Genomic DNA, 576,716 nt, shown 5'->3' on the forward strand with positions numbered 1-576,716 from the left:
GCAGAAATCTCGCTTGATCAGGAATGGGGAATGCCTCAAGAACAGAGAAAGATGTCTGCTGGGTGAGAACGTGCCCTAGGCATTCCCTCTTGCACCCGGCTCTTCACTCTGCCCTACCCTCAGGCTTTTCACTCTGCCTTATTCCCCTAGGGCTCAATGATGGGTGTAAACATTTCCTTTTGGAAGCAAAGGCTGGTTTGGGGGACAAGGAGAAAAATGAGGAACCATTGCTGCTCCAAGTTCTCATTGCATACTTCAAAGATGCCTGGATTTGGAAAAGCACCCAAATATAATCCAATGGGTTTGGTAACTCATTTATGTTGCTTTAATATGTTGAGGTGCATCTAATTCTGATCCCAAAACAGTAGTGATGCTTAGGAGTTTTGTTTGGCATCTAAATTTATGAGCTGGTGAAGAACATGGAATCCCGGAGGCATAGATGATCAATACATTCTTCATAGAGTATCCGTGGTTTCCCCAGCAAAAGCCAAAGTTAATGTGAATAACATTGCCCCAAATCCCTAACCAGAGCTGTTCCTATGAAGTCTTTATTGGAGTTATCTCCGTGACCGTGACAGTGTAGCGTAGAGATAATGCATTGTTGACAATCAGATAATGAAAATTACATTTGCTGGGAAACAGCACTGCTTGTTGCTTTTGAAACCAGGCAAGGTCAAACAGGCAAGATGGAGAACATATGCCCATAAGGCTTAGGAACGTGAAGACTGTCTGTTTCAATTCTTTGAAACTATCAAGAAAACTGATGCTAATGGGAAAACCCCACGTGTCTGTAAAACAGGCAAGTTTGTCCATTTGGGGAAGGTGCGTGACAGGATCACATACAGTGAACCTTAACTGGAAAGCACAGGAATTTGGCATACGCCAGGACAATAGACACTGGTGTGTGAAGCTGACATCCGTCACTGCTAGCACAACCCTCTCGTCTGTGTTGTCCTTGGTTGTTGCAAACGCCTTCACGTGCATTTGATTTTGTAGTTGCTGTTAATCCCATAACCACCATGTGCAGGTGGCACAAGCCAGAAGATCTTGTTGGAACACAGAATTCCGACTTCAAGCTATCTGACAAGACTGAGCATGGTGGTGAGATCTAAGAACCAGTCAGCTGTGTTGTATGAGGAGGGAGAATCAGGAGCCAGCAGAAGCACCTGTGTACAACAATGCAGGGGTCTCGGTCAGCAAGAAGCTCCGTTAAAGCCAATCACTAACATAGCTGGTGAAATGTTCATTCTGTTGCAGATTCTGTTGTTCAGGTCAGAAATGAAGCAGTTGGCACCCACTCCACCACACCCAGAGTATTGAATCCCATTCTGGGTCCCCTACTTGCTACAGCTTTACTATGCAGTGTGAAGGAACTAGGTTGACTCCTTGGCTCACTTTCTCCTATTTAGACCTCAAGACAACAAGTGAGAATAATACTCAGCCATAAAAAAGCATTAAACCCTGTCTTTTGCAACTAAATAGATGCAATTGGAGACCATTATGCTTAGGGAAATAAGCCAGTCCCCAAAAGACAGACATCATATGCTTTCTCTGATGTGTGGGAACTAATGTATAGAACAGAAAAAATGTAGTGCATATGAGTGAAATGAACCTCTTGATATCTGATTGTTGTTCATAGTGCTTATCTATATTCCTGAGGAACAGTGGTCTTTCTATTTACTAATTGTTGAATTCTTTATTTAGTGGAGGATTAAGCTCATGATTAGAATTTGAAAGAATGTCATTGTAAAAATTCAAAAGAAAAATAAGAAAGAAAGGAGGAGGGAGAGTGGGAAGTATTATGTTCTTAAAACTTGTATATATGAAACACAGGAAATCTGCTCCCTTTATGTAAATAAAGTTTAAAAAGACACCCAGTGAGGCAGACCCTATTATGATCCCCTGCCTACAGGTGAGGAAACAGAAGGGTAGGGAGAGTAATGGGAATCTGTCCATCCTGTCTCTTTGGGTAACTCCATCACTATGTGCAGTCTGAGCTAAGCAACAAACACCAAGCTAAAAAATAAAAATGTGAATCAAACCAAACCCATAGCATTTCCTCTTCCAGGAATATGAACCCTGAGTGGATTATTATGGTACAAAATAAAAAAGCTAGTTACACCCCAACAGTAGTGCTCTGCAGAGATGACCCTACTATTTAGACCCCCAAGCTCTTCTTACTTCTGAATTTTCCAGGGCCTGATGTTTCTCATCATATTTCTTAGCCAGCTCATACGTTTCTAATAAATTCATGTTATTATCATTTAACTTAGCCAGTTACTATTCTTTATGACTCAAGAATACCAAGAGACTTGCGTCAAAGTCAACAAGTCATCAGTGTGAAAACTGGATTCGAACCTAGCAGGCAAATTTTGAAAACCCATGCACTTAATTGCACAGTTCTTGGGAAAAGGGAATTACAAAACTGAATGAAGGAAAGAAAAGGAAGGGGAGGGGACTGGAACCTGAGAGCTCTGAAGGACACATTTATAGCTCATTCCGCATGTCCATGGAGTATACAGGTCCAAAGCCTATTCCCATTTAGTTTTATTTTTTTAATTTTCCAAGCTTCTATTTCCCTCTCGAGACAAACCACCTGTCTTGCTCTCCTGGCTGGGGAAAGCTCTCAACATAGTAGATATCTCCCAGCAGAAGAAATCATGGGGAAAACACACTCCATGACACAATTTAATTTTTTATCTTCTTTGCCAATGCTTGCCTCTGAGGGAAAAAAAATAAAAATAGAAAAAGGTCCCCTTTGCCTTACCAAGACTAATCTGTGCATCTGTGTCCATCTCTCCCTGGCTTTCTTTGGGAAATGCCCTCACTGTTTATCTTCTTCATGTTCCCTTCATGCTATTTTTAATACAAGGAGTCTTCAAAAAGTTTATGGGAGTGCATCTTATAAAGAAGCTATACAAAGCCTTCAAACATTTTTGCACCAAAAATCACTTGGTTCCAAATCCACTTTCCCACAAATGTTTTGAACCCAGTCACTCTGATATGGGACGTGGGCATCTTAACCACTAGACCAAATCCTGCCCTAAGTGCACAATCTTTGTGTGAAGCCCCCTCCAGGTTTTTGTCATGCTATGCCTGACACTCAGTGCCAATGGTGCTTGGAGCAGCAGAGCACCCTAGGAATGTTCAGATATGCAGAGGAAAGGCTAGACACGAGTTAGGAGCAACAGGAAAGGAGCTCACCTTCTCGACATGAAATGATACCCAGGATTTGCAAGTAACTGGAGTCAGGGGCTGAGGGTGGAGAGGTTGCTATTATGATTGAAGAGAAATGAGATTGTAGGAATAGTCATAGGCATAGTGGGGCTATAGCCTACGATTACCCAAAAATTACAATGTCGTTTCTGCTTAAAGTACTTTGGGGGGAAAGACAGGGGGAAAGGTGCAGTCCAGAAGAGAGAGAGAGAGAGAGAGAGAGAGAGAGAGAGAGAGAAACAATCCCAAAAGACAAGATCATAAGCCATACAGACAGAAGGTAGAAAGATCACAGGGGCCGGCATCGTGGCGTAGCAGGTAAAGCCGCCACCTGCAGTGCCAGCATCCCATATGGGCTCTGGTTTGAGTCCTGGCTGCTCCACTTCCGATCCAGCTCTCTGCTATGGCCTGGGAGAGCAGTGGAAGATGGCCCAAGTCCTTGGGCCCCTGCATCCGTGTAGAGACCAGGAAGAAGCTCCTGGCTCCTGGCTTCAGATCAGTGCAGCTCCAGCCATTGCAGCCATCTGGGGAGTGAACCAGTGGATGGACGACTTTCTCTCTCGCGCGCGCGCTCTCTCTCTCTCTCCCTCTCTCTGCCTCTGCCTCTCTCTGACTCTGCCTTTCAAATAAAGAAATAAATTCTTTTAAAAAAAGGCAGAAAGAAAGAAAGTGAGAGAGAGAGAGAGATCATAGTGGGGACTGACTCAGCCATCCCCACCCCTTCCCAGAAATATAGTTAGGCAGATTTGAACGGGAGACTTCATTAATGTGGATGTAAAGAAATAGTAAGATACTGGTCCCATCTGCCCTAAATAGACCAGCTTTCTCCCCAGGGGGCACCCACTCTACTTTACACTCTGTCTCCATGAGTAACACCTATCCCTCCGTGCAGCATTTATACCTATGCATGTTTGTCACTATTCCACGAACACCCAGGAGTGGGATGAGTCATCCATTCCATATCTGATTGACCAGGTACAGGGACAGGCACCACGAAGGTGAAGATGAATAAGACCTCGACTCTGATTTGTTCTCAGTGAGCTCCCAGTCTAGAGAAGCAAAGGAAAAAAAATAAATAAATAAAGATATTTTCTCTTCATGTCTTTCTGTGTCTGGCAGAAGGTGATCTCATAATGCATATTTGTTAAATGAATATCTGTGCTGAAAGGGAGCATACATTAGGTGATAAACATCCAACAAAAGAAATCTAAGTGATTGCATGACACTGGAATGCCCTGGCTTCCATATTTTGGAATTCAATAGGTAGCAGTGATGATCTTGTATAAGGGCACTTTCTTGAGATTATTTTATATTTTATTAATGTTGCTTTGATATTCCCTGATATGGTTTCTGTAGCCAATTTTAAAAATTCAAGACAACAATGAAAATTAAAGTTAAAATCCGTGTGTGGAATAGATAACACAAAACTACCAAATCACTGAAAACTCAGTAAAGCAACTGGGACCCTCTTCCTTCCGAGTTGTTGTTACTTTGCTTCTTCCAAAGAAGTTTTATTCACATTTCAATAAGAGTCCTTCTGCCTCTTGCTGGCATAATCCTAACCTTCTGACATTTTTAGAAATGGTAAATCAAATGCATGCTGTATGGTCGGAAAGGAATAAGGAATGCAAGGAAAGCATGGCAAATAGCAAGAAATCATTGATGTGGCAACTTAATGACACTAAAAAAATAAGACGGCTAGAATAGACACGTCAGTCATTGTGTTCCCTGGGGAGTCTCCACGTAGATTCCGGTTCAGTGGTGGGAGACCCAGAAGAGGGAGATGGGGCGTAAAAGGACAACATTAACCATCATGATCCACTTCCCAACCCTGGGGCACTAGGTTCTCAGTTCTGGATAATGGAAACATCAAAGAATAAATATATTGGAAGGCTATCCAAGAGCTCATAGACCCAAAGAAGGCAGAGGCACAGCTTAGGCAGGAACCAAGGCCAAATTGAGCCATAGGAATGATCTGCGTAGAGAGTTGCACCAGGGCCACTGAAGCCATTGTCACTGATGGCTCCCTCCAAGGCTCTGAGTTCTCGGTGTTGTAGCAAACCACTTCCATCTGCTTCTGTGCCTTCGCATTTACTCTACCAAGATTCAGCCCCTCAAGGACCAGGCTAAGATCGTGAGTCCTTTCTCCTCAGAGAGCAGGGGTAGAAGTAAGCCTCTCACCCTCTTAGCTTTTGTAGCAAGAGGCAGGCCTTGCTTTGCTCTAATCTTGGGATTCTCAAAAGTAGAATAGTCAGACGTCACGCAGCCACAGTTATCAGAGACTCATTCCCTGGCCAGCATATCTGAGAGAAGGCAGAAGGAGAATCAGAGAACCTTTCCCTAAGGGGGATTTGAAGTAACATTGACAGTAGCTAAGAAATGGAAGTAAAGAAAAGTGGCTTGGAGTCAGGGACAAATGACCAGAGAATTCAGGTACAAGTACGAGTGAGTTATAACATCAAATGGGACGTACTTTATGACCAAAATTCAGGAAGACGTAACCAATGATAACACAAAATATTTCTCCTGATCTCAGATGCTTTGCACCAGATCCTGACTTTGTGGATACTTCCAAACGTTGCTGGAAAATTGAGTTAAAAATAAGTTTTTTTTTGGTGCCAAAAAAAAATCCATGTATGCTTTTCATAATACAATTTCCTTGTACTTTTTGAAGATCCCTTACATGCACAAGTTTCAAAAAATTTTGCAGCAAAATTCTTTTCATTCCATTTGCCATGAAAAAAAATTTTAAAGATTTATTTTTATTTATTTGAAAGACAGAGTTACAGAGAGAGTTAGAGACAGAGAGAGAGGTCTTCTATCCACTGGTTCACTCCCCAGATGGCCGCAACTGCCAGAGCTGCGCCAATCTGAAGCCAGGAGCCAGGAGTTTCTTCTAGGTCTCCCATGTGGGTGCAGGAGCCCAAGGACTTGGAGCATCTTCTACTGCTATCCCAGGCCATAGCAGAGAGCTGGATCGAAAGAGGAGCAGCTGGGACTAAAACTGGCACCCATATGGGATGCTGGCTCTTCAGACCATGGCATTAACCAGCTGCACCACAGCGCTGGCCCCTTGCCATGAAATTTTTAAAGCATTCTCATTAAAAAAGACATAGAAAAGCTGTTATCTATCCCTTTGTCTTCCAGCAACTTCCCCCCTCCATCAACTACTTCCCCTAGGTCAGTGTTCCCAAATCATAGTATATTATTAATGGCATGAGAAGGGATTTTGGATAATTGTTGGGTAAACCTTTGTTTGTATGTGTACAAATTGCATTCAGGTCTGTGTAATGGAAAACACTGGGCTTCCAGGGTCACAGCATCAGTGGCACTGGTTTCAGCAGTTGTGACCATGACAATGTCCCTGGCACAACTCTAGGTAGATCAATCCTCTGGCTAAACTTGGTCTTTCCTGATTCCTTCCTGAGCTGTGTCTCTGCCTTCCTGGAATCTGGATGGGATACTATTCCAGCTCAGACTCATTCAATGTTCGCAACAACCCAAGGAGCAGAGGACGATTTCCCAATGTTACAGGCAAGGAAACCAAGGCCCGGAGGGACTCAGCATCATGCTCGAGTTTAAAAGGCTAGTGGGAGGGGGGAGCCAAGATTTACACTCCGGTAGGCTGGTTCCAGAGCCCTTATTCTCAATCTCTGGGCCATGGTCGAGAGTCTTTGCGATGAGATGAGTAGTTATTGAGGGTTACAGCAAAAAATGTGATTTCCCCTTTCATCTGTTTAATAAACATGGCTGTTTCTCCCAGTGAGAGTAGCAATAACTAATACTCTCATAGTATTTAATTCATGCCAGGTGCTGTTCCAAGTGGTGCATGTATAATAAACTCTTAACTACGAGATAGAGACTCTCATTATCCCCATTTTATGGAACCAGAAACTGAGGCACTGAGAAATTGAGTTACCTGCCCAAGGTAACTCAGTTAGAAAGTGACAGAGCCTCTTTAAATATTTATTTTTTAATTGCATTTATTTATTTAAGAGTGAGAAAGAGAGAAAATGCTCCCATCTGCTGGTTCACTCCCCAAATACCCAAAAAGTCCAGGATTGGGGTGAAAACTGGTATCCAGGGACTCAGTGGAGGTTTCCTGTGTGGATGGCAGGGATCCAGTTGCATGAGCCATCGTCACTGCCTCCCAGGGTTTGCATGAGCAGGAAGCTGTTGTTAGAAGCCAGCACCAGGAACAGAACTCAGCCACTCTGACATGGACCACGGGCTTACCGCCTGCTTGGTTAAACACCACTCCCCAGGATTTGAATCTTGACTACCAGGCTTCGCATGCTTCTGCCCATGTGTTGTATTTTCCTTCCCACTGAGCTGTGAAGAGCCATTATTGGGGCTGTCACTGTGGCGTGGCAGGTAGAGCCGCCGCCTGCAGTGCCAGCATACTATATGGACCCTGGTTCAAGTCCTGGCTGCTCCATTTCCAATCCAGCTCTCTACTATAGTCTGGGAAAGCAATAGAAGATGGCCCAAGTCACTGGACCCCTGCACCAACATGGGAGACCCAGAAGAAGCTCCTGGCTTCTGGCTTCAGATCAGCCCAGCTCTGGCCATTGTGGCCAATTGGGAAGTGAACCAGTGGATGGAGGACCCCCCCCCCCAGCCTCTCCTTTTCTCTGTGTGTAACTCTGACTTTCAAATAAATAAATAAATCTTTCTTAAAAAAGCCATTATTACCCCAATTTACAGATGAAGCAAGTGAGACTTAGAGTAGTGAACCTCCCTGGGTCCACAGCAGCAAACTTCTCCTGCCAAGGGCTGGATAGTAGTAAATATTTTCAGTTGTACCTGCTGTAGGTCTCTACTGCCACTCTATAATTCTGCTGTTAAAATTCACAGAGACAAAACAAAAACGAATGGGCGTGATCAGCCTCCAACAAAACCTCATATAGAGATGCTGACATTCAAATGTCATGTAATTTCCACATGAGACAGGTTATAAATCTTCCTTTGTTCTGTTCAACCCTTTAACCAGGTGAAAATGCATTCTTAGCTTGAGGGCCATACAAAAACTGGAGAGGCAGGATTTGTCTTTAAGCCACAGTTTGCCTATAGTTGGCCTCAATCACACAACTGAATTGCGTTTGTGTCCAAGCCAGAGCTCTTTCCATGGAGCTGCGAGGCTCCCATGCAGAGAGAGGGCAAAGGGAAAGATTCCTCTATGCCAGGTCCAAGTCCAAGGTCAATACAGTGGCAGTGCCCCCCTGGTCAGGTAGCATCCCCATGGCTCAGCTGTTGGGAGTCACTGTGGATACAGCATTGTGGTGGAAGGAAAGGAAAAGATAAAGGTATAGTTGCCCTGCACAGCAGTCTGTGGCTCCCCTTAGGTACAGCCAATGGTGAAAATAAACACGTAGAATCCAAATGTGGGGTCTGGAGCTGTGGCACTGCGGGTTAAAGTCCTGGCCTGAAGCGCTGGCATCCCATATGGGTGCCAGTTCTAGTCCCGGCTGGTCCTCTTCTGATCCAGCTCTCTACTATGGCCTGGGAAAGCAGTAGAAGATGGCCCAAGTCCTTGGGCCCCTGCACCCACATGGGCACCCGGAGGAAGCTCTTGGATCCTGGCTTCGGATCCGCACAGCTCCAGCCGTTGCGGCTACCTGGGGAATGAACCAGTGGATGGAAGACCTCTCTCTCCGTCTCTACCTCTCTCTCTAACTCTGTCTTTCAAATAAATAAAATAAATCTTAAAAAAAAAAAAAAAGAATCCAAAGGTAAGTAACACAGTCAGAACATGTTTTATAAAATGTTCTCTCCATTGCAGAAGTATAGCAAATTGTTTTCAAGGTCATGATGAAATGTACAGTTTTGAACCATGCCTTGTGTTTTTCCCCTCACCCTAAAGATGATCAAACTGAACAAGCACGAATTTCCCCGAGAGGGCTCTTTGCCCATTCAGCCATGTCTGCTAAGGGCTTTGACTTATCGAAAAACAGAAACCACTCACGGCTGTAAAACCAGTGAACCTCTTTCCTTTATTTAACCTCTTGCCCTTGAAAATTTACTTTTTTATGGTTCGCACGTGATCCCCCCGAGCCTATTCTCAGCCATCCTTACTCATGAGTTATATATAGAAGCACTTCAAAGGAGGAAGAGAAATGTGGCATAAATACAAGGAGGTTGGGTCCTCAAACCCGATCTTAATTCATAACGGCGAGCTCCCTGGCCAAGTACAACAGTCGGGTATTGAATCAGGAATGCTGTCCTTGCTCCCTCCCCCCTTAATCCTCTGTCCATTTTTTTTTTTTTAGCACACTGGTTCTTGGAAGACTCTCCAGGCCAGCCACCAGCACCTGTAGCTCCTCGTTAGCGAGTGCCCTTGGGCTACTTCGGATGGCTTTGCCTACCTACAGAGGAGCAGAAGCAAAAGCAGCTGGGAGTGTAGGCACCTGGTTGTGGAGGGAAGCTCTCCACCACAGACTGATGGGTGGGAGTTGAGAACACTCCTCCTTCTCACTCCTGACTCTGACAACGGCCTAGATGTGAGCCGGTAAGCAGCGAGAGCGCCCCCACAGCGTGGACTCCTTTCCGCAGGCTGGTGTGAAGCATGCCAACCTTGCTCCACCTCTTTCTCTGCCTGCCTTCCTGCCTCCTCACGTCTGAATACAGAGCTTTTCCACAAATTCTCATCTAAGACTCCCTGCTCCTGGCAACAACCTCTAACTAGCACTTGGAGTTCTGTCTGCAGATATATAATAAATGAAAACGAAATCCCATTTCAGAGCCCAAAAGCATTTAGCAGATGCTTCAAGAGCCTTCCTCATATAATTTTCCCAACAAATATCATCCCCTTTGTTATAGCAGTGGGAAAACCAGAGCTCAGAGAGTCGATGACTTGTCCCAGGTCACCGTGACAGGAAGTCACAGAGGTGGGTGCTCCTGGTGGTAGTACTGATGGATTTATGGCTGTTGTTTACTATTGAATTGGATACTCTGGATTCTCTTCAGACCCTGTAAATCTTTCTCCTTTTACAATTGAATTGGAACAGGACATTTTCTCAAATAAAAATAGTATCACTCACTTAAGGCCAAGGGAAGGAAACATTGTGTTTTGAGTCTTTCATTCGTGCCACGAATATTTATTGAGTACCTACCACATTTCAAGCACTGGGCTCAAAGATACAGACATAAGAGTGGCCTCTTGTGGAGCTGAATGTCTAGCAGGAGGAGGAACAAGAAAGAAGACCCGTATGATGATGGTGATAATTGCTATGAATAAAATGGCAAAGGGTTAAGAAAGGGAAACTCAGCAGGGCCAATGTATCTTTAGATAGCAGGGGTGGAAACATAAGAACCGAACAATGACCCGAGCTTGGAGAAGCAAAGGGTTGGAGAAACTGTGCTTCAGGAAAGAGAAGTTCGCATCCACCCCTCATTTAGAGAGGCAGCCATCACACGATGATATGTGCAAGAATCCCAGGGCCACCCAGAGGTGCTGAGACAAACTAATGACCACACCCTTTGCCTGCAGTAAGCTACAATTGTCCCATGCTTGGAGGATCCACTGGGCTTGCTTGGTGGGTCAGCTTTGGCTCCCCATGTGCTGCAACCTTGAGGGAAAAGAAGTGTGTTTCTAGCCCTTGTTCATCCTCAGCCAGCCTTTATGATTGATTCTGGATAAATCATTTGCAACAGTGGGAGACCTGTGCATCGTCCAATGTCAAATATGAGAGAAGCAATGCTGAGTGGGGCAGCTGAGAGCAAGAAGCAGGGTTTGATTTCCTGTTTGCCCAGTTAGCCCTCTTGGGACCAACGCAAGTAACTTCTCTCTCTGAACCTCTCTTTCCTCCTGTTAATGGTGAGAAAAACAAATATGCTTCACCTTTGTGCCCCCAGGCTGTTATAACAGAGCTGCTTTTGAGCAAGTGGTGTATAAATCATGGGAATGAATTTCGAGATGCTAGTAGACTTGGTACCCGGCGCTGGCTGCATCCTGGCTCCTGCATGGTGCCTTCTCCCATTTTCTCACATGGTGGCAGGGGCCAGCTAGTCCCTGGACACATGCCTAAAGGCGCCACCTTTCACAACCTAATCACCTCCCAGTGGCCCCCAGCTCCTAATCACATGACCTTGACGGTTAGGATTCCAACAAAGGAATTTGGCAGGGGAGGAGTGGGGAGGAGAGGACTGAAACATTGGATCCATCGCATACCTTGCAGGCTGCTTGGGAGAATACAAAACAACGTGTATAGAGGAGTGCCTGGCTCAGTCTCTGAGACTCTGAAAAGAGAGTTTTGGCTTCAGAAGAAGCAGGAGAAGCAGAAGTATTGGTAATAATAATTGTTAGAGTGATGCTAGTTCACTGTTGTCATAGTAATGGTTGTGCTGGTGAGCATTAATACTATTATTGTGATCTCAACAGGTTAAGCTTCCTGCCTATACCCTAATTACTAGTAATAAATTAGGCCCTAAGGGGTGAAGTGGGACCCACATCATCTACCACACCTGTTACCTATCGTTCTTGGGGGTAACTTGAAATTTAGGATCTTTCCAGAACAGCAGTGACCACTAGAAATACAATGCAAGACAGAATTTTCTAGTTGTCATATTTCAAAGAGTAAACATAGGTAAAATTAACACTAACATATTATTTAATTTATATCAGTACATAATTAATGAATATAATACAGTTGATATATTAACTAATACAATGCCAATATATTATAATTTCCTTACCTTAAAATCTGATGATTTTGACATGCAATCAATTGTGGGGAGCAACCCGGACTAGACTAAGTTACTGGAATTAAGACTTATTCTATGCATCTGCTCTCCCACAATATGGCGCTGGGAGAGGAGAAAACAGCTTCTACGCAGCTGCCTCTTGCCAACTTGAGTGATGACCTCCAGGAGCTGATCCTGCTCCTGATTGGAGGAGAGCAGCGTACTTGGCGTGTGGGCAGCCGAGTTGGGATTGGCGGAAGAGGACTATAAAGGAGGAGAGAGACAACATGCACCAGGAACATCTAGGGGGAACATCTATTTGAAGGAACACCTGTGCAGCCCCCGAGAGAGCCGGCCGGCGGTGTGCCGCTCCCCCGCGGAAGTGGGGAAAGTGGCAGGGGGAACCGCCCTTCCACGGAGGTGGAAGGGACGGTAGCCAACCTGGGAAGAACCAGCAGCAAACCCGGGAAGGGCCAAGCAGACAAAAGAACAGCGCAGGGTCCTGTGTCGTTCCTCCACGAAGACGGGGAGTGACATAATGGTGCCGTGACTCGGATATGAAGCCTAGGCAGGGTTTAGTGTCGCTCCTCCATGAAGAGGGGGAGCGACAATCAATATAAAAGAAATTATTGGTGATATGTTTTACTTTCTTTTCTTTTTTATAATATTTATTTTTATTTATTTGAAGGACAGAGTTACAGAGAGAGGTAGAGAGAGAGAGAGAGAGAGAGAGAGAGAGAGAGGAGAGAGATCTTCCGTCCACTGGTTCACTCTCCAGATGGCTGCAGCAGCCAGAGCTGAGCTGATCTAAAGTTAGGAGCCAGGAGCTTCTTCTGGGTCTCCCACATGGGTGCAGGGGTCCAAGGACGTGGGCCATCTTCCATTGCTTTCCCAGGCCATAGCAGAAAACTGGATCGGAAGTGGGGCAGCCAGGACACAAACCGGCACCCATATGGGATGCCGATACCTCAGGCCAAGGCTTTAACCCTCTGAGCCACAGCACCGGCCCCCTAGTTTCATTTCTTACTAAGTCTTCAAAATGCAGTGGATGTTTTACACTTACCACAACTAACTTCAGAGCAGGCATATTTTGAGGGCTTCTTAGTCATATATATATATATCATTTGACCACGATTTGGGCAGCATAGTTCTAGATAGTAACAATATAGGGCCAACGTTGTGGCACTGCTGGTTAAGCAGCAACCTGCAACTCCAGCATCCCTCATCAGAGCACCTGCTCCACTTCTGATCCAGCTTCCTCCCGTTGGGTGTAGGAAAGCAGCAGAAGATGGCCCAAGTGCCTGGGCTCCTGCCAACCACATGAGAGACCTGGATGCAGTATCAGACTCTTGGCTTCGACCTGGTCCAACGTTGGGCCTTATAGCCAACTGGGGAGTGAGTCAGCGGATAGAACATCTCTTCCTGTCCCTCCCTCTCTCTGCGTGTCAGTCTCCCTTTCAAATAAATTAATCTTTAAAATAAAATAAAAAGATAACAACAATACATTCTGGGTGACTTAAGATACAGTGTCAGGGTGACTCGTAGGCAAAATTTACGTGTTACCAGCTGCATGGAGGAAAAAAATTGCACTTATTTGAAAAGTAAAGAAATGATGAAAAGAATGCAACATCAGCTGTGTAGATGGTGGACATCAGAAGGAATTGTGTTTGCTCTCACAGAGGAAATATTTGCATTTCTTTTCCCTGGCAAGACACACAAACAAATCAATAGATAAAAATGACCCATAAAATTATTAGAGAACATTGGGAAAACCCTGCAAGATATTGGCATAAGCAAAGACTTCTTGGAAAAGATTCCAGAGGCACAAGCAATCAAAGCCAAAATTAACAAATGGAATTACATCAAATTGAGAAGCTTCTGTACTGCAAAAGAAACACTCAGGAAAGTGAAGAGACAACCGATGGAAGGGGAGAAATTATTTGCAAACTCTTCAACAGATTAATGATTAATAACCAGAATATATAAAGATATCAAGAAACTCAACAACAATAAAACAAGCAATTTAGTGAAGAAATGGGCAAAAGACTTAAACAGACATTTTTCAAAAGAGGAAATCCAAATGGCCAACAGACACATGAAAAAATGCTTGGGATCACCAGCCCTCAGGGAAACGAAAATCAAAACCACAATGAGGTTTCATTTCACCCCAGTTAGAACAGTCTTCATACAGAAATCAACAAACAACAAATGCTGGCAAAGAGTTAGGGGAAGGGGTACCCTAAGCCACTGTTGGTGGGAATGTAAACTGTGGAAGACAGTATGGAGATACCTCAGAAATCTGAATATAGGAGGCCAACGCTGTGGCGTAGTTGGTAAAGCAGCTGCTTGTAATGCTGGCATACCATATGGGTGCTGGTTCAAGTCCCAGCTGCTCCACTTCCAATCCAGCTCCCTGCTGTGGCCTGGGACAGCAATAGAAGATGGCCCAAGTCTTTGGACCCCTGCACCCATGTGGGAGACCCAGAAGAAGTTCCTGACTCCTGGCTTCAGATTGGTGCAGCTCCAGCCATTGCAGCCATCTGGGAAGTAAACTAGCAGATGGAAGACCTCTCTCTCTTTCTCTCTCTCTCTCTCTGCCTCTCTGTAACTCTGCCTTTCAAATAAATAAATAAATCTTAAAAAAAAAAAAAAACAGAAAGAAAGAAAGAAATCTGAACATAGGCCTACCGTATGACCCAGCCATCCCACTTCTGGAAATTTACCCAAGGAAAATGAAATCAGCATATGAAAGAGTTATCTGCACCCCCATGTTTATTGTAGCTCAATTCACAATAGCTAAGACATGGAATCAACAAAAATGCCTGTCAACTGAACACTGGATAAAGAAGTTGTGGGATATGTACAGTATAGAATACTACACAGCAGTAAAAAAAAATGAAATCTGGTCATTTACAATAAAATGGATGAATCTGGAAAACATCATACTTAGTGAAATAAGCCAGTCCCAAAGGGGCAAATACCATATGCTCTCCCTGACCTGTGATAACTAATAGAGCACCTAAAAGGAAATCTGTAGACATGAAATTGACATTTTGAGAAGCATTGACTTGAATGCACTTGACTGTTGAAAAACAGTTTTTTTAATACTATTTGTTGAACTCTTAACATAGAATTAAACATATGTGTATAAAGCCAATTGAAAATAGATCTCAGTAAAAAATAATTTGGAATAAGAGAGGGAAGAGGAAGGGGGTTAAGAGTATGGATGGGAGAGCAGGCACTGTGGGAAGAATCACCATGTTCCAAAGTTATAATTATGAAGTGTATGAAGTTTGTAAATGTAAAGCAGTATAGTTCTGCATATATTCCTATGGACTTACTTCTAAGGATACAGTTCAAAAAACTTGCCATGGGATCCCAAATTCCTTAGGCTGGGTGGTAAAAATACCATCCATCTTAAGTATTAAAATGATCATATGGATAGGATTGAGTGTCCAGCAATAATAATAGAATTAAAAAGGAATGCTCCAACATGGGAAGCGGTCCACACAGCAGACTCATAGAATGATAATCGCTTTAAATAGCACTCTGACCTCAGTATCAGCCCTTAAGGCATTCTGGTCTGACTGAAAATCCCATGAGAGCATTTCAGGCATGGAAAACCAAGACACTATGGCAAAAAATGTCCTACATGAAGGACCTTGGTGGGTGAGACCCTACTGGAAAGTCATCAAAAAGGAGATACTTTTCCCTGAAAGGAGGAGAGAACTTCCACTTTTCTTATGGCCTTGTCTAAAATACTGACAGAGTTTGTGGATCCAAAAGGCTTCTATAGCCTAGGCAGTTCATGTCAAGAGCCTCGGGTGATCACTGATGTCATACAAAAGAATGTTAATTGTTAAATTAACAACAAGAGTCACTGTGCACTAACTTCCCATGCAAGACTTTTGTCCTCAAAGAGTTATATTATAATTATATCTGAGGGTTTGCAAAAGATGTATCATTCTTGGGTGCTTCTTTGAAGTTAATTAAGTTTCTTAAAAAAGGGGGGAGATGTGAAATTGACTTCAAGATGCAATGACTTTGTTTTTTTTTTTAACTTTTATTTAATGAATATGAATTTCCAAAGTACGACTTATGGATTACAATGGCTTCCCCCCCATACCGTCCCTCCCACCCACAACCCTCCCCTTTCCCACTCCCTCTCCCCTTCCATTCACATCAAGATTCATTTTCAATTATCTTAATATACAGAAGGTCAGCTTAGTATACATTAAGTAAGGATTTCAACAGTTTGCTCCCACACAGAAACATAAAGTGAAAAATAATAGATGATTTTTTTTAAATGATGATGAAATCAGATCAGACCTATTGTCATGTTTAATCCCAGTGAGAGTCAAGTTGGGAATTGACAATTTCTTTCTTTTTTTTTTTACAGAAGATCAGTTTAGTATGCATTAAGTAAAGATTTCAACAGTTTGCACCCCCATAGAAACACAAAGTGAAATATATTGTTTGAGTACTCGTTATAACATTAAATCTCGATGTACAGCACATTAAGGACAGAGATCCTACATGAGGAGTAAGTGCACAGTGACTCCTGTTGTTGACTTTACCAATTGACACTCCTGTCTATGGCATCAGTAATCTCCCTATGCTCCAGTCATGAGTTTCCAAGGCTATGGAAGCCCTCTGAGTTCTCCAACTCTTATCTTGTTTAGACAAGGTCATAGTCAAAGTGGAGGTTCTCTCCTCCCTTCAGAGAAAGGTACCTCCTTCTTTGAAGACCTGTTCTTTCCACTGGGATCTCACTCACACAGATCTTTTTGCCAGAGTGTCTTGGCTTTCCATGATGCAATGACTTTGAATAGCCCTTGTCCCCATTGTTGAGGAACAGTTTTGTTGTCTTTATGCAAATTGTTGAACTCTTTACTTAGTATACTTTTGTGTATAAAGTTAATCGAAAATGGATCTTGGTAGAGAACAGGACTGGGGATGGGAAAGGAAGGGGAGAGTGGGTAGCAGGGCGGATAGGGTGGGAAGAATCACTGTTTTCCTACAGTTGTACTTGTGAAATGGATGAAGTTTGTGTTCCTTAAATAAAAGGTTTCTTTGGGGAAAAATCACTAGAAAAAAACAAAAACTCTGATCCCTTTGATTGTAACTTGGAAATGTGCCCTTCAACCTCCTTTCCTCACTTTATTCCAGTCTCCACTCCAATGCCACATTTTTAAGAGAGGTGTCACTCATACTTGTATGCCCTTGCATGGTTTGGGAGACAATTGTCTTCTCCATCATTTGGATTTCACTCATGTGGTTTCCATCTCGGAAAAAGATGTCATCTGTACAAAAGGCCCTTTTTTTTTTTTTATTCCTGGCAATCTATCGAGACACTTGTGATAAACAAGTTGTTAGAATGATGTTGGAAATGCAAATGGGCCCAGAGCATCCAGGACACTTAGCCCACAGGGAGGAGTGAATTCTTCACCTAATGTGACAAAAATGTTTCAAGGGTGGCAGTGCAGAGGATAAACTGGGAATTGACTGTAAAAGTCTGGAGCTACTCTTGTACACCTGGAGAGGACTGGAGACCCTTGATCTGAGTGGGAGGCAGTAGAGAGGGCAGGAAGTCTGCTGAGTTCAAGAACATCTCAGGGTGGGGAGGGCAGATGGGACATTCTGATGGCTAGAATGTATGATACGAAGAGAAGGAGGGGTGACTTCTGTCCCTCCAGTTTCTGTCTTGAATGGTAGAATAGATGATGATGGCCAGTGCTGACCGAGGAGTGACCGTGAAAAGAATTCATCTGTGGGGGGAGATCAAGCACTGAGTTTCAGGAGTGTATCACATAAGATGTTCCTGAGCACCCTAGTGTGATAGTTCATTGTAAGAGTCAACACGACCGGGTTAAGGGATGCCCACAGAGCTGCTAAAGCGTTATTTCTGAGTGTGTTGATGAGGGAGTTTCTGGAAGAGGTCAGATTTGAACGCGTAGACAGAGAACCGAAGATCTTCTCTCAACGGAGTGCACAGGCAGCACTCAATCCATTCAGGGCCTGCATAGAAGGAAAAGGCAGTCGAAAAACAAATCTGCTCTCCGCTCGAAAGTAGGGGCATCCAAATTCTCCTGCCATTTGACATTGGGTCCTCAGGCCTTTAGACTCTGGTCCTTCAGACACCATGGCCCCCATGTCCTTGGGTCTTCAGCCTTGAATGGAAGGTTAAACCACTGGCATTCCCAATTCTCCAGCTTACAGAAAGTGTTAGCGTGGGTCTTCCAGGCCTACATAATTGCATGAATCAATTCACATAATAAATCCTTTCTTCCATATCTTCATCCAGACAACCCAAGTCGTTATGGTTATATTTACAATTCTTCAGCTTAGCAATGGTACAAAGTAGTATTCGTTCTGTAGAAGACATATTTCAAATTTTTTATTTTGTTATTTTCCTCAGCTGGCCATATAAGCTTGTGATCCTTTCTCATCATGTCAGGTAGCAGCAGCAGCAACCACAGTGCCCACTCAGCTCTGTGGTCATGAGGGGAACACCAAGGCTCTACAGAGCACTGCATTGCTGAGCTATGTTGTCCATTAAGTTAGGGGCAGCAGGGACCGGCACTGTGGCATAGCGGATAAAGCCACTGCCTGCAGTGCCAGCATCCCATGTGGGTGCCGGTTCAAGTTCCAGCTGCTCTACTTCTGATCCAGCTCTTTGCTATGGGCTGGGAAAGCAGTACAAGATGGCCCAAGTCCTTGGGCCCCTGTGCCCGCATGGGAGACAGGGAAGAATCTCCTGGATCCTGGCTTTGGATCGACACAGCTCAAGACGTTGCAGCCAACTGGTGGGGTAGTGAACCAGTAGATGGAGGACGTCTCTCTCTCTCTCTCTCGCTCTCGCTCTCTTTCTGCTTCTCCTTCTCTCTTTGTGTAACTCTGGATTTTCAAATAAATATTAAAAAAAAAAAGTTAGGGGTAGTCAATGTATGCTTGACTAATGATGCTTTTAACTTCCAAGGGGTTTATCAGCACATAACTCGACCAGAAATAAAGAAGCTTCTGTATATAGAAATGAGTTCAGTTTCTCTGGAGAACCCTAACACAGCTAGGAAACACATTAGGAACCAATTCAGATAGGCTGGGGTACCGAAGAGAAATTTGGGCAGCCTACATACATTTTAGAGCCACTACAATACAAAGAATACTTGAAGTCATGTAAATGAATGAGGCAATGTAGAAAAACTAAAAGGAGTCCAGTGAGCCTTAGCCATTTCAAGTCTCTCTGTGACCCATATGTTGAAAATCAATTAGGGGCCAGCACTGTGGTGCAGCGGGTTAAAGCCCTGGACTGAAGCGCCGGCATCCCATATGGGCGCTGGCTGCTCCTCTTCCAATCTAGCTCTCTGCTATGGCCCGGGAAAGCAGTAGAAGATGGCCCAGGTCCTTGGGCCCCTGCACCCATGTGGGAGACCCGGAAGAAGCTCCTGGCTCCTGGCTTCAGATTGGCGCGGCTCCAGCCGTGTGGCCAAGTGGGGAGTGAACCAGCGGATTGGAGGACCTCTCTCTCTGTCTCTACCTCTCTCTGTAACTCTGTCTTTCAAATAAATAAAATAAATCTTTTAACAAATCAATTAGTAGAGTTATATTATCTTTATTGTATTAACCCTTTCAGTGACCATGACAAAATCCCAATCAAGTCATCGTAAGCCAAAAAAAAAAAAAAAAAAGGATATTGGTTCCCACCCTAAGACCAGAACTCCACATGCCTTCAGGCACAGATGGATCCAGGAGATTTTGTACCTCACCAGGACTCAGTCATTCATCATTGTTTGGCCCTCTTTTCCTCTCTGTTAGCTTCATTCCAGGCCAGTCCAACAGGAAGAAACTCACATTCTTCTTTTAAACTCACTGTTAAAGAAGATTCTCCAGGGGTCGGCACTGTGGTGTGGCCAGTAAAGCTACTGTCTGCCATGTCAATAATCCATATGGGCACTGGTTTGAGTCCTGGCTGCTCCACTTCCTGGGAAAGTAGTGGAAGATGGCCCAAGTTCTTGGGCTCCTGCACACACATGGGAGATCCAGAAGAAGCTTGGGGCTCCTGGCTTTGGACCAGCTCAGCTCCGGCAGTTGTGGCCATTTAGGGAGTGAATCAGCAGATGGAAGACTTTCTCTCGCTCTTGCTCTTGCTCTTGCTCTCGCTCTCGCTCTCGCTCTGCCTCTGCCTCTCTGTAACTCTGCCTTCCAAATAAGTAAATAAATCTTAAAAAAATTCCCCAATCTGGTAGTGCCAGAAAAATTCATGCATATTCTTCTCATTGCACTCTCACATTTATACTAATCCTGTGCCCCAAATACACTGTTTGTCCAGGCCTGGGTCCCATGCCCATCTCTTGATCTAAGACATATGATCAGTGAGTTGGCCTGAAAACAGGGGTTTACAATGTCTCAGAGGAAAAACCAAAATCACAGTGTCTGTTTCAGAGGAAGTCACAACAGCCATGCTCGGAGAGCGCTTCTGTCTCTGAAATACACTGACTGTATGTGGGCGCCCAAAACCTCCACTGTCCCACCAGGCAACATGAAAGTTGCCTTCCCTTTAGTGAGAGGCCCTTGTGTGCCAACTTAGGAGTAATGGAGAGTGGGGATGGGGGTGCGGCTGTTGCAGGATGACCCCCAAGATTAAGAAGTCAAAATAAAGAGATCAAATGCCTGTTCTCGAAAAAGTGGGACTGGGGGGATGGTCTTGTAGGGCAGCAGGTTAAGCTGCCAGTTAGTGTCCTGGCTGCTCCACTTCCCATCCAGATCCCTGCTAAAAACCTGGGAAAAGCAGCAGAGGATTGCCCAGGTTGGGGATCCTGCCACCCACTGGATAAAGCTGTTGGCTCCTGGCTTTGGCCCGGCCCCCACTGGCTACTGTCAGTAGCAGCCATCTGGGCAGTGAACCAGTGGATGGAATTTCTCTCTCTCTCTCTCTCGCTCTCCCTCTCTCTCTCTCTCTCTCTCTCTCTCCTTCCTCTGTAAGTCTGACTTTCAAAGTAAAGAAATAAATCTTAAAAAAAAAAAAAAGTGAAACATAGAGGAAAGCAGAGAAATGGAGATAGCTACCTATGGTAGGGGCCCACCTAAGGAATCTTTTTTTAAAAAAAAAGATTTATTTATTTACTTGAAAGTCAGAGTTACACAGAGAGAGAAGGCGAGGCCGGGGCGGGGGGGCGGTTAAATCCACTGGTTCACTCCCCAGTTGTCCACAACGGCCAGAGCTGCACCGATACAAAGCCAGGAACCAGGAGCTTCTTCTGAGTCTCACCCAAGGACTGGGACATCCTCTAGTGCTTTCCCAGGCCATAGCAGAGAGTTGGATTGGAAGAGAAGCAACCAGGCGACCATATGAGATGCCAGCATTGCAGGTGCTGGCACCCACCTCAAGAATCTAAGCAGCAAAATAGGTGACATTGTGGTGGTTTTGGACCAATGGCGAGAATTCAGGGGCCTGGACTTTAACAAAGGAGCTTTGAATGTGAGATCCATAAGAAACAAGTTTAAAAGTTTAGTTACAAACCCATTTCTTTTTTTGTTTTGTTTTGTTTTTTAGATTTTTATTTATTTATTTGACAGGTGGAATTACAGACTTACAGACAGTGAGAGAGAGAGAGAGACAGAGAGAAAGGTCTTTCTTCTGCTGGTTCACCCCCAAATAACTGCAACGGACGGAGCTGTGGTGTGCCAATCCAAAGCCAGGAGCCAGGTGCTTCCTCCTGGTCTCCCATGCGGGTGCAGGGCCCAAACACCTGGGCCATCCTCCACTGCCTTCCCAGGCCACAGCAGAGAGCTGGACTGGAAGAGGAGCAACCAGGACTAGAACTGGCACCCATATGGGATGCCAGCACCGCAGGCAGAGGATTAGCCTAGTGTGCCAGGGCACCGGCCCCCACAACCCCATTTCTAAGCTTGTAGGACAAGGGTACTGAGCAGAGTGAAATATCTGTAGCTTTTCAACATGCAGCCTGACCCCACAATTCTGCGTGGGTATGACAGCGCCTGGAAACCACAGTTGTGACAATGAGTCCTGGTGGTACACCCTGTGACCCGGTCAAAAACCCTAAATCAAGCCCAGCCCCCAGGACAGCCTGTGAGTGAGTGACACAAGGAGTAATTAGGCTTATATCCTCCCTATTGTCTCTGTTCTGAGCGGGCAGAGAAAAGCACAAAGCCAGAGCCACGGGGGGCTGCAGCCAGGTGCTGCTTCTGCTTGTGAAAATAAATTTTTTATTTACTTATATTTATTTGACATGCAGAGAGAACAGGCAAGACTCACAGCTGCTAGATCACTCGCTGGCCACAGCTGGAAGCAGGGAACTCAGTTCAAGTCTCCCTCGTGGGTGGCAGTACCCAAGTATTTGAGCCATTACCCCCTGCCTCCCCTCCCAGGTGCTTTACCAAGGAGCTGGGAAGTGGAGCAGCCGGAACCCAACCTAGCACTTCCACGTAGGGTGTGGGTTCACCACAATGCGGACTTCTGCATTGTAATTCCTTGCATTCTCCCTTCCCCCTCTCAAGTGCAAAGTCAAGATCAGAAAGCACCAGGTTTGTTTCCTAATGCCTGTGAATATGCAACAGACAGCAACTTGGTAAATGTTATTCTCTACCTTTATGCTTTTGGGGATTTGTAAAACGAATTTCCAAATTTTTCAAATGTCTTGGTTGAGGAGTAATCAACGGGGGAGTTCATTTGAAGGTTAAAACAGACCTCCCTCCTTTCTGTTTGGTTTGGCTGGTGAGAGGGGAGGCAGCAGGCAGCAGAGAGCAACTTGGAGCTGAAGGAGGAGAACCTGCCTTCTCAACAGCTCTATGGCACCTTGCACATGTCAATGACTCTGGGTTGCAACCACCTGGAAAATGCATAAAAACCCAGCTGGCCCAGAAAGCCAGATTCTCCACTGACTGAAGTGTCATGGAAGAAAATATGGAGAAACAATTTCAGGCCAACAGAAAAAGGGCTTAACGATCTGGTTTTTTTTTTTTTTTTTTTTTAAGTAAACACTTCATTCTCTGTTTCCATTATTAGACTGAAATAATCTAACAATCAGAACACTTGTCAGAGTTGAGACATGGTTTGCACCGTCAGCTGCCTTTTCACATTTTCCCTGTCAAATAGTCATTTTGCTTTATTTGAAGGGCAGAGGAGAGAACCTGAGCAGTTTGAAACCATAGCCGTGTCTAATATGGCATGCTTGAATTAATTTTGTCCCAGAATTATGAATTCGGTTTTATGGAGCTCTGGGCTTCATTTTCCAAAAACTTGAGGTGTCTGGAGACTTTTCACTACTTAGACCAGCAAGGGGGCAATATTAGGATAAAATCAATCCCAAAACTCAGGATGGCGCAATCGCAATGAAAGCTCACTCCTCGCTCGGGCTCCTGCCGTCTCCAAATTCAGCCATTCTTGAAAGGCTGCTTGTCTTGGGAATCCAGCTTATGCAAAGAGGAAAAGTACCTGGATGAGGCGTGGCTGGCTCATAAAAGCATTCGTCCTGGAGTAGGCATTTGAGCTGATGGTTAAGACTCCAGTTGGAATATTTGCATCTTACACTGGTGTGCATATGTTCTATCCCAGCTCTGCTCTTGATTCCACTTTACTGCTAATGTACACCTTGGAAGGCAGCAGGTGATAGCTCAGGTAGGTGGCTCTCTGCCACCCACATAGAATATCCATATTCAGCCTGGCCCAGCCCCAGCTGTTGTAGGCATTTGGGGAACAAAACAGTGGGTAGGAATGTGTTCCTTCTCTCTCTTAAAAAAAATAAAATAAAAGTTGGGCCTGAAGCATCACATACCACCTACAGTCCCACCCCGTTAATGAACTTGACTTACACAGTGTACCCTAATACAGAGCGCCGTGAATGTTGTGCCTGCCTGGCACGGCAGCTATTCCACAGCTGTATCACCATCCTATGCACAGGGAGAACGGATTTCGGGCAACAGCCAGCATCCTTTATTCCAGAAATCTTTAGGCTTCTCACTATGGGTCATCCTTGGGACCCTACCACATGGCACACGTGTTCAGGTTCCAGCGTTAGCACACATGAGTTTGAAATGCTGCTTGGACGCTTACAGATCTGTAGGATACCTTGAGCAAGTACAGATCCCATCTCCCTCATCTGTCAAATTGGGGCACCGGTGTCTACCACATCAGGGTTGCTGTGACGACTGAATGCAGTACGTTGCATCTCCTGTGCTGAGCGCTGGGCAGAGTGGAAGTGTACAGTAAAGGGGTTGGCACTGTGGCATTGTAGGTTAAGCCTCTGTCTGTGCGCTGGAATCCCACCTGGGTGCTGGTTTGTGTCCTGGCTGCTCCTCTTCTGATCCAGCTCTCTACTAATGGTCTGGAAAGGCAGTGGAAGATGGCCCAAGTGCTTGGTACCCTGCACCCACATGGGTAACCAGAAAGAAGCTCCTGGCTACTGGCTTCGGATCTGCTCAGCTCTGGCCACTGCAGCCATCTGGGGAGTGAACCAGCAGATGGAAGACCTCTCTCTCTGTCCCTACCTCTCTCTGTCTATAACTCTGCCTCTGAAATAAATAAACAAATAATTTAAAAAAAAAAAAGATAGCTGTTAATGAGCATTGTACCTAACCAGGAACAAGATTCCTGGGTGATGATTTCTGCTCAGTTTGATAACTCATAGCTTGAGATTCTTTGACACTTGCCTCTTATTCCTGCCTGCCCAGCCCCACCTTCACTGTGGTGTGACTTCACAATCCTTCCGTGTCTCTCCTCACTCCAAGGCTATGCCCACCTTTCATCTACCACGCCACACAACTTTAGCAAAGACGGGGGTGGGAGAGGCCTGGCTGTGAAGCTGGGCCAAATGTCCGCAGCTTCTGTGCAAAATCGACTGAGCTTAACATAGTGCTTTCCACAGGGAATTCATAAGGGGGTGGTTTTGCACCTGCTGTTTCAGTGTGCCTAGGGGCATATAGCCAAGCTCAGTAGAAAAAGTAGGATCAGGATGCAAGGTACTGCTCACCTCATATGCTTCTAGAATAAGAACTTGACTTACAGTATCTGCTAGGGGCTACCTCAAATGGTGAAGTCCCTTATGGTTTGGTTAGCTCTTTCCCCTTCCTCACCTGGCCACCTTGAGAATGGGACCTGTCTCAGGAAAGGCAGGGTGAGTGGATCACAGAAATTACTAATACTTGGGCCGGTGCCGTGGCATAGCGGGTAAAGCTGCCACCTGCAGTGCCGGCATCCCTTATGGGCACTGGTTCAAGTCCCGGCTGCTCCGCTTAGGATCCAGCTCTCTGCTGTGGCCTGGGAAAGCAGTAGAAGATGGCCCTAATGCTTGGGCCCCTGCACCCACGTGGGAGACCTGGAGGAATCTCCTGGCTCCTAGCTTCGGATTGGCACAGCTCTGGCCATTGCAGCCAATTAGGGAGTGAACCAGTGCATGGAAGACCTCTCTCTCTCTGCCTCTCCTTCTCTCTGTGTGTAACTCTGACTTTCAAATAAATAAATAAATATTTTTCAAAAAGAAATTACTAATATCCATTGAATGTCTCCCATGTGCCAGACACTCATACAACATAACTTTGAGGTAAACATTATTAACCCCATTAACCTTCATTAAAAAATGAAGACACTAAATTTTAGAGAAATAATGTAATGTTCAATAGTCATCCCGTTAACTGGCAGAAATAAGTCTTAAATGTCACATGTTCTTTGTATGTTAGTAAAATATTCCATGCCACCATTAACACACATGATACACACATGATACACACACACACACTCACACACACCTGTTGTATATCCTATAAAGAAAGGCAGAGAACAGTACTCTAAGGGTCTTGAAAAACAAGTGCTGGCTTTGCAGGTTCAGAAGCTTAGAGACTGAGACTGAAGATAAAGCCTCACAGATTAGGGAGACAGCAAGAGGAATATAAAGAAACTAAGTAGCCCACACACATCTGTCCTTCTGCCCCTCCTGCCGAAGCCTTATACCCATCTGCGTGTTTACCTCTCTCTGCAGATGATGGGAGGAGCTGAGGCAGGCAGGCCCATCCTTATCTGCATGTGCATTTACAACGTGATCACGGGGCTCATGGCTCAGAAGAGGGTAGCACTAGGTTCATAAATCATATCACATACAACTTTGCCTGCACAGTGCAGGGATGAAAAGCAAACAATTTCAAAGACAAAGGCAAAGCACAAATCCATATGTTGCCCCGAAACGCAGGAGTGTGCTAACTTTCCCAGATGTTCTAGCTGCTGTGGACAAGGCAGGCCCCTGGGTATGTGAGAAGCCAGGAAACCCTGTTTCTCCTGGGTTGCTTCGCATTCATTCTCTCAACAGCAGTATGAGCCCCTCTCCCCACTATCAAGACCGTGGGGAGACCCAGTTTGTCTCTCCTGCCGTTATTAGTCTCTGGCTTGCCCCCTCTACACTGCCTTGTCACTTCAGTAACCAGATCAACAGCCCCACACGCACAGAGCACTCTTAGTACTCGGCGCGCAACAATCAGTCATCACAATTCTGCTATCTAGGCGATTACAGGCAATGGCCCCTGGTGACTCAGCGGGAGGGGCCGTGCAGGCTGCCAGAGGAGGTGACGCTGAAACTGACACAGGACAGTGAAGGGGGAGGAAGGAAGGGAGGAGGGGTAAGAGCATTCCCTAAAATGCTCATCATCAAGCCTGAGCGTCTGGTGTTGGGGTTGAGGACATGACATGTTTAGGGAGAGAGGGGCCTGGCCTGGCTGGGTAACTCTAACACAGCGATCTTCAATCAGCTGTGAAGACTCGACAGTGTCTAGAGACATTTTCAGTGTCACTGTGAGGGAAGGGATGCTGTTAGCATCCAGTGGGGAGATGCTGGGGATGCGTCCTATAGTGCATGGTTCCTTTAAACAAAGAATTCTTGTCCCTACAATGCTTAGAATGCCAGAGCAGAAGAGCTGACTTCAATAGGAGCCGAAACACAGAGCCTTAAACAAGATCCACCTTTTTCACGTTTGGCCTCCCAAATAGGCTGATTGGCAGACACAGCCAGCTCAACAGTACCATAACTCAGGCTCCTTCTCTCTTCTTGCTCTGCATCCCCTACAAAAGGGGTTGGCAAACTTTTCCATAAAGGACCAGGGTGGAAATACTTGGCTCTGTTGCTACTTCTCAGCTCTACACTGTAATGTGATGGTAGCACACACAGGACCTGATTGAATGTGTGTGACTATGTGCCAATAAAACTTTATTTCCATAAATAGCAGGTGTTGGCCTGCAGGCCGCTGGTTGGACTCCTTCCTGATCCAGTGTGTATGGTGGGTGTGTTGGCAAGTTGAAGGGGGAGAATGGAAATAGAGAGGATGGGCCTATTTCCTTTTAAGGAAGAACATGGAAGCTGTGTAAGGGTGCATTCAAGTATTCATGGAAAACAGAATTAAAAAGATAAATTTCTCTTGCTGCAAAAATGTTGACATCCATGCATATGAGAGATCATTGAAAAGTTTGTGGAAAATACCTATTATGGAAAGAATATGTATGGTTTCAAATTTTATTGCACCAAAATCAACTCATCTTCTAATTCCATTTTGCCATGAACCTTTTTTTTTTTTAAGCTCTGTCCATTTATTTGAAAGTCAGAGTCACAGAGAGACAGGGAGAGTCAGAGATCTTCCATCCACTGATTGACTCCCCAGATGGCTGCAACTGCCAGGGTTGGGCCAGGATGAAGCCAGAAGCCAGGAGCTTCATCTGGGACTCTTACGTGGGGACAGGGGCCCAAGCACTTGTACCATCCTCTACTGCTTTCCCAGGTACATTAGCAAAGAGTGGAGAAGTCAGGACTCGAACTGGTGTCCATGTGGGATGTCAATGCTGCTGTTAAACCACTAAGCCATAGCACAGGCCCCTCCACGAACACTCGTGCTTGTGTCCCCTTGACCATGACTTAGAAAACTGGAAATGCTTTTCTTAGAAGGACATTATAAGAACAAGGAAAGTTAAGCTTTTTTTTTTTCAAAAATACAAGGAAAATTGGGCAAGGGAACCATGGGGACAGATGATGGTGTCTTCAATTGCAGGAGTGCAGAATGGGGAGAACAAAGGAAATGAAACTGGTCAGAGAGGCAGAGTGAGATCCTCACGCTTAGCCTTCGAGGTGAAGCACAGGATTCCAATTCTTGTCTTACAAGAAATGGAAAGCTATTAAACAGCTTTAGCACAGGAGGTTCTGGGCCATTTTTCCCACTTTAAAAAGATCATAGTGGCATCGGCGTGTAGAATAAAATGGATCACACTGGGATATGCATGGGCAGGTTGCTTTGGAAAATATCGTCATCCAGACAAGACAGGTGATGGTTTGAGTGCAGATGGTGGTGAAGAAATGAAGTGAATGCATGGGGGCAGCTCTCCTTTTAGGAACTGAGGGAAAGCAGCTTCATTAATAGTGATGTTTTAAAAAGACAAAGAAGCTGGGAAGCCATCTCTCTCACCCTTGTCCATGCAGGGGAGTGGATTCAGCCCCCGCTGGCCTTGTCCTACTGCTTTTCGCATTTTCTTTCTGCACCCGAGTGCCCATCGCTCCTCATTTCCCCTGCACAGAGCTGTTCTAGTTCTCCACCGTGCGATGCTGGGCTTACGCAACTCAAGAAAGGGTGCAGCCTCCACAAGTCCCAGATGTAATGAGTGGGCAACCCCAGTGGCTGGCAGAAGCGAAGCAAGGAAGCGGGGATGTGTTTGGAGACGGACTGGCTCCAAGCGAGACAAAAGCCCATGGTATAATTATGCCAAGTGTATAATATGATGCAGTCAGTTGCTGTCTCCAATATGCCCTGTAGTGCTGCATGAGGCCTTTGAATAGCAGACTGCTCTGAGCTGGAGTCTCCGTGCCCTTAGAAGCCTGAGAAAGCCACAGAACTTTCTCTTTCTCAGACAGCTAGGCCATGGGTCTTTCTTGAACCAGTGTTCAAACTTGGGGACACAGAGAATAAGACAGGAACATATGATTTTTCTCAAACAGACCCCCTAGTTTCTGCCACTGCTCCCTAAGAACAAAAGACATACACAGATATTTCTTTCATTTGTTTCAAATGAGCTTCCAGGAGTGAAGGCCTCTTGACTGGCAACCTCAATTATTAGGTTCCTACAAAGTTCCTTTGACGTTGTATTTAAAGTATGGTGGCCATGTCCTTGGCCTTGAAAGACAAATGCTGCCCAGGAATTCACAGGAGAGATGGTTCACTCACATGGAGCTCTAACATGGTCTCTTTTTATAAGCAATACTGGCTCACGAAAATGTTTATGCTCCCCACTACCCCCTCACCCCTTTTTAAATTTATTTATTTTATTTGAGGGGCAGAGAGGTAGAGCTTCCCTCCACTGGTTCACTCCCCAGAGACTGGGAGCCAGGAATTCAGCCCAGGTCTCCCTACGGGTGGCAGGAGTCCAGCCACTCTGCTCATCACTGCTGTCTCCCGGGGTCTGCATTAGCAGCAGGCAGGAGTTAGGAGCCAATTATCAAACCCAGGTGCTCTGATATGGAACAGGGGTGTCTTAGCTACTAAACCGATGGCCACTCACTACTTATACCCACTCATTTAGCCTCTGGTTTCCAGGCCAGTATGTGCCCAGTGCGGGACCTAGCACTTTACATGTGTTTCCTAATGTTAAGTGTTAGCACACTTGCTCCCTACCCTATGCAGGTAGCAGTACCATCTCCCTTTTATGGATGGCGAAACATTGATTACGACCAGTGAGTGGGGGAACCAGGATATGAACACAAGTTTGTCTAATACTTTACTCTTTTTGTTGACCAATCATTGATCAATTTTCTATTAATTATGAAGTCTATAATATCTATCTCATTCTAATGACCTTGAGGGTCTCAAGTTCAGCAATTTTGCCTCATCAAAAAATATAGAAAAATCATATATATATATATCAGGGTTTGGCACACCAAAGGCTTTTGAAACATAAAGGTTTAGGGGCCAATGCTGTGGCTCCAGCATCCTGCATGGGCACCGGTTTGACTCCTGGTTGATCCTCTTCCGATCCAGCTCTCTGCTTACCACCTGGGAAGGCACTGGAAGATGGCCCAAGTGCTTGGGCCCCTGCACCTATGTGAGAGACCCAGAGGAAGCTCCTGGATCCTGGCTTCAGATCTGCTTGGCTCTGGCCATTGTAGGCATTTGGGGAGTGAACCAGCAGATGGAAGACCTCTCTCTCTCTCTGTCTCTCCCTCTCTCTGTAACTCTGCTTCTCAAATAAATAAATAAATCTTTAAAAAAAAGAAAGTTTTATTGGAACCCTGCCACACTCATTTATTTACATATTGTCTCAGGCTGCTTTTGTGCTCTGTGGGCAGGGTTGAGTAGCTATAATAAAGACCATGGGGCCCACAAAGCTGAAAATATTGACTGACTCTGCACAGAAAAAGTGTGCCAATCCCTTACACAGAGCACAGTCAAATGTATTGTCTCTTTAGTGAATTGCTTTCTATTGAATAGATTGGTAATATCCAATGACAGGGATGGTTTAACTGTAAAATATATGTGTAGGGGTTGGCATTGTGACACAGTGGATTAAGCCATCACCTGTGATCCAGGCATCTCACGTGAACACACATTGGAGTCCCAGCTGCTCCACTACTGTCCCAGATCCCTGCTAATGTGTCTGGGAAAGCAGCAAGAGATAGCCCAAGTTCTTGGACCCTTGCCACCCACATGGAAGACTGAGATGGAGTTCCAGGCTCCTGGTTTTGGCCTGGCCCAGCCCTGGCCATTGTGACCATTTAGGGAATGAACCAGCAGATGGAAGATCTCTCTCTCCCTCCCTCCCCCCCTTCCTCTCTCTCTAACTCTGCCTTTTAAACAAAAGAAACAATCAAAAAGTCACTGTAACCTTTCAAATAAATCAATAAATCGTTTAAAAATAAAATACTTGTGTAGATATTACTGGTTCAATTCAAGAATTTTTTTCTCAGATGTCAAAAAACAAGGCCAGCAGAGCACTCGTGGGTGATTTCTGCAGAGAAGAAAATACACCACTCCCAGCTGAGACATGTGATGTGGAACTTCTGAGTCTTTTGAAAGGCACTCCCGGGCTTATTCTGCCTCTGGAGTTGTATGCAATTCTTAGAGCACACCTGCTCCTACCCAGGCCTCATTCAAACTTGGTTGTCTCTGACGAGTCAGGTACTGCCCTTCTGGAAAAAAAAATAATTAAAAATAAAAAGCATATATTACAAAGGCTCACAACACACTTTCATCATCTCCAACAGTTTAAAGAACTATCCGAAACCTTGTCATTCTAGAATACAGAAAACCAGTGTGAGCTCTCTGATTCCAGCTTTATCTTCATCTGTGTGCTTACACAACCCACAGATAAATTATAAGTTACTGCAGACTCCCACCAATGACAAACTGACTCACTGTCCTAAGTTCTTTCATCTTTCTGGATTCCCTTCTAAGGCTCTTTATACTCCGTCAAGACCAAGTGTGCTATTTGCCAAAATTACAGACGGCATGCCAGCATTTGGACACATTTTCCATTTTACCTGTATAGAGACATATTACCACGGCTGAAGCTTTTTCCACCATCAGTTTTTGTCCCTATAGAAAGCAGCTCGTAGCCAGCTTTGTGAAATATTTTTTTCTCTGCTCCTGGGCAGCCACAGACATAGAATGAAAGGGTAAAGTGATTTTGTTTGTTACAGTATAACAAACCATTATCCTAGAAACCCCAAGCTGTTGTAGAATGATTTTTGTTAATGTTTTGTTTTAGCTGCTTCCTTGCCAAGTGTGTGCTTGATCTGGGCACCAAAACCACTATTGCAGGACACGATTTCAAAGAACAGCGATGTCACATTTCTCTTGCTTGGCTGATATCTCAAGAATCTTCTGCCCGAAGCCATCCTAGAACATACGTTATTCATTCGTTGTAAACTGATGAAAAGAAATGGTAAGAAATAAAAGGGGACAAGGCTCTGTTTTCATACAATCAAATGGTATCTAAGTGAAAGCAATCGTGTGCTATGCATTAAGATGCTCTGGAAATCACTGGCTTTGAAAGCTACAGTGCTAAATAACCTGTGTTCAGATCTCTGTTTGTTGATGCCAACAACAAAGAGGTTTACATTTGCTATTAAGAGATCCTCACTGACCAGACAATCGGCCTAGTGAGTAAGGCTCCCGTGTTCCACAGGAGAGTGTGTGGGTTCTACTTCTGGCTCTGGGTCCTGACTCCAGTGTCCTGCTTATGTGTGCCTTGGAAGGTAAAGGTTCAAGTAGTTGGGTCTCTGCCATTCAAGTGGGAAATCTAGATTGATTGCCCAACTCTGGGTCGCATGCTCAGCCCAGTCCTGGCCATTGTGGGCATTTGTAGAGTCAACCAGTGAATGGCAACTCTGACTGTTCCTCTCTCTCTGGTTCTTTGCCTCTCAAATAAAAAAATAAAATAAAATAAAATAAAATAAAATAAAATAAAATAAAATAAAAATGAGCTCAGTATGGATGACACCGAACACAACTCTGATGATTTGGGACTTTTGATACAAGAGGAAGTGTGGTCATATGGCAGGATTTTGCTAGTCAAGTCAGCACCGCGATGATACATGGAAGTGGTTTATAATATTCCATCCCTGTGGAGGGAAAACATCAGAGTGTGAGTAACTCACTTGAAAACAGAAAGCTGGATCACCAGCAGCCTAAAATAATAATACTTAGCACCTATGTAATGTCTTCACGGGTTTCTGCATATAAAAATTAGTTAATTAGCAATTATTACCATATGCCAGGTAAGCACAGATTATTATTATCATAATTTTACACACTGAGTAAACGAGAGTGAAGGAGAAGGTGCCAGGAGAAAAATTAAAATTAATGAGTTCCTAAATCACAGGCTTGAGCTGCAAGGACTTTAAAGAGCTTATTTATTTTATATGCCACAAAGTGACATCTAAGTATTGGAAAAGCAGACTTTCCAATTAGAAATTTCCTATTTATTAATGGAATCAGTGCTGGGATTCTTGTGCATATCATCAATTCTTTTTATGATATAAACCTTCCCCTGAATCTGTGATGACTGACTTGTATTTTTTTTTTTAAAGATTTTATTTATTCGAGAGGTAGAGTTACAGACAGTGAGAGGGAGAGACAGAAAGAGAGGTCTTCCATCCTCTGTTTCACTCCCCAAATGGCTGCAACAGCTGTAGCTGAGCAGATCCGAAGCCAGGAAGCAGGAGCTTCTTTCAGGTCTCCCACGCAGGTGCAGGGGCCCAAGGACTTGGGCCATCTTTTGCTGCTTTCCCAGGCCATAGCAGAGAGCTGGATCAGAAGTGGAGCAGCCGGGACTCGAACCGACGCCCATATGGAATGCTGGTGCCACAGACAGAAGATTAACCTACTGTGCCACAGCGCTGGCCCCATTTTATTATTTTTAATAGAAGAATCCATGCAATCGTAGGTTTTATTCTTTAATCTCATTTCTTGATCTTTTCAGCTTCAGAACACACAAGTGCCATTGAGGTTTTAGAAACCTGGAAAAGACATTTGAGCCAGTGAGTATTCAGATGAATGGCAAAACCCACACGACATATTTACTGAATGTCCCCTGGAAGCCACAGTCCAGCCCCAGAGATGCAGAGCGAACCCACATGACAGAAGCCTGTCCCACTCCGCTGTAGGACCTGTGACTCAGCCAAAGGAAGAGGCTCAGTGTTTGCATAAGGGTCATTGTGGATGCATTTTGAATTTGAGTGTCTTGTAATTAAATGTTCTTATTGAAAAGAACTTTACGCTGACTTACTATGTGGGTTTTCCCCTACACAGATGATTGCTCAAGTCTGGGTATAACTGATTGTGGTTAGGGAGCTGATAGGCATTTGTGAAACTCAGTCTAAGGTAACAGTTATGCATATATTTCACAGATAACTTTTTTTCCTCCTTTAGATTAGTGATGAATCTGTAATAAGATTTTGCCTTCTTGGCTTCTCTCTCTGATTCCCCAAAGAATCTGAATTATTTTTAAAGGTTTATTTATTTACTTGAAAGAGTGGCAGAGTGAGAGAGAGAGAGAGAGAGAGATCTTCCTTCTGCTGGTTCATTCCCCATATGGCCACTTTGGTCAGGGCTGAGACAGGCTGCAACATTGTAAGCAGTGGCTTAACCCACTGTGCCACAATGCTGGATCCTCCCCAATGGATTTTTTTTTAAGATTTATTTATTTATTTGAACAGAGAGGCAGAGGCAGAGAGAGAGAGAGAGAGGTCTTCCATCCTCTGGTTCACTCCCCAGATGGCTGCAACGGCCAGAGCTGCACCAATCTGAAGCCAGGAACCTGGAGCTTCCTCTGGGTCTCCCATGTGGGTGCAGGGGCCCAGGGACTTGGGCCATCTTCTACTGCTTTCCCAGTCCATAACACAGAGAGCTGGATCAGAAGAGGAGCAGCCAGGACTCAAACCAGCGCCCATATAGGATGCCGGCATGCAGGCAGCAGCAGCTTTACCCACTACACTACAGCGCCAGCACCCCCAGTGGATCTTAACTTCATTTCTTGTGTGCTGGGCGAGTCTGTTCTCACTGTCTAGACTGGGAATGAGCAGGTGATCTAAGGTAGGCCTGAGCCATGCCTTGGGCATTTCTTGACACTGTTAGGAAAACGATGTTATGTGTTCCAGGATTGATAAGCTAGGGAGGTGCAAACATGGGCTGCAGGGGTGGCCTGGGTAACCATGTGGGAAGAGCTTGTTAGACAAAGAAGCTAATCCAGAGGAAGCAGAGAAGATTGCTAATGAGCACTTGTGAGCACCTGGATCCAGCTATGCCTGAAGCCACTGTCACTCTCTGGATTTTTTTCAGTGATTCAGGCTCAGGCTTATTCTTTTCTTTTTTAATCCCTGACTCACTTTCAGTTGGATTTCAGAAATTTGCAGGCTAAAAGAGTACTGATGCATTCCAATTCAGTAACCTTTAATGATATTACCTTTGGCACAAAGCAGAAAATAAGCCCTACATTAGTCAAATTTTGAAAACAAATAGGTTATATACAGATACTTGCATCTGTGTAGCATACCTTTTTACTTGTGACACAATCCTATCAATATTTTTGTGTTCTTATTAATAGTTGTATAGATATATAATTCACAAGTCATAAAAATCTGCCCTTTGAGTACAATTCAGTGTTTTAGTAGTATATTTTCCGAGTTATGTAACCATCAACACAATTAATTTTAGAACATTTCTGTCACATCCTCAGAATCAACCCTTGGGACATTCGGATCTGACTAAAAGGTCCATGAGAGTCTCGCAGGCATGGAAAGCCATGACACGGTGGCCAAAAACAATCTAAATGAAGGATCTTGGCGAACAACACTCCAGCAGAAGGATCAGGCCATCAAGGAGAGAGGCGCCTTTCTCTGAAGGGAGGAAGGAACCTCCACTGTGATATGGCCTTGACTAAACAAATTCAGAGTTGGTGAAATCAAGGGGCCTCCATAGCCTAGACAGCTCATAGCAAGAGTCTCGGGTGATTGCTGACGTCATAAATAAGAGTGCCAATTGTTAAATCAACAATGGGAGTCACTGGGTTCATGCTCCCTTCGCAGGATCTCTGTCCTTAATATGTTTATGTATGAAACTCAAAAACAACACTACTAGTCGAACAATACCCTATACCTGGTTCGGTTGTGTGAGTGCAACCTGTTGAAATCCCTGCTTAGTATATACTAAATTGATCTTCGGTATATGAAGGTAACTGAAAATGAAACGTGATGAAGGGGGGAGAGGGGAGAGGAAGTGGGTGAGGGGAGGGCCACGGGAGGGAGGGAGGTCAGGGGGAAGTCACAACAATGCAAAAGATGCGTTTTATATTCTACTTAAAACTATTGGTTGAGCTCTGTAATTAATACACAATTACTCTTAGGTGTTTAATTAATGCTATAACTAGTACTCAAATAGTATTTTACACTTTATGTTTCTGTGTGGGAGCAAAATGTGGTAATCTTTACTTAACATACGCTAAATTGATCTTCTGTATATAAAGATAATTGAAAATTAATTGTGATGTGAAGGGGAAGGGAAGAGGGAGTGGGAGAGGGGAGCGTTGTGGATGGGAGGGAAGACACGGGGGGGGGGGGGAGGAGGCTATTGTGGTCCATAAGCTGTACTTTGGAAATTTATGCTTATTAAATAAATTTAAAAAAAAAAAACAAAACATTTCTGTCACCTCAAAAAGAAACCCCTCACTCACGAGCACTCAGTCCCTCTTCTCCCTCCCCCCAGCTTCTAGCATTAGTGTAATTTCTGTCCTATTCCACATAAATAGAATTATACAATGTGTGGCATTTCTGAATGGTATTGTGTTCGCTATACTGTGTTTGGCTTGTACTCCATCAGTTCATGGAGGTTTGGGTTGGTCTAACTCTTTGACTGTCATGTAATAATGCTTCTATGAACATTCATGTGTAAGTGCTGGGGTGGGCAGATGTTTTCAGGTACCTTGAGTATATCTGTAGCAGTAGAATTACTGGGTTATACAGTCTCTCAGTGTGTACCTTTCTGAGAAACTGTCAAATTACCTTCCAAAGAAGGTGTGCCATTTTGGAATTCCAAAAGCAATGCTTGAGAGTTTCAACTCGCCCACAACATTGTCAACACTTGCTACTGTGGCTTTCTGACTTTAGCCCTCCTACTGGATACAAAGCGACATCTCTATTAATATTCATGAAACGACTTTTCTGCATAAAGGACCACTTCTCACAAACTTCCTGCCCTACACTTAGGGCTCCTGTGGAGATCCAAGAGAAAGAAGTTGAGTGGAGAGTGCAGAAGAGCTCCATAAAGAACAACCAAGGTAGGGGCAATCATTTGGGCTTCTGTCTCCTTCCCCCACTTTCTGTCTCCATTGTGTTCTGCCCTGCAATGGCTGATTCTTGGCCCATGAAGTCAGCCCAGAAGCCAAGCCCCAAGGATGGAAGTACAAGATGCTAACTACAATTTTTTTTCTTTCTCTTTTTAACTTGAGGGAGAAGTAAATTTCTAGCTTCTTCATTCAATGGCTATTTAAATGTCCTGTGTTATCCAGTTAAACTTAAATCTTTTTCCCTTCTATGTGCGTATGCACAAATATACAAAAGGACTTCAAAAAGTTCCTGGAGATTGATGATGAAAGGTAAGTTTGGTGCAAAAATTTTTGAAATGCATGCATACGAGGGATCTTCAAGACATTCATGGAAATGCATAAAAACATTGTGCATGAATAAGCTATCTTTTAATCCCATTTTTCACAGACTTTTCAAGGTCCCCTAGTGTGTTTATAGACATACATGTTTGCACGCATGCACGTGCACGCACACACACACACACACACAGAGTTTCAGTACAAAGTCTGCCAAGCCACACCAGGTAGGGATCCAGTTGTTTATAAAGGAGTTGGTTGTCCAGAGTTCAGGATGGATTTTGTTCTAAACGAATATATAAATTCTGAAGAGGACACAGAAGCCTCTTTAACCCACCCTCTGATACACATACCTCATACTGGTAACACCAATCAAAGCTTAGGACCCTAGAAGCAAGGAATAACTACTTGCTCAACATTCACGAAGTCCCTGGTAAGTGTTACGCTTGTGGGATGGAATGCAGACGTGACCTTGTTTTCCATGAGGACGTGAAGAACGTGGCATGGAAACCAGATGTGGATCAAGTGTGCTCTCCACTGCCCCAAACCCTCCAACGCCACTCTGCAAACTCCTTCCTGTATACACCCTGCAACAAGGCCCTGTGTGCTTGGCTCTTTCCTATTTCTCTACCCTCATTTGGCTCTGGTCTATCCTTGTTCCTTTTGCCCCAAGTTCTAGTCTTATTTAGTGGAGCTCAAACAGACCAAATGCTTGCCTCCTTCTGGACCTTGGCCCTTCCTGTTGTTCTATCTGGAATCTTCTCCCAGCTGTTGCTGTTTGTTTTCATTCTTCAAGCAACAACACAATACACCCCTCGCCCCCAGACTGCCCTGTGTGAAATGGCCACCTTGAATTTCTCTCCAACACATCAGCTTGTGTTATGTTATTTAGGGCATTGTTTCTCAGATTTTAAGTGCACACAGGTTACTATGGGATCTTGTTAAAATGCAGATTCTTGTTCAGTAGGGCCAGGGTGGGGCCAAAGACTCTGAATGTCCAGCCAGTTCCCGGGTTATGTCCATACTCGGTCAGCGCTGGACCACACTTCGAGTGGCATGGCTTTGGAGAACTTACCACATTTCACAGTTACCTCACTTAGGATGTCTTTACTGAGACCTACCTCTGCCTACCCTGGCATCTTGTTCACCTGTATAACCCCAGGTTGAGAACAACTCTTTCCTAGCACACAGTATGTGCTAAATAAACAGTCATGGACTAAATTAAGACACTTTGTGTCATGATCAGGATGACACAAGGGCCTGGGCATGGGGCTGTGGGAGCTGATTGTATCTGGGGAAATAGGCAAGGATGCCTGATTTGCAGTCCATAACTTTTGCACACATTTCCAAATCTTCCTATTCTTCCATCATCTAATAGCCCATCCTAACTTACCCAAGTTGTTTTTTTTTTTTTTTTTTTTTTTTTGCCAGGCAGAGTTAGAGAGAGAGAGAGACAGAGAGAGAGTTATAGACAGTGAGAGAGAAACAAGAGAGAAAGGTCTTCCTGCCGTTGGTTCACTCCCCTAATGGCCACTACGGCTGGCACTACACTGATCCAAAGCCAGGAGCTGAGTGCTTCCTCCCAGTCTCCCATGTGGGTGCAGGGCCCAAGCACTTGGGCCATCCTCCACTGCCCTCCCCAGGCCACAGCAGAGAGCTGGACTGCAAGAGGAGCAACCGGGACTAGTATCTGGTGCCCCAACCGGGACTAGAACCCAGGGTGCCGGCGCTGCAGGTGGAGGATTAGCAAAGTGAGCCACGGCGCCGGCCTACCTAAGTCTTTACACATCCCCAGGATCAAAAGTTCACTTACTCTTTCCCTTACCCTCCAACGCATGGCTGAGCAAGGCTCTGAGGCTCCCAGAATGGCTGACACTGGACACGTTAAGAAGCCAGCAATGTCAGTGACTGTGACCTCGCTGGACTGGGTATGATCCCCTTGCTACCTTTCTGGCAGGACCTGCATTTGATAAAAGAGTTTAAAAAAAGTTAGTCTAACTGCATGGTGTTGTGACAGCAAGTGGACTACAAACAGTGAAGCCCAGGGAAGCCAGTGGAGAAAGGAGCACCCACAAACACCTGGACTTTTTGCTTTCACTAGTACCAAACCCAGAATTACGTGGATACCAGGGGCTGCTGAAGACGGACACAGAGAAAGCAGAGGAGATCGGTGAAGGAGGTGTGTGATTGGCTGCTTCATTTGCAAGGTGACGCCTCCTGAGTTAGGGGTTATGGAGGAGGGAGCATAATACTCACAAAGGTTGAGAGTGAAGGATCTGGAACTCTGCTGTGTACACCTCAGGCTCTTCATCTGTGAAATGGGCCTAACAACACACCTACTGTCCCATGTGCTGTCAACAATAACAAGGTAATGAAGGCCACATGCTGAGTGCACGGCTTGATACTACTATGAGCTCAAAAACATAGTATGCATTGTCATCATCTTCTGGTTAATTATGCTGACAGAAAGGACAGCAAAAACAGAGTTCAAAATCAGATTGTGGGGCCACCGTCGTGGTGCCGTGAGTTAAGCCACTGCTTGCAAAGCCTTTCAGTCCTAGCTACTCCTCTTCTAATCCAGCTTCCTGCCAATGCGCTTGGGAAGACAGCAGAAGCAGAAGATGGCTCGAGTACTTGAGCCCCTGTCACCCATGTGGGAGAGCAGGGTGGAGCTCCTGGCTCCTGGCTTCAGCATAGCCCAATTCTGGCTGTTGAGTCATTTGGGAGTTAACCTGTGGATGGGAGATTCTCTCGCTCTCGCTCTCGCTCTCTCATTCTCTTCCCTGCCTTTCAAATAAATAATAAAGTCTTTAAAATAAATTTAAAACATAAAATCAGGGTAGGATGTGGTGCATATAGAAATATAATTTCTGAAGTGGGTATTTGCTGCAGTGTTCAGATCCTGCCTGGAACACCTGCAGTCCCTAGCAGAGTGCCTAAGTCAGGGCCTGGATCTGCTTCCAAGCCCTGCTTCCTGCTAATGCACACTCTGGAAAGCAACAGGTGATGGCTTAAATACTTCCTACAGTTTTTCTTCAGGTAATAAGGAATCAGCTTGATGCTTCAACTGTCAGTCTCATATCCCAGGGCTGCACTTTCAGCTGACCCCACAGCCAGCAGAGGCTGCGGGCTGCCGGCATTGCCTGAGTTTGACAGTGAACAGATGGTTGTCCTAAATCCTGGTTCTCACTTTGGGTCCATTTTGTCCCTATAGGACTCTGACAATGTCTCCTGGCCACAGCTGTGAGCTGAGGTGGGGCGCGGCTAGGGTGGGGGTGGGGGGTTGGGGTAGGAGATGGAGTGGATGGAGCTATTGTAGCAAGCAGCTAACAACCATAGATGCTGCTAAACACCCATCCACACAGAACACCACTCCAACAACAAAGGATATCCCAGTGAAAACATCAGCTGTGCCAAGGCTGAGAAACTGTGCCTTGAACCCTCCTGTCTTAATGCTTTTGGCTGGCAATTCCCCTCCCTGTCTGATCAACTCAAAGACTAAATAATACATGCATGATCCCGCCAGCTCTGACATTCTAGGATTTTTTTTTTTTTTTTTTTTTTTTTTTTTTTTTGCTGACGTCTAAGAATTCTGATGCTAAAATTAACCAATAAGGAGTGGCTCAGACAGACTCGCCTTTTGCACGAGGCCAATCCGCTTTAGGCTCCAGTGTCTCTGTGGCCTCAGCTGTAGCATTTCATCAACAGCCTCTCAATCAGCCTCTGGGGGGTGGGGTGGGACAGCCCTGGAGAGAAGCGTCCACCCCAAGCAAGCACTAATTTCCCGTTTATGGGGTATTACAGCGCTTTCCCTGTTTCTCAAAACCAGTTTGGTTTGAAGCTTATTACCCTGTTGACACTAGCCCACCCTGTGAAACTGACAAGCCCACACACCTCTGTTGAAAGAATGTGTTTCTTACCCATGATGTGAGTCCCTGTGAGTAGCTTCATAAATATGCCGATAGAGGAGTCCTTGGCACAGGCTTAGCTGAACAATGGCCAGTAACATTCCACCCAGGTGGGATCTTATCAAAGACATAAATTGATTCATTAAACCAGAAAGAAAGTCTACCACAATAGCCAACCAATGCTACCAGCACGGATTAAACAACACTGGCCAGTGACCTTAACCATGCACTGAAAAATCTGGCGAGTGACAACTTTGTAAAGGTCACCTCAAAACAAGCGCTTCTTTTGGACATCAAGGCAATTCTTCCAGTCCAATGAAGCAGCTTAACAGCGCAGGTCATGGGGCTTACGCGGGAGAGAAGTAAAAGCAATTAGACAGAGTGCACGCTATAATCCCACTTTCCGGGGTCCAGAGTTTTGCTGAACACTGAGCTTGCGTCTTCCACCTTCGTTCAGAAACCAGCAGCAGATTCCAGATGAGAATTCCATAGCCTGAGTTTGTGCTCACCAACGCGGTCTGCAGTGTGTTTCTGGGATGCCTACCGCCTTGGAGGTTAAACAAAAAAAAAGCTCCCTTCAGCCGTGGGTGATGCTATGAACTTTCCACCTAGGTTCAAATCCCCAAAATACTCTTTCAACACGCACAAGTGTTGCTGAAGACTAACCAGTCAGGCTCCCTATACAGCTTGAAAAGCTACCCCAGAGTGGAAGAAGAAAGTCCAGACCCACCGTGGGCCAGGAATTTCCAGTCAAGCGGAAATTCACGGGCCAGCAACAGCAGCAGCGTTGCTTGGAAGTTCCTTCCATGTGCAGACTCTCCAAATTCTGCATCCAAATTCTGGCGCAACCACGTTTAGAATTTTGAAAACACTCATCTACAGGACCCTACAGGAAGATGGGGGGGGGGGGGACCTTCTCTCAGCCTGAGAAAACGAAGGATGACAAAGGGGACAGGGAAGAACCGACAGCGAGGACTGAAGGAACGCAGCTGAGGTTACAGGGATTCTCCAAATTCTAGATTTCAGCAGCGCTCACTGTAGGGCGGGGTGGGGGTGGGGGTGGGGGTGGGGGTGGGGGGCGGGCGTTTGCAAATGGAGCTCTCTCACCACGGAAGATTTTTAAGGAGACAGATTCAGTGGCGCCCAGCACAAGGCCTGCCACTCTGAACGCGGCACAGACGCCTGGGACATGTTGCATGAAGTGGCTGGAGCCAGCACGTCAGCCTCTCCCACCCCGACAGCGGACCGGCAGCCCAAGGCCCCGCAAATTCACTCCCCGCAGGTTCTCTCCGGTCCTGGAAACCTCCGCCAGCCCGGTCCCAGGGGCTGCAGAGACTCTGGCCGAAACTGAAGTTGCAGCAGGGACAACTGGCAGGCTCTGTAACTTTCCCTGGGATGAAATAAATAAATAAAGGCCGTAAATGCTGGGATAGCGGGCCTCTGGCTGTACTGCTTCCTCTGTAGAAAGCCACAGGCTAAGGGGAGGAGGTTGGGAGCCAAAAGCCTTGATCCGCTTGGGAAGGGGTCGATCCAGCGACGGCTGTGTGGGCACAGGAGGCCACAGCAGGGCCGAACTCAGGGAGGGCTTCACGGCTGGAGCAGGGACTCCTGTGCTGAAAATTCCGAGAGAGCGGAAGACGAGGCCCCTGGAGGGTACAAGCAGGCGTCCCGAGGGCGTCAGGCCTCCTCGCCAAGCCCCAGGGTCCCCACTCCCCCAACTCCCAAAGTGTCCTGGCCACCGGTCTCCTCTCCCGGGCCGGGTGCGGGCGGGAGGCCGCCTAGGCGGGATGTGCGTGCGCTCGCACTCGCGCAAATACGGCCGGAGGAGTCCTGTTCCTCGGGCATTTTCCGAGGAAGTCTGGAGCAATTAGGCTCAGTCCGGGGAGAGCGAGCAGGCGAGCGGGCGGGCGGCGCAGCCGGCGTGTCTGGGCCGCCTCGCAGGGAGGCAGGGAGGGAGGGGGCAGCCGTCCGCCCGCCCGGCGGCGACCCCCGGCCCGGCCACCACCATGGGCTTCGAGCTGGACCGCTTCGACGGCGACGTGGACCCGGACCTGAAGTGCGCCCTGTGCCATAAGGTCCTGGAGGACCCGCTGACCACGCCGTGCGGCCACGTCTTCTGCGCCGGCTGCGTGCTGCCCTGGGTGGTACAGGAAGGTAACTGCCCGGCGCGCTGCCGCGGCCGCCTGTCAGCCAAGGAGCTCAACCACGTCCTGCCCCTCAAGCGCCTCATTCTCAAGCTGGACATCAAGTGCGCGCACGCGGCGCGCGGCTGCGGCCGGGTGGTGCAGCTGCAGCGGCTGCCCGAGCACCTCCAGCACTGCGACTTCGCGCCCGCGCGCTGCCGCCACGCAGGCTGCGGCCAGGTGCTGCTGCGGCGCGACGTGGAGGCGCACATGCGCGACGCGTGCGACGCGCGGCCCGTGGGCCGCTGCCAGGAAGGCTGCGGGCTGCCCCTGACGCGGGGCGAGCAGCGCGCGGGCGGCCACTGCTGCGCGCGGGCCCTGAGGGCGCACAACGGCGCGTTGCAGGCCCGCCTGGGCGCGCTGCACAAGGCGCTCAAGAAGGAGGCGCTGCGCGCGGGCAAGCGCGAGAAGTCGCTGGTGGCGCAGCTGGCCGCGGCGCAGTTGGAGCTGCAGATGACCGCGCTGCGTTACCAGAAGAAGTTCACCGAGTACAGCGCGCGCCTCGACTCGCTCAGCCGCTGCGTGGCCGCGCCGCCCGGTGGCAAGGTAGGCGCCCCCTGCCCGGCCCGGCCCGCCCCCCTGCCTTTGGGTCCCGGGGTGCCAGGAGCTTCCCAGGAGCATCCTTGGCTCCGCGTCTCTTTCCGACGCTTGCCAACTGTGTCACTGAGGTCGCTGAGCCTGGGTGTGGGAAGGGTGGTCCCTAATGGCCGGACGCTCGGGGGGACGCAGAGTCACAACCAGACAGCCCGAGGCGCCCGTAGCCAAGTGTGGGGGAAGGAGGCAGCCCCAGAACCAGTGCTGTGTGCAGAGGCGCAGCTGGTTACCGAGAGGTCTTGGAGAAGCCGCCCACGCTCTTCCAAGCAGGGAACCACACAGCCCATGTAGACGTGACACAGAGGAGGAAATAGTGACAGGGCGAACCGGATCCGCGCATCCTCGGGGATTCCACAGCCGGGGTAGAGTCGTTAAGCGAAGAAGGATGCCAGAGATGGAGCGAGGTCTCTGGAGGGAGAGTTGCATCCAGACGTGGGCGCTGCTGCCAGCCAGCTGGCTGACCTTGAGCGCGCCGCTTAACCTCTCTCCAGTTGGAAACAGCCGTCCCTGGAGACGTGATGCGCGCGCGCACGCACACACACACACAGACACACAGCCAGCCACCCTCCGAGGTTGCCATCTGGGGATTGCAGAAAGAATCTGTCCCCTCCCCCAGCAAGTATAAAGTGATCTTGGGAGTCCTCTGGAGTTGGAGCTGCTTTTCCATCTTTTTTTTTTTTTTTTTTTTTTTTTTTTTTGCTAACCCAGCTGGGTGACCTTGTGGCTGGCCTCACCTCGGGGGCGCCTGAGCTTGAAAGGTTGTTGTCAGCCTGCAGGGAGAGCCTGGCACTGGGCCTAGGAGAGAGTAACCCCTCATCAATGCGACCTGCAAGTACTGTTAAGGTCTCCGTCTGTCTGAGCCAGCCCCTTGTCCTGGAAGTTGGTGTGACAGCCACGCCTAGTAAGCATCTGGCTCTGGGCTGTGGGCTCTGGGCTAAGCTCTCCTGTCCCTTCCTCTGAAGTCCACTTAATGGGATGGGACACTTCTCATGTTGTAAGTGGGGACTCACTGAGGGGCAGTTGTTGGGTGCCAGGGCTGGGATTTGAACCCCTCGCTCCAGCCCAAGCTCTCAGCCACCATCCGGTGGCCTCTCAAGGTGACCAGAAACACTGATTATTGAGTGTTTATTATGCGCCAGTGACTGTGGGAGCACTTCACTTGCCTTGTCTGTTTAATCTTTCGGGATGAGCTATTATGTAACTTGTCTGAGGTCAAGCAGTGACTCAGGGGTAAGGGTAGGATTCGGATGATACCTTGGAGTCGTATTGACATTTTGGGCAGATAACTAGTCTGGGCATCTAGGATACGGAGCAGCATCTCTGGCCTCCGCCCGCTCCGTGCCTCCCAAAGGGTGACCATCAGAAATGGTTCCAGCTGTTGGCAAGCGTTGACTGGGAGGCAGCATCGCCTAGGTTGAGAACCACTGGTGTCCTTGATAGTTAGCCTGATTTTCAGCAGCTGGGTGCTTCTGCTGTCCTAGGGAGCGACACAGTCCAGGCTGCTGCCACGGTGGTCCGTGGTCGCCTGCTCCAGATAGCATGGGAGAGAGCCCCCGGGGGCTTGTTTCTGCTTTGCCTCCCCCTGGCCTCTCCCAGCCCCCGTACTTTCCTACGTGCACACCCTGTCTGCAGTTTCCTGACTTCCCCCCTTCCTGGCCCCTGCCCTGTGTGTGAGCTTCAGCCTCAGCAGCTGGCCAGTCCTGGGCGGAGGGCAAATATTTACAGCTCCTCAGCTCACCCAGGACCGCACAGGCGCACAAAAGACTGGTGTGAGCCTAGAGTCACCAAAACAGAGGGCGAAGCGTGCTCCTCCGTCAGGCGCCAGGGTTGGGGCCGAGGAGTTCCTGCGTTTCTCCTGTTTATGCTGTCATCTGGACTTCCTGCATCGTTCTAAGTGACGCTTATTTATAAATAAGCCATTCACTCCCTTAGAGTTAATACATCATGCGTTGTGGAGCTGGTTTATTATTTCTTCTTGCCTTTCTGTTTTCTTTCTGGAGTGTTTGGGTAAATGCTCTCTCAAAATCAAAAAATGTGACACTTGAATCAACACTGTAGATGTGTTTTGAAGTTCTGCTTGGTGAGTGGGGAGGATCATCACGGGTGTTAAGCCACGGACAAGATGGTGATTTTGAGCCTCCAGAGAAACTCATTCTGGAGTTGGAGCCTTGCTCGGGACTTTCGGGGACCTCAGGGACAGCCAGGGCTGGTTCTCTGGCCTCACACCCCTACTGGCCTCTGCTGAGACACCCCCCTCCCACACACACACACACACACACACACTCACAAGCTTGCTTGCTGCTCCTGCCCTGAAGTTAACCCTCGCTGGCCCTTGCTGAGAGCGTTTGCTTTTTTCTGCATCAGCCGTAAAACCCCTACCACTGGAAGCTGTTTAAGAACTTGTTTATTTCATTGGGCCCACTCTCTGCCCCTGCTGGGCACTGTTTATCCTCTTCCAAAAGGCAGACGGATTTATATGGCCTGGAAACCCTCATGCGCAACACTTTTATTTTATTTTGTTATGAGCCTTAATGTTTGCTTCTCTGTTAGGAGCTGAAGCAGATAAGCACGCAGGAGGTTTTCAGTACGAGCTCTTCAACAGCCTAGAACTCATTTCGTGAATGATGCGGCTTTCTTTAAACTAGCTTTGATTTCAATTTTTTTTTTTGACACCTGCTGAACAGAATGCTGAGGGTTTGTCAGTGCTGTACCCGCATAGATGGTTTCTTTTGTTCTAAGTGAGAGCTGTAACCTCAGCATGATGGGAACCACTGGGAAGCTGTCCACACCCAGCTCTCCCAGTCTCACCCCTGGAGGTGCTGATCCACTGGAGGCTGGGGCCTGAGATTCTGTATTTCCAGGGAGCTCCCAGGCCACACCAGTCCTTTGCGTTACTAGGTGGACCAAACAGGTGTTGGACTTCTCCACACTCTCTCTGGTTGTTGTCTAAACAGCCCTTCCTAAATGTTGTGAGACCAGGACAGTGGTTGAAAACTCTCCGGCAGTTCCATGACAGGTATCCAAGGCCCACAGAGGCATGGCTGACCTCACCGAGGCCGTGTCTGTGTGGGTTGCCATAGACTTGGTGATGCTACATTGAGTAACTTAAAGAGTATTGCGCCCAGCCTCAGTTTCCCCCCCTGGTTTACGCACCTGATTCCAAGAGGAAAAGCATTCCAGACAAAACCTTTCTTTTGCTTTCTGGGCAAGGAAAAATCCCAGATGTTCCTTGGGATTATTGAGAAACATGAGACCCCTCCTCAACACCTTCTGGTCTTTGACCCTCCTATCCAGCTGGCCATGACCTCCTGGGGAGGTTACCTCCTTGAATCTAGTCATAGATCCCTAAGTCATTCTACTGGTTGCTTTGGTCTAAACCAGGGTTTCTCATCCTCAGACTGTTAACATTTGGGACTGAGTGAGCCTTGGTTGTGAGTGGTGCTGTTAGGGTGGAGGGTGTGGTTGTTCTGTGCATAGTAGGATTTTCAGCAACACCCTCAGCCTCTACCTACCTTCTAGTTGCTAGTGACATGTCCCAAGTCGCAGTCATCAGAAACACCAGCACAGTTGCAGAATGTTCTCTGGAGCCTTGGTCTCAGGCACCACCATCTTGCTCAAACCACACCTGTTCCCTCTGCTCATCTTCCTGCTCGCCTTCATTTCATTCTTTTTTTTAAAAAAGATTTATTTATTTATTTGCAAGTCAGAGTTACACAGAGAGGGGAGAAGCAGAGAGGAAGAGAGAGAGAGGGGTCTTCCATCCTCTGGTTCACTCTCCAATTGCTCCCCAATTGGCCACAACAGCTGGAGCTGCACCAATCTGAAGCCAGGAGCCAGGAGCTTCTTCCGAGTCTCTCATGCAAGTATGGGTGCTTTCCCAGGCCATAGCAGAGAGCTGGATCGGAAGTGGAGCAGCTGGGTCTTGAACCGCCACCCATATGGGATGTCCTCACTTCCCTCATTTCATTCTTTACCTAACACTAGAAGTGATGTCTTAGAAATGCAAATCTTCTTAAAGCTCTGCACCTTCCTGTTTCTCTAGGGTGGCTACAATGTCCTGCTGTGCTCTGATGGGCTTCCTCTGCCCCATTCTTCTTGTTTAAAGATTTATTTTATTTATTTGAAAGACAAAGTTACAGAGAGAGGTAGAGAGAGAGAGACAGAGAGGCAGAGAGACAGAGTGAGAGAGAGAGAGGTCTTCCATCCGATGATTCACTCCCCAGATGGCTGCAAAGGCTGGAACTGCGCCGATCCAAAGCCAGGAGCCAGATGCTTTCTCCCAGTCTCCCATGCCGGTGCAGGGGCCCAAGCACTTGAGCCATCTTCTACTGATTTCCCAGGCCACAGCAGAGAGCTGGATCGGAAGAGGAGCTGCCAGGACTAGAACTGGCGCCCATATGGGATGCTGGTGCTTCAGGCCAGGACTTTAACCAGCTGCGCCACAGCACCGGCCCCTGCCCCCAATCTTCCCTGTATTAGTTCTTCCTGGCTTCACTGGTCTGTGAGGGTTTCCCGAGCTCCTTTGTGCCTCTGGACCCCTGTACTTGCTCTGTTTCTTACCTGGCACAGTCTTTACGTGTGCTCGTCACTAACTTACCAGTTACCCACCCCTCCCTCTCACCCACAGTCTTTCTGTCCACGTGTATGGTTTTCTCTTCACCAGATAATGTTTCTTTCTGTCCCTCCCCTCTCACCTCCAGCATCACCACCATCAGGAAGCCAGGTGGACTCTCTGACCTCACAGACTATGCCTGCTGCCCTGACACTCCCTCTGACACTCAATGCCTCCTGCATAGCATTTGTCACAGCTGTAACCAAATAATCGGAGGAGGTTGCCTTGTCAGGGCTGTGTACCAGGCACAGTTCCATTGCCATGGGCACTGGCTGCTCTTGGGAATGTATTGTTTGGTGGATGAATTCTAGATTGAAAGGGCTGTCTGCATCAGCTATCAAAACTTTGCGTGTTGCTCACCCAGAGAAGGCTTGTGTTGGCCGAGGCCACACTGCGGCTCACTAGGCTAATCCTCCGCCTGCAGCGCCGGCACCCTGGGTTCTAGTCCCAGTTGGAGCGCCGGATTCTGTCCCAGTTGCTCCTCTTCCAGTCCAGCTGTCTGCTGTGGCCCGGGAAGGCAGTGGAGGATGGCCCAAGTGCTTGGGCCCTGAACCCGCATGGGAGACCATGAGGAAGCACCTGGCTCCTGGATTTGGATCGGGGCAGTGCGCCGGCCGCAGCGCGCTGGCCTTAGTGGCCATTTGGGGGGGGGTGAACCAACAGAAAGAAGACCTTTCTCTCTGTCTCTCTCTAACTCTGCCTGTCAAAACACACACATACACACACACACACACACACACACACACACACACTTTGCATGTTGCTCACCCAGAGAAGGCTTGTGTTAAAGGAAAGCATGGATATTTCTGTGACACCCTCCCACCCCCGCTGCCTGCCTTAACAAAATTGTTTCCAGGTTTTGGAGAAGCAAACTTTATTTTTCTTCAACTAGATCCACCCAGAGACAGTTATAGAAAGCCCCAAATCCCAGACACTGTTTTGCCCACTTCAGCCCTGGAGACAACCAGATTGAATAGACAGTTGTATCACAAGGTGTTCCAGATGTGCAGCCACTCTGACCACTCTGAAACGTATCTGTTGAGTGTTCACTGTTCCATATATTTTGTGTGTCTGAAAAGCTTCAGTGAATGGCCACTCCACAGTGCGCCTAGCCTCAGCCATTAGAACTGTAGGCTGTCTTTTCTATTCCATTTCAGTGATTGGCAAAGAAAATTGGGATTTGGTTTACAAACGTGGAACTCAGCTACTCAGTTAAATGAGCATAACTTGATGATTTGAATGGGGCATTCTGTTCTAATCTATCTATGAGTTGGTTCTTTCTCTGTTCAGAAATGATTGCTGGCCTCTCTGGAAAAATATTTATTGAGTAAGAATCTATTTATAAGACAATTATGCATTGGGATTGCGGTCCAAGGAACTTAAAAAGAAAGGAAGTAATATTCGTTGAGTTCCACTAGATGTCATACATCTCAGGGTGCTTCGTGTTTATACACATTAGTTTCTCCAACTTCCTCATTAGGTACACTTTTTTTATTATAGTGAGAGGGACAAATAAAATGTTATGGGGGGGAGCATTTGACCTAGGGATCAAGACACCAGGTTAAGATGTTTGGGGCTGGCGGAGCAGGTTAGGCTGTGCATCCCATAATACAGCACCAGTTCGAGCCTTGATTGTTCTGTTTCAGATCCAGCTCCTTACCAGTGCACCTTCGAAAGCAGCACATGATGGCCAAAGTGCTTGGGTCCCTGCCACCCTTGAGGGAGACTGGGATGGAATTCTAGGCTCCTGGCTTCAGCCTGGCCGAACCCCAGCTATTGTAGGCATTCAGGGAGTGAACCAGTAGATCGAAGTTCTCTCTCTCTCTGTCTGTCTGTCTCTCTCTCTCTCCATCTCTCTATGTCTCTACTTCTCTGTCACTCTGCTTTTCAAATAATTTTCTTTCTAACAAAAGGTACCCACATCCCACATTGGAGTGCTGTATTTGAATCTCAGTTCTGGTTCCTGATTTAAGGTTTCTATTAATGCAGACCCTGGGAGGCAGTGGTGATGGCTTGAATAATTGGGTCTCTGCCACCCACATGGGAGGTGTAGTCTGAGTTCCCAACTCCCAACTTTGGCCTCAGCTTACCCCCCATGATTGTGGGCATTTTGGGAGTGAACAGTCAGATGGAACTCATTCCTTCTGTCTCTGCCTCTCAAATAAGTAAATCGCTTAATTAAAACATTATTATAGAGCTAAATTTAGGACAGAAGCTGGAGTCAAAGGGTAGAGCTGGGACTTGAATCCGGTGTCACCTGACTTCAAGCTCAGACACTGCTACCAAAACCAGAGAAAAGCGTGATTTGTTGGGGCAGAGTCCCCTCTGAAGTCTCATTACATATGCAGAGCAGAGCACTGTGTGTGCAGAGCACTGTGTGGCATGAATGTAGTTACTCCTCAGAGGGGCCCTATAAGGTAGACAGTCCTGCCCGTCACCTGTTACCCTCCATGTTACAGATTTAAAAAAATCAAGAAGCTCAAAAAAGTCAAACAACTTACCCAGCCTCCTCTCGTGGCTCCTTTTTGGCTTGTCTGTTGGCCTCTGGTCCATAGTGAAGAAAGATCTTCACCCCATGCCCTAATTTCCACTTTCAAAGGTCCAGTGTGGAGCATGCAAAGTATAAAACCAAACAGATTCTGGCTATAAAGGAAATTCAGATGAACTAAACACAAAGGAATAAAGAGATGGTGTCTTGCTTGGAAAGTGCCTCATTTCTTTCACTTTTGTCCTAGAAATGGTAAGCGTAGCTCATGGGAGGAGCTGCGTGAAACCTTCCGCGTGTCTGGGCTCCTTGCCGTCTTCCTTTCTAGGGGCTGGGCACTGTGGTGCAAGTATAAAGCTGAATAGCTACAAGCCAGGGCCTCAGAGCCCGACTCTGCCTTTGAAAACACAGCGCAATCTTTCTGTGCTTTGCTCACCCGAGCTGTTTAGTCGTGGCTTAGCCACTGTCTCCCTTTGACTAATGGTGTCTTAACAAAGCGGTTCCAATAAGAAGGGGGAAGTGGTGTAACATAATGATTAGTCTTGTAAAGAAAATAACTACCAGATGGACCTGCATGGCCATCTTTCTCACCCGTTCCCTGTGTATAATTACAGGGACCCAAACGGGCAGAGACCCCGTGCAGCCTCTGTGTGTCTGAGAGTGGGCCCAGCTTCCTGCTAACGCGTACCCTGGGAGACAGCAGGTGATGGCTGTGGGCCCTGCAGCAGCCCCAGCTCCTGGGAGGGTGGTGAGTGCAGAGTTGAATCCTGAGCAGAGATTACACCTACAGTGTTGCTGTCAGCTCGCTGTTTTCACATGCCCATGTCCTTGCTGCAGGTGGATCAGCAGAGGCGTGACGCTGACAGGCATGGGTTAGGGCTGGGTGCAGGACTAGGGTCAGTGGGCAGGCTCCAGGCTCCTGAATAGAGCGAGTTTGTTGAGTGTGGTTAGTATTCAGACCCTGGAATTGGCAATATTGGGGCTCATGTGCACCCTTGGCCCTGTTGTTGAGGGACTTTTTATTTTTTAAAAAAGATTTATTTATTTTTATTTATTTATTTGAAAGAGTTACCCAAAGAAAGGGAGGTGGCTGGTTCACTCTCCAAATAGTCTCCAAGGCCAGGGCTGTACCAGGCCAAAGCCAGGAGCCTCGAACTCTATCCTGGTCCCCACCCAGCACTCTTATGGGATGCCAACATCACGGGCAGTGGCTTAACCCAGTGTGGCCCAGTGCTGGCCCCTCTTATAGGACTTTGATAGGATGGGATCTTCTAACCTCCTCTAAGCCTTGATTGCTGCATCCCTAAAATGGGAGTATGCTCTGGCAGCAGCTATGACAGTCCTTGGGATGAAATGAGAGTGCAGATTGATCCAGCATTTATTGGCCATGGATTAAGTGCCTACCACACCTGCAGGGTTTTGTGCTTTTTTTCAGAAAAATTCCTGAAGGAACTTTAGACATTTGAAGTGATTGCTCTTGGGAAAAAAAAATGAAAGAGACATTAACTCAAAGATTCACCATTTCAGAGTGAGCCTGTGTCACCGCTGAGTGACGGACTCTGGATTTCTGTCCTCTGACCATTTTCAAGGGCGGACACTGTGTGTAAAGGGCTCCTGCCTCTGGGGAGCAACTCTGGGCTAAGATCCCAGGAGGAGGCCACAGCTGATGAGTAAAATGAGGGCTTGCAGGGTGGCGAGGGGGCTTGTGTTTGCCCCGCAGGTGACAAAGCTGGGGAGGGCTTGGCCAGGCAGAGCGCCCCGCTTCCTGGGAGCAGGACCTGCTGGCTTCTTAGCTGTTGTAGCCTTTGCTTCCTTTCTGATTTAGGGAAGAAAATGCTTCAGTTTCGGTCATTGGATATCCATTTTTTAAAAATTATTACTTTGTTTTCATTGTATCTGAAAGAGAATGAGAGCAAGAGAAAGAGAGAGATCTTCCACCCAGTGATTCACGCTCCTCCACCCTCATGGCCACAACAGTCAGGGATAGGCCAAAGCAAAGCCAGGAATCCAGAACTCAATCTAAATGCCCCATGGAGGTGACAGGAACCCAAATACTTGGAGCCATCACCTGCCGTCTCCCAGGGTACGCGTTAGCAGGAAGCTGGGTTAGAAGTGGAGCTGAGACTTGAACCCAAGCACTTGATATGGATGTAGGCATTCCAAGCAGTGGATTAACTCGGTACCAAAGCCTGCCCCTGGATGTTTAAATTTCAAAAGCTCTAACTACTCAGTCCTAGACCAGCTGGGCTGCTGCTTGCCTATTTCAAAATCAGCTGTTTATCAGGTGTTTACATTGAGAAAATTACAAAGCATTTGTTATGGCAAACTACCCCAAAGAACCAGTATTGGTTAAAATTTCTTTCCAATCAAAGACACCACCATTAAGGCAGCGTTAGCAGTCGGGAAAGCAGCATTGATGAGAGCCTTGGTCCTTATCCCATTTGTTCATTTGGTAGGATATAATTAAATGATCATTTAAATACCCTCTAACAGGAAACGTTTTGAGCCTGGGAGCAGGCCAAGTGTTTAAACAGAAGTCAATACCAACAAATCGCATGTGGTGTGATTGTAGCGCTTCAACTCTCTATTCATATTTCTTCTGAAAAATTAGAAATTAAGCTGAAGTTGTTAAGGTTGTTTGGAGGCAGGAGAGTGGAGAGGGAAAGCCACAGTTAAGCTCGGCGTGTTTGAGTTTGACCTTTGGCAATGAGCTGGAGAAACGCAAGGAGCTCAGCTCATCCTGAACTTTTCTCACACTTGATCCTTCCCAGCCTCCTGTGGAGAATCTTCTGCATGTCGCTTTATCGCTGCAGATCAGCCCCAAAACAGCCCCTGCAGCCTAGAGCCAGCGTCTCCCCCTGCACAGCGGGCAAGTCCAAGACTCTTGTAGAAAATAAGAACTCTGTCTTGTTTCCCACCCTCCCCCGCAATTGCATCTGGCAAGGAAATGTACATCAACTGGGTTGTTCCAGAGCCTTCTGTGCAGGCTACTAATGGCTGAGGAATGTTGTTTCAAGGATGGTCTCGTTTGTCCCCACCTAGAGAGATCCTTGAGGCCGGAAGCTGGACCTAGATGTCTTCATGAGGTTGGGTCTTTGAACTTTTGTTCAGATGTTGGCTTCCTGAGTAAACCATACCTGAATGACTTTCCTCTTGGAACTTCAACGTTGAGCCCTCTAGGGTGAGGACTGATACTGCTAGTTTACATGAGAGTATTTTCTATATTCTACACTGAAAGGGAGTAGTATAAAAGCGTGATTAGGGCCTAGAATTGGAGCACATGGGTTTGAATCTCAGCTTGATTTTTTTTCCTTCTCTTTGACATGGGACAGTTTTCCGCAATCACTCTCCCTCAGTGTCCCCACCTATATCACGAGGATATAGTGCCCATTTGTAAGATGGATTGGATGAAGCAAAACATTTAAACACTGTATAGCTTTTAGAACAGAGCAATCAGTCGATAAATGTTAGCTGCTACTGTTGTTAATGTAGTGTAGTAAGAACCATTTTATTTTTTTTCTTTTTTTTGAATAAGAAGTTATCACAGATTTTCAACTCAATTTTGTGTTCATCTGATTGTGCGTTCTTCTTTCTACATCATTTGAGATTATCAAACTGAAGCCATCTCCCTCGGATTACTGTGTAACTGTGAGGTTTGGATCACCGATGAGTTGTGAGAGCCAGGCTTGTATGACATGTAAGATAACTTGCTCCAGCTCCCATGTATGTCTTTTTTATCTCTATAAGGCAGCAGAGCATGAAATGGACTTACTAAGACTTTCAGTGTCCAAAGCAGAAAGATATAAACTCTTTCATTTGCGAGTCAGCATCCTCAGATCTCAAGACTCATTCTGAACTTTTTATTCTGTTGTAGCAGTGAAAGTAGTTGCCTTTGTAGCAGCCCCAATTAGTTATGAAGATTGATAGCACTGTTTGATTCTTGGGATGGCAATGCTGTTTATTGAAAAACAAAAAAAAGAAAAAAGAAAGGCCTGCACTGTGACACAGCAGGTTAAGCTGCTGCCTGCAACTGGTTCGTTGTGTCCCAGCTGCTCCACTTCCAATCTGGCTCCCTGCTAACATACCTGGGAGGAGCAGAAGATGGCCCAAGTCCTTAGGCCCCTGCCACCCAAGAGGGAGACGCAGGTGGAATTCTTGGCTCCTGGCTCTGGCCTGACTTAGCCCTGATTGTTGTAGTTATTTATGGAATGAACCGGCAGATCTTGATCTTGATCTTAATCTCTTTCTCTCTCCCTGTTTCTCTGTCTTTCCCCCTTTCAAGAATAGTGTATTTACAATAAGTGCCATGTTTAAACTGAACAAGCCAGAGAAGCGCATGCAGGTTCATAGTGCGTGTGAAGTTCTGGGTATCGTTATTTGTAACTGGGAACTTTTCAGAGGTGTATCAGTGAGTTTAATGTTTATACCAAAGAATGTTAAGTGATAGTTTTCACATCGGGGATCAATCTATTTTTATTCCTGTCTTACTTGAGGTGCCCTGACGTCTGCACCCCCTCACACGGTTGAATGTTATGCCTGTGTGACTGCCTGGGTGACTTCTACTTGTTTGATTTAAAGGGTTTCCCACTGACCAGCCTTAAACAGAGTGTTTTGTGTCAAACAGCTCTGCGTTTCATATGGATTGCACAGTAATGACTTTGTGAGAACACCCCCTCCCCCTTTTCAGTAAGACGCTGGATTTTCTGTTTTCCCTCCATGTTTGCATCTGACTGTTCACGCACACCCCCGCCCCTCCAAGTCCTCCCAAACAGAGATGACCATTGATGGGCCATGCGTGCACTCCGAAGCCTTCCGTGACATGCCATGAATGCTGCTGTTGAGAATGGTTGAAACAGACAGAAGGCGGCCGTGTAGACAGCGGGCGTTTGCTGGCCCAGTTGCAGGGGGGACGGGGGAGGGTAGGCGCCTTTGCACGCCACAGTGTCACTCATAGAAACTGCTCCTGAGGCATGTGGGGCCCTCTCCAGACATCCTTACGTGGTCGATCCAAGGCTGGACAGTACCTGGAGCCTTGAATTTCAGACTGAGTCCCGAATGTCCCCTTGCTTAAACTTGCCACGAGCTTGAAGATTTGTAGCCATTACTTCCGTAGTCCCTGAGTCCACTTAGGAAATTCCTACCATCTCTTTGCGGCTTGTGAATGAAGATTTGGATCCATTTCTTCCTTGCAGGGTGAAGAGACCAAAAGCCTGACTCTTGTGCTGCATCGGGACTCCGGCTCCCTGGGATTCAATATCATTGGTGGCCGGCCGTGCGTGGTATGTTCATTACTAAAGTGCATTTTTCCTCTCCCTGGTGTAGCTGCAAGAGAGGTTGAGGTTTGGGGGAGGGGGGTGCATTTGGAGCCCTAGCTCACTTCATTCTGATCTCTAGAATTCAAGAGTGGATTGTTTAGCTGACATTTTCACACTGGGATATTTCTGTTGTGTTTTGGTCTCCTAAAACAGCGTGATCCTGCTAATGCAATGGCTACTTCCCATTGTTTGGCTTTGAGGCTGCATTTCTGAGTGTGTAGCGACTGGACTGAGTGAAGGCAGATGATGGAGGAGCAGCTGGAACAAAGCACCCAGCCACACTCCTCTGGGGTGGGGTGGCCTGGCCAGAAGTGTGGTCCTGGGTCTTCTCTGTGATCACCTTCCTCAGTCAGGGGCAAAGGCCTCCTTTGCAGGTCGTCTAGCTTTTTGCCCACCCTGTTCTTCATCAGCCCCTCCTCGAAGCAGACAGATTCAAATCTGTCAGCTTAACTGCAAGAACAGTGCCTGCTGAAGGACCCTGTGAACTCACTGCAGGGTGCGGCTCAGGATCTCACCCTTGTTCCAGGGGACTTTCGAATCCCTTGCCTTTTGCTTTTGCTGACCATATCCTCGTTTGCTTCAAAGGAAAACAGTCAAAGGAAAGGGAAGAACAATCTAATTTGGTTGTTCAATAAAGGGGGCTATTTGCTAGGAACTGAGAAGTCCAGTGGAAGCCAGAAAGACGTGGGTCCCTGTGGTCACTGAGGTTTGTCCTAGAGCAGAGGGGACATTAGACAAGAAACAAGTAAACCTGATCACTGTAGACTGGGAGAAGTGTGGTGAAGTGGGAAAGTGGCATACGGCAGGTACCAAGAAGCGAAGGGCCCCGTTAGCTCAGGTAGTCAGGAAGGAGAGGAGGAGACACTGAGCCGGCTCCTAAGGATGAGAAGGTGCTGGCTGTGCAGAGGGGGTGATGTGTAAGCCAGATCTGATTTTGTAGTTTTCCCAAGTGTTCTCAGTTCACATGATCTTTTTGTAAGAAATACATGCATGGCCCCAGAAGAAACTTTATTTCCAGATGCACTTATTCGCCACAGTGTTAAAAAAAAATACACACACAAAAGAAACAACTCAGCCTGATTAGCAGAAACAGCATAATGAAACCTCAATGTATTCTGTACTGTTGCCTGGAAAATCTGGCAGGTCATTGAGTACACACAAAAAGCCAAGATGAGCAACAGCGCACAACATTGTGAGTTACTGGAAGTAGAACGCAGAACAAATGATGTGTGTGTTTTCCAAGGAATTCCTGTGCTAGATGCTTGGTTGGTTTGTGAAATAGCCCAGCTGGGGGCTTCTGACATGGGCTTTTCATTGTGTGATGTATTTCATTAATGCTCTCAGCAAAATCACATCATTCATTCACTAGTTCGCAGATCCCTAACAAGACAGCAGCCAGTCCTGTGTATCAGACCCTTCCCTTAAGCCCTTGGCAAGCGTACTTTATTGTCAGGTGCCCCTGGGATGAGAACAATCCCTTTCATTTTTCTTTGACTCAAGCCAGCAAAGCAGAATAAATCCCAAGTCATGTTAGTTCACCTTGATGAATAGCTCTAACTGAAAATGTGCGAGGAGAGGAGCCAAACTAAGAATAAAGTGGGATGTCTTTTAAGAGGAAAATCCAGCTGTTCAGAGTGGACTTGATCTGGTTCTCTTTGATTTTGTGTTTTCGGGGTTTTTTGTTTGTTTGTTTGTTTTTTGTCATCTGTTTCTTGCGTTCTGTCTGCCCCCTACTTTAACCTAAATTCTGGTGTTGGGTTGTGCCTGTTTCTCTCTGACTTTTACTTGAACTTTCTAATGTTCCCTTAGTATGATTACTTATGTACAGTATGTTTTGCAAAACAAACCAAAGCCAAAACCCTATCCCGTTATCTCCTTCTTCCTCCCCAGCCAAGAAATGTAAAGTGGTTAAATCAGAATAAACACAGATCTCTTTGCATTTGATATATTGACATCACCTCTTAGGGAACCCAAGCTGGCTCGTAAATCTTTTGTGGTCCACTGAGACACACTTCAGGTTCCTCTAGTGGAATGTTCCATAGTCTGAAGTGCTAGGTTCTGGATCCATGTGTATTTTGAGTTTTCTCACTGGGAGACATGGCATATGCAGATCAAGAGAATCAACTTCAACTCCATTTGAAACCAAACCATACCACCCTGTAGATATGAGACCCTGACCATGATACCTTACTTGACCTCTGTTGATCTGTTTTTTATCTGTGGAGTGGCTAATAGTGATACTCCCCACTTAACCATAGTTGTAAGGATTAAATGAAGCACATTAGAGCAATCACGGTGTGCTTGGTGCATAGCATGCTCCCAGTACATAGACGTGTTGCACAACTTTGTACTTACATTTGAGGAATCCACACGGAGAGCTACCGGCATGCCCTTAGATGGGTGCATTTGTGGGCCACTCTCCTGTGAGAGAGAAAGGAGGCACACAGATCATCAGACGGTAAAAGGTTAGGACACAGTAGGCCCGTGCAAAACACAGTGATGCAGAGCAGGGATGCCCTTTGAGGCTAGCTGATCTAACACAGCACCCACAGTGCTGCTGGCCCTGCTCTGGGGAGAGTGCTGATGGAATCCAGATGGCAGCGAGAGACATATCTTTGTCATGTGGGGATAAATGTTGGGAAAAACACTTAATGCTCTTTTTGGGTTGTGATTTTGGTTTCCTTTGATGAATCATGTAGTATTTTAGTGTGTGTCTGTATTTGGGGGAGCAGAGAGGGAGGGAGAAGGAGAGACAGGCCGAGGAATGTGCATTTTCCCAACCCCAGTGGCTGCTGTTGCATTGCTTGGGGACGGACTGATCCTGCTTCAGAGTCTTGTCTTTCCCTCTTGAGAACATAGAAGATCTGTTTTGTTTTTCCTGCCTGAAGAGGAAAATGTTGATTGCATAGTTATTTTTTTAACAATGGCATTTTTGTATATGTCTATGCTGAATTAATATAATTGAGACAGAGTTTTTAGGGCATTATGGCAAGGACTTTACTATGGTGATAGATTCTGGAGTTTTGTGGCACATTCTGAACCTACTCTTGAAATCATTTTGTTTGGAAACAACGCATGCTTGTGCCATTCGATTTATAAATCCATCTGTTAATTACTAGAAATTTAATCTTCAGACTTGGAGAGGATTTGCCACAGAGCTGCTTAGGAAGAAGTTTATGGACAAGCTGTGAGGGCTTTTTATGAGCTTGTGGGAGCCTTTTGATTTTTAAGGAAAGGAAGGAGCTGTCTTCTTTCCCAGAAAGTTTCCATCCTGTTGTTTAATTCAACATCTAAAGGGATCCGAGAAGATTGGTAGGAGATCAGAATGTATTAGGACTGGGATAGTGGTGGTGAGCTTTTCTGATACAAATCAGAATGAAAAAAATATACTACAGTGCAGGTTTTTAGGATCAGATGATTAGATATCAAGAAGCCTAACAATTCACTGTGCAATTCAGGATGAGGAGAAACAACCTTGACTGATAAACTATCAGTACAAACTCTCTGCAGGCAGTCTGTCACTCACTATCTATCAAATGTACATATCCTTTGGCCCAGTAGTTCCATTGCTAGCCATTTGCCCTAGATGCATAGTAGCAAAGACATTTCAAAATGCAAGTAGAAGTGTATTATCTCACCATTGTCTCTAGGAGCAACAGCTGGAAACAATGCCAGTTATCCATATGCTCGGATTCAGCCACTTAAAGAAGTAGGATAGACACGTGGAGATTGATGGTGGAAGATCTACCATATTTCTAGAGTTAAATGAGGGACACAAGGACCTAAGAGTGGAAACAGCATAGTCCTATGTTTGATCCTAAAACAGGAGCAAATACATATTTAGCAAGGTGATGCATTGAAATATTTTAGAAAGGATGCATAAACTCAAAGAAGGCTGGTTGGGTTAGGGATGGCAGGGACTCATCATTTTATATCTGTTGCATGGTTTGAAATATTTTACTATATGTATGTATTAATTTTAGTTTAAACCAAATTAGGAGAAACAATTATGCTCTTGCCACTTCTGACAGAGCAAGAGGGAATAACTGTTTCAAGAGTATAAGCTTTGTTCTTATGCCCGACTTAGTGCCTAGCGGTCATGTCTGTGTTTTTTTAACCCAAAGGACACCCAAGATGGATCATCCAGTGAAGGAATCTTTGTGTCCAAAATAGTTGACAGTGGGCCTGCAGCCAAAGAAGGAGGCCTGCAAATTCACGACAGGATTATTGAGGTATGTGAACACCGGCCCGTGTCTTTTAATAGGCGGAATGCCATCCTGTCTTGGTCAAGCTCAAAGCAGGACGTGTGTTGGGGGAGGGAGGCCTGAGGGGTAGATGGTTGGGCAGGAGGCTCGCTTTCGCCCATTGTGTGGGACCAGACAGAGTGTTGACTGCCTTGGTGTTAAGTTTTTGTTAAATATAGAGAAGCTGGATTATGAGTGGCATGTTCACAATTTGGCTCCTTTCATGCGGACTTGCATCTGTTTTGTATGCTTCAGTTATAGCTTTGTGCAAAATCCATCGGAGGGTTGTGTGTTAGTTAGAACCAGATGAGCAATCCCTGTTGTACAAATTGTGACGCTTCGCGTTGGTTGGTTACCAGGGTACATGGTGTCAGCTTCGGCGGCATTCCCCTGTCTTGAGGGCTCACGGCACACAATTATTTCTACAAATGCATGGGGCTCTCTTCTGTCTGTCTTCTCTGCCTGGTATCAGTTGTATACCTTGGTTGTCCAGGGATGTGCGGGCGAAGGTTGATATTAGGATTCACTCCCGTTGTCATTGACTCCTTCATTTTCCATTGTTTACTCATATTCCAAACTTTTATATACTAGGTTTATAAATATCCCTGGGGATGGGGAGAAGTAGGTTGCTCAGCCCCACCATGCATAGAATACCCTGGAATGGGATTGTGCCACGGTCTAGGCTGTTCCAAGTTGCTGAAAGGGACAGAGTTATTTGTTGCTACCTAGTAAGGACTCTTATCACACAGTTTGATATGAATGACTATTTTTATGCAGGTGTTTCTGACCATTTTGATTACTTTTTGATGGGCACATCCATGGGCTTCCATTGGTTGCCTTTCCTGTTCAGGAAAAGGTAAATATGGAAATCCAGGATGATTTGCTAGATCCCACAAGAAACTCACCATGGCCGTGGTGGAGTGCACTCAGTAGGAAAAGAGAAAAACAGCACTGTTCCCCACGGGGTTTGCTGTTCCACACGCATTTGCATAGCGTCAGTGTTCTCATGGGCTGCTTCAAAACTCTGGATTGAACGAGAGCCATGACGGTGCACTGAGCCCAAGGCGAAGCTCGTACTTGTGGAATGTGGCCCGTACGTCTCCTGGGGGAACGGAGTTTCAGGAAGGCAGAGAACAGACTGGCTTTTCCAAGTCCATCTGGATGAATTCCGTAACGTGCAGTGCCGTGTGCTTCAGGATAATTTATGTCCTCAGGAAAAAAAAAAAAAAGCACAGTTAACATCTCCTGGGAAAATGAATTGTAGGAGTCAGGGTGTAAGGATCTCTCCTCTGATGGGGGTGGGAGGTAGGGGATTGCCATGCGGGAAGCTGCGTGTTAAAAGGATGCTTGCTTTGGTTTTAAGGACATTATTAATATCATTACATTGCCTTGGACTCTTTGAAGAGTTCTTGAACTTGGAGCTCTTTCTGCTGTGTGCTGTAGGGTCAGTCTTTCTACTTCCCAGGTCAGGGGAGTGTTTTTTCCCCTAGCAAGAATTATCATGAGTGAGAGCGCTTTCAATAGGGCCCAGATGCATTTATCTTTTTTTTTTTTTTTTTTTTGAGAATGAATACATTTTCTGAGACTATTGTTCAAAAAGATAAGTACAGCCTCTGTTGCCAAGGGTTTGGTGGAACAGCCAGTTTCTCTAAGTAATGGAATTTCATTGCGCTTATGTTTTGCAAATGAGAAATCTACAGCTGGGCAGGATTTTCTCTTGGCAAAGGATGATCTGTGTTTGAAATGTTCAGTCTGGTTTCTGGTAAGTCACATTCCCCTTTTGGACAGTATGTAAAATATTAATCATGCCCCAGTGTTGAGATGCAAAGAAGGGTCTCAATGGAGAAAGGACACAGGGATAATTGGGATGGATACCCTGTGCCCTCGGCTGTCATAGTCTAATCTCTTTTGACGTGATACAGAGATTCCCATGACTGAAGAGATGTGCTCTGTGTCTGCGTTTATTACCGAGCGGCATGAATTTGATTCTTTTACGTGTGTGCGTGCATGTTCTATCACTACTGAGAGTTAGAGGCTTTCTGGCTTCCCGCCAAAGGGCTCCCTTATTTAGGGGAGCAAGCAAACTACTACCAGATCTGCACCCCCAGAACTTCAGTTCTTGCAAAAGGGTCCTGCTGTAAATGCTCAGGCTCAGTGACGTCAGAAGCCACCGCGTAGGCGCCGTCAGGTGCCGCTGAGAGACTTTTGTGACATGCGCACTGAGAACGCTGCTGGGTACGGGACGGTGGGGCTGGGGACCGAGGCACCGTGACTGGCATCGACCTCTGTGTGGCCGTTTTCCACAGTGGTGAGCAGTCAGGGTTCGGTTCCAACGCACGAAGGTCCAGCCCTCCTGGGCATGTGTGGAGTGCATAGATGTGTATGGCGAAACATACAAGGGGTACACCTACATAGCATAAAACTGACCATTTTGTCACCATTTTCTAGTGCCAGGGACATTAGGTCATTGTCAGTGGTGTGCAGCCATCCTCGTCACCGTTCTCCGGGCCTTCATCACGTTCCCCAACTGGAACTCTATGCCCGTGGAATGCTAACGGCCTCCCCACCCCCACTCCTGGCAAACCGTTTTTTCTTTCTGGCTCCCGAGTTTGACTTCTAAGCGGGCTAATGAAAAATGCCCTAGAGGTTCATGCATCGTAACATGTAACCGGTACTTCCCTTTTTTGAGGCTGAATGCTATTCTGTTGTCTGCGTGCGCCACATTTTGCATATCCACTCATCCATCCGTGGGTTCTCAGTTTGTCTCTGCCTGTTGTTTGCGGTGACCATGAGAGTACCCTCTGTGTGTAATTAAATTATGTAAACCCGCTTTGTGATGTCAGAGGCAGGAGCGACACCTGGGGGGGCCTCCCCTGGAGGCAGATGGATGAGCGACCCTCCTCTCCTCCCCTGCCCTTCCCACCCGGATGCTCCCAGCCTGGGCAAGCATGGCCCCCAGCACTTGTGGGGGCCTCCTGGAACCAGGTGCCCAGCCCAATGGCAGTTGCCTGGCAACCCTGCCCGTGGCGAAGCCCCGGACCAAGGGGTGGTGCTGGAGCGGATTGGAGTCCCCTAGTACCTGCGTCATGGGAGACAAGACGGGGAGGGCTTGTAGGCTTTGGCTCCGTGGGAGTTTTAAGGAACCAGAGGAGCAGCCACAATAAAATGGCAGAGAAGCAAGGGTGAGACCTATGGCACCCGTGAAACAACTCTCCTGAAACCTCTCACTGGAATTTGGCTTGGCACCACCTATCCCTGAAAATAAAACCTCCCGCCTGGAAGGGATAGTGTGGAAGGTGGCAAAATTAACAAGAACCATTTAGAAATTCCAGAGGGGCAACTGATGCGGGAAATTGCTGGAATGCAGAACAGCTATCCTCCTGGTGAAGGAAGTTCCATGGAGGAGAGTGAATGCAAGGCTTTTGGTGGAAACTCAGGCTACTGTAACTGCTGTGGTTTGAGTGATTTGGCCTCTTGAAGTCATGTAGGACTTCAGTACTAAGAGGGTGGGAACTTAATGGGGGAGGGGCGGGTGGGGGCTTGGTGGGAGGTCTTTAGGCCAGGGTAATCTTGGCAAGCTGGATTGGGCCCAGCCGCTGCATCTGCTTCCTGGTTCACCATGCCATTCTTCCTCCCCATGCTTTGCCATTGCCACCTGCCACCCTCCTAAGAGGCCACACCCGTGGACTTGACTCCAACAGCATGAGCCAATAGGCCTTTTCTCTTTAGGAAGTCCAATGTCGTGGGTATTTTATTGTAGTAACAAAACTAATACAGGACCACGCATCCTATAAGGCTCCTCGCTCTGCACCACTCATGATAGCACTTCAGTTAATCAACAAGTTGGTTCTTACCCTGGATTGCCAATGCCATCAGGAGACTTTGTAAGGATAGAAATGAACTTTGTATTAATTCACACTCAACTCCAGAAAACAATAATAGCGAAACTTCATCTGTTCCACATTGGAATTTGGAATGTGGGAACAGCACTGTAGAAGAAAGCTTAACAGGTGAGAGTTATTTGTCATGAAATGGGAAAGCAAAGGATACTTTACACAGCTATTTTTAAAACGTGGGCTTGAACTTAAAGTCATAAACAATAGAAAACCTTGAAGAATCAAGGGAACCAGATGAAGCAGTCCCATATCCTGATCTCTCTCCTCCTTTTGGAGTTCTGGACTTGCACAAATTAGCCCTCTCCAAGTAACGTGGAACCTCTAGAAAGCTGTGGGGAACACTTGGGATGTTGTTTACCAGAACTGGCAAGATCAAAACGTACTACTATACAAAAAGTGCAGTTGAGGCTACAAACTGTGCTCCATACTGCAGCCGTTACTGAGCGACTGTCTCTGCCAAAGCTGCCCTGAGAGTGAGACGGCCAAAGATGACTGACTCTTTGAGCCTTGAGACATCTTGTGTAGATAAAATTTGAGAACAAAGGAAAAACAGTTCTGATTCCTGCAAGCTTGGACAAAACGTTTCCAAATGGAATTGGAGCAATGCTGGAAAGCTTAAACGTCACCCTAGACCAGCAGTTCTGAAAAGTTCAACCACCACAAAGCAGTGGACTGGAACTTGGGATGACGTTCTGAAGCCCAAATGTTCCATTTGAAACCCAGGCCAGGAATTCGCTTCCAAGTCCACTGACGTTCAGACAACTCAATCATTGGTTAAAATGTGTGCCACCAACCTCCTCCAACAGCAGTTTTACCTGTAACTCCGTTTTTCCTTAAAAATCAGAGGGAAGAAATTAAGGCACTAGAGACAAAAAAAAAGAAGCTTTGCCAAAAAAATATATTTGAATGGGCCATTTGTACTCAGCAGCTTGTCACCTTAATTTATAGTGAAAGATAAGTGTTCTTCTAATGACCCAAACAACTCTTTCCTTTCATACATTCCTATATGAGCAAACCTGTTCCAGGAATCTCAACTAAAATATGGTTTATCATTCCAAGATACAGCCATTAAATGCACACACACACACACACAAACAACAATTGCTTATGTCACATGGAGTGGAACATGTAAAAATCACTTCTGACATGTCCTTATACAAATCCAAGGGCTTCTTTATAAGACATTTGACATGTTGGGTTTTGCATGTTATAATTCAAAGACATTTTCTGTTTAGCAAGCAAACTACTCTATTCCAAAGGTTGTTCTTTTGTTTTTACAGTATGATTCTATCAATAAATGGCATAATTGAAAAAAATCATATGTTTACATGTAAAACAATTAATTGGGCAAAAGACCTGAATAAACATCTCCCAAAGGAATACAAATGACCAACATATATATGGAAAAAGTGCTCAATATCATTAGCCATTAGGAAAATGCCAAACAAAACCACAATGAGGGCATCATTTCTAGTTCGAATGGCTATTATGTAAAGTGCAAAAAAGAACAAGAAAAGGCAGAGATATTGGTGGGAATGCAAATGAGTGCAGCCATTCTGGAGAACAGTGCGAAAGTTCCTCCAAAAACTAAAAATAGATCTACCGTGTGACCCAGCTATCCCACTTGTGGATAGATGGCTGAAGGAAACAAAGTCAGCATGTGACAGAAATACCTGTACTCCCATATCCATCATGGCACCAGTCACCATAGCCAGGGTGTGGAATCAATCTGGTGTCCATCCTTGGATGCATGGGTAAAGAAACTGCAGCATACAAACACAACGGAATATTATTCAGACATAAAAAGTAGTAAAATCCTGACATTTGCTGCAAAATGGGCAGAACTGGAGATGATTATGCTAAGTGAAACAAGACACAGAAAGATGAATACCATATCTTCTCTCTTATAGGTGGAAGTTAGAACAAAGTTGATCTTAGCTTAGTTGATCAGAGGCTGGGAAGGGGAGGGTGAGGGAGAGGAGAGGGTTGGGTAATGGCTGTCACAACAGAAGTACTAAGTTGTAGTGTTCTGAAGCACAATGGGACAAGTTCATGCAGTTCACAATATTATCGCCACAGAGAGCTAGGAGACAGGAACAGGAGTGCTCTATCATAAAAGATAGGGAGATGGAAATGGTGACTGGCTCCTTTGATCAGTTGATGCTGTATACATGCATTGAAATACTGCACTGTGGCCGGCACCGCGGCTCACTAGGCTAATCCTCCACCTAGCGGCGCCGGCACACCGAGTTCTAGTCCCGGTCGGGGTGCCGGATTCTTTCCCGGTTGCCCCTCTTCCAGGCCAGCTCTCTGCTGTGGCCCAGGGAAGGCAGTGGAGGATGGCCCAAATGCTTGGGCCCTGCACCCCATGGGAGACCAGGAGAAGCACCTGGCTCCTGGCTTCGGATCAGCGCAGTGCGCCAGCCGCAGCGCGCCAGCTGTGGCGGCCATTGGAGGGTGAACCAACGGCAAAAAGGAAGACCTTTCTCTCTGTCTCTCTCTCTCACTATTCACTCTACCTGTCAAAAAAAAAAAAAAAAAAAGAAAAAAAAGAAATACTGCACTATGCCCCGCAAAAATGTGAAAGTATTACATGTTCATCAAAACCAATAATAAGAATTCCTATGAATCTGCTACCTCTAAAACAGAGTTATCTACACTCTCATAGATATGGTAGCTATGGTTTTGTTATTTTACCTGCATGAATGTCTGGTGAGATGTGAGAAGGCTGTGCTGGAAGAGGTGTCATTCTTTATTACTTGGAATTCTGCCTCTCAGGACTAAGATCATCTCTGGTGCATACCTCAACCTTTGTGACAGTGAAAGAAGCCACCAAGAGTTCTGAACTTCCCTCTGGGGAGTGACGGAGGCATCAAGGAGACCTGTCTTGTTCCAAACCCTCAAGATGAGCTGTGGCTTGCTTAGGGACAGAGTCGTCGACATTCCTGTCTACCTGCCTGACTGCCTAAGTGACAGCCATCAACTGGGTTCCCTGTCTGGGTGCTCCCAGCCTGATAAGGAAGCCATCCTGGAGCCTTCTTAGACTAAGTGCCTCCTGCCCCCACCAGCCACATGCCTGCAGGAGCCCAAGCTCTCCACTGGGTTCCAGTGTTCCCATCTGCCTTGGATCTGGAGGGACAGACTTATCAAACCCATCCTACCGCACGCCTGCTGCTGAGATCCGGGAGGTTCCCACATGCTCAGTGTTTGCTGCTGGCGTTTTTATGTCTTCCCTGTACCTCCTTTCCTGTGAGCTGCCCCAGGCCCTTCCTGTAACTTCTGACCCCACCTTTGATTGAATATACTCAATGCCTCTTTGGAAACCTAAATTTAACTTCTCCCAAGTACCCGTTATTACTCCTTCACAGTAAGCCCATGACTCTGAGTCTGCTTCCTGAGCTGTCTTTTAAAGACAGTCAGGGCCCCTGTACCTTAATACCCTTAATACTACTGGCTTCCTTTTCTTTTTTTAAAAGATTTATTTATTTATTTGAAAGCCAGAGTTATAGAGAGGCAGAGGCAGAGAGAGAGAAGTGTCCACCCGCTGGTTGACTCCCTAAATGGCCACAATGGCCTGAGCTATGCCGATCCGAAGCCGGGATCTTGGAGCTTCTTCTGGGTCTCCCATGTGGGAGCAGGGGCCCAAGCACTGGGGCCATCTTCTACTGCTTTCCCAGGCCATTCCAGAGAGCTGCATTGGAAGTGGAGCAGCCGAGACTCGAACTGGTGACCATATGGGATGCCAGCACTGCAGGTGGTGGCTTTACCCACTATGCCACAGCGCCACCCCCAACACTACCAGATTTCTTAAACAAACACTGTTTTGTTCTTTCGGACAATTTTCAACCTTTGGAAGAATCTTCCCAGTGCCCACAGATAGGTGGGTTAATAAACTTCAGCAGATTTCTTCACCAATATGGCAACTTTCTCTGAGGGCTCCAGCGACCATTCTAGACCCCTGAAATCCTATCCAAGTCAATTGTTAAGTTACTTTGGAGACAGAAAATATTGAAAAAAATCCTGGATGCCCAATATTACCCCCAAAAATCCCTCTAGCAGGTGCCCTGTGGGATCTTCCCATCTCCCTGAATGTCCAGGCACCTCAGTTGAGTAACCTAGGGAGCACTGGCCTGCTTCTATGAATGCGTCATTTGGCAAAAGGCTCACTCAAAGAAAAGCAAAGGAAAATCAAGGCCTACTAAGAGGCCAACAAATTCACTCTCAGGCTGGTGCTACCTGTTCTTTCTCTCTTAATCAACTTTTGTTTAGCATAGTTGTCATGTAGGTTAAGAGCCCAAGTGATAGAGCTCCACCGAGATTCCTAAAGACTGGGAGAGGCCACAAATATGTGTTTTGCTTGTTTTAATCCGGGTAGGCTGGAGTGTGTTGTGTTGTACTAGGCTCACCTCTCGTGGTAAAGGAATCCCCACAGTCATTGTGTGAGTTAAATGCTGTTCTGCTCTGAGACCTGAAACTTGGTTCTCTGGGTGCAGTGAAAGTAAGGCTTAAGCCCTCTCTCTGTCCGCAGGAAGCAGCCTTTGGTGCAACCTTCTGTAAATACGCCTTCATCTCACAAGTGTTCCTGTTGAAGACTGGGGGATATGCTCGTGGAAGCCGTGGAAGCTCGGAGGCTTCTGTGTGAACCAGGCCTTCCCTCTTTCTGTTGGCTCTTGGTTTAGTTGGTCCGTCATTGCTAACAGGTTGGGTTGCAGGTTGACTAGAGAGGATTAGGAGTGCCATCCCTCACTGAGAGCCAGGCTACTGAGTAGAGAAAAGTGAGATCCGTGCTTGTTCTGATTGGGGGGGGGGGGGGGGCGGGGGCGGGGATAACATCACGTTGTGAGACCACAGAACGGCCTGTGAATTAATTTCATAGAGCGTTATGATTTTTTAAAAGAATACAACATTCACCTTTTTTCCTTTTCACTTTTAATTTTGACATAATTTCAGACTTACAGAAATGACTCGCTTTGCTCTTTATCCAGATTATTAACATCTACTCAATTTTCTATATCCATTTTCTTTTTTTTTGACAGGCAGAGTGGACAGTGAGAGAGAGAGAGAGAGAGAGAGAAAGGTCTTCCTTTGGCGTTGGTTCACCCTCCAATGGCACTGCGCTGATCCGACGGCAGGAGCCAGGTATTTATCCTGGTCTCCCATGCGGGTGCAGGGCCCAAGCACTTGGGCCATCCTCCACTGCACTCCTGGGCCACAGCAGAGAGCTGGCCTGGAAGAGGGGCAACCGGGATAGAATCCGGCGCCCCGACCAGGACTAGAACCTGGTGTGCCGGCGCCACAGGGCGGAGGATTAGCCTAGTGAGCCGTGGCGCTGGCCTCTATATCCATTTTTTTGCCTTCCTCTCTATCCCTACATACATCAGGATGTATTTTTTGAGGCATAGGCTATTATCTTACCTTGATAGAGTACAGTTATCTAAATCAGAAATTTAACATTGGGATCATGCTGTGGTCCAATCTACAGGATTCATTCAGATTTCACCAGTCATTCCTGTGATGTCTTTTATAACAAAAGAAAATTGGGCTTTATTCAGTTTTCGTATGTTTTGAGTTTCCTTTACTTTAGAACAGTTCCTGAGTTTATCTTCCATGCCACTGCTGCTCTTAAAGAACAGAGTCGTCTGTCGAATGTCTCCTGGCGAGCACTTGTTTGAGGCTTCCTCTTGGATGCTTCCAGCTCACTTGCTCTTGGGCAGAAGTGATAAGGGTGTCCTTCCGGTGTGTAAGTTCAGAACTCAGGTGATGCTAGTATGTCCCACACAGGTTGGTGATGTTAGCTTCAACCCCTTGGTAAAAGTTGTATCTGTTTCTCCACAATACGCTTGCAATTGTCTTCTTAATAACTAGCAATTATCTTGCAGGGAGATACTTGACAGCTGTGTGCATGTCCTGCCACTCCTCAAATGATCTTACACTGGTTTTAGCATCCATTGATGGTTTTCAATTAAATCTATTATTATTGTGATGGTTAACCAATGGTCATCTTTTAAAAAATCTCTGTTCATTATACATTTTTAATTGACTTTCCTCCGTAGGAAAGTCTTCTTTACTGCCTGCCTGCCTCTCTTACTGGTTGTGTCAGTATGGACTCGGAGATTTTTATAATTTGGTAATTCACATTGGCCAATTTGGGCCATACAGAGCTCTTTCCAGCTTTCAAGCCCTGTCAAGCCTTTTGATGTGTTGCCATCATTCTCTGTCAGTACCTACAGTCTCAGCCCAAGTCCACCTGCCGAAGCTTCTCACTCCTCTTTAATGATTTACAACTCCTAGTAGGGTCCCTTTTGAAACAATCATCAATGTCCTTCTTTCCTTTCAGTTGAGCCTCTGATCTTCATTTACGTGTTCTCAATGATTAGAAATTACTAATGAAAAATCTTTGAAATATTTCCATAAGTTTTGGTTTGATTTTGAGGAAAAATATAGGCCACCAAGTAATTTTGAAATTATATTTTTTTTCTTTTCGTTATAAGAGTGAGAAAAGCTCCAGCGCCGCGGCTCACTAGGCTAATCCGCCTTGCGGCGCCGGCACACGGGGTTCTAGTCCCAGTCGGGGCACCGGATTCTGTCCCGGTTGCCCCTCTTCCAGGCCAGCTCTCTGCTGTGGCCCGGGGAAGGCAGTGGAGGATGGCCCAAGTGCTTGGGCCCTGCACCCCATGGAAGACCAGGAGAAGCACCTGGCTCCTGCCATCGGATCAGTGCGGTGCACCGGCCGTAGCACGCTGGCTGCAGCAGCCATTGGAGGGTGAACCAACGGCAAAAGGAAGACCTTTCTCTCTGTCTCTCTCTCTCACTGTCCACTCTGCCTGTCAAAAAATAAAAAAATAAATAAATAAAAAAGAGTGAGGAAAGCTCAGTTTGCCTTGTATAATGATATGCAGGAAACTTCTTCCCGAACAGGCACAGGCACACACACTTCATTTTTCAGTTCCATTAAAAATAAACACACAGGGCTGTTCTGCTCCTCTGCGCAGTGGCTGATCCCACTGACCACATTCAGCTCAGGAGTGTAAAGAACTCAGTGTCAGCTGTCCACTTATTTGTGTTACTTTGAAACCTCTAACTGTTGCCTTGATTATTCAACTCTTGTGTTATAATGAAAGAGATGCGGTATGATTCTGTGTTGAGAAGATTTCTTTGTTAGCTGCAAATAAGCAGACTTTAGAGACCCATTACTAGTAATGGACTCCAGCTCTCCCATTTCCAGAGGCAGAGACGAGGGCTTCGTCCTCCATGGCAATCCCAGTTTCACTTGGCGGTGACATCACCCCGGATTGTGCTGCGGAAGAATGCTGAGGCCAGGCCTGGATTGAGTGGGGATGAGCGTAATGATGACCAGTGATGCTTGCTGTGTGCACACTGAGCAGAAGGGCGATCCCCTAGGAGGTATCCTCCCCGTCTCTTAAAACTTGGGGGTTTCTATACCTGACATCTAATTTTATATTATGGCAATGATCCTCATACAACCCACTTGTTCCCTTTAAATAAGACATCTCAATGGATAGATGACTAATCAGCCCATGATCACACATAAGTGCAGGGTCATACATTTGGTATTGTTTAATTTGGGGATGCTGTGATCCAGTATGGCTGTCAAGACCTTAACCAGTCAATTTCCTTGTATCTGGGCTTTAATTGAATATTGTTTATTCACATATCCACCATAAGGTGCTGAATCAGTTGTACTTGATGGACATGATAGATAATTCACACATGCACACACATACACATTCTCTCCCACATGAATAATTTACTCAACCATCTCGCCCAACACCTATACCTCAAGCTGTATCAAAACTTATGAATGCACATTAATATATAAGCTTTTATTCCTGCTAAGTCCTTAAAACAAGAAGCCATATGAATAATTAAATGAAAGCATATGTTTAACTACCAATTCACTTGTAATTTCATCTAGAAACAAGTTATAGCCTAATTCCCAATTGAAATGAATTTTTAAAGGCATTTTTAAAAATTTATTTTCAGTGCATGTGAAAGCAGAGAGACAGAGAAAGAACAAGGTAGATTCACTCCTCAAAAGCCCGCAGTAGTCAGGGCTGGACCAGGTAGAAGCCAAGAGCTTGGAAGTCAGTCTGGTCTTCCATGTGGGTGACGGGGACCCAAGTACTTGAGCCATCACCTGCTGCCCCTGAGGGTGAACTTCAGCAGAAAGCCAGGTTGGAAGTGGAGTAGCAGGACTTGCACAAAGTGCTCCAGTTTGGGCTGTGGGCATCCCCAGTGGCAACATAACTGCTGTGCCACATGCTTGTCCCTGAAGCAAATTTTAAACCTAAAAATTGTATTAATTTTTCACCTTTCTGGACTAAAGCTTTCTTTTTTTCTTACTCAGTTTACTAAAAACGCCCCCAATACTACTATAGCACTTAAACCTTACTTTTTTTTAACCCTTTATAGCATCATGTCCCTTCTCTTCCATGAGCAGTAGAAGGCCCCCATCGGGGTTGTTTTGTGTTCTAAAATGCAGTCAATAACTTTAGAAGGGACATGATGGGGTAGAATCAGCCCTGAGATTCAAATCCAGAGACCTGGGTTTAAGTCCATACCCTGCCGCTCACTCTGTGGTCTTAGCATCCTGAATATCGAGTGTCTGTTTCCTCATGTCTATGGTGGGGAAAGTGTTTACCTCCTGTCTTCCCTACCTGCCTTGCTATCTGGGTAGATCTAGGAAGAAATGTGGATTAAAGATCTTTGCAGCGAAAAACAAATGGGGAAAACCATTACTTCAAATGTGTGTGTGTGTGTGTGCATGTGCGTGCATACTTGTGTGTTTCCCTCTCTCTGTCACTCTGCCTTTCAAATAAAATCTAAAAAAAAAAAAAAAAAAAAAATAGCACATATACCATGATACAAGTTGCTTATAAGGCATATCTATTATATATATATATATATATATATATGTTAATCTGTGCATCAGAAAAAAATCTGAGCTAATGAACATTTTATAGTTACTGTTAATTTCCATGCTGGGATGATGTTGGACTGTGAATATTTAAAGTTACATTTCTGTAACACAGGACTTATCCAGGGTGAGTGATTTTTCTTAATCCCCAAAATACTTAAGATGAGAATCTTGGTGAGTTAGAAATTCCCTTTGAATTTTTAGATACTATGAAGCTGCCTGCTGCTTGCATATTTCCTTTTAAAAATCACGCCTCATCTCTAAAAGCTCGTGCGTAGCAAGGGGCGCAGACGTGGGCATGTAGCAGTGTCTGTGGCCCTGCAACTCTGCCCTCTGGCCGCCTTGCCTCAGCAGGGCATCTCTCCCAGTCTCTGCCCATGTTAACCAGCGTTCACCTAACGTGAACACTGGACTTTTAGAGCGCGTCTGGTTGCATTGAAGTGGCTGTTGTCATTGTCTTCCATTTATTATTCATTAGAATGACAGACCTTCTATTTGCTAGTTCATTCTCTACAGGACTGTAACAGTCAGGGTTAGACCTGGCCAAAGCCGGGAACCCAGAACTCAATCTGGGTCTCCTGTGTGGGTGGCAGGGACTTAACTGTTGGAACCTTCAGCTGCTACCTCCCAGAGTGCACATTAGCAGGAAGCTGGAATTGGAAGTGGAGCCAGAACTTGAACCCAGCCACTCCAGTGTGGGATGCTGGTGTCCCAAGTGACATTTTAACCACTGCCCCTCCACAGAATTTTTATCTCTCCCTCATAGTCATCCCTTAATAATAATAATAATAAAATTTAGTTAGATAACCCACAAACCATTTTAAAATAAAAAAGTAAATCAGAAGCAACTGATGCCCCTTCTAAATTTTTTGAGTGAAGATAAGGACAAAAAAAAAACTTGCCTAATTTCCTGAGATAGCAAAACATAAGAAACCATTAACAACAATGCAGATAAAATGCATTTTTCATTATGTCATCTTTTCATGTGATATCTAGACACCTTTAAGCATGGGGTTTTGAGAATAATGACTTTTTTTTAAGAAATTCATTTTCATTGCTATAAATACAAGACAAAAAGAGCAAGGAGCTTTTTTTGAAAAAATCAAGTTTGGAAGGTGAGTTTGGGGTGGTCCAACTAAAATGGCAAACTGGGCCACGTGTGTTCCCTTTAGGTTTCTGGGAGACAGCTCGTGGCACCCTTCAGTGCAGGAAATAGATCAGCAATCTGGAAGCTGATCAGGTATTGTCAGTGAGAATTGCAAATAGGAAGCCTCAGGGGCAGAGGAGCAGCTGCAGGCACAGAGACACTGATGTGCGGAGATGCCACTTTCCCTGGGAACTTGGAGTGCCCGGGTGGGTAGCAGCCAGCGGCTCGATTTCGTCTAATGAGGCTTAATGAGTCCCCTGAGCCTTAGAGCGGCCGGCAGCTGTGTGGCCTTTGTCCGCCACACCGCTCCCTGGAGCCCTGCAGCTTTCGCCCTGTCCTGGTCTGTTTTGATAGGCACTTGGATGGCAGAGGGTCTGGGTCGCAGCCCTTTGGTTGCAAGGGTGGCGCTCCCTGCTGCCTTTCTGGCCCTTTGGAGTCTCTTCCTTTCCATTTTCCATCGCGTCTTTCTTCCAGTGAGGCCCCCTGGGCCATATGACAGCTCTTGGGGCTCTGGAGAACTTAAAGCCTGCAAGTGTTTGATTTCCCAGCCAAGCCCCCACCCCCGAAAGAAAAATTCCAGTCTCTTAAAAATGAGCCACATGTGTTTAGTTTTGTATCTGGAGAGACACTGAGATGGGGTAAAATGGATAATCATGAAAGTCACTCATCAAAGACAGTTTTTTGTTCTTTTCATAGAAGGATCTTTGCTAGGAAATGTGTTTCCACACACGATGGTTTGCAAATTCAGTAACCAGATGCATGCAAACCACATCCAACAGATAGTTGTGTTGGTTTTGAAAGGTGGGAGAGGTGTGACTTATATAGACCCTCCTTCTGGTTGTAGCCAGTTGGAAAGTCTTCCTGTGGTGTGAGCCCTTAGGATACCAACAGGAAAGAAACAATTAGCAAGCACTTTCATTTGGGTGTACATGGAGTTACTCCACAGTGCAAGGTGGATCAGAACACATACATGGCTCATACATGGTCCTTGGGCCTGCGTGTGGAGGAGGGTAAGTGACACTAGGCCAATTTCCAGGGCAGTCAGTCTGTACGTTGTAGTGGTTAGGGAGCTCTGGTCTCTGGAATCAGACCAGCTTTTGAATTCCAGGTCTGCCATCTGCTAGCTTCATGACCTTGAGCAAGCTCCCATCATCACTTAGCTTGGCTTTCTTCTGTAAAATACGGACAGAGTTACACATATTATAAGGTTGTCATAATACAGAAAATAGTGCATGTGTTGGAATACTGTAAATTTGGCCACAGAATAAACGCTCACCAGGTGGTTAGCTCTGCCGTTTCCTGTAGGGCTTTAGAGCCCCGGCTGCAGGGGCCTTCCTGCACTCCCGTGCTCTGCGCATGGCTCCGTGCCATGGTTTCATGAACCTGAAATCGCAGTCGTGAATAGACCATTTTAATTTGTTTTAGACTTCTTTTTGAAATTAGTGACCCTTTGAATCTGGATTGAGTAAGAGCTGCCACTTCCTAAGGCCCTATAAATCACAATAATTGATCAATCAGGAGTAATTCTTAATTTACGTCTTAGTGTGAACAGCATAGTAATTCATTGCACATGTGCTGACTTAAGTGTTCTAAAAATAAAGGCAAGCAATTGTACATTCAATATCAGCTATTTTTAAAGTGCCAGGACAGATTTAAGGTTTCTCTTTTTACATTGACTCATGAGTATTGGAATTTTTCTCAAAATCGTGCGAAGTTTGTCTTTCTTTAACAAAATCTTCCTTTAAGATGGAAAGTTATACTTAATTTCTTTTTATAGTAATATTTTCATATCTTGATATTAGTGCAATACATCAGTGTAGAAAAATTTTAAAAATACAATGAAGCCTAAAGATGAAACTAAAAGTCCTTACTGATATTAAACATTATCTTGATAAAAAACTAAATCAGTTTGATCATTCAGGCATGAATACAGGGGCTTACGTGCTGGAATCTGATGAGATACGGAAATTGAATATGGAAGACATAATATTTTGATGACTTGTTCTAAACTCTAGCTTAAGTGGAATGGGAGAAGTTCAAGCACAATAGGATTACATTTGATTTTGTTGCAGCATTGTTACTGGGCTTCTAATGCTTTGTCTCATTCTTTGAACTATCTGAATCACTATGCTTGGAAGAACCTTCGGTGACATAATATTAACATGTGTGGGGACTTGGACTAGAATTGCTGATGATAAAAGAAATGTAGAAGAGAAGCAATCAAGTAAAAATGAAAAAAAGTCATCATATTCTTATGGAAATCTCAAAACTTCTTAATACTCTCAATGAAGTAAACTCTTAATTTTCTATGGTTATTAAAAGTCAGTCTTTGAAAACTAGAAAAATCTGCCCCCCCCCTTTTCTTTTAAAGGACTAGCGATATAGTAACAAAGTTGTTGCAGTTTATAGTCACTCAGCATCCTGATACCCAGAGAGATGACTGAAAGTAGAGATACAGGACCCTGAGTTGGGTGGAATCTCTCTCAAAGAAACATTACCTTTCCTTTGGCATTTGTGTTTCCATCAGGTTCTAAAGCACACCTTTATCGGCCACAGTCTTTAAGTCACTGTGTATTGGCCTTTACGTCACTGTGTATAAGCCTTTTTAGATTGCTTAAAGAGCTGATATGTGTGACTGTACATTTGAAAAAATGACTGTAAGAGAGTTGTTCAGACATTCATGGAAAATGCATTGACCATTGTGAAAAAGCTGTGCATGGGTTCCAAAAAAGTTTTGCACCAAAGTCAACTCATCTTTGACTGCTGTTTTCCACGAGCATTCTGAAGTCCCCTCGTGCGTAATCTGTGAAGGAATACGAGTGCCTGAATGCAGAGCTCTTGGCAGACTTCACGTTCGCAGCTTGTGGGATTTTTGCCTTCATTTTGTAGGAGTTACCCGCTGGAGAGCCCAGACAAATTGGACAGCATTTTAACTTGTTTTGTGTACTGCCTGTATTTAATAAACTAGGTTTATACTTGGTAAGCAACGAAAGGAGAATCCGCTGAGTTGGTGGTATCACGTGAATCGGTGACAAGGAAATCTTTGTTCTGACAATGAGACTGAATTATTGGTAAAGCCCATCCACAGCTTAGTTTACTGGCTATGTTAAGTAAATTTTACCAGTGGAATGCCCAGGATCTCACCTTCTACATTTCACAGAACATCCAAGGAATTGCACGGATATAGAGAGAAGAGGATAAGAAATTGCTGTTTCTGTCGAAATGATAACTTTCCTCTTTGAGTTTCCAAGTTAGGTCCATATCAAGTGCTGGTTGTTTCGAATATTAAAGGCATAAGGAGGTGTCTTCAGCCTTTTGCTGTAATTGTTCACCTTTCTAAATGATCTTTTAAAATGTAGTAGAGGTTGAAAGAGAGATATCAGATGTACTTCCTTTTGTTCTGAATCAGCTTTTTTGCCATCTTGAGCCAGAGGATATAAAAATAGCAAGGGGGTCAGTTGCAGGGAAGACTGCCCGTTAAACTGTATGAAGGTTGTGCGAGGTGGGGAATTAGTCCTTGTGCTGCATCACAGGGCAGGGGTAGAATCCACTGTCATCAGGGAACATCACAGGGAAGGGATACACTGATCCCGTCACCCAGCCAAGTGTTTCTCAAACTATAGTCAGTCGTGTACCACCTGCTCAGCTTTTGTTTTAAATGCACCACCTGTTTTGCTGGATACTTGACATTTTTCTTACAGCCACATTCTTTTGTTTTCCTTAATGTTGAAAAGAAACTGTATGTCATGACTGAGTGGAAAGCCATTTTCACATGCTATAAATAGAAGCCAACAGTAAAAATAAATACAATAAAAAGGAGAGTTCACAGAGTTAAACTGGATACTTTCTTTGCTGAAGACTGCGCCTTGAGGCTTGCTTTCTTTTTATTTATTTATATTTATTTATTTTAAAGCGTTACACAGAGAGAGAAGGAGAGAGGTCTTCCATCTGCTGGTTCACTCCCCAATTGGCTGCAATGGCCAGAGCTGCGCCAATCTGGAACCAGGAGCCAGGAGCTTCTTCTGGGTCTTCCATGTGGGTGCAGGGGCCCAAAGATCTAGGCCATCTTCTACTGCTTTCCCAGGCCATAGCAGAGAGCTGGATCAGAAGTGGAGCAGCCAGGACTCAAACTGGTGCCCATATGGGATGCCGGCACTGCAGGCTGGGGCTTTACTCACTTTGCCACAGTGCCAGCCCAAGGCTTGCTTTCTTCCTGTGGGAAGAGAAGTCAGGATGGTGACTGGGAGCCCGGTGAGAAGGCTTTTAAGGGACTGCTCCCACTCTGTTCTTTTGTGGGGTAGTGGTTTGCAAGTGTGTTCATATGTGGAAATGCGTCAAGATCTGCGGCCACAAGATGCTTAATGACAAGGATGCATCCTGAGAGCTGCAGTGTTACCCTATGTCATTGCTGTGTGGACAAGTTAGTGTCCTTACACAAACCGGTGCTCTGTGTGACCCCTGGATACAACCAAGGGACATGATAAACACGAGCTGGATGAAGCTGCTGCCTGCGTCATGCGCCTCACCGTTCTGCAGTAAATATTTGTTTTCATAAGTAAGGGTACACTCTAAAGTTGTGGTTATAGCATGAGGAAAGCATGTCCCATCACACAGGTGCTGGTATCATTATCCAGTATTGTATTCTGTCCATAAGTGTAAGTGTTGTACTTTTATATGGCCGGCAACCAGGCAGGTTTGTTTACACCACAGGGCTACAAACATGGATGTAATGCGTGGTGCTATAGGAATTTTCTGCTCCATTACAACCACTGTCATGTATGTGCTCTGTCTTTGAAATGTCTTTATGTGGCACTTGTCTGTATGCTTAAGATAAGTTCACTTTCTGTATGTTGCCCTTAAAGTGCATTTCTTTAAAAAAAAAATGGTGTTTTGAACAGTAAGCCCCACATTGAGTCTGTCCCCTCGATGTAACCAGGTGGTCTGGAGCTTACCAGTGGAACAACTTGCTCAGCCTGTGGATCGAGGGTCTTAACAGCAGAGCCCAGAGCTACCTGCACTGATGTCACGTAGCAGCGCACCCCCCCCCAAAAAATGATGGCAGGTGCTCCCTGGCTCCCTCTTGCCTCCTGCTGCCCCAGGCTAAGATGATTGCCATGTAGTTCCTTTGATTTGCTTGGTTGGGAACAGAAGGGGCCTTTAGAGATTAGAATCCACTAACAGAGAGGAAGAATTCCGTCACTGTTCAAGAATTTCGAGGCAAAAAGGTAAATATTAGTGTCCAAAGCTGGACACCCAGAAATTGGGGAATTCCTCCTTGGTAAATAAAGTTTTATTGTCTATTTGTATAAGTCTTTGGAAAGGCATCCTATCCCAATGCATCCCAGTTGTAGGCGTTTACTGCATAGATGTTTGTTGATAGACACAACCCAAACGTGGATTTAAGTGCTGCTCAGACAGTTCCCCAGGCTAGCTGATTCTTCAAAAGAGCATTTTTGCAAACCTCTTTAAGGGTCTGGCTGACCCTTAGCCAGAAATATGTCTCATGCACAACCCAGTCCAGCACACACAGATGGGAGTGGGTCTGGCAAATGTTGTGTCAAAATGGGGGCCGGTTGCAGGGGAGAAATTTATCCTCACTGCATGCATGTAGCTGGATACTTCTGCTTCATGCTCTTTCTTTTGATGCTGGTTGCTACCCATGGAGTAGATTTGGTGGCTCCCTGCAGAGCAGCGCCCGCCCCCCCCCCCCCCCAAGTCTGATCACATCCTGCTTTGGAAGACAGAGCCGTGTCTTCTGTGTTGCCAGTTGATGTCTTTTTCGGAGTCTGCCCAAAGTCCAAGCCTGCTGCCAAAAGAGTGGAGTCAGATTCGATACTGGAATATAAAAGTAACCCAGTATTTGCCAAAGCGAGCTCCTCTCCTTGTCAACTTCTCACTGATGAACTTCTTGCCTGAGGCCAGGTTCATGAGCTCTGCACATTACCAGCTGACGGGTGGCATTAACCTGTGGTCCCTTGTGTCAGAGTGAACTTAACCACAGAGGCAGCTGGAAGCCGGCACGGTCTGTGGATATGGAACTTGTCTGTGCAGGGTAATTTCTTCTCTCCTTGAACAGCTTGGAACCAGCCTGGAGTTTGGTGGGGATGCCGTCCGATTTGGTTGGGAAGTCCCCTGGCTACGCACAGGTAGCATCCTTTGGAACCTATTGTACAGTTTGTTCAGGAAGGACTCAGGAAATGCTCTGCTTGACCGGCTGCTCCTGAGAGCTGGGGCACAGCCGATGAGCTCTGTACCTGCTGAATTCCTAACTCCTAGCACCATGCCTGGAGCAGAGTCTCCAATTAGTAAATATTTGGTTCATGACTCAGGAACAGATTCTCAAGTCACCCGATCAACTGCAGAGGGTAGAACCACAGGCAATCTAACATTAGCAGCACTGGGGGCAGGTGATAATGTCATGCGGCCTTGGGGACATTTGATACTTTGACAACACCTCCTGCACACACAGGTGAAATCTGGCAGCTGCTTGCACGGGAATAGCAACGGGTTAAAATAGAGCTCTCTCCCTGCGCCAGGCAGAATTCCCAGTGGAGCTCCTTTATTTGGAGGCAAGGGAGTAAATGGGAGAGAGAAATCATGAGGAAACCCTCATTATTTTTGCTTTCAAAATAAAAAAGATAAATATAATGGCATCCTAAGAAAATCAGGAGTTCAGTTTGTGGTGGACCACGTTGGATTTTAAATCTAAACTTTAAACAAAAAGAGTGCCGCATTTATGAATTCCAATCTTTATATTTGAAATAAACGTGTTTCTCAGTCCTGTAGAGCACTAAGATTTAGGAAATTGTTTTATCTCTGGTCAGCTCACTTCACGTTCCTCTCGCCATTGTGCTGGTTGCCTGTGAGGCTGGGGACTCCGCCACCATTTTGGAAAATATTTCACATCGGTCCCCTTTGTCCTGCCTTTCCTCGTTGACTCGAATCTTGTCTTCTTGTCAGAGCCAGCGTTCGCAATATCAAATCAGTGGCAACCGCATTGGGAAGGATGCCTTCACCCGTGTCTATTTTGAGCGTACCATTTTCTTCTGTGAGAATTCAGCCACCATTGGGCCATGGAAATGTTTCAGGAAATAATTCCTTTGCCACAGTTGCTTCATTAAACCAACTTCTCAGTGGAGTGATATACCGTGATGGGACTTCCAGAGGGCTTTTCTGGAGGGGAATGCAAACGTAAGTCTTAAGCAGAGGCCTTGGGAACGGTCTTCCTGGCTTCCTCCCAGCAGACCGCAGCCCAGAGGGACTGGGTGAGCAAGACGGTGTCCAGTGCCCATCCCAGGAAACAGGCTTGTTTTACCTTTGTCCTATTATTTATCTGCCACAATGCCCGAGACCCTGTTCTTTGTTGAAATACTGGGAGAGGTAAACAATTCGAAAGTAGGTAGTTGTCCTTGTGGAAGCAATACTGAGGGCCGGCGCCGCGGCTCACTAGGCTAATCCTCCGCCTAGCGGCGCCGGCACACCGGGTTCTAGTCCCGGTTGGGGCGCCGGATTCTGTCTCGGTTGCCCCTCTTCCAGGCCAGCTCTCTGCTGTGGCCCGGGAGTGCAGTGGAGGATGGCCCAAATGCTTGGGCCCTGCACCCCATGGGAGACCAGGAAAAGCACCTGGCTCCTGGCTCCTGCCATTGGATCAGCGCGGTGCGCCGGTCGCATCGCGCTGGCCGCGGCGGCCATTGGAGGGTGAACCAACGGCAAAGGAAGACCTTTCTCTCTGTCTCTCTCTCTCTCACTGTCCACTCTGCCTGTCAAAAAAAAAAAAAAAGAAGCAATACTGAGGCGAACAGGATATAAATCTTAATATAAATGAAATGATCAAAAGCACACTTCCTAATAGACATCCCCGGCATGTATTCTCATAATGTTTGCTAGCAGAAACTTTTAAAATGTGAATTCCCGACCTTAGTAATGGTAAGAGTGATGTAGAGCAATGCTCTTAATTTTTCCTTTAACTACTTCAGCCAAGAAAGGAAAGTAGCTTGTTTAGAGTTAACAGAGTATCTAGAAATCAACTTTAAGCTGAAATGTTCTTCTATCTGGACTCACATTAAAATAGCATATTTTGAAAAAAGAAATTTAATTTAATTTGGTGGAAGACTCTAAAAGAAGATAAGAACATTGCAATTTATCTTTCCTTTGGGGTGTAGGATGGCATAATTCATTCAAATGGACTTTTTTGGTGAATTATCTCTCAATTATAAAGCTCTCTAATAATTAGCTGCTTCTGTTAGCATGTAGGAGAGGTCTTCGAAACGTTCATGGGAAAAAGTGTGTAATGAAAAAATTATGCATGGGTTTCAAAATATTTTTGCATCAAAACATTTTTAATCCCATTTCCACAAACTTTTTGAAGTACACTTGTTTCATTAATTTTGAGTCCATTTAATTTAGCATTTTGCTCAGCTTCATAACCTATTAAGAATGAACATATTAACAATAGAATGCAATGTAGTTTCTGTATTTACTTTAGAGAAGGGACGATGGAATACTGTTGTTTAAGGACATCCTACTAATCACACTGTAATCTACAGAATAATGCTAGAGGAAATTGGTTTTACTAGTGATACTTTTTTTTCTAAGTCAGTTTTTCATTTATTTTCCTATTCACAACATATGCATATTTATACTCATTTACCAGTAAGTGGAGCACCCTGTGAAGAAGGAAAAGTTGATCACTTATGCAGGAAATGTAGCCATTTTCCTATTTGGGCAAAACACGTTTTTAAGGTTCAAGTTCAGTTCCAATATGAAAGGGCCTTGTCTGTTATTATCCTGTTTCTTGGGTGGAAGTTTTGTTGTTTTTCTCTTCCTCCTTTTTTCCTTTCCTAACCTGACCCTTGGTGGCACCTGCAGTTAGGTAGGGATCCTGGAAGACACCTCTGTAACAAGGCTCTTGGATCCCACGCACAACTGGAGGCACAACTCTTGGGCTATACGCGGCCTGTGCTTTCTGATTTTTTTTTTCCTCCTCTGATATACCGAGGCAGACAGAGGGAATGTTCTGGGCTTTTCAGAGAAAAAGGAACTGCCAACTGCTGTGGCTTTAGAAGTGAAAGCATCAAGCTAATTGCTGGTGGTTTAATGTTTCAGACCACCTAGGAGACAAAGCTAGAACTTCAGATCTTTTAGATTCTGAGGGAACCATAATGCCATTTTTGACTGAGAATGGGGGTAGGCATATTGCTGAATGTCTCTGGTTTTGGAGATTAGAGATGAGTTGCTTGTATGTTTAATAAGCCAGTCATGGGGTTTCCACCAACCGCGCTTAATGTGGGACCACTTGTTCCATCACAAATTAGTGAGATCATCATTGCGGTAAAGGGCTGTGGTCTCAGGTGAGTTAGAGCCTGGAGGCCACCCTGTCCCATAGCCCTGTTTTGCTGGTGGGGTTTTCTCACTTCCTGTTGCTAAATTTTGTGTTTTGGGTGCTGGAGTTGTTCATTGGGAGGAGAAGCCCCTGGCTGACAAGTTGTCCCTTGCACAGTGTCACTGGCTCAACACACAGCTAGAAAGGGCAGAGTGCTCAGCAGCACAGGTGGGCTGGTTCGGGGTGTCAAGGTGACCTTGTCCACGTGGTCCTGTGTGCAACAGTCTGCAAAGCAGTGCTGAGAATTTCTAGCGCTAGCCTGAATCTCTTCTAGCTAGTATGGTTATTGCACAGTGCACAGGAGTGCTTATGTGTGGAGAACTTACTTCCATACAGCCCTCCCACCATCACAGTTTTGAGCAGGGATGTGTAGTGGAAAGGGACGAGCCAGCTTCATGGGTTTGGTGCCATCAGCTGGATAGCTTCAGGCAAGTAACTTAACTTCTCTGGACCTTGGTTTTCTGCTCAGAAAAATGAGGATGATGGCCCCTATCTCCTAAGTTGGGTGGGTGAACACGGCTGGTAACCGAAGGTGACCAGATCCAGATCCATACCTGGCTGCTCGTCTTCATGTCTCTTTTCACCCAGGCAGATCCCACAGCAGCTGAAAGACGCTGCAGCCTCCTGAAGTGGACAGGTGTGTTCCAAGGCGCCCTGTGTGCGCACATGTACGCAACAACCATTTTAGAACAGGTAACCAGCTGAATATATACATATGAAATACACATTTTGTTTGTAAAAAAGTTATCTTCATACAGGTACTGGGAATAATGTGGTTTGCACACATCATGCTGCCAGCAGTGCCCTGTCTTCGAGTGTAGAAGGGGTAGATTCTGAGCCCTTTTTTAAGAAATATATATAAACATGCATTGGTAACCTTTCCTTCAATGTACCACCCCAGATTATCATGTCTTACGGAGTTGCCATCTCCATTGAAACAATAGAAGCTTGAAAATCGCTTCCTTCTCCTTTCTTTCTTCCCAGACCCAGAGGCAAGCACTGTCCAGGTGGGCACATCGCCCTCGGCAACCTTCTCCATACAAAATAGAAGTGCACACATGCACACGAGCTGTCAGTTTTCTCACTTCGTCCTGTGGTCGTGGTCTTTTTTTTTTTTTAAGGTTTGTTTATTTATTTGAAAGTCAGAGTTACAGAGAGAGGAGAGGCAGAGAGAGGGGTCTTCCATCTGCTGGTTCACTCCCCAATTGGCTGCAACGGCCAGAGCTGCGCCGATCTGAAGCCAGGAGCCAGGAGCTTCTTCCAGGTCTTCCATGTGGGAGCAGGGGCCCAAGCTCTTGGACCATCTTCTACTGCTTTCCCAGGCCATAGCAGATTGCCGGATCAGAAGTGGAGCAGCCAGAACTCGAACCGGTGCCCATATGGGATGCCAGCACTGCAGGTGGCGATTTTACTGGCTATGCCACAGCACCGGTCCCAGTCATGGTCTTTATTACATGCAACACCACTGTCACCAAGTTCTGACACACTTCGTTTAATGCTGTGTCATGCTCATACCTCCAGGGATGTTTATTAGTTTTAATAAATGCACGTATTTCATCACACAGGCGTGACCCCAGCTTACTCAGCAACACACATACTGATATATCCTTGAAGTAGTCTACATTTTTCGGACCCGCAGACAGTACTATAATAATATGGACATTTTTCCTGTAGTGCTGACTTAGACTCCAAGAAGTGGAATATATACAATACAACTCTGTCACAATTTTATTTTCCACAATAAGCACACACTTCTTTATCAAAGAAAAAAAATAATATAATAATGGGACAGGTGATTGGCCTAGTAGTTCAGAGGCTACTAGAAATGTCTGCATCACTTTCTGGTGTGCCTGGATCGGAGTCTGGGCTCCATTCCTGCTAATGCACACTCTGGGAATAATTGGGTTCCTGCCATTCATGTGGGAACACTGGATTGAGTTGCCAGCTCTTAGCTTTGGCCTGGCCCAAAGTTTCAGCCATTGCAGGCTTTTAAGGATTGAACCATCAGATGGGAGCTTTCTCTCTCTCTTTCTCTCTCTCTCTCTCTCTCTCTCTCTCTCTGACTTTCAAATAAATGAAGAAATAAATTTTTAGAAACAGTTGAAATACATATGACTAGATGAGTACACATTCATGCCTACACGCAGACATAATCACATCAATTCCAAGGCTCCTTATCGGAAGGCATGTCTTCCAAAGGCACGGTCACATTCACTCAGCATCGCTGGGTGTTGATCAGTGGCGCTGTGATGTTCTGGCATTTAAGGGAATATGGCCATGGCACGGAGAGTGTTCAGTGTGCTGCTTCAAAATGTGGGGAAGATTGCAAAACGTCCTGAGCGAACTATCCTTTCCCTTTGCAGACTCAGCAGGCAGGGAAAGCAACCCACACGCAGTTCTTTCTCTGAGAATCCCAGGGGCGTTTGCTTACTGTGTAGGTCTGCTTTTGTGTTCCGAGGGGTCTGTCTGAACCTTGAATATGTATACTTGCATAAACCGAAAACCCCAAAATGTATCCCTCCACCCACAAAGAGCATTTTTTTCTGAAGCAAAACCTGTGGCTGGTCTTGTATGCCACATGACATTCAAGTGTGACGGAGACGCCAACAAGGCCGCTGTCTTGTATTTCACAATGAGTTCGAGGGAGATTTTATTTGTATAAAGCAAGATAGGATCCAAACCACAACTCTGGAACAATCACAGTGTAACAAGATAGTGATTTCTAGAGTGACACAGCCACAGGTGTCTTATGAGGTATAGGAAGAGGCCAGTAAGCATTTTTCGTGGGCTGAATCTGAAGCCAAGATTAAATAAAAGACTTACCTTGGTTCTTAGGTTAGATGTCAGAGATTTGCCTCACAGGTGAAGCAGGCCAAGGACAGGCCTTGTTGTCAGGAAGTGACAGAAGTAGGGGAGAGGGAGAGAGAGCACGAGAGACAGAAGGAAGTTGTCCATCTGCTGGTTCATTTTCCAAATGGCTGCACATGTAGGACTCGACCAGGCTAAAGCCAGGAGCCAGGAACTCTGTCCAGATCTCCCACATGGGTGACAGGGGCCCAGGGACTTGAACCATTGTCCACTGCCTCCCAGGCACATTAGCCAGGAGCTGGACTGGAAGCCGAGCAGCCAGGACTCAAACAGACACTTGGCTATGGGATGCCCTGGATATGGAATGTGGGCATTTAAAGTGTCTGTTCCACAACACCTGTCTCCCTGAGTCACTTGAGAAACCAGGCTACTTGGATGGGTCCAATCCAGCTCCCTTCTTGTGTCCTATTCCACTGTGTAGGAAACAGGCCTGGTGACATCACAGGGCCACTTTGAGTTGGTGCTAAGTCAGGTGTAATGCTAATGTGGACCCTCAGAGAATGCTCCAGGCTTGTAGGCGGGGAGAGTGAGGGCAGGGCTTTTGCGTTTTCCTCTGCCTCAGATGGGGCCATTGTGTGAGGCTGGGCAGGGGCTACATGCTCTCATCTCAGGGATGCTGTGTGGTCTGGAAGAGAAAGAGCCTCACAAGGATCAGATTCAAGACCTCTCAGAGGTCTCCCCTTCCCTGTCGGGCACTCTGTATGCTCCAGACTCTTCAGACCCCTCATAAACCCTCTGTTAACAAATCCTTAGCTCTTTGCAGGGTCCTAGACAAAACTCTCCCACAGTCAAAGTTGATTTGATCCTAAAATGAGCTTTCAGTTTTCCAGTTGGACAGATAAACATCCAAAGGGGCACTTCACAGAATCTAAAGACTCAAGGGGTTGAGGTGCTGATAACACGGAAAATGCCAGCTCGTGGCCTGGGGACATCCTTATGTGGTTGGGTTCATCTGGAAATTGTTCCCCCAGTCTGGTGTGAAATGTATAACTTTCTGTATAGGTCTGCAGGAGCACCGTGCAAATGTTATGTTATAAACACAGCCACACACGCACACACCAAACCCAGCAGGATAGATCCCACGGAGCAAACAGCCTGCCTGTTTAGGGTTGGGACTATGTTAATGCTTTTACAACACTGGGAACTCCCAGAACATAGGTGCCATGGTTTATGCAGTAACTCCTGAGTTGAGCCCTCATTAAGGTCAGGTCCTCACTGGCAGCCTTCTTCTCAAGAACTAGGGGACCCTCTTTGTGTGGGATGGGGTCAGCGTTCAGCGCTCCACATTCAGAAAAACTGGTTAAAGTGTAGGCTTGGATGTTGACAGATTTGGCCTCATTCTCAGCACCTGTTCACCCCCATGTATTCATCCAAAAAACCAGAGGTCCCAGGAGTACTTGAAAAAGACACTTGTTGGAATCAGTCAGTGAAAATGCACACAATGTTTGTGCCGGCCTTGGCACATCTGACACGCTAAATGACTGGTGGCTTATGTTGATGAATTGTTTATTATTATCTCTGACCGCACAGAGTGGGATTGGCCCAGTCCATTCGGGCTGTCAAAACAAAATGCCTTAGACCGTCAGGAATAGCAAAGATTTGCTCTCATAGCTCTGGAAGCTGGAAGCCCGTGACCAAAACGCTGTAGGGCCAGGGTCTGGTAGGGGCTCACTGCTTCAAAGACTGAGGCCCGTTGCTGCACCCCCGCAAGGTGGAAGGGCCAATCAGCACTCTGGAACCTTTTTAGCAAGGGTACTAAGGCAGAGCCCCCAAGACTTCGCCTGCCAAAGGCCCCGCCTCTTAATAGCATCCCATTGGGAATTAGATCCCAACACAGGAATGTCAAGGAGACACCAGCATTCAGTCCACATCAAGGATCTTCCAGAATGAATGTGCTTTGGACAATGTCCGACCGCAGATATTACCGAGTTTAAGCCCAGGGTGTCGAGGCTGGCTAAGGGCACTCTGTTTAATCATGGTGTTCTCCTTTATACCAAGTCTCTTATAACTTTTCACAGACCCTGCCGTGGAGAAGGACTTGTAGTAAAACCCTGTCCGCTGAGTGTTAACATTTCTCATGTCCAAGGAAATAGCAAGGAAGTGAGGTTCCTCATCAGTCTCCAAGGCAGACTTCCATTCTTGGCTGCTGTGAATTTGTCAGCTTAATAAGAAGGAAGCAAAACACAGATTTCAACACCTAACCCATAAGATCAACCTCTCTCTCTTTCTCCCTCTCTCCCTCTCTCCCTCTCTCCCTCTCTCCCTCTGTCCCTCTCTCCCTCTCTCCCTCTGTCCCTCTCTCCCTCTCCCTCTCCATCTCCATCTCCCTCTCCCTCTCCGTATACCCATTTTGGCAGGTTTTTTTTTCTTTTCTTCGTAACTCATTCTTACCCCTTTCCCTTTCACTTAAACTTTTCCAACCAAAGAAATCTGCCATTCTCTTGTTGCATATGTAGTGAGAATAATGGTAGTAACTAAAGGTGCCTTATTGGAGGAGTTGAGGAAAGTAGCACTCAGGATCCTAGGAGTAAACAGATGGCACACTTGAGAGATGATAAATCAGGAGAGGTTCCTACAAAGACTGTTTTCTACTGGATGGGAAGGCTGTTGGGCAGGGGTTGGTACACTTTTCTTGGTAAAGATTGTGATGGCAAATATATTCACCTTTTAAAAAGAGATTATTTATTTATTCAATTGTTTGTTTGGAACTTAGAGCAACAGAGAGAGGTGTTTCTAGTTCACTTCTTGAATGGCCACTATGACCAGGAGGAACCAAAGCCAGGAGCCTGGAACTCTGTCAGGGGCCCAAGCACTTGGGCCATCTTCCACTGATTTCCCAGGCACATTAACAGGAAGCCAGATTGGAAACAGAGCAGGTGTAACTGGAAGGAGCGCTCATATGGGAGACCGGCTTTTCAGCTGTCAGCTTAACCTGCTGTGCCACAGTGCCGGCCCCTATTTGTCAGCTGCTGTGCCATTCAGCATATGGTTCTTCTACTCAGCTCTGATGCTCTAAAGCAAAAGCCACCATAGACACTACCTAAGGGAACAAGGGTGCCCTCTGACCAAACTTGGTTCACAAAACCAAGCTGTGAGCCGAGTCTGCTCTTGGACTGTTGCCTCCTGGTACCAGGGAAGCACGAGGCACGGGGCAGCAACCTGGGCTGGTTGCAGTGCCGGGACTGGCCTTCAGCTGGAAGCAGAGGGGAGGGAGGAGTTCTTGGAACTCAGAAGAAGGTGTCCTTTGGAGAGGGATGCCCTGACAGTGACCAGTCTCAAGGGGCACAGGGGCACAGGGGAACCCCAGCAAGAGGGAGCTGGGGTCTCACTTTTCCTCCCTCCCTGTGTCTCCTCCCCTGTGCCCCAGGGGCTGAACTCAGCAAGAGAGCCCATTGCCCTGTTCCCTGTAGTGTCCTGCCTGGGGGACAGATAGCAGAGAGGAAAAGGGAAAGTAGGTATGGCTCACGGCGCACCTGGCCTAGGCTCCCCCTGGGCCCAGGGCTCCTGTTGTCTTCTTTGTGATCCCAATCACCATAAACAGGTCCAGCTCTGGCTACACGGAGGGTTTATGTGCATATTTTCAGTTCAGAATCCAAAGAGTAAATAAGGAAGGGAAGCATGAGCCGAAATTTCCAGAGATCACTCCCAGCAGACAGTCCATCGCACCATAGTTTCTCATCCCGAGGGCTGGTCCCGTGGGCCTCTGGCTGCCATTTGCTGTGTGAGTGCTTTTGGAAATGTGTTTTGTTAGCTGGACTCTTGATTGGGGTTTGAAAGTGGGGAAAACCTCTTTGCTAGAGTGAGTGAATGAAAGTAGACCCTTGCTAGAATGATTGTAAAGTCCACGCATGAGTGAGTGACGCCATGAAGAAAAGTATACATTTACAAAGAGACAGCATGGTCGAAAACATCACATCACATTGCAGATTGAGGTCAGCAAAAATGAGGGTTTTGACAACCTTGCAATCTGTATTCATAGAGGCATTGCCGCTAACTTTGGAGAATGTGTGTTGTGCCTGGCTTAGTCTGAATTTATTTTGATATCTTTAGGTTGCACGATTCTTTTTCTGGAGACTTCACGTATCTCTAGGACTCTGATTTCTTTATTTATAGCTTCCAGAGCTGTCACTCTAAATGTATAGTAACCGACACTAACAAGACAACAATTCTGTCGAGTCCCGCTTGTGTAGGACACAGGATAAATAGGTATTGATTTCTATCAACAAGTGCATTTATTCTGTGAGTTCAACCAAGCACAGCTAAAATGGGCTAAAGCTTGACGTTTTCATTAGGCACATCAAGAAGCTTGGCAGGGTCTTCCCAATACCTTTCTCCTTCTGCACTTTTCCCTTTAAAGTTCATAGGCCTCCATGAGCACTTTATCTTCTTTGAAGCTTCCTTTATTTGAAAGGCAGACTCTCTCTCTCTCTCTCTCTCTCCCCTCTGTGTGTGTGTGTTTGTGTGTGTGTGTGTGTGAGAGAGAGAGAGAGAGAGAGAGAGATAATGAGAGAGAGGGAGAGGGAGAGAGAGAGAAGCATCTTCCATCTACTGCTTCACTCCCCCAATGCCTGCAACAGGGTGACAGAGCCAGACTAAAGCCAGGATCCAGAACTCCATCCTGGTCCCCCACAGGGGAGACTGAGACCCAAGTACTTAAACCATCATCTGCTGCCTCCCAGGCTCATTAGCAGGAGGTTTGATTAGAAGCAGAGTAGCTGGGGCTTGAACCAGTGCCTCGATACGGGATGCGAGCATCCCAAGTGGTGGCTTAAACCCTGTGCCACAACACCAGCCTTAGCACTTTATCATTTAAAAGCACATCATCCCTTTGTCAGCAAGCTGGGTCATGAATTTTCTGTGCCATCTGACCCCCACGGCTTGAGTTTGTATTTGAGAGGGACACTGCATTGTTTGTGGGAGGAAGAAAGGATAGGAAAGTGCTAGGAATGACCTCTTGCTGAACAGTGCTTCCTGGAGCTGCACCTGTGCTTGGAAAGGAGACCTAGGTCTGACTCTGAGCACTCCGTAATGAGTCTGCCAAAACTCTTGACCACTCCAGGTTATTTGGCAAAGAGAAATTGCTAAGAGGCCCCTGTGCAACCCGGATAAGATTTATTGGGGGACTTTTGCTACAGCACAAAGAGACAGCATTCCCACCGACTGCTCCCTAATGGAAGCAGAACAGGTGCCTTGATGGGGTTGCAGAGGTGTGGCAGTTGCCCCTCGGCACACAGCACTTGGGTCTCCACCTGACCTGCAGCTTGGCTGCTCCCCCTGGGCACACAGCGCTTCGGTTTGCACACGGCTGGCTCAGTGTTCAGCATGGGTGCTGTTTTGCTTTTTGTTGTTGTTGTTGTTGTTGTTGTTGTTATTTTTCCATATGAAATGCTTGAAATTGTGGTGTTGTCCTTTACTACCACCCAATCAGATCACATGTGGGTCACTTTGAGCTATTCTAGGCATGTGCAACAGGTTGTGGCAGCCCCATAACAGGGCAGCAGGGGGTCTTTTTTTAAAGGTTTATTTATTTATTATTTGAAAGACAGAGTTACAGAGAGGTAGAGGCAGAAAGAGAGAGAGAGAGAGAGAGAGAGAGAGGTCTTCCATCCACCGGTTCATTCCCCAGGTGGCCACAATGGCCAGAGCTGTACTAATCTGAAGCCAGAAGCCAGGAGCTTCCTCCAGGTCTCCCACATGGGTGCAGGGGCCCAAGGAGCTGGGCAGTCTTCCACTGCTTTCCCAGGCCATAGCAGAGAGCTGGATCAGAAGTGGAGCAGCTAGGACTCGAACCGACGCCCATATGGGATGCCAGCACTGCAGGCGGTGACTTTACCCGCTATGCCACAGCGCCAGCCAGGAGGTCTTTTGCAGTTGGCTTGCAGCTCCTGATTGATTTGAAGCTGGAGATAGATACGTGTCAGGTCGGGAAAGGCTTTATTGAGTGGGTGCTGCTTCTATCCTGTCCCCAAACCACTGACATTATCATCGAATCTGCTAAGACAAGCCAATGGGAGACAGATTAATAGGAAGAAAGGCAAAATTATTAATGCACACAAGCATGCAAGCCACACAAAATATGGGGAATGGAGGTGCGGGCTATTTAGAGGAGCAGTAAGTGATTTTCAGTGGAGATGAAGGGACTCCCCACCTCAAGCCCCTACAATGGCCTGGGATAGAGCTCTGGGCTCTAGGGGTGCTGTTTGCCTTCGTCTCCTCCTCCTTAGTGAAGGAAACTTCAGTGTGAAGGCAGTTGTGTTCAGTTTTTGGCAGGTGCAGTGTTTAGGGAGGTAAAGCCCTGTTGAGAAAATGCCCCTCTCTGTCCTTTGGGAGGGAAAGGGGATCCAAGTAGGGGGTGGGGCAGGGGTTGCAGAGAAGGTGGGAGAGACCCAGAGGCTGTTGCCTAGGCTCAGCAGTCTAAGCATCACATACTGGGGGCATCCATTTCTGAGCCCCAACGCCAGCCTTGAAGCTGGGGTCTCCACACCCTTCTAGAGACGTGAACTTTACAGCGAGGTTTGTGACGGGCCAGCAGCACACATGCTGTGCTTGCCGTGTAGTTCTGAGTTCATGCAAGAGTTGGCCGTGCACCTATCAACCCCGCTCTTCTCTCTAAGTATGGCCTAATGCCCTTTATGTCCCTTGCTTTTTGAGCACGTTGAATTACAGAAGTGCTAGTTCTTGTGAGACAGATGCAGCGCTTCAGACGTTGGAGATTTTCTGCTTAACTTGTTCACTCTGGCTTCAGCAACAAAACAAAACAACCTTGCTTTCTTGTGCCACGTTTCCAAGCTGTGACATCCTTGGCGAGCTGAGAGCTCTAGAACTCCGTGCCTTTGACAGCGTGCGCCAGCGGTACGTGCTGTAAATGAAGTGATTGTTTAGCACGGGACCAAACTGCCCCAGACTGGGGGTTGGAGCGGGGAGGGAATTGAATTTGTTTTCAAAATCACCTTTCTGTCTGTTGGGTTGAGTCAGTATTGGTTTCTGCCTTTGGGCTGTTTTGCAGCAATAAATCTGCTTGTTGGAGTTGCACACACTGACTTCATTTCTGTTTTTAAAGGAGTTTCGGGGGGTGGGGGTGGCTGGAAAGGACTTCTCAGCTCTCCAAGCCCACTGTGCCTTGATGAGCGCCGCCCAGTCCTCAGTCTGGCTTAGAGGCTTTGGACAGCATTAACTCTCAAAGTGCTCCTCTCCGGGGCAGCTTTCCTTGATGGCGAGATTAGCAGTCAAGAGGCTGGGAATGAGAGGGTTAGAGTGTACTCAGAGGGCAGCCTTTAGCGTTGGAAGGTAATGATCGTTTGATGTTTGTTTCCCTTTGTAGGCTGAGTGTCAAACAGCGGACAGGGCTAGCGCCAGTTCATTAATCCTGACAACTGCTGTCCTGGTGATGTTAGAATGGGGGTCTTTGCCCTTTTAATTTCAGATCTCCTTGCCTCCCGCAAGCCACTCGTGTCCTAAGGATCTACTAAGACTCTAGCTGCAAGCTCCTGCTTGTGTTTGTGGCAAGGCTGAAGTGAACAGCTTCTATCTTGAGTGGGCCGGAAACTCTGCTTCCACCTTTGCCGTGAAAAGATGCTTTTAAGGTGTTACCGTGTGGTTTACTGTCTAGAGCTGAGTGTGTAAGGACCCTCACGGGTGGTCAATTTTATCTAACTGTATAAGTGCACTTGGCTATTTTTTAAAGCCTTGTAAGTATTTTTGAGGGTTTTTTGTAGGTTTTGGAAGAATGAAGGTCATCTATGACACTTTTCTTTTACCATTGAGGTAACTCCATATGACAGGAGTTAGTAAGTTTTTTGTAAAGGGCTAGAGGGTAGTTTCGGCTCTGGGGGCCAGACAGCAACTACTCAACTCTGCCAGTGGTAGCCCAGAAGCATCCACAGATGGTCAGCAAACAGACAAACACGACCCTGTGCTGATAAAACTTCATTAAAAAAAAAAAAGTGTGATTGGTCAAGATGAACATGGCCATCTTCCAATAAAACTTTAAAAAAGAAACAAAAGACAGCTGGTTGAAAAGAGCTGGTAGGCTGCTTGTTTACCTCTGTTAGGACGTTCTGCTTCTGGAACAGGGCTTTGGCTTGGTGGCTTTATTTCTCACTTTCCCTCTTCATCCTCCCAGACCCAGCTTTCCCAGGTTGTCACTTGCTGTGCTCTGAGAGCACGTGGTTCTGGGACACCTCGTGGCTGTATACTCCATCCCTCCCTGGCAGCCGACAGCTCTGCACACCTTGCCTGGCTGTGATCTGCTCAGAGTTCCTGTCGTGCCAGAGAGGTCGCCTTAGAATTTCAGGGAGGCCTGCGGGATGGATACCTGTGATTCCGGAAGCCACCACTGGTTTCCAGCCAACTATCAACAGCCAAGCTGTGTGTCTTGCCCTGGGCTCTGAGATAAGGCACTGCAGGCAGGGAACACTGTTGAACACAAAACAAGAGTTTCAAATACACCGCCTCTGTGGGCTACTTTCTTACTTTATCTCAGGTCTCCAGCCTAAACGCCCCAGGACTTATCTCTGCAAAACTCTTGAAGTTTTCACAAGTTTCCCATTAAACCATCGAAATCCAGATGATGTTTCTGTCCCGGTTTCCCAAATGCAGGGTGGACTCTGGGCTTTTTATTAAAAACGCCAAGGGGGAGGTGCTCTTGTAAATGAAGCTTCGCCCAGCTCCTCTTGGGTGGCTGTGATTGTTTCTGTTGGTCCCAGATTCTGCTCCTTTGGGGAGCTGCCTGCAGCGACTGAGGTGTGCTTGGAACCAGGACGTAACCAACTGGTTGAGGTACAATGCGTGTTGACAGCCGGAATGTACAATGTGATTTATTGGAGTTTCACAGAGATCACCAGATAGCTTGGTTCTCTGGTCTCTGAGACCCATGCAAGGGTTTGAAGCCCCTGAGAGAGGCATGCACTCAAAGGAACCTCTGGGAGCTCCTTATATTTCTATGTGTTGTGATGAATTGTTGCAGGACTCAACTAGATTCTACTAGAAGAAACTGTGGCATTAGATTTCCACACAGCTGAGTTATCAACTAGCGCTTCGACCACATGAATGTCGATACTTTGGAAGGGCTTATTAAAATCTGAAAGAAGGATAAGAGATGGAGGAAGAAAACTAAGTGAGCACCCATTAAATGGCCCTAACCTCAGAAAATACACAGCAGTGAGCATATAGATTTGAGGCTTTATTTTTATGAATTTTTAAATTGAATTTGGAAAGAGAATGACTTTGGCGACCTTACTGTTAGCTCTACACTCCAGCTTACTTTTCTGTGAAGGGAAGATGTTAAATGAAATGATTTTTAAGATGCTTTGTATATGAGTCAAGAATCTGTGCCTAGGACAGGTGTTTGGTGCATTGGGCTAAGCTGCCACTGAGGGTACCCCCAGACCATACCTGAGTCGTCTCCGCTCTTCTTCCTCGGATCCAGTTTCCTGCTAATGCATGCTGGGAGGCAGCAAATGATGACTCAAGTGCTTGGGTCTCTGCCACCCTCTCCCAGGGAGACCTGGATGGAGTTTCTGGCTCCTGGCTTCAGCCTGGCCTAGCCCTGGCTCTTATAGGCATTTGGGAGTGAATCATCAGATGGAATATTTCTCTTTCTATCTGTGTGTGTGTGCATGTGTGTGTAAAACTCTGCCTTTCAAGCAAGTTAAAATAAATATTATTTAAAAGAAGAAAAGAGATAGGAGCGTGTGTTCAAAAAATTAAAAAAAAAAAAATCTGTTGCCGCAAACTTAATTAATTTCCTGAACACTATCATCTTATCCCTTGCTCCAGTTAAGTACAAAATTTCCTAGGAAGGTTCCCCCCCAAACCTGACCCCCACCTTCTATTCTCTCCTCTGTGTTGCACCAGCCTGAGAATCTTGAGGGTGGGGAAAGTACATTCCTGTCGTTCAAAACAGAGCTCGGGCCACGGGCCACGTTTGCAACCCTATTTGCTCTTTGAGCTCTGAGCAGCCAATGCAGAGGTTAACTCTTGCAGCAGGCCTGCTGGGGAGCTGAGGGCCGCCTGCAAGGTGAGATAAAGGCAGAGAGTGCCCAGGGCTCCTCTGCCTGGCCAGGACTCTCACCCGGGCAGCTGTGGCTTTGATTGAAAAGGCGTGTGGCCCTCCAGAGCTGACTTCAACCAAATGGCTTTGGTCTTTGAAATGTGCGCTTCTTCCCAGCCCCTGTAGGACCCGTTTACTCAAGGATTTTGCCCTTGCTTTGGAAGTGAGAATGCGGCTGCAGTAGAATTGCCCTCTCTGAAGGCATTTGGTCCGTACGTGTCTTCCGCCAATATGTTTAAGGATTTATAATGAAAACAGAGACCTTCTGAAATGAGAGGACATTGACATAAAAAGCAGTAGTGGTTGATGCTATCTACTTTTTAAGATAAGCATTTTGTCACAGAGGCACGATTTATGGTGGGAAGACTGGATAGCAGCACCATGGCAGGTGATAAGTCACTTTTTTTCACCACTGCATATTGAGGGAAAAAAGAGACACAAAGACCTTTTAAAAATAGAGGAAATAAGAGCATTCCAGAGTGGTTAGCTTGTGGAAGAAGACACAGCATACACATTTTGCAGTGTGGCTAAGCTTGTGGGTATGTTGTTGAATGAGGAAAACCAGAGTTAAAATGCACCTGCATAAAACTGCGTCTTGAAGCTCTACCTTGGACAACCTATAATAGTGACTTTTAACTTGGGGTTTTCTTCTACACTGGATAGGTAATTATGGTGATAATAGAAACCAGAGTGTTTTTTTCTTCTGCCCACAGGAAGATAGATGGGAGCAGACAGAAACATATCCAATTTTTTAATAGGATATTAAAGGCGAGAACAAAGCTAGTACCCTAAGAGACGGTGTAGAAACCTCTTAGAATGCAAGAGTCCACGGAGGGTTAAGGGACATGGGGTCTTCTTGCCTGGGCGCCTTTTCTCTTCTCCTCCTCCCTGTGCTGATGGAAACCTGATTCCACTGTCCCAAGCCTGGAGGCTCCTTTGGCTACCTGTGGTGCTCCAGGGAGACAGGAAGCCTCCCATCCTCGGATCCATCAAAGGGTAGCCTTTAAGGAAACCTGAACGTAGGCAGCCAGGCAATTGGAGTGATAGATTTCTGAACGTAGTTTCATCAGAAAATGAACCTGTGGGCTAATGTCACGTTCATTACTGCTGCGGTGTAGGTGTTAATTTGGATGCTCATTCGTTCATTCATCTGCTTGAGAAACCCTTGAGGTCTTGTAAGCACCAGTACCGGTTATTTGTCCTCTTTCTGCTATGTGCCACTTGCTCTCCTCGGCACCTGTAGAGCACAGAGAAGCAAGCGAGCATGTTCTCCTGTTGCTTCCATCCCAGTAGGGGAGAGCCAGGCAGTGCGCACAATGACATATGCTGTGTCCACTAGGTCGTAAGTGCTAGGGAGCAAAAGCCAGGGAAGAGGGAACAGAAAGGATAAAGGTGCCTAAATGGCACCATATTAGCCCTTCCTAAGTGTCAGTGTCTTCTCACCCTCTGCTTCCTGCCTTAAGACTGTCACCCCCATTTACAGGTGAGGAAGTCAAGGCACAGTGTTTAACAGATGACCAAAGTGACTGGTCAGAAGAGAGCAGAAAAGAGGGGAAAGGCATTTGGGCAGTGGAAATTGTTGGTGTAGAGACCAAAGAATGTGACACACAAGAGGCAGGGAGCGTGTACTGTTGGGCAGGCGTGCAGTGCACCTGCCGCGCCCCTTTTTAAAAAATTTTTTTCTCTATAGTGGCTGGGATTTTTATTCATTTTTCATCTGTTACATAGTTGTTCCCCCACTATGTTTTAAATGATTTACTTTATTTGCTAGAAAGGCAAAGTGACAGAGAAGAGAGAGACAGACAGAGAGAGAGAGAGAAAGAGACAGAGACAGAGAGAGATGTCTTCCATTCCCTGGTTGACTCCCTATATGGCCAATGACTGGGACTGGGCCAGGCCGAAGCAGAGAGCCTGGAACTCCATCCGGGTACCCCATGTGAGTGGCAAGGGCCCATCTTCCGCTGCTGTCCCAGGCAAACTAGGAGGGAGTCGAGTCTGAAGCACAATAGCCAGAACTCAAACTGGTGCTCCACCGTGGAGTGCCAACATCACTGGCGGCAGCTTAACCCACTGCACCACAGCGCTGGCCCCAGCAAACCTCTTCTTAAAACTGCAGGTCTGGCTCGCCCTAATCAAATAGAAACCCTTTCAGCACACACACTCGGGCCTCTGTGCTTGCCCTCAAACATGCCTGTCACTTGTTTGAATCACAGGATTTTAGTATCCTTTTAGTGCTGTGGCTGGCCATTTAACTCGCGTGTAATTGTGTAGCCAACATTGAAAGCATCGGGGTTAGGGCTATAAAAAGAGTATGCCACAAACAGGGGCCGGTAGTCGGCCAGCAAATGCCTTTGCTGCCACGTGCTACAGTATCGAGTGAGTTGCCAGGAATCTCCAGCCTGCCCGCAGCCTGTCTCTCTTGACTAACCCTCTGAAAGATGGCACGGGGGAGGCATTATGTCGATCACTAAGGGCACATGTTTCCCGTAGTCCCGTAGGGGAGTGGCTCTCAGCCCCTGGCTGGGAGACAGGGCCCATCGCATGGCCAGGTATCTCACGTGGAAGCGAGTTTTGATTTCACTGCTTCAGCACCGCACTAGGGAACATAAGACAGCAGCAAGTGTCTATTTCGGGAGCAACCAAAGCCTCCTGCTTTTGCAAGGGAAGAAAAATAATGAAGGCACTTACTCATGTGTAAGATTTGTCACCTTGAAATAACCTTGATGACAGGTGTTTCTGGCCTTTGTCCCGAGCAGCTCGGGGCAGCTGGGCAGGGTAGTGAGAATCTGCACCATTTTCCAGATGCGATCGCTGAGGTGGTTTGTGGCTTGGCACCAGCAGCCATTTCTTCTTTGCCTGCTGTCCTCATGTGTCTCCTCCCTAGGGACCCTGCAGCTGAAGGTTACCTGTCAAACACAGCCTGCCTGGTTTCCCTCCCGGAAGACTGACTGCCTCTGCACCTGTTGTTCCCTCCAGGCCGCTCTTAATTCCCATTAGCTCTTATATTTTGTGTCTTGCATGTGTTAGGTTTTCAACTGGTAATTGTTATTTAATTTTATTGATTAGTCTGAGCCCCTAATTTAGTGTCTTTTTATGCATCAGGATTTCCATCGTTAATGATCGTTTAGTTTTCTTGATTCGTCTGTCCCCATCATTGGAGCATAAACACAAGCGCTCCCTTGAAGGCAAAGATACCACCCCCTCCTCTTCAGGGCTCTGCTGCCTTGGTACAGCGCCTGACACCGCAGAGGCCCAGTGTTAACACTGGAGGGAGGTCAGGAGTGGCTTGCAGTGTAAAAGGCTAAGCTGTCGCGGGGCAGGTATTTGTCATGGTGGTTAAGGTGCCTGTGTCCCAAATCAGAGCACCTGGGTTCAATTCCAGCTCCTGGCTCCAGCATTCCTGTTAATGCAGACCGTGGCAAGAGCATGGGTGGGGGGGCAGTGGGTGATGGCTCAAGGAATTCGGTCCCTGCCACCCACATGGAAGACTTGGATTGCCTGGATGGAGTGTCCAATTCGTGGCTCTGCCCTGGCCCAGCCATCCCCCTCCCTCACTCCGGTCGCTGCCAGGCATTTTGGGAGTGAACCAGCAGATGGGAGCACTTGCCCATATGTGCTTCAGGGGACTTTTTTTCTTTCACTCATATTCAGTGAACTTTTAATTGGAAGCAGTTTCAATGCTTGTTCTGCTTGAGTAGAATTGATAAAATCTGTTAATCAGCAGTTTTGCTTTAAACCCTTGAGAAATTTTTAAGCTTTAGGAACCCAGGCCATAATGTTAAACTTTTATTCTTGGTTATAATTGTCCCTGGTATTTGTTTTCAGATTTTATAGTTACTTTTTTTGGGGGGGTGGGGCATGGGGCTCACTTTGATATCCATAGCATCATTTAGAAGTCTTCTTCCTAAATCCTCCTCATACAGATCAGAAGTGGGGAGATTAAGGCATTGGCTACTTAATATCAAAGTGTCCAAGTGAGTCGGGAAAGCTTCCTCCTCCGTGACAGGTGTCCGCTTTGTCTAAACTACCAGATTCTTTTTTTTTTTTTAAGATTTATTTATTTATTTGAAATTCAGAGTTACAGAGAGGCAGAGAGAGAAAGAGAGAGAGAGAGAGACAAGTCTTCCATCCAATGGTTCACTCCCCAAATGGCTACAATGGCCGGACTTGGCCAATCCAAAACCAGGAACCAGGAGCTTCTTCCGGGTATCCCATGCGTGTGCAGGGGCCCGAAGACTTGGGCCATCTTCTGCTGCTTCCCCGGGCCATAGCAGAGAGCTGGATCAGAAGTGGAGCAGCCAGGACTCAAATCAGTGCTCATATAGGATGCTGGCATTGCAGGCAGCGGCTTTACCGGCTAACCCACAGTCCTGGCCCCTAGCAGCACATTTTTAATACAGGATTTTAGTGTTGTTTCTGCAAGTCTGCTGGGTTTTCTGCTAAATATTGCTTTCAATTGATCCGGTGCATCCACTTGTTTTTTCTAATAGAAGATATAATTTGGAAAGTTGTAGGAGATGACTAGATAATTACAGCAGACCATCTGAAAACCTGTATTTCACTTAGAAATGTTGTGTGTGGACAGCATCATTTAAAGAAGATATGCTTCATTCTTAAAGTAAGGCATAACTGAAAGATGTGCCTTGGAACCCTTTGGGTAAAGAATTCTCTTCCCGTCTTCCCAGATTAAAAAGGGGAAAAAATAGCTAATGGCTGAGTCTGTGCACTGTCTCGTCAGGCTTTGATTTGGGAGCAGGCTGTGCACATCCATTCTGTCCCCAGCTCGGTAAACTTCAGAAGCAGCTGCATGAGATGGAAAAGCAGATGGCACGCACCACACAGGCCTGAGCTCTGTGCGTACGTACAGTTGGTGGCGTCAGAACACGGTTTTGTAACACAGGTTCTCCAGGAGCAAATTGAGGCCTCGGTAATGACATGTTTTGTCTGTAGTTTACAGGACTCTGCAAACTGTGTCTAACTTCAATCTAATGAAACACCTCCCAACACCAGGGGTCTCTGAGGTCACTTGTTCTTACAGGGAAAATGCCTCCAAGCCCATCTTCTGCAGCATTTTCTGCCCACACACCCTCTATCTTGCATCCTCCTCCTTGGCGTCTTGTATTAGTTTTGACCCTGGGGATTACAATAAAGTCCTCCATGGGTCTAATGTCTGTGTGATGTTTACGCACTTAGGCTCTGTTAGCTCCTCCTAGAGAGTAGCAGCTGGGAGGGAGCCCTGGCATGTCCTGGTGCCCTTCTCTTTGAGTGGAGACACCCTGAGGTCTTTAGAGATTAGAAATCCACTCTGGGTGAAAGTTTTTGAGCAAAATTATAGGGCTCCAGAGCACACTGGCAGTGCAGTTTGGGGGGCACATCTGCCTCCTGGAAATTCAGCCAGCTCACGTGCATTCCTGAGTTTCCATCAAACAACTTCTCCAGGGTCAAAGATGATTCAGGTCTCTCTGTGATGGTTCCTGTCCCAAGTTGGGATTATTTTTTTTAAATGACAGCAAGAAATGAGGAAAGAGAATTATTATCTTTTTTTTATTTTCAAGTTTGCTGGCCTAGGAATGGAGATGGAGCATCCCGTGGGTTTCAGCCGAAACTTGGCAAACACGGGCCCCAGCAAATGGGGATGCAGTTTGCACAGGCGTCTGCCTTAGGTTGGCTGCGGCTTCCTGTCGCTGTGTGCCTCGTGGGAAGTTCATTATTTCATGACAGTAGCTCAGGTCAGCAGTTCTCAGATAACATCTGTGTGCTTGCAAGTGAACGTACTGGCAATGGCAGATGCTGAGAAAGAAAGCACTCACAGCCCAGCACCCGAGTGTTTAGAGTACACTTGAGATGCCACGTTTCCACTGGTGAACAGAAACAACGTTCCCTGCCCAGGAAGTTCTAGATCTCCAAACCCTTGCTCTGGACCCACACATCCTGACTCTACCCCCCCCCCCCCCATCTCTGGGTCTCCACACACCAGCTCCAGGCCTCTACACACTGGCTGTCCCCAGGGAGTGCAACAACCTCACAACCTCCCCCTCTCCCCACCGCCCACCCCTCTCGATGCTAAGGAATCAGAGCTGGAGCGCTTGTTCTGTGGTAGCTGCTGGACAGAAATGTAACTGGGTCACAGCGGTTATCAAGAAGAGAAGAAAAGAAAAGCCGCATGGCCTGGGAGCTTGTCGGCTTGGGTGAGCACGGCTAGCAGAAAGATTGACAGCTTTCCCGACACTTGCTCCTTCTGCTAAAAGCAGCTCCGCAAAGCCGGTTGGTAAATGGAAAGACAGTGATTAACCATTTGCAGAGCTAACATTTCAGATCACAATCAATACATACTTCTTTTTTTTTTTCTTTAAAGATTTATTTATTTATTTGAAAGGCAGAGTTACAGAGAGAGAGAGAGAGAGAGAGAGAGAGAGAGGTCTTCCCTCTGCTGGTTTACTCCCCAGATGGCTGCAGCCGCCAGAGCTGCACCAATCCTAAGCCAGGAGCCAGGAGCTTCTTCCAGGTCTCCCACATGGGTGCAGGGACCCAAGGACTTGGGCCATCTTCTACTGCTTTCCCAGGCCATAGCACAGAGTGGATCGGAAGTGAAGCAGCCAGAGCTCGAACCGGCACCCAAATGGGATGCCAGTACCGCAGGTGGCAGCTTTGCCCACTACGCCACAGCACTGGCTCCAATACATATTTCTATTCAGCCATCCAGGAGAAGAGTGTGACATGTGCAGTTCCTAACTGTAGGTGAGAAACTCAGTATGTAGTTTGCCTGAAGCCCTTTACATGGTGATGCTATACAGATATACATGCATATATATATGAGAAATCAGTGAATTCAGTTACTTTACAAATGGCTTTCCCCGCTGTTTACATAGGTAAACAGTCTGCTGTCTCCCCCACTTCTCTCTGGGACGCACTATGAGGACATAGCAAGCACCTTCAAATGTACAAATGTGCCAAACCCACCTCATACACATGAGCCATGGCTCTTATTGGCGGTCAGCAGGAGCCCAGAAGCTTTCGTTACTAAGGAATCTTGCTCCTAACATAGACCATGACCAGTGGCGTGCGAGCGAACCCAACCCCCGGTGTACAAACACAGAAATCTCATGCGCGCATGCGCAGTCTCAATCTCTGCACAATGTGATGCAAAGCGATGCATCTGCCCAAGGCCATTTCCATCGCAAGGCAGTGAGGCCAGGGGCAGATCCAGTGGACGGGAGTCACGAAGGTGAGGTAAGCTCCTGTGAATGAGAAGCCTGGGTGTTTCCAGTTAAGAGACAAAGTGTGACCCACCATTGCTCACATAGGTTTACACGTTTCCCCACTCCTATCATGCGTGCCGGGATGCGGGGTTTCTTTGTGGGACATCCTGCTTTCTATCTGTGCATAAAAACTGGGCTCCAGAGATTTGTGTTCCCAAAGATAATCATGGAGAGGGGGACACTAATAATACTAAAGCAATATGATTTTTGTGACAATCGCCTTTGGCTTGTGGAACTTGCCTCGCCCAGCTCTTGGCACACAAAAGAGGACTCTACAAAATGTCTCGCTTCTCTTGAGGCTTTAAGAACAAAAGGTCTTGAGGGCAACGATTTTAAGCCTTGTTGGACTAGTCTTGTGCATCCCTGTAGATTGTCAGTTACCTTGCAATCCTTTACTCAGACTCGGGGATGTGCCTCCTGCCAAGTGAGGAAAATATGTTGCGTATTGCACCCAAATACAACCAGGATGCCAGTCTTGGAGAAGAGACAGGCTTTCTTTCTAGCCAGCAGGAGGCAGTAGACCATGACTCAATCTGCCTCCTGCTGGGTGTCAAGGGAACATTTTCTGGATTAGGTAAAGACAGCTGGGAAGCTGGTATACAGAAACGCTGGGGATCCATTTCTGATTGGAGGGGCTTGGAATCAGGCCAGTCATAAGAAAAACTTTTAATTCCAAATTTCCTCGCTCAGCGGATCTCCAGCTCCTGAAAGGGCTCTGGTGTAGTCTGTTTCGGAGTGGGTTGGTTCCTTTGGTTCCCCTAGTTAGATTTTCTTTCTGTGCATGCCCTGGTTGGGTGATGTGCTCTGGGTTCCTTCTGTGTGTGCACGGCCATGTCCTAAAAAACAAGGACTAACAAAATGCCATCAGACTCCATTGCAAAAGCAGAGGAGAGGGGAGCTGGCATTGTGGTGTAGTGGGTGAAGCCACCGGTTCGCATCCCAGCTGTTTCATTCTGATCCAGCTCCCTGTTAATGGCCTGGGAAAGCAGCATAAGATGGCTCAAGTGTTTGGGCCCCTGCCACCCATGTGGGAGACCTGGATGAAGCTCCTGGCTCCTGGATTCAGCCTGGCCCAGCTCTGGTCATTACAGCCATTTGGGGAGTGAACCTGTGGATGAAAGATCCCCCCCCCCCCCGTAACTCTTTCAAATATATAAATCTTTTTTTTTTTTTTTTTTTTTTTTACAAAAAAGCTCAGGAGAGGAGAACTTTCAGGAAAAGAATGGGGAAACATTGTAAAAAAGTTTTGAGTTTGGGACACTGGAGGAAACCTAGCAATAGGAGGTCCAGCATCATCCCTGCCAAGAATGGAAGTTTTAACATTGTGCATACTGATTAGACCATGTTAGGGGCAGTGGGCATGGTGGGGCTACTTCTGCCTGACAGAAAATATCACACATGATATGTATATGAACTGTCTGCCTCCACGTGCTCCATGAATGTAAATATTGTGTTTTTCTTTAAGATCGATTTATTCAAAAGACTGGGTTATGGGTGGGTGGGTGGGGGTCCCATCCACTGTTTCACTCCCCAAATGCCTACAACAGCCAGGGCTGAAGCCAGGAGTCAGGAACTCCATTCAGGTCTCCCCGGTGGGTTGCAGGGACTCATGTACTTGAGCCATCATCCACCACTTTCCCAGGCGCATCAGTTCTTCTGCCATCCATCTCTCTAGTTAATATTCTTATTTAATTAATATCTTATCGGAATTCACAGTCTCTTCCTGAGATAAGTGGCAAAGTAGGACCACATGCTGTAACTAGAAGATTTGGCGTGCAGGGAAGACAGTGTGTTCCCATCAGCCAGAGCTGAATCCTGTTTCAAAGGGAGATGAGAGCGAGTGTGTGAGACGCTTTCACACCAGAGAGCAGCCCTTAACGTAAGCTCCTGAGACAAGTTCCAGGGTCTTTCGTCTGGATTTCTGTGTCAACATATTTTGTATACTAGACCTTATTTAATGCCAGAACCTGATCTTTGTTAACACCATTGTCACAAGGGGTTCCCATTCTTCCTCCCCTTCCCCATAAAAAAGCACTGGAAACAAAAGAGCATAAAATCCAACACATGGCTAGGCTGAAACTGGGAAATTGTATATTTTAAAAGACAGTTTTGAGTAACTGTTCCTTGCTTAAACCTTCAGGTTGGGAATGATGTTGTCAACCTGGCTTGATGTTAATTCCAAACTCACTGAAGGACCGGAAACCAGAGAACCATGGCCCCAGCCCCCAGCCCCACTGCCTGGCTGCGTTTGGTTGTGGCTGCCTAAGTGTATTGGTTGCTGGGAATGCCTAAGTGTTACTAGGGGGTTGAACCCCAGACTCAACACTGCTGTAACGTTTTTCTTGAGTATTTTTTGTTACAGATTTATTTATTTGAGAGGCAGAGGCAGAGAGAGAGAGAGAGAGAGAGAGAGAGAGAGAGAGGTCTTCCATCCACTGGTTCACTCTCCCCAGATGGCCACAATGGCTGGAGTTGCGCCAATCTGAAGCCAGAAGCCAGGAGCTTTTTCTAGGTCTCCCATACAGGTGCAAGGGCCCAAGGACTTGGGCCATCGTTTACTGCTTTCCCAGGCCATAACAGAGCTGGATCAGAAGAGGAACAGCTAGGACTCAAGTGGGTGGCCATACGGGATGCTGGCACTACGGGCAGTGGCTTTTACCCACTATGCCATAGCGTCGACTGCTTGACTATTTTTTTTTATGATTCATTTGTTTATTTGTTTGAGAGAGAGAGGGAGAGGGAGGCAGAGAGGAGAGGGAGGAATAGGAGATGGGGAGAGGGAGAGATCTTCCATCCATTGGTTTACTCCCCAAATGACCACAACAACCAGGCCTGAGCCAGGCTGAAGCTGAAAGCAATGAGCCAGGAACTCCATCTGGGTCTCCCACATGGGTGGCAGGGACCCACGCATCTGGATCATCTTCTGCTGCTTTCCCAGGTGCTTTAGCAGGAAGCTGGATTGGAAGCAGAGTAGCTAGGACTTGAAGCAGCCCTGTGATATGGGATGCCTGCATTGCAAGTGACAACTCACCCTGCTGCTCTGCAACACTGACCCCTTCCTTTGAGCTCTGAAAGTAGTGACAGATACTCAGCTCCATGCACAGTTGTGGGTAAGCTTGGAGCACCTGGCAGCTCGCCCAGCAGAGCAGCCCCTGTCGGCAGCACCTGTGATCTTCATTTACAGGCTGTTCAGCGCTAGAGATCTCAGCTGTTCCTGGTCAGTGACCAGCCCCCAGGCTTATCAGAGTGCTCCATTAAAGAGGTTATTGTAAAGCTTATATATTATATTTAGGCAATGAAATTCTTGCTCCTACCCCTCTCTGCCATTTACATTTGCAAGGGGTCCAGGGAGCCAGCTGTGTTTTCATTGGAAAGGATTCTGGAAAGGCTTGGAGCCACCTCCTTCTCATTTATCAGGTTGTCAGGGACCAAGCACCCTGATGGATGGAGGGAAGCTGGACAGGACAAGGAGGCACTAAGAGTTTGCAGGTGCACACTCCTGTGTCATGGCGGCTGGGTGTGCCTCTGACTGCAAACGGCCAAGGAGGGATGAATCACTTAATTTACCAAACTCTGCCTGTATTTCTGTTTTAATGGTGTATATCCCCTAGAGTTTACCCTATTAGATAATAAACATAATTGAGGGGTGTTCGATTAAGAAAAATTAATTTTCAGAATATTTTGAAACCATACAATGATAACTTTACATTAGCAGGAACTATCACACTATATATACAAAAATTAGGACATTTAAAATAATACTTCATACTAGTCTTTTAAAAAATTTTTTTATTATCTGCCTGCTGGGTTTCCAGGTTGGCTCCTGAGATTATTGGACTCTGACATATCCAAGCAGATTTCTCCCCTTAGTGGACACCTAGCCAAGGATTTTATTTTTATTGTATGAACATAACTGATAATACTACAGAGAACTATATTTAAAAATAAGATTTGTATATTTGATTTTTTCAAAAATGTATTATATATAAATATATTTCCAAACTGTAAAACTAATGCATTTCTGTTTTATAAAACATACAGAAAAAATAGTGACAAAGACAAACTTTCCATCTAGACATAATCACTTGATGTGTTTTGGCTCTTTCTTTTTTATGCATAGAAAGAAAATTGAAGTCATACTGTTTAACTTACTCTTATTTTTTTTGCATCTCTTTCTGTGTCTGTAAGACACAAGATGACCTAAACAATATTTAAAAAAAAAAAAGCTTATTTTTCTTGTTTATTTGAAAGACCAAGTGACAGAGAGGGAGGAAGAGACAGAAAAAGAGAAATCTTCCATCTGCTGATTCACTCCCCAAATGTCTGTAGCAGCCAGGACTGGGCCAGGCCAAAGCCAGGAGCCAGGAACTCCATCCAAGTCTCCTACGTGTTGGGCCATTATCCACTGCCTTCCCAGGAAGATTAGCAGTGATCTGGATGAGAATCGAAGCAGCTAGGACTTGGACCATCGCTCTGATAAGAGATGTCTAAGCAGAGACTTAACTTGCTATGCCCCAACACAGGCCCCATAAATAGTTTAATGTTTTAAAACTTACTGATTACAGAGTTACTGAAATGATTTGGAATGATGCTTTAAAACTTTATTTAATTGCATGTCTTTTTGAAACCTTGTAACAGTCTCCCATATCTTGAAATACACTTCAGAAACTCAATGTTAACCATTAGACATTCAAACACTAAATGGAAGAAAACAGCTAGTGAGATTAATTGGTTAAAAATGCCAAGAACATTCCAGACTTGTCATTACTTTTGCGTTATTTACAACCATTAGTTTGATTACGTAGTTTGTCATATGAGGCCTTGGACTTAAAACGTATCATTATTAACCTAAATTGGGAATAAAGATAAACCACACTCTGAATTTTATTACCACCGCAAGACTGAAGAATTCAAATCATAAGATGAGAAATAGACACAGAAATCCAGCTTCATAACATAAAACTAGTGATCAGGTTCCAAGCAAAGATAATTCAGATTTTTATTAACTCGAAGCAGCTGTTGTCTCTAACACGGCGCATTGTTTCTCACCGGAAATGGAAAAGATCTTACAAAGTAAAGAATACTTGTGTTGTGTTTTTTTTTTTTTTTTTTTTTTTTTTCGAAAGCAGCTGGCTTCCCATGCCTGAGCTGGTCTGTGCGTTCAGGAGCTCAGATTCTGGCTGTTTGCCTTGTGAAAAGCAAGGGCAAGTCAGGCTCCTGATGTTTAGCTTGTGAGCAGCTGGGAGGTAGGGAACAGGGGCCGGCACAGGTAGTGACCAACTTATGCATAGAGTCCAGCTGCACAGCCAATCCTTCCTTTGTCTGCATCCCCGTGGCTGGCATCCTCACCATGGGGAAACCACAGTCATTAGAGGAAGCAGGGCAAGGGACAATCCCAGGGCCACCGTGGAGGGGATGGGAAGAGGAGCCAGGCAGATGCAGGGTGCAGAGGAGGGGAGGGAAGGCTGCTTACCAGGTGCTCACAGCTCGGGTTCAACTGTGATGGGGCCCTTGAGTTGCTGCCTCCAGCATTCTTGAGTAAGACAAGTGGGGTAGACTCTTGGGCTAGAGGGGACCTGAGCTCCTGGCTTGCTGTCACTGCTTGACCTTGATGTCCTTCAAAGAGCTCCTTAGATTTAATTTTGTCAAGGCTGCTTCTGATTGCTGGCATGAAATCATCTCCAAGTACTGAGTAGTTGTCCTTACCTAGTAATACAGTAGTTCCCCATCTGTGGTTCAACGTTCTGCAGTTTCAATGACCTGCAGCCAACTGCAGTCCAAAAACATTAAATGTGAAGTTCCAGAAGTAAACAATTGATATAATTTAAATTGGGCACCATTCTGAGCAGCCTAATGGAATCTTACACTGTGTGTACAGCGTTGTCCAGCCTGGCTCGTGAATCAACCCTTTGGCGTATCCACTGTGTATACACTACCCCCTCACTAATCACATGGCAGGTGGCGAGGTTACCAGATCCAGTGCCACAATATCACAGTGCTCATGTTCAAGTGACGCTGATGTTACCTAATAATGGCCCCAGGGCACAAGAGTAGTGATGCAGGAAACTTGGACATGCCCAAGAGAAGCCATAAAGGACTTTCTTGAAGTGAAAAAGGAGAGAATATAAGATATTTTGCAAGAGAAAGAAGTCACATTCCCATAACTTTTTTTTACAGTATGTTTATATTGTAATTATTCTGTTTCACTGTTGTTGATCTCTTGCAGTGCCTAATTTATAAATGAAACTTTATCATAGGGATATGTGCATGGGAAAAAACATATAAAGGGTTTGATACTATCTTTGGTTTCAGCATGCATTGAGAGGTCTTGGAAAACAGGGTATCCCCATGGATAAGGGGGTGTTTGTAGGATGATTAATGTGTTACCCGCTGTAATTTGTCTATCATTTCATCCTTAGTACCAAGCACCCTAGCACCAAGCTAAGGATACCCGCACCCCAAAGCCCTCAGTAAAGACTGACATTGAGAGACAGTGGGATGAGTTGCAGCTTGCAATGCCAGCATCCCACATTGAAGCACCAGTTGGAGTCCCAGCTGCTCTGCTTCTGATCCAACTCCCTACTAACGCACCTAGGAAGTCAGTGGAGGATGGCCCAAGTCCCTGTGGCCCTGCCACCCATGTGAGAGCCCTGGATGGGGTTCCAGGCTCCGGGCTTCATCCTGGCCCAGACCTCACTGTTGCTGCCATTTGGGGAATGAATCAATGATGGAAGATCTCTTTGTCTCTTCCTGTCTCTGTGTTACTCTGCCTTTCAAAATAAATCTTTAAAAAACAAGATTGAAAGAACTGCTTTATTCAGATATCTGCAATCACTTTTTGAAAATATTTATGTAAATCTTGATAACTCTATGTAGGAAATTGTATTTTATTTGCCCACAGAGAAAGAAAAAGGGCAAAATTACATTATTCTTTAGATTACTACATATGTGTTATATTTTAATATATTTCTTTTATTATAAAAATAATACTGTGCTGTTTTGTGTATGTTTCATATTATTCGTGCCAAACCACTTTTGGCTAAGTCAACTTTTTTGTTGAGATTTTTTTCTTACATGAGAAAGTTTCATGGGTTATGAGTCTTGCGTATTGTATTTGAAATTTCCTTCATACTTAAGCAACTCTGAAAATGTCAAAGAGAAGAGTGTGAGTTTGTGGCTATTATGCCCAGTTTAGAGATGAGTACATTGGACTTTAAGAGGATTTCTCCGTCAGCAGTGGGGTTAGGGAAGAAGATGGAGGAATGGGGGTCATTTCTGGAAGTTTCCTCTCATCCCTTCTTGAGCATCTTTTATAGTCACCGCTGTTTCAGAATCACTCTCTTTGGTGATTAGCAAGGTACCTGCATACATTAAGTGCCTGACATATGCTTGAATCTATGTGAATTAGTTATGACTGAGCATATGGAAGGAAGACATACATCTACCTGCTATGACGGTCTTGGATTGAAGCCTGTTGTTTTTATCTTGATACAGGTTACACAATAGTTGCTTTCAGTGCAGAAACAGAAAACCAAGGTTACCATGAACTCCTCCCTTTCACCCTTAGATCTTTTCTAAAGTCTTCCCATCTCCCGTCAAGTAAATCCACTATGCTCTTTGCTGTCCATTTTATCTTCCCAGAGTCTAGTGCTTGGTACACACTGTTGGTTCAGACTCAGGCAGAGGGACTTGGAGGTCATCATACTGGAGCAAAGCTGAAGACAAGGGAAGGCTCTGCCAGGGAGAATGATGCTTTTCACGGAGTACCAGCGGGAATGGTTTAATGACTGTAGAGAGTTAAGCTCTCTCTAAACATCCTGGACTGTAGCAGCCTCTGCAAATCTGGTTCTCCCGGTGGGTTTGTGGCCTCAGAGTCTGGCTCTGTATCTTCATCACCATTGCAGCTGTTTTGCTGTGTTGTTCTGCTCTGAGAATAAGAGTTTTCCTTCCAGAGAGTTTCCACAGGACCTCACGCTCAAATCGTCTCTGCGTCCCGAGTGACACAGCTGAGTTTTAGTAGCGAGTACTTCTTCTAGGGAACTAAAGTGGTGGCTCCAAAATGTTTCTTAAAAATGTCAATGGTTATGTTATAGTCATTTTCTTTGAATGAAAAAAAAATATAATGACTGGCTCTGATTCAAAAAATAACAACACATTGGCTATAAATCCCTAATTGCCTCTGGAAAGCGAAAACAGACATGTTTAATTTTTCTTTTCCCTCTGCAACTCTCATGCTTTGTCTGGCGATTAAAACAGGCGACAGCCAGTCAGCCTATTGGAATCTGGTCCTTTCTGTGCTGCTAAGGGCTTTGACTCAGGCCTCTCCACACGCGTGGCCTCGCGAAATGCTCCCGTCCAGTGTACTGGTCTCCCTAGCACACAGGGGTCTGCCAAGACTCCTTCCACTGTGTTACTGAGGCGTTGGTGGTGTTTGTATGGGAGACATCGCTTGCTACTGTGAGTGGGGATGGAAGTTCTGGAATTTATCTCATTTATTTCCCTTACCTTTAACGTCTTTAACTTAGTGTCTCTGTTGCTAAAACAGAACACCACAGATTGGGTACATTATGAAGAAAAACAAGTTTTATTTCTCAAAAAAAAAAAAAAAAAGGAAAAGAAGGCAGGCAGGAGGGAGATTGAGGGGGGGAAGTATGGTTATCTTCTTAGGACTATACATATGAAATCTCTGTGTTCTTTATATAATAAACATTTTGAAAAAGAAAAAAAAATGTTTTATTTCTTGCCGTAAGGCACTGGCATTTGGAGAAGGCCTTCATGGTGTGTAGCAACGCATCAGAAGGGGAAGTGAGCTCAAGCGGGACAGAGACATCAGATGAGCTCATTGTTTTAGCTGGAGCCTATGCCCAAGGCGACGGACCCACCCTCTCAATAATGGCCTGTGTTGGGGTGGTGCCCTCTTGCCCAAAAGGTTACCAAGGCAACTGAATTTCACCCTGAATTTTAGAGGGGCCATTCAAACCACAGCAGTCTTGGAAGCTCTTCCAGCTGCACCCCAAGTTTTTAAAACTGCTCTGTGACAATCCACGACCTCAAGAATTATTTAGTCATTTCCCCACAAATGCATGGTAGAGCTCACTGCTAGTCTTGCACTATTTCAAACAGTGCTGCAGACCATGCTGTGGGAGACAGTGGTGATGATGACAACATGCAGCAGCAGACACTCACCAAGTACTGGGTGTCTGGCATGGCTCTTAGCACTGAGGGGGTGTGTCTGTGAGGGGGGTGTGGATTACTCCTCACAGGTGCAGGCTTCGTGGCACAGTGGGTGAGGCCATTGCTTGGGATGCCTGCATCCCATGTCGGAGTGCCTGGTTTAAGTCCTGGCTACCCCACCCTTCCAATCCAGCTTTCCGCAAATGTGCCTGGGAGACAACAGATGATGATCCAGGTGTTTGGGTTCCTATCACCCATAGGTGAGACCCACTTAGAGTTCCTGGCTCCTGGCTTTGTCCTGGACTAACACAGGCTGTCACGGGTGTTTGGGAAGTGAACCAGCGGATAGATCTCTCTCTCTCTCTCTCTCTCTCTTCCTCCTCTCTCTGTCACTCTGCCTTTCAAATAAACAAATAAATCTTAAAAAAGAAAAACTCAATGCTGAGATCGATCTTGTTATAAGCCTTCTTGTCCTTGTATTATATTTGAGTCAAAGGAAGCACAAGGAAGTTTTGTAACTTGGCCAATGTAATAGAGCTAGGATGCTCCACAGCTGGGATCTGAATGCAGATGGAACCATGTAGGTACACAGGAAACTGTTAGAATGCATGTCCCTCATCACCAGTGCTAGCTCCTGCCAGGTGGCGGCCACTCTGCAGATGCAGTCCTTGGCATGGAGATCTCCGTCTCCAAGCTGCATCTTTGTCTTCAGTCAGCAGCTGTCTGCTGGCAAGGTCCGGACTCACAGGCTTCCCTGGCCCCTGCTTTGCACCTGCAGCTGCCAGCGAGACATCTGCATGCGGTTGCAGGCTCCTTGGTCCTCACCCACACTCTTGCTCATCCGTGTTGTCCTGGAGCCTTGCTGTCGTCAGGAGGAGCTCTCTTACCCTGTGCGTGCCACCCGTGTTTCAGCATCTCTCATCACCCCAGTCCGTACTCTCGCCTCCCCATCGCCTTTGCTCACCACGCCAGCCTGCATCGACATGGGCCTGTGTGTTCTGAAGTTGTGCTGAAGAAAGTTAACTGTGGCTGCCAAGGGCCTGGATTCAATTCCTGGCTCTGGGTTGGTTCAGTTGGTTAATCTTCGGTTTTCTCATCTACGAAGTGAGGGTAATAGTTCTTCCCTCGCAGAATCAGAGGAATGAGGTGCTTGTGTCCACTGATATACATTTTTTTCAAAAACACTCCCTTCCTGGTAGTCTCTGCCTTAGCTCTTCATTATTCTACTTTACTTGGGAATTCTGCCCTCTGTAAACGATTGGAAGGGCAGGTGTTTGGTGTCACAGTGGACATTCCCATCCCACGATGGAGTGCCTGGCTTTGGTCCCCAGTTTCAGTTCCTGGCTTCAGCTCCCTGCTAATGCAAATCTAGGAGTCTGCAGTAACGGCTCCAGTAGTTGGAGTAGGCGGAGACCTGGATTGAGTTCCCGGCTCCTCGCTCTGGCCTTGCTCAGCTGAGAAGTGGACTAGTAGATGAGACCTCACCTTGTCCACCTGTCTCTGTGTCTCTGGTTCTCAGATAATCCTGTTGGACATGGGATCAGCTGATCCTTCTCCAACCAGGAGAAAATCGGGCCACAGTGGTGAGCACGTGGTAGGTCTTGCTTGTTGCTGTGTGTTTCATAGTCAATCTCAGTAGGTTGTGCATGCATGAATCACACGGAGCAACTGTGCTGTGTTGGATCACTCTCTGTTTATCCTCTAATGGAAACATTTACCTCATTCTGAAGATCTGTTTTCTTTATGCCTTACTTGACTGTTTTCACATTCTAAGCAGTTTAGTAAGCATACTTCTTCCAAGCAATAGCGCCCATGTTCCTTGGGCAGAAAATCCATAAGCAAATATCTAGGTAGGGTCCAGTTGGGACCCACTAAAGCAGAGACTGCCTGATCAGTGGTGTTCTGCATTGTCTTTTTTTTTTTTTTGACAGAGTGGACAGTGAGAGAGAGAGAGACAGAGAGAAAGGTCTTCCTTTGCCGTTGGTTCACCCTCCAATGGCCACCGCAGCTGGCGTGCTGCGGCCGGCGCACCACGCTGATCCGATGGCAGGAGCCAGGTACTTATCCTGGTCCCCCATGGGGTGCAGGGCCCAAGCACTTGGGCCATCCTCCACTGCAATCCCTGGCCACAGCAGAGAGCTGGCCTGGAAGAGGGGCAACCGGGACAGAATCCGGCGCCCCAACCGGGACTAGAACCCGGTGTGCCGGCGCCGCAAGGCAGAGGATTAGCCTAGTGAGCCGCGGCACCGACCCTGCATTGTCTTTTTCACGTTTGGAATCCAGTTGCAAAGACTGAATTTTCTTTTGAACACTGTTATACACATGCTACACACACACAAGTGCTACACACACACACACACACCAGTGCTCCTCACACACATCATAAATATCTGCTGTTTGTGTTGTGTACTTCTCCAGGGGAGCAGATACCCTAATTTTACAGAGTTGTGAAGCATAAGTGGGATAACTGTAAACTCCTCTGTGAATCTGCTTCTTAGATCCAATTATTGTCCAGTCAGTTAGGCATTAAGATAGCTTGCTCTGTCTCTCTCTCGCTCTCTCTCTCTCTCCCTTGCTCTAAATTTTTGCTTTCCAAATAAAATAAAAAATAAATCCATTGGTTAGTGTTAGCAGGTACTAGACTTGTTTATGTGCTCCCTTTGACTCTTAGTCCTTTCATTATGATCAATTGTGAACTGAAATTGATCACTTGGAATAGTGAGATGGCATTGGTACATGCCACCTTGATGGGATTGAATTGGAATCCCCTGGTATGTTTTTAACTCTACCATTTGGGGCAAGTCAGCTTGAGCATGTCCCAAATTATACATCTCTTCCCTCTCTTATTCCCACTCTTATGTTTAACAGGGATCACATTTCAGTTAATTTTTAACACTTAAGAATAACTGTGTATTAATTACAGAATTAAACCAGTCATATTAAGTAGAACAGACAAAAAAACTACTAAGAGGGATAATGTATTAAGTTGTTCATTAACAGTCAGGGCTATGCTGATCAAGTCACCGTTTCCCATAGTGTCCGTTTCACTTCAGGAGGTTTCCTTTTTGGTGTTCAGTCAGTTGTCACCGATCAGGGAGAACATAACCGATGGAATAAATAAAGGGGAGAGTGATCCAACATGGGAAGTGAGATACTCAGCAGACTCATAGAATGGCAGATGTCCTAAATAGCACTCTGGCCTCAGAATCAGCCCTAAAGGCATTCGGATCTGGCTGAAAAGCCCATGAGAGTATTTCAGGCATGGAAAGCCAAGACACTCTGGCAAAAGATCTCTGCGAGTGAGATCCCAGTGGAAAGAACAGGTCTTCAAAGAAGGAGGTACCTTTCTCTGAAGGGAGGAGAGAACCTCCACTTTGACTATGACCTTGTCTAAACAAGATAAGAATCGGAGAACTCAGAGGGCTTCCATAGCCTTGGAAACTCATGACCGGAGCATAGGGAGACTACTGATGCCATAGACAGGAGTGTCAATTGGTAAAGTCAACAACAGGAGTCACTGTGCACTTACTCTTCATGTAGGATCTCTGTCCTTAATGTGCTGTGTATTGAGATTTAATGCTATAACGAGTACTCAAACAATATATTTCACTTTGTGTTTTCATGGGGGTGCAAACTGTTGAAATCTTTACTTAATGTATACTAAACTGATCCTCTGTAAAAAAAAAAAAAAAAAAAAAAAAGAAATTATCAACTCCCAACTTGACTCTCACTGGGATTAAACATGACAATAGGTCTGATCTGATTTCATCATCACTTAAAAAAATCATCTATTATTTTTCACTTTATGTTTCTGTGTGAGAGCAAACTGTTGAAATCCTTACTTAATGTATACTAAGCTGATCTTCTGTATATTAAGATAATCGAAAATGAATCTTGATGTGAATGGAAGGGGAGAGGGAGTGGGAAAGGGGAGGGTAGTGGGTAGGAGGGACGGTATGGGGGGGAAGCCATTGTATTCCATAAATCGTACTTTGGAAATTTATATTCATTAAATAAAAGTTAAAAAAAAAATAAATCCTCAGTTTCTGCATTTTAAAAATGGGACCAGTGATTTATTTACTATGGGGAAAGTTTTGAGTATTAAAAAATATAATAGTGGTTATTTATATAACACTGCATGCCAGGGACTTCTCAAAGCTAGCTAGCTAGATATATAGGTAAACATGAAGGGAGATGTGTGAAAAATGGAATTAGAAGATTTGTTTATTTTGGTGTAAAAAGTTTTTGAAATCCTTGCATATAAGCAGGTCCTCAAAAAATTTGTGTGATGGAAATAATTAGGGGTAGGTTTCAAAATTATTTTGCACCAAAAATAACCTTCGAATTCCATTGTTCCATGAATTGTTTGATGCCCCCTGCTACACACACTCACCCCAATCCACGAGCGCCTTTCAGGTAGGAAACTGAGGCCGTGAGGGGATTGAGAACCAGGGGACAGAGGAGGGGACAGGGGAAGGCAGGCGGAATGTGAGCATGCGCCAGTGAGTGGTGTTTGCCTCTGGGCTGACCACAGGGAGGGAGAGGCCAGGAAGGGGACTGAGCCACCGTTGGCAACAGAGCACGTGGACGAGGGTGGCTCCCTCAGCTGAGCCGTGCCCTAGCCTTGTGCCTTGAGAGTGCCCAACCTTCTCTGTCCTCGGGATCCTTACAGGTACAGTAAGGAAAAAATGGTCCCGGCTGCTAGGACAAAGTAACATGCGTGGCCACAGGCTTAGTCTGCCGCGTGGAGGTGGTACCACATTCAGGATTTTTCTCTGTGGGTTCCTGATACTAGAAGTGGGAAAATACTTATGTCCTCGGGTTTCAAGTGTAGACGAAGGAAAGTGGAACGCCCGTAGCCGTCGCTGACGCTGAACACGAGTCCTGGTTGATGCTGCATCTCCCTTTGTTCCCTGCCCTGCTTCTGGCTGAGTGGAAATATTCCAGAGCACATCTGAGACAGTGTGTCCTTTTACCCCTGCTGACTGCCGTTTCCATCTCTAAATAATTACAAACATTTCCTTCAGTAGCAGCAAATACAAGGGACAAAATTAAAAACCTCAACTGAAAAGTTGGCAGTACCATGGCTTTGGAAAAAATCATTGAAGCACCAGATTTCTGTATAGTTTGATTTTGTGTTTATTTTGGACAAGAGTGAGCACATCGAAAGATTTTATGTATGCTTGTTTTGTTGATGTGCTTACTTTCCTTAGTTTTATTTATTTATTTTCCATCTGATAGCTTAAACATATTCAAGTTCAATCAAGAGTGTCTAAAGCTTAGATGTGAGCATTTCCTGGACAGTGTTGGCATTGCGGCATCGTGGCGTAGAAGTGTTTTAAGGTAGTAGTTCTAGACTAGTCTAGTCTAGTCCTGGCCCGTCCCACCCCTTTCCTCCCTGCATGTGTAAGGACTGTCCTGAGGTTGGGGCATAGCCCTCCCCTGCTGGTGCATTTTAAAGACTGTTTCTGGGGGCTGGCCATGTGGCACGGATGATTAAGACGCCTGCAACACCAGAAGCACATATGGACACCAGTTCGCGTCCCAGCTGCTCCACTTCCAACCCAGCTCCCTGCTAACGGCCTCTGAAAAGCAGTGGAAGATGGCTTAAGTTCTTGAGGCCCTGCACCCACATGGGAGACCCAGATGAAGCTCCTGACTTCGGCCTGGCTCAGCCCTGGCCACCGTGGCCATCTGTGAAGTGTACAAGTGGATGGAGGACTTCTCCCTGTGTCTTTCCTGTTTTTTCTGTAACTCTGAGTTTCAAATAAAATATATAAATCTGTTTTTTTTTAAAGACTTCCTGGAATTAAGACATTCTCTTACACTGAGTTAAATAGGATAAACAATATTCCTTATAATCCTTTTTAGTAGCCCCATAGTAAGTAAATCACTGTTCCCATTTTTAAAATGTAGAAACTGAGGATTTTTTAAATTTTTATTTTCATTTTATTTAGAAAACAAAAAATTTAGAGCAAGGGAGAGCAAGAAAGAGAGAGAGACAGAGAGAGAGAGAGAGAGAGAGAGAGAGAGAACGAGAGCTATCTCCCATTCACCAGTTTACTTCTTAAATACTTGAATGAATATAATTTTTAAAAGCTATGGAAAAACATTTCTAGCGAGCATTTGCTTCAGGCTACCAGGAATATATGATCATGGTATATAGGAGAGATTTAAGTTACAAATATTTTGTGGCCTAAATTTGTTAAATAAAATGCACAAAATTCTGTTCCTTTTGTATGTGGCTATGAACATCATTTGTTCTGTTTTCAAGCATGTCGTACCATGCTTGACCATTTTTTTTTCTTTTTTTAAGATTGATTTTATTTATTTGAAAGGCAGAGGGACAGAGAGAGGGGAAGAGTCACAGAGAGAGAAAGAGATCTTCCATCTGCTGATTCACGCCCCAAATGGCCACAACAGCTGGGACTGGGCCAGTCTGAAGCCAGAAGCCAGGAACTCTATCTGGGTCTCCCACATGGGCAAGCAGGGACCCATTGACGTGGGCCATTATCTGCTGCCTCCAAGGCACATCTGCAGGCAGCTGGATCAGAAGTAGAGCAGCCGAGACCTGAACCAGTGCTCCAAAAAGGGATGCTGGCGCCGCAAGCAATGGCTTAACCTGCAGTCAGGAAGATGTCCTTGTTTCCAGGTGAGGGAGCAGAGCCCAAACAGAACACTGCATTCCACGGTGCTGACTGGCATTCCTGACCACTGGGATCCAGGCCTTCCACCGTGAGTGGCACGTGGAGAAATGGGATTGTCACCTGTCTGTACTCAGGTGCCCAAACCCTGCGGGCCACATCCAGCCCCCTCACAAAGTAGTAGCCAGGCGAACGTCGCATGCAGGGCTGACTGGCTTGCCCTTCTGGGCGATCTTGCACTTGAATCAAGTGAATGACATTACGATTTGTGCTGTGTCTGTGCTAAAGGGTTCCCAGAGGATGCCCGGTGCTGTCTTCAGTCTTGTTCTGCTTTACAGGTTTTCTTTCTGATGGCAACGTTACCAACTTTAAAAAGAAGAACATCCAATAGCCCTCTGCGTTCCACGGGGCGGAAACACTCGAGACGGCTGCTGTCTCTCCTCCCAACAAACCTGCTGATTGCTGAAGCAGACCTGGCTTTTTCTTCTTTTTCTTTTTGTTCCAATGTCAGTTTATTCATTCTGTCCTTGCCCTGATCCTTAGCACTTTCTTTATAATTCCCAAACCTGACATTAGGCCAGGGCACCCTTGGGTGGACGCTGCAGTGCGCAGGTCAAAAGCCGCCATGGCTCTGGGGCCAGTGTTTGCAGTCATGGAAATGCCCGCTGAGTGGGCTTTGGCGTGAAGCTGCAGTGGACAGGCCTACTAACCGACAGCACAGGCTCTCAACTTGGGCCTTACGGTAGAATCAGCTGGGGAACTTATAAGTCAAGGCAGGGTGGGGCGGGGATCCAGGCCGAGGCCCCACCTTCAGAGATTTCTGGCCTCAGTGGTCGAGAATGGGACCAGGTGTCAGTTGTTTGGAGAACTCTCCATGTGCAGTTGGATTGAGAGCCAGGGCCTAGAACATTCATTCTCACGTGTATGAAGCCCAATCACTGAAGGGCTTCTTAAAATACAGACCCCTGGGCCGCACCCCAGAATCTCTGCTTCAGTCAGTCTGAGATGGGGGCCGGAGATTCTGTATCTCTAACGGTGCCTAGACACTGCTGCTAGTTCCGGGAACTCACTTTGAGGACCAGTGATCTAGCGAGATTGTTCCATTAGCTTTATATGATTTGATAACAGAAAGAAAGAAGAAAAAAAAAAAGAACTGATGCTAACTCAGTTAAACACCCAGTGGTACTTTTAGTAAAACAGCTGCATTGGGCACCAGTGTTAAAATAGTGTGCAAATTGGATCACTCTCCTCTCCCTTAAGCCAGCAGGGTGCAGCATCAGAGGGGAACTGGCATGGAGGCAGGTCCGACGTCCTGGTTGTTTTCTGAATAGGAAATGCTGCAAGGGTCCTTACAGCTGTTCCTCAGGCCAGCAAGCTACCCATGAATACCGCAGCTTTCCTGAGACGTGGCATTTGGGCTGGGATGACTGGAAACACTTACGATGCCCTAGACACCAGGCAATCAGCCCCAGAACTGCAGGGATGGCTCTAACCTGGCACTTGGCACCCAAAGAGGGCAGTTTTGCGCAGAATGTGCCACCCATGCCCATGACACCTCTGGTGTATTTAAATGCACACCCTAAATTTCTCTACGTCCACTTCTGGGGACTCCCAGGCCTGGTTTCTCCTCCAAACATTTCCATCCATTTCAAAGTAGAAACCCAGTATGAAAGGTTGGGTGTTCTAGGAAGCATTGTTGCCGAGTCCCAGTTGTGTACCCATGCATTGCCGTCCATTTGCTCTCCCCTGACGCTTATACAAGAGTGCACCTGCTTGTCTGTGACAAACGACTTGGGCTTTGGGCTTGCAGGGTTGGACTTTGCACCCAAGTCTCTAGCAGCCGGGGCTGGTTCCCTCGCCCTCCTTCCTGCCACGCAGCCTCTCGGGTCCAGTGCCCTTTGCTGGCTGACAGAGAAGAAAAGAAGAAAGGAGCCCATTCTGTCCATTTGACAGAGCCCTAATTAACAGTAATCATGAAAATTGAAGTCGTGCACTGCCACTGCATTCACCATTGTTGTACGAGCAGCTCCTGGACCTCAGGAACAGAGCACTCCTTATTCTGCAATTAAAGGGAAGATAATGGAATCGCTTTGGCTTTCAGGAAGGAAATGTTTAAGTGCATGATTAAGCGTAACATTATTATCAACAGAAAGTGATTGTGGTTGTGTTCGGAGGCGAGAAGAGATATGCCACCAGCATTTGACCCATCAAAAGACAAGGGCTCCTGTGACGCTTGATGTTCCCGTGACAGCCAGCTTTGTGTGTCGCTTGGGGCAGGTACCTTTTTCCATACCATTTTCTCTCTCTTCTGGCTCATTTTATAAAGCTCTTCCCCCACCAGCTTTGTCACTGTCCACCCTGGTCACTCTGGCCCATTTTTCAGTTCAACGTAGGTCATCCTTCCTGGCACCTGCATTCCTGTTTCTTGTCTGTTTTTCTGCTTTGGGGAGAATCTCTTTCCTTGACTCGTATGCACCGACTTTCTGGCATGCACAATTGAAAGAGTCTGCGTGAGTTTTAGCTAAACCAGGTGTTGCATAATTGAGCCTATTATGAAACCTCATTCACTCCTAGCTTCTTTATTGCCCCCATAATTCATCAGCTTAGCAGACTGCTTGTGTGAAAAAGCAATGGCGAGGGCCTGCATTGTGGTTGAATGGGTGAAGCCACTGACTGGGACACTGGCATCCCGTATGGGCACCTGTTCGAGTCCCAGCTGCTCCACGTCTCATCCAGCTCCCTGATAATGGGCCTGGGAAAGTAGCAGAAAATGGCCTAAGTCCTTAGGCCCCTACAACCACATGGGAAACCCGGAGGAAGCCCTTGGCTCCTGGCTTCGGCCTGGCCATCACGGCCATCTGGAGAGTGAATCAGTGGGTGGACGATCTTTCTCTCTCTAGTTGTCCTTCTCTCTCTGTAAGTCTGCCTTTTAAATAAATAAGTAAATCTTTTAAAAACAAGGCAGAGGCCAGGGTCCAGGACATTCAGCCATCAGGGGATGTCTGCCCACCCCCTTTGGGGCCCACAGCCCAGGATGAAGTCCCTATGGGAAGAGTGTGAGCGCTCAGGAGCCGGATCCCTTTTCTGCTTTAGCAAAGTCAACACCTACCTCTCAGGGAACTGCCGCCTGCCTTCCCTTTGGTGGAATCGCGGAGATGTAAAATTTTTTACGCATTCAGCTTTGTTATTCCCTGCAGTCAGCACAAAGTCTTAATATTTGGGGGCTGGTTACTGAAAACTTCCAAGTCCTCCAACATCAACAGAGAAGGCCGTAGCCCCAGGTGCTTGTCAGGCTTGGGTACATCCCTGCTCGCCATCGTCTACCTTTGGTCCCTGGACACCGGAGGCCCCCTAAGAAGGGGAGCCAGGGGTGTGGTCCCGGACTTCATCAGGTCTAGCGAATGTCTGAAGCTTCCTCCGTGTTCACATCTACCCCTTGGCGAGCACGGCCTCACCTCCTGGTTCCGAAACCCCTGTGTATTGGGAAGGAAATGAGAGCCACATGTTCCTGATTCATTTACATGCAGCTCATCAAAATGTAGTTTTGTAAGAGCTCTTTGGTGTCCAAGAAGCCTTTGGAACCTTTTTTATGAGACTTTTAACTCCTCCCCTCCCCCTCCCCACCCCCGCCTAAGGACCAGGAAGCTGGGACTTGCCAAAAGTAAATAGAATCAAGCCTCAGGGCTGGCTCTGGCCCTGGTCTGATCCAGGCTGGTCTGCGTGGGCCACAGACTCACAGCTTCAGCAGCAGCCGAAAACCTCCCTTCACCCTTTTTATGGTGCCGGGGAAGGAGGCACTAAGCCCACTGAAAGCCCCCCGGGACAGCGCCTCTCTCAGAGGTGTCCAGCTGCCTCTGCGGGACTATTGCTCAGTCCAGCCTCCTCCCTCTGGCCTGTGAGCAGAGAGCAGATGGAGTCTTGTGGCTGGGCCAGAAGTTCAGAGAAGTCTCTTCGAGCAAGACCCTCCCTCCACCCACTCGCTGGTCACTAAGCCATATGTCGGGACTTCAGAAAACAGAATTCTACAAAAATAGCTTCAGTTGGGTGCAATAACATTTTGAAATCCATGCATGAGAGATCTTCAAAAAGTTCGTGGAACACGCCTGTTACAAAAAGAATGCACGCATGCATTTCGAAAGTCCTTTGCACTAAAATAAACTTGTAATTCTCTTTTCCATGGGGTATTTGCACTTCCTTCACTTCTCTAAGGCTTTTCAAGTCACAGGTTCTTTCCCAGGATTTCCTCTGCACCTGTGACTCCTGTCTTTTTCTTTGGGACGGTGTCAGAGGCACCCACGTGATAAGCCAGGCTCCAGGTGGTATCCTTGGCACCAGCATCACTTACTGACATTGTTAAGCATTGCGTTTTTCTTCATCACAAAAGGCTTATAAGCTTCAAGGGGGAAAAAAACACTGCTATTGCCATTAAGACTCTGAGCTCTGACTTTGCAAAACCACAGCCATGAAGTGAGTCAACCTCTGTCCCAAGTTCGTTTAGGGAGAGGTTGTGGGAGATTTCTCTCTTCTATCCTAGGATGATGAATTGTGGAAGCCGTTCAAGAGCTGCAGATTCCTCACTTGGGCTATTGTCTTGAGCGGGGCAGAAGGAATTCTGCGTTCCTCTTTGCACGTCCTGGCTTGCTTCCTTGATTCAGGATGGGTCTGTGCCTTTTCGAGGCCAAAACCTGGGTGCGTGGAAACCCAAAAAGCCTGTTGTAAGGAGCAGAGCCAGACCTGGAAGCTCTCCCCCCACCTCCCAGCCGCTGGGTCAGGCTCTTCGTAGACCAAGTTTATCTCTGCATGTGCTTGCATACAGTGTAATAAAAACTCATCCACTCATTTGTAAATTACGTCAGCTCCAAGCATGCGTCGGCCGAAGCACGTTTTGCCTTCCGGTTTATACAGTTTGATGAAGTCATTGCTCAGCTTCAGCCCAAAGACACCCACCTTTAAATATCACCTGTACTCATTTTGTGCATGAGCAAATGCGGGAACCATTCTCATCAGAGTTTTCGACGTATTTTCACAGTAACTATAAAATGTGGAAGAGGCGGGAAACAGTCTGAATGACATCTTTTGAAAACCTTGAAATCTGAGCTTTACCGAAATCTCATGGCTGGGAAAAGGATTACAAGGAAAGCCATTTCCTCACTAGGGAACCGGTATGGGACAAGCATGATGATGGGCTTATTTGGTTATAGTTATTTCTATGGTCTGAGGACAGACAGCTGTCGGTCCGTTGAAAAACTGCCTGCAAGTGATTTGAAGCTTGCTGTAAAGAGAATGACCATCATTTGTGGCAGTGGTGGAGGTGACATTTTCTTCATTCTATCCTATCTCCCACTGATCCTTACTCTCCAGTGCTGTTGGTTTATAGATAATAAAGCACCATGCCCATGGTTTGTTTAGTTCCCTCCTTGGGTCTCAGACTAGAATCACAGCAGGTGTAGCGACAGAAGCTAAGTTTCATGCATTGAGTTTGGCCCAGTGTGATTCATGCATTGATTTTCTCATTTAGTCAGCAGATGTTGAGTGTCTTTGGGCCTTAATCTAGATGCTAGGGGAATAGTGAGGTCACTGCCTGCACACAGCCCTGTGGGCAGGGCTTACTTTCTGGTGATCCCTGGAGTGGTAGAACTGGATGCTGATCAGCCTTCATCTTGGGCTTTTTCAAATAGTTGCTGACTTCCGTTCCCCCTGCAGGGCTGTCTTCGCTCAACACAGCCCTTCCACTATGGTGCAGAAATGATGCTGTCCCAGTGCCCAGCAAACTGCACACACTCAGCACCCAGGAGGGAACACAGTCTTTATCTCAGTGTGGCCATGGCCAAGACATAAAGATCCAAGGAGTCTCGCCGACATAGACTGAATAGTTTCTAGTCCATGGCGTCCACTCCCATTTACTGATTTTTTATTGGTATTTACACAAATACGCACAAGAGCAGGGGCTGGGCTAGGCTGAAGCCTGAAGCCAGAAACTTAATCAGGGTCTCCCACATGGGTGGCAGGAACCCAAATACTTGAACCATCAACTGCTGCCTCTCAGGGCACACTCTAGCAGGAATCGGGAGCAGAACCAAAACTCAAACACCTGGGAACTCCAATCTGGGATGTGGGCATCCCCAGAGGTATCTTAGCTAACTACTTTGCTGACTGCCCACCCAGAACTTTTCCAGCTGTGAAGGGCTAGGTGGGGACTTGGGTAAGCACAGGAGGTGTGAACTTGTTAGACGTATTTGATTATTCAACTTTTTAAAAGTAACAAATGTATAGTAACAGTGGAAGCTTTTGACTCTAAGCTATGCAGGCAGCAGGCCTATCTGTCTCTGGTCAGTTTGAGCACCTGTTTTAGACATGAAAGCATCAGCTACCTGTGTTGCAGCCCTAAGGATTGATTTTGCTGAACTCACCCTTAGCACTGTGCTTCATTTCTGAGTTTCATAACTGGTCTGGTCTGTGTTTATTTATCTATTTATTTTTTTGGACAGGCAGAGTTAGACAGTGAGAGAGAGAGACAGAGAGAAAAGTCTTCCTTCCATTGGTTCACCCCCCAAATGGCTGCTACACCAGCACGCTGCGCTAATCCGAAGCCAGGAGCCAGGTGCTTCCTCCTGGTCTCCCATGTGGGTGCAGGGCCCAAGCACTTGGGCCATTCTCCACTGCCCTCCCTGGCCACAGCAGAGAGCTGGACTGGAAGAGGAGCAACCGGGACAGAATCCAGCACCCCAATCGGGACTAGAACCCAGTGTGCCGGCGCCGCAAGGCGGAGGATTAGCCAAGTGAGCTGCGGCGCCAGCCAGCTGGTCTAGTTTTATAAAATATTCCTGAGGCGTCTATCAGTGTCAGCTGCATCCAGATCTTTCCCTGGAAATTTACTGTGGAAGAGGCAAAAGCCTAAAGGAAATACAGAATCCTTTATCTATTAGAAATTCTAGTGAGTGTCAAAATATATGAATATAGGCCAGCGCCGTGGCTCACTTGGCTAATCCTCTGCCTGCAGCACCGGCACCCCGGGTTCTAGTCCTGGTTCGGGCGCCGGTCCTGTCCCGGTTGCTCCTCTTCCAGTCCAGCTCTCTGCTGTGGCCCGGAAAGGCAGCAGAGGATGGCCCAAGTGCTTGGGCCCTGCACCCACATGGGAGACCAGGAGGAAGCACCTGCCTCCTGGCTTCAGATCGGCGCAGTGCACTGGTGTAGCAGCCATTTGGGGGGTGAACCAACAGAAGGAAGACCTTTCTCTCTGTCTCTCTCTCACTGTCTAACTCTGCCTGTCCAAAAAAAATATGAATATACACATGAGAGTTCTTCAGGTTCATAGAAAATGCCTATTATGGATGGAGTTCCAAAAAAAAAAAAAAAAGGAAAGAAAAAAGAAAAAATTTTGCAGCAAAATAGACTTTCCTTTAATTCCATTTTCCACTCACTTTTGGAAGTATCCCTGTATGTCGCTATAAAGAGCACTGCAAGCATGAAGAATGAACTCTTCCTTTGTAAGCATGCAGAAATAAAATTTTTTAAAGACTTATTTATTTATTTGAAAGGCAGAGTTACACAGAGAGAGAAGGAGAGACAGAGTGAGAGAGATCTTCCATCCGCTGGTTCACTCCCCGATTGGCCGCACCAGCCAGAACTGTGCCAATCCGAAGCCAGGAGCCAGGATCTCCTATCAGAGTGCCTGGGTTCAGGTCCCGGATCCACTCCTAATTCCAGCTTCCTGCTATCATGCACTCTGGGAGTCAGCAGGTGATGACTCAAGAATTTGGGTTCCTGAGACCCACATGGAAGATCTAGAGTGAGTTCCCAGCTGCCGGCTTCAGTCTGGCCCAGTCCTAGCTGTTGCAGACATCTGAGGAGTGAACCAGTGGATGGGAACTCCCTGTCTCTGTCTCTCTCCTTCTCATATAAAGAGATAGATAAATATGATTTTTAAAAATTTCTAGTTCTGCAGCAGCTGATGGAAGAAGCCATGGGCTGGCCTCTGTGCTGGCACTCGCTGGCCTGCAGGAGTGGGATCTGTGGTCCCTTCTCTGTTCTGGATGTCATTTGTCTCAGCACACCTCTGCCGGGGATGCTTGAGATCAGAAAGCAGGATTAGACCTTGGAGTTTCTCCCTGGATGTCATAGTTCCCTTCTGAAAGCTCTCTGTGAACTTGAGGGCAAGTGTTTGCATTTATCTGGCTGAAATAGCCCAAAATAGAGCGGGGTGTGCCCAGAATGGCCAGACGCTGGTAGTGCACCTAGGAAAGTATCACTCGCTGTAGCACACTCCAGTTTGGGATGCTTGGTGCTCCTGAAGGGCCCATGGAGATGACATTTCACATAACTGTATAGAGCTGTGTGTACAGTCCGTGTGCCTGTGTGTGCTTCACAGAGCACTCTGCTGCAAGAGCGTCTTTTACACTTACCCTACAAACCTAGAAATGCCAGCTGCCGCAGGGCCACTGAGATAGGGTGGCTGCTCCAGGACTGAACCCCGGGGTAGCGTGGTCACAGGGCCATTGCTCGTAGTGGCTGGGCCCACACAAATCTGTCCGTGTGTTCTTCCCTAGGCACGGCTTACTGGCAGCTGTCTGCTCATCCAGAGAGACCTGTGTGAGATTTCTGCTTCCTTTTTTTTTTTTTAAAGATTTATTTATTTACTTGAAAGTCAGAGTTACACAGAGGAGAGGCAGGGAGAGAGAGAGGTTTTCCATCCGCTGGTTCACTCCCCTATGGCTGCAATGGCCAGAGCTCTACAGGCTGGAGCTGTGCTGATCCGAAGCCAGGAGCCAGGAGCTTTTTCCGGGTCTCCCATGCGGGTGCAGGGGCCCAAAGACTTGGGCCATCTTCTACTGCTTTCCCAGGCCATAGAAGAGAGCTGGATTGGGAGAGGAGCAGCTAGGCTCGAACTGGCACCCATATGGGATGCTGGCACTGCAGGCAGCGGCTTTACCCACTGCACCACAGCACCAGCCCCAGGTTTCTGTGATTTCTCTTGTGCCTTGCATCACTCTGGCTCGTAGCTGTTTAGTAATGCCACTGAAGTTCATTTATCAAACTATGAAGACCTGTCCCAGGGCTGACCCCAGCGGTAGTTCCTTCTGGAGACAAACTCCAGATTGCTCTTTTCTTCTGTTTCTTTCTCCTCCTAGCTTTAGCTTCTAAAGACATCACTTTCATGAGTAGCCTGGAGTCTAGAATATTCCCAAACATTTTTCTGAAAATTAGTTAAGTCAGATAGTACCTGTTAGTTTTCCACTCTGCTGAAGGTATGTCAAGCATCAAATGTTCCTAGTTCTAGCCAAAAGGTTGGTCATATCAGAAAGTTGGAAGTTGAGGGGCCGGCACTGTGGCGTAATGAGTAAAGCCGCTGCCTGCAGTGCTAGCATTCCATATGGGCACTGGTTTGAGTCTCGGCTGTCCAATTCTGATCCAGCTCTCTGCGTGGCCCAAGAAAGCAGTGGAAGATGGCCCAAGTCCTTGGGCTCCTGCACCCCCATGGGATTCTCAGAAGAAACTCCTGGCTTCAGATTGGTGCAGCTCTGGCCATTGAAGCCAACTGGGGAGTGAACCAGCAGATGGAAGACCTCTCTCTCTCTCTCTGCCTCTCCTCCTCTCTTTGTGTAACTCTGACTTTCAAATAAATAAATAAATATTTTTTTGACAGGCAGAGTGGATAGTGAGAGAGAGAGACAGAGAGAAAGGTCTTCCTTTTGCCGTTGGTTCACCCTCCAATGGCCGCCACAGCCGGCGCGCTGCAGCCGGCGCACCGCGCTGATCTGATGGCAGGAGCCAGGTGCTTCTCCTGGTCTCCCATGGGGTGCAGGGCCCAAGGACTTGGGCCATCCTCCACTGCACTCCCTGGCCACAGCAGAGAGCTGGCCTGGAAGAGGGGTAACCGGGACAGAATCCAGTGCCCCGACCGGGACTAGAACCCGGTGTGCCAGCACCGCTAGGTGGAGGATTAGCCTATTGAGCCGTGGCGCCGGCCTAAATAAATAAATCTTAAGAAAAAGAAAAGAAAGGAAGTTGGTCCCTGCACTCAGTGGCCTGTGAAACGCATAGAGCTCAACACAAACCGAATGCTTGAAATTGCTCAATTAGCCGCTTAGGAGAAATTAAAGTGGACTGGGGACACTTGAAAGGCTTTGTGGCAAAGGTCAGATTTTTGCTATGTGGTTATTGGATCCCTCAAAAAAATCACAATACGAGTCCCACCTCAGTATATCATATATAAAATGTGTGTCACATACAGTGTATAGCACATGTAATATGTAGCAGATACAGTGTGTTTCATTACATAACCTAGAGAAAAGGACAGGAAGGAAGCAGCAGAATACCAGTCATGTAGCAGCAGGGTGGTTAGTGACGAGGAGGTTAGAGTCCTAAACCCAAAGATCCAGCTCCTCCCCTTTCGGTTGTTGGACCAACTTTCTGCCTCAGTTTCCCCATTCACAGTGAGTGGTTATGAAACGTAATGGATAGGCACAGGTGGATGAGATGAATGTCCAGAACTTAGCCCACTGTCTGACCTTCAGCAGGTGCTCCAGAAATAACTAGCTGTATCAGGCATATTTGAGTGATGAGAGTAGGAGAAATTTTATTTTCTTCATGGCCTTAAATTTTCCATATTTTCTACAGTGACATTTGTGACTTTGATACAAGAAAAACATTTTTAATCTTGGGTTTTTCAGAAGGTTTTAAAAATACATATACCATGTCTGAGTCATACTGAGATGACTGAAAAGCCATTTAGAGCATATTTTCATGAGGTTGGGGAAACTTCTTTTGCTGACATTCAACTCAAATTCCGTGTTAACCTCTGTAAATGGAATTACAAGATCTCTGCAAGTTCTCTAAAATTCTTTGCTTTTCAAGATGCTTTAGTGTATGTTAGAGTAGACTGTTTAATTCCTATTGTCACTGGTAATGGTACAGTGTATTTTAAGAATCGGGGGGCCAGCCCTGTGGTGTAGCAGGTAAAGCCGCAGCCTGCAGTGTCAGCATCCCATTTGGGCGGCATTTTGAGTCCCGGCTGCTCCACTGCCTATCCAGCTCTCTGCTATGGTCTGGGAATTCAGCAGAAGATGGCCCAAGTGCTTGAGCCCCTGCACCCACGTGGGAGACCTGGAGGAAGCTTCTGGCTTGGAATCCGCCCAGCAGCCATTTGAGAAGTGAACCAGTGAATGGAAGACTTTCTCTCTCTCTCTCTCCCCCTCCCTCTCTCTCTCTTCCCCTCCCTCTCTCTCTCTCTCTCTCTCTCCCTCTCTCTCTCCCCCCACCCCATGACTCTGCCTTTCAAATACATAAATAAATCTTAAAAAAAAATAATTGGATAAGAATTCTTAATATTGAAAAATAAATATCAGCTTTCAAACTTCCTTAGAATAATTTGCTTTCCAAACTGCAGTTCCCAATTATTATACTTTTGGGTTTTATCATTTTATAAAATACCACCTGTGCCCAAATATACAGGACAACTGCCCCGTTTCCTCAAGGAGAAAATTCAAATACAAGTGATGCGTGTGTGTTTTGGGCAAGATCTAGCTGAATATGGAAACTTCTGAAGATGAAAAGACCAAATGTCAACTCAGAATTTTTTCAGCGATACATATTTAAGATCTCAGATGAATTCCATGTAAAATAATATGAAAATTAGAAATACTGCCCTTTTGCTGTCATATTTCATAGTCATTAAAATTTCCCTGACATATTTAACAGCTGTACCTTTGTCATCTCATGAGAGCTACTTTTTTCATTCAACTTGTTTTTCGGAGTGTACTCCCCTTTTTCAAAAGTATTATTTATTTATTTGCAAGACTGAGTAACAGAGAGAGAGAGAGAGAGAGAGAGAGAGAGATCTTCTTTCTGCTGGTTTATTTCCCAATGCCTGCAACAGCCAGGACTGAGCCAGGTTGAAGCAGGAGCTAAGACCTCTGTCTGAGTCTTGCACATCGGTGGCAGGGACCCAAATACTTAAGCCATCACCTGTTGCCTCCCAAGGTGCTCATTTTTGCAGGAGGCTGAATTAGAAGCAGAGGCAGGACTCGATCCCAGGCACTGTGATATGGGATGCGAGTGTCCCAAGCTGTGGTTGAAGCCACTGTGCCACAGCACCTGTGTCCGTCCTCACTTTTCTCTTAAGTTATTAGGAGCTTCTTGAATTATGTATGTCACAAGAAGCTTGACTCTGAGCCTTAAATCTGCATCCATGTGGCATTGCCACATTTTTCCATTCCTCCTATAAAAGTGTACTTGTGCTAACTACAATTTAACCACTTCCTGATGACTTTGAAGGACTTATTTCTAGGTATATCTGACACTTGGGACTGTATAGATATTCCCATCAGGAATAAATACTATGTCATATTTTCCCTTTGGTTTCAGTTATGATTGCTGGGTGATAAACCATCTCCAAGTTTGTGGTTTATTGGTGCTCATGGTGCTGGAGGTTAACCCGGCTGGTTTTCTGCTGGTCTTACAAGAACTCACTCCTATAATGGCGATAGTGGCCGAATTGTCCAGGATATCGTCTCTCGCGAGCCTGGCTGGTGATGGATGTTGGTTGGGCCCCTCTCACTGTGTGACCTTTCATGATCAGAGAGACTCATGCAGGCTTCTGCAGATGGTAGATTCAAGGCAAATGTAGCTGCTGCAAGGTCATTGTGACCTCACGCGGAAGTCCCTGCCTCTCACCTCTCTAGCTTTCTGTTGGTCAACGTTAGTCACGAGGCTGGCCTGGGTTTACAGTGATGAAGTAGCCTCCACCTTTAGTGAGAGGAACAGCAAAGACTTTGTGGTTGTTTTTAACCCCCATCGCCTCGTGTTTAAGTGATGCTCCCTTTTGACTTCTGTAAGCATCCAGAACGTCCCTTGCTTGAAAATATTTCGAGCCAGTCTTCTTCCCCGAACAAGATTTTGTCATGCAAAACTAAGTCATGGAGCTGGTGTCATTGGTAGTGGGTCAATCTGTCACTTGGGACACAGGCATCTCATATCAGACATCGGTTAAAACCCCTGCTACTCCACTTCCTATCCAGCCTGGGAGGCAGCAGGTGATGGCTCAATTGCTTGGGGCCCTGCCACCCACTTGGGAGACCCGGATTGAGTTCCTGGCTCCTGGCTTCAGCCAGGTCCAGCCTGTGCTGATGTGGCCATTTGGAGAGTATAGCAGAGGAAGGAAGGCCTCCCTTTCTCTCACCCTTTTTCTGTCCCTCCCACCCTCTGTGTGTGTGTGTGTGTGTGTGTGTTTAAATCTTTTAGATAAAACTTTTTCAAAAAGTGAAGTCATTAAGACAGTGTCTTGTAATATGAAACCTATTTAATAAGTCAAATGTGAGGCAATGGCCCTGATCTAATAAATTTTGTTTGCTTATATTTTTAAAAACATAAATTCATGTGATTTTGATTTTTTTATTTTATTTATATCAAAAAATAGACAGATGACAGAGATCTCCCATCTGCTGGTTCACACCCCAAATGCCTGCAACAGCTAAGGCTGGACCGAGCTGAAGCCAGAAGCCAGGAACTCAATTCGAGTAGAAGGAATCCAAGTACTTGTGCCATCACCACTGCCTCCCCAGGTGCACACTAGCAGGAAGCTGGAATCTGGAGTGGAGCCAGGACCCAAACCCGGGCCCTCTGACAAGGGATCTGGGCATCCCAAACAACGTTCCTTGGGAGAATATGCCTTGTTACAGGAAAGCACGTTGGCCGGGGCACTTCTTCCGTAAGCATCTAGCTTACGGAACAAAAGAGACACTGTGAGATGCCTGTGGAGGAGGAAAGCCCCCAACTCACTGATGAGCAGGCATCCCATGTGCCTGAGCCGGGCTGCCATGAGGGCCTAATTGCCAGGCCTCAGAATTTTCCTTTACCTACATCCTTGGATAAGATTAAAACCAGATGAAAAATCAAACGTTGTATACAAGGAAAAATAAATGCAAAAAAAAAAAAGGCCTGCAAAACTCATAAGTGCTCTGTATTGCTGAGGGCTGACTTCACCGCCTCACGTAAGGAAAGGCCAGGAAACTAGTTTGAAGGCGGAGTCTGCAAGAAACCACAACAGAAAGAGCTCAACATAATAAATACATTTTTTTAAATGCACAGTGCCCAGCATAAAAAGCAGTCTGCAATTTTTGAATTATGTGTCCTATAACAGCACATCAGGTAAATACGTGTAATTGGAGTCCCTGGTGCTCTGGCTAAGCTCACTTTGCCAACCTTCACAAAAAAAAAAAAGAAAGAAAGAAAAAAAAAACCCTACATTTCCTTTTTTAGGAGTATTATTTTGATTTGAAAAGGCTCTTCTTTGCCAGTGAGGGGAGAAAAAAAAGTACGGTATTTACAGAAAACGAGACAGCCACATCGTACGAAGCGTGTGTAGTGTGTGTGCGTGTTCCCTGCAGGAAAATTAAAAGTCTCTGTTTTTCATTCAAAAGCAATTAGAGCAGTCCTGGGTGGCTGCTGGAAACCAGATGCAAGACTCCTAGAAGTCTGATGGGTAAAACAAAGGTGGGAAGTTAAAGTGGCTTGCACCTTTGGGCGCTGCAGCCCATCAGCCAGTGCTCCAATTTGCGTTTCCAGCTGTAAGTGTGCTCACAGACAGGCCCCTTCGAGATTTGATAGACACTGAAGGATCATATTGGTCCAGGGACCTGGGTGGTGGTGCAGCTGGTTGAGCTATGGCCTGCAACACCACATCCTATATGGGTGCTGTTTCAAGTCTTGGCTGCTGCACTTCCGATCCAGCTCCCTGCTAATGTGCCTGGGAAAGCAGCAGTGGATGGCTCAAGTGCTTGAGCCCCCGCTGTCCATGTGGGAGACCCAGATGGTGTTCTAGGCTCCTGGCTTCAGCCTGGCGCAGACCCGGATGTTGTGGCCATTTGGGGAGCGAACGAGTGGATGGAAAATCTCTCTATCTCTACTTTCTCGTCTCTCTATGTAACTCTGGCTTTCAAATAAATCTTTTTAAAAATCATATTGGTCCAGAGATTCCTGCTAGCAGAACCACTTGAGTGCTGACAGTGACCATGGTACCTGAAAGCAAGGCCTCTCTCTCTCTCTCATTTCTTAGAGAAGAAACTTGTTGGGATTTCTTGGCCATTTACTAACTAGCACCGTCCCCAGTTCCACAGAAGGTGGGACATTGAGGCCATTGCCTGAGGTGTTTTGATGCCATGTATCAGCACAATTCCAAATATGAGACAGTTCAGCATCTCAGGGTTAAGCCATCTGATTGAGTAGAGCAAATCGATCACTGGGTTAGACTGGACTAACTGTTGGAACGAACAGCCGTGAATCTTCAGAGGCTGAACACAGTTCATCTTGGCCCAAGTTCACGTCGAGGGCCATGTGTGAGGGTCCGCAGAGGCGAGTGGGGGCTGTGTTCACTGCAACCTTTCAGGAGCTTGGGCTTCTCCCGTCTTGCAGCTCCGGCTTCTGAATCTGTCCACTTGGAAAGGAGCTGAGGATCCATCAGGGGACGTTTTCAGGGGCCAGCCGCACAAGTGGCCACATTCTGCTGGCCAGAGCACGGACACGTGATCCCAGCCCCCTGCACGTGAGGCTGGTGGGCATTGACGGCACAGAGCCAGAGCAGAGCACCCTGAGCTGTGGCAGGCCCCATGCTTGCTTTTCTGTTGAGGGCCTGGGGAGATGTGACTGCGCTGGCACTCTCAGCTTCAGTTATTGGTCTGCGTACCAGCCAGTGGTCCTGGATGCAGCCGGCTTTGCAAACAGAACATCTGCTGGAGCAATCGGGACCCCACCCCTGCCACCCCCAGTGCCCAGCAGAAGGAGGGCCACTTGGCCACACTTCCCTCGGGGTCCCTGCCTTTCTTGTCTCTGACGTAATGGCTCCTGCATGTTGAAAACCTGTTCCCCTTGTGTAGGGACCTGCCACGCGGGGGACGTAAGGACGAGGACAGCTGAAGAACACGTGTGGCATTCTAGACACGGGGCTCTCCCTCCAGTCTCTAAATTATGGATATTGGCTTAAAGAAGGCTTTGTCTCTTAAAATAAGTTCTCAGTGCTCAGGATTGGAAGCAGCTGGAACTCTCTGCAAAGGGGCAGAGATTTCTGATGTGTCTCTACTTATTTTTCTCAGTGGTGAAACAGATGCTACCAAATGACACACATACCTGTCATACCAGCGAAGCCACATCCTCAGAGTGTCTGTCCCAGCAGAAGGGATGCGGGCCCTGGGCCACCACTCGGTTTACTGCTGGGGAGCCTGCCGTGGGAACCTCCCTTTCACTCTCATCCTGTCTACTTTCCTGGCAGGCGAGCTGAATGTGGAACGGGGCACTGGCACCAGGATGCTGCCCTTGATGTTTTATTAACCAGTTCCATTGGGTGAAGCGTTCAGTGTCTCTGGGATACAGAGTTGATGTCTGGGCTCTTCAAAGGTAGCAGATGGCAAGATGTGTTAGAAATGGCTTCCTGTGCAGGGTGCTGCCCACACCTTGCTGTCTATTATCAGGAGCAAACGTCGGGGCCCAAAGAAAGAAGTTCAAAAGATGCTAAAAATTCTGTTCCTTGGGATTTTTGTTGTTGTTGCATCTGCATCACATTTATTAAATATAAATATATGTGTGTGTATGTGCGCACATACTGAAGGGCTCTGACTAGGTCCTGTTTTCCTTTTATAGCAAAGTTACATAATACATAATTATGGAGAAACCCCAGATCTATAACCTTGTAAGTTCTCCCTGTACCGGCAGTGAAATCCTAAGCCGAGTTATCTCGGGCCACGGCTGAGTCTGCTCTGCTTGTTTGTGCAGTGACCCACACAGGTGGGTGCATAATAAATACTATTCTGCAGTCACCTTGAAGGTATACATTATGTGCCATGTCTACACCTTGTGTAACAACAGAGAACTAGAGAATGACCGTTTAGGAAATGCAGGTTATAAGCATGCAATTACTCTAATTATGGACCTATTTGGAACTTGACTTGTTTTTTTCACACTGCCGTCGCCCCATGTGAATTGTCAGGTGAAACTTTCACAAGACACTCTCACCCCAGAAAGCCACCCCTGCAGATAGGTGTCTGTTTAGATTTTAGCTAAGGCCTTACTCTTTTTAAAAAAAAAATTAAAAGAAAAAGATTTAATTTTATTTATTTGAAAGAGTTACAGAGAGAGTTAGAAAGGTCTTCTGTCCACTGGTTCACTCCCCAAATGGCCTTACTCTTTTAAAAAAGAAATTTAAAAAATTATTTTTATTTATTTGAAAGAGTCACAGAGGTCTTCCATCCACTGGTTCAATCCCCAAATGGCTGCAATGGCCAGAGCTGGGCTGATCCGAAGCCAGGAGCCAGGAGCCAGGAGCCAGGAGCTTCTTCCAGGTCTCCCACGTGGGTACAGGAGCCCAAGGACTTGGGCCGTCTTCTACTGCTTTCCCAAGCCATAGCAGAGAGCTGGATCGGAAGAGGAACAGCAGGGACTCGAACCGGTGTCTATATGAGATGCTGGAGCTGCAGGCCAGGCCTTTGACCTGCTGTGCCATAACACCAGGCCCCAGGCCTTACTCTTTAAATTTCCTTTAAGCCTTGGGAGTGGGGATAGGAGCACAGACGGTCTGTGGCTTGGCTGAGTGACCGTGGCCTTTGCAGTTACTGGGTTTCTGTTACCAAGGCTCCAATTGTCTCCATTCACACATAGGGAGAGGAAACCCTGGTGCAGACATTACAGAGTACTAATTTATATGTCGTGATAAGGGATTGGCATATGAAGCAGCATAAAGCAGTGAATGTCAGTGCCTTGCGCTGCTTAGCCCAAGTCCTACTGCGGTAACAAACACCATTTGAAAACATCAGATGCTTTTAGCAAGCAGTGTTTATTTCTCGTTCTTGTTATATTTCCATCTTGGTCAGCTCTGTTCCTTGTCATCAGCCTTCCAGAACCCCGGCTGTACCCAGGGTCAGTGCTTGCTCCAAGACAGGAAAAAAGGATCTGTGTTTCAGTGCAGTGAGTTTTAGCTGCCGCTTGCAATGCCAGCATCACGTACTGCAGTGGCTGTTCGAGTTCCAGCTGCTCCACTTCCGATCCAGCTCCCTGCTGATGTACCCAGGGAAAGCAGTAGATGATGGCTCAAGTGCTTGGGCCCCTGCCACCTACATGGGAGACCAGGATGGAGTTCCAGGCTCCTGGTTCACTCTCCAAGTGCCCCCAATCACCAGGACTGGGCCAGGCCAAAGCCAGGAGCCAGGAGCTTCATCCAAGTCTTCCGTGTGGGTGGCAGAAGCCCAAGGACTTGGGCCATTTTACATTGCTTTTCCCAGACCCTCAGCAGGGATCTTAAATGGAAGTAGAGCACCAGAACCGGAACCAACACCTTGTGGAATGCTGGTGTTGCAGGTGGCGTCTTTTACCCACTACCTGCCACAATAGCAGCCCAAATAAATATATCTTCAAAACTGAAACAAAAAATAACAAGAAAAAAAGCAAATACAGCTTAGCAGGCCAGCTGATGGTCCTTAACCTCCCATGCGGAAGGAACAGGCACATTTCCCGAGCAAATGATGGGACCAATTCCGATGTCACCAGGTCAGGGAAGTATCTCCTCACAGGAGGGGCTAGCAGAGATGGAGTTAGTGCTAATGTAATCTGTTGCACTCACGGGGCAAGGATGGCTTTCTCAGTCCTTTATAAACCGGAAGTCCTGTGCTCGCTGCAGCAGCACATACACTAAACCAGAAGTCCTTTATGCTGGCCAGGAAATTGCACGGGTTTAGAAGGACAGAAAGGGCATCTGTGCTCTGACCCTACTCCCATAAAGGTGACCAAGACTCATCAGTGTCAAAAGGTGTTACCTGCAAGATGTGAAGAGAAGAATAGAAAATCTGTAAAAAGTGCAGCAAAGCGTGAATTTAAGAGAGAGAGGCAGGGGTCGGCGCTGTGGCGTGGCAGGTAAAGCCGCTGCCTGCAGTGCTGGCATCCCATATGGGCGCTGGTTCAAGTCCTGCTGCTCCACTTCCCATCCAGCTCTCTGCTATGGGCTGGGAAAGCAGAAGATGGCCCAAGTCCTTGGACCCCTGCACCGATGTAGGAGACCCAGAAGAAGCTCCTGGCTCCTGGCTTCGGCACAGCTCCAGCCATTGCGGCCATCTGGGAAGTGAACCAAGGGGATAGAAGACCTCTGTCTCTCTGTCTCTGTCTCTCTCTCTGTCTCTGTCTCTCTCTCTCTGCCTCTCTGTAACTCTGCCTTCCAAATAAATAAATAAATCTTTAAAAAAAATAAAATAAAAGAGAGGCAGTGCTGCCTGGCAAGACTTAGAGTCTCCTGGTTCTGTGCTCAGTCTTTATTTCATTATTAATTGAAGAGACAGAGAGGAAGAGTGAGATAGAGCTCCCATATGGTGTTTCTCTCCCCCAGATGGCTGGGATTGGTCCAGGCAAAAGCTGAGGGCCAGGAACACAGTCCAGGTCATCTCCCTCTTGGTTGCAGGAACCCAACTGCTTGAGGCATCACTGTGCCTCCCAGGGTCTGCCTTAGCAGGAAGCTGGAGTTAGGAGCCAGTGCTGGGAGTCAACCCCAGCTTCATTTAACCATGCCACACTTTCCACGGACATCATTCAGTGGACCATGAGAGTGAACCACAGAGTCACACCAGCTACTGTCCATCTTGACCCATGGTTCTCTGACCCTCCTGAGCTCTGCTCACTGTCTTCCCTTGGTACCCACCTGCGGCTTCCGTTCTGCAAACATCCTATCCCAGGAGGCAACTGAAATGAGTCTGCTCCTTTTACCAGAACCCTTTCCAAGAGTTAAAATGATAAAAAGCAACACATTAAAAAAGCAACACATTAAAGATGGGGTTAGCTGACAGCAGAGTTCACCTCCAAAAATACCACGGTGTTCCAAGTCCCAAAGAGGAGAAACAGAATGTAACCCCCATTGGAGTCTTTGTGAAACTTTTATTGACAAACCATGATTGTATACATTAATGGGGTACAATGGGATGTTTTGAGATATGTGTAAAAATGTGGCAGTGATGAGACGATGCTAATTAGCACATCCATCACTTTGCTTACTCATCATATTTTGTAAGACATACTGTCTTAGTGATTTTAAAATATATAGCACGTCACGGTTGACTGCCGTGCAATAGATGTCAAAGCTATTCGTTGGTCTGTTGGAAACTTTTTACCCTTTGACCAACAGCACCTCGTTCCCTGCCTCCCTCCCCACTTCCTCACCTCTGGTAACCATTCTTCCGTCTACATCTGGGATTCAACTGTGTTAGCGTCTACATGTAAATGAGATCATATAGCATTTGTCTTTCTGTGCTGGCTTATTGCACTTGGCCTAATGTCCTCCAGATTTAGCCACATTGTTGGAAGTGATCAGATCCGCTTCTCCCGCTTAAAGGCTGAATGGTATTTCATCATGGATCCATCTCCAGTGGAATCTTGACTGAACGTGGGAGAAAACTGCAGCCTAGACAGTGCAGTGAGCCCAGCTTCAGCATGAAGCAGTGTCGCACGTTCACCCACTGATTCAGCCCTTCCTGACTGCATGCCTGGCACTGCCCTTGGTATTCAGGAGCTACAGGAGAGACTAAGATGAGCCAGAGCCCTGCTTTTGACATGCTTGTGTGCTTGTGTGTGTGTGTATGTGTGTGTGTGTGTTTGATAGAGTTAGCAATCTTTGATTTGTCAGGGCTGGCACTGTGGCATAGTGGGTAAAGCCGTAAAGCCGCCTTCTGCGGTGCTAGCATCCTCCTATATGGGCGGTGGTTCAAGTCCCTGCTGCTCCACTTTCTATCCAGCTCTCTGCTATGGCCTAGGAAAGCAATAGAAGATGGCCCAAGTCCTTTTGCCCCTGCATCCGCATGGGAGACCCAGAAGAAGCTCCTGGCTCCGGCTCCTGGCTCCTGGCTTCGGACCAGCACAGCTCTAGCCATTGCAGCCTGTTAGGGAGTGAACCAGCGGATGGAAGGATGGAAGACCAACCGACCTCTTTCTGCCACTGCCTCTGCCTCTGTGTAACTCTGCCTTGCAAATAAATAAATAAATCTTAAAAAAAAAAAGCTATGATTTGTTTGGTTGTGTATTAATTGGCTTATTCAAAAGCATCTATCATCTCATTCTTAGATGCTGGGGACCCAGAAATGTCCAAAGAGACAGAGGCGCAGCCCTCATAGACCTGCTGTTTTAGTAGGTGAATAAATAAAAAAATAGAAAATGATGAAGCTTATGTAAGATGTCAGGCAGTGTCAAGTGCTAGGGCAGAAAATCAAGGTGAGTGTGTAGGGTGTCTGGAGGGTGGCGATCATGTGTGCTTGGAAGAGGTGGTCATTGGGTGTCAAACCTCTTTCTCTTGTCTATCTGAAACTCAGTGGAGAGGTGACCTGCACACAGAGGAGAGGAAATGAGTATAGTATTCAGGGGAGAAGGCACCACAGTACCCACGGCTGATGTCTTTGGCTTCTGCTCTCCTGGCTTCCTTGCTACAGAGTGTGTTACCTGGATGGTTCCTATGGGCACTCCTGTTAAATCAGCAACACCGGAAGGCAGCCCCTCATAACTCCAGGCTTAGCTTTGTCTTTTTTGTTTGTTTGTTTTGTTTTGTTTTGTTTTAGTAAAAGAAGTATCCTTTCATGTCCCAGTGTGCTCTGGATAGATGCTTTCACAATTACTGCATTTGGAGTTGACAATAAGGATTAGATTGGCATGTGATTAAAAACTCCTGTAATTCTTCAGCTCTGTCAATAAAGTATGATTTTGCAAAGGTTAAGTAAGAGGAAGTTGTAAGAAAGTGGTACCTTTTGCAGGGCTCCATTGTCAAGTGAAATGAAAGCAAATAAATATTACAAATGTGCATTAATTTTGGATTCGGTCACTTTTGTTTTAATTTTTGCCAAATATAAGCATTAAAGAATTTGGAAACTTGATTAACTTAATTTAATGAAGAGAGATTGCTAGCCTTGGTTATTAGACTTCTCTAAAAGGCTTTACTTCTGACCCATTTGATGTTGAACCTTTTTTTTTCTCGCTTTGATGTTGAAGTAATCAGATTAAAATTAACTTGTTAAATGTGAAGCCCATGGACATAAGGAGAATCTGCTGAGTTAAAGTCGCCTAAAAAAGAGTTTCTGATTTTGCTTTTGCAAGTTATTCTTGAAGGACAGTTTTGCTTGCCAGGTACATTTAGTTCCCAGATTTCTAGATTCTTCTGCCCAATGGCCCACCAGCCAGCAGGCATCACGTGAAAGGCTGAATCATACCTTTGAAATGTGGCTGAATATCTAATTATTTCTCATGTGTCTAAAATGTTATTTGTTTGAAAGGCAGAGAAAGAGAGAGAGAGAGAGCAATCTTCCATCTACTGGTTCATTCCAGATGCCCACCACTGCTGAGAGTAGGCCAGACCAAAGCTGAGAGCCAGGAATGCATCCAGGTCTTCCACATGGGTGGCAGGTGGCAGGCACTCAACTACTTGAGCTTTGGTTTTTGCTTGTGTGTGTGTGTGTGTGTGTGTGTGTGTGTAGGAGAGATTGATAGGCGGAGACCTACCTAGCTTCCTTCCTTCCTTCCTTCCTTCCTTCCTTCCTTCCTTCCTTCCTTCTTTCTTCCTTCTTCCTTCTTCCTTCTTCCTTCTTCCTTCTTCCTCCCTTCCTTCCATTGATTCATTGTCTAAATACCTGCAAAGACGGGGGCTGGGCCGGTTCAAAGCTGGCAACTATCACCATGGCTTCCCAGGTGCACAGCAGCAGGCAGCTGGAATCTGACCTGGAGCTGGGACTCAGGCCCAGACAGTCTGATTTGGGTTGTAGGCATCGCAAGCGGTGTCTTAACCACTGCAACAAAGGCCCGCTCCTATTTCTCACTTTTTGCATTTTGACGTTGAACCATTGACTCTCAAAGCAAGCAGTGTGGCTGTGTATACCCCAACAAGTAACTGGGCATCCACCACGCTGCCTCATTATTTCCCCAAAACCGCTCAAGCCCTTCCTGCGAGGTCCTTTTGGTGTCTTCTTGTTTCTAGGTGCTTTAGGGGAAAGCAGTGGGGTTTGAAGTCACACAGACTCGAGTTTCAATCCTGCTAGTGCCTGGCAGTGAGAACTGAGACAAGGTGTTGTCTAAGCACATTCTTCATCCGGCAACAGGGGTCCCGCTGTCCCGGTCAGCATGTGAGGAACCTCCCCTTGAGAGGACATGGACGAAGTGGTCAGCACGATGCCTGGCATACAGCAGGCACCATTTCTTGTTGGTCCTTTGCAAATCTGTAATAATGGGAGGTATTATTCATGTTTCCTCACCTGTTTCTGGGAATCATCTTCACAGCTTGCAGCCCGTGGGCTACATATGGCCCAAGAGAAGTGTCTTGTTGGATTAGCACTGTGTTTAAAAATGCCTGGAATTTGTTGGCAGCATTTACAAATCAGGAGATTTTTACATAAAGTCTGGGTTTCTGGCTTTATTTGAAAACTGAGACTGTCTGGAAATACTGCACCCCCTTCTTTCCCATAAGTTCAGCAATTAGTAGAATCTGAGTTGTGACTACTATTCTCTTCCCTCCTTCACATCCCTGCCTACATTCTGAGGGGGCACCTAAAGTATCACCAAAACCAGCACTTACATATCAGACCGATTGGATTCAGTGAGCAAACGTATATTATTTCCTGTGTGTGGCAATGAGAATTTGGTAGGCTGTACACAGGTCTTGAGATGTGTTTGGCTCTGGCCGAGGAAGGAAGTCCCTTGCACATTCCTGAATGAAGAAGTGCCTGGAGCAAGGCTATCTCTCTAAGTGAGAATGCAGCTTTGGCAGCATGGGACAGTGACTTGAGCAGGCAGGAAGGTCAGCCCGTACCACCAGCCTAGAACAGAGTGATAGGATCACACTCAGGACACCCTCAAGTGCAACACAGCAAAAATGGTAATATCAGAGATCATGTGTAGGAAAAATATAAGCAATGGCATTATAGAGAAGCCGAGAGAACAGGCAAGGTTCAGCTCATACCAAACAAGATAGTTCATTACCAAACACTGTTAAGGACAGAATCAGTTATCTTAAGATAACAGTCCGGTAATAATCTTTAAGTGACAATCCAGTAATAATCTTTTCCATTTCTTGGCTTTCTTTTCTTCAAAGCTTTATCCTTTATTTTTCTTCATCATAATGTGTTAAAGTAACAAAAGAATTTTCTGTTGATACATCAGTCAAGTGAAGTGATATCTTTCTGAGAAATTCAGAGTGTTGATTGATGATGTTTTTAGGTGTATAAGAAATGGCCCTTAATTCAAAGATTTCCCTCATCCTCTCCCTAAGAAATAAATTCAAGGCTTCTGGTTTAAATTAACTTTACAAAAAAAGAATAACATTTGATCTATATTGTTCTCACCACAATTTAAGAGACTACATTCAGCTATGAATGACATTTACAATTTTGCAGCCTGTTTGGTTCTTATATTTGCCCCAGATTTAGCATAACCAGGTACATGGACTTTTTATAAGACCACTTTAATGGTTACTTTGATTTTTCTTTTTAATTCCCAAGATAGCAAGAATTGCCTTGGTTTTCATAAAACTTGAATATGTTGCCATTAATGTTGAGGTTATTCATGTTAAACACTAGCTCTGTGACGGATTTTGTAGTGAACCCATACATAGTCATGGTTTTGTCATTGAGTAGTGGTCTTATGTAACCACTTAATTTTTATTGCATGAGTATTAAGTCATAAAAAGTGTCTACACTGTGCTCAAAGAACCAGACTTTTCTAGACATCTTTGTGGTCATTGTTCTTGCACGCCACAGTTAACTTCAGCCTGATGGGGAATTCAGTTTACCAGAACCACTGCAGCAAGACCAAAATTTGACCCGCAGGGAAGAGGGAATCTGTGTTATGTGGCTTTGCTTTGGGGTTTGGGGGTGCTTATGAGAAGCTTAAGGATTGCAATTCAGTGAATGGGTAAGAAGTGAAATCATGCTGCTGCTGCTGATGGTGACGGTGATGGTGATGGTGACGACGATGATGACGATGATGATGATGATGATGATGGCAGCTAACATTCACAGAGTTGCTTCAGTGTTCCAGGCATTGTTCCGAGGGCTGGCTGTACATTAATGCATATAGTTGGCACAGCAACCCCGCAAGGAAAGTGCTGCCCCTCTGCTGTGTTTGCAGATAGGAGACTGAAGCACAGAGAGATTTAATAGTTGCCCAATGTAGTGAAGAGAAAGAACCTAGACTTAACCTAGCCTGGCTCATGATCATAACCTCTGTGTCTCCTTTTAGGAGCAGCTGGAGAAAGCGAACATACACATTTTTATTCATTGATTTATTTATTTGCCAGGCAGAGAGATAGAGGGCTTCCTTTCATTGGTTCATTCCCTGAATGCCTACAAAGCCTGGACAGGGCCCGATCAAAGCCAGCAGCTGAGAACTCAAGCCAGGTCTCCTGCATGGGTGGCAGGAACTGAGCTGCCTGCCTCGTCATCTCCGCCTCCCAGGATCTGCATTAGCAAGAATCTGGGAACAAACACAAGCTTTCATTTTTACCTGTTGGTAAACTCACTGTAGGTCCTGGACAGTTTTTGAGATAGTATACCAGCAATTCTTACCTTGCAATTAATTAAAACTTCTTCCTGTGTGAGTATTCACAATTTATGAAGCTTCATAGCATGCATTTTGCTGTCCTGGGTTGTGAAAAGCAGATAGTGGGTGTAATGTAAGTGTTGTGAGGTCACACTGAATTTCTGGGAAGGACAGTGACTTCCTGCTGTTCTGGAAGAGTTACTGAGTCAGATTCTTTTGTTGTGCTTGTCAGAAATCCATACTGAGCTCTGGAATTCACAGATCTACAGCTGTATGTTTTGGTTTTAGTTATAGTAATTGTTTTTTCCTAGTTTCCCCGCACATAGGATATTAGTGCAAATCAAATTGCCTTCATCTTTCTTCCTATGGTTGGCCCTCAGTACCTCTTGAGTTTTGCACCTGTGGATGTAATCAATTCCCAGTTGAAAGTATTTTCTAGAACATTGCACTGTCACTGATGTGTATGCACAATGTAGGTAGACCTACCATGATTGCATCTGTACTGAACCTCTACAAACATCTTTTGTTGTCATTATTCCCCAAACAGTGCACTTTACCAACTATGTACATAACTTTTGCATTGTATTAGGTATGATAAGTGACCTAGAAGTGATTTAAAATATGCAGGAAAATGAGTGTATCAGTTTTATATCACTATAAGAAAATTCCTAAGGCAGGCCAACTTTCTAAAGAGAGGAGATCATTTGGCTCACAGTTTGGAGACGTCAAGTCCAAACAGTGTGGCAAAGGCTCTGGTGAGGGCCTCATGGCAGATGGTGGGAGCACTTGTGACGGGAAGTGATCACATCTTGAAACAGGAAACCAGGGAGAGGCTGGGAGGAGCCAGGCCTAGCCTTTGATCACATCCTCCCAGGAGAACTAACTATGGCCCAAAAGAACCACCTTGCTCCCATTTAAGGGCAATGCTTCCTGTTGACCTAAGGGCCTCCCACTAAGCCCCACCTCTTTTTTTTAGGATTCATTTGTTTATTTGAAAGTCAGAGTTACACAGAGAGAGGAGAGCCAGAGAGAGAGAGAGGTCTTCCATCATCTGGTTCACTCCCCAAGTGGCCACAACGGCCAGAGCTGTGCTGATCCAAATCCAGGAGCCAGGAGCTTCCTCCTGGTCTCCCACGTGGGTGCAGGGGTCCTTGAGCCATCCACTCTTTCCCAGGCCACAGCAGAGAGCCAGATCAGAAGTGGAGCAGCCAGGACTCAAACCGGAACCCATGTGGGATGCTGGCACTGCAGGCATCAGCTTCACCCACTACACCACACCACCGGCCCCAAACCCTACCTCCTAAGGTGTGCATCTGCCTCCCAGCACTACACCCCAGGGACCAAGCCTCCAACACACAGACCTACGTTCCAAGATCCAAACCACAGCAGTAGGCTGTCACAAACACTATGCCATGTTCTCGGTTGGCTGAGTTTTGGTAGCCATAGAGGGTCTTGGAATCAACCCTTTCTCCCATAGGAGGAATGACTGTACTTGATTTTTAGCCTATTGCCAGCTGGGAAAGCAGCTAGGATGCTTTGCTAAAAGAATAATCACTAGCCAATATCTTTTTTTTTTTTTTTAGAGATAAGAGCACTTATCTTCTTTTTTAAAGACTTATTTATTTATTTGAGAGCCAGAGCCACAGAGAGAGAGACAGACAGAGAGAAAGAGATCTTCTATCTGCTGGTTAACTCCCCAAATGACCACAATGGCTGGAGCTGGGCAGATCCAAAACCAGGAGGCAGGAGCTTTTTCCGGGTCTCCCATGCAGGCGAAGGGGCCCAGGGACTTGGGCCATTTTCCGCTGCTTTCCCAAGCACACTAGCAGGGATTGGAAGTAGAGCAGCTGAGACTCGAACTGGCACCAATATGGGATGCTAGAGCTGCAGGTGGAGGCCCAACCTACTACTCCACAGCGCCAGACCCAACAAATATCTCAAGTTCCCTAATGAAAGATGGCACTGGGCTCACTCATTTCTTACTTTCTCCCTTTCACTCCCCACCTCCTGTTTTTGTTCTGGGTTTTGGTCTTTGCTTCTTTGAGAAGACTAATGAGTAAGTCAAGGTGTAGTTAGACCTTAGCATTCTGGTAAAGGTTTCTTATTTTCCCATGCAGCTGTTTGCCTCCTCTTAAATACAAATTCCATCTTTCTGTTTCTTCTTCTCCCTGTTTCTCTGTCCCCACAGGCTCCTCTGCTTCATAACGTGCTTTGCGGTGATAGAAAGTCGGAATTCGTTGCCTTGCTTTGGGAATGGAGTCTCTGGGCTCTGCTGGGGAGCAGTGAGGCAGAGGCAGCCCCAGAGATGGCAGTAGATGTTCCTAGTGCTACGTGTGCAAAGCGCTGGGGAGGGATGGGGACCATGTGTGGGGACAGGCACGCAACATAGACACCCCGCTCCACCTACTGGCAGCCCGGCCAGGGGCCTGTCTGAGCCCTGGCCTGCGTTCTGCTTTGTCTGAATGCCCTGAGCGACCCAGGGATGTGTGAATGGCAGGGTCATGGCTCCCAGGCACTAAACAAGAAGCCAGACCTCCAAGCTCTTGCGGTTTCGTAGGCCGTTGAGGAGGATAATGAACAAAACCAACGCTGTGGAAAGGCGCTGTGTAAGATCCCTTCCCACAGAGGCCCCTGTCCAAATCTTTTGCTCCACGGCCCTGGCCATGGAGACATGAACAAAGCCTCTTAGCTATTGTTATCAGTGTCAGTTTTCTAAAGGCCAAGTTCTGTTGGTGAACATAGGGGATCAGCAAGTGCTATCGCCGTTTGGGTTAGGTGTTCCTGTGGACGGGGTCGCCTGGGTTTTCTTTTTTTCCCCATTTATATGTAAAAAGGTCCACTTTTTCTTATGGCCACTCCCCTCTCCCTCCCCTCCAAAAGGCACCAATGCACAGATCTCAGCGTCCAATGATGTGTGCACGCTGCAACATGCTTCCCCGATCCCTCATTCTAGTGCGTACTGTTTAACCAGCCTATATATATTTTTTTTAAAATGGTTTATGGTTCCGTTTTGTTTCCTCCCTACGTAGACCCATTACGCCAGGAATATCACTAAGAATGCAGCCAGAGGTAGAGAGAAGAATGGCACTTAACGTTCAAATCAGCAGAATCTGCCCTCGTCCGCATCCCTCATAATTGCATGGAAGTGATGACCCGCTGTCTCAGTCAGCTGTTTGTAATTGATGGTTTGACCCGAGAGTCTGTGTTCTCGCTGGGGTCAAGAGTGGGCCACCTTCTCTTGCTGGAGCACTCCTCTCTGAGTGGAGCGCTCCCGTATAGCTCACGGTGTGTGGAATCCGCACTGACAATTGCTGCCCGTTCCCATGGCCCATCATTTTCCTGGGGATGGTTTTGCTCCGTCGTGGCAGCCTTCCAACTCCTTTGCAGGCTTCTGCTGGCCTCGGAAAGGGCCACGAGGTGCTTTGGCCTCCCCGGCACAGCGGGGTGTTTGATGGCTTCATCGGCGGGGTTTTGAGGCCAGCTGCTCAAAATACCTGTTTCTTGGGCTAAAATACCTGTTTCTCTGCAGAGACCCGAGGCAACCATGGCCATTTAACAAGCCGTGATCTAGCCCTCGGCCTCTGTGTGTGGTGGGCAGCCCTTGACCTCCGAGCCCGCCGCCCTCCGACCATGACCTCCCCAGCTCCGAGTGTCTGCGGGAGAGATTTGCCCAGGTTTATTGTGGACACAGCTTCCGGCGGGGGCCACAAGGAGGCCTCATGAGTGGAGTGTGCTATGTCTGCCCAGCCCGGGAGAAGAGTTCCCTGAGGTCCGTGTTTTGTCCAGTGTCAGGAAATGGAGGTTTGTTACCATCGCTTGGTTTGCAGGTCAAGTGGTCTTCCCGGGTGGTCTGAGACATGACATGGAAAGGGGTGATTTGGGATTCCTCGTGTCCTGCTTGCAGCACTGCCGAGCCCCGTCAGCTGGAGTGCTGGCAAATGCAGGAGTGGGCAGATTCTTTTCATAACTGGACCTCCCTAAATAGCTCAGAGAAAGGCAGCCACTTTCCCCAGAGCAGCCCTCCTCGTGGGCCTGCGGAGTCTAAGAAACACGCAGAAGCTATGGTTTTTGTGTGTGTGTGTGTGTGTTTTTTTCTCCTGACCTAGATTTGGGATTGGAAGTAGCCAGGCTTACAGAAAGAGACTGGCACAGGTGCTGTGTGGGATTCTCCATATCGTGTCAGGGAAGAATTTGGAAACTTTTAGAAAGAATTACCTTACATGACATGCACTGCAAATTCAAGGATCTCAGCCTTCCCAGTGCCCTGTACCCTGAGAACAAAGCAACTGTTTCTGATGGATTCTCGACACTGAATTGAGGACATCCAGGTCAAGTATAGCTCATGGCCTTAAAAATCTTTTATTGGTTCACATTCTCTTAGAAGGATCATGAAGCAGGTAATGGAACCTTCTTTTTTTTTTAATTTTCTTCCCTCCCCTCCCCTCCCTTTTCCTCCCTCCCCTTCCCTCTCCTCCCTTCCCCTCCCCTCCCTTCCCCTCCCCTCCCTTCCCCTCCCTTCCCTTCCCTTCCCTTCCCCTCCCCCTTCTTAATGCCAAGCTCTGTGCAAAGCTTCCTCCCACATCACCTCTTTCCATTTCACTGCCGTTGTTCAGTACCATTTATAGTATTCCCATTTTACGGAAGTGAAAGCTGAGGCCCCAAATATTTAGGAGACAGGACTGGAGGACTCCTGTGCACATTCTCCGCATCATATCATCTGTAGGTCCCCAGTACGTAATAAAACATCATTTCAGGACTGCTGCAGCTTTGTTCTTCATAAACATTATGCATAATGTTGAAGTGAAAGAGAGAAGCCGGGAAAGACTGGCCAGAGGTGATGTCATGAGCTGGGCCCCACGAGGTGCAGCTTGGAGTGAGGCAGAGATCATCCCTGCTGCTTGTCTGTGCAAGCACACACACAGAGGTCCAGTGCTCTGGTTCTCTTACACTCCACTACAGTGAATGCACGTGTCAGTATAGGATGGGACTGGCATTAAATACACAGAGGTAGAATCATAGCGGTGCGCATGTATGAAGTACCTACTGAGTACCAGGGGACATGTTCAATGTTTCACTTGCATCATCACATTTTGTTTCATTTATTTAAAATAATCTATTTGAGAGGCAGAGAGAGAGGAAGAGAAAAGAGTCAGACTCACAGATACAGAGATGGGGAGAGAGAAAGAGAGAGAAAAAACACCTATTTGCTGGTTCTTTCCCAGAATACCTGCAATGGCCAGGGCTGGGCTGAACTGGCTGAAGCCAGGAACTCAATCCAGGTCTCCCACGTGGGTGCTTGGGACTCAGTTACTTGGGTCATCACTGCTGTCTCCACAAGTCTGCATTCGCAAGAAGCTGGATGCAGGAGCAAGAACCGGGTATCGACCTCTTGATCTTTGATGTGGGATGCCAGTGTGGTAACCAGCATCTTAACCAGTAGCAAAATACCCACCCTACATTTGATCTTTTTTAAAAAAGATTTATTTATCTATTTGAAAGACAGAGTTACAGAAAGAGAGAGAGAGAGGGCTTCCAGCCATTGGTTCACTCCCCAGTTGGCTGCAATGGGCTGGAACTGGGCAAATCCAAAGCCAGGAGTTAGGAGCTTCTTCTGGGTCTCCCATGTGGAAGCAGGGGCCCAAGGACCTGAGCCATCTTCCACTGCTTTCCCAGGACATAGCAGAGAGCTGGATTGGAAGTGGAGCAGCTGGGACTCAAACCGGCGCCCATATGGGATGCCGGCACTGCAGGCAGTGGCTTTACCCGCTACCCCACAGTGTCTGCCCCCCCTACTTTAGATCTTCTTTTTTTTCCTACTTTAGATCTTTATCATGAAAAGGAAGTAGTTACTATTCACTCAGCCACCACATAAAATGAAGGCCCAGTAACTGGCTGCTGTCACACAACAGTGCGCGGTGGAGCTGGGATAAGGACCCAGGAGTCCACCTGGGTTTTCAGCAGAGCACTGTCACATCCCTGCTGCTAGCGATCGCCCAGTCCAGAGGAGAAAGGGCAGAGAGTGAAGCAAACCCATCGCCACAACCCAGAGCTAAGCACTCGAAGGACCAGGGCAGGATGCGATGACTGACAGCAGGGCCAGGATCTGGAGCAACCTGCTTCATTGTGTAAGGGAGACATCTGGAGACCAGGGGAGAGGGCCACTCACCATGAGTGAACTCGGGCATGGGGAAGCAAACCTTGAACCTCAGAAATAGCCACAGTCGGCTGGAGGAGGGCTCTCCAGCAGCCACTGTGGATTCAGTGATGTCTCTGGGTTGTCACACACTCGGCCAGCCTTATCAGCATGAAAGAGACTCAGCCACTGGGTGAATGCCTATAACCGACCCCAGTCACAGTCCTCTTCCCTGTCCCAAATCAGGGCAAACAGAAGTTTTGGAGCCCTGCCTGGAAAGCATGCCAGAGAGGTCTTCAGGGGGCTTCAGCTCCTCAGAACCCGACATGTGATCCTAAGACAAGATGTTCCCCTGCCTCTTACAAAAAGATGTTAACAGCTTCGTAACTTGGAGCAAGGAAGCCCTCCAAAAAGCCCACCATTATAAGTGCTGATACAACCTGTGGATAAAATTAATGGAGGCTAATTTATTGTGCTCTGCTTTTAACACGTTAAGATCATGCAGACGCCCAAAAAGTTTTCTTTAAAAACCTCTCTGCTCACACCCACCCATACATTTTGATCCTGCCATAGGGAGCAAAATTTAAAGAGGAAACTTTGGGCTAGCCTCCTGGTGCAGCGGATTAAGCTGTCTCTTGCAGAGCCAAAATCCCACATGGATATAGGTTCGAGTCCCAGCTGTTCCACTCCCAATCCAGCTCCCTGCTAATGCACCTGGGAAAACAGTGGATGATGGTCCAAGTGCTTGAGCTCCTGCCTCTCTCACAAGAGACCCTGATAGTGTTCTTCAGCCTGGCTCAGCCCAGCTATTACAGCCATTTGGGGAATAAGCCAGTGACTAGAAGATCTTTCTGTCTCACCCACTCTATCTCTCTGTAACTCTGCCTTTCAAATAGATATGTCTTTTAAAAAAAAAGGAAAAAGGGAAAAAAAAAAAGGAAACTGCTTTTCTCCTATCTTGCACCCCTCTGTGGTGTGTCTCACCTCCTGAGACCCTCTGGCAACTTTCCCAAAATGTAAAGTAGGATTATGTTCACTTTTAATTTGCATGCCCAGTAGCAATGTCACTAACCTTTGCTATTCCTTTATAAATCGAAATTAATTAAACTGGAGCTTGCCGGTGAATACATACTCTTCTAACTATAGATTTCTGTTCTGGAGCCCTGTCTCGGGAAAAAAAAAAATCTTTGTATTAGAAATTGCTGATCTCACATCAAAGCAGCCAGAGAAGACCAAGTCCTCTTTCATTTTTAATAAAGGGCTTTTCTGATCTCCACGGCTCACCTGACCATGCTGCCTGCGGCACAAGCTGTGCAGGGCGAATGACTCTCGGAGGTCAAAGCCTGCTTTCAGAGGTCACTGCTTTTTCTGAACTTGATCCTTGAGTAGGGCTAATTTGTTAATCAGAGTGAGCTTGGCAATCTCTCTGATTCCCTTCAGACTGCTGGTTGGTGATACGCGTCACTACAAATTTCTAAGCTTTTTTTGACAGGCAGAGTGGAAAGTGAGAGAGAGACAGAGAGAAAGGTCTTCCTTTTGCCATTGGTTCACCCTCCAATGGCTGCCACTGCGGCCGGCGCACCGCGCCTATCCGAAGGCAGGAGCCAGGTACTTCTCCTGGTCTCCCATGGGGTGCAGGGCCCAAGTATTTGGGCCATCCTCCACTGCACTCCCGGGCCACAGCAGAGAGCCGGCCTGGAAGAGGGGCAACCGGGACAGAATCCAGTGGCCCGACCGGGACTAGAACCCGGTGTGCCGGCGCCGCAAGGCGGAGGATTAGCCTACTGAGCCGCGGAGCTGGCTTTTAAAAAGGCTGACTTTCTAAATGTCTTTAGGAGAAACAAATGTTGCGTTTCCTTCCTTACCTACGTTAAACCTGTATTTTGTTTTTCAAGGCTTGTGAGCTAGATCCTGACCAAGTGTCCCAAATTCCTTGGTGCGTTTACCACCTTGATTATTAAAAAGTATGATGGTATCTTGGCATGTCTTCCTTTTTGAAAGATTACACAGTCAAGTGGAAGTCAGCTCTTCAAGTCCAAGGGTTTCCCGCTTTACACAGAGTTCAAATGGTGAGAGAAATGACTCTGGAGAAGAGGAAGCAACACACCCTCTCTCAAGCAGTAGCTCTCCATCCGGGTTTGTAGCCCACAGCCCCAGGCTGCCGCCACTGCTTTGTAAGCCTGGTCACTTCCTTCCCAGGCTCCAGGCCCTTAGGCAGAGTGCTTTGGATCCTCCGTCCTGGTCTCCATAAACACGCTTTTGAAAAGCCTTCTTCTGCTTCCTTTCTGCCCATTGCAACTGTTCGTTCTCTAATGAAAGAAGCTTCCAGAAAGCAGTGGCCACGGTCTGAGCCACGGGAGGGCTGGATGCTGTCCCGCTGTATGGCACTGGCGTGAAGTTTGCACAAAGCCCTTGCGTCTCAGCACTGGTCTGCCAACTCTCCCTTTGCACGTTTACAGAGCTGTCCTGTTTTTGTGGTCATGATTTTAACTTACTTGTGATGGCCCATACTCTTTCCTAACATTCCTTAAGTCTCTCACTCAGATATTACTTTTTCTACAGAGAATCACACCTCTCATTCTGTTTGGCATTTTGTGGGTATCCATGTGTATGTATGGATACCAGAAGTTGATGTAGTCATCTGTTGTCTGTACTATAATGAGATACCTGAGGCAAGAAATGTTATGAAGAAAAGAGGTTTATGTAGCTCAGAGTTCTGAGAGTTCACAACCTGCGGCTGGCTTCTGCTTGGCCCCGGTGAGGCCTCCCAGAGGATGACATCAGGGTGGGAGAAACCTGTGCAGGATGAATGGATCGCATCACTAGTTAGGGAGCCAGAGAAGGATCCAGGAGGCAGGCTCTGGCTTTTATAACAGCCCTCTCTCCAGTACTCTGTCAAGGTCCACGAGAACCACGATCCCTTCAGAGGGCAGTGACCTAAAGACTCTTCAAGGTTCCATCACCTCTACCAGGCCTCACTGGGAACCAAGCTTCCAACACATGAGCCCTTGAAACACAGACCCAAGCCACGTAGCAGGAGCATTCTCCTTTGGGAACTAATCAGCACCTGATAGCTCATTCTGGAATCAGTCCCTTCTGACTTCCCCCATCCAGCCCCGGAAGCTGCCACCCTTAGCAGTTGGCTGCGTGTCCCCTAGAGGCGCCACTCTGCATTGGCTGGTGGGGAATGCTCTTTGTGGTGGCCTCTCCCTGTGGTGGACCTCCTGCCCCCACCCCGGTTTGCTCCTTAGCATGCTTTGCCATCCTCCGTGTTCTGGTGCCTGTAGATTTTGTGGGATCCGGTTGCTCAGCACACCCACTCTCTTTTCTTTCCCACTCTCCTCTCAGCCCAGGGGGGCTCCGCTCCACCAACCACTTCCAGGGCTCCCTGGGTCCTTGGTAAGTGGGCCAGTGACAGCCCTGTGGGAGATCAGAGGAGAGAGGAAAGCAGGGTTGGAGTTGGTATCCTTCCTGTGAGGTTGTCTGGGGCTTGCTGGAAGTCCTCTGAATTCTCTGTACCTCCCAAGGCCCACCCTGCAGGATGCACTCGCCTGTTTTTGGACCTGGGCATGGTCACAGCTCCAGGGCTGTCAGTCCCACTGATGTTATTTTCCTGTAGTCCCCCCTACACCCTCTCTGCACATCAGCTGGGCTTACCCTACGGGTGTCCTCTGTTTACTTCTGGGACTCACGTTATGTAAGTGTTGCAGAAACCCAGTCACCATGGCGACAGTGTTGGGAGTAGGGCTCTGGGGAGGGGAGGAGCTCAGGAGGACTCCGCCCTCAGGAATGGGATTGTTGTCCTTGGAAAAGCAGCCCCAGAGAGCTGCCTTGTGCAGCCTGTGTACCAGAAAGCGGAGCCTCTCAGATGTGGGATCTGCCAGCGCCTGGCACTTCCCATGATGCAGAACCATGGGACGTAAGTTTCTGTCCTTTGTAAGCCACAAACTCGATGGCGTTTGCTGAAGTGGTGTGAACGGATGAAGACAATCCGTGTACCTCACTCTTTTTTTATGTTAGTTTCTGAAAAGTTGAGTTAGGCCACACGTAATGGAAGTCGATCGTCTTCCCTATTTTGAAATGTGCAATTCATTGGCATTGGATACATCCTTGTCATTGCATAAACTTCGCTGCAGACCCTCTCCAGAACCTTCTCATCTTCTCAGAGTGGAGCTCCATTTCCATCAAATGCCAAGTCCCTATTTCCCCTCCCCCGCCTCGAACTGCCAGGCTTCTATGAATGGGACCCGCCTACCTACCTCCCGAGTGGAGTCCTGGAGTCGTGCAGTGTTTGTCTTTGGTACCTGCCGTATTTCACTTAGCAGAGTGTCCTCAGGGCTCGCCCACAGTGTGCCGTGTGTCAGAATGTGCTTCCTTGGAAAGGCTGAGGAATCCTGCATTGCATGATAGACCACATTTTGTGTGTCCAATCACCCCTTGATGACTGTGGTGAGTTCATGCCTCTATGAATGTGGGTATACAAGTATCTCTTCAATGTCTCTTACAGTTTTGGGGGCTTGCATATCCAGGAATGGAATTGCTGGATCATATGATAATTCTATTCTTAATTTTTTGAGAATAGCCATACAATTTTTATCTTCTATTGATAGTTTTTTTTTGCTTTCACCTAAAGTCTAATACTTAGAGTTGTCTATCTATGTAATATCCCACATCAAATAAATATATTCCACTTCTGTATGTGAGGGCAGTTGTCTTTGTCTTAACCCATTTATAATTTGGATGCTGCTAAATATTTTGATCCACGAAAGGCATGACCCAAGTACATTGCACAGACTCTACATCATCTTGCTTGTGAATATGAAGCTGTTTTCCAAGCAGGTGTGTAAGTTACAGATATGGATTCAATTAAATGGTTCATTGAATATTTTCATTGCCATTGCTACGGATTCTACAAATACTCTCTGGTTTTCTCCCTGTGGTTTTATAAGTATCCCATTATGCATATGTCTCACTTATCTGGCCTTCTGAAGAGTTTTCCTAGCTGTGGTATTGAAGGCTTGGGATAGTTGATCTAAGATCTGGTTTGCTATAAGCAAATGGTAGGTGCCAAGAGTTTTAATAACTTAGCATTTTATGCCATCTTTTAGTTGAGAGTTCTGTTTAGAAAGAAGACCTGTTGAGGCCGGCGCCGCGGCTCACTGGGCTAATCCTCCGCCTAGCGGCGCCGGCACACCAGGTTCTAGTCCCGGTTGGGGCGCCAGATTCTGTCCCGGTTGCCCCTCTTCCAGGCCAGCTCTCTGCTGTGGCCAGGGAGTGCAGTGGAGGATGGCCCAGGTGCTTGGGCCCTGCACCCCATGGGAGACCAGGAAAAGCACCTGGCTCCTGGCTCCTGCCACCGGATCAGCGCAGTGCGCCGGCCGCAGTGCGCCGGCCGCGGCGGCCATTGGAGGGTGAACCAACAGCAAAGGAAGACCTTTCTCTCTGTCTCTCTCTCTCACTATCCACTCTGCCTGTCAAAAAAATAAAAATAAAAGTAAAAATAAAAATAAATTAAAAAAAAAAGAAAGAAGACCTGTTGAGAAAAATCCTTGGCAAACCAGGATTATGGATTTAAAGGAAACAGTGATTATTTGAGTTTGCATTATGATGTCACAAAAGTTAGTCGCATGTGAATTATTTCACCTAGCCATGACAAGTACCACTTATTAAATGTTTCCCATAGCCCAAGCCCTTGCCTTTTGGATCTACATATCTGCCGTTATTGCTTCCATAACCCTGAAAGGTAGTGCAGTTCTCAGCTTCGTTTACAGGTGGGGAAAGTAAGAATCAAAGAAGGTACCTGAGCCAAAGCCGTAGAGCTCGAAGTGGAAGATGCAGAGTTTATGCCTGGACCTTTCCACTCTCTCACAGTTTCCATCCTCCCGTGTGTGGTTGCCTCAGACAGGCTAGACGCACACACACCCCCTTCAGATGTTTGGACGGCTTCAGCAAACCCCTAGAGGAGCCTACGGATGGTTCTGCAATAGGAAATCAAGTGAGAGTACTTTATCTTTTCCCCAACAAGTGCTGGCATCCTAGGAACTAGGACTGTCGGTAGAGCCCCCAGAACCGCAGTGCACCTGTGGTAGCCACTCAGCTCCATGACTTGAACTCGTTGCCCATTGTTCTTAGCGTTGCCTTTGACCTTAATGAATCCTCAGAGCCCAGGTCTGCAGGCGGAGGAACACAGCTAGCACCAGATCAAGACCATAAATGGATTTGCAGAGTTCTGCTCTGGAAGGTTTGGGCATGTGTCCAGAACTCTTTGTCCTGTAACAAGTGTAGACCTTTTCTGGAGTGTTTGTTTTAAATGTCAGAACTTGAGGATAATTTTGGCCGGGGTTGGTTTTACATTTTTCATGGGTGCCTATTTATAGGTCTAGCTCCAAAGCGATTTTGTATCCAGCCTACCCAGAGCCATAAAGAAAAGGATCGATCATTTGGCAATACAAAATCTAAAACTTAGCATGTGGCAAAAAATATGAAATTAAAAAAAAATACCAAGCAAGAGCAGATTGAGAGTTAGTTTTCTACTTTCCCAACAGGCTCCTACATGTCAAGAAAAAGACAAACCACCTGATAGAAAAATGAGCCAAGAATATCATTAATAAATATATGAAAAGGTACTCCATTTCATTCATAATTAAGAAAATGCAGAATAGAATGATGTTGGCGAGGATGTAGTAGTCTGACAACATGCAGCATTGATGAGTGTGTTGACATAAACACACTCATAAACTGTAGGTGGGAGTTTAAATTGGTACAGCTTTTGGCAATATCTATTAAAATTAAAATGCACATTTTGTCTGGCTCATAAATTCCATAATGTACATTGTGCATGTAATCACGAAAGAGTATGCGAAGATGTATATAGTACATACATACACATACAGGCAGGCACGGGCACTACCTTTACCATTGTGCCATCGGTTCCTCCCAAACCAAAAGCAAGCTAGACGGTAAATGAGTGACAACGCCTCGATGCAGGAGCAAGCCCTACTAAACGAGTAGAGCTGCCAGTGCTTAATTAGACCTTCCGGAAGCTTTGTTGCAAGTACTTACGTGAGTTATTTCTTCAAGTGATACACATATACTGGCACCTGCTTTTATCTGTAAGGATCCATAAGAAATTAACAGGTTAAAGCTTTGCAGCATTTTCTAGGGGTGTACATGGGCTTTTTCCTACGGACATCTATTTTGAAAAACTTTCTCCCCACTCCTCACATTCTGTATGTTAAAACAAATTAATACTGATTGAAATCCAGGCTAAAATGTTTCTCACAGTTGTAGGTAACCAATTCTAGCTTTAAGTCGTGGTTTAAGACTTAAAAGACAGCTGATGCAGCAGTTTTCCCGAGCTGTGCTTTCAGAAAGGAAAAATCTGGGATGACCCATGTTGGAGCTGCGAGCTGATTTCTCAAGGAGACTGTGGTCTGGATATACCCCGTGGAAATTCATCTTTTACAAGTATTGGGTGGAGTGACTTTTTCAAATGGAGATTCAGTAATGTTAGGTGAGATCACTTCCTTTTGGGCATGTTTTGGGGACGAGAGGGAAGCCCATTTATTTCTAGGCACTTCAGCAGAACTGAGTTTCACTGGAAAAGGAGGCTCAGCGAATAACCTGGCCAGAAAAGAACACCCAGACTTTTGTATCCTTGGAGCCCTTCGGGGCTCAGAGTAAACTGTGTGTGTGTGTGTGTGTGTGTGTGTGTGTGTGTGTGTGTGTGTTGGGAGCAGAGGGGGTTTCACATCATTCTTGTTGGAAGATAGTATAAAGTGGATCTTGCTGTACAATCGGATCTACTCGCTCTACACGTAGCATCTTCTGCTTTCTCACGTTGCTACTACTTGAACTGCTTTCCTCATCTGTGAAATGGGTTTATGAGTACTATTTCCCTCAGAGTAGTCCACGGTTCAATGAGATCATGGCAGTGAAATACCTGTCCTTGTGCCTGGAACGGGGTGAGCCTTTGTGGGTACTCGTCCTTACTGTTGGATCACACAACTCTCCAAGCTTAGCTAAGGAGCATGTTCATTTCTGCCGCCCAGCAAGCTTAGATAGGTCACCTTCGGGATTCAGAGAGTGAGCGGCGGTCCAGCAGGAAAGCCAGGCAAAGGATCAGGCCCCCGAAGATTCAGACCTGTTGACTGAAATTTCCTGGGTGCGCTGTTCACTGGAAACGTAAAAAATGTAAGTGTGTTTGTGGACTCCGCTTTCCCATAGGCCAGAGGATGTGTCTCAGAAAGATCTAAGTAAACCGTAAGCATCAAAGCCCTTCCCCCAGCTGGTCCTCCAACCTCTCTCTCTTCAGTCCCAGTCTTGATAGAGCCCTGTTCTGTTGTAACACACATGTCCAGATTACACAAGATAGTCCATTTGCCTACATCGACCATTTGCCTGAGGCCCGGCCCAATGAAGGTCATCCCAAACCTTTAATGCATCGATTCTAGCATTGAACTAAGTAAAATAAACAGACGCCAGACCTCCTACCAAGGAGACTCAGCTTTTCAATCTTTTTTTTTTTTTTTTAAATCTGCCTTTCAACATGATCAAAGACAACAGCAGTGCTTCTAAGTGTCCTTTATTTGTCTTGCTTACCCCAAGCAAAGGCGATTTCGCATTTGCATTACTAATCACCCTCTTCAAATGCATTGTTCCTAAGATTAGACCAGTGCCCCCACATGCTTCTCTTGTGTTTGACAGTGCTTGCCTGACCCTTAAAGCCGTCTGGCTGGCCTGCCTGTGAGTTTACCAACAAGAAGGTTCTGGAAGATTTGTCTCTAGAAACAGGAGTTCTTTCTTCAATCCTATCTTTTGAATATATTCTCTTATCAGCAAACCTAGAAGTTGCGTGTGTCCAGTTTCAGGAGTCACAAAAATTCATCCCAGAACAACACGCTAAGCTATTACCAATCAGCATTCAGCCGCTGGTCAGTCCATTTCACTTCTAGGGAAAGAAGTCTCTCTTTGGCTGATTGTTTTCAGTAGATGCAAGAATGCTAGCGAATTGCACAAGCTCCATCCAGGGAGTCTCAGTTCAGGACCTCGATGTCAAATGTCCTTGTTTACAGCCGCGGAAGGTGAAAACTGATTGCTGTTCAGTTTGTGTAGAGGGAGAAAAACGGTGGCTATGGTTAGGGATGTGTGAATGTTAACAGGTTCACTTCTCCGGAGTTCTGGTTAAACAACTTCTTCACTGGCCAGGGTCCAGTGTGTTAATCGTTAACGCGGGGCTGAGCATCTTCTGCCCTCTGTATTCAGAATTAGTTTATCATTACCTCTAACGACTGCCTTTTATGGTTCCGAAGGACTTCTCTGAAATCTCTTATCACCGCCCGCCCCAACTTCATTAACCAGGGCCGGCTGGGATGGAGCAGAGTCAGTGTTTTACGGCCAGTTGCAGAATCTTTCATTAGAACTGTTTTGGAAAAAGGAGACACACAGCAGCTCGCCCTCCTGTCTTCGAATGGTGCTTAGAAGTTTACATTCGCCTGACCCACTTTCCCATGGACCTCTGCGCCACCCTGGCTTGCCTGGTGTTCTCTTGACCTCAGAGGTGGAGGGGGCGGCGGGGGGTGGAGTCGGGGAGCCCAGGCAGGCGGCGGGGTTGAGGCCCCAGCTCAGAGCCCGGGAAGGCTCTTGTTTCTCCCCCATCCCCGAGACTGCTCCATCCTTTCCCTGGGCTCGGCTCCTGCCTCCTTTCCCCTTCCTGGTCAGCAGAGGAGCCGTTAGGGGGAAAGGGAGGGCGGTACCCCTGCACAGGCTTGGCAGAAAATCCGGGCGACACTAGGAAGAAAAGCACCTTGAAAAAAAAATCTCTGGTTCTGCATATAATCTGAGCTCATTTTTATTTTACTGTCCAAAATCTGCTTTTTAAAACACCTTAAAGGCATCTCCAGGTTCAAATATAAGGGACTGATTAGCTAATAGGCCTTTCACATGACTCTGCCCTGCAGGTAGAAGTTTAATCATCGATGATGTTAAAGCTTTTCGAAGTCCCCAGAAGGATTTGCGTGTCTTATTTACTGGAATAGGCAAGTTAGGGAAGCGTGAGTTGAATTTGTGTTTCAGTTCTGGGTGTTTTTTTTTTTTTTTTTGAAAACAAATATGATTTTTGGCTTTATTTATGGAAGGAGAGAGTTGTCATCCCTCTACCCCGCCCCAAAGCTGAAATTCCCTTATGATGCTATTAACTGCCTGCCTTTGGGTTTTATGTTTCCAGGATATTGTCCACATAAATATATGCAATGTTAAAAGAATGTGCACGACTGGTAGCGTGGACAGTTTAGCCTTCTGAACCCGAGGGTTTATGAAACTGGTTGAAGAGTGTTTTATTGAAACAAGACAAATATTTATGAACAATTCAGAATCATCTGTTTTGAAATGTAAAGTGCGTTGGGGAGGGGGGTGGGGCATAGAGTTCCAGGTGTTTCCTGTCTGAATTTGGAAGGGTTCAGGCTTTGCTGGGGCCTGACAGCGTGTTGCTTTCCCAGCTTTCAAAAAGACGCCGAGAGCTGCCCAGCCTTCCTTCTCGGGCCTGATGGCTAAAAGCACTCATAGGAACATGCTGGATTTAATGAATAGAAAGCCTTCCTGAGACGAGAGTGTGCCTGTGTGTATGTGGGAGTGTGTGTTTTGATCTATTGTATTTGCCCATTAAAGAATAAAACCCAGAAAGCTTGTGCGCAGAAGGAGTGTGCTAACTCCTGCAGGTCTAAAAGCTCTGGTTCTTATACAGGCGACCCGATCACATGCAGAGGTTGCCTTTCGGGTGTCCACGGCTTCGACGTTGTCACCAGCCCTGGTCTCTGTGAAACAGAAGTACTGCGGGAATCCACCCAGATGGCTGGAAGGCGTTCGTGTAAATACACGGGGCCCTGGCGATTGAACTGTCAGCCCGCGCAGGCCCCGCTTCCTAAGGGCTCCTTTTAAAAGCGAGCACAATGAGGTGTCTGTTTTAGATGCGGCCGCCAAGCCTCGGTCCCAATACATGGATTTGTTTTCCCTTTGCCAGCTGAACTGCTTCTCCCAGCATTCCCTGCTTTGTCTGCGGGTGCAGTGGATGGCCCTCCTGGGCAGGGAGAGAGAGGCGCTGCTGTTTCTGCCTGTGTCCTGGGCTCAGCCCAGGCCGGCTGCCCAGGTGGGAGGGCAATGTGCAGGAGTCAGTGGAAAATTAGAGAAGCTTGTCCCCTCAAAGCATGGCCCCAGGGGAACAAGGAAGACCAAGAGTGGAACCTCACAGCCACCCTTGCTTTCTATGGATTGCCAGGCTTTGAATTCTTTCATGGTGGGAGTCCAGGAGACCAGGTGAGGACAAAGGCTGGCTGATGGTTTTTGTTTGTTTGTTTGTTTTTACTTGGGATAAGGAAGGAGTCAAAGTTAGAGAAGAGACTAAAGTAGAAGTTGGGTCACCCATGTAGCTACCACCACAAAGTGGCCACTGCTGATATTTGGCCACACCTGCCTTCAGTGTTTTGGTTTTCCCCTCTGTGTATAGGGAGAGAGAGAGCACATCTGAATTTAAAAATTCATGGAAAACAGAATTAAAAGCTAAATGTAGGGGCTGGCTTTGTGGTGCAGCAGGTAAAGCGCTGCCTGCTTGCTGATGCCAGCATCCCATATCAGAGCGCCTGGTTTGTGTTCAGGTTCCCCTGCTTTCCATCCAGCTCCGCGCTAATGCACCTGGGAAAGTAGCGGAGGATGGCCCCAGTGCCTGGGTCCCTGAACCTACATTGGAAACCTGGATGGAGTTCCTGGCTCCTGGCTTCAGTCTGGCCCCGTCCTGGTCATTGTGGCCATTTGGGGAATGAACCAGCAGATGGAAGATCTCTCTCTCTCTCTCTCTCTCTCTCTCTCTCCCTCTGCCTTTCAAATAAATAAAAGGAATCTCTTAAAAAATCTAAGTTTATTTTAGTACAAAAATTTTTTAAATTCATGCATAGCAGGGGTCTTTAAAAAGTTTGTGCAGGCCTGAGCTGTGGCATAGCAGGTTAGAGCCCTGGCCTGAAGCGCCGGCCTCCCATATGGGCGCTGGTTCTAGTCCCAGCTGCTCCACTTCTGATCCAGCTCTTTGCTATGGCCTGGGAAATCAGCAGAAGATGGCCCAAGTTCTTGGACCCCTGCACCCACGTGGGAGACCTGAAAGAAGCTCCTGGCTCCTGGCTTCAGAACAGTGCAGCTCCTGCTGTTGTGGCCACTTGGGGAGTGAACCAGCAGATGGAAGACCTCTCTCTTTCTCTCTGCCTCTCCTCTCTCTGTGTAACTCTGACTTTAAAATAAATAAATCTTTAAAAAAAAAAAAAAGAAAGAAAAAGAAAGTACCTATAAATGGAGCCGGCGCTGTGGCACAGTGGGTTAACACCCTGGCCTGAAGCACCAGCATCCCATATGGGCGCCGGTTCTAGTCCTGGCTGCTCCTCTTCCAATCCAGCTCTCTGCTGTGGCCTGGGAAAGCAGTGGAAGATGGCCCAAGTCCTTGGGCCCCTGTACCCGCATGGGAGACCCAGAATAAGATCCTGGCTCCTGGCTTCGGATCAGTGAAGCTCTGGCCATCACGGCCAATTGGGGAGTGAACCATCGGATGGAAGCTCTCTCTCTCTCTCTCTCTGTCTCTCCTTTCTCTGCGTAACTCTTTCAAATAAATAAATAAATCTTTAAAATAAAAAGTTTATGGAACATAACATATTATGAAAAAAAACCTATGCATGGATTTTTTTCTCATTTTAATGCTAGAATTGTAGACTATCCCATGTATAAGCTAAAGCCCTTTTGGGATCTACTTCTCCACAAATTGGGCTTCTTCCCTGTGCAGGGGTACACCTTTACCATGAATTTGATAAGTATTCTGTCCGTCTTTACTTGTTTACATTTTCGTTTTTGATTTACTTGAGAGGCAGAGAACGCCCATGCACAGGCTCACTCCCCGGTTGCCTCAACGTCCAGGGCTGAGTCGAAGCCAAAGCTGGGAGCCAGGATCTCAGTCCAACTCCCCCCTTTCACGTGAGTGGCAGGAATCCAATCACGTGAGCCATCTCACCACTGCCTCCCAGGGGCTGCATTGGCAGGAAGCTGGAGTCCGAAGCAGAGCTGGCTGTCAGCCCCAGGTGCTCCAACATAGGATGCGGCGTCCCCATCGGTGCTTTGACTGCTAAGCCAAACACCAGGCCCCCATGTCAGGCCCCTGGTCTCTTAATATTAAGCACATGAGCTCTTTTTCCCTCTGATTCAGGCGTCTTCACTGGCATGCAGCACACTTACCCACTCCCCTATAGTTTCCTTTGACTTTCGTATCCATATTCCCTGTCCTGGAGACGTAGGGGTGGACTGGCATCTTCTACTGCAGGGGCATCAGCTTCACGCACCTCTGAACTATATTTTCACAGTTGTGCCTGATTTCTGGCCCCAGGGGTTAACGGACAGGAAAGTCGACAGAGTCAGGAAGAGTCCAGCAGGGCCCCCCTGTTGAATTCTCCCACTAAGTAGGTTACCAGGCTGGTTGCAAATCTCTCTGATTATCAAAATACTTGCCTTTGATAGGAAACATTTGTCTGCTCTGCGGGCCTCTCCTCCCCCCATCCCACCCCCAGTGTACAACAAATGAATCAGTCATGGTAGAAGAAACAAAGGGTTTTTGTTGTTGCTGCTTCTTTAAAGATAATCTGCTGTTTTCAAAACATTGGCAACCAGGGCTTTCAAGGAAAGGGTAGTGGGAGGCCCTGGCCCCTGGCTCCCCAGTGGGAACATTTGCAGTCCCGGAGAAGACAAACACACACACACACACACACACACCCCTCCCCGTGCCAGCATTCAGGGCGGGAAGACGTCTCTTGGGTATGTACTCAGGCATCTTTTGGCAAGCATCAGTTCTTCACTCAGAGCAGAGAAAGTGACTAGTTGCTTAGGTGACCAGTGAGGATGGGTCCAGGGGAGAGGTTGTTTCATTCCAAAAGCCCAAGAGCCTGACTCCCCAGTTTAAGATTAAATCGTGGTGTGACCCTTCCTGGGCTGTCTCAGAGGAGCTCGGAGCCTGGACTAGCAGTGAGCGAATAAATACCGAGAGAATGGGGGGACCTTGGCTGTCATCGAGGTCAAGGCTGTGGTTTGGAGAGAAGAGGAGACTGAGGCAGGGAACTGAAGAGCATCAGCCCGGTTCACACGTGTGGAAGAAGCTGTGGACGAACACTGCACAGGGCCGTTCCGCATCCTCCCAGGGCAGAGACCCTGTGGGTGTGTGTCCTCTGGGGTCTGCCCCCAGCCCCTACCCAGCGGCTGTCCAACTGGTGAAATATGTCAGGCTGAGCTCATCCCAAACCCAGGAGAAACGTGAATAGCTGAGTAAGCTTGTGCGTTTTTAAAAGTGTTTTAAATGACTGTTTATATCCTGCCTCCTTCCACAAAGGATTGCAGCCGCTTATGGGAGTAAAAGGCCAATCACAGAGCCCTGGTATTTGGGGGAGACGGCTTTGGTGATGGGTTAGGGAAGTGAAATAGGACAGAAAAAAAACTGTTCTCTAACTTACCAATTGTGAGCGCCACACACAAATCTCTGATAGAAATCCCTTTATGCTTGCATTTCCAGAGACGAGAAAAGAAAGATCCTGTTTCTATATCTAATTAAAAGCAAAAGCAGGGCTGAACCTGGGAGCCCGCACCCTCCAGGGAAGGTTGGAACTTGCAGTCTGCTTTGCTGGTGCGGAATAGAGACCCGGTCGCTCCTAGAGCGCCCCCTAGTGGCCCCTAGGGTCACCACATGACCAGGACCACCATCAGCAGCCTCCAGGTGAAACTGGCCTTGACCATGGCAGAATTGCACGTGGGGAGTCTTTGGTTGGCTTTTCTGCTTTCATTCCCACGAGTTTGCTTTGCCTCTCCGCTGCTGTCATCAGGGGAGGGACCGTCTGCTGTGTTCAAGGCCAGGCACAGGTTCCAGGCAACTGGGTGGTAGGGCTTGTGTGCAGGGGGCTGGCACTCAGCTGCCTGTTCGGCTCGTGGTGGAAGAGAGGTTTTATGAAGCACATTTCTTGCTCATGGCCAGGCCTGCTTTGAGCGAGCTGTAGGCTCAGGATTTTTGAGAGGATCTGACCTAGGGCTGCAGGTCCCTGAGAGCTGGTTCCTGTATGCATCTTTCAAGATCACTGAAGGCCTTGTTGAAATACGTATTTCGTTTGCCAAGTGCCCAGCTGCCCACAGTAATTTCCCAAGTGGCTGAGCCTACCTGGACCCGATGTTATCACACTCCGTAACTTCTCCAAGTTACCCAACTAGTAGAGCCTCATTCACAAAAGCTCTGGAAAGCCCAGCATGAGAGAAAGGCAGTGTCATCTCACTACACAGAAAACAGCATGTAACCCTCGGTGTGTGCCCATGTGTTGCTTTCCAGGTGGTGGCTGGTGGGGTAGGGTGGGGTGGGCTGGGTTCAGAGAAAAAATGAGAAAGAAGGTATGTTTGTCTGTGGTTGCACGTGGCTTAAAGGAGATCATCTTTCTCTGGGTGCATTGTAGCCTATTTTTAACTCAACAGTGTTCCAGAACCAACATTTCTTGGCTTTAGGTGGTATTTGGTCGTCGGCCTTTTCTTGGCTGTTGTAGTTCGACACATGGCCAAGTTTAATTTCTACCACCTATTACTGTTGTGGTTTTTACTGTGATAAAGAGAAAATACCATGTTGTAGGGCTTGCTTGTACATCCTTCTTGTCCATTTATGCATTTTCCCCATGTACAGTTTCTACCACTGCAAAGTTTGTGCCGTTCTCATGGATCTCTTGCTAGAAAAGTGGTGACTGTAGTTCCTCCACAGGTAATATCTGAGCAGGTCTTTTCCCTGTCCCTTCACTACCACAGGCAGCATCATTTGTATGTTTATTTCTGTGAGAGGGAGAAAGGCAGAGGGAGAGACAGGTATCTCATCTGGTTGGTTCAATCCCCAAATGCTTGCAATGGCCAGGCCTGGGCTGAAGCCAGGAGCTGGGAACTCAATCCAAGTCCACCATGTGGGTGGTAGGAACCCAACTGCTTCAGCAGTCATCACTCTGCCCAACCCCCAGGATCTGCATTAGCTGGACACAGGAGGCTTGGAACCCAGGTACTCCAATATGGGGTACAGACATCTTAAGTGCACAACTAAATACCCAGTCCACAGGATTATTTTTTGCTGTTGCATGATGTTGTGGGACAAATGGCAGCTCCTTTCAATTAGTACTGATTTGTTGTCGAATAGGTTAATCCTTGTTTCACTTTTTCTTTGCCAATTGTATTTCTTCCTTGTCCCAATGCTCGCTAGCTTTCCCTGTGACTGGGTTAGTGTGTTCCCTTTTCTCTTATAGCTGCACTTGCATTAGAGATACCAGCATGTTCACCTCTGTTGGAAACATTTAGGCCTGGTATATGAGAATGATTAGCCATTGCCTGAGATTTGAGAGAGGCAAATCCTCAACTACATGATCAGAAAACTGGCATGCTACCCGTGAGCCTGCCCTGCTGCCTTGGCCCACATACCAGAAATGAGTGTTGCAGACTCAGACTGACCACTCCCCAAGCAGGTACCTCCTCAGTCTGTACACTACCTGCACTGTTAGCATTGGGGTTTGACCGAGTTTTCTCCAAAAGTCAAAATGTTGCCAATGTGGTAGTATTAAGAGGAGAGGTTTTGAGGCTGGCATTGTGGTTCAGTGGGTTAAATCGCCTGTTATGGTGCCAGCATCCCATGTTGGAGCATCAGTTTGATTCTTGGCTGCTCCTCTTCTGATCCAGTCATGACTGCTCTGCTTCTGATCCAGCTCTCTGCTGATGCACCTGGGAAGGCAGCAGAAAGTGGCCCAAGTGCTTGGGCGCTTGCCACCATGTGGGAGACTCAGATAGAGTTCCAGGCTCCTGGTTTTGGCTTGAACCTATCTAGGCCATTGTGGCCATTTGGGAAGTATAGCAGTATATGGAGGATCTCTCAATCTCTGTCTCTCTCTTCCCTGCTGTTTCTCTCTCTATTATTTTGCCTTTCAAACAAATACATAAATCTTAAAAAAAAAATTGTGCCTGTAAAAGGTGATTGACTGTAAGTAAGCTCATCAATGAGATTAAGGTCTTTATTTTTAGTTTATTAAAGTTTTTTTAAAATGTTTTTATTTGAAAGGAAGAGTTACAGAGATAAATAGAGGGAGAGACCAAGAAAAAGAGAGAGATTCTCCATCCTCTGGTTTACTCCCCAAATGGCCGCAATGTCCAGGGCTGGGCCGGGCTGAGGCCAGGAGCCAGGAACTCCATCTGGGTCTCTCATGTGGGAGCAGGGGGTCCCAGGAATTGGACCATCTTCTGCTGCTTTCCCAGGCACATTAGCAGGGACCTGGATTGGAAGTGTAACAGCCAGGACTTAAACAGGAGCTGTAACAAGCCAATAGAGAGCAAATGCCATTTTGGACATACGTAACAGCTGCACCAGCTCGTGGCCGTGCCCAGCAGTGAGCCAAGCAGAGACTCCTGATTCTGGTGGGGAGAACAAACAGGGGGCTGGGTGCTCATGACTGTGAGAGGCTTGTGTGCCAGGACTGTGAAAACACTGAGGCTGTGTGAGAGAACTCAGGATGTGGCTAGGACTTTGGGCAATCACTGTGGAAGGCTCCACATGAGCAGGGCTCCCTGGTTACCTCGCAAGGGGCATTGCTGGTTTTAAAAAAAATAAGCAAAATTGACATACCATTGGCCCAACTAACCCAAAAAAAGGAAAAGACTGGAATCAATAAAATTAGAGATGAAAAAGGAAATGTAACAACAGATACCACAGAAATAAAAAAGGAATCATCAAAAATGACTACAAAGAGCTGTATGCCAACAAACTGGGGAACCTAGAAGAAATGGATAGATTCCTGGACACATAAAACCTACTTAAATTGAACCATGAAAACAGAAAATCTAAACAGACCTATTACCAAGATGGAAATTGAATCAGTAATAAAGACCCTCCCAACAAAGAAAAGCCCAGGACCAGTGAAGCCCAGCTTCACTGGTGAATTCTACCAGACATTTAAAGAAGAACTAACTCCAATTCTTCTCAAGTTATTCAAAACAATTGAAAGAGAGGGAATCCTTCCACATTCTTTCTATGAATCCAGCATCACCTTAATTCCTAAACTTGGAAAAGATGCAACAGAGCAAGAGAATTACAGACCAATTTCTCTGATGAACACAGACTCAAAAATCCTCAACAAAATTCTAGCCAAGGAAATCTAACAACATATCAGGAAGATCATTCACCTGGACCAAGTGGGATTTATCCTTGGTATGCAGGGATGTTTCAACATCTGCAAATAAAAAAATGTGATACATCACATTAAGATATTGAAGAATAAAAAACCATATGGTTGTCTCAATAGATGCAGAGAAAACATTTGATATAAATACAACACCCTTTCACGATGAACACAATCAAGGCAATTTATGACAAACCCATGGCCAGTGTCCCTATTGAATGGGGAAAAGTTGGGAACATTCTCACTGAGATCCAGAACCAGACAAGGATGCCCACTCTAACTGTTGTTGTTCAATATAGTCCTGGAAATTTCAGCCAGAGCCTTTAGGCAAGAAAAAGAAATCAAAGGGATACAAATTGGGAAAGAGGAAGTCAAACTATCCCTATTTGCAGATGACATAATTATATATATAGGGGATCCAAAAGATTCCACAAGAGACTATTGGAACTCATAAAGAGTTTGGTAAAGAGCAGGATATAAAATCAATACACAAAAATCAACATCCTTTGTATACACAGACAATGCTATGGCTGAGAAAGAACTTCTAAGATCAATCCCATTCACAATAGCTTAAAAAAATGATATATCTTGGAATAAACTTAACCAAGGATATCAAAGATCTCTACAATGAGAATTATAAAACAATAAATAAATAAACAGAAGATACCAACAAATGGAAAAATCATCCGTGTTCATTTTTGGATTACAGATTCAATGTAATACCAATAAAAATACCAAAGACATTTTCTCAGATCTAGAAAAAATGATGTTGAAATTCATATAGAAACACAGGAGACCTCAAATAGCTAAAGCAATCTTATACAACAAAAACAAAGAGTCATCACAATACCATATTTCAAGACATTCTACTTTTCTCTGAAGGGAGGAGAGACCTTCCACTTTGCTTATGGCCTTGTCTAAATATGGACAGAGATTATGAATTCAAAAGGCTTCCACAGCTTTGGCAGCTCATGTCAAGAGCCTCGGGTAGTCACTGCTGTCACATATAAGAATGTTGATTGTTGAATTAACAACAGAAGTCACTGTGCACTTACTTCCCATGCAGGACTTCTGTCCTCAATGAGTTGTATTATGAGAATTAACTGTAAAACAGTTGTGTGTGTGTGTGTGTGTGTGTGCAAATTGTTGAAATCTTTATTTAGTATAGAGCTGGTCTTTTGTATATAAAGTTAATTGAAAATGAATCTTAATGGAGAATGGGAGTGGGACTGGGAGAGGGAGGAGGAGATGGGGTGGGAGTCGGGGTGGGAGGGTGGGTATGGTAGGAAGAATCACTATATTCCTAAAGTTATACTTATGAAACTTGTACTTGTTCAATAAAAGGTTTCTTTGGGGAAAAAAAACTACATATAGACTTACACAGTTTGAAAATATATTCCCTTCTGATACTCAATAAGCTTCTGATCATGGAAATAACATTTATTTAATACAGGTATTTAACAACATTTATATTCAATAATAATGAATACTATGTTTCCTAGCATTTTTCACAAGATAGGCTGCTTGAAAATCCTGGTTTTCTGACTTGTGAAATACAGTATCTTTTTTTTCCTAATTTGGTTGACTGGTATTCTGTGATTTCTGTCTGGGAGTTTATTCTTGGCATCATTATTTCTACCAAGTATATTGTAGTCCGGTTCCATTGCTACCGCAGCAAACTTAGCATCGTGAAGAAAGTTGCATGAGCTAAATGCTGCGCCTTGAATTCTGAATCCCAGCCTGAGACTCCAAGGGACTCAGGTTGTTGGAGGGGTTGTGTCAGGGGTGCTTCCCATCTAAAGTGCCCAAAGGATTGTGTGAGGAAACCGCTTACATAAAGCGGCACCTGTGTACAGGAGGACAGCTGAGCTCTTAATTGCAAAAACAAAACCTCTGCCTTCAGCGCCGTAACCTCATACTCTTACATTCCCGAAGCGCCTCCCCGGAGTGCCAGGCTATCCTAGAATAGGAATGGGATTTGGCTTTAAATCAAAAACGTGATAGAATATCATTTCCAAAGAGCCGGGAGCACTTGTTGGAGTTGCTGCAAGAAGTAGCCTTTTCAAATCACAAGCACATTCCTAGAAGGACATGCTTGCTTTGCTTCTTTCCATTCTTAATTTTGAGAGAATTTCCCAGGAAGCCCTTTTGTGCATTTGCCCATGTGTCCATCAATCACATTGCTAACTAATATCATGAAAAATTGAATTTTACACTCGCTCTTAAATGATTTGAAAACAGCTCCGTTTGTATGCATCTGCATTGGCCCAGTGACTCCTGGGGGTGTAAGGCCTTTGTCAGACGAAGCGGTATACTGCGGAGTGGGAAGAGTGGTTTGTAGCTCCTGGTGAGTTGTTGAGTCAGACCATTACTTCATTTCTTGAAAATGCAGCACGCAGAAGATGGAGTCATTACAAAGTGCGTCAGCCCTGCAGTCATCAGCCGATTCTGACTTGGCAGGAGTAGTGCAGTTCACCAAGGCTGATTCGAGACAGGCTGGCCAGATGCATGGCAGGCCCGGGTTGAGTCCACCGGTGTGGCTGAGATGTTGACTCCAGAAAAATAACATTCGCTGTTTAGAACCAGAGAGGTTGTCATGGAGATGACAATCTTCCTGGTACCATAAAAACCCACTTGTCATCTGACGGAGCCCCGTATTTGCACAGGTGGTTCCCATGGCTGCGGGGGACAGAGTCCAAACAAATTTCTTCTTCCTGAATGGCACCTTTATGTGTCCCAAAGAATATGTTTCCTTTCTTTAACCCTTCGATTCATGACCATTCTCAGTGAGTTCATTCACATGTAAATCTTGTGCGAGATCATTGGTTGCACCCACTTGCTAACTACCGCTGTGTGTTAATGAACATGGACAGCAGAGTGCGTTGGGGCATCATCTGGGGAGGAGAAGAAGGGACCCAGGAAAGAAGACATACACAAGGCCAAGAGTGTAACGTGGCTGTCCACTGACAGAGGAAGACAGGACGGATTACCGGATATAGGGCACACGCTGTGCAACTCTGCAGTTTTAAGGAGCTGCCGTCACACCTGCGCACCACGGAAAAGACGCACACAGCCGGGATTTCTGTTTCGCTGAATTGTCTCTCAGATGCAAAAGCCGTCGACCAACATAGTAGCACAAAAACACATCTGTCCAGGCCTTCGCTCTCCTGCCCATGTGTCAGAGAGCAGAACTTGATATATGTATCAGTTTGGTGTAAAAGCTTTAATGGGTAGGGTTTTTATTTCGGTCTGCGATGCCTTTTCTGCCCCAACGAAGTTCAAAGCTTACCAAGTTTCTCGAGACACACTCCCGGTTGCACTGGGAGAGCTGAATTCAGACACAATAAATGCTGTGTTATATTTTTGGAAATGTTCTTGTGTTCTGTCATTTAAGACTCTGCAGAGTGCATGGGGAAAAGCGTTAGATGATGGCGTCTATAATCAGAAACTACCAAACTAAGCAGAAGAGGGATTTTTCATGGTTCATTGGATAAAGCTGAGTAGACAGCAGTGGGAGTAATATTTTGAATAAAGCGTTGTGGATAATGAATTGATTTAAAATGAGGAGATTGCTTTTTTGAAAACTGGTATTTAAAGAATGAAATCATACTTCCTTGAGGTTTAAAAACCAAGAATTGCTCATGTGTAATGTCAGACTTGGGCTATGCATTCCTGTCACTTTTAAATGGAGCTCACATCAGATTTACAACCTCGGTAGAATCTTCAAAGAAATAAAGGATCACTTACACATTTGCTTCTATATAGAGGTGTGCAACCTAATAGGAAAAAAAAATTGGAGGAACCAGTAAAACATGTCTAAGATTTTGCTTGTAAAGGAAACCAAAGTATCTAAAACCCATTTAGTTTCCATAAAAAAGAATGAATTACCAAAGTTCTTCTTAATGGTATTTTGCCTTTATCATAAAATTTTCAAGTTTTAAACTTGAGATCAAGAAATCACTGAGTTACATTCACTTCATTTAAAACAAATAAACTCCTGGACGTGTTAGTGTAACATTCTCTGACCAGTGGTATTCATGTGTGATGTGGAACCGCAACTGTGGTTTTTTTTGCAGCTGTCTCTTTTGGGCATGGCAGTAATCTCGTTTTTCTCATATCTGTAAACAGGATCAAAATCACCATTCTGTAGAAAGCGGTTGTGTGTGAAACATTGGCATGGCTGGGCCAGAAGGTGGCGCTCTGATACCACATGACTGGATAGGATAGTTCTTTTCTCCCGAAGAGATCTGGGCTATGGTTTGGTTGTATTGTTGCCCACTCGAAGCTTTTCTGTGACACACCACTCAGCTGAACTCTACAAAGACCTGGCTCCCTGAGAGTCCTGCTTTCCACCTGACCGCCTAGCATCCTTGACTGAGCCGCGGGCTCTACAGCTGTTATTTCTTACGGTTGCCTGATTTCATGATGTTAGCTTCAGAACGTAACGTACCCCAAAACAGAACTCTGATCAATCAGGTTTGCTTATGAAGAAGTACTATCAATAGTGGAATAAAATTCAGAAAGAAGAATATTAAATAGAATTGATGAATAGTGGAGAAAGCAATTATTTTGTCAGTTGCCTTAACTTATGGAGAAAGAAGTGTCTTATGTGAGATCTGACAGTTCCCTTCTTGTGGGAAACTTTATTTCAACACTAAAATACACCAGTGTGGGAATGGAGTCGTGTGTGTGTGTGTGTGTGTGTGTGTGTACAGACCTATCCTTTTGGCTGCAACTGAGTTATAATTTTGACTGAAAACCTGGTAATTATCACAAACAAAAGCATTTTACACTTGATTTTGTGCCACAAATCATCTGATTCTTCATTCTGAGCCAACTACATCAAGGCTCCAGCATAGTAGCACCTGCTTTTCTCTTATCTACCATTGCGTTTTCCTCTTTACTTAATACCGTAGCTCTAATGAAAGGTCACACCTAGTCTCCAAGCCAAAGACAGTTCCAGGAGCTTTGTTTTCTGGTGTTTTGTCTTGGAATTCAGGTGACAATGTCCCCCACCTGGTTCCCATTAAATATGGAGCCAGAGGACCAGAATTCATAGGACTTTCCATGGCCATCTGAGAACTGAGAGCATTGTTTCCACTTTCTTTTCAACATTTCCTTGCTTTTAGAAAAAAGTCCTTAAAATGTATTTATTTGAGAGGTAGAGAAAAAAAATCTATCTGCCAGTTCACTCCCCAAATCCTGGTGGGGCTGAAGCTGGGAGCTGTGAACTCAATCCAAGTCGCCCATGTGGGTGGCAGGGATGCAACTGTTTGAGTGTGCCTGCTGCCTCCCAGAGTGCACATTAGCCGGAAGCTGGAATCAGGAGCTGGAGTCACATACTGAGCCCGGGCACCTCAGTAGGGGACGTGGGTGTTCTAACTGGCGTCTTAATTGCTATGCCCAATGTCTATCCCTTGTTTATACTTTATATAGGCATGTAATGGGTATGTGTTGAATAAAGCATTGCTAGATTAAAAGTAGCAGAGACTGAAAATGGGATACCTTGGCCTTCTAGGTCCTCTGGTAGCACAGAACATGGATTGAACCAAAATATTTTTTTAAACATTGCATCTGTACTGCACATGTCCAGATATTTTTCCAGATAATTCCATCCATGAACAATCCAGTGCAACAAATATTTCCATATTTATACTGTCATAGGTATCATAAACTATCTAAAGATAATTTTGCAGTATACAGCAGGTTGCCTGGCAGTTGTATGCAGATATTACACTATTTACATCAGCGTCTTGAGCATCCTCAGATTCGGGTATTATGGGGTCCCAAAAGCAGTCCGCCAATGGACACCAAGGGACAAGTGTGGTGGAGTCTTCGGCAACCACTGGGGAGGGTGATGGTGGAATCAGTGTATGAACGTGCTGGGGAAGTCAGGGACAGAATGGCCTTATCCTTCTTGGAAAGCAGGTTCCATAGAACCTAGAAATAAACTTGAGGAATATGTGTATTAAAAGTAGATGGGGACCAGCACTGTGGCATAGCAGGTAAAGTCACCGCCTGCAGTGCCAGCTCCCATATGGGCGTTGGTTCGAGTACCAGCTGCTCCTCTTCCGATCCAGCTCTCTGCTCTGGCCTGGGAAAGCAGTAGAGGATGGCCCAAGTGCTTGGGCCCCTGCACCCGTGTGGGAGACCCAGAAGAAGCTCCTGGCTCCTGGCTTCGGATGGGCACAGCTCCTCTTGTTGCAGCCATTTGGGGAAGTAAACCAGCAGATGGAAGACCTCTATCTCTCTCTTTCTCTCTGTGCCTCTGCCTCTCTGTAACTCTGCCTTTCAAATAAATAAATAAATCTTTTTAAAAAAATTAGATGGGACCCAGAGAAGGGGCATCACCTCGGAAGCCCCTGGCACAGACTTGGGAAGAAGCCCGTGGGGAGGCAGCATTATTTTAATCAGACATGGAATTCAAGTGGAGAAATGGGTTCGCTTACTAAGCAAACCAAGGCATCTGTGGTTTTGTGTGTGATTTGGCAACGTTAATCAGGTTCGTGAGGTTATAATCTCAATTTCAACAGGAGTTTCTAATAATAACCTGTCCAGATCATTCAAAGATTACAGGTAATTCTAAATTGCTTACCTGGACAGGGGTAAAGAGAGCGAAGAAGAGGTAGAATACAAAAGGAATGTGTGACATAATGCTTGCTCTTGAGAATTCAGCGTCTCTCTTGGGAGACCAGAATTGTCTAGAGGAGCTAAAGCTCAAACACACAGAAGGGATATAGCACGGAAGGAGTGGAGGGCTTGGTAGGCAGACACATGCACAGTCGGTAGAGATCGACCCGACGAAGGTAGAAATGGCCTGAGATGTATTTTAGGTGGTCTAAAGGGGTGGTTGGAGGTTGTAGCTGGCAGGTAGGCTAGACTGCATTAGTACAATGCCAGCATAAAAGGAGACAGCACTGGTCCTTACCCCAGCCCCCAGAAAGGCTGCTGGGAGGGGAGAGTTTGCGGTGAGCGGTGTTTTAGGGGATTACCCTGGCAGCGCCGCCAGCGCGGGCTGGAGCCGGGACGATTACCACCTGACAGTCTCATTCATTCAGTTCAGAGAACGGCTGAGCCCGATGAGAAATGTGGCACGCCTCCCACGGATGTGAGGGAGGCATCCAGAAGAAGCTTAAAAGGCCCAGCTCCATCTCAAAAGCAGACATTAAAAAAAGAAAAGCAAGGGCTTCTCCTGATGTTTCTGGGAGCCCCTGTTCCTCTGGTGATTAGGTTTTACAAACACTAAAAGAAATCTCAGACACTCAACAATGAGCACAACAGTCGTATAAGCGGAAGCCGCTTGCTGCTGCGTCCACCACCAGACGTGTGCTAATTCATTGAATTGTCACAGCAAGAGAGAGGTGGTACTGTTGTGGTCATTGTTTTGTTTTAAGATTCATTTATTTACTTGAAAGGCAGAGCCACAGAGAGTCAGAAGCAGAGACAGAGGCAGAGGGAGTGAGAAATCTTCCATCTACTGGTTCACTCTCCAAAGGGCCGGGTCAGAGTACTATGAAGCCAGGAGCCAGGAGCTTCTTCTAGGTCCCCCACGCAGGTACAGGGGCCCAAGCACTTGGGCCATCTTCTACTGCTTTCCCAGGTCATAGCAGAGAGCTGGATCGGAAGTGGAGCAGCCGGGACTAGAACCAGAACCCATATGAGATGCTGGCATTGGTCTGAGCACATCGCTGGGGACCTGGTGTGTGTGAGAGGGTGCAGAGGAGACAGCAGGGTGTTGGCAGGGGACTAATGGGATCTGGGACTGAAGCACAAGAGTTAGCCATGTGTTCATTCGTCCTTTTCTTAGGGTGTTCGGCCCCTGGGCATCCCCGGTTATAGCTCCCCTCATTGCACAGGGCCGACTATGATGCCCACTGCCCCGCTGCCAAAAACAAGTCTGCGGCTGGTGGACACACAGAGTCCCCCAGGGGACCCTAAATGGTGATTCCAGGAGGGTGGAGTATTTGGGGTGCAGTGACAAGGCTTAGCCAGCTGCTGCCTCTGGAAGGGGAGGGGTAAAATATTGACTTTGTTTTCCATGATGGACAACCTGGACCCATGGCCTTCCCTGCTCAGAGGTGACTTCAGAAGCAGTAAGTGGGGCTGATACAAGGCATAGCGGGTAAAGCTGCCAACTGCAGGACCGGCATCCCATTTGGGTGCTGATTCGAGTCCCAGATGTTCCACTTCCAATCCATCTCCCTGCTAATGTGCCTGGGAAGCAGCAGAAGATGGCCCAAGTCCTTGGACCCCTGCACCCATGTGGGAGACCAAGAAGAAGCTCCTGGCTCCTGGCTTGGGATCGGCCCTACTCCCACCTTTTTGACCACTTGGGGAGTGAACCAGTGGAGGGAAAACCTCTCTCTTTCTCTGCTTCTGCCTCTCTGGAACTCTGCCTTCCAAATAAATAAATAAACTTAAAAAAAAAAAAAAGGAAGAAACAACAGGTCTCTGCATGTAGAACAGGAAGCTTGCAAGCTCAGCAGCTTCCAGAACCTGCTCCCTTCAGTGTGCCCACCGCGGTGCTGCATGCAGGAGGCACTGAGCCCACCTCGGTGGGTTCTCTTCCCTTCCTGACACCCCAAGATAGTTTCTGCGGGGTGTCACCATTGTAAAACAATTTGAATTACACTGGAAAGGCAGCTGTGTGACTGGATGCATACGGTTTCATTACACAAAAAAATTGAAACCCATGCATGATTTTTTTCATCAGACACATTTTCAGTGAATTTTTTGAAAGCCCCATCCTATGCATGGACTTCAAAATGTCTTGCATCAAAGAAAAAAAAAAAACTTTTCTTTTAATTCCATTTTCCACAATCTTTTTTGAAAAAAATAAAAACATTCTTTGAAATATCAATAATCCCTCAAACTTTTGAGCCTGTCACATGTTGATTTTCTTGCATTGAGAGGCACATGTAATATCGGCAGTGATAATGAGGCGGTTGCTTTAGAAAAGTAGCTAAATTCCTGAAAATCGGTTCATTCAGCTTAACGATGAATTCTTGTTAATCCCCTTGCTGTTGATAAACATGCCAAGGGAAGCAGGGCAAGCCCCCTGCCCTCGCCCCCAGGCACAGTCTCATCACTCACCTGCCGGTCTCCCTGTCAAATGAACGTGTGCTGCTTTCCACACACGTAGTGCTTTCCTGAGTGCAGAAAGCAAACAGAACACAGAAGCAAACGTTCCTGCACGGCCACATTTAAATTAATCATATGCTTCCCTAAAGAAAGGAAAATAAACGAGCTCCAAACCCAAATACACTCTAGTGTTTACCCAGTTATTTTTAAATGGAGGAAATAAGGGCCAGATTGTGTATCAGTCACATCCTTACTCAGTAGTCATAGTTTAGTTCATTTGCTAACCACATGGCTGCACTCATGGAGACTCCCATCAGGGTCTGCACCCATCCCATACACACCATGACAGATTCCAGGAGGGGAAATCGGGAATCATGCCTGTGATTCACTTCCTAGAATACAGCAAGTAACGTTACAGGAGCTCTCAATTCCATAGAAACAGCTCGCTTTCGAATATGAAGCCGAGGGCAAGATGGGCCAGTTGGTAATACTTGAAATAGACTCTTTTAAAAAATAATGTGGGGCTGGTGCTGTGGCATAGCAAGTAAAGCCGCCTCCTGCAGTGCCAGCATCCCATATGGGTGCTGGTTCGAGTCCCGGCTGCTCCACTTCCAATCCAGATCTCTGCTATGGCCTGGGAAAGCAGCGGAAGATGGCCCAAGTGCTTGGGCCTCTGCACTCACATGGGAGACCCGGAAGAAGCTCCTGGCTCCTGGCTTGGGCTCAGCACAGCTCTGGCCATTGTGGCCTACTGGGGTTGAACCAGCAGATAGAAGACCTCTCTCTCTGCCTCTCCTTCTCTCTCTGTGTAACTCTGACTTTCAAATAAATAAATAAATCTTTAAAAAATAAAAAAATAATGTGGGTTATTTGGTTGCCATTGTTTTTAATCTTTATTTACCCTAACTTTTTCAACCAACTGTGTATGGAGAGTTTTGTGTGCTGAGGAAATTTGAATATGGATGGATGACCAGTGAAACCAAGGCATTGTCATCTTTTGTGTGTTTTGTGTGATGCTGGCGTGACAGTCCACTTTCCTTAGCGATAACATTATGAAGTGTTTCTGGGTGAAGTGAGTTGGTCTCCAGGGCCTACTTTCAAATATCCCAGGGAAGAAAAAAATGAAAGGCAAGTAGGCGAGATCAGAATAGCAAAATGTCAATGAAATGTTCAAATTCTGTGCTGGGTGTCTGGGAGCTCATTAAGTTCTTCTCCCTACTGTGTGTGTGTGTGTGTGTGTGTGTGTGTGTGAAAGTTTCCTGCCAAGGAGAAGCCTGGGGTGGTCGGGTTGGAGCCCTCAATAGGTGGGAACAATTTGGGGAAGGCTCTGAAGCTGGATGGTGCATGCAGAACACATGTCCTGCATTTGTTTAAGGTGCTCGTACCAGACGTAACTTTAAGAACAATCACAGTTCATCTGTACGGAGCAGTCTGGGTTTTGTAAACACGTGTCTATACTGTGACTTTCTAACCCTACAGAGCTTTACTGGATGAGTAGACAACACAGAATTACAGGTACGTGGGAGATCTGTAGCACAGCAATAATCAATAACAATATATTATGTATTTCAAAATAGCGAAGAGTAAATTTTAAATGTCTAGCCATAAAAATCATAGGCTTGATAGAGGCAATAGATATGCTAATCAGCTTGATTTTAACCCTTGCCACATTGCATATGGAAAAACGTCACATTGTACCCCATAAATATATCCAACTATGATTTGTCAATCAAAAATAATGTTAATGTAAGTTAAAAGAGCAGAAAGAAGATGCTGAAATTCTTGGCAGGGGGTTAGGGAGTGGTGGAGGATGGAAGGAAGTTAGATAAAGTTGACTATCAGTTATGGTTTCTGTCTTAATTAGGCAGCCTTCATTAAAGCAGTTCTTGGAAAACAAGAAAAGTGATCTGATCCTTATACTGTGGAAGAAAGAAAAACTTTAGCTCATAAAATCTCCCTCTGGAGCTGCGTGTCAGCCGGTTGCAGATAGCATCAGAGTCTGCCTTGCTTTCGATAACAGCTGTCTGCCTGTGAGAGCAAGCCAGGAGAAGCCCCTGCCTCCTGGGTGTGAAGAGGCTCATTCTTAGATGTTCACTGCAGCACTGCTGGTCACCGGGGAAAAGAATCAGCAACATCTGAAATGGCCACCAACAACAGAATGGTTCAAATAAAATATGGAACTGAAAGTCCCGAGATATGTGTACCAACAAGGAAAGAGCTGTAAGACATCAAGTCACTAAAGGACACATGATATCTGATGGTGTTGATGGAAAGACCCAGGCACAGGCAGCAGTGTGGGTCTGTAGGTTACAAGTTCAGGGAAGGCACACCCTGGATAGATGACTGTGGTTTCTGCTTGGAAGGAGAGATGATCAAAAGGAATTTTACCTGTTTCAGGCATGTGATTTTTTTTTTAATAAGCAAAATACATTTGTGGGGGGTCGGCATTGTGGCACAGTGGGTTAAGTCATTGCTTGCAACATTGACATCCCATGTGGGACCAGTTCGAGTCCCGGCTGCTCCACTTTCCATCCAGCTCCCTGATAATGTGCCTGGGAAAGCAGCAGAAGATGGCCCAAGTGCTTGGGCCCCTGCCACCCATGTGGGAGACCTGGATGGATTTCCAGGTTCCTGCTTTCGCTTTGGCCTTGGCCCAACACCTGACATTACAGTCATTTGGGGAGTGCAGCAGTAGATGGAAGATCTCTCCGTCTCTCTCTGTCTCTGTGTCACTCTGAGTTTCAAATAACCAAAATAAGTCTTTGAAAAGAATTTTAAATATATTTGCTTACTAGTTCTGTAAAAAAAATCTTTTAAAAGGCAAGCTGCTAGCTAACTGAATTTTGTTATTAAAAGGAATTCCTTATTAAATCATTTACTGAAGTGATTGTTTTTGTTAAAAATTTACTTGTTTTGTAATAATTTTGTAAACTTTTGTCTGGTTTTTTAAAAGTAAGCTGTATCTTTTATACTGGAGAAAATTATGCAACCATCAATCTTGTTATTCTTTTTTTTAAAGAATTTACTTATTTATTTGAGAGTCAGAGTTACAGAGAGAGAAAGGGAGAGAGAGAAAGGTCTTCTATCCGCTGGTTCATTCCCCAGTTGGCTGCAATGGCCAGAGCTGTGCAGATCTGAAGCCAGGAACCAGGAGTTTATTTGTTGTCTCTCACGCAGGTGCAGGGGTCCAATCACTTGGGCCATCTTCTACTGCTTTCCCAGGCCATAGCAGAGAGCTGGATTAGAAGAGGAGCAGCCAGGACTTGAACCGGCTGCCTATATGGGATACCCCCATGTTGCAAGCAGAGGCTTAGCCCACTGTGCCACAGTGCCAGCCCCTTGTTATTCATTTTTAAAATTTAAATGTGCTCTTTAAAAGTTGTCTTTAGGCATCAAAAGGTACAATGGAACTAAATAAAGAAATGAGGCTACAAAGAGGTCCTTAAGATACTGCAGAAAAAAAAAAGATCCTACGCAGGCAACAATCACTTTATAAATTATGCTGCTTAAAGAAACAAAAGAATTATATCCAAACCCAACAGCTCTTAATATTCTATTTCAACAAAAACAACTTCTATGTATTTGCCATGAAAGGTTTTTTGCAAATGCTATTCTATAGGTTATAAACATTTCCCTTCATAGATGTTATATAAGGTATTTGAGTGCCCTGACTGGCATTTTGGATGACAGCAAATGACCTAACATAAAGCAGACGTAGATTTTATTCACACCATGTCCCAGGAGTAGCGTTATGTAAATGTGCCAGGACTACCCTGCTTTGAACTTCACAGTTAACCAAGGAAAGTGAGTTATTACAGGGAATGGTTAGACTTGAACATCTGGCTAACGTCAATTTTCTAATGAGTGGTGTTAAAGATTTGTAAATACTAACATAAAGATAATGAAATTAGCCTTTCACTTTTCAATTCTTTTATTTTTGATCTTTCTGGACTTGTTGTAAGAAAGCCTTGGTGGGAACTTGAGGTAATACAACTGATTTAAAGTACCGTGATGCTCCGTAAAGAGAGATTGTAATGGCCAGGATTCTCTGGAATGCACGTGCCAAAGCCTTGGCCCCAGTTGGCCTCTGCAGAAAACAAAACAAAGCAAAAAATAAATAGCAATGGAAAAATACCAATACATTGTGTTTTAGGCTCTGCTAGATCGAGGTATTCAGATCGTGCCGTCTGATGTTGGTCTTTCTCCATGCACTTAACGCGTTGGGTCTATTTTGGAGCGAGTTCTTCCTACAAAGTGATAAACATGCCTCCTCCCACCTCCAAGATCGACCCTATCAGCCTATCATCCCAGCAGGAGAAGCAAGCCCTTCTCTTGACAAGTTAAACAAAAAATCTTACAGCAGTCACCCACTGGCCCAGCTGTGGTGGTGCGCCATTCCTTAGCCAGTCACTACTGCCGAAGGTTTGCAAAGATCTGATTGGCCAGGCCTGAGGCCCGGTGCGCATCACTACAGTTAGTCCGTTGGAGTGGACTCCGGCTGATGTCTGTGGGGAGAAGGAGGAGTGGCTGCCTGAGGGGAAATGAGCTGTTCCCTGGAGTGGAGATGGGACAGACAGAAGTAATAAAGGCACATTACAGAGTTATAGGTGTTTGAGTCTGGTACAGTTTTCCCTGGGTGCCCATCTTTGTGTTTGGAGTTGCTGCTGGACGAGGCATGACTTCCTTACAACTTTGGGGTCACACGTTCCATGTCTGGGAGGTCACGAGCACTCTCACCTTCCCTCTTCCCTCATCATCTTTAGCCAGGTGCACGCCACCCCCACCTGCCCTTCACCGTGGGGCTCCCGGAAGGACAGGTAGAACGGAAAGCCTAGTGAGACCTCAGTCTGGGCTTTGCAAAGCCTTGGGCTCCAGTAGGTTCCTCTGGCCAAGGAGAGGATGAAGAGAGAGAGGCAGAAGCCAAGGAGGCTGGGGTCTGGATGTACCTTCCACCTGCCCCCTCAGATTGCATGTTTTGCACATTTTGCCATGAGAAATAAGTCTACAAGGTTTAAGAAAAATAGAGGTTTGGGGCTAGTGTTGTGGCATTGTGAGTAAAGCTCTCACCTGCAATGCCAGCATCTTACACGGGTGCCGGTTCAAGTCCCGGCTACTCTACTTCTGATCCAACTCCCTGCTAATGTGCCTGAGAAGGCAGTGGAAGATGGCCCAAGTGCTTGGGGCCCTGCACCCACGTGGGAGACCCAGAACAAGCTCCTGGCTCTTGGCTCCTGGCTTTGGGAAATCTGAGCTTTTCTAGGACGCACTTTGATTATGCAGTGTTGGAAACAAACTTAGAAATGTCACCCCTTGAAGCTGCTGTGGCTGCCTGCTTCAGCCCAGAAACAGTTGGATCCTAAGGTGAGAGAATATGAGAAAGTTTCTTCCTGCCAGGTCCCAGGGTCTTAGGAGCACTCTCTCAGGAGGAGGGGGAGGGCTCTGGAGCACATATTGAGGTGCAGCGTTTCCCATGTTCCATTGTGGCTGAAGCCGCAGAGCCTCCTGAGTGACAGTGCTGGTTGGACCTCTGTCTAACCTGACATAACCCACTTCCTCCACCCTGCACGTGCTGTCTAAAATCTGTTGCAGCTGCAGGTGCAACACCCATGCGGCAGTGTGAATTTGTATCCTCGCAAATGGACCCCAAGAAGTGCATCTGTGGCCGGTACAGCCAGCCCTTAACCCAGAAGTCCTGCAAAAATGTGTTCAGTCATCAAGAATGTCCTTGCTGGCTGCTGGCTCCCTGAGGGAAGACTGTGAAGGGGGCCCCTGGGGGATGGCAGAGTCCTTTATAGGCTAATCTTAGGGCACTCCCTGAGAAGGGAATGGCATGGGCTGCAGGAATCCCATCTCCAGCTCAGTGCCCTGCAGAGAATCTCAGGGATTTAAAATATGAGTTTCTGTAACCTGAGCGGGAGCCAAGGTTGGAATGGGGCGCCTGCAGCCTGCCTGCATGGAGGCCAGAGGGTCGCACTTGTGGGCAGAGCAAATGGGGGGTTGGAGAGAGAGGGCTGTTGAGATTCACAGCCGCCTCCCTGGCTTTGCTAGCCTGGAGCGAGCTGAACTGACCCTGAACTTGCAGAGTTTGCCTGGCAGGTTTCTGCTGGCTGCTGATACTGTGGTTTCAGCCTGAACAGGGCAGGAAAAGAAAGGCCCCGTGCATTTAAGGACTGCTGTGCCTGTACTTACCTCTAGCCAGAGAGTCCATGGATGCATTTTTTTTCCAGCAACTGGTCTAGTTTTTTCCAACGGGATCTAGTCTCTTGGGTTCCTTTGAAGTTCGGGAGTTGCAGAGGGGAGCAGTAGTACTGTCTGCATTCCTAATTCCAGAAAGTGGTCTGCAGCCACTTACCTGCCACAGGACCAGGCCCACGTTAGCAAGGTTATTTTCATATGATTGCACCTTAACAGCTCCAGCCATTTCTCCATAAGTGGGAATTCATGCTGATTCGGCAGGAAAGAAGTGGAAGCCCAGACCCTCAATTTTTGCTGACTTGGCTCCCATTTGAACTTGGAGCTGGAGGACTAGTGAAGAAAAGGACCTTTGTGGGGCCATGAGTACAAACCTCACTGCCAGGATTCTACCCACACCCGTCCCGCTGCAGGAGAAGTAAAAAGAGCACTTTGCATGAGCCTTGAGAGGGGCTGGGGGATTTTTTCAGCCCCGCAGAGTGTGGAACTGAAAACCATCAGGGCAAGAATCTTATTAGGAGCGCAGTGTTTTTCTCCCCACTTTGGACTTGAGGGGCTTGGCTTTCCACGTGCCGCAGTGAGAGCTGGTGCCTGCAACAGAGGACCAGCCTGTGCATCGCCTGTGCTTTCCCCAAGGCAAGTGGGCTCCATGCCTGTGGGGCTCCATGCCTATGTAAGTTTCCCTGCAGAAGCACTGAGCCTGCGAGAGCTGCAGGTATCTCAGGGCCTGAAGATGAAATGAGCAGTTTGCAGAAAAGCACCGGCTTCCCGGCTCTGCAGGGCGGGAAGAGCCAACGGAAATCAGCTCACCCAAGGGTTTTTTTTTTAGTCAAAGCCTGCCTTCGCCCATGAAGACATGTGATTTCTGAATCCTGGCTGATGCCACCAGCTACACACAACATCAGGTTGTTAGTTTGGCATCCTGTTTGTGGGTTACGAGGTCCGAGACGCATTCTGAACGACCACCACCTGGGGTGGCTGTGGCTGCCCATAGACCCCACCAGGACAAGCTCAGTATTGGGTTTAGTCCTCCGTCCAGAAACTCCACTAGGTCCTCCTCCCACTTCCACAGCCCTGAACTAATTATGACAGGTGATAGGGTGAGAGGAATGGATTCTGTGGGGTCTGAGCATCTACTCTGTGCTGGGTTCCCCCAGATACAAAGTAAATGGGATTGGCCATGTCATTTGCAGGGACCAGGATGAAATGGAAAGATGAGGCTCTGTCGTGCCAAATGGCAAGGGGTAGGGGGAAAGTGCCATGTAAGTTACTCAAATAAGAAGTGTTTCCTTTTCTTCTGTGGCTTCTCTGGCATCCTGTCATGGTTCTCATTTGCTGTTTAATGTCATGATTCTGTGATTAGGAAGAGACTCACAGGACAAATGCAAGGAGCCCCACCCTGCAATTTGATGCATGTACCTCTCCCCTGCTGCTGATGCTCCCCACCCCCACCCCGCCCTGCCAGGCACCTGCTGCATGCACTGTGGCTTGGCCAGGATAGGGACATCAAGACAGTTGTCTGTCTCCCCATTCCAGGAGCCGCAGCCTATGTGTGACCCTCCATGTGTGGCTCCTGACTCTAGCTTTCTGCAAATGAAGACCCCGGGAGAAAGCAGGTGGCTTAAGTAGTTAGGTCCCTAGCATCCACGCAGGAGGCTTGGATTGAGTTCCCAACTCCTGGTTTCCCTTCAGCCAGCTCCCAGCTGTTGTGGGCGTTTGGGGGAGTGAACCAGCAGGTGGGCATTCTCCCTATCTGTCTCTCTCTACTTGCCTCTGAAATTAAAATAGATACATAGAAAGAGAGAGAAATTGGGGAAAACCATTTTGAGGGGTCTCTGGCCTGATGTTTCTGGGAGGAAGCTCCCTGCTGTGAGACGACCTCGCAGGCGAACACCACGTCATGGGCAGTGTGATGCCCCACACCTGCCAGTGTAGGCTGAATCCCTGGGGAGGGCAGATGCTGAGAAGGTCAGATGGGTTCTGGAAGTGTTGTACCCTTGCCTCAAGCAGTGACACAGGAATTACTCTGCTTGTCCAAGAAAAATCAAGATTGCGAATTTTTTTGATTATTTAATGGGACATATTTGTCCTGAATTTGCAAAAAAAAAAAAAAAAGTTCCGTTTCCATGCAGAGAAGAAAGCTTAGGGTCACGTGAGAACAGAGTCTCGCCATGGCCTGGCCAGCCTTGGCAGTAATTAGCTGGGATCAAGTAATTGTGACATCTTCATCCTGTATATCATAATGAATGGATTCCTTCTCCACTTGGCAAATAGAAAGATACACCGTCTTCTCCTGGGAGGTGTGCAGAATGCATGCATCAAATGACCGTTTAGCTTCCTCTATGCCACTTCATTATTGAAGTGCTCACTGTATTGATGATTTTGTCGCCCACCCTCTGTGTGGTTATAAAAACATTTGTTTTCATGATCTTCGAATAATAAGACACAGAATTAAATGCTATTTAAATTTGGTAAAAAAAAATTTTTTATCTGCAAAGTGCCTTGATTTTCAGAACCTGAAGCTGTTACTTAGGAAACATCTCCATAAATCTAGGGACATTGAAGGTCTTGGGAAAAAATATAGTAAGTTGGCATTTAGACCCCACTTTCAAATTCAATTAATATTGTAAAGTGTTTTTTTTTGGTAATGTTCATATGAAAATCCATTTGGTTTCCATTGCAGATAGGAAAATTCTGCATGTTTGTATGTTTTCATCAATTTATCAGGCAGAATATAGTAAAAATACAATGGGCAACAGCTTTGGAGCAAAAGATATGTTTAACTAAACAAAGAAGAGTTGGCTTAGAATAGACCATAGCTTTAAGACCATTTTTTTAAGATTTATTTATATATTTTGAAGGCCAGAGTTACAGGGAGAAAGATATCTTCTATCTGCTGGTTCGCTCCCCAGATGGTTTCAACTGCCAGGGCTGGGCCAGGCCAAAACCGGCAGCCAGAAGTTTCATTCGAGTTCCCAGGTGGGTGGCAGAGGCCCAAAGAGTTGGACCACCTTCTGCTGCTTTTCACAGGTCCTTAGCAGGGAGCGGGATTGGAAGTGGAGCAGCTGGGACACAAACCTGTACCCATATGGGATGCCAGCGCCAGCATCACAGGCAGCGGCTTTACCCACAACACCTACACTTCAGTGCCGGCCCCAAGACTGTTTCTTAAGTTGATTTCTTCATATCTTTCCAATCCCTTCATATCAGTTTTCCTGATGTGAAATAAAACATCTGACCTTTGGCACGCCTGATAATAGTGTTTAGACATTATCTCTGCCAGTTTGCTGCTGGTGGCTTCACGAATGATCACAAAGATCACCTCTGAGCTCTGGCTCCCAACTTAACCAGTGCTACATTAAGGAAAAAATTCATGGACTTGGCAAATGTAAGATGTGGCCTTTTTTGATTTAATTTTTAATTGCAGGAAAATGTAATACTATTTCTATTTTAACCATTTTCAAAAGTACCATTTGGTGTCCTTAATTCTGTTCACAGCAGTTATTGTAGAAACTTCTTGATTACCCCAAGCAGGAACTGTAACCGTTAGGCAAATGGATGGCTCTTTTGTTCATTAGTTGGTTTAATGGGGATGTTTTGGAAGGCAGCAGATGATGGCTCAAATGCTTGGGTCCGTGCCATCCACAGGGGAGACCCAGATCGACTTCTGGTCTCCTGGCTTCAGCCTGGCCCCAGCCTGGCTGTTGTAGATACCTGGGGAGTGGATGGAAGATAGCTCTCTGTGTCTCCACCAGCCCCTCTCTCTGTCTCTTTCTTACTCTGCATTGCAAATATATAACAATAATTAAATACAAATAGATACACTTTGAAAATCCCATTGGTTGGTGGGCTTATGTTTTCCTTCTGCCTCCTGCCCGTCTGCAGGCCAGGAGTGTCCCCCTCCACCCCCATCCAGCTCTGGAAATTCCCAGCTGTGTGCTTGTGTCTGGGTGGAATGCCACCCCTCCCAGCCACAGGCTCTTCCACAGGCCATAGAACTTGGAATGATTGCCCACCAGAGTGAGATTCAAGCTCTTGACCTAAAAGCAAGCCCTCCCCGGCATGGCAGCTCCCAGAGCTCACTGTCTGGTGATGTGTTTGGAGTTTTTCAGGCTCCTTCTCCACGCACCCCCTGTCCTAGCCGCACACTCTTTCCCAGCTTCCTGTCAGCCTTATCCACTTACTTCCTCTGATGAAGATAAAGTTCTCTTTGCACAGGAGCTGCTCAGCCACATCCCTTGTCGTGTGCTGGCCAGAGCCTTGATAATAGCTTTACAATTCACTTAAAGAAATTGGAAACACAGCGAGTCACGTGCAATCATTGCCACACATGTTGTTAATTACTTGATGGAGATGCTACATGGGCTGCCTTTTGGTTGTAATTATAGGTTTTTATCATCCTGCTCCTGCCTGGAAGTTTTTCCAGATTTCTTTTCGAACATCCCAAGAGGAGACAGGTAGGCTAACACACATCAGATAACCTGCCAGTTTCCCTGAAACTGACTTAATTTATCTAATTGTTAGCCACTGGTTATCAGCTACATTTCATTTGTTCCTGGTATTGTAGTTTAAAATTAGCATTTCCTGCTACCAGGACGTTTGGACTTGTGGAAGACCTCATTCAGGAAGTTGTTGGTGGATTAAAATACTATCACCTATCCTAAAATTAGAGCTTGCTTCTTTGTGATACTATGTAACTATGTTTGACTTTGAAGCTGCTGAGTGCTCTAGGGAGCCAATGATGCTAGGAAAACTACTTCCAGCCCAGAGAGCGCCTGAGTTAGGAACAATGGAAAGAGCCCTTCCGTCTTTGGTTTGAATTCCGTGTCTCATTCTGCAAAGAAGTAAAAAGACTTTGAGGAAAGTATTTCTTATTCTGCACGGATGATAACTCTGTGAGAATGTTAATTGGTAATCTCACTGAGAGCTGCCTGTGTGCGTCAGACTTTCTCTCCAGAGCTGTGTGCTCTGCGTTCTCTTCGCTTTGTGAGTCAGGGACCTGGGATTCGTAGAATGCTTGTCTTTTCACTCATTTAGGATAAAGGAAGAAGGTTGGGATGCATGCCCTCTCTGGCTTACTTCACCCTCTGTGCTTTGGGGTACTGACCAGCCACTCCCCATTCACTCGAGAGCTATCCTCCAACCCCACCTCTCATGCATGCACTGGGCCGTCTCCTGACTTTTGCAGCTCCCTTGTCCCCCATGCCCCTGCTCTAGCACCCAGCTGTGTGTTGCCACCTATCTCCAGGACATCTCTGCTCCGGTGACAACATTCCTCAGATTTAAGCTATACAAACCCAGACTCCTCTCACTCTGTCTTGCTCTTCCCCTCCTGTTTACCTTTGCATCATATTTGAAACGCAAAGTTAGAGAGCGAGAGCGAGAGCGAGAGAAAGAGGTCTTCCATCTGCTGGTTCACTCCCCAATTGGCCACAATGGCCAGAGCTGTGCAAATCTGAAGCCAGGAGCTTCTGGGCAGGTGCAGGGGCCCAAGGACTTGGGTCATCTTCTACTGCTTTCCCAGGCTGTAGCACAGAGCTGGATTAGAAGAGGAGCAGCTGGGACTTGAACCTGCGTCCATATGATGTGCCAGCACTGCAGGCTTTACCTGCTATGCCACAGCGCCGGCCCCGCACTTTTCATTTCTAAAAAAAATGGGACTAAGAGAATTGATTTTCTGTCCATCCTCCAAAAACAAGTCAGAAAATAAATAAATAAATAAAAGCAGGAGTTCTAGCTGCTAACTCTGGAGCTAGCATGGGACACCCATAGGTCCCTGACACCTTTAGTAGCCACTTTGTACCCTGAAGCCTCTGTAGGTCATCGTCCCTAGAGTCCACAGGATCGGAGGTACAGTTGTATTTGTGACCTCTCCCTGAATCCTCCCACATTATTCTTCTGTAAGAACCTCTGCTGTTTATAGCATGATCAGCCAGCTCCTTTAGCTCGCTTTACAAACCTGTGTAAGCGATTTGTTACCACATTCAGCCTTTTACAGAATAGGTGCAAGAGATTCAAGAAGTTCGTGGAACTCCTTGGAACTAACCGATTGTTAGCTCAAGGGCAAAATATTTCAAAATGCCTGCATAGTTTTCCATAATACACACTTCCCATGACCCTTTTATGAAGACCTTAATTCCACGGCAGCCATTTTTCCCCAGACGAGGGAGAGTAGCAAGAAATGTGAAATAGCGTTATGATAGCTGACATGATAGCAAGGCCTGCGTCTGGTGAACACAAAAATAAATTTCTCCTCCTCTGTAAACACTTCAGTGTTTGTGAACCTAGGGCACATTTCTTCCCCAGGACAAAGGATGTGGTTGACAGAGCATCCTACGTGCAAACATGGGTCTCGTTGACATGCTTTATGGTCACCGTTGTCTCTCGCTTCTTCCCTTAGGTTGACTTTACAAATGGGGAAAAAGCGAGTTCAAGAGGGAACATATTGTGGCTCTTCTTAGATTGCTTCAAAATGAAGCTCTTGCCTTAATCCTCGTAGATTTTTTCTTTCAGTGGCATTTCTCTTCTCTGAGTGCTTTGATCAGCACCTCGGATGCCTGGCATCTCTATGACAATCACAATCATCGTTTTTTCTTTAATTGCCTTGCTCTGAAGTAAAGAGGAAGTTCCGTCTTCCACTCTGGAGCACTAAGCAAAGGCAAGGCTCGCGTGTCTGTTCTCTTCTGCTCCCTAATGCACTAGAGTTTTAATTGACTTGAAAATAAGTGCCATCAAGAGCAATTCCTTAAGCCCTGTGGTGTCCAAAGAAAAACCAACCGTGCGTAATGCTGGAAGTCAGAGAGCCCTGTTTGTTAAGATTGCACAGGTGCATGTGGGAGAGCCGCTGAATCTGCCCTGCTGAAACACAGGCTGCGTTCTGTCCTCAGTGGGAGACTCAGCTCAAGAGCCCAGAAATGCAGCGTTACTCGGTAACTGAGTCCCGGGCTGTTTATTGCTGAGGGCTTCCTCACCAGCCCCACAGGTGTCCTGATCCACGGCCCAGCTCCTCAAATGGGTTTCGGTATTAAATTGGGCTTACCTAGGAGAGTCTCGGGCTGGAGCAGCACTTTGTCTTAGTACATGCCATGGGCACTGAATGGGGGTGCGTGATGTTTAGGCAATTCAACTGGGGCCAGTGCTGTGGTTCCAGGGGTTAAGCCATCACCTGTGATGCTAGCATCCCTATGGACTCCAGTTCAAATCCTAGCTGCTCCACTTCAAATCCAGCTCCTTATTAATATGCCTGGGAAAGCAGCAGAAGATGGCCCAAGTGTTGGGCCCTGGCCACTGTCACATATATGGAAGACCAGGATGGAGTTCCAGGCTTCTGGCTTCTGGCCCTGCCCCGGCCACTGCAGCCATTTAGGGAGTGAACCAGTGAAGACTCTCTCTCTCTCTCAACCTCTCTCCCACCCCACCCCCCGTTACTCTGTCTTTTAAATACATAATAAAGCTTTTTTTAAAATTGAATTGAAGACAGTTTTTTAAAAAAAACTCACATGCTTTAAGCAGCTAGGTAGTAAATGTGTGTTTTGTTCATTCTAGAAGAGCCTAAATGAGTGAGGTCACTGGACAAATGGGAGACTTAAGACTGTCCACTGAGTTCCAGCTACACTTCTTCTTTTGTGACTTTCTGCAATGGATGGGTCTTAACGTTCTATGGTCCTGGGTTACATGCTGCAGTGTGTTTTCCCTTAGAAACAGACTTGTTGTGGAAGTAGTCTAATCGCCCTTGAGATAAATTGTGGATTTGAAACAATTCTGTAGACATGTTTCTGTGAAAAGTAAGTTGGATAAGGGAGCAGCCAGCTATTCCATGCTTCCATCCTGTACCTACATCAGACATGACTAATCAATCATAACCTTCTTATCCTCAGAACCTACATCAGGCTTCATAGCCTGATGTATCACTCCAGGCAAGCCACTGCTAGTCGATTAGGGATGCCCTTAATGTTGAAAACCATTTGTGATCTTTGCTGACTAGAAAGGACACTAGGGCCAGCGTCATGGCTCACTAGGCTAATTCTCTGCCTGCAGCGCCAGCACCCCAGGTTCTAGTCCCGGTTGGGGTGCCGGATTCTGTCCTGGTTGCTTTTCTTCCAGTCCAGCTCTCTGCTGTGGCCCGGGAGTGCAGTGGAGGATGGCCCAGGTCCTTGGGCCCTGCACCCGCATGGGAGACCAGGAGGAAGCACCTGGCTCCTGGCTTCGGATCAGCACAGCACACTGGTTGCAACATGCCGGCTGTAGCACGCTGGCTGTAGCGGCCACTTAGGGAGTGAGCCAACGGAAAAAGGAAGACCTTTCTCTCTGTCTCTCTCTCTCACTGTCTAACTCTGCCTGTCAAAAAGAAAAAAAAAAGAAAGAAAGAAAGAAAGAAAGAAAGAAAGAAAGAAAGAAAGAAAAGAAAAGAAAAGAAAAGAAAAGGAAAGGAAAGGAAAGGAAAGGAAAGGAAAGAAAAGAAAAAGAAAGGACACTAGGCTGGGATCCAGGACACCTGAGTTTGGATTTGATGCCACCACTAGCCTCCTGTGAGTATGTGTGTGCACGTGTATGTGCTAATTGGGAAGGGGGTTGGGAGCTTGGGAGTTTTTTGCTTGTTTTGGTCTTACATACTTTTTTAGTCGTTTCTGTTCTTCTCTGTAAAATGATCAATAATATCTGATGTACCTTATACTTCAAAATTGTATGCAAGCTTTCTGAAAAAACCTCTTCATAAATTAAAATATTTTATTCCATTGTTTCAAGGATAAGAACTAAGCATCTGAGGTTTGCCTCTTATGAACAAAGCAGGAGTCTGTGCTTCCAGGTCCCCGTGTTACAGGTGGTCAAACCTTTCAAGGAAACTTAATACATTGTGCTCTCTTTGTTCTCTGTTGGGAAGTCAGGGGAGAAGATTCCCCTCGTAAGTGTTGTGTCCTAGATGTGTCCCAAATCTTGTCTACCCTCTGGCCCCCTTAGTCACTGTGCATAGTGTGTGTGTGTGTGTGTGTGTGTGTGTGTGTCATGGGCTCAGAACCCTGCAAGGATCCCTTCAGAGTGAGAAATCTGTGCCCTATGGTGAGCAGTGTGGGTCTATGTGTCAGGGCAGACGAGGACCAAATCCCAGCTGTGCCATTGGACTAGACCACTGAGACCCCGGGCAAGACACCTACCCCAGTCCCAATTCCCTCACTGTCAAGGAAGAACAGTATGGGTACCTGCTGCTTAGGAAGATGAGAGTTAAATGAGATAGTGCCTGCAAATAAGCTGTCAGTGACCTCAGGAAAGAAAAGCATAAAGATTTATTTATTTACTTGAAAGTTAGAGTTACACAGAGAGAGAAGGAGAGGCAGAGAGAGAGAGAGAGAGAGAGAGAGAGAGGTTCACTCCCCAGGTGGCCGCAACAGCTGGAGCTGCGCTGACCCAAAGCCAGGAGCCAGGAGCTTCTTCTATGTCTCCCACATGGGTATAGGGGCCCAAGAACTTGGGCTGTCCTCTACTGATTTCCCAGGCCATAGCAGAGAGCTGGATTGGAAGCAGAGCAGCCAGGACTCGAACTGGCACCCATGTGGGATGCTGGTACTGCATGCTGTGGCTTTACCCGCTACCCCACAGCACCGGCCCCTTACCTTATCTTGAAATGACACCATTTCAACAGAGAGCATCAAGTGCAGTAGTAAAATCCAGCTGTCCAGCCCTGCTCCGGCTGCCAAGCCCTCCAAGGCTTGAACTCTTCCAGAAAGGAGAGCTTATTGGCCACGGTTTGGACAACAGTGGCTCCTGCCAGCCTGGCCTTCACGCCCCAGTGCTTTATGAATTAGGGCAATGTCTGAGAGGGAGCCGCAGCGGCCGAGGGGCAGACATGGTTTGTCTGGTGAGGAAGAGTATTAATGCAGTTATTAATAGTGAGACCCTGGCCTCAGGTCTTACCCCAAGGATGACGGTTTTGAACTTCATAATTGGATTGCCTCCAATAAAATCACATTACCAACAGAAGAGTTTATTGGAACACCTGGTGCCTGCATCTATATTGGAATTATATCCCAATACACAACACTGTCCCCTGCGTCTAACTTAATTTCCTTTGCTCTCCACCATCCTCTGCCCCTCACACTCGGTTACACCTCTAACTTTGCCAAATAATACCACCTGCAGCCAGGCATGGATCATGTGTTTCATTTCTCTATTGAATGCATGAGACCCACTCCCCATAGGAGAAGACTGAGTCACGCTTCTCCCATAAGGAATGGGGAGAATGCCCCTGGGATGGAGTAGAGAGACAAGGAGATAGAGTTCTTTGGGCTGCTCCTTCCTTCTGGTTGTGCTTTGGGTAAGGGGAAAGGCTTGGGTCTTTTGATCACAGCAGTTGTTACAAAGACCTTTTTTTTCTTTAAGATTTTCTTATTTATTTGAGAGGTAGAGTTACAGACACTGAGAGGGAGAAACAGAGAGAAAAGTCTTCCATCTGTTGGTTCACTCCCTAAATGACCTCAATGGCCACAACTGCGCCGATCCAAAGCCAGGAGCCAGGCGTCTTCTCTGGGTCTCCCATGCAGGTGCAGGGGCCCAAGGACTTGGGCCATCTTCTTCTGCTTTCCCATGCCACAGCAGAGAGCTGGATCGGAAGTGGAGCAGCTGGGACTCAAACTGGTGCCTATATGGGATGCTGGCTCCACAGGCGGATGATTAACCTACTGTGCCACACAGCCGGCACCACAAAGACCATTTTGAGTCACTCCCAGTGGGCCCACAAACTGTGATCTCCTCTCAGGCTGGTCTACACATCGAGGTTTTAACCTTGCATGCATGGTTCCCCTGGAGGTGTTCTGGAAAACTGATTGGATGTGCCAAGAAGTGGAATAACACTGGGAAAGGCATCCCCGTGGCCGACTTCCAGAAAGTGTATGTTCAGAGTGGAGTCTTGAGGTCAGATGCTGCTAACTGCTCCATTCACAACTGGAAACTCTGATAAGCAAAAGTAATTTAACTTTTCTTCTTTGGGGACCCAAAAGAGCATAGATGTTTGGAGTGGCTGTTTGATTTACAGTTGTTGGTAAGGCTGATATATGATGAGAGTTATCATAAAGAAGAGAGATCTTAAAAAGCAAGACCTTTGTCAAGCTGTCTGAGCTCACAGGAGCAGAGAATTCTTGAGGATAACCAGGACTTGGACCACATTTCTCTTTTCACTCCACAAATGACCCTGAGAAGGAAGTCTCACTGATGAACAGGTGTTCATTGAGTGGCAAATCCTATAGAACCTAAGATTCTGTTTCAAGGATAAGAGCTGTGCATCAATTAATCAATTCTGTGAGACTTGGTCAAATCATGTTTTTTAAACATTATCAGCATACAGGGCCTCTTAATCCCTGTTAACAGAAAAGCTACAAGGGCCAGAGGATTAGACCTTTCTTTTGTCTGCTTACAACTTCTAAGCCCAGTAGCAGAACTCTGGAAGTCTCCATCTCTGTGCAGGTTAGGATTTAGCCAGAATAACCCACCTTTCGCCTTCAGTGCTTTGATTCCAACTCAAAGGCAGCCATGACTTAGGGACCCCATGGCAGCGTCTAGCCAGTCCCTTGCTCTAAGGGTCATTGATGTTCAAGGCATTTTTACACCAAGTAAAAATCTTGATTTGTTATGGGCTTTTTGGGTGGCAGTTGTCGTCAGTTGAGTCTTTGCCTTTATTATTTCTGAATTTGGGAAGACAAGTTCGGACAATATGGAATAGTAGCAGCTTTCACCAATCGGATTTTGAGGTGACTAATCCAAGGCTGTGGACAGTCCCGGAATTATTGACCTTTGCTTGGAGCGTGCATTTGTGTTGGCTTGTTGAAGGCTCCTTTGTGAGAGGAGGCATCTGGGGTTAAGAATATAGATGTCTGTGTTGCTTCTCAGCTTTGTGGGCTGCAGCAGGGAACTTCCTCTGCTGAGCTTGGTTTCCTCCTCTTTCCAATGGAAACAAATAGTAATAATGGTCCTGAGAGCTAACAGTGACTTCTAACAGTGCCAGGCAGTGCCCTACAGGCTTTTTGGACCATTAATCCTCGTTACAACCCAACAAGTGTGCCAGGGATATTAAGAATGGCACCTGTGTGTAGGTGTGATGCATGCCTACATGAGATAGTTCAAGAAAAACACTTCACCATTGGTATGTTACAAATACTTGGTAAATGCATGGTAACATTGGTGATTGTCATAGCTCATCTATTGCTATGTTAACAAATTGGCCCCAAATTCAGTGCTTTGATAAAAAAAAAAAAAAAACCACCACCCTGACCATCTCACACACACAGTTCTGAGGGTCAGGAACCTGGGGGACACGGAGCTGGAAGTTCTGGTTCAGCGAAGCTCTCACCTGGACTGCAGTTGTCTCAAGGTCACCTTGCATGGGCTCACTCCCAGGGCCAGGTGGTTCACTCCAGAGCTGCGGATCCTCATTGGCTGTTGGCAGGAGGCCTCGGTTGCTCACCGCATGGGCCTCCCAAAAAGGGTGGGGGCAGGTCTGCCAGCTGGCTTCCTCCAGGGCAGATGATCAGACAGAACAAGAAGATGCAGGAGGTGGAAGCTTCCAGCGCCTCATATCCTAACTTGGAAGTGTCACACCATCACTTGTACCATAGTCTGTTGGGTACACAGAATGGCCTCCGGGCAGCGTGGGAGAAGGAACTACCAGTAAGAGGGGCTCACTGGAGGCCGGCTCCCATAGCGGCATCTCTGAACTGTATTCCTAAGAAGGTCAGCTGGCACACCAAACCATAAAGGTGGCAAGCTGACCAGAGACCATTGGGAAAGCTTCCCTGGAATTAACAATTTGCCGCCAAAACCTACCGGCTTGAGCAATGGCTGTACTCTACATTGTACCCATTTCTGCGGCATATCCAGAGATCATGCCAGTCATGTGCATTGCCCCCTCCCCCCCTTACTATTTATTCCCCTGAGCTTTTATTTTAATATTCTGGGGCATAGTTTTGATGTCCCTCCACTCTGGGCCCGGCTCATCCTCCAGCCCCTTGTAAAAGTGTAGACCACCCCCTGGCGAAAGGTTCATTCCATAGCAAACCAGCTGAAGCCAATGACTTTCTAGTCAATCACCCGTCTGAGTGTCCCCCCCCCCGCCCCAGTTTTCTGAGGACGGATTCACCGTAATATTCCCTTAAATGGATTCTGTGGCCTTTCTCTCAGACCTGCATTTGACATTTTCTCAGAATGTTTATTTTTTAATTTACAACGTGGAGAGGTTTATTTTATGAGATGGGTTTTATGCAACAAAATCTAATGGGTTCAGAGAAGGGGGTAATCCTGTGAATTTGAAATTGACTGCCATGAAGAGGGATTATTCATTTCATTCGCGGGAGAAAAATGACAGCTAGCATGAAAGTGGAAAGGTTTCGGGTCTCCATTCGCAGGCAGAGCAGATCACCCTTCCTAAGTCAGCATGCTTAGAGTTTTGTGTTCCCATTGATTTCTCTGTGTGAGGCTTCTGGAAAGATGTGCTTCGGGTGGGATCCCCGGGGGGCGGATTTTCACAGGGTCCACTCGGTTCAAGGGGCCTTTTGAATGAAGACAAAAGAAAATGAAGGCTTTTGCCTCATTGGAGCTGGGAATCAGCGGGCAGAGCGTGTCTCTCTTCTTTCCAGGGTGAGGGTCCCTTGTCTGTGTTTTCCCAAAAAAAGATGCTTGGATTCTTGATGCCTGGGTTTGCTCGCTCTAATAAGATAATGGTGACATATTAACTTATCAAAGTGCTGGAAGCGTTAATAACCATGCTCCCTGGCCCTTTGAGCAAAAGGGAGCTTGGAAATGGCGCTCCTGCTCCCAGTTTCACCCCAGCACCCCACACCACTCCATTAATTTCCAGACATCGCCCTTCATTAGCAAGCCCGTGGCTGAAGGACCGCGTGATGAGGCTGCGGGGTCGTGAACCGCACCATCTACCCCTGGTTCACTTCACAGCTTGCTCCTGTCTTAATACCTCACGGTTCATTTTCCCCCTTCACTTGGCAAGAGGACCCTTTCCCGGGGCCTGAAATGGATGGAGCGCCTGCTGGTCCTCTTTTGTTTAGTGCCTCCCCATTTTCTGCACTTAAAAGTGGGTACTGTCGCCCTATCGGTGGCATTCCCGTGCTCTCCCAGTGAGTGCGGCTGGGAATTCGAGGAAGCTTTGGACCTGTCGTGTCTGCATGCAGGCCTCCTCCTTACCGAGTCAGTTTTTAAATGAAGATGGAACACACGAGGATAATCGTATTATTCAGTAAAATTACTCTAATACATAAACCCCATGGTGGAAGGCGGTATTTGGTGAATTTAATCTGCTGCACCTTTTTTAATAAATGAGGTCATTATGAGCTGTGATTGTATTTGCTCACGGAACGCCATGGCAAGCAGTTTGCTTTAGAAACACTGCGTGTATAAAATAAACCTCCCACACTGATAGCGGCAAGGAGAAGGGTGCACCTGCTGAGCGCTGGGATTTCTCCCATCTGTCCGGACGATGAGCTGCGTTACCTTTGACCTTTTTCTTTAGTGACTGACAGGCTGGTGAAGACCAAGGCTGCTTTTGAAAGTGCCTACCGAGGTAGCAGCGAGAGAAGGATTAAAGTCTGTTTTCTCTCCACGTGGGTCTTAAATGCACAAAGGAGTTGGAAGCATTGAGGCAGAACATGTTGGGTTGGAGTCCAGGCTGTACGGCCTAGTAGACAACAGGATTGGCATATGATTTTCCTATGTTTGCATCATACTTGGCCCTGGCCCCTTGTGGCATGCCACACAGTTGCTGAGTGTTGGGAACGAGGAGTGGCTTTGCCCCAAGTGACCCTGTATCAGGGGTCTCTCTGGAGGCTGCACTCAGGTGTGGGCTGGGGCAGCCGTCACCCACGCTCAGCTGAAGCCCAAGGATCCGCCCTTGGGTTCACCTTTGTGGCTGTTGCAGTCCTCACAGGACGGGCTGGGTCCAGCAGTACAGAGAGAGCGAGCACCTGATCCCTCAGCCTTCATTTTGTCATCTGTAAAATGAGGGACATAATACCACGTGGAAGGGAATGATGAAGACAGAATTCTAATGAAGGTGCTTCGCATGAAGTCCCCTGCCCCTCGACAAACTCGCACTTAGCATTTTTATCATCAGCATCACTGTCGTGCTCATGGATCTGGTGATTCGCAGCATTTAAATGGGCCCTTTATCTCTCCAATTCCTGCTTGCAATGTATATAGTTTATTTATTTGAAAGGCAGAGAGATAGAGAAGACAGCAATCTTCCATCCACTTATTCCTCTAACACTTGCAAAAGCTGGGACTGGACCAGGCCAAAGACAGGAGCCCAGAACTCAATCCTGTTTTTCCTCTTTGCTGCCAACAAGTCTCCCCTTCCATTGACTCCTTTCTGACCACCCACAGTCAGCACTGTCGGATGTCAGTAACCAGACACCACTCGAGATGCCTGCAATCCCATATTGCAGTGCCTGGGTTCGAGTCCTGGCTCTACTACCAGTTCCAGCTTCCGGCTAATGTGCACTCTGGGAAACCTCGGGTGATGTCTCAAGTACTTGGCTCCCAGCCACCCATGTGGGAACCCTGTATTCAATTCGGGGCTCCTGGCTTCAGCCTTTTCCCAGCTCCAGCTGTTGTAAGCAATTAGGGAGTGAACAAGCAGATGGGAGATTTTCAACTGTCTTGCCTCTCTGCCTTTCAAATAAATAAAATAAATTTTAAAACTTTAAAAGCAAAAGAATGTCGCTATCCAAAATTAAAAAGGACTCTGCCAAGCAGTGGGCTGCCAGAATATTTAAGGACATGGTCAGCGGTCGGGTTACCAAAGAGCCTGCAAAAAACATTGACTGTGTCATTAAAACAATAAGGAAAAACACATAGATGACTTCTCAATCACAGAGCTAATGCTAGAATTTGAGGAAGAGAAACCAGGGGCACAGGGAAAGCATGCTAGGTGGCAGGTGTAGAACTTGACTTCCCTTGGTAAGTAGAGAGCGTCTCTCTGTCCACTTGCCCCGCCTCCCCGATAGGGGCAGAGTGAGATCCATGGCCGTCTTCCTGGAATAAGGCTCATGTACACACATCCAAGTTTGCCTCGAGTTTTGAGACCCTCCCCACCCAGGTCCCACCCATCCACTCCAGGTTAGTCCAACTCTCTCCACGTAAAGAACAAGAATGCAATAAAGGCCAACGTTTTGAGTCAGGTGTAACGCCTCTTTCTGTTGGAAAGTGGATTGCAGCTTGGTATTCTTTTGCACTTGTCAAACAATCACCCCTCCACCCACGCATATTAGACTTTTGATATTTGTGGCAATTTACTTGCTACTTCAGCTTTCTGAATGATACCAGCTACCCATAATTTGTTTTTCTCAACCATGATGTAATCATTAAGTTGCCGTAATGAAGATTGAAGGTTTAATAATGGAAAGTGTTACAAATTTCAATTTAATCATTCCTAAATTGATTAGCAACTTTCCCCAAATGCCTGGCAGTGGAAAACCAGAGGGCTAAGAGAGACAAAGTACTGCGGTCCGAGTTTGATAAATGGAGCTTTGGAGCAGCTGTAATTGAGTTATTGAATTTACTCATCTTCCAAATGATGTTTGCATTGTCTCAGCCATATGTGTTGAGGGCCAGAGAAAGGTCATTAGAAGCTTGAGACCGGGGGCATAGACGGGTTACTGTGGTTTCACACGACGACATTGAGGTTAGTCAATTAAAAGAAGCATCCCACAAGGTGTCCTGGAGCTTCCTGCCACACGATGGGCAGTAGTGAAATCCCAGAGGCCTATTTAAAAGAGTCTGAAGATTCTGTAAGTAAATGTCTATGCTTGGCCAAGGGCTATTTAGCCCCTGACAAATGATGGTGGGAGTGGGGGGGAGCCCCCTGTGGGCAGATTTGCGGGGAAACACACCTATAAACAAATCCAGCACTGGCAGCTCTTAACAAAGCCAGGATTGAAATAATGCAGTAACAGCCACTGCCTCCCTAAGCAAAGAGAAGAGCTGTATGTGTTGTTTGCGGGAGGAGCTGTCTGTGCTGTCTATGGCGTTGTGTTCGCTAATACCACCAGATGTGAACCTTTTTTTTTTTTTTTAACTTTTCCCACAGATATTCCCCCATAACACCATCTTCATGATAGCTTCTTGCCATTACCTGCATGGGTGGACCATTTGGAGAAAAAGCTTTCTTATTGGTTTTTGCCCCTGCAGTCACCTAGCCTCACCCTGTCTTTGCCCACAGTCCTCGTGGGTGTGAACCACAGTGCCACTCGAGTGCTCATTAACGCTCTGAGCCTTGTCACGTGGCAACATGGTGACCTAAGATATGACTCCTATGAGCCTGTAAGAATTCCTGTGAATAGACGTTCTAAACCCAGGGGGCTAAGGATATGGACAGAAGAGGTTTGAGGCAGAAGCCAGTGACTGACAGCAAGGGGGCCCCGCCCTCCTGGAGGGTAAAACCATTGGGTAACATTGGCAGGGGCCCAGCTGCCAGTTGGTCTGAGTGAGGGCCCCTGTGACCGTGTGGCAATGAGCCCGGCCCTGCATATGGTGCGCACAACCCATTGACAAGCCTCCTCAGTCAGTTTGCTTTATGCTGACAAAAATACAAAAACAAAAGTCGCCCTTTATCCACAAGGGACATATTCTAAGACCCCTGGTAGGTGCCTGAAACAGGGAATAGTACCACACCCCTTCGAGATATCATGTTGTTGTTTTTTTCCCTTATACATGTGTACAAGGATGAAATGTCCTTTTCCATCTTAACTAAGCACTTACCACACACCGTGGCCGTGACTTTTGCAGTTTGAGGTATAACAGTGAAATTAGCATAGATGCCTTTTTGCTTCGGCACAATTTTTTTTCTTTGCATTTGGTTTTACTTTTCCACTTTAATTAACAAACTCTCATAAAGCTCCTAAAATACACTGTAAAGCAAGCTAAGTAGTAAATAAGCAGCTGTGAAAATAAGCAAACTATGACACTTGGCCAGGAGTGAAGACTCAGCTTGCTATGGGCTTGCGTGCCTGACCGTCGTAGGCAGTGGTGGCCCTGGCCTGTGCTCCAGGGATTTGTGATCAGCCACTATTGCTGTCTCATCCCATTCCATCTCTCTTCCTCTTTGCATTTCCTCTGATTTCTACATTTGTTCTTCCTGAAGATCTTAGCAACCTCAGCACGAGAGGTTTTTCTTTTCTTATTCAGTGAGGAAGTTCCAGCTCTTCACTTAAGAAAGCACTTCACGGCTTCTGAATGCCGCTGTGTGACTCCTGTACATCAGGACTGTTACTAAGTAAAATAACAGGTATTGGAACACAAGCACTGTGATGTCACAACAGTTGCTCTGATAACCGAGAAGGCTCCAGGTGGACAGATGGGTATGGGATACAGTGTGGATCTGCTGGACAAAGGGAAGATCCACCTGCCGGGTGGGACAGTGAGAGACTCCATCACCATGCTCAGAAGAGGGTGTAATTTAAAATGTATGAATTATTAATTTATGGGATTGTCCACGTGACATTATCAGACTGCACGTGACCACGGAGTAACTAGAACTGTGAAATGCAGAACCATGGACAAGGCTTGGGTTGAGGGGACTGCTGTATTCTAGAATTCCGTGGATTGATTTGTTGCATCAATGCTATGAGTTTTTTAGGCCAGTAATGACAGGGTACCTGGGTGGCTGAGGAAAGAGAAAGGGTACTATCTCAAAGTTCTGCCGGCTAGAAGAGCTCAGAGCCATGCGCTCTCTGAAACCCGAGGGCAATCTTTCCTCATCTCTTCCTGGTGTCTCACGGTTTGCCAGCATCTTTTGGCCTGCCTTAGCTTAAAGACCTATCACTCCCTGTGGTCACATGATCTCTCCTCTGCATCTCTTCACGTTGTCCTCCTTCCGTATCTGTGTCTTTGTCCAGATGGCCCCAGTTCTTTGGAGTAGGCCCATCCTAATGACTTGATTGCCTCTGTAAAGACCCTTTTTCCAAATGAGGTCACTTTCTGAGTATGGGCCATTAGGACTTGAATATATCTTTTGGATCACGAACACATTTCTTTTTTTTTTTTTTTTGAAGATGTATTTATTTACTTGGAAGTCAGAGTTACACAGAGAGAGAAGAGAGAGAGGTCTTCCATCCAATGGTTCACTCCCCAGTTGGCCGCAACAGCTGGAGCTGTGCTGATCTGAAGCCAGGAGCCAGGAGCTTCTTCCAGATCTCCCATGTGGGTGCAGGGGCCCAAAGGCTTGGGCCATCTTCCACTGCTTCCTCAGGCTTTAGCAGAGAGCTGGATCAGAAGATCAGAAGTGGAGCAGCTGGTACTCAAACCGGCGACCATATGGGATTCCCCACTGCAGGTGTTGGCTTTATCCGATAAGCTGAAGTGCCAGCCCCCGAGAGCACATTTCAACACAATACAAATATTAAGGTTAAAATTTGCAAAACAATTCTGCTTTTTATCTAGCTCTATTTGGAACATGTTTCTCCCAGACATTTCCATTTAAGCTTGATTTTTAAGGGGAAACAAAAACAAGTACTATGAATAGGTCTCAAAATCTGTCAGTTTGTGACTCATAGATTTGAATGAGGTTTGAATTGAAACACAATGGGGTTTACATCCTGAATTTAGGCTGAAATGACCCCTGTCATCTGGCTTCAACTCCAGGTTATAGATTCCACTTCAATCCCAGCTGCAACTGATTTCCACGGATGTACTGCCATTATTTCCAGAAGGGCTGATCAAAGAACAGGAAATCACCACACCTGCTGTCAAGACTGGCATCTGCAGCAAGCTGGGGGCAGTGGGTTGCCACGGGGAGAAGCCCTTTATTCGGCCCTTGCCACCACCTCTTCCTACGTGGAGGCCTTTATTGATAGTTACTGTTCAAGTTTCCTGAGCCTTCATTGCTGCTCTACAGAAGTTAGGAGTGGGCTGGTATTCTGGTGCAGAGAGTTAAACCACTGCTTGTGGCATTGGCATCCCATAGCAGAGCATTGGTTTGAGTCCTGGCTGCTCTGCTTCCCATCCGGCATCCTGCTGGTGCACCTAGGAAGGCAACGAAGATGACCCATCTACTCAGATCCTGCCATCCATGTGAGAGACCTGGATGGAGCTCTTGGCTTCTGGTTCCTGGTTCCCGGCATCTGGCTTTGCCAACGCTGGCTGTTGCAGATATTTGGGGAGTGAACCAGCAGATGAAAGATCTCTCTCTCTCTCTTTCTCTCTCTGTCTCTCTGCCTTTCAAATAAATCTTCAAAAAGCTACAAGGATGAGATGAGATCAGATGAGATGATTTGAGCAAAGCACTTAGCACAGAACACGGACTCAAGCAGTGACTTCTTCAAGCATCGTTTCTTTATATCATCCCAGACCGTGCTTGTATAGTGTATAGTTGTATAACACCATACAGTTTACAAAGCAGTTTCGCTCATTATTACATCTAATTGATATTTATTGATTGAAGGACACCATCAAAATTATGGAAATGCCTCTTTTGAATTATTCCCAACTGTTAGATAGTCATAACTATGAATCTTCCTAAGTTCAATATTTCTATTATTATTATTAGCCAAAAGCCACAGTAGCCTCAGAGCTGTTATCAAACCCCAGTACAGTTGTTCTCCCCTGGAAGTGACTTTGCCCCCAGAGGACATTTCACGGTTTCTGGAAACATCTGTCAGTGTCACTCTAAGGGGAGGGGGTGGGGCCTATTGGCATCCAGTGGTGTGGCCTATGATGCACTAAGCAGCCTACAGTGCAGACAGCACAACAGTTCCTCCCCTAACCTCAAATTATGTGGCCCCAGATCTCAATAATGCCGGAGTGGAGAAACTCTGCCTGAAGCTACCAAAATATTTTCATGAGTAAGTGTTCACTTTCAATCAATGCATCCAATTTGAAAATAGATGGATGCCCTGTAAATAGTGCCCCCCCCCACTTTTTTTTCATTCCATTCTGCCAAGGAAACTATCCAACTCAGAAGGAGTATTTTCTAATGTTAGGAAAGAAAAACCAAAAAGCCTGCAGCTTAAGTCGATAGCATTTGATGAATACATCGCCCTGGGGTATTGTGTGGCTGGTCAGTGACATCTGTGGCCAAAGCTGCACTGAAGGGCAGGCTTTAAGCCATGAGTGGCAAAGCTGTGAGGTCGGCCCCTCATGCAGGGTGATTGAACCATGAGTGAGCCCAGAACACTGGTGAATTTCCCCCCAAGCTGTCCAAGGAGTAGAGCCAGCCCCGAGACCATGCCTACCCCACCTTGGTGGAATCCTGAATCCACACAACCTCCACAACGAGGCAATCTTCAGAGCATCGAAAGGCTGGTTGGCTGGCATTGTTCATTTCTCATTCGTGTTACTGGGTGGAATCCATTCTTTAAAGAAAGAAAATAGCTCCTTGGTAGAACCAAAATGCTTAGTAGGCATAGCTGTCATCATCATGGGAGACAGTAGTACTTGAACACCTGTTAGCCCTGAACTGAGCCAGAAGTCCTCTCACATCTTCGTACATCAGCAACTGAGTTGAGGGAGGTGCTAATTGTCCCCTTCCTCAGATGCAGACACTGAGGCTCTGAGGCCAGGGGACAAGCCCAAGTTTATTCAGTTGGTAAGTGAGAGAACCAGGATCGCTGGGTCCGGATCCCCAGTAGCACTTCTGCAGTGTCCTTGAAGATGAAAGGCGCTGCCTGTGGTTGAGTTTACAGAAGGCATGCGGCACACTTACTTTCATTCTGTCCCTATGGTCCTGACACCTCTTAGGCAATCCTAGAAAACATAGCTTGCATTTCTGCCCTGAGAAGGTATGTGTTCCCCAAATGTCGGGGGACCCAGGCTGTGTTTATGGTGCTTCCGTGGTCTCGTACTGCAGTGCCGTCACTTCCAAATGTGTTTTAACTGACTCACAGAAGCAGCATTGAGGAGCTGTGTTTTTGAGGGGCTGGGGAAAGGAACGTGCTTTCAACAACACAGGTTTCTTTTCGGATGGTTCTGGAAGGCCGGCAGGGCCGTGTGTTTTGCTGTAGTATATTCAGGGCAGCGGCAGGGCTGCCTTCCCTTGTGGCAGCTCTGGAGGAGAATCTGCCTCCTCCTCACCTGTCCCCGCCTCTAGAAGCCGCCTACATCCCTTGGCTCCTAGCCCCTTCCTGGGTCTTCAAAGCCAGCGGCTTGCATCTCTCTAATCCTGATCCCTCAGTCCCAGCTTCCCTGCCTCCCTCTTCTACCATTCTTCTTCTTATAAAAATATGCAACATAAAATGTACCTTCTCGGCCACTTTTAGATGTGTGGTTGGGTAGTGTTCACCACATTGCCGTGCAGTCTCCAGAACTTTTTCCTCCCGATAAGAATGAAACTGTCTGTGGGGGATACCTTCCAAGACAGCAGATGCCTGAAACCGCAGATAACACCCAGTCCTGTGACACACCTACCATGCCACTTCCTATCCACGCCAATACATAGTTAGGATAAAGTTTAATGGGGGGCTGGCACTGTGGCGTAGTAGGTTAATCCTCTGCCTGTGGCCCCAGCATCCCGTATGGGGGCCAGTTTGAGTCCTGGCTGCTCTTCTTCCTATCCTGCTCTCTGCTGTGGCCTGGGAAAGCTGTAGAAGATGCCCCAAGTCCTTGGGCCCCTGCACCCGTGTGGGAGACCTGGAAGAAGCTCCTGGCTCCTGGCTTTGGATCAGCACAGCTCTGGCCATTGAGGCCCATTGGGGAATGAACCAGCGGATGGAAGACCTCTCTCTCTGTCTCTCCCTCTCGCTGTTTGCAATTGTACCTCTCAAATAAATAAATAAAATCATTTTTAAAAAAAGTTTAATTGGTAGATTAGGCATGGTAATATAGTAACAGCAATAACTAATAAAAATAAAACATAGCAATATGCATTAATAAAAGTTATTTAAAACTTATGAATTGTGTATTTCTGGAATTTTACACTTGATGTGTTTGGGCCATGGTTGACCGTGGGCGACTAAACTGCGGACGAGGGAGGACTCCTGTGCCCAGTAAATCACAGCTCCTGATGGCCTCCTTCTCCTTGCACCTGGCAACCTCCAGTGACCTCCTGTCTCTGTGAATTCGACTGCTCTGGGTGTGTCATAGAAGAGGAAGCACCTAGGAATTGATATGTGACTTAACATGTTTCCAGTGAAAATGCCCTCTGACTTCTGGAAAACACAAAGCAGTCATACTTGTCATAAATCAAGGGAATAACCATTAAGACAAATACACACAAAGTAGCCCATTATTTGATGCCAGCTGCATTCTACTCTCTGACAGTCACTCTGAGGTTAGCAAATGTTAGCAAGGTGCAGAAAGTAGAGCAGCACCAAACAGGCCTGTACCTGGGGGAAGGCAAGACACTGAAGAAGCCAAGCTCTCCAGCCATGTGATTCAGTGTCACTCCAAGGCCTGTCTGTCCCTGCACTATAAACAGCTCAAGAGCTACTGGGAATCGCCAAATAGGACAGCCAGGCAGAAAAGAAGGAATGGGCAGGCACGGTGAACAAGGAAATAGTCTACAAAAAGAAACACGAACACTGTTCCTGAAGAGACAGACAGACAGACATACAGTGTTTGAGTATACTGAATCAAAAAGTGGCCCCGCCAGCACGTTAAGCCACCACCTGAGATGCCAGCATCCCATATCAGAACCCTGGATGGAGTCCTGGCTGCTCCGCTTCCAATCCAGCTCCCTGCTCATGTGCCTGGAGAAAAGCAAAGGAAGATGGCCCAAGTAGCCGGTCCCCTGCCACCCAAGCTCCTGACTCCTGGCTTCAGCGTGGCCCGGCCCTGGCTGGCTGATGTGACCATCTGAGGAGTGGCCCAGCTGATGGGTCTCTCCCTTGCTGTGACTCCCTCTCTCTGTTCTTTGGTGCTCTGGTTTTAAATTAAAAGAAAAGGTTGAGGGGGAGGGAGGAAGAGAGGAGAGGAGAGGAGAGGGGAGGGGAAGGGAGGAGAGGGGAGGGGAAGGGAGGAGAGGGGAGGGGAAGGGAGGAGAGGAGAGGGGAGGGGAGGGGAGAGAAGGGGAGAGGAGTGTCCCTGCTATTCCACTCATCCTGTGCCTTCCTTCACCTGGCTCTTATCAATTGATTATCAATCATGTGTCACTAGGTGCCTTCAAAAGGCCGTTTAATTCCCCATGAAAATGAGGACTTAACCCACCTCTGCTTTACTGCCGGTACCTGGTGCTCGCAAGCTGCTTGTGAATCCCCTTCGTGCACTGCCCTTGAGCTCACCAGCCTTCAAGTGAGTCTCCGTTTCCTGTGCCATCTGGGTAGCTGGGATCAGACGGACCTGGGCAAGGGCCTCACGATGGTCCCTGGGTGATGGCCAGAGACAACGAACTGTGGGGAGCTTAGCAGCGGACCCAGGAAAAATCCTTGGGGGCCCATTTTTGTCCCTCTCTGAAATGTCCCCAAATGCCTACCATGGAGGAATGAAATGGTGCATCATTTAATCTGCTCAGGAGAAAAGCAGCCCCAAATCCCCATTCTTCCTTTCTTAGGATATTTCAGTGCATTCCTGCCCAGTGTTTTACATTCTGCTGTTCTTTTGTTACTTAAAACAGAATCCAGAGACCTCATTAGGGGTGCATGGTTTTAAATAAGAATTGTGGTGAAGAGGCCCCTTTGGGATTCACATCGAAGCGATTGGACCCTCCCTAAAAATCCATCCTGGAGTTTCTCTTGTTTAGGGAGGGGGGTAGTCTTCAGCTCAGAACCAAGGCTAGGCCCTGTGTGTCTGTCCTAATTCAGTCCTTGACTCACTCCTGTGTCCCAGCCCCACCCGCACCCTACCGTGCACGGACACCCTCCGTCTGGGGTCCTGGCATGGACCAGCTGTCACTCATGAGTGCAGTCTCTAGGTGAGATTCTGTGTTGCCATTTCATCACCCATGGTCTCCCAGACGCATCCGCCCTGAGTGTCTTTACCTTTTGTTGTTCTGTGGCTTTTTCTTAGGAGCAAGAACGCAGCTCCTGTAAAAGGACTCCTTTGATCACTCTGTGTAGCCCTGCCCAGCGATCACAGCGCCTAGCTGGGGAGAGGAGGAACTTTCGTTGGTCATTTCAGATAGGACACCATATGTCAAATTTGTAAAATCTTGTTAACATTGTGTTTTCTTCGCTGGAGAATTACCCTCTAGTAGGGAAAAATGGAACTGCCAATTACGGCAGCCTCCTGCTGTGAGTAAACTGGTGTTCTATTCCCAGACATCAGGCTGTGCGAGGAGAGGGCCCCCAGTTGCCTTCTCCTTTCTTGCCTGATAGGCAGAGCTTTAGAGTAAAGCATAATTAGCTTGCCTGACAATCAGGAAAATACAGTCCTCAGTATCTGTTTTTATTTAGGTCTTCTTGTTTTGGAGACGTATTCCAAAGCCGTTCTTGCAATTCATTCCTCATTGGAAAATCCAATCAATTGGAGAGCCAGAATTTGCTTAAAATGTTTAGTGCATGTTTCAAAAGAAAGATAAATGGATCTGTCTAGTGACCAAAGAAACGTATGGCATAGCAGACCATAACTATTAAAAAAGAAACCACAAATCCCCGTGGCAGAAGAGCCAATAAATTTTTTTTAAGCTGCCTCCTTTGGGGGGAATTTGGATCCTGCACTAAGTTCTTAATTTTATTGGGGCAGAGATATTGCAAAAAGAAAACCATGTCTCTGGCACTAAACACAAATAATCGTAGCTGTTTCCTGATCCCCAGACCAGGTTAGCTCTGCCCTTGCACGCTGCAAGGCGGGGGCGGAGGGAGAGAGGGAACTGTAGGGAGGGGGTTTGTTCATCAACTGCTTTCCCTTCTGGAGTTTTCCTTATGAAATCAGAAAGGATTGAAGGAAGGGAGATACACAGAAAAGGAGGAGAGTCTGAAATTTAAATTGCAGAAACTAAATAACACTAAAGAAGATATGGTTCATCATCAAAGATGCCATGCTATGTGGCAGGCACCAGGCTGGGCTCCAGCGGTTAAGTGGTGGGTATCATACCAACTCTGCCTGTGAGTGCCTCTATCCTGGAGGACAAAGAGATGGTGCTTACTCTATTCCAATATCATTAACACACTCAGTGATTGGAACCTGCCATGCGGGGTGTTCAGAAATTTAGCAGAGCAGAATCTGGATTCTGGATAGCAAATGAGACACAGTTTCCTAAGTTACAAGTTCCCTTAGAGTCAGTGTGTGACATGGTGCTGCCAAGTAATGAGGATTATTTATAATAAGTAGTAGTGCCCAGCTGGTAAGAAGGCTCCTGGTGATCCCCATGTCTTCGATCATTTGTGGGACACATGCCCTCAGAGGCTCCCAAATTCTGTACCGTGAGAATAAGTGTGAGATCTCTGCATCCTGCTTTCGGCAGCTATTGCCTTCCCAAGTCCTGCAGAATAAGGGTGGGCTAAGGCTGCCTGAGGGCACATGGCAGGCAGCCCGGGGCAGGGCAGACATTCTGCCATTGCTTCCCCAGCAGATGCCCACCTCTGCTAGCAGCTTGTCTTCTCTGCTCACACGAATGCCAGGCTTCCTTTCAATGTGAACACTTTGTCCTAGCATCCTGGCATCTCTCTCCCCTCTTCCTTTCTACCAGCAGTGGTCCCCACAGTAAGGAGCTCATAAAACGAGAAGGACAATGGAAGCAGACGGTGTATTTTGATGGGCAGGAGCACAAGGTTGGAAGCAAGACAGTCCTAGGCATGAAGCTTCACTTTGAGCATAAGAGCTGGACCCGCCAAACCTGCTTTTCTCATTTTATTTTTTTAGTGTGGCCAAACTTATCCAAAAAGGTGTTGGAAAGGTTGACTGGGACAATGTGTGCAAAGCGCGTAGCAGGGTGAGGACCTTCCACTTGGTGGTGGCCACTTGATCAGTGCTTGTAGCCTTGCTGTTGTTGAGAGAACAGGGATCACCCCCTTACAGCACATGCAGAGAGGTGATGAGTGCAAGCAGAAGGCTTGGTTTCCTCTTTTTATTTGTGTAAGATTTATTTATTTGTTGGAAAGGCAGAGTTATAGTGAGACACAGAGAGAGAGAGAGAGAGAGAGAGAGAGGTCTTCCATTCTCCCAAATGGAAGTCTTCACTCTGCAAATGGCCTTAATAGCCAGAGCTGGGCTGATCCAAAGTCAGGAGCCAGGAGCTTCTCCTGGGTTTCCCTTGTGGGTGCAGGGACCCAAGCATTTGGGCCATCTTCCACTGCTTTCCAAGCCGCATTAACAGGGAACTGGATCAGAAGAGGAGAAGCCAGGACTCAAACCGATGCCCATATGGGACGTTGGCACTGCAAAAAGTAGTTTAACCTGCTATGCCACAGTGCCATCCCCTTGGTTTCCTCTTGACATGCCATGATAACCCAACTGAAATATTTCAGACTTACTTCTTGCTATCTTGTACACTGGAAGGAAAACTTCCCAGCCTTAAATGGAATCAAGTTACTTCTTTTAAAAAAAATTAGAGGCAGATAGACAGAAAGAGAGGCCCCCCATTTGCTTTTTCACTCCCCAAATACTGAGACTGAGTTGGGCCAAAGGCAGGAGCCAGGGATGCAATTCAGGTCTTCCAAATGAGTGGCAGAAACCCAGTTACTTGAGCCTCCCAATTACAGTCACCTGCTGCCTCCCAGGGAAGCCAGGGCCAGGAGTCAGAGATGACCATCAAACTTAAGTACTCCAGTGTGGGAGGCCTCTTAACTGCTAGGCCAAATGCCTGCTCCTTCGAGTTCTTTTTTAAAAGGTTCACAAACTCAATAGGCCCTTAGTGACAAAATTAGAATATTTATGCATCTAGAGCAAAATTACCATTCAGGTGATTCTGAGAATACTCTTTCTTGCCTTCCAACTGCAAACTCTCATAATTAGATAAATGCAAGCTCAAATAACAGCTTCCTTTCAAACACATAATGTATTTGACATTTTGCTTTTTATATAATTGAAAGAGTGTAATATGCCAATCTATGCTCAAGCAAAAATGATACACAGTATCGATGCAAAACATGAAAGATGAACTCTAATTCTTTTTCTCTTGTTAATGAATATTGAACAAATAAATAGAGCATTTCAAGATCGAGGAATAGTATATGAGATCCCGTGTATTTATTTTCTTCATTACTCTAGCCACAATGTCACCCAAGAGTATCTGGGAGATGACAACCAGGCAATTAGACAACTGTGTCCAGGCTCTGGCCCTGCCAGAGTGAATCATGGCCCTTTCTCTGGCCGCCCCACGGCTGAACCCCTGTCCTTGGGGAACCCTGGGCTGTGGATGGCTTGGCAGTTGCTGTGACATGTACTCTTTCACATGCATGTGACATGCCCATGATTTGATACATCTGCTGTCCGCACAGCCATCCAAATGGCTTCATACTATCTGCAGACCTCACTTGGAGAAACCCAATAGTTGACATGAGAAGTTTTGTGTTTCACATGCAGATTATCATAAGAGCTTTGTCGTTGGAGGGTGAGCTGGGACATGGCGTCTCTAAACAGATGAAGGGAGCAGAACACCCATTTTTTAGCATTAATACATTGTTGGTGCTTTCACGAGTCGGGTTTCCAAACACGAATGCTTATGTGCTGCATTAAACAGAAGTAACCAGTGATTCCTGTTATGATTTCTGGAATTTCCAAACCCATGCTTCCCATCCTGGGTGTCTACATCTTCGTGAGTTACCTGCTGGTTGACTAAGAATAGCTGTGAAAGCTAAAAATAAAGACATAGATCTGACTAATAGTTAGCTGTTTTTAGGCATAGCTATTTTTCCTCATATGAAAGGATGTGACTTGGTGACTGATTCACTCTGAGGTCCAAGTGACACTACTATGGTGAGTGAAAAAAAAAACAGTGTAAAATGAATCCTTGTGTGCCTGCCTAACCATAGACCAGGCTGTGTTAAATTCATTTAACAGATAAAAACACGTATTGTTCATTTATTTTCTTCATCCTTCTTTTTTAAAAGATTTATTTATTTACTTGAAAGTCAGAGTTACACAGAGAGAGGAGAGGCAGAGAGAGAGAGAGAGAGAGAGAAGTCCTCCATCCGATGATTCACTCCCCAGATGGTTGCAACGGCCGGAGCTGCGTTGATCCAAAGCCAGGAGCCAGGAGCCTTCTCCAGGTCTCCCACATGGGTAGAGGGGCCCAGGGACCTGGGCCACTTTCAACTGCTTTCCCAGGCCACAGCAGAGAGCTGGATCGGAAGTGGAGCAGCTGGGTCTCGAACCAGCGCCCACATGGGATGCCGGTGCTTCAGGCCAAGGCGTTAACCTGCTGTACCACAGCACCAGCCCCTTCTTCATCCTTAATCAGTTTCTTACATAGGAATCCTATTGGGAGTGTGTTCCTATCATGTTCAGTGCTGTAACTTTCCATATATGCACAAAATGTGACATTGTCAATAAAGACATTGATGAGGTTGTATTTACCAGATATCCAACGTGGCCCCTGTGCAGGGTTTTCACATTTTTAATTCATAAGAAGCTTAGAGTTTCCAGTGGATTGTTAAGGTGCATCAGCTTTCGAACCCTCAGGTTGGTGGTCCCATTTATTTTGGTCTTAATGACTGATCAGGTAACTGATTGGCTCTGTCAAGACCCTCAGCCAACACCGTGGGAAGGAGAGCCCCCGACTCATCACACAGCCCAGGAATCACTGGAAAGATGTTGGCTCCGGTCACCTTCTGCCCACCCAGTGTTCTCTCATTCTCCATCTTCCAGTGACAAGACTCTTTCGTGCTTGACTCAGAAAATGACACAGACTTGTCGCTGCATAAAACAGCAAGCCTACCCATGTGTGTGAGAATTTTAACAAGAGCAGATCCTACCATGTTACATAAACAGGGTCTTCTTGTTTCTTACTTGGAAGGGGATACGCAGTGAGCCCTAGTAGAAAGGCAAAAAGGCATGCGTGGACTTCTGTGGACAGAGGTTGGGATGGGATTCTACCCGCACCAGCTGGGTGGCCTCCGGCAAGCTGCTCAGTGTTCTGTGTCCCAGGATCCCCCTGGTAAAGTGGGAATGAGAAACAGTGCTAACCTCATTCAGTGCTCCTGAGATCTAGGTAAGGTTTCTGGCACTCTGCCTAATAGGTGAGGGTTGTTCAAAAAGTTAATGGAAGATGAAATTCAAAGATGAATTCATTTGCGTCCAAAAAGTTTTTTTTAAGGTTTTATTTATTTATTTGAGAAAAAGGGAGATCTTCAATCTGCTGGTTTACTCCCCAGATGGCTAGGGCTGTGCTAGGCTAATGCCAGGAGCCAGGAACTCCATCCAGGTCTCCCACATGGGTGCAGGGGCACAAGGACTTGGACCATCTTCCACTGCTTTCCCAGGAGGGTTGGCAGGAAGCTGGATCAGAAGTGAAGCAACTGGGACTCGAATTGGTGCCCATATGGGATGCCAGCATTGCAGGAGCTGGCTTAATCCACTGGGCCCAATACCAGCAATGCAAAAAAAAAAATTTGAAATCCAAGCATGCCAGGGGTCTTCAACAAATTTATAGAAAATATATACTATGAAAAAAACTATGCATGGATTTCAAACGAAGCTTACTTTAAATTCTATTTTCCCACAAACTTTCTGAAGTACCCTCACACAATAGTGTTCAATAAATAGCTAGTCTGCCATTAAAACTTCAAATAAGCACAAAAGTTGGAGAAAAATTATTTTAAGTGAAAAAAAAAAGTCGAAGACAAATGTATTGAAGCATAGGACCAATTTATAGGAGTTATGTGACCTTGTGAGATAAATTCATTTAGTCTTTTTTTTTCCAAACTAGTAGAAGAAACCAATTCTCCAAGGTGACCAATCCCTGAAAGACAGGTGTTGACATCAGATTTGGGAGTAGTCAGCTGGCAGCTCAGATGTGCACCTGCTGGGCAATCACAGCAGAATCCGCCCCCCCCCCCCCCCCGAGCTGCTCTAGTGCCTGCTGTTTTTAGGTCACATGGATAAGGAAAGCAATTGGCGAGGGCCATATTTGCAGCATCCACTATGTTCAGAGTCCTTCGAGGAAGGAAATGTTTAAAAAGCATGGATAGACCACATCTCCCCACTTCCGAAAGCTCAGTCTCTGAACCCTGTGTGCCTCTTCCATCTCCGCAGCAGAAGTGCTGTTGACTCTGCTGTTCCACGTCTGTTCAGGCCACGGTAACAAAATACTGTAGCCAGGTGGCTCATGAACAACAGAAGTGTATTTCTCACAGTTCTGGGAACTGGGAAGTCCAAGGTCATGGTGCTAGAAGATTGACTGTCCAGAGAGGGTCTGCTTCCTGGTTCATAGTCAGAGCCTTCGTGCTGTGTCCTCACATGGTAGAAGGGGTGGGAGAGCTCTCTCCGGCTTCTCTTTTATAAGACCACCAATCCTTTCCCAAAGACCCGGCCTCCCAACACAGTCACACTGGTGATTAGGTCTCAAGATATGAATCTGGGGGAGACACAAGCATTCAGATTATAGCAGGCACTGAGCAGAAACACTGCCCAGGATAGGGCTTGCTATGGAAGACAAGGTCAGCGGGAGTCTAGGGGGCCTGGGGGAATAGCAGGCACTCTGGCAGTGCAGCTGTGCCAGAGATCTCCTGTAGCCCCTGCACTGGTTCTCTCTTTAACAAGACTGGAGCCGTTCTCTACTGAGCACACACCGTTTCTTTGATATGCATACATATAAAGGCAAATTTTAAAAGATTCTATTTATTTATTTGAAAGGCAGAGTTACAAAGAAAGCAAGGGAGAGAGAGAGAGAAAGAGAGAGAGAGAGAGAATGAATTGAGATCTTCCATCCACTGCTTCATTCCCCAAATGGCCACGATGACCAGGTCTGGGCCAGGCTGAAACCAGGAACCTGAAACTTCATCTGGGTCTCCCACATGGGTACAGAGGCCCAAGCACCTGGGCCATCTTCCACTGCTTTCCCAGGCACAATAGTAGGAAGCTGGATTAGAAATGGAGCAGCCAGAATTTGAATTGGCGCCTGAATGGGAAGAGGCAGGAAGAGGCTTAGACCTGCTGCACCATGGCGCTGGCTCCAAAGCATATACACCAGCTGCATATCAGCCCTGTTTCACCGCGCCTGCACCTTACTCATCCTCTTTAGATGAGCTAAAGTGGAAATTTTCTCCTCCCTTCCCCCCAGAATGAGCCTACATCCATTAAACATTTCATTCTATAAATTCTATACAGTCATGATACCTGGTTGTATGTCATGATTTTCTTTTCTGTTGTTGTTGTTCTTATTTGAGGTTGGAGAGCTTGTCCTCAAAATTAGTAGAAGAAATGCAGAGAACAGACAGCAAGTCCTGTATAATGTAGTTTTTCACCTTGGATAAACTGTGTATCACATTGGGCAGTATTGATGTCTTTGCTATGATTATAGCTGCCTTTTAAGCAGTTGGCCTAGTCTGGAATGTTGGTCTGTGTAATAAAAGTTTTCAGCCCTAAGTGTATTGCCTCACCTATCCATGGTTGGATAAATCGACATTCTTCATCTTGCATTGACGCATGCCAGTGTTATTTCGTTGGGGGGCATATATCTGTCTACTGTCTTATTACTCATTTATTCAAGGAAAAAATGGTGAACATTATCGGGCTTCAAATCAAAACTAGTGACCATTTCTTTAACTGTTGGCAGTCCAGTATTTAAGGCAGACATTCTTTTTAAAAGAGTGATCTTACTTCTTTTTCTTTGTACCAGTAGGCATTACTTTGTTGTTTTTTTTTTATTCAACCAGAAATATAAATCTTGATTGCATCTTAGTGGAGTAAGATCAGCTCACTTGGGACTTTGTTTAGGATGAACAAAGCTGAAATGAAAGCTCCTTTGATTTGAGGGCAAACAAGCAAGTATTTCACCAACTCTTGGCGACTCTCACCATCTGACCTTAATTACTTCATCAGTAGGGGAGGGTGTCACCGTGAAAACAAAGGGACACACACACACACACAGACACACATCTTCCTTCCTCCCTAGTACCCCAAAACTAAGCATTCATACGTAGACTGTATCAACAGTGTGATAGACTGCTATCTTAACACCACTCCAAGAGAGCAAACCCCTCTTCTAACACGCGTCATTAAATCTTTCAGTGCATTTCTCTCGCCCCCATTCCTGCTATTTTTGAGACGCTCAGAAGAAACAGTTATTATTTATGCAGGGTTTGTGCTCCCTCTGCTGGTTCTGTAATTAACTAATAAGTCTAATTCCCATAACTATGCTGATGTCATTGATTATTTTTGTGCATGGACATGGAATTACCCAAATCAGCATGTTCTGTTCAAACATCATCAGGAAAATTAGCAGGGGTTCCGAGGAGGCCAGTTGGCCTCATGAAGAAAATGTACATTGGACTTGGCTGAATCTGTGTTTGAAAACCTTAAGTGTAGTTTTATGCTTTTATTTGCTTGGTGTCAGAGAAAAACAATCCATCATTGTTTAAACTGGAATATTACTCCTACCCTCTCAGAGGATTTTGCAAATATTTTTCATCCTGAGAACAAGATTTATTATAATTTTTGTTTTGCAGGCGTGAAACATAGAAGCTCAGAAATGATATAAGCCTTGGTACCCAGAGCTCCTGCAGGCTAACGAAGTAGAATCTATAGGGCGGTATCTCGTGGCCAGGGCCTTTACTTGCTGGATCTGAAATATCCTTCTTTTTAAGTGTTGCTGTCTCGGTGTGGCCATTTCTTTGCATGGCAATAGGCGCATGTAGAGCACAGCTCTACAGTTGGGTTGGTTGAGGTTTAATTCTGATTCCAGCACTTCCTGGATGATCCTGGGTAGGCTCCCTTACCTACTAGACCTTTCTTGTCCACAAACTGGACATAACGTGATGGGCAAGACCTCTTGGAGTTATTATAAGAATCAAATGCAATAATGTACAGTGCAGAGCACTTGAAGTATACAGATGATGATCTGAAATAGTCTTTTGTCATAACTCATGGCAATTCTTTTTTCAACAGGAAAGCAGCTTCTTATCTTGATAATAAAAAACTAAAACTTACTGTGAAAACTGGGAGGGCATCTCTCAGATGAGAAGGGTTCAATTCACCAAGAAGATACATACACTACTAAACAAATAGCTTGATAGGAGATGCAGAATTGGATGGAATTTCAGGAGAGATCAGCCAAAAGAATGTAGACATTCAAGACACAGCTCCTAGACACACTAAGCCAATCTGACCAAAATGTCAGTGCCAAAAATATGGCATCCTGATAATAAAGAATATAGTTAAAGTTGGTCACTATTCCAATATGCAGGGAAAAGACTTGAGAAAGCACCTTCCAGAGGTTATGCATTCATTTATTCATTCTGCCTTAAAACCCACCTAATTTGTTATTCATTAAGTAACACACACTTTCCCAGCTTGCTCTGGAACCTCCTTTTTCTCAGTCAACACCAGATTCTGGCTGTCCTTCTGTGATTGTGGTCAATATTATTCTTGGCCTGCCTGAGTCTGTCACCTTTAGTGTTTATAGATACCACTACACCCGCACTACAGTAACACGCTGGGCAAAGCAGACAGAGAGATAACTGCAGTCAGGATGGGCTCCATGTCTTGTGACCGTCCCCAAGCCAGGTGCAGTAACTCTTGGCTGAGCCGGGTCAGCCCTCTTTGCATGACCTGATGAGAGAGGGTTCCATTGCTGAGGGGCCTTAGGAAGGGAAAAGAAAGAGGCAAGCAGGTCTCCACGCTGAGTCTCTCGGAGCTGGCTCTTGTGGTCTTGCCTGAGGTTCCTCCAGCTTGTGTACATGGTGGTAATTTCAGCCGTGTGAAACGTACGTGCCTGTGGGAGGAAGCCCAGGCTTACTGGCCTGCCCAAGGAACACTCCCATTATGTTTGCTTTCCAGCTGTTTTAAAATGGGGACCCTTGTGGTGGAGTTGCTTGCTGTGATCTGATTATTTAACTTCTAATTTTTACCTGTGCTTTTCACAGGCCTGCCCTCTGCCATGGAAACATTTGGAACTTATACTTTAAACAGTGGAGGCCACTTTGGTTGTTGATTTAAAACATGCTAGAGGTTTCATAATGGTTATTAATGTTGGCCAGCACTGACCCCTGTGCAAATAACCTGTTGATGTTGGACAAGGATGAGAGGCACTGAACACAATGCAGGAAATGGAAAGAGATCAGAAAGAAAAGAGTCTTATTAGCTTAGTCACAATGCTTCGTGGCTTAACATGGAGATCAATTATCTGTGCTTAAGAGGTATCCAGACTCGCATTATTTGGCCAACTCGTGGAAATTAGGCATTCTCTTCAGGGAAATTTCAGAGGGGTTTTCAAACTGTGTTTTGCTTTGCAATTTCAACATTGTTGATTTTATAAAATCACTGTAGATCATATAAAATCAGATGTAAATGTATATGTACTTAAAGCAGGAAAAAATTATTATGCCCTTTTGGAAGCATAGTGGCCATTGTGTGAGCCATGCATTCTGTCCGGTAAGTCCATTTCTGTAGACTGTTCAAAAATTGGCAGGGAGTTCACTCGTTGGCCTGCTGTGGAAAGAGGAAACTAGCATACTTCTTCCCAACTGTTTTTTTTTTCATCATCGGACTCCCTTTCCTTCATTTGTTCGATGACCAAGTGTCAGTTTGTTCCTTGCCCATACCCTGTGTCGTTTCTCAGTGTACAAATGGCAGCTATGAGACAGGAGAACACGCATGTTTGACAGCTGCCCCATAAATTATGCAGAAGAACAAGTTAAGGACAACTGCAGTGGACTTTTTAAAAAGCAGATCCGTGGCTGGGTCAAGAATTTCCTTTGGAAAGCTCGCTTGCTTTGTTGGCACCAGCCATTGCTTCATGAATATCTTATCAACTAAAATTATTCAACTGTATCCATTTAGTATAGTGTTAGCATGGTTTGGGGGATAGTGTCAGAGTGAACTCAAAACTTAGAACCAAGTAAAATGTTGTGCTCTGCAAAACAGAGGCAAAAGGCAATACATGTATGCTTTGGAATCCCAAGCATTAAATCAATGCATGAACAACACCAGTTGGGATCGGGGGAAGATGATCTTAGAAGCCTGGCCCAGCTGGAACTGACCTGGTCATGCATTTTGTTTTCTGTGAGCATAGAGTTCCTAGCACATGCCCCTGCCTTCAGTGAAATTACAGAGAGAGAGAGAGAGAGAGGCAAATTTCCATAAAATTACCTTTGCAAAGTTAGTGTATATTCCCATGCCGGTTTTGGAGAATGACATATGGCAGCTGCTTTATGGTTTCTTGGAGGAAAAAAAACAAAACAAAACAAAACAAAACAAAGGACTGCCCTCATGTTGGTAGCAGAGAAAGGAAGTGTGTTTGTGACTGACGTCTAAGTCTTTCCTGCCTCCGCCACTGCAGCACAGAACCTCCAGCACCAACCTACCACGTGAACTTTTTGCTTGCAGTTGTCTGCCCCTCATCCTACCCCAAGAGTGTACGTCTGGGGAGTGATGGCTGGAAACTAAGACTTCCCAAGGGATTATTTGTCCTCTGTACATGGGACTCAGCGTTGAGGCCCATGCTGCCGTCCGTGGCCCAAGCAGCCGGGTTAGCTGGCCGTAAAAACATGGCGGGGTATTTCTGGCATACGCTGGTGATGAGCTGGTTCTGTCTGGCTGCCCCAGTTTTCTCTCGGCAGCCACTGTTCATTCCAGCAATGGATTCCTGTTGCTTCAGAGGACTGAATTCCAAATAAACAACGTGAATATGTTTATCTTCAAATCTCTGTTTATAGGGCTGTGAGTGTGTGTGTGTGTGTGTGTGTGTGTGATGAGAAGCTTGAGTATCTGTGGGACTCAATAAAGAGAAAGCTGATGACCTAATGCATAATATTAAATGATTATGACATGAGCGACAGTTACCTGGCGTCAGCAAGCTGGTAGTTATTTTAAGGAAGGGAAATGGTGTTTTAACACAAGTAGGCAGGTGTGCTTGGGAAGGAAAGAGAGTTTCGCTCATCAAGTAGCATTTAGGTAGGTAATTGGCAGCTCAGCTCTTTTTTGAAAGTGATTTTGCTTTCATATTTTTCTCCCATTTATTTACAGTCTTGAGTGACCCTGTTTGGTTCTTCGTTGCACCATGACCGAAGTGACAGACTTTGGTCTCTGTTGGATTAATCAGTGTGTTCTTTGATCCATGGCATATGTTCCCCACAGACATTTAAAGTCAACATATTCAGCATCCCGGGTCTGGCGGCTCAGGATTGTTAACTGAGCTGATAGACTGGTTTGAGTATTTGCATCCAAAACACTCCTCCCCGTGCACACATCCACTCCCAACAACACAAATATTGACTGTCCCAATCATTCATTAGCAGTTAAAAATTTGAGAGCAATTATTTTTTTACTACGCTTGCCTTGAAAGACACCATTAATTACATTGATTGCCTGTGGATCGCGGCCAGTTTCGGTGTCCCGGGAGCTCGCACCTCACCCAGAGATGTACCTGCAGCTCCGAGGAACGCGGCCCGGGAGTCATCCGGGCAAGCCACGCGCTGATACTGCTGCCTGAAGTGAGATGCCGAGCCCCTACCTGCCGCGGCGATCCACTCCTCCCGACTTGGAGCGCGTGTGGGTTGGGATTGGCTGCTGCGGTAGGTTACCCCCGAGGCCTCAACTCCGCCGTCAGTGGTGGTGGTGGGGGGGGTGAAATCTGGACCGTGTCAGCTTGGCTTTTCCTTTTGTTCTTTTTGCAAACGCATGAGATGTTCCAAATCACCCTAGAGAAAATTACCAGAAGGCAGAGCGATTCTGGTCATTGGCCCTGACGCTCTCACCCCAAAGGACCAGAAAGCATCTTGGGTCCTGGTGGAGAGCCCTGGCCAGGCTTGCCTCTGCAGCTTGCAGGCGGATCATCCACAGGTGGGCTTGGCCCCAGAGAGGAGTCTCAGCAGCAGCTGTGGCATGGTTTCCTCCTCCTCCATCTCTAGTTAGCAGGAGCTCGTAAAAGTCTTCTGGAAGGTGTATGTTTATTGGAGGTGGGCCATTCCTTTATTAAAAAGTGTGCTGATTCTATGTGTGGCATGTCCCCCTCCTAGAAGCAAAAATGAGCCAGGATGTATTAATGTGTCTGCTCAAGATGGGCCCCCATATCCACTACCTGCACTGCACAGCTCCAGTCTCCTGTGTTCCTTAGCACCCGTGAGAAGGCTGCCTCTCCTCTCTGCGTCTCTTAGCCATGTCACCCTCTTTAATATAGGTTGAAAGAACTTCACAGTAAGTTTAACAAGGGCTTAAGAATGTTTAATAAGCTCTATGGGATAAAGAAGAATTGCTCCTGGGAGGGTTTATGGGGATATACGGCTTGTCAATCAGGACAGAGTGGAATAGACTTAAACTGTGAGAAGTAAGACTGTCTCGTGTTCAATAGAAAAATATTGTAGGAAACCTTTCCTTGAAGTCAATGTTGTTAGAACCTGCAGTGGCACTGGGTTTGACTTACATTCGTCCTTTGAAGGTCTTCAGTTCCTAAAAAGTGAGCTCAACATGCAGGAAAGGACTTGGGCCATTTGGTGCCTCCCATGGACCCTTGCCGTCCTTACCACCCTCCAGGGGGAGCTACTCAGAGTTTGTCTTGTGCAACTGTTGGCGGCCAGAGTGTGGGTTGGGATTAGACACCATGGAGGGGCTGGTTTTGCTTTTGGAGCCAATTGCCTAAGAAACCTTTTTTATTTTTCAATCAGTGGACATCACTGTAAGGAAAGGACTAGATTCTTTTGTAGTCTATGCGAGATAAAGAAAAGCCCAGGTGGCCACATTGCGACAGTTTAGCTAAGTGACTGATTCTAGCCTGTTTTGATTAAATTACATATTCAGTTATTTTTGTTTGAAATTAAAGGCTTGATTCTATTACCGAATGCTGTGTAATTTTACACATGTCGTTCACTTAGTTAACAATGAGACATGGAGCATGATTAACAATGTGGCTGCCAGTGGAAAGCAAAATAATTATTTTTTCAATATACAAGTCCTCATCATGATTCAGAAATCAATATGCACCCGTGGAGGATTTGCACTCCCTGTGGGTTACAGACTTCGGGTGGCCTCTCCTCATTTCCCTATGAATGGAAAACCAGGAGCCTTTGCTTTGCCAGGCCGGGTTTTTATTTGTCTCTCTCTTTTTAAAGACCGATGTTTAACTACAACCACTGGGACCTAAATCAGAGCATCTAGTGCCCAAATATGAATATTAATCAGATGCCAGGCCATGGAGTTCCTCGCCGAGTTTGACAGTTTAAAGGATCAGTTAGTTAATTAGGAGATGACACGGCACGCCAGGTCCCAGGGCTCTGTCCTGCCTTCCGTCTCTTCTTTTCATTTTCCTTTTTGACAAGTTGGATTACATCATTACTTGTAGTTTCACTTGTTAGCCCCACCATGAAATGAGAATATGTTAAGCTTTAATTATCCGTGATTTCTCTGCCCGTCTCTGCAAAGACCAGCCTGAAATGAAACTCAAAGAAACATAGAAGAACTGGAGGTTCAAAGGCCTGTGGAAATCAGCCACACCGCCTTGCCGTGTGAAGGCAATGCTTTTGAATAGCACTGGAAGCTGAGCTGGGCAGACGTGGTGATGGTCGTACAGATAAAGCTGCCTGTTCTGACTTTCGTGCCCCGTCTGTGGACATACCGCATCGGCTGTATTCATGGCTGTATTCATTGCGGCCATCTGGGAAGTGAACCAGTGGATGGAAGGTCTCTGTCTGTCTTTCCCTTTCTCTCTGGAACTCTGATTTTCAAATAAATAAGTAAATCTTTTTTAAAAATCTATAATCTACTCTCATTAATCTTTATGAGAGTTTTGTGTGATTGAAAGAGTAAACAGTAACAGAAAGAACCATGCCAAGTCACTAGGTCACAGGCTAAAGAGGCTGAGCTGGGATTTGCCATGAGGCCGGCTGACCCCAGAACCCCTCACTCTACAGAGTCTCACATGGGTGATGAGAGAAAGGAGTGTTTTGGATGTCACAGGGCACATTTTAAAAGATTTGTGTGTTTGTTTATTGGAAAGGCAGAGTGACAGAGAAAAAGAATCTTCCATCCACTGGTTCACTCCCCCACAGATGGGGCTGAGCCAGGCTGAAGCCAGGAGCCAGGAACTCCATCTGGGTCTCCTACTATACGGAAGGATCCCAAGTGCTCAGGCCATCATGCTGCCTTCAGATGCCCATGGATTGGAAGTGGAGCAACCAGGAGAGCTGGATTGCAAATGGAGAAGCCGGGACTAGAACAGACACTCAGATGTGGGATGCCAGCATCCCAAGCCACAGCTTAACAAGCCATGCCACAAGGCCAGTCCATCAGAGAATATTTCTTCTTTTTTTTTAAGAATTATTTTATTTATTTGGAAGAGTTAGAGAGCGAGAGCGAGAACGAGAGCGAGAGGTCTTCCATTCCACTGGTTCACACCCCAAATGACTGCAATGGCCAGAGCTGTGCACATCCAAAGCCGGGAGCCAGGAGCTTCTTCCGGGTCTCCCAGGCAGGTGCAGGGGCCCAAGGACTTGGGCCATCTTCTACTGCTTTCCCAGGCTGTAGCAGAGAGCTGGATTGGAAGAGGAGCAGCTGAGACTCAAACCATCGCCCATATGGGATGCTGGCACTGCAGGCTGGGGCTTAAACCCACTGTACCACAGCACTGGCCCCCAGAGAACATTTCTAACAAGCTGCACTCCTGTAGACAGTACACACAGAAAGAAGGAAGGCTAGAAGGAGAAAACCAATACCCCTGAGAGGTACTGTGCTGAGTACTGAAAGGCAGTGATAGGATGTATCCACCTGCATGTAGAAGGCAGCAGGGGGCGAAAGGAGCCAACGTGGAGATGAGGACCACAGACCGGGATGACCAGGGAGGGACTAAGAAGCAATGGGTCATGAGCAGGAGCAGATGTTCTAGTGGGAAGTCAAAGAATGTGCTGACATTGGGGAAAATTGACTTTGACCTAGCATCCAGAAGGCTGGGACCACATCTCAGGTCTGACCCTAAGCATCAGGGCTCCCTCTGCTGCCGTCTTTTTGGACCACAATTGCTTTATCTCCAAAGACGGTGCATGATCACGGCGCTCTTGCTTAGATAGTTTGCATCAGCAGGCTCTTGGTTGTGACTTCAAGAAGTTGTTATGACCTTAGACGGGTTAGTTTCAGTAGAGTATGTTTGGCCATGGGGGAAGGGCTGGGGATAAGACAAACCAAACCGCATGGGTTGAGGTGGAAAAGAAGAGACGCTGAGTGCAGACTATTCAATCAAGAAACACAGCAGTGAACGAAGGAGGGATAGATTGGGGCTGGCAGATGTGAGTCTGTAGAATGTCTCTAGAAACATCTGCAGGCCCCGGGAGGGAGAAGAAGAGCAGCAGGAGGCTCACGCAGGCAGCAGCCGAGGAGGGCCGCCGCCAGGGACATGCAGACCTGCCGCAGAGGTCTCTGACTCCTGTGAACTGGGGGGAGCCGGGCAGTGGAAGGGAGGAGAGGGCAAGCTTTGGCCCATTAATTAGGGCACAGACTTTGCTTCTCCATCAGTGGAAGTCATCTGGAGAGAGGAGTTAGCAGACAAAGTATATGGGTTGCAAAATAACCTGTGTATTTTCAAGAGGTCAGCAAGAAGCAGAGGGAAGACAGCTCCCATGGATCTGAGCTGGTCAGGATTGTTTCCATTGCTGTTCTGTCGCTATCATCAGACCAGAGAGGGCAGGAGCTGGGGGTCATCTCATCTCTGGCATTGCCAAGATGGGGAACATAGAATGCACACATCAAGAAGGCAACTCAGGGGCGGTGTTTAGCCTGGGGGTTATGCCACCTGTTAAAACTCACATCTTAGATCACAGTGCTGGAACCCATCCTGACTCCAGCTTCCTACTAATGCCAAGCCCGGGGAGGCAGCAGAGGAGAGCCAAGTATTTGAGTCTCTGCCACTCGCATAGGAGACCTGGATCAAGTTCCCAGCTCCCAAGTCCCAGCTGTCGACCTCCATCCATCAGCTCCCAGCTATTACAGGCATTTGGGGAGTGACGCACTGGACGGCAGCTCTCAAAGAAATTTTTAAGAGAGTGCAACTCAAACTTAGTGAAAGCCTGCCTTCTTGGTGTGATACAACTTCGTAGTTCAAAAAAGAGCTTGAGGGGCTGGCACTGTGGTATAGTTGATAAAGCCACCACCTGCAGTGCCAGCATCCCATATAAGCACTGGTTCAAGTCCCACTGCTCCATTTCCCGATCCGGCTCTCTGCTATGGCCTGGGAAAGCAGTAGAAGATGGCCCAAGTGCTTGGGCCCCTGCACCTACATGGGAGACCGGGAAGAAGCTCCTGGCTCCTGGCTTCAGATCGGTGCAGCTCCAGCCATTGTGGCCAACTGGGGAGTGAACCATCGGATGGAAGACTTCACTCTCTCTCTCTGCCTCTCCTTCTCTCTCTGTGTAACTCTGACTGTCAAATAAATAAATAAATCTTTAAAAGAATTTTTAAAAAAGAGTTTGCACAGAAAAGTGCTCAGTTCTTCATTCTTCTGTTTCTCTGGCTTGGGAAAGTTTCATGTCACCAACAGTCTATTTAAACTCTCTCCAGCTTCACGGGGCCATGTACATGTAGCAGACAAATGCTTGTGCAGAGTCAGGTAAACAAGGTAGTGTTGTGCATATAAAACACACATTTTACCTTATGAACATGATACATACACATCTGTTACAAATATGTTTTAATATACATTGATTGTTTTGAAAACCCTTAGATGATGGGCAGTAATTCCTTTAGGGTTTTTTTTTTTTCCTCCTCCCAATGAAGCTACCAGCAAATGAATTTTCTAAGGTCCTTATTAGACAAAATATGTATTTGGCCATTCTGCTAGGCCTCAGCATTTCATCTCTTTCATGTCCCCAGTCCAGGAGATGCCAGTGGCAAGTACTATCTGTCTGCATGCACACAAGACGATCAGTGGTCAGCAGGTGTGGTGGGTGAGTGGAGGCGACGTGTGGCTTGGTCCAGCAGAACTTTGAAAGGGCACCCACTAGCCACCTCTTCATGTGTCTTGGTTCCTTGCTTTGTAATAGAATGCCTTGCCCCATGTGGGTCTTGGCAGGTGGACATAGACAATGCAAGCAACAGTCAGTGCACTGATGGGGACACCCTACGCCACCACACAAGGTGTAAAATGAAATAAGCTGTTCGTGGTCCTCAGATGCATGGTGGAACAGAAGAGATGCTTGAGGAAGAGCCGTGTGACTGGTATGGATGCTGAAGGGTACAAAGTGTAGACAGTGTTTTCAGCGCACCCACGTAGCAGGCAGCGCACCCCGTGGGTGGATCACCAGAATGGAAGGTGTTGAGGTCAAGGCGTCAGAACGTTTGCACGCACCTTAATGGGTTTTACACCTTTGTCTCTCTCTGATATTACTGTTTCACTTCAGCAAGCCCACTAATATCAGATATATCCTATCAGGGACTATTTTAAATCATTTCAATTTTCCCTGCCCCTGGGCTGTGGCCGTAAGACCAGAATCCCAAGCTGGTGCATTGCGGGTGATGTAGTGCTTTGCTTTCCCCCATTTATAGTGGAGGGAACTTTATTAGCTTTTGGACACACATGTATCAGTTTTAAAGATTAAGTACATTGTCAATAGTTCTTCCTCTGCTCTCAAGTATATCGAGTTGTTATATTTTCCCAGAGAATGTTTAAAAAAAATTAGTATTGCCATTTGTGGAAGCATTTTTCTCTTAAAACAAACCATTGGTCATAATGGTGTTTACTTACTTATTCTCTGAAGTGCTGTTTTATATCGAAAGTAAAGCCAGGATAGAAGCTTGATAAGTAATTTCAGACTTGATAGCACATGCACCTTACAGATACAAGTGAATTATGAACCCTCACTTTGCAATGTGTTTCCCCCCAAGTAAGTCTCCTCTTTGAGACTACTCTATCTTCTGATGATTTTAAAATATTGAACCATCTGCTGTTTGGTGCGGCAGTCATCCACCTGTGTCATGCTTCCCCTACCTTTCAAATTCCTTCAGATGGGGGACAGCCAAGGAGCCCATGACTCAATTATGGGCTGTTGGAAGGCATGAGCCACTGTTGGAAGGGGCACACCGTGAATCCCAGAGTCTGCCACAATCGGAAGAGGAAAGCTGCCAAAAGGTACATGTTGGCTCTGGGGCAACCAAAGAAGATGCCACGTGATTGGCCAACGGGGACGCCAGCTCTCCCTGCCCCTACTCCAGCACCGCCCTCTCACCGATGTATACCCTCCCCCTTACACCAATCACAGGCCCCTGCTTCCTGGAGCATCACTTCTGTCCTGTCACTCGTTTGCATGGAAGAGCATAGCCCTGGCCTGCACCACCTTCTCTTAATCGAGAAGTTGTTCCGTGCGGCTCCAGCATGGATTGCTTCTGACTATATCCAAATGCCCCCATCTTGCAATCTCAGATTGTGCTTGCTCCACCAAAACCCGTGGCCCCTGCAGAACTCTGCTGTCATGATCTCACAGGGGGAGGGGAGAAACGTTCTTCGCTCTCCTCCACCTCCGCTCCCTGCAGCCCCGGTTGCGGGTTGCGCTTTGCCGCTGAGTCCTGTTTTCCAGAAGGAGTAGGAAGCTCCTTGAGCTCAGAAGGTCTCACACATCGGCTGTGTGCCTCGGCTGGGACAGTGTGTAACAGAGACGCTCCGGAAGTCCTTCTGCTCATTATGTGACACTAGCTACTGGCCATGAAGTCTGATGGGGATGCTGTCTGTAGGAGTTTGAAGGGGAGAAGAGCCTGGCTGCGGTCACCATTCTATCCCAGTCACTTAGCATAATGTTTGCCGGCTTGAATTCAGTGGTTGGGAGGACAGATGGACGTGCCCTCCAGAAGTTGGCGCCATGCAGAGAGGAGCACGTGGGAGTTAGAGCTCAATGCTGAGGGGTTGCAAACCGGGCTTGGCTGCAAGATGCATGGGATGCGAAGGATGGAATTCCTGATTTGGGCAACAGGGGCATTGAGGGGCAGGGGGATACTGCAGTTAGAGCTAGCAGCCCAGTGGAGTAAGGGGGGGGGGCGTGCATCACAAAGCAGACCCAAGCCCGGGAGGCTTTCAGGGGCACAGACGGGGAAGACTGGCAAGGCAGGTTGGGGAGAGGTCGTGGGGGAGGTTGAAACTCAGGGCCAAGTGGACGTTTGTCACAAACACGTTACACATGGCAGGATATCAGAATTACGTGTTATGGGGATGGAATCTCTTTTTGCTTTGAAATCCATGTGGCTGTTTTCATAGTCTTTAAAAAAAAAAAAAAACATGGCAAATGATATTGATTTTCCGTTGACTGCAGGGGTTTGATTTTATTTCAAAAATACACTTCAGTAGAACCAAGTGAGTCGCTTACAAGAAAACCATCAAGTTCAAGTAGTTGAGGCCATAGGTGGATGCAAATGACACAGTTCGCTCTTGGGGGAAGTTGGCAAAGCACAAACGCAGACTGGGGATGGGGAAGCGGGGAGGGCTCACCCAGAAGTCGCTGAGGATGCAGGAGAGGGACTAAGGGATTGCTGGAGTTCAGCAGCCATCAGTGAATCCAGCCAGGGCAGCTCTGGTGCTGTGGTGGCCGCAGGGCACAGGGCAGGACAGCCGCCCAGGAGGGCACCCATTGTTGTGTCTTGTTTATCCGTAAACAGTGTCATCTGGCTGGCGCTGGCATGGGTGGTTACTAATAGGGAGGCCTGAACAAATAAGTGGGAGGCATGAGACAAGGCTTTTTCTTTCCAGCCCTAGCCCTGTCACCGCCTGCTGCAGTCCACCCACCACGCCTGGGCCAGTGACGGGGCGAGCCTGGGAGCAGCCCGATTCCCACACCCCCTCCTGAAGTGAGCTCACCTGAGACGCATCCTTCCTCCAGGCGGGAGGAGTGGGGGGCGGGGGGGTGGAGGCCAGCCTGCAGTCGCTCCACCTGTGTCTTACACAAGGTGCTTATCCTTTTGGATTGTAACCTGTGCACACTGGTGTCCAGTTTCACTGGCCAGGGAGGAGGCCTGGGAAGGGCCAGGAGGAATGGGGACCACGTGTCCGTCTCCAGGGGCAGCTTTGCTCTGCTCCCGCTCCTGTACATCCCAAGGGATTGCAAGGCCCTGTGGGGCCAGATCTTAGGAATTTATCAAATGATACCTTTAAAACAGTGACAGCTGCTAGTTTTTGCTTTTATTTATTATTTTTCCCCATCTCCTCAGAGTTTCTTACCCTCTCAGAGAGCTGCTGGTTTTTGAATGTTCCTGCTTTTTTGAATTAGCACCGGATTCAGAATTATGAAAATGCTGTGCTGGCCCAGCACCTGGTTTGCAAACACTTAGTTCTTTTTTAACTCAATGACGTGAGGTCACATCTCCCCGAAGCTCCTGTAAGATTCAGGGTCTTCTTAACGTTCCTCCACCCTCCGCCATGCTGTTCTGGAGATGTCTCCGCATCGTGATAACACGGAGGTGCTATTCCATGCGTCCTCCTGGCTCGGATTCTGAGTTTTCTTTATCTTGCCAGTATCTCTGCTTCTCTGTGCCCTCACAGCTAAGCCTAGTCCAAGCCATTTGGGACTTTATGGAAAATTATTTATTTATTTGAAAGGGGAGAGAGAGAGAGAAGGAGAGAGTGTCCAACGGATGGTTCAGTCTCCAAATGCCTTCAACAGCTGGGGCTGGGCTGAAGTTGGGAGATTGGAACCCAGTCCAGGTCTCCTACCTAGGTGCTAGTAACCCAACTACTTGAGCCATCACCATTGCCTCCCAGGGTCTGCATTTATAGGTTGCTGGAATCGGGAACAGAGCCGAGTGTATAACCCAGGCACTCTGATGTAGAACACAGGGGTCCCCAAGTACTGGGTCATACACCCGCCATCTCATCCAGGACTTTGAAGGACGTGTATGCCCCCATATGAATCCCCGCACACCCCACCCTGACACGGGTCTCTGTAGCCTTCCCCTCCCCCACTGCCTGCCTGGTGCACAGGTCTCCTCTCCTCCACCTGCCCAGCCTGGACCCCAGTACCGCCTCTCCTTTCCAACTCTTGACTGGATCCTCGCTTCTGCCCATGGGAACAGGTCCATGAGGTTCCCTCAGGCCTCTGATAAACCCCCAGGGTGGCCAGCAGCCTGGCCAGAGTCACTGAGCCACCGTGTCCATGGCCCATACACGCACTGTTCAGCATGACAACTTTGATGGGCACAGAGACACTTCATAGCCCCCAGACTCAGCCGGCACCAAAGGCCGGGTTGTTGGGTGAGGGGAAAATCCAACCCAGACATCAGAGATGCCACAAGCCAGATGCTGGGCTGCCCAGGTATTGGGCAGCCACATGTGGATCCCATTCTCTCCTTCTCTGGCTCCTGCCGTTTCCTGGCAAGAAGCAGGTGGCTTGCAGGCACATCACTCCTTCTGAGCTCTGAGGCCTAACTTGCTTTGTGGGTCCACAATTCCTGTCTCACCCTTTCCAGTTGTAGGCTGGGTGCTGTCTGGCAAGTTGCTTTGCCTCTCTGATACTCAGCTTCCTCCTGTGTAAAATGGGTATAAGAGGGGACACTCCTCATCTTTTTTTTTAAATTTTGAAGATTTGATTTATTTATTCAAGAGACAGAGAGAGGGAGGGGTAGAGAGAGAGAGAGAGAGAGAGAGATCTTCCGCCTGCTGCTTCACTCCACAAATGGCTGAAATGGCTGGAACTGGGCTGATCTGAAGCCAGGAGCTTATTCCAGGTCTCCCTTGCGGGTGCAGGTGCCTAAGCACTTGAGCCATCTTCTACTACTTTCCCAGGCCATAGCAGAGAGCTGGATCAGAAGAGGAGCCGCCTGGACTCGAACTGGTGCCCATATGGGATGCCAGTGCCGCAGGCAAAGGCTTGGCCTGCTACGCCACAGCACTGGCCCCACACTCCCTCCTCTTACCATCAGAGAGGCTCAGTCTTGCATAGTCACACTGGCAAATGCTGCTGATTCATGGGCCAGATCCAGTTTCATACGGCTTGCCCTTGAAGAATTGTGGGTGCGGTGGAAGTACTTATCTAATAGTCTCAGTTTTGCCTCTTGGCACACAGGGTGTAAGATATTGACTGCCTGGTGCCTTATGTGACAAAGGCCACAACTCCTGCACTAGAATGTACTGGAAGAACTTTTGGGTCCCTGGGTTTGTCGGTTTTCCTTTGGTTCTTTGCACACCTGTAGACTGTGTTCCAAGCCCATCTGCAGGTCGTCTCTCTCCCACAACCCCAGGGAACACGGGAGCCCAGGTTCCCAAGCAGCTGTCACCCCCCACCCTCCCCCCAGCTCTCTGTGACTGTTCCAGGACAGTGGGCTCAGCTGAGTAGTGAAGCCCCAGGCGAATTCGCTTGCCAGAGCCCACATGGCGCCCCCTGTCTAGGTGAAAAGCTCATACGTGGTCATTCCACCAAGGGTCCTTTGAGGGCTGGGTGTTGTGCTCCGCGTTGAGAAAGCCACAGGTCAGGAATCCCACTCCCAAATAGAGTCCAGGATCTGGACACACTCAGTCGTCGCATCTGGGTCCCCTGGGGGTGAAGCCTCCCACAGACAGGGGTGTCCCCAAGGCTCTGAGCCCTTCCAGAACGCTTGGATTTGTGGTGGAAGTCCAGGCCCCCGTCTTCTGTTCTCCCCATCACTGGTCCCTGCTGCTCTTGCTGCCGTCTGCCCGGCTGTCTGCTCCGTGGCACCTACCCCCGCACACACACACCTGCCCATATGTGATGTGCAGCGGGCAGCCTCTGCCCTGAGCCTACAGGCTGTGCCGATTCAAGTGCAAACACTGGCCGGCCGGGCAGGACGTCCATCAGGTCCCTGGATCCCAGGGAAAATGCCCTCAAGACAGCAGCACCTCCATCATTTTGGCAAAGAGAAAATATCCTTTCATTTTAAAAACCAAGATGTAGGTTTATATAGCTTTTCAGAAACCGAATCATACTCAACATTGCTGTTATATATCTTTCCAGCTCAGCTGCCCTTGTGTGTGTGTGTGTGTGTGTGTTCTGATGTTTCTGCTTTTGCCTTCTTTGCTCTAATAACTCAGTTTTCGTGGGAAACACACTTGGCTTTCTGGCCAGCTCTAGCTCTTTGTTCCAGAACCAGGGGCCATTCATGGAATGTGGCTTAGAGCTGTTGAAAAGTCGCCTTGACAATGCCAATCGTTAAATTCAAGTTACTAAACCATGTCCTCAAAGATTTGTAATCCTGAAGTCCTGCCCTTGGCTACTGGAGAGGACCCATGGGTGCAATGTCCTAGCCAAGGTGGAAAACATGCTTTCACAGGCTCGTGGTCTGGAACCTTCTTGTGGGGGCAGATGCCTTTGTCCATGCTGGACACTGCTGTCTACTTGGTCACCACTGCATGCATCCCCAGCGCCCAGAGCAGCCCCTGGGGCAGAGTCGCCCCCGGTCAGTCTCTCACGTGGACTCCATCCACCTGATGCATCTCCAAGGAGCAAGTTGGCAGCCTCAGTGGCCGAATGAGGCCTGGATCTGGCACAGATTGGCCCTCCACAGGGAGGAACAGAGGGATGCAGGCACAAAATGACCCCTGGGACAGAGCAGGTGACAGCTTTTACACTTATTTAGCACCCTGTGTTGTGGGGCAGCAGTTTAATCTCCTGCTGCGTGCACCTTGACGTCCAATATTTGAGTGAGGGTTTGGGTCCCAGCTGCTCTGCTTCTACTCCATCTCCCTGCTAACGCACCTGGGAGGGCAGGAGATGATGGCTCAAGTGCTTGGGCCCCCATACCCACATGCGAGACCCGGAGGGGTTTCGTGGTTCCTAGTTTCGGGCTGTCACAGCCCTGGCTGTTGCAGCCATTTGGGGAGTAAACCAGTAAATAAAAGATCTGTATATGTGGAAGGTGGATGTTTGGGTGTGTCCTTCTCTCCGACACTCTGCCCTTCAAATAAATAAAATAAATATGTAAAAGTTATTTACTCAAGAGGCTTAGAGTGAGAGAGAAAAAGACAAAGTAAATTCTCATTCACTGCTTCACTCCCCCAAGTGCCCACAATGGCCAAGTTCAAACCAGGAACTCAATTCAGGTCCGCAATGTGGGCAGCAAGGACCCAGCTTGGAGCCATGACCGCTGCCTCTCAGGGTGTGCAGTAGCAGGAAGATGGAACCAAGAACTGCACCTGGCACTTGACCCCAGGCACTCCAATACAGGATACAGAAGGTGATATGTCAGGGGCATGTTCAAGGTGGAGGACTTGGGTGCTCCAGGCACCGAAAAGGTGGCTCCCATGACTGGCTGGTGCCTCCACAGGCCCTCCCACCGCCGCAGAGCCCTGTGTCCCTCCTCAGGCCCCCGCCGTCCCACTTCTTTTTGACCTGACTCTTTCCCCCAAGTCCACCTGGCCCGATGGGACGTTTGTCATTTGGTGAGACCCATGCTCATTGTCCACTGGGGAAAACAAGGTCGTGTTTCAGGTGTCAGACACGGAGGTCGCTTGGTGTGCTCCAGACAGTCACCTGCTCCAGAGAGCTTGCTCAGCACTCTGGCGAGGGCAAGTTCGTGTTCACGTGGACATCTGCTGACGCCTTGCAGCAGCCCTGTCGACTCACAGGAGCCCAAGAGCAATTACTAAGTGTGCTCCCTGGGCACAGCAAGCCTTCCCATGTGCTCGTCTTACTGACCCTTCTTTGCATTTTATTTTAAATTCCCACAGAGGCAGGAAGAGGCAGGTGTCTGATGGAGCAGAGCCTCCCCCGAGAAGGGTGCCTTGTGCTCTGGGGAGCTTCTGAGGCACTTTTTCGATGATGTGATTACTAACTTGGAAAAGATGTTAAGCCTCTTGGCCAAACAGTGTGTGCCTTGTGTGGCCGGTAGTCCGCCATCGGTCCTGGGACAGCTGCTCTCTCAAAAGCACTGCTGTGGTCAGTAGCTTGCTGTCCCTGGCAGGCTTCTCTGCCCTCACACTGCCGCCTGGACTAGTGTCCCAGATGGCACAGGATGTGTCCTGGTGTAGGCAGACCCCCTAGCTCCTCCTGTGTCTGTCTGGTATACACTCTACAAGCGTCTTTTTTTTAAAAAAAAGATTTATTTATTTATTTGAAAGTCAGTTACACAGAGAGAAGGAGAGGCAGAGATAGAGAGAGAAAGAGAGAGAGATAGAGAGGTCTTCCATCCGCTGGTTCACTCCCCAAATGACCACAACAGCCAGAGCTGAGCTGATCTGAAACCAGGAGCCAGGAGCTTCCACCAAGTCTCCCACGCGGAAGCAGAGGCCTAAGGACTTGGGTCACCCTCTACTGATTTCCCAGGCCATAGCAGAGAGCTGGATAGGAAGTGGAGTAGCCGGGCCTTGAACCAGCTCCCATACGGGATGCTGGCACCGCAGGCAGCGGCTCAACCCACTATGCCACAGTGCTGGCCCCTGCAAGCATTATTTTGAAGATGAAACTGGACTCTACATGGGCCAAGTGGCTTCCCCAAGTAATGGATACCTTGAATGCACATCACCACGGTGTGAAGTCTGGTTTTAGGCATCACAGTGCATGCGTGTTCTGCCTTGTTGATTCCCAAGAACTCAGATTAACCACCAGAATGGAAAACCAGCAATGAGTTGAATTTGTCTGAGGGTCGCCTCCATGCTTCTTCCCAGCCCCTGGCGTGGGGCTCTTGGATGCATGCCTCGTTGGGGTGCTCCTTGGAAGGCAGTAGCATGGCCCCGGGCAACCACGGGGTTCCTGAGCGTTTGTTTCCAGGAACCTGCAAGGCCCAAACCATTTCTATAACAGGATCAAGATGTTCTTTCCCTCTTCCACACTCGTTCTTTCAGTTGGAGACAGGACAGGGGAGAATCCAGGAGGTCACACAATTGAGGCATTGAATGCAGGAGCAACTGTGAGAACCCAGCTGTCTTCAATTCCACCAGCCATTAAAGCCCCTCGGGAAAATGTCAGATAATGTCCCTCTCCACGCATTTTTTGGAAAAAATAGTCATCTCATACAAACATCGCTGATGTGAATAGTGTTGGGTTTGCTGTTGCTGTTGGAAAATGAATTACTGAAGAAGTATTTTTGCATTTCTGATGGTTTCTAATATGGTTAACGGTAGATATTGACAGATACAGCCCACATAAACAGCAGCCCATCGCTGTGCTCAATTTCTAAGAATGTAAAGGATTCTTAAGACCAAAAAGTTTGAGAGCCATCACTTTGAAATACACAGCAATATACAATAGAATGGTACTTCGGAAATGTTCATGGAAAATAAAATGAAAAAATAACTTCGATTTTCTGAAAAAAAATTTTGAAATCTGTGCATACAAGAGAGCTTGAAAAAGTTCAAGGATTTAAAGGCACTAAGTTATAGTCCCTGGCAGTAAGAGATTCTGGGGTTGCACAGTAGGGTGGCTATAGATAATGAGTGCTCATTTCCATATATAAAAAGAAGATAGGATTTTGAATATTGTCACCATAAAGCAATGTTAAGTGTTTGAGGACATATATTTACCCTGATTAGACATTACACAGTGTACTTACATATACAGAGAAGCATCATACCTCATAAATACGTATCATTTTTATGTCAGTTAAAAAGTTTTAAACTTAGGAAAAAATTAATGTATTGCATCCTACACATGGGATGCCTTTGAAACTGTGCAATACACAGTGGCATTCTGAAAACTCCGCCGAAAATGTACATGATGAAGAAGCTATGCATGGATTTCAAAACCTTTTGCCGCAAGATCAACTTACCATTTATATCTATTGTCCGTGAACTTTTTGCAGTGCCTGCCTTTAATTCTCCCAGCTTGTTACTGAGATCTGAAAATTTTCTATCGAAGAGTGAAAGGATTTCCATGGTTCCTAACCACCTCCTGTGGGCCTGGTTCTGCATTTATCTGGCAGAGAAAGGGGACCCACTGTGAAACTGTAAAACGGTGCAAGAAGGAAACAATGCAACAGCCTGAGAGCCAGCTGTGACTGGCAGCCCATCCTTTCTGGGGACATTCTTGCCAGCCTATGCTGTAATTGATGGGCTTCCCCCCTAAAGTGTGTTTGCTGAGCACCTATGGAGGTGTAAGCTGCTGCAGATTCAGAGTCCCCGCTGAAACCCCTGGGCAAGGAGGCAGTCACCCAGGGAGGGTGTATGAACAGGGTTGTGGCTGAAGTGCAGTGTGGCGCCACAGGCAGTAAGCAGCACTCCAGGGTATAGTGTTCGGGAGGCTCGGAAAGGAAATTCACCCCAGAGACCTTGCTGGGGCTTTTCTCAGGAGGCTGCCTTGGAGCTGCAAAGGGGGTGTGGGGTGGATGAGGAAGGGAGGGGGGAGGGCCCTCGGAGCAGGTGCACCTGCAAACTCTGAAGTGCCTCAGAGGAGGAGAGATGAAGCCCGGCGGGGGTGTGGCGAGCCCTGGAGCAGCTGGGAGGTCAAACGCATGGGGAAATCCATGGGCAAGCACCAGATTTTACCTGGCACCCGGGGGCCCTAGTGTCAAATCGGGTGGGGTAGCAAAATGATGCCATTGGTGCTTTCTGAAGCCCAGCCTGGTGGCTGCTACAAATGGACTGCAGGAGGGAGGCGGCTCGTGAGCAGGCAGGAGCGAGCGGGGCAGAGCAGGAGGCAGGAGGCGTGAATGCCATCCTGGTGAGGACTGATGATGTGGCCGCGTCGGGTCGCCAAGGCAGCAGGGCACAGGTCTGGTGTCCAATCTGCCGAGGAGCAGAGCAAACCTACAGATGGGCTGGGGCGCAGGGAGGGCCACCGCTGTGTTACTGGAGCAGCCCTTGCTTTCTCTGAGCTCGCCAAGGTGGTTGGTGTCAGACCCATTGTGCTGAGATCCGGAAGCGGAGGTGCCAGTGGCTTGCTGGAGGCTCTCTGGCTGTTTCTGGCATCAGAGCCAGGCAGTGGCGGTGGCGGCGGTGGCAGCAGTGGCTGCACCTCCATCAGTGGCTCTCTTTGCCCAGGCTATGTTTTCGCTTCCTTCTCCCACTCGTGCAAGTCCAGGCTGTTCACCGATTCCCCCCTGCACCCCGTATCACCACGCCTCATCTTCCGGGGCTGAGAAATGGGCCCAGCTGCGTGTGCTGGCCGCGAGCCCAGGCGGGATTTTATTGGGGTTGGTTTACTCACGTCTCAGGTGTGTCTGGGCTCCCGGAGAAAGGGAGCTTTCTTCTCCAGGCCCCCTGACACCTCCAGACAGGGGAACGTGGGAGTCTTCCCCAGACAGTTAAAGCTTTATCGAATGAAGGCTTCTGGGTGTAATTCTGAGAATTTGAAACATCAGCCATGAGGGTTGAGGAAAAAAGTAATGTGCATCGCGTTCAGGTGGGGGGGGGGGCGATGGCTTATAAACACACAAAGTTTTCTAAACAGCAGATGCAGCGCCCTGGGTGGGACACGGGCTACAGGGGAGACAGGAACCAGGGCAGCAGCTTTGGTGATGTCTGCACTCACCGTGGCTCCCGGCTTCCCTCACACCCAACGCAAGGCATGGCCACCCAGAACTGGGCAGAAAGAGGAGTGTCAGGGGCAGATCTGTAGTAACCAGGGGGACACAGCACACCCCTGGCCACTTCTCTCCCTCCCTTTGACAAATAACTTTCTGCTTTTGGAATAGAAAATGAGTTTTTGTAAAGATTCTTTGTAGGCTCACCTGTAAGGCAGCCTCTTTCCTGACATGCATGCCCACGGATCTCTCTTGCAATTTAAATTTTTTCCTATTTTATTCATATGCATAGCATTTGTCCTGCAACTTTGTAAAGCGCTAAATGTTATAGCAGCATTATTCAAAACATGTCCTTTCCATAAAATCCGTTTATACGCCATCATTATCTGCAGCATTAAATACATTTTATATCATCGGAAATTTTATGATATATTTAAAAATGAATTCCTACTTAGTGGAAATGCATTAGGGATTAGCCTAGGAGACCTGGCTAAAAATGCAGTCCTGTTTATTTTTAAGTGCCAGAAAATGGCTTGCAAAAATTGTGACTGTCTTTTATTATTCCCTACCACTGGAGCACTTGCTTGTTAATTAGAGAAATTTCAACTGTCATAGTGGGCAATTAGAGCTTCTGTATCATTGTCTGGTATGAATAGTCAATGAGAGCTGGTTAATATGCATGAGCAGCAGTATATATAGCGTGTGCATTGGACCACAATCCAGCTGCCAGAGTCACTCGGAGGCGGGAGCGGGGTGTGGGTGTGCGTGTGTGTGTGTGTGTGTGCCTGCGTATGCATGCTGCGGGGGAAGGAAGGCAAGCGTGGAAGGGGGAGAGAGTTGTTTTCCAGCCTGGGAGAGCGACGCCGCCGTGCAGCCTTGCCGCCGCCTGGCGCACCTGAGGCTCTCCGAGGACGTCTCCCATGCCTGCCCTGTAAGGGGGCTGCTTTTCCCGGGTGCTGGCGAGTCCTGAAGCCCTCCTTTGCCTTGTCTCTAAACATGGGATGCAGTTTGTGCAGCCTGCAGAAGCAAGAGGAACAGTACAAATTACTCTATGAAGTTTGTCAGGTAACGCATTGCATTTTAAACGCTGTTGGCACGCACGGGCACTCCCCTGGCAGCATCCTGCCAGGGGAGGATGTGGGGGTTTTCTGCATGTTTCGTGTTCTGAGTGAGGCGGCTTGCCTGACTTTTCTGTGTCTTTCCTATTCATCCCCTTGCCTGCGGCACTCCGGTGCCCGTGTCGGAGAACGTTAGCGTAGCTGTCGGTGATCACTCGGGGTTCCTGTCACAGCACTGCTTGACAACTGACCTCCCTGCCGAGGGTGGGGCTGGAGGGGTCAGACAGTGGTCAGGCACCCTTTGAAAGCTGAGCGGGAGATGGGGGGATGATTAATGCCTGCAGGGTTTCATCTCTGTGTGCAAATAGTTAAAAGGCGCTCCTTGCGGGAGAGAGCGCAAGCCCTCTGCCGGCTTGGTGCTCTCAGCAACTTCTCGTAACGGGACATGTGGTTGCTGTTTGTGCTGAACACTGGCCGCGTCTGTACCTGTCTCTGCGATGGTGTTAAGGACGGCAAGAGCCAGGGACTTGGTCTTGGGTGCTGCCATCCACAACGGATGACTTCTTGTGTTTCTGTGTCGTCGCTAACAACATGGAATTTCAGCCGAGGTGAAGTGGGATACTGACGATGCACAATCCAGATAACTTGTCTTAGATCTGCGCTGAGCGTTTTTGTTGCAGGTTTGGATACCACTATTGACAAGCTCACTTGGCAGTTCAGCATTTTCCCCTTGTGTCATTCTAACTCCTTTACATTTTGCTTCAGTAATCAAAGACACAATCCTGCTAAGAAAGTTTGTGTTTTTTAAAATAAGCAAGCAGGTTGGAGAAAGAAAGTAGGAAACAAAAGGTCTGTGTTCCTTGACTGATAACAATAAACGGCAGATTAGTATCTATTTTTAAAGAGCAAGACTTAAAATGAAGAAATGTGATAGTTGACAGTTGGCTGTCATTTTTGCATCAGCCACCAGAGGGCGTGTGCCATCAAAGAGACCCAGTGAGACACAGAGCTGAGTTGGCCCGGTCTATGGACAAAACCTGCAATACAGTGACCCTGGGTGAATAACAGGGTGTGTGTGTGTGTGTGTGTGTGTGTGTGTGTCTGTGTGTGTGTGACTGCCTTCTGCACTGCGGCTTAAGGAAGGTCAAAACAAACTTTTTGCGACGTGAGTCCCCCTGTGTGCAAAAGGCACTTTATTTTACAAAAAAGACATCTTCACTGAGTTCTTTTTTTTTTTTTTTTTTTTTTTTTTTTTTTTTTTTTTGACAGGCAGAGTGGACAGTGAGAGAGAGAGACAGAGAGAGAAAGGTCTTCCTTTTGCCGTTGGTTCACCCTCCAATGGCCGCCGCTGCAGCCGGCGCACCGCGCTGATCCTGGCAGGAGCCAGGAGCCAGGTGCTTTTCCTGGTCTCCCATGGGGTGCAGGGCCCAAGCACCTGGGCCATCCTCCACTGCACTCCCTGGCCATAGCAGAGAGCTGGCCTGGAAGAGGGGCGACCGGGACAGAATCCGGCGCCCCAACCGGGACTAGAACCCGGTGTGCCGGCGCCGCAAGGTGGAGGATTAGCCTATTGAGCCACGGCGCCGGCGGTTTCACTGAGTTCTAAAAATCTGACCTGCAGCTTCAAACTCTGATAGATGTGTGTCCTTTCTTTTTATCTTTCCTTTAAAAAAATACTTTATTTTAGAGACAGAAAGACAGACACACACAGAGAAAGACATCTCCCATCTGCTGGTTTACTCCCCAGTGCCTGCAATGGTCAGGACTGGCTGAAGTCAGGAGCCAGGAGCTCAGTCCTGGTCTCCCATGGGAATGGAAGGGGCTCGAGGACCCAGGCCGTCACCTGCTGCCTCCCAGCAGGAAGCAGAGCCGGGACTTGAAACCAGGCACTCTGACATGGAATGTAAGCATCCCAAGGGGCGTCCACACTGCTACATCAAAAGAGCACCCTGTTCAAAACAGTCTGCAACATTTTGGAGCCTTAGGCAAAGTGCCGCTGCCACTGGCAGCCTGGCCTAGGTCCCTTGAGTGTGACGCTGCCGTGTGTTGGGATCCTGGGTTTGCTAGGCTATCCTGTGCGGTGGGGCTGAGCCTAGCATCCAGAGGTGAGACCAGCCCAAGAGCCGCTGTCACCGGAGCAAGGATCGTGTTGCAGCTTCCACTCTGCATGAAATAGCGCAGCACAGTGAACTGATGGGGAGTTTTAAAGACTCTCTGCTTTTTGCTTTTGTTTTTGTTTTTTGCCATTTTGCGTTTTATGACTTGACATCAGTGCTCGTCATTGTCATTATGGTGGATACATTTGTCACTGGCACCTCCAAAAAGGGACTCCGCCACCCCGGGGCCAATCTGGGTGACCGTATCTGTTGTCATTTGTGCATTCTCCCCGTCGTCCTCCCTACAACTGTCCCCAAAAGAGGGAGCCTGGATTCTGTTGGTTTGTTTTTCCCTAGGTGAATTTATGTGGAAATATTTCTGGCCAAAGCATCGTGTAGTAAATTGCTGATAAATGACTTCCATCTGGAATAGACTTTGTCAGCAAATTAGGAAGCCATGCAGATTTATTTTCAGGAAACTCAAACTACTTTTCGGACCCAATACCCTTGTGCCAACTAAGGAAAATCCCCCCTGTCTCTCCTATTCTTTGGGAGTCCTGAACCGTAGCATAAAGGAATTCACAAAACACTTGCAGGAATTAATAATTGCATTCTTGCCCTTATTATGCAAAGCCTTATTAGAGCAGAGAAATTAAGGTTTCCATAAATGACGGTTGCAGAAGGTCCGGTGCGTCTGGCTTCAGTAAGCCCTCGAACCAACAGCACAAAGAGGATCAAATATTCCAGGGCTCAGTCTTGATCCTTTCCCCATCCAGAGATAATTCAAAGAGATGCTCTTCATTAGGGCTGCTGCTAGCTGCCTACAGTTTCTTGCGGGGGCGGGGGGGCTGCTGTGAGCCTAATGATGCCAAACAATGGCTTTGCCTCTTGTTACACACATACCTTACTGTACCTTTAATCACATCAGAACAACAACAACAACCTGTGAAGTTGCCCAGCCACTAAAAGGCACTGCAAAGGGTAACAGATGCATCGGCGCCAGGCATCAGAAGATGCAGCCATGAACCGGGGGACAGTGGGGCAGTACTCAGGCCAAGGACAAGACAGGCCCTCCTTGCTCGCACACACACACACACACACACACACACACGTCCCGGGTTGGGTCACAAGTTCAGTTGAGTACAGCTGTCCTTGGTGCTTCTCTGATAAACTGTGCTATTCTGCGGGTGCATCAAGACAGAACCTGAGCCTGCCGAAAATTTCATTTGGCAGTTGCTTTGCCCTGCAGGAAACTTTAGCCTGTCTGAGTGCCCCTCAAGACTGAGATGTATGCACAGTTAAGGCAAAAGGCCAGGCGAAGGCGGGTCTCCTAGGAAGCTCCCTTAAGGATATGGAGGGGCAGAGCCCTCTCTCTACTTGGATAAATTCATTGGCACCAGGGTTCTTGTGTTCTGGGGGTAACAGCAGAGGGAGCCGCCCAGCTCCAGGGTTGTGGCTGGCCTCCAGCTAAGGGTGGTTGCTAGGGGACCAGGAGTGGGCAGAAGGGAACAGTGGTAGGGACAGGAAGGCTTTTGGCTCTGTGGGCTTGGTCCCTGTGACTCTCCTGCAGGCCAAGCACCAGCCCTGTCCCGCGCTGTGACCTCTCAGGACCCAGGGAAGGCCAGGCTGGGGATGCTGTGAGCAGGGTCCACAGACAGAGGCCCGGGGGAGGCAAGCAGTAGCACACTAGGCAGTAACAGCCACTCCTCCACCTCTGCAGAGTGCGGGCCTCAGCCTATTTGCTTAAGCCAACAGGGCAGTGATTCTGGTGGGACCCTAGGCTTTCAAGTCGAGACTGGGACTCACACGTTTCCCTGCGGTCTGCTCAGGATGACAGGAACAACATAGAAAATGACAGCCACGTGTATTAAGCCCAATACTGCTGACTGTGCTCTTACCACGGGCCGGCACTGCGCTAAGCGCTGACCATACTTTTTGCCACCAAGTGCCAGTGATGGCATGAAGAGAGAGGTGCGGTTGTTCCATTGCGAAGGTGAGGATGCCGGTACACGGAGGACTGATAAGTGGAGCTGACCGCCACGTCAGCACCACGGTCCCGAAGCCAAGGAGTTATTTTCTCGTAAAAATAATTTTTCAGCAATGGCAACAATGAAGTGACAAAATTTCGGGGGAATGCGTGGGTTTTTTTGAATTGCTTTTGCCTTCTGTGGCTGAAGATTCTTCATCTCTGAAGGTCCACGTGCTGCCGCCCCCTCCTTACGGGGCAGGGGGGTGCCCTCTGGTCCCTCGTGACAGGGGACAGAATCAAGGGCAAAGAGAAAGGAACTCGAGAGCAGCTCCGAGTTTCCATTAACTTCCCGGCAGCCTTCAGAAGGGGTAATGTGAGAAGGCTCCAGTCCTTTCGCCTCTCCTTGATAGCAGGCAATATGTGAGACTGACGTGTGCCTTTTACACCACTTGAACTTGCTAACTTTGAAAAGCAGAAACTTCAGCCAGTGAGCGTGTCTCGCCAGGGAGCCGTGGGTGGAAGGACATATAGGTTGGTGACCATTTCAACATCCACCTATTAGCCAACTGGCTGGAAAAACAGAGTTCCCCCAGTAAATACTAATTAGAATCCACAGGTTTATGGAGCAGTCTGGAAACTTGACTGTACACAATCCTATTTTCATATTTAATGAGCTGCATGCAGTATTCAATTAGGTGAGTTTACTGCTGCAGAGCAAAGCAGCCGAGAGTCTGCGCGGGATCGGCTGTGCCACAGGAGGATTGAGGACGGGCCAAGTCCATGGCAGTTAATTGAATGAACATGAACTTGACTTCCACACAGCGGGGTTGAACCTGGCAAAGTTTTCCTGGAAGTAGGAGAGTATTTGCTTAAACAACCTATCAATCCTGAAAGCGTTGTTTTAGAAGCCGTTTTCCTCTAGGAGAGCAGGTGTGAGGACATGAAGGCTTAGTTCTTCCCACCTTCAGCAGCCAGGGACCCTTGATGGAGTATGGGGCCTGCCTGTGGCTAAAGACATCAGGTTTTTTTTTTTTTTTTAAGATCTATTTACTAGGGCCTACACTGTGGCCTAGTAGGTTAAGTGGCCACCTGCAAATCTGGCATCCCACTTGGGCACCAGTTAGATGCTCAGCTGCTCCACTTCCAGTCCAGTTCCCTGCTTGTGTGTCTGGGAAAGGAGTGGAAGGTGACCCAAGTGCTTGGGACTCTACACTGATGTGGGAGACCCAGATGAACATCTTGACTCCTCCTGGCTTCGGACTGGCTGCGTCCTGGCCCTTGTGCCCATCTGGGGAGTGAATCACTGAATGGAGGATTTCTCTCTTCTCTCTCCCTTTATCTCTCTCTCTCTCTCCCTTTCTCTCTCTCATCCTGCCATTCAAATAAACAGCCAGGAATTTTTTGAAAGGCATAGTTAGAGAGACAGAGATCTTCCATCCACTGGTTCACTCCCCACATGTTCACAAAGGCCAGGGCTGGGCCAAGCCCAAGCCAGGAGCCAAGAGCTTCTTGGGTGCAGAGTCCCAAGCACTTGGACCATCTTCTGCTGCTTTCCCAGGAGCATTAGCAGGGAGCTGGATTGGAAGTGGAGCAGCCCGGACTCGAACTGGCGCCCACATAGGATGCCAGCGTGGCAGGCTGTGTCTTAACCTAGTGTGCCACGGCAGCAGCCCCAAAAGTCAGTTTTTCAGCATGAGCATTGATCTGTCACTAGCTGGTGCTTTCTCATCGGTTAACTATGAGTCATAAATTGTTTTAATGTTGATTGAGAAATGAAAAGGAGGGGCCTAGGGTGGGACCAGGGCCTTTCTCTGCTCCTGTCTGTCTCCTGTTTAGGGAGAAGGCTTTAGGGGACCGTCATGGAGTCCTTCCTGTAGGAGGCCTATCAGCCCCCATCCTGCGCTTCTCCCTGTGCCTCCTTCCTGTGTTATGTGCTCATTCGGCCTCCCTGTTGCACTTGAACTCCAGTGAGGTCCCCCTGTCACATCTGCCCTCTGTGCGCAGCTACAGTGTATGAAGCAGGGAGCAGGAGGAAAAGACTACACAAGGGTGCTAGGTGGGCACCCAAGAAGAGGACTAGGCATTGAACAAAGAGACCATGGCGTGGACCAAGGAGGTGAGGATGGAGTAGCGAGGGGCCCAGGACACTCAGTGGCCGCTCATGCAGCCAACAAGTTCTCCCAGCCAGCTGACCGTTCACAGCTCACTAGCTCCCTCCCCAGGGCGATTCAGGTACTACAGATGGCATAACTGGCCCCGGCGTTGTTACCTGTCCTGTGAACCTCATGCCTTGTTCATCTGCCCTGGCTCTGCAGAGGTCCTTCCAACTCCCAGAACCCACTGTGTTCCTTCCCTGAGGAGCTCTGGAGCCTCGGCTCCAATGGGCGTCTCCACAGAGACCTGCCCTGACCTCAGAAAGCCCCGTGCCTGCCATGTCAGTGTGGCTGTACAGCTCCACACACCGGCAGCCTCTGCTTCTCACTCGTTACGCGGCCTCCACCTGCTCAGAGAACAGCAGCCCCATGAAGTGATCACCCAGGTCCGGCTTCACGTGGTGATCAGGTTACCTTCTAAATAAGAAACGCGTCAAGTGAGTCTGACACCCCCACCCCGCTGCTCTGGGACGGTTCTTAGCAAGGAAAAACAGGGCTGTGTCCCAGGACGCGATGGCCTCCCCGGACCCAAATGCAGGTGCCCTGAAGAGATGGTTCAGGGTCACAGCGGAGGAGGCAGCGCCTCTCTCTGAGCTCCCGTCGTCTGCCTGCCATGATATCAGAAGAAACCTACAGAACAATGAAAAAAATGCAACTTTAATAAATGAGTTCTCGGTGTCCATACACAGTGCAGGTGGAGGTCATGGTTAAGTGGGGGTGGGGGTGGAACCATCAGGCACTGTCAGCAGCTCCGGGGAGAGGCACGCGCCGGCCAGCTGGCCTGCCGCAGTCCCAGGCAGCATGGCATTCACGCTTGAGAACCAGTTTGGATAGCATCACGTTTACTTCCATGACAGGTGTCACAGTGTTGGCGAGATGTCGTCAGGCCGTGCTGCCCTGAGACGTGCCAGGGGCACCTCTGTCCTCCTTAGAATGACCAGTGCCCTGCCTTCCTCCTTGCTCACCAAGGGCAGAGACTGAGCTGTGTGTCCATTGGTGAACTTGGAGGGAGGGGGGCCCCTTTTCTGTCTGCTGATCACCTGCCTGGACGCATAAAGTGTTTTTCAAATACACTTGATGATACTCATCAGCTGGTGGTAGGAAAAGCTGAAATTGTGCAGAATGGGAAAAAAATTATTGACCCCAGGGTTCCCTTGTGCTGTGCCCTAGTCTGGAGAGCAAGGACAGCTTTTCTCTCTGCAGAGCCTCCAGGAGCTTCTTCTAAGCCATTTCTTCTCAAAGTGCGGGCCTGGAACTTGTTAAAAATGTAGATTCTTGGGGCGGGGGTGTGGTGGTGCAGGGGGTTAAGTAACTGCTTGGGATGCCTGCCTCCCATATCAATCTGAGTGTCTGGTCCGACTTCTAACTACCCTGCACTTCTTTATTTTTTTAAATAGTATTTTTTTAATATTTTATTTTATTTTTGTTTGAGAGGCAGAGTTACAGACAGAGAAATGGGGAGACAAAGAGAAAGCTTTTCCATCCACTGGTTCACTCCCCAAACGGCCACAACTACTGGAGCTGGGCCGATCAGGCCCCAGGAGCTTCTTCCAGGTCTCCCACATGGGTGCAGGGACCCAAGCACTTGAGTCGCCATCCCCCTGATTTCCCAGGCATATTAGCAGTGAGATGGGTCAGAAGAGGAGCAGCCAGGACACAAACCAGTGCCCATATAGGAAGCCAGTGCCACAGGCAGAGGTTTAACCTACCGCTGTACCATAGTGCCAGCCCCTACTCTGCACTTCTGATCCAGCTTCCTGCTAAAATAATGCACCTGGGAGACAGCAGATGATGGCCCAAGTACTTAGTCACCTGCCACCTATGTGAGAGACCTGGCTGGATTTCCTGGCTCCGGCTGGGACCTGACCCAGCCCCAGCTGATGTGGGCATTTGAGGAGCAAACCAGCAAATGGAAGTTCCCCCCTCCCTCCGTCACTCTACCTTTCAAATAAATAAACCTTTTTCAAAAATTACAAAGAAATGCAGATTCCCAGGCACTACCTGGCACCTGCTGGAGGACACTCTCAGGGAGTGGGATGCATCTCACGAGCCCAGCAGGTGAGCTTGGTGCTCATTTGTACTGGGGAGCCTCTGATTTTCCAAACTCTGTGTTGAAAAAAGAGGCAGCAAAGAAGTCATATCCCAGACAGGTTGATGCAAATTGAAAACTTAATCGTCTGTTGGTTAAAACCAGAGAGGTATTTTATTTTGCCTGAGAACTTTTTATCAAATACATTGTTCAGTAATATCTAGTGTGCAAGAGTTAAATGGAAGGCTGTTGTGTCTGGAAGTGTTGCATTTGCGTATGTATATTTCACTATTGTCCTGCTCCAAATCACCCCCAGGCTCCAAAATTATCCTGTGTCCTCCTCCACCACATACCCTCCTGCTCCTACAAGCACTCCCTTCCCAGGAGTAAATAGGAAAGTAATCTAATTAAAGTAATTTCCAATAATGTGAATGATGACGGGCAGAATTCCCCTGCCAGAAGGGAATATATTTTTAGAAAGGACCTCGTTACCCAAATGAATCCTAATTTGCAGACTCCTGGGGGAAATAAGTTGGAGCAGAGACCTCCTTCTGAAGATGGGCTTCAGAAATGACAGGTCGTGACTGACAGGCCCCCACTCCTGGGGGGCTTCGGGGTTTAGTCAAACTATAGCCATCAACTAGACAACATCCGTGGCCGGCCTTTCTTCATTCTAGAAGTAGATAGGTTGTGTCAGAGGGGCACCCTTGTTAGAAGTCTTTGTCCCAGATGAGTCTCCCTGTGCAGCGCCCCCTGGTGTCTGAAGGTCCGTGCCACTCCCGCTCCACCCGACCGGCACTGGATACCAAGGCCGCTCTCTCGCTTTTCTTTTTCCCTTTCTGCCTATTTGATACTCGGCGTGTTGAGGTGACAGGCTGGCGGAGAATGGAATCTCGTTTTTAACTGGTGTTCTTACATCCGTCTCAGAGAACAGTCAGTCATTCCTTTGGGACAGGGGTTCCCCAAACTTGAACTTGCATCAGAATCACATTGAGGGCTTCTTCAAACCCTGAGTGTGTGCTCCATCCTGCATGTCGCTGCTGTTGGTCTGGGGACTGCGCTTGGAGAACCACTGCTCGGAGACATACTGGTAATTAGATAGAGGCTGCTGGATGGCTGGGTGAGCGAAGCATGATGGGAGGAGAGAGAGGCTATTGAGTCTGCTCCTCTTCAGTTTCACTGCTGACAAGTGGCTTTCCTCCTTTATGGAAGAGGTGCTGTTGCTTCACACCTCTGCCGATATCTGGTATTGTCCACGTTCTTAATTTCTCCATTATTGCAAGTAGGAAGAGATAACTCACCATGGCCTAAATTTGCTTTACTTTGTTTATGAATGAAGTTGAATGGTTTAATTTTATGTATGTGTATTGGTCAATTTTACTTTTTATAATGTGTGTAATTGCTCAGATTTTTACCCATTTCTCTATTGGATTTATCACCTTCTTCTCTTGGTTTGTAGAGTTTTTTAAATTAGATTTATTTGTTTGAAAGTTGGAATTACAGAGGGAGAGGGAGAGGGAGAGACATGGGGGCAGGGGAGCATGAGAGCTCCATCTTCCATCCACTGGTTCACTCCCCAAATGGCCACAAAGGCCAGGTTTGGGCCAGGCCGAAGCCAGGAGCCAGGAGCTTCTTTGAGGTCTCCCAAGTAGGTACAGGAGTCCAAGCATCTGGTCCATCCTCTGCTACTTTCCCAGGCACATTTGCAGGGAGCTGGATTGGAAATGGAGCAGCTGGGATTTGAACCAGCGCCCATATGGGGTTCTGGTGCTGCAGAAGGCAGCTTAACCTGCAGTGCCCCCCAGTTTGTAGAATTTTAAAAACATAGTCTGGATGTGAATCCCTGAGATAGAAATTTGCAAACCTCTCCTCCCAGCTGATGGCTTGTCTCAGCATTCTCTCCATGTCTTCCAACAGATCAAATCCCAGACTCTATGATAGTCAAATCTCTCTTTTCTTATGGTTTGTGCTTTTTGTCTGTTAAGAAACAAATTCTACAGGTCACAAAGATACCCTCCTATGTTTTCTTCTAAAAGTTCTATATAATTTTTCCTTTAGTTACTTTTTTACAAAGGGTGCAATGTTAGAGTCCAACTTCATTCTTCATGGATGTGGGTTTCCCAGTACCACGTACAGAAAATCATAGCAAGGGGAAACGCTTTTTTCCATGTGTGGTTCAAGCTGTTTCTAGACTGTCTGTCCTGTTCCATTGTTCAGGGATTCTCCTACAACTACATGGCACGTAGAATGGCTATTATATCACCCTACCGTTATGCAGTCATTCTGGTACCAGAGCAGGGCCCGCCCCAGTGCCTCCTTGCTGCTGACTTCTTGGCTGGTCTTGGTGCTCTGTTCATCCACGGACAATTGGCATTCAGCTAATCAAGGCGGGGTATCAGCACTGCACCCCTTAAAGTCATGGTGGGTCTACAGGTATTCGCAGTGGCATTCTTTATAATTACACAGATATCTTAGGAATTGTTGAACGTACACAATATATACTAAAGGAGAGATATTAAGAGGGGACCCAGGTAGAAATAATATTGAAAGTCTTCCCCGTCCCAAATTCTGAAGGAGAAAAGTAAATCAGAAATAGTCATCACAGGGGCAGGAGGAGTCAGCTGGTTACAGAGATCATTACAAAGCATAAAAGGTTGTTTTGCTTTACTTCTTAATGCAAAGCATTCTATGAAATTCTGTAAAATTAGAGTGTAGAAGAACTGTCTCAAGCTGTAATTTTGCTGTAAAAGCAGAGAAGACCATTTCTAATGGCTACAGTTAGAGTTAGTGTCTTTATACACCACTTCCTCAGTACACACGTCTGTAACTAAAGAAGTCTTAAACGAAAGATTTGTCTTTTGGAGGGGAACAAACAACACATGAACCAAAAACTGCCAACACCACTCACAACAAGAATCCAGTGGAAGCACAGTGAATGTGTCAGACATCTGGGAGAGTAATAGTCCAGCCCAGGGTCTGAAGCAATTTACCCTAACACAAGGCACATCCTTGTCTAGCCACACATGCCAAGTGATTATCCCTCTCCCCTTGCCGAAAAGTGTCAGAGGGCCTCCAACATTCAGAGCAACAAGCATTTATAGCAAAGAAAACGCTAATGAACACGAGCCTCTTCTTATCACGCAGTTGTTTTCTGTTTGGGGGTCTCAAACGCGTAGAGAGGAATCCTTCAGAACAGTACTTCCGCTGGTGTCAGGAGATGGAAAGCCACAGATATTCCCCGTGAGAGTCACAAGTGGTTTTCACATCTAGGTTGGTGCTCCTTTTATCTAGCCATCACACTGCTGGCCTGAATAGCTTGTAGTGCATATACCAGCTCTATGTATATATTATATATCATCTATACTGAACATCTTATATACCATCTCTTCCTCTTTTACACTCAACTGTGTACATTCATGTGCTCCTATCTGGAGTAATTCCTTACCTCTGTTGCTCTTGGCTTAGTATGCTCCCTTTTTTTTATTTCTCTCTCTGGCAAATTTCTAAATCCAAGAGTAGTAGTCACTGGGCCAGGTGTCTGAAAGCTCTCCAGGATTTTTAAATGAGTTGGCCAACATGCCCGTGTACGCCTCCCTCCCCACTTAAATGAACCTGAACTCTTCATTCAAGTCTACCCGTAGATTGAAACCTGAGAGGAACTGGCTATTCCCAAAGAGTGAAGGGAGGGTGGGAGCCACCAGTGAGACATCTTTTTTTAAGATTTATTTATTTATATGAAAGTCAGAGTTACACAGAGAGAGAAGGAGAGGCAGAGAGGGAGAGGTCTTCCATCTGCTGGTTCACTCCCCAGTTGAATACAATAGCCGGAGCTGCACTGATCTGAAGCCAGGAGACAGGAGCTTCTTCTAGGTCCCCCATGTGGGTGCAGGGGCCCAAAGACTTGGGCCATCTTCTGCTGCTTTCCCAGGTGCATTCACTGGGAGCTGGACCAATAGTGGAGCAGTCAGGACTTGAACCAGTGCCTATATGGGATACCAACATCCCAGGCAGTGGCTTAACCTACAGCACTACAACACCCGCCCCAAGGAGAGACACTGTTGATCTTTCCATTTTGCAGAGAGACAACCGAGGGGTACAGACGTTGACTAACTTGCCTGGGATCGCACAGGTGGTTGGTGACAGGGACGGGATCACAGCACCAGCCCAGGAGACCCAAGTCAGTTCTGGCCATGAGCAGGTTCCCTCCACAGTGTTCCTGCCCTGGAGCAACATTTCCTGAGTGCCTGCTGTGCCCTCCAGGCCGTGCGTGGAGGGGGAGGGGCTGACAACAGCCACTTGCTCACGGTACCCTTGGCCTTGCCCTGGTCTCAGGTGAGAAGGGTGGAGATGGATCCTTCTCGTGGCTGTGCTGCTGAGTGGATGTGGGACAGTCTCAGCCTCTCTGGACTTTACCATCTTCCTCCAAAGCACCCAAATACTGCCTCTGCCTCTTGGGCGTCCAGAGAGTGTTCCAGGGTGCACAGATACAAACAAAGGCACTCCATACAGCTCCTAGCAAATGGAATTAAAAGGTACATTGATTTTGGAGCAAAAAGACATTTTGAATTCTATGCATAGTTTTTTTTCTCCTAACATGTGTTTTCCATGAACTTTCTAAAGACCCCTCGTTTACCCAGATGTCAAAATCCATCGCACCCAAAGAAACAGAGTTTTTCATTCCATATGCCGTGATGCTGCTTCAGGTTCCCTCTTGTGTGCTGTCCCTGGAGCTGCGTGGCGTGGCCTCAGCTCTGAACACTTGCGTATCACCATAGAACCAATCACAGCTCTGGGGAAGGAAGGAGAAAGCCAGCCTTTCCGGAAGACATGGGGGCAAAATCAGGACCAAAACTGTGGGTCAAGGGTCTCCCCAGGGACAGGTGCAAGGATGGAAATGGGTTCAGAAAGGCCAACTTCTGTGGGCATCTTTGGGTACCACTGGTGCTGTTGCTGCTTTTAAGAGGACAGAGGTGAACAGGGCTTTCATATCAGCTTCTTGCCAATCCCATGGGGAGGTGGACATACCCACTATGTTTGCAGAACATTCTTAGATGCATCAGTGTGCCCTGGAGGGACAACCCCTGGCGACACTGCAGTGGCCACACAGCTGGCACGGCCATGGTCCTCCTGGCGCTTGCCACCCAGAGAGGGGGCACAGCACCCACAGGTTGTTCCACAGGTCAGAATGCCACCAGCAGCCAGCACCGTGGATGGCCCATGCCAAGTGCTAGGGGCACAAACCAAGGGCAGGGATCCAGCAATGACAGCCAGACTGGCCTTCCTGAGCCATGTCAACCAGGCAGAGGCCGGGGGCAGGAGGAGCTGTGGGTTGCTGGGAAAAGTAGTAACACTTTCACGTGCAATTGTCTGTCTGCCACCCAGACAGCACTTGGCTTCCCAAGTTGGACACACACCCCCGAGCTCACGCATCTGAAAACATTAGCAAAGCGGAAAAGCCCTGTGCAGTTGGCCGTGTGTGATTCCACGATGCCTACAGAAAGGAAGACATTGTTTTGGAAAAGCAATAAAAACGTGAACCACATCCCCTCCAAACTATGACGCTAATTGCAGGGAACATATGCTTTCCAGTGACAGATTTTGAAATCTATTCAGAGTTCCGTGTCCACCTCAACCCAAAGTAGCCTCTGTCACATTCAGATACTGTTTGTCTGCAAAGCCTGGGCAGGGCAGTTAGGACAAGTGCATGGTCAAATGTTTCCTTTGGACACGTGCAGTGGATGTTACCCATCGTGAAACACACAGCTCCTGCACCAAGCCTGATGAGACCGGGTCAGACGCCCAGAGAGCTTCAAACGCAGCTACAAAAAGATGGAAAGGAAGATTCCAGACCCACACAGAAGCTGGGGCGGGGTGGGAGGGGGGAAGACTTCCTGTTGCCTTCAGCAATCGGAGAAAAACCCTCCGTCCCCCCACCCCCACGCCATGGGAGGGGGCCCGTGCTGTTGCCGCCAGCGATGTCATTTCTTTCTCAGGCAAGAGCCTTTCCACCCAGCTGCTCGCTCAGTCGCTAACCATACTGAGGCGTCGGGACTCGAAATGTCACCCCTGCCGTCTGCTCCCCACCGTCTGATAACTCGCTTTCAAAAACTTGGCATGTTTGTGGTCCAGCCAGCATCAAGACGGACACAACCCGAACCATATATATTATGTGCACACGCTTCGCTCCCACTGTGTGTGTGTGTGTCTGTGTCTGAAAACTTCTACGTTTCCTCATATTCTACTCATATTCTAATTGCATTATCAAGTGTTTTGCTTGGTTCATTAATTCCTTCCCAGATGATTTGCCGCTGGTAGGTTTCTAGCAAATTCTATCCATGTCTAATAAATCATCTTTGAAAATGCTGCAGGTTTTGCTCCGAATCCAACATGCTAATTCCTGTAGCCCTTGGAGGAGATTTGTTCTCCTCCCTTTCACAAAAGCAACTCCTTTAGCATCATCATGATTAAAACCTTAGTAATTTAACCACAGAGGGAGAAGAGTTCAGAATCCCACTTTGCCCAGGCCAGGCCCCCGGAATTGTGTCAGCTCTCGGTTCCTAGCTCATCTAAGCACCCCTCTTCCAGGAGAGCACAGGCCAGGTGTCATCTCTCCCTTGTCCCTTGCTGTCTGGCCTGCCCACTGCCCGAGGGAGCGCTGCCACGGAACCAGTGTGGAGAGCAAGAGAACGGAAATGAACGCAGGAAGTTGTACCCAAGCCAGCACTGGAGGGGAGGGAGGCTGGAAGTGCTGTCTGCAGGACAGGACAGGACTGCTGGAGCGGGAATTGGTGGCATTCTCTCTGAAAAGCCTGGAAGGACTTCTCTGTCTCCCAGCGTGGATGCCCCCAGGTTGGGCCGACATTCATGGGCAGCCGGGTGCAGGGGAATCTGAAAGAACCCAGGAGGGCTTGGGTACTGGCCTAATAAAGTTCTTCCTGTATTTCAAGCAGTAACTCTCTGGAGTAATTCTCCAATCTATAGATTTGGAAACTGAGGCTTGGAAAGAATGAGTGGTTTCTTTAAAAAAAAAAAAATTTAGCCGGCGCCGCGGCTCACTAGGCTAATCCTCCACCTAGTGGCGCCGGCACACCGGGTTCTAGTCCCTGTTGGGATGCCGGATTCTGTCCAGTTGCCCCTCTTCCAGGCCAGCTCTCTGCTGTGGCCCGGGAGTGCAGTGGAGGATGGCCCAGGTGCTTGGGCCCTGCACCCCATGGGAGACCAGGAGAAGCACCTGGCTCCTGCCATCGAATCAGCGCGGTGTGCCAGCTGCAGCACGCCAGCTGTGGCGGCCATTGGAGGGTGAACCAATGGCAAAGGAAGACCTTTCTCTCTGTCTCTCTCTCTCACTGTCCACTCTGCCTGTCAAAAAAAAAATTATTTATTTATTTGGAAATTAGAGTCACATAGAGAGAGAAGGAGAGGCAGAGAGGTCTTCCACTGCTGGTTCACTCCCCAATTGGCCACAACAGCTGCTGCGCTGATCCAAAGCCAGGAGCCAGGAGCCAAGAGCTTCCTCTGGGTCTTCCACGTGGGTGCAGGGGCCCAAGGACTTGGCCCATCTTCTACTGTTTTCCCAGGCCATAGCAGAGAGCTGGATCGGAAGTGGAGCAGCCAGGACTCGAACCAGCACTCATATTGGATGCCAGCAGTACAAGTGGCGACTTTACCCGCTATACTACAGCGCTGGCCCCAGAATGAGTGGTTTCTTTAGACTGGTGAACACTATTTTATCACCTGGTTCCCAGCATTTCTCAATTGATTTACATGCACACCCCAGTTCACACTTTCCACAAATGTATTTTTCAATTGCCATTCAACAAACATATCTTGGATGTCCTATATGCCAGATATCCTGTGCCACTAAAATATGAAATTATTCCACCACCCATATTTTCCAAAATTTAATCACAAGAAAGTAATTGATTTACATGCACACCCCAGTTCACACTTTCCACAAATGTATTTTTCAATTGCCATTCAACAAACATATCATGGATGTCCTATATGCCAGATATCCTGTGCCACTAAAATATGAAATTATTCCACCACCCATATTTTCCAAAATTTAATCACAAGAAAGTAAGAATCAATTATTATAATGTGGTCATATTTTAAAGCCCTTCAGGGCCTGTGAAGTCGAGTGGACGACTCATTTTATTTCCTATTTTACAGGTGATAAATATCCTAGAATGCCATCATTATTCTTTTTTGTGCCATTTGTAAATCACATGTATAAATCCTGGAGGAAGAAGTACAGACTCAACTTACTTTGGATTCGTAAACATTCTGAATCTCCCCAGCACGTCTGTCCTCCAGTGTGGCTGTTTCTAGGGTTTGTCATCGCTCACTTTCCTCGGTTCTTCTTGCAAAGCCCGTATTTCCGAAACTCTGTTTACTTCTCGCAGGGACCGCTAGGTCGCTGCACATCTCAGGGGCCGTAACTCGGGATTTGTACATTCGATTGGTCAAAGTTGTCCATGGCCGCAGGAAGGATCCCAGCCAACCATGCACATTTTGGGGTTAGATGCACCCAGATCCACACTTGCACGGAAGCACTCCCAGACAGGATATTCATGCAAGTCACAAATGACACGAATGGGAGAGAAGGAGGTGGCGTTTTATCTTTTAGAAACGTTATTCAAATTTAGGAAAATATCTCAACCCACCAAAAAAGAGGCACATATGTTCTCCGCTAGTCTGCATTTCCTGCAAGTTAAGCAATAATTTACAATTAAAACTACAAAATGTTGTCAAGTTCAGGATAAACACAAAATGAGTCTTTCTGCTTTAATTTAGTATGTCAGCTAGATAAACAAATGGCACACACACACACACACACATACACACACCCTCACTGTCCAAAATGATGCTATTCTGTATGTTGGTAGAAAAAATAAGGATCCATGCTCTCACTCAGTCCTGCTGACTGCAGGGTTCAATTTTTTCTTATAGGCAGAAGTCAGGGGGAAAAGAAGATGATGAAAATTTTCATAATGAAAATGCTAAAAATTTCTCACCATCAACCACTTTGAACAGCTGATATCCAATAAAGATCAAAGTTCAAAAAAAAAAGCTAGGAGGTTTACAAATGGAGATGGCTTGCATTTTTAAATATGGTTCTAAACCAACAGACAGCGGGACAGTTTATGTGATAAACAAAGAGTTTTAGGAGCCAGTGGTTACAGCTTCCCTCACTGGGGCTGGGGAATGTGTGTCCCAGCTTGAACAGACTTGTTGCAATGCAAGATTCAGTAGCATTTCTAAGCAGTCTACAGAAGAAACCATCTCCCTCTTACAGTAACCCCATGATGGGTGGAGATACACGAGTCTAGATTATTTGGAAGCAAAGTTGTCAGCAATAAATAATACCTTAGAGGAGGGCATTTACCCAGTGAATAAGCTGCTGAGTAAGACGCACCCATACCACACTGGACTAAAATTTGAACACAAGCTCGCAGGTGGTTATAAATATTAGCAGCCTTAGGAAACAGGACGGGGCAGGCCAGCACTGTGGCACAGCAGGTTAAGCTGCCGCAGCTGCAACAACACCAGCATCCCATATTGGAGAGCCGGGTTCAAATCCTGGCTGCTGTGCTTCCAATCCAGCTGCCTTCTAAAGTGCCAGGGTACCACCCACATGGGAGACCAGGATGGAGTTCCTGGCTTCTGCCCCTGATTTTCCAGATTCCCACCGGTGCAGAGCCTTGGAGGCAGCAGCAATGGTTCCAGCGGTTGGGTTCTCAACACCTTTGAGATGTGGATTGAGTTCCCAGCTGCCAGCCCAGCTCTTTCTGGTCTTGCAGGCATCTGGGGAGTGAACCTATGAGTAGGAACTCACTCTCTCCCTCTCAAGTTTTTTTTTAATTTTAAAATAAATAGTACCTTAGGTGGGTGCAAGAGCGGCAGGTGGTGTTGTGGGGTCCCCAGCAAGCGCCTGCACTTGTTAGAGAAGTACCCAGGGAGCAGCCATGACTTGGGGGCCAAACACCATTGTAGGGAGCCTGTATTGCGCCATACCTGATCGCTGAATGGTGAAAATTCTCCAGAAGACTAGGATGGACTGAGGTCCTGCCTCTCAGGTTTTTGAAATTTGATCTCTGCTCTTGTTCTGCCATGGAGTTCACACTGTTAGCAAAGTGTGCTCTATTGGGAATTAAGACACCAAATTCTGGCTTCCCAAACTACTACTGCTGTTTAATTAAGCAAGCCACTCACCCTCTTGAGACCCAGCTTCTGTGAAAATGGGATATATATCAGTGGTGGTTAGGAAGGATCCATTGTCTCAGAACCTCTGCTCTGCCTGGGCCATGCCTTTTTTATTTTTTATTTTTTTTAGATTTTTATTTATTTTTTAAGAGACAGACAGAAAGGTCTTCCATCCACCAGTTTACTCTCCAAATGTCTGCAATGGCTGGAGCTGGGTTGATCCAAGAAGCCAGGAGTCAGGAGCTTCTTCTGGGTCTCCCACGTGGGTGCAGAGGCCCAAGGACTTTGGCCTTCTTCCACTGCTTTCCCAGGCCATAGCAGAGAGCTGGATCAGAAGAGGAGCAGCTGTGACTCAAACTGGCAACCATATAGGATGCCAGTGCTGCAGGCGGAGGCTTGGCCAACTACACCACAGCACCGGCCAGGGGGCCATGCCTTTCATCCTAGTATCTTCCAGTCCTTTCTTCACAAGCCAGCCATGACCATGGCCGTGTTTCTGAGATACAAACCTGAATGCACATCCTCTTAGTCCTGTTGCTTCTCCATCCTTCTCTTCAATCATCTCAAAATAAACATCTTTCCAGGGTTTATCTGATAGCAAAGAGTACCCGAAATCTACTCTCTTGGCAAATCTCCAGTCCACAATATAATGTTATTAACTATAGTTCATTTAAAAATAGAAAACAAAAGAAAGGTAGCTATGTGAGATGATGGATTTATTATCTGGCTTGACTGAAGTCATCACTTCATATATATCTCAAAACTTCATGTGTGCATCTTAAATAGATACAATAAAAAATAGATTTCAACAAGTGGAAGCCCTGCTGTAGCCTCTGAAGCTCACTGTGGACTGTCACTGCCCAACCCTCCGGTTTCAACACAGGACAACCTTTGTCCCACCCTTCCTCACCATCAAATGCATCAGCAGCCCCTCCTCTTCCCCAGGCTCTCTTCTGCCACAGGATCTTTGCACGTGCCTTTCCTGCTGTCTGGAATACCCTCTCCTCTCTTGCTCCCCACCCAAGTCCTGCCCATTCTTCCAGTTTGTGCTCTGCGTCTCCTCAAGGCAGCCCCCACCTGACTGACACGCGTCCCTGCACCCAGGCCGGGGCCTCTGCCGTCCCATCAGTGACGGGGACCATTCACAAACAGCTGCTTCGTCAGACCTCGCCCTCAGCTCCCTGCAGGCAGATCCCATTTCTGCTCCGCACTACCTCGGCAACCTTGGCAGTGTCCTGGGCACGTGGGAATTCTCGGTGGGTCACAGACCAATAAGCAAATGAAGGAAATGCTTCAACCGAGAAAACTCAGAAGTCTGAGACATCGTTGTTAATTCAAAGGCGCGAACAATGAGATCCCAGCCACCAGTTCACTTTAGTCTTTGAGGAGTGTTTCCAATTTCAGCCATCCCCAATAAGGAACTTCTAAAAATGCCACTTAAGACATTGGAGGTATTTAAGATCTGTCCTAATTTATTTACAATGTTGCCATGTTGACTATAATAAAAAAAGAGAGAGAGAGAGAGAGAGAGAAAACCTGTTCTTTCAATGTTCAGAAAAGTCTTATTTTCATACAAGCAACAGGTTCTTTCCAACAGAGTTGTTTTTGGGCTTTTTTTTTTAAACTGCCAAGACCATGGTCTGATACTGTAGTCATTTTAACATAAGCTTTATCAAATGGTATGCAGATCACAAAATGAACTAGCTGGTGAAGCAGGAGCCAAAATGAGTGGTGATCAAAGTGATACATAATTTTGGTTAGTTGACTGGGAAACACACAAAAAGAACCAAAAAGATGCCAAACTGCTGTTTGTTTAGGTTACCTGAAAGTTTCAAGGAAGAGATTCACAAAGTCCAAGAAATTCGATTTACAGCAAATTAACTGTAGCTTTGATTGTTCCTGGCACTCACTGCTTTGTTACCTGACTTTTGTGTTGTAAAAATATAGTTAGAAAACCTCATTATCAGCCGGCACCACAGCTCACTAGGCTAATCCTCCGCCTTGCGGCGCTGGCACACCGGGTTCTAGTCCCGGTCGGGGCGCCGGATTCTGTCCCGGTTGCCCCTCTTCCAGGCCAGCTCTCTGCTGTGGCCAGGGAAGTGCAGTGGAGGATGGCCCAAGTGCTTGGGCCCTGCACCCCATGGGAGACCAGGATAAGTACCTGGCTCCTGCCATCGGATCAGCGCGGTGCACCGGCCACAGCACGCCGGCGGCCATTGGAGGGTGAACCAACGGCAAAAGGAAGACCTTTCTCTCTGTCTCTCTCTCACTGTCCACTCTGCCTGTCAAAAAAAAAAAAAAAAAAAAAAAAAAAAACACCACCTCATTATCGTGTTCAAAGGAGCAAAGACAGCACAGGCCCTCGCACCCAGTAAGCATTTCTGAGTTTGCTTTCTTGCCCTCTGTCTCTCTGAAGCTCAAGGGCTTCCGAACACGTGCGATCCTGCTTGTCTTCTAACCGCTCTGTGTTTCTCCTTTAACACACAGGGGACGCGACTCTTGTCCTGCCCGTGCTATTTTTAACCCTGTTCTGTGGTGAGGGCCTCACAAAGTGGCTGTAGGACATTTCTAGGGCAAACGCTTTGACATCGGATGCGACAGCCGAGTAAGGAATGAATTGACAGAAGAAAAAAAAAAAATCCCTCCTCTTTCATCCCCTCTGCAATCAAGCGGGAAGGGGAGTTGAGTGAATGCCCCAAATCCTGGTTTCTCCACTCTGCTTCTTAAACACAGCGCCATTGCCAAAGTGAGCCACTGGGGACAGGCAGGGGCCCTGCCCGGTTTGGTTCACGTGGCAGAGCCCCCACCAAGGCCTGGGCAGTGCACCTCCCCTCCCTGGGCAGGGGCCGTGGCTCCTGTCACTGGGCCATCATGTTCCCTGTCTGGGGCACACCTCCCCTCCTGCTGAGGCCTGCTCCTCTCACTGCACCCTCATGTCCTGAGGTCCCGTGGCCAGCCCTTGACTCCTAAATGCCCCTCTGCTGGAGGACTCGGGTCAGGGAGCAGCACTTGTGGCCGTGTGGCACGGTGGTTACGGCGCGCACTCTGATGGGGAGCAAACCTGCTTCACCTCCCAGCGATAGCTTCACAGGTTCACGACTTTCAGGAAGCTGCTTAGCTTCCAGGGCTTTTATTTCCTCATCTGTAAACTGAGATAAAACCACCTGCCTCGCCATGGCCACCTTACCATGAAGGCAGAGTGAAGGCCTCCCTTAAAGTGGGCAGACGTAGCCTGCAGCAAACCCCACACACACCACGGAGCTCAAATGTCACATCCTTGAGACAGATCTCAGGATCCAGAGCAGGCCTCTCTCCTGCAGACAGGAATGTCACATACAGTGCTTTTTCTTGATTTATCTTAAATGTCTGTTTTCTTGATTTGAAAAGTGGAGTGATGGGGAAAGAGGGACGGAGAGAGAGAGAGATTTTCCATTTACTGGTTCACTCCCCAAATGGCCACAATAATCAGGTCTGGGCCAGGCCAAAGCCAGGAGCCTGGAGCTCCATCTTGATCTCCCATGTGGGCCATCTTCCGCTGCTTTCCCAGATGCATCAGCAGGGAGCTGGATGGGAAGTGGAGCAGCCAGGGTGCTAACCAGCGCTCTGATATCAGATGCCAGCATTGCAGGCATCAGCTTATCCCACTACATCACAACGCCAGCCCCTCCGTGAAGTGCTTTCCATGGTGTTCTATGCTAGGAGTGTGATTTTACAGAGAGCCAACAGTTGGAGCACTTGGAGCCCCCATCTGGGCTAGCATTTCCTGTGAAAGGCGGTGTTTGCTGAGCAGGGACCATGAGCTGTACCCTGATGTGCGCTCTTTCCAGCGAGTCACCACACCCCTTTTCCAGGCAAGGCCACTTGTCCAAGCCCAATAGTTGCAACAACGGCCACGCTCGGGCACCGGGCCAGGAGCTGTATGTGGATTACTTCGTGTGGTCGGTCCCCACCAGGCCCGCGCTTGAATGTTCCCGGTTCAGTTGAGCACTGGGGGGCACGCAGACATGGAGGAATTTACACATCTGGCAAATGGCACAGCAAGAGCTCAGGCCAGTGGGTCTCACCCGCAGCCTGGGAGAAGCCAACTTTGGCCCAGTATTACTGAGCCCTCATCAGTACATAATGGCAGATAATGGACTCCCCAATAATTCCCCAAATCAAGGAGGTTTGGAAATAGCAGAAATTCATTGAACACTCACTGTGCACCAGGGCAGGAGCCCTCATTGCTTTCCATGCACAGTGTTCATTATCTGACCACAACCCGGTGGGTGAGGTCCTGCTGTTAACCCATTTTACAGATGAGAAAACTAAGGCACCGGGAGGTTAGCAGCCTGCTTGAGATAACACAGCACAGGAATGACACAGCCTCCAATTAAAAACCCAGGCAGACTCTGGCTGTAAAACATAAATCCTCTCTGTGACATTCTTTTAAATTCTGCATCGCCGTTCTGTCGATGGAGGACCCTTCCCTGTGTCTTGCCCTTGGATAATTAGCCAGCCCTCTAGTTATGGAGGCAAACAGCTAACAAATTCAAAGTTGGGGGAGATATGTATGAGACCCGTAGGAGGTTTACACACAGGACCTGGAAGTGATGTAATAAAACATCTTTCATGAGGCTTTAGTGTGATGCTTACGGAAAACCAACCACGCCTTCTTCCCTCGGTCTGGCTGTATTTGCTTGTATGGTAGGAGGCAATGCCAGTGCATTGTCAAATGCAATACAACTAAGAAAAGCGCGTCATCTTCCCTAGTGTCACCTGAGTGTGCCTCTTCCAATTCACGGGGAAAGCCACCGGCACCCTGAACAGGTGCAGGCGCACACACACTCCTGCATCATGGGTTTTCCTCTCTAGGGTGTTGGCAGTCACTACACCTGCCTCCCGAGAGGATCACAGGTACAGCAGGGAAAGTGCCTGGAGTCTTGTCTGGCATGGAGGAAGAGCTGCCCCACTGCTGGCTTTACTGGGCGTGCGGCATCAGAGACGCCAGCATTTTCCGTCGAGTGTTCTAGCTGCTCCTTAGATGACCGGGTGAGCCGCGAGGCTGCAGCAGCTGAAGTCTACTTCCACAGGTTGTCCACGCCAGGAAGCCTGGAGAAACACCTCTGCCAAACCCTTTGGGAGTGGAGATGAGGCAGCTGAGCCACCCCACAGCCCTTGCTGTGTGTCCTGGACTCAGACGCAGGCGTCCAAGGGCCAGAGCATCACGTGGCTCCACTACACTGGCTCCTGGTCTGGGGACAGCCAGAAGTGGGACACCTGCCAGTGACCCCCCGCCCCACCCCGGCCCCTCTCCTCTGTCCTGCGCCTCCCACCTGGCTAGCTCCTTACACGGGCACTCTGCTCGCTGCTCAGTCTACCCGACCCCATGGTGACCCTGCAGAGAAACGGAGGGAAATTTGCACGTTCTGATTTGTCTGTGAGGGCTATAGATTTGGTATTTCTCTTTCCTCTACATAGAGGAGTCTCTGAAGCGCCCCCTAACACAGCAGGACTGGATGTCTAGAGTCACCTTTGTTCTTGGACAGCCACCCCAAGACCTTTCTGGACCTCGTTTCTTTTCCCTCTCCACAAAGCAGAGGATACTTTCCTTGCTACTTTGTCAATCTTACCATGACACGGCTCAGTACAAGTTGAAGATGAAGAGATGCTTCCAGCTAAGTGTGCCTGTGTCGTTTGCTTGCCTTCCCGGAGAACACATTAAGAGTTCCACAGAGGAACTCAAGATGCAGGGAGATTTGGCTGAGGAAATCCTTATTTTTCAAAGTACTCACAACTGGGCTTTTCTCTAATACCCAGAGGGGATGCTGGTTTACGCTGCTGCCATCCAGAGAGCACATCAGTTGTAGGAGCATAGTGGTCCATACACACTGTAGTATCATGGGCATTTGGATGCCATCTCTCTCTCTCTCTCTCTCTCTCTCTAAAGATTTATTGATTTGATTTGAAAGGCAGAGTTACAGATTGGGGCAGAGGCAGAGAGACAGATCTTCCCTCCATCAGTTCACTCCCCAAATGGCCACAATGGCCAGAGCTGGGTGGATCCAAAGCCAGGAGCCAGGAGCTTCTACCAGGTCTCCCACATGCATGAAGGGGCCCAAGGACTTAGGCCATCTTCTACTGCTTTCCCAGACTTTAGCAGAGAGCTGGATCGGAAGTGGAGTGACTGGAACTTGAACCGCTACCCATATGGGATACCAGCACTGTGGTGGTAGTCTAACCCCGTACGACACAGTGTCGGCCCCTGGATGCCATCTCTTAACAGGGGGTTTCGTGGTGATGGTGTCAAGGTTTTCAAGAGGAGATAAGCAGGATGTTGAGGGAGTTGGGATTGGTATCTGAAAAGAAAGAATCCTATAATATGTTAGGACAAGCATTCACTTTCTAATGATGATTACAGAAATGATTTTTAGCCTCTACTTCTTTAAGATACGTTATCTAACTTATGATTCAGAAGCTGATATCCAGATACATTCTTTACTTAGGAAAAAGGTAAAAGATTAAAAAAATGTAAAATATTTACGTTAGTTACAAGAATGACTGTTCAAACAAGAAAATTAGACGGGCTGTAAATTCACCTGTGCAGGATGCTTGGTCTGAAATAAAGGGGTCCTTCCGGTTGCAAAAATGCCACCCCTGGGGATGTGCCATCGTGATCCATTTGGAATTTACCATACACAAAAAAGAAAAAAAAAATGGGGAAAAGGGAATCCCCATGTACAACCTGCCATACAGGTCTGTTGTCTGTGTGTCTGTCCATGGACAGGTAGATGTGTTTCTGCAGCTCCACGTTAGTCAGCACCCTTCCGTTCATGAAGTGCTATATTGCTTCCTAACTGCCATGACACCCACGTGTTAGACAAGTTGCCTTCCCTGAGCTGAGCCCTAGAGCAGACTATAAATTCAAAATAAATTAAAACAGACAGGAGTTTCCTGAATGAAAAAAAGATTTTTTTTTTACCCCACCTAAATCAGGGCTTGAAAGCTTTTACTTTTCGCTATAGAGTTTATGATCATCTATTGCTTCCCGTGGAATCTAAGTTTTTAATTAGTTGGAAAACATAGGTGTGATATTTTATAGAAAGAAATCACTGCCCCTGTATTTAATTAAATGAACCCTATAAAAGTTGGATTTTAGCCAGGGGCATAATTTATAGTGGGCTGAATTTAAAACTGCATTAGCCCTGTAGGCTGGGGTTGTTGGGACTTGTAATAAAAACAGAGGTGACTGGGCACTGCAAACCTCAGACAGGAAAGGTCTCCCCATAACTAGATATGCATTTTATAATTTGAGGAGGGCTTGGTGTCTTTTCCAAATGCTACATTTAAAATATCCTGAACCGCTTACGGCGAAGGGGCAGGAGACTTGGAGAGCTGCCCGAGCGGCTTGTTTGGAAAAGTGACAGTGAATGGCAGTGGTTTGCCAGTGGTGTTTATAGACAGTGGAAACCAAGCCTCTCTCTGCGGGGAAGCAGGGGTCCAGTAAGTGGAGGCTCCAAGACAGCAGTCGGGCCTCCCTGGCCAAATCCAACCCCTTGCAAGGTGCCTTGGTGAAACGCCACCCATGATGCCATGTGGAAACATTTCTTACCTGGCTCCCTGGCGCTGTGGCCTCACATTTCCGCCCAGAAATTCCTCCAGTGCCCCACCCTCATCTGCCAAGAGAGGAGCTGGTCTTACCAAACAGCCTTGGGAAATGCAGACTGAAAGAGAGAGTGGTGGGCTGGCAGTGAAGTTTATCACCCATCAGAGAGCTCTGCCTCAGTGTTCAGGGCTGACCACAGGAGAGACAGGGCCACTGCCTCCCCCAAAGAGCAGGGGTGATGCCAGCCCCAGGGACGGTGGAATCAGGGAGGCGCCATCCCTTGCCCTCGGTGTGGCTGTCTGGTGGCAGGAGAACCCTGAAGGGCCTCTTTAGGGTTCCTTACTGTCCTGTCGCGTCTGCAGCAAGCGATCATTGCCTTGAGACTAACTGATTGGATTTTCCCCCTAATTGCACCCAAGTCCTAGGGGACCAGCCAGAGCCTTAGGTGAGTAACTTAAGCGTTTAATTCATAATAAAGACAAAGTTTGCAATCAGCATTTCTGGTTCCAAAACATTCCATGTACTTGGTTTTAGAGCTGCATAAACTGTCTGAAAAGCAATCTGCTCAATTGGGCGAGTTAATGATATTTAATGTGACCGGGCCAAACGTCATTGGAGGAGCCCGGCTCCAGTCTCAGCCATCATCAGCGCCGTTCTGGGTAATGTGGCTGCGATGCTAATCCCCGGAATAAAGTTTGTCACTCTCGGGTGGATGCCTGCGGGGCACCACGATCATCGCCCCGCGCCGTCTCTCGGTGGTGTGACTCCTAAATGACAGTGCAATAAGCGTTGTGTGCACGAGGTAATTCAAAACAAATTTGGCTGCAGAAACAGATCGTCTAGGATGGTAAACTCCCGCCTTGTCTCATCGTCTTTTAAGAGAGTGTAATGATCCCTAAAATACCTTGTCAAGAAGCTTGCGTGGCATGGGGTCAAGTCCCATAAAATGTTTCTGTTGTACCCACCACTCTCGCCCTGAGAAACGCACCACAATGATGGGAAATATTTATGTGCATATTGGTGGCCAGGCAAGTGAGAAGTGCAGCAGGCTTCCTGAGAAATAAAGAAGCCTTCCAGTAGGCAAGCGTCTCGCAAGACCACTGTCCTGGGCTGAATTTTGCTGCTTTTGTAAAGACTGATTGATTGATTGGTGATTGATCTGATTTGCAAAGCAAGCCATGGGGGTTGGGGGAGGAGGGAGATCTTTCATCCACTTATTCACTCCCCAAGGACCAGGAGCCAGGAACTCCATCTGGGTCTCCCAGGTGGATGACAGAAGCCCAAGCACTTCTGCCATCCTCTGCTGCCTTCCTAGGTGTGTCAGTAGAGAAGTGGATCAGATGCAGAGCAGCCAGGACTCCAACCCGCCAAGTTCCAGGGTTCTCTTTAGGGTTGGCACCACCTTCTCTTCAGCCAGCTGGGCACCAGGGACGCACCAGCACTGTTTAACAGTACCCAAAGTCACACAGGTGCAGAGGCACTTGAGCCACTGGGACCCAGGGAGCTCTTTGTCCTCTGGGAATCCACCCAGCACAGACTAATCTAAGCAGGTCCTTTGTGCACGGATTTTGGCATCCCATGAAGTGGCCCCAGTACTGGTCTATAAAATCTACTGAGGAAAGCAGTAGTTGACACCACGTATCCATTTAAAAAAAAAAAAAAAGCTGGTTAAGATGCGTCTCTAATCAGAGAAGCATTTTCACTCATTCTTTTACACAGATAGAACAATGTCTTTTGGAATAATTGAGATTAAATCCATGCCTTACACCTGTTGGGATGTTTGATGCTGTAGGTAGTTAAGATCCAAAGCCAATGGCTTCAAGCATGGGATGTAATACCAAATAGGAAAAGAAGTGGGTGCAATGAGAGTCTAGGCTGTCAGTGCACTTGTTCAGTGACATACCCAGAGACCCCAATTCTCCCGCACCTCAGTGTGTTAACTTGGCCCCCAAAATGCTGCCATGGGGCTAAGAGATGCACATAGACAACTTGCTCAGAAGCAGGGAAGGACGCCCAGCCCCTAGCAGAGCCCACTTTTATCCCACCAGCCAGAATTCCACTGCACAAGAGGATGCTGAGTCCAGGAGTGCGGTTAAATTGCCCAAAGCCCACAGCCAGGACTCCAGCCCTGCCCTGACCCCAAAGCTGCATCCTTGGGCATTCCATCCCTGAACTGTTGAGAGAGAGGGCCATCTGGCTTGTGGAAGGATACAGAGGAAATGGGTTTGATTGGAGACCCTGGCCTAAGGCCAGCTCTGGACAGAAGGAACAAAACCACCATGATAAGCTAAAGCCAGTAAACTCCACACCTCAAAGTCTCCTCCAAGAAGCAACATGAGAGCTCTCTTGGCAGAGAGGAGGCAGGGGGACAGGGAGGGAACCCTGCTGGCCAGCAGCTGACATTGCAAACTGCTGTTGTATTTGTGAGTCCTCATTGCACGTGTGAAACACTGACCTAAGACAGAGACCCGACTTAGAAGACGCCTGGAGTCTAATACCTCTCCTGCGTCTTTGGAAGAGAACAGGAGGTTGAAAGGAAAAAAGCTGTCCTGGTAAGAAAACTACGTGTTCACTCCCTTTGGGCAAAGGGTCTGATGTTTACACAGGGAAAGCGCAGCTTCCACATCTTGTACAGGACCCTGTACGATGGTCCTTTGGAAAGCTAGAGAGAATTCCTGCATGATTCTGTTCTTTTCTCAAAGGGTAAAGGTAACCACAGCGTTAAACCCATCTGTTGCTCATCTTCCAAGGCGGGGATGTGAGTTGTATTGGCTCAAGTGCACCTGTGACATTTCAGATGCTCTTGGGCCATTCTGTGACCCACACTTCTTGTTCTACCAAACTCCCACATGATGGAAGTAAATTACTCACGCGGATTAAATCCAGATCACTCACCACCTGCACTGGCACCATGCATTTGGGCTTCCTAACAAGGAAAGGATCTGACATCTCTTCCTCAAGGCACTCTGGCCTAAGAGCTGCCGTTCCTGTGGGGTCGCGGTGAAAGAGAACGCGATCAATACTTGAGCCCTGCATGGGCAGAAGGAAAACAAGTGCTGTGCTTCAAGAAGATGCTTGGGGGGGGGGGGGGCTTTGGCTCGGTGTTCTGACATGTGTGCATGTGTAAGTGCCACACACATGCCAAGTGAAAGGAAGCATCGACCCAAGACGTTACAGCTCAGGCACCATGGATGTTCAGTGACCAACACGCGTCAGTGGCACTGTCCACAGAAGATCCAAGAAGCTGGGGAACTTCTGCAGCCATGTATTCTGTAGAATATGAGACTCACACCATCTTTTTATATGTGGTTTTCAATTGCCAACCAACCCAACGTAGAGAATCACGTTAAAATATTTTACAGCCTGCTAGGTTTCATGCAGTCCAACCATAAGACATCGCCAAACTATCTTCGTATGATGTAACTTCCTGAATGGAATTCCTTTCTTGTCCAGGGGAGGAGAGAGGGTGAATGAAGTGGTTGGGCTTCCCTGTTGCTGGGAATGACTCCAGTTTTTAGAAAGAAGATTCTTTCTCTTTCATGGTATGTAAGCTGTTCTAAAGAGAGCTGTGTGGAGTTAGTTCTCGCGGTGCCAACAGAGAGAATCCTGGCCAAGCATCCGAACTTCTGACCCACCAGGAATGACCGAGGTCAGCTCCTGGAGTTTATCTAAGGCTATAGGGAAGGGAGGTCAACATACCTCTGAGTCCACCAACTTCACAGGACAATAACCCTGTTTGGGGGGGTGGGGGCGCTTACTTAAGTCATGTGGTAGACAGTAGGCACTCGGTAAATACAAGCATTGGGGTTATAGTAGTGGCAAAGCATTGCACACACTGAGAAACAAAACTGCAATGAAGCTAGCTGGGTTTCTGCAGCTGTTGGCCATTTGAGTTTCTTCTCTGCGCTTAGCTACACCTACAGCCTTGATTATCATTTACTTAGCATCTGTGATGCACTTGTTAAAAAGAAAAAAAGCAAACAAATTAAACTATAAAAGGAGATGTCCTAACACTTCCATAAAAGGAAAAGTAGCATTACCTGTGACACACTGGAGAAACAGACACCATCAACACATAACAAGGTAATTAATTCCTAGTTAGCCAGTACTGCCCTGATAAAGGTTCTGAGCTTGGGGCTGGTCTTCTCCTTCACAGGCAAGATGAGCAAGTGATGAAACTATGTAAACTGTGCGCCAGTAGGAGCCAAGGCCTCCCTGCCGTGGGATTTATTATTTAATGCCAGATTTGTATGCCCACAAACTCACCCCATTCCTCCTAGGCGTTCTTTGGGAAACCTCAACATTGCACATTGCAGTTCTCTCTCTCTCTCTGACACCCCCACGTGCGTCTTCCTTATAGATGTGTACACGTGCAGTCACACCACATATCAGTGTTGGCAGTTTCTGCTCAATTATAATCCCATCTTCCCCTAACTTATGTCTCAACAGGTCAACGGCAAAGACTTATCCCGGGCAACTCATGACCAGGCCGTGGAAGCGTTCAAGACAGCCAAGGAGCCCATCGTGGTACAGGTATTGAGGCGAACACCAAGGACCAAGATGTTCACGCCTCCCTCCGAGTCGCAGCTGGTGGACACAGCCACGCAAACGGACATCACCTTCGAACACATCATGGCTCTCACCAAGATGTCCTCCCCGAGCCCACCCGTGCTGGATCCCTATCTCCTGCCAGAGGAGTAAGTAACCATGACCATGAGCTACTAGTGCATTAATAAGTACGGTGAAGTTGGCTTTTCCCTTTCCCTGCGGTGGAAAAAATTAATGTGTCTTATAATTTTCCTCCAAGTTGCCTGTGTTTAACTTTATTGTTTATAGAGGCAATAAATCGGATCCTGCTCAAAACCGCGCCGACATATTAATGACTTTATTATAACCCTGGAGCGGAGTTATTCAAATGATATTCCAAGAACAGAATTACTTACAAATGTTGTAAAAGTTGTTTCGGAATAAAATTTAATCACCGCAAATGGTAATTGGAAGGTTTCGTAGTTATTACTGCAGGGAATGCTGATTGTTCTTTTAAACAGACAACGGAGCGAGTAAAGAGGGCTCTGCACGTTGGGGATTCTGCTTTCCTTGGTTTCGTTGCAAACCGGGATCCCTGGACGAAGCCCGGACGTGCCTCGCGTCCGCACGGATGCAACACCCACGTCCATCTCCTCACACTTGAAGCTTCCTCTGGCTTCATTGCTGCTGCAGAGAGTGGTGCAGCACCTCAGAGTGAGAAAACCCTGATGCTCAAACCAATTTCGGGCTGTGGAATTTGGGCAACTACTTTATTTCCCCAGGCTTTATCCCCCCTGCCCGCATTACAGTGGCAATAAAAATAGTATCTGCCTTATAGGCTTGTTGAAGGATGAAATGAAATAATGCATGGAACGTTCTCAGCATAGCAGATGGTGAGCCCGCAATAAATGGTAGCAGCCGTCACTATCAATTCAGTGACTGATGGAAAACATTCGGGAGAAAATGCAAAGCGAGAACCTTCTCACATTGCTTTTTCCATGGGACCTTGAACTTCAGGGGACACAGCCTCTCTAGCTGATGCTAAGGTCACCTCCGTCTCTTCCCATCTTGATTCCAGCTGGGTGGGGATCATTGATTCGATGCATTATTTCCAAGGGTGTTTTTCACCTCTTGCAGACAAAACCTCAGCACGAAACCTGTTGGATGTCTCCTAGTAACTCAATAGCTGGAGTAAGCACTTGTTTCCTGTGGTTCTGTCAAATCCCAGACAAAGGCTTGTCTTTCAATCCCTGACTTTAGTGGTTGGCTGTCATTGGAACCCAGGGTGAATTCCCCAAGCTGGGCAAAAAGTAGGTTGCACTGTAGCTGACAGTATGTAAGGGCAGAAGACAGGCATCCCCCTGACATTGCCCCATGGGGTACAAGTGCTCACAGAACTGCTGGCACCTGTAGAGTATTTCTCATGCCTGGTCCTCCTGCACCAGTGAGGAATTGCAACCCCACCCCACTCTACTCTGCCTGAGCTAGCAGCACCCCAGGGGAAAGGCAGGTGTGTCGCCTTCGGCTCCCAGCTCTTAGCCACGACACTCTCTGGTGTCCCAGCTGGTCCCAAGGAACAAGTGACTGATGTGCTGAACCCACTCATCCAAATCAGTTATCTGACATCCCCCACCAAAACGGCCTCATGTTATTGATGAGGCCTGGAAGGCTACTCCTGGCTCTTAAATGTTGAACTGCCCGAGTGACAGGTCTTTCAGGAGCCAAACCCCTAATTTCCTCTTAAGTCTGGTTAACATGACATGACGTATCCCCCCGGGGTGACTTGAGAAATGTCAGAGGAGTCCAGAGGTCAGGCGTCCCCAGGATGTGGCCTCCAGGTCACACAGTGGCCAGAGCACGAATCGGAATTGAGTGGGGAGGGTTAAGTTGACGCTTGAGAGCCCAGTCCTTCCACCAGTATCCTCAGTACTAAAAGCCCCTTAAGTGCAGGCAGCGTATTGCCTGATGGGTCCCGCAAATTGAAAGCCAGCCCTTGTTTGAATGACCACTCAGGTCTGATCTGTTGTCTCAAAACTAAGTGCCTGGGAGGGACGACCAGAGCCCATTGATTGCTGGGCTGTCCTTTTGAGAAAGTGAGATTTGGGTCCCCAGCCAGCAGTCAGAGGCCAGAGCTTTCCATCGGCATCTAGCACCATGGACCCCCAGCTGCATTCAAAGCCGCTGACCAGGCGTGTTGTAACTCCCATTGCCTTTTTCCTAAAGATCCCATTCGGGACATTTCCAAAAGGTAGTGGGTTCTGTGAAGTGTGCTCTATGTGTGTTGTCCTAAAGGAACACACAGTGTCCAGCCTCCTGGCAGAATGAGTGTGTGTGCATATATGCACGCATACACACACATGCATGTATGCCCACAGGGAGGTACAAACACTGCAAACACGTGCGTGCATACTGGGGAGTGCAGCCCACGTTTCTTGCTGTGGGTACAGTCAGAAGATTCAGGAAGACAATGTCCTAGAAGATCACATCACACTTTGATTCATCACTGTTAGAACCAATCTCAGAGGCTGGCGTGTGTGTTTGAGTGTTGCCTGAAGTTGATCTTACATCCCTCCAGAGCTAAAACCTAACGCGGAAGCAGTACGTGGTAACACGGGCCTGTCTCCTGCCCAGAGACTGAGTTGGCAATGAGTCGCATTGCACAAATGACTAGCTGGCTAGGGGACAGACTCTGGGCTCAGAGAGCATTGCACCTCGCAGTGCCTTACCTCCCAGCTTACCCCCTTGCAGAGCAAACGGACTCCTGGGCAGGTAGTGGAACTCTGATGATGGAGGTCCTGACTGTGCCCAGATCCACATCCAAAGAGGAGTGGGCTAGGGAGGCCCATGCAAACCCTGCTGGGCCTGACAGAAGGGTAATAAAGTGAGATGCTTATCCTAGAAGTGGGGCCTTCAGGATCTTGCACTATTTTTTCAGGCATCCGTCCGCCCACGAGTACTATGATCCAAACGACTACATTGGGGACATCCACCAGGAGATGGACAGGGAGGAGCTGGAGCTGGAGGTAAGGAGAGCGCCCTGTCTCCCTTCGGGGGTCACTCTGGGGAAGCCAGCAGGCCTACTGAGCTCTTTCCTAGAGCACATTTCATTTGTGGGTGCTGCTGAAGACTATCAAAGGCAGCAGCACCTGTGACCGCGCCTGTAAAAGGCACAGCCAAGCTTTCCTTTCGCTTCCCCTTCAAAACAAAGCAAACAGGGTTTGGGTTTACATTATTTTTTATTTTTAATTTTAATCGCTTAAAAACCAAGATTCTCAACCTGGTTCTCACATAACCCATATATCCTTGTAAGGTAAGCCTCCTCCTCATCTAGCTTGTAAATTTTCTGAGAATTTATTTATTTGATTGATTTAACAGAGATCTCACATATACTGGTTTGCTTCCTCCAAACACCAGCAATGGCAGGGGCTGGGCCAGGCCAAAACCAGGAGCTCAGAGTTCAGTCTGGGGTCTCCCATGTCAGGGACGGGGTCCCAGCGACTTGACCTGTCACCTGTGTGGCATTAGCAAGAAGCTGGAATCAGGAGCAGAGGTGAGACTTCAGCCCAGACACCCCAGTTTGTGATGTGGGCATCCCAGCAGCGTCCTTAACCACTAGGCCAAGACTCACCCTAACTTCTATCTTTTAGGGCTTCACTTTTTTTTTAAGATTTACTTATTTTACTTGAGTTACACAGAGAGAGCAGGAGAGGCAGAGAGAGAGAGAGAGAGGGAGGTCTTCTGTCCGGTGCTTCACTCCCCAATTGGCCGCAATGGCCAGAGCTGTGCCCATCCAAAGCCAGGAGCCAGGAGCTTCTTCCGGGTCTCCCACGTGGGTGCAGGGGCCCAAGGACTTGGGCCATCTTTTACTGCTTTCCCAGGCCATAGCAGAGAGCGGGATAGGAAGTGAAGCAGCCGAGACTCAAACCAGCATCCATATGGGATGCCAGCACTGCAGGCAGCAGCTTTACCCGCTACGCCACAGCACTGGCCCCAGGACTTCACTTTTTTCTTGCTCAAAGGCAGATGCTGAAGAACAGGAGGACAAATTACTGGAGTGAACACCAGCCCTAACACAAAGCGGTGGCCCACTGCTTGCTCCAGGTTTTCTAATTCTTATCTTGAAGAGATGAATCAAATCCGTAACTCTCCTTACGCATTATTTGAGGCCAAAGAGGAATCAAGACTGTTGATGCCGTACAATTCAGACACTCCTCTGCTAAGTGTTAAAATACCTCGAGGACAGCAAGTTGCTAACAAGAGTTCTGTTTCTCATTTTCCTTTTAGTAAGAGTGACAGGAGGGTTCCCTTTCTGTTCTCTAGGATTCTCTCTCTAGAGTTGTCTCTGTTACTATCTCTGGGTGGCTCCTGCCCAGCCCTGGCTGATAACCATCCCAGCATTTCCCCTCTTCCAAGTTGAACACGCCCCTCACAAGGAGGCCTCTGTGGCCGTCCTATCCTGGGATTTCTAACAGGACACTCCTGCCTTGCGAGGGAAGAAGCGGAGTCTGACGTTGGTGTCAAGACCAGGCCCTCCAGCTGGGTCTCGTGCCTGCTTTCCGTGATAAGCTGCCCACCTGGACCGTTCACTCCTCACTTGTCCATCGGAGGCTCTGTGGCCTCTCCTTAACTATCCTCTAGGGTATCATTTAACTGGCACTGTTTCACTTGGCTTCAGGCATCGTTCTATAGGCACACTGCTGTTTGGTTCAGTGGGCTCTGGGGAGTACCTTGTCCTGAATTACAGTGTGTGTGGGCACAAAGGGTCCCAGGGAAGTGTTGGGGAGTGCATTGCTTGATCCAGAACTCTGTGCGTTCAGAAAACCTGTCCCTACCACTCACACACACGTGTTCTGGATTAGTGCTGCTCACCCCCATGTGTTCTAAATTACTGCTAGCGATGACTCACATCTGTATCCAATAGCAGGTGTGAAGTGTACTTCTATGGCCTTCCTAGATACTGAAAGATCCTCTGAGTTGTTTGCTCCTTAGATGTGGCAAAGCAGAACTCGTCACCTATTCATTACACCGGAGGCATGTATCAGTTCACAGAAGTTTTTTTCAGGTTTTCCTCACTGACAAAATAATTTAGAAAAAAAAAAGTGACAGAAAACAGAGAAAACACCAGCATCCATGATGGAGTTGTATTTTGGGGGAAACATGGTTTCCTGTTTCAGTGTGTTTCCAAGAGACATGGGAGCATTTCTGAAAGCTGACTTTATGGAGGACAGTAACAGGGTGCATTTTCAAAAGGTACCTGATGCTGACAGGTAAGCCTGTTGGCACCAACAGGAGGTCAGCCGAGGAAACCCACGAACATTTTATCCAATTTCATGGCCAGCTGCTGTGTAATCTGGGCTGCCCCACGGACGCTTCTGAAGGTGATGAGTTATTTAGTGGCGGTAGGGCCGGTGCAGTGACAGAAGCAGCTGAATGGTAGAAAATCGCTGTGCTCCGAGAGCATTGCTTTCAAGTCGCCAAGAGCTCTCATTCCAAAAACCGAAGCTGGACATCAATAAAAGGAGTGCACACGACAGCTTTGAACTGCTGCTCGCCGACTGCCAGATGGGCAAAGCAAAGCCGTTGTCACTAGAGACGCCACTGACTCCATGACATTGTTTTGAAAATGTTGAGTTCTCCTTAAATGCCTCTGGTCTAAACAGGACTGGCAATTACTCTAACTGTACAAAGCGTGGATGGCTTCTGCTGTCTGCCAACCAACGACCCACATGCTTGCCATCCAGTAACTGCTCCAGGAAAAGTAGCCTGTTCTTACTAATAAGGATTTTGCCTCTTACGTCTAGTGTCCTGGCGGCCCAGGTTCAAGGCTAGCTAGTGAAGCAGCTGACGACGCCTTCTGAACACCTGGGCTTTATGTCGTTCCTACATCTCCCTCCCCAAAGGGGAACCATGATCTGATCAGTACAATCGGGAAAGACCAAATGAAAGAAAGCTCAAGATGTTCTTAGAGGACTTTCAGAATCTGACGGCTTCACTAGCGCGGCGAATACCCTGGGCAAAGGGAACAGCCATGGGAGGCAGGACCTCCCAGACCTCTTTGTTCACACTCCCTCAGCCTGGAGTTGGAGAAATCCTGCTCTGCGGAAGGGAGTGCTAATTAATCATCTTTATGGGGCAATGCTGCTCGGTGATGATCATTATAATTGTGATGAAGTACGGCTCTTGGAAAAGCTGTCACATCTCTCAGAAGCTAGATTTAGGAAGTGGTGTAGACTTGGCAGTCGTTGGGACTTGCTAGCATGGGTTCTTCAGTTCTTTCGTTTAGTTTCCAAGACCTTTGAGGTGCTGATGAGAGCTGCGATCTCTTCATGCTTATAGGAGCTTCCACTGGGTTTCAGGAGATTGCCTGAGCCTCCCCAGCAGGGTCTGCCCACCCTGGGCCATCCGCCCCGCCTTGCATGCGAATCTCACCAGAACTGCTATTTACTTTCTATTTCCCTTTAACTCAGTGTCTTTAAACTAAGATAATTCTGTTTTTAAAGACACACTGGATAACTGCCTCACAAGGAAACTGAACATCAATATTGCCACAAATAGAAAGCCCCATACGACTGAATAGAGTGCACACAAGACAGTGTTACAAAGTCCCGGTGTTTGACACCAGGGAGCCTAGGCCACTACTGCCTGCTCTCGTCCTGTCTTTCCAAACAGATGGGCTCATATTAAAGATGTGCCCAGCCTCACCTAGAGTGAGCTTAGGAACTGCCTGGGGGTGGGGGCCTCTTGTCTTTGGCAGCAGCGAGCCCCTGAGACACAATTCCCTGGAACTTTAGTATTTGAAGAGCAGGAAGCCTGGCAGCAGCCCAGCGACACCTGAGAGGCACAGCAGCTGTAGACCTTAGCCCCCAGAGCCTCAAAGTCAGAGCCTTCACTTCCGCAGGGCCCCCTGGGCCTCGGTGCACACTGAGGTTGCAGGAGCTCTGACCTGGAGGCCGTGGGCCAAGATAAAGACACTGGAGCTCTGACATCCTCTCGTTCTCCTGAGTCACACCAGGGAGGCCTTGGTTGTGCGTTTCTTCCACTGCAGTAAAATATGTGTTCCATGCCAGTCCCTGTGTGGGCTGCTCCACTTCCGATCCAGCTCCCTGCTGATGGCCTGGGGAAAGCAGTGGAAGATGACCCAGGTGCTTGGGCCTCTGCACCCACGTGGGAGGCCTGGATGAGGTTTTCTGGCTCCTGACTTTGGCCTTGCCCAGCCCTGGCCATTGTGGCCATCTGGGGAGTGAACCAGTGGATGGAAGTGTGTTTCTCCCTCTCCCTTTCTCTCTCTCTCTCTCTGGCTCTAACTTTCAAATAAATAAATGAATTTTTTTTTAAATAAAAAGTGCCCCAAGTCATTAACATCATCCATTCAGTCCATGCAATTGCCATGGGCTAGAAAGAAATATGCCCTTGGAGACATGTTAGCCCGTGTTAATAGAGCAACTTCTGTCTTCTCACACATAAAATAAACAGAGACAAAGAGAATCAAAGGGGACCAAAGGAATATTTTCAGTTAGAACTTTGATTCTCTGCAACTTCACATCTATGCTTGTCTTTTCCTTTGTTTTTCTCTATTTTTTATTATTTCTTTAAAGATTCATTTGTTTACTTGAAAGGCAGATTGACAGAGCGAGAGGGAGAGCCCCATCCGGGTCTCCCACATACTTGAGGCATCACGTGCTGCCTCCCATGCACATTAGCAGGAAGTAGCTCAGAAGCAGAGAGCGGCCAGGACTGAAATCAGGCCCTGAGCTGTGGGATGCAGACGTCCCAAGTAGCCGCTTACCCCGTTGTGCCCCAGTGCTGCCCCCGTGTTACGGTCTGCGTTCTGCATGAGCTGTGACATAGGCTCCATTGCATGACACATACTGCATGGCACTAGAAACGCACGGGCCGGAAGTCACCACCTGCCTGCCTGTCAGGGACTCACAAGCCCTCACGCATTGGACATGGGCTTGTTATTTCTTAGAAACACGGGATATGGATGGTCTCCATCTCCAGGCTGCCTTGAAAGAGGCTATCCCAGAGCGCGGGGAGTCCACACCCAGCAGGAAGGCTGCTTTTGCACCTGTGGTCCCCTGTCCCCGTCAGCTTAGCCATCACTGTCACCAGGTTCTTCCTGTTACCTCGGCACCAGCTGGGGTTTTGGGTGAGCAACTGCGACCATCCCAAATGCTGTGGGGACAGCAGCTGAGGTCAGGGCGAGAAGAAGCCACAGAGCTATGGTTTAGATACGGACTAGGTGTGTCCCCCAGAGATGCGTGTGCCCCGGGGGGGGGGAGCCTGCTCCCTGGGGTGGCATTGAGATGCTGGCAGCTGTAAGAGGTGGGGGCCCAGTGGTTGGGAGGAGGTTACAGAGCACTGCTCACAGGGGATTAACACTGTTCTCCCAGAGGGAGCGGCTCCCGTGACAACAAACTTAGAACGCGAGGTTGCCCTCTTGCTTCTGTCTTGCCATGTGCTCTCTCTCTCTCTCTCTCTCTCTCTCTCTGTCTCTCTCTGTCTCTCAATCTCACCAGGCATGAACTTGCTCCAGGACCTCCAAAACTGAGCTGCATAGAGTTCTCTTCTGTCTAAAGTAACCCGCTCTGGGTATTGTGTTACAAGACAAAACAGACTCAGACAGTGGGGTGACACCTTCCTGGCCACGTGCCAGCAGGGAATCTGCAGGGGAGAGCAGTGCCTGCACCCCCCAGTGCCACCCGGTTTCACTGGTCTGTCTTGGGAAGGGCACCTGGTCAGTTTAAAGAACACCAACAGGTTAAAGCCCACTGCTGAGACCTGTGTCTCCTTAGCAGACCTGCGTTTCAGGGACACTGGCACACACCTGTCTCCCTTTCTCCCACGAGATTTCTTACAACAGGCAACAGTGTCTTCTGGAGTCATCCTGTCTGATGAGGTTCGATTTCGGAGTGATCAGGTGTTTTGGAGTTGGGGTGTGCATGGAGGGGCAATCTGAGAACATTGCTCATCATCTAAGCAGAGTTAGACCAAAATCAGCACCTTTCAAAGGACAATTCGCACAGCGGACTCTATAGATGAGTGTGTTGGGATATTACTGAAATAAATGCACAAGGAAAAACAAATGCCCCCCCAGCTTAAAGCACACAAAATGATCATATTTAGGTAGCAAATCCCTGTCATTGTGAAACTGCCTCAAGTTAAAGGCACGATCCCCAAGGACACCCTAGGGTTAAGCAGTCAAATAATTACCCATAAATTCTCAGGTACTGAACACCTGCTCTAGATCTTCCTGCAGGCAATTAAGAAGGAAAATAAGTGTCTGAAGAAGGCTTTGTCCTGAATCTATTGTTTTAATTTCCCAGGTGATTCAGCAGCAGCAGCCCTCTCCAGGCTGTGCAGCCTGCTGTCACCTGCACTGTGTTGTGATGATGTCATTCTGAGACCAGAGAGGAAAGGGAAAGCTACGGTTTCAACAGGGGCGGGGCCCCCCCAGATGATGTCCAAAAATCTGGTATCATCAAGTAACCTAAGTAGAAGGGAAGGGAATTGGAATGGCCCCAGAGGCAATGCAGGTGCCCCAGCCAATCTAGCCATTTTTCTTGGGCCTTTGAGGCCCAGGGCAAGGAAGTCTCCCAAGTGAGCCCTGTTCTGATGGAGTCAGCCTTCTCTCCCTGCGGCATCAGGATCTCCCACGTTCTTTGCACTGCCACCTGCACTTGGCAGCCTGCATAACCTTTCCCCCAGATCTTTGCAAAGCTGCGTCTTTTGCCCAAATGTCACCTCTCCAGAGAAGCTTCCTGGCCACTCTCTCAAGCATCGCTACGTCACCGGTGTCAGTTTCTACTTATTGTCTGTCACCCGACTAGAAAATAAGCTCTAAGGGGTGGGGGCTCTGGTATAACTCAATCTGTCCTAGTCTTCTTGATTAAGCAATGTCTGGTGCATAGCTGGCGTACAATAACTATCAGCTCAATGACAGAATAAATCCCTTGTGAGCCTATCTCAAATCGAAGGTCCTTAGGAGAAAACGCAGCCCTTTCACAGACACGACTGCATCCCAAACAGCAACTGTTGGGATCATAAGCAGAGCCAGCTGGACCTCTAAGATGCAGAGTTGTGCTCCAGCGACCAGTCTTCCTGGAGGAGAATAAACCATCGAAATTAGTCTCGGGGTCCCCTTTGATTAAAGTGGCCGATACTGAAACAGAGAGCCTGACTCGCCGGGGTTGAATGGCCCCCTTAATACTCTTAATTGGAATATCGTTTCAATTTCATCTGAAATGTCAGGCTTAGCTGTTCGTTTTTATCAAGCGGTCCATCTAGACCAGTAAGCAACAGGATACAGGGCTGGGGGTAGCTGTAATTCAGATAATGCTAATGCATTATTCATACCAGATTGATTAATGGTCTCCTTTGAAATCTTATCTCCATCATCACAGACAAATATGTATTGATAACCTCCACGCTCTAAGTGATACACTCTGGTGTGTAAGGCCAGCTCAGAGTCAGCAAGAAATGTTGAGAATTTATAAAACACTTAGTAAGTTTCAGCAAATTTTAATTTCTACTCAGCCTCAAACTAGCGTGGCTTATTTTGAAACTGGAGAACGAAGTTAAGTGACTTGCCCAAGGCGACCTCACTCATAATGGCAAAGCCAAGCTGACATATGTAATTTTTTATTGTGTCTTTATCCTGCCTTAAAATCTCAAGTTCATTCACTCAGTTTTACTGAGCATGCTTGTTGCACAGCATACAGGCTAGACACTGCTTTTATTGCACAATTCATTACTAAGCTCCTGTTCACTCTAATCTGCTTTATGAGCAACTGAGGTAAACCACGAATCTGTATGGAGCTCTTACATTGCTGTTTCTCATGAGCTCCTGAGAAGCTGTTATGCACGGTTCACTCTGAGCTTAGCCCATTAGCAGCTGGCCTCTTCTCCGTGAGCCTGAACCGTCCCTTGGAGATTGAATGACCGAGGCGAAGTCGTATCCTGTGCCTTCTAATTGAAACTTCTCTGGCCTTTGTTTAACGTTCCTAAGAAGGTCCAGGGAAAACAAGGAAATATTATAGCCCACGTCATCCTAACGCCAATGTCAAGTACATTCCTGGTGTAAACTCCAGAATACTCTTGGCTTTATTGCCACTTAAAATGTGCTGTCCCAGCATGGGTTCACCTAGTGCCACTCATCCTACAGGGGTGGGCAGTGTCCAACCCGCAGGCCACATAAGGCCTGTGAAATCATTTGCTCTGGCCCTGACCAAGGCAAGTGCAAGTGGGATTCAAAACTCGAATAAATCTATAGCAGGCTAATTTTTAGGTTGATCATTTTGTACGGCCTGCAAGTGCTGGTATAAATAGCCAAAAAGAAAAGGTTCCCCAGCCCCGCTCTAAAACCTGGACCAGGGTGGGCATTTGGCCTAGCAGTTAGGATGCCAATTAAGATGCCCAAGTCCCACACTAGGGAAGCTGGATCACAGCACCCAGCTCCAGTTTCTGATTCCAGCTCCCTGCTACTGTAGACCCTGGAAAGCAGAGCGATGGCTCGAGTGAGTGGGTTCCTGTTCCCACCCGTGGGGGAGACCTGGGTTGTGGCCCTGGCTTTGACCTCAGCCCATTCCCAGACATTGCAGGCATTTGAGAGTAAACCAGAAGATTCGGGGGTGCACACACTCTCTCTCTCTCTTGCTCGCTCTCTTTCTCTCTTTTCTCTTTCCCTCCCCATCTCAAATAAAAATTTTTTTGAAAAACACAGACCACTTCCAGTATAGAAAACTGCTCCAGAATAGTGCTCCTTAAACCAGAATTATGCTGCCGCCCGAGGTCTGTTTTTAAGATCAGATCCTCCAGCTTTGCTTCACTGTGAGCAGGAAGGTGGAGTGGGCGAAAGCAGCTTTGACATACTCCGGGCAGGTCTTTCCAGTGAGACCCCGCCTTCCCCATGCCTCACCCTTACGTGTCTCACGTACACCTATACACACAGTCTGAAGGCAGCATCATGGGATATTTCCAGTGCACCTGCCTTTCAGCCTGTCTCACGAGGTCAGGTGGAATTTTTCACTCGGGTGTCATTCTGTCACTCAAAAAGTTTCAGATTTTAGAGCATTTAAGATCGCAGATTTTCAGAGTGGGGATGTTCAGCCTGTTCCAACGTGCTCGTAACCACAGGGTGGGGTTGAGGGAGCCTACAAAAGGTGTTTAAATAAGGAAGCATAAATGGATCTTCTTGATTCAGTTATTGGTGATTCAGGTGAAGATATTTTAAAGCAGCAAATGTTTCTGAACTGTCTTCTGTTCTAGCCTGAAACTCTGCTGCAAAGTTTTCTTACACAATTTTCTTACAAAAGTATATGGGCCGGCGCCGCGGCTCACTAGGCTAATCCTCCGCCTTGCAGCGCCGGCACACCGGGTTCTAGTCCTGGTCGGGGCACCGGATTCTGTCCCAGTTGCCCCTCTTCCAGGCCAGCTCTCTGCTGTGGCCCGGGAGTGCAGTGGAGAATGGCCCAAGTGCTTGGGCCCTGCACCCCATGGGAGACCAGGAGAAGCACCTGGCTCCTGCCATCGGATCAGCGTGGTACGCCGGCCACAGCGCGCTGGCCACGGCAGCCATTGGAGGGTGAACCAACGGCAAAAGAAGACCTTTCTCTCTCTCTCACTGTCCACTCTGCCTGGCAAAAAAAAAAAAAGTATATGGATTTGTAGGAAGAAACGGGCAGATTCAAAAGGAAAACATGCAGGAAAAAAAATCATCCTGCCAGCAGCAAAATGAACTGACATCAGCCCCCGTCTCTCTCTCTCTCTCTCTCTCTCTCTCTCTCTGTAAATAACTAAATCTTTTTAAAAAATGGAATAAAAATGCTTTTCCAGTTAGGTTTTTATCAAAATCACATGCTAAAGACTTCTGAAATCTGGCCACCTATGTGGTACTAGGCCAAATGTAACCCTTGTCTCTACAGAACATCAGTTCGCACATTCCTTGTGAGTCTCTCTCTTTTGTACTTGCATACCATCAACAGGAGGATATTTCAACAAGTTCACAGAAAAATGCAATTTAAAGCTAAGTTTATACTGATGCTTTTTTTCCTAATACACATCTTGGATGAATTTTTTGAAGACCCCTTGAACTTGGTACCACTATTTTCCAAGACATGTTTTCCAGACTTGTTACTTTCCTGGGCTGTGTCAAACAGAGTTCTCAAGTCTAGTTGTGTCTTGCAGAATCATGCTTGTCAGACTGTGGGGAGAGACCATGAGGACCAGGCTGGCTGGCTCGTTTACTTTTCAGTCTGCCACTGACCAGTGGTTCAACTCTGCATGACTGTGGAGCTGACCGCATTAGGTGGCTAACACAACAGGACCTGAACCAGTACCTTGTTCACTGATCAAGTCTGCTGGCCACACCCCTGGTGACCAGGAGAAAGTACAGATGCTAAGTTTCTAAACACTTCTCTCAATTTCTGTACTTATTGAAGCACACTCCGAGCAGCATTGCAGTAAAGCCCCATGGAACTATGATACCTGTTGTACTTTCTTGGGCGATAGCTACTTTGGTGACTGGTCACTCAAGGAAAGCTAGCACGTGTGTTGTTACTTTGGACCCTGTTAAAAGTAATACCACAACATGTGTTGTCTTTTTCATTTGTCTTGCTACAATCTTCCCAGCGATCTCTACCCCTGCTTGGGCTGCACGTGGCGCTGTTCCAGCATCACAGGCCCCCACAGTGATAGCTCAGGCCCCTGTGGCAGCATCTGTGCTGCAGCTGTGCACTGGGACCTCAGCAAATACACGTGAAATGTGATCCACGCAGTGGAACCAGGAGGGAACTCCAAAATCAAGGGAGGCTTCCCTTTGGCTCACACTCAGATAAAGTGTAACCGAAGGAAGATATCTGGACCTGTGTCTGGATCACAAGAGCATGACCAATGGTTAGGATATCTGTGTGACAGAGATTGATTTTCCAAAGGATTTGGAAAGAGTTTGCCATTGTGGCTGAATATGGCCTATGACCCTTAATCCCCTGCATAGTATATTTCTCAGAAATGAGGAAACAAACGCCCATCTAACTCAACCAAGTCATCAGAAATTAACAGGGTTTCATTATATGCAAAATTCACCCTATTGCTAAACCTATGATTAGGAAGTCCTTAAATTAGTTAACATACCAATGTTAATTAATAAATATTAATAAAGGAATCCTACGGAGGGGTTGAAGTCTGCCCTCCCTGCCACAGTACCTTTGGGTTCAGGCCAGTAACCATCCTACACTTAGTTATCGTCCTTCCAAGTGACTGAGGACCTCTGGAAGGCCGGGCACTGTGCTCAGCACTCCGCATGCCTCCTCTTCCTCACCCCACCGAGGCCAGAAGAAATGTGCGAGTCGGGAAACAGCCCTGGAGAGAATCACCAGCCCATGCTCAAGATGCTGGAAAGAGCCTGGGCTGGCGACCTGCACCCAGGTCTGCCTTTCTTTGTAGCCCCAACTCTGCACCACTGCATTGTACTGACAATGTTGCAGCCTGAGATCTTGGCAGTCCTCACCCAATGATGGGTGCCCAAGGTGTGGGACTAAAACCAGAGAGCCTTGTGCTGGCCACTGGGCCCCCACTGCCTTGATACACTTGACCTGCCTTCTTTCCTCCTTGCCCTGAGGCTTTGGCCATATTCATCCAGGGCCTTTGCACCTGCTGCTCTTCTCCCACGGTTTTGGGTACCCTGCCTCTCAAGGGGAGGAATTAAGAATTATCTGCCATGTAACTGCTCTGAGCTTCTCCACATGACAGCTGCACCCATCCCTCCTACCCTTCAGGGCCCTCAAGTGAGGCCACTTAGAAGTAGTCCCCACAGACAGTAGACAAGGACCCCAGCTCAGGGTCCCTGCAGCTTTCCCGGTTAGTGAGCAGATGATAACACTGTAAAGTAGACTAACTAGGCTTCTGTGGGAAACTTAGCAGGCGGCCATCAAACGGGTTCCTAGGCTACAGCTGCAAAAACTTGCAGGAGGCAGTGGCAGAGCAGGTGGAGAGGAACTTAGCCTGTGCACATCTCAGAAAACCCAGGGTGCTCACCCGGCCTCCCACAATTCTTCAACGTTCTGACTTCATTCTCAAGTGCAGGCTAATTGGCAAATACAATAGCATCCTCTGTTCTCAGGCATCCCGTGTTTGGGCTTACTTTGCTTTTATCTTATTTAATTTGCAGTAATAGCAGCTAAAACTAATTTCTCTGCTGTAAATATCACAGCTGTTGTGGAAAGCATTAATTACACACTATCATGTTACCCTCCTTTCTTGGACCAATCTGTGTGTAATCTGCTTGCAAGTTCTACGACCATGACTATTAAGGAAACACAATGTGAAATCATCTTAACCCAACACGTTGGAAACATTTGCACTGCACTGGCTGGCTGGCTGGTTTGGGGTGTGGAAATACTCTTGTTTGTGGATGACATTGAAAGAATGCTTTTTAAAAGCCCTACCCCAGAAGTCTTGACATTGAGTGAAATATGGGTAATTTTTCTTTGGGAGGATCAATAGAATAACTATTTTCAAAATGACTTTATATTGACTGAAAGGTCAGGCACGCCCTGAGCATTGATCCCGTGTCCATAATCACTCTTTGTGTAGTAAGTTCTCCACAGTGGCATGCAGAGAATTCCAGGTCATCATCTAAGCCAAATATTTTTAAAGCGTTTGACGTCCTCTTGGCCTGCATTGCCTGCTGGCGCTCACCGGGAACACCCTTCTTTGTTTAGGAAGTAGATCTCTACCGAATGAACAGCCAGGACAAGCTCGGCCTCACGGTGTGCTACCGGACGGACGATGAAGATGACATTGGGATTTACATAAGTGAGGTACGCGGGCCAGTTTTTTCCAACTATCCTATCGAGACTGAAAGGGTGTTTTTGCCCCTTTTCTGTGTTAACCAACCTTAACTCCAGCTCATCGAGTAAGCCTTTGGAAAGACATGGATGAATTGCTTCGTCCCTTTAGCACACTCCATGGAGCTCTGTCTTCACATGGGGTTAAGTTCCAGTGTCATCGCATCAGACAGAATTACCCTTGAGAAGCGTGCGAATCGGCTATAAAATGGAGCCGTTTACATGGTTTTGTGTTCAGCCCCGAGGGAGCGGCAGATTCACATTTCGCAGCCCATGTTCGTTGAGTGGAATGGTAAATGGAATCACTTATGCTCTGTAAAGGCGCGCTTTCTCTGTTTTTCTGTTTCAGTGGAGTTCATAGACGGGAAATGCAACTCATGTGAACTCATCAAAGTACACAGATAGAGGCCGTTTTGATCTTCCTAGAAAAGACAGTGCAAAACACCAGTGCTTTACTATGCACTCCTATCCTGCCAAGCGAGCAAACCCAATTTTTTTTTTCAGGAAGTAAAATCTTATCTCAAAGGGATGAACTAAGAGCTGTGTCTCCTAGGCCATTGGATGGACACTGCCTGTCTACCAAGTTCAAGTTGATCTAGCATGAATGCATTTAGGGGCAGCCCTTCCATACTGTATACCACTCGTCTTAAATATCTTCTAGTGCTAGTTATTTTCCAAAATGTAATAGAAGTGCTATAAAAATATCAAGGGAGTCTTGCTAGTCAGCATCACAAATGATACCCTTGAACCCATTCTACATCATTGGTTTCATTTTCACCACTGTTTTTTTGCAAGGCAGGTTGGCTATGCCTCCTCATCCCCCTGAGCTGGGCAGAGTCTGGGCACACTGTGGTATGACAAAGCTGCCACGCAGGGATCCAAGCAGAGACCCTGGAGAAGGCTTGGCAGCAGATCAGTCCATGCCTGTATCTCTTTGCACGACACTTGTCCTTGTTTGTTTCTGTGACAGCAGAAACACAGCAAGGAGCATGACTGGGTGTTAAGCGATGGCTTCTGGAATGTGCTGTTGTTCATTTTCGTGTGCGGCTGGCCGGTGCTGAGAGGTCTGCTGTGTGTTTCAGATCGATCCCAACAGCATCGCAGCCAAGGACGGGCGCATCCGAGAAGGAGACCGCATTATTCAGGTAGGTCTGCTTCCAACCGGTCGCCTCGCTGTGCTAACGGTAATTCAAGGGCTGAAAACGCAGGACAGGGTACAGAACAGGGACCACTACTCCAGATGTGCAGCAAGGCCAGACGAGATAAAAGAATGAGTAGGGGAAACTGGGTAGCAAGATGCAACAGGGAGTGGTGAGGCCTGAGACAAACTGGACAGAACACACCGCCCCCCCCTCCCCGGCAGAACGTGAGCCAGCTGACATCATCTTCTCTGATTCTGGGGGAATCTTTCTAGTCTCGTGAACCAGGATGATTCCCAAGTTAGAGCTCTCTGAAAGATTAACTGTGGATCAAACATTTCAAGGTGCGTCTTGTCCTTAAAATGGGAAGGACCATCTTTTAACAAAACTGATTCAAAAATTCTTTTAAATTTCATGATTCAACATATAACAGTTCTGTGGAACAGCTTCTAGGGGTCGTTCTCCCCGTCTGTTTTGTGCTACTATAACAGAGTACCTGATGCTGGGGATTTTATAAACTAAAGAGGATAGAGGATGGAAGTCCAGAACTGGGTGGCCCTATCTGCTCATCCTCGGCTGAGAACCCCCTGGCTGTGTCGTAAGATGGTGAAGAAGTGGAAGGAGACATGGCCTCATGTAGGAGTGCCCACTGTGTAGGGTAGCCTCGCTTTACAACAACCCGTTCTGGACAGAACTGACTCCGTGGGACCAGCATAACTCCTCCGAGGGTGCAGCCCCCCTGGCCTAATAACCTCCCATGAAGTCCCACTTCTTCAGGTTGTTCCGCTCAGCACTGTCAGGATGGGGACCAAGCTTCTAGCACGCGCGCCTCTGGAAACGCATTCAAACTGAATCCAGTCCCTGTCAGCTGCTACTTCAGCAACAGTTCCTTCTGGTCCGCAAGCCGCCACCTTTTTTAATCTCCCAGAAATTGAGATTCTTGGCTTCATGGGGTCCCGCCAGGCTTAGCTTTTTACCACTTCTCACTCATATTTTGTCATTTCTCATCCACCCTGTTTTCTCATTGCATTCTTCACCATGAATAATTTTTATTCCCCATTTCCATTCTGCATTTCTCCAGCCTTCACCTGGAATTTCAATTGCTTAGGGAAAGTTAACACCAACCTTCACCCCTGAAGGGTCAAAACCCTTTGCATCCTTTGGTTGCTGTAGTTTGCCGTGAGCCTTTACCGTGGAGCATGGAAGCACACTAGGAGGCGCCCCAGAGCACCCCCTGGGCTCCAGACCAGCTCCCCACATTGTCACAGCAACCCCACTTCCCTATCACCCCGAGTAGAGTCAACTCTTTTGCTACCTCTTGGTTCCCTGGTATAAGAAATCACACAGGGACTCAGCTCCAACTCACAGGAACCATTGCTGTGTCCCCTGGAGGAAGCATTTCCCCGGGCACTAAGCCCTGCACAGCAGCAGAGTTCAAAAGTTATAAGGACACACAAGCCAAAAGGCTGCAAGAGGGCTCTCAGGTGTCATAGTGAGAGTGTCACTCCCAGTTGAGCCTTCGGCCTAAAGAAGTTCAAATTCCAAACATGGGACACAAAACCCCAAGTATAATTCTACTCCCTTCTCTGCTGTCAGCTTCTGTAAGGTTCATGTGAGATCTGTTGCTGCCTCTCCTCCCATATTATCCAAAAATATCTGCAGTAATGCTTTTCGTATCTTCCACTTGTCCTCCTGCCTAAACACGGTGTCTGATCACGCTGCTTAGACGTGCCCTCTGCGTAACACGCTGATTTTTCTCAGTGTGATACCCTGGGCCCCCGGCCCCTTCTGTTCACCGATGCACAGTGGCATCATGAACTGTACTTGGGCAGGCTCTCTCCCAGAGCAGACAAGTGCATCGGTCCGAGCAAGCCTTCCCCAAATTCCAAGCTCCGTGGAATTTTCTGCCCAGCTGTGAGCAGGGGTTACAAACGCAGGCCTGAAGTAAGACAATGATTCTGCGAGACTTCCTCATGCGATTGTCTACTCACCCCCACTTTTGTTTGTTCCCCCTAAGATCAATGGGATAGAAGTACAGAACCGCGAGGAGGCAGTCGCCCTTCTCACCAGCGAGGAAAACAAGAACTTCTCACTGCTGATTGCAAGGCCTGAACTCCAGGTGAGTCGGCTTCCTGCAAGCGCAACTGGAACTGTATTACTAAGATCAAAACCCCACGTCTCCAGCGCTGTAGAACAGCAACTGAGTCTCGACTCTGACCCTGCAGTGCTTTGCACCCTGGCAAGGAAGTCACACTGGCAGTGACTTAGAACCCCATTCATAGTTTAACCATTTAAGGAGGGCGCTGGCTCGCACCCGAGCACTCCCACTGCAGGCCCAGCAGGCTCATTAGTGCAGGCATCTCAGGGAAGGAGAAGGAACGGAAACTTCTGGAAAGGAAAACACAGCCCAGGGGCTGACCGTCAGGATGCCCGACACACGTCTCAGCCTGCGTCTGTATGGGTCGCGATTCTAATAGCAGAGGGAGGGATGGGGGGACTTGAAATGGCTCCTTCAAAACTGAAAGAAATGCTGATTGATCAGTGACTGACCCTCAGCGACCACCTAACACATGGCGGGCCCTGTGCAGAGCGCTTTACACACAGGGAAGGCTCCTGCCTGACTGGTGTTCCCAGGGGTTCCCAAGGAGCCTGGAGACCCAGGATGGGATTCGGGCCCCAGCAGTCTGATTCAGAAGACGCTGGGCTGCAATATCTCCTTGCATGGAAAGGACCCTGGACTCATGCCCGCTGGCCCTCCCCATCTGTTCAGTTAGGACGGCTATCATGCGGGATCCGGGGCGGGAGCTGTCTTTAGATTTGAAAAGCCAAGTGGAAAGTAACCAGCGGCATACAGGGCGTCTGATTCACTGGCGCTGGTAGGGCCATGGGCGCCAAGGGTACATCAGCGGTGACCTCATCGAGGGCCAGCGGATTTTCTCTTAAAGGGCCAGAGGACGAGAGCTGGCTGGACTTGGCTGGCCAGACAGTCTGGGCTGCAGCTGCTAGGCGCTGACTCCCGTTGTGCAGAACAGCCAAAGCCGATACAGAAACAAATGGGTGTGGCTCTGTTTGATTTTCTGTCTTTAAACAAAACAAGCGCCGGGCCCACGGGCTGTACATCGTCAACCCCTGAAGAGTCTGCTCTTTTGAGGGGCCTGATGAAAGGGTTATTCTTGTCCAGGCCAAACACTTACTTTAGTAGACCTGCTTCTGTCACAAAGAACTCTTTTGAGTTTCTCTTTGGGGGCTGCTCAATCCGTGTGTGGTCCAGCAAGCAGGAGGCCTGGCTGGCCCCACCTGACCCTGCCACACAGACAGCCTGTTGGACTCACTCCCAGCAGCTGATGCAGGGGAAAGAGTGCTCCCTGCAAAACACACAGCGGGCACCAGAGACTTCCCCAGATGTGATGTAGGGTTGGCGGTCTCTTATTTGAAGATTTACTCTATTTATCTGAATGGCAGTGTTACAGAGAGAGCAAGGGAAAGACAGAGTGAGAGAGAGGGAGAAAGAGAGATCTTCCATCCACTGGTTCACTCCCCCAAAGAACCACAACAGCCGAGGCTGGGCCAGGGATGAAGCCAGGAGCCTGGAACTCCATTCTGGTCTCCCACTTGAAGGGCAGGGGCCCAAGCACTTGGACCATCTTCTGCTTTCCAGAAGCATTAGCAGAGAGCTAGAATGGAAGTACAGCACCTGGGACTTGAACCAGTGCTCAGATATGGGATGCTGGCATTGCAGGCAGCAGCTTAACCCACGGTGCCACAGTGGCAGCCCAGTGGAGGTCTCAGGAGTGGGTGGCTTCCCAACCTGCAGCAAAAACAAGGGGCACACTGCACTGGGATGACTCCCGGAGGGAGCCCCAAAATATTTTCCTCTAGGGTAATGTCCTTTCTTTTAACAAAGAAATCAATAACAATGAAAGCAAAAGGAAACTTACAAGGCACTGTTGGCTACTGCTTCTCCCTGCAGCTGGACGAGGGTTGGATGGACGATGACCGGAACGACTTCCTGGATGACCTGCACATGGACATGCTGGAGGAGCAACACCACCAGGCCATGCAGTTCACCGCCAGTATGCTCCAGCAGGTAACACCGGCCACGACCCCTCACCCTACTCCCCGCCCAGCTGCACCAAGGGGGCTGCTCCCTCCATCTCCCTTCCTGATCCTAAGACCCAGAAACCCACTGACCTGAAAGACCGCAAGAGAATAGATTAAGTGCCTTCTCCTGGAGCATGAGGGAGCTGCAAGCTGATACTCTCCATGAGCGAGCTTTTAACAACTGACCTTCTGAGAGCTGTTTGAAATGCACACGTGCTAGCGTTAAGGTGCAGTGGGGAAAATAAAGTGCTGTTTGCAGAAGCAGAGCCATTCCCTGTTTAACCTGAGCTGCTAAGAGCTCCCGACTGTGCCACTATCCTTTGTCAGAGTCATAATCACCCAGTGGAGTCCCTCTGAGCTAATGGAGGCCAGTTATGCAGCCTGCTACCCAAGGACGGGTCGTCCAGTAGTTCAGCCATTCACTGAAGGTGACAGCTACCCCGCACTGACAGACAACTGGGCCACAGTGCAAGGATTAGAGACACCCAGGGAGACAGGAGGAGGGTAGGTGCATTCCAGTCCTGCCCTCAGCGGCTTGGAAGTGGAGAGCCGCCCTTCCCAGGAAGGTTGGCCTTCAGGGGAAAGTCGGGCAGGACCTGCGTCACCTCCACCGCCACTTCTCGCCGCTTTCGGCAATGATCGTTTGTTCCTGTGGTTTCCCTTGTGCAGAAGAAGCATGAGGAGGACGGCGGGACCACAGACACCGCCACCATCCTGTCCAACCAGCACGAGAAGGACAGCGGCGTGGGGCGCACGGACGAGAGCACGCGCAACGACGAGAGCTCCGAGCAGGAGAACAACGGCGACGACGCCACGGCGGCGCCCGCCGCCGCGCTGCCGGGCCACAGGAAACTCACCTGCAGCCAGGACACCCTGGGCAGCGGCGACCTGCCCTTCAGCAACGAGTCCTTCGTGTCTGCCGACTGCACGGACGCCGACTACCTGGGGATCCCGGTGGACGAGTGCGAGCGCTTCCGCGAGCTGCTGGAGCTCAAGTGCCGGGCGGGCGGCGCCGGGCCCTGCAGCCCCTACTATGCCGGCAGCGGCCTGGACGCCGCCAAGAGCGACCCCGAGAGTGTGGACCAGGAGCTGGCGCTGCTCAACGAGGAGCTGCGCAGCATCGAGCTCGAGTGCCTGAGCCTGGCGCGCGCGCACCGGGCGCCGCCGCTGCGCGAGCCGGGTCGGGAGCCCTGGGCGCTGCCCCACGGCGGCCTGCGCGCCTGCACGGCGGGCGCCGACGCGCGCCGCCGCGAGCTCTCCGACATCACCGAGCTGCCGGAGAGGTCCGACAAGGACAGCTCGAGCGCCTACAACACGGGCGAGAGCTGCCGCAGCACCCCGCTCGCCCTGGAGATCTCGCCCGACAACTCCCTGCGGAGGGCAGTCGACGGCCTAGGCCGCCCGCGCGGTGACAGCGCCACCGAAGCCGCCGGGCCGGCCGCCAACAGCCTGCTGGCCATCACCGAAGACCCCGAGGTCGGCTCCCCAACCTACGGCCCCGCGGCCACAGAGCCGGGCCCCGGCCAAGCCCTGGAGGGCCACGAGCGCCGGGCGGCCGATGGCAGCCGCAGCCCCGCGAGCAGCCCGACGCCGGGCCCCGCGCACGCGGCCTCGTGCCCGCACTCGCCCTACAAGCACGCGCACATCCCAGCGCACGCGCGCCACTACCAGAGCTACATGCAGCTAATCCAGCAGAAGTCGGCCGTAGAGTACGCACAGAGCCAGGTGAGCCTGCTGAGCGTGTGCAAGGACCTGGGCTCCGCGGGCGCGTCGGAGCCGAGAATGCAGTGGAAGGTGAAGGTGCGCAGCGACGGCACGCGCTACATCACCAAGCGGCCTGTGCGCGACCGTCTGCTGCGCGAGCGCGCGCTCAAGATCCGCGAGGAGCGCAGCGGCCTCACCACGGACGACGACGCGGCCAGCGAGCTCAAGACCGGGCGCTACTGGAGCAAGGAGGAACGCAAGCAGCACGTGGTGCGCGCGCGCGAGCAGCGGCGCCGGCGCGAGCTCATGATGCAGAGCCGCCTGGACTGCCTGCGCGAGCAGCACGCGGCCGACGAGCGGCGCGAGCTGAGCATCCTGGAACTGAGCCACAAGAAGATGATGAAGAAGCGCAACAAGAAGATCTTCGACAACTGGATGACCATCCAGGAACTGCTCACGCACGGCACCAAGTCGCCGGACGGCACGCGAGTGTACAATGCCTTCCTGTCGGTGACGACGGTATAATCGGCTGCATCCCCTTCGCGCGCGTGCAAGAGAGACCACCCCCGGTGGTGCAGAGAGATTCCTGCCTCGTTCAATGCGGCAAGCTCCTGTATATACGACAAGCGCGGCCGTCGTGTGTATAGTCCAGACGGGCCACCCCCTCCCCAGCACCGGGTGCCATAGCTCTATTTTAAGAGGAGGGGCAAAACGCCCTTTTCCTACCTGGGAGGTGGATATGGACAGCTTTTTGCAAATAGCGGTTGTACTTTTTTACTTGGTACCTTTTACATAAAAGTGTTTAAATTTCAGAAAGATCTTTTATTAAGCATACTTTCACAGAATAATTTGTTTAAAACTATATTCATATGAGAAAAACGCGCTTCCCCCGCCCCCCGCCTAAAACACAAATAACAATCGCCGGTCTGTATTTTTAATGGAACCCCTATTTTATAACGTTCCTTTGTTGAATGTGTTTCATACGAGTGACCATTAATATATTATTTAGGTCGAGGTTTCAACCCAAAGCCACCGAAGGCTGTGGTTAAGGAGCGAATGCACGGAACCAAACCAGCAGTGTTGAGAGTCGGGATGTGCATTTCAGCATCCTTCTGCTCAAGGTTCCCCAGAGTATAAAGGTTTTATTGGAACCCAGAATATAACGCGGCTTTTTGGCAGTTGCAGGCATGTTTGCAAATAATGCAGCCATTGGAAGAATTTGCATGGAAAGGAGACAGTTTGTGGAATTTCAAGTGCTCATTGTAGTAAACCTTTGCTTTGTAGATTTGAAGGCACAGACTTATACAAGCAAGTTCATGAAATCATGATTAGTTACAAACATTAAGTAAAATGAAGTTAAAATAAATTATTATTTTCTATTTGATATGTTTGGATGTGATTTCTTGTTTTGCAGTCGTGCTTATAAAATAGAAGCCTTTTGCAGTGTTTATTTACCACCCCCCACCCCCCACCCCCACCGCACCGGTCGTATTACCTGCTGCCTTGGAAGGATTTAAGTCTTTCAGACAATCTGATTCCTTCAATCAGACTGGAACCCAATGACAGATATAAAGCCAAGGACTAGCAGTGCAGAATAAGGAATCAAATTCATGTAATCCTGCATTCTGACTGCCTGTCTTACAGAACGCTTCAACCTGGCCCAGGATCCTATAAACAAGAATGGTTACAAGTTTATCAATCAAGGTCATGTTTACCATGAAATCTCTTTGGTTCATTGCAGCCATTACGGTCTGTCAGGAATAAGTAAGAGGCTGGGTAGTAGGGTCCAGCTTTCCTTTTCTAACATGTAGCTGTGTAAATCAGACAATGTTTTCCTAGAGTAACAGGGGTCGCCAGAGTGGGTGGGCTCCAAAAGGGGTATCTTTCAGATTAGAGCAACTGCCAGGGTTCTAAGTAATCAGTGTGCTATAAATTGTTCCCTGATTATAGGGTTTACACCAATTTTTCAGCTATGTTACCTACTGAAAAATAAGATTAGGAAGGACATCATTTTCTTTCGCCATGATGACAGGCATGGATCTGGCTTACTCGCTGATCCGACTAATGTTCTGATTGCAATGACCTGCTGGTTCAGGCGTCTCGGAGGCAGACCCTGTTAGAGCCAAAACTCTCCTTTGGGGCCAGGATATTGAGACGAATTAGTACCCATACATATAATAAAGCAACTTAATAAAAGACTGAAATACTTACTCCTCACTGTTAAGATGTCTGTTCGTCACTCCCCCAGAACCACACATTGCTAAGAGATAATCAGGTCTATTGCATCGTTCTAATCAACCCTCAGAGGTGCAGTTTTGACCAGTGGACTGTTCGAGCCATGGTTACCCAATACTCTCCAACTTCCAACACAATCAGACTCTTAGTTCTCAAGACAAGGTCTCCCACCAGGTGCAGGGGCCCAAACACTTGGGCGGTCCTTTGCTGCTTTTCCCAGGTGATTAGCAGGAAGCCGAATCACAAGTGGAGCAGCCAGAATGCCCATATGGGATGCTGGCACTGCAGGCAGCGGCTTTAACCACTATGCCGCAGTCCGGCCCTGGAAACCATCACTTCGTTAATGAACAGAGATGAACAGTCAAAGGAAAGGCAGCTCATTAGTAACCAGACTGGGATTTGAAGTCAGAACCCAGCACATGATGCCACAGCTCTTATCACCCCATACTCAGGAGAGTAGTAGCTCTCATGTGCGCAGTTAACAAATGTGCAGTCAATCCTGAGCCCTCAACCACGAAATAAATGTGTTCCACAAGTGAATGCCCCAGAGCGAGCATAGGCCAGGAAACAGAAATCTGCTGTCTGAGCTCCGGAGTGCCTGACAACACAAGCATTTCTGAGCTGCTGGTCCAGGGGAGGGACTTGCCTGAGTAACAGTGATGAGATGATTTACAACTTTTATTCTCATGGGTGGGAAATCCTAGCATTGGTGCAAACAACGTGCACTACAACCAACAGAACTTTCCACCACCTCTGTTGCCTGTACTTGATTTCCTGGGCCCATGTAAGAATCTGATGGAAGCTACCAAGTTTTCTCTGTGGTGAAAAAAATGTACTTGCAGTGAATAACATGTAAATAAATTGCATATCATTTTGGAAGGTTTATTGTGCCCAACTGAATTTGGTAACTCGAAGAGCTTATTTTTCAAGCCTTTTTTTTTTTAATTTCAGTCACTTCTACAATTTGATTTTAATGCCCACTTTTAATATCAAAAAGTACATTTTCCTATTAGAACCATACTGTTTAAAGCAATTAAAATTCAACGAACCACTACTGCCTCTACTCTTCCAATCATTGTGCTAAATGGGTTTTTTTTCATGGCTGAATACATCTAGGAAGGATGAGTGCAGATTCTCCATAGGGGCTTCTCCACAGCTGGATGACTCAAGTTTAATTCTAACACACAAAGGGTAGGAAAGGGGAATTCATGAGTCATCTAAAGCTACACTGTTCAGGACAGCTGTCACATCTGGCCATTAAGCTTAAAATACAGTCAGTCCAGGGAGTGGGCATTTAGCCTAGCAGTTAAGACGTCTGTGTCCCATCTTGGGTTCAATTTGTGGCTCCAGCTTTCTGACAGTGCACCCTAGGAGTACTCAAGTACTTGGGTCCTTGCCTGGATTGAGTTCCCAGCTACCAGCTTCAGCCCCAGCCCAGCCCTGGCCATTGCACCCATTTGGGAAGTAAACCATCAGAGGGGAGCTGTCTCAGTCTCTCTGACTCTCAAATAAATAAATTTTTTAAAAAATTTTACACTTGGTGAAAATTGAAATTTTCTAAGAAAGTGGATTTTAAAGACCTAGTGTTGCAAAAACAATGTAAATTATTTTGATACTTTTAATGTATGCTGAAATAACATTTTGCATGTGTTAGCTTAAGTCATATGCATAATATCATTTCACCTTTTACTTTTTAAAGTGATTACTAGAAAAGTTCATATTACATAAATGGCTCCTATAATACCTGTACTTCCATCAAACAGCACTGATACATGGGATATAGGGCACATATGTAGAAACCACTTGAGCTCCCCATCTCAGTAAATCTTCGGGGCAATTCTGCAAGGCAAGGTGGTCTGATCAACAGTGTAGATCCCGATAAAGAACTGTGGCCAGTGAGTGGAGAGATGTGATTTGAATTTGTACCTGCCTGATGTCAAATCCTTTCTCTCCCACCACGATGCCACCATGTACTCCAGCAGCAACTCCAAGTACGTTGAGATTATGCTAATATGTGTTACATAGTCATGATTACAATAAAAGAAATTGTTTCAAAGTCAATAGGCATTTCATTCAGTTCCCTTGGAGTTCTAAATTACAGAAAATCCCAACTCTCTTGGCAAGAACGCACGACGACGCATAAAAATACAGGAATGAAGCTTTTCATCTTTTAAATGAAAACAGGGGTTCTTGAACAGCACGAAGCACAGATATGATGAGGAAGAATTATGCATCGCCTAGGGAATACTAGTTGAAGAACTAATTAAGATTATAAACTGAAGGATGAAAATTAACCAAATAATTGTCTCCTTGTAGCCTTCAGAAGTAGGTTACAGGTTACGTGTTAGCGAAAGTGCCAAAGCCAAGGAAGCAAACACGGTGCCGCCACCAGCAACTGCAACCCTCCCTTTTATTTCTGTTTCCCAGTTGTTTTCAGCATTTTAGGATTTCTGTGGTGCATCAACTAATTAAAAAGAAATCACTAAAGCCGAGATAAGATGCAAGAATTCTCGTGGCAAATGCTGTAGTCTTCAGTTTTGATTAAATGCGAATTCCCTTAAGCAGTTACAGAACAAAGTATGGGTCTTTGGGTTTCATTCAAATGGGTTTTTCTGCTCAAATGATCCATTTTTCTTTAGCTTCCAGTAGCAACTAATCCCGAAGGAGCACGGTGTCTACAGGGGTTCTACCGGGGTTTTTTCCTTTCAATGACAGAAAGCTGACCTCCGTGCACTTGGCATCTTTCTAAAATGAAAAAGGGAGAATTAATGACCCTTCTTTCAAGGGGACTGTTGCAAATTTAAACTTGCTCACCAATTTACTGAGTCTTGTCCAAATCCTCAAAATGCAAACAACGCTCCCCGGACTCACTAAAAAATGTACTAGGGTTAAGCTGGATGGGGCAGTTAACCCTGCAGCCATCCCAACCACTCTGGGTTTTGTTTTTGCTTTGGTTTGATTTAAGATTTATTTATTGGCGCCGGCACTGTAGTGTAGCGGGTTAAGCCACTGCCTGCCATATGGTCACCTGTTCAATTCCCACTTGCTCCACTTTCAATCCAGCTCCCTGCTGTTACACCTGGTAATTCAGCAGAGGATAGCCCAAGTGCTTGGACATCTGCACTCTCATGGAGACCCAGAAGAAGCTCCTGGCTCCTTGCTTCAGTCTGGCCAGCCCTGGCCGTTGTGACCATTTGGGGAGTGAACCAGCGGATGGAAGACCTCTCTTTCTCTCTCTCTCTCTGCCTCTCCCTCTTTCTCTCTGTAACTTTGCCTTTCAAATTAATAAAAAAAATTAAATCTTAAAAAAAGATTTATTTATTTATTTGATAGGAGAGACAGAGAGAAAGATCTTCCATCTGCTAGATCACTCCCCAGATGGCTGCAACAACTAGGAGACTTGGTCAGACCTCAGCCAGGAGCCTAGAACTCCACCCGGGTCTCCCACGTGAGAGGCAGAGACCCAAGTATTTGAGTCATCATCTGCTGCTTTCCCAGGAGAGTTAGCAGGGAGCTGGGTCAGAAGCAGAGCAGCCAGGACTCAAACAAGCTCACCAATGTAGGATGCTGATGTCCCAAGCAGTGACTTAACCCACTGCGCCACAAATGCTGGCCCCTGGCCATTGTGACTTTGATTGAGCAATTTTAGCTCCAAAGAATCATGACAAATCTTCACGCTTCCCGTGGCCACGTCGGAAGCCCGCAGGATTGCTTCACCCGTGGTTACTGGATATTCGCTCTGTGTAGGGCTGAGGGGCGTCCTGACAGAGCTCACAGTCTAGAGGGAAAGCAGAGAGTAATGCAGTCATCTCACAAGTACTTAGCAAAATTCCAACAGAGCTGGAGCCGGAGCAGATGGCAAGCCAGTACCAGCTGTGCTGGAGGAAGTCCTCCCAGAAAACCACTACAGTTGATCCAAGAGCCGATAGCTCATGCGAGTCAACTAGGCAAAGGCAGCAGGAAACAGCACGTGCAAAAGCCCGGAGGTGGGAGTCATCGGTCTAATTTGAAACAAAATCAGAAGGCACGGCTTGGGCTCAGACAGCAGTGCAGAGGAGAACCGAGACAATGGTGTGTAAACAGGTGGGAGGAGCTCAGCAGAAGCCGAGCTACTGTGCGACCATAAATACCCTCTCTGGGCACAACCAACATTCACTGAGCACTAACAGTGCTAGCAAAGAAAGGACGCTACATGGTTTTCACGGGCTAAGCCCCTTAACCAAAACTAACCTAGGAGCTGGGTGGGGTTGTCCTCATTGTTTTACACATAAAGAAGCACAGGCAGCTTAGAGAGGCAGCCAGTGGCCCTGGGGAAAAGTGAAACCAGCTCTTTCTGACCCCACTCCATCTCAGTGCTGGGAAGAGGCACCTCCACAACAGGCCACTCCTGGATCTCACCTTAGGGAAGGCTCAGGGATCCCTGGGTCCCTGGGGTGACCACTTTGTGCTCTGCTTTTTCCCCACTCAAGGCTCACTCCAGGTATAACCACGCTGCTCCTCCTTTCTAAGCAACAGCAGACATGAAACCTAACAGACTTGAGTCAGCTCGCTTTTCCGAAGTCAACCAAGTTGCACAGAACACAGTTCCCTCTCCAGGACTCTGTTCTCCATCACTCAGCATGAAGCAAACAAAGCACATCTTCCCATTTTCCCATCTAAAGCCCTTCCTACCTGTACTGCCTGGGGGGAGTACTGAGTGTATGAGATGAGCCCAGGGAATACCTACCCTTCTTGGTGGTTTTAGGGACACATAGCAGCCCCTGAAACACCTCCTCTCCTGAACTGTGCCTGGCTGGGCTGTGTCAAGTAAAGTGGGCAACTCCACACAGAAGTGGGGCATTTGCACCCCAGCTGCCACCCACTCAACCCCTCCTTCCATCATCAGCAGAGGTTGCAAGGTTCCAAAGGCACTGAACAGCCACGTTCATTAAAAAAAAAAAGTTTCTTGGCACTGTAAACTGAGAACACACAAAACACAGCAGGGCTAAATAAATTCCTAATTAATTGTAATTTAAGCTTTTCCATTTTCTGAGAGGCAGGGGGTTGAAGACATGGAATGTGGGCTTTGCAAATGCCTGACAGTTACTCAGAACAAACAAAGCCTGCCTGATGAGTCTTAGAGCAGCTGCAAAAAGGTGATGGGGCTCCAAGAGGAAAACGAGTTGCTATAAACCATCTGCACCAGTGACCTGTGCCTTCAGAAGGTGCCAATTTAAACTGAGACAGTGTTGCTTCAGAATGCCGGCATGTCGCTCTCCGGATTCCAGGCCACCCATGTTTTAAGTGATACTCTGTAAGAGGCTTCTATTTGACCAATTTATTTTTAGATTTATTTCCTTATTTGAAAGTTACACACACACACACACAGAGAGAGAGAGAGAGAGAGAGAGAGGTCTTCCATCCATTGGTTCACTCCCCAATTGGCCACAACGAACGGAGCTGCACCGATCTAAAACCAGGAGCCAGGAGCTTCTTCTGGGTCTCCCATGTGGGTGCAGGGGCCCAAGTCCCATCTACTGCTGTCCCAGGCCATAGCAGAGAGCTAGATTGGAAGTAGAGCAGCCAGGACTTGAACAGGCGTCCATATGGGATGCCGGCACTGCAGGTGGCAACTTTCCTGCTACGCCACCATGCCAGTCCCATATTTGACCAATTTTTAAAACCAGCTGCTAAATCTGGCTCTTTTTGACCTAGTCTTTACAAGAATGAGGACTGTCTCTATCTTTTTGTTCATCAACCTTCCACTTTCTGTTTTAAAAAAGATTTATTTATTTATTTAAAATGCCAAGTGAGACACACACACACACACACACACAGAGAGAGAGAGACAGACAGACAGACAGACAGAGAGAAAAGGAGGTGGGGAGAGAAAGGGAGAGATTCTCCATCCACTGGTTCACTTCCAAAATAGCCCAACGGCTGAAGCCAAGGGCCCAGAACTCCATTTGCATCTCCCACATGGGTGGCAGGGGCCCAAGCACTTGGGCCTTCAGCTTTCCCAGGCACATTAGCAGGAAGCTGGATCAGAAGTGGAGCAGCAGGAACAACACTCCAATATGGCTGGCTATACAAGCCTCACAGATAGCAGCTGAACTTGCTGCATCACAACGCAAGCCCCCAACACTTCTACTGTCCCCCTTTTTTCACCAGAGTCAGCTCTCCAATGCCTTCCCAAAGTATCGCAATCTTACTTCCTGTGGGGAGCAGCTCAGGCTAGACTAAGTTACTCGAATTAAGACTTATTCTATGCATCTGCTCTCCCACAATATGGCGCTGGGAGAGGAGGAAACAGCTTCTACACAGCTGCCTCCAGTTCAACCAATAAACTGCAGGACCTGCTCCTGATTGGAGGAGAGCAGCGTACTCGGCGTGTGGGTAGCAGAGTTGGGATTGGTGGAAGAGGACTATAAAGGAGGAGAGAGACAACATGCACCAGGAACATCTGAAGGAACATCTATCTGAAGGAACACCTGTGCAGCCCCCGAGAGAGCCGGCCGGCGGTGTGCCACTCCCCCACGGAAGTGGGGAAAGTGGACAGGGGGAACCGCCCTTCCACGGAGGTGGAAGGGTCAGTAGCCAACCCGGGAAGAACCAGCAGCAAACCCGGGAAGGGCCGAGCAGACGAAAGAACAGCGCAGGGTCCTGTGTCGTTCCTCCACGAAGACGGGGAGCGACATAATGGTGCCGTGACTCGGATATGAAGCCTAGGCAGGGTTTAGTGTCGTTCCTCCACGAAGAGGGGGAGCGACAACTTCCCTTATGAACAAGGTGCAATTTACAAATGAGACTTGGAGTATATTCCTTCATTACCACCAGGCTTAATTCCAAAAGAAGGATGTACATTGTTACATAGTTTTGCACCTAGAACCCAGGCCAAATATTGAACCTGTCGCTTGAAACCCAGAAGAGTGCACTAAGTGAATACTCAGCTTATCTAAAGAGAAAAGATTTGCAAGGAAGGCCTGTTTACTACAAAAGTCAAGCTCTACGTTCAAGGTCCTGCCACATGGTGAGCCAGGAGGTATACCTTTCAGATGTGCGTTGGGAAATCTCAGCACTCAGAGCCCCAAGACAATCGGTCAGGAGCTCATATGATATCAAAGCGCCTTCTCGTTACTTATTTTTGACACAGACGCCCTTTTACAATTCCAGAGAAAGTTACAGAGCGTGCACACAATGCTGCATCGAATATGGGAGATTCACAGACTCGCCATGCTGCATTAAGCAGAGACAATAAATGATGATTCAATTTCCTAGTCCAAAAAGTCATCTCCATGAACTGGGACTTGGCAATAGATTCTTAGAGAAGACACCCAAAGCACAAGCAGCAAAAGCAAAAATAAATAAATTAGACTGGGGGAAAGGGGCAGGCACTGTGGCATAGCAGGTAAAGCAGCTGCCTGCAGTGCCAGCTTCCCATATGGGCGCCAGTTCGAGTCCCGGCTGCTCCACTTCCGATCCAGCTCTCTGCTATGGCCTGGGAAAGCAGTAGAAGATGGCCCAACTTGGGCCCCTGCACCTGTGTGGGAGATCCAGAAGAAGCTCCTGGCTCTTGGCTTCGGATCGGTGCAGCTCTGGCCATTACAGTCAATTAGAGAGTGAACCAGAGGATGGAAGACCTTTCTCTTTCTCTCTCTCTGTCTCTCTCTCTCTCTGCCTTTCCTTCTTTCTCTGTGTAACTCTTTCAAATAAATAAATAAATAAATAAGACAAATTTTTGTACACCAAAGGGCATTCTGAAGAAAGTGAAAAGACAACCTATTGGATGAAAAGTGCAAACCATGTAACTGATGAGGGTCTAGCACCAACAGTATATAGTCTCCAGCCACTTCAGATTAGAGGCCCGCCTTGACTCAACTCAGCAACAAAATGATAACCCAATTAAAACATAATCAAAGGACTCTACTCCAATACACATTTCTCCAAACATGATACAGGGATGGCCAATAAGTCCATGAAAAGATGGTCATCATTACTATTCATTAGGAATATGCAAACCAAAACCACAGTGAGGTACCACATGATACCGATTAAGATAGCTCTTATTGAATAAAAGAGAGTAACAAGGTAGGACAAGGATGTGAGAAATCACTGTCCTTCCTGCACTACTGATGGGAGTGTAGAAACATCACAGCCACTCTGGAAAAGGGTTTGACGAGTCTTCAAAAAGTGAAACATAGAATTACCGCGTAATCTGGTAATTTCACTTCCGGGTATATGCCCAAGTGAACTGGAAATGGGGACTTGAACACATATTTTATACCAATGTTGATTATAGCATTAGTCCCAACAACCAATAAACAAACCCTGTGTGCCTATCAACAGTTCCAGGAGTGAGCAAAATGCCGTACATGCCAGCAATGGACTATTAATAGTCATAAAGAAGGCTTGAAGTCCCGATGATAAGATTTTGGAGAAAAGACGGTGACACTACTTTCACAACATTGGAATGAAATCCATACCACCAGTTTTGCACCTAGAAATGTTAAAATGAAAAAAAAAATATTCTTTTTATATAGTAGGTATTGTGTAATCTTATCCAGATAATCACAATTTTTAAAAATCCATGCCTTCTAACTTTCAAATGGATTCCCTTTGATATTGACGGAAGAGCACAGATTATTTTGAGCATTGCGGAGAGTGAGGGAGAGCTATGGACGCTCACTCCAAAATGAACACATGTACCACATTTTATTTGCCATCCCAGTAGGTACATAAAATTAAAAGAAGACAGAACTGGGACTGGCGTTGTGGTGTAGTGTGTTGGGCCACTGCCTGCAGCACTGGCATCCCATGTGGGTACCTGTTCGAGTCCCAGCTTTTCCACTTTCAATCTAGTTCATTGCTAATGCACCTGGCAGGGTAGTAGAAGGTGACCCAAGTGCTTGGGCTCCTGCACCCATTGGAAGACCTGGAGGAAGCTCCTAGCTCCTGACTTCAGTCTGGCCCAACCCTGGCAGTTGCAGCCATTTGGAGAGTGAACCAGAGGATGTTAGATCTCTATCTCCCTGTCCGCCACCCCATTTGACTCTGCCTTTCAAGTGAATAAAATAAATCTTTTTTTTTTTTTTAATAAAACAGAATTGCAAATCATCATAAGGAAAGAAGTATAGGACTGGGAGAATAGTACCGACTAGAGCAGTGGTTCTCAAAGCAGGGTCCCTGAGCCTGCAGCCCCTGGATTGCTAGAAAAACAAACCCTCAGGTTTCAAGCCAGATGTACAGAATCAGACACCTAGGGGTGGGCCAAGCAGCCTGCCTTGCCAAGTCCTCCGTGTGACTCCAATGGCTGCATGCTTAAGTTTGAGAGACACTGCAAAGTAACAGGGAGTGTAACAATTCTCTTCACCCCATCACTGTACCTCTATCCCTTAGAACAGTTCCTAGACATACTTGCCACATTACCAAATATTACAAGCAAGTGAACAAGCAACAGAGATGGGATGATGTCTTTCAGTGGGGTAATCAGAGAACACCTCTCTCAATCTTTCAACGGAGATCAAAAATTTGAGCAAGAGTATGGTGCAGGCAAGAATGTGCAGAGCCGACTACCACAGCAAGAGCAAAGGCCCTGGGTGGGAAAGAACTTTCTCTGAGGCCAGAGTGCTTGACAAGGCACCCTTTGCAGTTCCAGAGTCCCTTCTCCGACCCTGGAATCTGGAGTCTTGGCTCTCCAAGGAACAGAAGGGTGGCTGTCTTCCTAGCCCAACTCCCTGGCGAGAAACCTGCCTTTGCTGGGAGAACAATTGCCTTTCTTGTTTGCCTGTGCGTGAGAAACCACACGGAGGGCCGTGTGCAGAGGAGGCCATCCTTTACAGAGCCCGGCTTGTTCTCCTGGCAGGATGAACTCCCGGTGACCTTGGACAAAGGGGCTCCCAGGTGTCTCACTGAGCAAGGAGGGGGAACCAGGGTTGCGTGCGGGGCTCTGGCTTTCAACAATTTGCTCTGAAGCTAGCCCGGTCCTCATCATTTTGAGACAATAAACAAAGACAGCTCCAAGACAAATTCAAGATGGCGTCATAAAAAGCAGATGAAAGCTCTGGGAGAGACAGCAGTGACAAACACAAATGGAGGAGTTCAAGCGGCCAGAGCCAGAGCAAGGGACTTGGAGCCGGGTCACTCAGACCCACTTCAAGGCTGGACCGCGCAAAAAGCCAGCCAGCCAAAGAAGCACCAAGAGGCAGCCAGGCCCTCGCCAGTGTTTACAATTTCACTCCTAATTTTTTTTTAGAAAAAGACACAAGCTTTTTCTAAATTATGCCCACCAGGAAAATGTCCTCAATTGCATTTTTTTAATGTTAAAAAAATGCTTGCAGACTTTTAACAGAGATACTTGTTAAAGTTATAAAGGGCCAATAAAAATATATCATGCTGTGATAGCCTTCTAACACCACAATGTTCTCACTTGTTGCAAAAGATTAGAACTTAGACCAGGGGCCAGTGAACTTTTTCTGTAAAGGGTCAAATAGTAGATTTCATAAGATACATGGGCCAAGAGACAAAATCAAGGCTACTGTGCAGGGACTTATGCAAGAAGAGAGAAAACAAATTTTTACAATTTAAATTGCAAAGTGGGGCTGGCGCTGTGCCATAATGGGTAAAGCTGCTGCCTGCGGATTCTGCATCCGCATCTGGGTGATGGTTCAAGCTCCAGCTGCTCCACTTCTGATCCAGCTCTCTGCTATAGCCTGGGAAAGCTGTGGAAGATGGCCCAAGTGCTCGGGCCCCTGTAACCACGTGGGAGACCCAGAAGAAGCTCCTGGCTCCTGGCTTCGGACCAGCCCAGCCCCGGGCCATTGTGGTCATTTTGAAAAATGAACCAATAGATGGAGGATCTCTCTCTCTCTCTCTCTCTCTCTCTCTCTCTCTCTCTCTGTAATTCTGCTTTCAAATAAATTAATAAATCTTTTTTAAAAAACTGCAAAGCATGTAAGTGTAATATTTCATAATATAAGTCCACTATTTTGAAGAATAGAATTGTGGAGGAGAAATGAGATTTTGCTTACCTGGGATTCAAACTTAGTGTTCCCTAACATGAAATTGATTACAAATATCATTGGTGAAAGCCACTCAGAGCTTACCAGCCCTACAGAAACAGGCAGCAGGCTGGATTTGCTTTATGAGCCATGGTTACCATTTGCTAACTCTTGGCTTAAACCATGAATTAGTAAGAGTTTTCCAGAGCAACAGAACCAATCGTGGTGTGTGTGTGTGTTTGTGTGTGTTTATACATAATATATCCATAGATAGACAGATAGAGATGATAGATTATGATGCTAAGAAGCATCAGTCACAAAGGGTTCCATGTTCAGAAAAGAACACAGATACATTGAATTCAACCGATGGGGAAAATATTTCTCAACAACAGGACTTTATTTTAGAGAGCATCTTATGGCAAAGTACATTATGAATTTGATATATCAATAAATAAATGCAAACCTTCATTGTGCTGTGGGAAGGTAGGGAGCTAGGGAAAGAAGCTGAGGCCCGAGACAGCTCCCCGCCGGACCCGTGTGGACCTCTGATTGAGCGCTCCAGGTAACCTGCATCCTCGGGCCACCTGCTGCTGGACAGCTGTGCTTGGCTCCCATGATGGCGCAGCTGCCCCGCATAACAAGTCCCTTCTGCGCACTCTCCAAACGCCCTTCCCTGGCTATGCATAGCCCAACCTCCCTTCTGTGCACTGTCCCGTCCACCAGCTAAGCTACCTCTTCCCAAGTAGTGGGAACCGCACTGCCACCCTGTTACAATCTGGAACCAGCATTAACTGGAAATATCCAAAATGCCTGCAGGAGGTGTCCCCCTCCCCATGACCTTTAGGCCATTATGTCATAATAAAATGACGCGGTGGAGAGGGGGAAGGCACTTCCACTCTCATCATGCACCTGACGGCATGATACTTTTGTTATTTCCCAAAAGAGGCTAAATATTCCATTAGGGTCCACCCCGGACACCACCCTTGTGCTTCTGGATGGGATAAGTGAAGGCTTAGCTTTGTTGAGACAGAGTTTCTCTTTGTTGTGGACTTCGTCTTTGTTGGAGGTGTTTCCTTGGTGAGGGATTTTCCTCTTTTGGGACCTTTTGCATTTTGGCTGTTTGCTCATTTTCTTTCTCTCTGTCTCTCCCCATCTCTCTAGCTGGCCTGACTTAGCTCTAAAGTTTGCACTTCCGCTTTGCTCAAATAAGTCCTGAGGCTGGTGCTGTGGCGGCGTAGTGGGTTAAACCACCACCTACAGTGTCAGCATCCCATATGGGCGCTGGTTCAAGACCCGGCTGCTCCACTTCCCATCCGGCTCTCTGCTATGGCCTGGGAAAGCAGTGGAGGATGGCCCAAGTCCTTGGGCCCCTGCACCCACATGGGAGACCCGGAAGAAGCTCCTGGCTCCTGGCTTCAGATCAGCTCAGCTCTGGCCCTTTCAGCCAACTGCTGAGTGAATCAGCAGATGAAGATCTCTCTCTCTCTCTCTTTCTCTCTCTTTCTTTCTCTCTGCCTCCCTTTCTTTCTCTGTGTAACTCTGACTTTCCAATAAATAAATAAATCTTTAAAAAAAATAAGTCCTGCTTCCTTGAACACCTTTATGCCAATGACTTTGAACTTTTTCACGCCTGAAGAACCTGAACCCCCAGTGAGCCCAGCCAGGAGCCCCACACCCCGCAGTGTCCTTGTAAACTTTTCATTTCCATTTCTTTTCACAACACCCATTCACATCCCTGAGAGAAACCTAGTCAGGGATACAATTAGGAAATGCTGGTAATTCACTTTGAATGATGGATAACTTCTTAGAGAGACCCACAAAAGAAAAGCAAAAAGTCAGCTGCCATCTATCCAGCCTGAGCCAGAGACAAGGTCCAAAGAAGAAAGAGAAGGAAGGGAAGGAGGAAGGAAGAAGTTCTCACTACAGGTTCCGACCTGGGCAGAAATAACCGTAGTCTCTCAGAACCATCTTTCAGTTCTCCCACACCAAAGAATCAAACTATCACATGAAGATTTGTTAGGCAGTAAAAGCAACCAATTATTAGAAGCAGAAAAGCCCAAAGAGCTTAAAATGTGATTAGCTTTGCTGATAACAGCATGGCATTGAGGTGACCATAAATTGTTGATAAGAGCCTTATGCGGGCCTATCAGCAGGTGCAGCAGGATCAGAAAGCAAATAGAAACGGGATTCTGTGTTATTCGTTCCCCCAAAGATCCCTTCTGGCCTAGAGCACACAGATAACCGGCCTCTACCTGGACCTCAGAACCAGATAGTCAAATGGGTATTATCTGGTCTGTGGACCGTGCAGGCACAGAGTGAGAGGGAGGCTTTCTCAGCGGAAACTTCTCTCTTGCAAGTCAAGGAAACTTAGCCCAGTGTGGCTGAGTGTGCCAAAGGTCAGACAGAGGGCTCACGGAGAAGTCCAGACCTCCAGCTCACAGTCCAGTGCCTTTGTGTCTATATCCTCCTCCTGTGCACACAGTTCCCAAAGGAGTGAAAATCAAGAGAAATCAGAGAGTAGGGACCCACTCATCAAGGTAGAGGTGGAGCCCAGCAGTAACAATTCCTGTGTACTTGATGGGCATCTCCTGGCACTTAGCTAAGCTCTTGACTCTTACCAGGAAGCCCTCAGGTTGTGAGGCTTTGCATAGGCAGGGATAAGGAGCCTCTGCAAGGCTGAACAACGTGCTCAAGTTCATGTGCACGGCAAGCAGCATAAGTGGGAAGCATACTCAGGACTCCTGCAAAGCCAGCACTCCTAACCACGGTCCTGTGGCCCGCTGCAGACTCAGTAAGGGAGAACACCGGTTTCAGTAAGCAAGTTAACATTTCCAGTATTTCCTGTGGGGTGCAGAGATTGTCCTACAACTGTTGCCAAACAACACCCCAAACCAGTTGGAGGTATTGCTGTAGAACCCTCAAACTGGGTCTGCTCTCCCAACAACAGAAAGCCAATCACTGACATTGAGGTGGTAGAAGAAAGTAGGTGTTTATTGCAAAGTGCAGAGCAAGGAACCAGACAGCTGTCACTTAATTCCTGGACTCCCGAGGAGTTAGGGGTGAAGGTTCTTATAGACTGAAGTTGGGGCTGAGAGGTGTACTCAGCTTGTGTCCAGGTTCCTGGTTGGTCAGTGGTGCCCGTGACCTTGCTTTGATTGGTCAGTGATGCCGTGCTCTGAAGGGAATTTATGGTGGCCAGGTGGGCTCCAGGTGGTCTGGGGGTTACGTGAAGGTGGCAGCTACATTCTGCTGCACCTGGAATTCCCCTACACAAAGCACCCCAGGGTAATACCGGCCATCAAGGCTCTTATCTAGGGGAGAAGCAAATAACTCCTTGAGTCTGGTGATTAGAACCTTGTAGGGTCAGCTGTGTCACTCCTGCTAGTCAGTGAATTCCTTTGATAAAGGCCAGGCAAAGGCACCTTGGGCCAAGGGGGACAGACAAGAGTCTGGGTCCTGCTTTTACATCATAGGGGCTTGATTTCACAAGCAGTGGCAGGAGGCAGAGGTCACTTTGCCTCTGTTTGTCGCTAAAGGGACCACCTAAGTCCTCTTAAAAACAGTCTCCCCTCCCTACCTCATGCCTGAGTAGAAGTATGGAGTTTCTTGCATAAGAAAATACTTGACAAAGCATTTCTGTGTTTGCCTGGAAGCTGGAGCATATTTTTGTTTATTGACAAACATAGGCTCAAAACTCCTATAATCTTGTTTTCCTCTTAAAAAAAAACAGTACTTGTTACCAGAGAAATTGCAGGGTTCCTGTCTTCGCGCGAGAAAGAATTCAGGCATGAAACAGAGTAGTGGGAGGTAAAAGTAGCAAAGTTTATTAGGGCAGGGACATCTGTAAGAACGGATGGGCACCTCTCCAGACAGAGCCTGAGACTGAGAGTGCCCATTCGCTCGGACTGGGGGGTGGGGGGTGGGGCGGGGGACGAGGTTACATGGTTGAGTGGAGAGATTACACCTGGCCAGACCAGGTGGGCGGCTCAGCAGAGAGGCAGAGGGCTGAGCACAGTCTGGTTGAGGCTGCGGGTTTTTAAGGAGATGGGTCTTGCTTCCCCACCTCTGCTCCTCTTGGAACAAAGGGCTTTTTGGATGTAAATAGAAAAACTTCTGAGTTTTCCCCTGAAGGTATCAGACAGGAGGAAGCCTAGCTGGCGCCATCCTGGGTTCAGAGGAAGGGCGAGCAGGACCCCCTAGAGAATGGGGATCCGGAGCAGGGTGTTTGAAATGCAGATACTGGGCTGCACCTGGGAGATTGTGGAAGATTTGTCAGGCAGAAGGGGCGGGACCTCCACCTGGCAGGTTATCAGGTAGAAAGAAGGGGGCAGGGCAGGATGCGAAGGCCGGGCTGCCCCTGAAACATTGTCAGGATGACTCTGAGATGCAGATGCATATGCTGGACATAGATGTCTTCTCTTTAGGCCTTTATGCCACACACACATAAGCTCATAGCTGACTTCCTACCTAACAGTACTCTGGGTGTTTTCCCAGGTCCATGAAAGTCTGCTCACCATTTTTCAAAACTGCACAGCACGCACCACATGGGCACAGCACGCGCTCCTGGGTGTCCTGCACAGGACCACTGGAACCACTGCCACCTTCTGATGGCTACGTCCAGCTCCACAGCAGTCTTCCCAGCAGAGCCCTCTTGGCAGCTGTGCTGGATTGCGTCATGACTTTCCAGTTGCACACTGGGAGTACAGCATCATTTTTGCATTTTGAGAGATCCCGCCTCCAGGAAGTCTGTGGCAACCGACACCCTACCTGGCTGGCTAAGAGTGCATCAGCAGAGAGCATTGATGTCACAGCTATAGAAACACCATTCACACAAGTGCCCGTCATGCCTTCCAGAGTGTTCTTTCCCTCTAGGGGGTCTTTCCATTTTCTGGAATTTCCTTCTCCATGTGTTTCTTTGGTGATTTCTCCCATTTCAGGTTCCAGGTAAGAAGTTACCTCATCGGAGATCTTCCTAGACTGCAGAAGGCTTCTCCATTGCAAGCATCCACGTAGTACTTTGGGCTTCTCCTTCCTCCTAAGAGTTTATGGACGTAGGAACAGTTTGTTTCATGTATGTCCCTACCGGGAGACTTGCAGCTCCATGAGAACATGGTACGGAGCTTCCTTGCTCAACACCGTGTACTTGACACATAGAACAGCACACACAACAACCACAGATGCTCGGTGAGGATGTGAGGAAGGGGGGATGGAGAAGAGGAGAAGAGGAAGAAGACGGGGGGGGGAGGGAGGCACAGAGAGAGGGATTGTCTGCTGGGATCTCCCAGGGAAACGGGAAGAAGAGCTCAGTGGATACGGAACTGGAAGGGGAGAGTTATTTTATGATCTAGAACTTTCTGTAGACTCAGCCATTGGGTCAACTTGTATTAGGCCCCTGTTAGGGACCAGGCCCGTTGTTGACACCAGGGAGACCACAGGGAGAGGTTCAGACACCATCTGTAGCCTCTGGGAGTTTGTGTCCTAGAGAGATGTGGGAGCAGACAGCAAACAGACTGTAAAGAGAAGAGTACAGACCGATGCCTCCTCACACGGGGCACCAGAATGTAAGGAAGGGAGTTGCAGAACAGAGAGGAGGCCGGGTATGAACCTACAGCCAGACGGAATTTATTCAGAGAAAATAAGTCTGCAGAGGTGGGTGACTAACAGCCAGCATGCACGTTGAGAGAACAGGTGGCAGGAGGCCCTGACCCCAGGGCCTGGGCTTTTTATATCTTAGGAAGGCTAGGGGTGGGGCTGGGGGTAGGAGAGAGCAGGTGGAGGTGAATTCCTCTTTATAGGTCTTTCAAGTGGCTGCTGAGCTTTCAAACCTGGGGAAGAACGAGGGGCATGGGGTGTGAGACCCAACTGAGATTCAGGGACAAGGGATACATTTTTATCTGTCTTTTGGGCAATGAGTGACAGTGGCTGAGCTTATGTCTTTGTTCCATCACCAATGGAACAATGAACAAATATCTGGGCAGGACCATCCCAGACCCACAGGGTGGTGAGGAGCCCATCAAGCAGGCAAGTTCAGGAAGATTGGCACTGAACGCTGCTACTTCTGATGCAGCAGCCAGGGAGGGCCTCCCGAGGAGGTGACAGGGTGGGGAGGGGTGTGGAGATGACAACAAATAGAACTGAGGATCCAGGCCTGGAGGTGAGGGTGGGAGAGCAGGAGTCCCTGATTGAGTGACACAAAATAACTTTTTAAAACATGCTGTCATCCAGGCTGGTGCTGTGGCCTAGCAGACAAAGCCTCTGCCTGCAGTGCCGGCATCCAAAATGGGTGCCAGTTCAAGTCCTGGCTGCTCCACTTCCAGTCCAGATCCCTGCTAATGCGCCTGGGAAAGACAGCAGAAGATGGCCCAAGTGCTTGGGCCCCTGTACCCATACAGTTGGCCCAAATGAAGCTCCTGGCTCCTGGCTTTGGCGTGGCCCAGCCCTGGCCATTGCAACCATTTGAAGAGTAAACTAGCAGATGTAAGATCTCTCTCGATCTCTCCCTCCCCCACCCCACAACTCTGACTCTCAAATAAATAAAGTCTTAAAAGAATGATAAAAAGATGCAGTCAGCATACTGTGAAGCTGAACTGAAAACCTTCCAGCCGGCAGAAGCAGACTGCCGTGGAGAGGCCCCCTTAGTACCTGAGCGGCTCCTAGAGCAGACCCCAGAGTGGCTTCAGGCAACAGGAATTGGTTGTTTCAGAGTCGTGGCGGTTGGAAGCTGGAAACGCCAAGTGCTGGCTCCCTCCGAAGGCACGTCCAGAATCCGTCCCGGCTTCTGTTCAAGGTTCTGGGAGCCTCCTGGGCTTGTCGAAGTGACAGCCTCATCCCAACTCCAACATCACCCTTCTTTCATCATAAAGGATTCAAGCCACGCAGATAATCTCATCCCAAATAAACTCACATCCAGAGATGGCAAAGGTTCAGACCCCAGATCCTGCTGGAAAAATTCAAAGACAGCCTATGAAGAGGCATGGAAGCATCTACAAAACAGGAGTCACGTGATTTTCAACACAGAGATCTACCAAGGGCAAATATCGCAAAGGTAGAAGAACTGCAAAACCCAGTACCACCTGGGTGCCTGTGCAGGCATGGAGATGCTGGTGTAGACAGATTGCTATACAGCCAGTGTAGACAGATTGCTATGCAGAGCTGTGTCCCCTGGTCATGTACTCCAGCTGGCATCTCACTGGTCACCCGAAAGCTTCAGGAACCTGAGAAAAAGGCACTCACACTCTCAAAGGTAGAACCCAGATTTTTGAAATGATATCAGTTTCCTGGATATCTTTTAAGCAAAGATTTAGAATTAAGTAAAAGAATTTTTCTGAACAAGAATTCCATCATATAATATTTTTGCATTAGAAGATTTTAGTCAATTTTTTTCTTACATAGTTACTTTTTTAAAGATTTATTTATTTATTTGAAAGAGTTACACAGAGAGAGGAGAGGCAGAGAAAGAGAGAGAAAGAGAGAGAAAGAGAGAGAGAGAGAGAGAGAGAGGTCTTCCTTCCACTGGTTCACTCCCCAGATGGCTGCAATGGCCACAGCTGCACCAATCCGAAGCCAAGAGCCAGGAGCCTCCTCTGGGTCTCCCACATGGGTGCAGGGGCCCAAGCACCTGGGCCATCCTCCACTGCTTTCCCAGACCATAGCAGAGAGCTGGATCGGAAGAGGAGCAGCTGGGACTAGAACCAGCATCCATATAGGATGTCGGCGCCTCAAGCCAAGCCGTTAATCTGCTGGGCCACAGTGCCAACCCCTTACACAGTTACTTCTTTAAAAAGATTTATATTACTTATGTGAAAGGCAGAGTGACAGAGAGGAGGAGAGAGAGAGAGACAGAGACAGTCTTCTATTCATTGGTTCATTCCCCAAATGGGCTCAACAGCCAGGGCTGGACCAGGCAAAAACCCAGAACCTAGAAGTACATCCAGGTCTCCCATGTGGGTAGCAGGGAACCAAGTACTTGGGCCATCTTCTGTTGCTTTCCCAGGTGAATCAGCAGGAGCTGAATCAGAAGCAGAGTAGCTGGGATTTGAGTCAGCTCTCTCACATGGGATCCTAGCATCATAGGCAGCAGCTTAGCCCGCTGCACCATGAGGCTGGCCCTTACACAGTTATACTTTGAAAGAGGATATACCCTGATACGGTTCATCTGTCACCCTTATAAATTCTAATTTGGAGTGTGTACTTGAGTACAATACTTAAGCTGTAATCTATATTAAAAACAATATTGCAACATTTAAGAGATCTTAATACTCACCATATTGACCTAGTTTAATTTATTGCATTACAAAAATTATTTGTTCCTGAAAAGTTTCAAAAATTCGAACATCTAAAGCAAATAGAAGATCTTTAAAAAATAAATTGAATATAAGCAGCTGATAAATGCAGTGTAAAATGTTTTAAAAGGCTTAATTAACTAAGTTCAATAAACAAGCTCAAATAATAAACAAAGACTTTTAATGAGATCATGAAAATGTAAGATTTACAAATAGGATCATGAGATTTATAAATGGTAATTAAAAGTTTGAGGAAATATTAGAGTATCACTTTAATAAGTTGAAATGACTTTCAAAAATAACTACTGGAGTAGGCATTTAGCCTAATGGTTAAAATGCCTGCATCCCATGGGGCCGGCACTGTAGCATAGTGGGTTATAGTCCTGGTCTGCAGCACCACCATCCTATATAGGCACAAGTTCGAGTCCCGGCTGCTCCACTTCTGATCCAGCTCTCTAACTGTGGCCTGGGAAAACAGTAGAAGATGGCCAGGTCCTTGGGTTAGCTGGGCTTCGGTGAGCTGGAATTCTTGCAGCCCTGCAATGCAGCGTTTATCTCTTCTACTGTCAGTGAGATACGCCCACATTCCCAGGATGCACCTGTCTTATCCAGGATCCAAAGCGGGAGGTACCATGATGATCACATGGAATATAAATTCTCACCTCATTTGTTTACCCACTTAAAGTACCACCGTCTGCTTCATAAAAGAGGTTGAGAATGTGGGAAAGGTCTCTTCCCACCATGGACCACACTGGGAGGTACTACCCCAGCACTCTCTCTCACTCACTCTCTCTCTCTCTCTCACTGGGAGGTAATACTCCAGCACCCTCTCTTGCTCGCTCGCTCTCTCTTTTTTTCTCTCTCTCACGGGCCACTTGTAACGAGTGTTTCTCCATGTGGGGCGGCCTGAAAGCACACCTGAATGTGTGTCCAGTCTCTCACTTCTAAATAAACCCTGTTCTCAGTTGTGTACATTACTTTGCCTCATAATTCTTATCTGTGGGCAGGTGAGAACCTGGATTGAAAGATAAAGTACACCGGCATCCTATAAGGGCACTGGTTTGAGTCCCAGCCACTTCACTTCCCACCCAACTCCCTGCTAATGCGCCTGGGAAAAAGCAGCAGAGGATGACCCAAGAGCTTGGGCCCCTGCACCCACGTGGGAGATCTTGGCTCCTGGCTTTAGTCTGGCCTAGCTCTGGCTATGGAGACCATTTGGGGAGTGACCTAGTGGATGGAAGATCTCTCTCTCTCTCTCTCTCTCTCTCTCTCTGTCTCTCAATTCTGCCTTCCAAATAAAATAAATAAATCCTAAAAGAAAACAGAAGCAGAAAGTTAAGAAACCTGGGCCCATAGCAACAACTGCAAGGGCGAGCCCTAACTTATTCCTCCCCATGAAAGCTCACTTCTCACCCTGTGTTTTCCACGTGTTCATGGCAATGCATAAGCACTGTCAGGGGAGAGGTAAAAACAGGTTGACTTTAAGACTTGGGAAGAGAGAATCAATCCTAATGTACCAGGTGCGGTGGGGGGCTCTGACAATGCCTGGATGTGCTAATGGTGAGTCTTACACACCCAGGCACCGGCCTTTATGGCTCTGCTAGGGCAAGGATAAGCCACAGGCCCCATAAGAGCTCCCTCAAAAGGGCTATGATGACCCTGCCTACTGCCAGCGCTGAGCGAGTAACAGTGAAAATGGATGAAAAGTCTATGGTTATGTCCCTGCTATTAAATCCACAGCCGTAAACAGGGAAGGCACTGAAGTTGATAGCACCACTGACAAATGCCTCCCTTTGAAGGAGAAGGTTAAAACGACAGCAAGACGGCAGCAGCAACTCTTGGCCATGGAATTTTCTATCTGGCCCTCTCCCCTGCCTTTCACACTTCCTTCCCCCCTTGCTTTCAGGGTAATTTCAAAACTGCACTTTGTGGGTGGAAGGAGAGGAGATAAAACCAGTCTTCTGCCCCCTGCTTGGAGAGTTTAGCCAGAAGGTGACCTTGGGCCAGTTCTCAAAACCTTGCACTGCAGATTCCTATTCTACCTTCTCCAGCTAAGAGGGAAACTCAGGGGTCATCACCTAATTTAGAATTTCTCAGATTCTCCGAGAAATGCAGGAAATATGGGAAAGGCCTTAAGGGAGGTAGACACTTGGGCTCCAGTGTGTAAAGTGTGCCCCAACAACTCAGTAGTAAAGGCAAAGATTATTTTAATGCAATAATTTTTTTTTTTTAAATCCAGTCATCAAACCTATGGCCCTTGTGTCAGCCACTTGCTTTGGCAAATAAAGTTTTATTGTAAGTCCAGGGCCAGGATTAGGATAAGACCAGTGCAAGTAAGTGGTGCTTTATTTGAAATTTTGCTTATCATGGATGGTGGTGATTTAAAACTATTTTACTGGGACAAGGATTGTGGCACAGTGGGTCAAGCCACAACCTGACGTCAAGTGGGTCAAGCCACAACACTCACATCTTTCCTGGATGCCTGGTTCGAGTTCTGGCTACTGTGGAGCGTCCCATCCTGAGCCTCGCTAATGCACCGTGGGAGGCTCAATACTTGGGAGGACTGAGATGGATTTTATGGCTCAGCACCGTATGTGCAGGCATTCGGGGAGTGAACCAGTATATGTAACCTCCCTCTCAATCAGTCTCTCTCTCTCTTTCTCTCTCTCCCTTTCTCCCTTTGTCACTCTGCCTTTCAAATAAATAAATTTGTTAAAATAAGTAAATAAAATAATATTCAAGTACTACCTTTCTCAGTTTCTAAGGTTTTTCATCTCTCTCTAAATCTTGTCCCCCTAAAGCGAGAACCTTGTAACCTTCAGCCATTCCCGACCCTATGACTCTCATAACCCAGTTTTTCTTAGTTCTCTTAAATTACAACTTGATATTACTGTGCCGTTACTGTTTCCCGATGCCATTCTAAGGATTTAGTCAATCCTTGTATTCACACATTCAATGCCCTTATCCTGTGGGTAAACTGAGGCAGAGAGCAGTCAGGCATCACCCTCCCCACCGCCGACCCCAGCCGCACAGCTGGTCTAGCCTAGGAGCTGGGATGAGAAGCCAGGCAGTCTGGCCCTGCAGCGGGGCGCAGCCAGGGCTCCATTCCCCTACCCTGATTCTTACTTTGCCTCCTCTCTTCCCGTTCTAAATTTATTCTGTCCACTCTCTCAGCACATAGTGATTTCTTAATCCAATTTTCCCAGCCTTTATGCCGATAAGTTATTTCCACCGTCAGACACAGATGGTTTTATAGAGGACCAGCCAGCTAAGTGCACCGCCTAAGAATGCAATAAAACTTGTTTTTCTAACCAGCTAGATTGGTTTACGTGGTGAGATAAATATTGTGCTAAGAGCAGCTCCCAGCACACCTCAGGGAAGAGCTGCTCCCCGCTGGGCCGTCTTCCCAGGGATGTTCCGCAGCTGGTGGCATGAGCTCACGGCCTCTCTGTGCCTTATCCAACCCCTCACCTCCTCACCTTGTCCTGCAGGCCTGGGTGGCCAGGGGCTGGCTGCCCAGGTCTCCTTGAGCGCTTACTGCAGACAGTATCTACTCCTTCAATTCCTGCTCCCTCTTTGGAGAAGGTGCAGGCGGGGCGGCGGGGTGGGGGGGTGACCAGCTTAGCACAGCAGTCGCAGGCAGCACCTTGGCAATGATGATGGTAGGCCGTCATCACCACCCTCACCACCAAACCTGTGTGGAGGGCTCAGCGCACAGCAAGCAGGTTCTCCACTCCTCCCCTGTGCACAGGGCTCCCCCCAGGCTAACCCATTTCCCCATCTTCCAGATCAGCGTTTCTCAAAGTGCAACGCACAGGTGCCCAGCCGCGCAGTGGCAGAGACAGCACTGGTTCCGCAGGCTCTGTGGGAGCAGAGCCTGGGAATCTGCATCTTCAACAAGCATCAGCTTTCTCGTGGACATCTACATTGGAGAACACTTACCTACTGTGCCTCTTTTAATCTGTATTTTTTATTTGAGAGACAGAGAGCAGATGAGTAAACACACTCCTATCTACTCCCTAATGGCCAAGACATCCCAAACTAAAGCCAAAAACCAGGGGCTCAATCCAGGCCTCCCAAGTGGGTGACAGGAACCCAATTACTTGAGCCATCACCACTGCCTCCCAGGGTCTGCATCAGCAGGAAGCAGGAATCAGGAACCAGAGGTGAACATCCAATTCAGGTTCTCTGATACGGAATGCACACATCCGAAGAAGGGGTTTCATTATTAGGCCAAATACCCCACCATGTCTATTTTTTTGAATGTGGAAATAGGCATTCTGGGGGTGAAGCAATTTGTCCAAAGTCACCCCTAAATGTGGGCAGCATACGCTGGACTCCAGGTCTGTCTGGTTCCGAGGCAACTGTGTCAACCCCTTGCTACACTGCATCTTGGGCTTTTGCTGCTTCTCAGTCTGTCTCCTGTCACATTCAGTTCCCCCAACCTGGGAATGTCTTTCCGGTATCATGGCCACAGCCCTCCATGAATCACTGCCCAAGCGAGGAGCTGTCTTTGGTTTTCCCTGAAAGAAGAGAGCCTTGGACAATGACTTGGGGACAGGTGGTTTATTAGCATTGCAATCCTAGAAAACAGAAGAGAAGGCAGGCAGAGCCAGCTGGTGGCGAGACAAGGCCAACATGAACGTAAGCTGTCATGGCTGCTCCCGTGGGCATTGCGGGCTCCACTGCCCCAGAAGGTTCTGAGCGGATGAACACCTCCCAGAGTTGTCTAGAAGGATGCAGAGCTGGGACGTTTCAGCTGCCAGATCCCCTCCCACCTTGTTTAAGGCTGGCTCTGGAGGCATTCACACACACACACACACACACACACACACACACCCTTACCTGCAGCTGAGTGGTGTGTGTGCCACTGGAATGAGCTCCCATGCCAATGCCCTAAGGCACATTCAGAGAGATGGGTAGAAGTGAGGTGGAACACAGCTGGTTGAGGATGTATTTGAACTTGCTTTGGCTGAAGCCCTACACTGGCCAAGGGCAGGTGACTGGGGTTCCAGCATTGTCTGCTACCCTGATAGAACGAATTCTGTGTGGATTCCATCAGTCAAGAAGATAGCAGAGTGAGTAGGGAGCAAGCTGGTTAACCCTGAAATTCCATGCTGGGATGTGCTTGGCCAGGTGACTCTCCAAATGGAAGGAGAGTGAAGGTGGCCACTTTTGACAACTGGCCCCAGGAAATCAATTGAGCTTCTCATACCTGTTTTTCTTGGTGCTGTTTCCTTTTAGAAATGAAAGGGGTGCATCTCAAATTAAAACTCAAAAAGCACCAACTGGATGCCTTCCCTCTCCTCTGCATCTGTCTCCATCCCACGACAGGGGCTCTGCAGGGCGAAGGAGCACACCTGAACAGCTGCAGGTGCACTGGGTCTGGCTCCAGCTCCACCACTGACAGCACTGACAAGCTCTGGCTCTGGGCAACATCCCACGCCCAGCTAGGTCATGTCATTTTGGGGTACTGTCCATCCATTCCATGCTGGCACCCAAAGTTAACTTGAACTTGGCTAGAAGTTCAACCACACAGTCAAAATGAGACCGATTTAAAAGAAAGCAAAAAGGATGTCTCAAGTAATTGGGTTCCTGCTACCCACAGGGAAGACGTGGACTATGTTCCAGGCTCCCAGCTTTGGCCCCATTGTAGACACCTGGAGGGTGAACCAATGGGTAGGAGCCCTGTCTTTTGGGCTAGCTATCTTGAGATTTCTCTGCCTCTCAAATAAAACTTGAAATAGACCTGCAGTTAATCCCATGACCCCCGCCAGCCAGCACCTCTCTGCTCCTTTGCATCCGTTGTTGACTTTGAGTCACTCTGCTGCTTTCATCTCCTCACATTCTGCTTCCTTCTGCACTGACACCAGCTGGCCATCAGTCCCCTTCCCCAAGTGTATACCCCCCCGCCCCCCGCCCAGGGATCCTCCACCGCCGAGGCAGAGGATGCACCTCTGGTCTCGCTTCACTCAGTGTCTCCGTAGCTTCCGACATATGATTGTTCTCTCCTTGAGACATGATCTTGCTAACATGAGGCTGTCCCCTCTGCTCCAAATCTGGCCGTCCATACGGCTCAAGGTGCAGTAGAGGAAAACTTTCTGGCTTCTACCCATTGTCGCTTTCTAGTTAATTTCATCTAGTTCATTGGTTTATATACTATTTAAGATTTTGTTTATTTACTTGAGAGGTAGAGTTACAGACAGTAAAAGGGAGAGAGAGAGAGGGAGAGAGAAAGGTCTTCCATCTGCTGCTTCACTCCCCCAATGGCCACAACAGCTGGAGTTGTGCTAATCTGAAGCCAGGAGCTTCTTCTAGGTCTCCCATGTAGGTACAGAGGACCAAGGACTTGGGTCATCTTCTACTGCTTTCCCAGGCCACAGCAGAGAGCTGGATCAGAAGAGAAGCAACTGGGATTAGAACTGGCGCCCATATGGGATGCTGGTGCTGCAGGTGGAGGATTAACCTACTACGCCACAGCACCAGCCCCCGGTTTAAATACCACTTATAGACAATGGCTCCCTCAAAACCCCTACTCAGGTATCGAAGAGACACATGAGTATGCTACTGGTAAGGTTAAGTGTCTTGATTTGTATGGTATTCCACGAATGTTTTCAACTGGTTAAAAAAATAATCCCTGCTGGTGGTTAGGCCTTGCTGAATGCCATTTATGCTTTAATAAAAAGGCTTGCCTTGCCTGGGGCTGGTGTTTAGCCTAACAGCTAAGACACTGGTTAACATAGCCTCGTCCCACATTCGAGTGCCTGGGCTCAAAACCCAGCTTGAGCTCCTGTGTCTCACTTCCTGCTAACGCAGACCCTGGGAGGCATCAGTGATGGCTCAAGTGACGCTTCCTGCCACTCACATGGGAGACCTGACTGAGTTCCCCACAACCTGATTTGACCCCAGTTCAGACCTGGCTGTTATGGGCAGCTGGGGAGTGAGCAAGTGGATGGGAGCTCACTCTTTCCCTCTGTCTGTCTCTCTTTCTGTCTGCCTCTCAAACAAATTTAAGACATTTTTAAGGACTTGCATTAAAGTGAACAGCTGGAAGAGTGTGCCATCTCTAAACCTGTTTCTCTAGCCTTCCCCAAAGGAACTCCCAGTCCTGACAGCATCCTTGATCTAGTTCCACATCCCATCCCACCGTGAGTCCTGCCTTCCCTACTAACAATCAAATCCCCTCTTGGCCTCCTCCCCACCATCTGGTCCAGCCATTGGCACCTCCCCCTTAGTTACTAAAACAGTTTCCCATAGGCCTCGTCAGTTCCAGTCTAGCCTCCTGTTATGGAATGCATTGTGTCTCCTCCAAATTCATAGTTTGAAGTGACAACCCCAGTGTGGCTGTGTTTGGTGAAAGGGCTTCTAAAGAGGTCACATGGGGTCCTGAGGGACCCTCGTCCAATGGGACTGGTGTCCTTCCACGAAGAGCGAACGCGCACAGGAGAGAGGTCACAGCAGAAGGAGCAGACATCAAGCAGGTGGCCGCCTGCAAGCCGGGAAGAGAGCCCTCACCTGAAATGACGCTGCTGCTACCCCGTGTCGGACTTCCTGCCTCCAGAGCTGTGAACGTAAGGGCTCCTGTGCTGCAAGCCACCCAGCCCGGGGCGCTCTGCTGTGGCAGCCCAGCCAAAGAACGTCCTCCTCTTGTGCATTCTAATCAGATCGCCCAGAGCAAACCCAGACAGGCTGCCAGCCGGTCATGCTCGCCCCCACACCCTCCTCGCCGAAAATAAACCTTACCAACAGCTTCCCCCAGTACCTAAGACAAGACCCAGACACTTCATCTGGCCCAGAGGCGCAACGGCCTCTTTCTGCCCAGTCCCCAGGAGCCTCTTTGAAAACCGCTGCCCCTCACACACTGAGCCCTGCTGCATCCCCACCCCCACCCGCAGCTCTCCTCCTCTAAGTTCCCACCTGGGAACTGCTGCTCCAGCTGCTCCCGGTGCTCGTGTTCTGCTTGGCATAGTTGGCTCCCTCTGGTTATGAAAGATCCCCTTCGCAACCTGACCACCCCGCTCAAGACTGTGCCCACATAGCTTTCCAACTTTCATCTGTTTTAGTTGCCACCTGACAGTGTTGCTTTTCCTATTCCTTTGCAGCCTGTCTCCCCTCCACCACCTGGAGGACAAGTTGTCCTCTGTTAGTCTCTGGATCCACCTGTGACTGACTTGTGGTAGAGGTTCAGCAAACACGCATTGAAAGAAATGAATTTGAGGGGCCGGCGCTGTGGTGCAGTAGGCTAAGCCTCTGCCTGTGACACCAGCATCGCATATGGGCACCAGTTCATGTCCCAGCTGCTCTTCTGATCCAGTTTTCCACTATGGCCTGGGAAAGCAGTGGAGGATGGCCCAAGTGCTTGGGCCCCTGCACCCACATGGGAGACCCAGAAGAAACTCCTGGCTCCTAGCTTCAGATCAGCTCAGCTCCGGCCATTTTTACAATCATTTGGGGAGTGAACCAGCAGCTGGAAGACCTTTCTCTCTGTCTCTCCCTCTCTCATTCTGTAACTCTAGCTCTCAAATAAATAATAAATAAAATCCTTTAAAAAAGGAAGGAAGGGAGGAAGAGAGGAAGGGAGGGAGGGGGAAATTTGTGCAGTCTGCCATAATGCATTAGAACCTGGCAAAAGCAGAAAATATTGCCCCTCCCCCACCACCACCACACTCCTTAGAGATGTGGGGGTCTGTTTAGGACAAGATAACAAAGAGTAATTGAGACTTCTAGAAAGCAATGCTTGAACACAGTTATTTTTGCCTCCTTCCAAAGTTTCATTAAACTGGCAGTAAAGGTACAAAAGGAAATAAACTCACAGGACAAAGAGGACAGGAGATAGGACACCAAGAGGTCAAAGACATCAGCTAACGTTTTCAGAACACAAAACACTGAGCCCTACATGTGCATGTGCAGTGGCAAGAACCAACAGGATGCCGATTTGTGCGGCTGAATCCCAGAAAAACTCAGAAATGGAAGGTGCCAGATCTCTCCAAAGGGAAAGTGAGGGATAAAGCTAAAAGGGGGCGATGCGTTCCAGGCCGAATGAAGGGCTTGTCATGCTCCTGGGGGTCCTCCCCCAATACCTCCGTAAAGCTAGGTTAGGACCCATTCGGACCCCAAGAGAAAACGGGGCTTCTATATCTGGAGAAATCAAGCCAGATGTGTTTTCCAAACATGGAAACTCAAGGCTCAGCAAAGATCCGCATGAGGCAGCAAACAAGGATGCAGTAGACGTTTGCATACCGAATGAGGCCACCTGTCTCTCTGCCCACTGTGGCTTCCAGAATCATCCTGGGAGCTGCCTTACACTCCCCGAGGCAACAGACTGACAGATTCACAGGCTGAGAAGCTAACCCACCGAAGATTAAAAAACCAAACCCCAGATACTGATGTTAGTGGAGTGTCATGCCCAAACACACTCCACATACACATGTACACACACACACACACACACATACACTCCTCAGATACACACCCTCCAAATCCACACACACACATAGATCCCAAAGACATATCTGTACCTACACCAAACATACAGAAGCACCAATATACGCAACTATCACACACACACACACACACCTCAAGTCTACGCATCCCCCAAACCCGTATCACACACCAGACACCCCACAGATGTCCCAGTCAGGCACACACACTTCAAACACCCCGAACACGCTCTCAACTTCCAAGCAGCTTTTTTTTTCTGTTTCTGAAAAATATGAACTGGCCATACAAGATACCCAGGGACATGGTTATCTTCTGAAATGAAGGATCAAAAGCAAAGTGAGTGGAAAGTGAGTTGGGGTGGAGGGGAGGAGAAGTTCAGAGGGGAAGAAGATGACACACAGAGCAGAATAAGATTTCCAGACTCAGAGGATCTACATCCATGAGACAAGGGAATGGTTCTTCTTTTTCATTGTATTTATTTGTTTATTTTAAAGGCAGCCCAAATGCCTGCACCAGTGGGCATTAGGCCAGGTCAAAGACAAAGCAAATCCATGCAGGTCTCCCAAATGGATGTCAGGGTTCCAACTACTTGAGCCATCATCTGACGCCTTCCAGGATCTGTATTAGCCGGAAGCTGGACTCAGGATATCAAACCCAGACACTCCCTTATGGGCTACAGGTGTCCACAGTGGCATTTCAGCTGCTGTGCCAAACACTCACCCCAAGAACAGGGTTTCATAAAAGGAAAGACGTTTGAGACTAACAGAGTGTCTATAAATTTAAATTGTGATTGCAGAGAAAAAAAATCAGTACAAGGAATGGTAGAGGGGCTGGAGCTGTGGTACAGTGGGTGAAGCCATGGCCTGCAATGCTGGCATCCCATATGGGCGCCAGTTCAAGTCCTGGCTGCTCCTCTTTCAATCTAATTCCCTGTTAATGTGCCTGGGAAGGCAAAAGAAAATGGCCCAAATCCCTGAGCCCCTGCACCAGCATGGGGGACCCAGAGGAGGCTCTTGGCTCCTGGCTTTGGGTTGGCCTAGCCCTGGTCAATGCAGCCATTTAGGGAGTGAACCAGCAGATGGAAGATCTCTGTCTCTCTCTGCCTCTGCCTCTCTCTTCCTCTCTGTAGCTCTTTCAAATAAATGAGTAAATCTTAAAAAGGAAGGAAGGAAGGAAGGAAGGAAGGAAGGAAGGAAGGAAGGAAGGAAGGAAGGAAGGAAGGAAGGGACTAGAAATGGTAGAAACAGTTGAGAAAAATCTCTCAAAATGTTAAAAAGAGACAAAAGACAAATATGTGGGTAACAGAATAGAATTAGAAGGTCAGTCCAGAGACTCCAAAATGGGAAGCTCAGAAGAACAAAGAAAATAAAGGAAACCATCAATGACGTAAAACAATAGAACACGCCACAGATGCAGAACACGAAGTTTCTAGAATGAAATGAGCCTTAGGATGTACAGCAAAAGGAACTGACTAAAAGCCTACGTTCCCGTGTATTTGATTAGGACATTTCAGAACACAAGGAATGGAGAATAGACTTTACACGTGGGACCTCCTAAGAGGCAGATGCACACAACACGTCTCCTACAAAAGATCAGAAATTAGCGTTCAACTTCTCCAGAGCAAACCTGAAAACCAGAAAGCAATGGAGCAAGGAATTTCATTTTCCGGGAAATAATTACTTCCAACACAGAATTACACACCTAAATAAATCGCTACTCAAATGTAGTGAGAAAACGTCTTTATATTTTCAGACACGTGAAGTGTTAACAATTTTGTATTCCTTATACCCTTAGCGCAGGACGTGTGCTGCCAGAATGAGTATGTAAACCAAGAATAACTCGAGAGACCCAGGAGAAAGAATGCCAGTCTCAAGAGGCAGAGGGAAGCGCCCGTCTGAAGGTGGAAAGAAATCTCTGGCAGACAATTCACAGCTGGCCTACAGGTCAGCCAGGTCAGCTTGGGACAGGAGGAGTGCATCCCTGGATAGGAAACCAATGGCTGATCCAAGGGGTTGACCTGTTGTATTTATCTGATGGTGTACGAGGTGCTGAGAAAATTTGCTATTTTGTCAGAGTGTTTGAGAAAAAAAATATATCATCAAGGATGTAGAAATTAAGCCAATTAAGATTTTTAAACCAGGGTCTGGCTGCTCCACTTCCAATCCCAGCTCCCTGCTGATGTGTCTGAGAAGGCAGCAGAGGACGGACCAAGTGCTTGGGCCCCTGCACCCACCTGGGAGACCTGCAAGAAGCTCCTGGCTCCTGATGGTTGTTGAGGGCATTTGGGGAGTGAACCAGCAGTTGGAAGATCCCTATCTCTGTCTCTCCCTCTCTTTCTCTCTAACTCTGCCTTTCAATAAAACAAATAAATCTTTTAAAAATTTTTAAATCAAAAGGAAAGATTGTAAAGGGAAAGTTAACTATAGCACACTCTGTGGCTCAGCAGTGAACAATATTTACATAATAAAAATAATATAAATACAGAATAGTAATTTGACTAAAAATGAGGCTCTAATAATGGAAGCATGTAGAAAGGTGACACTGGTGTACGGATTTGTGTCTGTGTTGGAAGGGATATAAGAAAGCAAAGAAAATCTATCATCTTCCATTCTAGGAAGCCAATAAAGAGTTTAAAGACATAGCAATGTCAGTATATTTCTTAAAAATATAGCAGTAAATGTCATTTTAGACACAGCAAAAGATGATGAAAATGGTTTGCCTCTGGAGAGAAAGATACAGGAGTGGGAAAGTGACTTTTGGTTTACATTTGTTACCTTAATAAGATTAAAAGTTAAATGAAAAACAGAACAATACAGGACTTAAAAGAGTTACTGAACAATCTGGGATATACATCACAGAAACTCGGAAAGCTGGACCTATCCCAGATAAGCTACCCCACAAAGAGGCCAGGCAAGAATAATCGCAAGTAGATCATAAGGTCCAGGAGCGCAGAGCTCAAGGTGCCCTCACTGGTAACGCTAGCCTCATGCCTTAGCACCCTATCATCTTGTTTTCTAATAAGACTTGGATTACAAAGAAGTCATCCAGGTGGCTTACATAACATCTATGTCCTGGGCACTTTGTTAATGAGTCACCGATACTAGCGTACATGTATAGCAGAAATTGTGCTGTGATCGCTTTTCAACCAACTCTCCCTCTCCTGCCCCTCCCTCACGTCAGCCAGCCTGGCACCACCAGGCTTCCATACACTGCAAGCCCAGTGCTCCCCTATCTAGTCCACCTGTAGCTTCCCTAGACCGTTCTAAATTTACATCGTTCCGGGCTGGTGCCCTGGCGTAGTGGGCTAAGCCTCAGCCTGCGGCACCAGCATCCCATATGGGCACTGATTTGAGGAGTCCCAGCTGCCCCTCTTCCAATCCAGCATCTCTGTTGATGGCCCAGGAAAGCAGTAGAGGATGGCCCAACTGCTTGGGCCCCTTCACCTGCGTGGGAGACCCAGAAGAAGCCCCTGGCTCCTGGCTTCGGATTGGCCCAGCTCCGGCTGTTGTAGTCATCTGGGGAGTGAACCAGAGGATGGAAGACCTCTCTCTCTCTCCCTCTCTGTCCATAACTCTACCTCTCAAATAAATAAATAAAATCTTAAAAAAATAAACTTACATGGTTCAAAGATACTGTCTTACATATGTCAAAGATACCATCTTACTGTCTTAGTCTTATGAAAAGTGAAAATAAATTGCTACTGGAAAGCAACTGAAATGTTTGTACTAAAATCACAAAAACAAAAACAAAAAAGAGCAATCTGGCTTATAGTAGGCTTCCTGGGAGCAGAGAGTGGACCAGTTTCCTAACCCCATTCTCAATCCCTGAATTAGAACAAAATCCTTTCATAGCTCTATTTTCAAGTGAGTAAACCAGACAAGACAAACAACTGATCCAAGATCAGTGTCATTCTCTCTCTGGTCCCCAAAGAAGAAGGGAACGGGTAGGAGAAACTCTGTTTACCTGTGTTCCTGCCTTTGCGGAAACGTAAATGGCCAAAGACATTCACTTTTCAACTCTTGGGAAAACTTGGTGGAAGGCTAAGCCGACTTGACTGCGGAGGAGTGAGGCGACCACGGGGTGGGAAGCCGCGGGAAGCCACACATTGCATCAACAGTAAGCAAGGCTGCTTAAGCCAGACACAAATCTGTCCACTCATTAAGGGGGAAATTGCCAAGCTGGAAGCATTTATAAATCACCCCAAACTAATCAGCCATTTAAGGACAATCCCATAAAAAAATAAAAGGAAGCACAGCAGGCTGCTCCTGAGAGATAAATGGCTTTGCAGCCTCATCTGGGATATGCAAATAGGAGGCCATCAGCCGGCGTTTTCCGAATGATAACTTGGTTTATTTTTGAGGGGACAGCTCATGGGGAAATGGAGCTGAAAACCCAGGGAGAATTCTCTGGCTTTGAGGTGAGCCACATGTCAAGGCAGTGGCAGGATGGCTTTGCTAAGCAAGCCTTGTGCCAAGAGCTGAAAAGGCAGATGGCGAGTCAGGTAACTGGTTTTTGTGACAGGCACTTCGACACAGCCAGTGAGACCAGGTGACGATAAAAGCCTCCATGGAGCCGGCGCCGTGGCTCAATAGGCTAATCCTCCACCTTGTGGCACCAGCACACCGGGTTCTAGTCCCGGTCGGGGCGCCGGATTCTGTCCCGGTTGCCCCTCTTCCAGGCCAGCTCTCTGCTATGGCCAGGGAGTGCAGTGGAGGATGGCCCAGGTGCTTGGGCCCTGCACCCCATGGGAGACCAGGAAAAAGCACCTGGATCCTGGCTCCTGCCATCGGATCAGCGCGCTGCGCCGGCTGCAGCGGCGGCCATTGGAGGGTGAACCAACGGCAAGGGAAGACCTGTCTCTCTCTCTCACTGTCCACTCTGCCTATCAAAAAATAAAAAATAAAAAAAAAAAAAAAGCCTCCATGGACAGGTCTTTTCCTCCAGGTCAGTGCCACTCAGACTTCTCTCTCACCCGCTTCTAGGCCACCGTCCTAATGCAAGAGCCAATATGCAGCACGGGCTAGAACTGTCAGGAGTACTGAGTTTCTTCCACGTCCGAAGGGAGAGCTGAGACCCGTTAGGGTGAGCCCCAGATGATGTGTCCGTGTGCTGGCCTTCAGATCCCCGGGCCATACATGACCTTACTGGGAAGAGGTTTCATAGGAATAATCAGGGAATTTGAGATGAGATCATCGCGGATTATCCAGCTGAGTCCTAAATCCAATAAGTGTTCTTCTAAGAGATGGAAGAGGAGAAGACACATAGAAAGGGAGAAGGACCAGTGAAGACAGAGCTGGAGAATAGCATGATGTGGTCACAGCCAAAAGCTCCTAGAGCCACCAACAGTGGTTCCTCCCTGGAGCCCTGGCAGGGAGGATAGCCCTGTTGAAACCTTGATTTTGGATTGCTGGCCTGCAGAACTGTGAACAAGTACATGCCTGTTGTTTTAACACACCCAGGTTGGTGCCAGCGCTGTGGCATAGTAGGTACAGCCCCTACCTGCAATGCCGGCATCCCATACGGGAGCTGGTTGAAGCCCCAGCTGCTCCACTTCTCATCCAGCTCCCTGCTAATGGCCTGGGAAAGCAGTAGAAGGTGGCCCAAATGCACCCAGGTGGAAGACCCTGAAGAAGCTCCTGACTCCTGGCTTCCACCATTTTGGGGAGTGAACCAGCAGTTGAAAGCTCTCTCTCTCTCTCTCTCTCTCTCTCTCTCCCTCCACCCCTGGGGTGCCTGGTTCCTGTCTCACTCTGCATCCTCTTATCATTTATTGGACAAGCTGCATCTTGTGCCATCCTCAACTCCCACCTTTAATGCCACTTTTCATCTGAACTGACAATGGCTCCCGCTGCCTGTCACATTCATTTACGCCACTAACCATTGCAGATGGCAGCCATGAACTGTGTCGTGGCTGGCACTGGGCTTTCAGGGTAAACAAGCCAACACCAGCTCACGGGGGAGTGCCCATGCGGTGCGGTGCTGGTGACACACACAGGTGGGGCTGTTATCTACATGGGCAGGGGCTGAGCCCCTGGCTGCTTCACGCCCAAAGCTCACCAAGAAACTCAGCTGTTAGACCCACGACTTCTCGACAGGGGTGCTGACGGTGGTTGTGGTGGTGGTGGATTTTCCCTCACCCCTAGGGCAATGTTCCTTGTATTGGGAAATATTTGGGTGTGCCACTGGCAAGGGTGAGGAGTGAGAAGGAGGTGTCCCTGCCCCCCAGCAGGTAGGGGCCAAGGGTACCGCTCCCCCGCCTGCCGGGCTCAGCCAGCCAGGCAGCGTCCCCTGCTGAAACCCCTGGAGGCTGTGGGGTAGCAGCCCACGGAGGGGTGGCGCCCGAGCATTGGGAACTGCACCATGGATGACCAGACCCGTATAACCATGCTGTTTTTTCAACAAGCAAACTTGCTCTTGGGGGACCTGGCAGCCAGCATATAGGACTTGGGGGTACTGACTGGGAGCCTGAACTCACCCTGACACCATGGAGATGCCGGGATGGACAGGAGCACCCCCATCCTGGTCCCTCCCCCACCAGCCATCTCTGCAAGACCCACAAAGATCGGGCTCTGGAAATAGCAAGGAGATTGAGGTGACAGCGTCTGCTAAATGTTAAGTGACATCTCACTGGTGATAAGAAAACTAACACAGCCAGCGCCGCGGCTCACTAGGCTAATCCTCCGCCTTGCGGCGCTGGCACACCGGGTTCTAGTCCCGGTCAGGGCGCAGGATTCTGTCCCGATTGCCCCTCTTCCAGGCCAGCTCTCTGCTGTGGCCAGGGAGTGCAGTGGAGGATGGCCCAAGTGCTTGGGCCCTGCACCCCATGGGAGACCAGGAGAAGCACCTGGCTCCTGCCATCAGATCAGCGCAGTGCACCGGCCGCGGTGGCCATTGGAGGGTGAACTAATGGCAAAGGAAGACCTTTCTCTCTCTCTCTGTCTCTCTCTCTCACCATCCACTCTGCCTGTAAAAAAGAAAGAAAGAAAGAAAGAAAAGAAAAGAAAAGAAAAGAAAAGAAAAGAAAAGAAAAGAAAAGAAAAGAAAAGAAAAGAAAAGAAAAGAAAAGAAAAGAAAACTAACGTAACCACTTCCTTCCCCGGATTTTGTGAAATAAGATTGTTGTTAATCTCGTGGACTCTGACAGCTCCTCCATCTGACTTTATTTGCATGAGCAGGTGGCTGTACTAAGGTACCCTTCCCCTCCAGGCAGGATGAGGTCTCTTTTGATGGCACATCACAAAACAGAGAATGAAGAACAGAGAGGAGGCTGGCGTTGTGGTGTACTGGAAGCCCATAGGGGTGCCAGCTGGAGTTTCAGCGGCTCCACTTCTGATCCAGCTCCCTGTTAATGGCCTGGAAAAAGCAGCAGCAGATGCCCCAAGTGCTTGGGCCCCTGCACCCACGTGGGAGACCCGGAAGAAGCTCCTGGCTCCTGGCTTCAGCCTGGCCCATCCTGGCCTTTTTGGCCATTTGGGGAGTGAACCAGTAGATAGATGGAAGTTTCTCTCTCTCTCTCTCTCTCTCTCTCTCTAACTTGGTCTTCCAAATACATAAATAAATCTTTAAAAAAAAAAAAAAACCAGAGAGGACACTATTTCCTTTTCCATTCCCTTTCAGTCTTTGTGAAGAAGTCTTGGGAGGACAGACAGGTGTGTCCTTCAAACCTGGGTGATACTTGTCATTTCTTCTAAACCCCAGAGGCTGGGCCTGGGGTGTGGAGCTCATGCAGAGTGAACATTTGGTTCTCATGGAATACACTGTGTGTTATTGTTCCTTTTTTAAAAAAACATGGCGATATAAGATTTATAACAAGAATATGAAGATGATCCGATATTGAAAAACCATTAAGTTAGAGGAGCCTATCACATGATCACATGACAAATGTATATAACCAGGTACCTTTAAAAACACTAGCCAAGAGGAAAAGCCACTCACCCCATCAAAGCATTCTCTCTCTTTTTTAAAAAATAACTTGGAATTTGTAAGAGTGAAAAACAGGATAAAGAATTTCCATACACCTTATGCCCAGATTCCCCCAAAGACCAACCCCTGGCCTATGGTTTGTTAACTGACTTGGGGGCCTCGAGCCCCTTACCTTCACCTTGCTGTGAGGCCTGTTAAGGTCATTTTTTTCTGGTCCAGGATGCAACCCAGGACCCATTGCCACATTTCGCTGTTACACATCCTTATTCTCATCTAATTGAGAGCCCTTTTAAACTTTTATACCATGTAGATAGACGTTCTAATCTAGAGCAGTTTTAGGCTCATTGCTACATTGGGCAGGAAACAGTACAGGGAATTGTCACACGCCCTCCGTCCTCACCCAGGCGTGACCTCCCCTGTTTTCCACATCCCCGACCAGAGTGGCACACTGTGGCAGTTGATGAACCTGCACTGACCCTCGTTACCACCAGAGCCCACTATTGACACCAAGGGCCCTGGATGGTCTGTGAGCCCTGACAAATATATCATGACACAAAATCCACCATTGGAGCATCCTACTGAATAGTTCCACAGCCCTAAAAATCTCTGTGCTCCATGTCCCTTTTCTCTGGCTCCTTGACCACAGGCCACCACCCATCTTTTTACTGCCCCCATAGTTGTGCCTTTTCCAGAATGTCATACAATTGGAACAATATAGTTTGTAACCATTTCAGATAGGCTCTGGTAACTTAATGGCATGCATTTAAGGTTCTTCCATGTCTTTCTGTGGCTTGATGGGAAGAGTGCTACCTGGGCTGTGTACCTGCCAGGACTGTCACTGTGCCAGATCAATAGAAGAGCATGGCACTGTAAGACCAAGACAGTGGCCACTGTTGTGGAATAGTGGCTTAAGCCACTGCCTACAGCACCGGCATCCCATATGGGTGCCAGTTTGAGTCCCAGCTGCTCCACTTCCCATCCAGCTCCCTGCTAGTGCACCTGGGAAAGCAGCAGAAGATGGCCCAAGTCCTTGGGCTCTTGGACCCACATGGGAGACCTGGAAGCAGCCCCTGGCTCCTGGCTTCAGCCTGGCCCAGCTCTGCCCTTTGCTGCCATTTGGGAAATGAAACAGCATGCTCGCTCGCTCTCTCTCTCTCTCTCTCTCCCCTCTCCCTCTCTGTAACACTGCCTTTCAAGTAAAATGAAATAAAGCTTAAAAAAAAAGTCCAAGGAGGAAGGGATTTGTTGGAAGAAAATACTAGACAACCACATCTCTCCCTGACATCCCTTCTCCACTTCCATTCCTGGGGCTGCTACCTCACCCTTCACCCCAGATGTCACCTCCTGACTCCTTCCTGCTCCCTCCCATCATCCACACCACAACTACTTCAGATGGCACCAGACTGTTATCCGCCTTTCCCCTTAACCTGTTTTTTTAAGCTTTATTTATATTTTTGAAAGGCAGACACACATGCACCCACACATACACACACAGGGAGAGAGAAAAGAAAGAGACAGGGAGACATAGAAAGAGACACAGAGAGAGAGCCTACATCTGCTGTTTCACTCCCCAAGTAGCCACAAAAATATGAGGCTGAAACCAGGAGCTGGGAACTCGCTGGGTCCCCCACGTGGGTGGCATGGACCCAAGTATTTGGGCCATCATCCACTGCCTTCGCAGGTGCATTAGCAGGGAACCAGACTGGAACTGGAGTCCCCAGGACTTAAACCAACACTCCCATGTGGGATGAGAGTATCCTTAAAGGTGGCTTACCTTGCTGCGCCACAATGCCCACTCCTTAGCCTGGTTATCTAAGAAGAGAATTCAAGGGTCCCTGAACCTAGATGTAAAATAAACTTACACCTCCATTTTCCCAGAAACTGAACACCCTTCAATTATAAAGGCAGCAAGTATCTAAGACTGCTGTTAATAGAAATTGCAAATATTCTCACATCACATTATACTTATTGTAGATACAGCAAAAATGTCATTTATGTAAATTTCTAATTTGAAATTAATTATTAGCTCCACCACCAGCTCGAATGCATTAATAAAGAACCATATCTACTAGTATATCAGATTTGATTTTTAGCATTTCAATGACTACCATAATTGGTTTCCTTTGTGATCCTATGTTACTGAATAAGCTTTGTCCAGCTTTGACATATAATAGACAAATAAAAAACTCTGTATAGAGCCACCTAAGGATCTTTAAGTCCACAATGGACTGCACTGGTGATAGTGGTTCCATTAGATGGTAATGGAGCTGAAAAATTCCTATCACCTGGTGATGTCCCAGCTACCAGAGCATCACAGTACAACACATCACAGTGCTATGTCTGTGTGCTAACGCTGGTGCAAACACACCTGCTGTACTTAATCCTATAAAAGTGGAGCACAGGGGCCGGTGCCATGGCGCAGCTGGTTAAGTCTCTGCCTGCAGTGCCAGCGTCCCCTGTGGATGCCAGTTTGAGTCTCAGCTGCTCCGTTTCTAATCCAGCTCCCTGCTAATGTACTTGGGAAAGCAGTAGAAGGTGGCCCAAGTGCTGGAGTCCATGCATCCACGTGGGAGACGCTGAAGAAGCTCTGAGGTCCTGGCGTTGGCCTGGCCTAGCCCTGGATGTTGCAGCCATTTGGGGAGTGAACAAGCAGATGGAAGACCTCTCTCTCTCTCTCTCTCTCTCTCTCTCTCTCTCTTTCTCTCTTTCTCTCTTTCTCTACTCTTTCTGTAACTCTGCCTTTCAAGTAAATAAAAATAAATCTTAAAAAGAGTGGAGCACATACAATTATGTGCAGTACATAATACTTGATAATGATATAAACAACTGTGCTACTGGCTTATGTATTTACCATACTTTTTATCATTCTTTTAGAGTGTACTCCATCTGTTTTTTCAAAAGTTGATAATGTGACTTTTTAAAGTATAATATCCATCTGGTGCTTCAGGAATATTCCAGAAGACATTGCTGTCATAGGAGATGCCAGCCTTGTGTGTGTCCCTGAAGACATTCCGGTGGGAAAGATGTGCAGATAACAGACACTGACATAGATGAGCATGACCCTGGGGAGGCCTCTGCTCCAGTGTGTGCTGTGTCTTCATTTTTTTTCCTTTTATTTGAAAGGCAGAGAGACGAAGAGCAATCTCCCATCTGCTGGTTCACTTCCCAGTTGCCTGCAATGGCTGGGACTGGGCAGTGGAAAGCCTAAAGCCAGGAACTCAATCCAGGTCTCCCATATGGCTGGGAGAGACCCAACTACTCGAGCCATACTTCCAATTCCAGCTGCCTCCCAGGGTGCACATTAGCAGGAAGCTAGACTTGGAAGTTGAACTGGGACCCAAAACCAAGTACTTTGATAAGGGATGCAGGCATTCCAAGTGGCATCTTAACTGCACCAACTGCTCAAACTTGTGCATTAGTTTTTAAAAGAAGATTTTAAAGGATAAAAAATAAAAAATTTTAATAGAAAAAAAGGGGGCTAGCATTGTGGTTCAGCAGGTTAAGCTGCCACTTGTGACACCAAGCATCCCATATAGGAGTGCTGGTTCAATTCCTGGCTGCTCTGCTTCCAACCCAAATCCCTGCTAATCCACCTAGGAAGGTAGCATATGGTGGCCTGGTACTTGAGCCCCTGCCACCCACGTTCAAGAACCAGACACAGTTCCTGGCTCCTAATTTCAGCCTGGCCCAGCTTTGCCTATTGCAGGTATCCAGAGAGTGAATTAGCAGATGGAAGATCTTTTTCTCTCTCTGTCTCTCCCTCTCTCTATGTTGCTCTGTCTTTCAAATGAATAAATGTTTTAAAATGGGAGAAAGCTTCATAGAATAAGAATATAAAGAAGATATATTTTGTATAGATGTACAATATGTATTTTAAGCTGTTATTATCAAAGAGTTAAAAATTAAAGCACTTAAACTTACAAAAGGTTAGTTGATTACTGAAGAAAGAAACGTGTTATGAATTAGTGCAGCCTGTATATGCACAGTGCACGAGAAGTCCGCAGCGGTGGACAGCCCTGCCCTAGGCCTTCCCATTCCCTCACCACTCACTCGCACTCACCCAGAGGAACCCATCCCACCAGTACCAACCATGGCAGGCGCCCTCTGCAGGTGGACCACTTTTAAATCTGTCATACCTTATTTTTACTCTACCTTTCCTATGTGTAGGTACACAAATGCGTAGCATGATGTTAAAATATGACAAGCTGGACAGGTCCCGGCATGAAACAGCAGTAGATACCACACCGCCTGGTATAATCACACCCGAGTTGGGGCAAGTGCACTCCATGGTGCTCGCACAACCATGACATCCCCTAACGGCATATTTCTCGGGGTGTATCCCCACTGGAAGCTATGCGAGACTGCATTAAAGGCGGATAACGGGATGTTTTGATCTAGGTATCCATTGTGAATGATGACCACAATCAACTAACACATCCATCACCTGACAGTTAGATTTTTGTGGTGTGATCTACTGCTTCAGCAAATCTCAAGAACACAGGACACACTGATCGGACTTCGATGTGGAATCTGAAAATGCTGAACTCATAGAAACTGAGCAGCAGGTGCTTTTCAGGGCTGGTGGTAGGGAAATGGGGAGACATTGGTCAAAGGGCACACATTTCAGTTTTAAGACAAATATCTCCCGGAGACCCAAGGCACAGCATGGCGGTTATAGATAATTAATGGATTTTATCTTTTTACTATTTATAGAATTACTTAGTTGAAAAAGCAGAGTGACACACAGAAACAGAGGGGAGAGAATGAGAGAAACAGAGAGAGAGAGAGAGATCTTACATCTACTGGTTCATTCCCCAAACAGCCACAACAGCTAGGTCTGGGCCAGGCCAAAGCCAGGAGCCAGGAACTCCATCTGCTCCTTTCCTAGGTACAATCGCAGGAAGCTGGATCAGAAGTGGAACAGCCAGGACTGGAAACGGCACTCTGGTATGGGATGCAGGCATCTCGGGTGGCAGCTTAACCCACTGTACCACAACACTGGCCCCTAAATAATGAATTTTATTTTATTTTTATTATTTATTTATTTGAGAGGCAGAGTTACAGACAGTGAGAGGGAAATATATAGAGAAAGGTCTTCTTTCTGCTGGTTTATTCCTCAAATGGCTGCAATGGCCACAGCTGTGTTGATCCGAAGCCAGGAGCCAGGAGCTTCTTCTGGGTCTCCCATGTAGGTGCAGGGGCCCAAGGACTTGAGCCATCTTTTACTGCTTTCCCAGGCCACAGCAGAGAGCTGGATTGGAAGAGGAGCAGTCGGGACTAGAACCAGAGCTCATATGAGATGCCAGCGCCACAGGCGAAGGATTAACCTGCTACACCACAGCGCTGGCCCCAAATAATGAATTTTAAAGCAGTGTTCTGAGAAGGGAGCCTAGGTTTTCATCTGATGGCTAAAGGGGTCCCTGGTAAACAACAGGTTAAGAACCACATTCCCTTAATAATCCAAGATGTGAGCTCTTAGGATGGAGGGCAATGCCCAGGCCTCACTCACTTCTAAGCTCCGGCATCCAGTGTGGTGCCTGGCACGTAGCAGATGCTCAATACAGAGCCCCTGATAAAATGTTCACTGTGGCTCTGCAGTGGGGTACACGGAGATAGGCACATCCATGTGGGTTACCTTAGAGATTTCTGTGCTTGGGAAAACCAAACACACTTCCCCCCTACTTCCTGCTTCCTTGCTGAGCAGTGCCCACATACGTGCCTGCCTTATGCCCACAAGACCCAAGACCCCATGAGGTTTGATGTCTGTGTAGGGCCCCTTTCCCCAACCTATGCCAAGAACCCCAGCCAGGGGCTAAGGTCGTGTCTCCGGGGGGCTGAGTTGCCAAGCTGCAGCGTTCAGTGCCCTCTGGAAACTTCCCTCTGCCCCCGACAGCTGTCTCATGAGGGCCTCCACTTCCGTCTTGGCTGCCCCACTGTTTATCAGAAGCAGCTCTGCTCTTTGTAGCAGGCTGTGTGGACTGCCTCCCTCCGAATGTGAGCCGCTTCCTTCTAGAAATTTCCTTCGTATTCGAGGACGACTTTGATTGGCTGATGAGATGTTGAAAGCATGGGATTAATCGATGCGTATCATAACCTCAGCTGCGCTTGCCTCGCCACAGCCCTCACTGCCAGCGCCAAAAACACAGGCTTTCACCACAATAAATGCTTTTTATAATACCAATGAGGCCACTCCGGGGAGCGCTGCTATCATGAATTTAATCACAGTCCTGTGGGATTCGCCTGACGGAGTTTCATCCTCCTAACCCTGGAGGCGGGGCAAGGAAGCAGCAAGGGCAGAGGTAAGGGGCAACTGTATCAAAATCACAGCACAAACTCCCCCCCCCCCCCCCCGCCCCATCACTCCTTTTTGCTTTCAGCTTTAAACAACTCAGTTGAGAACCTGCACTTGCAAATCACACAGACTGGGACTTTGTTGCATGCAGCCATCTGCGGTCATGTAATCTGAATGGCCTATTTGGGGCTGTCAACCTGCACATAGAACTTAGGTTGGGTTTTGAATCCTGGTCAACAATGCTGAGCTCTGGTCCTTGGTTAGTCCTCCTTACCACATTACTTCTCCCGCAAAGATCACCGACAAAGCTGCAGTTGACAGAGAACCGGGACTATGACATCTTGCACTCACAAACGCGGTCTGACCATGGAGGGGTGGGACAGTCCCCAGGGTTTGTGACTCAATCCATTTGACTTGTTTTGATTACATGCAAATTTCCCTCCCTGATTGCCGATGTGTGTTTTTGGAGGCCGTGGCAAATTAATCGGGTTTACATGGTAGATAGCTATGCACGGGAGGTTCATATCTGTCTATAATAATGCAAAATGACAGCCCACAGCAAAGGGAGACAGCACATTGCTGTCGGGGTGCATGGTTGCAAAAGGAGCTGGTGTGTGTGTGTGTGCATGTGTGTGCGTGTGTGTGTGTGAAGCATATTCCGCTAGTAATGACAGCAAACGAAGGCAACTGCGTACAAAAACAACTTCTGCACTCACTCCGATTTTCTCTACAAATTCTCTTCTCGGTGAGATAGAGAATGCCATGTATCCTTCCAGAAGCATCTTGGCTTTGAACTTGCATAGGATCAAAGGTAAGATTTGTAAATTAAGGTAATTTTATCATCTAATAGACGGAGGGCTGCCTTTCCCATAACAGCTAACCCATCCCGGGATGAAAGCAGGTGGGCTGCTGGTCTGCCTTTGCAGGAGCCGTTGGCTTCAATCTGTGGTCTTCTAAGAAGGTCTAACTACGGCTTAGGTGCAAGGATAATTATATCCATTTCTCCTCCTACTAAAAAGGAACCATACATATGTGTGTGTGCGCGCACACACACACACACACAACACACCAAAGAAATAAATGGAAGCCAACATTTATTGGAGGCAATTTTGCTCTCTCAGTCCTTTAGCATGAATTCAGAAATGGTGTCTGTCATCTTAAGGCCTTGCCTATCGTAAGATCAAAGTCACAAGAGTCAAAGTGGACTCTGAAATACCCAGAAAACGATTTGTCAAGAATGTATGCACTCTTGTTTGACAGAGACCTAATGCAACCAGATGCTCCTGCCTGGCCCCCAAGCCCCTGCCTGAAACACGGCACTGCCACTTACTGTCTTTCCGTGAAAACAGTTGTCCTCAGAAATAAAGCAAAAGCAAAACAACCCTCCTTGAAATCATCCCATGTACAACGAAGGCAGGAGCAAGATGGTTTTCATCTGCTCGTGACATTGATTCAACCAATTCAGCATTTTTCGGAGACCTGATGTTCCCCTCTTTTTCTAATTCCATCAGGCCAACATTGTTAGAAAACATCTTCTGCGAAATAATATTCCGTTTTCAACACGATTTCTCATAAGAAAAGGAAACGTAAACATGTCACCAGGACACTGGAGAACCACAATGTGTCTTCCTAATACAATAATAGCCATAGGTTTATGAAGCATTCGGTGAAACAGCCAAAGGAGAAATTAGATCATTTGGCTCTGGTCGCCGAGTGTAATAGATCTCCCTCGGTTAAGATAGCTGGGAACAGGCTGGAATGATTAATGGGAAAGCTTGATGGTGTAAAAATGCTTAATGTAAGAGCACAATATGGCATGCAAACCAGACTAAAACAACCCATAAATATTTTAGGCACCTTATAAAGATTTAAGAATATTTATTCCACGTATAAATCCATCGCGTAGTATCAGCAAAAGCCCAGCATCCAGAGCCCTGGCAGCTTGAACTACCACGCTGCAGACGGGCCCGTGTGCCTTCTTTCTGTCTGCATTTCCCCCAGATGATTGAACCAAATTCAGTGGCTTAACTGCTTCCCAAATGAGACGCAACTCCCAAGCGCCACTCCTTTTACAGCTTTGTCAGCACTTACAGCTCAAAGAATCTGATCTCCAGAGCTTTCTAACAAGGGAGGAGTTGGAGCCAGAGACTCCCCTTAGAAGTTTTATCTCACACCTTGAGTCTCCTACCCCAGTGCTAACCAAAGTGTGTGCTTTGTGTCAGCCACGGCAGCGTGGCGTGGATGCTCATTTGAAACGCAGTATCTCCCCAGGGTGATCTGCATGCACACTCAAGTTTGGAAAACCATGGAGGACACTCATGTCACTCTCACCTCTCCCATGCCTGCCTCTAACCCCAAACTCCAGATGGTTTCCCTGAGTGGAGGTAAAAGTACAAGGAGTGAGACAGCAGCTTTGCCTCTGAAGAGCTGTGTGATCTTTCTCAGGGCCTTACTCTCTCTGGGCCTGTTTTCTCATTTAAAACTAGTAGAAATAATAGTAGCAACTTCAAGGGCATGGAGAAAGGATGAAATGAGGTCATGTGGGGCTGGTGCTGTGGCGCAGCAGGTTAAAGTCCCGGCCTGCAGCACCGGCATTGCATCTGGGCACCAGTTTGAGTCCCAGCTGCTCCACTTCCCATCCAGCTCCCTGCTAATGGCCTGGGAAAGCAGTTGAAGATGGCCCAAGTTCTTGAGCCCCTGCACCTGTGTGGGAGACCCAGAAGAAGCTCCTGGCTCCTGGCTTTGGATCAGCTCAGCTCTGGCCGTTGTAGCCATTTGGGGAGTGAACAAATTTACGGATTGAAGACCTCTCTGTGTCTCTGTCTCTACCTCTCTCTGTAACTGTTTCAAATAAATAAAATAAAGCCTTTTAAGAAATAAATTAATTAAAAAAGAAGAAATAAGGTCATGTATCCAGCAGCTCATGTGAGAAGCCCAGTACAAAGTAAGGGCTCACCCAAGGGCACAAACTTGGGGCAATAAAAAGACGCAAATGAGACCAACATCACTTGCACAAAATGGCTACGGAGATCTTTTCTCAATGTCTTTATCTATTCCCTGGAGTGAATCTATAACATCCCAACTGGAAGCTGGGATAAGAGAGGAATATTGGCAATAGGAGGGAAATTTTGGATTAGTTATCTTTTTCTGAATGTCAAATTACCCTCAAATTTAGCAGCTGAAAACAAACATCGATTGCCTTGCAGATTTCTTTCTTTCTTTCTTTCTTTCTTTCTTTCTTTCTTTCTTTCTTTCTTTCTTTTTTTTTTTTTTTAAGAGTTACACCGAGAGAGGAGAGAGGTCTTCTGTTACTTCACTCCCCAAATAGCCACAATGGCTGTAGCTGGGCCCATCTGAAGCCAGGAGCTTCTTCCAGGTCTCCCACGTGGGTGCAGGAGCCCAAGCACTTGGACCCTCCTCTGTAGCTTTCCCAGGCACATGAGCAGGGAGCTGGATTGGCAGTGGAGCTGCCGAGTCTCAAACCAGTGTCCACATGGGATTCCACCAACACTGCAGGCAGAGGATTAACCTACTACACCACAGCGCCGGTCCCATGTTGTAGTTTCTGTTCTTCAGAAATCTGAGACCATGCTAGCTGGTGGTTCTGGCTCAGGGACTCACAAATGAAGTTTCTTTCAAGGTGACGGCCTGGGCTGTGGCTGGACTAGGGCAGGAGGCGTCTTCCTGGGATAGTTCACTCACATGGTTCCGGATACCAGCAGGAGGCCTGCGTTCCTCCTTTCGTGGGCCTCCACACGGGCTGCTTGTGTGTTGCCACAACCTGGTGGCCAGCTTCCCTCGCAGTAAGTGATCCCAGACAGAGTGGACAAGGAGGAGGCCAAAATGCCTTATTTGGCATAGTCTCAGACACCACCCTCCAGCACCTCTTGTGACAGCCTCCCTGAGAAGTGTCCATGGCCTTGGCTTTAGCAGGTGGTTGATGGTAACTCTGGCCTTTCATTAGTCTTCTTCAGATCCCTAGGTCCCACAAAAATTAAAAATAGGAACCAGTGTGGTGGCACAGTGGGCTAAGCCACCACCTACAATGCCATCATCCCACATGGAAGTGCCATCCGGAGTCCTGTTTACATCGCTTCTGATTCGGCTGCCTGCTGATGCACCTGAGAAGACGGCAGGTTAAAACCAAGTTCTGGGGCCCCTGCTGCCCATGGCTCCTGTCTTCAGCCTGGCCCAGCCCAGCCCAGCCCAGACTGTTGTGGTTTCTCTCTCTCTCTCTCTAATACTTAAATAAATATGTCATTTTTAGATAAAAATAATATCCAAGTATAAACTGTTGCAAATCCTATTTCACTCCTCTTTCAACCAAGTTGTTGCCCCCAAATCCTGGCTAGTGTACCTGTCACAATTCATAGAACCATCCCCAGGATATTGCTAATTTGGGGGAGGGGGGGTCAAGAAAGCCTTCCCACCTTCAATCCAGTTCAAATCCTACTGATCCTTCTCAGGGTGGAAAGCCCTAGATCTGATGGGAACCCTGCAATATCCCCAGAACCCCCTCTGGTTTCTTTTTTATATATAATATTCTCCACATGCTTGGGAAATCATGTTTGTCTGTGTGTCCCTTAATCAGCCACTAAAATTCCAAGGTGGCAGAGACCTTGTCCAATCAAGTTCAGTTTGTATGTACTGGAGCCCAACGTGAGGTCTTCAGTGAGATCCAGTTGGTGAGTTCTATTTTATCCATCTAATCAGTAAATGTTGAGGGCCTACTGTGTGCTAGACAAAGTTCCAGACACAGTGGATACAACCATGAAGAAAATCAACCAAGTCTTTCCTCTAACAGAGCTATAATTCTTTTTTTAAAAAAAACGTGTATTTATCTGTTTTCATTTATTTGAAAGCCAGAGTGACGGCAAGAGAGAGATCTTCCACTTGCTAGTTCACTCCCTAAATACCTGCAATAGCCAGGGATGGGCCAAGCCAAAACCAGGGGCCCAGAAGTCCATCGAGGTCTCCTGTGTGGGCAAAAAGGCCCAAGCACTTGAGTCATCACGTGCCGCCTCCCACACACATTAGCAGGAACCTGGTTTGTAAACAGAGAAGCCAAAACTTGAACCTACACTTGGGTGAAGGATGCTGGTACCCCAGGCAGCAACTTAACTCTGTGCACTACAATGCTTACCCCAGTGTTTTAATTCTAAGTAGACAGATAAAAACTCATAACCAAACAAAAATTCAACATGTCAGGATACAACAAAATGCTTAGAAGCAAGGACATAAAGGACAGAGCCGGGATTGGCATTGTGACACAGCAGGTTAAGCTGCCACCTGTAGCTTCATCCTATATGGGCACTGGTTCAAGTCCTAGTTGCTCCACTTGAGCTCCAGCACCCTGCTAATGCTCCTGGGAAAGCAGTAGAAGATGGCCCAAGTGCTTGGGCTCCTAAACCCTTGTGGGAAGACCCAGATGAAGCTCCTGGCTCCTGGGAGGAGAAATGGCCCACAGACCATCAATAACAATGCCCCCAGTGTCCTGGCACCCACAGATGTCATGGCATACCAAGACAAATGTGGGCCCCATGAGGCTAAGCACCTTGCATAGCAACAAGCTACTTCTAAGTGGCAGAGCTGGGATTTGAACCCAGACAGTCTCACTCAAAGGCCATTATTACCAAATGTCTTCCCTGTGTGAGCATTTGAGCTTCTGACCTCTGATCTGATAAAGCAAGAACAACCAGGAAAACACAAAGACCTCCTCATGATGATAAAGGTCAATTGGATGATTCTAAGAATGGTTGCAGAAGCAACAATAGGCTTCAGTGAGCTAAGAATTCTTTTAGCCCAAAGAAGTGATCTGTATTCTTCCCACTTCTAAACTCCTAAAAGACAAAAAGGATTATTTTTTTTCTCCAGCCTCCTACACGTTATTGTGTCTTATTTATCACATTGTCTCAACAAAACTCAGACCCGTTCCTGCTAAATTGTCCTCCTCTTCTATTTTGGTTGCATCCTCTCAGGATGTCCTTCTGCTAATTAGAAGAGCAGCTTTGTCAGCATACAGACTCCCCAGAGGTGGCAAGCACCTGGCCACTGTGTTGTCTCCCTCCCCTCCTGTGTCTATAGCAGACATCTCTAATAGATTACCGGTGCCCTCTGCCTGTCTTTGTGACATAGGGCACCCAGAGTCTCAGGCATCACCAGTAGATCAAAGTAACCCACCTGCCAACTCTGCAGTTGATGTCTTTCCCATGGCCTTGGCTATGTAAACCAAGGTAGCTCACTCAGGGACACTCTGAAATGCCCAGCAGGGCTCTTAGCTGGGTGACCACGGTGGATCCTGGTGCAGAGGTCGATGGGTTCTCTTCAACAGGTCCTGGAAGATGGACAGTTGAGAAGCATGGCCAGCACTTCAGAGGCTTCTACCCCCATAACAAGCTAGAAGAGAGAGGAAAATGGCCAGATTGAGGTAATAGCAATGGGGATGGAGAACATTTTGCCATGTTTCTTCCAAGCTATAGGTCATGAAATCAATTTGCTGGGTCACGACCACCATTTCTTAAAAATGAAGTAATAAAATAGAATAGAATAAGTAAGTATTCCTCGGTGAAACTCATTTCAGCTCTCTGTATTTCATGCGTGGACCGGGTTGCAATGTAAAATATACATCTCTCTCTGGGCTTCCCAGTTGGCTGAATAATGGTCATCCCTCCCCAAAAATGTCCATGCCCTCATCCCTTGAACCTATGAACATGGTACATCCCATGGTTAAAGGATTTTGTGGGCAGAGTTAAGTTTCCCAATCAACTAATCTTACAATTAAGGAGGTTTTCCTGGATTACAGGCCTGGAGATTTCAGAGTTGTAGGAAAGTCAGTTAGACCCACAGCACTTAGGGTTGGTAGAACAAGGGTGGTGCCAGGCCTGGAACCTGTGGCAACCTGTTTCAGCTGCAGCAGAAAACCAAAGGAAGTCAAAAGAGCTGGGGAATTTCCAGTGCAGGCATTTAGAGCTGTGATCTTGTGGCTGGGTTCCACCACCAGTTCTTGCTTGTATCTTTTAAAAAAATGATAAAGGTTTATTCTATTTATTTGAAAAGCAGAGTGACACACAGAGAGAGGGAGAGACAGAGAGAGCAAGAGAGAACTACCATCTGTTGATTCACTCCCCAAAAGGCCCCAACAGCTGGGGATGGGCCAGGCCAAAGTGAGGAGCCTTGGAACGCCATCAGGGTCTCCCATGGTAGGTGGAGGGGTCCAAGCACTTGGGCCATCTTCCACTGCTTTTCCGGGTACATTAGCAGAGAGCTGGGTTGGAAGTGAAGCTTCTGAAATTTGAACCAACACTCCGATATTGGAAGCTGGTGTCAAAAGTAGTAGTTTAACCTGCTGCACCACAATGCTGGCCGGCCCTTCTTCCTTGTATTCAGTGGCTTGTGACCTCAGGCAAATTATCCAACACTTCCTCAGCTGTGAGACTAAGGACTACCAGAGCTAACTCACTAGGTTAATGAGGGACCAAAATTAACAGCAAAGTCTCAGAGTAATACTTGCTATTATTATGACCTTAATTTAGTAGAAAGGCAAACTTCCGTTTTCTATCTGAAAAATTGAAATTATATCACATCCCTCGTTTTGTTGAGAGCCAGGGCTGATGGAGTATTATAAAGTAAGGCCCACAAAACTCTCCACCTCCATTTTTTAGCAGACACCTGGATGCTAAGAGCAAACAGGGTGCGGCCCAGTCTCCTAGGTAGCTTGATGCCGCTAGGTGATGGAGTGCTGGCCAATCGTGCATGAACACAGCGTTGTGAACAACTTCGGGAAACTCTGCTTAAAAGGCTTCTGCCTGCTGCTTTGCTGCTGACAGGCTTGTAGACATGATGGCAAGAGTTCAAGCAGCCACTTTGGACTATGAAGTAGAGAATTACAGAACAAGAGGATGGGAAGAAACTGAGTCCCTGGAGATTTCACGGGCTGGAGGAAGGGGCATACCAGCAGTCTGGACGGCCCACCTGAGGGTTTTGCTTACACAGAAACAAAATAAACTACAATTTCGATAAAATCATTGCTATGTGTGTGTGTTTGTGGGGGTGGTGGTCATTCTTCACTGCAGCTGAACCTGAAGTTAAGCAATGAATGTCACTAAGGAGGCCCAGAATCCCAGGCTGCGTTTTGGAGAAAAGGAGGTTCCAAGCAAAGAGATGAGTGAGCAGGGACTGGGGGGAGATGAGGAACTTAGGGGAGTGCTCCACACTGTGCCCTGCATGGATCAGAGTTCAGGTTCATGGTGGCATTGGGAATGAAAGTCACACGTGTCATCTCTGGATCTCCTGTGCGCTCCCCATGAGGGACAGATCCAACCTCCATCCTTGCTGATGGAAATAACAGTAAACCCTTTCCGGAAGACACCACATAAACCACAAAGAAGGATGCTATGTGACACCTGGGTTGCAGAGAATGGAGTTTACAACCTCATAATCTGCTGCTTAGAGCATCGAACAATCCACTAACAAAGAGGTTCTTTAACCAATAGGTGTATGATGTTAAAGATGCTTCAAGACTTTAGGAACTGCCACACACAAATGCAAAGAGCTGTCAAAAGGATTCCAGATATTTCTAATGTATATAGACTCATTTGGATGTCTAATTAAAGTAGGGGAAATCTTCACATATAAATACCTTGAACAATAAGGCTTTTTTTTTTTTTTTCAAATAGCTCAATCTATCCTATGGATCAGTCATCAGTTTAAAAAAAAAAAAAAGAAAACCCTGGCATCTTTGTGGAGATTCATAAAGCAAATTAATTTGTAGTCCACAGGGAAGTCGCTTTTCAGGCACCCCAAATGTGTTATGTCAACAGAATCAATAAAGATGAACGATTTTAAGATGAGCATCCCCATGTAATCCGTTAGAGTGCACAGTCCATTTGCATTTTCTAAAGATGTGAACAATGAAGTCAGAGTGAACAGCAACCCCAAGCAATCCCAACCCTCCAGAGAAGCCCACGTGCACAGGTGGCATGAGAAAGCTCTCTCTCGAGTTATTCAGAGCAGATCTCTGGCTTAACCAGTTCAGCTCACCTGTGACTCCAAGGTTCCCAAGCCCACAGACTGTTGGAGGGTATGAAATGAACTTGGCTCCCCAACAGAAAAGATGAGCCAATTGTAATTCAAAAGGAAGCTTCAAAAAAAATCACTGTATGACCTTGAAGGAAAAGAAGGGCATTTATTATGTGTGGCACAATTTATGTTCATTATCTCACTTAGTCCTCCTAATATCCCAAGGAGACACACAATGTCCCCCTGCCTTGCAGTTCAGGAGTGGATGCAAAGCATGAAGCAACTTCTTCAAGGTCGCAGGGAGACACCACCAGGGCTTAGGTAGAAACCACTGTCTGTTTGACTCCAATGCCTACAGCAGAGCTCCCCAGTAAAATCTAGCACAACATGGTGGTCCATGTGGGTAACTTAAAATTTTTAGTAGCCACATTTAAAAAGGGAGGAGGGGGAGCAGGTGAAATTGATGCTACTACTCTATTTGATTTTGAACTAATAGATTGAAGATATTTTCTTTTCAACTTCTATCAGTATAAACATTGGGATATTACATGTTCTTCAAAAGCTGGTACGTATGTTATACTTAAAGCATATCACATGGCTAAGTGGCCACTGTATTGGACAGCGTGGAACTAGAATAAAATCAAAACTGCTTCCTATTTACCTTTCTTTTCTTAAATAAACATAAAGTAATGAGTCCCAGGACTTCATCTATTTATAAAATTTAAAATACATTATGAAGCCCTAGAGGTTACCCGAAATTGATGCAGTCATGTAGCAGTTTGTGTAGGCTAAGTTGTGCTGCAGTAACAAGCAACTCCAGGGGCCGGCATGGTGCATAGCCGGCAAAGCTGCAGCCTGCAGAGCCAGCATCCCATATGGGCACCAGTTCAAGTCCCAGCTGCTCCACTTCCCATTCAGCTCTCTGCTATGGCCTGGGAAAACAGCAGCAGATGGCCAAGGCCCCTATATCCATGTGAGGAACCCAGAAGAAGCTCCTGGCTCCTGGCTCCTGGCTCCTGGCTTCGGATCAGCACAGCTCTGGACATTGCAGCCATCTAGGGAGTGACCCAGAGGATGGAAGACCTCTCTCTCTCTCTCTCTCTCTGCCTCTCCCCTATCTGTGTAACTCTGACTTTCAAATAAATAAAATAAATCTTAAAAAAAAAGTAACTCCAAATCTCAGTGGCTTGCAACAAAAAACTTTACATCACCCTCATACAACATGCCCAGTATGAGTTGGATGCCAGTCCACTGTTTTCTCTTTTTTCTCTGAAGCCTAGGCAGATAGAATAGGTAGTATGGACAGAAGAAAGAAGAAAGGTAATAGAGAGACATATCCCACCTCTTAAATATTCTGCTAAGAGACAGCACATTTGACCAATGAAACAGCCAAAGTGAGTCACATGGCTAAACCTGATGGCTCCAGGGAGGCTGCTAAAGAGGACGGACAGGGAACTTCAAAAAGTTCATGGAAACATAGTCACAAGATTGGTGTCTTTTGGTGCAAGTTTTTTATAATATGCATTTTTCTTGAATTTTTTGAAGATCCCTCATATGATACTCCTTTAGAGAGGGACAGCAGATTCTTTGAATGATAGCCCAATTTACAACCTCAAGAAAGGACTTAAGAAAACAATATTAATTTTTATCAATTACCATTGCAAAAAGATTAACATCTGTTAACACCAGAGAAACCAACAGGACAGACCTGCATGATTCTTATTTTCTCATCTCACCAGAAATTAGTGAGATCTCCCTCTCAGAGGACATGGCCAGGGTTTGGGAATCGCTGATGTACAGTGACCACCTGCTGTGCTTTGGCTTCATTGCATAAACCAGCCAACCTCCTTCCATTCCCAGTTTTCCAAGTCATTTACAACCCATAAAATCTGTTATATAGCAAAGAATAGTGGTTACTTCTGTTAGGTAGGAAGTAAGAAATTGAGCCTATGTGTGTATGAGAAGGGGCTAAGAAATTGACATCTACCGGGGTCCAGCATCCGCATCTCAAAGTCACCCCGACTTCCAGGTGCAGCCTAGTATCTGCACTTCAAATACCTCCCAGATCCTGATGACCCTCCAGGGGGTCCTGCCCCTTCTACCTGGCCTGATAAGCATCCTTTCTCTAGGAGGGCAACCCCAGCCAGGCTTCCCCTGTCTGAGAAATTCAGGGGGAAAAACTCAGAAAGGAATTTTTCATATTTACACCCAACAAGTCCTTTGTTCAGAGGAGAATGAGGAGAGGGGGAGAGACAAGGCAGGAAGGCAAGACCCACCGCTTAAAAAAACCCAGCCTAATGTGAACTAGGCACTCTCTCTCTCAGGTTCTGTCTGGAGAGCTGCCCATCCGTTTTTATGATGTCCCTACCCTAATACACCTTGCTATTTTGCTTTCCACTGCTCTCTGTCTCATGCCTGAATTCTTTCTTGTGCGAAGACAAGGACCCTTTGCTTCTCCAGTAACACTTCTAAAGGTGATTTACAGAGAATTGTTCTACTTTGGATTTTCATTTTTAAAGATATATTCCAGGGCCTGCGCTGTGGTGCAGCAGGTTAACACCCTGGCCTGAAGTGCCGGCATCCCATATGGGTGCCGGTTCTAGTCCTGGCTGCTCCACTTCCAATCCAGCTCTCTGCTATGGCCTGGGAAAGCAGAAGAAGATGGCCCAAGTCCTTGGGCCCCTGCACCCATGTGGGAGACCCAGAGGAAACTCCTGGCTCCTGGCTTCAGATCGGTGCAGCTCTGGCTGTTGCAGCCAATTGGGGAGTGAACCATCGATGGAAGACCTCTCTCTCTCTCTCTCTCTCTGCCTCTCCTCTCTCTGTGTAACTCTTTCAAATAAATAAATAAATCTTAAAAAGAAAAAAAAGTACAATCTTGGAGACCAAACTGCCAGTCAATGAGGAGGTGGTAACAAACTCAAAAAGGACCAGATTTATCATATCCACCCTGTCTGGCTTGTTTATGATAAAAAAAAAATCCCAGAAGGGTGGGGGAGGAATCCCCACCTCCTTGCTGTTTTCATGGTAAATCTGTAAATCTGGAGATTACTAAGGGAACGGGCTACCTTGCTAAAGATAATGGAGAGATTCATAAGGAAGCAGGATACTTTGCTCTGCTTAAGATAACTTTTCGGGGGGGTAAGCACCTCAAAATTCCAAATTTCTACCAGGGGACCATCCTGACTGTCTATTACCCATTTAACTCCTTACACTAAGATGCTGGGAGTCAGGCTCATATCCCTTCCGGTTGCTTGAAAATGTGGTCTAAGACTTGGGAGATTGGACAAGTTCCAGTCCCCCAAAGGATCCTAGATGGCCCAGAGGGATCCTTCCAACAGCCCCGGCAGGGGAGTGACAGCCTGCCTTCCCCCCAACAGCAAACATTTGCCACAAATAAAACCCAGCAAATATTACACCAGTAATACCGAGACAGCCATTTCTCTTAGGTGGATGAATTATAAAGCTTCGAAATTCCAGTTACACTTCAATAAAGCTCTTATGAAATCGTAAGGCAGTTTCCTCTCTGGAAAAAAAATGAGCTAAGTATGACCCAAAGTCACAGTACCTTGTACAGCCCCAGGAACCCAGCAGAACTTTATTAATCTTTAGATTCATATTTGGCCACCTTATAAAAAAAGGAGGGGCTACCCGGAGTCTCTAAAGCAGACTTATTAGACCTTTAAAGGGAAAAAATTAGTTTAAATAATAAACAAATATCTAAACAAATAAATGCCACAGCCCAGAGCCCCACAATTCGCTGGAACAAGTTTACTGCCCTTTTTACTGCTCTCAACACCACAAAAACTTACAATGAATAGCCACAAGGAAAGAAGGCAAAGAAAATGTTTATTGCTTTAGAAAGGGTACCATCTCCCCCAGTTTCACTGAGTAAGGGGGCGCAGCTGATGTGAGGCAGGAGGGGCGGACTCTGAGCAGATGGGGTGGGGGGACCAGGGGGCAGGGCAAGGTGCTGAGAACTCCCTGCAGCAAGCACTTCCAAAGGCCCACTTGTAAATTTCACCTGACTTCTGAGCAGGGTCAAAAAAAAAAAAAAAAAATGTAGGACAATCAAAATGCCAAAGGGAAAGAGCAGCTGAAGTTTTAACAAAAGACTAGTGGTGAGACTGTCCATTCTTCCGTGTTCTTAATTTCAGGTCTGTCTGCAGTTCTTTCATTCACTAATGTATTCATTTGGGGATCTAGAAACACCAATAGCAGTAAAATACAGCACTTTTAAAAGCTGAATTACTGGCCTGCACCACAGCTCAATAGGCTAATCCTCTGCCTTGCGGTGCCAGCACACGGGGTTCTAGTCCCAGTTGGGATGCTGGCCGCGCGGTGCACCGGCCGCAGCAGCCACTGTGTTGATGAACCAACAGAAAAGGAAGACCTTTCTCTCTCTTTCTCTCTCTCACTGTCCACTCTGCCTGTCCAATTAAAAAAAAAAAAAAAAAAAAAGAGAGAGAGAACGAGAGAGAATCTCCCATCCGCTAGTTTGTTTCCCAAATGCCTACAACAGCCAGGGCTGGAACTCCATCTAAATCTCCCACGTGCATGGCAGGAACCCAACTGAGTGGCAGTAGGGAACACGTTACCTGGAAGATTTTCCCCACAATATCTTTCTAGCAGCCCTGCACTTGAGCTCCACCCCCTTACATATCAATCCAGTACGCCCACTTCCTGTCATGCACCTGCATCTCCTACACCAGGCAAGAGGAGACACCACTGATGGACCCTTGTGCAGACACCATGAAGCTCCCAGAAAACCTCACATTCGCTAGACCCCGTCTAAACTCCACCCCAATTAGAGCTCCACTCTCACCCCCTAAAGGGGACTCTTAGACTTGGGAGCAGGCCAGTCCTCCCTTTTGGTCCCTTCCCTTACCTTCTCTCCTGCTCTTTCCTTGCGGACAGCTCTCTCTCATGCTCTCCTGGTGGGGGTGCATGCCCTCACCTCTGAGTGTATATTCACCCTCCCACTTTAAATAATGCCTCTGCATTATTAATTACCATCCCACACAGGGCCAAGGACTTGGAATAAAAATGGGAAACACATCCGGTCCTGCGCTATGGCATAGCGGGTAAAGCCACCACCTGCAGTGCCGGCATCCCATATGGGCGCCAGTTCGAGACCTGGCTGCTCCACTTCCCATCCAGCTCTCTGCTATGACCTGGGAAAGCAATAGAGGACGGCCCAAGCCTTTGGGCCCTGCACCCACATGGAGACCTGGAAAAAGCTGCTGGCTCCTGGCTTCGGATCAGCGCAGCTCTGGCCATTGCGGCTAAATGGGGAGTGAACCAATGGATGGAAGACCTCTCTCTCTCTCTCTCTCTCTCTCTCTCTCTGCCTCTTCTCTCTCTGTGTAACTCTTTCAAATAAATAAATAAATTTTTAAAAAATAAAAAAATGGGAAACACATTCCTACAACACAGCATCTTGAGGCATGATCTTTTGCCTTCAAAGGTGAGACTCAAACCCAGACACACAACTATGGAATAGGATAATCCCAAGAGGCACCTTGACTGGCCAAATGCACACTTTAAAAAAAATTCAATAACTGCATTGTTCTTAAAATAGTGCACCTTCTTATCTTGTCGTATATTGATAATGTTGTTAAAAAAAAAAAACACCCTAATTAGGATTCTTGTTAATGTGATGCTCCTGACCATTGATTTTTTGTGACATTGCTAATAAAACACACACACACAACAATGCAATGTTGTTTCTGACCTAGGAAATGAACCTGCTTCTCTTAAGTCCAAAGAACATTTTTCGGATATTTTCCTTTGCCATGACCAAGCCCTTTCACTACTGAGACCAAGCCAGGAAGCTTACGGGAAAAGGACAAGGCCATTTCCCCCAGGTGACAGAGACCTCAAAGCAAGGATATGCAGGGTCATAGGGAGCAGACTGGACCCCTGGCCCGTTTCCCCCTCCCCCACCCTCAGGGCTACATCCAGAGAGGAGGAAGTGACAGAAACAGTGGGCAGGCACCCCACTGGCCCCCAAGGACTATGGACTAGAGGCTTCATTCTTCTATAAGAAATATCTAGGGTAGGAGAGAACACAGGACAGTGAAAGGTATGGGCCTGCGGTCCTGCCTCACCCCTCCCTGTCCTGAGATGTCCCCAGGTATCCCCAGGACATTCTGAGAGCACTGCAGGAGAGAGCTCATGGCCAGAAGGCACGGCACCCATATGGGGTGTAAGCACTGCAGATGGCAACTTTACCCACTGTGCCACAGCACTGGCCCCAGCTTACTTTTTAACACCAGTTATCTACAGCCATACTAAAGTATCCATATATAATATGTCTCCTGCTACACACATATTTATTATTTTCTATTTTATAACACACTGGGAAAAGTTAGATGTAACTACAGTAGGAGTCAAAATCTATTCTAAAAATAACTATTAAGGAGCCGGCGCTGTGGCATAGCTGGTAAAGCCTCCACCTGCAGCACAAGCATCCCATATGGGCACTGGTTTGAGTCTCGGCTGCTCCACTTCTGATCCAGCTCTCTGCTTTGGCCTGGGAAGGCAGTAGAAGATGTCCCAAGTGCTCCCTGCATCCATGTGGGAGACCCAGAAGACGCTCCTGGCTCCTGGCTTCCAATCGGTCTGGCTCCGGCCATTGCGGCTTTTTGGGGAATGAACCAGCAGATGGAAGACCTCTCTCTCTGTAAATCTGCCTCTCAAATAAATAAATAAATCTAAAAAAAAAAAGATTGTGTTAAAACTGCATTTTGATGTTTTTGTATACATTAGTCAGACTCACATCACACATTTTAGAATTTTCCCAGGCCTTTCAAAACTCAAAGAAATGTGCCAGACAGAAAGCCATTTAACGGTTGGCAAACTAGGAGCTATTTCCCCCAGAGTGATCTAATCAAATAGTGGCCCAGATATTGCTGGTTATTTGGAATTATTTATGTCCCTCTGAGAATAAAGAATCTAAGGTGAGGGTATTTTTTTATCCTAATGATAAATACAGAGAGACTATAAAACTGCCTGTTGGCTGGCGTAGACAATTGTATTAAAGAGAAACCTTGTAAATTTCAAAAGCCCACAAACAAGCTGTAGAAAATTACCTGTGCTTATAGCACCATTTATCAAAAGGCTTCCATAAGTGTTAGAAACTTACGTGTGTGCTCTTATGGGAAGAATTCACATTGGACCTAAAATGAAACAAAATTCTCTTTTTTGAAAAAAAAATCAAAACATCAAGTGTAGCCCATTAGGAGGGAGGTGAAATGGGTTAGACGGAAGCCTTTATTATTAAATGACTCGCAAGAACATGAAAACCTCATCGTTTACCCAGGAGAGGAGAGAAAATTTAACTGATTGGAACTGAAAAAATGCTGAGCGGCTATTTTGCAACATTGCGTTAAAAATACATAAGTTTTCCCATCCTGAACCTTATTTCAGTCTGTATGAAGGCCGCGGAGAGCATCTTAGTATCTGAATTGCCATTCCCCTGAATTCAAAGTTTGACTGCAGTAAAGCACTTATTAGGCTGAGATCAGGATTGGGAGAAAAACAAACATCTGAAGAAATAACAAGAAAGAAAGCCAGGTGTCAAAGTAACCCTTCAAGTCTGCGATGCTGTGGCCACACTGTCCTTTCCTGTATCCTGAGGGCTCAAGACATGAGATGCTCCCGTGTGTCCATCCAATCCACCAGGCAAGGGTTGGCATGGCTGCGGTCCCTGTAGCTTCCCACCCAGCCCCCTAAACAGATACCTGGCACTTAGTATGAGCTCCAAAAACACCCGCGGTGCGATTGAAGAAACAAGCAAAGGAACCGTTTAGAAGCCTGTGGTAGAAACCGCCCAGTTCAGGTAAGCAACAGAGGTTTCTGGTTAGACCCCCTGTGCTTCTCAGGGAGATGGAAGATGGGGCAGTGGAACACTCCAGCTCTGGGACACATTGCAGCCCTGCTGCAGTCTAGGGTGGAGATATTAGATGCATACTTTTACTTCCCTACGCCTCGGGCTGCAGCTCTGCAGCTGGAGGATACTGGCTAAGAGGCCGAGGAGGATTGGATGCTATGATGCATGTCACTCTCCACTGCCCCTTCTGCCTGGGCGATTTGGATCCTGTGGGTAATCCTGTGCCTGGCTGGGAGACCTGCCTAGCCCATGCAGGAAGTTAAGAGGGCATGGCACACCATGCCTCCTGGGAAACACCCTGGTCATGGGGGGGGGCGGGGGCTCAGCGCACTAACACCCATCCATGACCTGACTGCTGGCAGGTGGCAGGAGCCCCAGACACGTTTCCCCCACCCCCACTTCCTGCTGAAGGGCCTTGTAATTGTCAACTAGGTAACAGCTCCCAGGTGTGGCCCAGACCCATAAGACCACCTGGAAGGCTACGTAGGCTATGTGACCTTCAAGCTGATTGGAGAAGCGTAGAGGCACCAGTATCAGCTTTATCCTATAGAATTAGTGTTGCTACCCTGAACTAGCTACGCTCCTTTGCCTGTCCTATAAAAGCTTCTGCCTGATCGTTAATTGAAACTGTCTCCAGTGCTTCTTAACAAAGAATGCCATTGCCCTACCATCCATCCCAACAGTTTGGGCCTCGCAGGACAAGCCCACAGGATCCTAGGGGGATATTTGGCACTGTCTTGAGGCATTTTCAGTTGTCCCAGCTGGAAGAAGGCGTTTCCAGCCTCTCATAGGGATAGAGGTCCTACGTGCTACTACTAAACACCCTTCAATGCTTCAGATGGCTGACCACAACACAGAATGATCTAGTCCAGAATGTCGTCGGTGACCACGTTGTAAGACCATGACTTAGCACTGTGTCTGCTCCAGAGAAAGCATTCAGAGGGAGCTCAATGTATTCAAGCAGGAGAGCTGGAAGGGGCCTGGAGAAAAGGACCTGCTGCTGATTTCCAAATTGATTGCTTGGCCGGCGCCGCAGCTCACTAGGCTAATCCTCCACCTTGCGGCACCGGCACACCGGGTTCTAATCCCGGTCGGGGAGCTGGATTCTGTCCCGGTTGCCCCTCTTCCAGGCCAGCTCTCTGCTGTGGCCAGGGAGTGCAGTGGAGGATGGCCCAAGTCCTTGGGCCCTGCACCCCATGGGAGACCAGGAGAAGTACCTGGCTCCTGCCATCGGATCAGTGCGGTGCACCAGCCGCGGCGGCCATTGGAGGGTAAACCAACGGCAAAGGAAGACCTTTCTCTCTCTGTCTCTCTCTCCCACTGTCCACTCTGCCTGTCAAAAAAAAAAAAAAAAAAAAAAAAAACAAATTGATTGCTTCTGTTCTGAAGCCGGGGGCGGTGTCTTCTTGGCCCATCCAATTCCAATGACCCCTGACCCCAAGTAAGGTGGTCACTCAGTCACAGTAGCTTGGAGCCTTGGTTAAAGAGACCTTGCTGCCACACCTACCCCAATCATTGTGTGGAAAGATGGGCCTGGGGACAATGGTCTTGGCTGCAGACCCACAGGGCAGGGTTTATCATGGTTTCATAGAAAGAACAATTTCATAGAAAGAACAAATGTCAAGGAAACTAGGGTTCTCCTTGCAAAAACAGCTTGTACAGTCTTCCAGTAAGAACCCTGATGTTTTCCAATTTTGATGCAAAGAAAGAATAAAGCACAGTTGGCTCCAACTCCTAAACTGGAATAGGGACACCCAATGGTAATGAGCTGGGTTGCGTCCCACAAAATCCATGTCAGAGTTCTATCGCTCTCCAGTGCAGAGTGTGACTGTGTTTGTGATATATATTTGGAGACAAAGTCTTTCAAGAGGCCATGAAGACCAAAGGGAGAGGCCAGTGCTGTTGCGTAGCAGGTAAAGCCACTGCCTGCAGTACCAGCATCCCATATGGACGCCAGTTGGAATCCCGGCTGCTCCACTTCCCATCCAGCTCTCTGCTATGGTCTGGGAAAGCAGTAGAAGATGGCCCAAGTCCTTGGGCCCCCGCACCCACGTGGGAGACCAGGAAGCTGCTCCTGGCTCCTGGCTTTGGATCGGCGGAGCTCCGGCCGTTGTGGCCATCTGGGGAGTGAACCAGCAGATGGAAGACCTCTCTCTCTCTCTCTCTCTGCCTCTGCCCCTTGGTAATTCTGCCTTTCAAATAAATAATTTTTTTTTTAAAAAAAAAGGCCACATGGATCCATATGAGGGGACTCAGATCCAATCTGGCTGCTGCCTTCATGAAAACAAGAGAGTTGGACACGTGGAGAACACCAGGATGACTGAGCACAAAGGGAAGACCATGTGAGGACACGGCAGGAAGGCGGCCATCCACGCACCGGGAGGCAGCCTCAGAAGACAGCAGCACTGCTGACATCTGAGCTTGGATGCCTCCTGACCTCCAGGACTGTGGGAAGATGAATTCCCATTGCTGAAGTTGCCCCATCTGTGGATTTTACGAGGGCAGCCTAGGGCATCATCCATAGAGGCTCCGCAGACATCATCAGTAAGGTGACCTTGTCCACAGTTGTGCAGCCCTGCCTCCAGGAGGGACACTGGCTACAGGAATTTCATGGATGGCCCACACTACTATCACTTTCCCCAAGGTGGAGAGGACCACGTTTTCACTTCCTAAAGGTCTGATTTCCCCTGATTACAACCATCCTGATCAGTCCTTTTGGAGTCAGCAAGTAAAGTTCTTAACTCTTACCTGGAGTAGATAGATTGTCAAAGCACTGCTGGGTCCCCTGAGATCTGGGGCAGGTTATCCAAGCTCATCAGGCTCCACTTGCCTCCTCTCTGCAACCCCGGTGCCTTCAGGGATCCAACAGTGATTCATCAACTTTGCACGATTGGCTCAGCGTTTAGTGAAGTACTAGCCACATGCTGGTGAACCAGCAGAAGCGAGCCCTGCTGCGTGAAGCTCAGTTTCTGGATGGAGGTCTGGGGATTGAAATGAAAGTAAAGAAACCATGTGTTTACAGATTGTAGGATTCTAATACCTCTTTCTTAGGGTTGTTGTGGGGGATTAAATGAGATAATACACAACAAAGCTTTAGTGCAAAGGCTGTTCCCTAGGCCGCGCTCAACTCAAGCTGTTACAAATAACTGTTGCTATAATCTCACCCCAAGAAGAAAAGGCAGAAGCAGGGCATGTGTTCGGCTTAGTGATTAGGTCACCTGCATCCCACATCAGACTGGGTTTGATTCCTGGCTGTGCCTCCTGATGCCAGTTTCCTCTTATTGGAGACCCCGGGAAGCAGCACAATGGCTTACATAGGTTCCTACCTCCCACATGGATTGAGTTCCTGGCTCCCACCCTGGTCCAATCCTGGCTGTTATGGGCATTCAGGAAGTAAATGATGGGGAGGTCTCTCCCTCATTCTCTCTTGTTCTCTCTGCCTCTCAAATACTTTTCTAAATGAAGAAGCACTGGGGCCGGTGCCGTGGCTCACTTGGTTAATCCTCCACCTGCGGCGCCGGCATCCCATATGGGCGCCAGATTCTAGTCCTGGTTGCTCCTCTTCCAGTCCAGCTCTCTGCTGTGGCCCGGGAAGGCAGTGGAGGATGGCCCAAGTGCTTGGGCCCTGCACCCTATGGGAGACCAGGAGGAAGCACCTGGCTCCTGGCTTCGGATCGGCGCAGAGCCGGCCATGGCGGCTGTCTGGGGAGTGAACCAATGGAAGGAAGGCCTTTCTTTCTGTCTCTCTCTCACTGTCTACAACTCTACCTGTCAAATAAATAAATTTTAAAAATTTTAAAAATGAATGAAGAAGCATATTGCTGATGGAATAGTGTTCATCTTGTATTTATTTACTGTCTTGAGGTAAACATTCTTTCCAAAATCAGAAGTCACCTGTCAAAAATCACCTGTGAGCCCCACAGCCCTTAAAAGACCACGCCCAAGACATCTGAGCGAATTAGGTAGGAATAACAGTTCCTTGAGATAAGCTCTGTGATCCTGGGGAAAATTATGTAACTTCTCCCAGGCCCAGTGTACTCATCTGTGAAATGGGGATAATAATAACCCCACAGAGGGTATTTGTGTGTATTTATGAAAGGCATTGTCTTTAAAGCATTTAGCTCAGAGCTCATGCATAGCAAATTCTGGGCACATATGATATACCTACTGAATTATGAAATCAATGTGGTTTAATACTTCTCCAAACACATCTTGAATGCATTGCTTTGTTATTTTAATTTTATTTTATTTTATTTCTTTGAGATGCAGAGCAACCAGGAGAAAGGAGGAGACAGAGAGGGAAAGATCTTTCATCTGCTGGTTCATTCCCCAGATGGCCGCAATGGCCTGGACTGGGCCTGGTTAAACTCAGCAGCCTGGAAATGCTTCCCAGTTTTCCTTGTGATTGGTAGGGGCCCAAGTCCTAGAGCCATCACCTGCAGTTTTTCCAGGCACATTCACAGGGAGCTTGATCAGAAGTGGAACAGTCAGAGCTTGAACTGGTCTTCAACAAGAGATGCTGGAGTCGCACGTGGCGGCCTAACCTGCTGTGCCACAATGCTGGTCCCTGGATATGTTTTGAAGAATCTCCCTCGATTCCCTTAATCTGTTTCTCTTCCATCACATCCTGTGACACACATTAAAAAAAAAATTTTGCCAGCACCTCCTCTTGGCCCCCAGGCCATCCCATCCCGTACCTGGAGGGCCTGCTGTGCCCTGGCCTCTGCATCACGCCACAGCTGCACGCGCTGTGGTCCACAAGATGATGGATGCCTGTCATAAACCAGAGCCTGTCAGTAATTGCAATAAACTCAGGATGAATTGCAGGGAGTACAATTTGTGAGTGTGGGCACTTTACAAAATAATAAAAAAAAAATCTGCAGGGGAAACTCTTAAGAAGCTGTGCACCTGGACCCAGGCTCAACTGCTCTGATGACACGCTGGTTGCACGAGTGTGGGTGTGCATGTGGGTGCACGCCCACAGGCCCGCAGCCGTCCTCTCCCTCCCTATAGAGCTGCTCTGCAGGCTCCATAAACCCAAAGACAAATAAGCCAGGAGTTAGAGGTCTACAAACATCCTGGGAGGCTGTCTTTCCCCCAGACATCATAACCGCCTGGTTTTTACAATCCGTCATGTGCAGGTGATTTAAAAGCTGAGTTTGGAGACATAATGAGTTAATACCAGTTTAAATAAAACGCCATACATCAATCCCTCTGTTTAATATAGAAAGACCTTTAGAATAGGAACACCAAAACCTTTTCCCTGAGAGTGAAAGGCCACCTGATTTATCTCTTGCTGCTCTTTTATTTGGTTCATGGGTGGCTGGCAGGAAGAAAATCCCCCTGCCTATCCCGCTCAATATAAAATCCACCTGCCCCCCACCTCCTGGGCCATGGTAGGCCTGTCACCGGCTCTGTTCAGCACCCAGTGTGGGCTTGGAGCGGGATCAGGCTATCTCACAAGCAAGATTTCACCCCAGAAATAGGAACGAAAGGAATTTGCAGCTAAATTGTAAACAGAGGAGGAAAACTCATCTGCTGAGCAGGGGCTGATCTGGTCTCTGGGGCTGTGCCTGCCACAGCAGGAGAATAGGGCTTTAGGCTACAAACTGATGCATGAGAGCAAAGAAATCCACCGATCACAGCAGCGGCCTGGTGCAAACTCCTGCTGACAGGGAGCACCTACGAGGCCAGCCTGACAGCACTCAGAGCAGACTTTCTCCAAACGCCTGTACGTGTGTCCCAGGAGGTAGGAGAGGAGCGTAATCACCGGGCTACTGCTATCCAGTTCTGCTACTTTCCCGTCTAAGGCAGAGCTCACTTTGTGACCTGGCAGTTCTACTCTTAGGTATTCATAAAATACATGGAGAAGGAGCATCATTAGCATATCGCTCATAATAAAAAAAACATTCATAATAACCAAATTACCCGTGAGTGGAAGGAGTAAGTGTATTATGAAATGCCACATAACTATTTTTGCAAGTTGATGTAAATCTATACATATTAATATTTTAGTAAAAGAAAACAAAGTATTATAAATAAGGGTTGGTGTTTCAGAAACAGGTTAAGATGCCCCATCCCACATCAGAGGACTAAGTTTTGAGTCTCGGCTCCAGCACCCAATGCCAGCTTCCTGCTCATGCAGACCCTGGGAGGCAGCAGTGATGGCTCAGGCACTTGGTTCCCCGGGCTGGCACTGTGGCACAGCCTGTTAAGCTGCCACTTGTGATGCTGGCGTCCCGTATCAGAGTGACAGTTCCAGCCTCAGCTGCTCCGCTTGTGATCCAGCTCCCTGGCAGTGCACCTAGGAAGGCAGCAGAAGGTGGTCCAAATACCTGGGCCCCTGACACCCACATGGGAGACCAGGATGGAGTTCCTGGCTCCTGGCTTCTGCCTGGCCCAGCCCTAGCTGTTGCAGGCATTTGAGGAGGGAACCAGAGGATGGGAGATCTCTCTTTGTGTGTGTGTCTGTCTGTCTGTCTCTCTCTCTCTCTCTCAGACTTTCTTTCTCTCTGTTTCTCAAATACATAAAAATAAATACAGTTCACAGGAACTTGTAGGCAGAGATAAAAAGGCAATCATAGGCAATGTTTGGTGCTAAATTACATACTATGAAAAGTACTTTGATTTGACTCCAAAACAAAGGCAGAGCTGATTTGTACTTTTTTCAGGCCAGAAACCTTTTCCTTCTCCTTGGCTGAAAGTCACTGCCATTCCCACCACGTGGTTTTGAGGGAACTTTCCATGTCAGCCTCACCCCGGTGGTGGCCACCTGGACACTCCTAAGTCCCACACCTCCCTTCCCTTGGCTGCAGTATTGTTGGGCCTGTGACCCAAGACTGGCCTACCAGAATCTGTCCCTTGTTTGCTGTGCCTTGTCAAACTGTTAGCTCTTGCTGCTGCTTCTGGATGGATGAGGCTGCAGTAGGAGAGGGAGGCAGAAGTGGGGAGAAGACAGACAGACATGGGGCAGTTCTTGAATCCTGGGATCCCCAGGCCAGTGAGACCATGGCCCTCACTGGGGATCAATTAGGAGAGAACATGAGTGGCTCCTTGGCCTATTTTAGTTGGCACTGGGTCTCTATCACTCCCAACCCAAAGAGAGCTGAGTGACAGAGAGAAGACGCCAAGGCTTCAGTCATACCCGCAGACAGCTGAGCAAAGTACTGCCCCTTCTGGGAAGCCAAGAGTAGAGGGCACGCCCCTTGTGCAGGTGGCTGACACAAGGTGGCCCCTGTTCCCTGACTCTGGCCTGTGGGATGGGCAGCAGATCTAATAAACAGCCAGCTGGACGAGGCCTAGGTGGTGGGCTGGCTGGACAGCAACGCCCACCAGGAGTGTTCCAGCGCATGGCTCCAGTGTGTGGATCCAATCAATAACCCTTCAATTATCAAAGCCCAAAAGCTGCCAGGAGAGATGCTGGTAGGTCGGAGCTGCAAGGCCAACACCACCAACACACAAGAGCTGGGCGGCAAGGACACAAGGGACCGGAGCTGTACTAGAAGGCAGGAGAGCGACCTGAACTCCAACCAGGGCAGCCCCATTTCTGGATGTGTGACTTAAGTTACTCCTTAAGCCTTGGCTTCCTCATCTGCATGATCTGGAAGGCCAATGCTGACTTCAAAGAACTGCCATGAGTACTACATGAAATAAAGGTGAGACAGGGGAAAGCCAGGCTTTCAATAAATGGTAGTGGGATAGCAGGGTAACTATCAGAATTACACAAAGAAGTCCTATGCCTATAAACCTCATACCAGACTAAACTCCAATGGCTCCAAGACAGAAACACGAAACTAAAGGCATAGCAGTAGTGGGAAAAAAAATGTGAGAGTAGGTTTCTGTGAGATCACAGTGGGAGACACCCCCTTGATGTGCAGCATAAAACATGAACACTGATTTCTATGAATTTTCTTTCAATTGGCATGGACAAACCACAGATGTAAAGCTTAAAGACAAACTGACAAACTGTGAGTGATAGCAACTTATATCACGAACACAGGCTGGCCTCTCTCATAAATAAGAACTTCTAGAAACTGAAGCTGAGGCAATCCACAACAGAAAGAAAATATAAATGCCAAATGCAAATGACCAAACACACACACAAAAGGAGTTCCACTTACAATAAGAGAAATGTCGATTGTAATTATACCAGGCAGCCGTTTTTAACTGGCTTATTGACAACAGTGCCGAAGCTGGATAACCGATTGTGCTTGGGGAATGGAGAAGAGGCTGTAGGCCGTGGAGATGGATATGACCAGCAAGCAGGACACTTTGGCCATCTCTGCCCATACGAGGGAGACACATACCCCGTGTCCAGGGAATTCCATTCCCAATGCTTTACCCTGAAGAATGCACCTGCTCTGGGAAAAGACCTGCTGCAGATGGAACACGATTTGGCTCCCCCAACTCATGGGGATATGTAAAACCCAAAGTCTTGTGCTGATGGTTGTTGGGTTAACGATGGAGACTTGATGAGCTAATATGACTTCTGAGAGGTGATCTGGTGGGCCATCTTTAGGTCCCTGAGGGCTAGCCCTCTGAACGAATGTGGTTATCCGACAGGTGAATTACAGAAGCCAAGTGTGCTGCCTGTGTCTCTGCTTCCTGGCTCCCCACATGATCGCCTCTCTGCCACGGCCAGTCTCCAGCACATGACAGACTAACTGGGCGACCCAGTTCTGAACCCTGACCTCCAAGCTGTCAGCCGAAACAAACCTTTCCTTCCCAAAAAGCTCCTCTTGGGTATTTTAGTTAAGGTCACAAAAAGCTAAAAGAACTTACATGCAACATTTTTCATCGCAGCTTTATTTGTATTTGCAATCAAGTGGAAATTATTTCCTTGGCCATTTTCTTTAAAAAGGTTTATTTATTTATTGGAAAGGCAGAGGTAAAGAATGAGGAGAGACAGATCTTCCAGCCCCTGCTTCACACCCAAACGGCTACAACAGCCAGAGCTGGGCCAATCCGAAGCCAGGAGTCAGGAGCTTCTTCCAGGTCTCCCACAGGGGTTCAAGGGCCCAAGCACTTGGGCCATCTTCTACTGCTTTCGCAGGCCATAGCAGAGAGCTGGACCAGAAGAGGAGCAGCCAGGACACGAACCAGCGCCCATATGGGATGCTGGCACCGCAGGTGGAGGCTTAACCTACTGCGCCGCAGCACTGGCCCCCATTTCACTGGTTATTAATGGAAAACTGAATAAATAATGTTAATCCAAACAATGGGCTATGACACTGACCTTCCCAAATAAACAAACACAAACATGCTTTTATATGTCCTGACCTGAGTAGAATCACAAGTGCAGTGTGAATACTCGGTGTGAAGCGGTGCAGAATGCACTCATCTGGGTTTGAAAAATAAACAGGGGCCGGCGATGTGGCGTAGAGGGTAAAGCCACTGCCTGCAGTGCCGGCATCCCATATGGGCGCTGGTTCAAGTCCCCGTTGCTCCACTTCCGATCCAGCTCTCTGCTATGGCCTGGGAAAGCAGTGGAAGATGGCTGAGTCCTTGGGCCCCTGCACCCATCTGGGAGACCCAGAAGAAGCTCCTGGCTCCTGGCTTCAGATCGGCACAGCTCCAGCCATTGTGGCCAACTGGGTAGTGAACCAGCAAATGGAAGACTTCTCTCTCTCTCTCTCTGCCTCTCCTTCTTTCTGTGTAACTCTTTCAAATAAATAAATAAATCTTTAAAAAAGAAAAAGAAAAAGAAACAACAGAGAGGCTAGCATTCTGCAGAGGATTAAACCATCGCCTGAAATACCAGCATCTCACATGAGCACTGGTTCAAGTCCCAGCTGCTCTGTTTCCCATCCAGCTCCCTGCTAATGCCCCTGAGAAAGCAATAGAAGATGGCCTAAGTGCTCAGGCCCCTGCACCCACACAGGAGACCCAGATAGAGCTCCTGGCTCCTGACTTCCGCTCAGCCCAGCAGCAGCCCTTGTGGACATTTTGGGAGTGAACCAGCAGATGGAAGACCTCTCTCCCTCTCTTTCTCTCTCTCACTCACTCTGCCTTTCAAATAAATAAGGAATCTTTTTAAAAATTTTAAAACTATGGAGGTACAGATACATACAGATATTTGCGTATACAAGGATGCTTTGAAAGGTTTGTGGAAAATGGAATTAAGAGATGAGCTTTTTTGGGTACAGAAAACTTTTGAAATACATATATACGAGGGCTCTTCAAAAAGTTCGTGAAAATCCATGTTATGAAAAATCTAGGGGCCAGCACTGTCGTGTAGCAGGTAAAGCCACCGTCTGCACTGCTGACACCCATATGGGTGCTGGTTCGAGTCCTGGCTGCTCCACTTCCCATCCAGCTCTCTGCTATGGCCTGGGAAAAGCAGCAGAAGATGGCCCAAGTCCTTGGGCCCCTGCACCCACGTGGGAGACCTGGAAGAAGCTCCTGGCTCCCAGCACAATTCCGGCCATTGTGGCCATCTGGGGAGTGAACCAGCAGATGGAAGACCTTTCTCTCTCTCTCTGCCTCTGCTTCTCTGTAACTCGCCTTTCAAACAAATAAATAAATCTTTAAAAAAGAAAAGGAAAGAAAAATCTATCCATGAACTTCAAAATTTAAGGAAGATAAATTTTTTATTCTATTTTCCATGAATTTTTGAAGTCTGATCATCTATGCATAAAATATTCCTGCAAGAATATACAAAATAAATAATTACATAGTTGTCCAGGGGCCAAGGATATCCATTTCTGCTTTATTTAAAAAATATTATTTGAGGCCAGCGCCATGGCTCACTAGGCTAATCCTCCACCTGTGGCGCCGGCACCCCGGGTTCTAGTCCCTGTCGGGGCACCGGTACTGTCCCGGTTGCTCCTCTTACAGTCCAGCTCTCTGCTGTGGCCCGGGAAGGCAGTGGAGGATAGCCCAAGTCCTTGGGCCCTGCACCCGCATGGGAGACCAGGATGGGGCACCTGGCTCCTGGCTTCGGATCAGCGCAGCGCGCCAGCCGAAGCGGCCATTGTGGGGTGAACCAATGGAAGGAAGACCTTTCTCTCTGTCTCTCTCTCACTGTCTAACTCTGCCTGTCAAAAAAATTATTTGAAATGCAGAATTACAGAGTCAGAGAGAGAGAAATCTTTCATTCACTGGTTTACTCCTCAAATGGTCACAACAGCTGGGGCTGGGCCAGGAGCCTGAAACTCCATCTGAGTCTCCCATTTGGGGTGGCAGGGGCCCAAACACTTACATCATCTTCCACCGGCTTCCCAGGTGCATTAGCAGGGAGCTGGACCAGAAGTGGAGCAGCCAGAACTTGAACCAGGCTCATGTGGGATGATAACATCACAGGCAGCAGCTTAACCCTCCACACTACAACACTGGCCGCTATTTGTGCTTTTTGAATCCCGACTCTAATATCTACAAATTTCAAAAAACTAAAATTTATCAAAGAAACTAAAGGAGTAATGATGTACAGCTCTTTGCACAGTGCCTGGGGATGTGACAAGCTCTCAATAACTATTACTGGGTTTTACTGTAATCATTTATTATCATTACTATTATCATAGTTGCAGGAGCCCTGTCAGAAGATGGAACTCCTGCTGAGTCTTCAACAGTGGCCTGGCACAGGGGCACCTGGCTGAATAATCCTGTATTCCTTGCACCGCATCCTTATACCAATTCCAGCCTCCCCCACACCTCCCTGCCCTGAAGTCACCTGAGGAAGACAGACGATCATCTACTTCCACTCTATCCAAAGGAGCCTGCCACCTATGAACGACAGATATGGGGATGTTGACAAACACAACAGATGCAAACCCCGTATTCCCTCATCACCCACACTCATCCAAGCCACCTCCTCCAGTGTGCTAGCCAGCCTGTGCACACGCCAACTTTCCCTAGGAGAAGTCTAGGCAAGCAGCAGTAGGAAGGGCAGAGGCACTGCTCCCCTCAGTTTCCATTCTGCAATCACGTTCCACTAAATGGAAAACTAGAAGCCAGAAGCAAGTGGCTTTATGGATGGAGGGAGCCGACATGCAGACCACTCACTGTTACTTTGCTCCTGGGAAACCCGCTACCCACCCAGCCCTACAGGTGCGCAATCTCAAAGGACAAAATCTGTTCAGGAACAATTTGTGTTTTTCTTTTTTCTTTCTTTCTTTCTTTTTTTTTTTTTTTTTTTTTTTTGACAGGCAGAGTGGACAGTGAGAGAGAAAGAGAGAGAGAGAGAGAGAGAAAGGTCTTCCTTTGCCGTTGGTTCACCCTCCAATGGCCGCCGCGGCCGGAGCGCTGCAGCCGGCGCACCGCGCTGATCCAATGGCAGGAGCCAGGAGCCAGGTGCTTTTCCTGGTCTCCCATGGGGTGCAGGGCCCAAGCACTTGGGCCATCCTCCACTGCACTCCCTGGCCACAGCAGAGAGCTGGCCTGGAAGAAGGGCAACCGGGATAGAATCCGGCACCCCGACTGGGACTAGAACCCGGTGTGCCGGCGCCACAAGGCGAAGGATTAGCCTAGTGAGCCGCGGCGCCGGCAAACTTTGTGTTTTTCAAGACTCTGCCTTTGCAAGGCATTAGCAGTGCAAACCCCTATGGAAGTCACTTGTTTCACGTCTTCTCTAGTCTTCAGAGCGTGTAGCACAGTGCTGAGAGCAAGGAACTCCTCAGGAAAGGCTCCTGGCGGCCGGGCTGAGGCAGCGCTGCACCTTCTAGGCCAGCTGGAAGACAAAGGTCTACACGTGGCCCTGGGACATCTCTCTCACTCTAGGTAGAACATTCTTACGCAACCTAAGATAATTCCAGGTCTTCTCGGGAAAACGTGACGTGCTTTAGTCTACCCAGTAATTCATGGCCTTGCACGGAAGCAGGCAAGAAGACATTCTCAATTCTTTGAGGCCGCAGAGTTGTAAGCATCGGCAACAAAGGGCTCTCATCGACCTGACTGTATCTCAGGTGCTCAGAGACACATGCATGGAGGCCAGGCCTTGAAACGTGTCCTTGGCCACTTCCCAGGCTTCTGTAGGCTGCCTGAACTCACCACCTCCTTAAAATACCTGGTGTGAGTTCCGATTCCTGCACTGATCCCCAAGTGGTCACTCTCAATAGGACTGTCTTGCTCCTGTTCCCACCCTCACTGCGCAGCACAGCGTGCACCAGTGGCTGTCAGTGGCCCTCAGTGCCCATTAGTGTCTCTTGCAAGCTAATGAAATTAAAATATATGTGTCATTTCTTGAGGACCAAGAGATTGACTGGTGCCACGGGCCATCAGAGCACGTCTGGTCCCCTAGGTTTAGCTTTCACACCCAGATCTTAGGAGCAGAGACCCTACTGCGGGGAAAACAATGTAACTGCATTTGACAGAAGAAATGCAAAATCTCTGAGGGACAAAGGGCACCTCTCCTTATACAAACATTGACCCACGGCTTAGATAAGCCCAGGCCCCGCGACAAGCAATGGCGTTATTAACAAAAGCAAATTCTGTGATCCTGACATGGTCTAGTGACCGAGCACCTGCAGGTAACTTTCATTCTCCATCTTAATTTACTACCCACGGGTGACCCTGGTGTAAAAGTCAGGACAGGGGAGATTTGCTCTTGCATGTAAATTTTATGTTTTGTCTGCTGGCAGATTTATGATTTGGGCTGTGCCCAACGCATGCAATGAGAGAAAGCCACATAATGGTCACATGTGTCATCACCCAGCACATTAAGCCGCCCTGCAATATCCCAGATTATAGTCGCGCGGTGCAAAGCATGGTCATTTGAAGGTAATTCATTCCAAATTCAACTCGGATTGCTTTTCCGCTACAACCGATAGTGGGTTATGCAACACGATCGTCGCTGTGCATCTTCGTCCTCAAAATGAATTGTCCGCTTTCGGAGAACGACAACAAGAAGTCGGGATATCTGATCCATTCAAAATACACACACACACAGAGCCCCTTTTTAAGATCACTTGTCCCGAGCCAAAGGAAACACAAACGCCACGGGGCCAGCTGAGCAGAGAGGTCATCGGGAGCTGGGATCCTGGGTGCGTGTGTGTCTCAGCAGGGAGGGCCCTGGGCCCTGGAAACGCTGCTCCCTGAAGCTTCCCGGACCTCCAGTGTGTGGCCTGCTCGCTGTGAACATCTGTGGTGATGAGTGCCCAGTGCTTAAGCCAGGGCGAGGACTCAGAGTGAGTGAGGATGACCTCGTCCCCTGGTCTGGTCAGTTCTCAAACTTTTTCACCAAGCATCAACTAGATGGCAGTTGATCTCCCAGACAAGCAAAAGCATCTTGGCAGGAGACGGAGCCTACAGTGACGCAGAAAGAATTGACTGTTAGTTAAAGTCTAAGATTTTGGGGTGGGCATTTGGCCTAGCAGGTAAGACACCAGTGAAGGTGCCTGCATCCCACATTTGAATACCTGGGTTCAAGCCTTGGTTCTGGCCTCTGAGCCCAGCTTCCTGTTCACGTGCACCCTGGGAGGCAGCCATGATGGCTCAGGTAGTTGGATCCCTCCAACCATGTGTGGGAGACTAGAACTGAGTTCCCACATCCCAGCTTCAGCCTCAAACAATACGGGCACTGGGGGAGCTCATTCTGTCTGTAGATCCTGTCTCTCTGTCTCTCAAATAAGTAAATGACTTGTTGAAAACACAGGGAGGGCAGGTGCTCAGCCTAGTGGTTAAGACACAAGTTAAGATGCGTATTCCCATTTCCCATTGCATGGTACCTGGGTTTGAGACCTGCCTCTGGCTCCTGACTCCAGCTTCCTGCTAACACAGACCCTGGGAAGGAGTGGTGAGTACCTGCCACCCACATGGGAGACCTGGACTGGGTCTACAGCGCCCACTTCTTCTCACCCAAGTCCCAGCAGCTGCAGGCATTTGGGGAATGAATCAGCAGATGGAAGCGCTCGCTCGCTCGCTCTCTTTCTCTCTCTCTCTCTCCTGCCATATCTCCATATGCCTCCTCTCTCTCTCTCTCTTTCTCAGATAAATAAATAACTTTAAAATGAAAGAAAGTCTGATATTTCTTAAACATCAGTCATACTATTGGTGATGTATCCGTGCTTGCTTGCTTTAATATAAAGCTCATGATGGAAACTGCTGTTTCTAGCATCCGTTCCACGTGTAGACATTTTTTAGTTTCTCCAGCAGAAAATGTGTGCTTCTCTGTATAGATGTGTGTGTATGTGTATTAGGCTTCAATAAAAAGTTATTTATAAATTACTCTCCAGCAAAAGACACTGGGTGTATCCTGGCGCTTTGAGTCAAAGCTGGCACAATGCCTGCCAGCCCCTAGGGTAGCTCTCCCTTGTTTGCAAAGCTTGTCACAGAGGATGCAGAATCTGGGTTGAAGTGACAGTGCTGCTGGGGAGCTTCCTCACGTGACCAAGGACCCCGCGGAGTCAGGAGTTCATCACAGCAGATGTGGACTTGTGCTGATTGCCAATTTCCAAACACTCATTTGGAAGCCCACGGTACAGGCGATTAGGGCTGGGTCTATGCTGTCTTTGAAATACAAGATTCTTTTTTTCTAAATCAAAACTCATCATCCATGACCATAGAAGAACAGGCTGGTTCTTTTATTCCCCCCCACCCCCCACCCAGTGGCTGATCTGTAAACATCCAATTACAAAGTTGTATCATTTTTACCCCCTTTTTGCCATTTCTGCTTTGGGAGGGAGAAAAATCCAGGGGCCAAGAGGACGATAGAAATTGAGACTGGAACTTGATTATAAATTGCAATTAGACAATCTCTACATCCAAATGCCATAAATAGATTTCCAAGACCAACGTTAATATCAAGAGCACAAACTCTCTTTTCAGCCTACATGTGGTTTTATACAACTCCCAAGAAGATTCAAAACACTATAATGAGGACATGGGACTATATGACTTTTAAGGTTCTTTCCTGTTGGATGGACCAGCATTGTGGTACAATGGATTACACAGCCATGTGCATCTCCTGTGGGCGCCAGTTCAAGTCCTGGCTGCTCCATTTCCGATCCAGCTCCCTACTATGGCCTGGGAAAGCAGCAGAAGATGGCCCAAGTGCTTGGGCCCTGCACACACTTGGGAAAGCTGGATGGACTTCCAGGCTCCTGTCTTCAGCCTGGCCCAGCTCCTGCTATTGGGGCCATCCAGGGAGTGAACCAGCAGATGGAAGATTTGTCTCTCCCTCTCTCATGTATTTCTACCTTTGAAGTAAATAAATAAATAATCTTTTAAAAAAATAAGAGATTCTGTCTCACTCTGAATATATATACTTATCTTAAAAATAATGCCTAGGGGGCCGGTGAAGTGGCACAGCGGGTTAAAGCCCTGGCCTGAAGCACCGGCATCCCATATGGGCACTGGTTCTAGTCGCAGCTGTTCCTCTTCCAATCCTCTGCTATGGCCTGGGAAAGCAGCAGAAGATGGCCCTTGCACCCATGTGGGAGACCCAGAGGAAGCTCCTGGCTCCTGGCTTCGGATCAGCACAGCTCCAAGCCGTTGCATGCATCTGGGGAGTGAACCAAAGGATGGAAGACCTCTCTCTGTAACTCTGTCTTTCAAATAAATAAAAATAAAATCTTTGAAAAAAATTATGCCTAGGCCACATTGTCCTAATATGGGTTTCATAATCTACCTCCTTTATTAAAAAAAAGTGATGGTGCATACAGGTCAAATGCTTCTGAGAAAGAAGCAGTTTATCTTCTGCTCCCAGGGCTTCCTGAGCCATATTGAAGGCTCTGAGAAGTCCTGCGCAGGTCTACATGTCTGATTTTCTACTGTGCTCAGCATGTCCCTAACTTACCTGCCTTGCAATGCCAGAGAATCCTCTAGAAGGCGAGGAAATGCTAAGTTAACCCGGGTGAGCTGCCCTGGCTTGTCAGGTAGGATGCTAATGCGAAGGCCTTCAGGCCACGAGCAGCACTTACTCATGCATCCCGTGTCTCTCTGGGGTTCTGAATTTTCACTCCTGAATTTTATATTACACTGAGCTCTTGGGGCAAGCTGTTATCACAGCGCTCCTCCGGCTGACAGTGATTGTGCTGTGACTCCGCACTCCCATGGAAAGCAGAGCTGTCAGGACTGTGAGTAGCAGGCACGCTGGGTTTGGTTAAAAGGGGAACAGGCTGAACCGTTTCACTGCCATTGGGTGGCGAAAGCAGCCATCCCTGCCATGCAAACCAGCGCGAGTGTTTGTCCTCCAACAGAACTTTATTTGCAAAATCCAGCCCGTGGGACAGATTCGGACCACGTGAGCTTTCAGCAGCCAGCTTCAGGAATTCAAGCATGTTTCTTCATTTTCTTTTTTAAGTTCTGAAATGATGTTGCCCATTTCCTGTTGCTAATCCATACTCCATGCTTGCCTGCGAAACCTCTTCTCTTTTCAAAGCCAGCTGCAAATCCCACCTCCATCTCAGAGCCGCCCCCCCACCCCCAGCTGCCCGCAGGCGCCCACTCTGAATGCTAATTGCTAATACTTCCCCTCGCGCTCACGAGTCCATGGACATCAACAGATAGTTGAGTGCCTCCCATCCTGGCTTTCCTGGAGTGCATTTTTAAAACGTTTTGCCTTCTGCTTTCAACGCGTGCCTGTCATCCCTATAGCCCAAACCCTACCTATGCATACGGGTTCCCCACAGCAGATCCCTGCATTTGTGGAGTTCTCAGATTTGCTTAGCTATTTTAAAGGAGGCAAATATTTCTAGGAGCAAAAATGAACCAACCCTAAACTGAGCTGCTTTTTGCAAAGGGTGATTAGCGAGTATTTGCTTGAAATCGATGGGTAGGATGGAGAGCGTAGTTTAGCATGAGAGAGAAAAGGATGGAGAAGGATATGAGAAGTGCTCTTTCCTGCTCATGCCTCCAAAACACGTGCCCTGCTTATGTATCCACAGCGGCCGCACCAGCTAAATTTATTCTAACAGGGACTCAGCCAGAAGTCCTAAAAATGCAACGTCTTCAAAGGAAAAGCACGGGGCGCTCACCTTGGGAGACCATCAGCTCTATTCCCACTGATGCCATGTGAACCGCCGTTTGTCTGACTTGAAAGGAGAGGGTCCCACTGAGACGTGGGAGGGAGAGACGGTATTACCGAGAGCCGCTTTAGCACATGGCTAGAGCCGCGTGCAACCAGAGTGCGCTGGGGCCCATGCGGGTTTGAACTAAATCTTCTCCTCCCTCCCAGATGCAAATGAGATCGTTACTGAGACTCAGTCCCCAGGGATGAATGGGTGGATGGATGGGTGGATGGATGGACGGGTGGATGGGCTGAGAGGCGGATGGGGGCTCCACATAAGGGAGGAAGGAAGCCGGCTCTCTCAGGGTAAATGACAGATATGACCAGTCTGAAATAGGCCAGTGGAGTGAGTGAGGTGACAACCTGGCCTGTTAGACACATGATGCTCACGCCTCCATGAAAACACACTGGCCCCTGTGTCCTCTTCATGCGGCACAGTGGTTAGGGGGCTGCTGGGGGGGGCCCATGCTGTGACGCTGTAGGTTAATCAGCTGCCTGCAGTGCCAGCATCCCATATGGGTGCCTGTTCAAGTCCCTACTGCTCCATTTCTGATCCAACTCCCTGCTAATGTGCCTAGGAAAGCAGCAAAAGATGGTCCAAGTGCTTGGGCTCCTGCACCCATGTGGGAGACCAGGATGAAGCTCCTGGCTCCAGGCTTCACCCTGGCCATTGCAGTTCTTTGGGAAGTAAACAAGCAGATGGAAGATATTTCTTTCTCTCTCTCCCCTCCCCCAACTCTGCCTTTCAAATAAATAAATAAGTAAATAAATAAATATTTTTTTAAATCAGATGCTGCCTAGGGAGCTCACAGCCCTGTGGCAATGTACAAGGGTTCCAGTCCCAGTTTCTTGTCACTGTGCACCCTGGGAAGCAGCAGGTGATGGCTCAAGTACTCCAGCCCCTGCCACCCACATGAGACTCAGATAAAAATCTTGGCTCTTGGTTTCAGCCTGGCCCAGCCCCACCTGCTGTTGGGGGCATCTGAGGAGTGAGACAATGAATAAGAGGAGAAGCACGGTGGGGGCAAGAGGCGCGGAGTCACAGCACAGACACCGGGAGTCGGGTGAAAGCAGCAGCTTATATAGCTGAAGCAGCCAATCCAGTCAAGGGGCAGTTTATGCCGTAACCAATCACTGCCTGTTGCTAGGCAGGCTCCTTTGCCAGGTGGGTTCCGCCGCCAGTTCCTGAGTAACAACGCATGTCTGTCTCGCTCGCCAATGCCATCTTGGCACGGCCTTCTCATTCCACCACACTGTCTGTCTATCTGCCTTTCAAATAAAAAGAAAAATGTTTAAGCAGAGCACAGAGTTTAGGAGTGGGTGGAGCTGTGTCCCTCCGGTTTCTTGCATGGCCCTGGGAAAATCATCTGACCTCTGCCTCCAGGTCTCTCTCATCTGTCAAATGGGGCAAGGAGATTGCCCAAAATCATGCTTCTTCCTGCCTTCATTCATTTCCTCATAGGTAAATGGGGAGTTCATGACAATATCTGATTGAAAGGGCTACTCTTGTATTTCAGATTTATTTATTTATTTGGAAGGCAGAGAGAGAGAGAGAGATCTTCCATCTGCTGGCTCACTCCCCAGATTGCCAAAATAGCCAGGTCTGTGCCACACCAAAGCCAGGAGCCAGGAGCTCCATCTGGGTCTCCCACGAGGATTGCAGGGAACCAAGTACTCGGGCCACCTCCCACTGCCTTCCCAGGTGCATTAACTGGGAGCTGAACAGAGCAGAAGCCAGGACTTGAGCCAGAGCTCTGGTGTGGGATGCCAGTGATGCAAGGTGTGTCACAACACTCACTCTCAAGGGGCTATTCTTGAGCTAACCTAAGGAAAGCGCCTAGAACCATGTCTGGTACATGGTAAGTGAAATAAAAATAGTTGCTGTTACTATCAGTGATGATTAGCAGGCAGGTAGCTGCACTATAGCCAAGAGGAAGGCTGCAAACTTTTCTGTAAATAGCCAGAGAGTGAATATCTTACTGTACCTTCCTGTGCAGTATCTTACTCTGAATGTCTGCTGTTGTGCAAGGAACAATCCTAGACAATATGTAAGCAAACAATGGACAAGTGATTTCAACAAGTCATTGTTTAAAGACATCAACATTTGAATTTTATTTGGGACACATGTGTCCCAACAGGCATTGTAACCACTGAGCCAAATGCCCATCCTTAAAAATTCTTTGAAAATGTAAGTACTTGGAGCAGCTACATGGCCTAATGGTTAAGTTCTCACTTAGGATGCCTGCATCTCATAATGGAGTGCCAGAGTGGGGGTCCCGGTTCTACTCTCCATTCCAGCTTCCTTCTCATGATTCCCTAAGAGGCAGCAGATTACGGCTCAAGTAGTTGGGTCCCTGCTACTCACACAGGCCATCTGGATTTAGTTCTAGGCTCCTAGTTTCAGCCTGGCCTAGCCCAGACTGTTGCAAGCATTTGAGAAGTGAACCAGCAGATGGGAGATCTCTCTTCCTTTCCCACTCTCTCCCTCTGTCTGCCTTTCAAATTCATTTAAAATAAATCAGTTAATTTTTTAAAGATTTATTTTATTTATTTGAAAGTTAGAGTTACACGGAGAGGTAGAGACAGAGAGAGAGGTCTTCCATGCGATGGTTCACTCCCTAGATGGCCACAACATCCGGAGCTGCACTGATCTGAAGCCAGGAGCCAGGAGCTTCTTCCGGGTCTCCCATGTGGCTGCAGGGGCCCAGGGACTTGGGCCATCTTCCACTGCCTTCCCAGGCCACAACAGAGAGCTGGATCAGAAGAGGAGCAGCCAGGACTAGAACCAGCGCCCATATGGGATGCCGACACTTCAGGCCAGGGCTTTAACCTGCTGCGCCACAGCACCGGCCCCAATCAATTAGTTTTATTTTAAAAATTCTTTGTTCATGTGAGGAGGAAAATGGGTAGGGGATGGCTTTGGCCCAAGTGCCATCCCTTCCTGATCCCTGGTTCAGAGTGGCAGCCCTGGAGTGACATCTATCACGTGAATTGGGACAAGATATCTGTTCTGCTCTCCACTTTCCCTAGCATTAAAATGAGATAATAACACTATTTACCTACCATGGAACAAGCCGATGCATAAGAAGGGCCTATTGTGAGGTTTGGCAGGTGGCCAGTCTCCCAGAAAAGTCAATTGGGAGATTTAACCTGAACTACAAAGGTCACTTTCTCAGTGGCAGCACCAAGGCACCAGTGTCCTCACCAAGACCTACACCAGGCTGTGGGCATTTCCAAGGTTGTTGACAGTTACCTGGTTGCCTTGGCAACTGGCAATCTGACACCCCACATGCAAGTGAGTCTGGGGTCCTTGAACTGTAATACCATCCTTAGACAGTCTGGAGCTGGCCAGCTACAGGGCAGGCAGAGCATGGCCCCAGTAGGTGGCAAAGATGGTCCCTGGGGTAGTTAATGATGATGATGGAACCATCACTTTTTGGAATCTAAAGTAAATCTTTGAAAATGAATCCTACGGTTTCAAACTGAATCGGTATTAGCACATCCAGGGAGGTAGGAAGGAGGGATCTGGGTCACGTGCCCCCCCCCCCCCCCAGTAAAAGGTGGCAGAGAGACATAGCTGGCAAACAAATAAGCAAGGGTAAATGCAGAACCAGGGAGGGATTATTTGAAGAAGGGCTGGAAGCTCATCCAATCATCTCTGCCTCCCCAAAGCAAGTCCAGAAAGTAGTAACAGCCATCAGAATGCTAACACTCAATGCAGACAATCGAAGGCATAAATCTTATGTAGACTGTGGCTGTCAGTTTGAATTCACCTGTACTATGTGTCCTCCTCGGAACAGCCCCTGCTATGAAAATGCTGATGGCAGAGCACACCCAGCCTGCACCAGGAAGCCCGGCCCATACAGCAGAGCAGCTGCACAACCGCCACCCCCTCTCCCCCATGAGGCTCAAGGACACCTCCTCCTCCTGGGGGAAGCCTGGCTCTTGCACACTCTCAGGCATGAAAGGGTGGCTCAGCTGTGCTCTGGGCTGCCAGCCCCGGCCATATGCAGTGGGACCCTTGTGAATCCCAACAGTTGCCATGGAGGGGCAGGTGTCTGGGACGAGCCACAGGGCCGCTCTTTCCCGGGGCGCATCTGGGCGTCCCTCCCATTATGAAGGAAGGCAAACAAACAGGGGACAAAGCAGACGGCAGTTCTCGCAGGTGGGCTTCATTTCCAAGGCGTCGCCCCTCCGCCAGTCGCTGCGCAGAGCCCCGTTTGGACCAGGTGATTATTCCAGAGTAATCGCCGATCACTTGCTTTTCTGATTTACAGACATCTCTCTGCCAAATCAGAGGGGCTCGTGATTTATTAGCAATAAAGAGGAAAAAAATATTTTAAAGACTCAGTTTCCCTGCAACAGCAAAATATTGCAGGCAATTCCGTGGCTGCTAATATGGAAATGATTCAGGAGACTATTTACAACACTGAACCGCCAGGCAGAGGTGGAAGGAAGGAGGAAAAGCTACGCAAATGCCGAAGAAAAATCTCCAAGACGCGCTGCTAGGTAAAAATAAATTAGCTAATTAAATCTAAATGAAAAGTGAAAAAGCAACAGCATATTGGAGAACAAGATGTTCTAGCACAACAATGGAACGCACTAAAAGGCACACTTAAAAATGGCTAAGATGGTAAATTTAATGTAACGTGCATCTTACATAGTGGTAAAAAAGTTGTTCTTGATCTCAGCTATAAAGGCAATGTATACATTTTAGATATTTAGGTATTTTACACAAAGGCATATGCGTTTCGCACGTAAGACTTAAGCATGTGAATGGGAAGGAAAACATTAGCAGGGCTAGAAGCTGATCTCCAGGGAAGGCAGTGGAACGGACAGAACAGCGGAGAATTCAACTTTGGCGGCGTTATAGGAACAGCTGACAACAGGAACATTGTCAGAGATGCTGTGCTTAATAAATGGCTTAAATGGAAGCTTAAAGAACATCAGTTTCTTCTTGAAATGAGGATATTGAAGCAATTCAGCATTTTAACTGGTTTTCCTTCTATAGCGATACCCACAATGTTGTAAGGTGTGTACCTATGAAATGAGCATATTTACTAAGCATAAAAATAATCCCACTGCCGGCGCTGCGGCTCACTAGGCTAATCCTCTGCCTGTGGCGCCGGTACCCCGGGTTCTAGTCCTGGTTGGGGCGCCAGATTCTGTCCCAGTTGTTCCTCTTCCAGTCCAGCTCTCTGCTGTGGCCCAAGTCCTTGGGCCCTGCACCCACATGGGAGACCAGGAGGAGGCACCTGGCTTCTGGCTTTGGCTCGGTGCAGCGCAACAGCCGTAGCAGCCATTTTGGGGGTAAAACAACGGAAGGAAGACCTTTCTCTCTGTATCTCTCTCTCTCTCACTGTCTAACTCTGCCTGTCAAAAAAATAATAATAATCATCCCGTGTTGGGCCAGCACTATGACACAGCAGGTTAATGCCCTGGCCTGAAGTGCCAGCATCCCATATGGGCGCCGGTTCAAGACTCGGCTGCTCCACTTCCAATACAGCTCTCTGCTATGGCCTGGGAAAGCAGTGGGAGATGGCTCAACTCCTTGGGCCCCTGCACCCACGTGGGAGACCTGAAAGAAGCTCCTGGCTTCGGATCAGCATAGCTCCAGCCGTTGTGGCCATCTGGGGAGTGAACCATCAGATGGAAGACCTCTCTCTCTCTCTCTCTCTCTCTCTGCCTCTCCTTTCTCTGTGTAACTCTGACTTGCAAATAAATAAATAAATCTTAAAAAAAGATCTCACGTAATTCTCCTTGCTCTAATTTTCTGAACAATATTTAACATGTATTTATATCATGCTTGCCATGTGCCAGACAGAAATGTCATCAGAAATGTCAACTCATTTGATTGTCACACAAACCCAATGATGCAGGGCAATCACTAGTCTCACTTTATCGATGAGAAAAGCACAGCACAGAGAGGTTAACAAACATATCCAAGGTCACACAGCACCTGGGACTTCAGCACAGGGAAGACAGCTTCAGAGTCCATCCTCTTAGAAACCATTCTGCGCTGCTGCCCGCTTCTTGGTCCATTGTTCTTCCCTATCAGCCCCTTCCTCTTCCTCAGACATACCAAGCTGATTCCAGCCTCCCAGCTCTGCACCTGCTTGCCTCTCGCCACCATTCTTTCCCAAATCTTTACTTGGCCTAACCTTTCTCACAGTTGAAGTCTACAGTGCAAATGTTGACTCTTCGGGAAAACCTTTCTTGATCATCCTGTCAACAGTGGCTGTGCTCCGCCTCCACCCCTCAGCTGCATTGTCTGGTTCATCTAGTTTATGGAGGTTAGAATGACCACTGTCTTTTTTTTTTTTTTTTTTTTTTTTTTGACAGGCAGAGTTAGACAGTGATAGAGACAGAGAGAAAGGTCTTCCTTCCGTTGGTTCACCCCCCAAATGGCTGCTACGGCTGGCACTGCACCGATCCGAAGCCAGGAGCCAGGTGCCTCCTTCTGGTCTCCCATGAGGGTGCAGGGCCCAAGCACCTGGGCCATCCTCCACTGCCCTCCCGGGCCACAGCAGAGAGCTGGACTGGAAGAGGAGCAACTGGGACAGAATCCGACGCCCCAACCGGGACTAGAACCCGGTGTGCCGGCGCCGCAGGCAGAGGATTACCCAAGAGAGCTGCGGCGCTGGCCTCCATTGTCTTTTTAACATGATTTATTGTGTATTAATATCTTGCTCACCATATTGTCTTTCTCCCGATAGACCTTAGGCTTCACAAAGTTGGGAAGACGGGCCTTCCTCCTTTGCCACTGTGGCCCAGCACCTACCACAGTGCCTAGCACACAGCTGGTATTCAGCACACAGTGGATGGACAGACAACTGGACAGACAGTAGGAAAGTGAGTGAATTGTGTAGTCAGCCCTGCATCCCATGAGTTCCACACACGCAGGTTCAAACAACTGTAGATAGAAAATATTGAATAAAAGAAATTGGACCTGCACTGAATAGGTAGAGACCTTTGCTTACCATTTCCAAAGAGTACAGTGTAAGAGCTATTTGCATAGCATGTATATTGCATTGGGTATAACTAACCTAGAGATGACTGAAATTCATCAGTCATACAGGAGGATTGTGGGTATGTCATATGAAAATACTATGCCATTTTAAAAGAGATTTGAGCATCGTAGATTTTAGTATCCACAGGGGTCCTGGAACCAATCCTCCATAGGTATTGAGACACTGTACTCTAGAAAATTATCAGGGTTTGGGTGAGAGGGAGGCTATTGTACAAATGACATTGAAGTTGCTGTTTTCAAGACGGATGGATGGATGTGAAAGTCAGAGTATGAGAAACACACTCCCCAAATAGCTGTAAAAACCAGAACTGTGAACTCCATGATGGTATTGCAGATGGAGGGCAGGGGACCAAACAGTTGGGCCATCACCTTCTACCTTCTTAGGATCATTAGCAGGAAACTGGGTCAGAAGCAGAGCAGCCAGGACTCCAGCTAGCGACCTGATGTGGGATGCTTGCAACACAAGTAAGTGGCAGCTTAGCCCACTACACCACAATGCCAGCTCCAACCTTGTTTCCTTTTGAAAGTCATTTGTAATTGGATGACTTTGGTACTTTAAATAATGATGAGGATCAAATCACTTGCCACACAGCTCACCAGGAAGGCAGACCTCTGTCAATGAAAGGCTCTTCCTGACAAGTGCTTTAGTTTAATCGTAGGAAGAAACATCTACCTACTTTGAAAGGAAGAGATGTGGCTGACACACTGCACCAATATCACTTGGGAGTAAGGGCTCCTGGGCCCTGTGTCAGAATCCTCAGCTACGCGAGAACCCAGATAAAAGACCTAGGGTCCACCTTGCTTATCTGTTGCTGCCAAGTGATGTATTTGAACACAGTTTAAACACTAGTCTCCTTCCTTTGGTCCCAAGCTATCTAGTCTCCTTTCATCAGGCACTTTTGAATTCTTTGCTTTAAAAGCAAATAAGGGAAAATATCCCATAGCAGGTTCCGGATATTAGGAAGACAAACAAGTGATCTCTAGGAGTAAAATATGAGATATTGAACCCTGCTCCCTGGAGCAGCAGTCTACTGCACGCAAGCAATTTTAGGAAGATGGAATTGATTTCTGCCCTTATGCCTTGGTGTATTTGTAAGCATCTGTATTTGATGAAAAACAGTCAAAATAAAGGGCAGTCTGATTTTGTCAGAGCTGTGAATCACAGGCGAGGGTAACGGGGGTAACTCGCATGTGACATGGCAAGTGGGCAAAGGAAAAGTACTGACTACAGCAGGCAAAGCCCAGAAATGAAACAGGACCAAGCAGATGCTCCCATGTCATTGTTCCCGCATCTGATTTCAACCATGGTTGGATGCACTGGAGACAGGCAGCTTTGTTCAATAAGTACCATTCTCCTGCTTTTTCTCATTCGCTCACACACAAGCCCTGAGGCACACCTGAATATTACTCTTCTTGGGAAACTTTCTTGGTTTCATTGAGAAACACCTTAGGGACCACTGGGAATGAGATGAAAAGACCCCCTCCCCACGTCCACTGGAAGAGAAACCCACAAACCTACATTGTCACACTGGGCCATCCATGGCGACAAAGTTCCCCCAATGCCAAGTGACAATTTCAACCTCAAGGATTATCATCTTCCCAAGAGGGCAGGCCTTTTGTTCTTTAATCCAATGACAAGTCAAGTTGATTTGGACAGGTAGGTAGCTACTAAGTGAAGAGGAGTTGAAGACTGACAGCACCCAAGCTACTGGCAGGTGTGTACCCTAAGCTCCACCCCCTTCTGTGGCCACTGGCTGGAAGCATCCAACATGACTGCAGGCTCAGCATACCTACTGCCCATCATGCACCTGAGCCTCACTTCCCATCATGCATGAGACGATAACACTTCCTAGAGATGGTCGGCTGTGTGCTCCAGACCCATGGTCATCAGATGCCCTGACACACAAGAGCCACAAAAAATAAAAAATAAAAAGAGAGAGAGAGACATGGAAATTAACAGTACTCAAACCCCACCCAAACTCGACCTCCTTCGTGTGGAAGGTGGCACCAGGGTATTTGGTGGAGTCCCTAAGCTAAAGGCAGTGCAGGTTCCCCAGCTCCTCAGAGATACAAAACACCTATCTGGGAAAATATCTTGGACCACAGGAAACGCGCCCTGAGAGAACAGTGCAGTTCCAAGTTTGCTTCTTGAACTGTACTCCATATTGGAACAGAGATTGTCCTTCCTGCTGCTCCCTTGCAAGCACAGGGCAACAGTCACCTTGACTAAGAAGGGACTGCCACTCCAGGAGTACCACCAAGGTGACACTCCATGTTGCAACAGCTGACCTGCAACACTGGCCTCAACTGGTTGCTTCCTGCAGGTCTGCCCCAGTACCATCTCCCACCCTATAAAAGAAGGACCCCAGGGCCAGCACTGTGGCATAGCAGGTAAGGCCGCTGCCTGCAGCGCTGGCATCTCATATGGGCGCCGGTTCTAGTCCCGGCTGCTCCACTTCCCATCCAGCTCTCTGCTATGGCCTGAGAAAACAGTAGAAGATGGCCCAAGTCCTTGGGCCCCTGCACCTGCATAGGAGACCTGGAAGAAGCTCCTGGCTCCTGGCTCCTGGCTCCTGGCTTCGCAGCTCTGGCCATTGCAGCCAGTGAACCATTGGATGGAAGACCTTTCTCTCTCTCTCTCTCTCTCTCTCTCTCTCTCTACCTCTACCTCTATCTCCTCTCTCTGTGTAACTCTGACTTTCAAATAAATAAATCTTTAAAAAATAAAAAAGAACCCCTACTCTGAAGGGGGCAGGAGCCTTTCTTTGCTCACAAAGAAATGTTCTCCTTACTTCCCGTCCGAGTGTGTTCTTCCCTTTCAATAAGCCTTCCTTCCTGCTCTCCTTCTACACGTCTCTGCCTTGAACTCTCTTCTTGCCAGGAGCCAAGAAGTTGGAACAAGCCCAGTCAGGGATGGAGTTCCCCGTAACAAAGTGTGGCAAAGGTAGTTTCCAAAGGACTCGGTAACCCACAAGGCATAAAAGCAGAAGAAGCAAAGGGCAATATATGAAAAGGCAGATGGGAAAAGGTAAGAGAAAATTGCTGGAGCACCGAGTTCTGGTAATGAACCCAACCCTATGTGCTGGGGGGAATTTTGCAGATGGCTGGCAGACTCGCCCCTGGAGGATGCCATCCAGCCCTCTGCAAGGAAGTAAAGGGTTTCCCAGGCCAGCAGAGCCTCTGATGGCCAATGCCTGGCAGAGGGAGCCCTTGCAAGGGGAATGGAGTCACAGCAAGATGTGTCTCAAACAGCAGGCACCAGCATTTATTGCCCCGGAAGGTGTATTATCTGAGCTTCTAGCTGTCAGCCTTGGAGGAAATAGTCCCGAACCCATTTGCGGAGGGTTACACAGTTGTCTCAGTGGCTGTCAGTCAACCAAGTGAAGGAAGGGGCCTCCTTGCTGTCAGCCAGCCCCTCGGCTCCATTACAGCTTTTGTTGCTAGAAAAAACTCAAGATGGACTCAGTGCTGTCAGAGCAGTCATATTAATCATAATTAAAATGCAACGTACTTAAATCTGCAGTAGCCATAACACAAGCAAAACACATCACAACAGTCAGATTCCTGACTGAAGGCCACAAATGCGGGCTGATCATTCTGCAGAGCAGGTGCAGTTTGCAAGACCCCATGCTTCCAGGGCTTGCCCAGGGAAAGCCATCTGCGTCTGGACTTCATGATGCCGACATACGTCTAAAGAGATTAAATGAACGTGCCACCGAAAGAATCCCTCTCCTCACACACACTCACTTTTCTTTGCCATTTGGACAGGTTCACCTTAACTCCTGACTCTTGGCACCCAAAGGTCCTTACAGAACTTGCTTCGTGTAGCTACAAAGAAAAAGCTGGAGTGGGAAGAGAGAGTGAGAGAGGAGAGAGATCACAAGCAATTATGGGACCCGAAGACCTGTGATTAAGTCTTTAACAAGATTTGGCTTCCATTTCAAAGGTCCACCTCACTGTTTCATAATTAAGGAGTGATGAGTCTGATAAACATGGCTCAAATCAGACGTAAACAGAAATTGGGAATTTCGGGCTGCATCCATCCCACTATAAATAAACTCGAGAGTGGAACAAGGCAGGAGGCTTTGCCTACAGAGCTGAGGCAGAGGCGGGGGGGGGGGGGGGGGCCAGGCTGGCTCCTCTGACACCCGGCAAGTTGTCTGGGAACGGAGCAATCTCCTGCAAGGCTAAGCCTTTGGAGACTTGGGTTGCCAGTCAAAGAGGTGCCCGTCACGCAATTTAGCTGAAACAGCCTGGAGGGAACCTCGGTGTTCACATCTGAGATTTGGGGGAATTTGGGAGCCCTTGTTTTTCTGCCAAAACAATGAACTCTGGGTCCTGAGAGTGTTGTCTGAACAGAGTTTCTTATGTCATTGTCCAATGCTTCTTCTTGCAAATGTTCACGCTGCCTCCCTTTCAACCATCCTACCGTTTGCAGTAGGCATCAGAGCAGTGTCAAGACCAAGGAGCTGATCTGTCTGACGTTGCAGCAACCAAAGCCAAGCACCTTACCCCTAATGCCTTTAGGGTTCACTTTATCAGGCCCCAATATGGCTTCCTTAGCTGGCAGTTGCTCTGTAAAGATCAACTCATTAAGTTAAGACAGGGAGCTGAGGGTAAGAGACCCTCAGTTATAAAGACTGGAATGGCCCCTATGGTTAGTATGTCAATGTCAGCCTCTATTCTGAGAGCTTTACAGGAACTCACAGGCCCTGATCAAACAAAGGAATACGCAGTCTACCCTTAGACCCAGATAGACTGGAGCCCACAACTGCCACTCCAAAGAAAACCCACTGGCTTCTATCACTGACCAACCAGAGGTGTGGACCAACTAGAGGCGCACACGGAAGCAAGTCATACACTGCCCATCCCCAGCGGTAAACTGAACGGAGCATCAGCTGCCTGGCTCCTTGCTCTGCACTTGGCAATAACACCACCACCCTGGTGTCAGGGTTGGATTGGAGCACATCGGGTGAATGGATCCAGCATTGAGGGGTTCTGTAGCCACCCTTCCATATGGTTTGGGGGAGTTCGATAGCACTGTTGTGACATATCCTGGAATGATCCTTGTGATCAGGGAGAGCTACTGTTTGCAGAGAACTGTTTGCCACTTTGCCCGAGAGAGTCTTTTCCTTCCAAAGCCATATATGGTTTGTATCTCTCAGCTCTCACCTTCACAGTAAACAAGTTCAAGGGCAATGGCTCCCTTCATAGTTCTTGGGCAACAGCTCTCCCAGGCACCATGGGAGAAGAAGTAGCCCTCATGCCTGGGAACCAGAGCTTGTCAAGGCCACAAATCTGGCTGAGGTGGTTGCTTGGCTGCCATTTGAAAGTAGTCACCAGTGATCAGAAAAACACATGCCTGTGTTAAAGCTCAGTCATGAAATCATAAAAATAAATGGAGACGGGAAGGAATGAATGGAGGCCAACTCCACGGTTGAATCTAACCAGTCTTGAATCCAGTTGACCCCATGTAGGACATGGCTCAGGTATGCTACTGTCCAGGTATGCTCTTGCCTGGACCATCGGTCTGCCTCAGGGCTCCCCGCACTCTCTACAGCCCAGCCCTATTTGTTACAGGCCTGTGTATCTTAATCTTGATTCCCAGTTCTTTGCCCCACGGAGATAAGAATGCAAAGGCATAAATACAGTGCACACAGGAAAGCAGGATTTATATAAAAGAGAGAGAGAGTACATATACATTCACGCCTGAGTGTGGGCTACCTGTCATGAGTGGGCCAGAGAGTTGCCTATGAGGAGAGAGATGGGTAGAAGGAGACCTGAGAAGGCTCCCAAGCAAGGTCAAGAGCAAAAGAGAATCCCTCCCATGTTATCATGAGCGAGAGGGTGGTGCTTTAATTGAATATACAAATCGGGTAGGGTTTAGCATGCATGGGGCTTTGGGGGGATTTTCATGGCATCTCCACATGGACTTTGACTGAGCTGTGGCCATCATGGCATCTTCTCCTTCCTGGACCCAGATGAGACACCGGTGCAACATGGGAAGGTGGGTGAATCAAACCTACAGGTAAGGGGATGGAGTAACAGTGCAAAACTGGCTGAAATTCCAGCTCGCCTATCCCGACCAAATCTTCCCTCCTGGTTCCCTCCATCAAAAACAGCAGCAAGCACAGCTGGACGGTGTAGAGGTAGAGAGGCAGGGGCTGTGGACAGGACGCTGGGCTCTTACAGACCCTAGCACAAAAGGAGTCACATCCCCAAGGGGCAAGGGGATCTCTGCCTTTTACCAAATGAGCTCCCATGTGTCTCCTGCACCACCCCTGTGGTGGGCATCATCCCCACCCCTCTTTACGTCCCTCCCCCACCCCTCCCTGTCCCCTAGTCCATGGGAGCCCTCTCCTGCTCCCAGGGACCCAGGATTCCCTCCCCCTCCTACCGAATCCTCCATGTGCAGAATAGGCTCAGAGACATCCATTTGCCTTAGGGCTAAATGTGATTCGGTGCTGGAATCCTCAACCCTCCAAGGCTAAGGTTCTCATTTTACAAGCAAAAGGGAAAGGAGCAGCAGAAGTGAAGTTCCAGGCTGTTAGGCAGCAGCCAAATTTTTCTGAAGATGCAGAAATCTCTACTTTCTTTCTTTTTTAAGATCTATTTAATGAAATTAGGAGTTTGGCATAGTTATCAAAGACACACAGGAAATATGCAGATCTAAATCGTCAGAGCTCCAGGATGGAGGCTATTTGATTGTTTTTAATTAAACGGATGTTCCTCTGGCTTTGGCTTTGGCTAAATAGCAAGTGTACAGAAAAGAATACAATACATATAACTTAAAAAAAAAAAAAAAAAAAAAACTAGGGCTTGCCTTGTGGTCCAGCAAGTTAATGTTCTGCTTGAAACACCAGTATCCCATATGGAAGTACCAGTTTGAATCCTGGCTGCTGGGAAGGCAGCAGAAGATGGCCCAGGTACTTGGGTGTTTGCCTCCCATGTGGGAGACCTGGATGGAGTTCCAGGCTTCTGGCTTTGGCCTGGTCCAGCCTGGCTGTTGTAGCCATTTGGTGAGTGAACCAGCAGATGAAAGATCATTCTCTTTGTGTTGCTCTGCCTTTCAAGTAAATAATAAATAAATAAATGTACTAAAAAAAAAGATATGAGAGCACACATACATGCAAAAGTGTGTGCACAGTGAAAAAGAAATAGTAGAGACTGTGCATTTCTCTTTTTGGTGTTTAGATGAAGACGTATGTGCGTGTGTGCACTGCACAAATGTCTGACTGGCATTCTTCCACACGTTTCTCTAATACCGGCCACGTCCTCTCTTTGGAATTCATGTGATCTGTCATTCACAGGTCCCAATGATACCTACTCACCCCTCAGTCAGAAAGGTGAGAGGTGACCCAGAGCCACGGGCCCCAAGCACAACAAGTCAAAGTCCTTCCCCAGAGGCTGATTTTACCTGGATAAAGAAACTTTTTCCTTGATGGAGGGCATCAAACAGGTGCATTGTGTGTCTTGGGGTGAAGGTGAGCGTCTCTCCCTTCAAGGAAGGAAGTCCAACTGCAGTGGATTGGAAGGAAGCAAAAAGAACTGGGTGATGGAGACGCTGAGCTGCAGAGGGAGGCTTCACAGAAACTGCCGAATCTGGTCAAGCTGGAATCCACATCCATCCTGGACTTTCCAAAAATAGAAGCACGTATTGACTTCACGTTGGCTTACACTCATTAGAGGTGGGTTTCTGCCTTCTGCCTTTACTTGCCCAAACACCCAAATACCATGACTACCTACACAGAGGCTTTTGGATGCATGTTGTTTGTTTGTTTTTTCAGAAATAGAATCTGTGTTCACTCTTAAGGTAGGAACCATTAAATACCCCATGGGCGGCGGTGTCTGAAGCAGGGGTAACAACAACGTGCAAAATTGCACCTGTAGTGGGTTTGCTTGATTCAGTTCATTGTTCTGCAAACCATCGCAAACTACATTCTAGAAACATAAATTAGCTCTTTTTCATCTTCACTGTGTTTGCTAAACAGCTCTTCCTCCATGTAAATGTTACCCTGAGCACCAGAGAGGCAGGATTTCCTACAAATTCCAGCTCGTCGCTTTATCGTTCCAATAACCCCCAAATTATACTCCATTTTCTCTCTTTATGCCAACCGAGAACAACCAAGCTACCTCCAAGGAATACATAACAACATGGCCAGATTCTGTCAGATTAAAATATGAGACAAATTAACCCTCATTAAGAGAATGCACCTGCAACACTGCCTACCGACTGTGAAAAGGCAACTGGCCGCGTCTCTTAGTCCATATTGTCTTCACCCCTCATTAAGCAGGCCCTGGATTCTGCTGAGCAGCCACCGTCATGAGGGGCTCTCCCAGACCACATGCAAGAGACTTGGTGGCCACACTGGGACTGCTGAGTCTTGCAAGCACCTTTTGTGCCAAACGTGAAGGGAAATGCAATCTTAGAAACCTCTTTATTTTGGCTGGGAGAAAAGAGTTAATTTTTTTAAAGCGGTGTTTATTTATTTGAAAGGTAGAGGGAGAGAGAGACAGACAGAAAGAGGTCTTCCATGCATTGGTTCACTCCCCCAAGTGGCTGCGACAACCAGGGATGGTCCAGGGCGAAGCCAGGCACCAGCAACTCAGTGAATGTCAGGAACCCACATACTTGGGCCATCATCTTCTGCCTTACTAGGTGCAGCAGCAGGAAGCTGCAATGGAAGCAAAGGAGCCAGGACTCGATCCAGGCATTGTGATATGGGATGCGGATGTCACAAGCAGCAGCATAACACAAGCCACCATAACAGTCACCCTAAGAGTTTTTAAAGGATGCCGGTTACAGGCCGGTTTATTCTCTACTTTTGAAATCATAGGATATTTCTCCATAGATCGAGTTCCTTTCTGAAGCTTTCATGTGGCTCATGTTCTGCCCATGTAACAGGAAGGTCTAAGTTTCTTCCTTAGAGTGCAAAGTCCTTTCCCCCTGAAGTGATCCATCTCTAAGTAACAGGTAGAATGTTCTGGTATCACTTCTCTGAGCTAACAGCTCTAACTCAGCCTTTCCTCACCACTTGACTGCTTCTGACTTCAATGAGAAGGTAGAGCTCAGGGGAGTCAAGGTCAAGGGGTGAAACCCATGGAGCTGGCATCTTACACCGTGCATTGGATTCCAGAAATACATTTGCAATTAATTGCGACAGTGCAGGCTCATGCAAACTACAGACTCTGTCTGTATATAGAAAGTTTTATTGCAACACAGCTATGCCATGTGTGTATATACTGTCTTAGGCTGCTTTCAAGCTACAATAGTCAAGTTGTGTACTTGCCACAAAGCCCCACAGCCTGCAAACTTGAAAATATCTACTCTCTGGGACCGGCACTGTGGCGCAGCGGGTTAACGCCCTGGCCTCAAGTGCTGGCATCCCATATGGGCACTGGTTCGAGACCTGGCTGCTCCATTTCCAATCCCACTCTCTGCTATGGCCTGGGAAAGCAGTAGAAGATGGCCCAAGTCCATGGGCCCCTGCACCCACATGGGAGACCCAGAAGAAGCTCCTGACTCCTGGCTTCGGATCAGCACAGCTCCAGCCATTACAGCTGGTTGGGGAGTGCCTCTCCTCTCTCTCTGTGTAACTCTGACTTTCAAATAAATAAATAAATCTTTAAAAAGAAGAAGAAGAAGAAAATATCTACTCTCTTGCCCTTTCTAGGACTTTGCTGACCCTAGTACAGTCCAGATACCCTGGTCCATGAGAACAGTAGAACTCAACTCAACATTACAGGAGACCAGAAGATGTCATTGACAAGGTTCGTGGCCAGACAGAAGCCATCACTGTGGCAGCACGAAGCCCACGTGGCAGCTTTATGTGACCAGCACAGCTATGCTGCAGGCTCTATTTTAGTCCTTGCAATGAAAGAAGGCACCTGCTCCCTGGAACCAAGAGGGTTTATGGAGGCAAATGCAAGAAGGCCCCAAAGTTCTTTTAGGATTGTGCACAAGCTCCTTCTGCCTTCTCTGTCACCTCTCTCCACAACCCTCTTACACCCAAGTGCCAGCAGATGGGGTGGGCAAGGCCCACACACAGATATTAACCAAGATTTCCACCAGGGTGCAGAGACAGCCTTCTACAGGACTGGGGGGCTTAAAGGGCAGAGATGCCAAGCTTAACAAAACAAGAAGGGACCACACTGGGCTGACTCTGTGGTGTAGCAGGTAAAGCCACCGTCTGCAATGCTGTCATCCCATATGGGCACCGGTTCGAGTCCCAGCTGCTCCACTTCCAATACAGCTCTCTGCTATGGCCTGGGAAAGCAGTAGGAGTGAATCAGTGGATGGAAGACCTCTCTCTGCCTCTGCCTCTCTGTAACTCTGTCTTTCAAATAAATAAATAAATCTTTAAAAAAAAAAAGAAGAAGAAGAAGGGACCACTCTATAGGAGATGCTTCCCAAAATCTTATTTGAGAGAATACCACCAGTGTATTCAAGCAGATCATCTAAAAACAAAAACTACTTCACAGTCTAATTGAGGCAAAAGTCATCAAAATATGGTTCATATGTGTTCTTATTATTAATAGTATTAGAAAATCATAACTTTTCCTTCCAGGTTAACAAATTAGATTCTAACAACTAAGAAATTTTTTTAATGAAATAGTTATTCCACTATTTGTTTTTCGTGTATCCACTGTTCACTGAACACTTAACTCAGTGCCTATCTGTGTGCCAAGTGCATAAGATCCAATGGTCTCGTTGTTCAGTTTCCATTCTAGTTGGGAAGAAACAGAAAGCAGTAATAAGTGAGGAAGAGTAGTTTAGATAGCAGTAGATGCTATGAAACAAACAGAATGCATGCATAGAATAATTGGGGCTGTGTGACTTTAGGCCAGAAACACAGGGGAATTTACCTACTCTGCACCAGAAATTGTGGTAGATGTTAGGGACACAGCTGGGAAAGAGAAGGATGGCATCAACATCAGATCTACGTAGTGGAGTCTCAGGCAATACAGCAAGAGTTGGCCTATAAAGTCAACTCAAGAGCCACCTTGGGTAGCAGGGCTACAGAACATGTTGCGGGAAATGCCTTTGATCCCCTGTGAGGTCACCGTAGCATATCCCTTCTTTACGTATACCTCTCTTGTTCCAAGAAGGATTTTCAGGAAGTGCATCATTATGGTCAATGACAGTGTGAATTTCCAACAATGGTCAAATGGTTCATTCAAATATGTTATAATTTAAAAGGTGTTGCACGAGATTACAAAATAAAATGAGAAAAATGTTCTCAACATGAGATGTCGAAAAAGTAAGTCTGAAGCAGTATTATGTGACAGCATTTTGGTTAACAATGCATGTGAATATATAGAAAACCCTATCCATTGACTTTTAACTGACTAATGGGATGACTGATGATTTCTATTTTTTAATGCTCTTTTGCATTTTCCAAATGTTGATCCAATAATATTATGTCTATGTACACACACACACACACACACACACATATATAACATATTTTTTCTTTGTGAAAGGCAATTTAGAAAGATTAGAGGCAACAGACTGAGTTTTCCAGTTTCATGAGCAAAGCCATGCCAGGACACTTGGGAGATGACAAAACCCAGCTGCCTCTGCCTCAGGCCTGTGGGCTTTTCCTTCATTTAACTCCCTGGCACCAGTGCCTCACCCCCAAGCAGCCCTCCAGGTCAAGCTTGCCTTCCCACATGGATCTGCCAAGAGGAAGAAACGCAGACGATCCTCTGGGCACAACATGTTCCCCTCTGTGGCAGTCATGATTTTCACTAGAAATGGACAGATCTGTGGCCTGGTCGATGTGACCAAGGCAGGCCCTCCAGGACAGGCAATCACGCGTCCTCACGGCTGAGGGCCAGACCCTGTCCTTGTCCTGCTGAGTCTCTAAGTGGACATTTCCCGCTGCTAGATTTTGTCTGTAGCCGTTCCTCAAGAACTGCCTGCAAAATGGCGACATTCGCCGTCACTGCTAAAACTAAACAAAAGTCAAAGGGCGCTCCCCACTGTCAGTCTCCCCAGTCTCAAATCCCCTTCACATACATCTCTCATGAACCAAAGTAAAAGTCAGTGAATGCAGAAGGAGGAGAAAAACAAAACACTGAACACCGCGCCTCCCAACACAACTTCAAGTCACAAAAGCCTATGACCGAATGGAGTCTTAGCAGGAGCAGGTAGGTAGGTATCAGTATTTATTTGCATGAGAACACCAAGGCTCAGAGAGCCTAGGCTAGCCCAAGGTCACACAGCCACTGAACGCTGCAGAGCCAGGCCCGGGCTTGGCTCTAATGAATGACTCCATCCTAAGAGAACCACCTGTTAAGCCCCCTCACCCTGTTCTCTCAGCTCCTAATGCTTCCTCATCCTCCAGTGGCCATCTTCATCCTCCTCACATCCCTCCCCCCAGCTCCTAAGTATTTGAAGGACAAGTTCATGCTTTAGAGTTCATTCCACAGCCCAGAAACTGCAAGCTTAGTAGCCTACAAAGGTCTCCGACAGGTAATGTCAGCAAAGAAAGCAGCCAGGTTAGGGGAGGAGTCTTGCCCCGGGGGAAACTGAAGAGAGGGTGTCCTGTCCCTGCGGGTGATACACATCACAGGCCACAAGGACAGCCAGGCACAGCCCTGGGACAACTCTGACATGCTGCAGGTTTTGTATGGCTCATGAGCTAGTTTTAGAGTTGAAACAATATCCTTGATTTTGCCTCCTGATCCTCAAAGCCTAAAGCATTCACAACCCAGCTCTTTACATACCAAAGTTCCCCAACCTCTAGACATGGCAACCCTTGCTGTCATGTGTGCCGGTAGGCCTGGTGTGGCTACATCTTCCCAATTTTCTTTTTTTTTTTTTTTATTTGACAGGTAGAGTTATAGACAGTGAGAGAGAAAGGCAGAGAGAAAGGTCTTCCATCCACTGGTTCACTCCCCAGATGGCAGCTATGGCCGGAGCTATGCCAATCCGAAGCCAGGAGCCAGGTGCTTCCTCCTGGTCTCCCATGCGGGTGCAGGGCCCAAGCACTTGGGCCATCCTCCACTGCCTTCCCAGGCCACAGCAGAGAGCTGGACTGGAAGAGGAGCAACCGGGACTAGAACCCAGCGCCCATATGGGATGCCGGCGCCACAGGCAGAGGATTAACAAAGTGAGCCATGGCGCCGCCGCCCCGCCCCCCCCCCCCCCCGCCGCCAATTTTCAAGAGCCAGATATCTGAACTGTTGCATTAACTCTCCTATGATTAATTCTCAAGGCAGATGGCATGCAACTCACAGACAACATGTTTGCAAACTTTTCATGTGTCCGCAACCACAGAGGTAGAACCAGAAATGGGAGGACACTTGGCAAGCATTTGGAGAGCAAATTGGCAGATTAGAGATCTCTCTCTCTGTGTCTGTCTCTCTGTTTTTAAAATAAATAAATAAATAAATAAATAAATGTTTAAATACATTAGCTATTGCTACTGGGACTTGTTTTCAGTAAACATATCACCAGGGTTTTCTTCAACGCGCCTACTGTGTACTCCATGAGCGAGACCCTCATGTTAATAGGAAAGAAACGCTGCTCTTAAGGAACTTTCACTTTCATGACGGAGTCAGACAGTCAGCTCATCTCAGTAAGTGCTGAAAGGGTGGGGTGGGTTTTCAGCCTAGAAGTTAATACACTTGCATCCCATATCAGTGTTCCTGGGTTCAGCTTTGTCTCTGGCTTCACATTCCAGCTTCCCACTAAGCAGATCCTGGGAGGCAGTGGAGATGGCTCAAGTAATTGGGTTCCTTCCCACCATGGAGAAGGCTATGATTGAGGTAACGGCTCCTGGCTTTGACACTGACCTTGTGTTGAAATCTTGGAGAGAAAGAGAGACAGAGAGGGAAAGAGGGGGAGAAGGGAAGGAGAGAGAGAGAGAAAGATGAGAGATAGAGAGAAACAGTTATCTCCCATCTGCTGGTTCATTCCTCAAATGTTCCCGACAGCCAGGGCAAGGTCAGGTTGAAGCCAAGGGCTGAGAACTGAATGCAGAACCACTTGAGGCAGGCATTAGCAGGAAGCTGAAGCGGAGAGGACATAGCTCCAGCACTCTGATGATACAAAATTTGGCATCTCACGCAGTGACATCACAGCTGTGCCAAACGCCCCCACCCCCAGTCAGATGGTTCTGAATGGAGCTTCAGTTCTCAGGCTGCAGATTAGCTGCAGACTTACTTGAGGAAGTGCTACGGGACACGCTACTCCTTTCATGAAACAAACGCTGTGAACATCAGGCCAGCTTGGTCCACAGGTGTGGACGTGGGCCTATGCTGCAGGGCTCCATGTGGCTTAGAACACTCAAGATGATTCTCAAAACTCCACTCTGAGATCACATAACACAAGATGCCAAGACGGGTTTCTTTCTCTGGATAACTCTGAGTTTGGTGGTAGATGACTAAAATGCTGTGCCGAGAAAGGTTTGGAGGTCACCTCTAGTCCAAGGAGAAGAGAATGCACCATTGGGCCGGCACCGCAGCTCACTAGGCTAATCCTCCACCTGTGGCGCCAGCACACTGGGTTCTAGTCCCAGTCGGGGCGCCGGATTCTGTCCCAGTTGCCCCTCTTCCAGGCCAGCTCTCTGCTATGGCCCGGGAGTGCAGTGGAGGATGGCCGCGGCGGCCATTGGAGGGTGAACCAATGGCAAAGGAAGACCTTTCTCTCTGTCTCTCTCTCTCACTGTCCACTCTGCCTGTCAAAAAAAAAAAAAAAAAAAAAGAACGCACCATTGATCAGCATGGGCTGCTATGGAGTTAAGAGAGCAGCAGGGTCTCCTTATGTGGAGTGGTGGATGTCAGTGGGTCACATCCTTAGACTGATTTGCAAAGACTTAATAGACAAACAGGTCTACTTGCTTGGCTTCTGCAGGCAGATACGCGTCCAGTTCTTCTGAAGGCTACTGTGACACTGTAAAGAGAGCTGGCAGGCTTTTCACATCAGGGGACAGACCCTGCCTGCCATACGGTGTCTGTGACAACCCTTCAGCTCTACCACTGTGGTGCAAAGCAGCCATAAACCATAAGAGAATAATGGACATGGCTGATTTCCAATAAAACTTTATTTACACCAAGAGGCAGGGGACTGCATTGGCCCACGAGTCATACTCGCTGACCCCTGCTGGAAGGTAACTGCAGCTGCCGTCTGTTGGCCGAGGGAAGCGCTGATGGACTGTGAGGCTGTTTTGGACAAATGTTCGTGTTCACGGGTCGAGAACTCCTAAGTACAAGAGCTTCTGTAGCTGCAGCACGTGATCTCTGATTTGTGGGGAGGCAGCTTCTGCAGGAAGAGAGGAGGATACTCGGCTTTGGTTGGAGGGCAACAGAGAGATGATGCCCAAGTGGCTACCTCGCCTTCTGTTCGTAATTATGTAGTTGCTCCTGGAACGTGTTCAATACTTGCACGTTGTGCTCCAGATTTAGACGCTTCGTGGAGACTCATTTCTTCTGTATGATAAAATGCCACAAAATGCAAGGCCATCTTGCTTAAAACCTCAGATCAAAAGGAGTTTGTGCATTATCAGCTGTCTCCATTCTCCATGGTCCAGACCTGTCTACCCACACACTCACTCTATTTTCTTTTGATATAAGGACCCTGCTCTGGGATCCCACTGTCCCTAACATATGCCTCTATTGACACATCAAACACTTTTTTTTTTTTTTTTTGACAGGCAGAGTGGACAGTGAGAGAGAGAAAGACAGAGAGAAAGGTCTTCCTTTGCCGTTGGTTCACCCTCCAATGGCCGCCGCGTACAGCGTGCTGCGGCCGGCGCACCACGCTGATCCGATGGCAGGAGCCAGGAGCCAGGTGCTTTTCCTGGTCTCCCATGGGGTGCAGGGCCCAAGCACCTGGGCCATCCTCCACTGCACTCCCGGGCCACAGCAGAGAGCTGGCCTGGAAGAGGGGCAATCGGGACAGAATCCGGCGCCCTGACCGGGACTAGAACCCGGTGTGCCGGCGCCGCTAGGCGGAGGATTAGCCTGGTGAGCCGCGGCGCCGGCCCACATCAAACACTTTTTAGAAAAAAAATTATGTATTTTCCAAGGAAGGTGGGGAGATCTCCCAAATGCTTGCAAATCTGCGGCTCCCCAAATGCTTGCTGTGGTCAGGGCTGGACCGGGACCAAAACCAGAAGCCAGGGACTCAATCCAGGTCCCCCACGTGGATGTCAGGGACACAGTTACCTGAGTCATCACTGCTGCCTCCCAGGCTCTACATGAGCGGGAAGCTGGAATCAGGAGCCAGAGCTGGAATGGAACCCTGGCACACTGGTACGGGATACAGGCATCTTTACTGCCGGGCTAACCACCCATTCTACACATTCAGCACTTGCTGAGATGAGCTGATTATAGATCTGTCTCCTTCATTAGTGTCCGAGGTCCTCAAGAGCAACATTTCTTTGTTTAATTAATCTCACTATCTTGTTTCTACAATGATTTGGAGTACATAATAGGTGTATTGAAGAAAACAGTGGCAATATGTTTCGTGAAAATAAATTCCAATAACCACAACTAATTTTAAAATGTATTTATTTATTTGAAAGGCAGAGAGAGGGGCCGGTATTGCAGTGTAGTAGGTTAAAATTCTGCCTGTGACACCGGCATCTCATATGGGCACTAGTTCAAGACCCAGCTGCTCCACTTCCAATTCGGTCCCTGCTAATGTTCCTAGGAAATCAGTGGAAGGTGCCCAAGAAGGTGGCCTGCAAGAAGGTCCAGGATCCCGGCTTCAACCTGGCCCAGCCCCAGCCATTTGGGGAGTGAATTAGTGGATGGAAGATAGAGATATTCTCTCTCTCTCTCTTTCTCTCTCTCTCTCTCTCTCTATATATATATATTTCTTTTTCTTTTTCTCTTTCTCTTTATCTCTCCCTCCCTCATCCTCTCTTTGTAATTCTGCCTTTCAAGTAAAACAAATCTTTAAAAAAATCCACTCTCATCTGCTGATTCACTGTACAATTGCCCATAATGGCTGAGGCTGGGCCAGGCAGAACCAGGAGCCCACAACTCAGCCCAAGTCTGCGATGTATTTCCCCTACCCTCACTTGTTTAGTAACTCCTATATGTCTCATTTTGCTCCATTTTCACTTAATTTTTAATCTTACTAAAATAGTAAAATGTTCACCAGAAGTCACTTTCTCTTTCCTGGGTCTTTCTCTCTAGAGGCAAGCCATTTTCATCATTTTCTTACGTGACTCTTACTTCTACATATTTTTAAAATTTTTATTTTGGGGTCGGCACTGTGGCGTAGCAGGTAAAGCTACTGCTTGCAGTGCCAGCATCCCATATGGGCGCCAGTTCAAGACCCAGCCGCTCCACTTATGATCCAGTTCTCTGCTATGGCCTGGGAAAGCAGTGGAAAACGGCCCAAGTCCTTGGGCCCCTGCACTCACATGGGAGACCCGGAAGAAACTCCTGGCTGTTGGCTTTGGAATGGTCCAGCTCCAACCGTTGTAGCCATTTGGGGAGTGAACCAGCAGATGGAAGATCTCTCTCTCTCTTTCTCTCTGCCTCTGCCTCTCTGTAACTCTGCCTTTCAAATAAATAAATAAATCTTAAAAACAATTTTCATTTTATTTGAAAGGCAGAGATTAAAGGAAAAAGACAGACAGACACAGAGAGAGCTCTCATATGCTAGCTTATTCCCCAGATACCCACAGCAGCCATGCCGAAAGCAGGAACCTGGAACTCCATCTGGGTCTCACATATTGGTGGCAGGGACACAAATACTTGAGCCATCACCCACTACCTCCCAGGATGTGCACCAGCAGGAAGCCAGAATCAGGAATGGAGGCAGGACTCAACCCCCAGACACTCTGATAGGGAATGCAGATGTCCCAAGTGGCATCACATCCATTGCACTTAGCATGTGCTCTGAGAATAACTAATGTTTGTAAACGGAGTGCTTTTTAAGTTTATGGCAGTGCTCTGCATACATGGCCTCATTAGATCAACCTTATGAATGTTTATGGATGATTTCAAAATTAGAGTGAAGTGTTCTGGCAACCCACATCCCATTCCCACTTTATAGATAAGAAAATTTTAAAAATTATCTTCTTGGATATCTTTCTTGGAAAACACTATATGGAGAACTTAGGATTGTGGATGAAATAATTGTGCCGGCAGGGGCGGGGGAGGCTTCAAAAATTCATAGGAGGGGCAGGCATGCTGTACTGGAGTGCTTGGTTCGAGACCTGGCTACTCTATGCTTCTGACCCAGCTTCCTGCTAAGGCAGTGGATGATGGCCCACGTTCGGTTCCTAGCACCCACAAGCGAGACTCAGATGGAGTTTATTGCTCCTAACTTCTGCCTGGCTTATCACTGGCTGTTGTGAGCATCTGGGGGAGTGAACTAGTGGATGGGAGATATTTTTGTCTTTGTCTCTCTCTTTGTCTCCATCACTTGCCTTTCAAGTAAATAAATAAGTCTTAAAAAAAAAAAAAAAGAAGTTCATGGATAGGGCTGGTGTTGTGGCTTAGCAGTTAAAGCCTATGTCATCACTGGCATCCCATTTGGGTACCAGTTTGTGTCCCAGCTGCTCTACTTCCAGTCCAACTCCCTGCTAAAGGCCTGGGAAAAGCAGTGGAAGATGGCCCAAGTGCTAGGGCCTCTGCCACCCACTTGGGAGACCTGGAGGAAGCTCCTGGCTCCTGGCTCTGGCCTTGCCCAGCCCTGACCGTTGCAGCCATCTGGGGAGTGAACCAGCAGATGGAAGACTTCTCTCCCTGTTTCTCTCTCTCTCTCTCTCTCTCTCTCTCTCTCTCTCTCTCTGTAGCTCTGACTTTCAAATAAATAAATCTTGCAAGAAATAAAAATTTTAAAAGTTCATGGGAAAATGCCTATTATGAAAAAATACACATGGATTTCAAACTTTCTACAACAAAATAAACTTCTCTTTTAATATCATTTTTGCATTACCCTTGAAGTACCCTGTTGCTATTTCCTAACAGTATTTTTATTTTAAATTGTGTTCTTTTCTTCCTGCTCTTTCCAAACCATTGAAACTGCCTTGAGGAGAGCCCCATGATCAGTGACCACAGGGAATATTTATGATCTGTAACTACCTCTGGCCTCTTGAAGTCAGGACCAAATAAAGGCATCCAAATGCACTCCTATCATTTGCTAGGTTCCAGTCTTCCAGTTTCTCTTCTACCCTTCCACTCCTGATAACTCCCTCCCACCTGCACCCCGCACCAACTCAATATGCTTCACACTCCCTCGACCACATGCTTTATTATTGTCTTAAGGTCAATACCTTTATAAACGTGGCTTTGACTGACTTTTCTTAGATAACTTGAGGGCACTTCTTCTTTGCAAGCAATAATAAAAATAACCTGGCCGGGGATGTTATCAAGATGAAAGTAATTGCAAAGTCCTGAGCTGAACTGCATGGGAAAACCAGCGTCTCTTATTATTGTGTAATTCTTTGAACAAGGAAGGATTAGCTTTATGTAAACCATCCATCTCAGGCCTGCCTTATTTCAAAGAGGCCTCACCCTGAAATGTAGATGATAAGAAATTATATATTTGTTTTTGCCAGCAATTCTTCATTGCACGTTAATATTTTTCCCTAGGCGTCTTATGGGAACTTTCCTACAGGTATGTGGATATTGGACTGCCCTTACCTCTATAAGTAACCTTGACAATTCAATTTCCCACATAGTGTTCTCTTATCTTCCCAGCCCCCAGACAGATCACAAGCTAGTTGGCTGCCAAAGGCTATTCTAGCTGCGCCAAGTTCAATGTCAGTGATGTCGAACACAGACAAAGAAGCAAAGCGTTCAAGGGAAATGAGCCTGGCCTGTCCTTCTGGCACTTCCTCTATCCAGATCTCCCTGCACCGTGTGTCCAGGGAGAAGAGGCCATCAAGGCCACTCCTGCAGAGGGGGAACGAGCTTTGTGTCCTTGTTGGGAGCTGGAAGCCCGTTCTTCCAGAAGAATATGACCACAGAAGGGCCCCTGGAGGAAGAAGCCAGGCTCGCCTGTGACACTCGGCCATGCGCAAGGATTTGCTGGAACACAGCCCTCTGGGTTTGGACCCTGCTCTGCCATTTCTCAGCTAGGTGACCTCAGCCAAGCTGGTGGAGCTCTTTGAACCACATGGAGTTCACCTAAAATTCGGAATCAGGAGGAGTGCTGGGAGTCAAGTAGCAAGTATGGATGAAGCAAAAGGGTCCACCTGAACCCCAGCACAATCTGTGGGCACCAGCATTCTACTGCCCAGTTACGGGGACAGGGGACCCAGGAGCCCTGCTTTAGCTAAGAGTTCAGGAGATGCAGGTTTTGTACCAAGGCCAGTTTACTGCCTCTGGAAAATGACTCCTGACAAGGAGCCCCCGGAAACTTCCAGGGAAACTACGTGCACCAGAGTCTGTGCACTTCACATCCATCAACTCATTTAGTCCTCACTATTGTGAGGCTAACGCCTGCGCTGTTATCATTCTCCTTTGACAGATGACGGAATGGAAGCAGAGAGAAAATAAATGACTTTGCAGATAGCCAGACTATGGAATATTATACAGTTTTTAAAAAGAAGGAAAGGCTGGCATTTGCAACCTGGAGGAACCTGGAGGATATCATGCTGAGTGACATAAGCCAGGCAGAGAAAGGCAAATATCACATGACCTCCATCATATGTGGAACCACACATGGCCAAACCCCATCCCAGTGACTCCAGTTTGACATCAATGGCTGTGCTGGCCTTCCACGACAAGGCCATCAGATCGGTCCCCCTCAGTGCTCTGGCATACCACAGGCCATTGAGTGTGAATTCTGGAATGACCAAGTCTTCTATTTCCCCCTTTCTAACAGTGATGTTGGTGGCTTTGAGCTGCTCTTACACAATGCTTACTGCACACAGCTCATCTTGTTACAATACAGAGTCCGGGTCACTCGGCTAGAGTGGAACCTGAGACTCTGCATTTCCACCCAGTTCCAGGAGCTTTGCAAGGCTGCTGGTTGCAGACAATTCCTCGGATGGCAAGAATTCGGAAAACATGGGACACAGAAAATCCTCAGATGCTACAATATAAGCAGAGGCCCTTGAACCACTTTTCTCAAACACTAATGATGTAAGAGCTGAGGATCCTGGCTCTGGTTTCCAGGCCAGTGTTGAAAGAATCCATGCTGTTTTTTTTTTATTTAAACATGTTATTGAAATACAATATGCATACCCAAAAAAATGCATATAAGTGTACAGACAAATGAGTTTTTGGTCCTCTGAGCACACTCATAACCAACACTCAAATTAAGAAAAAAACATTGCTAGTACCCCATGAGTCCTCACTTAACAGCCAACCAGGGAATTGTACTTCAACAACCTCATTATATTTCCTGTTATTTTTAACTACCGCTGTAATTAAGCTCAAAGAGTTACCTCACGCAGCCCACTTTGGCACATCGTGCACACTTTTTGATTTTCAGCCTATTCACCCTACTCTGGTGCCCCTGAAATTCATTTGTCACACAAAGAGATGTCACAGGCTGTCAATCACAAGAGCCCTCTATTACTCCTGCTCCCTACTCCCACGTGCCAGGCTGACAAGAAGCAGACCATTTGCAATGTGTCCTACGTGTTTGCTGTTCCTGTGCTCCCAGTGGCTGGCAGCTGTTGCCCAGAAGACCCCATTAACACAGTATCATGGGGCCTCAGAGCTGGCAGGCACCTTGTGTTTGCCTGCCCCAAACCCATCCATGGACATGAAGAAGCCGAACTCAGAGAGGGAAAGTGAGTTTGCTGAAAGCACACAGCAAGCTACAGGCAGGAGTTGGATTCAGGGCTTCCTGAGTGTTGGACCTGACAGCTTTGCTATCTAGAAATGATTCTCCAAGTGTGAGCCACAGCCAGCACCAGTGTGGGAATGCTTTGTTACCTGCAGAAATGGAGAATCGGAGGTTAGAAAAGGTAGGGGCTGGTGTGCAGTGGTTAAGCTTGAGTAGTGGTCAAGCTGCCAGCTGGGACACTCACACGGTATATCAGAGTGTTGAGTTCCACTCCTGGCTCATGGCCCAAGTCCGGCTTCCTGGTAAGGCACATCCTGGGAGGCAGCAGTGGTGGCTCAAGGACTTGGGCTCCTGCCACCCATATGGGAGACCCAGATTGGGATCCTGGCTCCTGGCTTTGGTCTGGCCCAGTCCCAGCCATTGTAGGCATCTGAGGTGTGAACCAGTGGGTGAGAGCTCTCTGTCTCTCTATCAAGTAAATCAATCAATCCATTAAATGGTTTATAAAAAGAATAAAAGAAGAAACTTTGTAGCAAGTTGGCACTGTTAAGACATCAAAGCAGAGATCTCTGGATTGGCTCATTGATCTGCTCCATTGAAGTCATCTTAGGTGTTGCTAACTCTCAGAAAGTTGTGTGTGGCCCGAGGTGCATCAGGAGTCAGCCAGAACAGCTATGGACTGGCCCGTGGTGGGTTAGAAATAAAACCTGATTGGGGCCGGTGCTGTGTCATAGTAGGTTAAAGCCTCCGCCTGCTGCATTGGTATCCCATATGGGTGCCAGTTCAAGTCCCTGCTGATGGCCTGGGAGGATGGCCCAAGTGCTTGGGCCCCTGCACCGGGGCGGGGGGGGGGGGGGAGCAGAAGGAGGCAGGGGGAAGAGGGAGAGGAGGAGAAGGGGCAGGAGGAAGCATGGGGGGAGGGGAGAGGGGGGAGGAGGAGGAAGAGGGGAGGGACCAGGGGAAGAGAAGAAAAACTAAAACCTACTCCTTCTCTGTGGCTACTAGTTTGAGAAACCCTGATCTCTAGCACTAAATCTCTCCCATCAGAGCACCAGAGGCCTCTGGAACTACCCTAACACAGGCTACAGCTGTGTTATCCATTGGAAGTCACTAGGAAATGACACTGCAGTCACCTCCCAGACAAACCTTCAAACTGGAAGGGAAGGGCCGGCGCCGCGGCTCACCAGGCTAATCCTCCGCCTAGCGGCGCCGGCACACCGCGTTCTAGTCCCGGTCGGGGCGCCGGATTCTGTCCCGATTGCCCCTCTTCCAGGCCAGCTCTCTGCTGTGGCCCGGGAGTGCAGTGGAGGATGGCCCAGGTGCTTGGGCCCTGCACCCCATGGGAGACCAGGAAAAGCACCTGGCTCCTGGCTCCTGCCATCGGATCAGCGCGGTGTGCCGGCCGCGGCGGCCATTGGAGGGTGAACCAACGGCAAAGGAAGACCTTTCTCTCTGTCTTTCTCTCTCTCACTGTCCACTCTGCCTGTCAAAAAAAAAAAAAAAAAAAAAACTGGAAGGGAAAGGGTATAACCTGGTAGCTAAGGATGTGGGTTCTGGGGAGTCCACATGTGGCCTACCCTGTTCCACTACCTTCCTCCTGTTTGACTTGCTCATCTATAAATTAGAGGGCAGGAGGAAGAAGAAGAGAAAGAAGATGAGGAGAAAAGAGAAAGGTGAAGAGGAGGAGGAGGAAAAAAAGTAGAGGAGGGGAGAAGGAAGAGGAGGAGGAGGAGGAAGAGGAAGAAGGAAGAGGGAGGGGAAGAGGAGGAGGGAGAAGAGGAATCTGTTCATTCCCACAAAGTGTCTCGCACAGTTCCTGGCACATGGAGGTACCCCCCCCACACCGACACCAGCAGTATGAATAGTACAGAAGGCTGGAACATAGACCCTTGAGTCAGCTTTGCTTGGGTGACAATCCCAGCTTCTTCCCTTACTCAGTTGGTAGTTTGGGGGCAAGCTGCCACCCTTAAAACCTCCTCATCTGCAAATGGGACTCAAAGTGCCACCGTCTCAGGAAGCTGCTGTGAGAATGAAGTGAAATCACCCACATAACGCATCCAGAACCAGGCCTGGCACTCAGCAAACACATAACCCAAATCCAAGAGGCTGCCTCCCCCCATCCCAGCTACTTTAGAAAGAACTTGCCTTCATGGCCAGCAGTTAATGTATGCAAATTCCTGCTCGCTTCTCAGTTTGTGGAACGAGAAGTTATGATCAAAAAAGGAGACCATAGGCCAGGCAGGCTAACTCTTAGAATGGTGGGCAAGTCAGAATGTCATCATCTGCATCTAGCAAGATTTCAAACCTGTTTACTATTTCTTTTAGGGGTTTAGAACCATTTGATCTATTTACAGATGAGATTATCTGTAGCTTGGGCTTGCCAAGAATTAAATAACTAGACGATACAGTGTGACATTAATTTCCCTTCTGATGTGGTCAGCAGTAGGCCATGGGGCATCCCCACGTCTGCCAAGAGCCATTTGGCAGCTGCTTCCTTGGGCGATTTGGCCTAGTGTGATTTTGGCCCTGTGGTCAGAGCTGAGCAGATGGAGCTGCACTTTGCAGAAGGACCCAGCGGGTTCTCCATCACACAGGCACTGAGCTCAGCCCCTCAGTGAGCCACACTGTGCTGCTAGGTACATGGCCAGGACAGCAACAACAGGATGCATTGTAAGCTAAGCCTTGGAGGAGCGAGAAAACTGGCCTCCTCTGCGCTGAGTTAGCAGTGTCATCTATTATTGAAGGGGCAGGAAGAAGCAGAGATCCCAGCTCTTCATCTTCCAAGCAGATACGTGAGCCAGGTGGCATGGCAACAGAGAGACAGCTTTTCTGGGGCTTCTCTATCAGCCTGGAAATAGATGGGGCTAAAAATCAGCAGGTCTGGGAGGGAGCAACCTTGGACAACAGGGGCAGGACAAGGACCACTTACTGAGTACGCAACTAGCATCTCCTTTAGCGGAAGAAGTGGCCTCAGCTCTCTGGACTACTTAGTCACTTCTGAGTAACACAGGAGAAAAAGGAGGGTTGGTTCTCAGTATCACCCCTGGCCATCATCCTCTGACATCACACTGCCCCCAGCACAGACCAGCAGAGACAGCTCTGTGAGCCCTGGGATAGTAACACGCCACCCTGCTCTGTTTTGGCCATGGTGAAGAGAGCTCGGAGCTGAACTGTCCAATAGAGTAGCCACATAGTACTATTTAAATTTAAATGAAATTAGAAATTCACTTCCTTGCTGGCACCAGCCGCATTTCAAGGGCCCAATGCACCATGTGACTAAGTGGCCACTATTCTGTCTGGAGCAATTCCATCATTGCAGAAAATTCCATGGATAGCATTGGTCTAGAGATAAACATGGTCTAGCGTGTTTACAAAAGCCCTTGAGTGAATAAAAAAAAAAAAAAAAGCAGTGAAATGGGCATTGTTACACCTGGCTGCTGTGAACATAAATTTGTTATACTATTTCTAGAACACGATTTAACTGGATTTCTCAAAAACCTTCAAATAGGCATAACCTTTGAGCCACTGTCCGTGCAGGTAGAACACTAGCCAACAGAAGAAGCCAAAGAAATGGTTCAGAAATTTGCTGAGCTATTTGCTGAAAAAAAGTACTTGTCATACAAAAAATGTTAGAAGTCATACAAATACACAATAGGAAAATAAAAAATAAATTTCCTCATGGGAGGGGCTATAATACCGCTAGGAAAGACTGGGTCTCTGAAAATCATCCACATTGGAGAAATGACTAAGGCGTAAGTGAAGAAAAAAGTAGCAAGCATCTACACATTGGCTGTGTATTAAAAATTACATGTGAAAATACAAATGGGGCATAGCAGGTGAAGCCGCCATCTACAATGCTGGCATCCCATATGGGTGCCAGTTAAGTCCCGGTTGCTCCACTTCCCATCCAGCTCTCTGCTATGGCCTGGGAAAGCAGTGGAAGATGGCCCAAGTCCTTGGGCCCCCGTACCCGTATGGAAGACCCTGAAGTTCATGGCTCCTGGCTTCAGACCGGTGCAGCTCCAGCCATTGCAGCCATCTGGGGAGTGAACCAGTGGATAGAAGACCTCTCTCTCTCTCTCTGGCTTTCAAGTAAATAAATACATCTTTAAAAAGAGAGAGAGAAAAGAAAATACAAATGAAAGACACTAGAATTTTATTTATTTATTTATTTTTATTTGACAGAGTTAGACAGTGAGAGGGAGACAGAGAGAAAGGTCTTCCTTAACATGGTTCGCCCCCCAAATGGCACCACGGCCAGCGCTGTGCCAATCCGAAGCCAGGAACCAGGTACTTCCTCCTGGTCTCCCACGCCTTCCCATCCTCCACTGCCTTCCCGGGCCAGAGCAGAGAGCTGGACTGGAAGAGGAGCAACTGGGACTAGAACCCGACACCCATATAGGATGCCGGCACCACAGGTGGAGGATTAACCAAGTGAGCCACGGCGCCAAGCCCCAAAGACACTAAAATTTTAACAGTGACTATCTCTGGATGGTGAATCATAGTCAGTTTTTAATTTATTTGTAACTCCCTGGAAAAGGAAGACTGTGCAGCTAGCACGCATGGAGTGCCCAGTGTGTTGGGCATGGTTTAAGGAGGTTTGATCCTCCTGACACTCTGTATGGTGTAGCTCCATCCCCACTGTGGACCAAAGCGGTGGAGGAGAGATCCTCCAAGGTCGCACAGCTACGAGGAGGACAACCTGGAATCTGAAAGTAGAAGCTGGGCTCCAGATTCTGCAGTTCTCACACTCACTGCAACAATCAGTGCAACCTACAGAGAAGGCCCCTGCCAGAGGAATTACGAGCAACGTGCGTGAGGTGGCACAGCCAGGAACTGGCCGGGCTAAAACGTGAACACAGGCTCACAGGCTGTTAAGTGCTGCCTATCTCAATAAGCAGGCAGGGCTGGCACTGAGCCTTGTGGTTAGGATGCCCACATCCCACTTCGGGGTGCCTGCTTTCAATTCCCAACTCCTGCTATTGACTCCCATGCAGATCCTGGGGGGCAGTGCTGATGGCTCAAGTTACTGGGTGCCTGCCACCCTTCCAGGACACCTGGATTGAGTACCCAGCTCTCGGTTTCAGCCTGGGTCCAACCCCAGATATTTAAATGGTGCGGGGGTGGGGGGTAGGGTGGGCAATAGTGGAGGTGTCCAACCTGGAATTTAGGTTATGTTACAGAAAACAAGCCAGTCTTCATTTCCTGCACTTCAGAATTCACAAAAGTCAATTTTCATGGACTGTTTGGCCTGTAGGCCTCTCATACTGAGCCCTTTACAGTATTATTGTAGTTAAGCCTCAGAACAATAGCCATTATTCTACCTATTTTAGAAATGAGGACGCTGACCTTCTCAAAGTTGTGTAAGAAGCTGTGTCCAAGGCCCCACAGCCAGTCATGAGAGGACCCAAGATTCACACTTTGGCTGTGGACTCTGGCGCCGGTACTCTTCAACGCATCTTCAAGTGGCCACTAGCTTTCTCTTCCTACAGGACAAGCTGGAGAGCAAAAGGGACACAGGACAGGACAGCAGGTGCACGCTGCACCTGTCCCAGGCCAACCGAGGTATCCGAGGCAATCCTCTGCCTCTAGGCGACACTGTCTCTCTGTTGTTCTCATGTGTGTCTGTGGGCCTCTGGGCCCACTCCCCACCATAGGCCCACAGAATGAGCTAAAAAGATAGTATTTTTGTAGGTTCACAGCTATCTGTTACATAACAAAGTACAGACGCTTGCTTTTTGGTGTTCCGAAACTGTCTCAACATCCGACTGCTTGATCTTGCACTGTGGACTGACTGTGGCACCCCGGAGCAGGAATGAAGAAGACAAACACAGGCCTTTCTGTTGCTATGGGATGGAGGTGGAGGGTTCCATCTCCAGCAGTTGGGATCCGTTATTCTCGACAATGAGAACAAAGACCAGACAGACTTGGTTTTGCCATGCTCCAGCCCCAGCGCCAGCCGTAATCCATCATCACATGGCTCCTGCACAGCTCGTCACACGGTACACAGATGAGGCAGCCAGCAGCAGGGAGAAGATTCTGCTGATCAACAGATCTGATTTCACCTCACTGCCCCAGGAGCTGTACCTACCGGGGAACCAGCCCCACACCCACCTATAAATGTATCACCAGGGGTCAGTGGCGAGGGACAGCCCAGAAGCCAGCTCATTCCACGACCCATTACACAGCTGCCCTGAGATGCACAGTGCCAGCCAACTAATGGAGCCCAGGGCATCATTAGTTCCCTGGAAAATGACATCCTCCCAGAGGCTGGAACCGGCTTCTCCATCCTGAGAACAGAAACCACTTGTGCCTGGAGGCACTGTCATGCCACACCAAGTCACAGAGCAGTGTTTGTGGGGGCAGGAGTGAAGGTGGAGGTGACAAATAAGGGCAGAAGGCCTAGCTCTGCCATTGTCCTGCCGTATGTCCCAGGGAAGTCTCTTAAATGTTTATTTTTTCTTTTATTTTGTCTACTTGAAAGGCAGAGCAAGAGAGACAGAGAGACAGAAAGAGACAGAGACACAGAAAGAGACATCTTCCAGGCCCCGGTTTACTCCTCAAATGCCCACTACAGCCAGGGCTAGACCAGGCTGAAGCCAAGAGGCAGGAACTCCATCCAGGTTTCCCGCATGGTGGCAGGGCCCCAAGCACTCAAGTCATCACCTACTGCCTCCCAGGACACATTAGCAGGAAGCTGGACCAGAAGCAGAGGAGCAGGACTTGAACTGGCACTCAGATACGCGAGGCTTAAGCGACGGCACCTCAATGCCTGCTCCCTGGGGCAGTCTCTTAAATGTTGTAACTTTCAGTCTGCTTCATCAATTACATAGCTAAAACAATGATAGCACCTACTGGGCTTTGTGAGCACTAAATGAGATGATACGTGAAAAGTGCTTGCCCAGCAGCTGCTCATAGCAGAGGTTTAATAAACGTTAGCAGGGAAAAAAATTATTATTGTAGCATCAGTGCTAAAATAACCATTCCATTCCATTAATTAGGATATAATGTATTCATATAATGCATATGTAAAATATTAATATAATAACAATTATATTATATGTTATTATCTCATGTGTCAAATGAAAGCTCTCTACTCATATATTGCCTAAAATCAAGGGAATAGAGTGGAGAAAAGCAGAATAGAACAGAACTACAGTGAATTAAGCCCCTGTATTCCTAGGTCAAAGCCAAGGTCAAGGCATCAGATTGCAAACTTCCCTTCTCTCCAACATCACCCTTCAACGCCAGCCAAGTTTGAGGGGTGCCACTGAGTCCAAGGCAGGCAGCGATGGTCAGGGTCATTTCCCACCATCCCTGAGAGGTTCCAAACATTGCCCCCTGCTTGCCCTGTTTATTTCACTCTATGTTGGTTGTTCTTCTAGTGAGAAGAAGTCCTTCCTTCTAGTCCTTCCTTCTCCCCCAAATCCCCAGCAGTAGTCTGCCTAGAGGAGGAGACTTCACGGTGGGCTGGTACTGCAGGTGCCATGCACAAGAGACTCAAAAATCCAGAGCTGGAAAAAAGAAGGCGGGGGTGTCTCATGAATCACCATCCAGCCATGCAAAATCAATACCACCAGGGTGGAGACAGAGCACACAGGGCTGGTCCCCTCTGTGCAGGAGGCAGCAGTTACTGTTTCAGCTAACATTACACTTGAGTGACAGCTGAGTACAACGGAGAGAACTGATGACTTCAGCCTCACTCATGGGCTAGGGCTATAATTCACCGTATTACTGCCTAGAGTTCAATATCAGTTATGGTTTCTCATCAGTCCTTCCACACCCTTCAGCTAGCCCTCCCCTGCCCTGCACTCCACAGTTTTGTTTCTAAACGCCATTTTTTTGGTAGGCTTGTGAAGGGATGGACAAATTCTGACCTCAACAGCCAGCTGCTCCCTTCCTGGGTTCCTCAGTGTCTGTCTCTGCATGTCTCTCTTTCTGTCTCTGTCTCCAACTTGGCCCATTTTTAAGCAACACCTAGGTTTCCCCAAAGCAGGGTCAGAAATTCCACCCTACCTGGGGCCAGGTGGACAGCGTAAGTGACAGGTGAGCCTCCAACTTCAGGAAGCACTGCTTAAAGCGCTTCTTTTATTTATCCTCTTCCACACAGCGAGATTCACGCCATCAGCAGCAGCTCTAAGCTACGGGAGCCTCCAGCCTGTTTGCACCCAGCTTTCTCCATCGTTTCTCCTCTCATTATCATAGAAAACAACTCAATTAAGACTCTTTCCCGGTCTCCCTCAAAGCGAGTGATTGGTACTTTCCACCTCAGCTCGAAACCTCAAAAACCATGCCTTTGCCAGCCCCTACAATTAGGCGAGCTAAGATTTGAATAAGAGCCAGTAAATTTCCCTGCATTATTGATTTTCACTAAGCGTGTGGCACATTGTATTTTCTCGAATTGAGTGGAGATACTTGTTTTCTTAGCACTCAATCGATGTTTCTCCTGCATCACTCCAAGGGTGGCCATGAATCTGTGTCACAAGGGATGAAATACTTCTCAACAGAAACATCCAGATCTTCCAGGAGCCAGTGCTGTTTTCTAGTTCAATCTTCGAGCCCCCTCCCCCACCAGAGAAATTCCAAAATAAATTTCCTTGCACCTCTAAATCTCCTTGCTCCTTATTCTTTAAGTTTCCTCTTTGCCAAACACAGCAAGCATTGCCTCTGGCTGTTTCACTGTGAAAATCATCAGTAAGGGAAACCCTGGAGACTGGGTTTATTTGGGATTTTTCTTTTTGATTTATAGCGTATTGACCCTCTCCAGAAATGGCAAGGATTCTTCTGAATTAGCAAACCTAGGATAGACATCAAACTCACGTGGAGAGGCCAATCAGCCGCTGATGGAGTAAGTATGTTGACAAGAGGCATCTCCTGGGGTGATTTGAGCAGGCTAAGAAATGGCTAGGATTTGGAAAATTGACGAACTTTGCTAACTGCCAACTGTGCTTCCTACCCCACCCAAATCCCCCAGAACTTTCCTCCAAAATAGGCTGACTTGTTCCAAAGTCCCAGAAAATACTTGTTCACAGGAATATTCCATGCTTGTGTTATCCCACATGGTAAGCACTAGCCACAGGATACTTGTAAGTATTTGGAATATGGCCAGTACAAATAAGAATTTCACATTTTATACTGAGCTATAAACTTTAAATTTAGACTGAATTTTATTTTCCATGTTATTTAATTTATATTTAATGGCCCTGTGTGGCTAGTGGCTCCCATGTTGGATGGCCTAGGCCTACAACAACAAAGGAGCTATGTATTTAGGAATTCTGCTCACTTCTCTCCTCAGTTATGGTAAAAATCATCAGGAGAATGGGCCAAGAGCAGCTTCCTGCAACTACTGATGTGTTGTTGAGAGTACAGGGGTCACATTGGGACCATCTGAAAATACTACCAAGCTGCGTGGGGCAGGTGTTCCCACAAGGAAGGCAATCGTCAGTGTTTTTGCGCGGCCAGCAGGTGCACACTCTTCTCTCCATGGGTAATTCTAGTGATAAGAAAGCCAGAGCTTATGTGGCCGGCTCAGCTGAGGGAGCAGACGCCTTGCTCTGCTCCCCTCCTCCACCAGCCTCCCTAGGGAAACCCTCCAGTTCATTTGAAAAATAAACAGGTGGCTAAAGATGCCTGTTAATCTCGCTCCTCTTATTTTTATCCTGAAGATGTTGAGCAAAACCAATTTTCCTCACATTTCCATCTCTCAAAGAGGAAAACAACACTTAATCATTTGCTTAGGTCTGGGTGCCCTACTCCCAGTTCCCTGTAATTCTCAAGCCCTTACAGAGTGATTGCTGTATCTCCTTGCTTTTGTCCTATAATAGTTTCCTTGAATATCAGCTCATACTTTTTGTCCTAAATTTACTTATTTACTTGTACAGGGAGGTTTATACCACCTAAATAAAGAAAAACACACAGGTCTGATGTCCCAGTTATGTATTTTCTACCCTACTATTAGAATTTTAAATAAGGAACATACCTGCATGTGCCTAACACCGTCCCACTGACCCCCTGAGTCTTGGAGTTTATGTTTTGAACAACACTGCCAGTTATTTTGAAGTTCAAGAACAATTATTTGTACATTTTCCCCCATTTCACTTCAGTTTCCCATTAAAATATGTATAACACACCACTTCATGTGAAGCTACGGGGTAAACATTGCACCTGCCAAAAGAGTAGGGCATTGGATCGATTGGGGACTTCTTTATTCCTGGCAATCTGGGGACACAGCCCATTGGCTCTGAGTGCCAGAATTTCCATCAGACCCTTGGTGACTCTACCCACTCACCCCACAGCACAGAACTGCAGCCTCTCAGCCCTCTGCTGCATCTAGATGCTAAACCCTCCCAGGCCACCTAACCTCCATGACTGACCTCACTTCCGCCCATTCTGAACACACAACGTCCTTCACGTCCAGCCCGATCTGAGCTCCACGATGCTAATCTTGCCTGTCGGCGCAGCCGCCCCTTGCCAGCAGTCATCCCCTGGCCTAATTTTACTACTCTTTCAGAAACAATTCATTGAGATTAGCCTATAAACCCTCCATATAAAACAGGCAATTATCGATTGCTGCCATGCCACAGTTCCACCCCTCGGTGGATTCCAGGGCCACTTAATCACCTGGCAGGGCTCCCTGCTAAACGCAGGACAGGTGCTGGTCCGCCCGGCCCCTCCCACTGGTGTCTGACCTACGCCACCATGGGCAGACTGTCAGAAGCAAACCCAGCTCAAGGGGACTCACTGGCTTGGCCTCTTGTGTCACCAATGTAGCCCAAGCCTACATTTCTGCAAGAACCTCTGAGTGGACGGGCTTTGCCTAGAGTTGCTGCTATCCTGCAGAAAGAGCCCCAGAACAGAATCTGTACCAGAAGCCCCTAATTTGGAGGACTCATTCATTCAACAGATACAAAGAGACTTCAAAAACTTCATGGACTGTGCATCTTGTGGGAAAACTATGCATGGCTGTCAAAAAAGTTTACACCAAAACAACTGATCCTTTAATTCCATTTCTCCATGAAGCTTTTGAAGTTCCCTCATAAACTGTGCACCTGCTACCTGCAGGCCCTTGGAACAACAGTGAACAAGGCAGACGAGGCCCCTGCCCTCGGGGGGGGGGGGCTATTTCTAGTTTAGGAGACGGACGATATGCTGAATCCAAGAAACAAAGAAGAGGTTCAAGGTCGATCAGGGTTGTGCAGAAGGTAAACAAATAAGAGAATGAAAGTGTGATGGGGAATGACACCAAAGAGCTTATTTTAGTGGCAACACCATCATTACTAAGTGCAGCTGCTTCATAAGAACTGGCAAAACTCACCCCTTACTCTGGACACGTGACTGCCATCCATCCATGAGTCCATACATCTGCAATGGCTGTGATGTCAAGAGGGTCCCCTCCCTCCAGCTGTGAGGTCCTGAAACTGCAAGATTCATTTAGGGGCCATGTTTATAGGATGGCCAAGGGAGGCATCTCTGAAGAGCAGACACTGGGGCTGAGGCTTGAGGGCGGGAAGGAGGCAGCAGTGCTGGGAGTCAGGGAGGAGCATCACGGCCCTAGAGGACAAGGACCACGGTCTGGGATGCAGAAGGGCCAGGCCTGTTGGAGGAACAGGAGGGAGGCCGGAGTTCCAGCACATGGGTGAGAGGCAAAGGCAGCAGGGTGAGGTGGTCCCACAGGGAGGGAGCAGGTGCAACAGGCTCCACAGGCATGGGCCAGAATTAAGACTTGGTCCTAAGCATGTTGGGAAGTAAATAACATGTTTTTATTGTTGATTTGAGAGACACAGAGAGACAGACAGCTCTGATCCATTGGTTTACTCCCTAAATGCCTGCAATAGCTGGATCTGAGCCAGGCCGAATCCAGGAGCAGGAAATTCAGTCCTGGTCTCCCACATGGGTGGCAAGGACCCATGTATTTGAGCCCTAACCTGATGCCGCCCAGGGTTTGCATTAGCAAGAAGTTAGTCAGGAGCCAGAGCTAAGATTTAAACTCAGGCCATCTGATGAGGGATACAAGGCAACTCAACTGGTGTCCTAACCACTGGGGAAAACGTCCACAACCTAAAGTGGTTTTAAGCAGAGAAATACCATCATCTGCATTTTTAAAACAATCCCTGGAGCTGGCACTGTGGCACAGCAAGTCCCAGCTGCTCCACTTCCAATCCAACTCTCTGCTGTGGCCTAGGAAAGCAGTAGAAGATGGCCCAAGTGCTTGGGCCCCTGAACCCGCATGCAAGACCTGGAAGAAGCTCCTGGTTCCTGGCTTCGGATCAACACAGTTCCAGCCATTGCGGCCATCTGGGGAGTGAACCAGTGGATGGAAGACCTCTCTCTTGTGCTCACTCGCTCTCTCTCTCTCTCTCTCCCCCTCACTGTAACTCTGCCTTACAAGCAAATAAATAAATATTTAAAATTAAAATTAAAAAAATTATAAAACCATCCCCATGGCTGAGTGGAGAAGCTCTTAGAAGTTCCAAGACTGGAAGCAAGAAAATGGGACTCAGGACAAGCCAGGGGTTCACACCTCCAGCTGCACACGAGAACCACCTTTAGAACACAGCCAGGTCCTGGCCTCACCTCCACAGACCAAGTTGGCTGAGGTGGGGCAACACCCAGCAGTCAGAAGTTTCAAAGTTCCCCAGGTAATTCCTGCCCAGAGATCCTGTAGAAAACGTCTCCCCAACAGCTGTCCCAGTGGGCTCCATGAACCGGCTGCACGACCTAGGAGCTGTTGAAAATGCACATGCAGGACCCCACCCACACCTACTCAACCTGGCCATCTGTCCTAAGTCTTCCAGGTGATTCTGAGGCCACTAAGAATTGAGGCTCTCTGGTCTAAAAGACACCTTTCTGAAGAAGAAGGAAAATATTCCAAGGCCAAATTCCTAGTCCTGGGAGACATGAACAAGGCTGCCAGTAGGGCCAGAGCTATCACAGGGGATCCCTGAGTTAACCAATAATGACAATTTTGCTCCTCAGGGTTTTCATCACTAGGGCTGTGCTCAGAACGGCTTCTCCAAGGGTGGTGGTGAACTCACGGTGAGGCAGGGATATTCAGCTCCGTAAGTTCAAGTCCCAGGTCTGCAAGGCAGCTGGATAATAATACAGAGCCAGGTTCCCATGCAGTCTGACACAGAGTGCTTACTCATACATCAGCTAAGTCGCACATCACAATGGCTCCCCCCAGTAGACAGCACTATTGCCTTGTTATAGGTAAGAAAATCAAGTGTAACTCACTGAAGGTCACAGAGCCAGAGACTGATTGTGAAGCTCCCACCCATTTTACTCTCCATCTATATGACATTGAGCCCAAGGCTTCAGACCAGAGTTGTCTACATGAGCAAAAGAAGTACTTGACACTGTCACTTACACATGCTGAGGAATTTAGTGGAATCCAAAAGTCTGGCCAAATTGGAAGGACATCATCTAAATGGTATAGGAGGAGGGAGATCTGCCAGCCTCCCGGGCAATGCCCAGCCCAGCCCAAGGTCAGGTTCCGACCTGTGCCTGGCATATCAGAGTCCCTTAGTTTATAAGCTACAAGGCCAGGGCCTAGCCCATGGGATCCTAACTCCATGGCCTGGGCTGAGACCCAGGCCTCAGGATCTGCAAAAACGACTCCACTGTGCCAACCACAGCTGCTGAGACAGGTAGCCTGGATGATATGTGGGGGTTGTTTTCTGGAAGAAATTCATGAAGCTCTGTGCGCACACAGGTCACTTGATGAGAGGCACTGGAGAGGGGACCCTGCAGACAGGCAGACAGCAATGGGGACCCGTCATACCAGAGATGCAGGAGAGCAACATTAGCGCCCAGAGGGGAAGTTTCGAAGGGGCAGCGGGGCCTGCGGGGCCTGATGAGGCTGCTGCACCACCAGCAGCTCTGAGAAGAGGAAGGCAGTGAGGAGACTGCCACAGGAAAACAGTGAGAGGCCCCTGGAGCGGTCCCAAGATTGAGTCTTCGTGTTGAGAGAATAGGCTTCCTTGGGCTGGTGCAGTGGTGTAGTAAGCTGGGCCTCTGTCTGCAGTGCCAGCATGCCATAACGGCGTGTTCCAGCTGCTCCTCTTCTGATCCAGCTCTCTGCTAATGGCCTGGGAAAGCAGCGGAAGTTGGCTGTACCCACATGGGAGACCTAGAAAAAATCTCCTGGCTCCTGGTTTCAGATCAGCCCAGCTCTGGCCATGGTGGCCATTTGGGGAGTGAACTAGTGGATGAAAATAGGGTTCCTGGCTTTTAATCCAAGTCCTTGCTCCCGTGTGACATAGGTATTCAAAGCAGGGGCATAAATACAGTGCAAAAATGAGAGCAGGGTTCATTTAAAGAGAGAGCATGGGAAACATTCACGTGTGAGTGTGGGCCACACCACGAGGAGAGACACCTGCCACAAGAGGGCCAGAGAGATGCCTGTGAGGAAAGAATGTGCAAAAAGGTTAGAGAAGGAACAAAGGCAAGGGCAAGAAGCCAAAAGGGCTGCTCCCAAGTACAGCGGTTCCCTTTATGGGGTAGGGGGCAGTCCCCTAATTGAATATGCAAATGGGTGGAGTTTGGACAGGGTTTAGTGCGCCTAAGGTGTTCCAGCAGTTTCACAGTGCCTACATGAGGGTGTAGGAAAAGCAGGTGCATCATGAAAATGTGGCTGTACTGGATTGGTTTGCAAGGGGGTAGGGATACAGTACAGGGCTCCAGGGGCAGAAGTGTGGGAAAATCTCACAGGTCATTTATTCTTATCTGACTTCCTACCTAACTCTCCCCAAACCACCCCCAGAATTAACTTCTGGGCTTTGTGTGGGAGCCCACAGGAGATGGCCAGGGACTCTGGGTCGGTAGGTGCTGTTCAGTGGCGCAAAATACTCTGGAAGCTCTGGACGCTGTTTCCACACTTGTTGCCTGGACCAACTCCTTGTCTCCACCTCTGACAGTGTGACAAGAAGATAACGGCTCCCCCTCTCCCACCCCACCACCACCAGGAGGTAATCAGTGCACGGCCTGCAGGAGGTTGTGGCAGAGACACCTCAACGCAGAAATAGCAACAGAAACCACTCTGCAAGTCACAGCCTGGACCAGGATTCTCCCACCCTGGAAACCTGTTTTCCTTAATTGCAGGTGGAGTCCAGCAGGAGAGGTGTTTCTGGAGCTGAATTCCTTTGCAGGGGCTCCAGAGAAGACCCACTCCCCGCTGAAGGACGCCCATGGAAAGCCTGCAACTCCACATGCAATAAAAGGTGCTAATGAGAAACCTTTAGCTGGTGCAGGTTGCCCTAGAATCAGGTAATAGATGCTGCCTTTCCCGCAGCTGCTTAGGGAAACGAGGCCCCGGGCAGCATTTCCACGCGTAATTATGCTCTCAGCCCAACCCCGCTGCCGAGGGGACGTGAACTTTACTGCCGTGCTCACCACCCGTTCTCATTTCACTGCACAAGCGAACTTGTATTCCACCGGGAAGATGAACGATTTCCGGCTCCGAGGCTGTCAGACTTTCCACTTACGGATTTAGCGAGACTCCTAAATCATGACGGAGGCTCAGCTTCCAATATCTCGCCCCTCATTTCCAGCTTTTCAAATATTTCCCTTGCTCTTTCAGTATCTGGGTGTAATCACGCTAATAGGAACAGTTTAATGGAGTCCTGGGGAGGCTGAGGCTTGGAGGATTAAATTTCAACACTCAGCTCCTTATCGTGGAGAAACATCCTTCCTTAATAGATTCCCTGGATTCCAGTCTCGCTCCCAGCTCTCCCAGCACAAGCCAGCTGCACCTGATCCGGATGGAAGAATTAGAAATTTGATTACTGCTCCTTTTTAAACCGCGATTCCAATCAAGGACAGGCCAAGGGCAGGGTTCATGCAAATCAAAGATTAAGAGTGACCATCTAACATGCAAAGACCAGTACATCTATTTCCTCAGTGCCCTGAATGTCTAGTACCAATCATATGCCTATGTACTTCCTCTGTTACTGAGACGGGAAGGTGGGGCAGCAGTTCAGCCACCTGGAGAGAATAGTTCCCATGATCTTGAACCTACAGGAGATGGGCTTGGTTCCCCTTGCTCTGGAGATAAACAGATCCCCTGCCTGGCTGCAGCTCATACCAGTTTAGGGGGCCAAGCCTGACCTAGATTGACCTACACAGCTCATGACATGCTCATAGTAAAACATGAGTGTGCAAAATGACACACGTGCCAGCAGCCATGACAGAAAGCACAGACCTCACATGGAACACAATGGGGTGACTGAGTTCCTGGCTCACAATCTCAGTATGGCCTAGTCCTGGCCATTGAGGGCATTTGGGGAGTGAACCTGCAGATGGGAGCGCGCTCTCTCGCTCGCTCTCTCTCTCTTGAATAAATAAAATTGATGACAACAAAAAGTAAAAGATTTGGTTGAGATCAAAAATAAAAAAAGTGCCCAAAAATGAGAGCAAAGGAGGTGTGAGTTTTTTTTTTTTTTTTTTTGGACAGGCAGAGTGGACAGTGAGAGAGAGACAGAGAGAAAGGTCTTCCTTTGCCGTTGGTTCACCCTCCTCCAATGGCCGCCGCGGCCGGCGCGCTGTGGGTGGCGCACCGCGCTGATCCGATGGCAGGAGCCAGGTACTTCTCCTGGTCTCCCATGGGGTGCAGGGCCCAAGTACTTGGGCCATCCTCCACTGCACTCCTGGGCCACAGCAGAGAGCTGGCCTGGAAGAGGGGCAACCGGGACAGAATCCGGCGCCCTGACCAGGACTAGAACCCGGTGTGCCATGCTGCAAGGCGGAGGATTAGCCTAGTGAGCTGCGGCGCCGGCCCAGGAGGTGTGAGTATTAACATCCGTCAAAGGGGGTACTGACTTTAAATGATCAACACCGTTCTAAAGAGAAGTCATCACCCAACATGCTCACTTCCCAGCCAGCTCTCTGCTGAGACACCTGGAAAGGCAGCAGAAGATGGCTCAAGTGCTTGGGGCCCTGGTTCCTATGTGGGAGACCCAGATGGAGTTCCTGGCCCCTGGCTTTGGCCTGGCCCAGACCTGGCTGTTGCAGTCATTTGCTAAGTGAACCAGCAGATGGAAGATTGATCTCTCTCTCTCTCTCTCTCTCTCTCTCTCTCTCTCACACACACACACACACACACACACATACACACTTTGCCTTTCAAATAAGTAAACCTTCCAAAAAATTAGTCCTCAAACAAAAGTGAAATGATGAAGTGGAGTATAATGATTATACCTGTACACCTGTCTATTATTCAGAGAGTAAAAGGGTGTTCATGAACAATTTTATACATTTAGAAAAAATAAAAGGATATCTACAGAGCCCTAAAATATTCATAGTAATTGACCTAATTATTCCTCTCCAAGAATCTATTAAGGGAATAGAAAATAACACCCAGAATGATGTATGAAGATGCCCATCACTGTGTATTGTCCAGCAAAACCCAGAATGGAATATAACCTGTTTCAATAGTAGATTTGTAAAACACACTACAGAATAGCTTTTCAATTCATTGTTATACAACCAATAAAAGCTGTATTTTTAAATACTATTCCACATCAAAAATCATTTTTTTTTATTTTTAAAGATTTGTTTGAAAGGTAGAGTCACGGGGGCGGGGGGGGGGGGGGGGCGGATCTTCCATCCACCAGTTCTCTCTCCAAATGTTCACAACAGCCAGGCCTGGAGCAAGCAGAACCAGGAGCCTAGAACTCTGTCCCAGTCTCCCAGGAGGGTGGCAGGGCCCCAAGTACCTAACTCATCTTCTGCTGCTTCCCCGGTCACATTAGCAGGGAGCTGCATCAGAAGCAAAGCAGCCAGAACTGAAACTGGCCTTCTGATATGGGATGGCACATCACAAGCAGTAGCTTAACCTGCTACACCACAACACCAGCCTGAACAATCATTGCCATTGCCACAGGATAAAAATTTTATACTTAGTGTATATTTACACTTCCACAAAAATAATACTCTAAAGCCTACGGCAAACACTAATGATTATCTCTGGACAATAAGTCATTGGAAATTTAATTTGTTTATATTTTTTCTAAATATTTAAATAAGGAGATTAATTATTGGAAAATTTGCCTCTACAGTATACTCTTAATTACATTTTGATGTTCATAGAAAAAATGGTTAGAACAAATTCTCTAAGTATAGGGGTGTACACTGGAGCACTCTTTTGTCAGCGTCTTCTGCAAGTTTTGTGTCCACATTATGGTCCATGAAGATCCCTGAAGAAAGAGGCCAGGTTGAACAACTGACATCAAGGAAACACCCAGGAGCAGAGGGCCCGCGGCTCGTAATCCCGGCCCTGGCACTTGCTCTGGTTACCCTCTCTGTGCCTCCTCTGTGACACGAAGTTTATAATGAATCCTGACTCCTAACATTGCTATGAGGATCGCATGAATTAATTTTTATAAAGTGCTTACAGCAGGGTCAGGCATTTGGTGAGATTTAATAGAGTTTATTAAATAAAAACTAAGAAGAAAATTATCCTAAAGAAACAATCAGATGATCACCTTCACTGCAACATTGTTTCAACAGGAAAAACAGAAATTGCCTTGAAGAGATTTGTCAGAATCAGAGTGATTAAAAGTCCAGGCTCAGGAGCCAGATCGCCCAGGTTTAACCCCTAGCGCTGCCACTCACTACCTGGGTGACTTTGGACGAGTGACCTAATTGCTGTCTGCCTCCGTTTTCTCATCTATAAAATGGACAAAATAATAGCACTTACTATCTCACTGTTTCAGTCCTTACGAGACTCTCAGGACAGCGCCTGCAGCGCAGAGAGTGCTCTTGCACAGAGATGTTCGTGTGCACTGCGTAGGCGTCTTCTCCCCGTGTCTAGGGGAGGAACTCCAAGGGTCAGACGGCAGTGTTGCCATCTGTGTTTGAGCAGTGAGGACTCTGCACAGAACCAGGGAGAGAAATCTGCAGCAGAGGTGAAGAGTGGGCTTTGTTATATCCGCACAGCTCAGAGGACAGCTGGCTCTCTGGAACAGTCAGTGGGTGCTCACTCATGCAAAGCTGAGTAAATGCTCCTATCTATGTTTTTAAAGGCAAAGCCATGTTTACGTTATGCTGTCTCTGATCTTTCTGTGAACCCCCACTTCTCCCTTCCTCCTCTAACCTCCACCCTCATCACCACCAGCTATCATGTTTTTGTATGAAAGCAATAACACAGGGCCAGCGCTGTGACACAGCAGGTTAAGCCATGGCCTGTCGCACCGGCCTTCCCTATGGGTGCTGGCTCATGTCTCCGCAGCTCCACATCCAATCCAGCTCCCTGTTAATATGCCTGGGAAAGCAGCATCCACACTGGGAGACCTGGTTGAAACTCTTGGCTCCTGGCTTCGGTGTGGCCAGCTCCAGTCGTTGTGGCATTTGGGGAGTGAACCAGCAGATGGAAGATCTCTTTCCGTCTCTCCTCTCTCTCTGTAACTCTGCCTCTCAAATAAATAAATAAATAAATGCTAAAAACAAAAAAAAAAAAAAAAAAAAAAAAAAACCATGATTAATCGTGCAACATAGGCATGACTATTTGAAGGAGATCTATGATAGAATATTAGGTGAACCACATTCCATATATGTATATGTATGTGTGCAAGGGTCTTTGGGGAGGAGAAATTGGAACACAGAACGATTGAGGCAGGTGTTTTGGCACAGCAGTCTATGCTGCCCTCTGGGACTTCCTCATCCCATGCTGGAGTGCCAGTTTGAGTCCCGGCTACTCCATGCTTCCCATCTAGCTCCCTGCTCATGCACCTGCGAGGCAGCAGACGATGGCCCAATTACATGCGCTCCTGCCACCTATGTGGGAAACCCAGATTGAGTTCCTGACTCCAGGCATTGGCCTGGCCTATAGCCCTGACTGTTGTGGGCATTTGAGGGAGTGAATCTGCAGATGGAATTCCAATTTACTAGAAAGTTTAGAAGATCTCTCTGTCACTGTCACTCTGCCTTACAAATACATAATTAAAAAAAAAAAAAGAACAGTTGCTATCTCTTGACCCAAGAATTACATGCTATTTTTACTTTCTGTAGTAGTGAATTACATGCTATTTTTACTTTCTGTAGTAGTGAGATTTTTTTTAAAAAAAGATCTGAGCACACAACAAGAAGAAAAACAATGAGGAGTTGTCATGTGGTGACGATATTATAGTAAATTCTCATTTTTGTCTCTACATTTTTCTATCGTGAATGCATATCCTTCATACTCAGAAAATACAGATTTAGACTCAAAGTAGTTCATCGACATGCTCAGTTATACTCCAGAATAATCAGGATGATAAAAGGCCGCATTTATTCAAACTCTTCATCAGTGAAGAGGAAACTGTGCACATGCTACCCCCACCCCTCCCCGGAACCAGTGAAGCAGGTGGAATGTTTTGTTCCCAGCAGACAACTCTATTTCATCAGTTAGCGAGAGACGTGCCCCTGGCAGGTCCCCTGCAATAAGCCTCTGCTACGGTGTAAAGTTTAGGAAACCTCATTTCCAAGTTCCAGTCATGCCTCATTCCCAGCTTCCCCCAGGAGTGCTCAGGAAGGCGACTATCTTATTTACAGATTATTTTTATTCTTTGTATTCCTGGCTGTGCTGTGTGCTCAAACAGGTCTATAGCCGGAGCAGAGCAGTGAATACACATATCCACATGCACGCACGCGCGCGCACACACACACACACACACACACACACGGGAGCAGAGAAACACAAACCAGATATTAAATACAGATCATACCCTCCAGACTGTCAGGCCGAGGAACGATTAGGACACACACACAGCCCACCCTCTCCAACGTGTTAAAATAATTTAATTGGGTATTTCATGGCACATTTTGCATTATTATAGCTCCCTTTGGATGCAACAAATGATTTGCTTCAGTAATATAGAGTCCCAAGTAGTGGCATTATGTGATTAAGTAAGTGAGAACATCAACCATTAAATTCAGTTCAGTCATGCTTACATCCATCTTCCGTCCTTTTTATAATTTAAATTTTCCTGCTGGTAGATATTCACCTGAGACTATTTTTAAGTAATCTGTTTATGAGAGTTTCTCTTCTTACTTTTCATCCAATTACTGCTGCATTTAGACTTTCCGAACTGCAATTTGATTCTCCTTTGTTAAGTGGATGGACCGTTAGCTTATAAGGCACAAGAATAGTGCCCTTGATTTCCATATTTATAGCAGCTCTCCAGAATATTTCAAAAGGCTTGTTTTGTGGGCCTCATAGTGATTCCAATTTATTAGTCTTGAATACTTGATCAAAACTTGCATGGTCATTAAGCAGTGGTCTTAATCAGCCTCTCTGCCTATTAACTTCCACAGTGTGGAGGAGGTTAAGAGGAACACGGTGGGAAGTTTAGAAACAGCTTGAACATTCTAGAGCAATGGCTCTTAATCTTGCTGATCCATTGGCCCCCTTGAGAATATAATGAAAGCTGTAGGTCCCGTTCCCAAAGCAAAGCATGCATACAAAGCAGATTTTTCATTTTATGTTAGAGGAATCACATACACACACACTACCCGGTAGTTCAAAGAACTCCCCTTCAGAATCCCTTCTCAAGAGGGGTGATTCTCAACCGGGGGCGGGGGGGATTTTGAGCCCAGGAGATACTTGGCAATGTGTGGACACGTTGTTGGTTGTCACAACTGGATGAGGGCTGGCATGCTACTGAGGCCGGTGAGCAGGGGCCGGGCATGGTGCTCACATCCCAGCAGTGCAAGGCACCTTCCCACATAATGAAGAATAAATGATCCGGTCCACATATACATGGTGCCCAGGCTAAGAAATCCTGCTGTGAGGAACGTGCCACAACTTCTAAGGAAATATCAACAACCCCCACCCACCCACCCATCAATATGGGAAAGAGAGTGCAGGAGAATCGATACAAATCAAAGGAAAATCCGTACATTTTTCACTTGGATTTAGTCCTTAAGCCATTTATTTATTTAGCAAACTTTTATTAAAGCATCTGTGCCAAGTACTAAAATAGTCACTGGGAATACAGAAGTAAACAAAACAAAATTGCTGCCTTTTGTGGAAGTCACTCATTAGAAATGAAGGCAGTTAAATAAATCCCCAGTTGAAGAATTGTGCTCCATCGATTAGGATAAGTTCAGTTCAAATAGGGATTTAACTTAACCAGATCCATTTCCGGGTACAAAGAAACCCAAAAATGGGCAGCCCCAGACATGCAAGGCAGCTCCCTCGTGCTGCTAAAGCCACAGACACCTAGATCTTTCCTGAACTTTGTTTTCACGCCACTCTTGGCATTTTGACCTCCTTTCTGTTCTCACAAAGTGCCTGCTGCTTTTTAGGGCTCAGAAGTGAATTTGGAATGGACAGAGGAGGCCAGTGAAGGACAAGGGCAAAATGACGTATGCACAGTTAAGTCTACCTTCCTTCCTTTTACATGGAAACAATGACCTTCTGGGAATTCTGCCCAATAGACATCCCCTGCATCTCATTGGCTAGCACGGGGCCACATGAGCACACACTGCTGCAAAGGAGTCTGGGTAGGTACATACTTTAGCAGAGCACGTTGTGATTCTGAGAAAAATGCAAAGAAAGGTAGAACAGAATGTTGGCAAGGTTATCAGCAGTGCCTGTCATTAGTGTGGTGAGTGTAAGAAACCAGGAAGCACGAGACACTGAGGGAGCACTAAGGGAGGCGAGTAACATACCCTCGCGTGTCAGGGGAGTTTCCTAGCCAGGTAAACTGGGCCTTGGGAAATGAGGAAGAGTCGCCTGGTATGTGTGCATTTAAGGGGAGTTGGCTGGGTGTGGGGCTAATACCAAAGTGATCCAAACTGAGGGAACCAGATGCATGAAGGCTGGAATAGGAGAAGCAGAAGTAGTGGGAAATGAGGCCGGATGGGGAGGTGGGACATTGCAGCTCATCGTGGTGAGTTGGATTCTCTACTGCTTCAAGCAGGGAAACGGCACTGTCAGAAAATCCATTTCAAAACACCATTGAGACTGCAATGCAGGGCACCACAAGTCCTGGTGCAAGGAGGCAGGGGCACTATCAGTGAGGATGGAACGACCGAGGGCTTCTCTCCATAAAGTGTAAACGTGTGACCCCACCTCAGCCATGCAACAGGACTGGGAGTCAGAAGGCTTTGGGAGACAGAGCAACACTTCCTGAATCTCTGCTACACTGAGGTGTTCTAGAAAACCTCCATGGGGCTGGTGCAGTAGGTTAGCCACCACCTGTGGCATCAGCATCCCATATGGGCTCCAGTTCATGTTCCAGCTGCTCCTCTTCCAATCCAGCTCCCTGCTAACAGCCTGGGAAAGCGGTGGAACATGGCCCAAGTGCTTTGGTCCCTGTACACACATGGGAGACCCAAAAGAAGCTCCTGGCTCCTGCCTTTGGATTGGCCCAGTTCTGGCCATTGTGGGCATTTGGGGAGTGAACCAGTGGATGGAAGATATCTCTCTGTGTGTCCCCCTCTCTATCTGTAACTCTGCCTCTCAAATAAAGAAATCTTAAAAAGGGGCGGGGGGAGAATGCCTCCAAGGAGATAAGTTCCTGAATCGTGTGATACTCATTTTCTTCAGTCTTTGAAGATGCTGCAATCTTCAGTTGGAGTTTTCTCCCCCAGAAATGCATCATATGACTGTTGGTTAGTCCAGCCAATGAACTTAGTTACTCATAAGATCAACAGACTCCCACTTGTCCCCATGTGCCTTCTAATCTCTTATTTGCTTATTTTTTATTTATTTTCATTTACCTGAGAGAGAGAGAGAGAGAGAGAGAGAGAGAGAGAGAGAGAGAATATCTTCCATTTTGCTGGTTCACTTCCCAGAAACCTACAACATCTAGGGATGGGCCAGGAGTCCAGAACTACATCCAGGGGCCCAAGCACTTGAGCCATTACCTGCTGCTTCCCAGGATGCTTCAGTAGGAAGCTGGATCAGAAGCAGAGCAACTGGGACTGGAATGGGCTCTCCAGTATGGGATTCCGGCATCCCGAGCAACATCTTCAATTCTCTGCTCCACAACGCCTGCCCCCTGCCTGCTGGTTTTGACTGCATTTCCTCAAGCATTTCCCTACAAGCACATCGGTCACACTGAACTAAATTCAAGTTTTACATCTCCAGCAGCCAGAGGCTATTCCATTGATTACTGATTCTCTGGAGTGGGCCCTGTGCTGGCACTTGTGTGCCTTGGGTTCCATTCTGAGTCACGACTCTTCTCAATAACACAAAACAGCAGAAACAGAGGCTATGGATGATAAACAACACATGCTGCAGAACACGTTCAACTCAAAACAATGTGGGAGAGCAGTCACTGGCTGATACACACAGCAGCACTCAGCACTGTAATTGCCAAACACAGTTGGATGACAGCAAATGACATAGCATGCAGATTATAGGCAAGAATTTGTTTATATTCTAACAATGTACCATCAGTGAGGCCTTCCATTAGTGTATTTTGAAAATACATCCAAAAAAGCATCATTGTTTAAAAGATGAGTTGGCATTTATCAAGGTATGTCCTTAAAGGAGGGTCCTCACTCATCAAGACACTTGGGACCAATGACATCCCACAAACATGAGCAGTGGAGAGAGCAGGGGCCTTGTTATATACTTCTGAGTGTGGATGAATCTTGGGTCCAAAGTCAAACTGCTTTCACTCATATCTGCTCATTTGCTCAGAAACCTTATCTGAATTGTTTAATGAAACGTCTAAGTGATAATTATTTTGTGACAATATTTTTTTAAAACCATATCAATGAGGTATAATTTATATACCATAAAATCCACTCATTACCTCCCAAAGTTCTCTCCCCTCCACCTTTTTCTCCAGTCCAAGGCAACCACTGTTCTGCTATGTATTTCTGTTAAATATGCCTTCCTTTCTTGGACACTTCATATAAATGGAATCATACAACATGTGGTCTTTTGTATTCTTTCACTTCGTGTAATGTTTTTGAGGCTCATTGATGTTGTAGCTCCTATTTATATCCAAGCAGCCTTCCATTGCAAGGATTTACCACTTTTTGTGAGCCCATTTACATGCTGCTGGACGTTTGGGGTTCTTCCAGTATAAGCCTGTTACGACCAATGCTATTTTTATATATATATATATATATATATAATATGTATACATCTGTACGTATGCATAACTCATTTATCTGCCTTTCAGAAAGACCAAGAGAGTATCTAAAATACATTTACAGAGTTTCTTGTATTACTTTATATGTATCACTTCTTTTTTTTTTTTTTTTTGACAGGCAGAGTGGACAGTGAGAGAGAGAGAGACAGAGAGAAAGGTCTTCCTTTTGCCGTTGGTTCACCCTCCAATGGCCGCCGCGGCCAGCGCGCTACGGCCGGTGCATCGCGCTGATCCGAAGCCAAGAGCCAGGTACTTTTCCTGGTCTCCCATGCGGGTGCAGGGCCCAAGCACTTGGGCCATTCTCCACTGCACTCCTGGGCCATAGCAGAGAGCTGGCCTGGAAGAGGGGCAACTGGGACAGAGTCCGGCACCCCGACTGGGACTAGAACCCGGTGTGCCAGTGCCACAAGGCAGAGGATTAGCCTAGTGAGCCGCGGCGCCGGCCCTATGTATCACTTCTAATGTTTTCTATTTCTTCTGTGGATTGAAGCTATGTCTAGGGTCCTGTCTGTTCAGCCAATAGGACTCTTTTAATGTTTCTTGTCAGTTAGTCTGCTAGCAACAAATTTTCTGAATCTTTACCTTGGAATGTCTTTATTTGCTTTCATTTTTGAAGGACAGTTGTGAGGGGCATAAAATTCTGAAATTTATAGGTTTTCTTCCCCTTTTAGTAATTTGACTCTGTCATTTCATTGTTTTCTGCCCTCCATTATTTCAGATAAGACATCAGTTATAATTATGTTGATGTTCCTGTTTATGTAGTAAGAAACTTGCTACTCTTAGATTTCTCTCTCACTTTCCAGAGTTTGGCCACCTTGTATCTATATGAAAATGTCCCTATTTCTATTCTACTTTGGGTTTGTTAAGCTTGTTAATTTTTTCATCAAGTATGACAAATTTTCAGCCACTACTTAACCAAATATCTTTTCTACCCCCTTTTTCGTCTTCTTTCTTTTGGGACTGTCTTTATAGGTATGTTGGTGTGTTTAATGTCGTATGTTCTCTCTGGTGCTCTGTTCATATTTCTTTACTCTTTTTTTCTCCCACTGGATAACTTCTGATGAAGTTTAAGTTCACTGATGCTTTCTTCTAACATTGTCAATCTGTTATTGAGTCCCTCAATTGAATTATTCATTTCAGTTATTGTACTTGTCAACTGAGAATATTCACTTAGTTCTTTGTCATAATTTCAATTTCATTATTTTTGTTTTTTTTTTATTATTTATTTGACAGATAGAGTGAGACAGTGAGAGAGACAAGAGAGAAAGGTCTTCCTTCCATTGGTTCACCCCTCAAATGGCTGCCACGGCTGAAGCTACGCTGATCCAAAGTTAGGAGCCAGGTACTTCGTCCTGGTCTCCGATGCATGCAGGGCCCAAGCACTTGGGCCATCCTCCACTGCCTTCCTGGGCCAGAGCAGAGAGCCGGACTGGAAGAGGAGCAACCGGGACTAGAACCCAGTGCCCATATGGGATGTCAGCACCGCAGGCAGAGGATTAGCCAGGTGAGCCACAGCCTGGCCCCTCTATTTCATTATTAGAAGGCTCTCTATTTGTTGGCTTACTGTTGTTATGGTTTCCTTTAATTCTTTAAACACTGGTTCTGTTAGTCCTTTGAATATATTTACAATAACTAATTTGAAACATATTTATAAAAACCTGGAGAAATTCAGAGGCAATTTCTTTTAACTTTGGTTTCTTCCACATACTATCCTGTTTCTTTGCATATCTCGTTATATTTTTGTTGTTGAACACTGAACATATACTAATAATTCTGGATTCTGATTTTTTCCCCTCTGAGTGTACTTTGTCTATTTATGCAGATGCTAAATCTATAAATCTGTCTCTTGCACAGTGCGTAGCCGCTGATGACTCTACGCAAGTTTGTGGGTTGCTCCTGTATCATCATGGCTTAACAGTCAGCTCCTGATTGGAAAAAAGTTGTATTCAAATGCCTGAACCAGTAAGTCTCTATCTTCTAACGATACTAAAGAGTGTAAGTGGGCATTCAAATTTCAGGCTATTCTCAAATCTATCCCAGCTTTTGCTCCCTGCCAGGCCATTCTATATATTCTGTGACTATGTGCAAAGCTGCAGGTTTGGCCATGAGCAGATATGGGTAGTTTAAACTCTCTCCAGTCTCTGTTGTGCATATGAAGAGCCTCAACCAGGTTCATGTTTGCCTCAAACACAACTGAAAGTTTAGGATAGTAGAGCTATCAGCCCTCTGAATTTGCTGGTCACCAAGGTCATGACTTCCACCAATGACACCTCTGTATCATCTACTGTTTCAAGTTAAGGAGGCCCTTGTGATGGTTAATTTTATGTGTCAACGTGACTGGGTCATAGGACATCCATATATCTGGTTAAACATTATTTCCGGATGTGTCTATGAAGGTGTTTCCAGAAGAGGTTAGCATTTCAACTGGTGAACTAATTCAACAAAAGACCCTCACAGAGTGTATGGACATCATACAATCAGTTGGGGTCCTGAAAAGAACAAACGACAGAAGATTGAATTTTCTCTCTGGCTGACTTCTTAAGCTGGAACATGGATCTTCTGCCCATGTTCAAGTCTTCAGATTAGGAGTAGAATATTCACCATTAGTCCACGGCTTCAGGCCTTTGAACTACAACATCTGCTTTCATTATTCTCCAAATGGCAGATGGTAGCTTGTGGGACTCAGCCTCCAAAACTGTGTCAGCTGGAGTGAACATTTAGCCTAGTGATTAAGACACCTACATCCTACCTTGGAATGCCTTCATTCAATTCCTGGCTTCAGCTCCTGACTCCAGCTTTCTGTTAAGGTAGACCTGGGAGGCAGCAATGATGACCCAAGTAATTGGGTTCCTGCCACCCACATGAGAGACCAAGATTACGTTCCCAGCTCATGGCTTCAGCATGGCTCAGCCCATGCCATTGAAAGCATCTGGAGAGTGAACCATGGATAGGAGTGTTTCTCTCTCTCTCTCTCTCTCTCTCTCTCCTTCTCTCCCTCTCCCTCTTTTTCTCTCTGCAGTTCAAATAAATTTTGTTTAAATTTTAAAGAAAAAAACAAAATTGTATCAACCAATTCCTTATTCATAAATCCCAGTATATTTGATATATACATCCATGTACCTTTATCTCTATCTCTGATACTCTGTCTATCTACTTGCATATATCCCTATTGGTTCTGTCTCTCTGGAGAATCCTGGGTCAAACAGCCCTTTTTGACAGTTGCAGCACAATCCACTGCAGCTGAGCCACGAAGGGGAGCAGTTCCAGTTGAAACACCACAGATTCCCACTGTTCCTACCCGAACTGCAGCAGCTGTCCAGCATAAATGTGTCTCAGATTATTGTAGGACATTGGCTATTTTCCAGAACACTGAAATGGATGATTTTGCCCCTTTTTTTCTAGCTTCATAGATGGTTTTTGGGAAAAGGAGTCACTTACCTGCTTATGCAGTTATACCTGGAAGTGCTGCCAATAATTCAATTTTAAAATTACCCCCATTGTAATTACACACAGAGTATGGCAATGGAATGATTTGTAAGGCTATGAGTGTGAAGTCATGACAGACTGATCCATCAACTGCGGCAGGATGGGAAAGGTCAGAATGGCTACTCACATTCACATTACTGTCAGTCCCAAGCATAATTTACAAGTCGAAAGGGTGGTTCTAAGTCATTTATATACCTTGGCAGGTGACAACTGTTTTAAAACACTGAAATGCAACTCTGGCTAGATATGTATTTATATTCATATATACACATGCATATCACCTGTAGATGCCTGTGTGTGTGTGTGTATATATATATATGCATATATATCAGAACATATAGACAAATACACAAATACACATGCTAATCTTTTAATTTCCATTGTGGTGATTGCTATAATAAGCTATATAAAGCACGAATTTAGTATTAACACAACACTGGTCAAATCTCAGAAACACTAGGCATGCTCACTTCTGTACAGGCACAGAAGTTACGCAAGGTACACCATCTTCTACTTTCAGTAAGATGAACATATAGGGCAGAAGAATCAAATGCTATTGTGAGCCCACTTCCATGAAAACTGAGCATATAACCATATTATTAAGTCTGAAGGTGATTTCCAAAAAGATATCAACAGTATTTAATTATCAAAAAAAAAAATCTGATTGGCTGTGAATACTGCCGTGGGGTCAAAGAGACTTGTTCCAAGTTCCACAACATCCCTAAAAGTGGCCTAGTGTCTTGAAGCTATGACAGAAAATAAAAAGCTCAAATTAACTTCAAAGCTCAAAGTGGCTTCAGCAGCGATTTTTCACGCTAGATCATGAATAATGTCAGTTGGCTGAAACTCTCTGATGAGTGTCTCCAGGGAAATTTGTAAAGCACGTGTTAATCTTCAACCTCTCCCCAAGAGTTTTTTCTTCACAATCATTTGCCAACTGTCACCATCTCCCTGTTACTGGGTGGGTTCAGTCCCTGGGTTGCCATGAGCGAGAGCAAAAGAGACAGTAGTGACGGGGAGGCTGATGTGAGACATGCTAGAAACTTCTCTGACAAGGACTTCTCAAGGCAGCAGGCTGGGGGTGGTGCTGTTCCTGTAGCTGTCACCCTCAGAAGTTCGGAGCAGCAGTTTGTTCCCTAGTGCCTCAGGCAGAGGCAAGCTTAGAAGTGATTCATAAACTCATACAAAGCAACGACTCTTTATTGAGGACTCGACCAATGCCTGGCATCGTCTCATAGCTATCTGAGATTAACTTGAGCTTTTTATGTACAGATCACACAAGCTGCCAGGAACAGCCATTGCTCTGAGGATTATTTTACAGTCCCCTTTGTCTATGTATGCTCTTTCAAATACTTAGCACCTAATCTTCGCATCAACTCTGTGAAGTAGGCATTACTAATATTCCCATTTTGCAGATGAAGGACCGAGAATTCTAGGGATCATAAATCTCCTGGCCAGGGGTAAATCAGGGCTTGAATAATTATATTCTATTCTCAACATTCTTGCCTCAGTAGCAGAATTAGTTGTTTGAGATCTTTCTATTTCTAGAAAATAGCACTTGCTCTGCTATTCTGAATCAGGCCAGTTGTAATCTAAACAGGAAGGAAGACGACACCATCGCAGGACTGCTGTGAGCATTGGAGAGCGTGTGAAACCAAGCGAGTATTTTATCTTTAACATATTCGTGGGTGAAAAATGAGGAAACCTGGTGGAAGACTTGGGAAAATTCTATTATTTAAATGATTCTGAACTCAAAACCAAGCCCAAAAGATGACACTGGCATTGTCCATTCATTATTTTATCCATTGACTTACGTGTTTACTGAACACTAATTAGGTACAGGGCTGTGAACGTGGTGTCTCGCTCCCCAAACTCAACAGAATGGACGGCAGACTAAGAAGTCATTAGGCAAGTATAGTCGGTTGCAATGAGTATCCTGAGAGAAGAACTACAATTTTACATGAGCACTTTAGGAGAAAGAGACGCCAACTTGTGTTGCATTTCCAGAGAACTTTCCAGAAATTTACAGCAGTTCAGACCAGAAGGAGCCATGCAGGTGAACCGGGGTGGTGGCAGAGGAGAATATTCAGGAGTAGTCACTTCATGCCAAGTTCAAGAGATGAGCAGAAAAAAGGATTATTCAGTCAACAAAAAGAAGTGTGCTGCAGATCTTACTGAGCGCCAGCAGGTAGCAAGGGATGAGGTGACCAGGCAGAACCGGAGGTATTTTTAGAGCAAAAAAGCAGAAACACAAAGCTGCACAATCAGTAAGAGTCCCAGGCATGGAGAAAGCAGCAAGTCAGAAGCAGATGCTAGTGAAATCATCCCTTCCAGTCCAGTCGCCTTTACACATAGAGTGATTAAAAGCACATTCATAGGGACATTTTTCAACTCCCCATGCCAATGTGGGCCTGGCTTCTGACATGCTCTTCCCTGCAGGTACCTACATGATGTTGAATGCTGAGGGAGGTGCTCTTCTTCAAACCAAAGGCACGCACAGAGACACTGTCTACCAGAGCATTTAATCCGGGTCTTGTGGTCCTCACCAAGGGACTCAGGAGGAAAACAAAACCAGTAATCCCAGAACACAGGTCTCATTTCCAAGACAATGAAGCATGTGGAGGAGATGAGGGAACGGTGAGTATCAGGCCTGTGGGGATGGAGAACTCCAGGGCTAGGAACCAAGGCTGATTTCTAGAAGCCCGAGGAGCCATAACGCTGCGAAGGCTGCAGGCCATCAGGAAAAGGAACAGCTTTGGCTGTACTATAAAACGGGAAGACGGATCGCCACTGTAAACGGGCTGCCGTGGGACTCGGGGATGGATGACACCCTTTTATGGGGGCCATAAACTCAGTTTCCTGGTGGAAGAGTTCAACCGCTCTGCGCACTGCACTCAGTGTGACAGTCCTGAGCGCAAGGACAGGCTCCTTGTCCACAGCACTGTCCCCCGTCCTGTCCTTTCTGCCAACCTGACACCTACACATTCCGCGGGCCTCAGCTCAGGCCATCTCGTGCTGTGATTGTTCAGGTCAATCTTTTTCATGCCACACTACATGTGAGGCCGGCTTGTCACCTGCCCCCGCAGCCCCAGCTGTCTTCTGTGGGAGACTCAGGGCTCTCTCTCAGGAAATCGCCATTCACAGGGCTTTGTCTCGCAGCACAAGAGCTCTGGGAGCTCCGGGCCCCGCTCTCCTGTTCATCATGCAGTCTTTTTTATTGTTACAACAACTCTTCACTCAATGAATTGTGCGATCTCAACCTGAAATCAAACATCAGCCAGACACCAGGCCAGGAACTGACTCCAGTTCTATCTTATTTCATCTGGACGGCAGCCCGTGTTTGTCATCATTGGTGGGAGGGAAAACCAAGGCTCAGAGAAGAGTGACTTCTCAAGGCTGTGTGGATGTACTACAGCAAAACCCAGATTCCAACCAGGTGTTCTGACCCGAATCCCTGCTCCCGCCCCTGGTGTCCTGCAGCAGGCCTGCCCCTCTAAGCATCTGTCCAGGTGCACCTTAGCAGGTCATCTGAGCATAGTCAGTCCAATCAGCCATGTGATTTGGCTAGATCCAGGCACCATCCACACTAACACAAAGGAGTCTACAGAAAGGCCCACTTGGGCCTCATTCCTTTGTAACCATAGCCTCTACTCTACCGCCAATGGCTCTACTCCCAACCTTTGTGTACTGATGGTCCTCTTCCCCACTTAATGTTGTATGATTGTTCAGAATTTCTCTACAAACCCCACTACCTACAAAAGTTAAGTGGCCGTTCTCCCAGTCTTGGCTGGAATCAGCTGAAAGCACATCCTGTCCCCATAAGGGTCCAGAGACACCCCCCCCCATTTCCTCTCTATAAAATCCTCTCATTACCTAGTTAATTAAAAGTCTCACCATGTCTTTTATACTACAGTGTCTAAGTGCTTACAGCAGGTTATAATGGAACAAACGAAGGCCTTCAGCAACCAGGCGGTCAACCAAATGTTGCTACAAGGATATACTCAGCTCCCCACCCAGGAGACAGCGGCTTGAAACATCGCCCCTTGCCAGCGAAGAGTACTTCATCGCCCCATGTCAGCAGGAAGTAGCTCTAAAGACAGATCATCGTCCCTCTACCCCTCCTGGACTTTTGGGACTAATGTAATCCCATACAAACCCTGCTTTATAAAAAACAAAAGGGGCAGTTTTAGCCAGGTGGCCTCATGGCCCAGCTACCTGAGCCAGGCTCCACCCCCATCCTAAGGGGATTCGCTGCTCCTGCTTCCCTGCCCGCCCTCAGGGGAAGTTTTAAAAGGGCCTGTTCCTGAACACGAGCTCTCTTGGCTCTGCTCTGCTCTATCTTCTCTCCTTGCTAGCTCCTCTCCTCTCTGTTTCTCTCTTATATTCTCTTTCTCTCTTTTTCTTTCGCCACCCCTTCACTCCGGTCTATAGGGTATTCCCCAATAAACCCTTTCCCTTAAAAAAAAAAAAAAAAGAAAAGAAAATTCAGGGACTGGGGCCAGTGTTGTGCTGTATCTGGTAAAACCACAAACTGCAACCCCAAATTCCCATAACAGTGCTTATTCCTGGCCAGGCTGTTCCTCTTCCAATCCAGCTCCCTGCTAACGTGCCTGGGAAAGCAGCAGGGTGAGGCCCAAGCGTTTGGGCCCCTGCCACCCACATGGGAGACCCAAATGAAGCTCCTGGCTCCTGGCTTCGACCTGGCCCAGTGCTGGCCATTCCAGCCATCTGGGGAGTGAACACGAGAATGGAAGACCTCTCTCTCTGTCTCTCCCTCTCTGAAACTGTGACTTTCAAATCTTAAAAAAAAAAAAAGTTCATGGATTATGCTTATTATAAAACTATACATGTGCCAGTTCGTGTCCCAGCTGCTCCTCTTCCAATCCAGCTCTCTGCTATGGCCTGGGAAAGCAGTAGAGGATGGCCCAAGTGCTTCGGCCCCTGCACCCCTGTGAGAGACCTGGAAGAAGCTCCTGGCTCATGGCTTCAGATTGGCACAGCTCCAACAGCTGCAGCCATTTGGGGAGTGAACCAGTGGCTGGAAGACCTTTTTCTCTGTCTCTCCCTCTCACTGTCTCTAACTCTACCTCTCAAATAAATAAATAATTTTTTTTTTTGACAGGCAGAGTGGACAGTGAGAGAGAGAGACAGAGAAAAAGGTCTTCCTTTTGCCGTTGGTTAACCCTCCAATGGCCGCCGCAGCCGGCACACCGCGCTGATCCGATGGCAGGAGCCAGGTGCTTATCCTGGTCTCCCATGGGGTGCAGGGCCCAAGCACTTGGGCCATCCTCCACTGCACTCCCTGGCCACAGCAGAGCTGGCCTGGAAGAGAGGCAAACGGGACAGAATCCGGCACCCCGACCGAGACTAGAACCCGGTGTGCCGGCGCTGCAAGGCAGAGGATTAGCCTGGTGAGCCACGGCGCCGGCCATAAATAAAATTTTTTAAAAAGCTATGCATAAATCTCAAAAAATATTTTGCACCAATATAAACTTATCTTTTATTCCATTTTTTCCCATGACTGTTAGAAATATTGTCACCCACGTATTCATTATATTATGTATCATGGTGAAGCTTAGAGTCATTTAGATTTCAAAAAGAAGCTTTGGATCAATTGCTATTATAGAAAATAACCTTAAATATAAGATAGTAAAACAAAACAAAAGAGTTAGAAGCCAAAGCTTCTGAACCCAGGTCCTGCTCGCCATAGGCTAAAAGGAGAAAAATACAGAAGCAGGGGTTTAGCACAGTAGTTAAGAAACCAGTGTCCCACATCTGAGTAGCTGAGTTAAATTCCTGGGTCTGGCTCCTGACTGCAGCTTCCTGGAAATGCAGACCCTTGGAGGCAGTGGTGATAGCTCAAGTGAGTAGGTTTCTATCACCCATCGGGGAGACCTGGGTTGAGCTCCCAGTTGCTGGCTTCAGCATGGCCCAGCCCCAACTGTTGCAGGCATTTGAGTGAAACACTGGATGGGAGTTCTCTCTCTCTCTCTCTCTCTCTCTGCCTTTAAAATTAAGTTAAATATAAAAAAAAAAAGGGGAAAATTACCAAGTCCTATCAACACCCCATTGAGATTTTTCTCCTTGACCCAACTGAGATGATTAATTTATAATTGGTGCTTAGAATAGTGTCTGGAACAAGACAAGTACTATAAAAAAATTGTTTGTTAACACAAAAATCATGTAACTGGTAAGCATTCAGTTTTGCCATCTGGTGAGTAGGAAGAAGAACATGAATAATAATGAAAAATAAAAGGCATAACGGACATTATCTATATAAAGAGAAGACACCTGCATCACTAGGAACTGAGCTGTTAATGTTCTCTCAAGGCCATCGAAACACAACGATCACACCCTCACTGCGGACATCCCATGGTTTGGGGAGAAAAAGATGCTGAAATGGTGTTTAGGGAGGAAATAATTGCAATTCACACATAAAGCCATCTGCCAGGTGTTCCCCTATAAGGACACACAGTTTTGCATATGGCGGGTGACAGCACTTGCCTTGGGCTGAAAAGGTTGAGGGTCCAAAACCTGGAATCTAGAGGGAAGTGGTCAAAGCACAGAGAGGGAAAGGAGAGGAAGGAAGGAAGGATGGAGGATGTTTACAGAGGTGCGGGGGTAAGAAGCGGAGACAGGAGTTTGGGGTTTCCTAGTGAGCTTGTCGGGGAGGGAGAGTGCAGGACTGTGAAAGATTAGGGAAGCCATTCATCTTGCTCAGAGATGCCAGGTCTCTACCCACTGGTCCTCGCCACAGCCACCAGACACATGTGTGCTGTGTGCTGTCTCCTCTCTCTGCATCCCTCAGCCACAGACTGCAAGCTCTGGAACATCAGGGCTGGGGTTCAGTCTGGTGCTCCGTATCCAGGCATCAGCCCAGTGCCTGATGCACAGTAGAACTCAATCCGTATTTGTTGACTGATGAAGTAGAGAGGAGAAGAGAAAGTGGCAACCTGGCAGGAGTGACCACCAGAGATGACCCCCACGCACATGCATACACACTTGGTGAGGAAAACCAAGGCCCTGTGAGAAGAAGCAAGGCCTGGTGTGCGATGTAACATGTTCCCCAGGCCCTTTTCTCCCTTGGTTGTCCTTGGATTCAGCAAAGCGTGTCAGTGGGACATTGGGCAGGGTAGGCAAATGAATCGGTTCCCATAGAAATGGTGAGAAAGTAGTAGTTTGCAGAATGCTTCCCACTTCGAAATGTGGATGTGCAGAATGGCCCACTGCCACTTCTTGGAAATCTACGGGGAAGGCTGGGGTGTGGGCGTGAGGAAATTTAGAAGACTGGCAAGCTGAGAAACACCCTCCACCCCACTCCTCCCTGGCCAGCTGACTCTTGGGATAAACTAAAAACATAGCAAATCAAGTGGAAGGGCGGCTGACAGCCCAGCCCCTAGCAAGTGGCTGACAGAAGTGGCATTGCACAGGAGGATGTCACTTCCAGCACAGCTTCAAACAAAGGCAATCCAGACGGCAGCCCTCAGTGTCTCCTTCAGAATAAAGCACAAGCTATAAATGTATCTTTCCCCACGGAGCCATCCAGGAAGCACAGAGGCCTCGATTCCAATATCGGCAAAAGCTATTGATTGGTATTTATTAAGTGTCCACACGCTCCTAGTGCTGGACAAAAGATTCACTTCCACTTATGAAAGCACTCACTCAATAAGAGTATCAACATTAATATAAATACTACATGGCAGTCCCAAGATGGCCCTTCGAGACCACATCACAGAAGACTCTGATGATTCAGAAAATAGGCCGTTGCTGGTCCAACCCCCTGCCCGTGTGTCAGGCAAGAGGCTCAATATCCTGTTTTACAAAGGATGTTGAAAACTGAAAGTCTGAGACATCTATTGAAAACAAATTAGTTTAATTATTTAAGATACAACAGCAAGCAGTTTGCTTTTGTGCTACAAGGTAACAGTTATATCTCCATGGCTTATCCCACACGTGACAAGTAGATTTATAAATCTCAAGTTCCCTTGAAAGGACTTCCCTAAGGAAGAAAAGTTCTTCCCAAAGGCGGGGGCTATTTAGCCTCTCTAAAACGACAAATGCTTGGCCACCGGAAGTGGGGGGGAGTTGGGGGTCAGGGAAGGGGGGGAATACGAAGCCTTGGCCATCTGTGCTCGGCTGCTTTGAGGGTGACCCCGGCATCTGGAAGGAACAAAGACAAATAGCACCTCAACCCACAGATGGGTTCCTGAACTGCACGTCGTTTCTCGGAATAACTTCCCATTAATCCCAGGAAACATTTATATCCATGAAGTCTGAACAGCTCTTCCATCAATTTACGGGGGGTTATAATAAGGGAGCTGTCGTTTTCCAACAAGGAGATGATATGCCCGTTGATTCCATTTCTCTTCCTGGCACTAGGGGAAATGGTGAGTAATGCTTCTTGCCCCGTGGGGAGTGAGTCACGGGCGGCACCAACACACCCGGCCTTACCACGGAAGACCCCGCGATGCCTTGTTTGTCACCCGCTTCTCCCGCAGCTGATCAATGACAATATGCAGATGCGCGTCCCAGACAGCCCACCCCCCACCGTCTGCCAGCATTCTGGGAGCCCCTCCTCCAGGATGCCTTTGTGTGTCTGTGACACTGAGGCTTGATGAACTGTCTCCCTGACGCTCTCCATCTCATTAGAGGACAATCCTTGACTCAATTCTTAATGGACTTTACAAATTGGTCACCCTCCCTCTGCTGCGAGATTATGATAATTTTATTATTCAGACCAGGAATCAGTTGCCAAAATGACAACATGATCAGCACCGCTGACAGGTTCCAGGAGCATCCCCCGTGACATCCTAGGAAGGGGACCATCTGAAATAATGTTTGATGTTTAATTAGGAAGAAATGAGTGCCCACTTTTCAGCGGGAGCGGTGGAAAGCCACGGCATATGCACCCTCTGCTCTGAGACGCCGGCAGCCCCCCAGGGCTCAAGGCAAATTTTAAGCGAGGTGATACATGCTGAACAAAGGCGTCACTATGCCAGCTGTCATAAGGAAGTCAAATGTCAACCACCATCATCCTCATTTCTGTCCTGTAGAAGCTCTAGACAGGTCTTGGATCTAACACCAAGCCCTGTGGGCAGGTCATTGACTGGAGCAGTAGAGTGATGTTCATTCATAAGTCCTATGGCCTCCCAAACTTTATCAGTGGTGGACGCTTTTGGTCACTGAAAGCAGCAACCGCCGACTTCTCCCTTCTACTCCACAGGCGGCATCATCTCCCTCCCCCACCTCCCACAAGAGACAGAAAATGCCAGGCACTTGCTTCCCCAGCCTTCCTTGCAACTCGAGGTGGTCGTGTGATGCAGCTCTACACATTAGTGGACTCATGCAGAGGTAGGGAGGTGGCTGGGATTGGAAAGGAAAGACAGGGCGGGAATGGGCAAGGGAGAGGAGGAGAGGGAGGAACGAGAAGCAGAGCGTGTTTGTCTTCTCCTCCTTCCAACGTGGATGCCACAGCCCTAGGATGTGCCTTGGAGTTGCAGTGGTTTACACCAGGAGGGAAGGGTGAGATCGTTGTGGAGCCAACCCTGCAATTCTCTACTTCGTGACTGCAAACTGACTGAGACACTTTCAAGTGCTGTTTTCTTTACTGAAGCCAAAGCATCCAAAATGATTTATTGTCACAGCTCAACTTCGGCTTTCTTCTTTATTTTTCTATATATTTTGTGCCACACACGACAGCTGCCTAGCCTCTCTGATGGATGCTGGACTGGCTTCGGCAGGGACTCCCAGGAGAAGCTGAGGGAGATGTCCACTCCTTCTCCAACAGGAGTGCAGCCAGACCCAGGATGGGGAAGTCACTTTTCCACCCCCTCCCTCAGTAAATAGTTTCCGCTCTGTGGTCTTACTCAGTCTCTCAGTGATTCAGAAACTTCATCAGCCAAGATGCTCCTGAAGTCTTTGTCTCTGAAATATGCTAAAATCCATTTTTTTTAAATACTGTTTTAGGGGCCGGTGCTGTGGCATAACGGGTTAAGCTGCCGCCTGCAGTGCCAGCATCCCATATGGGAGCCGGTTCAAGTCCTGGCTGCTCCTCTCCTGATCCAGCTCTCTGCTATGGCCTGGGAAAGCAAAAGATGGCCCAAGTCCTTGGGCCTCTGCACAAGCGTGGGAGACCCAGAAGAAGCTCCTGGCTCCTGGCTTCGGATTGGCATAGCTCCAGCCATTGTGACCATCTGAGGAGTGAACCAGTGGTTAGAAGACCTCTCTCTCTCTCTCTCTCTCTCTCTCTGCCTCTCCTTCTCTCTGTGTGTAACTCCGACTTTCAAATAAAAAAATCAATCTTTAAAAAAATAAAATGCTGCTTTATTTCATTAGAAGACAGAGTTACTGGGGTTGGGGGAAGATCTTCCATCCACTGGTTCACTTCCAAATGGCTGCAACAGCTGGGGCTGGTCCAAGCTGAAGCCAGGAGCCGAGAGCTCCATCTGGGTCTCTTACATGGGTGGAGGGCTCCAAGTACTTCGGTCACTCTCTTCTGCTTTCCCAAGTGCTTAGCAGGAAACTGGATGGAAAGTGAAGCAGCCAGGACTCAAACTGGTGCCCTGATATGCCAAGATGGGATGCTGGCATTGCATAGGTGGTGTCTTAACCCAACGCACCACCTCAGCAGCCCTTAAATCTAGGTTTTAAAAATATCCTTTTTAAAAAAAGAAACTTTAGCGACAATGCTCAATCTTAACATACACAAAGGTTCTACAAAGTGACATTAGCAAAATGCTACAAAAGAAGAGGGTTTGAAGTCTGTTAGTAAAATGGCATGGTCTTATCTGTGGCGTGATCTTGGTTCCAGACACCATCCTAGGCTCTAGCCCCCACCACCATTGCTGGAAGCCAGGTGACCAGATGGCCCAACCATAGCTGCCCATCGGCTTTAATGGGCAGCCATCCTAATGGGATTCGCTGCTCCTACTTCCCTGCCCCCTCACCCCGGCAAAGGTATAACAGGACCTGCTTCCCGCACAGGTGCTCTCTCTCTCTTGCTCTTCTTCACCTCTTCCCTCCGGCTGTCAAATTTCCCCGTCAATAAGCCCTTTCCCTTAACTCCGGTGTTTGGTGTGTTTTGTGGTGACCTTACAAAGTCCACTTAACGAAATTATTTTTTTGAATCATCTGACAACCTTTAAGAGTCTATTCTAGGGCCGGCGCCGCGGCTCACTAGGCTAATCCTCCGCCTTGCGGCGCCGGCACACCGGGTTCTAGTCCCGGTTGGGGCGCCGGATTCTGTCCCGGTTGCCCCTCTTCCAGGCCAGCCCTCTGCTGTGGCCAGGGAGTGCAGTGGAGGATGGCCCAGGTGCTTGGGCCCTGCACCCCATGGGAGACCAGGAAAAGCACCTGGCTCCTGGCTCCTGCCATTGGATCAGCGCGGTGCGCCGGCCGCAGCGCGCCGGCCGCGGCGGCCATTGGAGGGTGAACCAACGGCAAAGGAAGACCTTTCTCTCTGTCTCTCTCTCTCACTATCCACTCTGCCTGTCAAAAAAAAAAAAAAAAAAAAAAAAAAAAAAGAGTCTATTCTAGAACCAAGACATACAAAAACTGTTAGAAGGAATTAAACGCCTGCTTTACTGTTGGACTCTAGAAATCCTGGCTTTGACTGGCGAACCCCTCTTCAAAATGCTGAAGCCTCAAATTTTTCTCTAACGATGAACAACAGCATTCTGAGCAAGCCATTCAGATAAAGGGTCTGTTTTATCCTAATTTCACCGTACTTTTCACGCATTCGGTGACAGCAGGAGCAGCTCCCAAGCAAACCTCACAGCTGATAGGTTTCAGAGTGTGAAGAGGACAGCCAGAGCTGAATTTACGGCTACCGGATGCCATCTGAGCAAAGCTGCAGAGGTGAGAAGTAAATGTCACTATGACAACCATTTATGTGGCTAAATGGAAAGCAAGATTTGATGGGGGAAAAAAGGAGATGCATGCACCTATAATTCTAAAATATATGATGACTTTTATGTTTGTTGTATTTTGAAGACTAAACCCAGCACCTGCCCCCCTTCCCCAGCCCCACCTCGGGATGTGCACGTGAATAAAACTGCATGTAATGAAGCCATGAATAGTAAAGCAAGGGCTTCAAAAGGAGAACCATGGGGTCTCCAAACACCCACACAGGCCTCCGTCCTAGTCCTCGCTGGCCGTCCTCCACGGGAGAGCCATTTGCTCTACCCTCATTTGTTCTCTTCCTTCCCCCATTTGAAATATGTTCTGCCAAAACCCCCACAGCCAAATATTCAAAGTGTCTCAACGCTGCCTTTTTCAAACAACAGGTAGAGCAAGTCACGAGTTTTTTCACCGTGAGCTTGGCCAAGCCTGCCAAGGACAAACCCCAAAGTTTGCCTCTGGGGAAGCTCCTAGTTGCTAAACGGCAGCCTCCTGGAAACCCTGAGAAGATGTCACAGAAGCAGCCTGGGGGTGAACTGTGGCCGGGGCTTGCTTCCTCACTTGCTTGGCCTGAGTTACAAATACCTACATCTTCAGGAAGGGGAAAGAGCCTTCCACAAGCAAATGCCAGGGAATAAGTATGCTGATTAAAAAAAAAAAAAAAAGTCGTGAGGCAGCCTTTAATGTAACCTGAGCCATCACAGACCTCACCAGGGAGAGTACAAATGAAATTACATTTACGTTGGAATTACACCGGCCCGCAGCCCCCACTTCAAAAGCTCCCATTATTTCGGGGAGTCCTTTTGATGTGTCTTTCTTCTCTGGAGTCCTGGCTGGCACCACTGGGTGGAGGAGCCCCCCCATCGCCCCTCTGCCCCACTGCTGCTGCAGCCAGAGCCTCGCAGTGCAGAACGGCTCCCCTGCCTGGGGCGCCATCGCCCTCATTCTCCCCAAGGTGACAGCCCCTCAGAGTGCCCACGGCTCTGCGTGCCACTGCCTAAGTCCCTGCCGCAGGAAAGGGCTTGAGCACTTGAGCTCCACACAGGCAAGGAAAGATGTCCCCCATTCCCCTGGCGCGGGGTCCTGCTCTGTTCTCAAGGCCTAGAAACTCAAGAGTACCCCCACGAAACAACTTCTTCCCAGATCTTCCAGAAGCCCTCTCGGCTTAAGGGGCAGACTGTTCTAGAGACTGAGCTAGCAAAGAATTCCTCCAGTCCTCTCCTGTCCCCCTGATGGCCACACACTATATTTCCTCCCCAAGGCACTGTCCCTACCCTTGGGCACATTCAAACAACAGAACCCTCATCTTTGGGAAGTAACCGTCTACTTGGGCAGCCATGTCACCCACCTGGCCATTGCTTCTCTCTCTCTCTCTCTCTCTCTCTCTCTCTCTCCTTTAAGGTTTACTTACTTATCTTTATCTTATCTAGCAGCAGAGAGAGGGGTAGGGGGATAAAGAGAGAAGGAGACACAGAGTCACAGAGATCATCCATCTGCTGGTTCACTCCCTAAATGCCTGCAACAGCCAGGGCAGGGCCAGGCTGAAGTCAGGAGCCAGGAACTCCATATGGATCCTTCACAGGGGTGGCAGGGGCCTAAGTTCTTTAGCCATCCTCTGCTGTCTCCCAGGAGCATTAGCAGGAAGCCGGATCAGAAGCAGAGGTTCTGGGACTCAAATGGGCACTTGAGTATGGGATGCAGGCAATCCCAACAGGCAGCTTAATCCACTGTGCCAAATCACCCATTCCCATAGCTGCTTTCTAAGCCACACTTCATGACCTCTCTCTCTCTCTCTCTCTCTCTCTCTCTCTCTCAGACCAGGGAAGAGAGAATTTAATAACAAATAAGAGTCATCTAAGGATAAGGTTCTTATGCTTCTCTAGGGCAAAAAAGAGAACACTACGTCATCACACAGGCAGCAACTGCAGGAAGTTCACCTGGGGCTGCAGGAACCCAGGGAAGAGGCTGGGATTAGAACTCAGAGAGGTTCTCTGCAGACTAAAACTCAGACCTGTCGAGCAGAGCACTGCCTGGGTGGGGCTGCCAACTCTGAGCTCAGAGGAGGGAGTGTCTCAGAGCTGGGTCCCAGAGCTCTAATACGGCAGCAACAGCCAGCCAGCCCAGGTGCCTCTGAACAGCCACCGTGCTGCTAGTGTGGGGGACCCTGCTGGTGAATTGCAGGGCTACTATGGTCGGGATGAAGCAGCATTCCTGGGGTGATCCTCACAGGAATCAAGTATCTTCCAGCATCCTCTCTAGCCCCCATATTGGTATGAGGAGGTAGGTGGACTAACAGGCAGTTAGGTCGGTCCCAGGAGGAATGAGGAAAGGGCACATCTCTTTAAAAAGAGGGTGCAAAATGCTTGCTTCTCCCCAAAAGCTGCCTTTAGCAAGATAAAAGTGCTGAATCCCACTACTCTGAGTTTCCAGTTTTACAACGAGAATAGCAAGGAAGTAATGATTCCACCCTTCTGTGTTTTAGTTTATCAGAATAAGAAGTTACCAATCACACTCTTCTGATGGCTTTTTTTTTTAATCACGAGCAACCTAGACTGGGTTATGATCCTAGCCTTTTGATGGGTCTTGTCTGATGGTTTGCTAGCTGCTGTTCTGTTTTTTTTCTTTTTCCCCAAAAAAATTGTGTTCAAAAGACTGAAGTGTCACAATTTCTCGGATCTGCCTCTCTTGGAGCCCCCCTCCTGGCTGCTACAGCAGGAGGTTTCTGACTTAAATAAATCTTGCTTTTCTCACTGCCTTGTCCACGTGGAAATTCTCCTTCCAAGTGAGACAAGAACCAAGGTTGATTTTCTTTGTTGCTGTTTACCCATAACATTGGCAGAGACTTACAGCCGGCAGCTGGCAAGAGCAGCAGTGTGGCTGGAGAGTCTCAGCCTCGGCACTGTGATGAGCAGAGCACAGAAGGGTGGCTTTGAAATAGAGACAACAGCTTAATAACTGGCACTGAATGCATGGAGTAATTATGTTACTCCAAACAATAAGGATTTTGGTTTGGTTGCTTGGTTAGTCAGTTGTTTAACAGAGACCACAAGTGTTTTAGTTTGTTTTTTTAACTGAGGCTTGATTAAATTATTTTTTGCTGGACAGACAGGGAGCACCTATCTGCTAATTCACTCCCCAAGTGCCTGCAACAGCAGGGGCCCAGCCAGGGCTGAAGCAGGACCCAGGGATTCAATCCAGTTCCCCTACATGGGTGTCAAGAGCCCAATTATTTGAGCCATCACAGCTGCCTCCCTGGGTCTACATTAATAAGACCCTTAAGTCGGGAGCCAGAGCCAAGAATTGAACCCAGGGACTCCAATATGGGACACAGGCAGCCTAACGTCCACCCCAGAGCAAGGGAGAGGTGAGAACAGAGGAGGTGATCTGGCCATGAGAACAGCATAAGCAAGAACAGAAATGCAGGCCATGGTTTGTGGTGTCTGTGGCTGATACATGGGTTTTTAGGGAGTGGAGGCTGGGGGCAGAGAGAGAAAGAAAGACAATGGGAAAGCAGATTGCTGTCCTACACCAGAAGCTTCAAGCGGCAAACCAGGAAGCTGGGACGTGTCCTAGAGTGGCTTGTGACCCACCAGACATTTGTCATCAGGAAAGCAAGTGATCGCAGAAAGGTCTTGCCTATGCAGCAGTAGAGAAAGGAGATGTCATTAGTTTAAAACTGCCACCCAAGCAGCCAAAAGACAGCCTTGTTTTAGCCACACCAACCACTGTGCTTAGGTTTTCAAGGACAAGCCATGAGATTCAGACAAGTGGAGACTGGGAAAAGGAGGAGGCTTCTCCTGTACAAAATGTGGATTCCCTCCTTGCCTGGGTCCCAGGTTAAAAATCACAGGTTTGGCTGCCAGCTGCAAAGGGAAAGAGTGGGAGATACAGCAACTGGACAATCCGAGTCACACGGGGCAAAATAGTTAAAAAGGGGAGAAGATATGCTCCAGCGATAGAGCTGTGGGAAATTCGTGATGGGAAGCCCAGGAGACTGACAGAGATTGGACAGGTCCATGCTGAAAGAAAAAATAAGAAATGGAAGCAGCAGAGGATCGGACCAGGGAGGTTGGAGCCAGCCCCCAGCAGACCACAGAGCTGCAAATAGCAGTGGGAGGGAGAGCTTGGAGAGTTGCTTTTGAAGTTCCATGCAGGAAAAGAGAAGGTATTAGAGGAATGAACAGAGAGGTCAGGTACCTCCCATCCCTGCCCACCTCCCTCCCCACCTTGCTCCAGCTGGATGGCAGCCTGATGGGAGAAGCCATTTTGTTTGTTTGTCTATGTTTTGGAAAGTAAGCAGGGGGGCCGGCACCGTGGCACACTAGGTTAATCCTCCGCTTGCAGTGCCAGCATCTCATGTGGGCGCCGGTTCTAGTCCCGGTTGCTTCTCTTCCAGTCCAGCTCTCTGCTGTGGCCCGGGAAGGCAGTGGAGGATGGCCCAAGTGCTTGGGCACCTGCACCTGCATGGGAGACCAGGAGGAAGCACCTGGCTCCTGGCTTCGGATTGGCACGGCTCCAGCCGTTGCAGCCACCTGGGGAGTGAACCAACAGAAGGAAGACCTTTCTCTCTCTCTCTCTCTCTCACTGTCTGTAACTCTGCCTGTCAAATAAATAAATAATCTATTAAAAAAATAAAAAAGAAAGTAAGTAAGCAGGGAACTGCCACCCTGCCTCCTGCACACGCGCCCATCAATAACAGGGGCCACCTCACCACACCCTCCACCCAGGAACGAGGACCACAAAATTTCAGGAGAATTTCTTCCTCACCACGCAATCTGTACAAACAAGATGTCCTGAATATTGAAAACTTGAATGGCAGCTCCAGCCATTGCAGCCAACTGGGGAGTGTACCAGTGGATGGAAGACCTCTCTCTCTCTCTCTCTCTCTCTCTCTCTGCCTTTCCTTCTCTCTGTGTGTAACTCTGACTTTCAAATAAATAAATAAGTCTTTAAAAAATTTATGGGATACAGAAAAATCACTGTTAAGAGGAAAGTTTATAGCAATTGGTGCCTACATTAAGAAACTGGAAAGGCACCAAATAAATGAGCTTTCAGTGCATCTCAAGGATCTAGAAAAACAACAGCAAACCAAACCCAAAACTAGTAGGAGAAAAGAAACAACTAAAATCAGAGAAGAAATTAACACAATTTAAAAAAAAAGTACAAAAGACTAGCAAAATGAAGAGCTGGTTTTTAGAAAAAATAAACAAAATTGTCACACCATTGGCCCAACTAACCATAAAAATGAGAGAGAAGACCCAAATCAATAAAATTAGAGATGGAAAAGTAAATGTAACAACAGACACCACAGAAATTAAAAGAATCATCAGAAATTAATACAAAGAGCTGTATGCCAACAAACTAGGAAACCTAGAAGAAATGGTTAGATTCTTGGACACATATAACCTACCTAAATTGAGCAATGAAGACACAGAAAACCTAAACAGATCCATTACCAAGATGGAAATTAAACCAGTAATAAAGACCCTCCCAACAAAGGAAAGCCCAGGACCAGATGGATTCACTACTGAATTCTACCAGACATTTAAAAAAGAGCTAACTCCAATTCTTCTCAAGTTATTCAAAACAATTGAAAGGGAAGGAATCCTCCCAAATTCTATGAAGCCAGCATCATCTTAATTCCTAAACAGAGAAGGAGAACTACAAACCAATTGCCCTGATGAACACAGACACAAAAACCCTCAACAAAATCATGGCCAATCGAATCCAACATCACATCAGAAAGATCATTCACCCAGCCCAGTAGGATTTATCCCTGGTATGCAGGAATGCTTCAACATTCACAAATCAGTCAATGTGATACATCACATTAACAAATTCAAGAACAAAAACCATATGATTATCTAAATAGATACAGAGAAAGCATCTGATAAAATACAGCACCCTTAGATGAAAACTCTAAGCTAAGTGAGTATAGGAGGAACATTCCTAAATACACTTAAGTCAATTTATGACAAACCCATGGCCAGCATCCTACTGAATGGGGAAAAGTTGGAAGCATCCCCACTGAGATCCAGAACCAGACAAGGATGACCACCCTCACCATTGCTATTTAGTATAGTCTGGAAGTTTTAGCCAGAGCCATTAGGCAAGAAAAAGAAATCAAAGGGATTCAAATTGGGAAAGAAAAAGTCAAACTATCCTTATTTGCAGATGACATGATTCCATATATAGGGGATCCAAAAGATTCCACCAAGAGACTACTGGAACACATAGAAGAGTTTGGTAAAGTAGCAGGATATAAAATCAGTACAAAAAACAACAGCCTTTGTATACATAGACAATGCAGGACTGAGAAAGAACTTCTAAGATCAATCCCATTTACAATAGCTACAAAAAAAAATACCTTGGAATAAATTTAACCAAGGATATCAAAGATCTCTATGAATGTGCTAGGGGATTCCAAATCAATCCCATCAAGGTGGCATGTACCAATGACATCTTACTAGTCAAAGTGATCAGTTTCAGTTCATAATTGATCATAATGATAGGATTAAGTGTCAAAGGGATCACATAAACAACACCAGATTTTAAGACATACTACAAGGCAGTTATAATCAAAACAATCTAGTACTGGTATAGATGGATGGACCAATGGACATAATAGAAATGCCAAAAATCAATCCAAGCATCTACAACCAACTTATATTTGACAAAGGAGCTAAAACCAATCCCTGGAGCAGGACAGACTCTTCAATAAATGGTTCTGGGAAAACTGGATGTCCACATGCAGAAGTATGAAGCAAGACCCCTATCTTACACCTTACACAAAAATCCATTCAAAATGGATTAAAGACCTAACTCTAGAACCTGATACCATCAAATTATTAGAGAACACTGGGGAAACCCTGTAAGACATTGGCACAGGCAAAGAGTTCTTGGAAAAGACCCCAGAGGCACAGGCAATCAAAGCCAAAATCAACAAATGGGATTACATCAAACTGAGAAGCTTCTGTACTGCAAAAGAAACACAAAGGGAAGTAAAGAAGCAACTGACAGAATGGGAGAAATTATTTGCAAACTATGCAACTGATAAAGGATTAATAACCAGAATATATAAAGAGATCAAGAAACTCCAAATCAACAAAACAAACAACCTAGTTAAGAAATGGACAATGGACTTAAACAGACATTTTTCAAAAGAGGAAATCCAAATGGCCAAAAGACATGTGAAAAAATGTTCAGGATCACTAGCCATCAGGGAAATGCAAATCAAAACAACAATAAGATTTCACTTCACCCCAGTTAGAATGGCTTTCATACAGAAAATAACAAACATCAAATGCTGGCAAGGATGTGGGAGAAAAGGTACCCTAACCCACTGCTGGTGGGAACCTAAACTGGTAAAACACTATAGAAGACAGTATGGAGATACCTCAGAAATCTGAATATAGACCTAACATATGTCCCAGCCTTCCCACTCCTGGAAATTTTCCCAAGGGAAATGAAATCAGCAAAAAAAAAAAAAAAAAAAAAAAAAAAAAAAAAAGTTATCTGCACCCCTGTGTTTATTGCAGCTCAGTTCCAATAGCTAAGACATGGAATCAACCTAAATGCCCGTCAACTGAAGACTGGGTAAAGAAATTATGGGATATGTACTCTATGGAATATTACACAGTGGTAAAACAAAAAATGAAATCTAGTCATTTGCAGCAAAAATGGATGAAACTGGAAAACATCATACTTAGTAAAATAAGCCAGTCCCAAAGGGACAAATACCCTATGTTCTCCCTGTTCTGTGATAGCTAATAGAGCACCTAAAAAGGAAATATGTAGAAGTGAAATTGACATTTTGAGAAGCAATTAATTGAATAGTCCTAGTCTTGACTGTCAAGGAATAGTTTTTTTTTCTTCTTAATACTATTTGTGGGACTCTTTACTTAATACAGAGATAATCATATGTGCATAAAGTCAATTAAAACTAGATCTCAGTAAAAAATAAGAGTGGGAATAAGAGAGGGAGGAGGACGTTTGTAACTCTAAAGCTGTATAGTTCTGCATACATTCCTACAGTCTTACTTCTAAGGGTACAGTTTAAAAACTTGCCATGAGACCCCAAATTCCATTAAGCTGGGTGGTAACAATGCCATCTTAAGTGTTAAGGTGATCCTATTAAGTGTTAAAGTAATCATATAGATAGGATTAAGTGTTAAAGGGGATCATATAAATATGATCAAGTGTCTGGTAATAATAATAGATAGAATTAAAAAGGAGAGAATGTTCTAACATGAGAAGCAGTCCACACAGCAGACTCAGAATGACAATCACTCTAAATAGTACTCTAACCTCAGAATCAGCCCTTAAGGCATTCTGGTCTGGCTGAAAAGTCCATGAGAGCATTTCAGGCATGGAAAGCCAAGACACTGTGGCAAAAAAAATGTCCTACATGAAGGAACTCTGTGAGTGAGGCCCAGGTGGAAAGAAGTAACCATCAAAGAAGGATGTACTTTTCTCGGAAGGGAGGGGAGAACTTCCATTTTGTCATGGCCTTGTCTAAATACTGATGGAGACTGTGGATTCAAAAGGCTTCCATAGCCTTGGCAGCTCATGTTGAGAGCCTCGGGTGATCACTGACATCATACATAAAGAGTGTTAATTGTTAAATTAACAACAGAGTCACTATGCATTTAACTTTTCCCATACAGGACCTCTGTCCTCAATGAGCTGTGCTATGAGAATTGACTGTAAAACTTGTTTTCAAACAGTTTTATGCGTATGTGTTTATGTGTGCAAGTTGCTGAAATCTTTACTTAGTATAGAGCTAGTCTTCTGTGTATAAAGTTAATTGAAAATAAATGCCAATGGAGAATGGGACTGGGAATGGGAGAGGGAAGAGGAGGTGGGGTGGGTGTGTGGCGGGAGGGCAGGTATATTGGGAAGAATCACTATATTCCTAAAGTTGTACTTACGAAATTTGTACTCATTAAATAAAGGTTTCTTTGGGGAAAAATGTATTAAAATACTGTGTCCCAACCCATTTTTCTATGCCAATTTAAATTAAATTTTCAAATAAAATATATTAACAGAAATATTTAGGTCTGATGGAGAGACTGAGAAGATTGAGTAAGAGATATGAGGTAAGTAAATTGTCATGTATATGCTATACAAAACAAAACATTAAATCCAAGGGCTGCATGCTATTTCCCTTCACCGTAGTGAAAGAAAGCTCTTCAGTAACTTAAATGATTAGAGATAAACATTGTGTGGCAGAATTAAGTTTTAAGTTGGAGGCTTAAATGCTATATATTTTTTAAATACCTATAACGCCTAAAATAATATAAAAAAGGGAGGGGAGAGCAACTTTACAAGCAAAGAAGCTTGACCTTGCCATCAAGGAAAGCATCTCTTGTAATGACACCCCATCATCATGAACACCTTCTTTAGATCAACAGAGGACACAATGTTTTTGTGACGTTCTTACCAAAAATGTAAACCACGTTCCACTGCAAGAAAATACTACAGAAACCCAAATCTAGGGCTGTAAATAACTGACCAGTACTCCTCAGAAGTGTGAAGGTCGTGGAAAGCAAGAAAAGACCAAAGACCTGCCGGAGAGCGAGGAGACTAAAGAGCACTGACCACTACCTGCAGCCCAGGTAATCTGGGTGGGATCCCCACAGAAAAATGTCGGTAGAGGGAAAAATGTTGGTGAATTTCTAATAAGGACTAAAGTTCAGTCAACGGTTAAAGTTTATTAGAAACCACAGATTTATTCACATGAGTTGGGGCGCTGTGGGACTTCCTGCCATCATCTTCCCAACGTAACTTGGGGAAATAGACGGCACCATAGTGCCTTTTCTGGAAGACGAAGATGAGGGGCCAGAGGTCACCGCACAGCAGACAGGTAGGATGTAATTTAAGAAAGAGGCCTGAGGATGGCGGATTAGACAATGGGACCCAGTGAAAGACAGGTGAGAGGTTATCAAAGACTAACATTGTCTGCTTCCTAATACATCCAAGGACTTGCCTGGTTTACAAGACGGAATAATAAGCCTCCTTCAACTAACCCACACCTCAAAACCTGTTCCCAGGACCCACACCTAGGTCGTCTTGGCCTCCTCCTTCACATCCAAATAAATCAATCACCAAGAACTGCTGACGGCATCTCAGTATTCTTTAACTCATCACCGCCTCTTCCATTCAGGTCCTTCTTCAACCATCGTGTTTATTGCTCTCTTGCTGTGAGATAATCGAAGGCAACTGGCCATTAACAGCCATTAAGCTCTTTCAGTGTGGAGAGGTGACTGAGAGCTACAGGTCTCATGGCTCCTCCACCCAGGTGTGTAACAATGACAGCAGGTCTCCATGGAATTCTAGCACATCTACCCCTCTTTGTGAGCACACAGACCCCTAGAGAATCAAAACATCTGGCCTCTACTAAAGCCAAATCTCTATTCCCAGTCTTTTTCAGTACTTTATAAAGCACTTTGCATGGAAGGCTCACTCTGAGATAAGTATTATAATGTTATTTTTAAAAAAAGATTTACTTTATTTATTTGAAAGGCAAAGAGTGACACCAAATCACATATACAGGGGCTTGTGTTGTGGTGTGGGGCCTGTGGTCCCACAGGTACGCAGCCGCCACTCACACAATCCAGCCAATATCAGCCTGCGATATGAGCTCAGCGGACATCGAATACCACCCTAGGAGAACCAATAAGAAAAACACGGACACAGTTGGTTGAAGGGGTGAAGGGACATGGAAATGGGACCGAGAACTAGAGCCAGGGGAAAGTTTCAGGTGGGACAGAGTGCCTCACTAGTGGCAGGGACGGAAGGCCCAATGTGGCTTGCACAGAGACAACCCTGTCCTGACCTGCTCCTGAGCTGTCGCCCCATCTCTGGTGTCCTTCCCCATCCACCTGTCGCACACACCAGAACACTGCCAATTTGTGTGTCGCATTTCAAAGTGGCCACAGTTTCCTCTTCTGCTTGTACTGGGAATGTTTTCCTTAAATAGACTCACTCTTTGTGTTTATACAGGAACGTGAAAGGAAACTTGGCTCTGTCTCCCTCACTATAAAACTAGTCCTGCTTGCCATAAAGGAAAGTAATTCCAAAACGCAATGAGGTGCAAATGACATCATTCATTTCAGGCTAGAGGTGGCCCTACCAGACTGAGGGTCTGAGCCTAATAGCCTATTAGCGCTGAGCCTACTACAGTAGATAAGTAAGGGTTAAGAGGTGGTAGAGGGAAGAATTCTACATTCAGGATTTCCCCTTGAGTTCTTAGAAGGATTCCAACAGAAACAACAAAAGACGACGAACATATTTCTCTGGAGGGTAGTGTGATGTAATGCTTCATTGGCACAACACCTAATGTCACTAAACTTACCACCGGTGGCATGTGTGTCACATACTGAGAGATAGTCCTCAAGGGAACATTCTTGGAGATCAAATCTGAGAGGCTCGAGAAAGCATCACTGTACACACGGCACAGAAGGAAGCCAAAGACAGAAGAGCACAGGAATCACATACGCAGAATGTGACAGCCAGAATCGGCAGCCAGGGAGTCCCACTCCGGAACTTGTACTCTCCATGTCGTATTGTACTGCCTGGGGTGGAGGGACAAGGGAGGTAAGGAGGAAATGGAAGAGGAGAAAGGGAGAGAGGGAGGAAGGGAAAAAAAGGTCGTTACTTTAAGTCCATTAGTGATACCGCTTGACTGTGCTTCCATCACGCCACAGGAGTCAGAGTGTAGTCATTTCCACCACACGTTTCCCAGAGCCCTCTGCCTGCCTGGTGCTCACTGACTACAGCGTTCTTGCCTCCAAGCCCCATTGAGACCTCAGAATCCTCGAACCGTGCTCAGAGCAGCCTCTAAGGAGGCTCAGAGCCTGCACTTGGGGTAGCGTCTACTACCAGTCACTCCCCTCCCCGGCTAAATTCCCACCCTAACAACGCTCAGCCTTGACTGGAGTTGACCTGGGCCGATGGCATTGACCCGGGCAGATGAGAAAAGGAAGTAATAAGTGAGTGGCGCAGTTTGCATCTTATATATATTTTTTTCAGTATTAAGGGGCTGATATTAAGTTTCTCTCACCCAACAGTCTTTTTTTTCCAGTCCCCTACCTAATCTTCTCAATGGCAGCTGTTCCTGGTCAGTATTTCGAGGAGCAACCCCAGGACAGAGCCTTTCCAATCAGGGAGAAAGCCACTGATTCACTGCATCTTGCAGCCAGGACTTTCAAAGGGAGGGTGGGAGGAGGGGGAGAACAGGAACAAAGCAAAAAAGTTCCAGGGTTGGTCCTGTGGTCCTTAGAGATGCTGTCTACTGGCTGACACTTTCTACATCTGTATCCGCTAGGGTAAAAAGACCTAGAACATTCTGGAACATTCCAGATTAGAGCTTAGACATGGGTAGAACACACTTACTGGCTTCCCAGCAAGTGAGTCTATGAGATTTTAAAGACCTTGGTATTCTTCGTTGAAAGTATTTCTGCCACCAGTGTTCTCCTGGATCTTTAGCCCCTCATTTGGCTTCACTGTGATAGTATGTCACACCATCAGGATTTGCCTACTTGCTTATTGTCTGTGTCCTACAAGAGATGATCAGCTTGTTGAAGACAAGCGTCCACCCTCTCTGTAGTAAACCGGCTTTATCCCCCGAGCCTAGGACTCTGCAGCCCTCCCTGATGTCTACATAAACACCTGAGGGAAAAAATAAGGGGTGCTGCGGGAAGGACAGACAGGAGATGGTTGAGAACAAGCGTAGTAATTAAGAACGTGGGCTCTCTAGGGTGGCGGCCAAGGTTTTCCTCTCAGCTCCCTCTCCTGGCATAGCGGCCAGCCTCCTCAGGCCTCAGTTTTGTCTTCTGAAAATGGGAATAATATGATCTACTTCCAATGGCTTCTGGAAAGAATACAATGAGGGCCGGCGCCGCGGCTCACTAGGCTAATCCTCCGCCTAGCGGCGCCGGCACACCGGGTTCTAGTCCCGGTCGGGGCGCCGGATTCTGTCCCGGTTGTCCCTCTTCCAAGCCAGCCCTCTGCTGTGGCCAGGGAGTGCAGTGGAGGATGGCCCAGGTGCTTGGGCCCTGCACCCCATGGGAGACCAGGAAAAGCACCTGGCTCCTGGCTCCTGCCATCGGATCAGCGCGGTGCACCGGCCGCAGCGCGCCGGCCGCGGCGGCCATTGGAGGGTGAACCAACGGCAAAGGAAGACCTTTCTCTCTGTCTCTCTCTCTCACTGTCCACTCTGCCTGTCAAAAAAAAAAATAAATAAATAAATAAAAAAAAAAAAAAAGAATACAATGAACTAAATGGTGCAGGCACTGAATGCCTGCTACAGACGAAATATTCAATAAATTCAAGTTACTAAGCAAGATCTTATCAAGCATTTTCTAAAAATCTAATCCAGGGAGAATCATGACGAGATCTCAGCACACAATGAGTTTGTTCTTCCTCCCACAGACATCTAGAATAACAACGTCTAACTAAACTGATGCCACTGACGTTGGTTTACAAGCTGGGAAGATGCCTTCTGATTCTAATTCCTTTCCAAAAGAATTCCTGGGGATATGAGGCAGTGTGGTCGGGTGAAATCCAACTGGAGGCCTGGGAATTTTTGCCTTCTGAGCCTCTCTTGAAGATTCTTGTCTTCCCAGCTATAAAGACTTGCTCTTGATCATCTCATCATCCGGCTGTTTATAAGCCACACTTCACTTTGCTGATTAGGAATCTACTTGATTTTATCACCTTTCCTATAATTATAGACTCTCCTACGAGGAGATTCTATTCAACTTGCAACAACAAGTTCAAGGGCATGCATTACACTTCAAGCTCCCTTTCACAAAATTTCAATAGCTGAAGCAATGAACATCTCAGAACACCATTTCTAATTTTTGAGATTATGGCAACTGTTATAAATTATGAGCATCAGAAGCAATAAGTGGCCAAGATGAAAAATGGAAAACTTGTACACTGCCTATAATGCTTAGATTTGCAAAGAAGAAAGCAAAGAGTATTTTTATGTACAAAATAATAAGTAATAAAGCCTTTTTTAAAAAAATGAGATCTGGTCTAAAATTTGATTTCAATAGCCTTCTTGGCAAAGAGATTTCCTGTTACTATTTAAATGTAAATGAGTCACGAAGGTTGTGTCAGAAATATTTAACTCAAAACCAGACCCAATGCAGCAAGAGAGCCAGAGAACAAAGCCTACCCAAGCCTGTGGAAATGAAAATGTTTGAGTTTCCAGATTTTGATAACTTTATACATCTAGAAATGGAGGGAAGTGATAGATGAGTACAATTAAGATACCTTACATGCTATCTATTAAATACATGTGACATGCAACTGCATGGATTTCTAGCTTAACCAATCACAAATTTAATCAGAACAGTTAACACTCTGTCTTGATGGTGCTTTGGAGAATTCAAATATCGATTAAAACATATTTATGTGTCCTTTCACAACAATCCATTTTAAGAGTCTTTGATTTTTTTTTCAAAGGAAAAAAAAAGACATTTAATTGTGGCCTCAATGTCCTAACGAGAAACATAAGCCTGAAATCATATCTCTGTTCCAATCCAGTGAAGCAGACATGCAATTTAAAAGAATTTAAAAGAATTAATCACAGCTGCAAGAACGCGGTCTACAGAGACTTTTACTTAACCAGATATTAATGCAATTCGCTCAGCTAATTCTGCTTGTTTGGAAAGAAAATATCCATGTAGACTTGCAATGGAAGATAAACACCAGAATTTGTTCAAGAATAAAAACAACAACAATAATAATAGCCACAACCATTTATCAAGTGTCAGGTACTTTGCTAAGAGCTCCATGTGGAAAATCTAATGTAACCAAGACAGTCCTGTGGTGGTTACATGCTGTGGTCAATTGGATTATTGTCATCCCCTTTGTTTTCTGGGATTTTCCACATCTCCCACTAGAGTTGAGAGTGTGTGTGTTCCTACTTGTAGCAGGCTTGGCTAGGAGATTTAACTTGGCAGGCATAACGCCATGAGAAATTTGCAGTGGGCTTGCCTCATGTACCTTGGCCTCTTGTTCTGCCTTCTTCCAAGAGGGGTCCATGCCCCAAATGGCTGCCATTCCCAGAATGACAGAAACACAGGAGTAGATCTGAACTCGATTGGCATAGAGTCTATAAGAACCGCAGCCAACCCACAAGCCCATGAGCAAGAAACAGAAATACTTTCTTTCTGCTGTAAGTCACTGAGCCTATGGGATGATGCAAGACATAGCGTCATTGTATATTAAGCTGACTAATCCAGCAGAAACAACATGTCACAGACTGGGTGGTGTAAGCAACAGAAATTTCCCCGTCACAGTGCTGGAGGCCAGAAGTGCAGTCAGGGTGGAGGAAGGCTTGGTTCTTTCCTGGGCTCCAGGAGAAGGAGCTCTTGGACGTTTCTCTCCTGGGCTCAGAGATGAAATGTCATCTGCTCCCTGTGTCTCTTCAGTTGTCTTCCCTTTTACTGTTTGCCTGTGTCCAGCTCGCCCCTCTTTCCAAGAGCACCAGAACAACTGGGTGAGGACCCACTCTAAGACCATCACTTGAACTTGATCATCTCTGTAAAGAATCTCCAAAGGAGGTCACATTCTGAGGTTCAGGGAGTCAGGATTTCAGCATATAAATTTTGGGAGGACATAATTCCATGGCAGTCAGGTATTATTTTTAATGTATAGCTTACAGTGTAGAAATTGAAGTTCAGAAAAAGTAGCATTTCCGGGGCCGGCGCTGTGGTGCAGCAGGTTAATGCCCTGGCCTGCAGTGCTGGCATCCCACATGGACGCCGGTTCAAGTCCCGGCTGCTCCACTTCTGATCCAACTCTCTGCTGTGCCCTGGGAAAGCAGTAGAAGATGCCCCAAGTCCTTGGGCCCCCGCACCCCTGTGGGAGAACCAGAAAAAGCTCCTGGCTCCTGGCTTCGGATCGGCGCAGCTCCAGCCGTTGTGGCCAATTAGGGAGTGAACCAGCGGATAGAAGACTTCTCTCTCTCTCTTTCTAGCTCTCCTCTCTCTGTGTACCTCTGACTTTCAAATAATAAATAATAAAATCTTTATAAAAAAAAAGAAAAAGTAGCATTTCCAAGATCACAGAGCAGACACATGACAAGTTGAGCATGAATTGAGACATATGACAGGATTTTTGCTCTTAATCTTTGTACCACACTCTCTAACCAGTAGTTTGCACAAAATACTCAGGGGAAAGTTTTCAAAAATTGATGGGCTTGTCAATGACTCTCATGCAACATATGTGCACACATGTTTTTTAAGGCTTATTTTATTTGTGTGGAAGAGAAAGAGAGAATGAGAGAGAGGTTTCCAGCCACTGATCCACTGTTTCACTTCCCAAATGCCCACAATGGCCAGGGCTGGGCCTGGTACCAGGAACCAGAAACTCTATCCGTGTCCGCCACACAGGAAGCAGGGGCTCAAGTGTGTGGGCTACTTTCTGCAGCTTCCCTAGGCGCAGTAGCAGGGAGATGGGAAGAAAGCAGAGCAGCTGGGACTGGAACTCTGATATGGGTAACAGTGCTACGAGCAGCAGCTTCACCGATGGAGCCACAGTGCTGCCCTCCCACTTCATTACTTTATGAGAAATACGGGTCTCTCACTAAAGCCTTAAAATGTAAGAACTACCAGATTGCAAGACTCTTCCTTCGTCAATATTCCTGGAGCACCAACTATGAGCTGGGCCCATGATGGGCAAAAACATTCTCGTTTCCTGCCCAGGTGGAACATTTCCTGCCCAGCTCAGGCCATCCTGCCACTTCCTCTGACTTACAGCTATGTGACAAAGGGAAGCGCCAGGGCTCCACAAGAGTGTGAAAGGGTCCACAGTTGTGACTCCCTTTCAAGATGTCAAGGGCAAGTAAGAAATCAAGACACAGGAGATCTCCACCGCGGGGAGACAAATGCATGGGGGAAGAACATTCTGGAAAGGGAAAGCAGCATACACAGAGACACAGTGACACAAGGGAGCACCTGCTCACCCAGAGAAGGGAAAAGAAGTCCTGAATATGCAGCACATCGAATCCCAAGGATTGCCAGCTGTGGGAGACGCAGCTGGAAAGGAAGATACTAGCAAACACGGTCTCCCCAGCCATCCCGGGCTGCAGATTCTTTTACCAGCCTCATTTTCCCATGGAGAAACAGGGATCTCAAGGCCATCCAGCTGGTACCTGCGAGGGTAGAAGGTGAAAGCCATGCCTGGCTGGTTGTGGAGAGAAAGCACTGATCACCACACTTTAGCAGGACCCTTCAAAATGTTTGCAGAAAGAGGGAAATTTATTTTGGTGCAAAAATTTTGCAATCCATGCCTAGTTTTGTCAGAATATGTTTTTATGAACTTTTTGAAGACTCTTTAAAAAATAAAGATCATTATTTAGTGGAGTAGCTACTATAATTACCAGCAATGCCTAAATCACACAAATGCCTCTTCGGGACCTAAATACTTCTGTGATGGCTGATATATCTGATGACATTTCCGCTACCTAATTTTATGACATCCTTGTGTAATATATACTGAATCACAGCAAACTGCGACTTTTATCATTGGAGAAACGGCCCACTATTAGCAGCTTCATGTTTTAACCTAAATCACAGAGTCATGTGACTAAAACACATGAACGGCTGAATAAATAATTATAAAATGAACAGATATGTCACTACCACCCAAATGAAGAAATCAGTGTTATCAATGCTCCCAAAGATCCCCAAATTCCCTTCCCAACAACGTGGGCCCAGGGGTATGCCACAGGCAGGGGGGATGCCCTTGACGCAGACAAGATGAATGAGGGTATTTCTGCGGAAAATTATCCCCTTTACTTACTATTTTAAGATTGATTATTTATTTGGAAGACAGAATTATAGGAAGAAAAAGGAAGATGAAGACAGAGAAGAGAGAGATCTTCCATCTGCTGGTTCACTCCCCAGATGGCCACAACGGCCAGAGCTGGGCTACGCCGAAGCCAGAAGTCTAGAACTCTATCCAGGTCTCCCACATGGATGGCAGGCACCCAAGCATTTGAACAATCTTCTGCTTTCTCAGGCACATTAGCAGGGAACCAGATGGGAAGTAGAGCAGACAGGACTCGAAACCACACTCGTACAGACAGAATGCCAATATTGCAGGCAGCAGCTTAACCCTCCACGTCACAACTCCAGCCCACAAACGATCCACATTAGACGTCAGCTGTGCCAGGCTCACCAGTGCTTGTGTCTGCTCAGACATAGCCACTGCCAACTCGCAGGCAGGCAGAAAGCCGGATGAAGCACTTCCTCAACAACTCCACCAGGGCTTAGCTCCTGGGTCATTTAGAGCAATTCATCACGGCTTTTCCACAAGACAGTTCTGGGTCTTAATGAACTGCGACGCCAGCAGCTCTCCTTTCCCGAAGAAAAAGTCCAACTTCCAGCTCTCCCACCCCACCCCCACTCCCACCCCCACCGCCATCCCCAGCAGAATGAATGCCCCATTGTCCGCTGTCCTTGAGCCCAAGAGGCCCAGGGCTGGCCTCTCTCGTGGTCACCCGTCTTTGGGCTGCTGTGCCTTCCTCTGCGTCAGATAAACTCTCTGCTGTGGACTCAGCCTGACAACCAGGCACCTGCGTGTTTAGCTTGGCAAAGGCGCACGGGAGGCTGGTTTCCAACGTGGCTTAAACACAATTAAGTTTTCATTTGATGCGGCCTGCCTCTCCCCGCTCCTAATGTTCCCTTAGGACCCAGGATCCAATAAAGTCCAGCATGTGACTACGAAAGCCAGGGAGAGAAACTGACCAAATATTGTTCAAGGCTATATTACAAACCTATGGAAAAGGAGTTTAATTAAAGACCACAACAATTCTTTGGGGAAATGTTTCTTTTATTAGCCATTGCTGCCGAACAAAGCAGCTTTAAACAAACCCTTGGAAACTGCTTGGAAATTGTGTATGCCTAAGATTTCTTTTTCTCTTCTTAATCTGTTCTGCTTTTTGGTTATTTGGTCATTAGGAAAATCAGAAGTGTCTTGGACCCAAGAAATCCAATTTAAGTCAGCTCATTCCACATTTATAAATATGAGCAGATGACATTTAAAACAGACAAGCCAACAGGGACATTTCTGAGTGTGAAATTGTTGTTCGGCATAAAGTATTACCATAAATATAGAGAGGAGCTATTTGTGGATCAACTAACAAGTTCAGGGCATTTCAGAGAAATGTATGCACAGCCTCAATGTGGGTAAGACATTTAAATATGTAGAGGAAATGCAATTCTTTCACGCTGTGGTGTAATAAAACCACTAGTTAGTGTCACCGCTATGATAGCACCAATTGCGGAAGGGTGAAAACGCAGGAATCAGAATGGAAGGACCACATCTGAGGGAGCCAAGAAATTGGATTTTAAAGTATTATTGGAAAAGAGGAAGCACCACGGAGGAGCTAAGACAAGGATGTATGAATTTTTTAAAACTCAAGGAAAGTCAGTGGATACATAAATTTAACACTGACCCAAGAGGACATGTGAACATTACAAGAGCATGCAATAATTAGGAGACACACGTCATGGTGCGGGACGCACTCGGAACAATGTGCAGAGGACAAAGACAAGCATGGAAACATGTGTGGGGCATGGGCTCACTGCTCCCACCAATGACAAGAAAATCCACAAAGAAACATGAGTGTGCGCGTGGTGTAAACATGGACATGCTACAGTAGTCAGCCACCCACATTCTCATTCCAAGTAAATGCTTTTATTTCTAAATGACACATATAATGGGACTCTCCTACCTAGGCACACAGGTTCTCATGAGGCTTCTTTGCTTAATCTTAGATGTGCCACAAGCAGCAGATTCTATTTGCCAAAGATGGCTTCAAAAACACTCCCAGGCCCATATGCTCTTGCAGCACAAGTAGTAGAATCGATGTCTATACTCCCTTGAATCTCAGCAGACCCACTATGGCTTCAACCAGGGAACACAACAAAACCAACACGGTGTTAGATGCACACAATGCCCTTGACTGGCTCACAGCTTCTAATTCCTGCTTCTGAAAGTTAGCCGCAGTGCACACAATACAAATACCCAGAGACCATCTTAGTCTGAGAAACAGAGCCCCATGGAAAGTCTTAGAGGAGATTTGGTAGATAGACACATAAAGGATGATGATGATTATGAAGGTAGATGATAGCTGGATAGAGAAGAATGAGGCCGGCGCTGCGGCTCACTAGGCTAATCCTCTGCCTTGCGGCGCGGCACACCGGGTTCTAGTCCCCAGTCGGGGCGCCGGATTCTGTCCCAGTTGCCCCTCTTCCAGGCCAGCTCTCTGCTGTGGCCAAGGAGTGCAGTGGAGGATGGCCCAAGTCCTTGGGCCCTGCACCCCATGGGAGATCAGGAGAAACACCTGGCTCCTGCCATTGGATCAGCGCAGTGCGCCGCCCGCAGCGCGTCGGCCGTGGTGGCCATTGGAGGGTGAACCAACGGCAAAAGGAAGACCTTTCTCTCTGTCTCTCTCACTGTCTACTCTGCCCGTCAAAAAAATAAAAAAAAAAAATTTTAAAAAAAGAGAATGATGATGATGACTATAGATGAAAGATGAGTAGATAGGTAAAGAGAAAGATGATAGATGGGTAGATAGATGATAATGGGTAGATAGGCAGCGAAATGATAGAAGATAGATTAGATAGATGATAGATTGATAGTAGATAGATAGGTAGGTAGATAGATAGATAGATAGGTGCCAAGGAACGATGTGGCCCCAGACTTGTGACTGAAACGGCCACCCTGGAAGGGAATCTTCTAGCCCTATGAACCCAGCTGATGACTTGCAGATCAGACTCAAATTTGCCCAACCAAGCCCCTCCCAAATTCCTGCCCCACAAAATCAAAAGCAAAATAAAACTATTATTTTAATTTACAAACAGAGTAGTTTAGTAGGCAGTAGATAACTAGAACACTGGGAAAACACGCATTTTGCCCAAGTTCAGGTTGCAGGTTTTTACTCTTACCTGAGTCAGGAGACTTGTTAGTACTTCCTCAGAAATCTCAATGCCTCCACCAACTCCTATGCTCAGCTTCCCTTTTGTTACTGAATTAGGAGGCAATCTCAGTGTTTCTCAAGCTGCAATCATCTGAATGCCTGGAGTGTTCAACAGGCAGATTCCTGGGCTTTGCTTCAAACCCACTGAAAACTGATCTCCAAGGGTAGGGCCCAGAAACCTGCACAGAAGTCCCTCAACCTACCATGAGGTCATGTCCCCTTAAGCCCCTCGTAAGGTTGAAAATATTGTACGTTGGACATGCATTTAAGACACCTAAGCTCCCACACAGCAGAGCTTAGCTGCACAGCACACTGTAGAGCCTTGGTGGAGTCCCCTGGTGACTGCACTGACTGGGAGCTGCACTCACTGCTGCTGCCACCGGGGTCGCCAGAGAGGATCAGCACGAGCCCAGGAAAGGATCCAAGTTCAAAATCTGCAAGATGGTTTCCGCCAAATGCTGTCATCTTCACATCATAGTAAAAGCAAAAAGACCTTAAGGCAAATCATCCTAAATCAAGGACTGCCTGTGTTTTTAAAAATTCCCTCGTACTTAGGGCCAGTGCAGTGGCACAGTGGGTTAATGCTCTGGTCTGAAGTGCCAGCATTCCATATGGGCGCCAGTTCAAAACCCGGTTGCTCCACTTCCAATACAGCTCTCTGATGTGGCCTGGGAAAGCAGTAGAAGATGGCCCAAGTCCTTGGGCCCCTGCACTCACGTGGGAGACCCGGAAGGAAGCTCCTGGCTCCTGGCTTCAGATCAGCGCAGCTTCGGCCATTGAGGCCAACTGGGGAGTGGGCCATCGAATGGAAGACCTTTCTCTCTCTCTCTCTCTCTCTCTCTCTCTACGTCTCCTCTCTCTGTGTAACTCTGACTTTATTTTTTTAAATAAATAAGTAAATCTTTTTAAAAAAATTCCCTCATACTCAATACATAAAGATTGTGCTTCCAGGACCTTCCTAAATCCAAAGCCAATTCAAGGTGATTTCCAAAATCATCTCAGAGGCATTTTGGTAACTGTGGTCATAAAGTATTGGGACCTTTCAACACCGCGATTTCACCCACTTGTGCTTACGGATTGGTACCATCCTACGTAGCAAGAGCTAAGTCCCTTGCACTCACCCCATGCCATTAAACAACCAATTGATCTGACAAACTAAACTTCCCAGTGATTACCAACTGAGCATCACAATCCACCAGTCTTTCTTTTGGACAAAGCAAATCAATAGTAAAATTCATTTCGAACAAACTTTACTGCAAGGTGGTATGGGCAATCCCGTAAAGAAGAGAGGGACCCTTGACCTCTGGCAGCTCAGGTTGGTGAGGCAAACAGTCAGTTACGTAAACAATGCTTCTCGTTATGCAGACAGTAACAGAGCACGACAGAAGCATTCTGCTGTACCTGGCACCTAAGGCCTACAGATCTTGAGCAAGAGAAGGGGCTGTGTTTGGAAAGCACATCTGAGAGGCGCTTTTCATTTTTAATAAGGAAAACTTCCTCCGGGACAGAACTGCCACAGAGCACAGCAAATCCTTTCACAAGTGACCAGGGAGGAACAATGGGGAATTGAGATGCTCAGGGCCACACATGAGCAAAGCAATGAGGTTAGTCACAAGCTATTAATGATGGATTAATTGTTCAGTGACTCCTGTCAACAGGATGACACCCCAAACTTCCTGGGGTCCCAAGAAGGAGACAGTTCCTGGCCCCACAGAACTCCTAAGCAAATCAGTGCTGCCACCACAATAGCCCTGTTGTGACATCATGACTCCATGGAGGTTGTTAGGACTGATGATCACGCGGAGTTTAATGTTTACTCTGCAAATATAGGCAGATCATAGCAATCGGGAGAGTTTACACGTCATCTGCATGGTGTCTGTCCCTTACTAAAAGCCTCTAGTGTGTTCATCTAGTCCTGTGTAGTGAGATTGACTGAGCCAGTGTGTAGGTTTTAATAATATGAGACGGGGAAGTCCAGTGACTTGAGGAGGATCACACACGAGGGCAGCGTGAGAGCCGGAAGTCCACAGCACTCTGACTCGAAGGCCAGTGTTCTGTGGCCTAAGAAGCCACGGCAGCGACAAGACTGCACATTCAGCAGCAGACTGGGCGAGCTCGACTCGTACTGACTGACTGAGAGGTACTCAGGCTGCACGTGCGTTGGCTGAATATGGACCCAAATCTCCTTCAATAATGAGATTTTCTCCAAAGCCCTTCATCCCTCCCCCTGACCCCCAGCCTCAGTTTCCTCACCTGTAAAATCAGCCTGCTGTACCAGAATGGGAGGACTAAGTGATAAAACCAGAAGCAAACTGATGCGGGCTGGCGCTGTGGCATAGTGGGCTAAGCCTCTGCCTGAGACACTAGCATCCCATATGGATACTGGTTTATGTCCTGGCTGCTTCTCTCACGATCCAGCTCTCTGCTATGGCCTAGGAAAGCAGTAGAAGATGGCCCAGCTCCTTGGGCCCCTGCACCCATGTGGGAGACCTGGAAGAAGCTCCTGGCTCCTGCCTTGAGATCAGCCCAGCTCCAGCCATTGTGGCCATGAGGGGAGTGAACAAGTGGATGGAAGACCTCTCTCTCTGTCTCTCCCTCTCTCTGTCTGTAACTCTATCTCTCAAATAAATAAATTCTTAAAAAAAAAAAGAATCAAGGGCCAGCACTGCGGCTCAATAGCCTAATCCTCCGCCTGTGGCACCTGCACACACACACCTGCGGTGCCGGTTCTAGTCCCTGTCGGGGCGCTGGATTCTGTCCCGGTTGCCCCTCTTCCAGGCTAGCTCTCTGCTGTGGCCAGGGAGTGCAGTGGAGGATGGCCCAAGGGCTTGGGCCCTGCACCCACATGGGAGACCAGGAGAAGCACCTGGCTCCTGGCTTCGGATCAGCGTGGTGCACCGGCCACAGCGCGCCGTCCGCAGCGGCCATTGGAGGGTGAACCAATGGCAAAGGAAGACCTTTCTCTCTGTCTCTCTCTCTCTCACTGTCCACTCTGCCTGTAAAAAAAAAAAAAAAAAAAAAAAAAAAAGAATCAAAAGAGCCAGATCTCTTTGCATGAACAAGAAAGCAATGGAGCCACCAGAACCAAAGCCTCGACAATGATGCTGGAACTCAGGAAGTACCCAGTCCGGACGCTGCCTCATCACTGCATACCCTGCATGGTCAGGGCTGAGACTGCCCGCATCTGTGCACGGCGACTCAAGTGCCCTCCTCATTAATTCCTCCACAACCAGCTTTCCTCCAGCGAGGAACACATCACTCTCTCTTCTATTGAGCCCCAGAAGAAATAGCTCACTTGCCTTTAGGGACCATGTTTTATGGAAAAAAAAAAAAAAACATATTAGACTCACAGAAAGAAAAGTGGATTCCCGAGTCTCTCATCTCCTGCTGGCTCCAGGGCATCCGCCCTGACTAAAATGACAAAGCAGCCTCCTGACAGGGAAGACCACCATTAAGGCAACTCAGTGCTGTGTACTATCCAATTCCAAAAGACACGAGTTGAATGCATGGGGCCGGCTGCCTTTTGTTTCCTAGGACCGCAATCAGTGTTGGCCCCCAAAGACCCGCACGCAGCTTTCCTGTTTGCCCAACAAGGCAAGCATGTTCAAGGCTGTCTTATCAGGACCACCAAAGAATTGGTTATGAGCAACCCCTCACAGTTAACTAGCTCCTTTAGTAACGTAAAGAAAATCTATGCCAGGGGTTTGTCAGTGTTTGATGGATGTTTTCATTCTTGGAGTGTTATTATTGCTCTCCTTATGTGGCCAAGCTGCAAAGGGGAGTCTGAGCTTATTAGGCCCCACACCCCATCTGCCGCCATGCCCCGGGGCTAGAATCTTGTTGCCGAGTCCAACCCTGAGCTTCACAATTAGAGCTCTGTCCAACAGAAAGGACCAACGATATTTTCAGGGAGCTTTGCTCGACTTCTTGGACTTAAGAAATTCTGAGCTCTTCACTCGGTGCTGGTCTGAAATACCAAGAAGAATTGAGAAGAAAAATACTTTGTGATTTGGCCAATGTGGTTACCAGGGCCTTGTCTTGGATTGAGCAGGCTTGGTTGGTTGTCATCAGAGATCAGAGTGGCTGGAAGACGAGGAGCAAAGAAACAGCCCAGCTACTGGCCAAGCTTTGGTTCTAAGAGCCAAGGCTTCTTTTTTCACCAAAGTTTCTTTTTAGTAATTTTTTTTCAGGTTATTAAAAGAAAAAGCTCTCCTGAAAAAAAAATCCAGAAAGGTGTCCATTTTAAAAGGCTATCAGTGTCACCCACAGCCTCTCTAGTAGCTTGTATTCTCTAAAGATGGCCACACACAAACACACACACACATCATCATCATCATCATCATCCCTCAGCCCTTCTTACAATGTGATCCTGACACTTCTCCCCGTTGAAAGTCCATGTTTCCTCCTGTTGAAGCTGTGGGTCTTTGTAGCGGAATTGACCAATCAGAATTCAGAGGAAGTGGTGATGTGTAATTTCCAATGTTATGTCATAAAAGGTGATACTGCCTCAGGTTGGTTTGTGCACTCTCTCTCTCTCTTTCTCTCTCCCCTTTTTCTCCCTCCCTCACAAAACCTGCGACTTAACAGTGCTGAACTGAATGCTAGAGAAATCCCATGGAGAGACTGAAGAGAGAGAAAGATGCCTGGAAGCCCCACCTCTTCCTGCCTCCAGCTGTCTGAGTCTCCCCAGCTCAGGCACCAGACACCTGAGCGAGCCTTCAGATGCCTCCAGCATTCTCTCCACCCCAACCAATGCCAAGTAGAAGAGAGATGAGCCATGCCCACCAAACCCTGCCCTGCTGGCACACTCATGAATCACACAAGTGGTTGTTGTTTCCAGCTGCTAAATTCTGGGGGCCATTTGTTGGACAGCATTTGAACAACCTCATCCACTGTAGACAGCACAGTGACCATGCTGGCACCTAGTACTCTCAGAGGATAAATGGATCTCTAAGTCACTCACAAGCAAGTAAAAAACTTGCTCAACCTAGCAGTTTTGGCTCCAGATGACTGTTTGTACAAATTATCAGTCTGGGACACAGAACCTATTTTCTCCAGCAAAGCATGTTCACATGGTGGGCCAGATCCCAGAGATCTGTTCAACCCATGACTCACCTATGAAATGGGTGGCCCTATGGGAAAGGCTCTACAGGATAGCCTTGCACAGAATGCTTCTTCCTTTCTTTTAGCTTTTCAAGTATGTCTTTAGCCTCCAAGCTTTTGTCGTGCCTGTATCTGTTATCAACATCAACAATCTGATCAACGTCCTAGAAGAAACGTTAAGGAATTCAACACAGGAAAATTTCACAGAAAAATTAGGCTTTGTGTTCACAAAGCAGGAGAGGAGATGAATGGTTGACAGAAAGGAAGCTGTTCCCTAACCAGCATTATTACCCTGTGGAACTACATTCCACTATATACTATATGCCACCAGCATCCCATGTCAGCAGTTTCTAGTCCTGGCTGCCCCTCTTCCAATCCAGCTCTCTGCTATGGCCTGGGAAAGCAGGAGAAGATGGCCCAAGCACTTGGGTCCCTGTACCCATGTGGGAGACCCAGAAGAAAATTCTTGCTCCTGGCTTCGGATCGGCCCAGCTCCAGCCATTTTGACCATTTGGAGAGTGAACCAGTGGATGGAAGACCTTTCTCTCTGTCTCTTCCTCTCTCTGTAACTCTATCTCTCAAATAAATAAAATCTTTTAAAAAAAATGACCTCCAGGTAAATTACACTTTGGAGTTAAGAGAAGCACAATCTTGGGGCCGGCACTGCAGTACAGCGGATTAAAGCCCTGCCCTGAAGCGCTGGCATCTCATATGGGCGCTGGTTCTAGTCCTGGCTGCTCCTCTTCCGATCCAGCTCTCTGCTATGGCCTGGGATAGCAGTGGAGGATGGCCCAAGTCCTTGGGTGCCTGCACCTACATGGGAGACCTGAAAGAAGCTCCTGGCTCCTAGCTTCTGGCTCCTGGCTTTGGATCGGTCAGCTTCAACCGTTGTGGCCATCTGGGGAGTGAACCAGCAGATGGAAGACCTCTCTCTCTATCTCTACCTCTCTTTGTAACTCCGTCTTTCAAATAAATAAAATAAATCTTTGGGAAAAAAAAAGAGACGCACAATCCTTCTTCCTCTCTCTTCTGTGGTCCAGCTGGGCTGACCCTCAGGCAGAGCTAATCACTCATGGGGACAGATTCAAGGCTAAGCAAATGCTGCAGGTCTAATCACAGAGGATCAGACAGAGACAGTTGCCAGCACAATGCAGAGACAGGAACCTTGTCTTTGGGGATTGTTCGGCACACGAATAAGCCAATAACATGAGCACCCTGCAGAACAGGTGGTTCCAAAAACAGAGTATCAGGAGAAGTGGCTCTCCCTCCCTAGTGCAGAGCGCAGAGGGAAGATGCGTTCCCTGCCTCTGTGGAAGGGAAGAATGGAGAGAAGTGCTTTTCCCCACCAGAAGCTAACGTGAGAAAGCAGCTTGAGAACGGAGGCCACAGGGAGCTGAGATATGGTGAGGCCGTATCTTGGTGGTATCATCTACACAGCTGCATCCAGGCAACCCTGAAGTTACAGGAGACATTAATTCCCTTTTGGGAATATCTGCCCCCTACTCGCAAGAGTCTCACGCAGCTAAGAGATGCAGAAGAGGTGCTTTCATGGCACCAGAGCCAACATCAACTGAGGTATACTTCAGGGTCACAGGGAAGAGGGCTCTTGGTTGACTTACTTTGTTTTGATTTTTTTTAATAGAAAAGAGCCCACTTTATTGGGAAGCAGAGTGAGCAGTGACCAAAGGACACCTCACACTCAAAAAGATACACAGGATGATTGCTAAGAAAAACCAACTGGAACGTGGGTTCCTCTGGGCAACTTCCCCACCCACACCTCCCCTGGGGATGGGGAAATCCCAGCCATTATCCTAAAGGCTGCTGTGGCCCTGACCACTGCAGGCATCTGGGGAGTGAACCAGCACATAGATGCTAGCATTCTCTCTCTCTCTCTCTCCCTCCCTCCCTCCCTCCTTCCCTCCCTCTCTGCCTCTCAGATAAATAATAAATGAGTAAAATGTAAAGCTACAGAGACATATATGTTGCCTTCACTGGAATGTAAAGGAAACATAACAGAGAAACTAATTAATGGTTGGCTGCCACCACAGCTCACTTGGATAATCCTCCGCCTGCGGCACCAGTACCCTGGGTTCTAGTCCCGGTTGGGGTGCCAGATTCTGTTCCGGTTGCTCCTCTTCCAGGCCAGTTCTCTGCTGTGGCAAGGGAGTGCAGTGGAGGATGGCCCAGGCCCTTGGGCCCTGCACCTGCATGGGAGACCAGGAGGGGGAACCTGGCTCCTGGCTTCAGAGAGGCGCAGCACACCAGCCATGGTGGCCATTTTGGGGGTGAACCAACGGAAGGAAGACCTTTCTCTCTGTCTCTCTCTCTCTCTCTCACTGTCTAACTCTGCTTGTCAAAAAAAAAAAAAGAAACTAATTCATGGTGAACAGTGTGTTTGATGCCTAAGTGTTGGGACCTTATCGTTCCTATACTCATGGCAGACTGGGAATCAACAAATTCTTTCAGAGTAAATCTTTCAGGATTTGTGGGCAACACAGGGCTCTGTTTTGTGTTCCTTCTTATTTTCCAACATTTTAAAAATGGAAGGCCCATTCTTAGCCTGGGGGCTGTACAAAAAGGATGTCACAGGATGGATTCAGCCCATGAGCACTCGTTGGCTGATCCTTGCGTAGGACTGGGCCGTATAACAAGATGTCAGGGACTTGCACCCACTGATGAGGGGGTTTCGTACTTGATGTGGTGAAATGAGGACTAACTCATTACACTTCTGCATATTTGTTCATCGAATCACCCTCGACAAACTCACGCAGGTGGGCTCTGCGGGGCTTCAGTGTTGCTGGCAGCATCAACTTCAGTGAAAACATTTCCAGAAAGTGACTACTTCATAAATTAGCTCTGCATAAAGCAGACTAAGACCTTCCCTCTCATTTTATTGAGCTCACACCCCTGGGTAAGTCTATACATGAAAACCATGCAAAATAGATATTCCACTGGGGGCCGCCATTGTGGTGCAGCAGGTTAAGCTGTCGCTGGTAATGCTGGCATCCAACCATAACAGGGCGACAGTTCTATTCTTGGCTGCTCCAATTCTGATCCAGCTTCCTGCTAACGTGCCTGCGAAAGCAATAGGGGATGGCTCAAGTGCTTGGGCCCCTGCACCCATGTGGGAGACCTAGAAGAAGCTTCTGGCTCCTGGCTTTGGCTGGCCCAGACCCAGGCGTTGCAGCAGACAGAGGATCTCCCTCTCTTTCCTTCTCTGTGTGTGTATGTGCGTGTGTGTGTTTCTGTCCCCCTCCTCTGTCACTTCGTCTTTCAAATAAACACATAGGTTTTTTAAGTATATTGTACTTATGTAGAAAATAGCAGTAAGTTGCTTCTTTCTGTAAATGAAAACCAGTTTTCATCTACGATTTAATTGTGACATTTGAATGTCACTTGGGACACATCATGTGGGAATGCAGAAAAAGTGTTCAACTCATGGGAATGTCAACTGCATTACAGAGATCTGGTCCCCTCACCCCTACCCACCCATAGCCAGTGCAGCCCCCCTCAAATTACCATGACAACCACTAGAGTCAAATAATTTTGTACAAGTGCAGTTTTAAAATTTCTAGAGTTTCCACCAAATCCTTGGGAGGGTATCTGCAAGGATGGGGCCCTGAGGCTTCAGTGCCATCGGCTTCTCAGTCCATCTGCCTTGGCCTTGAGGTTGAAGCACCAGGTAGAACTTCTGCCTTGGACTAGAACAATATGATGCTAGAGCCTGGCCCAGGACCTAGACTCACCCCTGCACAGTACAGGGCTCCAGCAACCCTCACCAATGAACAAAAAATCCTGCATGAGCCAACCAATCAGTGGGCTCCCAATCAGGGTTGACTACAAAAAAGAAATCAGGGCCTGGTGCAAAATGAAAATATAAAGTCCCTAATTCAAAAATCATTCACAATTTTAAGGCAGTGACAACAAAATATTGAACCAAGCACAGGGACCTTCAGAGCATCAGCCTCATGTGATGGCATAGCTGGAAGCCAGTGCTGCCATCAATCAAGCCAACTGACCATCTTAACAAGTATGCATTATTAATTGGTGTTTCATATCCACTATTTGGCATGGTTTCTCAACCCTAGCCTTAATCTGGCTTCCAAGGTAGAAAAAGTATAGCTTGGCCACCTAGAGTCACCTCTAGAAAGGAGAGAAGAGGAGGGGACTTAGAACCAGTCTCCCAGTTTGCCCCCTATCCCTGGTGGCTCTCCTGCAGCCATAAGGGTTCTTGTCCCTTGTCCTACTTGCAAACCCCGAAGCAGTGGGTATAGATTGGAACGAGGGCAGAAAGTCTGGGGCCTCAGCCCCACCAAAGGCATTTTCAGTTTGAACAAACATGCACACCCACACACCTTGATGCCGGCTGTGCTAAGCCTATCCTTTTCATTGAAATGCCTGGGTTTCCTTTCAGGAAAACTCCAGTCACAAAAAGGCACCAATGATTTGCAATGAGTTGTAAAACTATGGCCCAGCTGAAAAGGGAGCCTTAGCTCATGCTTGCCCAAAGCACCTCTGATGTCACCGGGGGATGCTAGTAATAAGGCCAAGATGATGGCTGGCCGGCACAACTCGGGATCCTGATCATTCCTGAGGGAACTTCCAAAAGCTGGCAGAAAATGGAATTTCTAAAGTTTATTTTGGTACAAAGAAAAATTGGAACCCATGCATAGTTTTCCCTAAGATGCATTTTTCCGTGCTATTTGTGAAGCCCTCTCGTACAACTCCTGAGAACACTTACCCACATCTTCCTGCTAGCATTGTGCTTAAAGATGGAGCATATCCACACCCAAAACGTGCTACAATCCAGGCAGGGGAACATGGGTGCCGGCAAGGCACCCACTGGGATCAGCCCTCTCTGCCGAGAAGGTCCCATTTGGATTCCTGGGGCCTTTCAGAAACTGCATTTGTAAACTCTGGCCAGGCAGATGGCGGCAAAATGAAGCACTTCTCTATCCCTGAAGATCTAACCCAACTCACTTACGCTTCCCTACATAGATCATAATCTGTACACATCCGTAAACTTCAGGATTTGCAACCAAAAAAGGGGCTAACCAAAATCTGAAAGTAGTACCTACCATAGTAGCCAATTCCCACCACCCCCAAAAGCACACAGTTTGATTTAAAGTCTTCATACACATACACACACAGTTAAAAAGAAAATAAGGAGCGAACAAGTTTCTCCTGAGATGAAAACAACAGCATATAGCATGCAAAGCACCAACTCTCAGTGAGCCAAGGCAGGCTGCTGGGACTGGGGAGGGTCGGGGAGGGGTGGCGATGGTTACCAGGCTGTCAGCAAAAGCGCAGCATGAATTACAGCTTCTGGAACAAAGAGAATACGACTGAAGCACCAGAGATATTTCATCGTAATCTACATAGACCACTGAGTTTATTTGGTAGTTAAGGAGGTAATGGCTTTCTTTCAAACTCATTTTAAAAGTTCCTTTTTTAATGGTAGCAATAAATGTTTTTTAGTGCAGGAACGATATTCACTAGAGTGGCCACACGGTCACATTCAACCCTTGCTAAGGATGCTTAATGAGGTGACGCTGTTTTGGCTAAAATATTCTGTGCTGTTTCAACAATTTCATAGTTAGGAGAACTAACTCCCAAGGTGTGAAGACTCTGTGGGGAGGAGAGAGGGGTTGTACCTCGGCCATGAGGCACCCCAGGGTTTTCCTAAGTGTGCTGCCAACTGTTTCTTCCCCATGAGGTACTAAGTGGCATGGAACTTTAACTGGGGCATAAAAACAAATTAACAGAAGTAATGTATGAAATAAGCTTTTGCCAGGATCCAATTATAGCATCAAGTTAGGCTAAAAGTTGATGGATGTCTTTTAACAGTGAGTAGTGTGGAGTTAAGGGGCTAAACGTGCTACAGAGTCTCACCCATCCGTCAACCTAGAATCTAAGACCAATGACTAGGACAAGAAGGAATTTGTATACTGCCTGTCTAGTTTGAAAGGACATGGTTGGTTCTCTGGGGCTGCAAATCCAGTTCATGTTTGCTCTTCTCATGAAGAAATACTCTCTTTTGTTTGTTTTTGGGTTTGTTTCACCAGAAACCTTTTATTTAAGTTATACAAACTTCATGCATTTCATAAATCCAACTTTAGAAACAGTGATGGGGCCAGCGCTGTGGTGCAGCGGGTTAATGCCCTGACCTGAAGCGCTGGCATCCCATATGGGCGCCGGTTCGAGACCCGGCTGCTCCACTTCCAATTCAGCTCTCTGCTGTGGCCTGGGAAGGCAGTAGGAGATGGCCCAAGTCCATGGGCCCCTGCACCCACATGGGAGACCCAGAGGAATCTCCTGGCTCCTGGCTTCGGATCGGTGCAGCTCTGGCAGTTGCAGCCAATTGGGGAGTGAACCATCGGATGGAAGACCTCTCTCTCTCTCCCTCTCCCTCTCTCTCTCTCTCTCTGCCTGTCCTCTCTCTTTGTAACTCTTTTAAATAAATAAATAAATCTTTTTTTAATAAAACAATGATAGTGATGCTTCCCTCCATACCCACCCTCCCACACCCATTCCCACCCTTCTTCCCCCTCCCTCTCCTATTCCCATTCTTATTTTTTACTAAGATCTACTTTTAATTGATGTATACACAGAAGACTAACTCTATACTAAGTAATTTTTTAATTATGAATTTATTTATTTGAAAGGTGGAACAACAGATACAGAGGGAGAGGCAGATAGAGAGAGCAAGAGATCTTCCACGTACTGGTTCACTCCCTAAATGGCCAGGCTAAAGCCAAGATCCAGGATCTCCATCTGGGTCTCCCACATGGGTGGCAGGATCTCAAGCACTTGGTCCATCCTCTGTTGCCTTCCCAGGCACATTTCTATACTAAGTAAATTTTATAACAAATAGTATGAAAAATAAAACTGTTTCTCGACAGTTTTATTTCTCTTTTGATTTCTTCTATGACCCACTGTTCATTCGGGAGCATACTGTTCAGTCTCCATGTGTTGGCATATGTTCTGGAAACTCTCAAGTTGTTGATCTCGTTTCATTCCATTGTGGTCAGAGAAGATGCATGGCATGATTTCGATTCCTTCGAATTTGCTGAGACTTGCTTTATGGCCTGGACTGCGGTCTATCCTAGAGAAAGTTCCATGCACTGGTGAGAATGTATATTCTGGAAGTGTAGGATGAAAAGTTCTGTAGATATCTGTTAGGTCCACTTGGTCTACAGTGCTGATTAACTTGTTTCCTTGCTGATTTTCTGTCTGGTTGATCTGTCCACTGCTGAAAGTGGGGTACTGAAGTCCTCCATTAATATGCATGGGAGTCTATGTCTCCCTTTAGATCCATCTTTTAAATAGTCAGGTGCCCTGTAATTAGGTACATATACATTTATTACAGTCACATCTTTCTGTTGAATTGATTCCTTAATCATTGAACAGTGCCCTTCTTTGTCTCTTTTAACAGTTTTTGTGTTAAAGTCTATTTTGTCTGATATTAGGATGGCTACATGAGCTCATTTTTGGTTTCTGTTGGCATGGAATATTTTTTTCCATCCTTTCACTTTCAGTCTATGGATATCTTTCTTGATGAAATGTTGTTTCTTGTAGGCAGCAAATAGTTGTTTGTTTTTTTTTTCCATTCTGCCAGTCTGTATCTTTTAACTGGAGAGTTGAGGTCATTTACATTCAAGGTGACTATGGAAAAGTAATGACTTTGTCCTACCATTTTTCCAAAAATATTTCTATGTTTTTAAAAGATTTTATTTATTTATTTGAGAGGCAGAGTTACAGACAGTAAGAGAGAGACAAAGGTCTTCTATCCACTGGTTCACTCCCCAAATGACTGCAATGGCCAAAGTAAAGCTGATCTGAAGCCAGAAACCAAAAGCTTTTTCCAGGTCTCCCACGTGGGTGCAGGGGCCCAAGTGCTTGGGCCATCTTCCACTGCTTTCCCAGGCCATGACAGAGAGCTGGATCAGAAGCACAGCTGGGAATAGAACCGGCACTCAAATGGGATGCCAGCACTGCAGGTGGAGGATTAGCCTACTGGTTTGCTTCTGATTACTTCTAAGTAATCCTATGATCAATTTTTTTTAATTCTATTTCTTGCATTTCTTCAATCTCTTCATTTTTACATCCTAGTATTGAAGTGTTGTTGAGTTCCTTTGGGGGTGTCATGTTGTCTTCCTTATTCTTGTTTCTTGAATTGCTGCATTTATTTTAAGGCATTTGTGGAGATACTTGTGATGACTTTTATCTTTGGACTATGCCTCTGTGGATTAATGGAGTGTCTGCTCTTTCAGTGAATACCCTGAGGTATGTGCTGGGTGTGGCGAGGGAGCTTTGTACAGTGCTTCAGGGTAAGGGGAGTGTCCAAGGTAACTCCCAAGTTCTGCTCTGTTAGCAGTCTCATGCTCACCTCCTCTCCTCAAAGGAGACCAATGCCTGCCTGGGCACTAGCTCCAGTGGGTACAGTATTCAACAGTGCTGCCAAAAGATCCACACAAAGGATCTGCGCAGTTCTTAGTGTGAGCAGGGATCCTTCAGCAATGACCCTCAACAGGAAATCAGGGAACCCCAAGCTTGTGGAGCTGCCCACAATGACTACCCAAAGACCCAGCCACATCCTGCGCCCTCACATGCAACCACAGTGTTTTCACAGACCCAGCACACAAGGCTCCCACAGTCACAAGCACCCAGCCCCCTACCAATTCTCCCAGCCAGACTCAAACTCTTCCAGACTGGTTGCTGGGCATGGACACCAGCAGCCACTACAAACATCCAAAATGGCACCAGCCCACTCTTGGCTTGTTATAGACACTGGTGCCGGGTGGTCAGGAAGAGAGAAACGTGCCCCTTTTTTTCTTCCAGGTTGGCAGGTATACTGTGTTAGGAAAAGAGTCACAGAGTAGAGAGGAGGCAGTGTATGAATTCACGGCCAGACTGAATTTATTCAGCGAAAATAAATTCGTAGAGGTGGGTGACCAACTGCCCACATGCACACTGATGATACACATGGCAGAAGGCCCCGACCCTCAGGGGCCGGGCCTTTTTGAGGAAGGCTAGGGATGGGGGTGGGGGTGGGGGCAGCAGGCAAAGGGGAATTCCTGGAACTGGGTGAGGCCTTGGGAACCTGGAAAAGAATGCACGGTTTGGTATGAAGGTGATAGGGTAGGAGACCCAATTGAGATTCAAGGGCAAGGAATACATTCCAATGCTTATCTATCTTTTGGGCAATAAGCAAGAATGGCTGAGGCTTATGTCCTTGTTCCATCATACTGTCCCCCATAGGGCTCCAAGCCAGACTCCTGCCAGGCTCTTCCTGCAGCTTTATCGCCAGTGGCGTGGGCTGCTGCAGTCTGCTCTCACCTCACTCCAAGGTTCTCGGCTACTCGGGTCCTGAATTGTTTGTGTCCATACCCCCCACATAGATCCATCATGTCCTTCTAATTTGCATGGAGTTTCCTCTGCCATTTTCTTCCTAAATCTTCCCAACTCTTCCCTAAGACTGCAGTCTCTCCACATTTTTGTTTTTGTTTTGTTTTGTTTTAACTATCTTCCCCTAGACTAGAGCAGTAAGCTCCCTCCTTATTCAGCCACCTTGGTGTCTCAAGAAATACTCTTTTTTTTTTTTTTTTTTGACAGGCAGAGTGGACAGTGAGAGAGAGAGGGACAGAGAAAAAGGTCTTCCTTTTCCGTTGGTTCATCCCCCAATGGCCGCTGCGGCCAGCGTGCTGTGGCCAGCGCACCGTGCTGATCCGAAGCTAAGGAGCCAGGTACTTATCCTGGTCTCCCATGGGGTGCAGGGCCCAAGCCCTTGGGCCATCCTCCACTGCACTCCCGGGCCACAGCAGAGAGCTGGCCTGGAAGAGGGGCAACCGGGACAGAATCCAGCGCCCCGACCAGGACTAGAACCTGGAGTGCCAGTGCCGCAGGTGCAGGATTAGCCTAGTGAGCCGTGGCGCTGGCCTCAAGAAATACTCTTAAAGCTCCTTCTCATCAAATGCCTACACCATCAAGTCAAGCAGTATTTTATTTTTAAATCCATTGGAAACATCTCATATTTTTAATTGTCACAGCTCCTATGTGCATTTAGAAATTTGACTTTTGAAAAAACATTTAAAAAGCAATATTGGGTGAAAAAAAATTGTCTGAAACTTCTATTTAAAAATAAATTGGCTTGCAGTTGGTCACAGAACTACCTACATGTATTTTAGGTTTTTATTTACTTCAACTAAGTCTTTACACGAGTGTCATCAGAATGCAATACAGTAAAAACAAAGACAACACTTCAAGCCAAAACTTGAAGATCAGATTGTGTCCAAGATTTTTTAAATATACCTAATACTGAAGAAGTGAGAGTACTGCAGATTGATGAATAATTAACAACACAAATCAAACCAATGGGAGAAAAGCCTACTTAAAAAAAAGATAGAGACTTACAGGCATAAATCATGATTTATAACCCATCCCAACTTTGACCTCATAGAAAGCAAGAAAGATCAAAGGTGATGCTTCATTATGAATTTATTGCCTGGCCAAACCATTATTCATTGGCCTTCATCTTGAGAGTTATATATAGACTTTGTACACATTCTTGGAGATAGAAGCATCACAGGGAAATTTTTATGTGAAGAATTTATCATGAAATCTGCAGCTAATAGCACAATATGGCTAATTTGTAATTTGACTGTCTCTTTCCAGATTAATAGCCTTGCAGCTTTCCAGCAAAAAGATGTGAGCTGCTATGTATCATGGGAAGATGGCTGAGAGTCCAAATATAGTCACTGTAAATCTGCAAGACCTATTCTCTAATTCTGTAATGACGAGATTACTAAACACCGCCACTGCCACCACCATTAACAAACACATCCACACATGTGCATGCCAGAAAATTCCATTTGGGAAGATTGCATTCTATCTAAAATGAGGTCAGGTATAAGAGATTTGAGGTGGGATTGCTTTTTTTAATTAAAATGCTTCAGTGAAATTACAGAATCCACTTTTCCATGCATCTTTGCAAGGGGAAAGGCTAGATGACATCACAAGTTTACTTTTATTTCCTGGGCACAACATTGCATTAACTAACCACTGAAACTTGTATTGACCTCAGTGTGGCTTTGAAATACTCAAGAGGTCTCTAGTTACCCTCACTGGTGTCCCAACAGACCCCAAATATATTTTAATGCATTTTTAACATTTTCTGAGATGGTGTACCCAAGTGGTGTCCCTGTATGTTGGGAGAGGAAAGAAAGATAAATCATTCATTAAAAAAAAAATGCTGTGTTTTACAATGCAGATGGAATTAAAAAGGGACTGGAAATTCTGGACTGACACCAAGGCTGCATGGCACAGACCCCACCCCCACCACCAGTATGGCACAGCCCAACCAAATCACCAGTGTGTCCCCCTATTGCTCAAAGCAGCTATAGCCAGAGGGCTGGTCCTCTCCAGCAGTGAACATCCTCATCAGTTTCCCTGGATGAGAAAATGCTGGTCCAATAACACTTCCCAAACAATACTGAGCAGAAGAAATGTTAACAAGTATTACACACCACAAGGTTAAATTAGGTCAAACAAAGCCTAACTGGGTTTAATATTTTTAGAGCTTTTCAAACCTCCAATATACCATGTGCTGTGGAGCCCAGAAGTGGGATAATCCTACAAAGGTTCTTTTAATTTTTCTCTCTTTTATAAAATGTGCCACAAAGCTAGAGTTCACAGAAAAAACACTCTGGGGAATGAAAAAAGAAAGGAGAGACTTTGGGACTGCAAAGACTTGGGATACAGCCCCCAACACTACTTCCTACCACGTGGGCCCTTGTGCAGGCGACTGTCTCTGAACCTGAATCAATCCAAGGGTAAAATGGGATGTTTGGGGAGTGCATGAGTGGACATAAGTAGCCCCTCTGGAAGAAGGCCTCATGGTTGTCATCCTATGCCATTGGGTCAGATGCACCTGAATCAAGTCCCATTTGTGCCACCTTTCCAGTTGTGTGACTTTCAGAGTTAGGTCAACTCCTTGGGCTACACTTCCCTCATCTGGAAGCTGACTTAAGTAAGGCAATGCTCTTAGCCAAGGGTCAACAAAGAGTAGTTACTATCGGCACTCCCCAAGAAACCAAAATAGTGACCACTGAAGAACCACCTCCCATTTGTCCCGCTATGCCAGCCTCACTATCTCCTTCCCAGCAGCAGCCCAGTCCCCTACGGGGACTTGCCTCTTCCTGTGGTGTGTAGTCTTGGTGGGATGGTCATGTCAGTGACCCATGCCCATTCTGGAAGCCGAAGCACAAGTTCCATCCTACTATACCCATATCCACCTGTATAAGCAAAGGGGTTCACAGGACATAAGCTAGCTGACAGGATAGACAGTCGGGCTGGAAGTGAGCCATAGTGGTGGCAGCAAGAGCATCCCAACACCCAAGAGGCTGCCAGACTTCCTCTCTCCTGTGCATCAGCATTCAGGCCATTTCAAGCCCCCCCCCCTCAATCCATCTCCAATTAATTAACCTTAAAGCATGAACAAGGGGCAGGAACTATAGTGCAGAGGGGTAAGCCGCTGCTTGAGACACCTGCATCCCATATCCAGGAGCCAGTTCTAGCATTGGCTACTCTGGTTATGATTCAGATCCCTGCTAATGTACCCAAGAAAGCAACAGATGATGGCTTAAGTACATGAGTCCCTGCCACCCATGTGGAAGACCCAGGTGGAGATCCTGGCTCCTGGCTTCAACCTGAGCCCCAGCTGGCTATTTAAGTAGTGAACAAAGGACGGAAGATTCTCTCTCTCTCTCTCTCTCTCTCTCTCCTTTCAAATAAATAAAGCTTAAAAAAAAAAAAACAGTGTGAACTCTTTCCCAGTGGTGCACAAATCAGTAGACACATTGAGTCGAGAAGAATTTCAGCCTGCTCCTTGAGGGAACAGGGAAGAACCCACATCATGCGTGAAAAAAACCACGTAATGCCTGCCTCCTGTCGGTCTCATGGCTCCACACCTTTCATGACCCTATCAGAAAAACAGAAACTTCCCTGTATTTGGAACAGAGGAAATTTATATCAGGGAGTCTGGTTACCCAGCGGAAGAGGGGCTGAGAAGTCCGCAGGGGACAGTGAGACTGCCCCTGAGGTTAAAGACACAGAGGGGCAGGGGCTCGAACCACCGGCATCACCACTGCATGGCTGAAGCCAGAGGAGCCCCAGCTGCTTCCAGAGACGCTGCCCAAGGCAGAAAGGCAGGGGCGTAAGGCAAACAGCTGGCTTTTTCCTACCGCCTTCCCTCCGACTTCCCACCTGCACTTCCCGTGAACCCAACCCCGCCAGTTCCCAGGGAACCTGGGAAATGTACCTCCAAATCCCATCTCTCTCCTTCTTGAGCAGCACAGTGGAATGTCCAAGAAAGGATCCCAAGACAACAGGCTTAGGACTGGCGAACAAACTCTCAAATATGAAGCATACAACAGGCTTTTGTTTGTGTTACTCAGGACTCCTTGGAAACCTCCTGACCTCATCATATTTCACCTTATAGATGACACACAGCTCTGTCAGTCACCCAGTCTCCTCCTCCCCAAGTTCCATTTTTTCCCCTTGTCCTCCTCAAAAAATAAATAAATAAATAAATAAATATAAATAAATAAAAATTTTAAAAATTAAAAAAAGTGCAAAAAAGCCATTCCCTTTGCCTCTCATCCGGATGTTCCATGGAGTTCCTAGTCCCAGAGGCACCCCCAATCCTAATTTCAGTGCAGATTCTCTGACACTGAAAGCCAACTGGAATACATTTGCTGTATTGTTTCTATGGCAAAAGGAAAACCTCAAGGAAGTGAGCCCTCCCGAGATAAGGAAGAATACCCGTGTCCTGTTGGTCTCATCGCATGAAGAATACATTTTGGAGGGGCTGTGTTTGTGTGTCATTAGTATTCCACCAACCAAATTTAATACTAATTTTTCCTCCAGGGGAATTTCTGATGAGATTGTCCTGCAAAGGGACCATCTCCTAATGGGATTAGCGAATCAAGATTGTCTCTTGATGCATGGTGTTGTTAAGCAGCCGTTTTAGAAGAAAATGCTGCAGGGGGAGGAGATAAACCCAGGGGGTTAAAAAAAAAAAAAAAGCAAACCTGCTGGCATGGCCCAGAGAGCTAGGTTGGCACTACTCCTGCCTCGTAGGCTGGCATCTTCAGGCACCCTGATTTAAAAAAAAAAAAAAAAACTCTAGAAAGAGATCCAGTCTTGATAGTTATGATTCAACAGAAAGGTCATAGGGCATGGTGACCACAGCAAGCGGTCCCCTGGGGAACAGCCAGTGATGGGGACAAACTCAGCACCCTGGAGAGCAACACAAAGCCCCACTGTTGTTGGCAGAGGGCACTAGCCTTTTCCGACCAGGACTGTGTCCCCCAGCCAGCTGCATTCCCAAGACACCTGACCCTGGCCCAGACCGTCCCAGCGACCCTTCCATCCAGGGAAGTATTGGCATGAGAAATGGCTCAATTGCCTAAATGCAAAGTAATCTTTTAATAGGAATTGCCAGGGACCAAGCAGCGGCTCTCATCCTCTCAAGTACAGGGAATAAAAACTATAGTAAGGCCGGCGCCGCAGCTCACTAGGCTAATCCTCCGCCTGGGTGCCGCAGGCACCTAGTCCCGATGGGGGCGCCAGATTCTGCCCCGGTTGCTCCTCTTCCAGTCCAGCTCTCTGCTGTGGCCCGGGAGGGCAGTGGAGCCCAAGTGCTTAGGCCCTGCACCCGCATGGGAGACCAGGAGGAAGCACGTGGTTCCTGGCTTCGGATCACCGCGGTGCGCCAGCCACAGCACACCAGCTGCAGTTGCCACTGGGGGATGAACCATCAGAAAAGGAAGACCTTTCTTTCTGTCTCTCTCTGTCACTGTCCACTCTGCCTGTCAAAAAAAAAAATCCAAGTTAAAAAAACTATAGTAAAGGGGTCAGCACCATGACAAAGAAGGTTAAGCCTCCACCTGCAGTGCCAGCATCCCATAGAGGTGCTGGTTTGACTTCAGGCTGCTCCACTTCTGGTCCAGCTCACTGCTATGGCCTGGGAAGGCAGCAGAGATGGCCCAAGTGCTTAGGTCCCTGCACCCACATGGGAGACTCAGAAGAAGCTCCTAGTTTTGGCCTGCCCAGCCCTGGCCACTGCGGCCATCTAGGGAGTGAACCAGCAAATGGAAGTGTGCTCTCTCTCTCTCTCTCTCTCTCTCTCTCTCTCTCCTTTTCTCTCTGCATCTCTACCTTTCAAATAAATAATTAGATCATTTTAAAAAAAAAAAAAAAGGGCAACAAAATCTGGCACATTCAGCACTGAGTATAAGGTTCCATGGTCACAGATTCAACCAACAGTGGATTGAAAATATTCAAAATATTTGAATATTTCAAATATTCAAAAAAATCTAGAAAGACCCATAAAGCAAAACTTGAATTTGTGTCGACTACACTGAGTGCTTCAAAATAAAGTGATGCACAGACACACCCTGCCCTGCCCTGCTGTGCCCTGCCCTGCCCTGCCCTGCCCCACCCCATCCTGCCCTGCTGTGCCCTGCCCCACCCCATCCTGCCCTTCTGTGCCCTGCCCTGCCTCAGCCTCCCTATGGCACTCATCTTTTGAGCAGTGTTTGCCTCATGTCTCAGTCAGGTGCTACTGCACAGTTAAGCCTGCAATGGTTGTGTCCGTGCTGAACACTGGTAGTCTTTCACTATTCCCTCAGTAATACAGTACAACAACTATTTCCATGGTGTGTGCACTGTACTAGGTGTTATCAGTCATCTAGCAGTGATTTACAGTACAAGGGACTATGTGCACAGGTTAAACACAAGTACCACACAGCTTATATTAAGGCCTTGAGCACCTGTGCATGTTGGTATCTGCCGGGGCCCTGGAACCAAATCCCCATGGATGCCAACGGGCAGCGGCAGTCAGTCTCCTTTGTCACCATGCATTGACAGTTCTAAAAACTGTCACTGGCACTGTGCTGCTCCCTACAACACACAAAGAACTGTCATCGGTCTGAATTCCAAACAATGTTTGCAGTCACTCTTTTCAGTTTCAGTTAATATACTTATCAGCTTCAATTAAGATAGCTTTTCTGCTAATCATTTAATAAACATCTTATTCTACATAAAGCCAATTCTGAGAATTTATTGCCATTGTCACTGAACATGCAAGGACTCAGCAATGGGTCATAATTCCAGTTTCCAAATCCCTATTGAACAAGACATGTTTGGGTTTTAACAGCAGCTTCAAAGTACACAAACAGAACTCAAGTCAATTCAATTGTCTTTCAGTGTGACCACTTCGAGTGTTTGTATTTAAATTTTTCAACTGCAAAGATATTTGAAAGCCACTAAAATCTATACTGCACAGATAAAGACTCGGGCAGTGTGGTGATTTCTGGAATTCATGGTGAAATAAGATTTTTATGGATTAGCCTCAAATTTAGCCTTTTAAATTTTCCCCAACTACTTGTGTATCTATTGCTTTGTGTGAAACAAATGCTTTAGAACTAATATTAATAAAAATGTTCTTGGATCAACTATGAGCCAAGATAAAATGATGAAATGAGAGCGATTCCATCTACCGAACTTGAATATATGAATATCGACTTTGTCGAAGTAACAGGCAAATTTGCACAAACCTTGAAAAGAAAAACTGTACTTACAGCTGAAAAAAGAATATATATGTTAAGTATTCTCCCCACTTTAAAAAAAAATCCACTAACATAATTTAAAGCTCTGATCATGACTTTTTCCACTTGGGGAGGTAATATTTTTTAGTTGTTAATAGTTTGATTACACGTAAAAACCAGTAAGTGAAACGTAGACTGCATGCCTCTCTGTCCTATACTATGATTTGTTCAATTTCATAAATGTCACTGAGAATAATTTTGTGCGTAGAGAAGGCAGGTATCAGATACGACAGGTGGCTGATGCAGGTAGATCTTCACCGAAGAGCAAACTGTTCTGTCTGTTCCCCCCATTCATTACGAGCCTTCGACGACCCTGAACTAAAGCGAGGAATTTTTTATTCTCAAGTCACTCTCTGCCAAAGCAAATTCAGTCCTCATGGGTTGAGAGGTCGCTGACCAGGGCTTATGCTGAGGTGCAGTTGGACCCCACCTGCTCCCTTCTGGGTGTGCTTCCTGGTCTCCACGCTAGGTTTCCAGACACACACACACACACACACACACACACGCCACCCTTGCCTGAGGTGTTAGCTTCTTTCCATGTGAGAACTGGAGCAGCTCCATTCTGCCAGCTCTCATCCTAGGCAGACAGGGTTTCCAAGATCTACATGGTCCTGTCTGCTCCATGACTCAGTCAACCAGACACTTCCTAGTAAGACTTCCTGTGGTTGTAACAAGAAGCCCTTTACTGTCTGACTTCTCCCATGGCTTTGTTCCAGATGCCAAATTACAGCCTTGGGCATCAGCAAATGCAGACAGAGCCTCCTGGGTGAACTTACAGCCTGGACTGCCCTGACCATGAGAGACTTGGATGGGGCGGGGGGCAGGGGTAGGTGGACAGGACCTTGAGATTAACTCTCATTTGCATGGGGGCTTCCTGATATGCCAAGGATTACTTCCATTACAATGAAACTCCTGGTGGAATAAATCTATTCTATTCAGTGAGGTCACTCACCTGGAAGATATCTTACTATCATTTTTTTTAAAGATTTATTTTATTTATTTGAAAGGCAGAGTTAGAGAGAAAGAAAAAGAGAGACAGAGAGAGACCTTCAATCCTAATCCACTAGTTCACTCCCCAGATGTCCACAAATGGCCAGGGCTGGACCAGACCAAAGCCAGGAGCCAGGAGCTACTTCCAGGTCTCCCACGTGGGTGCAGGCAGGGACCCAAGCCCTACTTGAGCCATCTTCCGTTGATTTCCTAGGTGCATTAGCAGGGAGCTGCATCCAAAGTAGAGCAGCCAGGAATTGAACCAGTGCCCATATGAGATGCCTGTGCTGCAAGCAGTGGCTTAACCCAATACACCACAACACCAGCCCCAAGTATCATTCTATCAAACTCCTTCAATTGCTGGGAAAACACTGTGTGAAACTGCTTTCTTTAGTATCCAAGAGAGCAGGGTGGGAATCCCAGCTCTTCCACTGTAAGGCAAATTCCCTAACTCTCTGAGCCTTGGTGTCTCACCTGTCAAAACACGATGCCCCATTCACTCCAGAAAAGGGTACCAAGGCATGGGTATTGTGGCACAGTGGTTAAGGGTACCTGAATTGGAGTGCTTGGATGGAGTCCCGGTTCTGTTTCCTATCCAGCTGCCTGCAAATGTGAGCAGATGAAAATCTATTTAGATTATTAGCACTTACTTGGATCCCTACCATCCATGTGGGAGACCCTGATGGAATTCCACACCCCTGGATTCAGTTTGGCCCAGCCTCAGGTTGTTGTAAGCATTTAAGGTATACATCAGAAGATGGAAGCACTTCTCCCTGTCTCTCTCTGTCTCTCTGTCTCTCTCCCTCTCCCTCTCCCTCACTCTCTGTTGCTTCACTTTTCAAACAAAAATAAATAACTAATTTTTAAAAAAAGAGGTTCCAGGATTATGCAAATAAACATTCTAAGTCCTCACCCCAGCACCTTCAGTGTTCCACAACCGAGGGATATGTACTGCTGTTATTTGAACAAAAATTGCTGGCAAAAGAAGATAAATGGACTGCATAGACTAAAGATTACTCATGCGACAAAGGATGTCAAATAAATGTCATTTAACTAAAAGAAAACGCAGTGGCTATTGGCATGGCAAATATCAAATTACAGCAGTCACAATGCAGAGAACCATGCCTATCGTGCCCTGTGAGTATTGATGGATGAGATCACCATGGGAAACATGGTGTTTTCATATAGTCAGGGGTGTCCGAGGAAAGGAGGAGGAGATGAGGGAGGAGGGGGAGGAGGAGGAGGGGAGGGGAAGGGGGGAAGAGAAATTCCTTGCACTAGTCCCACAGAGGATCTCATAGAACTTCCAAGAGGATAGGGAGAGAGCCAAGTTGGAATGCAGCCAACAACAGAGTGGTAGAAGGAAGGCCTTTGGGGTATCTCTAAGAACCCTCGGTTCCTTCTCCTCTTGGGAGGTGCTCCAGAGGAAAGCCAACGCATGGCCACACGGATCCCAGGCTGTCTAAATTTAGAGGACAGTCAACTGTGCCTGCCAAATACCAACTGAGATATCTCAGAGTAGAAGAATGGAGGCATTTTCATTGTCTCCTTGTTTGTTTTTAATCTTTCAAGAACTGGGAATGTTGGCATAGTCTGTTTCATATTGCCATAACAAAATCCTAGAGACTGGGTAACATAACATCTGAGGGTGACTAGTCTCATGATCCTGCTGACTTGAGACTCCTAGACATTCTAGCACCCCACCTCAAGTGAGGGTTCCCCTGACAGCATCACCACCTGGCAGAGAAGTGGAATAGAACGTCCATATGCAGAAGGACCAAGCGTAGGCAGTGACCTCTCCTTATCACAACTTGTTCTCTCCAGAACTCAACTAGTCTCACGAGACCTCACCCACTCCCTCAGAACAGGCTTAATCCATTCAGGAGACTGGAGCTCCAGGATCTAATTCCCTTCCCCTCGGCCTTACCTATTGGAGGAGAAGTCCCGCCATCCCCGCACTGCTACACTGCTTCTGGACTTTGAGTGTTTAGGGAATGAGCCACGTCCAAACCATAGCAAATGTATTACCGTATCAGGGTGAGGAATTATTTTGGGTTTTTGAGAGATAGAGATAGAGATAGAGATAGAGATAGAGATAGAGATAGAGATAGAGATAGAGATAGAGATAGAGATAGAGATAGAGATAGAGATAGAGATAGAGACAGACAGTGCCCATCTGATGGTTCACTCTCCAAATGCCCACGGCAGCTGGGGCGAGCCTGGCTTGCAGCCAGGAGCCTAAAATTCAATCCAGGGTTCCCTTGTGGGTAGCAGAGACCAGCTACTTCAGCTGCCACCACCGCTGCCCATGGTCCACATTGGCAGGAAGTTGGAATCAGTAGTCAGAGCCAGGAATTGAACTTAGACACTTCAGTGAAGGATGCAGGCCTGCCAACCAATGTCTTAACTCCTAGGCTGAATATCTACCCCAAACGTGTTACTTTGTGAATCAAATCAGAACTTCAATGTTCAGCCAATAAGTAAAATATAGCAATCACACATGACCTCAGTGGTCCTCCTAGGTTATACATGGTGTGCCTATTTTTATTCTCTAGTGGAAACAAACAAAACCGTTTCATAGATTCTGGAATTGATAGAAGAAAACACTCTGGTTCTGTAATCAATTCATTTGAAAATAATTAACTTTTATAGAAGACTAAAAATTTTTAAATAAACATATGGCAAAGGAAACACTTTATGCCACTGAAAAGAAATGCTAAATTCCAGTTAAAATGATAAACCTTTAATAAAATGTCATTATAAAAACAGGTCTAAAATCCTACTTGAGGAAGCTTTAAATGGTGTTTTGGAGTTCAGGGCACAATCTTTCTTCAGACCTTGGCTCTAGACTCTCTAGGCCCCTGGCTTACTGTAAACCAGAACTATGAAAAGATAGAAATACTACACACTTATGAACCCCTACGTGTAAATCATTGCTGTTCAGTTTCTAAAATGATCTCTGAGATGATACAATATAAGGACCCTGAACACACTGGACAAGCAAGAAGAGGGGAAAATACACACTACATGAAAGTGGTCTTTAAAAAAAAAAAAAAGAAAGAAAGTGGTCTTTAAGATTTTAAGTTGATGGGGCCAGTGCTGTGGCATAGTGGGCTGTTTCCACCTGCAGTGCCAGCATCTCTTATGGTCACTGGTTCCTGTGCCGGCTGCTCCTCTTCCAATTCAGCTCTCTGCTATGGCCTAGGAAAGCTATGGTCCAAGTGTTTGGACCCCTGCACTCATCTGGGAGACCCAGAAGAAGCTCCTGGCTCCTGGCTTCAGATATGCCCAGCTCTGGTCACTGTGGCCATTTGGGGAGTGAATTAGTGGATGGAAGACCTCTCCCTCTGTCTCTCCCTCTCTCTGTCTGTAACTTTGCCGCTTAAATAAATATGCTGAAATTTGGGCCCCTTCTAATAGAAATTGGGCCCAGTTTGGAGGGAAAAGGGAAAGGGAACCATTTTAAGGAGGAGTGTTGATCCTACCAAAAAACATGTTTTTAAGATGTGGCCCATTCATGGGGTACTTACCAATAAAAGACCCCTGGATTCTAGCTGAACCTACTGGATCAATATCTTAGAGTGGAGCCCCCAAATCTGCATTTTATCTAGCTTTCCAGGCAGGTCGTAGACACACTTTAGTTTGAAAACTTCCGATCAGGACATTAAGAGTGAGATACAATCATTAATTACTCAATGACAGAGATCCACTCTGAGAAATGTGTCATTTGCCATTTCGTCATGGTGTAAATGGCCTATGGTACAAACAGGTGAATCGTCGGCACTGATGTATGGAGATTGATGTTTGGTATACACTTACTTTTATTTGTATTTTATTTGAAAGACAAAGAGACCAAGACAGGTGGAGAGAGATCTTCCATTCGCTGGTTCACTCTCTAAATGCCTACACAGCCAGAGCTGGGCCATTCCAAAGCCAGCAGCTATAGATCCATCCGGGTCTCCCAAGCAAGTGGCAAAGGTTCGAGTACTTGGAGCATCTTCTGCTGCCTCCCAAGGTGTGCATTAGCAGGAAGTGGGATCAGAAGTGGAGGAGCCGAGACTGAAACTAGGCACTCTGATAGAGAATGTAGATCTCCCAAGTTGCAACTTAATTGCTACACCAAATGCCCGGCCCTCCAATACACATTTTATGGGGAGTACAAGCTAAAATAATAAAAATAAGCATGGTATAGTGAATACATAAACAATAACAGTCATCCATGATCATCATCAAATAGTATTACTGTACATAACTGTGCTGCGACAGGCAGCACAGTAGGTTTGTTTACACAGTATCACCACACATGGGTGAATAAGGCATTCTGCGATGACTCTATGACAGCTATGATGCCACTAGACAATGCAAATTGTTCAGCTCCATTGTAATCTTATGGGATCACAGTTGCATATATCGTCCATGTTGACCAAAACATCATTGCACAGCACATAACCGTATTTTAGCGTGCACTGAAGATCTATAAACAGCCCTTCGGTATCTTACGTCAAGTACCGCACTTACTATCTCCCTGGGGTTATTTTGTGATTGGCCTTTTGCTAATGAACCCAAGTCCAGTATGAGTTGGCAGTAAGTGACCATTCCTAAAACCCAGAAGATTCCTAAGAGCTGCCCATGCATCCTAAGAATCCACAACAATCCGCCTGGCCTGCTGCAGCTGCTGGCCAAGAGTCCCACAGCCCTCTCTGGGTGTCTTCCTCAACGCAAGGATCTTTTGTGAAGAGGAATTAAAAGTCCCCGGCATCCAGAGTGAAATTAATTAGCACCCACCAAATGAACAACTGTTTCATTCCCTGCATGAATTTATATTTTGCTGTTGTCACAGCCGAAAAACATGGGGAAAATCCTCTGTAAAAATTAGTTATGCTCTATGGTTTCTGGTGGCGCTGCAGAGCCTCCCCCTTGGGCTGTTATTTGCAGTATTTACATTTTTTTTCTTTTACTGAATTATCAAGTGAAAATCCAATTGTTCCTAATGGTGCTCGCTCTGTGTGCTTCCCATTCTTCTATATGAGAAAGGGTTTATTATCCATTTGTAGTAATTAAGACACTGATGTTATATAGATCCATAAAAATCCTTCATTAAGCCAGTAAAGAGCTTTTCATCAAAACCACGATAGCTAAATATTTATTTAAAAATAAAAGCCAAATTAAAAGGAAGAGCACCCCCACCGAAAGAAAAAAATGCTATGAGACTGATTTGGAGTTAGTGGCGGATGCCCCAGGTAGCTCCAAAGCAGTCAGGAGAGTGTCTTACAGAGCAGGGGGCGCCCTAGCAGGCACTCCGTCATGGCTGGCCATAAAGAAATGGAGTAATTAAGCATAAGGAAATAATTCAGCAAGACGCTAACAGTTTAATAACATTTAAGTATTTGCATTTAAGCATTATTGTTTTTAAACGATTTCATAATTGTTTCAGATCTGCAAAAGGTGCTAAGACGTGAACAAAATAAAGAGCAACTCAAGATTTTCTGACTGAAAGGATCAGTAGGACGCAGGCACGAGGTTGGCTTTGTCCTCGTAAAATTCAGAGTCCAACCCTTGGCAAAACTCCACAGTGTGCAGCAGCTCACATGCCTCTCCAGCCAGGGAAAAGAGGAGGAAACTCAACAACTCCTTCATGAAGAGGAAAAACCTCCTGTACCGTCTTCCTTCCTATCACAAAGGAAGTTTGTCCACAGAGCCAAGGCTGAGGAAGTGAAACATGCTGATTGGAATATGTGAGAACTCCCCACTGCGTACCAGTTGGGGAAGAAAATCTTCTTAGAAAAGCTTCTATCTTTGAGGCATTTTAATGAGAGAGAGAGAGAGAGAGAGAGAGAGCGAGCGAGCTGGGGCAGGCATTTGTGGTAGAGCAGCGTAACTACCACTTGGGACACGAGTTACCAATATTCAAATGCCTGGGATTGAGTCTCACCTCTGCTTCCTATCCAGCTTCCTGCTGATGTACCTGGGAGGCAACAGTTGATGGCCCAAGTACTTGGGTTCATGCTACCCATGTGGGAGACCTGTATGGAGTTCTTGGCTCCTGGATTTGGCCTGGCCTAGCCCCATCCGTCATGGGCACTTGGGGAATGAACCAGCATATAGAAGATCTCTTTCTCTCTCTTTCTCTCTCGTTCTCTCTCTCTCTCACACACACACACATTAATAAATAAACAATAAATAAATAAATACTAATAAATAAAACTTCAATAGAGAGAGGGCTGCATTTGTCCATTACTGAAGCCTTCCACCCACATGGAGGCTTCCTGTCTTCCATCATCATTCCTGAGAAGGAACTTGGGGCTGCAGAACAGTGTTTCTCTCCCAGGGCATTGAAGGTAGATTCCCAGGGCTCTATGAGTGCTCCACAAACACTTTATTTTAATAATCTACCTTGATCTCCATGAAATCTTTAAAAACATACCTAAGGGACTGAGTGCTACTATAGGGTACTCCTTTGCAATTGCATTTATGAACATATTGGCACCAGTGAACACAGCTTCAATTGATGCAGATTAATGGGGAAAAGAATAATGGTGAATTTCATTATTTTAAAGATTTATTTATTTATTTGAAAGGCAGCTTGTGAGAGAGAGAGAGAGAAAGAAAGAGAGAGAGAGAGAATCTTCCCTCCACTGGTCCACTCCCCAAATGCACACAACAGCTTAGCCAGGGCCAGGATAAAGCCAGGAGCACAGAACTCCATAACTCCATCCAGGTCTCCCACATGCATGGCAGGAACCCAAGTGTTTGGGTTTTCATCTGCTGCCTTCCCAGGTGCATTAGCAGAAAACTGGATCAGAAGCAAAGGAGCCAGAACTTGACTTGGCACTCCAATATGGGATGTAGGCATCCCAGACAGTGGCTTAACCCACAGTGCCACAACGCCTGTGCCACTGGTAGACTTTAGATGAAAGTTCTATTGCTGCAAAAAGAAACCAACAAAACCCTGCTGTATGCCCTAGGAGCAAAGATATTCTGGTAGCTCGTGCAGAGATGCAGACCAAGAGACTTGGGTCAGCCCCCAGTTTTGGTGCTCAAAAGCAACCCCCTCCAAGCAGCTGGGACCACCCGTGTGTTGGGAGCAGCAACTTAATTCCAGCAAAATAACTATACCCTTAGCTTTCAACCAATGTTATAAATTTGAATATCATGGGTTTTACTGTTACATTTCTACACCATTTTTAAATTTGTGTTGGTTTTATGGTTGTAAAGCAGAAGTAAGAGTTAATATCTAAAGCGAGATTTCTCAGATTCAGCACTACCGGTATTTTAAGGCTGGGTAATTCTCTATGATGGAGGACTGTCCCAGGCATTATGGGATTTTTAGCAGTATTCCGGCCTCTATTCACCAGATGCCAGGAGGATGCATCCCCAACCCACTCCCAGATGTAGAAAGCAACAGTGACACTGACCATTTCTCCTGGAGGCCACATAGTTCCTGATTTAAAACCACTCATTTGGAGTATGGCTCATGGTCTGGACAGGAGGCAGATGACAACCTCAGACCGGGCAATGAAGGAGAGTTTAATACAGGAACTATTTACAAAAGTGTAGGGAGAGTGTGGGGAAAGACCATCACTAAAGACCTGAAGGGGAAGATGCGGGAGAAGCATGTCGGGATGGGAGGAGGCAGAGGAGGAAAGAGGGGAGAGATGGTGAGAGGAGCACATATCCTGGAGGAGGATGTCTGGTCAGAGATGGAGACCTGCAGGTGAAAAAAATGCAGTGAAATGAGGAGCTGGGGTTGTAGCACAGTGGGTTAAGCTGCTGTCTGCAATACCGGCAGCCCATATCAGAGCACAGGTTCAAGTCCCAGATGCTCCACTTCTGATCCAGCTCCCCCGAACATGCCTGGGAAGGCAGAGGACGATGGCCCAAGTACTTGGGCCCTTGCCTGAATGGAGTTTCAGTTCCAGTTCTTCAGCCTTCGACTACATATGTAAGTCAAGGTCATGTGAATCCCAAGGTTTATGTTTAGCAAGGGAGAAAAAAAGCTTCTATTGCAAACTGGCCTAAGCCCATTTGGCCATTCAACTTTGGGGCAGAGGGGCAATATTGGCCACGCCCACCAATCTGAGGTAAGTAGGAGCTGTGTGCCTCTTCTCCCATGGCTCACAGCCTTATAACATGTAATAACAAACGCAGGGGCCCACACTGTGGCTTAACAGTTCAAGCCAGGTCACATCATCGGCATTTCCGGATCAGAGCAGCACCTCCACCTTCCAATCCAGTGCCCTGCTAATGTGTCTCGGGAAGTAGTGACGATAGGCCAAGTACTTGGGCTCCTGCCACCCACATGGGAGACCCCAATGGAGTTCCTGACTCCTGGCTTCAGTCTGGCTGGGGATGGACAATTCTCTCTCTCTCTCTCTCTCTCTCTCTCTCTCTGCTTCCCCCTCTCTCTGTCACTCTGCCTTTCAAATAAATAAATAAATCTTTTTAAAAATATATCAAAAAGGGCCGGCGCCATGGCTCACTTGGTTAATCCTCCACCTGTGGCACCAGCATCCCATATGGGTGCCGGGTTCTAGTCCCAGTTGCTCCTCTTCCAGTCCAGCTCTCTGCTGTGGCCCAGGAGGGCAGTGGAGGATGGCCCAGATGCTTGGGCCCCTGCACCCACATGGGAGACCAGGAAGAATCTCCTGGCTTCAGATCGGCACAGTGCCAGCAGTAGTGGCCATTTGGGGAGTGAAACAACGGAAGGAAGACCTTTCTCTCTGTCTGTCTCTCTCTCTCTCTCACTGTCTATAACTACACCTGTCAAAAAAAATCAAAAAAGGAAATATTGAACCAAATGTTTCCACTTATGTCATTATGTCTTAGAGTGGATGGGTTCTAAATAATCATGCGACCTATTCTGTAAGCCCAGGACATCTTATTGTCTATCCTTGGGTTCCCCAACAAGAAATTTCCTCATGAATTCCATTCACTTTCTGGTAAGTAAGTAGCACACACAGAGCCACAGAGCTAAGTGGCTTTGTGGACATGAGCATGTGCTGTCAGATTAGGTTTGCCAACTTTTTGTTTTTTGGTTTTTGTTTTTTTTTTTTTTTTTTGACAGGCAGAGTGGATAGTGAGAGAGAGAGACAGAGAGAAAGGTCTTCCTTTTGCCGTTGGTTCACCCTCCAGTGGCCACCACGGCTGGCGCCCTGCAGCCAGCGCACTGCGCTGATCCGAAGGCAGGAGCCAGGTGCTTATCTTGGTCTCCCATGGGGTGCAGGGCCCAAGCACTTGGGTCATCCTCCACTGCCTTCCTGGGCCACAGCAGAGAGCTGGCCTGGAAGAGAGGCAACTGGGAAAGAATCCGGCGCCCCAACCGGGACTAGAACCTGGGGTGCTGGCGCCGCTAGGTGGAGGATTAGCCTATTGAGCCGCAGCGCCGGCCTTGCCAACTTCTTGACCCAAGGGTGGGGAGGCCTGCAATGTCTTTCTTACTAACACAGCATCTTTTTTTATTATTTGACAGATAGAGTTATAGACAGTGAGAGAGAGAGAGACAGAGAGAAAAATCTTCCTTCCATTGGTTCACTCCCCAAATGGCCACTACTGCCAACGCTGCACCGATCTGAAGCCAGGAGCTTTTTTCTGGTCTCCCAAGCGGGTGCAGGAGCCCAAGTACTTGGGCCATCCTCCACTGCCCTCCCGGGCCACAGCAGAGAGCTGGACTGGAAGAGGAGCAACCGGGACTAGAACCCGGTGTCCATATGGGATGCTGGCGCCACAGGCTGAGGATTAACCAAGTGAGCCACAGCGCCAGCACCACTAACACAGCATCTTTAACATCACTTGCTCAGCCAGTGCAAAATTACTATTTCTAGACACGCCTGATGCAAATTTAAACTGGAGCTTTCACAGGATGATATTTGAAGGCACTGTCTAGCCACCTCTAGAAGGTAGATTCCTCAGGTATCTTTCAAGTACCAACTCATCTCCCTCAGAGTAAGGATTTCAGATGAGAACTGTGATGAATTAGAGATGGCTGGAAAAAAAGTTTTATGGTCCTTCCTTTGGGAGTCTAATCCCTCTTCCTATGGAACTGGGCCAGTGCATTAGAACTCTCCAGAGAAAGGGCAAATAGCAGATAGACAGTTATTGGTTAGTTAGATAGACAGATGATGGAAAGATAGAGATAGAGATAGAAATATAGCTCTGTAGACAGATATGACTACAGATAGATGATAAAGATTAACAGGTAGAGTTAAATACAGGAATTGTAGACAGATATGAATAGAGATAGATAAGCAGATGATATAGACTGATAGATGATAGATGGATAGATAGATGATTGATAGGGAGGTAGATAGATGATAGATGGGTAGATATTTTAAGGAACTGGTTCATTAAAAGGCTGGTAGATTCAGCACGTGCAGGTCAACAAATAGACTGGAGACTAGGGAAAGGTTCAAGTTCAAAGACAGTCGGCTGGCAGAATTCCCTCTTCCTCAGAGGAATACAGTCTCATTCTTGAGGCCTTCGACTGATCAGGTGAAGCCCAGTCACATTAGGGAGTGCTATCTGCTTTACTTGAGATCTAATTTAAATTTTCTTCTCATCTAAAAAAAAATACCTTCACAGAAACAACTCGAATATGCATGACAAATTAGCCATCACAGCCAGCGTTGGTGACGGGATGTGATGTTGAGTGACTCCCAAAGCTAAGTGGAAAGAAGCCTTGCCGCTTCAGCCGAGGTAGGTCTCTTGGAACATTCTTGAAAGTCTGGCTACTCTAGCTAGCCACGCTGTAAGGAAACCCCACACTAGCCATGTGGAGAAAGGGATGCCCTGCCGATTCCCAGATGTTCCGGCCACCCCAGATCAGGTGCCAGCTGCACGAGGAAAGGAGCCATCTTGGATGTCCAGCCCTAATGACTCTTCAGACACCTGCAGCCCTGGATGTCACCACATTGCCATCAAATGAAAGACTCAGAATCGCCCAGCTGAGCCAGTCCAGTCTCAGAGCCATGGGAGATAATCACATTTTGCTTCTAAGCCACTGAATTTTACGGTGGTTTGTTGTGCAGCGATAGGTAAACAGATTATGAATACTTGAAATGTCAACCAACAGCTCCTCGGGTATGTACGAAACTTCACAAGTATGCACACTGCCTGCACCAAAATATTTTAAGAAAATGACAGGCAATATAATTATCCCGCCACATTCTCTATTTCTGAATTTGAGTCCATGTGGCTCCTTAGATCTGTTCACAAGTTAAGGGTGTGAAAATGTGTGAAAGGATCAGCTAGGACCCCAAACCACCACTGGGGTCCCCATATCTTCTCCACCTACTGAGAAGTCTACAAGGCTCTGCCCATTAACACGGCTGTGCTCCTAGCAATGCAGCAGCGATGGGAGAATGTCCCTTCCCCTCCTCTATGTCACTCTGGCACAGAGACGGCCTCCAGTGTGCAGAGATGCACTGCCTCCCTTTTGCTGGTTTCTCTGCACTCTAAGAACATGAGCGCTGGGTGCCCAGAGACGACAGAGGCTAGACGCGACACCGCTGTCTGACAACAGAGCTTTCTGTGACAGGGTCAGGCTCCCGGTATGGGCTCCTCATTTCATCAGGATGCGTGGTCCCCCAGGAGCAGCCTCGGCCCCCATGCAAACCGACTCCCCATCACCCGCTCCGCAGCAGACACGGCCATGCTTTCTGAATCCCTCTGAGGCTCGCTCTGCAAGCCCAGCTCCCTGTAAATGAAACGGCAGGGAGTACTGACAACCTAACAGATTAGTCCGTGTAACCAGGTGACCCTGCAGTCAGAATTTAAATGTGTTTTTTTAGCAAGAAGCTGACAGCTCCTTCTCTGTAGAGCAGGGTTAGCAGCTCAGATGGCTCCGGGCGGCGGTGCTATCCAAACATTTAACAACTGCACCACCTGAGAACGGGGGAGGGGGCTCAGACCCCACCAGTGCCAGATACCAGCCTGCCCCAGGGACCAGCTAGAGGAGGGGCAGGGCCCGGCAGGTGGAGGCTGGGAAGAAGACAGGCTGTGCTTTGTGTGAAGGAAAAGCCGCTAGCCAGCTGCAGGCAATGGTGGGAATGGTCGCCTGGTGTTACCAGAACTACAAGGGGTTTTCTTAGAGAGGCTGAAATGGGATTTCTTTGTGAGAAACCCTGGTTTAAATGTTAGCAACTAGTCTTAATTTTTTAAAGTATCAGGGCCAGTATTGTGATGCCATAGGTTAAGCCCCAACTTGCATACCTGGCAGCCTTATCAGAGCACCAGTTCAAGGCCTGGCTGCTCTGTTTCCAATCCAGCTCCCTGATGATGCACCTGGGAAAAGCAGTGCATGATGACCCAAGTACTTGGGGCCCTGCCACCCGTGTGGGAGACTCAGATGCCTTCTGGCTCATGGCTTCAACCTGCCCATCCCCAGCCATTAGGGGAAGTGAATGGAAGTTATCTATTTGTCTCTCCTTCTCTCTCTGTTGCTCTACCATTTTAAAATATAATTTTTTTTTTCAAAAAACAGAGTTAGAGAGAGAAAGGGAGACATAAAGAGAGATCTTTAATCCAGTGGTCACTTCTCAGATGGCCACAATGGCCAGGGATGGGCCAAGCTGAAGCCAAGAGCCAGGAGCTTCTTCCAGATCTCCCACGTGGGTGGCACGGGCCCAAACACTTAGGCCATCTTCCACTGCTTTTCCTGGGGTACGAATAGGAAGCTGGATTGGAAGTAGAGCAGCCGGGACACACATTGGCCCCCATATGAGATGTCCATGTCACAGTCAGAGGTTTTATCTGCTATGCCACAATGCCAGACCCTATTGCTCTGCCTTTTTTTTTAAGATTTTATTTATTCATTTATTTATTTATTTGAGAGGTAGAGTTACAGACAGTGAGAGGGAGAGACAGAGAAAAAGGTCTTAGATCTGCTGGTTTACTCCCCAAATGGCTGCAACGGCCAGAGCTGAACCAATCCAAAGCCAGGAGCCAGGTGCCTCCTCCCGGTCTCCCATGTGAGTGCAGGGACTCAAGGACTTGAGCCATTTTCTAATGCTTTCCCAGGCCACAGTAGAGAGCTGGACTGGAAGAGGGACTGCTGGGACTTGAACCGGTGCCCACATGGAATGCTGGCACCGCAGGTGGAGGATCAACCCACTGTGCCACAGTGCCAGCCCCTGCTCTGCCTTTCAAATAGCCAAATAAATATTTTTTAAAAAAAAAATCCTCTAGTCCGGTGCAGAGAGCCCTTTGTTCCGGGAAATGGAGCATGGCCGGAAAGGGGGCCGCCCTCTCACCCGTCATGTACCCCACGTTCATGGGGAACCTGGGCTAAAACATTCATAGACACATGCTTCTGGGTTGGGGTTTCGTACGTAGCAGAGCAGCTCCCTTGCTGTGATCTACTGAAAGTCAGCCCTGGACACAAGGGTTTGTAAAACGAAGACAAAAGAAACAAAAAAGAAGAAAAAATCCTCTAATTCTCAGTTCCTTAATTAAAAAAAAAAAATCTTTGCAGGGTGTCATGTTTTGAATGTTTGTGTCCCCTTCCTAAAATTCATTTGCTGAAATTCTCGTCCCAGCCCACCCAGCTGACAGCATTAGAAGGTGGGGTTTGGGGGAGGAATCAGGTCATAAGAATGGAGTCCTGATGAATGGGATTAATGCCCTTATCAAAAAGCATGAAGGGCCAGTACTGTGGCATAGCAGGTAAAACCTCTGCCAATGACACCGGCATCCCATATGGGTGCTAGTTCATGTCCTGGTTGCTCCACTTCCAATCTAGCTCTCTGCTAGTGCACCTGGGAAAAGCAGAGGAAGATGGCCCAAGTGCTTGTGCTCCTGCACCCATGTGGGAGACCTGGAAGAAGCTCCTGGCTCCTGGCTTCAGATTGGCTCAGCTCTGGCTGTTGTGGCCATTTGGGGAGTGAACCAGCAGACAGAAGATCTCCCTGTCTCTTCCTCTCTCCCCCCATCCAACTCTCTAACTCTCTTGCAAATAAATAAATAAATCTTAAAAATATATATAAGGCCTGAAAAAAACACCCTCCTCCTGTTCCAAAAGTGATCTCAGAGCAAGAAGTCAGCCATCTGTCACCTGGAAGGGGGCCCTCACCTGAACCCAACCACAAGGGCTCCCTGACCTTAGACCTCTGGCTCTCAGGATGAGAGAAATACATCTCTGTTGTTCATAAGCCACCTAGGTCCTGGTATTTTGCTACAGCAGCCCAAATGGACCAAGACACAGGCCAAACCAAATGCAGACAAAAATACATAGAACCTTCACACCCCAGTTCTACACTGCAGCTCCAAAAGCACACCCAGGCAATCCCTTGGAGTCCACAGTGGTGGTTCTTTGTAGGGTCACTTAGGTAGTATCTTCATTACACAGTTAAGGCTGCTAGGCATTCATATCTGAAGGCTGAGTCTACTGATCCTTCACCTCTGGAATGAGAAATCAAATAAGCATCATGCCCTAGCAACTTCATGGTGAAAATATTGGGAGTTCCCCACTTCTATACCTCAAAAGTCAAAGGTGGAGAAACTCATCAGGAGAGCCTGGGGTGGGATAGGTGAGCTCTGCCAACAAAGCCCACCAAGGAAGCTTCCAGAAGATGGGAAGTGTCTGGGCCAGCATCTCATATTCTACCAAGAGCTGGTGCCTTCCACAGCATTTGGGCTTTGGGGTTGGGTCGTGATTCCTGGGAGCTCCAGGAATAGGAACACAGCATCTTGGGAAGGGAAGGGCCTGCACTGGTGAACAGCAACATCCACTGAACTGTGCAGTCATCCCCTTCAGCTCTGATTCCATTGGCTGCCAGAGCAGCAGCCGTGGGGGCTCACCAGAGTCTTCCCTTCTCTTGCAGCCTGGCTCTTGGAGGCCATCTTTCGGACTGAGCAAACCCACAAGCAGGCTTTCTTTGCTATTATGGGCATTATTATGTGCCACGGGCAGAGGATTATCCAAGTGAGCCCAGCGCCGGCCCCCACATCTTACTATTGTTATCGTTATTAGTGTTGTGAGCACCTTCATCTGTTTACCAGTTTTGGGGTCTTAGCATGGTCATGTGTTTTTTGGTTTTTTTTGGTGTTTTTTTGTTTGTTTGTTTGTTTTGACAGGCAGAGTGGACAGTGAGAGAGAGAGAGAGAGAGAGAGAAAGGTCTTCCTTCCATTGGTTCACCCTCCAATGGCCGCGCTGATCCGAAGCCAGAAGCCAGGAACCAGGTGCTTTTCCTGGTCTCCCATGGGGTGCAGGGCGCAAGCCTTTGGGCCATCCTCCACTGCACTCCCAGGCCAAAGCAGAGAACTGGCCTGGAAGAGGGGCAACCGGGACAGAATCCAGCACCCCGACCAGGACTAGAACCCGGCGTGCCAGTGCCGCAGGTGGAGGATTATCCTATTGAGCCGCAGCACCGGCCTGGTCGTGTGTTTTACTTTTCCCATGAAATATCTGCGGTCCTCCACTGCACACCACAATAAGGAATGGTGCAGCCAATCTTCAGTACCCATGGCTTGTGTGTTTGTGAGTTTAAGCATTTGCTAAAGTTTATTCATAAGCCCCAAATCAATCCTTGGAGTTTGCACAGTTGTCTTGCAGGCTTGCAGAGTGGTGAGCAATTTGAGTCACTCCATGTAGATGTTTCCAACTGAGGTGGAGCAAGTAGCTCCTGTCTTGTTGCTTCTGCTCTTCAACTAGCAGCAAATACCTTTCTCATGGCCTATCTGGAGCCATACATTTTTGTCATTTTTGTGTCTTGGTGATTCTGCTGTTGAAAGTGGCCCCAAATTGGGAGGCTGCATTTGATGCAGTGGTTGAGATACTGCTTGGGACACCTGCATTCCATATTTGAATGCCTGGGTTTGAGTCTTGACTCCTCGTCCAATTGCAGCTTCTGCTAATGTGCACCCTGGGAAGCAGCAGATTTCTCAAGCACCGGGATCCCTGTCACCCATGTGGGCAACCCGGATGGAGTTCCAGGTTCCTGGCTTTAGTGTAGCCCAGTCCCAGCTATTATGGGCATTTGGGGAGTGAATCAGCAGATGGAAGATCTGTCTCTCTGCCTTTCAATTAAATAATAAATAAACAGAAATTTAAATACTTAAGTTAGGGTCCCTAGTATGTGGTGTAGATGCCACCTGCAATGCTATCAGTCCTTATGGGCACCAGTTTGCGTCCTGGCTGCTCCACTTCTGATCCAGCTCCCTGCTAATGGCCTAGAGAAAGCAGCATATGATGGCCATTTGCAGTTGTCAAGCAATATAGGAGCAGGACTCACTACATATTTTTTGGGGATCAGTGCAAAATGAAAATGCAACATCCTTTGTTAAAAAAAAATTAGGGCCGGCGCCACGGCTCACTAGGCTAATCCTCTGCCTTGCCGCCAGCACACCGGGTTCTAGTCCCGGTCGGGGCTCCGGATTCTGTCCCGGTTGCCCCTCTTCCAGGCCAGCTCTCTGCTGTGGCCAGGGAGTGCAGTGGAGGATGGCCCAGGTGCTTGGGCCCTGCACCCTATGGGAGACCAGGAGAGGCACCTGGCTCCGCCATCGGATCAGCACGGTGCGCCGGCCGCAGCGCGATGGCCGCGGCAGCCATTGGAGGGTGAACCAGCGGCAAAGGAAGACCTTTCTCTCTGTCTCTCTCTCTCTCACTGTCCACTCTGCCTGTCAAAAAAAAAAAAAATTTTTTTTTTTAAATTAGAGTCTCAGGGCCGGCACCGTGGCGACTAGGTTAATCCTCTGCCTGCTGCACCGGCATCCCATATGGGCACCAGTTCTGGTCCCGATTGCTCTTCCAGTCCAGCTCTCTGCTGTGGCCCGGGAAGGCAGTGGAGGATGGCCAAAGTGCTTGGGCCCTGCACCTGCATGGGAGACTGGGAGGAGGCTCCTGGCTCCTGGCTTCGGATCGGTGCAGCGCGCTGGCCATAGCAGCCATTTAGGGGATGAACCAACGGAAGGAAGACCTTTCTCTCTGTCTCTGTCTCTGTCTCTCTCTCTCACTGTCTAACTCTTTCTGTCAAATACATTTTTAAAAAAATAGTAATATGTGATTACTTATACAGCACTTGCAGTGTAACTGGTGCTGTCCTAGCACTTTACATAATGTAACTCATGGAAGTGTCCTGGCGGCCAAGGTCGACAATTCACTTCCAAATGCTTCCACCTGTACAGTATGATGATAAACAGGCGCTAGTCAGTGCAAGCTTTAACTCTAAGGTCAATTTGTCACTCTCATTAAAAATCCACACTCAGGAGTGGTTAACTAATGTCATGTTAGAAGAGCTACACTCCAGAGCTGTCTATGACAAATTTCTCTGATCTGTATTTCCACACTGGAGGATGAGCTAATTAGCATATTGAATGTCAGAAACGAACTTGTATTGGTGAGGCGAGTGGCTCACTAAATGGTATCAAGAATATTTAAAAGACCTTTGGGCAGGTAACATTAAAATAAACTGGCTAGAGGCCAGTATTGTGGTGCAATGGGTTAAGCTGACGACTACGACATACACATTCCACGAGAGCCAGTTCAAGTCCTGACTGCTCCACTTCTGATCCAGCTCTCCGCTAACGCACCTAGGAAAGCAGCAGAGGGTGGCCCAAGCCCTTGGGCCCCTGCACCCATGTCAGAGACCCTGGTGGAGTTCCAGGCTCCTGGCTTTGGCCTGGCTCAGTCCCAGTCATTGAGGCTATTTGGGGAGTGAACCAATGGTTGTGTATTTGTCTCTCCCTCTCTCTCTATACCTCTGCCTTTCAAATAAATGTCTTTTTAAAAAAAAAAATGCATACTATGAAAAACCTATGCATGGATTTCAAAATTTAATATAAAATGAAAAGTAAACTGGCTAAATGATTTTTTGAATACCCCCCCTTCTTCAGTACGGTATAAAAATCTAGCCTGGGACCAGCACCCCTGGGGATGGCTCCAAATCTCTGTCACTAAGTGGTCCTGTGTCTGCCTGGCCACTGCTATAGGAGGATTTCTGGTTGCCTGGTGCCAACTGCAGGAGCATCTCAACTCAACTTTGCATGAAAGGTGCTAGCCAGAGCAGCTAAAAGTGACGGGGTGCTGAGAATGTCTCACACCTGCAGAAAAGCTGGGATGCACAGTTTCCCTTTGCTTGTGACTATTTGCTTAACAGATGTGCATATGTGTGGGGGACTTTCTACTGAGGCCATTTCGTTATATCAAGTGCCCGGGTACAGACTATGGGAAAGCAGCTAAGCCTCACTCCCTTCTAGCTTCTTCAGTGAGTCTGTCACCCACAGACGAGGGCACTGGGTCTTCAATTCACACAGCTATGGGGAGGGAGAGCCTGGATGTGCACCCAGGAGGTCTGACTACAGCTTCTGTGTTTTGAACCACATGCTATCCCACATCCCCATCTAACAATTGCACAGATTCGGTCCACTGTTGCTTTAACATCTTTTTAAAAGTTTTTTTAATGTATTTGAAAGGTAGAGTATCATAGAGAGGGGGGAAACAGAGGGAGAGCGAGAGAGAGAGAGAGAGAGAGAGATTGATTTCCGTTAGCTGGTTCATTCCCCAAATGCCTGCAACAACCAGGACTGGATCAAGCCAAAGTCAGGAGCCAGGAATTCCATCTGGGTCTCCCATGTGGGTGGCAGGAGCCCACGTACTGGGGTCATCATGTGCTGCCTCTCAGAGTGCACGTTAGCAGGGAGCTGGATCAGAAGCAGAGCAGCTGGGACTCAAACCAGCACTCCAATATAGGGTGCAGGCATCCAAGGTGGTGGTAACCTGCTGTACCACAACGCCTGCTCCCCCACAAAAAAACACATTTACAGGAAAGCAGGAGAAGGAGTCTTATATAAAACAGACAAAGACAGTGAACAAGACTAAATTATCAGGTACTCTAAGAGCACACAAGCCTTAGACTAGCATATATCCCCAAACTTAACACAACTGTTGAAGGTGCTGCAACAATTTTCTAAATCATTGCCACAGCATCTAAACATGCACATCACTTGGAAAATAGCATTGTAAAAGTACAGAAGCATGAAGAAACGGCCTCATTCAAACTTATAAATTATAGTGCTTTGTCACTGTCCCTTCAGCCACGGTTGCAAATCCCCCACATCCCTTTGCGAGTATAAAGGTCTTTCAAAATGTTCTTGGAAAAAATGGAATTAAAAGGTTAAGTTTATGGGGCCAATATCATGGCAAAGTGTGTTAAGTGTGTGACACCAGCATCCTGGATCAGAGCACCAGTTCAAATCCCAGCTGCTCTACTTCCAATCTAGTTCCCTGTTAATGTGCCTGGGAAAGCAGCAGAAGATTGCCCACGCACTTGTGGGAGACATGAATGGAGTTCCAGACTCCTGTCTTCAATCTGGCTCTGCCCTTGCTGTTGCAGCCATTCCCGGAGTGAGCCAGCAGACGAAGATCTCTTTCTCTCTGTATCTCCCTCTCTCTGTTTCTCTGCCTTTCAAAATAAATATTTTTTTAAAAAAATGTTTATTCTGGTGTAAAAATTTTGCAATCCACATACACAAGGGTCTTCAAAGCTCATGGAAATGCAAACTATGAAAAAATGATGCAAGAATTTCAAAAGGTTTTTGCACCCAGAAAAACTTTTCTTTGAATTCCAAGAATCTACTGATGTATCCTCATATAGGTCCTGATGACTCTTGACTTTCCTGATGAAACCCTGAGCTTTTGATCATGCTAAGATGAAACTTCCAGACAATATCTACATATAGATGTACATTTTAACTATTCACGTGACACTCTACTTATCTATAGAATAAATAAAAGGACAGGAATGGAAAATAAAATAATATATATTTAAATATGTAAATATGAGACCATGGCAATGCTGAAAGATGTAATGGTACAGTTGCATGCTTGTACCTAATGCACAGTCACAATACAGTATCTGCAGGGATGGGTCCCAGAACCAACCTGCAGTGCTCAAGTCCCTTTTACAAAATCCTTCAACATTTGCATTTAACTGTGCACATTCTCCTGCAGACTTTAAATCATCTACAGATTACCGCTAGATACCTAATGTAATGTAAATGCTTAGTAAACAGTTGTTACACTGTATCATTTAGGCAATAATGACAAGAAAAAATCTACACGTGTTCAGTATGGATGCAATTATTTTCCTGAATGTGGTCCATCTGTGGTCGGTTAGATCCACGGATGAAGAACCCACAGAGGCAGAGAGCCGCCTATCAGTGCTGAAAGAGCAGCCTGAGGGGGTGTGTGGTGTTGAGAAGCCACATGTGGGTGGATTCAGGAGTCAGGAAATTTTTGAAAATGCTAAACTCTTGGTACTTGCATGATTGGAGATTTCAGCATATACTCAAATTGTATTATTTTAAAAGGAGTCTGCGTCTAGATAATTACACAGATTTGTCTCCCATCTGCTTACCTGGCAATATATTTAAGAATCAGAATTTGGGGGCGAGTGTTAGGCACAGCCATGGAGACCCCACTTGGAGACCCCACTTGGGATGCCCACATCTCATTGCAGAGTGCCTGGGTGAGAGTTGTGGCTCCACTTCCAGCTGACGCACACCCAGGGAGGCAGCAGGTGAGGGCTCATGGACTAGTGTCTCTGCCACTGGACCTGGATGGAGTTCTCAGCTCCTGAGTTTGGTCTGGCCCAGTCCTAGCTGTTGCAGGTATTTGGGGAATAAATCAGTGGGTGGTGAATCTCTGTTTCTGTGTGTGTGTGTGTGTGTGTGTGTGTGTGCTCTTCAGATGAATGAATGAATAAATACATATTTTTAAAGCATTACAATTTGGAAGTAGAGCAGTTCGTCCCCACTGTCCCACACCTTGTCAAGCATCTCACACTCCTGGCCTCCACCCACTACACAGCAGAGAGCCCCAGTCATTGTGAGGCCCCCACCAGTTCCCAGAGCACTGCCCCAGTGAGGATGCTGCTCTGTAATTTTCCTCCAAATCTCATTTTTTTAAAAAAACAAAGATTTATTTATTTATTTGAAAGGCAGAATCCCAGAGAGAAAGAGACAGAGACAGAGACAGAGAGTCCTTCCACTGGTTCACCCGCAGATGACTGCAACAGCCACAGCTGGGCCAAGCCAAAGCCAGGAAGCAGGAGGTTCATCCAGGCCTCCCACATGAGTGCACGGGCCCAAGCACTTGGGCCATCCTTCACTGCTAGCGTAAGTAGAAGCAGAACAGTGAGCGAGAGAAATGTCTGATGCAGAGCAGGCTGTGACTGTGCTCCCAGGAGCTGAGCTTGCCGGCGGGGTGGGGGTGGGGGGGCTGCCTTTGAAGAGTCCATGATCCCTTCCTGCAAGCTTCCTGCAGGGTGTGTAGGTACAGAAAGGCCAGGATGTGGCTCTGGGTATCACCCTCGCTTCTCCAGTGCAGCTATCTGCACCTCCCCTGGTGCACAGCCCCAGAGCCCCATGCAAGCCCATTTTCTCAGACAAGCTGCAAGGAACGACTACAAACCAAGAGGGCTGGAGCCGGGGTAGGTCAGTGTTCCCCCAGCGGGAGGCAGTGGCTGAGAGAGCCCAGCAATGGGAAGGCTCCTTCTCCCTGCCCGCCGAGCAGCGGTGCCTGCTAGTCTGCAATGGAAGATGTGAGCCTGTCTGAAGCCACCCAGCTCTAACAAACCTGCATGTTCGGGCAGCTCAGAAAGCACTATTTTTCGCTCCAAGGCTGTGCTGAAACAACGCAGTGGACAGGCTCACTGGCCAGGAAGTGACCCAGGCGTATGGGGTCTTACTAAGGAGAGCACCCAGGGTTTGACCAAAAAGCCAAGCACAAGCACACGAGTCCTTCAGTAACAAGCGGCAATGATGACAGACTCCCAAATGTCACTGCCAGTCTGGGAGAAAATCCTCTGCTAACAAGGGGAAGATGACGGTGTCAACCTGTGGAAAGGACGGAACTGCAAATTACATTCTATTTCTGATGATGATTTTTTTTGGTCTAATTGACAAGGTTGGAGAGACTGCGCTTTCCTATTTTAAGCTCCAAGGCACACATGCCTTGGAGCTTAAAATTTGTGGTGCTGGTGATATATGATTAGAGCACACCTGAGCAGAAGACAGCACGACCTGGAGTTTGAAATAAAGGCTAGCTGAAAGGAGAAAGAACTTGTACTCACTGAAATGAAAAATAAAACCAGGGATAGGCATTTGCTCTGATGGTTAAGATGCTGGTTAAGATCTCACATTCTGCAGCACAGTGCTAGGTTCAAAACCACCTCCAGCTCCTGACTCCAGCTTCCTGCTAATGCAGACCTTGGGAGGCAGCAGTGATGGCTCAAGTCATTGGGTTCCTGCCATCCACACGGGAGACCTGGAATGAGTTCCCCGCTCTTTGCTTCAACCCTGGCTCAGCCCCAGCCATTGCAGCCAGTTGGGGAGTGAATCAATGGATGGGAGCATTCTCTCTCTCTCTCTCTCTCTCTCTCTCTCTCTCTCTCTCTCCCTTTCAGATCAGTGAAAATTTCAAATTATTTTTTTAAAAAGAAACCACCAGATGAACTTCCCATCGAACTGAACATAACCAGCCTTTTGTTCCTTCGGGAATTACTTACTGAAGCCGCACTACATTCCTGAGGGGTGGTTTGAAAGCACCCTCCTCCCTTACAGGGGTAGATTCTCATTGTCCTTCTCTCTGGTGTGCCCAAGACTCAGCAAGTCACTCTAACAGAGTGGCCCCAGTAGCTGTGGGGGGCTCCCAAGGCTGAGTCACTGAAGACATCGCCTCGTCTGCCTTCATCTCTCTTGGGCCACCTGCTGAGAGGTGGGGGCAGTTGGCCTCCATGTTGGGGGGACACTCAAGCAGCCTGTGGCGATCCCCTTTGGGGAAGAGCCCTCACCTCTGGGCACTTGCCAGCCAAGTGCCCAGTGACCTTGGCTGTGGATCCTCTAGGTCCCATCAAGCCATCCGACCACGGCAGCCCCCTGAGCAACCCTGAGCCAGGATGACCCAGACAAAGTGCTCCCAAATTCATCACCCACTAAAACTATGAGAATGACAAACGTGCATTGCTGTTCTAAACCACTAAGTCCTAGGCTAATTTGTTACACAATGATAGGAAACTTATCCAGTTTGTCATATGCAGTTTGGCAACACAGGAACCAAAAACAGGAGTCATTGCAATACAGGGGATTGAATCCAGAGCCTCCTGTGGATACTGAAAACCAGGGATGCTCCCTGGCTTCTGGCTGCAGTGTGCCAGCTGTGGTGGCCATTTAGGGGGTGAACCAATGGAAAAAGGAAGACCTTTCTCTCTGTCTCTCTCACTGTCCAACTCTGCCTGTCAAAAAAAAAAAAGAAAGAAAGAAAGAAAACCATGGATGCTCAAGTCTCTTGTACAAAACAGCATGGTGTTTGCTTCTAACCCATCCCCCCCCCATACACTTTACATCATCTCCAGATGACTCATAATATCAAACACAATGTAAATGCTATGTAAATAGTTGTTAGGTTCTGTTGTTTAAGGAGCAATGACAAGTAAAAAGATCTATATGTGTTCAGGACACCTGCCGTTATTTCCTGAATATTTCTATGCACAGTTGGTTGAAGCTGAACATACAGAGGGCTGATTATAATCCCTAAATATAGAAGCGCATTGTCTAGTGCAGTGATACAGTCTGGGCAAACCAACAATGACAGAAGTGCATCAGTCAGGATGAGCATGGTGTGCTGCAGTGACAAGCAACCGAATCACCACACAGCTCATGTCTTGTTCATGGTGTTCAATAGCATCCCCTGCCTTTTCCATGAGGGGTACATTCCAAGATGCCCAATGGAATCCCAAAACCACAGACAATGCTGAGCCCTGCATTGCTGTTATTTCATCCTATAAGCCCTGCAGCACTGCCACACAGTACCAGGGTTCATCTGTTCTCCATGCTGTATGCCCTGATGCCTCCTTTGTATCAGTCCTCTTGGACTCTCTGACCATTATGAAGTAAAACAGGAATTACCTGAACACAAGCGATTCAAAGCCCTGACAGTCAACCTGATAGCCCAGCTGGCTACCATGACTCACAGGCGTGTAGCGTATACAGCCTGGATACACTGAAGGAAGGATTATCCAGATCCCAGGTGGGATGTAGCAGGACAGCTGAGATTTCCTCATACTCCTGAGAACAGTGCCAGTTGGGAAGCTTCAATGTAGCATTTTCAGACCCCGGTCGACCACAGGTCACAGAAACAGAAGCCACAGATGAGGAAAACTATGGAAAGTGGATCAGCAGAGAACTTCACTCACTCCTGGATGAGGGGCCGCAGACCAGCTACCACCTGGCTTGCATCTGCTTGCCACAGCAGAAACAAAGAGAAATGGCAAATTGTAACTGCCTCTTCCACCCGGAAGTAACACAGGGTCAATTCTGCTCCAATTTGCTTGGCCAAAGCAATGCATTTGAAGTCCTGAAGAGTGAGGAAGAACAGTGAGCTTTGATCTCAACGTGCTCCCAGAGACGAGGATGTACAATGCTTGTGAGCATTCCCAGTGATGACCAGATGTGCTCTAGTGCTATGGGAGCACAAAGAAAGAGCCACTAACTCTCAGAGCAAAAAGGGTCAGAAATGGCTTTCAAGAGGAATAAATGCAAAGAAAGAAGGAGTTATTACTCAATCAAAAATGAAACAGCATTCTCAATAAGGGAAAAGTCAGTCTCTTCAATAAAGGGTGCTGGGAAAACCGGACATTCATATGCAGAAGACTGAAACTTGACACCTCACTCCTCACCTCTCGCCCTATACAAAAATCAACTCAAAGTGGATGAAAGAGCTAAGATCTGAAACTATGAAACTACTAGAAGAAAACATAGGGGAAACTCATCAAGACATTAACATAGGCTACAATTTTTTAGATAAGACCCCAAAAGCCCAGGTAACAAAAGCACAGACAAATGGGATTCAATCAAACTAAGAAGCTTCTGCACAGCAAAAGAAACAATCAACAGAGCAAAGAGACAACCAAGAGAACTGGAGAAAATATTTGCAAACTACGTATCTGACAAATTATTAACACTGAGAATATATGAAGAACTCAAAAACTCAACAACAGCAAGAAATGAACAATTCAGTTAAGAAATGGGCAAAATGGGGCCGGTGCTGAGGCGCAGTGGGTTAACGCCCTGGCCTTAAGTACTGGCATCCCATATGGGCACTGGTTCAAGACCCGGCTGTTCCATTTCCAATCCAGCTTTCTGCTGTGGCCTGGGAAAGCAGAAGATGGCCCAAGTTTTTGGGCCCCTGCACCCACGTGGGAGACCTGGAGGAAGCTCCTGGCTCCTGGCTTTGGATCGGCGCAGCTCCAGCCATTGCAGCCATCTGGGGAATGAACCATCGGATGGAGGACCTGTTTTTCTCTCTTTCTCTCTCTCTCTCTCTCTCTCTCTCTCAGCCTCTCCTCTTTCTGTGTAACTCTGACTTTCAATAAATAAATAAACCTTTTAAAAAAAAGAAAGTAAAAAGCTTAATCAATGACCAAATTTCTCTAAGAAAGAAAGAGAAAGAAAGAAAGAAAGAAAGAAAGAAAGAAAGAAAGAAAGAAAGAAAGAAAGAAAGAAAGAAAGAAAGAAAGAAAGAAAGAAAAGAAAGAAAGAAAGGAAGGAGGAAGGAAGGAAGGAAGGAAGGAAGGAAGGAAGGAAGGAAGGAAGGAAGGAAGAAATGGACAAAGTCACTTAATCAAGTGGTTAAGATGCAGTTAAGACACCAGCAACCCATGTCGGAGTGCCTGGACTGGAATCTCAGTCCCACTCCTGACAGCATCTTCCTGCTAATATGCACCCTTCAAGGCAACAGACGATGACTTAAGGACTTGCATCTTTGCCACCAGCATGGGAGATCCACATAGAGTTCCTGGCTCCTGGCCTCGGCCTGGCCCAACCCTGGCTGCTGTGAGCATTTAGGGAAGTTATCCAGTAGATGGAGATCTCTGTCTCTGCCTTTCTGCCTTTAGAATAAATAAAAATTACTTGATTTGTTGAAAATAACCAAGAGTGTTGGGCAAGAGACAGGCACACAGCAGAGAATCTGAATTCTGAATGGAGTCTGGGGCAGAGTCTGTTTGCCAGAGTGATCCAGGAAATTTCACTTTGCCAGACCACGAGAGAATAGCCTGAGTGAGGTCTTGGAAACCACAGTGTATGAAGATGCGCACTGCTTGAGAAGAAAGGGCCCTCCCAGACCCCCTGTTCTGTAACCTGTATGCTTCCCTAGCCCTGAATATAGAAGAGGCAGTTTCTCAGATGTGCGGGCGATCTGGCTGCGACCTCTGTCACCCCACTGATCGCCAGGGCTGATTTGGCTGATCCAGCTGGCTAGGCGGGCGTCCTCTTCCCCACTCCCCGCTCCATGTGCGTCCCTCCCACAGCTGCGTGCCCAGCTGAAGAGGACAAGCTTCCCCTCTAGAGGAGGACGGGTCTCTGTCAAGGGCATCTGAGCAGTTGCGCTCCCCTGCTAGAACCTCCAAACAAGCTCTCAAGAAGAGGCAGCTTCTTTAGGAAATAGTACCTTCCCACTGTCTCCTTTGCTTGTCGCTAATAAATAAAGCTTTCCTTTGAGCAGTTCCCACTTTGAAGCTGATTATTTGGTGACACCCCAAGCAAATGGACCTGAAGTGTCTGCTAACAAGAACTGAAAGACAGGGGCCAGCACTGTGGTGTAGCCTGCAGTGCCAGCATCCCATATAGGCACCAGTTCAAGTCCCAGCTGCTCCACTTCCGATCCATCTCTCTGCTATGGCCTGAGAAAGCAGCAGGAGATGGTACAAGTCCTTGGGCCCCTGCACCTGCATGGGAGACCCAGAAGAAGCTCCTGGCTTCTGGCTTTAGATTGGCACAGGTCCAGACATTGCAGCCAGCTGGGGAGTGAACCAGCAGATGGAAGACCTCTCTCTCTGCCTCTCCTTCTCTCTGTGTATAACTCTGACATTCAAATAAATAATAGAGCTTTTAAAAATAGAGCTGGAATACAGGAGCTGGTAGGCTCCAAGCACAAAAGATAAGGAAACAGAAAAAAGTAGTTGTCTGGTTTGATTGGTTTATGTTGTGTCTATGGGTTGAAATAGTGTACTATACCCCATAAATGTATACAAGTATCACATGTTAATCAAAAATAAAACAACATAATTTTTAAATACCCCTAACAATTACAGGAATTATGACCTTTCCAACTCTCATACTCATTTTAAAAGTTCCCAGAGCTTTGAAGAATATTGCTTCCTGTTGAGGACCACTGATTCATAGGATAATCTCTTTTTCTTTAAGACCTGTGACATATAATCAGATTTCTTTTAGAATTTATTTATTTGAAAGCCAGAGTTACAGAGAGAGAGGGAGAGGGAGAGACAGAGAGAGATCTTCCATCTGCTGATTCACTCCTGATGGGGTAAGCTGAAATCTGTGGCCTGGAGCTTCATCCAGGTCTCCTATGAGGGTGGCAGGGGCCCAAGCACTTGCGCCATCTTCTGCTGCTTTTGCTAGGCCATAGCAGAGAGCTGGGTCAGAAGTGGAGCAGCCAGGACTCGAATCAGCACCCATATGGCATGCTGGTGCTGCAGGCTGGGGCTTCAACCCACTGTGCCACCGCACTGGTCCCATCAGTTCCTTGACAACTTGATGACAAAGGGCAGGCCCTTAGTCCCATACATGCATGCTGGTGCTCTTATAAGCAGACCCCAGAGAACTCTCTACATGCAGCACTGAGGACCCAGCAAAAAGACGGCCGTCTCCAAGCCAGGATGAGGGCCCTCACCAGAAACCAAATCTGCTAACACCTGGATCACGGGTCTCAATCCCAGATGGGTGAGAAAATGTCATCTGTTTAAACCCACTCAGCCTGTAGTGTTTTATTATGGTATTCCTGGGAGGCTAGCATATCTGTCAGTCACCCTGGTTACACCCTGGTGTATTCAAAAAACCAGAGTATTAGGCAGCCTCAAGAGAAAACGGGGCTCAAAGAAGTAGAGCAGAATAGTGGTCACCCGAGCCTGGGAATGGGGGGTGGAGGGAGGATGGTCAACAGGTACAGGGTGCAGGTGGACAGGAGGAAAACTTTCCAGTGTTCTGTGGCACAGTAGGATAGCTGTGGGTGGCCACAATTAGTTGCATGTGTCAAAATAGCCAGCAGAGGGGATTCTGAATGTTCCCAAGACAAACAAATGATCCATGTCTGAGATGGTAGATATGCCAGTTACTCAGAACTGATCCTTACACATTGTACTCATGCATTGAATTCCACACTGTACCCAATAAGTATGCACAGTTACTCTATGCCAATTAAAGATAAAAATATATTTTTAAAGCAGGAGGAACAGGTGGCAGATTCACAGGCAGTGCCGTGGAAAGATGTACCCACAGTCTTGTGTGATAAAAACAGGCTATCAATACCTGCACAGCATGGTCCCATGGAGAAACACGTGCCATACGGGCTTCTGCAGACTGAACAGCTCTGGAGAGTGGTGGCAACGAGGAGACAAAAGGACAAAAGGGATGGAGGGTTTGATTTTTTTAAGTCACACATGACACTTTTAAGACAAAGCAGGGTTGTTGTTTTCGATAGTTAGTTAATTTATAAATACAGTCTGTACATTTAAAAAACAAAGCCTAGCCTTTAAGAAGCCCACATCCCGTATCAAAATACCTGGGTTGGATACCCAGCTCTGGCTCCTGATCAGTTTCCTGCCAGTGATTCTCAGAGGCAGCAGTGATGGCTCAAGTAGCTGGATCCCTGTCACCCATGTGGGAGACCGAGATTGAGTCCGCAGCTTCCACCGTTAACCCCAGCCCAGCCCTACCTCAGCTAGTGCAGGCATCTGGGGAGTGAACCAGTGGATGGGAGTTCTCTATCACTTTTGCAGATAAGTCATGCAAAAGGAAACTTTCACATCAGAAGATAACCCCATAGCATGAGAAAAACGGAGGGCGAGGCTTGCCAAGAAAAGGGGAAGGTGGGGCCAGCCCTGTGGTGTAGCGGGTAAAGCCACCGCCTTCAGTGCTGGCATCCCATATGGGCACAGGTTCGAGTCCCAGCTGCTCCACTTCTGATCCAGCTCTCTGCTACAGCCTGGGAAAGCAGTAGAAGATGGCCCAAGTCCTTGGGTCCCTGCACCTGCATGGGATGACCTGGAGGAAGCTCCTAGCTCCTAGCTTCAGATAGGCACAGCTCCAGCCATTGTGGCCGGTTGGGGAGTAAACCAGCAGATGGAAGATCTCTCTCTCTCTCTTGTTCTCTGTCTCTCTCTCTTTCTCTCTCTCTCCCTCTCCTCTCTCTGTGTAACACTGACTTTCAAATAAATAAATAAATCTTTAAAAAAAGGGGGGGGGGCAAGCACTTCAAAAGGACTAATGAGATTTTGTTTATTGCCTTGGTTCAAGCTTCACTCTTCAAAAAGAGCAGAAAAACACTACATCACACAGCACCAAGCACCAATATGTTTGTCATTAGTCAAAACTGCAGTGAAAAAAAATCAAAGAGAAAACCAAGAGTTGGGACGTACGTGTTGCTATGAGCATTTGCTGAGAGGAGGTGGTCTCTCAGACTGGGAGGTTCTGCCCAGCTTGGCTCCCAGCCTTTAGCTTGTGGGAGGATAACACCAGCCAAACATTCTTTCAAGTCCTTGAGATATATGTCTGTTGCTGTTTTCCTGCAAATATTTGCATGTTGATCTCACTCAATGCTCTCATTTTTCAAGTGCTATTTTAAGTACAGAAGCACCTAAACCCAAACAACCCCAGAAGACTTTCATGTGACTTCCAGGGCATCCACTTCTCCACCCTGACCCAGGTCTTTGAAATTCTAATTGGCAGGCAGAGTTAAAAAACAATGCACACCGCCTTTCCTCTGGTAGACAGACCTGCCCCCAGCCTGGTTTGTGGACAGCAAAGCAAAGCATCCTTCATCTCAAGCCAGAGAGACCACTTTGGCTCCTCCTTTATGCATGTGCCCAGCATGCACCATCCACAGTGCTACCTGGGAACCGAACTGCTCAAATTGTTCACTGTGATGGCTCCCACCGTCCCATGGTTCCCACTAGCACTGAAATTGCTGCCCGGGATTGTTCCCCATCAAAAGGCTGACACTTACTTAGATGGCACTCCACTGAGATCTGGTTTCAGAGCGGTAGAAACACAGAAAACACACACAAAAACAAGCCTGTTAAAAAGAAAAAAAATACGAGAATAAAATATTATTTTGATGTTTGTTCATTTTTCACGTATTTAAAAGGCGAAGCAACAGAGAGAGAAAAAGAGAGAGAGGGAGAAGAGAGTGAATTTGTCCATCCGCTGATTCACTCCCCAAATGCCCACAACAATCAAGGCTAAGCCAGGACCCAGGAGCTCTATCTGTATCTCTAGGTGGCACTTAAGCCATAACTTGTTGCCTCCCATGATGTGTTACCAGGAAGCTGGATTGGAAGTAGAGGGGCTTATATATATAGGATGTAAGCAAACCAAGTGGCAGTTTAACCCACTTTTTGTACCACAAAGCCCACAAGTACTATTTATTCAAATAAAAACAACATTAGAACATCTGCCACAAGGATTAGAAAATCATTATATTTAATTATTTCATTACCTGTCCAGCATACTCCCCTACTTCACTCCACACCCCCACCACAAACTACAGATGATCCATTTAAGTACATAATGTGTCATCCTTAGTGCTTGTATGGTTAAGAAACAGCAGAGTCAGTGGGGAGAAAGGCAGCTTATACATCTTTTTAAACCTATCTGTTCTAATTTACATTCTCATTTCTTCTCTATTTAAAATTCAAGAATCAATCAAAAGCTCAATCCAGTAGGATTTTAAATGGCCTTCTTGGAGAGAAAGAAATGACATTACATTTATCGGTTGAGAACATCAATGGAAAACTAATTTGGGAAAGAAAAGACTAATTAATAAGAGCAGAAATCACTACTTAACTTCCTTTGATCTTAGAAATTATTAAATAGTAAAATAACCACTCCATTTTATTAGGCTCAATAAAACAGAGAAAGCAACAAAAGAGGAAGCAAATCAAGTAATGACCTTAAAAGACAGGGCAAGTTCTGTACCACAGGAAATCCAACCTGCCTGGGGTTGAGGAAAGAACTCAAGGCCTTGTGTGTGGGTGACTAACTCTGGAGTGGCCCATGCCCAGGTTTCTACCTCAACAGCAGAGATGCAATCCACGTATTTTGAGAATCCCAGCTGCCCAAATGGAATGGGTCAAGGCTTGGAGCCTGAACAGAATGGGAGAAAAAATTTGCAAATAAGACATCTGATAAAGGATTAATATCCAGAGTTTCTCATAACTCAAATAACACAATATCAAAAAGCCAAACACTCCAATTTCTAGATGGGTGAAAGACCTGAATAGGCATTCTCAAAGGAAGACATACAAATGACCAATGATACAGGAAAAAAATGGTTGACATCAATAACCATCAGAGAAATGCAAATCAAAAACAATAGAATGTCACTTCACTCATGAGAATGGTCATCACCAAACAGAAAAAAAAATAAAAAAAACAAGCAACTGCTTGCAAGGATAAGGAGAAAGGGGGACTCCTACACATTGTTGGTGGGAATGCAAACTAGTATAGTCACTGTGAGGAGCAGTAAAGGATTTTTCTCTAAGAATACAAAATAGCACTATTGCATAGTCCTGAAATGTTACTGCTGGGCACATATCCAAAGGAAAGGCAATCGGTGTGCTGGAGAAACATCTGCACCCCTATGTTTATTGCAGCACTACTCACAATAGTCAAGAGATCAAATCAACCTAAGTGTCCATCAGTAGACAAATGGATAAAGAAAATGTGGTACAGATACACAGCAGAATGCTATCAAGCCACAAAAAAAAAGATGGAATCCTATCATTTGTGACAACTTGCATGGACCTAGAGGAAATAATTCAGGCAAAGAAAGACAAGCACGCAAGCGCTCACCCATATGTGGAATTTTAAAAAGTTGATCTCATAGAAGTTGAGAAAAGAACAGTGATTAACAGAAGCTGAGCAGAGATGGGGAGTGAGGGGCCAATGGGTCCAATGTTATGGTTGGCTAGGAGGAAGAAATTCTCCTCTCCTATTACACAGTGGGGTAACTCATTAACAATAACGCATTATGTGGCCATTGTAGCCCAGCGGGTTGAGCCTACACCTGCAAAACAGGCATCCCATGTGAGTCCTGGCTGCTCCTCCTCCGGTCCATTCCCAGCTGTTGCAGTCATTTGAGGAGTGAAACAGCAGACAGAACATTCACCCATATTCATTCTCTCTTTCTCTCTTTCTCTCTTTCTCTCTCTCTCTCTCCCCGCCCCCATAATTCTGCCTTTCAAATAACTAAGTAAATCTTTTATGAAAGTCAATAATACAGGGGCTGACGTTGTGGCACAGCAGGTTAAAGCCCCTGCCTCCCATATGGGCACCAGTTCGAGTCCCAGATGCTCCACTTCTAATCCAGCTCCCTGCTAATGCACCTGGGAAAGGAGCAGAGGATAGCCCAAGTGTTTGGACCCCTGAGCCCACATGGGAGACCTGAAGGAAACTACTGGTTCATGGCTTCAGCCTAGCCCAGCCCTAGTCATTAAGTCCATTTGGGGAGTGAACCAGTGGATGGAGGATATCTTTCTGTGTGTCTCTACCTCCCTCTGCAACTCTCTTTCAAATAAATAAAATAAATCTTTAAAAAAAAAAAAAAAGGGCTGGCGCCGTGGCTCACTAGGCTAATCCTCTGCCTTGCGGCGCCGGCACACCGGGTTCTAGTCCCGGTCGGGGCGCTGGATTCTATCCCGGTTGCCCCTCTTCCAGGCTAGCTCTCTGCTGTGGCCAGGGAGTGCAGTGGAGGATGGCCCAAGTGCTTGGGCCCTGCACCCCATGGGAGACCAGGATAAGTACCTGGCTCCTGCCATCGAATCAGTGCGGTGCACCGGCCACAGCGCGCCAGCCGCAGCAGCCATTGGAGGGTGAACCAATGGCAAAGGAAGACCTTTCTCTCTGTCTCTCTCTCTCTCTCACTGTCCACTCTGCCTGTCAAAAAAAAAAAAAAAAAAAAAAAAAAAAAAAAAAAAAAAAAAAAAGCACTGCCCTGAGACTTGTGAGCAAATCTTAGAAAGCAGTCATTGTATCTACCCTCAAATTCCTTAAAATCTACTTGGAAAGAGGAATAAATTTGCATAGAAACTAAAGGAGGGAAGGCAGGTTTTAGCCCAGTGGTTCATGTGCCCATGACCCATATCAGAGTATGTGAACCAACGTCCAGCTCTCACTCCTAACTCCAACTTCCTGCTAACGCACACTCTGGGAGGCAGCAAGTGGTGGTGCAGATAGCTGGGTTCCTGCCACTCATATGGGAGACTCAGACTGACTTCCTGGCTCCTCATTCAACCTGACCAGCTGTTACAGGCATTTGGGGAATGAACCAGCAGATAGAAGTTTCTCTCTCTCTCTCTCTCTCTCAAAAAAAAAAAAAAGAAGAAGAAGAAGAAGAAGAAAATAAAGCAAAATACAAAACAGCTCATGAGGAAAAAAAGAATGCAGGGCAGAAATAAGCAATAAGAAGGTTCTAGAAACTTGAGAACTCTAGATAAGAGGGACTAAGTCTCTGGACTCTCAGGAGGCTGACAACTTCAGAGTCCAGGTCAGGCTTAGTCAGATCTCTGAGGAGTAGGCAGCTGGCATCTGGATTTCCTATCCAATGCCCCCAGCTCAACTGGATTCAGTTTACCTTATTTCCATAAATGAGTCTGAACAATATAATTACAGTGTCTGAATCTCTAAAAGTTCTATCCTTACAGAACATACATGTCATAAAATTGCTTTGTAAACAGAAAGTTCTCAATACAATCACTATAAATTCTGTAATGATTCAATTACATCGTGACCACTTTTTTTTTTTTTTGGTTCCCAACACTTAGCAAAATGCCTAGTAGTTAGGAGGTGCCAAATGAACAGGATCTAATGAGTTGTCATTAAGAAGATAATGCCAGACTTTCTACAATTGAACCTAAAAGCCACACCAAGGAGGCAGCAATCGTGTTTGTATTAAGCTATTGACTCCTAGAAAGAAGGGAAAAAGCTATAACTGGAATGTCTTTGTACAGGACCCTGATGTAGAGACAGAATCTGCATACTATAAGGTCCTCAGGGTATTAGCTCTGTGGAATCAACAGGTACCAGGCACCATCATTCTCATTTTACAGAGAGGGAGACTGAAGTTGAAAGAGCTTAAGGAGCTTGTCCACGGCTTGCAGTGACTCAGAGTCGGCTTTCCAGCCTGTGCTCTCAGCACTCACACTAGATTATATGACAGGTGACTCAAAAGTTTAAATTGTCTACAAAATATAGCACGCCCCGGTGGTTATAGAATATAGGTTATTTTGCTTGGTTGTTTTAAAAGCGGGACCTGTTCTTCATAAAAATAAATGTTGGTCTGTATCTGACCCATTTCTGGCTTCTGTACCTCTGCTTGCTTGGTAATGGCCAAGGCCACTAGACGATGGTTCCTCCCGCCTTCTCCCGGCTGCAGCCACAAGTAACACAGACGGCGTCAGGGTCAGTGATGCCATGTCCGACCCCCACTGGGAGCAACTGAGTGCTTAAAAACTTTGCAAAGATAAATAAAGTTAGAAAGGGACTGGCTGGTGGGCTAACCGCTTCTTCCTTCTGTAGGTCTGCTTTCTGCATGCACAAGCCCCATGAGACTATGACTGATAAGAAAAGGTTTTGTCCTTAACACACACACACACACCCCACTGCAAATTGGTGCTGTCTTCTCTGGACTTGCTCTGAGACGGCAGTCACCAGCTGGCTAATAAAGACTCCTAACTTGACCTCAAAAGTCTCGCTGTGTTTTTTAATCTGTGCGCCCCACAATCACTCACAAAGCCCCATCACAGACGCCCTCCCCTGTAACATGAACCACGCCACGCACTCTAGCAATGAAGAATGCCTTTTTGAGGAATAGGCTGCCCCTGTCCTTGCTGTGGGTAGGGTTCCATTCAGCTAAGAGTGACAGCAAATCCAAAACAACAGTGACTTAACTCACATTCATGAAGTCCGGAGGTTGGCAGGTGCACGGCAAGTACGACAGCTTCAGGGAAATATGCAGGATCGAGCTCCTATTCGGAGGCCAAGGTGCGGCGGCGTGCAGCCCTGACACGCGGTGGTGACGTCCAGCTCATCGGCCGCGCCCGCCATCTTGCCCTCATCCGGGCACCCGCGGCGAGAGGGGCGGGGTCCAGGCCGGAAGCGGCTCCGCAGCGGCGCGCGGCCACGTCAAGCCAGTGCTGTTGCGGAGGTTTTGGTGATGAACGCAGAGTCAGCTTGGCTTTCCTTGGCTGGGAAAGCGTCGACGGGAAGTGAGCACTCCTTAAACGCTCAGGATGTCTCCAATAGCAGGTGTCTTCTGTGTGCGCAGCAAATGGGCCTGGCTGGACTCTGTGAGCACGTCCATCAACGTGGAGCGGTATCGAACCTGCGATTTTGTGGGCATCACACCAGGTTGATAGATCTGTTTTATGTGACTCAGAACTGAGCCCTTATCATGTGGAATCGACTATGAATGCAGCACTCACAGCTGGATCTTTGCGTGAATCGGCAGACTCTGCGGCTGCATTACCGTCCATAAATCCAGAGACAACTTACATGAAACGCGTTGCCTGGTATCTCAGTTATGATCCTGAGTGTCTCCTGGCAGTTGCGCAAGCAAATGGTCGTGTTGTCCTTACAAGTCTTGCTCAAGGTCATAACTCAAAGTTCAAAGATTTGATTGGGAGAGGATCTGTTCCAAAGCGTGCACGACAACGCAATACCCTCGCGTGGAATCCTTTGGATAGTCACGGGCTTGCTGCTGGTCTTGATGAACAAAGAGCTGACTTTACAGTGCTGATGTGAGCTATCTATAGCAAATATACGCCTGACATAGTTCCCGTGGGGCAAGTGAGGCTTTCAGCGTTGTTAGTAACAAAGCCACTTTATGAGGACAGAGTGACACTTGTCTCTCTCTTTGTTGGCTTCCATGAGACCAGAAACTTCTGCTGGCTGATATGCATTGTAACCTAGCCATATGCAATCTTAGGAATACAAGCCAAAAAATGTTTGTAGATACAAAAGCGGTTCAAGGGGTGACTGTAGATCCATCCTTCCACGATCGTGTTGCTTCCTTCTATGAAGATCAGGTTGCAATATGGGACCTTAGGAAATTTGAGAAGCCGGTTTTGACTTTGAGCAATGAAAGCCCTTAACGGAAGTAGCATGGTGTCCAACTAGGACTGGTCTGCTTGCCACTTTAAGAAAGATAGTGGCCGGCGCCATGGCTCACTAGGCTAATCCTCTGCCTGCGGCGCCGGCACACCGGGTTCTAGTCCCAGTTGGGGCACCGGATTCTGTCCCGGTTGCTCCTCTTCCAGGCCAGCTCTCTGCTGTGGCCAGGGAGTGCAGTGGAGGATGGCCCAAGTGCTTGGGCCCTGCACCCCATGGGAGACCAGGAGAAGCACCTGGCTCCTGGCTTGGGATAGGCGGCGCAGCGCCGACCGCAGCAGCCATTTGGGGGGTGAACCAACGGAAAAAAGGAAGTCCTTTCTCTCTGTCTCTCTCCCACTGTCTAACTCTGCCTGTCAAAAAAAAAAAAAAAAAAAAAAAAGAAGAAGAAGAAGAAGAAGAGATGGTAATATTATTAGATTGTATGATGTGCAGCATACACTCACTCTTATTCCACAATAATTGGAAGAAGCGTGCAACCTTGTGACAATTACATTGCTTCCTTTGCATGGCATCCAACAAGTCAAAATCCAATGATAGCTGCAACTCCCAGCAGAACAGTGTGTGACTTCAGTGTTTTTGAAAGGATATGTCTTGCCTGGAGTCCAGTTACATTTTTAATGTGTGCTTATGGCCATCATTTGTATGAATGCACAGAAGAAAATGATAATCCTTTAGAAAAAGATATAGCAACACGGGTGCACCTTTGGGCTTTATCAAGGTATGGACTTGATACAGAGCAGGTGTGGAGAAGCACATTTTAGCTGGAAGTGAAGATGCACAGCTCAAGTCACTCTGGCATACTCTGCACTATATCCTTTGCATTTGAACTGGGTCAGGGTAATCAGGTAGAGATGTCCCTGAAGTTTGCTGAAAGGTCAGTTTATAAATATGCTGAATGTTTTATATGCAAGTACAAGTTACATAATACTAAAGTTGCTAAGTAAAATGATTCGAAAACACTTGAACTTGAGATAACTGCTTCGTAGTTTGTGTAGGAGGAAGAGAAGTGTACAGTCGAGTAGGAGTGCTCTGTTTGTCCTAACACCTATTACGAATTGGCTCCAAATCAAAGATATGTTTAGCTTTGAAATATTTTCTAAAACTTCATCACTTAGTATTTCCTGTGCATTTAAATACTTATGAAACACTATATGGAAGATATGGATCAGAAATCTCCAGGCAACAAAGGATCATTGGTTTATGCAGGAATACAGTCAATTGTAAAATCATCTTTGGGTAAGAAAATCCCATTTTGTTTTTTTCCAATGTGTTTCTAACTTTTGTACTCTTTATTTTGTCCCACAGCATTTCGTACATAAATATCCCTTTTTCATTTTGGTTTTCTGGTTAGCTATCTTAGTGCATTGTTGAGTTAAATGCATAATTGTATTCATACCTAAATACCTTTCGGGAGGGAGTCTTGGTTGTTGAAGTGACACTGATGTTGTTCAATCAATTCATTTATTCAGTACTATGTCTTGAAGGTTCACTTTCAGTGGTTTTACACCAAGCAATTTATAGGATGCTGATTGTTAATTAGTATTTTATCACAACATTTTGCTTTTCAAAAACTAAAAGATCTCTAATTGAAAGGGTATTTGTGCCGAAATACTTTTTTTTTCTTTTTTTTATTTGAAGATAGGGTTACAAAGAGAGGTAGAGACAGAGAGAGAGGTCTTCCATCCACTGGTTCACTCCCCAGATGGCCACAACTGCAGGAACTGCGCCGATCTGAAGCCAGGAGCCAGGAGCCTCCTCTGGGTCTCCCATGTGGGCGCAGGGGCCCAAGGACCTGGGCCATCCTATACTGCCTTCCCAGGCCACAGCAGAGAGCCGGACCAGAAGAGGAGCAGCCGGGACTAGAACCGGCGGCCATATGGGATGCTGGCGCTTCAGGCCAGGGCTTTAACCAGCTGCGCCACAGCACCTACCCCCAAATATTTCTTTTAGCAATAGCTGTGATGTGAAGCTTGACCTAACCTGAAGGAGCCATCCCTGAAATAGTGCCTAATGAATAAATGAATTAATTAATTAATGTATGAGCCAGTGGAAGAGTGGAATTAATAAACTATTTAAGAATAAAATAAAAGTGATGGAAACCCTTTAAAAAACATATGCAGAGCCAGCGCCGCGGCTCACTAGGCTAATCCTCGCCTTGCGGCGCCGGCACACCAGGTTCTAGTCCCGGTCGGGGCACCGGATTCTGTCCCGGTTGCCCCTCTTCCAGGCCAGCTCTCTGCTATGGCCAGGGAGTGCAGTGGAGGATGGCCCAAGTACTTGGGCCCTGCACCCCATGGGAGACCAGGATAAGTACCTGGCTCCTGGCTTTGGATCAGCGCGGTGTGCCGGCCGCAGCGTGCCGGCCGCAGCGCACCAGCCACGGCAGCCATTGGAGGGTGAACCAATGGCAAAGGAAGACCTTTCTCTCTCTCTCTCTCTCTCTCACTATCCACTCTGCCTGTCAAAAAAAAAAAAAAAAAAAAAAAAAAAAAAAAAAACACATATGCAGAATCTATCTTGCCATGCTTCCATTCTCACACAAGACGGCTGCCGAACTCCAGTTATCATATCTATAGCCCACCCATAGGAAGTAGGGAGACAGGAAGAAAGTAATTCTCAGAAATCACTCATTTGCCACCATCATGTGACCATTGCTAGCAGCAAGGGGGACTGAGAAATGAGTCTTTATTCTGGGTAACTGGGTATCCTGCTAAAAACTGGAGATTCTTTCGCTAAAGGATTGAGATGCTGGTGTCACAGTGGCTGATGGCTCTGGGCCTAGGGAAGCCCCTTCCTCATCCAGGCTCAGCGTGAATATGATTAGCTTGTAAGAGGGTGTGAGGACAATGTGGCTACAAAGCTTAGCACCATCCATCACCCGAGTTGAAATAAATAGTAGGATCATCATTTTATTCTTTTTTTTTTTTTTTTTTTTTTTTTTTTTGACAGGCAGAGTGGACAGTGAGAGAGAGAGAGACAGAGAGAAAGGTCTTCCTTTTCCGTTGGTTCATCCCCCAATGGCCGCCACGGCCAGCGCGCTGCAGCCGGCGCACCACGCTGATCCGATGGCAGGAGCCAGGTGCTTCTCCAGGTCTCCCACGGGGTGCAGGGCCCAAGCACTTGGGCCATCCTCCACTGCACTCCCTGGCCACAGCAGAGAGCTGGCCTGGAAGAGGGGCAACCAGGACAGGATCCGGCGCCCCGACCGGGACTAGAATCCAGTGTGCCGGCGCCGCAAGGCGGAGGATTAGCCTAGTGAGCAGCGGCGCCGGCCCATCATTTTATTCTTGAGAGTTTGTTCTACAGATTACAGCAAGCAGTCCCTTCTGAGGAAAAGCAAAAGTTGAACCTCATATTGCTTTACATTTGGCGCCATGCTCATTAAATCCTGTAAAAAGCATGTATTGTCCTACTGCTTGCATGTGTGCAAGCAAGCACTGACGGCCAGGCACTGGCACTGTTGGGGGCCTCACAGCCGGTGGCAGCTGCTCGCGAAGCTTCTGTCTCGCCCGCATCACACAACGTTCACACCACAAAGGAGAACCCAGGGGCCAGAGAAAATGGCCAGGCCTGATCCATTGCCCAGGAGCCATCCAAGAGGGGTTCCCTAGGAGAGATTCATGCTGAGCCTGGATGAGGGAGGGGCTGTCCTAGACCCAGAGCCACCAGCCAAGTTCATTGCCTAAGTCTCGCAGAGCTGGATTTGCATGCAGTAACATACACACATTTCCCTCCCACCGATGGTTGTGACTCTAAGAACTCCTAGGTCCGTTCCCTCAAATAAGTCTCAGAGAAAACCAATGGCACTGATATCCACAGGCTGCAAGTGCACAGCCAACAGTGCCCATCCCAGCTCAGGCCATGACTGGTTCCGCACCCCCATTGCACTCAACACTGGGAGAAGTGGGGGCTGGCGTCGTGGTGCAGCAGGTTAAGCGGCTGTCTGCAAAGCTGGCATCCCATATGGATGCCAGTTCAAGTCCTGGCTACTCCACTTCTGATCCAGCATCCCTGCTGATGTCCTGGGAAAGCAGTAGAAGATGGTCCAAATCCTTGGGCCCCTGCACCCACATGGGAGACACAGAAGAAGCTCCTGGCTCCTGGTTTCAGCCTGGCCCAGCCCTGGTCATTGTGGCCACTTGCGGAGTGAATCAATGGATGAAAGATTCTCTCTCTCTCTCTCTCTCTCTCTCTCTCTCCTCTCTCTCTGTAACTCTGGCTTTCAAATAAATAATAAATAAATCTTAAAAGAAAAACACGGGGAGAAGTGCAAGACTTTGCATGAAACCACTGAGAGGGAGGGGGAGACCCCAGCAGAGCTGACAGCTTCACAGTGGGTGGCTTGACTCATGGGCTGCTCAGCGACATAAATTTAAAAGCCTAGGCCCTCCAGCTACATTTCCGCCTGGGCTCTTTTCCCCTTAATTACAAAATAAACTAAGGCAGAGAAGGTCTCTGCTCTCCCGAGGCTCCCCCTGAGAGGTGGGGAGCCGGGTGTTTCCAATCCAATACAGTCCCAGCCACACCAGATCAATAGACCCTGTGGCTCATGATGTAACTGGCTTCCTTCCTGCATTGCAGGTTCAGCAGGAGGGGACAGCATGGCGGGGGTGGGGATAGGGCTAGGGGTTTCCCTTCCAGGGGTCCCAGGCGTCCTTCAGTCTACACAAAGAATAAAACCAGGGGGCTTCCAAGTGGGTACCAGGACCCTGAACCACAGGCAAGTGGCTGCACAAGACAGGCCAGAAATCTGCCACTCAAAGTGTGCCACAGATGGGGTCACTGCTGGCACGTAGCAGGTGGCTGGCATCCCATATGGGTGCCGGTTCGTGTCCCAGCTGCTCCACTTCTAATCCAGTTCCCTGTTGATGCATTTGGGAGGGTATTGGAGCATGGCCTAAGTGCTTGGGCCCTTGAATCCATGTGGGAGACCTGGGGGAAGCTCCTTGCTCTTGGCTGTGGACCAGCCCAGCTCCGTTCATTGCAGCCATTTGGGGAGTAAACCAGCGAATGGAAGACCTCTCTCTCTCTCTGACTCTGTCTCTGCCTCTGCTTCTGCCTCTGCCTTTCAAGTAAATAAATAAATAAATCTTTAAAAAAAAAAAAAAACTCTCTGCCCCACCTTGTAAATAAATTATTAAAAAAAAAAAAAAAAAAGCATGCCATGGGCAGATTGATGTCAAGGAGAAGGCAAGTTAGGAAAGCAGAATCCCAGGCCCACCCCAACCTCCAGTCTTGGTAAGTAAGTGATTTATGAAGAACACAAGTTTACTTGACCAGGGTCCTGGAGGCTTAGGAGTTCAAGGGCACAGCACCGGCACCCGCTCAGCAGCTGCTGAGGGCTTCTTGCTGTATGTTCAGCAGGCGAGACAGAGCCAGTGTGCTGGCCTGGGCCTCCCCTCCTCTTCTCCTGAAGCCACCAATGTCATGTAGTGGTGGGGGGGACCCTCATGACCTCAGCTAACCTTAGTGACCTCCTGGAGGCCCCACCCCAGTTACCAGCCACATGGGAATCTGGAGGTTCAGTTTCCCATACAGCTACTTCTGGGTGACACAATCAATGCAAAACACCCATGGAGCCAGATTCTGCATTGTAACAAGGTCCCCCTGAGCAGCACAGGGAAGTTCAAGTGGAGGATCATGGATGGACCTCAAAGAGAGAAAAAAAAAAAAGGTACAAGCAAGGGCAAGTCCCTTAGGAAGGAAATGGCCGCTGATCTGGTTGGCAAGGACCCTTGACGCAACTCAGAAACCTGGAGTTTCACACTGGCCTCCATTCACTGGCGCCACTCAGTAAAACCAGAGCACACGGTGTGTAGGGACTTGGTGTGAGAGCTGCGGTCTTCACTGGAGGAAATGTGTTGACGTTCAGGTGCTGGAGTGAGTGGGTGTTTGGTGCAGCAGTTAAGGCGCTGCTCGGGACACCTGCATCCCACGTTACAGAGCCTGGGTTCCAGTCCTGGCACTGCTCCCAGCTCCAGCCTCCTGCTAGTGCACAGCAATGGGGCCCCTGCTACCCATGCAGGAGACCTGGATGGAGTTCCTGACTCCTGGTTTCAGCCTGGCCCAGCCCCAGCTGCTGGAGGCACTGGTGACCCAAAACACACCATAATCAACACAGCACTGTTCAGCAGTTTCCCTGTGAAATCAGAGGGACATGATGTTGACCTTTGAAGTGCTGCTCTCAGCAGGAGACACTGGGCAAAGAGGACACCTTGGGTACTCACAAACACTCGTGGGAAGTTGGATAGTGAGGAGGCGAGAAGGTGGGGTTGCAGGTGGCCATGCGGCAGGCTTCTTGGGTAGAGGCCTGATCCTGCTGAGAGCGGGAGGGGTGTCTGAGCCACAGCTGGTGCCGTTAATTGGTGGGAAAGTTTTGGGCTCCACGGTTTGTGGTTGGGAATCCTGTTTAGTCTAAGACGGATGACGGCATTCATTCTGCTGTGGGCTCAGCCTGGACATGAGCTTCAAATCCCCATTAACTCTTGCTGGGCTCAGCGACACAGATTCCTACAGACATGGAGAAAAAGCCTGCAACTGGGAGTTGGGTGAGACCTTGGAAAGCTCACTGCCGGCTGCTCCTCCGTGTCCTCCTGCTCCGGGATCCTGGGGTGGCCTGACAGGTGCACCTCCCTGGAATCCAGAGGCCAGGCCGGCACTGGAAGTCATGACTTTGAGAAGACCCTACTTGGTCCTGGTGACCACAGAGGTCTCAGAATCATAAAATGTCATCCTTGAGATGACAAAACAGAGTAACGTGTCCACAGTCCCCAGCACCCACAGCAGGGAAGGTGGCAACACCTAGAAAACTACCCCAGCCCTGCAACTGTCCTGGGGAGCCAAGAAAGCAAAGCACCGGCATGAGGGGACTTCATACCAATCATGACCCAACCCAGCCTCATTTTTTTGTACTTTGCAGTTTGCCACCACCCACCCTAACACACACGCTAAGCCTGTGGTAAGCACTAGGACGCAGCCTGTGCCACCATCCATTGTGTCCAGCCTACCCAGGGGCACCCCAAACCAGCAGAGTCCACCCTCGGGAAATGAGCTAGGGCCAGTACCACAGCACACCTATCCGGGATTATCCCAAATGCTCATACCAGGGGAGAGCAGGAGAACTGATACAGCAGGATCACATCCCCTTCCTAAATTCTGCCCCAGAAAGGAATACAAGCATGTGTTTCAAAACATATGAGGGGGCCGGCGCTGCAGTTCAATAGCCTAATCCTCCGCCTGTGGCGCCGGCACCCCGGGTTCTAGTCCCGGTCGGGGCGCTGGATTCTGTCCCAGTTGCCCCTCTTCCAGGCCAGCTCTCTGCTGTGGCCCGGACTGCAGTGGAGGATGGCCCAAGTGCTTGGGCCCTGCACCCCATGGGAGACCAGGAGAAGCACCTGGCTCCTGGCTTCAGAACAGCACAGTGCGCCAGCCGCAGCGCGCCAGCCGCAGCGGCCATTGGAGGGTGAACCAATGGAAAAGGAAGACCTTTCTCTCTGTCTCTCTCTCTCTCTCACTGTCCACTCTGCCTGTCAAAAAAAATATGAAGGGCAGTGGCTGTGGCACAGTGGGTTAAGTCTCCTGTCTACAGTGTCAGCATCCCATATGGACACCAGTTCTAGTCCTGGCTGCTCCTCTTCCAATCTAGCTCTCTGCTATGGCCTGGGAAAGCAGTGGAAGATGACCCAAGTGCTTGGGCCCCTGCACCCACGTGGGAGACCCAGAAGAAGCTCCTGGCTCCTGGCTTCAGATCAGCCCAGCTCTGGCCATTGCAGCCATTTGGGGAGTGAACCAGTGGATGGTTCTCTCTCTCTCATTGTCTATTATCTACCTCTCAAAAAAAAAAAAAGGTATGAAATCAGTGTGTGGTATGCTATCATTTATGTTAAAAAGGATAAATATGTACATGCATGAACACACACACATTTTCATTTGCATAAAATTTCTCCTAAATTGCACAGCAAACCAGAAGTCTGAGGTGAGAAAGAGCTTTTTACCCTATGGTGTTTTATGCTGGGGCAGACACTTCACCACTTCACCTAGAAGACACCTGGGGACTAGTACTGTGGCATAGAGGTTAATCATCTGCCTACAGCACCAGCATCCCATATGGGTGCCAGTTCTAGTCCTGGCTGCTCCACTTCCGATCCAGCATCCCTGCTGATGGCCTGGGAATGCAGTAGAAGATGGTCCAAAGACTTGGGCCTCTGCACCTGTGTGGGAGACCTGGAGGAAGCTCCTGGCTCTTGACTTTGGATAGGCTCAGCTTTAGCTGTTGCGGCCAAATATTTGGGGAGTGTACCAGTGGATGGAGGACCTCTCTCTCTGTAACTATGCATCTCCAGTAAATATAAATAAATCCTTAAAAAAAGAAGTTACGATGACTGCGATGCCATATCAACATGTCAGGGTTCAAGGCCCGGCTCTGCTCCCAATTCCAGCTTCCTACTAATCCATACCCTGGGAAGCAGCAGGCAGTGGCTCAGGCAGTTGGGTTCCTGCCCCCGATGTGGGAGACCTGAACTGAGTTTCCTGTTTCTGGCTTTGACCTCAGCCCAGCTCTGGCAGTTAGAGGGATTTGGGAAGTATGCTAATGGATAAGAGTGTCCTCACCCGCTGTCTCTCTCTCTCTCTCTCTCTCTCTCTCTCTCTCTCTTTAATAAACAATTTTTTTTAATTCAAAATTAAGTAAAGTGTTGAGCCCTGGGATTATTTGCCTATCTGAATCATTAAATGCAGTGTTTCCTGTTTTCTCCTACAGCAAGAGCATGCCTTAAATCTGCCTGTTCTTCCTCCAGCAGGACCCCCTGACTGCAGCTTCCCATCCAGCTCTCTGCTAACGTGTATGGGAAAGCAGCAGAAGGTGGCCCTGGTGCTTGAGCCCCTGCCACCTAGATGGGAGACCTGGATGAAGCTCCTGGCTCCTGGACTAGGCTTGCCCCAGCTGTGGCTGTTGCAGGCATTTGAGGGCGTGAACCGAAGAATGGAAAATGTCTCCCTTTCTCTCTGTATCTCTCGGTCTTTTGAGTAAATGAATAAATAAATCTTTATTTTTAAAAAATGTAGCTAGGGGGGCCAGACCCGTGGCATAGTGGATAAAGCTGCCACCCGCAGTACCAGCATCCCATCTGGGTGCCAGTTCATGTCCCGGCTGCTCCTTTTCCAATCCAGCTCTCTGCTATGGCCTAGGAAAGCAGTAGAAGATGGCCCAAGTTCTTGGACCGCTGCACCCACGTGGGAGACCCAGAAGAACTTCTAGCTCCTGGCTTCAGATCAACCCAGCTTCGGCCACTGCAGCCAATGGAAGACCTCTCTCTCTGTCTCTCCCTCTCTCTGTAACTCTGCCTTTCAAATAAATAAGTAAATATTTAAAAAAAAAAAATAGCAACTGTCCACATCGTGGCTCTGAGCGCATGGCTCTGAGCACTGCCCCGCGAAGCCCTTTCCTAAACACACCTTCTTCAGCCCCGCCCACCAGGCTCACCTCACAATATCTGGGGACAGCACCCAGGAATCCACCTGCTCGACACACAGCTCCTTGCTCACCCACATCCACAAGGTATGGGCATGGGAAGCAGGCAGAAGCCACAGCGGGAACCACGGAGGGGAGATTACCTTTGGCAAACTTGTGATGGTAACCGATGGACCACAAACTCCCCTCCCACATGCAAGGGAAAAAAAAAAAAACTTGCTATTGGTTTGAACTTCCCTCCGAGGTATGTGTGGGAGAATTAAATCCAAATAATGCAACTGGAATCACTGTTTTTCAATTGGCACACAGAAAGGGTGTGCCTATTTAGGGGCTACCAAGTGTTGTTTCCATACACATCTCCTGTAATAGCTTCTAAAGGATGTATTCAAAGAACTGAGTGTCTAACTGTTAAACCTTTCTTCCAAAATTCCTGCCTGACTTACACAAAAGGTCAAAAGAAAGTCTGACTTATTTATTGATTGCTCATTTAATTACCAAGCATAACAGTTTGTGTTCTCAATAGATGATTTATTAGCGACATAAACCTAATATTAACCATGCCCACCCTGACGTGATGATGGACAGCCTAATGCTTGGAACATGTCTCGCTCCTTTGACAGCTTCCTGGAGTTTAATTCTGTCCTCTCTTTTCACGAAAACCTCCTCATCTCATCCAGAGGGTTTTCCCCCCAAGTTTTCTCATTGTGCATCAAGATCTGCCCATGTAAAATTCCTTTTATGTTGGTATTTTAATTGAACACTAAAAAATAATAGTTTGTAGAATACAAGATTTACTATAGCACATAAAAAAATAAAATGACAATAATAAAAAAAATCTATCTCACTCACATAAATTAAGGCAAAGCCCTAAAAATTCAAACCTATGAATATCAGATATATTCTGCAGTTGATTTTCCATTTTCAGCCCCAAAATGCAATAAATTATAAAGTATTAGCATGCAGTAGTGCAGCCAGGGTACTGACCAGACACATAACTCTCCCCTAAAACATCCAAGCCATTTCTTATCATATTTGTCTTTCCAAATCTTTATTAACTCCACCAAAGGAGCTTATTGGAGACCTACCTTCATTCTGACCTCAGGGGCTTTAGGTTGGCAAAAACAAAACAAATGAGAACTCTGATATTCACATACATACAAGGGGAAAATCAATAGTTTTAATTTTCACTTTGAGGCCTACAATTTTCAACTGACGGCCTCAGCAGGTTTTAATGGACACAAACAATTTACTTTTACTGTTTTAATTGTTTTTAGTCAATCACTTTTTATTGCCCCTCTACATCTGACTAAACAAATTAATCGAGCTATATTCATAAATGATGACCGGGTAAAATGGCCAGTTATCTATATTTTACTATTTGAGTCTCAATTACAGGCGGCATTAGGAAGTAGCTGGCCTGAAAGGTAGCCTTAGCCAGTAAAGCAGAAAATGCAACGATTTGGGAGAAAATGACAGAGCAATGGCCCTCCCCGGGTTAGAGCATCCCAGGGCAGCTCCTGGCAGCTCCTCCCACCTGAATGCAAAGCGGCTACCCCTCTGTTCCCTGGGGAGGACACAGGGCAAGGTGGAGGTTTTGAGGTTGGCAAAGGCCTTGAAGCCTAAGGCAGCCAAGAGCTGCCAGCGGCAAGTTCATGAGGAGACTCCATTAAAGCCCAAGTCATTCTGGCACCAGGGACACAGACTGCTGTGCACACAATTCACCTTTTTATATAAATTTTTTGAAGATTTATTTATTTATTTGAAAGGCAGAGTTACACAGAGAGAGAAGGAGAGGCAGAGAGAGAGAGGCAGAGAGAGGTCTTCCATCTGCTGGTTCACTCCCCAGTTGGCTGCAACAGCCAGAACTGCACTGAACCGAAGCCAGGAGCCAGGAGCTTCTTCCGGGTCTCCCACATGGGTGCAGGGGCCCAGGGACTTGGGCCATCTTCCACTGCCTTCCCAGGCCACAGCAGAGAACTGGATCAGAAGTGGAGCAGCTGAGACTCAAACCGGTGCCCACATGGGATGCCAGCACTGCAGGCAGCGGCTATACCCTATACACCACAGCGCTGGGCCCCACAACTCACTTTCTGTGCAGTCAAGTAAACTCTCTCCACTCTTTCAAAAGCCTATAATATCCCAAGCTGCAAACTTTCCCCCATGAATGAGTGATCTGGGCCCCTGTAAGCCTAGCAGGCCAGCACCAGGTAACCACTGCCCCCGCCACACACACACACACACACACACACACACACTGAAAAAGCTTGAACACACACAACTTTCCCTAGCTTAGAAATTATTTTTGTAGAAGCAGGCATTGTGGCGCAGCAGGTGGAGCCACCACTTGGGACTCCTGCATCCCGTATCAGAGCGCCTATGATCAAATCCTGCCTTAGCTTCTATTTCCAGCTTCCTGCTAATGTGCCAGGAGGCAGCAGTTGATGGTTCAAGTACGTGGGTTCCTGTCATCCCTGTGGGAGATCTGGATGGAGTTCCTGACTCCCGGCTTTGACCTAGCCCAACCCTGGCTATTGCTGGCATTTGGAGAGTGAACTAATGGATATAAGTGTTCTCTCTCTCTCTCTCTCTCTCTCTGCCTTTCAAATAAATAAATAAAAGCTACTAAAATATAAAATAATAATAATATTCCCAGGAGCAGGTGTTTGGCCTAGCAGTTAAGAGTCCAGCTTCCTGCGAATGCAGATCCTGGAACAGCAGGTGATGGTTCAACCCATTGGTTTCTGTACCTGACATGGGAGACCTGGTTTGATATTCCTGGCTCCCACCTTCGGCCTGGATTGATTTGAGTCCTTCCTGAAAGTCCATGAATTCCAGTTGGCATCATGCTGTACAAGACAGAGTTTTTCAGAACCACCATCAAGGTGTTTTCTGACTGCAAAGAGTTACAGCTTCTTCTCATCTCACTAGAGAACAGCTGTGTCATGGTGGGTTTGACCACTGTGATCTCAATTATTTGTACCGTGAGGCAGTTGCAGGAGAGAAGAGAAATAATGCAAGCAGTGCAAATGACTTTGCCCTCCATCCACTTGCTGGGGACGTGTCGTCGAGCGAGCAGGAGATTGGAAACTTGACTCTGCTCTTCCCGCAGTCACTGAGCTCTGAACTGGCTCCCAAACACATCTGATGCACCACTGCAGAAACCGCAAAAACAACTCGAGAGAAGTTAACTGTGTTGGACTCACTTGGTTTCCAAAAACAGTGCCCTCCCAATGACCTTTAAAGATAATCTGGACCTCCCTCCCCACCATGCCGCTGAACGTCATCTTTGGAAGGGAACCCCAGGCACCTCCTAAGACTTGTGCGACGCCAAACCAAAATCCAGGACAACTCCTCTCTGGTGTGATTTACTCACCCGTTCCAGCAGTCAGACCCTTGAAATCTCTGATTTGACCCAAAGGGCAAATAATTATTCCATTTAATTGTGATAAATCGCTCTGGAGTAAGCAAATATCTGATTCTTAATTAACGTCCCCAGCACTCCCAACAGGGACAGTGCAGCTGCTCCGCGGCGCATTCTACTCCCCCATTAGGGCTAAGTGTGGGTCTGATTGAAGAGACAGGTGGCACACAATGGCTTCCAGGACACAGGCTGTGCTCTGAGCGTAGGTGCTAACAGCAGAAATCATGGGGAAATCACCATGCAGCTCTGAACTGGCACTCAGAGCAGATAACTCAGAGGCCGGATTCTGATTTGGCAAAGCTGCTGCAGAAGACACAATGCTGACTACAGGGACAGCACGGGCTCCAGCACCTGCTTCTTAGGCTGGCTGTTAGGTTCTGATATGCTTATTTCTTTTTCTTATTCTTTTTATTTTTTTATTTATTTTTTTTTTGACAGGCAGAGTGGACAGTGAGAGAGAGAGACAGAGAGAAAGGTCTTCCTTTGCCATTGGTTCACCCTCCAATGGCCACTGCGGCTGGCACGCTGCGGCGGGCGCATCGCGCTGATCCGAAGCCAGGAGCCAGGTGCTTCTCCTGGTCTCCCATGCGGGTGCAGGGCCCAAGTACTTGGGCCATCCTCCACAGCACTCCCAGGCCACAGCAGAGAGCTGGCCTGGAAGAGGGGCAACCGGGAAAGAATCCGGCGCCCTGACCGGGACTAGAACCCAGTGTGCCGGCGCCGCTAGGCGGAGGATTAGCCTAGTGAGCCGCAGCACCGGCCTCTGATATGGTTATAAAAACTTTTGTTATATGGGTGAATAGGTAAATAATGGTTGCTGTTATTACTACTCATAACAATAGCATCTTCATTACTGTGAGAGTTAAAATATAAGGAATAAAGCAATAATGAAAGAAACTATGGGGCTGGCGCTGTGGTATAGCCAGTAAAGACTCTGTGTGCAATGCCAGCATCCCATATGGGCTCCGGTTTGAGGACTGGCTGCCCCACTTCCAATCTAGCTCCCTGCTAATGCACCTGGGAAAGCAGTGGAGGATGGTTCTGGTCCTTGGGCCCCTGCAACCACGTGGGAGACGCGGAAGAAGCTCCTGGCTTCTGACTTCGGATAGGCATAGCTCCTGTCATTGTGGCCAGTTGGGGAGTGAACCAGTGGCCATTGTGGGAGTGAACCATCGATGGAAGACCTCTCTCTCTCTCTACCCCCCCCAACCCCGCCTCTGCCTCTCTGTAACTGCCTTTCAAAAAATAACTAAATCTTAAAAAAAAAAAAAAAAAAAAGAGAGGGAGAATTAGAAGCCACAACTCAGTGCTCTTCCATTTAACACATTTGCTCTAATTGCCTCTCCTAAGAGAGTAAGGGGATAGGACCTAGCTGGAGACCATGGTCCCAGCCCCCATAAGACAGCCCCACAGACAAGTAGGAAATCCAAAACTGCACTATCCAGGTTCTTGGCTTACAAGCAAGAGAGATAAATTCTAAGTGAAGGAGAACAGGACAAGTGTGGTGGTTCACAAAGATGGCCCCGATTCTCACCCGTCCTGATCTCCATACCCTTTGTCAAGGAACTTCACAGAACCCACCCCCCATGGCTGGGCTGACTTGTTCTTCCCTTGCCAGAAGCTCACCTCAGAAACCTGCTTTGGCCTATGGAATGTAAGCAGACATGACGTAAGCACGGGCACCGAGTGGGTGTGGACATAGATTCCCCCTCTAAATACAACTCAATACCCTGGAGATGATGCAACTGGCAACCAAAGAACTGGCTAGGGACCTCAATCATAGAAGACTGGCTAGGGAGATCAGGACTTAGAGAACAAAACCATGGTAAATCCCCAGGACTTTCATTTTATCTCCCACAATTCCTAGACTGGGCACGGGAGGTCCCACAACCCAGGACTGCTAAAAAACACAGACGAGAGAGAGAGGAAGGAGAGAAGGTAGGACAGAAGAGGAGGGAAGAGAAAGGCCTGCTCTGGCCAAATTCTTAGCAGAGACTTGGAAGGGAGAGCCACACACAGCACTAACAGTAGCCTGATCTACCTGCAGCATCAGCACCAGCAGAGTTCCACGGAGCAATCTAATCCATTCTGATCTGCCCATAGCATCAGTAACAAAGAAACCTGGGCAGGTAGAACCATCCCACACCCCACACTCACCATCAGGTTGCACCAACAGGCCCAGTATCTTTCACCCCTTTACCCAAAAGGCAGCCCAGATCTGGCATCCCCAGCTCTCTATCCAGGGGCAGCAGGTGAACCAGGCCTAAGATTTCCTGATCCGCTACCCAGTAGCAAAGGAATATCACACTTCATAGCTCATAGCTCTCTACCCTGCTGTAGAAGGTAGCCTAGGGAGGCCCTTTCCACTCCCAGGAACACTGGCAGACACAGGGTGAGACACGCACCTCTACCAGGTGCCAGAAAAACAGGCCAAGAGAAACACTTTTTGTAAATCCAGCAACATTTGGGTCCCACTTGGCACAGGAAAGTGCCTTTTGCCCACGTCCCGCCTTCAACTCCCCTCTGCCCTGGGCAGGACTGGGAGGGACTCAGTGAGGGCTATGGGAGCCAGAAGAACATCATCCGTTCCCAAAAATCTAAACTTTCACTCGAGTTACAGTCTACTAAAATAGGCACGCTAAACCTAAAAAGGGTGTCCTCCTGCCCAAATTGAGATGATTATGTAAGATCAAGAACCAATAAAATCCCAACTAAAACAGGAAAGGCACCAGTACAGAGATGAATCAGAAGTTGAAATTGACAAAGATTTTAAAGAAGCTGGCATAAAATTACTTCAGTGGGTAATTACAAATCCCCTTGAACAAATTAAAATATACAAAACTTTCAGCAAATAAGTCTTATTTTAAAAAAAAAGTATAAACTATAGGGCTGAAATAAAAATTCAATGGATGTAGTACAATGGCGCTCTTTCTCCCATCTTGGAGCCTCTGGAGGTCTGCTGGGAGCGGCACTTCTAAGAGGCAAACACTTTTGGAAGACTGTGGTGCGAGGCCATTTTTGCTGGTGCTAAGTGAGGTCTCTGGATCCAAAGGGAGAACCCAGCACTTCTTAAATTTGAAGGTGTAGCTGGTGCCGCAGCTCACTAGGCTAATCCTCCACCAGCGGCGCCGGCACACCGGGTTCTAGTCCCGGTCGGGGCGCCGGATTCTGTCCCGGTTGCCCCTCTTCCAGGCCAGCTCTCTGCTGTGGCCCGGGAGTGCAGTGGAGGATGGCCCAAGTACTTGGGCCCTGCACCCCATGGGAGACCAGGAGGAGCACTGGCTCCTGACTTCGGATCGGTGTAGCACGATGACTGTAGCAGCCACTTTGGGGGTGAACCAACGGAAAAAGGAAGATCTTTCTCTCTCTCTCTCTCTCTCACTGTCTAACTCTGCCTGTAAAAAAAAAAATTTGAAGGTGTTTGTGCTTGAGATGAAACTGAATTCTATCTGAACAAGAAATGTGCTGACATGTATACAACAATACAGTGACTCCTGGAAGGAAACGTGACATTGTCAGAATAACCTGGGGAAAGATAGCTGGTGCTCATGGAAACCGTGGCATGGTTCTTCTCGAATTCCAAAGCAAACTTCTCGCGAAGGCTGTGTGATGCTGTACCCCTCAAGGATTTAAACTACTGAAAAGTAAATGAGTAGGAGGCCGGCACCGTGGCTCACTTGGTTAATCCTCCGCCTGTGGCGCCGGCATCCCATATGGGTGCTGGGCTCTAGTCCCGGTTGCTCCTCTTCCAGTCCAGCTCTCTGCTGTGGCCCTGGAGGGCAGTGGAGGATGGCCCAAGTGCTTGGGCCCCTGCCCTGCATGGGAGGCCAGGAGGACGCACCTGGCTCCTGGCTTCAGATCGGAGCAGCTCTGGCCATAGCGGCCATTTGGAGAGTGAACCAAGGGAAGGAAGACCTTTCTCTCGGTCTCTCTCTCTCTCACTGTCTATAACTCTACCTATCAAATATATTTTAAAAAAAAAAAGTAAATGAGTAAAAAGTGGATTTGTTCTGCTTTCTTTTTTATTAAATGGCTTGAAAAACACATTGCCCTCATTTGAGTTGTTGTATGCTTTTTAAGCTGGTACAGGTTTATGTTGCATTTTCAGTGTATGTTGTACCCAAAGCATCCGATTCCCACCATTTAAGACCACCAGGAGCCGAGGCTGATGCAAGCGCAAGAGTTTTATTTCAAACTCGAGTTTGGACCGACGTCCGCACCAGGCACAGCTGGGCTGGATCGGTGGCCCCTACGGTAAAGCCGTTAGGGTTTTTACACAGTTGAACAAACAAGTTCGGCTGTACAGCATCTGATAGGCTTATATTTTAAATTTATACTTGTCGTTTTATGATTGGCTGAAGTTCAGGGTCCGAGCTGCTAGGGTGTATGTGCCAAACTGCAGTTTCGGGGTGTTATCAATCACCTTAACTGTCTGAAAAGACACCTGGGACTTTGCGTAGTTCCCTGCTATCTGTTAATTGGCTGTTGCTAGGAGAGTTTATCATAAGGGGAGTTTTATTTTCTTTTTTAGCAGCTTTTGGCTTAGGGTTCAGGGCCCGGTCAGGCCCGAGTTACAAGATGGAGGCCTGGTCTAAAATAGCTGCTCCTTGATCCAGGCTCAGGTCTCTCAAGTACAGGGAAGTCCAAGCACCACAGTAATTGTAGTTACAGAGATTCAGAAGATAATGGAGTTTAATGTAAGTGTCTTAATCCAAGATTGAGTTCCTGTGTTGGATCAGCCTAGCCCTGACCACTTTGGTATTTGGGGAGTGAACCTACAGATGGGAAGCTCACTCACTCTGTCTCCCCACCCCCCTCTGTGTGTGTGTGTGTGTGTGTGTGCACACATGCCTCTCAAATAAGCAACATTTTAAGTGAGCAAAAAGCAAACAAAAATATTTCCAGATGAAAGAAAGCTAGGAGAACAGCTGGAGGAAGTTGTCAAACAGTATGAGGCCAGAAGAAGAAGGATTCGAACTTCAGAATGGAGAGAAGATGCTATAAACCGAATGTTTGTGTCCACCCAAAATTCTTTTTTAAAATCCTAATCCTCCGGCCGGCGCCGTGGCTCAATAGGCTAATCCTCCACCTTGCGGCGCCGGCACACCGGGTTCTAGTCCCGGTCGGGGCGCCGGATTCTGTCCCGGTTGCCCCTCTTCCAGGCCAGCTCTCTGCTATGGCCAGGGAGTGCAGTGGAGGATGGCCCAGGTGCTTGGGCCCTGCACCCCATGGGAGACCAGGAAAAGCACCTGGCTCCTGGCTCCTGCCATCGGATCAGCGCGGTGCGCCGGCTGCAGCGGCGGCCATTGGAGGGTGAACCAACGGCAAAGGAAGACCTTTCTCTCTCTGTCTCTCTCTCTCACTGTCCACTCTGCCTGTCAAAAAAAAAAAAAAAAAAAAAAAAAAAAATCCTAATCCTCCATGTGATGGTACCGGAAGGTGGGACCTTTGACAGGCAATTGCGTGTTGAGAGCAGAGCCCTCGTGAACAGGAAGAGTGCCTTATGAAGGAGGCCAGAGACATCCCTGCCCCCTCTACTTCCTGTGAGCTGGAAGCAGCCCTCATCAGATGCCAAATCTGCCAGTGCTTTGACCTTGGACTCTCTAGCCCCAAAAACAGCAAAAAGCAAAGCTTGTGTGTAAGCCATCCTGTTTACTGTACTTTGTTTATCTGAGTCCAAGTGGACTAAGACCATAATACAGTGGAAGAGATAAAATAAGATTTAAAGATATAAAGTAATATACTCTCCTTATCCTCCTGAGCTTTTTAGTTATATTTTTAGGTTGAAACAAAAACTATAGCATCAAGTGTTACACTGCTTGATGTACATAGAGGAAATACTTAAGATAATTATATTCAGAAGAAGGGAAAGTTAAGGGATTTGAATACAAGTATGGTTTCAATGCTTTATTCAATGACTTAAAATTCTGATACAAGTAGTTTATGAGAAAATTAAATATGTACATTATAATATCTACAGCAGTCACATACATACATAACAAATGCTATACAGAAATAGTACACAAATATACTCACAAATAGTGTAAATAAAAAAATCATTAAAAATGTCCGAGTTGGCCGGTGCTGTGGTTCAATAGGCTAATCCTCCGCCTGCGGCACCAGCACCCCAGGTTCTAGTCCCGGTAGGGGTGCCGGATTCTGTCCCGGTTGCCCCTCTTCCAGGCTAGCTCTCTGCTGTGGCCCGGGAGTGCAGTGGAGGATGGCCCAAGTGCTTGGGCCCTGCACCCCATGGGAGACCAGGAGAGGCTCCTGGCTTCGGATCGGCGTGGTACGCCGGCCACAGCAACCATTGGGGGTTGAACCAACGGAAAAGGAAGACTTTTCTCTCTGTCTCTCTCTCTCACTGTCCACTCTGCCTGTCAAAAAAAAAAAATTGTCCAAGTAACCCACAGGAAGGCAGGAAAAGAAAATAGAAAAATGATAAACAAAGGAAACAAGCAGAAAATAAATTTAAAAAGATAGACTTAAGCCCTAACCTATCACATGCTGTCATAAATGTTTAGCAGTCTAAATGTACCAATTAAATCACAGGGATTTCCAGAGTGGTTAAAAGATTCAAAACCCAGCAATTCTCTGTCTACAAGAAATTCACTGCAAATACAATGATGAAGTCTGAAAGTGAAAGAATGGAAGAGGATAGATCATGCTAGCATTAATAAAATTGTAAAAAGAAGGAGTGGCTGTATTAACTTCAAATAAAGTGAACTTAAGAGCAAACAAAATTATAAAAGACAAATAAGGAAATAACATACAGGTAAAATGCTCAATTCACCAAGATATCACAGCAACACTAAATATATGTACACCAAACATCAGAGCTGCAAAACGCACTGCTATGATCTGTCTTCCAAATTTCATGTGTTGGAAACTTGATCACCAGTGTCATCCAATTGGGAGGCGGAGCCTTGGGGAGGTGTCTGGGAATGGAAGGGCTTGTGGGGCTGGGTTCACTCTCTCTTGCCCTTCTACCTTCTGCCATGTGAGGACACAGCAAGAAGGCCCTCTTTAGATGCCAGCACTTTGATCTTGGAATTCTCAGCCTCCAGAACCATGAGCAATAATTTCCTGTTCTTTATAAATTACTAAGAGGACGTCTTCTGTTCTTTATAAGATACTCAAGTATTCTGATACAGCCACACAAGTGGACTAAGACAGGAAACAAAAGCCAATAGAGTTGAAAGAGGAAACAGACAAGTTTCCAGTTATCACTTCTATAGGGGGACTTCAACAGCCCCCTCTCAGCAATTGCCACCGCCAACAGACAGAAAATGTGCAAGAACTAGCCAACTCCATCGAGCAACAGGAACAAATTTGGTGTTTATAGAACACAGTACAGAGCAGAACACGCACTCCTTTCAAGTACCCATGCAACCTTTACCACAATAAACCATAACCACATCATAAAGCAAACACCAGCAAATTTAAAAGAAATCAGATCACAAAGTTCCCAGCCAAAATGGACTTAAACAAAAAAAGCAATAACCAAAAGGGAAAGGGAAAATCTTCAAACACGTGGAAATTAAATAACACACTTCCAAACAATCCAAAGGTCAGAAGGAAAGCTCTAAGGGAATTTTTTCAATGTATAAAAAAATCAAAAAAAGAACATTAAAAAATATGTGTGACACGGCTGAAGTCACAATGAAAGGGGACGTTGTAATACTAACTGCTTACATTACAAAGGAGGAAAGATCTCAAACCAATAAACTGTTTCCACATCAAACAAAAATTTTAAGGAAAAGAAAAAAAAACACATCTAAAGCAGGCACAAAGAAGGAAATAGCAGTCATAATCACAGAAATCAATGAAATTGAGAGCATGAAGAAAATAAAGGAAACTAAAATGAATTATTTGAAAAATCAATAAAATTAATCATCTTCTAGTAAGACCAACAAAAATGAAAAGAGGAGAGACACAAATCACCCATATCAGAAATGAAACGGAAGATAGCACGCTAGGCCCTAAAGCCACTTTATGAAGGATGCTATGAGCTGATCGACCCCTCCGAAAACTGGGGCTGGAATTTAATTGCCACTGTGACAGTGCTGGGAGAGGGGACAGCTCAGGGGTGATTATGCCATCAGGGCTTTACCCTCGGGAACGGGGTCACACCTAGGGAGAGGCCTTGCTATAAAAGTGAGCTCTCTCAGGTCCTGTCGTGCACCTTCTCCTCCTGCCCTGCCCCCACCACCAGGTCAAGGTCACGATGCAGCAAGAAGACCTTTGTCAGATGCCAGGGCCAGGTGCTTGGGCTCCCCGGCTTCTATAAGGGTAGGAAATGAAGATCTTTTCTTTGTAAGTCACCTAGTGAACAGCATTTGTCACAGCAGCAGAAAATGGAGGAAGACGGGGAATAACAAAGAAACACTAAAATAACTTTGCACTCATAAATCCAGCAATTAGAAGAAATGGACAATTTCTTGCAAACTACCAAAATCAACTGAGCTAAGATAGATAACCTGAACACGCCTACCCTCATTAAAGAAATTGAATATGTAATTTAAGAGCTACGAATAAATCCACTGGTCCAGATGGTCTCACCGGCGAACTCTACTAAGCAGCTAAAGAATGAACAACAACTTTATACGACGTTTTCTTCCAGAAACTGGAAAAGGAGAGAAATCTCATTTTAACACCAGTGTTATCTTGACACCAAAACCAGAGAGAAAAAAAAAAGTACTTAAAAAAAGAAAACTACAAATGAACACTTTCCATGCTGCCTATGTGCAAAATCCTCAACAAAATATTACAAATAGAATCCAATAATGGATAGAAAGAATGATACCCTACAAACAAGGGGCATTTACTCCAGGTGTGCAAGGCTAGGTCAACATTTGAAAATCAATCAACACAGGGCAGGCATTCAGCCCATCAGTTACGCCACCTGTTAGGACACCTGCATCCCTAATTGGAAAGCCTGGATTTGATACCCGTATCTGTAGCTCCTGACTCCAGCTTCAAGTCAATGTAGACCCTGGGAGGCAGTGGTGTTGGCTCAAGTAATTGGGTTCCTGCTGCTCATGTGGGAGACCCGGACTGAGTTCCCAGCTTCTGGCTGCAAACACCCTGTGGACATTTGGGGAGTGAACTGGTGGATGGGAGTGTTCTCTCACTCTAGTTTTGAGCTTACATGCTCGCTCTCCCCCCCTCCCCCCCCCCCCCCCCCGCTCTCTGGAACTCTGCTTTTCAAATAAATGAAATAAATCTTTTAAAAAAATCAATGTAAAAATCAATCAATGTAATCCAGCATATCAAAAGGCTAAAGGAGAGAAGTCATATCATATGAATCGATGCAGGAAAGGCATTTGGCAAAATCCAGCATGAGTTTATAATAAAAACATGAACTATCTAAACTTGATAAAGACTGCCTACAAAAACCCACAACTAATCCTATACTTAATGCTGAAAGGTCAGATACATGCCCCCCTAATACTGGTAAGCAAGGTAAGATGTCTTCTTTTTCTTTTTTTTTTTAAGATGTATTTATTTATTTGAAAGGCGAAGGTACATAGAGGCAGAGGCAGAGAAATCTTCCATCCACTGGTTCACTCCCCAAATGGCCCCAATGGCTGGAGCTGTGCCGATCCAAACCAGGAGCCAGGAGCTTCTTGCAGGTCTCCCACATGGGTGCAGGGGCCCAAGCACTTGGGTCATCTTCTACTGCTTTCCCAGGCCACAGCAGAGAGCTGGATGGGAAGTGGGGCAGCCGGGACTCAAAAGAGCGCCCACAGGGGATGCCTGGACTGTAGCCAGCAGCTCTACTCACCACGCCACAGCGCCAGTCCCCAAGATGTCTTCTTATCATTGTTATTGAACACAGTACTCTTCTAGCCACTGCAAGAAAGCAAAAGTTTACAAAGACATACAGATGATAAAGAAAGGAATAAAACTGTTCCTATTTGTAAATGATGTAACTGTCTACATAGAAAGCCCCAAGATGTCAGTTCAGCAATGTTGCAGGAAACAAGATCAACATATGAAAGTGAAAAATTGATCGTATTTCTTTATATTAAAAATGAACATGTAGGACCAGCACTGTGGTGTGGTGGGTGAAGCTGCTACCTGCAATGCCAGCATCCCACACAGGTGCCAGTTTGTGTCCCAGTTGCACCATTTCTGACACAGCTTCCTGCTAATGGCCTGGGAAAAGCAGCAGAGGGCTTTCCCAAGGGCTCGGGCCCCTGCCACTCATGTGGGGAACCTGGAAAGAAGCTCCTAGCTCCTGACTTCAGTCTGGCCCAGCCCTGACTGTTGCAACCATCTCAGGAGTGAACCAACAGATGGGAGATCTCTCTTTTTCTGTGTCTCTGTCTCTGTCTCTGTCTCTCTCTCTCTCCCTCCCTCTCTCTCTCTCTCTCTGACTCTACTTTTCAAGTAAAGAAATAAATCTTTTTTAAAAGGAGCATGTGATAACTGAAATTAAAAACACAATAACATTTGCAATCTCACCAAAGAAAATGAAATGCTTAATGTAATGAAATATGTGCAGGAATTGTTTACTGAAGTTTACAAAACTCTGATTAAAGATATCAAAGAAAACCTAAACACTCGAAGAAATAGACCATGTTCATGGATCAGCAGACTCAACATACAAATGATACCAATTCTTTCCTAATTGATCTGTAATCTTAAGAACATTCCTATCAAAATGCCAGAAGGATTTGATTATGAAGCTTCCTCAAGGAAATTAGACATTACCAAATTTATATAGAAAAATGCATATGCCCCAGGAGTAGCTACATTGATCATGACTAAAATATGAAGCGAGAGGATCATTCTAGCTGATATTAATGCTTCCTACATGACTGTAGTCATCAAAGCAATATGGTATTGGTGGGAGGAGACACATAGATCAATGGAACAGAAAAAAGGATGTAGCAGTAGGCCCACACAAACGTGTCCCACTGAGTTTTCACATTGCAGAAGCAATCTGGTGGAGCAAGGGTGGCCTTGCCACCGAATGGTGCCGGAGCAAATGGACATCACACAAAAGTCAACTCAAAATGGACCACGGACGTGAATGCAACTGCAAAGCTGGCAAATGTTTAGAGTAACAAATACAAGAGAAAATCTTCGGGATCTAGGGCTAGGCAAGGAGTTCTTAGGCCAAAAGCAGGATCTGTAATAGGACAGAGTGGTAAAAGGGACCTCATCAAAATCAAACCCACCTGCTCCTCAGAAGAAGAGGATGGAAAGACAAGCTTCTGACTAGGAGATAGGAGACAAAAGCTGATGGGATCTAGAGAAAAAGTACAAACTCTCAAAACTCTCCAGTTAAAACAGCAAAGGCTCTGACTCAAAAATGGGCAAAAACATGAAAAGACACTTCATCAAAGACACGGATGACACATGAGCAGGCTCTCAGCTTCACTAGCCCTTAGGAAAATATAAATTGAGATCACGGTATGATATCACCCCACACTTATCAGAAAGGATAAAATAAAAACCAATGACAGGGGCCAGTGCCGTGGCTCACTTGGTTAATCTTCTGCCTGCAGCGCCGGCAACCCGTATGGGCACCGGGTTCTAGTCCCGGCTGCCCCTCTTCCAGGCCAGCTCTCTGCTGTGGCCCAGGAGTGCAGTGGAGGATGGCCCAAGTGCTTGGGCCCTGCACCCCATGGGAGACCAGGTGAAGCACCTGGTTCCTGGCTCCTGCCTTCAGATCAGCGCGGTGTGCCGGCCACAGCACGCTGGCCACAGCGGCCATTGGGGGGTGAACCAACGGAAAAGGAAGACCTTTCTCTCTGTATCTCTCTCTCACAGTCCACTCTGACTGTCAAAAATAAATAAATAAAAAATAAAAACCAATGACAACGAAATGCTGGAAAAGATGTGGAGAAAGTAGATTATCCACGCACTGCTAATGGGAAGTGAAACGGTGCAGGCACTCTGAGTTTGCTTTGTTTTTGTTTTTGTTTTTTGTTTATTTGACAGGCAGAGTTAGACGGTGAGAGAGAGACAGAGGGAAAGGTCTTCCTTTTCCGTTGGTTCACCCCTCAAATGGCCGCCACGGCCGGTGCGCTGCACAGATCCGAAGCCAGGAGCCAGGTACTTCCTCTTTGTCTCCCAAGCGGGTGCAGGGCCCAAGGACTTGGGCCATCCTCCACTGCACTCCCGGGCCACAGCAGAGAGCTGGCCTGGAAGAGGGGCAACCGGGACAGAACTGGCGCCCCGACCGGGACTAGAACTCGGAGTGCCAGTGCCGCAGGCAGAGGATTAGCCTAGTGAGCTGCAGTGCCGGCCTGTTTTTGATTTAGATTTATTTATTTTATTTGGGAAGCAGAGTTACAGAGAAAGGTAGAGACAGAGCGAGAGAGAGAGACCTTCCATTCCATTGGTTCACTCTCCAGATGACCGCCATGGCCAGAGCTGAGCTGAGCTGAAGCCAGGAGCCAGGAGCTTCTTCTGGGTCTCCCATGCAGGTACAGGGACCCAAGTGCTTGGGCCATCTTCTAGTGCTTTCCCAGGCCATAGCAGGGAGCTGGATCGGAAGTGGAGCAGCCAGGACTCCAGAGGGCGTCTCTATGCAGTGCCAGTGTTGCAAGCTGGGGCTTTAACCCACTGCACCACAGCGCTGGCCGCAGCAATTGCACCATTTACATACATCCCAGCGAAAGGGCGATTTTACTCCTGATTATATTATAAAATAAAAGCCAGCTACTCCTAGCAGCTTTATTTGTCACAGCCAAAACCTGGAAATAACTAAATTCCAATCCCTGCATGATTGGGCAAAACTATGGCGCAACTACACTATGAATGCAACTCAGCAATAAAAGGGAACAAACTGGCAGTACCTCAGCAGCTTGGATGAGTGGACAGAGATTTACACTCTGGAGAAAGAGCCAACCCCCAAAAGTTATACACTAGATAGTTCTAATTCTATACATTCCTGAAATGACAAGATTATAGAACTGAATACATTAGCACACACACACACACACACACACACGAGTATGAGTGAACTAGGAAAATCTGAGCAAGGTCGGTGAATTGTGTCAGCCCCAACTTCCTGGTTGTGATACACTGCTGTGTTGCAAAAGCTGCCCTCAGTGAGGAAAACTGGGCAGAGGATGCATGTGATCTCAGGGGAGGGGAGAGGAGAGGAAAGAGGATGGGAGGGGAAGGGAGGAGAGAGGAGGGAAGGGGAGGAGAGGGGAGGGGAGGGGAGGATTTCTCCACTGGTTCACTCCCCAGATGGCCACAATGGCCTCCAAAGCCAGGAGCCAGGGACTCCAGCCAGGTCTCCCACTTGGGTGCAGAGCCCCAAGCACTTGTGCCATCTGCCACTGCTTTTCCAGCACACGAGCAGGGCGCTGGATCCAAAGTGGGCTTGAACCACTTGAACCCCTGGTTTAGCCCGACTTGAACCTGGAATGTCAGCATCACAGGCAGCAGCCCAGCTCACTGTGCCCCAGCTGGCCCCTTATGGCTGTGCTAGCAAGCTCCCTAAGCCCTGGAGCACAGAAACCTGGTGAAGAGCGACCACCCCAGCATTGCACGGTGAGTGAGTAAGCAGAGTGGTCAGAGTACAAGCCCAGTGTGTGCCCTGGCTTTACCACCCAGTACCCCCCACCCCGACCTGCGGTGAGGCCTCCCCTCTCTGCATCTCATTGTCCTCATCTGTGAAGTGGGGAAAACATTAGCACCTGCTCTGTAGGATGCAGACTTAATGTGAAGTCTTAGAGCAAGGCTGGGAGCGTGACAACTTCTCAAGGACTGCAGGAATGCTTTCGCTTGAATAAGGAAGCCCCTTGCACTGTCATTCCTGGGGTGGGAGACGACAGTAGGGACCCCATGGGACCTGTGGGTGTGGCCAGTGGGAAAGGCCCTGTGTCATACCCATAGTCCTCGGTCATGGCAGGGGAGGAAACCAAAGAGCCATCATCCCTCCCTAAATGCACACTGTAACAGCTCCAGGGACTGATCTTTTCATCTCCAAACACTTCCAAGTTTTAAATGTCCTGGTCCTTCCGGGCTTTATTGCCACCGGATCTCCCCTGCTGTGGGTGGCTGATGGATAGGTGATAGCCCCGATGGCCACACACGAGTTAGATTAAGGGAAACCCCTGATGGAGTGGGTTAAGGGAGTCATTTTTCACCCCCAGAGACCTGGGGGTGAAACCTTACAGAAGCCACAAGAGAAAACAGGTTTGCAGGGCCCCGCCCACCTCACCACGTGCCAAGTCCCTCCCACAGGTCTTGAATCAAGGAAAGTGGAGTGGCCCTACCCCAGGATCGATGTGATGGGGGACGCTAAGAGGCTGCAGTGGACTCTGGTGACCTGAGTAGAAATGGTTCCCTCTCATTTAAGAGCTCCCCAGGGCCGAGGCTGATGAAGACATGGGCGATGACACCGGCGGTCCCCATGCCTGAACCCACAACCACAGAGGCTCCTCCTCTAAATTCTGTCTCTAGGACTTGGCCTGTCTGGGCATCTCACACTACAGGACCCACACACCGTGCAGAAGTCTTTTGAGCCTGCTCGCCTTCACATAATATAATGTTTTTAAGGTACATTCATGTTAGGCAGATGCTGTGGCATAGCAGGTTAAGCTGCCGTCTACAACTCTGGCATCCCAGATGAATGACAGTTTGAGTCCCAGCTGCTCCACTTCCAATCCAGCTCATTCCTAATGCTCCTGGGAAAGCAGCGGAAGATGGCCCAAGTGCTTGGACCCCTGCACCTATGTGATAGACCCAGATGAAGCTCCCGGCTCTTGGCTTTGGCCTGGCCCAGCCCTGACATTGCAGGCATATGGGAGTGAACCAGCAGATGGAAGATTCTCTCTGTCTTTCCCTGTATTCTTTCAAATACATAAATAAATCTTTTTAAAAATACATTTACGTTATAGCTAGCAGCACTGTGTTCCTTTGTGCGGTTAAATAATATTCCAGTATATAGACAGGGCACATTTTGTTTATTTGTTCATGGATTGATGGAAATTTGTTTTGTTTTGTTTGGTTTTGTTGTTTTCTTTAAAGATTTATTTATGTATTTGAAAGCGCGGAGAGAGAGAGACAGAGAAAGGGAGAGCGAGACCTTCCATCCACTGGTTCACTCCCCAAATGGCCACAAAAGCCAGGGTTGTACCAGGCCGAAGCCAGGAGGCCAAGAGCTTCGTCCAGGTCTCTCACGTGGGTGCAGGGGCCCAAGCACGTGGGTCAGCCTCCACTGCTTTTCCCAGGCCATCAGCATGGAGCTGGATTGGAAGTGAAGCAGCTGAAATTTGGCACTCATATGGGACGCCGTGTCGCAGCTGGTAGTTTGACCTACTATGCCACTATGCCAGTCCCAGACATGTGTGTCCATATTTTGGCGATTATGGAGAAAACCACTGTGAAAACTCACATACGAGCTTTTCTATGCATGTACATTCCCAATTCTAGGAGGGCAATTGCTGGATTTTGGGGGAAATGACAGTTTTCCAAGGTCTGCTCCATCTTATCTTCCCAACAGTAGAGTAGAAAAATTCTCTGTGTCTTCCACCAGATGGGTATCTTTTTCTTATTACAGCCATCTCAGGGGGTTCAAGTGGCAGCATAGCACAATTCTGATTTGCTAAACATCTCTTTGTGGGTTTACTGGCAATTTGCATATCTTCCTAGAAAAAAAAATCTATTCCAGTCTTCTGTCATTTGTCAACTGGGTTATTTGCTTTTCTGTTGTTGAGTTATAAGAGCTCTTTCCATATTCTGGTATTCTGGGTGCAAGTCTCTAAGCAGATATATGATTTGCAAGTATTTCCTCCTATTCGGTGAATGACCTTTTTATTTTTCCTGATAGGGTCCTTTGAACCATGATTTTTTTTAAAAGACGCATTTTTTTTATTTGAAAGGCAGAGTGGCAGAAAGAGGAAGAGAGAGAAAAAGAAAGGGATCTTCCCTGTGCTGGCTCACTCCCCAGATGGCTGCGATGACTGAGAAGCTGGGAGCAGCGAGCTCCATCCAGGTCTCCCGTGAGGCTGCAAGAGCGCGGGGACGTGGGCCATCTCCCTCTGCTTCTCCAGGCACGTTACCAGGTGGCTGCCTTCCAAGTGGAGCAGCCAGACTTGAAGCAGCACCCCAACACAGGACGCCAGCACTGCAGACTGGGCTCAGCCCACTGTGCCACCGCACAGCTTTTTTTTTTTTTTAATTTTGATGAAATTCAACTGATCTACATGTTCTTTTGTTGCTGGTGCTTTGGGTTGGGGATTCCATTTAAGTAGCAAAGCCAAGAAGACAGGAAATTTTCAGTCACTTGTAAATCTTATAAAGGCTGCCTATTTGCTTTTTTTAAAATTTTTATTTATTTATTTATTTATTTATTTTGACAGGCAGAGTGGACAATGAGAGAGAGAGACACACACAGAGAAAGGTCTTCCTTTTTTCCATTGGTTCACCCCCCAGTGGCCGCTGCGGCCGGCGCAACACGCCGATCCGAAGCCAGGAACCAGGTGCTTCTCTTGGTCGCCCATGCAGGTGCAGGGCCCAAGCACTTGGGCCATCCTCCACTGCACTCCCAGGCCACAACAGAGAGCTGGACTGGAAGAGGAGCAACCAGGACAGAATCCGGTGCCCCGACCGGGACTAGAACCCACAGGCGGAGGATTAGCCTATTGAGCCACGGCACCGGCTATTTTTGTTATAATTTTTTAAAAATTTATTTATTTGAAAAGCAGAGAGAGAGAGAGAGAGAACTATCTTCCATCCAGTGGTTCACTTCCCAGATGGCTGCAACAGCCAGGACTGGGCCAGGGCCAAATCCAGGAGCCAGGAACTCTATCTGGGTCTTCCATGTGGGTAGCAGGGGCACAGGCACTTGTTCCATCTCCTGCTACTTTCTCAGGTGCATTAGCAGGGAGCTGGATCAGAAGCGGGGCATCCATCCAGAACTTGAACCGGTGCTTATATGGTTTGCAGCATCGCAGGTGGCAGCTTAACCTGCTGCACCATGACGCTGGTCCCCGTGTTGTATTTTTAAAATAAGACCACTTTGATGTAATTGCTGAGACCGGGTTGGGCCGAGGGTTTGGTCTTGAACTCACTGCCTCCATTGGCTACTTCAGGTCTCACCTGAGCAGCCCTGGGCAGGGTCGGAAACGGGTAGGAGTGCAGGGCGCTGCTTCCTGAGAAGGGACCAGCTTGAAGAGGGAGGTGCATACGAGATGCTTTCTTCCTTCCAGGGTACAATATCTCTAAGGGGCTGGCAATGAAGAGAAAAATATTGCCACCGTATTTTATGGAGAGGATGTAGGCAGAACACAACAAATTCAATTTACTACAAGGAGAGGATTTATTGTAAAAATGCAGTGGGAGGAATTGGGTCTCTGGAGCGCTAAGCAGCTACTGCTAATCATGGGAATAATGCTACTTATTTGGGGCCTAGAAAGAGTTGCAGCTGCTGCATGGGCTCTGCTGAACACGGGAACAATGGCCATGTGGCCAGCTCCCCAACTGTGTCTGGAGATGCAAAAATTCTGGATTTTTTGAAACATAGCTCCATTAAGATAAAACCACTATGTGATGCAACTAAAAGATACACACACTGCAGACTGGATCGAGGAGTCTGAGACTTTTGGTAAAAGCAAATAGGCAGGGCTGGCACCGCGGCTCACTAGGCTAATCATCTGCCTGAGGCGCCGGCACCCCAGGTTCTAGTCCCGGTTGGGGCACCAGATTCTGTCCCAGTTGCTCCTCTTCCCGTCCAGCTCTCTGCTGTGGCCCGGGAAGGCAATGGAGGATGGTCCAAGTGCTTGGGCCCTGCACCCCATGGGAGACCAGGAGAAGCACCTGGCTCCTGGCTTCGGATCAGCGCGGTGCGCCGGCCACAGCGGCCATTGTGGGGTGAACCAACAGAAAAAGGAAGACCTTTCTCTCTGTCTCTCTCAGTCTCCATTCTGCCTGTCTATATATATATATACACATATATATATATAAAATAACAAAAATAAAAACGCACTGATCATTTAGTCACTCTATTAACATTCTCTTGGTTACAAATGACAAAATTGTTGACTGGAGGTGCTCATGCAAAAGGGGAAATTCACAGGCTCACATGCCCAATCCACGGGGTCCACAGAGGTGCACGTGGGCCCCGGGACAGCTAAAGCCACAACCTGGGGCTCTCTCGGGCTTCCCACTTCACACTTGTCTCAGCAGCTCTTCGCACCTCTCTTGAGTCTCTTTTCCTACAGGCCTGCCTGTGTTACATGCAAAGGTCACCAAGCCTGACACCGAGCAGCTCCCCAGACCCACACTCTTGGCCAGCGAGGACAGAGGCTCCTTCTTCCCACCTCCAATTCTACAAAGCCCAGGAGAGGACTCTGATTGGACCAGCTTGAGTGACATGTTCACTTGCCGGCCAATCATGACAGCCAGGTAATGGGGTGCTGTGATTGGCTTACCTGGGTCGGAGACCCACCTTTCAAAGGAGGATGGTGGTCAGAGAGACCCGGTTCCTAAGCTTCGGGTGACTGCCTACAGTGCAGCAAGGAGGCAGGGAAGAAGAGACCAGCACTCACTGGCCACTTGAGCTGTGTGGACGCCAATGAGTTGTGAATGAGCCTATTATCTAGGAAATGTATTTGGAAGGAATAGAAAAGAAGGTGGTACTGAACATTATGTTGACCTAATTGTTGTTTTTCATGGTGTGCCATTCAGTTTTTGATCACGCTCTTGCAGGGGTGGGGGACCATTCATAAATCCGTTAACTCATCCCACATTCCCGAATTAACAAGGAGTTTTGCTTCTACCCCTGGTAGTGCCAGCCGCCTGGCTTGTCCAACTAGTCCATGATTTTTTGTTTTGGGGGCCCCCCTCAGGAAGAAAAGGGTCTGGAAACCTTGGCTAAGCCCCACCATCCAAACCCCCAATCCCTGTGTAGAGCAGGTGCAAATACAAATCCATCCTGCCAGCACCCCCCAGTAGCTGGCCTCAGTCAAGAGGGGAGGTGTGGCCGGCGCCGCGGCTCACTAGGCTAATCCTCCGCCTTGCGGCGCCCGCACACCGAGTTCTAGTCCCGGTCAGGGCGCCGGATTCTGTCCCGGTTTCCCCTCTTCCAGGCCAGCTCTCTGCTGTGGCCAGGGAGTGTAGTGGAGGATGGCCCACGTGCTTGGGCCCTGCACCCCATGGGAGACCAGGAAAAGCACCTGGCTCCTGGCTCCTGCCATCGGATCAGCGCGGTGCGCCAGCCGCAGCACGTGGGCCGCAGCGGCCATTGGGGGGTGAACCAACGGCAAAGGAAGACCTTTCTCTCTGTCTCTCTCTCTCTCTCACTGTCCACTCTGCTGTCAAAAAAAATTAAAAAAAAAAAAAAAAAGAGGGGAGGTGTGTGAAGCTGGCTGAATTCAAACAGAAAACCAATGCTGTGGTCAATTAGTTGCATCCATCAGTCAATTAGCCGCGTCCATCAAGGGTCAAGGACAAGGAATCTTCCAGAACAGTGCTATGTGCTTTTTTACTACACCCCACAATTGCCATGCAAGAGAGCAGTCACCCTGATTCTTTCTACTTCCTGTCTACTTTAACCCTTTCTCTCAGTCCAACTTTCCTCCATCCTACTTTGGTATAACTACCCTTTCTCAGCCCGCACCCCACGCCCGAGTTCCAGGTTGAAACATCATTTATTCACACACACCCCCTTCACCCTGGTCACTCTGGTTACTCTACTTTAGTCTTCAGTCGCCGGAGCTTTGTGGCCACTCTGCTCCTCCTCTCCAGCAGGGGTCTTGCACACACACACACACACACACACACAATCGATGAGCTAGTGAGAGGGATAAACAGTGACATGTCAGTGGAAACAGTAATAGAAGTTACTGTGTACATTAACAATGAACCTGGAGAGGGGCCGATATTACGGCACAGCAGGTTAAGTTCCTGCCTGTGACACCAGCATCCTTTGTTGGAGAGCCAGATCAAGTCCCAGCTGCTCCGCTTTCAATCCAGCTTCTTTGTAACATGCCTGGGAAAGCCCTGGAGGATGGCTCAAGTCCTCGGGCCCCTGCACCCCCACACCCCCACATAGGAGACTTGGCTTCAGCCTGGCCCAGCCCTGACCATTGCGGCCAGTTGGGGAGTCTCTGTGATACAAAGCAAGCCCCGTATCCAGACACACGTGTGTCTCCCTAGAAACCGCCTCTCCTCTAGGCTTCCCCTGGGCACGCTGTGACCTTTCGTGATCCAGTTCCCCAGAGGAGGCGCCCATCTCTCAATCCACGACCCCAGCACCCTCAGTCTTGTGGGAGGCACCCAGGCAATGAGTCCCAGCATCACCAACGCCATGGCTCCCGTGACACTGCACTTATCATCTTTCTTCCCCAAATTTTGAGAAATGCATGTTTCTCTTTTTTTTTTTTTTTTCCCTCCTTGGATCCTCTGGGCCCTCACCTTGAGCTGCTCCAGGAGCCACTTGGTGACAGTCTCCTCGTGGCCATTTGTCACATTTTCAGACAGGGCAGGAAGTTGCTACGTCTCCTCCGACTATTCATTTCCTACACAAATTAACTACTGGCTCCTTCCATCCGGGCTCCCCGCTGGGCTACTGCTGGGACGCGCACATCCTGCCCGTGGAGGTGGCGTTTCCAGGGTTTTCTTAGAAACCTTGGTTCGCTACAATTTATGCCTTGATTAAAAATGTGCTGTCGGCTGAAACATACTATTCAGGGGAGGGTTGTTTGTTAATTAGTAAAACAAATCAGGTCAAACGTTCCTCATAAAGATTTTGCACATCTGCAATTCTGAAATGGCTTAACTGTGGCTTCTTAAGTGATATTGTTGCGTGAAGAATAAAGGCAGGGGAAATTGACATGCTTTTTTGTTGTTTTTGTTTTTGTTTGTTTTTGCCAAATTCTAGCAGCAGTGAGGAGAAAAGGTGACATTCAATTTCTCTGTTCCAATTTTCTATACAAAATAATATGTCAGGAGAATCCTTTTGAGCAGTGACGATTTGGGTGGTCTGTCTTCTGTTGGAATTTGAAAGTGGCAGCCTGGGTGGGTGCTGTGGCGCAGTGGGTTAAGCTGCCACTTGCGATGCCCGCATCCCACATCCAAGTGCCTGGGGTGGAGTCTCGCCTCTGCTTCCGACTCAGCTTTCTGGGAAGGTACCTGAGAGGCAGCAGGTGAGCCGCTCACATAGGAGACCCGGATGGAGTTGCTGGCTTCTGACTTCAGCCTGGCCCAGCCTAGCTGTTGTAAGCATTTAGGAAATAAACCAGCAGGTGGAAAAATCTCTCTCTCTCCCTCTCTCACCAATATTCTGCCTCTAAAATAAGTAAGTAAATAAAACCTTAAAGCAAATATTTGAACAGAATGAAAGGAACCGTTTAGGCATGCGAGAGAGGCCATTTGACCCACCTGGTTGCTTGGGCAAATCTTTCTTTTGGACCATCCAACCAACAGTCTATAAAATGCGGGACGTGGGGTCAGCACATGTCGTAGTAGGGTAAGCATCTGCCTGCAGCCCCAACATCCCATATGGGCGCCAGTACAAGTCCCAGCTGCTCCACTTCCACTCCAGCTCTCTGCTATGGCCTGGGAAAGCAGTGGATGATGGCCCAAGTGCTTGGGCCCCTGCACCTGTATGGGAGGTCCAGGAGAAGCTCCTGGCTCCTGGCTTCGGATCAGCACAGCTCTGGCTGTTACAGTAATTTGGGGAGAGTGAACCAGCAGATGGAACGCCTCTCACTTGCTCTCTCTCTCTCTCTCTCTCTCTCTCTGTGTCTGTAACTCTGCCTCTCAAGTAAATAAATATTTTTTATAAAATTGGGGTCCTTTTTCGGACAAGTGTTGAGCTCGTTTCTAGAATGTCTCCTGCCTGTTTCTAAGATCACACGGCATATCGGTCCTCTCTCTCTCATCACCTGTCTCTGTGAACAGCGGCTTTCCTGTCTGTATTCAGGGCAGCTCCCCAGCACAGTACCTGACACATAGCAGCTACTCAGTAAATACACGTGACATTGGTGAGCCAGTGCCCGGTCATTGGTTCTTTGATCTTGATTGGCCATCCTGTCTCCTCCTTCCTTTGGACCCCTGAAAACCAACACGGATGCCCTTAATACTTTTTTTATTTCCAAACATATGCCAGGCATTGTGGAAGATACAAGAGAAAAGGCGTAGCATTTCTGCCTGCAATAATCTTGCCATTTAGGCTTCTAACGTGACAAAAATAATGGAAATGGAACTGTACCTCATTTCACTCTCTCAACAGCCCTTGAAGGCAGGGTTTTTATTCCCATTTTTTTTTTTAAGATTTATTTATTTATTTGAGAGGCAGAGTTACAGACAGAGAGGTCTTCGATCCTCTGGTTCACTCCCCAGATGGCTGCAATGGCTAAAGCTGAGCCGATCTGAAGCCAGGAGCCAGGAGCTTCTTCCAGGTCTCCCACATGGGTGCTGGGGTCCAAGGACTTGGGCCATCTTCTACTGCTTTCCTAGGCCATAGCAGAGAGCTGGATCAGAAGTGGAGAAGCCGAGACTCGAACCAGCACCCATATGGATGCCAGCACTTCAGGCAGAGGCTTTACCTGCTATGCCACAGCACTGACCCCTTTATTCCTATTTTACAAACAAGGAAACTGAGGCTCTGAGACATTCATACACCTGCAGTGGGTGGCTGATAGTCAGGAGTGAATGGTTTCGTGCTAGGGACCGTGGGAGAAAAGGGACAAGAGACATAGACCAGAGAGAGGCAACCGCTGTCAACTAAAAGCCTGTGGTTGCAGGGACAGGAAGAGGAACCCTGCTCTGAGGCACTTTTTAAAAAAGAAATTCACAGGCTCATTACACAGAAACACCGGGAATCTGGACACAGCTGCATCCCAGGTCCTCAAACGTCCCTAAGCCTGGTCACCACGTTCCTCTGGGTTAATTGCCAGGCAGGCGTCTGCTCCGAGGAGGACACAGGTGCCAGCAGCTCCAGGAACACCACCAGGGGTCAGGTGCCCCGGCCAGAAGTCAAGGCGCCGTCCCCAGAAAATCCAGCCAAGCCTGACCACATCGCCTTGCGGCTGATGGGCTGGGTCCCTCGCCCACCCCTCTATGGTGAGGACATCATCCCACACCCACAGTGACCTCCCCAGGGGAAGGGATTGTCCCCCATGGACTGGCCATGGACAGGCGAAAGCTACAGGCTTCAGTTCTGATGCCGTCGTGCGGGGCTTCAGAAAGTTCGTGGAAAACTGGAAGTAGTCCAGCTCTCTGCTGTGGCCCGGGAAGGCAGTGGAGGATGGCCCAAGTGCTTGGGCCCTGCACCCCATGGGAGACCAGGAGGAGCACCTGGCTCCTGGCTTCAGATGGGTGGCAGCACCGGCCATAGCAGCCATTAGGAGAGTGAACCAACAGAAGGAAGACCTTTCTCGCTGTCTCTCTCTCACTGTCTATAACTCTCTCTCTCTCTCTCTCTCTCTCTCACTGTCTAATTCTGCCTGTCAAAAGGAAAAAAAAAAAAAGGAAAGGGAAAGGGAAAGGGAAAGGGAAAGGGAAGGGAAGGGAAGGGAAGGGAAGGGAAGGGAAGGGAAGGGAAGGGAAGGGAAGGGAAGGGAAGGGAAGGGAAGGGAAGGGAAGGGAAGGGAAGGGAAGGGAAGGGAAGGGAAGGGAAGGAAAGGAAAGGAAAGGAAAGGAAAGGAAAAGAAAAGAAAAGAAAAGAAAAGAAAAGAAAAGAAAAGAAAAGAAAAGAAAAGAAAACTGGAGTAGAAGATCAGTTTGGGGCAAGTGACTGCCTACGTCCCATGATGCAATACCAGGGCTTGAGTCCCAGCTTCCTGCTAATGCAGACCCCGGGAGGCAGCAGCGGCAGTAGCTGGGCCCCTGCCACCTACACGGGAGACCTGGACCTGCTGGACCTGGACCAAATTCCTGACCCAGAGCAGCCCCTGCACACTCAACCATTAAGGCAGTGAACAGCAGATGGACGATCTCTCTCTTTCTCTCTCTCTCTCTCTTTTAAAAGTTACCTTATATACTAGTCAATGGTTCTCCATCCCTACCGATGATCTCTTGGATGGCTTCCTGAGAACTCTTCTGGGAATGTATGGTTACCAGCAAATTCCTGAAACCAGAGTCATCCAAGAGCCTCTTTGCCTATCTTTTGTCCAGGTGTCACCCTCTGACGGTGATGACCACAAAATGAGGCCGATTTGCTGTAACTGGTGCCATTACTCCTACCACCAGCTTCACCAAAACGTTGATGCAATCTTCTTCATGCTCAGAGGCGCTTTTCTGTCTGGCAGTGGATACCTCCTGCAGATAAGAAATGCTTAACTGGGGCTGGCACTGCGGCGTAGCAGGTAAAGCTGCTGCCTGCGGCACCGGCATCCCATATGGGCACCGGTTCGAGTCTCAGCTGCTCCTCTTCCCATACATCAAACATTCTCTGCTATGGCCTGGGAAAGCAGTAGAGAATGGCCCAAGTCCTTGGGCCCATGGACCCGCATGGGAGACCTGGAAGAAGCTCCTGGCTCCTGGATTCAGATCGGCGAAGCTCCAGCCCACTGTGGCCAACTGGAGAGTGAACCAGTGGGTGGAAGACCTCTCTCGCTCTCTCTTTCTCTCTCTCTCTGCCTCTCCTTCTCTCCCTTTGTAACCCTTTCAAACAAATAAATAGATATTAAAAAAAAAAAAGAAATACCTGAGAAATGCTCATGTTGGGATCATCGAAGAGACTTTAATTTGGGCATGTGACTGTTTCTCTTGCTGCCACTTGAATCAATCCCAGGAGCCTCGGTAGAGGAAATAATACAACACAAGAAGTTCAAAACGGTGGGATTTCTCAGTGCGCCCATAAATACGCATTTATAATTTTTCTTTGCCACATGGTAATTTTTTAAATAGAACACATTAAAATAAATGGTATGATTTTTTTTTAATTCAAAGCGTATTTAAATAACTAATATATAAATTAAGTACCTTGCTCTCTTCCAAGTCTATTGTCATAGTTTTCCTCTATTAAGGGAGTGTGTGCATTTTTTAGTGGATAGATATACACGAACACACACACAATCTGTTTTTGGGAAGGGGTCTGTAAGTGGGGCCCTATTGTAACACTTTTTGTGCAAATTGCCTCTTTCATTTAACAGTCTTTTCAATGGCCTTTTCATATGTCAATAATACATACACATCTGTGTTGTTTGTTGAATGACCACATGACTCCTTAGATGAAATATTATTAAATGTTTTTAACTTTTCTCATTCATAGATAATTATGTTAGCACCAATTTTTTGTGCAACGAACCTCCCCATATACCAAAAATTTGCATTTATCTATTTTTCATAATAAATTATTTAGCAGTTGAAATGCTGGGATTAAGGATATGCTCGCTTCAAATTTTGAAAATTATTGCAACATTTCTATTAAAAATGTGATTAACAACTTCATCTTCAAATATTAATAAATGAGATTGCCAACTTTCTCATGACCTAACAGAAAATGAATTTTATAAATATTTAAGATTTTTGCCAATGTGATCACCCAAACTATTGTCTTAAGTTGCATTTCCTTTTTCATGTGTATTAGCCATCTGTATTTTTTAATTTCCTCTTTATGTCCAATTTGGGGGAACGGAGGAAATTCTAGCATCTTTGTTATTTCCAAGAGCTCATTTACTCTTGGGGAAATAAGTTTTGGATTGTCGAGCGTTACAGATATTTTTCCACACTTTAAAAAAATAATTTTCGGGGGCTGACACTGTGGCGCAGCAGGTTAGTGCCCTGACCTGAATCACTGGCATCCCACATGGGTGCCAGTTCGAGATCCAGCTGCACTAATTCCGATCCAGCTCTCTGCTGTGTCCTGGGAAAGCAGTAGAAGATGGCCCAAGTCCTTGGGCCCCTGCACCGGCGTGGGAGACCTGGAAGAAGCTCCTGGCTCCTGGCTTCGGATGGGGCTCTGGCCATTGCAGCCAATTCAGGAGTGAACCATCGGATGGAAGACCCCCCCCCCCCCCCGGCGCCTCTCCTCTCTCTGTGTAACTCTGATTTGCAAATAAAAAAAAAATCTTTAAAAATAATAATAATAATTATCAAGGGGCCGGCACTGTGGCATAGTAGGTTAACGCCCTGGCCAGAAGTGCTGACATCCCATATAGACTCTAATTTGAGACCCAGCTCCTCCATTTTTTTAAGATTTATTTTATTTATTTTATTATTTATTTGAAAGTCAGAGTTACACAGAGAGAGAGGAGAGAGAGGTCTTCCATCCAATGGTTCACTCCACAATTGGCTACAACAGCCAAAGCTGCGCTGATCTGAAGCCAGGAGCCAGGAGCTTCTTCTGGGTCTCCCACGTGGGTGCAGGGGCCCAAGGACCTGGGCCATCTTCTTCTGCTTTCCCAGGCCATAGAGAGAGCGGGATCAAAAATGGAGCAGCCAGGACTCAAACCAGCACCCATATGGGATGCCGGCACTTCAGGCCATGGCATTAACCAGCTGAGCCACAGCTCCGGCCCCTCCTCCACTTCCCATCCAGCTCTCTGCTGTGGCCTGGGAAAGCAGTAGAAGATGGCCCAGGTCCTTGGGCCCCTGCACCCACATGGGAGACGTGGAAGAAGCTCCTGGCTCCTGGCTTCGGATCGGCGCAGCTCCGGCAGTTGCGGCCAATTGTGGAGTGAACCAGAGGATGGAAGACCTCTCTCTCTCTCTCTCTCTCTCTCTCTCTCTCTGTGTGTAACTCTGACTTGCAAATATATAAATAAATCTTTTTTTTAATTTTTAATTAGTTTTTTTTATTTTTTTGACAGGCAGAGTGGACAGTGAGAGAGACAGAGAGAAAGGTCTTCCTTTGCCATTGGTTCAACCTCCAATGGCCACTGCGGCTGGCGCACTGCGCTGATCCAATGGCAGGAGCCAGTACTTATCCTGGTCTCCCATGGGGTGCAGGGCCCAAGCACTTGGGCCATCCTCCACTGCACTCCCTGGCCACAGCAGAGAGCTGGCCTGGAAGAGGGGCAACCGGGACAGAATCCGGCGCCCCGACCGGGACTAGAACGCAGTGTGCTGGCGCTGCAAGGCGGAGGATTAGCCTAGTGAGCCACGGCGCCAGCATAAATAAATCTTTTAAAAAAAATAATTATCAAAGAGTCTATTGGCAGATGGCATAATAGACCCAATGTGTCTCCTCACTTTCCATTCTACTGGCCCTAGATGTTGGCATGATCACAAAATGGCTGCTGCATCTCCAGACTTTACATCAAACATTCAAGCCAAGGAAGAAGATAAAACCATCATGTATCCACAAGGAAATTTTCCTGTAGTTCTTAGTCAGAACTGAGTCAGAGACACAGCCAGCTCCAAACCAGCTGGGGATTCCTGAACTCTGCTTTCCCGCCCCTGTATCAGAAGCCAAGGAGGAGGCAAGAGGTTGGAAACAGGTGTCACATTACCAAGTCGGCAGTGTTGGCCGGGGAGGGAACCTGACAGCATGTTAAAGCCATTGGGACGTGGAACTCCTCTAAACTTCACCAAAACTTCAATATTTTAAGGCTGTTTTTCCCATATCTAATTTAACAGCAGATTTTTTTTAAGATTTATTCATGTATTTATTTGAAAGACAGAGTTACAGAGAAGCAGAGAGAGAAAGAGAAAGAGAGATCTCTCTTCTGCTGGTTCACTCCCCGAACAGCTGCAATGACCAGAGCTGGGCCAGCCTGAAGCCAGAGGCCTTGAGCTTCTTCCCGGTCTCCCACGTGGGTGCAGGGGCCCAAGCCCGTGGACCATCTTCCACTGCTTTCCCAGGAGCATTAGCAGGAAGCTGGACCAAAAGTGGAGCAGCTGGGACTCGAACCAGCAGCCACACGGGATAGCAGCATCACAGGTGGTAGCTTTACCCCATATGCTACAATACCAGCCCCATAACAGCACATTTTTAAGCTAATTATCCTTCCTAAATATTCATCTTAGTTTTCTTAAAAATGAAAAATGACATTCAATATAATTCATTAACTATTTAATCATTTAATTGATTTATCCTAAACTATATCACCAGTGACCCCATCAGTGCCCTGGTGGCAAGTAGGTTCTTTGGGAACCGAGGGCCCAACAGGGAACACACCAAGGAGACCGCCCACAGTTCGTGGAAAACAGAAGCATGTGGTAAGGTTAAGAGGTAGGTGTTCAGCTAGGACGCCCGCAGCAGAGTACCTGGGTTCAATTCCCAACTCCGGCTTCTTGCTAATACAGACACTTGGGGGCAGCAGGTGATGGCTCAAGTAGTTGGGTCCCTGCCATGCCTATGGGAGACCTGGATTGAGTTCCCAGATCCTGCTTCAGCCCAGGCCCATAAGGGAAGTGAACCAGCGGGTGGGAGCTCTCACTCACGCTCTCTCTTTCTCTCCCCCCAACACGTGTGTGTCTCTGTCTTCTAAATAAATTAATACACACACACACACACACACACACGTCACCCTAAAAGTGTGCAGGCAGCACACATGGCTGTCTCACTCCTCTCCAGAACAATTGCATAAGACAGCAGCCATTGGCTTTTTTTTTTTTTAATTAACTAGGGCTTTTTTTTTTTAATTAATTAGTTTATTTGAAAGTCAGAGTTACACAGAGAGAGAAGGAGAGGCAGAAAGAGAGAGAGTCCTCCATCCCATGGTTCACTCCCCAACTGGCCACAACAGCCAGAGCTGCGCCAATCCAAAGCCAGGAGCCAGGAGCTTCTGGGTCTCCCACGCAGGTGCAGGGGCCCAAGGGCTTGGGCCATCTTTCACTGCTTTCCCAGGCCATAGCAGAGAGCTGGATCAGAAATGGAGCAGCCGGGACTCGAACTGGCACCCATATGGGATACACAGAGGCTTAGCCCACTATGCCACAGCGCTGGCCCCAGCACTTCATTTTTAAACTAAAGTCAAATCAAACAGCTCAAATCACCTAATTCTAGCACAGGCTTCCCTGCCCAGCGCCCCGGGAGCACTGGTTCCTGAAGCCAGAACAGAGGGTGTGTGACCAACTGAGCTTGGGAAATGGTGCTTCCTTTGCCTGCCTCTTGGAGAACCTCAGTGCTCCAGTGCACAGCAGCAGATTAAAGGCTCTGAGAAGTCCTGCAACACAGACCCCTGCGTAGGTGGGTGCAGCCCTCGCCATCACATACCCAAACTTAGTTAGCAGGTGCCACAGCACAATGGTGAAATGGGAGTTCTGTGCTTAGCAGTGAAAATGCCGGTTAAACCGCCACCAGCCGGCATCCCATTTGGGAGCCGGTTTGTGTCCTGGCTGCTCCACTTGCGGTTCAGCATCCTGCTCACGGCCTGCGAAAAGCAGTGGAAGATGGCCCTACTGCTTGGGCCCCTGCCACCCACATGAGAGACCCGGATGAATCTCCCGGCTCAGCATTTTGTGGCCATTTGGGGAGTGAACCAGCAAATGGAAGCCCTCTCGGTCTCTCCCTATCTCTCTGTAGCTCTGACTTTCAAATAAATAAATAAACCTTAAAAAAAAGAAGGAGGAGGAAGAGAAGAAGAAGAGGAGGAGGAGGAGGAGGAAGAGGAAGAGGAAGAGGAAGAGGAAGAGGAAGAAGAGAGACCTGCATCCTACATCAGAGTTCCTTGGTTCCCTGCCCACCCCCAGCTCCCAATCCCACGTTCCTGCTAATGCAGACCCTGGGAGGCAATAATGATGGATCCAGTGCTTGGATTCCTGCAGCCCATGTGGGAGACCCAAATTCAGTTTCCTGCCCTCGACATCAGCCTGGGCCAGCCCTGGGCATTGCAAGCATTTGAGGACTAAACCAGTGGATGAGAGGTCGTGCGCTCTCTCTCACATACATAAATCTAGAAATAAATAAATGAATGAACACAGTCCTGGGATTGGCATCCGAATCAGCCACTGGCTGTGTGACATTGGGGAAGTTACCCACCCTCTCTGGGCATCAGTTTCCTAAGACAGACGCTGGGGTGGAGGCTGGCGGAGCCGGTGCAGCACCAGTGCTTTGCCCATTCAACCAACGTTCACCACGCTGTGTGGTTCCGGTCAGCTCCCTGGGGCCACAGGGCACAGTTCAGTCCTTTGCCTTTTCGTGGAGGGGACAGACAAGGCCGCTGAGGCTTTCCTGATGAGCAGGGCAGCGTCTGGCACCAGCTGGGCCCGGAGCAGGTGCATGTTGCTAAGGCCAGGCTGGCAGGGGCGGCTGGGCGCGTGGCTTTAGCTATGAGTTCTTCATCCTTCCCTGGATGAGGGTCCCTGCACGGCGGTCCCCAGATATGCACACAGGGCATCGAGAGAGAGGACTCCGTATTTACCAGCTGCTTGTCACAGGGGACCAAAATGTCGCCGGCCAGCTTCTGTTGCGGACCGTGAGTTTGTCTCCTCTCTCTCTCTCTCTCTCTCTCTCTGTCTCTCTCTGTCTCTCTCTGTCTCTCTCTCTCTCTCTCCATTCAGCACCTCCTTTGCACACAGGTCACCCCCAATCTTCTGCAGACTCAGCGCGGCTGAGCTCCCTCCCTCTCCCCGACGGTGCAGTCTCCTCACAGGCCTGGCTCGCCCCTCTGCAGGCTCAGGACCCCCAACCCCCGCCCCGAGCACCAGGCAGGGTAAACAGGACGACGCCGGGCCGGCTGGCTTGGCAGGCAGGAGGGTGCCAGCTTCTCTCCCTGCTCCGAGGCAGATGGAGGAACCCAGAGCGAGCAGAGAATAAAGAGGGAATTGGCAGCTGGGCTTCCTTTGGGAATCAGGCTGGCCAGCAAGGATGAATTAAATGTTTATTAAAAAAAAAAAAAAAAAGTGAAATGAGCTGGACACCAGCCCCGGGCCCGTCTTGCGTCTGACAGCAGTGCGTATGTCTGAGGAAGCCCATGGGTCCTTGAGGTCCAGCCAGCCCCCCACCTTCAACTCCCCAGCCTGCTTCCTCCTGTCTGCCTTGCCCACACTGCTCTGCCTCAGGGCCTTTGCACAGACCACACCATCTGCCCAGAGTGCTCTTCCTCTCGTCTTTTGTGGATGGAAACTCCTCATTCTCAGGTCTCGTTCAACTGCACGGCGTCCCTGGTACCCTCACCAGACACCCCTTGTAAAGATTTCGTCTTCCCTGGATGCCTGCCCCCAGGCTGTCCGTCAAAACTCCTGGATCGTGTGTTTTGCACAGCCCTCACTTGCGCCTTGGTTTGTATTCGGTTTCCCGGTGAGGTCTCTGAGGACAGGGATGTCATCTTCCTCGTTCTGAATCATAACCCCGTCACCTGGAACCCTGGGCACACAGCCCCTGTCCAGTAAGGGAAGCAATGGAGTCCCACAGACCCGGCTCCAAAATGCCCACCCTGCAACCACAGCTCTTCTAAACCAGTGCCTGGTTTTTTTGTCCTTAAAGATTTATTTATTTATTTAGGGGCCGGCGCTGTGGTGTAGCAGGTAAAGCCGCTGTCTGCAATTCCAGCATCCCATATGAGCACTGGTTCGAGTCCCAGCTGCTCCACTTGCAATCCAGCTCTCTGCTATGGCCTGGGAAAGCAGTGGAGGATGGCCCAAGTCCTTGGGCCCCTGCACTCACGTGGGAGAACTGGAAGAAGCTCCTGGCTCCTGGCTTCAGATTGGAGCAGCTCCGGCCATTGCCGCCAATTGGGGAGTGAGCCAGCAGATGGAAGACCTCTCTCTGTCTGCCTCTATGTGTAACTCTTTCAAATAAATAAATCTTTTTAAAAAATGTTTATTTATTTATTTGAAAGGCAGAAATAGAGAGAGAGCGAGAGAGAGAGAGATCTTCCATCCACTGGTTCTCCCCCAAAATGGCCACACAACAGCCAGGGCTGGACCAGGCAGAAACCAGGATCCAGGAGCTTCCTTTGGGTCTCCCACGTGGGTGCAGGGGCCCAAGCACTTGGGCCATCCTCCACTGCTTTCCCAGGCCATAGCAGAGAACTGGATTGGAAATGGAGCAGCCGGGACTAGAACCGGCTCCCATATGGGATGCCGGCGCTTCAGGCCACAGCACCGGCCCCAATTTCTTTGTTTTTCGAATGAGCCTGGGGGCAGGTTTGCTGCACAGCCGGTACAGACACTAGTTAGTTGCCTGCATCCCATCTCAGAGTGCCTGGTTCCAGTCTCCCTCCCTCGGTGGCCAGCCAGCTCCCCGTGGGAGAGCAACCCTGCCAGCCAGCACACCCCAGGAGGCAGCAGCAAGGACTTGGGCCCCTGCCACCCACATGGGACACCTGGGCGGAGTGTGCCCGGCTCTTGGCTTGGGCCTGGCCCAGCCCTGACTGTTGCAGGCATTTGGGCAGTGAACCAGCAAATGAGAGATCTTGGTCTCTCTGTCTGTCTCACTGCCTTGCAAATAAAATGAAAATAAAGAAAAGTTTTTAAAAACAGTGAGTCTGATAAAGCGCCCACGAGGCCGGAAGCTGGCGCTCAGGGCCAGCCTCGTCAGACACCGCTGCCTCCTTTGGCTCTTCGTGGAAGCTCTCAGAGCCACAATTCTACCCAGAACAGGCCCGCTCAGGTCTCCTTGGGCCATTGAATATATGATCAGACCAAAATGTGATCGTCGCTTCTTGGCAGCCCTTCTCGGAGTTCTGCTTCTAACTGGTAGCGGGGCCTCCGAGGCAAGCCCTGGCTCACTCATGCAGGCGGGAGGGCAGCCTCCATCCACGGCCACTTAGGGCTCTGCCAAGGTGACAGCAAACCCGGCCCACGGACGGACCAAGGGATTCATCACGCACAGAACTTAGTGTCTGCGTTACTGGACGTGCCTCCACTTGAATCCCCAAATTCCCAGCAAGACCCCTCTCGCCGCGTCGGGGCACAGTGCACAGTTCTGCCCTCACAGGGGCTGGCAGCAACAGACCAGACCATCCCCGCCGGTCCGCGAGGTCCAGGCACTCAGCCAAGCAGCGTGCTCCCCCTGGCGGGCGTCACGTAAACTGCAGCACCCCAGCTTCCTCTCCACCCACCTGCTCCCAGCCTGCTCCCGGGGAGAGGGGAGGGACCAGAAGAACGGGGCCTTGGGGACCACACCTTGGAGCCTTTGCTGTGGATTTCAAAGCAAACGTGCTGTGCCCTGAGGGCAGGGAAGGCGCGGAGGGGGCGTGTTCGGGTTGTTTATGTGGCTGGGTCTGAGCTGCCCAGGGCTGCTCCAGGCAGAGGTGATGGCGCCGGAAATTCACGGGGCTGGGAATGAAAGGAAGGCGAGACTCCAGGCAGAAGGGTGGAGCTGCAGATTTTTTTTTTAATCTAAATCTACAGATTTTTTAAAATGTATTTATTTGAAACAGTTACAGAGAGGAAGAGAGACAGAAAGAGAGATCTTCCATCCACCAGGTCACTCCCCAAATGGCTACAACGGCCAAAGCCAAGAGCCCGGAGCTTCTTCCCAGTCTCCCATGTGGGTGCAGAGGCCCAAGCACCACTTCTGCTGCTTTCCCAGACACATTAGCAAGGAGCTGGATCAGAAGTGGAGCAGCCGGGACTTGAACTGGTGCCCATAGGGGATGCCAGCATCTCAGGCAAGGGTTAACCTGATACACCACAACATCGGCCCCCAAATCGATACTGAGGCCAGTGTTTGGCACAGAAGTCAAGTTGCTGCGTAGAATGCCACATCCTATGTCAGAGGACCTGGTTCGCGTCCCGGTGTCCTGGCTCCTCCACTCCCCAGGCAGCTCCCTCACAGCACAGCCCCAGCTGCCTGCCTCCCTACCAGTAACTGCCATCTGACTCGCTAGGTATTTACTAAATTCTTGGGAGCTTGACTGCCTGTCTCCTGGGTGCCTCCAGCAGTGCCTGGACCAGAGCAAGCTGAATGCGCATTTGATGAGTGATGGGTATCAACTGTGGTATCAGTGACTTCAGATGCATTGCTGCTTGCCCGTAGCTTGGTAGCACTCCAGTTTCGTAGCTGTCTCCTGGGTACGGACGCGCACGCATCTTCTCTGATTGTTGAGTACAGAGTCCCATGAATGCCACTGAGGTCAACCCCCAGCAGCAGAGGAGGCTGCTGGAACCTTCTGTGTTCCAGCCCCCCGTCCGTCTGTGTCAAAGACTCCCACTGCGGACGTGACAGTTAAGCACATGATGTTCGTTACCCTATTTCATTCTCATAGCCGTTACCACTTGCATTCCAGTTCCTGTAAACTGCCCCTGAACTTAGCGCCAAAAAGCAGCCAACCTCTTGGCCCCACAGATCCTGTGAGTCATGAATTCCTGTCTGTCAGAGTGGTGTCAGCTGTCTCTGTCCCACGAGATCAGGGGACACCTGTTATATATTAATGTTAGCCGTCGCAAAACACACCGAACACCGGAGTAAGGGAAAGGGTTTATTGGGGAACACCCAACAAACCAGAGTGAAGGGGCGGCAAAGGAAAAAGAGAGAAAGAGTGTATAAGAGAGAGAGAGACAGAGGAGAGGAGATAGAGTAGAGAGACAAGCCAAGAGAGAGGAGAGAGCGCAGGAGAGAAGAGCCAAGAGAACAGGAGGGAGGAGCCAAGAGAGCACGTGTTCAGGAACTGGTCCTTTTAAAAAAAAACTTTGCCTGAGGGCAGGCAGGGAAGCAGAAGCAGTGAATCCCATTAGGATGGGGGTGGAGCCTGGCTCAGGTAGCTGGGTCATGCGGCCACCGTGCGGCGCTAAAACTGCACCAGTTTCCTAACAACACCAGAAACTATGTGGAAAAATGAAATTAAAAGATAAGGAGATGATTTACGCCTGCAGTGCTGGCATCCCAAATGGGTGCCAGTTCAAGTCCCAGCTGCTCCATTTCTGATCATACTCTCTGCTATGGCCTGGGAAAGCAGTGGAAGATGGCCCAAGTGCTTGTGCCCCTGCATCCACGTGGGAGACCCAGAGGAAGCTCCTGGCTCCTGGCTTGAGATCAGTACAGCTCCAGCTGTTGTGGCCATTTAGGGAGTGAACCAGTGGATAGAAGACCTCTCTCTCTTTCTCTGCCTCTGCCTCTCTGTAACTCTGCCATTCAAATAAATAAATCTTTTTTTAAAAATGGGGCAAGAAATAACATACCACACTGAAAGCACACTGTAGAAGGAACAGGTAGCTGGGGCTGACTGCAATTCTTTCAGAGAATAAGGTCTATTTTCCTGGACTAACATGGTACAGAGAGGCTAAGCAAGTTTAAATGAGGCCAAATTGTTCTCTGAATAGCAGGAATCCTTACACAAGAACATACAGGACTGCGGGCTTGAGAGGATTTTTAATCTGAATGTTCTTTTTTCTTTTTTTAAAGATTTATTTATTTACTTGAGAGTCAGAGTTACAGAGAGAGAAGGAGAGGCAGAGAGAGAGAGAGAGGTCTTCCATCCACTGGTTCACTCCCCAGATGGCCACAATGGCCTGAGCTGGGCTGATCCCAAGCCAGGAGCCAGGAACTTCTTCCGGGTCTCCCACACGGGTGCAGGGCCCAAGCACCTGGGCCATCCTCCACTGCCCTCCCAGGCCATAGCAGAGAGCTGGATTGGAAGTAGAGCAGCCAGGACTCAAATTGGTGCCCATATGGGATGCCGGCAGTGCAGGCAGCAGCTCGAACTGCTATGCCACAGCACTGGCCCCTTGGGCCGCTTGAATGTTCTTATATATCCAGTCATTTCTTTTTTTTTTTTTTTCTTTTTCTTTTTGACAGGTAGAGTTATAGACCATGAGAGAGACAGAGAGAAAGGTCTTCCTTCCGTTGGTTCACTCCCTAAATGGCCACTATGGCCAGCCGCGCTGCTCCGATCCAAAGCCAGGAGCCAGGTGCTTCTTCCTGGTCTCCCACATGGGTGCAGGGCCCAAGCACCTGGGCCATCCTCCACTGCTCTCCCAGGCCATAGCAGAGAGCTGGACTGGAAGTGGAGCAGCCGTGACTAGAACCCGGCACCCATATGGGATGCCGGCGCCACAGGAGGAGGATTAACCAAGTGAGCCACGGTGCTGGCCCACAGCCATTTCTTTAATACCTTATGGAGTAGAAATTGAAAGTACCCCCCAAATAACAAGGAAAACTTGTACAATTGAATTCATCTACTTCCTGCCTTTGTATTCCTAACCCAACATTTCCATGGGACACACCAGAAATTTTGCTCTCATAACCTACTTTGTTTGATTGATTGATTGATTGATTGAGAGGCAGACAGAGAACGAGCCAGCATTCTCCTGGCCTACTGCTCATGTGCCCACAACAGCCAGGGCTGGAACCAGGAGCCAGGAACTCCACCCAGCTCTCCCACATGGGTGGCAGGGACCCAATGACTTGAGCCATCACCCTCCCAGGGTGTGTGTGCATTAGCAGGAAGCTGGAGTAGGGAGGTGGAGCCAGGAACCAAACTCAGGCTTTCTGATGTGGGCCCCTGTGGGGAACAACTCGGACTAGACTGTTACTGGAATTAAGACTTATTCTATGCATCTGCTCTCCCACAATATGGCGCTGAGAAGGGAGAAACAGCTTCTACACAGCTGCCTCCAGTTCAACCAATAAACTGTAGGACTTACTCCTGATTGGAGGAGAGCAGCGTACTCGGCGTGTGGGTAGCAGAGTTGGGATTGGTGGAAGAGGACTATAAAGGAGGAGAGAGACAACATGCACCAGGAACATCTAAGGGGAACATCTATCTGAAGGAACACCTGTGCAGCCCCCAAGAGAGCCGGCCGACGGTGTGCCACTCTCCCGCGGAAGTGGGGAAGGTGGCAGGGGGAACCGCCCTTCCATGGAGGTGGAAGGGACGGTAGCCAACCCGGGAAGAACCAGCAGCAAACCCGGGGAGGGCCGAGCAGACAAAAGAACAACGCAGGGTCCTGTGTCGTTCCTCCACGAAGACGGGGAGCGACATAATGGTGCCGTGACTCGGATAGGAAACCTAGGAGGGAAGAAGCGGGAAGAAGTGGAAAAATACCAGAGAGAGAGACTAGCAAAGAGCCTAGGGAAAGCCGGACGGAAAAGGTACAGGAAGAAGCTATTGAAAGCCTAGGCATAGACTCGGATACGGACTATGGGGGGAAGCTGGGAGAAATCTCTAAGGTCGAAAGCGAAAGTGAAAGCTAGAACAAACAGACTTGGATACGGACTGTGGGGAGAAGCCAGGAGAAATGAGGGAGGAATATTGTTGGAAGAAAAGTTAGGAAACATACCGGGTAGAGAAAAATGTTAGGGAGGATGTAGCCGCGGGGGCAGGCTGAGGCAGAGACGGAAGCCAGCTTGGGATTTGTCAAGTCAGCCCGGGGAGGAAAAGGCGAAAAGCTAGACGCGTAAGCCAGGTTGGAATCCGTCAGATTAGCCCGGGGAGCAAAAGACGGGAAGCCAAACCATGAGGCAGAAGCGTGGGCTAGGTTGAATTCGCCAGGTTAGCCCAGGGAACTTGGATTGAATGCCGGTGGCGGAAACGTGAGCTAGGCTGTGTGATTCGCGGAAGCCGCCGCGTGCAGAGAGAGCACGGGGCGTGAATAGATAGGGAACGTGGGGCTAGTGCGAGGCCGTGGTGTGGGCGCGAAGGGGCGCGGAGACCGTGGAGTGTGCGCGCGAAGCCGGGAAGCCGCGTAGATGAGAGAAGCGTGGGCTGAAGCGGCTCAGAGCCGGGAAGCCGCCGAGAAGCATCCTCGGGGCGGGCGCCAGGAAGCCGCGGGGATAAGAGAAACAGAAGTTTAGAAGTAAAATGAGAGAAATAGGAATGCTGGCAGATAGAAGTAAAATGGGAGAGATAGGAATGCCCGGAGATAGAGATATAGAGAAAAATAAGGCCTCCCCTCAACATGGCAATGAGAGAGCCTGGATTCGGTCTGCCTGATTAGGGAGGTGGTAAGCACCTGCGGGCGGCTAGCAGCTTATGCGCCGCAGGTCACCGAAGACAGGCACGAATTAACATCAATAAGTCTCCCCACAATACCGCAATGAGAAGGCTTGGATTCGGTCTGCCTGATTAGTAAGGCGATAAGCACCAGTAGGCAGCTCGACCAGAGTATGAGCTGCAGGTCACCGAAGATAGGCACGAATCAACACCAATAAGTCTCCCCACAATACCGCAATGAGAAGGCTTGGATTCGGTTTGCCTGATTGGTAGGGCTTGTAAGCACCTGCAGGCAGTTCTAGCAGAGCAGAGCATGCGCTGCAGGGCACCGAACACAGGCACGCATCAGCGCCTAAAAACCTCCTCACAACATGGCGAAGAGAGGACCCGGATTCGGTTTGCCTGACTGATAGGGCTTGTAAGCACCTGTGGGCAACTCTAGCAAGCAGAGCAGAGTGTGTGCCACGGGGCACCGAAGACAGGCGCGTATCAACGCCAAAAAAAATAAAAAGAAAGGGGGATCTGTGGGGAACAACTCAGACTAGACTGTTACTGGAATTAAGACTTATTCTATGCATCTGCTCTCCCACAATATGGCGCTGAGAAGGGAGAAACAGCTTCTACACAGCTGCCTCCAGTTCAACCAATAAACTGTAGGACTTACTCCTGATTGGAGGAGAGCAGCGTACTTGGCGTGTGGGTAGCAGAGTTGGGATTGGTGGAAGAGGACTATAAAGGAGGAGAGAGACAACATGCACCAGGAACATCTAAGGGGAACATCTATCTGAAGGAACACCTGTGCAGCCCCCAAGAGAGCCGGCCGACGGTGTGCCACTCTCCCGCGGAAGTGGGGAAGGTGGCAGGGGGAACCGCCCTTCCATGGAGGTGGAAGGGACGGTAGCCAACCCGGGAAGAACCAGCAGCAAACCCGGGGAGGGCCGAGCAGACAAAAGAACAACGCAGGGTCCTGTGTCGTTCCTCCACGAAGACGGGGAGTGACAGGCCCCAAGCATCCTCACCACCAAGCAAAACATTCACCCCTTGGGAGCTACTTTTGCTTTATGATGGTATCTGACCATGTGTCCAAGGCGCTTGGAGAATAACTCCCCAGACTAGCTGCTCCGACTCGCGTTTTGCATGTTTTCTGAGGAAGGAGGGGTAAATAGTGCTCTGGGCATACACCTTTGGAAAAATAACTCTTGGGAGCCCGGAGGCCTTTAAATCACAACCCAGGGTCCGTGCTCAGCTCTCCTAGGACGCAGGGAAACCAGCTGCACTCAGTCACGTCGTGACGAAGAACATTCCCCACGCGTGTGTCCCCACCAGAGGTCTCCCTGGAGTCCCAGCTCTCCTGCAGGAAGACGGGAGGGAGGGAATGGGCAAGGAGAAAGGGAACGGGAAAAAGTCACAGTCAAGGTCATTTCAAAGGCAAGACACATAAACTCTGCAACTCCTAGGAACCTATACACTTTGTCCACCTGGGAAATGAGACATGCAAGATTATCAATGAAAACAGTCTTTGGACTAGCAGGGGGGAAAAATCTGCACGTTTTATCCGCATCAAAAAGGGATAATTTAAATACAGTACAGATGAAATGCTTAGTACTGTGGCTTAAACCCATGATAGAAGAATACTCAGCAGCTGTAAGAGAGAATTAAGAAGCCCTTTATGAAATATTACGTCATAATCATCATAATTGTACAGAACACAATTCTATAGAGCTATCCCATTTGTAGAAACAAGAATAAAATAAGCCTATATTTGTAAACAAGATGGGATACTTCAAAAAAATTCATGGAAAGTGTGATTAGAAAGCTGAAGTTTAAAGGTGGATGTTAGTCTTGCAGGTAAGATGCCCATGTCTCATATTGGAGCACTTGAGTTTGAGTCCAGCATGGCCCCTCTCTCCAGGCAGCCCTGGTCCCCGGGGGTGGGGGGTCCCCATCCCAACCTAGGGCAGTCACTCGGGACAGGCTTCTGTTCCCATCTCTCCCAGCTGTGCTGAGCTGCTGTGGGCCACCACCTCAGCACTGCTTTATTTTCCCCAGAGGATGCACTTCAACTGTTTGCTGCAGGTACCGGGGTGTGTAGCCCGGAGGTTGAGACACCTGCCTCCCACACCTGGGTACCTGGGTTCCAGCTTCCTGCTAATGCACACCGCACAGTGAGCTGCCACCCACGTGGGAGACCTGGCTTGAGTTACCCCCACACACACACTCTGCACTCTTGCAGTGAAAGACGTTTGAGGAGTGAATCAGGAGGCAGGAGCACGGTCTGTCCTGAATTTGTTTTAATTTTAATTCATGGGAAATGAAAGTAAAAGGTGAGTTTATTTTGTTGCAACATAGAACTGTGAAATCTATGCTTATGAGAGGACCTTCGTAAAAAAAATGCATATTATGAAAAAATGGTGCATGGGTTTCAAAAAGTTGTGGCAACGAAATAAACATCTATCAGTTTTAGTTCTCTTTGCACTTTCTGAAGCTCCTTGGAAATTTCTGCACCCTGAACTTACTTGTTTTCAATCCCTTGTGTGTCTGTCTCCTGTCTCCACCTCTAGGGTACAAGAGCTGGGCGGCTGGCTGGCTCAGGCTGCACAGATGAGCGACTTGCAGTCTTCATTCTGCACAGTGGGCTAAGCCACACTGGGACCCGCAGCCTGCATTAGGGTGCCTGACCCAGCTCCCTGCTATGCACCTGGGATAGCAGCAGAAGATGGCCTGAGTGCTTGGGCCCCTGCGCCAGTGGGAGACCCAGAAGCTCCTGGCGGCTGGCCTTGGATTGGCGCTGCCGTTGTGGCCATCTGGGGAGTGAACCAGTGGATGGAAGACCTCACTCTCTCTCTCTCTCTGTTACCTCTCTCTCTCACCTCTCTCTGTCACTCTGTCTTTCAAATAAATAAATAAATAAATAGGCCGCAAACTCAGCTTACAGAAATGTCAGCGCGAGCCCCGTCTCTGCCTTCGGGCGTCTCCCACCGGCTTCTTCGCCTCCCAGTTCGCCGGTGGCGCAACCCTGACCTTGACCTTGCAGATTCCTTGGTGGGTCCAGCATGACGCTGCCGTCGGGGCGTTCCATTGCACGGCTCCTTCGGCAGCGCTCCGGAATGTGTCTCCGTGTCTTCTGTTGTGGTTACTTTGAAGTTTCTTAAGCTGTATTGTTTTGACGGGACTGTCACATCTCAGAACGGGTTGCTGACTGAAAACATATGCGGCATCTCTTTTCCTTTTCCTTTTTTCAAACGCCACAACCGTCTTGCAATTAAACGTATGCCCACTAGAGGGCACCATCAGGCTGCACTTATGCTTGTAAAGCAGGCGGGAAATCGA

The 576,716-nt window shown here is 47.4% G+C and overlaps 1 protein-coding gene, 3 long non-coding RNA genes and 1 pseudogene across 8 annotated transcripts; 2 read left to right on the top strand and 3 right to left on the bottom strand.

The window, feature by feature from the left end:
* Nucleotides 1-37,258: 37,258 nt before the first annotated feature.
* LOC138844074 (uncharacterized) lies at nt 37,259-68,443 on the bottom strand. The gene is made up of 3 exons (XR_011379474.1): nt 61,277-68,443; nt 39,287-58,548; nt 37,259-38,990 (listed from the first exon to the last, which is right to left on the bottom strand). It is a non-coding gene; the product is annotated as an uncharacterized lncRNA (long non-coding RNA).
* PDZRN3 (PDZ domain containing ring finger 3) lies at nt 42,945-295,025 on the top strand. Of its 3 annotated transcripts, XM_051851467.2 has the most exons (10): nt 42,945-43,667; nt 56,005-56,091; nt 60,252-60,359; nt 270,775-271,022; nt 273,788-273,875; nt 286,572-286,670; nt 287,780-287,842; nt 289,854-289,955; nt 291,807-291,923; nt 292,607-295,025. In XM_051851467.2, the coding sequence occupies exons 1-10, from the start codon at nt 42,945-42,947 to the stop codon at nt 294,164-294,166; spliced, it is 3,195 nt and encodes a 1,064-aa protein (XP_051707427.2). In that variant the 3' UTR covers nt 294,167-295,025. The 3 variants fall into 3 exon arrangements, with proteins under 3 accessions (XP_051707427.2, XP_051707429.1, XP_017199458.1); XM_051851469.2 differs by lacking the exons at nt 42,945-43,667; nt 56,005-56,091; nt 60,252-60,359 and adding an exon at nt 208,882-222,437; XM_017343969.3 differs by lacking the exons at nt 42,945-43,667; nt 56,005-56,091; nt 60,252-60,359 and adding an exon at nt 239,896-240,294.
* LOC127492315 (uncharacterized) lies at nt 271,615-470,842 on the bottom strand. Of its 3 annotated transcripts, XR_011379476.1 has the most exons (6): nt 468,225-470,842; nt 367,371-367,423; nt 360,139-360,475; nt 358,451-358,683; nt 344,971-345,186; nt 295,143-313,789 (listed from the first exon to the last, which is right to left on the bottom strand). It is a non-coding gene; the product is annotated as an uncharacterized lncRNA (long non-coding RNA). The 3 variants fall into 3 exon arrangements; XR_007921533.2 differs by lacking the exon at nt 295,143-313,789 and adding an exon at nt 271,615-287,119 and having other exon boundaries at nt 360,139-367,423; XR_011379475.1 differs by having other exon boundaries at nt 360,139-367,423.
* A 13,674-nt stretch (nt 470,843-484,516) lies between these two features.
* Nucleotides 484,517-519,498, bottom strand: LOC127492318 (uncharacterized). The gene is made up of 4 exons (XR_011379477.1): nt 516,642-519,498; nt 516,055-516,201; nt 514,946-515,006; nt 484,517-487,230 (listed from the first exon to the last, which is right to left on the bottom strand). It is a non-coding gene; the product is annotated as an uncharacterized lncRNA (long non-coding RNA).
* Nucleotides 519,499-521,039: 1,541 nt separating this feature from the next.
* On the top strand, nt 521,040-524,336 carry LOC138843931 (GATOR2 complex protein MIOS-like; annotated as a pseudogene).
* Nucleotides 524,337-576,716: the final 52,380 nt, after the last annotated feature.

This window comes from Oryctolagus cuniculus, chromosome 10 (assembly GCF_964237555.1).
Source record: "Oryctolagus cuniculus chromosome 10, mOryCun1.1, whole genome shotgun sequence".
NCBI lineage: Eukaryota > Metazoa > Chordata > Mammalia > Lagomorpha > Leporidae > Oryctolagus > Oryctolagus cuniculus.

Bases quoted from the DNA above. Each gene is read 5' to 3' on its own strand.
- PDZRN3 (XM_051851467.2), top strand. From the start codon at position 42,945: ATGGGCTTCGAGCTGGACCGCTTCGACGGCGACGTGGACCCGGACCTG. The intron at 60,360-270,774 runs GTATGTGAACAC...ATGTCTCAACAG, and splicing joins TTCACGACAGGATTATTGAG to GTCAACGGCAAAGACTTATC. The intron at 286,671-287,779 runs GTACGCGGGCCA...TGTGTGTTTCAG, and splicing joins TTGGGATTTACATAAGTGAG to ATCGATCCCAACAGCATCGC.